The sequence below is a fragment of the Ceratotherium simum genome, chromosome 27 (assembly GCF_057802395.1).
Source record: "Ceratotherium simum simum isolate JZ-2026a chromosome 27, ASM5780239v1, whole genome shotgun sequence".
NCBI classification, from domain to species: Eukaryota; Metazoa; Chordata; class Mammalia; order Perissodactyla; family Rhinocerotidae; genus Ceratotherium; species Ceratotherium simum.
Window position 1 is genome coordinate 8251795 of NC_141926.1, and position 447437 is coordinate 8699231.

Below are 447437 nucleotides of genomic sequence, written 5' to 3' on the forward strand. Positions count from 1 at the left end.
TATTTCTTCGACACAGGAAGAACCACCAATAACAGTATTCTAGTAAGAGATTTAGGGGAGGTAGAAAAGGACTGAGTCACTCTTCTCTCCCCTTCTCTCCGGGGGATAAATGGTGTGGTCCTGGGAGACAGTTTGAACACCACTGGGAACTCCTGGGAAGGATGGCTGCCCCTTCTGTGGCTCAGTGCCCATGTCCAGGGCTGCATGGAGTATCAGAGGGGCTCAGCTCTCCAGGCTAGAATCCTGGCCCCACCACTCACCACATCACCCCCTGAACAGACAAGTTCCTGAACTCTGTACCTCAGTATCTCCATCTTTAAAAGGGGGATGAGGATAATAACATCAACTTCATAAATCTACAGTGAGACTTACCTGGGCTTCTTTTCCTCATAAAGCTCTCAACACAATGCCCGGCATATTGTGAGTGATCAAGAGATGCTAACCTTTATTATCATTACTAATAACATATTAAAGTTTTTCACTACAGAAACTTTCCACAGATCTTGTCTTTTCCCAGAATTGGCGATGGGTATTATATTTTGGCCAAATATTTGGTTTCCAATGGGTAGAGATGCATTGTATCTGTAAAACAACATTTTTCTGCATGTCTTTCTTAGATGCCCATCTAGCCTCGTCTCCTTTAAATGCAGCTACTGGGTTGGGACTTCAAGTCCACTCTGGAAATCATGAGCACTAGACCGGGAGTTTAAGGACCCTAGTGTTCTGACTATGTGACCTTCAGGCACAGAAAGTCATTCAACCTACTAACCCTCAGTTTCCTTATTAGTGCAGTAAGGTTTGAGGCACCAGATAACCTCAGAGATCCTCTCCAGACTAAAACTCCAGTTTAACAATTTTATAACCCATGTTTTGCAGAATTTGTCTGCTGTGCTTCTTCCTCTATTCCCAATCTCTGGCATTTAAGAGGCACTAAATAAGCATTTGTGGGATAAATAAATGGATAGATAAATAAGATCCACTTTTTTCCGTGTTAGAAAAAAATAGTTCTTACTTCATTGATTAAATAAATACTTCAACAAAAATTAATACTCTGCCTACATGACTGAACTGCCCATGTATTAGCTATATGAAGCAATAATAATGCCTAAAATTCAGCAATGATATGTAGTTCATGAGGGTAGTAAATTAAGTTAAAGTATTCTAGTGTCCTTGCATTTTCTGGGAAAAGATTAGAGGCACTAATTTATTTGTCTTTAGTAAGTCAAGGGTGTGTGTTTTACCGTTGATTGTAATCAGTAAAAGAATAATAGTGAATGCATAACTTCTGTAGTGGGTTGAATAGCGTCCCCCAAAATGATATGTCCAAATCTTAACTGCTGGAACCCGTGAACGTGATGGTATTTGGATAAAGCCTCTTTACAGATGTTATTAAGTTAAAGATCTTGAGATGAGATTCTCCTAGATTACCTAGGTGGACCCTAAATCCAATGACAGGTGTCCTTCTAACAGATAGAAGAGGAGAAGACACAGGCCCACAAGGGAGAAGACAGTGGGAAGACAGAAGCAGAGATTGGAGTGATGTAACCACAAGCCAAAGAATGCAAATGGCCACCAGAATCTGAAAGAGACAAGAAGGGTTCCCCCCAAGAACCTCTAGAGGGAGTCTGGCCCTGCAGACACCTTGACTTCATACTTTTGGCCTCCAGACCTATGGGAGAATAAATATCTATTGTTTCAAGCCACTAAGTTTGCAATAATTTGCTACAGCAGCTCTAGGAAACTAATACAGATTCCAAGCTCATAATAGAGAAAAAAAGAATTTTTAAAAACTAAAAAATAGCTTATCTTTATTATAGTTGCAGAGGTGACAAAGAGTGTGCAACATATAAAACCAACAATGAGTTTATATTCAGAATATATAAAGAGCTCCCATAAATCCATAAGAATAAAAACACAGCAAAATAGAAATGTAGGCAAGAGACTTATTTGAATAGAATGTACCCAAGTGGCTGACAAATACATGAAATTCGACAGAAAAATACAAGATAAAACCACAATGTGGAAGCACCATACACCACTGTGGAAAGGCTAAGATGAAAACAATGGATGATGCCAAGTGGTGATGAGGACAGGAGGCAATGGGAACACTCACACACAGCTGGTAGGAGTGTGAATTGGTGCCACCTCTTTAGAATACTGTTTGGCATTATTTACTAAAGGTAAACATGAATATCTGTGACTAAGGTATTACACTTCTAGGTATATACCAAATGCAAATATGTAGCCATCTGCACCAAGAAAATGTTTTTAGCAATGTTATTCTTAGAGTAGAGAACTAGAAACAACCCACATATCCATAAACATTACTAATGATAAGTGAATTGCAGTATATTGTAGACAGTAATAAATATGGACAAATAGTAAGCAGTATAAAAATGTTCAAACAACAGCCACATGGAACAACACAGAATCTCAGAATCCTAACGAGTGAAAGAAAGCAGATACAAAAGAATGCATATTATATATAATTTATTTATATATAAAAGTCAAAACTAAATGACTGTGTTTCAGGATGCATGCTTAAGAGGCAAAAGAATAAATCAAAGCAAGGAAGAGACAACAAAAGCCAAGATGGTGGTGGTCTCTGGGTGAGAAGGAGGAGCGGTGATTGGGAGGGATGAAGGAGGCTTCTGTGGTACCAGTAATGGTTGGTCCTGGTCAATTTACGATGCATTATTATGCTCCACATTTCTGTTTTGTATACTTTTTTGTAGTGTGCTATATTTCCTAATAAAAATGGTTTAAACATTGTAAAATATTAGAAGGGAAAATATATGTAAACTGCAAAGGGGTGCGTGATTGAGTCTCCATTTGAGTGAATGCTCTTCCTTTTTACCCTTAAGTCCATTCTCTGAAATCAAGGAAAGATTAGGTAAAAGTGATACTAAGTAGTGTGGCCCAGGACTGGGACAGAAAAGCTCTCTAATATGTGGCCAGAGGGGGCTCCTGATCCAGGTTGGAGGCCGTGGCTGAAAGTTTGCAAGAAACCTGGAGCTAACCCATCTCTCTGAACCACCTCCTGAAGCCCATGTCCAGGGTATGGGAATACAAACTCTGCCACCATTCTATGGACCACCTGGAGATGAAGACCCTCCAGGGTGTTGCTGTGTCTCATCCCTGATGTCCTGAGATCTCTCCAAGATCAAAGCCGAGCCTGATTCCAGTTGGGACGGTGAGCCTTCCAATCCAGGAGCTGCAGCCCCAGCTGAAGGAGGGCCATGAAGCCAAGGATGCTAAAATTTCAAGGACACACGACCTTAGATCTGTCCACAGTCAGCAGCCACCTCAGCATTTCTGACAATCTGTAGAGTGAAAGTTTCAATAGATCAAAAAGAATCAGCCTAACAGACCCAGGAGACTGGACAACACGTCTTGTGTGTCCCCGGCAACTCACACTTACAACTCACATCTCACACTCCTGGGAGCTGTTGGTGAGAACTGAATCATAGTGAGATCTGAAAGTTCACAAGGAGTCTACCAACAGGAAAAGAAAGACCTTCTTATCTTCAGACCCTAGAACTTGGACTGTAAGCCCAAGAGCTGTAAGTCCTTGCACCACCAGCTGTGCCCCAGGGTCACATGTTGTTTGACCCTCAACCTATGGTGGAGAGGGATTTTCCTGGGTATAGGAGAGGTTTTATTTTCTCAGAGCCATTTATGGACCCAAAAATTTCACATTCACCACAGTCTCCAACCCTGCGTTCACTTTTCTGACCTGAGCTCCCAGAAGAAGGGGAAAAATGTGCTTTCTTAGAACCTACCCCTAAAAGAGTTCAAATTTTAGACCTTCTTGACCCCCCCAAGACCCCTGGAGAAGAGAAATAAGACCCCACAAAGAACACGTGGGAGAGAAATACTGGGTGTCTATGACTGAGAGCTTTCTTCTCTTATATTCTCATTTTATTTTAAAATATTTAGAAGATATCTGTAGGAGGATAAGTAAAAAACTAATAATTTAGTTGCCTCCAAGGATGGGAGCTGGGGGACACAGGTAGCAGGGAATGTCACTGTATACCCTTTGTCCACCTTGAATTTTGTACCGTGTTTGAATAAGACCCATTTTTCAAAAAACAAATATTTCAAAGAAAAAAAATGGTAAAGCTAAGAATAAAGAAGGAAAAGAATCATATGTTAATTCAGAAAAAAGATTCAGTGCTAAGTACTGACTGTTGTTAACTATTTTTAACCTATACTTTTTCTTCCTATAACCCTATCATGCATTGTCAGGCACATCAAAAACTTACTGAGTGAAAAGAATAAGGCATCGCATAGGACCTGGCCTGATGTCTTGAAAAGAACATGCATTTGATTAATAAATAATAAATGACCTTTTTAAAAATCAAGGTCTTTCTTCTATATCCAAAACATTTATCCTAAATCAGGAATTTGTCTCCTAAATCAAGGCCATTCAATGTTTGACACTGGGCAAAACAAGCAAATAAGTCTGAGAAGCCCTAGATGCTTGATTTCTGGGCCTGAGGACCCCATCCAGGACTTCAAATCCCTCTTGGACCTCCTTTTGTGGAAGATCAAGCCTTTCAGTGCTTTCTGAGCACACTGAGAAAGAAGAACGACAATGGGCACAAATGGATATCTGAAACTAATGCTTCTTATACTCTTACTCCATTTGTACTGATCAAGGGCTCACTGCCCAATGCAAGTAGAATACAGTACTATGGCACTGGCTATTGAGAAAAGAAAGAGCTTTATTGCAAGGTCGATAAGCAAGGAAACAGGAGGCAAGGCTCAAATCTGTGTCCCAGAGCTGAAGCAGGACAGACTTTAGAAGTTGGGAGTGACTGGTTATGCAAAATGCTAGCTTCGCTGAATCTGATTGGATGACAGGAGAATAAGGGTCTCATAAGTCCAGGGTGCTACAAATCAAAGGACCTCTCACTTCTTATTAAGCTCCCCATTGCCACTTTCACATCACGTTGAATTCCATAGTTAGGGAATTTTTGGTTCCTAGGCAGCTCAAGGTCATCTGAAGACAAGGTTCCCATCTTCTGCACATGCTCCTGCTACATGACTAGCAGTTTTTGCTTGTTTCCCCTGCAAGATAGCTTTGATATTTTGTTCTTGATCCAACAGGGCCAGTATGAATTGGTCTATGATAGTTACACATTCTCTCCCTTCTAAACCTCACTTCAATTCAATAATTCTATAAATACTTATGGAACATTAATGCCAATGTGATTGACTTTTCTTACCACATGAATATGCAAAATGAGTAATTTTAATAAGTTTCAAAATGGTTGTGGTGGGTTGTGACAAGTAAGTTGGCAATCATTTTAAATTTCACCCCTCAATCCCAATTTCTCCTGAAATCAGCTTCTTCCTCTGCCCAGTGAAGAATCAAATGCCTGGCACAATTGTGTAAGAGAATATAGCAGCCAGTCCTCTTGACTGACTTTTGTCATTTAAAGCAGAGCTCCAAGACTTGTGTGTGGGGTAGGGACAGTTATTCTACAAATGGAGAAGTTGGATAAAGATAGATTCCCTTACTAGAGGTAGTAGCTTAATAAATGCTCCAGATTGTCTCTTATTCTAAACATTAAACTTGCACTTCACCTCTTCTATGTGTAAATTATTTACTCTAATTAATCCTGAAGACTAGACAAATGTACTTCCCTGAGTGCAGAGAATCAATAAGCATTCCACTACATTAAAATGCTGTTCAGTCATTTTTATTTGATATACAAACACAAGATCAATATTAATATCATAAAAATGTGAGATTCTGTACCCAGTGACATTTATTTTCGGTATTAAGAGTTTGTGTCTGCAAAAAGCTGGTGTGTTCATGCATAGACTCATCCTGACAGCTGGCTCTAACCTCTCCCCTAACCTTGAAATCTGCAGACCACCCTCCATCCCAAGTGTGTTCACTGGAAGGGACTTTAATACCACAGATGAGCAGAGTAGAGAATACTTTGTATTCTTACAAGTGGAAGAATGAAATGGTGAAGACTGTGCCAGGCACATAGTTGTGTGCCAGGTCAATACCTAGAAGAAAGGTAGCTGATCTACCATTCCTTGCTTACGATAACAATAAAGTGTAACTAGAAGATCAGTTGACATCTGTGTTTTTAGGCAACACAGAAAAGGGAGGGGGACACTTTTAAATAATAAATGCAAGCTGTGTATAAATAATATAACAAGCAAATTTTGTTTAGTTAGTTTTTAGTTTAATCTTTTCTTTTCTTTTTCTTTTTTTTTTTTGTTTATTGTGGCAACATTGGTTTATAACATTGTAAAATAAAGAGACTAAAAACCAACACCTAGACCTTCTTGATAACAGATCAACGACATTAGCTCACATTTTCAGGATCCTTTGCATGTCATTGTGGACTCACCCTGACTCTTACAACAGCTATATGGGGGCAGGACAGGTTTTATTATCCACAATTATAGATGAAGAATCTTGAGTTTCAGATATATTAAATGACTTGTCCAAGATCATAACATTAGTAAACCATTGTGCAGGAACCATTAGCCCAGGTGTTTTTTCCTAGATAGGGGTCTAGGGTAGCCCAGGAGGAGTTGTTTCCTCCCCTCTCCCTGTTTACTACAGCTTTGCTCAATTACAGTTTGCTGATACCAAGTAGTGTTAGAAAAGGCAGAACTGGCCACTAGAAAGAGGAAAGATGCCATCAGTGGAGGGTGGTAGGTAGCAGCCTACCTGGCCTGAGGACACACGAACTGGGAGAGACCAGTAGAAAGATATTTAGAGTTGTCAGAAATCAGAGGAGTTAGGTAAGAAATGCAAACAAAGACTGTAGGATGGGCCATGTGATGTAATGAGAGGCTGGAGAAGGCAGCCCATTAATAACCCAGGGTAGCAGCTGGTAGGTGACAACAAAGGTTGCATTTTGTTGGGGTGAGGTGAAGATTTTGTGGTTGTTGTTGCTATTGGTACCAGCACATCCCTAATGCAGAAAATATAGAAATGCATTTGGCTCATGAGATCATAGATGGTTCTACTGACTTCATTGCACATCTTGGGAATAGGCTGACATCACATACCCAACTCAAGGAAGTACACTCTTCCAGAAGTTTAGGTAGAAAAAAGTCCTTCTGAAGACAATCAGGAGCAAGTCACCTGGACTCTCTTTGGGAGGTTAAATCAGCATTCCAGCACAGAACCATGCCCCCTTCCCTTGAAGGGAGTTCTGCCAAGCCTTGGAAGCATCCAAACCTTCCACAGGGAAACAGGGCTAATGGGAGAAGTTGTCCAAACCTGGGGATGTGGACTCCCTTGGGGGCTGGAAGCCGGGTCATGTGTTAAGCTGCAGGCATATTTGGGGAGACCATGTATAGAGATGATCACCTCAACAAAGAACGTGATCCTGGAAAGCCAAGAGAAAGAGAAAGTGCCCGTGGGTGAGCTTGGCGCTGAGGGGGTGAGGTCACCTGCCCTCAAAGATCCATGAGGCCCACACTGTGTGTGGCACCTTCCTTGACCCTTTTTACCAAAGGGCTTTGTTCTCATTTTCATCACCTGCTACTTACTCTCAGCTCTGTTTCCCACCCATTCAACCCCTGATCACTCTCTCCTTTGACTGGGGCTGCCTGTAATGGACCCAGAACCTCCACTTAGCACTCACTTAGCACATATTCAGCAAATAGTTTCAGTTTGTTGTTTTCCATTTCCTTGAGAATGTTTTTAATTCCTCTTCTTTGCCCTTGATAGGCAGAATCATCCCAAATAAAATCTGTCAGCAGTTTTTCTAATCTATAAGTTACAGACCTGATCTTGAAACAGAACCTCATGAATACGTAAGCATCAGCATGGCCTTTGCCTTCTTCCTTCTTTGTTAATCTCCTCCCTAAAGATGGTCTTGGCTCACATTATTGACCAGCCTATTGAAACACAGGTGACAAATGTCTGTGTGGACATGGCAATAAATCTTGATTATCCAGAAAATCTCTTAAAAGACACCATTATTAACTAGATATTTTTTTCTATTCCATTTTAGGACAAAGAAGAAAATGACAAATTAAGATGATATATCACATTTTGGTTAAATATGGGTTTTATGTCATGATTATCTTAGCTGTGATCTCCAGAATATGGTGTACACATAAAAATGCTCTGGCGAACTAGGCAAAGGAAATATGTATATTTATTTTTTTATACTAGAAAAAGGAAAAAATTATACTTTACTACTATTTAATACATATGGATTGAAACTGTGTGGAAGACATTTTTTAATCTCAACAAATACCCATGGGCTCCTCTATATTTCCCAGCCTCCCTTGCAGTTATGCTGGAGTCATGTGACTAGGCTCTGGCCAATGGGACTGGCCATGTAGGGCTGATCACAGTCTTCTCTTTTCTACTGCAGTGACCCCTAGAGGTGAAGTGATGACATGCAGAAGGTCCACCTGATCCACAGTGGTCTTCCTGAGAGTGAGAAATAGACTTTTATTGTGTTAAGCCACTGAGATCTAGGGATTACTTGTTACTGCAGCATAACCTACCTCCTGTGACTAATGCACCCTGCCTTCTAGGTGAATGTCAGAGTCTCCTGTGTCACACACAATAGCGAGATGTCCTGAAGGAGTAAGCCTGTTGTGCTGAAGGCATTCTTTCATAGTTTGATTCTATGTATTACTTCATACTGCATTTATATGTACCCAACTAGGTTAATGTAGGGACTACATTATCTCGTTTAAGCTAAACTAACCCTGACAAAATGAGTGACTGTCTTAAAAATCAATCCCCCCCAAAAAAATACTAAAAATGCAATCACAAGAGAACCATGACACACCGACAGCCATGTCTATCCCAAGCGTAACCTCTTTGTCACTGTGTTACAGGATAAAAACAATGACAGCCTAATCCAAATGGAGACGAAAACAATTGGAAAAATTCAATGTTATGGAGAAGGCTATTGGAATGTATTCTTTCATTTAATAAATATTTATTGAGCACCCTCTATATATCAGACACAGTCTAGATCCTGGGGTTAAAACAGTGAACAGAACAGTTCTGCTCTCACGTAGAGACATAGAAAATGTCAGGTGTGAGAGATGCTATAGGGGAAAAAAGCAGGATGTGAGTAGGAGTGTCTGGGGAATTACATATATATGTGTGAGTGTGTGTATGTATATATAGTGCTGGGAAGGCCTCTCTGATAAGGAGACATTTGATCAGACCCTAGAAGAAGTGAGGAAATTGTCTTATGAATACTGAAGGAAAAGTGTTCCAAGCAGAAGAGGTACGATTGCAAATGCCTGAGGGTGGAAGCTTGCTTAGCTCATTCTGGGAGGCCAGCGTGGTGGGGGAGGAGTAAGTGAGAAGGAAAGCGGGGGGCGACATAGTGGGGCTGATAAGGGTGAAGGTCGTGTAGGGATCTGTAAGGACTTGGGCTTTTAGGCTCTGGACCATCTGCACAGGGATGTGACAGGATGTGTTTTTAAATGATGCTCTGGCTGGGAATTGACAAACAGGGAGTGAGAATGAGGAAGGCAGATCAGATAGGAGGCCACTGCATCTGCAATGTAGACATATATCCACTTTCCTTCAATAGTGACATTCATTCTAGGTGTATACTTGAGGCTTTAGCTAGTAGTTATTGATGCCATCATGATTAGCAAGACACTGAGAAACTAAAAAACTAAGATACTTTAAAACAACTGCTTAATTTTTCTTCATTATGTTTAAAATTACTGGATACTCAATACTTCAAAAATTCCACTAAGCTTAATGATAATTGTTTAGAAGTTCCTTTGAAGCCTCTTACTCAGTAGCAAAACCTTCATTAGGAAAACCTTCACTCATTCCCTTGAAGAAAAATGGCTAAACTGATACATAGGAACCAATATATCTCAACAAGTTAAAACGCTTTCCTTTGTCAACAAATCTGGAAGAGACTTAGGAAACATCACTACAATTTTAGAGACAAAAGTATTAAATTATGCAGTGGAGAATATTAGCTATATAGTTGGACGAAAGCACAAATGTTTCCAATATTTCAGCTTATATATTTGCTAGATTCTGTTCCAGTAAGAAGATGTTTCCAATACCTTGGCTTATGTATTTGCTAGATTCTGTTCCAGTAAAGAGATGTACCATAAACGACATTTTTTTAATGAGCCAACAACTGAAAGATTTATTCAAGAAAACATCTTCATAAGACTAATTTTTAAAATAAAGATGTTTGATGGCAAAACAATGTAGTGGAACCCTTGATGGAGAAGATGCTTTGACTGCAATTTTAAAAACAATTTCTAGATGAAGATTACAGAGATAGCCCCACATGTGAAATTCTTGCACTGCATTCTTCAAAAGCAAGCTATTGCTGCAAAGATTGGTTGCATTTATAAAGGTAAAATCCGCACATTTGCTATTGAGTGCTGCATAACAAATTACCTCAAATTTATTGACTTAAAACAGCACATAGGTATTATCTCATATTTTCTTAGGTCAAGAGTCCAGGCATGGCTTGGCTGAGTCTAATGCATCTATGTCTCTCAAGGCTGCAATCAAGATGAAGGCCAGGGCCATGGTCTCATCTGAGGCCCAACCAGCGAAGGATCTGTTGTTGGCAGGGTTCAGTTCTTCACTGGCTGTAAGAATGAGGGCCTCAGTAACTGGCTGGTTGTCAGCTGGAGGCTATCCTCAATTCCTGGCAATGTGGGCTTCTCCATATACCAGCTTAATTTATCAAAGCCAGCAAGGGAGAGAGTCAGAGAAACAGTCACTAGCTGGACAGAAGTTTCAATCCTATGTAACATGATCATGGAGGTGACAGCCCATCACCTTTGCCATATTCTGTTGGTCAGAAAGAAGTCACCGGTCCTATCCACACTCAACGGGAGGAATCGCACATTGAAGTGTGGACCAGGAGGCCAGGTTCGTAGGGACCATCTTAGAGTCTACCTGCCACAATCTGTAAAATGGAAGAGAATCTCTATAGTACTCTGTAATGAGTCAGGAATGACTAGGAAAATCATTCGTTAGGATAGAGTTTCAATGGCTATTTTATGACAAAATACTTAAGAGGATTGTCACAATTAAAAAACAATCAAGTATGTCTTCTTTATGAAATGACAAGTGTTCCAGAAAAATAACTCACAATGATTTACCACCTAGCGAATGCTTTGAAAAAGAAAAGTTAATGTTCCCTTTGAAAATAGAGATGATGCTTTAATGACTATAAAGAAACACAGGGAGGATAAACTGGAAAACAAGAAAGTCGATTATCTACAAGGTGTAGAGGACACAAGAAGAAGATAATTAGGAGACAGTAACATTTCTCTGAGTTTAATTTTATGTACACTTTTGACTTTTAGAAACATGTTAATGTTCAATAGATTTTTAAAAATAAAATTAAATCAATAAGAATGAGAAGGAGCAAATAAACTATAAAGCTGAAAACAAATGGGAAAAAAAGAGAGAAAAGAAAAAGTCCTCCATTCCCATTCCCACCAACACAACAAAATATTATCTACCACTTTCAAGGAACAAATTATGAAAAGAACTTTTGCTGTTTGGAAACTGCATTTGTTTATGTTTTGAAGAGAGATAGGAATAGAAAATTTCTTTCCAAACCTACTTTGGTGGTAGAGATAAAAAACAAACTAAATAAAGAAAAAGAAAGGAAGGGAGGAAGGAAAGAAGATGGATGTTTGCAAATGTTGCTCAAAACCGTGCAAATGTGTCACCTATAAAAACTCTAATATCTGCAGAGAAATAAAATTGAAAAGAATTTTTAAAAATATTTTAAATGAAGTTTAGTGATTTTAAATCCATTTGTTAAATTTAAATACATATGCTTATTTGATTTAGCTTTTAGGTACGATTTTTTGTGGGGAGGAGTGCTCCCTCTCTCTCTAACTCTCTCAAGAGTGGAAGAGAGACCTAGAGAGAAACAGAGAGAGGGTGGGGGGAGAAAAGAAGGAGAGAGGGGGAAAGAGTGAGATTGAGAAATGAGAAATGAGAGTGAGAGGGAAGGAAGGAGGGATGGAGAGAGAGAGAGAAACACACACACAAACACATATGCTGGTCCAAATAAAGACAGTTAAAGGCTAAATTTGACCTGTAGATCCACAGTTTGCTCTTTTAGTTGGAGCATCAGGGGCAGAGGCAGATTGGGTGAGACCATCCTGAAGCCCCAACCAGAGGTGGCCAAACACCAGACCTGTTGATGAGGCTCATCTCGGATACTGAATAAGTTGTGCTCGTTTAGCCACCGGGAAACACAAGGGTCTTGAAACAGGAAGTAAACTTGTTCTTTGAGTTTAAATGAACTTAATATCAACTCTACTTAAGTTTTGAAGTATTTACCATGCTGAATTAGTTCTAGTTCATGCTATGTTATGCTCTGTCCTCTTAATAATGAAAAAGTGAATTGGCTAAGGACCTATTTGTAACTAGATTAATTAGGAGGGCAGAACCACCAGCAGGAATCTCCAAATGCATTTTCTCATACTTGGAGAACAATCAGAACCGCTTAATTAAGCATCGAGCTAAACTCGATTATTGACTCACAGGATGAATGTGCCAGTCCTGGGCCAGCCTGCCTTCTAATCCATTCCCCAGATGCCTCCATTTCATACTAACCCATATGCAAAGTTAGCACCACTCATTAACTTGTCTACTGCTTCTTAAAAATGTGTTTATGCTTTTAGTGTGTGTCTGCCCTTGAATTAATGAGTTTTATAAGTTTTGTGTGAAATAGTGCTATAAAAGGCAACAAAAAAAGCCTAAAACCTTGTCCTTCCCAGAACCCTTGGTTCAGTTACCCATCATAGCTATTCTTAAGCCGTGTTTGATGGAGGATGCCCATGTGCACACACATGGTGCTGTATTCCACAATAACACCAAATACCTTTGGATAGCCTGCCTACTTCTCATCCCTGGAGATGCACTAAGTAAATTAACATATCAAATGCTCTTTGAAGTCTTACAGTTAGGAAACCTACTCACTTTTGTTTAACCTAGCAGTTTCTAAACATATTTGGCCATGGGACATCTTTTCTTAATAGAACACTATCTTAACTTGGGTTCCCCTGTTCTAGTGCAAGAAGTTTATTTGGGAAATGATCCAAGGAAACACCAATAGGAGAGTGGGCAGTGAGACAGGGAAGGGAACGCAGCCAATAAAGTGTGTGTCATCGAGCAAGTCACCACTGCAGTTCTTGTCGGAGAGCTGAGAACCAGTGTAGAGCATGAGTATCCTCAGTCATGTCTGGCCTGCAGCCCACATAGGCAGAGAGCTTGGGGGCAAGAAAAAGCCCTCTGGCAAAAGATGTTAACAATCGGAAGCCAGACTACTAAAATGGCCAGACCAAGGGGCTTTTGGCAGGACACCAACAATTGCTACAAACACTTTTTTACCTTGCAGAACATGCAGGTTGTGTTTTGGGTTGTGGGAAACACTGGCATCTATGTCGGGTTTTGTACCAGTAAATAATGGTGACAACTTGGATAGATGTGGCCCCGGGAGAGGAGATGGGAACACCTGAAGGGGTAAAATTCTATAGAAGGAAAGGACTGAGCATTGACTGGGCAACGGATTCAAAAGTAGAACTCAGGTCCAGTGCTCACAAGATTTTGTTTTGGGCTTTGATCAAGCTTAGGACGTAGACAAGAAGGAACTTGGGAAAAACTGGAACTTCAGCTTTTTCCATGAAACTGATGATTAAAAATGCATGGTGTTCTTCTAGTACAGAGCAATTGGAAATAAGATAACCTACACCAAAAGGCAGAAATAATATCTGGATTTTGAATATGTTTCAGAGAGCTGAATATAACATAGAAAATGTCCCTTCCAAGAGCCCAAAAGTAGAGTGACCTTTGGAGGACACTAACAAAGTCTCTTACCAGCCTGTGCTGGCAGACCTGGGAAGCTCACAAGAGCTTCTCACCGTTCAGGTTTCAGAAGAAATAGAAGAAACAGTGGTTGCTCAGCTGATGGGGGAGTTTTAATGTAAGAAGTCTGCTGGGAGGCTTCATGTGGCAAAAAGAAAAAGAAATATCTCCTAGAAAGTAGCACTCATAGTAGCAAACACTTTCTTCAGTTTGGGTCTGCCGTAAAGCTGATGCTGAGACAAGATTAGACATGCAAGATACATTGATGGTAAGAACAGAATATGGAGATGGGGAAAGCCTTCAAACCATGTTGCAGATTTGACCCCTGGGGAAGGAGAGCAGGAAGGAAGAAGGATTGGATAAGGAAGAGTCTTGGACTACAGCACAGTTCCAACAGGTTTTGGCCAGGCCAATAGGGAGTCCTCAAGTCAAAGTCATCTGTTAGAAGAATCCATATCTTGCCCAGTGGGGGTGCATTAACATCTTGCCACACTCTATTATTGGCTGGGAGCTGTCTGCAGGATGCATGGCCTCAGTGTGAATCCCACAGTCAACTACCCTTCCAGTAGCAGGAGATCTGAGCAGTGCATTTTCATGGTGGCCACTTATTTATATAACGCTTACTATGAGCTAGGCTGTTAATCCTCGCATCGGCCGTATGACATAGGCACTAGTATTAAGCTCATTTTACAAATGATTCTATAACAGAGAATACTAATGGACTCCTTCCTAGTAGTTAAAGTATAGAGTTTATTTCAATTCTGTTCTAATATCATTCCTTAATCCAAGACTCATTTTTCTATTATTATTGTTTTATTTTGTTTTATTTATCTGTTTCCAGTGCTCTTTTTAAAATGCTTATTTTTTAAGCCAACATTATCCAATAGAACTTTCTGAGCTCATGGAAAAGTTTCATATCTGTATCATTCAATACAAGAGACACTGGCCACGTGTGGCTACCGAGTAGTTGAAGTGTGACTAGTGAGACTGTAGAACTGAATTTTTCATTTTACTTAATTTTAATTAATTTGAATTTAATTCTAAATTGCCACTTAATTTAAATGGCCATTAAAATTTTTAATGTGGCTAGTGGTTACTCTACTGGACAGTGCAGCTTTTAGATGAATCTAGAAAATATGGAGAGCCAATAGCTCCCTCCCCAAAACCTCAGAGTGTGTCTTTCATCACAGTGGGGAACATACAGTGATCTGGGTTTAGGCCTCTGCTTCACAAGTTCAGAAGCTGATTTGCCGGCATCTCAAAAGCTAATCTATCTGCTAGGCATGAGCTTACATTAGTTAGGCTCAGTAGACTGAAGTATAAAACCACAGGCTTGTTTTAATTGATAGTAGAAATAACTACCATGCAGTAAGCCAAGCTTCTTGAGTTGATATGATCAGTACAGTCTCTCCCTACAGCCAAGTTGACCAGGAGTTAAATAATTAAAAAAGAACTTACACAAATTCACATTACAAAATTACATTGCACAACACAATTTTATAAAGTGGGCAAAGGGCTTGAAAAGACATTTCTCCAAAGAAGATATACAAATGGCCAATAAGCACATGAAAAGATGCGCAAAATTATTAATCATTAGGGAAATGCAAATCAAAATCACAATAAGATACCACTTCACATGAGTTAGGATGGCTATTACCAAAAAAAAAATAAAAGAAGAAAAACAACAAGTGTTGGTGAGGATGAGTAGAAATTGGTATCCTTGTGCATTACTCGTGGGAATGTAAAATGGTGCAGCCACTATGGAAGATGTTTTAGCAGTTTTTCAAAAAGTTAGACATAGAATTACCATATTATCCAGGAATTCCACTTCTAAACATACACCCAAACAAATTGAAAGCAGAGACTCAAACAGATACACCGATGTACGTCAATGCTTATAACAGCCTTATTCACTGTAGCCAAAAGGTGGAAACAAATGCCCATCAACAGATTAATGGATAAACAAAGTGCACTATATACATACAATGGAATATTATTCAGTCTTAAAAAGGAAGGAAATTCTGATACATGCCACAACATGGATGAACCTTGAAAACATTATACCAGATGAAGAAGCCAGAGATAAAGAGACAAATATTGCATTGTTTTACTTATGTGAGATATCGTAGAATAGGCAAATTCACAGAAACAGAAAGTAGGATAATAGTTACCAGTGGCTAAGAGGAGAGAGAATGGGGAGTTATTGTTTAATGGGCACCTAGTTTCTGTTTGAGATGATGAAAAAGTTCTGGAGATGGACAGTTGTTATTGTAGTGCAACATTGTGAGTATACAGAATGCCACTGAATTGTACGCTTAAAAATGGTTGAAATCATAAATATTACGTGTATTTTACCACATTAAAAAAATTTTTTTAAAAGAAAGAATTTACTTTACAAAAACACTAAAACTCAAAATGTACATGGCCAAACCATTTCTTCCTATAGTTAGAATACCTACATAAAAAGCCACCCCATAATCAGAAGGTTGCTAGGTGATGATGGCATTGGACCAGAGAGAGGCCAGTGGGAGGATGAGAGAAATGCTTAGTAGAAATGGTCTTACCAATGGGTCCATTGGCTCTTTACTAACCCTTTAAGCATCTCCTCAGAAGCTAGGGCTAGGTCAGTGGAACCAGACAATTAGAAACCCGACTGGTTCCTCCCCAGGCCCCAGAGCTTAGATGGACAGTGCTCATACTCCTCTGCTGACTTTTCTTTTCATTACTTGTGGGGATGACTGGCCCTCTTCTTCTGTTAGACACATTATCTCTTTAAACATGCTCATACTTTCAACAAAATTAATGTTACCAATCCCTATGCCTGAAAACTACTCTGTCTCTTTAAAATGACTTTACCTCTATCTGCTCTGATCTGTCTATTTCTTACTTTGTCAATTATGAGTTCTTGTTCCGGGGAGGAGAGGATGAATCTCTACATACCCTTCAACACAAGAATCTGTTGACCTCATGACCTCATTCTAAGGAATTAGAGCCATCTGCATCTTTGCCTGTGCAGGAGAAGAAGGATGAAGTCAACAAAAATCATTTGAAGAGCTTTACATGCCACATAATTGATAAAGTGCTGTACAGAAGATTACGACAGAATTATTGCCGTTAATAAATGTAGATAAAACAACAGGAGCAGGCTTAATTTACTCAGTTCCACTTGATATATCTTTCAAATCACCCACACCTTGTCCCCTAAGCAATTTATGATGCTAGTGGCTTAAGCGTTATTCCTGCCACTGGGCACAAAATATTACACACAGCCTGGGGAAAGGAGAGCTTGCATAGAGGCATGTTCTTGTTTATGAAGAAATATATGTTCTGCTCAGGAGTTTACATAGAAGAGCAAAAATTAAATCTAGAGTCATTTCCAGGGCTGGGATTTCTTTAAGCCAGCAGGAAAAATGTGGTATAATTTACAGCAGAAGGATGTATTCCATCATAGCTGAAATTTCTTACTATAAATGTATTTTCATGTGTATTGTCATTTTTATTTAAAATGACACTTCCCCATACTTGTGCAGCCAGTAGGGACAAAGCATAATCTGTGGTTTGAACTTTTAGATGGGTCTTTAGGTTTCTTTTGTGCAATATCTTGTATTTTGCAAGCTGTGCGAATGGGGTGGAAAGTTAACAAGCTTACTTCCTCAACTAACGCTTTATATTAGTTGAAAGACAGGACTGTGGTATTAGTGGAATTCTTAAAGTGTAATAAAAGGGTGTTTTATTTCGATTACGAACTTGAAGTCGGTGACGATTTCAAGTAATTGGTTGTACACAGACATCACAGGAGATAGAGGTTTGAGTGTTTTTCCATTTCACACTTTTTCAGCTTTTGTAGCCTCCATCTATTAACAGTTTCATAGATGAGAAAGCCAGTAACATGACCCTGCAAATAACTGTTGAAGCTGTTGACACAAAGCTCCTAGAGAACTTAAATTCTATCTGACTGCAAGTGAGGAAATGATGGTGTGACCTCTGCTGAGAGTTTTGATGACGTTTGACAGTATTATGATTGAGATTATGACCACGGACCCAGGAACACCTGGATGCTACACTGCCAGTCACCCCAACTCCAATGGGCTTCCCAAAAAAGCTATTCACCCAAGAACAACAGCAGATGAAAATCAGAGTATCATGTTACTAACAGCTGCTCAAGCTCTTGTTTATGACCTAGCATGAAGATTGTGTTGGAGATTTTGGGGATCATGTATCTGCACGTCCACGAATCTGGTCAGACATGGCTGGGCCCAAGATGCAAAACTATCACCAGGGCCCTGTCTGTCTCTGCCTTTTATTTGTCTTTTTTCTCAGTCAACTTCATTCTCAGGCAGGCTCTCTGCTGTGGGAGCCCAGTGTATTCAGGTTTACATCCCACCTGCCCAGCCACCGTGGAAGAGAGTTTTCTTTCTCCATAGGTCCAGTGAATGTCCTGAGATTAACTCTGATCTGGTCTGACTGGGATTACATGCCCCTTCTCAAACCTGTCACTGGACAAGAGTGTGGAATATGCTGACTGGCCAGGCCTCACTCATGTGTCCATACCAGGAAATGGGTCAAGCCATGCCAGAGTCACATGGTCCAGGAGTGGAGAAAGGACGGTCTTCGGAAGAAAAATGGTGTGATGCCAGCAAAAGAGTGGGGAAAGGGAACAGGAAGAACAGTAGATATCCACTATACCCCAAAATCCAAATCTTGGAAATAGCATACTTGGGCATGCAAGAGAGAGAGAGAGACAGAGAGACACAGAGAGAAACAAGAGGCATAGTAGGTACTCAACAAATAGTTGTCAGATGTGTGAGGCTCGTTCTCGGCTCTGGTGGTCAGCTGCACTCTGCACTCGTTAGGTCACATAGAGTTCACTGGGCCCACAGCTGTCCTCTTCATTTAACCTTGAGCATCCTATAGGCAGGGATGTGTTTTTATCGTCCCTAAACGCTTCACATGGAAACTGATCTTAGTAGGTACTCAAGAAGGGTTGTAGAATAAATTTTCAAGGAGACATAGGGTCTACATGAAATATCCTTCAAGACGTTTGCCTTAAAACTTAGAAAGTGATCCAGGGAAAAGTCACCAAACTTGGGTTCTCTATCAAAGTAGAAACTAAAAATATTCTAGCAGTGTTACACTGTGTATCATGATAGGCTTGTTTTCCTAATGCAACTATACCATCTGAATAAGTGCTTGAAAAAAATGTTATCTCGTGAAGGAGACAGCATGGCTCACTGGAAAGAATGTAGGCTTGGGCATTAGATGGCCTCAACGTGCAACTTCACCACTTACCAGACCTTGGGGAAATTACTTAGTTTCTGTCATCTTCTGTTCTCTCATCTGTAAGGATTAGTAGGCTGTATGTAAAGTGCCTGGAATATGATAGCCACTCAATAAATGCCCTACGGGGCCTTGGGAGGGATGCTACTATGACCTACCCTTTCAGGCTCCAAGTGACCCAAGATGGTGCTGGGGAAACCCTGGGCGCTCAACGATGAGACACCACTGCTGAAGGAACCAGCTGCTGGAAGTAGGAAACCTCACCATCAGGCCAGGAAGACCTGGTTTCCTGGATTCTCCTTCTCTATCTGCTCCGTATTCTTTTTTTTTTTTTTCTGTGTCTTGTGGAATCAGACTAGATAGGTAACCTAACTCTCAGTTTCCCAACTTGGAGGGTAAGTACACAGAAAGATATAATCCTGGGGCAAAGAATGATTCAAGCTAAGGAGTACCCTAATTCATCAGTTTATAAATGCTATCACTGTTTTTTGTTACCTTCCCCTCCTTGTTTATGCTACTGAAAGGCCCCCTGCCATCCTACCTGAGAAAATTCTGCCATGTTTCCAGGATACGACTCTCTCCTCTGCAACAGTCTTCCCATCTGTCTTTAGGAGCAGGGTAGTTGTATTCTTAAAGTAACCCAGGCAATTTAATGAGGAAAAAGGAATCTGAAAGCCAATGGATTCCCAAGGGGAGAAAAAAAAGCAACAAAACCAATTGGTGGTCTAAATTGTTTTGACATTTCATCTCACAAAATGAAACTTGTTCTTCCATATACTCTTGACTCATTTGTCAGTGCTAATCTCCATCTAAGTTTCTTACCCTCTATAATCACTTCCTGGGTGCATCATCCCCCCACTCTATCCCGTTAATTCAGTCTCATCACCATGGCTATTATTTTCTCCTATTACCTTTGTATGATTTCACTCCCTTACTTTCTCATGCTTAATTTTTTTCCAATTGGTTTTGTGCTCCTTCTATATGAGTCACATTTCTGAGTATGATTAATAGGAAACTGGGCTTTGTTTACGAAGGACTGGCTTGCTGGCACTTCCGGAGATGTCCAGAACTTCTGTAGATAAGTATTCATTATGCTTTCACGGATGGAAGCACTCCCCTAGGTGTTTGTGGGGGGAACACACTGAAAATAGAAACAGGAGATCAAAGGACCCAATCTCAAAGGGAGACCAGATTACAGGAATGTGGCCATGGCACAGATGTGGGTGGCTTTGCAAGTAGATGGAAAACTTTCTGAAAGGTGGTGATTCTTGGTTGCTATTCTTTCCTGCAGGTACTGATCTCGGCTGGACGAAGGACGACATTGGATTGGGCAGGGCGTATGGCTCTAATTACAGTGATTTTCTACATCAGCAAATTAAAGCAGAATTTGGGATGTCTGGTTGGGCAGAGGGAGGTTGCTTCACTCCCTAGACAGTACCCAAGATGCTACAGAGCCCAAAAGGTGAACTCAGGGCACACTGCAGATTTTCTCAGAGCTGCCAGGCTAGCGGTCTAACTTTCATAAAGCTGACCAGAAAGATCTCCATGACTTTTCTATAAGAGGTGAGGTCACTGCAGGCATTCAGCAAGTGTAACTCACTGTGGCTACGGCCCCTTTTACCTCTTAAAGAGGGCAGGCAGGCCCGTCTGCTTGCAAAGTGTGATACCAAATAGGATACATGCTGGGAATGCCAATGATCTTCAATAGAGTGGACCCTTTCAAAGCTTATAACGATGAAGCTCCAAGTCTTTTTCATCATCATCATGTCCTTTCCTGCATTTACAGAGTGTGTGTAAAATGGTAAGCTCAGTAAAAAGTTCAGGGAAGACCTAAATCTTAGGTTCTATTGGCTTATACATTAAAATGGCCACTATGTTTGCATAAAGTATGAAAAATTTCCTATATTATCTATTAAAAGGAGCTGCTGTAACTGCAGGCTACCCCTGACCTAGAGATAACTGGTGATAAATGCCAATTAAGCAACAGTAGGAGAAAGCAGGATGCAGAAGGGCTTTCTTCAACGGGGCACACGTGGGATGGACTATAGATTCCCAACCACACACATAGACTTTTCCTGCAAAAGTTGCTATAGCTTATGAAGAGTGCTTTGGGTAAAACCAAACTTGCTTTCCCAGAAGCAACAGTTTGGACCTCAGCCCAGAAACTGACCTGAAGTACAAGTGTGGTTCATGTAGATGGGAGGCCAATTGCTCCCCAGGGGATAGGCATGGCTTCTGCCAAGAGAGATGTTAGTAGGTTAAAATTGACATGTGCTGGGGGCCGGCTCGGTGGGGTAGCAGTTAAGTTCGCACGTTCCACTTCTGGTGGCCTGGAGTTCGCCGGTTCAGATCCTGGGGGCAGACCTACTCATTGCTCATCAAGCCGTGCTGAGGCGGCGTCCCACGTAGAAGAGCTACAACTTTACAACTATGATATCCAACTATGTAGTGGGGCTTTGGGGAGAAAAAAAAAAGAAAAAGAGGAAGATTGGCAACAGATGTTAGCACAGGGCCAATCTGCCTAAAAAAAAAAAAAAAATTTACATGTGCAGAGATGCAACATGTATTTCTCCATAGTTGAGCTCAACATGCTCATGAGCCCTCATTCTTCTGGTAGTGAGGAAAAAATATGTAGTCTTGACTCTTCCAGGCAGCTCATTTACTTCTGGTTTAAAACTTCTGGGCAAATGCTCAGACGATTCAAAGTTTTGGCACTTAATCAACAGCTGCATATCATCAGACCCATTTGGATACAGGAATACACTATTTTCCAAGACATCTACTACACATCAAGCAAAGTCCTTGCACACCTGCACTCCCTCCAGCAGGGAAGGAAGCACTGAGCAACTGGTGCTGCAGAGGGAGCCAGGAGGGGCTCCCCTGCAGAAGCTCACACACTGGCGGAGGGGAGCAGAAGAGGCAGAAGGAAGTGGTGGTCCAGATTTGGAGCAGAAGCATTGTTTCCTCTAATTTTCCACCGAAAAAATCATTAAATGCAGAGATCGGTGTCTTATAAACAAAAGCATATGAAAGAAAAAAGTAAACCAAATTTTCCTAAACAAGAAATGAATGTGTATACATTCTAGAAGAATAACCAGAAGGTGAATCAGCACAGTTTAGGTGGCAGTCTGGAAATTTTGGGAGCAAATGTATTGATTTTGAGACTCTTTCTGGAAATGCTGGGACTTGAGGTGATGAGGAGGCTGGTGGGCAACCTCCTGGGTGACCTGTCCTCTCAGAAGCTCTCTCTCCATGTTTCCTCCTCACAGTGTTAGAAAGATGCACCGACAGAGGGCTGCAGACCCTTGTTCTCCTCAGTTCTGATGAGGAAGCCATGGAAGCTCATACTGAGGAAGAGACTTGGAGTCTGAAATCACGTGGTACGGTCAGGAAATGGCAACATCTTCAGTAGGGCTACTATAGTTTACAGTTTAGAGGAAGGGCAGAGTGAGAAAAAAAAAGCTGAAGCTCAAAAGAAAGCAAGTTTAAAACCATAGGAAGCTAGGGCTTTACGCTAAACCTAAGGGGGAGGCACTGAGGCGTTCCATCAGGGAAGCGATGGGTCAGATTTGGGTATTGTACAGCTCACGTGAAAGAGGAATTCAATGACGGACTTGACAACGAGAACGAAAAAGGAGATTCTACTGATAAAACATTTTCAGTGGAGAATAAAAAGGGCTTAAATTTCCTCTTGGATATGAGGGTATGATGGAAGAAGGGGAGTCAGGGGTGGTCTGCTTTCCTCAGGTGTGTATAGCGTATGTGAAGATGCCACAAACCGAAACAGGGCACAGGAAGCAGAGTAAGTTAAGAAGGGTAGACAAGGAAAGGGGGAGATGATGATCGGTTCTGGGACATGGTGGGGGTTGGGACAGGACGACCATTTGTGTCCCAAGCTCCCTTTCCCAATTATGAGTGCATGGGAGGTGATGGGGGCAGGGATGGGGTCATTTTGTAATCAATAATTTCAATCCCTTGTTGCTTTCCTGCTCTTTCCTCCCAAAGGGAGTGGGAGCAGAAACGTGGAATTCCTAGGGTCATATTTTACTAGTGGGCAGGGTCACTGTGCCTTAAAGGCAGGTCTCTCCCGTCTCCTCCTCATCAATACACCAGGCTTTCTGTTTGCCTGCAGTCCCTGTTCCTGTCTCCTTGCAGCTAGTCACCTGGAATCCCTGTATCTGGGCACAAACACTGGAGTGCCCAGGATGGATGCAGGTGGCAGGTAGGGGGCTATATTCATTTTCTGTGACTACTATAATAAATTACTGCAAACTCGGTGGCTTAAAACAACTGAAATTTATTCTCTCACAGTTCTGGAGACCAGAAGTCTGAAATCAGGGTCACTAGGCCATAATCAAGGTGTCAGCAGGGCTGCGCTCCCTCCAGAGGCTCTAGGAGAGAGTCTCTTCCTTGCCTCTTCTAGCCTCTGGTGGCTGCCTGCATTCCCTGACTTGTGGCCGCATCACTCCAATCTTTAAGGCCAGCATCTGCAAATCTCTCTCCATCTTCAAGTCACCTCTCCTCTGCGTGTGGTCAAATCTCCCTCTTATAAAGAATACACATGAGTGCATTCAGGACCCACCTGGATAATCCAGGATAATCTGCCCTTCTCAAGATCCTTAACTAAATTACATCTGCAAAGACCCTTTTTTGCCATACAAAGTCACATTCACAGGGTCAGGGATAAGGACATGGATATCTTCAGGGGAACCATTTTTTCAGCCTCCCACAGAAGACCTACTCAGAGCACAGGTCAAACCTGTGTCCCCATCAAGGTTCCCAGAAGCCATGCATTTGAGTGGGCATCAGGCACTTGCCTAGCCATTAATATAATATTTTGGCCTCTATTTGGAAAGTCGTCTTTGTGTCTATACTCCATTGACCAGAATCCTAGAGGGAGGGAGGGAGGAGTCTTAGGCCTACAACTCTTTATCCAGTTTCCTTGACTGAACCTTGGAAGGTTCTATTAGAAATGGCCATTGGTTGTGAATGAAATCAGTCCTAAGAACTTTCAGATCATTGTACTTCCGTAAGATTTGTATCATAAGAACTGATAACTTAAAGACCATTTCTAGAATTGTTTTCAAACTACAAATGAGTTCAAACTTTTACTCAACTGACCTAGAAATGAATTTTTCCAGAACAGAGCCCTTCTGTATTTTGAGGGCTGCATTTATTCCAGAAATGAACTTGACCTAGTTAGGGTATAAAAGAATTCTGACTACATTTACTATAAAGAACAAGGTAACAGTTATCAAAGAGCCAAGTCAAACTTAAATTATAGTCTTTTTTAAGCTCCATGAAAGCCAGGCGAGAGACTAAGGCTGCTAGTTGTAAAGTCTTTGCTAGTGATGTTGCCGCGGCCAACTCTTTTAACTTGTTTGTGACGTCTTTGTCTCACGTCATTGACTTTGTGACTTCCATGGCACACATCTGAGTGTCTGTTCGGAATTAGGAGGACAAACACCTGTAGTATTTCCATTCCTCAGACTCTTCCGTCGAAGAACACTCGGTCGATCAAGCCAATGCTTTCAATTCTTTGCCATTTATCTTATTCTTTTTTTTTTATTTTGGTAAAAAATGCATAACATGAAACTTACCATCTTAACCATTTCTAAGTATACAGTTCATTACTGTTAAGTAAATTCACATTGTTGTGCAACCAATCTCCAGACCTTTTTCATTTCACAAAACTAAAACCCACTAAACAGCAACTCCCCATTCTCACCCCCCTTCCCCAGCTGGCAACCACCACTCTACTTTCCATCTCTATGAATTTGACTACTCTAGGTACATCATATCAGTGGAATTATACAGTATTTGTCATTTTGTGACTGGCTTATTTCACTTAGCACAATGTCCTCAAGCTTCCTCCGTGTTGTAGCATATGTCAGAATGTCCTTCATTTTTAAGGTTGAAGAATATTTTGTTGTATGGATATACAACATTGTGTTTATCCATTCACCCATCAATGGACACCTGGGTTGCTTCCATCTCTTGGCTATTGGGAATAACGCTGCTATGAACATTGGCGTACATGTACCTGTTAGAGTCTCTGCTTTCAAATCATTTGAGTTTATATTTAAAAGTGGAATTGCTGGATCATATGACAATTCTAAGTTTAAGTTTTTGAGGAACGGTTAAACTGTTTTCCACATTGGCTGCACCATTTTACATTCCCACCAGCAATGCTCAAAGGTTCCAATTTTTCCACATCATCACCAACGCTTGTTATTTTCTGTTTTTTGTGGGGTTTTTTTGTGTGTGTGTGAGGAAGATCAGCACTGAGCTAACATCTGATGCCAATCCTCCTCTTTTTTTGCTGAGGAAGACTGGCCCTGAGCTAACAACCGTGCGCATCTTCCTCTACTTTATATGGGATGCCGCCACAGCATGGCTCTACAAGCTGTGCGTCGGTGCGCGCCCGGGATCCGAACCGGCGAACCCCGGGCCGCCGCAGTGGAGCGTGCGCACTTAACCGCTTGCACCACCAGGCTGGCCCCTGTGGGGTTTTTTGATAGTAGCCATCCTAAGGGGTGTGAGGTGATATCTCATTATGGTTTTTATCTGCATTTTCCTAATGATTAGGGTTGTTGAGCATATTTTCATGTGTTTATGGGCCATTTGTGTATCATCTTTGGAGAAATGTTTATTCAAGTACTTTGCTCATTTTTAATTGGGTTATGTTGAGTCATAGGACTTCTTTATATATTCTGGATATTAACACCTTATCAGATATATGATTTGCAAATAATTTCTCCTATCCCGTAGGCTGTCTTTTCACTGTGGATTATGTCTTTTGATGCACAGAGTTTTTATTTTTGATGTGGTCTAATTTGTCTAGTTTACTTTTGTTGCCTGTGCTTCTGGTGTCTGACCAGTGCTTTTATTTTTTCAAGACTTTGTTTGTTTAGAGCTGTTTTGGTTCACAGGAAAATTGAGATGCAGATACAGAGATTTCCCATATACCTCCTGCCCCTACACATGCATAGTCTCCCCCATTATCAACATCCTCCACCAGAGTAATACAATTGATGAGCCTACATTGATACACCATCATCACACAAAGTCCACAGTTTACATTAGGGTTCCCTCTTGATGCTATATCTCCTATGGATTTGAACAAAATTTGTAATGACATGTATCCATCACTATAGTATCATACAGAGTATTTTCACTGCCCTAAAAATCCCATACGCTCTGCCTATATATCCCTCCCCACACCCCCAACCCCTGGCAACCACTGATCTTCTTACTGTCTCTGTAGATTTGCCTTTTCCAGAATGTTATATAATTAGAATCATACAGTATGTATGTAGCCTTTTCATACTGGCTTCTTTCCCTTAGTAATATGCATTTAAGATTCCTCCATGTCTTTTCATGGCTTCATAGCTCATTTCTTTTTAGTGCTGAACAATATTCCATTGTCTGGATGTGCCACAGTTTACTAATCCATTCACCTACTGAAGGACATCTTAGTTTCTTCCTAGTTTTGGCAATTGTAAATAAAGCCGCTATAAACATCCATGTGCAGGTTCTTGTATGGACACAAGTTTTCAGGTCTTTTGGATAATAACAAAGAGCTGAACTGCTGGATTGTGTGTTAAGAGTATGTTTGGTTTTGTAAGAAACCATCAAACTGTCTTCCAAAGTGGCTGCACCATCTTGCATTCCCAACAGCAATGAATGAAAGTTCCTGTTGCTCTGCATCCGTGCCAGCATTTGGTGTTGTCAGTTTTCCAGATTTTGGCCATTCTAATAGGCATGTAGTCGTATGTCATTGCTGTTTTAAATTGCATTTCCCCGATGACATATAATGTGGAACATCTTTTCGTATGCTTGTTTGCTATCTATATATCTTCTCTGGTGAGGTATCTGTTAAGGTCTTGGGCTCCTTTTTTTTAGTCAAGTCATTTGTTTTCTTATTGCTGCGTTTTAAGAGTTCTTTGTATATTTTGGATAACAGTCCTTTATCAGATGTATAGTTTGCAAATATTTTCTCCCAGCCTGTGGCTTGTCTTCTCGTTCTCTAGACATTGTGTTTCACAGAGCAGAAATTTTAAATTTTAATGAAGTCCAGCTTATCCATTACTTCTTTCATGGATCATGCCTTTGATGTTTTATCTAAGAACACATCACCATGCCTAGGCCAGTGCTTTTTAGTTTATTTTGAGTACAATTCATGCGTGGACCTTGCCAAATGCATTTTCTGATTGAGCAGGTCTGAGGTGGGCACCGAGATTCAGCATTTCTAACAGGCTCCCGGATGATGTCTATGCTGCTAGATCACACGGACCACCCTTTACTAACCAGGTTCTAGGAAGTAGGTAAGTCCTACCAATGCTATTAGCCATAAGTTGTTAAGTACTTGCCTTTCTCCAGATACTGTGCTAATTAAGGGCTCAAAAAAATGCAAAATTTAATTTACTTCTCACAACTCTATAAAGTTGGTATTTTATTTAGCAAGGACTTTTTTAGTTTTAGTTTCAAGTGATGGAAACCCAACCAAAACTAATATCAACAAAAAAGGATTTTTAAAGGAACACATAACGGAAGTTTAGGGGTGAATGAGCTGTCATTTGGAGATGACAAAGGGGAGGGTCTCCTGTAGTGTCACCAGCCTGGTACCCCGCCACTCCCTCTTGCTCTCTCTCTCTTTCCCTCCTCCCACTTATGCTTGGTTCTCTTTGCTTTATTTTCTCCTACTCCAGACAGGATTTCCCCTATGTGATAGGAAACATGGCTGCCCATATCTCCCTTTAGTTCTTGATACAAGGAGAAAAACAGAGTTTGTCTCTCTCATTATCCAAAAATAGGACCCCAGAGAAGGACTCTGATTGACCTCACTTGAGTCATAGTCCCAGCCTGGGGCTGATCTCTGTAGCTAAGAGGAGGGATAGCTTTCATTGGCCAAACCTGAGTTACATGTTCACCTCTGCGGTTAGAGACGTGGGTCTTGTGATTGGCAGCCTCCTCCAAAACCAGATGGTGTAGGACCATTCCCCAAGGAAAGAAACACCAAGCAGACAAAACAACAGAAGCCAACACCAGTGTCATTACCATACTATATCACTGAGAAAACTGATATTAGCAGAGTTTCAGCAACATGCCCGAGTTATACACCTACTAAAAGGAAGAGCCAGGTTTTCCCAAATCATGCGACCCTTGCTGTTCAGACACACACTGGAGGGCCTGGGAAGTCTTCCCTCTCACTTACTTATGTTGTTCTCACAATGGCAGCGTCACCTGGCAGCTGCTGGGTGAATTTGACTCTGGGTCTGTTGAAAGAATGTTCTTCTCACCTGCCATCAAGGGGGCTTCACATTTGCACCACATATTTTATAGAACAATCTTATCTTGGCCTCCTGCAATCGGTGATGAGAATAGACAATTTGTCTGCTAACACAGGATCCTCTATTGAGAAAGGACCTGGCATTGGAGCTACCTGTGTAGGAAAGAGAAGGATGCATAATAGGGCAGAGATGCAAGGATGCGTCAAGCAGGGAGTCAGGCCAGAGCAGCAAAGGAGACATAGAGCTGGACTCATGGATCTCAAGGCTGCTTACCCAGGAAAAGAGGAAAGAAGTAAGGGGGTAGGAGAGAAAGAAGAGGGGCTTTCTTACAACATGAAGATTATAGCAAGGTAAGGTGGAAACAGCGCCTGAGAAGTAGAAGATAAATATGAGATTATCGCCATCTTGAGTGACTATCTCTCCCCCTCTCTATCTCCCACTCATTCCTAAGATATCAAAGCTCCCTTCCTAATGGGGAACCCCCTTGACCCTCCAGATTAACCAGCCCCACCCTCATTTTAACCTCTCATCAAAGCCTGCATGCTTCTTTCATACAATTATCAAGTTTGTAACAACATATGGCATGATCTTTCCTGAATGGCTGTCTCTTCCGCTACACTGTAAGTTCTGGGAGAGAGGTTTTGCTCCCCAGTGTATCCCCAGTATCTCACACGCCTGGTACATAGTAGATGCTCAATTAATAAATCTGGAATTATTGTTTATTTTAAAAGGACTATTCTATGAGTTTTTTTTCAGTAAACTAAACAGGTAAAGATAGTACATAATATGTACTTTCAACCAATTACATAGCAATATAAACCAAATTATTTATAATGGTTATTGGTGAGCAGTGGTATTGGGGCAATTTTTTTTGATAGTTTAACATTTTCTAATTTTTCTACAGCGAAAACTTTATTACACAATGTCTAGTGTGATAAAAATGACAAGGGGAAACAACTATGTTCTAAGTTACTGTATTTAAAAATAATCAGAAGTTTCTAGATTAATCCAACACAGAGTTACCAGCACGCCCAATCTTTAATGCTATCCATTATCATCACAGAAACGCGCACTTCATTTGGTGAACACAGATGGTCAAGGATTCTTGCATGCTAATGTTTGCATTTACGTGCGTCATTTGCATTTATGTGTGTCATTTTCTAAAATGTTACTATAATTTCAACAAAATCTAAATTGGTCCTTGAATCACTTCGCCAAGTGGAAAGAGTCAGATGAAATGCCTCCCGGTTTTGCGCTTCCCAAGAGGCCGGCTTCCAACTGTGACATGTCATTAAAAAGAGATCACTCTGTCTTTAGAAATGTCTGCCCACCCTTAACGTTAATTAATCTTGCAAGACAAAACAAGAAGGTGTTGAGAATGAAGGTAGAAATCAGCCCAGCAAAAGATGGGAATAACGTGGTTGGAGGGAAGGACGTTTTTCATTAGGATTGGCAGACAAGGACCGAAGTATACAAAATGGGCCATTCACTTACAACTCAATAATTCTGCCTCATCATGCTGTGAGTCCCGGAAATATTTACCATCTTCAGAAAACCTTTCCCTGGGACAAATAGCACAGTCCATCAACTTTCTGAGGCTGTTTCTATATTGCATTTTTTGCTATATTAATATATATTTCTAGGTTTCCCACTTTTTAAAAAAAACTGAATTGATTTACTTTGGCATCATGTAAGCACAATGCTTAAATTGATTAACAACAAATGGAGAAAAGCTGAGAAGCCCTGGATAGTGAGGAACGTTGCAAGACTTGGGTAATCTACCTCTATAGTGTATGTGGAATCTATACCCTGGTTCCCTTCCTACCTCCCCCATCCTAGAAAAGATCCTCATTGCCTGAGACCTGAATGATTCTGGAAGGTAACCAACTTCTCTTCAGCCTCCAGCTTTCCTCCATCTGGATTTCAGTACGCTCTTAATTAAAGCTTTCTTTTAAAAATCAAATTAGCCATTCACCACTCTACAGTGGGATGCATATTTATAGGGTCTCTTCCATGCTAGCCCTTTGCCTGGGGCACTCCATCCTGGACGGTTAATTAACTCCAGAAATGAATTACAAATTATTGAACTTCCCAGGGAGCCTACCCTGGAGCAAGGCCTCACTCTCAGCTGGTGCCACTTTCTGCCATTAACTCTGACTTCATTTGGAGCCTCTCTCTCTCTGATGTCCTACTAGCCCAGGCCCCGGGAGCCAGCAGGTAACACTATAAATATTGGATGAGTGAATAAACACATCCCACTACATGCAACACACAGTGAGGGAGGTTCCATTTTATTTGTGGAATTCTATATATAAAAACAAAAACGATAAGGAAGATTGGTCCTGTAGATGAGATTAAATAGATGAGATATGGTTTGTGGAGGGATGGGTTTTAACCAGGGTATGCATCAGAATCACCTGTGCAGCTTTTATTTTTTAATGCAAATATCTAGATACACTAGTAATGCTCCAGGTATACTAAAATAGAATGCCACGGGGTGGATTCCAGAAAGCGAATTTTTTTTAAACTTCATTGATGATTCTGGAATATACCTAGTTAAAAATCATTGGTCTTGGAGTGACTTCAGCAACTTGGCGGAGTGAGCTGTTCCCTGTGTCTCTCCCGCTTTGAACTACAACTAAAAAGACATTCATTGATCAGCAGAGGATACCCACACAGCTCATCAGGACACCTGAGAGACCCGAGCAGCAATACATCTGAAGGTGGATGGACGACCCCCCCCCAAGGAGGTGGTGGAGATAGGAGAGCACCCTCTGGACCCCACGTGGCCCAGCGCACATGTACGACTACTTTCATGGCTGGGGCGATTATAGCACCGCTGTGGCCCCGAGGGTGGGAGCGTGCCTCAGCGCAACTGTGACAACAGGTGACAGCAGCCCTGAGTCCCGTGTGATCACTTCCCCATCTAGTGGGAGAGCCCTCAGGGCCACACAGCCCACAGAAAATGGTGCAGGCTTGGACCCAGTAGGGAAGCCCCACCGACAAAGCACAAAGGCTAGTGTGACCTAGGAGCAGAGGGCAGCTGAGCAGCCACTTAGGCAAACAAGCTCTCAGCTGCCACAAATGCCCATAGTACTCTGCAGCCCTGAAGGGGGGAAGCATGTCTCAGCATGACTGTGGGAGCAGGCAGCAGCAGCCCTGAACCCCCCATATGATCACTCGTTCATCTAGTAGGAGAAACCACAATCCCACAGTGGTCCCAGGGAGTGACTTTGACTCAGTCCCAGAGGGGAGGTCCTGCCCACCAAGCACAAAGGCTGGTGAGACCTAGGAACAGAGGGCAGCTGATCTCCGAGTCCAGGCGAACAAGCTCCTAGCTGCCGTGAACACCCATAGTACAGCTGTGGCCCCGAAGGGGGGAGCACAACTCCATGGGTCTGGGGGAGCAGGTGGCAGTAGCCCTGAGCCCCCCACATGACTACTTTCCCATTCAGTGGGAGACCCCACAGGGCTGGTGCTATCCCAAGGAGTTACCCAGGCTCAGACAGGCACAGCTGACAGGTATCGCAGCAGTGGCCTCAGATTACACAGCTCCTGTCCCCCACCAAGTGGCAGCAGGTGGAACCTCCATCCAGAAACTATCACTATGTGCCAGCACAAATCCATTCCATCAAATGGTATAAAGAAATATCTTAATACTACAGACCAGAAGGAAAAAGACAAACACCCAGAAACCAATCCTGAAGGCACGGAAATCTATGATCTAAATGACAAAGAATTCAAGACAGCTATCATGAGAAAATTCAACAAGCTACAAGAGAATTCCGAAAGACAATTAAATGAAATCAGGAGCCAAATTACTGAACAGAGAGAATTCTTCACAAAAGAGATTGAAACTATAAAGAAAAACCAAACAGAATTGTTAGAAATGAAAAACACAATGGATGAGATAAAGAAAAATCTGGAGTCCTTAAACAGCAGAGCTGACAACATGGAGGATAGAATTAGCAATCTGGAGGACAGGAACACAGAAATGCTTCAGATGGAGGAGGAGAGAGAACTTAGACTAAAAAGAAATGAAGAAATTCTCTGAGAAATGTCTGACTCAATTAGGAAATGCAACATAAGGATTATAGGTATTCCAGAGGGAAAAGAGAGGGAAAAAGGAGCAGAGAGCTTGTTCAAAGAAATAATAACTGAGAACTTCCCAAACCTGGAGAAGGAGCTGGAATTACATGTAAAAGAATCCAGCAGGACTCCTAATTACATCAATGCAAAAAGACCTTCTCCAAGGCATATATTAGTAAAGCTGGCAAAAGGCAACAATAAAGAAAAAATATTAAGGGCAGCAAGGCAGAAGAGATTAACCTACAAAGGAAGCCCTATCAGGCTTTCAACAGATTTTTCAGCAGAAACTTTACAGGCTAGGAGAGAGTGGAATAATATATTCAAAATTTTGAAAGACAAAAACTTTCAGCCAAGAATACTATATCCAGTGAAAATATCCTTCAGATATAATGAAGAAATAAAAACTTTCCCAGGTAAACAAAAGCTGAGGTAGTTCATTGCCACAAGACCCTCCCTACAAGATTTGATCAAGAAAGCCCTCATACCTGAAAAAAAAAGACAGAAAGGGTTTACAAAGCCTTGAGCAAGCAGATAAATAGGCAGACAAAATCAGAAAACTTCAACTCTCTATCAGAACAGATTGCAAGCAATTATAATTCTCAAGACAAAGGGACAGAAAACATCAAAAATAAATATTATCACTTCATTTTAACCACAAATTCACAAAATATAATGGAATAAGTTGTGACAACAACAACTTAGACGGGGAAGAGGAAAGGGATGAAACCTGCTTAGACTAAGGGAACAAGAGGCTATCAGGGAATGGATTATCTCATCTACGAGATCTTTTATATAAACTGCATGGTAACCACTAAACAAAAAATCACAACAAAGACATGAATGATAAATAAAGAGAAAACTGAGAAAACCATCATAGAGAGCCACCAAACTGAATTAGCAGTCCAAAATACACAGGACGAGAAACAAAGGAAATACATAACAACTGAAAAACAAGAGATAAAATGGCAGCATTAAGCCCTCATATGTCAATAATAACTCTAAAGAGAAATGGATTTAATTCCCCAATCAAAAGACACAGAGTGGCTGGATGGATTTAAAAAGAAGACCCAACAATTTGCTGCCTCCAGGAAACGCATCTCAGCTCTAAAGACAAACACAGGCTCAGAGTGAAAGGATGGAAGACAATACTCCAAGCTAATAGTAAACAAAAGAAAGCAGGTGTTGCCGTACTTATATCAGACAAAATAGACTTCAAGATAAAAAAGGTAATGAGAGACAAAAAGGGGCAATATATAAAGATAAAAGGGACACGCCATCAAGAAGACATAACACTTATAAACATATATGCACCCAACACAGGAGCACCAAAGTACATAAAGCAACTAACAACAAACCTAAAAGGAGATATCAACAACACAATAATAGTAGGTGATTTTACACCCCACTTACATCAATGGATAGATAATCCAGACAGAAAGTCAATAAGAAAATAGTAGACTTAAATGAAAAACTAGACCAGATGGACTTAATAGATATATATAGAACACTCCATCCAAAAAGAGCAGAGTACACATTCTTCTCAAGCTCACATAGAACATTCTCAAGGATAGACCATATGTTGTGAAACAAGGCTAACCTCTATCAATTTAAGAAGATTGAAATCCTAACAAGCATCTTTTCCAACTATAATGCTATGAAACTAGAAATCAACTACAAGAAAAAAGCAGAGAAAGTGACAAAGATCTGGAGACTAAACAACATGCTATTGAACAACAAATGGATCATTGAAGAAATTAAAGGAGAAATTGAAGAGTATCTGGGGACAAATGAAAATGAAAATACACCATACCAACTCATATGGGGTGCAGCAAAAGCAGTCCTGAGAGGGAAATTCATAGCAATACAGGCCCACCTTAACAAACAAGAAAAATCCCAAATAAGCATTCTTAAACTACACCTAACAGAATTAGAAAAAGAAGAATAAAGAGAGCCCAAAGTCAGCAGAAGGAGGTAAATAATAAAAATTAGAGCAGAAATAAACAAAATTGAAACCAAAAAACAGTAGAAAGGATCAACAAAACAAAAAGCCGGTTCTTTGAGAAGATAAACAAAATTAACAAACCCTTAGCCAGACTCACCAAGAAAAAAAGAGAGAAGACTCAAATAAATAAAATTATAAGTGAAAGAGGAGAAATCACAATGGATACCATAGAAATACAAAGGATTATAGGAGAATACTATGAAAAACTATATGCCAACAAATTGGACAACCTAGAAGAAATAGATAAATTCTTAGACTCATACAACCTCCCAAAACTGAATCAAGAAGAAATAGAGAATCTGAATAGACCAATCACAAGTAAAGAGATTGAAATAGTAATCAAAAACCTCGCCAAAAATAAAAGCCCAGGACCAGATGGCTTCTCTGGATAATTTTACCAATCATTAAAGAAGATTTAATACCTATCCTTCTCAAACTATTCCAAAAAATAGAGGAAGATGGAACACCTCCTAACACATTCTATGAGGCCAACATCACCCTGATACCAAAGCCAGACAAGGACAATACAAACAAGGAAAATTACAGGCCAATGTCACTGATGAGCATAGATGCAAAAATCCTCAACAAAATATTGGCAAACCTAATACAGCAATACATTAGAAAGATTATACACCATGATCAAGTGGGATTTATACCAGGGACACAGGGATGGTTCAATATCCACTAATCAGTCAATGTGATACACCACATTAACAAAATGAGGAATAAAAACCACATGATTATCTCAATGGATGCAGAGAAATCATTTGACAAGATCCAACATCCATTTATGATAAAAACTCTCAACAAAATGGGTATAGAAGGAAAATACCTCAACATGATAAAAGCTATATATGACAAACCCACAGCCAACATTATACTCAACAGGAAGAAATTGAAAGCCATCCCTCTGAGAACAGGAAGAAGACAAGGGTGTCCACTCTTGCCACTCTTATTCAACATAGTACTGGAAGTTCTGGCCAAAGCAATTAGGCAAGAAAAATGAATAAAAGGAATCCCAATAGGCAATGAAGAAGTGAAACTCTCACTGTTTGCAGATGACGTGATTTTATATATAGGAAACCCTAAAGAATCCATCAGAAAACTAGTACAAATAATCAACAACTACAACAAAGTTGCAGGGTACAAAATCAACTTACAAAAATCAGTTTCTTTTCTCTTCTCTAACAACTAACTAACAGAAAGAGAACTCAAGAATACAATCCCATGTACGATCACAACAAAAAGAATAAAATATATAGTAATAAATTTAACCAAGGAGGTGAAAGACCTATACAATAAAAACTATAAGCGATTATTGAAAGAAATCGATGATGACGTAAAGAAACGGAGAGATATCCCATGCACATGGATTGGAAGAATAAACATAGTTAAAATATTTATACTACTTAAAGAAATCTACAGATTCAATGCAATTCCAATCAGAACCCCAATGACATTCTTCAAGGAAATAGAACAAAGAATACTAAAATTCATATAGGGCAACAAAAGACCCTGAATAGCTAAAGCAATCCTGAGAAAAAAGAACAAAGCTGGAGACATCACAATCCCTGACTTCAAAATATACTACAAAGCTATAATATTCAAAACAGCACGGTACCAATACAGAAACAGACATACAGATCAATGGAACAGAATTGAAAGTCCAGAAATAAAACCACACATATATGGACAGCTAATCTTCAACAAAGGAGCTAAGAACATAGAATGGAGAAAGGAAAGTCTCTTCAATAAATGGTGCTGGGAAAACTGGACAGCCGCATGCAAAAGAATAAAAGTAGGCCAATATCTTTTGCCATACACAAAAATGAACTCAAAATGGATCACAGACTTGAAGGTAAGTCCTGAAACTATAAAACTCCTAAAAGAAAATATAGGTAAAACACTCCTTGACATTGGTCTTAGAGGGATCTTTTCCAATCTCATGTCTACTCGGATAAGGGAAACAAAAGAAAAAATAAACAAGTGGGACTTCATCAGACTAACGAGCTTCTACAAGGCAAACAAAACCAGGATCAAAATGAAAACAGAACCCACCAGCTGGGAGAAAATATTTGCAAATCATATATCTGACAAGGGGTTAATCTCTATAATATACAAAGAACTTACACAACTGAACAAAAAAAAAACAAATAACCTGATCAAAAAATGGGAAGAGGATATGAACAGATATTTTTCCAAGGAAGATATACAGATGGTCAATAGGCATATGAAAAGATGTTCAACATCACTAATCATCAGGGAAATGCAAATCAAAACTACACTAAGATATCACCTTACAACCATGAGAATGGCTATAATCCCCAAGACATAAAATAACAAATGTTGGAGAGGATGTGGAGAAAAGGGAACCCTCATTCACTGATGGTAGGAATGCAAACTGGTGCAGCATCTATGGAAAACAGTATGGAGATTCCTCAAAAAATTAAAAATGGAAATACCTTATGATCCAGCTATCCCACTTTTGGGTATTTATCTGAAGAACTTGAAATCAGCAATCCAAAGAGGCTTATGCACGCCATGTTCATTGCAGCATTATATACTGTAGCCAAGAAGTGGAAGCAACCCAAGGGTCCATCAACAGATGATTGGATAAAGAAGATGTGGTATATATATATACAATGGAATACTACTCAGCCACAAAAAAAGATAAAATCGTCCCATTTGCAACAACATGGACGGACCTAGAGGGTATTATGTTAAGTGAAATAAGCCAGACAGAGAAAGACAAACATTGCATGACTTCACTCACATGTGGAATATAAACTAACACATGGACAGAGAGAACAGTTTGGTGGTTACCAGGGGGAAGGGAGTTGGGGGGTGGGCACAAGGGGTGAAGGGAGTCATTTATATGATGACTGAAAAATAACAATGTACAACTGGAATCTCACAATGTTATAAACTAGTATGACATCGTTTTTAAAAAATTAAAAATTAAAAAAAGAAGATTTTTAAGAAATACCAGAAGAAATTTTTAAAAAATCATTGATCTTAATGTTTTAAGAAATATATTTTCTATAGACATAATTTCCACCCTCTTGAGTGCCTTCGTTAGTGTCTCTGAGAAACCATGAGGTACATTAGAGCCATTTCACGTGGGGATGGAGTGCTTTTTAGGGAGTTTAGGACTGAAGTAACAAGGTCTCTGACTGTATTTGAAACTAGCGGACAGAACACGATTTTATACCATCAATCTTCTCACAACCCTTTGAGAAGTAATTGAAGCACATATTGTGAGTAAGTAATAAGTAAACAAACAAATGAAGCAAGATATTTAAAGGTACCCCCCAGGTGCAATACATGTGCAGTCCCATGCTGAAACACCAGAGGCAAATCTCAATTGATTTATCCCCAAAGCTACAAGTAGATGCAATACTCATGAACCTCTCAACACCACAGGTGTAAAAAGCTGGAAGGCGAGAGTGGAGACAGGAAGGAATTTGAAGAGAATTTCTTGGACATGAGCTACACTGTGAGTTTCACCCCAGGGGTGAGGGGTGGGGGTGCCTGCCCCTAGCCTAGAACTTTGTGAGAGAGTCCAGAGGGGTCACCAGAAAAGCTTGCCATGGACCCCTGTACCTGGGGTGCAGTGGAGGGGGCAGACACATGTCTTATCCCTCCTGAGACTCCTGAAATTCTGGAGACTGGCTGGCTGGATGCTCACAGAGGATTCTAAGAACATGTGGCCGTGTTAGGTTTGGCTGCCTCCCAAGCTCAAGAGAGAAAGGATGCGTGCACGTGGGTCTCCCTTAGACTTATCTGGGCAGGAGTGCGCTGGTGTAGAGCCTGCTTGTAAAGAGCAATCTGACTCTGTGTTTGGCGTCTGACTGCTGACTGCCCTCAAGCCTCACCCCACTCTTCCACTTGTGTCCCACACCTGGACGAGCTGATAGAAAGCCTAGGGGCTCCTTTCCTTGCTCTCTTAAGCCATTTGGGACCTTGCTTGAGAAGCCTGCTCTGGTCTCCCCAGAGACCTCAATTATGTAGGTTATAAACCTTTCCATACCCTCTTGGTGTATGTGTGGCATCGTCAATCTGGACATCCAAATCAAACATTTGGTGGGGCTCCATCTGCCCCAGCAGGGGACCTTGACACTGGTTGAGATGCCTGGGCCAACTGCCATTGGCAGAGGTAAGCCACAGGGATCGAGTGTTCCTGGAGTCTGCAGAAAGAGTCAGTGATGAGCTGTGGGAAGGGACCTCACCAGTACTGAGGGAATTACTCAGCAAGGAAACAATCTCTGAACAAAGCAACTCACTGGAGAAAGATATTAGCTTTACACATTGTGCAGGCTCCGAGGATATGACGGCAGCCTTCAGCAGCACCTGGGAAGAGAGATTTTTCCTGCCATCCTTTATCACTCTTGTCTCCCCACTCTCAAGGTCCAGAGGGGCCATGCCAAAAGTTTCAGAAATAAATGAGGAAGGAGAATCATGGAGAAGAGAATCCATCCAAACCCCTTTCCCAAGCTGAAGGCTTTCTGTGCACTAACACCTAGTACGGAAACACCTGTACCTTCTAATGGAGGTGGGGGCTGAGACTCTTACATGCGACTTATCCTTCCCAGTACAAAATTGATCCTATGACTTAAAGTGACTGTGTGATTTTTTTAATACCTAAGACTGACTGGAAATATGCAATGGCCTGAATTTTCCTCCAAGGGCAAGGGGAAACAGGAAAAGCTGAAGTGGTACAGGGAGAACAAATTAAATTGTCCCATTGATCATGTTTCCTCCAATTACAATAATAAATAACCACTACCAGCTCCACTCACCAAAAGGAAAAAGAAAACAGTTCATGGAAGTTCCACTGGCCGGCTGGACTCTGACAACAACAGACTATAGGTATCTGTCTAGAAAGTGTACAGACCCCTCAGAAGGCTCTAGAACTAAGGGCCCCTTGCTTTCTGGTCTAACCACAGTCTGTGAAGTGATTCTGGAGGGACACTTCCAGATCATTGCAGACCACTCAGCACATACAGTTACCTGACTTCACCTATCCATCAATTTAGGACACCCCTTGGAGATACCCAAGCTTACATTACATGAGTTTAGTTGTCCAAATGTGTATAAAAATGTATCCTGGAATTAGGGAGAGAGAGTTCATTGATGGATTTGGCAAAGCCTCAGATAAGCTAGTTAATTTGGTGGTTTTGTCCAGCATCCACTGACCCGACATCTCTAAGGCTTGCAGTGGACCTCAAGGGTCTATGTGCCATCCCCTTCAACCACCCTCTGCCATCAACTCATCCTGCCTGTGGCTGAACATCATGCCTCTCCACACAGCCCGTTCTGACTTGGGTAAAGCCAATCTGTTCATTCTCCCTCCTATGAAGCAAAATTCACCCTCCATCTTGCACCTACTAACTCTGGTTCTAACCCTCCAGTCACAGGTAACAAACCTGATTTTCCTTCCTCAAGGAAGCTCTAGCTGTTTGAAAGCACATATCACCCCTCAATGAGTCTTTCATTCTTCGTCATATGACCTGGGTTTATCTTTCTCACTAACCAGAGACCTTCCTCTCATATGCTCCAGTTTCTCTGAGCCTGAGTAAAGTATGGAGCCAAGCCATGAGTGCCATGCTCCAGACACAGGGTGAGGGCTTCAGCCAAGAACAGGGAGAATTGATCCCAATTCCTCCTTCTTCTAAGAATCAGTATCTGTCAATGGAACAGGCATGTACACGTGTGATATTGTGTAGTGATTTGTGAATTACAAAACACTTTTCCATATGCTGTCTAGCATTTATAGCAGCGAAATCAACACAGCAGACTCACTTCAAAAAACGCTAATAATTAGAACCTCTAGTCTTTTTCGTAGAGGTTGATACTGAAAAACTTCTTCCCTTTCCCTATTTGCACAGAGAGTTTTAGGACGTGAGTGCATCTTCGTTAAGAAGTTAACCCTGTTACATTTCATTTTGCAAGGTTCTGAGCATCATTTGAGCTTGTCATGATTCTCACAGCCATCCCATCTTTCAATTCTGCATGAATTTGAATCACTGAGAGACAGCAGAGTCCTATAGTTAAGGCTCTACTGCAGTGGAATCAGAAAAACTGGGTCCAAATAGTGGCTCCCACCCATTACAATCTTAGGTATATTTCGGTTCTTTGCCTCTACTTGCTTCTGTGATAATGGGCTCATTGTAAGACCTATCTCCTGTGGATATTAACTGAGATCATCCGTGCAATGTTTAGCACAAAGTCTGACGGATAGTTAGCACTCATTCATGGTTACTTGTATTTACTATAGTTGCTGATGATGATATTTTGGATGTCGTTGATTTCCATTTCCAGAGTATTGGTTGACAATATTGAAGACAAACACCGCAGCACACCAAGAGAAAACTCCTCCATGGAGACATCAACTCATTTATCAGTCATTTAACGTAAATAACTTCCCCAATTCATTTTGAATATGACCCATATTTTCATATTTCTCTAATCTACAAGCCTAGTAATGTTTTCTTTTTCAACCTTTTGAAAAATTTTAAATTATTTTGTTTTCATCATAGACTCATAACCTACTAATGAAATCCTGAAATAAAGTTGTTCTGCAAATTAGTTTTTCATGATGACAATTGAAATGGAGCTTCAGCCAGTTATCAATTATCTGGTCCAAAATGTCTTTGTCAAAACATGAATGTGTGAATGAACGAAGGGAAAAAGAACTCATTCTTCATTCTAGCCTGTCATTAGTCTGGACAAGCAATTGAGTGTATTCTTCCTGGCTGGAATGACGACTCAAAAATCCCTGTCCACACACTGGAGATCAAAAAAGAAATTTAAAAAATTATGGTGGACTTAATGAGGTTAAACTGATATACAAAGTGTCTGATAAGGAATATAATTAGGAATTCCTTCAACTCAAAAAAGGAGAACTAGATGGGAAATGAGGACGTGAACTTGCTTACGGTGCTCTTAGGCAGGAAACAACTACTAACCACACGAACACAGAAAAAGGACAACCGCAGGCAAAACCAACACCAGCATGCAGAGCGGAGGGTGCCTCAGGTAGCAGTGTGCATTCTCAGTGTAGCTAACACAAGGAAGCCAGACAGCTCATTCTGCAGCCAGGATGCTAACCATCTAATTCTAGAAAACTAGCAAAGCTCTGACACAGCTAGCATTACGCACAGCATTTACCAGAAACAGCAGGGGAATTCTGATCCTAAAGTTGAACTAGATATGTTTTCCCTTTATTTTACCAGAAATTCTGATTTCTCTCTTTGTTCCTCGCTGCACAGCTGATGTGGACAATAGTGTCTAGACTGCATGACATAAACAATTGTAGTAAAATTACTTTTAAAGTCTGTTTCAGAATACAGACTTCACTGTTGACTTCTGTTGGTATTTATGTCACCATCATTTCTTACAATTGCTCTTCCCGGCCCCTCAAGCCCAGAGGTCATAATGGGTCCCCACTGTTGTTGCTCCAGAGTATGGCTCTGACCCCAAGGGTCTCCTTTAGCTTACCCATAGCTTTGTAAATAGATACCGTACGAAAGTGTCCTCAATTACTCCATCTGAGCCTGTCATCTGTTTCCTTCTAAGACTGACTGATACAGCTTCCCTTTCTTTTTCTTTTAATAATATGGAATAAGGAAAGAGGAGTAACAGAATAATTTTAAGGCATTTAAAGACTCAGTTTCTTTAGGAACCTTAATATGTGGGTTTACTCAATAAAGATGACTGTAATCATTATACGGAGGACATATTGGATTGTGGCTTAATTATTCTGCTCCCACTACTGCATATAAAATCACATATTTGATAATAATAGGTAGCATTCTTTCACAGCCAAAGTGTCAGAAATTTGAGGCAGATGATTTAAATCAAATAGTTATATTGTGTTCAAGAATGAGAGGTAGAAAACTTAAGATATCTAATAACTACTCTGGAAAATGGATGCAGAGGGAAGTATTGCAGGTATCTAAAAGGAAATCTATGCTTGAATGAAGTCTGTTTAGTTAATAGTAACGTATCCATGTTGGTTTCTTAGGTTTGACAGATGTACCATGGAAATGTGAGATGATGATGTTAATGATGTCAATATGAGATGATAATGTTAATTAGGGGAAACTAAAACTGAGTGAAGGATATCCAGGGGAACCCTGTACACTATCTTTACAACTTTTCTGTAAATCAACAATTAATTCAAATTTTAAAAGTTTGTTTATTAAAAAGACTAAGCCTATGGAAACGCAAAACTATTTTAACGATTTTCATTATAAATTGTTTAACATATATCTCACACATTGATGTCTGAGAAATCAGAGTGTTCTGATCCAAATTTAATTTTCAGAAAGGTCATTCTTAAAAGCATGCTTCTTATAAACATCCACCAATCTTTTTTTTTTCATACTTTATTTTTAGACTACTTTATAGGTTTTAGACAATAGAAATGTATTACTCTTGTAAGAAAATAATGATGTTGTATTTTATGATAAAATCCATTTCAGTTTTAGTTTAATAAAAAGAAATAGCTCTGGTGGATAAATGGGTGTCCATCACTGGGCATACCTTCACCCCTATCAGCTCTTTCATCCTGTTACCAAACCAAGTGGGTTCACTTCCTGGCAGAGTTAAAATCAGACTGTGGACAAGAAGTAGCTGTCACACAAAGTAGAACTTGTTTGAAGCAAATAGGAGACCACTTGGAATCATTTCCAAAGTCGTGGCTGTCCGGGAACAAAGGAAAGCAGGGACGTTCTATTTCGGATGGGGAATAAATATTCAAGAGGGAGGGGTGGGCATTCGCTCAGTTGGAAAACATGCTTCTACGTACACTACAGGTTATGGTAATATGGCCTAAGCTCCTCCTGGAGAGATCTTAGCATTAAAAGTGAGGCAAAGGTTCATAGGCATTGCTATTGTGGTGGCGCTAGGTCTGGTTCAGGGTGGTTGGTGATTGCATCTCTTAAACAGTTAAATGTTTCCAAACCCACCCTTGAGTTCCTTGGGGCAATTAGTCGGTGCCAATCCTACACTCGAAGGTCATCATGTGTTGCCAGAAAGTCCCTTCTCAGGCATGGAGTTCTCAGTTTCCACTTCAGAGGCCAAAGCTTCTGAGGAACAGACTGTTCCCAACACTAAAGGGAATCAGATCTCCCTTTTCTTCCACACACCTGAGTCCCATAAAGTCTTTTCCTTAGGCCACTGATAAAAACATGAAACCACCTTTTATGAGGATGGATAGAATGGTGTCCTCAGCCTTGCCCTGGCAGCTGGCATTTTAGTTTTTCCCACTCCCCCTGTTTGTTTTTGCCCTCTGCCCAGAAAGCCAAACACCAAGATGACAAGATTGCAGCAGAGAAAGGGTTTAATCACAAGGCAGCAAAGTGAGGAAAACGGGAGAACAAGTCTCACATCTGCCTCTCCGATAATGGGAACTCAGGGATATTTATGGGGTAGGGGGCAAGGTGGTCTGAAGTGTGGAGATAGATGATTGGAGGTGAGGAGAGGTGAGGTAATTGATGATCTGCACAAGTGTAGTCAGGCTTCATGCCTCTTCATAGGACGCATGTTCACAAAATGGCAGCATTAGCATGACCTGAGGGTGGAGTTTTTAGCCTTTTGACGTCAAAGCGTCGCTTATCGGACATCTGCGTGGGCCCAGTTGATGGGTTGGCGGTCTCAACCGAGCTGAAGTGGACAAGGCTTTCTAATTCCTGAAAAACAGCTCAAATACCCATTACCATGGTGACCCAGGCTCCAGAGAGATGTGATCTATAGGAAGCTAGTGGGAGTCAGATAGCATATTGCCTACGCAGCACAGTTAACAATGGTGGGTAAGCTATAACCAGTAATTGCAACAAGGAAAAAAATCTTTAGTTCCTAGCTACTTAATCATCAATGGCTAACTGTTTGCAGGTTTCACCCCCTCCAACACACACAGCTTTTCTCACAACTCCATGTTCTATGTTGTAACAGAAAACACACTTGGAGCAGAGCTTCCCGACAGGGTGCAGCTCCTGTACAGCCCCTGTACAGACATACCTAAAGAGTGATCCAGTCAGCCCATAGGGAAACCGGGGGAGGTCTCATGGGGTCCCCAGGTCTGTGGCCAACCTCAAAGAGCCTTATCCCTCAAAGAGCCTTATCTCATTCACCTCAGGTTATCATACAAATACTATCATTTCTATATCTACTATGATCTAAAAAATGTTGGGATCTTCCAGCTAAGATGGCCCCATGAGGGTCCGTTGTGGTTGGGGAGCTACCTGTCTGCACACTGACTGCCCCCAGGCCACCATGTTCCTCCTGCAGCCAGGTGTGGCTCTCCTCTGCAGGCAACTCTGTGCTACCTCAGCGTCCACTGAAAGCCACCACTTCCTCTCTCTGCTTCAGAGTCACAAGAACAACTCCAGTCCCAACACCACTGCTTACCAATTGTGTGGTCCTGAGCCTCAGTTTCCTCAACTGGAAGGACAGAAATACCAACATCTACTCTCAAAATGTTGTGCAGATTAAATGAACAAGGGAGGTGAATGCAGCCAGCACAGCACCAGTACGTGCAGATCTTCAATAGACATGCATTCTCTTTCCCCTTCCCTTGCTCTCTTCTTCTTCCTCTCCTCCTGCTAGTTTTCATTTCTTTTACTCAACAGTGTTTTTCAGCTTTGGTGTTAGTAGACATTTTAGCGATTTCTAGCCAACAAGAATGCTGGCGAGTGAGCTGACCAGTCACACTACGACATCTTTGTTCTCCACATTTTAGGTTTTTCCTTAGATCATTTAGCCATTTCTCGCACAGCCCACATGATACCAAGAGTTGAACGGTCAATTAATATTTCCCGCACTGCATTATATTCCATGCGGTCTTAATAGATATCCCAATCAAAAACAGGGTGGGGATTCTGTGGTTAAACAAATTTGTTAAATGCTGTGTTAATCCAAAATAAAGAGATTTCTTTCCTGTAGAAATTCCTGGAACTTCACTAGGCTAAAACACACTGTGAGTCACCAAGATGGGGCCACAGTTCCACGGAAAATAGGTTTAAAAGCACTGGGTTAAATATTGCCATTGCATTTCTCAAAAAAGTTAAAAATAGAATTACCATATGATCCAGCAATCCCACTTCTAGAAATACACCCAAAACAATTGAAAGCAGGGATTTGAGCAGATATTTGTACACCCATGTTCATAGCAGCAATATTCACAAAAGCCAAACGTGGAAGCAACCCAAGTGTCGGTTGACTGATGAATGGATAAACAAAATGTAATGTATTCATACAACGGAATACTATTTTCTTAAAAAGGAACGAAATTCTGATACATGCTGCAGCATGAATGAACCTTGAAAACTTGATGCTAAGTGAAATAAGCCAGTCATAAAAGGATAAATATTGTATGACCCCACTTATACGAGGTTTCTAGAGGAGTCAAATTCATAGAGACAGAAAGTGGAATGGTGGTTGCCAGGGGCCCTGGGGAAGGGAGTGTGGAAACATATTGCTTAAGGGGTACAGAGTTTCAGTTTGGAAAGATGAAAAGTTTTGGACATGGATGGTGGTGATGGTTGCAAAACAATGTAAATGTTCTTAGTACCACTGAATTGTACACTTTAAAATGGTAGAAGGTAAATTTTACGTTATGTATATTTTACCACAATGAAAATATATAAATAAACAAAAAACATTGCCATTACATATTAGTGTTTCAGGGAATTGTGCAGGAAATATTATGATCTCATACAACTGAGTATCAGAAGTCATATTCCACTTTCCTCTTTCCAACAAAGGAAGCAGAATGCAACTCCTTCTGTCTTAGCAGAAAACTCAAAAAAGCACAACCAGTCGAGGAAACAAGGATATAGAACGGAATGCTTAGGGTAATGAGAGAAAGCTCAAACATCATGCATGCATTCCCATTGTCCACTGGTGGTGGTCATTATTGCTTTTCACTAGGTAATCCCAGCCCTCTGATTTCTGCATACATGACTGACTGCATTTTTCTGCCTCATCTTGAAATTACACGTGGTCATGTGACTTGCAGTAAAGCCATGTGTCACTTTCAGGTGGAAGCTTTAAGAACCAGTGTGTACTGGAGTAGGGTGGACTCCTACAGGTCTCTCTTTGGACAGAGGTGGGGATGCTCCATCTGCTTCCTCCATGGCCTGGTTTGGTTCCTATGGAGATCACTCTTGTTATGTGTCAGAGATTTGCTCACTCTAGTGATGTCAGAGAGCAAGGACAGAGCCTGGACATCTAGACACAGAGATGGGATTTGGGGGGTCAGGGGTCTTTCTGGACTGTCAGTTATGCCCCATCTGAATTCCTGAGAGCTTGGTGATCCATCTCCAACATGCAGAGTCCCCAAGGGCAAGAAGGGCCCAAAGACAGTGGAAACATTGTTATGGGTTGAATTGTGTCACCTGCTAACCCCATTTCATATATTGACATTCTAATTCCGGGACCTCTGAATGGGTCCTTATTTGGAAACAGTGTTACCGCATACGTGATTAGTAAAGATGAGATCATAATGAAGTAGGGTGGACCCCTAATCCAATTAATTTGACTGGTGTCCGTATAAAAAGACACCACTCACAAGAGGACACTCACAAGAGGGAACACCATGTGAAGATGGATGCAGAATCTACAAGCAAAGAACCGGAAGCTACAAAAGAGACATGGAACAGATTCTCCTTCACAGCCCACAATAAAAGAAACCCTAGTGACACTTTGATCTCAGTCTTTTAACCCCAGAACTGTGAGACATTAAATCTTTATTATCGGCCCCGCCCCCCCAAAAAAAAGAACCAGTGTGCAATTTGCAACGTTTCCTTTTTTCTGCCTAAGCAATTGTGGAAGCAGAGAACTGGAGCCTCCACAGCCAGCATGTCTCCATGAAAGTAGTGTGCACAGAGGCCCCCACTGGACTGCAATGAGCATGCAGTATGAGCAAGAAATAAACCTGTGTTGTTTCAGTCTCTGAGATCTTGGAGTTGTTTGTTATTGCAGCATAGCCTAGCCTAACTTGACTGATCTATTACTAAAGCTGTATCTGCTATCCAGCATTTGGCAGTGTCTCAAAGGGAAGCAAAACCTTCAGTAGAAGATGATTGTCAAAGAAGAGATTAGGCTTCTAGCATTTGAGATACAAAATCTGAAAACTCTCTGCAATTATTCCTAAGGGTCACGAAGGAAGAAACAACCAATTCTAAGCTGAACATTCTCAGGCAAGAATGGCATGTGAACAGAAGAGGACCCCCAGAACAGTACCCATGGACAAGAGACATTTAGACTTGACTAGAATAAAGGCTAGTTCCTCACTCTTGCTAATTGTGGTTAACCTAGGATTTCCTGCTCCCAAAGTGAGACCAGAGACAAAATGAGACAGTTGGGTCAAGGGGATTTTTTCAGCTCTCCTCTCTCTTCCCCACATATCCAAATCATACTCCATATGCTTCCAAAGTCACCCCATACATAAGGTTGGCACCATCCCTATACTTCATATTCCACCTAGAGTTCTGTTATGACATCCCAAAATGCTTAGGAACGTTTCCTGTACGCTGTCTCATAAGGCTGAGTGTTTCTACATATGACATCATGTTCATGATGAGGATGATGATCATGACAAACCCTTAAATGATTTTAGACTGTGAATACCAGGTGATTAAGTATTGTCTCATGCCCAGATAGAGGCATCTAGTAAATGTTATTGAACGAATTACAGATGGTACCTTATTCAAGGAATTGAGGTGGGATATAGAATGGAATTGTCCTTTTATTCCCCATGGGCTCATTAATGTAGCCTGCTGACATTGGAAGCTCCAGCTACAAAATCATAAATGCTGTAACTATTTATATCCATTAATCAACAGAGGTAGGAAACCTGAAATATTAGGTTGAATCATACAAAATTGTCAATGTTCATCATTTCTGACCTACATAAATGATAATTTTTACAGTTCAGCCTAACAGTCAATCAAAATGATTCACCCAGTGGGTTTGGAAACCATTCCTGGTGGCTCCAGTTCTAACCAGTTGTTGTCATAGTCGATACTCAGGAGGCTCCCAGGGGCTACGCTGAGCCACACGCTGTGGGATGAGTGACTAAACCCCTGGCCCTTCTCCAGCATCTGTGTGCATCCTGTGGGTTTTGTCTAAGGTCTCTCCATCCCTCCTCCAGCCACAGATCAGGCTGCTGGAAAGAAAAAGCAGCCCCTCCTCCCAGAAGGACTGGTGACCGCGCAACCGGAGGCCCAAGGAAATTTGTAAGAAAGAAGAAACACACTGCTTAGGTACAATAAAAGTGAACAGAAAGCGAAGAATAAGCGGAAAAGCAGACTGTTGGGTTCACAGCTAACATCACCGAGTGCTGACAAACTGCTGTACAAACAGAAACTCAGTCAATCCTCCCACAGCCCCTTAGAAGCCTCACTCTAAAACACAAACTCCTATCTGGGCTATAAAGAGGATCATTTCCAATACCTGAGGATGGGCTATCTATCTTTCCCAAGAAGAGAAAAGAAAATCTAAATCAAAGAAATGTTGTTTAGTCACTAAAAATATCACATGGCCATTTTATTTACTTCCTCCGAAAAAAGAGCAGGTAGTTAATTCCCGGTGTAGCCTGAACATATGTAATGGTTTTAATGTGCCTCTTTGACAGTCTCATAGTGTACTGAATTCTAACATCTGTAAAAAAGCCCCTCTGGCCATTTTGTGATCTGGCTTTCTCGCCATAATTAACAGCAGTTTCCCCTCCTCCTGATTCTCCTTCTACGTGGATTTAATAACAGTGTTTGATGTTGTCATGTGCATTGTTCGTCATTATGTCTCATTTTCCAGGCAATCTGTCATGTGCATTGTTCATCGTCCCATCATCGGAGAAAGACAGTAGGTCTTTCGAGTAGTTAATCTTGCGCAAGAGGGCAATCGATTTACGATCTGGATCAAAATTGTTTGGCTCCTTCCTACAATCAGTCAAATGATGACAAAGTATTTTCCCATCTGTGTTCTAAAAGAGAATTGTTTTCTGCTTTTTCCAATCATATCTCCCTCGACATCTCCATGTGAAATTGACTTCAGCCACAGTTGTCTATTTCCTGATTCCCAAAACCCCAGTGTTTCCTGGGGCTCCCTCCCTCTTCTCCAGTCCCATTCTCCTCCACATTTCAGCCCTGCCTCAGGGGCTATTTCAGCCCTGAGTCATATCTGAATTCCTATGGTGACTACTAGTTTATGCCCCTGTACTATCTTTTCCTGTGTTATCTGGAACACTTACTAAAACCTTATACTCATTTACCTTTTTCTGTGTTCCTGTGCTGAAATTTGCACTCAGACTGTGAACTTGCTGAGGCAAGGGTTGGGGTCACTTTGCGCGTCCCGGAGTACTTAGTACACTACCTTACCTGTAGAGGTGGGTCATGAGATTGCTCATTTATGGATTTGTTCCTCATCTTTGGCTCCTTTCTGTCTCAGTGCCCCCTAGTCCTCTCAATGGAGTAATAGCACAATCTGTTCCCACAGTAATAGCACCCCATATCCAGTCCATCAGCAAAGCCTCCCCACTGTACTATGAAATAAACCTAGAATCCTACTTACCTCCTCCACCGCCACCCTGGTCCAGCCACCACCATCTCTGCGCCTGGATTAGTGTAACAATTTCCTCACTGGGATCCTTGTACCCTGTTTGCATCCCTGTGGAAGGTTCTCAAGAAAGCAGCTATAGCAGTCCTTTTTGTGTTTTTTTTTTTTCTTTTAACAGCTTTATGGAGATATAACTCACATACCATACGACTCACCCATTTAAAGCGTACAGTTCAATGGTTTTTAGTGCAATTCACAGAGCTGTGCAACCACCATCACAATCAATTTTAGAACATTTTCATTATCCCAAAAAGAAACACCACACCCCACAGCCATTAACCCCTTTCTTCCCCAAGCACTGATCTGCTTTCTGTCTCTGGATTTGCCTGTTCTGGACATTTCATATAAATGGAATCATATGATATGTGACCTTTTGTGTCTGGCTTCTTTCACTTAGTATAATGTCTTCAAGGTTCATCCATGTTGCAGCATTTATCAGTTCCTGATTACTTTTTATTGACAATTAATATTCCATTTTATGGATATACCACATTTTATTTATCCATTCATCAGTTGATGGACATTTGTGTTGTTACTCCTTCTTGACTATTGTGAATAATACTTCTGTGAACATTTGTGGTCAAGTTTCTGTGTGGGCATATGTTCTTATTTCTCCTGAGTATGTACCTGGGAGTATAATCTTTGGATCATTCTGTAATTCTATGTTTAACCTTTTAAGGAACTTCCAGACTGTTTGCTAAAGCAGCTGCCCCATTGTGCATTCTCACCAGCAATCTATGAGAGTCCCAACTTCTCCACATAGCTGTCAACACCTGTTATTATCTGTCTTTCTCATTATAGCCATCCTAGTGGATGTGAAGTAGAATCTCATTGTGGTTTTGATTTGTTAATCAAATGTTAATTTGTGGTTAATGATGTTGAGCATTAGCCATTAGGGAAATGCAACGTGTATTAGCCATTTGTACATCTTTTTTGGAGAAATATCTATTCCAATCCTTTACCCAATTTAATGGGGTTATCTTTTCATTATTGACTTACAAGAGTTCTTTATATATCCTAGCTATAAGTCACTTATCAGATATATGGTTTGTAAATATTTTTGCCCATTCTGTTTTTCATAATCCATGTAAACGTGTTTGTCACTCCACTGGCACTCCTTCTCACTAGAGAAGGCGGGGATGAGAACTTAGATTTGATGAGCACCAATCTGACCTGCCCCCTCCCCATTACCAATCTGACCTCATCTCTTACTACCCAGCTCACTGTCTCCGCTCCAACCATGTAGGCCTCCTGGAAAGCTCTCCTGCCTCTGGGCCTTTGCATCTGCTATTGCTTCTTCCCCCAGATATCCACATGTCTCCCTCCTCTCCTCCAGTGTCTCAGAGGAGCCTTCCCTGCCCGCCCTATTTAACTGGCAACCACACCTCTACCCTGGAGCTCCTCATCCCCACCTTGCTTTGTCTCTCTCTGTGGAGCTCATCACCCCGACATACTACATGTTATCCTTATTTATCGGTCCATTTCTTGTCTCCCCCAACCAGGCTATAACTCCATCAAGTTGTGGTTTTATCTCCATCAAGCTGTACCCTCATCACCTACCACAGGCTCATAGGATTTGAAGTAATAATTGTGCTCCTAAAAACCTACAAGGGAATCAAATTTCCAATATTCAAAAGATATTTTAAATTCAATCAACGGCACATTTCCTAAAGTAAATATGTCCTTCTCAAGACACGCCCTTAGAAAAAAACGTTCTTCCAGATCTGCCTGTTTTATATTTTTTCATAGCATTTTTTCTCGCTTTGTCTTCCACCAAGTGCCAATTATAACAATCCAAAAAAAGGAGGAAGAAAATGAACACATAAGACAGAAAAGGAGTCTTAATTTTCCCTCACACTGTAGAAGGGAAGGATGGTGTTAAACTCTCGGCCAATCCAGAAAACCAATTACGAAACTACACATAAATGGTTTTCTGCCACGTGGTTCAGAAGCACCTCTGTGTGTTTGCTCACTGAACTAATGAGGTGTTTTTCTTTCCGTAATTTGGAAACAAAATCAATAAACCCATGTTATCTTCTCAATTTACTTATGTTGCTTTCTGCCATCATTTATAATGAACCCAGCAACTGGATTAATTCTGTAATTTTATGGTAGATTGACAGCTGCAATCCTTTGACTAGGACACCAGCCATTTCCCTCCAAACACCCAGCAACCCGCAGGTAAGCCCACATCTTCTCTCACCATTCTTTGATCTATCTTGGTCTTATTCTCCAAGATTCTCTCTCTAACTCTACAACAAAACCTCACATGACTTCATCCACCTCCTCTTTTCCAGGGGCACTTGAGAAATCCTTCAAGTCACCACCTCCACTGCGATCTCCTGGTCCAAGATGTCATTGCTTCTTGCTGGATTATTGCAACATCCTCCTAACTGGTCTTCATGCTTCCCTCTTCATCCTGAGGACCAGTGAACAAGCAACTCTACTTCCCACAAAATAGTCAGAATGATCCTTTTAACACCCAATCATACCATGTCATGTCGCTCCACTGCCCCAAACTCTCCACGCCTCTCCATTTCATTTAAAGAAAAAGGCATCACACTTATAGCAGCTGTGCTTGCCCACCCACTCACATCCAGCCGCTCTGGTCTTGCTGCCCCTGGGATGTGCTAGGCACAGTCCAATCTCAGGGCCATTGCTTTTGCTGTCCTTTTGTCCAGAACATTCTTGTTACAGATATCTGTCTGACTCTCTCCCATACCTCCTTCAGGTCTTCATTCAAATTATACCTTTTTCAGTGAGGGCTTCCTTGATAGTCATTATTTAAAATTGCAATATCTCCCCTGAGCCCATACCCCTTCCTAAGTTATTACATATTCTACTTATGTAATTAATAGCCTGTGTCCTCCTCCCCAGTGGCTTGCAGGGTACATGAGGGCAGGACTTTTTATCTATTTTGTTTACTACTGTTTCCCAGTGCCTGATACACGGTAGACTCAATATCTGTTGAATGAATTCATTACATGAATGACCACATGTTGGCTGCCAACATGGATAACCGTTATAACGGCTCCTGAATAGCTTTTCCAGCACCGTAGAGGAGGACGCATTCTCATTTCTCTTTGGTATGCCTAGAAGTGAATTGTTAGATCATACGGTAATTCTATGTTTAACCTTTTGAAGAACTTCTAGACTATTTTCTAAGGCAGCTGCATCATTTTACATTCCCACCAGCAATCAATGAGGGTCCCAATTTATCCACATCCTTGCCAATATTTGTTACCATTTATCTTTTTGATTATAGCATGCTAGTGGGTATGAAGTCGTATTTCATTGTGGTTTTGATTTGCATTTAACTATGAACAGCATCTGTCAGGTAGTCATTGAAGGGACATAGGGGCATAATTGGAACAGCCTTTAGGATACTGGGCTCACCTCCAACAGACCCTCAGCCAGAGAGAAGCATAAGGAAAGTTGGCCATGGAGGGGCCAGAATGTAGCCCCTGGTTCTCTTCCCCAGCATCATCAGAAAACACCGGTGGGACATAAAGAAGACCGAACTAGGGTGACAGGACCACACTCCAATTCTTTCTGGCTTCACCTTTAGCAGGAGAGTGGGTTGAATGTACAGGTTTATTAAGGGTCTTGCAGGAAACAATTCCCATTTGAATGGTGGGAACGATGAAAGATTTATTGGAGACATCCTTCTTACAAATATTTTGAAAATATCTAAGTCTATAAAAGTCCACTTTCTTAACTGTATTTCGGCCTCGCCAATCCTCTCATCTTTTAGAAGTTATCTTCAATGAGTGTTGAGAGGCCTATACTGGGCTTCAAAATTAAGATGATAAGGGATTGAAATTAAAACAGCGTGGGTTAATATTCCTATCGTACATACCTCAGTGCTGGAGGGTGTTACAGCCAGCCCCTTGCCCCACAGTTGCTTAACTATTAAAACAAATCACCAGGATTACCTACAATCCCTGTTGGTTAAAGAAAATTTTGCCTTCACCTTTCTGCTTGATAGGTGGCATTTATATCCTTCTGCTCCATTGATACTAGACCTTGGGGAAGGACCCTGCAGCCACAATGGTATAATGACTGTCCCAAAAGGAGAGTTCCCTGACAGAACAGCTGCTATCATAACAGTCAGTGACAGACCCCTCCCAACTCTCCCTTAGCCTCCCGGCCACCCTCTGACAGAAGACAGGAACTGAGAAAGGGGAGTGAACTGTAAGAATGAGAGTGAGCATTATGTCTTACTTGACACTTGTCGCGAAGGCCAGTACAATCTGCTAAGGTTCTGTGAGCCAGACCAGCATGACAACGCCCCTGGACCCTCATAACTCTGCCTGCCTGTCCTTTCATTACACCTCGCTGAGTCTTTATCTCACTGTACCTGGGCCAGCATCTTCTCCCTATAGCAAGCTTGGAAGCTCTTCAGGGTTTTCTTATCATTCTGACATCTTGTCGTTCTCTGTTTTTTCCTTCAGAGTGCCCACCAGGCCCAGCGCCAGCTTCCCAGTGGATGCCCAGCAAACCCTTAATGAATTAAACCCACCATCTGCCTCCCCTTGCACATCCCCTACTCCTTCAGACTCACCCATGACATGTCATAGAAATATGTGGGGATATACGTAGAGTTGGGAGCAGCTTCTTTTCAAATGAAGCATATAAAACCAATGGGAAGCTGAAACAGTGGATCATTCCATTTGGGATGGGCTGTAGTCTGATTTCCACTAAGCTTGGGTGCTCGGCTGGTTTCCATGTGGCTGTTTTCCAGACACCTCTAAACATCCCTCCACTTCCAGACAGCAATACAAGGTAAGTCCCCATCTTCTTGCCTTTAAAGAATCTGAGATTCACAGAAGACACATTATTGGCTTAATCTCAAAAGATAGCTTGGTTTTGAGGCTGGCACAGGTTTTTAACCTCCCGTTTCAGGCCTAGCTCCCTGAGCCACACTAATTTTTAAATATTTATTATTTTTTTAAACAGTCCTATCATCCCATTTAAAAGTCTAGCTTGGTACTCAACAACAAAAAATCAAATAAACAACTCAATTCAAAAATGGGCAAAGGACTTGGAAAGACATTTCTCCAAAGAAGATATACAAATGACCAACAAGCACACAAAAAGATGCCCAATATCATTAATCATTAGGGAAATGCAAATCTAAACCACAGTGAGATACCACCTCACATCCGTTGAGATGGCTGCTATTAAAAAAAATCAGAAAATAACAAGTATTGGCGAGGATGTGGAGAAACCGGAACACTTGTACACTGTTGGTGGGAATGTAAAATGGTGCAGCACTGTAGAAAACAGGATGGTGGTTCCTCAAAAAATTAAAAATAGAATTACCATGTAATTCAAGTATATAACTAAAAGAGTTGAAAGCAAGATCTGGAAGAGTTATTTGTACATCCATGTTTATAGCAGCATTAGTCACAATAGCTAAAGTGTGGAATCAACCCAGGTGTCTATCGACTGATGACTGGATAAGCAAAATGTGGTCTCCACATACAATGGAATATTATACAGCCTTAAAAAGAAGGAAATTCTGCAATATGCTACAACATGGATGAACCTTGAGGAAGTACACTAAGTGAAATAAACCAGTCACAAAAAGACAAATACCACTTACATGAGGTACTTAGAGTAGTCGAAATCATAAAGACAGAAAGTATAATGGTGGTTGCGAGGGGCTGGGGGGAGGAGAGAATGGGGAGTTACGTTTAATAGGAATAGAGCTTCCTATAGGCAGAGTTTTACAGGATGAAAAGAGTAATGGGGATGGATGATGGTGATGGTTGCGCAACGATGTGAATTTATTTAATACCGTTGAACTGGACACTTAAAAATGGTTAAGATGGTAAATTTTATATGTGCATTTTACCAAAATAAAAAAGAAAGTGCAAAAAAAATGTCTGGCTTAATCTTCAAAGGCTGTCTCTTTCCTGGTCACACCAATATCCCTTTACCGTATGGTCTGCAGTCTGTTCATTAGACCCATGGAGTGAACTCAATAAATATGGTGAACACACCAAAGCTGCTGAAGACATTGTGGAGCAGGAGTCTGCATGAATTCACAAATTATTTGTGACAGGTAAGCACAGCGCCTCATGAGCCCATGACAATGAGCTGGGCCCTCGGCGGACCAGACGAAGCAGCTGTTCTTATGATTTGCTTTTCTCCTTCAGTGTCCTTCAAATTTATTCTCCTTCTCCAGTGGACAGTCTCCCCCTTATTTTCTAGATTTTGTTTCATGGGGAATTAAATTGCACTTTGGTCCTTGAATTGACCACCTCCCAGGTCATAAACATTTTTAATTTTCCAGCCAGGTATAATATTGCTGGGAGCCTGTTTTAAACAGATACCCACTCTGGGACTGAGCAAGAGGCTGGTGGTGGTTGCCATGGAGCCGATGGTGCTGGTAGACTCCAGAGGCCGGCTGGTAACCATTTCGTTTTACATTCAGTCAAATCCCTCGGCAGAAAGTCTGCAGGCCCTTCTACTTGGCCAATCCTGCCCCTATGCAGTCATCTTGTGTCCCCAAGTCTAGAGCAAGGCATGTGTGCAAAGGAGCAGAAGTCAGCCAGATGGAAGTCGACCTCAGCCTTATTTGAAGGAGTGACTTCCCAAGGAGAAGTTATGATGGCCACATCTTATCACCCAGAAAATTCAGAGGCCCTTGACTCAAGCAAATAATCTGCCTCCTGCTTATGAGTTTGAATCAGTTCACACACTGCACAAAATGAACATGGTTGCCTGTTTTTGTCACTTCTCTGGGGAGATCTTAGGGCAAGAGGCATTTTTAAATCACAGTTCTGTCTTTTCTGGATCAGGAGGATAAGTGTTGTTAACATAGAAGTCTCACCAGTTTTAAGCTGCATCTCGAGAACTGACTCAAAGATGCACCAGCATTTTTGTGAACCTACCAAGCACTCCCAAACTGGCTGTTTGATGGTCTGATAGGGCCACTTGCATCTAACTCAATGCGTCTTGGTGAGAATGCCTTCTCCAGCCTAAAAACTGTAATTCTCTATTTCTCCCCGTCTGCACAGCCTGCCAGTAAATTGCCTGTTGTACACTGCTTTGATAGCAACTTGTTCTTGATGTAAGGCTCTCTCTCCGACACACTGAACATCAACAAGTGCAAGAAACAGCCAGTGAGGCTCAGTGTGGCTTCTCGCTGGATGGGACATTTGAGAGCACAGTAATGATGGTTTCACCACATCTGAATTTGGGTTGTGTGCTCTAGAAGAGGCAAAATTCAAAACTTTTGATAAAGGCACAAAAGCAATTCATTGCAGGAAAGATAGTCTTTTCAACAAATGATGCTGGAAAAACTTGGGTATCCATAGTCAAAAGAAAACAAACCCCAACTAAAACTCACACCTTATACAAAAATAACTCAAAATAGACCATAGATTTAAAGGTAAAATGTTAAATTATAAAACTTTTAGAGGATAAGAATAGAAAACCTTCTTCACTGAGGGGTAAGCAGATTTCTAGACATGATGTCAAAAACACAATGCATTAAATAATAAATCGATTAGCTGGACCTCACTAAAATTCAAAGTTCTTACTCTGTGAAATGTCGCATTAAAAGGATAAAAAGACAAGCTGTAGTCTGGGAGAAAAATATTTGCAAACCACATATCTGAGAAAAGACCCATATTTAGAATATATAAAGAACTCTCAAAACTCAACAGTAAAAAAAAAAAAGAAAAAATCCAATTAAAAAATAGGCAAAAGACATGAAGAGATATTTCACCAAACAGACTACAAGGATGGCAAAAAAGCACGTGGCAAACTGTTCAATATCATTAGCCATCAGGAAAATGCAAATTAAGACCAGGATGAGATATCACTATGCACCTATCAGAACAGCCAAAAAAAAAAAATAATAATGATAATACCAAATGCTGGTGAGGATTTGGAGAAACTGGATCTCTCACACATTGCAGGTGGGAATGTAAAATGGTACAGCAATTTTGAAAAATAATCTGGCAGTTCATTTAAAAACTGAGGGGGCCAGCCCAGTGGTGTAGCGATTAAGTGCACGCACTCTGCTTTGGTGGCCCAGGGTTCGCAGGTTAGGATCCCGGGTGCGCACTGACGTACCACTTGTCAAGCCATGCTGTGGCGGCGTCCCATATAAAGTAGAGGAAGATTGGCAACGGATGTTAGCCCAGAACCAATCTTCCTCACACACACACATACAAAAAAACGAATATATTCTTCCCATTATATTCTATATACAACCCAGCAGTAGCACTCCTGAGCATTTATCCCAGAGAAATGAGGAGTTATGTCCACACAAAAGCCTGTACTTGAATTTTAATAGCAGTTTTATTTGTAATAGCCAAAAACTGGAAACAACCAAAATGTTCCTCAATTGGTGAATGGTTAAACAAACTGTGGTACACTCACAGCATGGACTGCTCCTCAGCAATTAAAAGGAGTGAAATATTGATACATGTTACAACTTGAGTGGATCTCAAGGACATGATGCTGAGTGAAAAAAGGCAATTGTAAAAGGTCATATACTGTATGATTTCATTTGTGTAACATTCTTGAAATGACAAAATTATAGAGAAGGAGAAAAGATTAGTGTTTGCGTGGGTTAGGGATGGTGGAGGGGGTGTGGGGGTGACTATAAAGGGATAGCATGAGGGAGGTCTTTGTGTGGATGGAACAATTCTGTATCTTGATTGTGGTGGTGGTTTCAGGAACCCACACATGAGATAAAATGACAGAACTTCACACACACGTTGTATCAATGTCAGCATCCTGAATTTGATATTGAACCACAGTTATGTAAAATGTAACCATTGGGGGACCCTGGGTGAAGGGTATGTGGGAACTCTCTCCACTATCTTTGCAACTTCCTGTGGATCTATAATTATTTAAAAATAAAAACTCAAAAAGAAATAATCCCAACCTTAGTATTTAGTTAATCTGGAAGCATGAGGAATCTGTGAAAAAAGGCAGGAACATATGAGGAATACGTTACTACTTATATTGCCTTATTAGCGAATTGGGATGTGAAAGTGTATGAACTCTGCTGCTTGGCATCACACGAATTCTGGAAACACAGTTCTGCCCCATTAAAAAATGACAGAGAATGTAGAGGTTTAATTTATGGTGTTCATAAATCCAGCTGTTATTTTAATAGCTGCAAGCCACAGGCTCCCAGCCATAGGGTTGTTGTGGGCTTCCTGATGCTGCCTGAGTTTCTAGCACCTGAAGAGACTTTGAGGGGATATAACCTGACCAGGCAGAGCTGCACCCTCAGCAGGACCGTGTGAAGTGGTGGGTCAGCTGGGGAGCCACATGGAACTCTGATCTACATGGGGCACCAATTATCATTGGAGGCAAACCTCTCTGGAAAGGAGGGAAATGAAGACAATTGAATTTACCAAAATTCTTCTCAAAATGAGTAGCATGCATGGCTGAAAGGACTCTTGGATAGGTGTTGAGGGAACAGGGGAGGTGGATGTGATACCCAATGTTCAGGTAAACTGCACCCCACCAAGTGGCCTGGGTCCCTTTGTCCACAGGGTTTCCTTGTACAGATTTGGGAATGTTTGGAACCAGGAAAGAATCCCTCAAGACCACTGAGGGAAGCTGAAGGCTGTCGCAGGTGACCCATCCTCCTCCTCTTCCCTTTCCCGACACTGCACTGAGGCCCCCCAAAGACAGACCCACGGGTCAAAGGCCACTGCTTAAGCCCAACACTGGCCTTAAGGAGGAGAGGGGCAGAATCCAGTGTGTCCCAGCTGGTTCTCTGCACAGTTTAAGGAGCAGGAAAGGGTTTGGGACAATGACCATTGGAAGAATTGCAAGCAGTGAAAACCCAGAGTCAGACTTCCAAGTCAGTTATTATTCTTAAAACACACACTTGTCATCTGTTATCTTCCCCTTAAATACTTGTACTTTTCTGTTGTTTCTGGAACTACAACTATGTAAATAACTTACAGTATGGATTGTGTCTTCTAGTCCTCTATACGTCCACAGTGAGCTCCTGTATTAAGTTCCTATGGCTGCTGTAACAAATTAGCACACACTTAGTGATCTAAAACAACACAAATATATTTTCCTACAGTTCTAGAGGTCAAACGGCCTCAAATTAAAGTGTTGGTGATGCTGTGTTCCTCTTGGAGGCTTTAGGAAAGAATTCATGTCCTGGCCTTTTCCAGCTTCTAGAAACCTCTGCATTCCTTGGCTTGTGTCCCCTTCCTCCATCTTCAAAGCCAGCAGTGTGGCATCTTCCAATCTGTCTGCTTCCATTGTCCCATCTCCATCTCTGACTCTGACCCCCCAGCCTCCCTCTTATAAGTGTCCTTGTGATTACATTGGGCCCACCCTGATAATCCTAGATAATCTCCTCATCTCAAGGTCTTTAATCACAATCTTTGAAGTCCATTTTGCCACGTCGGGTAGCATATTTGCAGGTGCCAGGCATTAGGATGTGGACAACTTTGGGAAGTCCTTATTCAGCCCCTAGCAGGCTCTAAAGAAAATTGGTAGTGGTAGGTAAATGAATACCTGGATGAGGGAATGAATGAAGGTTTGAAATGAGACAATTAAATAGTATTCATGAGGATAGTTCTATCCGAAAACAGAAACACATCCTATAGTGGAGAATCTTCAGGGTTATGACTTCATTCATGTTTAACAGAAGAACAGGAATTATTCTTTTTTTTTTTGTCAATAAAGAGTAAAGTAGGTAAAAGGTAAACAACCGATACAAAAGAAATTCTAAAATCAATTGCTTTCCTAAGTATCATTGATAACCAATTCAAAAACGTGATTGGGAAAAGATTTCAGACATAATAGCAAAAAAACAAAATACCAATTAATTAATAGGAAATCTATTAATGTACATTAACAAGGAATGTATAAGACTCATACAAGGAAAATTTTAAACTTTATGAAAGGACATAAAAAGACTTAAGTAACTACATAGATTCTTTATAATTCTGGATGGAAAGACTTAATGTAGTAAAGATGTCAATTCTCTCTCCAAATTAATTCATATGTTCAATGTAATAGAATTTTTAAGACGGAACTTGAAAACTGATTCTCAAGTTCATCTGGAAAAATAAGAGTAGTTTTTGAAAAATAAAAATAGTAAAGGATGATTCTTAAATTCTATCAGATATTTGAGAATATAAATTTATAACTTAATTAATAATGGTTCTGGCTGAAGAATCAGCAGACAGATCAATGGAACAAAATAGACATCCTTAAGCAGTCCTGAATATATAAATGAGAATTCAATATATTGTGTAAGATAGCATAAAAATCATTACAGACAGGAAAATAATAATTTGATGAAGTTGTTTAGAATAACTAGTGAAGTATTTAGAGAAACAAAAATTGTAGAGTTCCAACTTCATATGGTATTCCAAAAGAAATTCCTAGCGGATCAAAAAAAATGTATCAATAATGAAAAGCCTGGAAAAAATGTATCTGATCTTGGGATGAAAAAGCAAACTTCTGAGCATACAAAAATGATTGGAGAAGTCACAGATGAAAACCAATTATCCCAGAAAAATGTGAAATGCTTACATTTCACATACAATGTGATATGAGACACACTAAGCATACAATGAGACAAGTGTACAATGAGACAAGATGTATATCAGAACTATCGCAGATACAATTAATACTCTGAGTATATAAAGTGGTTACAATTCAGTGAAAAATGGACAAGAACAGAATCAGAATCGGAAACATAAATGATTAACTTAGCATAAAATGTTCCCCTTCACTCAAATTGAGATATCATTTATCACCTATCAAACTAACAAAGTTTCTTTCCATAATAATTTTGATGGTTGATGAAGTTGTGACAAAATGGAGACCCTTTAACATAGAAGCTCCTTCCTTTCTGGAAGCAAAGACAAATGCATCTAGCCAATAGAACTATTTCAAAGGGAATTTGTATAATCATGCATTCGGAAAAAGCAAGGTTTTGTAACCAATAAGGAACATTTTTCTAGTGAGTGGCATGTGGTGATGCCACCTCCAGTTGGGGATGTCAAGACAGTGTGGCCTGGGCCGGCCCTGTGGCTTAGCGGTTAAGGGTTCGGATCCCAGGCGCGCACCAATGCACTGCTTGTCCAGCCATGCTGAGGCCCCATCCCGCATACAGCAACTAGAAGGATGTGCAACTACGACATACAACTATCTACCGGGGATTTGGGGGAAAAAAAAGGATTGGCAACAGATGTTAGCTCAGAGCCAGTCTTCCTCAGCAAAAAGAGGAGGATTAGCATGGATGTTAGCTCAGAGCTGATCTTCCTCATAAAAAAAAAAAAAAAAAAGACAACGTGGCCTGAATCCTAACAACCAATGTTTCCTTGGGTGCTGATATGATTTTGTGGGTAACAGAATCACTGAGTTCACTATTTTGGATTTAGTTATCGAAAATCTGGAAATGTCATTCATCTGGAACAGATCAGATCCCAGGCATACTGGGAAAATGGTCTTCCATCCCGTGTATCAACTTTCATCCTAATGAACCTGCAAAATTAAATAGAAAAAAACTAAAACTCAGAGCAAAATCTCATCAAAATCTCACCGGTGATGAGATTTTTAGTTTATAATCTGTTTGCTGGGTTTCAGTTCTTATTTTGAGTGTTTAGAAACATCATTAATCCCAACATGTCAGGTAAATATGAAAGCAAAAACAGGGTTGAAAATGTTGGAATGCAGAGTCATACGATCACAGAGGAATAGAACCAGTTAAAACAGAGAAAGTAAAGAGAAAATGACAAATTTTACTTGGATGGGATGGTAGGCAGAATTTCTAAATTGGCCCCCGAAAGATGTCCTACCCTACTCCCCAGAACCTGTGAATATGATGAGATAGTCACTTCAATGATCATGTTACGATCAGGGCACAGCTGGCTTAAAATCGGAAGATTATCCTGGGTTATCCAAGGGGGCTCAATGAATCTCCACAAGCCTTTAAAAGAGTTTTCTCCAGCTGGTGGTATTCAAAGTATGAGAAATTCAAAGTACGAGAAGGACTCACCAGTCGTTGCTGTTTTGAAGATGGAGGGGCTGCGTGAGAAGGAATGCAGGTGGTCTATAGGAGTTAAGGACAGTCGCCATCTGACAGCCAGCAAGGAAATGGCGACCTCAGTGCCACAGACCCAAGGAACTGAATTCTGCCAACAACCTGAATGAGCTTGGAAACAAATTCTTCCCCAGAGCCTCCAGTTAAGAGTCTAGTCTTGCCAACCCCTTGATTTTGACCTCATGAGTCTCTGAACAGAGAATCCAGCCACAGCGTGCAAACTCTGACCTACAGGACTGCAAGCTAATAAATGCATGTTGATTTAAGCTGATAAATTTGTGATAATTTGTTATGCAGCAACAGAAAATTAATAATAGAAAACTAATATCACTGGGGACTTACAAACAGAAGGACTTACAGTCAGCTTCTAGAAGCTTTCCAGTTGCTAGGTAGAGGAGCTCTTAATCTTGTTCGTGGGATCATAATGTATGCATCCTTTATCAGAAGCGTTGGACAATAAGTTTTAAGAGTCTTTGAATTACCAGTTCCATGTCCAGGAAATTAGGAAGAGATTTAAATACAAGAGTCATCAGAGAGTTATTTAAAAGAGCCAAAAAGAGTATAAATTGGCATATCTATTAATAAGAGATTATTTACATTAATTATGCTATATCTATGGACTTGTTTCTCAAAGTATGGTCCATGGACCAGCCTCAGGATCACATAGGAACTGGATGCAGACCGTCAGGCCCCAGCCCAAACCCAGTGAATCAGCATGTCTATGTTAATAAGACCCTGGAGGATTTGTAGGCACACTCAAGTTTGAGAAGCACTAATCTATATAATGGAATACAATGCAACAATGAATATCTTGCTTATTTTTTTTAAATACATCATGAACAAATTGGTTTATTTGAGGAATGACAATTCAGTTTAACGATTGTGTGTCAACTAACGTTAATCTATCACATCAAGAAGTTAAAAGAATAATACAATCATCTCAGCAGATGCAGAAAAAATTTCCGGTGAAATCTACACCAAGTCATTTAAAAAAAAAAAAAAACTCATAGCAAATTAGCAAAGGAAGGCAGCATCATTTTTTTTTTTTCTGGTAAAGTGTACCTATGAAACACCTAATGATAAATTATTGAAAACTTTGCTTTGGGATCCAGAACGGTTGCATACCCACTGTTACAATTTCTATTCAACATCTTACTGGGGGTCTCATCCATTGCATCAAGGCAAGAGAAAAAAATGAAAGCTTTAAGAGTGGTATAGTAAGAAACAAAATCCTCCTTGATCACAGATAATAAGATAAGTAAAAAATCCAAATAAGTCTACAGATAATTTAATAGGATTTGTAATACTTTAAAAATTTGCTGGATATATATATATTTATTTTTTGAATATATATATTTTTGAGTACATATATATATATATATATATTCAATTGTATTTCCATATACCAATGACAAAGAGTTTCAAAATAAAATTTAAATGTTCTTAATAAAAACCAATCAAATATCCAGAAATCTGCTAAAGGATATGCTAAACCTCTACAGGATAGACCAATGGAAAAGACTAAAAAGCTCAGAAAGACACACACACCATATATGACTATTGATTCACATCAGAGGAGGGATGGAATTTTAAATAGTCACCTTGTCACGTAAAAATGAATGCAATTGGACCTGCCACAAAATTCTCTCTCTCATCAGGATTCTCCAGATCATCCAGATGTTACCTTCCAAGCCTCTGGCGACTGTTAGTTTTGATTGTTTGCTTGCTTGTTTGTTGTTATGTTTGATTGTTTGATCTTCTAGTTATAAAATCTGTCTACGTTGACAGGAAGATAGAAGATAAAGAATGCACTAACTTAATACCTACCTTCTTGGCTGGGGTGTGCTGGAAAGTAAATATATCACAGATAACAGCTGAAGTCATTGACAAATGAGATTAACGCAATGCCCCATCCATTCGGCTCTTAACAAGCCCCATCATGATGGTGTGATGTTCTACTACGCTTGAATCAAAATAATTCTAGAGGCTACAGTTCCTAGATCAAGATCTCAGCAGGATTGGTTCCTTCCAATGGCTGTGAGACAGAATCTCTTCCAGGTCTCTCTCCTAGCCTCTGTTCCTTGGCTTGTAGATGCATCACCGGATCTCTGCCTTCATCTTCATGTGGGTCCTCCCTGTGCCTGCATCAAATCATGCTTATTTTCAAAGGATTTCTCATGACCTCAAAATTTTTCAGAACATAATACTGAATTTTAAAACAGGCACACAAAACAGTCGTATGAGCCCAATTTTACAAAAATAATAATGTGTATGCATTTTTAAAAGATTAAAATAGAATACAACAAAAAGAACAGTGTGTATGCTCAATTTTTTTTACATTTACGTTTTCTAAATTTTTCACTGAGAGCAAACGTTACTTTTACAATGTGAACAATAAACAAATGTAATAAACAAAAGAAGTGTGGGTAGAAATCCTTTAAATAAGAGACTGTGGTACGTGTGAGGAATATGAAGAGATTTTCCACTTAACAACAATCATAACAATAAGCACTCACTATGGGCCAAGAGATGCTCTCAGAGCTCTGTGTGTGTAACTCATTTTACCTGCACAAAAGCCCTGTGAGGACGACATCTGTTTTATGCCCGTTTCACAGATGAGAAAGAACAGTGTGGTCTGCAGGTCCAGGTCGATGCAAGGTTGGAGGTAACACCCTCAGGCTTAGTCTACTTGCTAACCCACCTGGTTGAATTCAGTTTTTCAAACACAGGCTGACTTCGGCACAGTTGACTTGATGTTGTTTGCTTGGTGACGGGGTCCAGGAAGGAACTGGTGGATGTTCTAGTTTTTCCTTTTCCATTTGTTTGGTTTGGGTTGGTTATGTTTTAGTTTCCATGGAATCCGATAAATACTTAGTCTGCATTTTTCACTTTTTGACCTCAAAAAGCATTCTGTTTAATGCTGCCTTGCTATTGTTTTACCCTAAGAATCGAGACAGGCATGATCAAGCAGGAGTTGCAGCTACACGGCCTCCTCAGCTCTCCCTGTGAAATGAGGCAGCGGGAGGGAAGAAATAGCTCTAAGGGGTCCCTGCTCAGGCGGTCCCAGTCCCACTGTGACCCAGGGTTGAGACCTTTCTCTACATCCTCTCCATCTATAAAGTGGAGATAGATCTCCACCAGCTCCTTTCCAAAAGCCACAGTTGGTAAGCGGTAGAGCTGAGATGACACCAGCTTCTAGATCCCAACCTTAAATTAGCTTAAAATTTAAGGTTGTTCTTCTTCTGTGAAGGATAAGACTACAGCAAATCTCCTCACATTGTCTCATCACAGCCTTTGCTTGGGAAGCTGACTTCACCCACTGGTTCGGATTTCTAAATCAACCATTCTTTTGTTCACTCCCTGAATGCCTATGTACAGAGCTTACTGATGGCTTGGTGTCTGTGTGTATGCTGTGCCATTTGGAGTAATCACAGGTTCTGGAACGCTCTGCAGATGCTCATTGCAGCTGCCTCTCCTCCCAGCTTTCTTTACCTTCTTTCAGACTAAGAGTGTGGAAACTCAAACACACCCTTCCACAGGAGACACGTCCTAGACTTTCTGCCACCACCCATGATTTTCTCTTCATTATTGCAAAATATAGACCACAACCCATGGGTTAAGATTTGAAGTCATTTAGTAAAGTCTTTAGAATTTCAAACCACCCTTCACATCCCCTGCTCTCTCTAAAGCCAAGAGGGCAAGATAAAGAGAAGAGCTGATGGCGGCTTGGGGGCTTCCAACCAGACCCCAGACCCAACTGTGTGGAGGAAAGAAGTAAGGGGAGACAGGAAGAAAGAGTGAGACAGAGACTGTCACTCAGGGAAGAAGGGAGAAGGACTTCCCAGACTGTACTGGGCCCCAGAAGAACAAACATGCAGAGTATAGGATGTGTTTGGAGTTTTTACAGAAGCTATAGGATAAACTTTCTGGCTCACCAGGAGAGGCCCCCATGATAAAGCCAAGCTAAGTGTAGTGAGCAGGACTGTGTCCCCAAAACAAATAGGGAATCCTAACCCCAGGATCTGTGACTGTGACCTTATTTGGAAATAGGGTCTTTGCAGATATAATCAAGTTAAGATGAGGTCATAATGGATTAGGACGGGCCGTGCTCCATTGATCGGTCTCCTTATAGGAAGAGGGAAATTTGGACAAAGGTACAGACAGAGATGAGAATGCCATGTGAAGACAGAAGTAGATATGGGAATGATGCATCTGCTAGCCAAAGAATTCCAAGGATTGTTGCCAATCATCAGAAGGGTGAGAGAGAGGTATGGAATAGGTTCTCCTCCAGAAACTTCAAAACAGAACCAAGCCTGCTGACACCTTAATTTTGGACTTCTAGTTTCCAGAACTACGAGAGAATAAGTTTCTGTTATTTTAAGCTACCCAGTTTGTGGTAACTTGTTACAGAGGTTCTAGGAAACTAAGATATTAGGAGTTAAATATAATGAGGTAGACCTGAAATTTATATAATGTTATAAACCAATGTTACCTCCAAAAAAATAAATAAAAGCTCAAAACCAAACCAAAACAACAACAACAAAAAGGAGTTAAATCTACTCCAGTAGTCACCTTCCACCACAGAGACCATGTCTCTCCCCTTGGTGATGAACCAAGGTGTATTTATACCTTCTTGTTAAAAGTTCAACACATCTGGACAGCTCAGTCTGGTTTCTACGGCTTAGTCCAGAGCCACCCATCTGAAAGTATCCATACACCCCAACCCTACCCTGACTCTAAGAGAATCTATAGCTATACCTTCCAAGGAAGGTGGTTGTGATCCTATTTTGAGAGAACTTTTAAGATTAGAGTCCCCCAACCATCCTTAGATATCCTTTCCAGAGAAACATTGTCCTTCAGGCAAGTTCTTCCTTAAACCTATCATTCCATGCCCATCTTCAGAGGTTTCTTCTGACCCTTCAGAAGATCCAGCTTGAACAAGCTCTGGCCTCCTGAGCCCCACTGAATATCTCTTCTACCAAGGCGGCTGAAGTCTCTGGAACTCCTCGTTGTTTTCCAGATGCTCTTTTAAACCCACATATTTTGCTAATAATATGCAAAATGTGTGATCATAAGATGAGATCATTTATAAATGACTTTAAGAGAAGAAAAGTCACTTTGTTGTAGATTTTGCCATCAGACTCACTTTTTAAAGCAATTGCAAAAAAAAATCATTGTTCTTTTTTCTTAGGGGAAAAAGCTGAAAAGTAATAGAGTATAGATGTGGGAATTAGGTCATTTTTATTAGGCTAAATTTGTCTGGGGGATGAAAAGACAAAGGGATGCTGAGCACTTCTTGGCAATGTTCACTGTTCTCCAGTAAAGGCAAATTGGGGTGGCCCGTCTTATGACTCAGTGATTTTCAAAACCTATTTCCAAGAATGTGCATCAAAATATCTTCCCTTGTTCTGGTCCTAGATTACACAGGCTTGAAACCTAAAACATTTGCTACCATCTAATGGTACTTTTGTTGTATGTTTTTGAAAAGTCCCATAGTATTCATCACTGTGGTAATCAGACATTTATCTCATCTTTTAACTCAAAATAAGGTTGAATGAGTTAGAAACAATATGCACCATGGTGAGGAGCATTATTTGGTTTGGATTGAGATTTATAGAAGTCAAAGATAATGGGGGGAAGTCTTTTGTCATTTCATGAAAACTAGGAAATAGAGTGATGCTAATAATACCAATTTTCGTTCAGGACTCCATGAATTTTACCTAAACTAGAGTTGGCAAACATTTTCTGTAAAGGCCATATAGTAAATATTTTAGGATTTGTGGCCATATGATCTCTGCAGCAACAGCTCAACTCTGCCATTGTATCAGGAAGACAGCCACAGACAAGGAATAAAAGGTAGGTATAACACAGGAAGGAACTGGAACAAGAACCACCTATGCAAGGATGTGCTGGCTGCAAAGCCAAATGATTTGCTGGAGACTAATGAGCTCATACATGAAGAGTGATTAAATACTCAATAAGTGTTAGTTTTTCTTACTTTAGTGAATAAGGTTATTAATTTATTCTGATACAATAAGATAGAAATATAGTACACTGTTGGCTGCCTTACAAAGCTAAATCTTCCAAAACACTATTCCTAACCAGTTTTTAGCTGTAATGCAATGGCCCAATGAAGATCCTCAAAGACAACCAATAGAAGGCATTGTTTATTTTTCTCATATTTCATCTATCCCATCAATTCAGCAAATTCAGTTCCATCATCTTCGATAGACTGGGTATAAAAAAGAGAACTTTGTATAGACAGCCCACAAGTAAATATGAAGATGGAACTTTGGATAACAAGCTAAGTATTAAGAGTTTATTTTCTTTTCTTCCTAGTTTTCCCTCAATGCAGAGAGCAATTATTTAGGTGGAAGAATATTATGCAATGATTTGAGAAAATTGGAAATCATCACCTTTTTGCCCAAGCAATGCTTCATGCTATGTGATGTAATCACAGATGACCACAACCTAATAAAGTCTTTTATGTGATGCTAATCAATCTAGAAAATGTTACTCTAAAGCATTTTTATTGATGAATCATAATCACGAGTGAAAGAGGCTAACCCTTAAGCTCTTATAATTCATGACTCTTTGTAGACAGCCAAAAAGTTTAAGTGCAATTCTTATCATCATGGAGGAGATCCAAAAACAAATCAAAGAAATCATTTACTGCTTAACATATTTATCCAACTCTTATACCAGAAACATTTTCAATTTTGAGAAGAAAATGTCCATTGGCGTTAATTAAAAGCCAACATTAATTTAAAATATTCTACTAAGAATAAATCCCATGATACATGTAACTAGTGAAAGACTAGATAGATATATGATGATTAGCAATTAGGCTCGATATAAAGAATTTTAGTATATTTGACTACTTTAGTATATTTGACTTTTATGTGCATCTGTAGATGCACATAAAACTATTCAAATAATGAAAAATTTAATTACATAACTAGCACTCACACCTTCTGCACTTCTGGAAGACAAGGCATCCATAGTCACGTTGGTGTGGAAAGCAGAAAGGTCAGGCACGAGCTTTTACAGGATTTGGCTTAGAACTGACACCCATCACTTCCTCTTTTAGCATTTTTGTCAGGAGCTCTGTCTAAGTGAGCACACGGACAGTTGGTGAGCAATAATTATAACATGTGATGCTGTAGATATCAATTAGAAATACAAAAGAAGCCATTAGTTTAGCAGGTGAATTTGAGTCTGGAGCATAGGAGGGAGATGAAGAACTCAGCTAAAGGCAGAGAGAGAGAGATTGGCAGAATGTCCTATGCCAAAGTCCAAGACCCAACTACCTACTTGAATTTAATTTGGGAGACATGGCTTAACAACAGCAATGAGGATTAAAAAACAATATCTAAAGGTCTTAGGAGATCATAGACACGATCTGAAGCATCCAATAATAAATTTTAAATTAAGTTGTACGAACAGAATTATGTTTTTAAGAGAAAGGAGATGATAGTTCTGTTCTCTTCTAATCTGTCCCAATTATAGTTGCTATACTATATTCAGATCTGAGTAATGACGGAAAAAGGAGCTGGAGAAATTTAGCATATATTCCAACTGAATACGTCAAGCCACAGCTTTGTCCTTCTCTTTGGTGGCTTGGAATATGGTGAGAAAGAGTGTGTGAGTGTGTAAGAGCGTGTGTATGTGAGGGTATTGAGTGTGTGAGAGAGAATGTGCATGAGTGTGTGTGTGTGTTTCCTAGGTTACCAGTGTCTTTATTTTAGTTCTTCAGAAAAGACGTGAAACCTTCTCTATAGTCTTCCCTGTAAACAACACAGCCATTGCCAAGGATGACGTAAACCTGGTGACTTTCATGCACTTATAATCACAATCAGAGAACAGGGAGACTCTCAAAGATCTTTAAATCATAGCACCCGTTGGAGCTCCCTCAGACATAAATAATCAGGTGAATTATTTTATTTTGATAGGGAGACATACGTCTGTCTTACACAGTAATAGTATTTTAATTGCTAGAAGTTAATCTTGGGTTAGTGAACTGACCTCAGCTACAAGCAGAACTCAGCTGCCATGAGAGAAAAGGTATCCTTGGCTTGGTCTTGCAAGCTCAGAGCACAGAAAGACCGCAACCAGCCTGGATGTTTTTTCAAAAGAGTAATTGTGTCACTGCTATTTCCATCAATATTGTATTCTTCTGTTGGAACAACTTTTCCTCATGTAATTTTCAATATCATACAAATTAAATTGGAACAGTAATAAAATGCAGTATTGTTGAGCCATAAACAAAAAGTAATGAATTTTCTAAAACTGACTAAAAACATAGACTTTATTGAAAGACCACATCTGTCACTGTTCATATCAACAATACGTGGAAACGATGTTGATTGCCTACACAACAACTTCCCCTTTCTGGCCAACCCTGGCTCCAAAATATAGGCCACAAATGCCAGAGACACATCTTCTCAGCTAGGATTGGGTTTATAATCCAGTTTTTTTGGCCAATGAGATCTAAGGGAAATTCTGCAAGAGAGGTTTCAAAAAAGATTTTCCTCCATGAGGAGAGAGAAAGAGAGAATGAGACAGAGGAGACACTGTGTCCTATTGTTGGGTTTCTAATATTCATTTTCATTCATTTTATCCTAAATGTGTACAGAAGATGTTCTAGGTCAGACTCTGATTTCTTATTAAACACCTTGCAGTAAGGAATATGTGTCCACTCCCCGCCCCAGTGCTTACCCAAGAGTCAGCCTGATAAGAGCCAATGGGAATATATCCTACACAGGTGGCCTAATACCCTATAGGCAAAGGACAAAGAGAAATGATTTTTCTCCACTTATGAGGGAAAAGAGGCAGCTCCCCTCCTTAAAGGATCCCCCTTACTCCAGCCCTTTGGTATAGAAATAAGATCTCTTCTGAAAGCCAGAGAGCCCTGAGTCTGTCTCAGAATGTGACTGTATTTGGAGATAGGGCTTCACCACGGTAATTAAGTTAAAATGAGGTCATTAGGGTGGGTCCTAATCCAATACGACTGGTGTCTTTATAAGAAGAGGAGATTAGGACACAGACCTGCACACGCACAGAGAAAAGACCAGGTGAGGAAACAGCGAGAAGGTGGCCATCTGCAAGCCCAGGAGAGAGGCCTCAGAAGAATCCCAAATCTGCCAACACCTTGATCTCAGACTTCCAACTCTAGAACTGTGAGAAAATAAGTTTCTGTTGTTTAGCCACCTGGTCTGTGATATGTTGTTATGGCAGCCCTAGCAAACTAATACAGACGCCAAAGGGCTTCCCACAGAGAATAAATTGTCACAAAAGAGGCTTTGTCACAAAGTGGGTTTTACACCCACTCACAATTTTACTGAACATGTGTTCTTCCCTAGACCTTCCCTAGAAATGATGCTCTTGAGTGAGAGTAAGGATATATACAATTTCGAGTAGGCAAAGGAAGCTTCAAGCTATGTTTCCGTGTAGCATCTATCACAACAGTGTTGGGCAGATTGAGAAGGCCGCCCTTGCAAACTATAAAAGAATTTGAAAGAGGAAGAGCTTACTATTTTCCCAAGCAGGTAGAGAGAGTCTTATGAGAAAGAAAACCTTTAGCTATGACTTATTCCAGAATACATAGTCACTGCCTCAAGCAACCTGGAAGGCAGCCACAGGCAAATCATTCATCCCATAAACAATACAGAGTAAGTGGCTGCCCGAGCCCCTGCCTGAAGGGCTGTGCCAGATAGCAGAGAAAAGACAGCATCTAAATAAAAAGCTAATTAGAGGGGAAAATGAGTAATAAGCTATCTAAACACGCAAAATGGGTAGTAATGAGTTGTGCAAATATTAGCTAGCAAATATTCAGCTACGGGGTATGAAGCTGTTGTCCAAGTTAATTTAGGTGATGTTTTATGGTGCCATATACCTGGAAATGGTTCTTAGGGGTTGTGTTCTGATGCAGATAATTTGGAAAGTCGCAGACTGGAATGGATCCAATAGTCAGTGTGTAATTAGAGAGTCTTCCCATAACAGGGAGATAAAATTTGTGATATCTGTGAACTGAGTCAGGAGGCCAGATGCTCCCGGCTGCCTGCCTACACTACAGGCAAGGTAATTAGGACTTGGACAGCGAGGGAAAACCCGATCAGGAGAGACAGTATTCCTTAGAGAGTGAAATGCACAATGTACTGAAACAGTGGCCCAATTCATTTTTTTTTTATAATAAGGCCATTCTTTTCAATACACTAACTGCCCTTATTCTTATGTTTTTAATGCAATTTGATAGTAAGTTTCCATTATTTACCTTGAGAGAATAAATTATTACTTTAATACATATGTATTAGTTATCTATTACTACATAACAAATGGCTACAAACTTCATGGCTTTAAACAGCATACATTTATAAGCTCACAGTTTCTGTGGATCAGGATTTAAGGCATGGTTTAGCTGGGTCCTCTGCTCAGGGTCTCACCAGGCTGAAATCAGGATGTTGCTTGGGCTGCATTCTCATCTGGAGGCTTGACTGGGAAGAATTCACTTCCAAGTTCACCTGGGTTGTCAGAAAAATGTATCTCCTTGCAGTTGTATGACTAAACTCCCCAGTTTCTTGCTGAATGTCAGCCAGAGGACGATTACAGCCCCAGAGGCCTCGCACAGTTCCCTGCCATGGGGCCTTCTCCATAGACTCTCTCACAACATGGCGTCTTACTTCTTCAAAGCCAACAAAGGGAGAGGAGGAGGCTCACCAATGATAATCTCCCTCTGGATTAACTCATAATCAACTGATTTGGAATCTTAATTACATCCTCAAAATACTTTGACTTTTGCCATAATCTAGTAGTTATAGGTTCTGCTTACACTCAAGGGGAGGGGATTGTGCAAGAGCATGAACACCAGAAGGGAGGTCAATGGGGATCGCCTTAGGGTCTGTCCACCACAGCATAGCTTAGTGTTTTATTTTTTAAAGTAGTACTACATACTAGTATTTCTACTGAATTCTTATAAACATTGAGTATAACAACTTTTAATGTCTTTTAATGCCTTCAATACCCTTTGCATGTGTGAGTAGAGTATTTATGAGACTCTTTAGACTCTGAAGGTGATAGAGAGGGAAAAATGGGAGGGGGTGAAAAAGGGTATAGTACAGAGTCGGACTCCACTTTTGGTGTTTGACTTCAGACAGCTCTCAGGCCCCATCACACCCTCTTTCTCTTTTGCCCCACATCAGGGCAGCTAAGAAAGTCCACATGCTCCATCCTTTGGTGCCAGTGAAAAGGTCAAATCATGCAAGCTCTAGCCCATGAACAGGAACCCTCACTCCAGCCCCATCCTCTGCCCACCATAAAAGCCATAAAAGCTTATCCTGCTCTCTCAAGCCATTATCAGACCTGCTTAGAAGCCTGCCCCAGGCTCCCAGAAACCCTCACTATGTGAGTAATAAACTCATCATACCCTCTTGATGTGTGTGGTCTCATCAGTCTCAACATCCAAACCAAGTTTTGGGCGCAAGATCCACCCTGTTTATGCAGGGTGACCACAAAAAGGGAATTCACATTTTATCTGTTGAATACTGACTCCCTCAAAACAATCTGTTAATAAGGCAAAGCCGAGTTTATTGCTTACCACTGTCGTGACAGAGTCTGCATAGAAATTAGCAGAGGATTGGGCAAGGATATTGATGAGGTTTAGGGTTTGCTTTAAGAAGGATCTTTCCAAGCAGGGGAGTGTTAATTAGGACTGAGAAAATGATCATCATATAATAGTTTAGATTGGTAGGTACAGAAAAGGGAAGGTTTTGAACGGAGCATTTCATGAAGTCTTGAAGAATAAAGAGTTGCCTGATGTTATCTATTACAAAGTCTAACAGTTTTATGTTCATTTAAGTTTTTTTAAGGAATTCCTGAACTTCCTGCAAAAAAATTTAATTGCAATGTTTAATCTCCTGAGAAAGAGTTTCCTGGCATGGTAAAGCATGTTGATGAAGAGAATAGCATAGAAAAGTCAGGTCAAGGTCAACATAGACAGTATATGGGTGGGTATAGGTCCTTTTTGGCTTCCCATACCTGAGGGTGTTTTAAGTAATAAACATTAAAGGAATGTCAGGAAAGTGAGATTCAGTGAGAACGGAAGCTATTAGGAAAGGCTTTTTGGAAAAAAGGGCTGAACTTTTGATGAGTGGGATAGGATTTGCTGGGACAAGGAGCAAAGGCATTCCAGGGGTGGAAAAGTGTGAGCACATGTCTAAAGTTAGAAATGTACTTGATTGGTGGAGACCACGTGGAGCCCATCCTTGCTTCCAGATGAAGCAGCTCTGGAATATAGGAGTGGACAGGAATGTGGGAGTCAGTCATTACAAGTCTTCAATGGAAGGTAAGACTTAGGATTTTGTCCATCAAGTAATAAGGATTCCCTTGAAGGGACTTTGAGTTGTTCATGAAACTGATCTTTTAGAAAGTTTAACACTGTTGTGTGCTTGGTTCCTTACAGGGTGGAAAAATTGAAGGCAGGATATCAGATGAGGAAGCCAGCACACTGATTCGGTTGTGAGGTCATAGAATGGCACTGAATGGATCTGTTTCTGCATCTAAACAGTAAAATCATCTAAATTATCTAAAATCATAAGTAATACCCAAAGACAGTCCTGGGGCTATCTAATATTTTGTCTGAAATGTATGTCTAACTCCTTCTAAGAAAGAAATATAGAAGAAGGAAGGAAGGGAGAGAGGATGATAAAGAGAGGAAGACAGGAGAAAAGAGAAAAAAGCTCAAACTTTACAAATCCACAATCAGTCTAATATTAACAACAATATCTAAGACTGGAGGAATCACTTTATTTCTTTAATAGCGTTTCTTCTATAACAATAGTTTCAGCTAATACAAGGTACAAATTGAAACTGCATTACAGAAAAATAACACCAAGAGGCACACACATAAAGAAAAATAAGCTTTGATTGGCCCTGGGTGACATGAATTCGATCTTTTCTAAGGATTAGAGGTCAAGCAAGCATATAAATGTGTCCTAGGTTGATAGTTTACCCAGGGCAGGAAATCACGCTGCCTTCAGATTCATAATTCCTTTCTTCCATAATTAGATGAAAGGGACCGAATATATTTGCCCAAAGCTGTTTTGGCTAAAGAGAGATGAGGAAATGAATTTAGTATCATACAGGGCTCAAGAAAAATGGCTCCTGAGTGTAAACCAAGAAAAGTAATTAGAGACTTTTATCCAAAATACATGAGCCAGTGTTCTACCCTGGGCTGAGTTAAATACTCACAGTCCTTGTGCTCACAAGAAGGTCACAATGTGGGACATCCACACAAACATGGAGGCTGTAAAACAACACACCACGGCACATGCCAGCAGCCACAGGAGCATAATTTGCAGGAGGGGTTGTTGATTATGTGTTTTGTTTAACGTGGGGGACAGATAGACAAGCAGAGACAAAGAACTGGGGAGAAATTGTTGTTTCAAACCATTCTTATATATTGGGAATTCCTCTCTTCCATCCAGCCCCCTCCCAAGTGACCATCTGAACTGAAATGCCTTTACTGATGTCCAAGGAGCTAAAAGCGTAGGGTCTAAATTACTAAAAGGATTGCACACACGTTTTCTTAATGCATGTGATTCAGAGACAAGGGCTATGACCATAGACCAGGCTTTCCCTAAGGGGGAAAAATGACAGAGGGTGTGAGAGAGAGTGAGAGAGAGAAAGACACACGCGCGCGTGCACTCACACATACACACACACACACACACACACACACGGAGGAATGGGGTAGGGAGAGGGAGACAGAGACAGAAAGAGAGACACAGAGAGAGGTCTGCCTAGATCTAAGGCTTCAAGCTTGATCAGACAATTGAAATTTTCATTTGGTACCCCAGAGCACAGAGTTGTTTAGTGTCCAAAATTTATTCCATAAATAGAATTGCCTCCAGATCCCAGGTCTCCATAGAGAAAGGTGCCATTTCCTACTCTGATTTGAGATGCAAAATGGAAAGGAATTCCTCCCTGATTCTTAGGGGGTAGGGATGTGGGACTGAAAATCAAGACATCTTTTGTCATTTAAGGGACCTAGGTCCAGTGTCGGTATGTCTTAGCCTGCCCCATTGACTATCTCATCTAGTCTCCGTTTTAGCCCTGGAGATGCCATCCTTTGGCCCATCTTGTGACCAGGTGAATTTGAGGATAGGAATGGCTACAACTTCGGTTCTCACCTCAGTCACCTGCCTCCTCTCCAGGGTTGAAAGCCCTGCCACACACCTTGGTTTTCAGCAGGCAGGGAATTCCGCAGGTGGAGAAGCTCAGAGGACCTGCCTTCCATACCACAAGGTATAAATTACTGCACACAAGAGACATCAGGAATTTCTAAAATGAGGAATAAAATACCATCATAAAAAGCAATTGGCTTGCTTGGCTTTCTGTGAACTAAAAAGAAAGCTTTCATTGATTTTAGATTCAAATCAATGAATAACCACAGGAATCCATTTGGTTCTCCACCAACGTTGATTGCTCTGTTCATTCTTTTACTAATTTCAGCCACTTCCGTGCAGAGTTGAGGCTACATCTCTACAGGGCTATGTCCCAACTAAGTTCCTTAAAAAAAAAAAAACCTATTTTTTTCTGAATATAGAAGCAATCCATGTCTGTTGTGTAAAATACACTAGTCATATTAGCAATTATTAATTTGAGCGATTTCTCTGTGTCTTACTATGATAATTCACAGGAGTTTTCATATGTTACCTTCACAATTCACAATGGTAGGTATTATTAATTCCTAATTTATAGGTGAAGAAAAAACAAGGCTTAGAGAAGTTTGGGATTTGGCCAAAGCCACACAGCTGGCAGGTGTAAGAATCAGGATTCGAATCCAGGCACTTTGATCCAGAATTGGCACTCTCGGCACTTTGTTAGATGCTAAAAAATAGGACATGAGATGTCCCCTCAAATGCTACCGTGTAGAGATAACTATAGGTATACTTTTGGGAATATCCCGTTAATTTTCTACACATTTATTATTGACAAAGGTGTTCATGCAAATGGACTATTTTGCAACTTACCTTTTTTTTCCATTTTATGGTATGTCTTGAACATTTTTCCAGATCAATACAGTACACATACGTCATTCTTTCTCTTCTTTGTAACATACTTGTAACTTTGCTATAAGTGTGAGACTGTTTTAAACACATGTGGAATGAGATTTGCTCATTGTTTGTCATTTGATCATCCTTCTTGTATTTGACAAGTCTTAGAAATGTGTGACCACACATTTGGACAAAGCCATGACATATTCAACCAGATAACATGTTAATGTCCGTAAGAGCTGTGTGATCCTTCCAGATGGATAAAAATGAGAAGAAGCAAAATGCCATCAAAGTTCAAAGATATATGGAGCTAGATGGAGTGCACCATACTACCGAAGTCCGTCCTTACCTCATTGTTGTCTCTTCATCCTCTTTCTTTCATGGGAACCTGCTCCCCAACCAGGACCCTGCCAGCCCCATCAAGTGCTGAGTCTTCTCTTCTGCACCCCTCGTTTACACCACCCTGCCTAGATGTGGGCATGATCTATCTGCAGCATTGACACGGCTGCTCCCTCCCTCCCTCCAGACTGTCTTCCTTTCTCACCCATCAAAACACCCAGCTTTGAGTTTCGTCTCATCAGACTATGCTACTTACTAGTCTTGCTTGTCAGCATCATTAACTGACCCCCAGTTCACTGCCACTCATTCCTTGAGAGTTTAGCTCCTAGCTTACTGGCATTCTCATCAGCACTCCTGAGGATGTAATTATTTGAGGTTTCAGTATCCATGGAGATAAATTTTCCAGTACTCTTTTACCTCTTCTCCTGCAAAGATCTTACCTTCACTCATCCTCAACCTCTCCCTTCCTAGACCTCGTCATTCCCAATAATTTTATTTTTTCACTCTCTCAGCACTACCTTGCATTTCCAGCACATTTCCTCTACTAATTCAGCTCCTCCAATCCTTCAGCCCCAATGGCTCCAACAATCTATTAATCCTACCTTTTCCTGTCCCTCACCACCCTCTTGTCCTTACTGTCCCCAACAAGGAGTCCATGATCATCAGGATAGTTACTCCCTCTCTCCTTCACCATCCCTCTCATTTTGTTTTACTTACTTAGCAAAACCAAAACACTATTTAAATCCAAGTCTATGCTCATCGCTCAACTGCCCTGGAAGGGCTGTCTAAGACTGGAGGAAAACTCCACATTGAAGACTGGCCTTGTTTTAAATTCTCTGATATTAATCTTGCATCTGTGCTCATGGTAGACTCTCCCAACTGCTAGCAAAGGCCAACAATCCAACTTGTGTTCTAGATTCCCTCCCTCTTACCTGGTCAAGGATATCACTCCTGTAGCTCTGCACACTTTCTCCTGAATCATTCATTTTTCCTCTCTGTTGCTAATTTCTCTCACAAGCATGCAAACATGGTGTAACTTTTCCCATGGTATAAAGCAAAAAACAAACAAACAAAAACAACCTCTGGACCTTACTTCTCCTCTAGCTACCACCCCATTTCTCTGTTCTCTTCCAAGCAAAACTCCTTGAAAGAGCAGAATATTCTCGTTTTCTCTAATTTCTCTCTTCCTAGTCTTTCCTTTTTTTTTCAGTCGGAGTAAAAGTTTAGAAAAGTAAAATGCATGGATCATAAGTGTATAATTTGGTGAATTTTTAAACACATATACACCCATATAACCGCCACCCCCAACAAGATGGAGCATTTCCATCACTTCAGAAAGCCCTCTCAGGTCCCTGTCTAGTCTTCTCCACTCTGATGAGTAACCACTGGTCTGATTTCTATCAGCACAGGTTAGTTTTGCCTGTTCTGTATATACACCATATATACACTGCAGATACTCCCCGTGACTGGCTCCTTTACTCTCAACAAAACATTTTGCAGATTCATTCATGCTGTTGCCTGCATCAGTAGTAATCACTTATGTGAAGAGACCACAATTTGTGTATCCATGTTCTTGTCAATGAACACATGGATTATTTCCAGTTTGACTGATAGGAACAAACCTACAAATATTCTTGTACAGTCTTTTTGTGGATAAATGTTTTCATTTGGCGAGGGCCTATACCTAGGAGTAGAATTGCTGGGTCATCAGGAAGGTATATGGTTAACTTTATAAGAAGCTGTCAAACAGTTTTTCAAAGTGGTTGTACCATGTTACAGTACCATCAGTGATGTACGAGAGTTCTGGTTGCTCTACACCCTCACCAACATTTGATGTTACCAGTCTTTTTAATTTTAACAAATTCTAGTGGGTGTGAAATGGAAGCTCATGGTTTTAATTTGTATTTTCCTAATGACTAATGTTGTTGAGCATCTTTTCATGTACTTTTTGGCTATTCCTCTATCTTCTTGTGTGAAGTGTCTGTTCAAGTTTTTGCCCAATTTTTTATTTGATTGTGTTTCTTTTTCATATTGGTTTGCAGGAGTTCTTTGTATGTTCTGGATGTAAATCCTTTGTCAAATATACGTGTTGCTAATATTTTCTGTGGCTTGCCTTTGCTTTTCCTTATTGGTTTCCTTTAATAATCAGCAGTTTTTAATTTTGCCATTGCGGTTGTATGCGTTGCTTTTACTTTAAGCCGTCATTCGTTCTTTAAGTTAAATTAAGAGGTACTTCTGTCCTCATCTAGTGGTGTTCTTCTCATTAGTTAATCCTGAAAACTTGTTACTTCAAGTCCTCTGTGGCCTGTGGTGAGTTTTACTTCCACTAAGCTTGCATTTGTCACAATATTAGCTTCACACAATGAAAAATATTAGAGTAATGACAACTTAGCATAGGATGGTGCAAGGAGCGCTCTCTCATTTCACAAAGCCCTCTGTGATCTGGCCACTTATCAGTCTTCCCAGTCTAACTTCATAACCCTCTTCCCTTCTACCACTAGGTTTCAAGCATGTCAGCCTAATGGGTCCTCAGACCAACCAGGGAATTTGCATGCACTGTTCCTCTTCTTTCTTTGCCTTCACATGGCTGACTCCTTCTTGACCTTCAGATGTCACTTAAGTTTCTTGATCTATGGATCCAGAGTAGTCATCACAGTCATTCTCCTTTGTATCACTCCAGTTCTCTACAGATATCACTATTGGTAGTTTCCTTCATTGATTAACTGATTGTCTATCTACTTCCGTCCTCCCACTATAAGCTCCATGATAGCAAGGACCACATTTGTCTAGTTCTTCATCATATCCCAGTGCCTACAACAGTGTATGACTCATGGAAGGCGCTCAACAAATGTGTTCAATGAATGAACGGGGGAATGGGATGGTGGAATCCTTCCCCCACAAAAAAACATAACCTATTTTGATTTGTTTGCTTCATTTTGTTTTGTTTTCCTTAAACCAAATCCATCTCATCTTGTTTTCCAGGTATAAGAAAGCACTTGTTAAAAATATCACTGCATCAGTCTGACAGTTATTCCTAAGATATCTATCTAATTAGTTCTTTTGAAAAAATCTTATCTCTTTGATGTATTAATTATATATCCTGATTGCTCTATTAATTCCATTTCCTTAGGCATACACTATTCTATTTATTGAGTCTGTTGTCTCTCTATTATGTTGTTGGAGCTCAAGTATTTTGGAGAAGGGAGAAGTGATGGTGACTGGTGACACACAGTCCTACCCCAACAAACCACCCTTTAGGTTTTCCCTGAGACTACCTGCTCCCTATTCTTCCGATCCAGATAAGGAAGGCCCTGTAGGCAGCTCTCAACTTCTATGGAAGTATAGCATGGTCATATCTTGGCTTGTGGAATCCTTCCTCAGTCTTCACCTATCTGCTGTCAATCTTTTAGGAATTATGGAGGAAAGGGCAATATGCTCCCAGTCCCTCATTATGAAAACCAATCCAATCAAACTTGAAATCAATTTCAAGAGTTTTTTAAAGTTTAATAAGATAAGTAAAGATTTTAGTTTGGGGGAATTTATCATGCCTCTGAAATTAAGTCAAAAATATGGTTGCCTACTCTACATATAAATTATATTGCCCAGAAAAACAGCCCTTGAAAACTAAAGGAGAGTTTATTTTGAGATGTCCGTACTGTGACTGTGTATTGGATACTGGTTTTGGTGTCAAAATAGAAAAAACATTAGCTGAGAGTTCAGCCATCTGCAAGCTTGAGGCCCGGGAAAGCCAGTGGTGTAGTTCCAGTCCAATCCAGAAGTCTGAGAGCCAGAGGGGCTGAAGGTGTGAGCTCCAGTCTGAGTCCTAAGGTCCAAGAGCTAGAGGGGCCAATAATACAAGTCCTGGTCCAAGTCCAAGGGCGGGAGAAGACGGATGTTCCAGCTCATGCAGTCAGGTAGAGAGAGAGAATTCCTCCTTCCTCTGCCTTTTTGTTCTATTCAGGCCCACAGTGGATTAGATGATGAACAAAATTGGTATTTAACGAAGGAAAGCTCTCTGTTTTAAGTTAAGGAGGTGGAAGTTCAAAGGAGTAAACTATGGCAGCCACTTGAAGGTGGCTTACCCACCCCCAATTGCAGGAAGTGTAATTGATCAAGGCCTAAAGATGTTGCATTTTGAAATCCATCATTGCCATGTTTGCACAAGGCCACTCCCCAGGGGTGCTCCCAGCCAATGACCCGGGCGGGCTTGCTCCCCAACAGCCCTGTGGAACCTTCCAGAGACCACAACATGGCAGTCCAGGATGCATCCTCCCAGCCTTCCCTGATTCCCTCTCCATTTTCTCTCACACAGTAATTTCCCCTAACAAAACCTGTGTGCATTTAATCCCATCCTGACACATGCTTCTCAGAGCACCAAACAATATATGACTTGGCTTGGTGTGCCAGGAGATCCTTGCTCAAATTCCCTTTATAGTCCCAAAGCTCCCTAATCTTTGCTCCACAACTAGTCATTGTTCTCCTCTCTCTTTTGCGGAGCTGCTGTAACCAGCAAACTGTCAGAGTATACTTAAGTGACCCTGAGATATGTGAGTCCTTTCTTCAGAAAATAATTTACACACTCTGCTACACAAAAAGCATGTAATGCTTCAATGATGCTTAATAAAAAGGTGCTGAATTTTCCCTTATTACTACAGTGCATCCCACAGAAGAGAAAAGGCTCTGCAGTGGAACCAGCTCAAGGGAGGAAAGGGAGCTATAGGATTAGGTTCAACACCCTAGCCCAAAGGCAGGTCAAAAACAGGATCAGGACATGGCCCTTTGAAGCATCCACCCAGTAGTGGATAAAGTCATCGACATCCACCCCACTAAAAGTGTAGGAGGGCTACCCATATCCAACCAAAAAATAATCTCTCAAGCAGAGGGCTGCAATTAATGTCGTCATAGCTGAACGTCCAGTAATACTATCTGGAGTAGAGAACATGCTCATGGTTGTCAGGATTCTTGGTGTCCCGGAAATTCTACCAAGGTGCTTTAAAAATTTTAGGCTTAAAAACAATCAGGTATAGCCCAGAAGAAGCATGTCACCCCCTAATCTTTGGCTAGCATGTAATGTGCCAGTCTGAGGTCACTGAGTTACACATTAGCAGATGTTCTGGGAACAAAGGGCTGACTGCGGAGGATGGCAGAGGTTCCCAGGCTGGCTTACGCTGAAAGGCAGTTTCAAACTCAGGGACCATAGCAAAATTAAAACGGTTTAAATTGTTTCTCCCTGACAGCTCTACCAGTCCCGTGGTAGCCCCTCTGCCACCAGACCAAGAAAACGCCTGAGGGTCAGGCGCTGACCAGACGAGGAAATATGGTGGGTGGCCAGAGTCCTTTATCAGGCTGTCAACATGTCCTAAATAAAATGAAGAATGTTCCTCATAACCTTGGCAATGAGGTTTTGAGCAAAATTATTTTTTTCCAACCCAAGCTTATGATTTAGATCATTAATAGTAATTCTGCCTGAAGCCCGCGTCATTTGTACCAATGACCAGGACATGGTCTCATTAATATTCATTTTCTTGGCCAAGGCTGTGATCACTTACAATTTGGGATTGTTAACAGGTAGAGTCTTACTGAGGATCTGTTTTTAAAAGCTGAATTTACATCCAGAGGAAAATGGCTTTTATTCCTATTATGATAGCAATGGCAGAGGAGGGCGAGTCTAATAACTTCTGTAAGGGTTAAATTGATGTTAATAACTAAAAAAGGGGAATCTGGACCATTAGAGCCTCACAGCCATTAAGTTTTATTATGAGTATTAACACTGGTGACTTCACATTGATTTTTTTAGTGCAAACACACACATACACAACAACAGCACAATCTTTTGAGCAAGGAGGAGAGGATAACTTCTCCTAAATTCAGATTCTGTTAACCTCTTGAATTCCAAAATCCAGCCCAAACTGAATCTAGCTTTAAGTTTCTTAATCCCTTTCACAGCCACCCTCAGTTCCTTCAATCTCTCCCCGTCTAAAATAAACCAAAATGTGTTCCTTTGCCATGAAAGAGAACAAAGTAAGCATGCCCCAGAAAAAGCAGCAGCCAGGGGTTTCCGAAGCTGCATGTCTGCTGTTCCACCCTCCCCATCACACAAAATTTATGTTAGACCCGCCTCTTACTCTGGTTGGGTCTGTTCGTACCAGTTCTAACCCAGTCAATAGGTACGGACGTCCTGGACCATCCTTGGGACACCTGGCTTGCAGGAAGATGAGAAGAAGAGACTATCCCAGCAGACTGGTCCCATGAATGATGGCATGGCCCAGTCTCCTCCCGAAGCACAAGAATGAGTTTTTCAAACAAGCTGAGTTTAAGATTATAGAGCAAATCATGGACATTGGAGTGAGATGGACCCGGATTCTAATCCCGCCTCTGCCACTTATTGTGCAACTCTGGATGAGTTGTTTAACCTCTCTAAGCTTCCGTTTCCCCATCTCTTCAGTGAAGGAAATACTACTACCTACACTGCAAGGTTGTTGTGAGGAACAAATGGGAAAATGGATTTGGAGCATTTAGCAGAATGCCTAGAACAGAAGTGCTCTTCTAATAATATTATAGTTGATTCTGAATCTTCTCTGCTTGGGGTGATCACAAAGGCAGTGAAGATAAGAGAAGCCTCTGGACCTCACAGCACAACCCTGGAGAAAGGCATGGGGGTAAAAGGACATCCCTTCCACACCAGCAAATGCAACATGACAATTCCCAGACCTGCGCTGTACACACATACCCAGCTCCATGCCCTTTACATGAGAAATGAGAGCTGCTATGGAGGTGAAGGATGTTCTAAGAAAGAGTACAATCAGCAGGAATAGTATATTCAAGAAACTATGCCCACATCAATGATAAACTATCTACTGACAATTAAATGTTGAAACACTGTAGTCCAAGAAGCCACTGCAAGCCAATTTTTTTTTTTTTTTTTTTTTTGCTGAGGAAGATTCACCCTGAGCTAACATCTGTGCCATCCTTCCTCTATTTTGTACGTGGGTCACCACAGCATGGCTGATGTGACGAGTGGTGCAGGTCCGTGCCCAGGATCTGAACCTGCAAACCCTGGCCCCTGAAGTGAAGTGCGCCAAACTTAACCACTAGGCCACAGGGTCGGCCCCTGCAAGCCAATGTTTTTTAAAAGTCAATTTCTGGCTACTCAAATCTTGGCATCACATTCTCCAGACCAGGAGGTGGCAGGTGGGTTTTATCACAATCAATAGGAAGAGGCTGGCCAAACTTTTCTGTTGAGAAAGATCCTGAGGCTGAGTTGGAATGACATCACCATTTTGTCACGTCATCCAGTTGACTGTAAGAATGGGGGGTGTCATGCCACAGACTTGTCATCCCCTCCCTAGACAATTCAGAAATGAAAACCAGCCACACAAACACATAGTACTTAGAAATGTCATATCTTGATCAGCAAGGAGTTAGGTCATCATGGCAAAACACTATCGACAGCATCATTGTTCTTGGAAAGCTTCAGCTATCTCTTAACACCAAAGAAAATGTTGAGGACATTAGCTCCTGGCTTTGCAGTGATGCACTGAGATGGCAAGGCAGTGAAGAAACCAGCATCTGCTTGCTCATCAGCCCCTCTGAAGGGGGCCCCTTGGCCAGGCAGATGAGTCAGCTGGAGTCCAGGGACGGCTGGGTCCGAGTTGTGGAGGAGACCTGGGAAGCTCCATTGTTCCCAGAGCCTGAGGGTGTGTGCATAACCCTGTGAATCCTGGCCACTCCTCAGGTGAGCTAATGGCCTGCTGATTTCTCCATCTACCCTTGCAGCGGTCAATTACACCACTGGAAGCAGCCCCCTACTCCATCCTTACAAGCCACCCGCAGAGGGCCACCCAGCCCTGGAATCAGAGATCGCGCTGGGCCTCTCCTCGCTCACACTTCTTCCTGACGGCTCTCTGTTCCCTTGGCCCATGAACCCAGATACTCCAGATTTGAGATAGCCCACCATTCCCTTCTGCCTCGTTTCTGCAGACTCTTGCCCAATCCTTCTATCCCTGTGCCTTATCTGGTTCTCAATCTCTGGCTCACATGAGGTCTTCTTATGATAACAACAGGAGCTACCTCATGGGGTTTTTGTGAGTATTAAAATAAGATAAAAACATAAAGAGCTTAACACAGAGTTGTTGTAATTATTTCCAACATATATAGCCCAGCTATTCAGACTTTAAATCCAAACTTGACTCTCCTGTCCAACCTAGTCCCAGTGTCCCCAGTACACTCAGGTGCCATCCACATTAAAGACAATGGGACTTGGTGTGAAGAGACAGGACATGCAGGATGTCCTCCCAACTCTGGCCACGAGTGACTTGTCCCCGATCAGATATTTAGTGTCTGAGGAGTCACCTAGCACAGTGAGGTGACTGTCCCAGTCGTTCAGTAAAGTACTAACTGGTCAGCTACGTGTGCTCCATAAATGTGGGAGGAAAAGTCGGTTTCAGGGTGGATGCTCAGGAAACCAAAAATAATGAGCAAGACCCTGGAACACACTTAAGGAAAAGCAATGGAAGGAAACCCTGCACTTTCAAGAAAATGATAGCTGTTATGCCTCAAATACATTCCAAATGTAAGCATGTGGTGTTAATACAACTGTGTTTGAAAGTCACCAGACGTGGGTGACATTGGTACGAAGACATTTAATATATACTTACGTCTGCAGAGTAATTGGTTTCCTTGCATACTGTTTTGAATAATAGGCATTACACTTGGCTTTATGCTTCGGTGATCAGATATGTGGACACTCAAGTTATCATTTTGAACTGAGTGTCACATTCAGTCAACTCCAAAATTGGTTCTGTAGCCATGAATATAAATAGGCAGCAACTGAGTAAATAGGATGAATAAGATATTTGGAAGATTTTAATTTTCTACCATAGTAAAATCCACTAAATTTACCTCTTCGTCACCAATGTTTGATAATAAAATAATAATAATAATAATAGAAGAATATAATTCAAAATTAGTTCTCTTTTATGTACAAAATATGAGTTACTGGAATCCAAAGTATTGTAAAGTGCCTCTTCCACTTCTCCTTTCTTCCTACATTCCATCTTCATATCTATGGGTTTTTTGTTGTTGTTTTGTGTTTTTTTCAAGCTGATGAAGATTCGCCCTGAGCTAACGTCTGTTGCCAGTCTTCCTCGGTTTTGTATGTGGGTCGCCGCCCCAGCATGGCTGACAAGTGGTGTAGGTCCACGCCCAGGATCCAAACCTGAGAACCCAGGCTGCTGAAGCAGAGCACGCTGAACTTAACCACTATGCCATGGGGCCAGCCTCCCATATCTATGGGTTTTTTTCAATTGGCATGTGGAATGTTTTCTCCAAATAAATCCACCAATTTATTGAAGTACATCTTATGTGAAACTTATTCTGAAGAAAAAAAATAAAAAAGCATGTGGGTCCATCATTCCAGTGCATTGCAATACTCATCAAACACTCTGATGTAAGATTTGAAAACTTTTTCTACAAAACAACAAAATCAGCCATTTTCATTAGTATCAGCTTATAATAGGCTCCATTTCTCATCCTACGTGACCAAGTTCTCCATAAACTCACCATGAGTGAAAATCTTTCTCTATGCTCAGAATTCTGCAGGACATGACAGCAGGTTGGAGCAAACTGAGAGCTTGTTAGTGGAAGTTGGGTGTGAAGAGGACATTTTTTCACCCATGGCAGGAGTGAGAGAGAGGGAGAGTCAAGTCTTATGTGTGCTGATGGAGGCAATGGAACATGCCAGAAACTCTCTCGATGGACAGCAACAGTCCACGCCTCCCTGCTGTCCCTTCCTTCTGTTTTCAGCAGTTCATTGATGTGGTGACCTCAAGAGTCACCACCAAGGGGCTGGCCCGGTGGCGTGGTGGTTGGGTTCGTGCGCTCACCTTCAGTGGCACAGTGTTTGTGGGTTGAGATCAAGCCATGCTGTGGCCTCATCCCTTATACAAAATGGAGGAAGATGGACACGGATGTTAGCTCAGAGCTAATCTTCCTCAGCAAAAAGAGGAGGATTGGCAATGGATGTTAGCTCAGAGTCAGTCTTCCTCACTAAAAAAAAAAAAAAAAAAGAGTCACCACCAACACATTAAGTAGAAATGTATTTTTCCAAGTCCTGTATTTCATGTGAACCAAGTTTCATGGCTATTTTTGAACAAGGGCAGATGTTTCCAGCATAAACAACTTCTACGTTACAAACTAGTTTTCTTCTCACCTTGTTTTAGACTCTCAAATGAATAAACGTAGACACCAAGGAAGCAAGAGGTAAACACGAGAAAAGGGCAAAACAGAAAAAGGGAAATATAAGAGGAATATAAAGAAGAGAAGGAGAGAAGAATGGAGGGAAGAAGAGAAGCCTGGAAGAGAGGAGGTCTTAGAAAGAATCACGGCCCCAGTCCCACATAACACAGCTTGGGATTCCTGCGTGGGTGTAGGCAAGTGTGTGTGCATGTGTGTGCACAGAATGTCAGCAACTTAGACTATGACAACCTTCCATTTCTCCCTTCCTGACATTAGGAAAGTGTCCACTTTTAACTCCACGGTGAGTTAACTTAACCTTGATGAGTATGTCTTTTGGGGAGGAAAAACAGTCCATTTCCACAGCTAACCAAAAGTCACTCTTCAACGTAGAATTCCTTTTAAAGCTTGGCCAAACGCTCTCCACTGTCTAGTATGGAAAATAGGTTCATTCTCCTCTGACTACAAATAAATTTCACCATTATGTATATACATATATAATATTTTCATGCATATTATATGCATGCATGTATATGTGTATGTAGGCAGCCCTGGTGGTCTAGTGGTTAAGATTCGGTGCTCTCACCACTGCAGTCTGAGTTCATTTCCCCGATCAGGGAACCACACCACCCATCTGTCAGTTGTCATACTGTGGCGGCTGCATGTTGCTGTGATACTGAAAGCTATGCCACTGGTATTTCAAATACTATCAGGGTCACCCATGGTGGACAGGTTTCAGTGGAGCTTCCAGACTAAGACAGACTAGAAAGATGTTGATTTTCATCACCCAGGCAAGGAGTTGTCTAGTATCTCCATTGTACAACTAATAATTTTACCTTTACAATTAATAAGCAATCGATAGGGAAACATTTGGAGACCATGCAAACATTCTTCCACAAATTTAGCAACCATTGATTTTTGTCCAAATTAATCTTAATTACAATGGTCAAGATGCAAACAGTTTCAAGGTATTTTTAGCAACAACTTTTAATCGACAGTCTGAAGTAGAATACTTGATATTTTTTTAATGACTAAAGAAACACATTGAATCATCCAGGCATCTTTACTTCCCAAGGGAAGCACTCTTAAGTGGTACATTATTTATTTTTAAGAGGCATTTGTGAATGAATATTTGCTTACATACCCTTTATAGAGAGATGGCCAAACATCTCAGTTTTCCCCAGACAGTCCTGGTTTACGCCAGCTGTCCTGGTGTATTAGTGATAGCATCCTCTTTCACTTTCAAAAGTGACCTCCCTAAAAGATAAAGTATATAATCATCTCTTCTTTGTACCTATTTTTCAAATAAATATCTAAGTATTTATTCTAGCATCTGTTTCTGAATGGAAATTACGTGTTTTCCTGATTATAAGGATAGTTCACCTACTTTGTGAGAAAGAAATCAGAAAATAGAGAGGCATAAAGAAGAAAAAGAAAACTCACACTTGACCCTATTTATTAGCTTGTTTGCACTTGTGATAGTGTGTTAGCTTATACACACTTTCACACCGATTTTCAGACTTGATTTTCGTAAGCACACTGGAATATAGCTGAGCTGTGGTTACTGTATTTCCCCGTTCTACAGCTGAAGACACTGAAGCTAAAGAACCTCCAGCCCAGATATTCTGCCTGGAAATTCCATTTGCTCTCCACTGTATCCCGTTGCCCGGGAGACACACGTGAAGGGAAAAGCACAGTCACCATTGTAACAGCAATCATGGCTAATATGGTTGAGTTCTTACCAGGTGCCTGCCTTTAAAGCTCTGAGCAATCTTAGGAGGGGGATACTAGAGGAGAAAATGATGCTTAATGAGGATAGACAATTGTCTGATATGCCTTTCACAGCTCACAAGTGACAGATTTGGTATTCAAACCCAGACCTGCCTGGCTCTCAGGCAAGTGAGCTGAGAGCTGAGAGCTATGGTCACTATAATCTAACCACCTTACAGTTTTTTAAATCAGTCTTATTAAGACATAGTTTACATACAACCAAACGCACGCATTTTAAGTGTATAGTTCCATGGATTTGGGGAAATGTATATGCAATGCAACCATCACCTCAATCAACACTTTGAATGTTTCTATCACCCCCAAAATTTCCTTGTGCTTTTTTGCAGTCAATCCCCACCCCCACCAGGGGTCACCCATCTGCTTTCTATCACTGTAGTTAGTTTTGCCTTTTTAGAATGTTATATAAATGGAATGATATTCTTTCATGTAACAAGGCTGAATTTTTTTTTTTTTTTTTTTTTTTTGGCGAGGAACATTGGCCCTGAGCTAACACCTGTTGCCAATCTTCCTCTTTTTGCTTGAGGAAGATTGTCCCTGAGCTAATAGCTGTGCCTATCTTCCTCTATTTTGTATGTGGGACACCGCCACATCATGGCTTGATGAGTGGTGTAGGTCTGTGCCCGGGATCCAAACCCACAAACCCTGGGCCACCAAAGCGGAGCAGCACTGAAATTAACCATTACACCACTGGGCCAGCCCCAAACAAGGCTGAATTTTAGTGGAGCCCTGTGCTCCTGGAAAACAGCATAGGTTCAAGGAGTCCTCCACCCTTTTGTGTTCTGGGAAACAGCTTACCGTGAAGAGCACCCTTCCCCAAATGACTTAATAAGACTCCCAGAAGCCCCTTGTTTATGTATGACGGGGCCAGACACAGACTCTGAAAATACCCCTTCTTTGCCTTGTAAATGATTAGCTGGGCTGCCTGTGCCCACTAACCAATCAGAACAAAATCCTTATTAATGTGGGTCAAGAGACTCTCTTTCCCCAGGCCTGTGAACGTCGGCCCCCCCAGCCTGAGCCAGCAGACAGCCCCTCCCAGAAAACAGCCTGCCTTCACTGCCCCTCCTGAAAACAGGCTGATCTCAGGGTCAAACATTCCTGATCTACTGTCCAAGCACCCCTGTGCACCCCACTTGCTCCTACCTGCTTCTTCCCAGCCTTATTTGCTCCTCTCTGCAAAGAAAAACACTTATATCTATCTTTGAGATGCTCTCTGATCTTCTGGTCAGAAGGGTGTCCCCATGCAACGGTCCTTCCCCCTCTTGTAACAGCCTCTTGACTAAAGTCTCTCCATACAAGGTCCAGATTTGTTTCTTATTTGACATATGTCTGGCTTCACCTGCTCAGCATAACGTTTTTAAGACTTAACATTTTTCTGGGAGTCAGAAGTTTGTTTCTTTTTATCGCTGCATAATATTCCATTGTATGAAGGTACGAGTTGCTCATCCGTTCTCCAGTTGATGGCCATCCGAGTTGTTTCTTGGGTTTTGGCTGCTGTGGACATTCTTGAGCCTATCTTTTTGTGGACATGTGCTTCCATTGCTCTGGGTAAATATCTAGGAGTGGAATTGCTGGGTGACTCACATCGCATTTTAAAGTCATAACATCCTCTCATAACATCCTCTCCTTTGATTATAGTATCCACCCCTGAGACAGGTATAGAACAGCATTTTCTGATTAAAAAGCTTCCAGAAGTGAGATGCTGCATGGTGTCCTCATTTGTATTTTACTCATGTATGAGCACATACAATGATTCCTTTAAAAACATGAGCTTCACATAAAATTCTCCCAATACCATTCAGCGCAATTCCAAAGAAGAGGTTGGAACATGTGCATATGAGTTTCTAGCCATACATATGTCCCTTCTGCTGAAGGATTGCTTTAACTTGCCCACTTTTAACGTTTCATTCACAACGTTATCAATATTATGTCCTTTTTTCCATGCATCTGCCACTTCCCCTCCACTTCTCTCCCCAGTGGAGCCTGGTTTATTGAATTCATAAACAAGAAATGGCAAACATTTGTTCCTTTTAAGAAAACAGATGCATATTTCTTTTCCATCAAATTAAGTTCAACTACTCCACTAGCTAAAATTCGTAAGATCATTCCAGCGAGGAAGAAAAAAATCAGCATTAAAAACAAAATCCCCATTGGAATAGGGAGGGAAGAGAATAATGGATGGGAATGAAATGTAAGCTTTCCTTTGTGAATTTTCATTTCTGCCTTGAATGGCTTCTGCTCAGATGTCCATTTAACTCTCAGCCTGCTTGATTTCCTCCCATCTTGTGACAGAGCAGAGGACTGAGGACTAGGGCATGGACACAGCCAAGAGGTGTGAAGGGAGGAGATGGAGAAAGGATACCAGGGGAGGCAGGGAGAGCTGCCAATAGGTCTCTCTCTCTGATGGTCTTACAGTTCTGGAAAAGAACTTACCACAATTCTATTTTTACTCTGAACATTTCCACCTACGCGGATCAAATGCTTTCCAACTTCCCGACACTCAGTCGTCCAGTTTACTGCTTGTCAGAAATACTGGCTGCTGCCATCAATAATTTACAGGCTTTAAATGTTTAAACTCCACTGTTCCTGGAACACGGGCTTACCTGGAAGAGGTGGATTTTTAACAGAAGCCTATATTCTCAGGTTAATTAAGTAATACTCACGGCTCTACTCTCCACTTAATGCCATTGAATCCTCACATAAATCTCCTGCAATTTTATCGTTGTTGCAACACGGGTTACTTGTAATTACAGATTTATAAACAGAACATCTAGCCCCATATTAGGGCATTGCGGGAGGACTAAATAAATACACTTCTGGTTAAATGTATCTGTGGGCTTGTTTTGTTGCTGGTGGACTTTTTTCTTTCTTTATCTCCCAGAACAAAGCAGCCTGTTTGCTTTTGTTTTGCAGCAGGAGTAGGCCAGATTGTAGTCACTTTCAACAGGTCCCTTAACCGCCCTGTTCTTTGCGATCACTCTCTGTTGTTTCATAACATGTGGCTGAATATTGTAAAAGGGGAAAGAAGTGAGAGCCGTTCTGCTGGTCTCTAGCCATGCTGCCTCTTTGTAGGAGGCACAAACATGTCCTGAGCCCCCAACCCAAAAGCAAACACACAGGATTTAGAATCCACACAGAAGTCTGTCCTCCACTACCCAGAGGAATTCCTTCTGCTGAAACACCCACTGTTGTCCAGGTCGTGGAGGCTGCCAGATTTATCAAATAAAATTATAGGACATCCAGTTAAGTTTAGTTTTCAAGTAGCAAGAAAAAACAAATTTTAGTATAAGTATGTCCCAAATATTACATGAGATATGGTTATACTAATAAAAGAAAATTGTTTATCTGAAATTAAATTTAACTGGGCATCCTGTATTTTATATGGCAACCCTACCAGGCAGAGATGCCCAAACCTACACCAAGAATTCCACAGAAGGCCTGCAGTCTATGGTCGGTTCTTGAAGTAAGTATCTAAACAGACCTAAATAATAATAATGTGAAATATAATTTGATTGAGTCTTTGTTTTTATGGGTTAAATCCTATGCTAGGTACTTTCCCGAGTTCTTTCATTCATCCCTACAGCCCCCATAGGAGGTAGGTATATTGTTTTCAGCATTCTGCTGGGGAGGAAAAAGATGAGAGAGGTTAAATCAGTTGCCCTGGCCTCTGACCAACCCCGCCCCCACACCCACGCAAGCCCATGCACTTCACCTGTATGTGATACTGCCCTCTCCATATATTACTCGCTCCCCCAAAGTCATTGCCATTGAGTATGACCAAGACAGAGCACCATAGATACACACACACTCCAGCCTCTGCAGTTGTTTCTATCTCAATTGAGATTTAAACATACATAAGCTACCTGTTAGCACAGGCCGCACATGGACTAGTTCCATCAGTAGTTCTCAGACTTCAGTCTGCATCAGAATCTCCTGGGTGTAATAATTTGCACTTAGAACAAGCTCCCAGGTGATGCTGATGCTGCTGGTTCAGGGACCACACTTTGAGAACTACTGGTTTAGAACACAGGCTTTGCCATGAACTTCCCTGGATTTGTATCTCAATCCAGCCACCTAGTAACTGTACAACCTTGCACACATCACTTAACCTCTCTGTGCCTTAGTTGGCACACTTGCAACATGTCCATAATAATAGTATTGCATCACAGACGTGCACATCAAGTTATAGCCATAGAGTTACATGAAATACCATACATAAAATGCTTAGCACCATAGCTGGTACTCAAAAAAATGTGGCAGCTCTAATTATTATCATCATTATTTGATTATGGGAAGAGCATTTTGCTATGGTTCTGACAGGAAGGAGAGCTGGGTTCTACATTCTTCTCCAATATGTACTAGCTCCTGGGCCAGTCCCTCCTCTGTTAGGCTTCTGGTCTCTTAAATGTAAAACAGGGCTCAGCATTCCTTTCTGAAGACCACCCAGTACTGGACCAGTGCAGGATCATCCTGCCCCTGTGGGCTTTGATTTGCTGCTTTAGTTGGAGGGCTAATGCTACCTGATTTCATGAATTATTATAAAACTACAGTAACCAAAACAATGTGGTATTGGTATACAGTTAGACAAATAAAACAATAGAACAGAACAGAGCCCAGAAGTAGACCCACACGTAAATGGACAACTCATTTTTGACAAAGGAACAAGGCAATTTGGTGAAGAAAGGAGAGTCTTTTAAGCAAATGGTGCTGGAACAACTGGATCTCCATATGCAAAAACAGAAACAACAATGTGTACCTTGTACCATACACCAAAATTAACTCAAAATAGATCTCAGACCCACACCATAATCCAAATCTGTGTGACTTTGAGCAAGGCGAAGATTTCTTAGCTAACACAACACAAAAACAACAAACTGATAATTGTACTTCATCAAAATAAAAGCTTCTGGGGGCCACCCTGGTGGCATAGTGGTTAAGTTTGCTCGCTCTGCTTTGGTGGCCCAGGGTTCATGGGTTCAGATCCTGGGCGTAGACCTATGCACCGCTTATCAAGCAATGCTGTGGCAGTGTCCCACATACAAAATAGAGGAAGATGGGCAGCTCAGGGCTAATCTTCCTCAGCAAAAAGAGGAAGATTGGCAACAGATGTTAGCTGAGGGCCAATCTTCCTTGAAAGAAGGAAAGAAAGAAAGAAAGGAAGGAAGGAAGGAAGGAAGGAAGGAAGGAAGGAAGGAAGGAAGGAAGGAAGGAAGGAAGGAAGGAAGGAAGGAAGAAAGAAAGAAAGAAAGAAAGAAAGAAAGAAAGAAAGAAAGAAAGAAAGAAAGAAAGAAAGAAAGAAAGAAAGAAAGAAAGAAAGAAAGAAAGAAAGAAAGAAAGAAAGAAAGAAAGAAAGAAAGAAAGAAAAGAAAAGCTTCTGGAAACAACTGGTTCATTCTTCAGTTAGCAACAAAAAAATTTTTAGTATAAATGTGTCCCAAATATTGCATGAGATACACTTATACTAAAAAAATTATTTGTTTATCTTACCCCACCTGTTCACTACCTAAGATGAATGACAGACAGGGTGTCAGAGAGCATTTGCTAATTATAGCCTGCAGGGATCCTGTGGACTTCAAATCCGTCTTGGAACTAGGTTCAAGGCCAACAAAAACAGAGCCAGGTGTCGACTGTTTGGTGGTTGCAGTGCCCCAGCCCCCACACACAGGTGGGAGTTCCACCTGCAGAAGATGCCTGCTCCGTGGACCAGAGCTGCTGAGAAGTTGATACTGAACCTCTTAATCTCAAGTTCGTGTGCCGGATGCACAGTAAGCCAATCACTGAGACACAGGTGCTTGGAGGTAGAGAAGGCAGAGAATAGGTTCTCTCAAATCTGCCTTCACGAAAGAAGAAAGCAGGGGGTTTTATAGAGCTATGGGGCTTGGGAGGTGGAGTTTCAGAGAAACAAATGGGAAGTCCGTGATCCTTTCACTCCAGATAAGCCTTTGGGCAACCTGACTTCTGGGTGTTGGGAGCAGCTGGAGGCTGGTTATCTGGTGATCATAACTTCCTTAAAGGCATTCTTTTTCTTCTTCAAAAGAAGCTCATAAATCCTTGTGACCCTTGAGTCGCCCCTCAGGTTAAACAAGAAAACAGCAAATGAACACAATTAACTTCTTTTCATCTGTGTCTGTGTTGGGAACAAGGTTGAAGGGTAATCGTGTTCTTACTGAATATTTACAGTAACTCTCAGGTACCCAGCTTCAAAATCTTCCCAGAAGAGGTGGGCCTGTGGTCAGACCAGGAGGGCAGCGCTGTCTGAGGCTTCTGATATGAGGGCTGCTGGAACAGATGTATGACAGCGTTTACTCCCCTCCCCCATTTCAAGTTCCACTCTGCCTCTTCCAACACCCGCCACCACCAGGCGGGTGCCTCTGTTCAAATATAGAAATGCAGGCCACAGCTTTGCCAGGGGTTGCCAACTCTGTGAATATGGTTGGGTGGAAACGCAATTCCCATGGCTGAGAAGGTAGACACGGTGTGTGACCCGGGTTTGCCTTGCTCTGCTGGAGGCACAGAACCAATCTGTTGTTGTTGCCATCCCAAATCCCACAGCCCGGAGACCTAATTCACAAGCCACCCCATGTGCACAGGAGCAAAGTCTGATGAGGTTGTGGAGCGTGGTGACTCAGCCTGTCACTCCACTGAAAGGGATGATTTACAGCCCTGGGCCTGCACCTCAGCATCCTGTTTTCTCAGAGAACATGCTCTAAATAGCCAGTGCACCAGGGCCTGGCAGGGAGGTGAGGCAGAAAGTGCTTTCATGATTTTCAGCAAATTTATTTTCCTGCCAAGGCAGCATGGTATTTTGGCCCAATGGGTGGGCTTTCTTTGAGCAACAGAAAAGTTTTACTCAGAAATAAATATGTACATTCACATTTATTTGCTGAGCTCTCTTTGGGACCTTATAAACTGTTAAATTATCAGGCAAGGGGCCGGCCCCATGGCTTAGCGGTTAAGTGTGTGTGCTCCGCTGCTGGCGGCTTGGGTTCGGATCCCGGGCGCGCACCGACGCATCGCTTCTCCAGCCATGCTGAGGCTGCATCCCAGATAGAGCAACTAGAAGGATGTGCAGCTATGACATACAACTATCTACTGGGGCTTTGGGGGGAAAAAAAATTATCAGGCAAGAAAAACGAATGTGAAAATTGGGGCCCAGACTCTGGTCCTCAGTGACAAACTCATGAAAGGATAGAGATGCAGATACTAGAAATCATGTCCACTTCACAGACGGGGAAACTGAGGCCCATAGGGAGGTAACTTTCCCAAGACCTCACAGCCCGTCACTGGCAGAGTGGTTCCCTGATTCTCACATCACTCTCAGCTCTGGCCAGTGCCCCGTAGGGTTCCTGAGAGGTAGGGAATGCCAGATTCAGCAATAAAAAATACAAGGAGCCAGTTAACTTTAAATTTCGGATAAATAATGAATAATTTTTCAATATAAGAATGTCTCAAGTGTTTCAAGGGACATACTTATCCCAAAAAAATTGTTGATTGAAATTTTTTAACAGTTTTATTGGGGTATAATTGATATGCAAAAAATGCACATATTTAATGTATACAACCTGATGAGTTTGGACATATACATACACCCATGACACCATCACCACAATCGAGGTAATAAACATATCCATCATCTCCGAAAGTTTCCTTGTGTCCCTTTACTTGATTGCAATTTGTTTTATCAATGTATATTATTCAAAGTCTCACTTTATTTTCAGTGTATTCGCTTCATGTCTTTCCGAGAGGTGGTGTGGGATGGAACGCCAGGATTACAGATGGGCTCTCCTAGCCACCCTGGATGAGCAGAGTCTGGATAAGGTGAATTAGGATCACATTCCAAGACAAAGCAGAGGTCACTGGTATGTAAGAAAGCTCCCCAGTGGTCAAGACAGTAACAGGCTTCAACAAATGAAAAGTAGTGGCGGGCAGGGGGTGGAAGGGGCATGGGGGTGGGGGCTATGTCAGGACTGAGGGGCAGTCAGAGAAACGCAGTGGTTTCTCTCTGATCTGGACGCTTGTGCTAACAGAGAGGGAAATGAGCAGGAATCTGTGTCAATACAAGCCACGAGCCTTGACCTTCTCAGGTTGTGGGCTGGATTTCCTTCCATGGCCCACAGAGACATGGAGCCAAAACGTTCTCATCTCCAAATAAACCCCCACACAATGTTCTAACCTCATTCTCAAGTTACCAAAGTTTTCTGAGTCTTCCAAGTTAGACTCATGCCAAGGTTCCCTTAATGGACCAAAAGAATAGACAGTCAAGCTTCATTAGTCACAGATTCAGTATTTGGAAATTCTCCTACTGCTTAAAATTTATTTGCAGCCCCCAAATTGATACTCTAATATGTGGGCATGTGAAAAATTTGCATCTCCTAACATGCATGTTCCCAGCTGAGGTTGAACAAAGTAACACTACTTTCTTGTTTCAGCTCTCATGCTGTAAACAAGTGTCCCTTTCTCAGACTATTTAGTGCCACTTTTTTGTTTTTCATTTTTGTGCATTTTGCTGGTGGTTTTTCTGTTTAAAATGGTCTCCATGTGTAGTGCTGTTTAGCGTCCCTAAGTGCAAGGAGGCTGTGATGTGTCTTACGAAGAAAATACGTGTTAGACAAGCTTCATTGAGGCACGAGTGATGGTGCTGTGGGCCATGAGTTCAATGTTAATGAATCAACAATATATATTAAATAAAGAGTCTTTAAATAGAATCATACATAAATCAAGGTAGATCGGTTGATAAAAATGTGACCAGAGGCTCACAGGGACCTAGTCCTATACATCCTTCAGGAACAATGATTTATTATTTGCTAATTCAGTGTCTACAACAACTTTAGGGAATATAACTACCATGGAGAATGGGTTGTACCGGGACAGACTTGGGCTGGGCCATCGAGTCCATGCATGACAACATGGGAGGTAGAGAAGAAGCAAATCTCCTGCGGGTTTCAGCCAAGGCCAGTCTCGCTTTCTTCCACAGGCCAGTATCCATGGACACAATACACTGCTCATGTTTTTTTAACAGACATTACATTTTAGAGCAGTTTCAGATTTACAGCAAAACTAAGCAGAAGTTACAGAGATGTCCTATATACCCCCTGTCCTCAGACACACAGGGCCTCCTCCACTATCTGCATCTCCCCAGAGTGGTACCTTTGTTACAATTGATGAAGCTACATTGACACATCATAATCCTCAAAGTCCATAGTTTGCATTAGGGTTCACCCTTGGTGTTGAACATTCTATGGGTTTGGACAAGTGTATAATGACATGTATCCATTATTATAGTATCTTACAGAATAGTTTCAGGGCCCTAAAAATCCTCTGTGCTCTGCCTATCCATCCCTCCCCATCCCCCAACCCTGGCAACCCCAACCCCAACCCATCCCCTGGCAACCACTGGCCTTTTTACTGTATCCATAGTTTTGCCTTTTCCAGAATGTCATCTAGTGGGGGTCATACAGTACATAGCCCTTTCAGATTGGCTTCTTTCATGTAGGAATATGCATCAGTCCATGCATCTTGGAAACATCAATGCTTAAATTCAACATTTTTCAGTCACTAGCTGGGTGAATTAGTGGTGATGACTTGCCTGACCGCTGGAGGCCTTGGGTACACAACTGATAGTATGCTGTTTGGCTGAGGGGTAATAGAAAGCAGCAAATAAACCCCATCACAGGCTCTTATTCCGATGGACTAAGTGCAGTATAAGTTATTTTTCTCATGCAACCGGAGAAGGATAATTGCTAAAAAAAGAAATGAAGATTAAGACAGAGTTTTCAGGGTGTTTTTTAAAAAATAGATTTGGGGAAGAGGTGGATATTATTTACGTCATACTATTTTCTTGCTGTTTAAAGTTAAGCCTTCTCTGGAAATTTTCAACAAAGCTGTGTGGCTCTTTGGAATACGTTTTCCTCCCCATGGCAAGACTGTGGCTGCCCTTTTGCCATCAATGCCCTGTGCTCTGCTTAACAAGCAAACCCTGCTTCTCGAAATACATGAAGTTCAACATAACATGGGATTAAAACTGGAAAATTTTTAAGATCATATACACCTGAAAGGCTATATTACGGTATTTCAACCCCTTTAGATGCTCATTCTTCATGCCACCTCATTATTCTGAATAATGCTTGAGGTAATATGACATCTCTGGTATCCCTGAATACTGTCAGAGTCCTGCTCTTCCTCAAAGTCATTTGGGTCAGGGATGCTATGCATTTAGGTTTTGTCTGCCTCTTATTATGTTTCCAGGGTCTCAAGGCTAACTTACTTTATGATTATTAATTATTAGCCCCATTGCTTTTTAAGCCCCAAGGCTCAGAAACACATTCTTGGGATGTTTGTGGGGTATGGTGGTGACAAAGAGGCAGTCCTTGACCAGACTTTAGTCAGGCTCCTCTGAGCCCTTTCAACTAGGCCCAATCTTGGCCTTCCACGTCCATCCTTGCCAAGCCCAGTTTTAGCAAAGAATCCTACTGTCCTGTGCCCAGCAGGTCTTAATTTATAAAGATGACTGGGTGACAACACGGAGAGCACAATGCTAATGACAGTAAAGTTTAATGTTATTCACAGGGGCCGGCCCTGTGGCCGAGTGGTTAAAGTTCTGTGAGCTTCGCTTCCACAGCCCAGGTTCGCAGGTTCGGATCCTGGGTGTGGACATGCACCACTCATCAGCCATACTGTGGCAGCATCCCACATACAAAGTAAAGGAAAATTAGCACAGATGTTAGCTCAGGGCTAATCTTCCTCAATGAAAAAAAGAGGAAGATTGGCAACAGATGTTAGCTCAGGGCCAATCTTCCCCACCAAAAAAAAAACAAATGTTATTCACAGTTCCCCTAGAAATGAGAGGCACAGCTCACCACACAGGGCCACAGGAGGGACCCCAGGTTTGGGTCAGGAAGCAGAAGCAGGACTGAGGGGAAGACCTAGGCCACAGCCTTTACTGGGGTCTCCACGGGAAAGGCAAGGCAGGGCAGAGTAAACAGCTTAGGATTGGCTAGTTTGAATAATTCCAGCAGGCTTTGGGCTATAGGGGTGTCTCTAACTGTCTGGTACCTGGTCCTGGGTTGATTTAGGGTGGAGGAATATAGGCTGGATGTCTGAGAGTTGGATAAGAAGGTGGGTGGAGGCATGGCCTTGGATCAGCCAGTCTGCCCGTGACAGGTGTGTTCCAGGCAAGCTGTATACTACCCCCAAGAATGAGCTAGGCCTGGGAGGGGCAGTCTCTCCCCAGGTCTGAAGTAGGCATCCACATGGGCCCACAGCCTTGCTTAGCATCTTCCCCTGTCCTATCCCGCTTCGTTCTGCTGTGACCACAGCCTCTATAAACCAGGGCTCTTGAATCCCTGCCTCAGGCTCTGCCTCTGGGGAGCCCGACCTGTTACAAAGGCGTAAGAAGCTACCTGTCCTGACCTGTTCTCATCATACAGCTCACTCCCTGAATATCATCAAGAGAGTCCCTGGAAGGAAAACCCCACGCCAGGCTCCCCAGTGTGGTGTTCAGGCTTTCCATGACCTGATTCCACCTTCATCTTCCTGCCATTCTTTGCACTTGCCCTTTCAGAAATGTGGAATTACTCATATCCCCTACTTCTGCCTCTCCTTGGCCAATTCCACCACAGTCATGCATGAGCTCACACACATGCACTCACACACACGTGTGCACACACATGCACACAAACACATCTGCATGCATATCCACACATGTGCACACGTGCACACACGCATGCATACATGAACACACCCTCACACATGCACAGAGACACATGTGCAGAAACAACACATGCACACACAGACACACATGTACACACACAGATGCATACATGCATACACAAACGCACACATGCACACACACACACGAATGCACATGCATGCGTACACACACCACCCATACTACTGCTTCTTGCCTTTATGGCTTCGTTCATGCTCTTTCCTCTTCCTGGAATGTCTTATCCCCACTGTGGACTAGGCTCGTCCTGTTCATAATTCCAGGCTAATCTCAGGGGCCACCACCTCCAAGAAGCCTTCCTGGTGAGGTTAGATTTTCCTCTGTGTTCCCAGAGCAGAGCTCCCTGAACTTAACCTCTATCATAGTTCCTACACATTACAGTAGTATTATCTGCCCATGCCCAGGTCTCTGGCTAGACTGTGAGCTCCCTCAGCTGCCTGAGGTCAGCGGCTTTTTGATTGATTCCCAACACAGAGTCTAAGATTCAGGAGACATTCATTAAGTGCTTGCTGAATGAACTGGGAAAGAATTGAAAAATTAAAAGGACTCAAGGTAATCTGGAACAGTGGCCCAGGTTGATTTTTGTTGTCAGAGTAAAAGGGATTTACTTTTAAGTATATATAGAACAAGTTGTTTCTAGAATAGAAGGCCTAGGATCTCCTTTGAGAGATTTTCAGCATCACACAAGGCGGAAGGGAAATGGGAAATTGGTAGCCAGTTCATAAAAGCAGGGACAGGCGGTGTCTGTGCTGTAAAAGGAAAGAGCCAAGCGCAGCATCATGGCCCAGGTGGCTCATTTGGGGGCCTGTGCGTGGTCCTTCTCTGTGAGAGCTGCCAGATGAGAGGAAACTCTGGATGCTGAGCCAAGGCCCTTGTACTTGCCTCCCCGCCCAGGCATGGCCTTCTGGGGGCTCCCCTCCCTGCCCATCCTAACCCCTGGGGGTGGGCTCCACCCTCTCTATGTCAGCAAGGGCCAGAGGTCACAACCGAGGCAGCAGGCTATAACAACCGCTAACAACTCAAGCCAGTTTCCTGAGGTCCCCACACTGGAAGAAGGGGTCCAGCTGTCTCTCAGTGCTGGGCTTTCCGCCCCTGCCACCAGGAGCTCAGAGGAGGCAGTGTGCATGGATTTCATTTCATTTATTTACACCAGCCACCAACTGGGTAACCATTCAAGAGGCCTGCCCTACTCTGCTGACTCTCCCTCACCCCCTACCCAGACCTCCTCCAGGTGGTTAGAGAAGGCTGCTCCATCCCTATTTACTGCTCACTCCTTTGGCTTGAAGCTTTTCTCATTGTGTTATCACAAAAGGGGCAGAGAGAGCCAGTGATAACCATGGTTACCAACTATGAAACCTGCACAGTTTCACTGAGTTGAGACATTGTTCCGTAGAGAGTCCTAGCTTCTGACAGTCTGTGGGCTCAGGAATGTGGCAGTCCTGCAGGCTTCTCTTCCTTCTGGCCCCACCGCGGACCGAATAAATCAGAAATTCTAAGAGTGGGCCCAGCAGTCTGCGTCTTAACAAGCCTTTCAGGGGATTCTGAAGGCCGTCAAAATGTGAGAACCACTGATTACAAGATAACCAGCCATAACATCCCTATCGTTTACTGACCATCATAGGCTCATATCAATCAATGGGACGAGTCCTTAAAGGGAGAATCACTGCCAATGAAGATAACAAGGGAGACGGGAAAAGCTTGTTTGCTCACTTTCTCTTCAAGGCCAGCCACCCTCCTGTATATTAAGTAGACCAGACAAAAATATCATCCACCATTTCTTTCTTTGCTTTTTGGATTAATCAAGATTCATGATCCTCGAGGATTATGGATTCCAACATAATGGAGCTTATATAAAAAGGATAACAATCATGATGAAGTGGGATTTATCCCAAGCATGTAGATTGGTTTAAGATTTTAAAATGATGTAATTCACCATATTAACAAACTGAAAAAAGAGAAACCATATGATCATCTCAATAGTTGCAGAAAATGCATTTGACAAACTCCAACATCCATTCCTGATTAAAAAAAAAAATACTCGGGAAACTAGGAACAGAAGAGAATTTCCTCAACTTGACAAAAACGTGTGCGAAAAACACACAGTTAACATCATACTTAATGGTGAAAGTCAGGATGCTTTATCCCTCAGGTCAGGAATGAGTTAAGGATGTCCACTCTCGTGACTCGTATTTGACATTGTACTAGAGGTTCTGGCAAGTGCAATCAGGCAAGAAGAAACAAGAGGCATATAGATTGGAGAGGAAGACGTATAAATGTCTTTATTCACAGACAGCACGATCGTATATGTAGAAAATCCTACGGAACATACAAAAAAGCTACGAGGGCTAATAAATGAATTTAGCAAGGTTTCAGGATAGAAGAATAACATTCAAAAGCCAATTGTTTTTCTAAATACCAGCAGTGAACAATAAGAAACATTAGGGATAAATATGACAAAAGATATGAATAACCTCTGCACTGAAAACTATAAAACATTGCTGACTGAAATTAAAGACATAAATAAATGGAGAGATAAGCATCTTTTATTCAATATTGTTAAAATGTAAATTTTCCCCAAATTGATCTATAGAGTCAATGCAATCTCAATCAAAATAACAGAAAACTTTTTTGCAGTAATTGATAAACTGATCCTGAAATTTGTGTGGGAATGTGAAGAACCTAGAATAGTCAAAGCAACTTTGAAGAAGAAGGGCAAAGAATTATTATAAAACTATCGTAACCAAAACCAATGTGGTTCTAGTATAAAGATAGACAAATAACACAATAGAACAAAATAGAGAGTCCAGAGTTAGACCACATATAAACAGACAACTCCCACCATGTATTGGGTGTTCTGTGCCACACATTGGCTTATGTGCTCGAACATGCTAAAAAATTGTCTCTTTTAATCTCATATAGCAACTCTACAGGTAGGTACTATTATGAACCACATTTTATAAATGAGTGTACTGGAATTAGAGATATAAATGTGCCTGCCTGAGTCACCCAACTACAGTGTAGAGCTTGGATCTGATTGTAAGGTCTATGTTTTTAACCACCTCTGAAAGGAAGTGGACCACATTTGATAACCAACTAAGTAACCATGGCATATACATACCCTGTCTGGTGGGGTTCCTGCCTCACTCTTCAGTCTTACAATGTTGGAGTCATTTATACATGTACAGGTAGGTGTTACCTGTTCTCAAAGACTGGAGACGGTGGGCCAGGAGAGGATGGGCCACTTCTCACTTTGCCCACATGTAGCCTGGTTGCAGAATTGGATCTACTGGTTTCACCTCCTGGGTGTTTATCTATCCTGCTGGCACCCTACACATTTCAGGGATCTTGTTCTCACCGTAAAGGTAGCCAGCCTAAACCATGAGCTTCTTCGCCTTTTTTTGCTTTCACAGCAGCATCTGGCCCAAGACCAGGGCTCTGAGCCTCCCAGAGCGCCATTTAAGTTGCTGTTCTGCAGGAGGACAGGTGTGGTTTCCCACCTTTCTCAACAAACTGGCAACCCAGCCTGCAGCTCATAACACAGTATTTAGGGCTAATGACAAACAGTCTCTCACACATTACCTTGGGGGATAGAATGTCTAAACACATCTAGGCTGATGATTCCAATTGGCATTTATGGTCCCCCTTCTGTTTTCTGAACAGAAGCCCTTCTCTGGTTGGAATTTTGTAAGCAGGAGCAACGATTAATGTTTTCTATGAACCCTTTCATTTCAAAATCCACGTACTGTCTGAGGGAGTTCTCTGCAGAAGACCTAAAGACACCTATTATTGTGGAAAATACCTGCCAGAATCTTGGGTCTAAAGGCAGTTATATGTTATACAAATAAATTTAACAGCATGAATAAAATGTTTACAGTGGAGAAGATAAAAATAGGTACACGCCCTTCGTTAATATCTTGGTCATTTGGCATTATCAGCTGCTGTTACATGTGAGTTATCTCCAGATAATCAAAACTTTCTCAGCTAGTATCAGAATTAATTTAAATAAATGAGCTATTTGAATGGAAATTATCCTAAAATGCACAGCATGGTTCCCTTCTTTCTAAAAAGAGAACAATGAACATAATTTAGAATTTTCTTGATGAATCATGGTTATTTAATACAGTACATTAATTAAATACAGCATTGTGTTTTTTTATCAGCAGTATTTCTGCTGTTAGCGGGTATTCTCCCAAGACCTCACTTGTTCTCACTGCTGTGGGCTGGAAGTCTAAATAATCAAGTTTGTTAGGATTGTACATAAAGTAAAAGTCAATAAGGAATAAGTGTAAAGTGCACGACTTTAGCACCAAAGGCTTTGGGGACAATTGTTCCCATATGAAAGGCCTTTTATCTGCACATTTAGGGTCAGATTCTAGAAAATTGATATGTATGGAAAGAATATTACCACCAGATAAATGGGATATAGGGAATATAACAACAACAATAATTTCCTAGAATTTTGTAATAAAAATGATTTTCATGCAGTGCTTTCTTTAATTCTCAAAACTGGGTCTTGAGGCAAGTAAGTGTTGCCTTAGAGTCACACTTTCACCACTGAGTGTTAGAACTCTGACCCAAAGCCTATATATTTATGCAAAAGAAACCAAAGCCTTATAAATAATGAAATTTCAGATGCTTATTAAATATAACAAGTTTGCAGAGACTGTCCTGGATTTGGTGGTGATTTAGGTCAATCTCTACACCTTTGCGTTTATTGCATCTATATTCCTTGTATTTTGCAACGAGAATTTTTATGTGGGGAGGAGGCAAAGCTAGGGTACCTTATGAACCATCAGATAAATCATATTCATCATATTCAGTATAATTATGATGTTTATCTTATTATAATATAATACCTTGGTCTGTAATAGTTTACATGGTGATCAGATGATGCATTACACAACACTCCTCTATTACTCTGGATAAACAGAACTTTATGCAGGGTGGGCAAACTATAGCCCATGAGCTGGTCACCTGTTTTTATAAATAAAGTTCTTTGTTTTTTCTTTGTTTGTTTGAGGAAGATTGGCCCTGAGCTAACATCTGTTGCCAATCTTCCTCTTTGTCTTTTTTCTCTCCAAAGCCCCAGTACATAGTTGTATATCCTAGTTGTAGGTCCTTCTGGTTCTTCTATATGGGATGCTGCCTCAGCATGGCTTGATGAGCAGTGAGTCGATCCACACCCAGGATCCGAACCGGTGAACCCCGGGCTGCCAAAGCAGAATGCATGAACTTAACCACTAGGCCACCAGGCCGGCCCCATATAGTTTTATTAGAACACAGACACACTCATTGGTTTACATATTACCTATGATTATTTTTGCCCTACAATGACAGGGTTTAGTAACTAAGACATAGACTGTAGGGCCCACAAAGCTAAAAATATTTACTATCTAGCCCTTTAAGAAAAATGTTGCCAACTCCTCTTTTACGGTATAAATCATGACAATATTTTCCAAGCTGACATTTGGAACACATGGTCTGACAAATATCAATGCATTCCCAGGATCATACTTTATTTATTCAGCAAATATTTATGGAGTGTGTGCTATAGGTCAGGCACCAGATGGGTATCAGTGATGAATGAAGAAAACAATACTCTTGCCCTTCAAGACAGACGTCAGTCACGTAATCAAAATCAAAGCAAAATTACAACTCTGAGAAGTTTCATGGGACAAAATAATATTGCATTTGGAATTTATTGCAAAACAGTAGTTTACACTGTTGTGGAGGCAGGCTAGAAGTCTCGCAGAGGAGACTGGCAGAAAGAACTGGCTCAGCCACCCGTGGCTTAGTGGTTAAGTGCGCGTGCTTCGCTACTGGCAGCGGGGGTTGGGATCCCGGGCGCACACCTACGCACCGCTTCTCCAGCCATGCTGAGGCCGCGTCCCACATACAGCAACTAGAAGGATGTGCAACTGTGACATACAGCTATCTACAGGGGCTTTGGGGAGAAAAAAGGAGGAGGACTGGCAATAGATGTTAGCTCAGAGCTGGTCTTTCTCATCAAAAAGAGGGGGATTAGCACAGATGTTAGCTCAGGGCTGATCTTCCTCACAAAAAAAAAAACAAGAACAGGCTGGAACTCTCTGCACAGGCTGAAGCTGCCATCCACAGGTGGAATTTCTTCTTCTTTCAAGGAAGGCTCAGCTCAGCACTTAAAGTCTTCAGCTGATTGAGTCAGACCCACCCAGATTGTCTAGCAAAGTCTCCCTTACTTAAAGTCAACTGACTACGAACTTTAATCACATCTACAAAATACCTTCCCAACAACACCTGGATTAGTGCTGGATTAAATAAATGGAGACTTAACCAATCAGGCTGACACATCTAAAGATCATCACAGGGCCTTCCCCAAGGCGTGGGAGTTAATTTCTGTGCACTCCACTTTGGTGGCCCATGGTTCGCAGGTTTGGATCCTGGGTGCGCACATACACACCACTCATCAATGCCATGCTGTGTCAGCATCCCAAGTGCAAAATAGAGGAAGATTGGCACAGATGTTAGCTCAGGTGCAATCTTCCTCACCAAAAAAAAAAAAAAAAGACCATCACAATGCTGAACTATTTTATTTACTTTGGCTTATTTTATTTTTTTAGAGAGGTCTATATTTTTAACAGCCCTATTGAGGTATAACTTACATACAATAGAATTCACCCATTTTATTTTTTCCAATTTTATTGAGATGTAATTGAAATATAACATTGTATTAAAGTGTACAACATAATGATTTGATAAATGTATGTATTGCCAAATAGTTACAATAAGTTTAAACATTCATCACCTCACATAGTGACAAATTTTTTTTCTTGTGATGAGAACTTTTAAGATCTTTTAAAATTCACCCATTTTAAATGTACAGATTGATGAGTTTTGGCAAATGTATACAGGTATGCAAATATCACCACAGTCAAGGTTTAAAATATTTTCATTACCCCAGAAGTTTCCCCTGCATCCCTTTGCAGTCAATTCCTGTCCCAGCCCCAGGTAACCAGTGATCTGCTTTCTAACACACTGGTTTGGCTTTTCCTGACTTTCATATGAGTGGAATCACACAATATGGAGTCTTTTATGCCTGACTCTTTCACTTAGCATGATGTTCTTGAGATTCATCCATGTAGTTGCATGTTGACAGTTGGTCATTCCTTTTTATTGCTAAATAGTATGCCACATTTTCACTTCTCACTGGTTGATGGACGCTGACGTTGTTTCCATTTGGGGGGTAGTATGAACAATGCTGCAATAAACATTCATGTACAAGTCTTTGTGTGGATACGTGTTTTCATTTCTATTAGATAGGTAACTAGGAATGAAATTGCTGTATGTGTATGTTTAACTTTTTAAGAAACTGTGAAGTGTTTTCTAAAATGGTTGTACCAGTTCACATTCCCACCAGTGGTATATGAGGGTTCTAGTTGTTCCAGATCACCAACACTTGGTATGGTGATTCTTTTTAATTTTAGCTACTTATCTCTTTGTGGTTTTAAATTATGTCCTTAATGACCAAGGATGGTCACATCTTTTCATGTGCTTGTTGGTATTTGTGTACATTGTGTTGTGAAGCATCTGTTCAAATCTTTGCTCCTTTTTTTGTACTTGGATTGTGTGTCTTACTATTGAGTTATAAACTTTTTTATATATATTCTTGATACAAGTCTCTTGTCAGATATATGTTTGAAGTTTGTCTTTTCATTTTTTTAATGATGTCTTTAGATGAGCAAATTTTTAAATTTTAATGAAGTCCAATTTTTCAATATTTTCTTGCGTGGTTTGTGCTCTTTATATCCTAAGAAATCATTGCCCAACCCAAGACCATACGAATTTTCTCCTAAGTTTTCTTCTAGAAGTTTTCAGGCTTTACGTCTTAGCATATACATATATAACATATTTTGAATTAATTTTCATATGTGTGTGAGGTGAGACCCATACAGATATCCAGTTACTCCAGCATTATTTATTGAAAAGACTGGCATATCCCCCTGGCACATTTGTCAAAAAATCAATTGACTGTGTAAGTGTAGGTCTACTTCTGGAGTTCTCAGTTCTATTTCATTTATCTGTATGACCATACTTTCTTAAGTAATGTAGCTTTACAGTAAGCTCCAAATAAAATAGTGTAATTTCTCTTACTTTGTTTTTTGTAAAATCATTTTGGCTAGTCTAGGTACTTTATAGTATAAAGTATGGTATAAATTTTAGAGTCACCTTGTCAATTTCTAAAACCAGTTGCTGGAATTTTCTTATTATTGAGTTTTGAGAGTTTCTTATATATTCTGGATAAAGGATTTTTTATCATATACATACACTTTGCAAGAATTTTTCCCAGTCTGTGGCTTGCATTTTCATTTTGTTAATAGTGTCTTTCAAAGGGTAAAAGATTTTAATTTTAATGAATTCAAATTTATCATTATTTTCTTCTATGGATCATGTTTTTTGGCATCATATTTAAACATTTTTTACCTAGTCCAAAATCACAAACATCTTCTATATTTTCTTCTAGAAGCTTTATAATTTTAGATTTTATATTTAAGTCTGTCATCTATTTTGAGTTCATTTTTGTGTATGGTGCAAGGTTTAGGTCAAGGTTTACTTTTTTTTGCAGATGGGTATTTGTTGGTAACGGCAGTCTCATGAGCACAGTCTTTCCCCCACTTGGCTTCATTAGAATGGGCCTTGGACCTGGGACACTTCCTTACCAAGAGTTAAAGAGCCCACACAGCCTGTGTGGGGTTATCACCTTGTGTGGAAATATCTTCCCTTGTTTCAGGCTCAATCAGTGCTCTTTTGTCTCTTTAGAGTGTGTGCATGATATGGAACCTGTCCAATCCCACTGCTATATCTAACCTCCAAGGGAAGGGGACAGGGTTCCTTCCATTGCAGCATGAGAGGGGTGCACTCAGGACAATTGCCCTGAAGTCACCCACTGGGTGAGACCCGCTGACATGGGGAGCTGACACCCACTATTGAAGCTAATCTTGCACAGTCTCTTCTCTAGGTAAGTAAGGCGTTGTTCCATTCAGTGCTTGACTGCCTTGTGTTTTCCTTGGCGACTCAGATACAAAGATGCAATGGATTAGAAGTGTTTCAAGTCCTCCCGTGGGACTGGTAACTGACCCACAGTACCTTACTCCCTTGGGATTGATAATCAGCACATGGCAATCTACTCAACAATATTCAATTATTCCATGACCATTTAAAACAAGACTATGCTTTCTTCATCGACTTGCCTTTGCAGATTTGTCAAAAAGCAATTGGCCATAAGTGTGTGGTCTATTTCAGTGTTCTGTATCCTATGTCATTAATATATATGCCATTTCTTTGACAATATCACATTGTCCTGATTACTATAGCCTTATAGTAAGTCTTGAAATCAGGTTGTATATATACTCCATCTTTTTTCTTCTCTCTCAGTATTGTTTTGCATGTTCCAGTTTCTTTGACTTGTCAGCTACTCAATTTCTACAAAAATCTCTGCTGAAATTTTGCCTGTGCTTGCATTGAATCAATGGATCAATTTGAGAAGAATTGACATATTAAAAATATTGACTATTCCAATTCATAAGAATGATATATACCTATATATATTTAGGTCAGGAGTTACCAAACTTTGTCTGCAAAGGACTACGTAGAAATATTGTATGTGTTGAGTGCTAAGAGGCAAAACCAAAGATATTATGTTGGTACTTATATAACAGAGAAAACAAATTTCCACAAAAGTTTTACTGACGAAATTCAAAATATAATACTAACAATTACGTAAATTTTTTCCTGCAATATAAGGATACTAATGAGAAGAATGGAATTCTTTTTAGAAGAGGTAACATTTCACTTAATTGAGTGCTCAGCTTGGTGATATTGATGCGTATTGTATTCTTTTGGCACAGCTATATTCATTGTATAAAAAATAAAAACAAAAACAGTGCTTTGCCATCTAACTCAATAACAAAAAAATCCACACTCAAACTTAACTTTTCTCTCCATTTCTTATTTTGACATGATGATTATGCACTGGTAATAAGAATATATACATAGAATGCTGCCATACACCTCATATTTTCACAACTCTGTAAATTTGTCCAACTAAATCTTTTTCTGATCCACACATATATTTATCACCATCCATTCAGGGGTCTGGGGGGAGTTTTTGCAGGAAAAGATTCACCCTGAGCTAAGATCTGTTGTGAATCTTCCTCTTTCTTTTTTTTTTTTTCCCCTCCCCACGCCCCAGTGCATGGTTGTATATCCCACTAGTAAGGTTTCCTAGTTCTTCTATGTGAGCCACTGCCACAGCATGGCAACTGACAGACAGGTGGTGTGGTTCCACGCTCAGGAAATGAACCCAGGCCACTGAAGCCATGAGAGCACCAAACTTGAACCACTACATCATCAGGGCTGGCTCCATCAATTAGTTTTTTTATGCAACAATAGCTAACTGATTTAGTTACCCTGGATTTAACCAAACATCAGTCAATCTACTTTCCACTCTCAACGCCTTTCAGAGATCTTTTCTTTCATATGTCTTCATGTGTCTTGGCTGGAAAGGAGAAGAACAAGTCTCGAATCCTCCTGAGCTGTCCCCTGAAAGCTGTCCCTCAGCACCGCAACTTCACTCCTCAAGGCCACTGTGCCTGGCTACCATCACCACATTGAATTCTGGGACCAGGAGAATGGTCTGCACTTGGAAACCACTCCTTCCTCCTCCACAGATGTCAAAAGAGGAGAGAGCAAGCGACTATTTTCATGGTCCAACTGTCCTTTCATCTGTCTAAAACTGAGATGTCTATACCAGCATATCTGAATCTCTACTGAAAGGCTGGGATCATTTACAAAAGAAAATACTACACATGAGGGGACGGGGGAGCGTAGGTGCTAAATAAGATGTTTCCCAGAATTCAGAGAGAAAGCATCTAAAGTTTGCTCAAAACAGTATCCTCATGGGTGGTTCTCAACCGGTTTATTTGCCATCAGAAAAGTACTTCACTCCAAAAATTCTTGTCAAACTTTCCCCTCTTGAATGTCCTTCCACCGCTTGGAGAACATCACCCCTACCCAAAGGAAATCATCTAACACACACAGCACCACAGGTCATCAATTCTTCTTTTACCATTATTAATGCATTTCCTGAACTTGAGTCATTTAGCCTGGGGTTCAGTACTAGCCAGATGTTAGTGCTGGTCCTCAGCCCTCCAGGTTCCGTAGATAGTCTGATGGAAGGGGCTTAGGCCCCTCACGTGTTGACCTCAGGGGTGGTGTCAGCTCAAGTTGTATACATACCTGCTTCTATCATTGACATCTATCTATTGTAGCAATACTACACACGCACACACACAAACACACACACACACACACACACACACACTTTCCTCTGAGGCAAACACTCATTCTCAGGGATAACATTAATTACACAGTGAGGAAGAATACCTTCTAGCGATCTGAACAATTCCCTTATCTGAGGTCACTAAGTTGGCTTCCATCTGGATTTCTGCAGAGTAAAAATGGCTCCACATCCATGGAAACAACTGTTCCCTCAGCGCACAGAGACCCTCTGAAAAGACCTTGCTAATAATGACTTGATTTCTTATCCAAGAGCCTTGTTTCTTCATAGTCATAATTGGAGGGAAGGAAAAAGTCTGACCTATTACACCAATTAAAAATATAACACTATAACAGCACCTAAATTCCATCTGAAAATATTGCTTGATAGATTGCAGTCAATTGCTTAAGAGGAGTGGGGAATTTTCTTATACAACTGTGTTGCTTTTTTCAATTATCAAGAAAACAGAGCTGCTTCAAAACACATCCCCCAAGTATATTTTTTCATCTCAAAACACCATGAATATTTCAATAGACCAATTAATAATTCTAACTCCTTTGCAGTTCTGACAGAATTTATCATTCAAGGTAAAGGAGCAGTGTATGATTTGTTTCATTTCAAGGAAAAGGAAACTAAACTAGAATTACCGTTTCTACAAATCCAGTGATTTATAGCTAACACTGTTTCAAATCATATCATACAACTGTGGCTGTGAAGTCAGCATGTAAAGGAAAAACACATAAATCGGGACAGAATAAAAATGTAGAAAGATAATTTTATGCTTCCTCCAGGAACTGGACGGTCAGGATCTGTGTCTCTGGGACAGTGACAATCTGGACTCTGAGGTCTTCAACTGTGGTACCACTGCAGAAGCCACACATTCGACTTAGTCCTAATTCCTGGATCCTTGTAAGCCAGTGATGAGCAAAAGTCATTTAATGATGGGAGCCTGATTCCACTGGGCACTTCACCATCTAGCAATTTATTTCACATTTTATTTGGTTTATAAACAGTTACCTAAAAGAGTGGGGTTCTTTTTTCCTTCTCACTTTCCTCCAGGTGAATATGCTCCAAAGTTATTTCCATTATTATAAGGTATTCCCATTGGTCTGAATTGATTTGTTAATAAGTATGGTCTGAATACCCTTTAGAGTCCCACACTGAGTTAAGAACTGTGGTCACATAAAAGAAGCAGGACATGTATCCTATTACTCTCCGTTCTCAGGTATAAAGGCTAATAAAGCAAAATATACAAATAAACAAAAAAACAAAGACTAATGCACACTTTTAAAGACTGCCCTATTATGAGAAAAAGTCTAGCTGCTTCAGTACCTGCATGAATCCAACACCCCCAAACCTTCAGAATTTCCAATATTACTATAACAGAATTCATTACCTAGTGTCTCCTGATGTTTGCAACTCTCTCTTTGTCTTCTGAGTTAGTCATTTCATAATTAAGAATTTATTCTTCCAAGATTCCTTCTGTTCCTACTAAGATAAGCAGGTTATCTAGAGTTCCCAGAATTCACTAATAACAAAGGATCCAAAATAAAACAAATCGTAAACCTACATGGGAATAATAATGCTTTGAAAGCTATGACCAGAACTTCCGTTTCATTATAAGCCTCAGGAATGGAGTGGTGATCAATGTTTTGACCTACAGGGATCTGATTGGTGATGGGATCCTTAGGAATGAAACAGATCTTCTTCCTGATGTTATTGCTCTGCCTATAAAATCAGAAAAACTCTAATCTGGAGGGTGGATCTAATCCTAACTCCTTGATGGAGATTCATAGCCTCTTGTCCAGTTCCCGGACATAAGTCAGCTCTATGAAAGGAGGAGGTAGAGGTCAGGTTCTCTGAGGAAGAGCCCTGCATTGTGGCTACAGACATCAGAGAAATATATAGAGACTCTGGAAAGTTCTTATAGGAGAATCACAGAACAGACTCTTAGGCTCTAGGAGTAAAGCCATGCTCTCCTCTACTAACAGCAATTTTCCATTTGACAAGCAACTCATTGCTTGATTTGGGGCTCTGGTAAAGATGGAATGTCCACCATGGATCACCAAGTAACCATGCAACTTAAACCATTCCTCGTTAACTGGATGTATCTGATCCACTGAACCACCCAAAACTGGATGTTCATAGCAGCATTCCGTGGTAAAATGGAAATGGTGCTGTATCAGCTCTCCATTGCTGCACTCTTCCGCTGGTTTCACCAGGTGCACAAGAGCATGGTGTGACTCCCTAGGGACTATTGGTGTAACAATGCACCATGTGTATGTATGAGATGGGTCCAATCAGGTCTGGAAAGTATGAGAAATCTGCCCAAGCAAATCGCCAAGACTACTATGATAGTTGATACTACTCTTCACCTCTTCATCAACTGGCACCTGTGGCATCATGGGGAATTCCCTATGATCAACCTTCCATAGCTCCTTTCCCCCAACCCTCTGACCCAATGATTCATGTGTTTCCCGTGGGCAAAATACATTCACCCCTTCCCAAGACTCCTAAAGTCTTACACAATCAGGTATGTGGCCCATGATCTCTTTATCTGCATGAAATTCTGATGTAAACAAGGCTTCTTGAGATCAACAACTCTTGATCTAGACACTCCCCCTTACATGTAACATACAGTGTTGAGACAAGAATAGGATAATTGCAATCAATACTCCCATTCAAAAGTGAAGTAACGAGAGGAATATAGCACTCACTGGCCCACAGCAATTCTGAAATATATCCAAAAATGTGTTGTAAGGGCCTCCTTGAGGCAAGAAGTGCTCCACGAGTAAAGTCCAGTTCTGCCCCTGGCAATACTTCATGGTTCTGGGCTCCCCTCTCTGGGGGTCTTAGCTTTGCCTTCTCAGAGATCTTTTCTTCCCATGTGAAATGGCCAGTGTTTGCACATGAGTATCTCTCTCAAACTGTTTCCCACCCAAAGAAAGTCCAGAGCCTCTTTGCATTTTGAATTGACTCTGACTCTTTTCGTTCAAGTTGGCAAAACTCTTTAAAAACATTGTGAGCTTCCTAACGTGATTGAGATTCACCCTGTGCGCCAAGCTAAAGTCATAATTTCTTTCAAGACAGATGCTCTCTACTTTGGGCCTCATGTAGAACTTCTGGAGGATAATGCCCTTAAGATTCTTAAATGCCCTTTTGTCAGCCGAAGAAGCAACCAGGCACCGCCTCAAATCTTTCAGAGATCCTACAGTCACAGCCTTCATTTGATCCTTACCCTGTGACTAGTCCTTAGTTTGAGACTCACTTGCCAGTAGGAGAAACTAAGAATGAGAAAGTTTTATTTTCCAACCAGCGGGTTCTGTCACTTTTATATTTCCCCTAATTCTGCTTACAAATGGAATGCTCTCTCTTGTTATTAAACGGTCCTTATTATATGTAGCTAAAAGAAGCCATTTGGTACTTTCAATATGCTACCTGGAAATCCCTTTAGCCAGATCCATTAAGTTCAAGTACATTTTCTATCTTCCAAGTTACAGTTGGTGACAGCTTTGTAAATTCTTTAGCTACATCAAAACTCAGATTGCCCTCTTTTCAGCCTCCAATAGCAGCTTCACTTCCCTTCCAGCCTGTGCTCACAGCCTGGTCCCAAAGTCAATACTTCATCTTTTAGGTTTTTATTACAGCACCATCCTACTTCTAGGTACCGATTTTCCTTATGGTTGCCTATTACTGAATAACAAACCACCCCAGAATACAGAGGCTTAAAATTGAAACAAGCAAAAAACCCACAGTGATTTATTATTTCTTATGATTCTGTTGATTTCATATGATTGGCTCTCCTGCTGGTTTTTCCTTAGTTTTTCAGCCAAAGGGTCAGCAGGGGCCTGGGCTTAGCTGGAACAGCTTAGAAGCCTGGGCCTCTCTCTCCCTGTAGTCTTTCATTCTCAAGGAGGCCAGACACAATCTCAGGGCAGCATTCCAAGAGGGTCAGCTCCAATACACAAGCATTTATCATACTTGCTGATGTCCCATTGGCCAACATAAGTCACTTGTCCAAGCAGAGTCAGTGTGAGAGAGAAATATACAAGAACTTGGACACCCAGACACGACTTGGACTTGGTGTAGCCATTAGGGACCATTAGTCTAACAATCTAGCACAGGTATATAAGACTTGGGGTCCAAACAGATTGTAAGGTCCAAGTAAACTGCACAAGAAAGTTGGCCAGATTTCCATGTTACCCAATCGTATTGCTCTGCCTCTTTTCCATCAACACATTTTTATGGCTTAATAGGAAGTTTCTTATGACCAGTTAAAGAAGGAAGAAAAATTCAGGGCCTGATTTGTTTATACCAAACAGAAGTGGACAGTGCTCAGAATAGATGAAATCCCTCAGAAAAGGGAAATCCCTCCACGGGCAGGTGTATGGGTGGTGTTTTAAATTTTATATGTAATGGAGAAGGAAAGGTGGACTGAAGAACAGATATATAGTCATGCATTGTTAAACAATGGGGATACATTCTAAGAAATGCATCATTAGGCAATTTTATCATTGTGAAAACATCACGGAGTGTACTTACACAAACCTAGATGGTATAGCCTACTATTCACCTAGGCTGTATGGTACTAATCTTATGGGACCATCATCATACATGTGGTCCCTTGTTGACTGAAACATTGTTGTGCAGCGCATAATTGTACCCTGATTCACGTCACCAGAATTGGAAAATTGGTGATACTGAGGTCAGGGGAAAAAGTACATGTATGGGCCTCAGTGAATAAGCATAGAATATGAAGATATTTGTGTCTTATATCAAAGCCACTATCCCCTGCAGAGGACCTGATGTGGCACCATTCCTTGAGAGAACCAGGAGGCCGTTGGTAGTCGATTTACTACACTGAACCTCCTCCACTGAACAAGCCTTCACTGCTTGAACAACTTCTCCCTTATCCGTTACCATAGTGTCCCTCTGAACAGGGGTCAATTTTGTGGTAAATTAAGTGTGACAATAGGCTCAAGCCAATGGAATTCACTGGTCTTATCATGTGTCCCATGACCAAGAAGGAGCTACCTTGGTGGAATGGTGGAATGGTCTTCTGAAGGCTCTGTCATGGCACTAGCTGGGAGACAGCACCCTGTGAGGTTGAGATTCTGTCTTATAGGATGTAGTAAACGCCTTAAACTGGCAACCAGTACATGTGCTGCCACTGCCATAGCCAGAAGGTATGGAACGCATATCCAATAACCAATGGGGTGAAGAGAGGGACTGGCCCCATCACTATTTTACCAAACATTGTTTGCTTCTCATCCCTACTGCTTTGGCTTCATGGGTTTGGAGGTCCTAGTGTCCAAGGGAGAAAGGCATCTACCAAGAAACATAGTAACAGCTCTGATGCTTTGGAAGCTGGGATGGCACCCTGGCTTTTTGGGACTCCCTATGCTACTAAACCAACGGGTGGAAAAGGAGTCCTTGATTGTTGTAACCAATCCTGATTACCAGAGAGACATTGAGTCGGTACCCCACAGCATGGGCAAGGAGGCCTATTTTTGAATCCAGGAATTCACTGGGGCACCTCTTATTACTCCCTTGCTCAATAGTCCTAGAAAAATGTGGCAACTTAATAATGATAGTACCACCAAGTTCCCCCATTCTAACCAATAAAGGTTGGAGTTACCTGTCCAGGTAAAGTCCATTCTGTCCATGTGCTGACAGAGAGTAAGGGGAACACAAGATGATGATAGAAAAAGGCAGCTACTACTAAGATCTTAGCCCTTTGGACCAGCTAGAGATGTGGGGAGTATAGCAATGACATAATGTGGTACAAACAGGCTGGAACTCACAAGCATGAACTGAACCTCATGTCAGTTCTTTTTGCCTCTGGCCTTGGTGACATGAGTGTCCTGCAGAAGTCCTTCATCACCGAGCTAAACACACCCACCAGGCCCAGGAGTCAGAGAAGCTGGAGGAGAAGGCAGAGAATGGTGGATCAATTGCAGGCTCAGCTGCTCCTTCACGTCAAAGAGGTAAATCAGCTGATCAGCAAAACCATGTGTGTTTCTTGGTGTTTCCATCAAGACCTCACTTTTAATATATGGCTTACCCATGTACTATCTCATTTAATAAAAGCTTTATGAAGGAGGTATGTGATAGGCAGAATTCTAAGAGGGTCCCCAAGATTCCCGGCCTCTGGTGTACACACACCTTCTCCCAATTATTCAATCAAACATTAACCTAGGTGCTGCTGTGAAGGGATGTTTCAGGCATAATTAAGGTCCTAAATCAGCTGACCTTAGGATAGAGAGATTATCCAGGGGCGCCTGATCTAATCACATGAAGCTTCTTAAAAGCAGAGAGTTCTCTGGCTGGCAGCAGAAAGAGAAGTCAGAGAATTGAAATATGAGAAGAATTCGATGTGCTGGCTTGAAGACGGAGGGACCATGTGACAAGGAATGCAGGCAGGCTTTAGGAGCAAAGGACGGCCTCCTTCTAACAGCCAACAGGAAAATGGAGACTTCAGTCTTACAACTGCAAGAAAGTGAATTCTGCCAACAGCAAGAATAAGCTTGGAAGTGATTTTTCCCCAAAACCTCCAGAAAAGAACTCAGCCTGGCTGACATCTTGATTTCAGCATTGTGATATCCTAAGTAGAGAATCTGCTCACACCCCGCTGGACTTTTGATCTACAGAACTATGAGCTAACAAAGGTGTATTTTTTAAGCTACTAAATTTGCAGTAATTCCTTATGCAGCAATAGAAAACTAATACAACGTATTATTATTATTCCTATTTTAGAGGGCCTAAATATTTAAGTAATTTGCCCAAGATTGCTTAAATTTCTAAAGGCTCTATTATTCTTTTGTTACCTCATGAAACATCTGGGCAAAAATCTATCCCAGTATTATCTTATGATCTTGTATCATTTTTCCCAGTATTATCTTATGATCTTGTATCATTTTTATCTCCTGAATTATATTTGTTTGAAAAGGATCATATAACTCTACAGGCAATAAGTTTATGCCTTTCATGTTTACGGTGGTACTAATCATTTTAATGCATGAGACAGAATTGAGAAGATAGGAACTAGGACAAGGAATGAGTCAACAGGGGTCAAAATTGAGAACGTACAGTTTCGAGGACAGGGGAAATTATTCCAGTGAGGTCAAAGGTAGGAAACAAGCTAAAGATCTGAGAGTTAGCATCAAGGGCTTTGATGTGATCAAAATGAGCAGCTGACTCAAGAGATGGAAAGTGGAAATCAATCAACATGTTTAGATGGTAAAGGCAGCCTAGGACGTCTTGATTGGGGTCCTAGAAAGGTTCTTGGATATTGAAAAGGGACCAGCTAATCTCCAAGGTGCCTTCCAAATTCTATAGTTTGTGGTTCTATCATCTTTATTTTGTCTTTTTTTTACCAGTGGTTCTGTTTCCTGCCGCTGGGTGGGTCTTGAGTCAGCAGATAAATACAAGTAGTAACAGCAACTTGGGGACTTGAAGCTTCAAATGAGATCTGTTCTTCTTCGTTTGCCACAAGCAATCAATTCCACAGATCCCAGTGTTACGTTGAAGCATCACTGTACCTTCCAGACTGCAATACTTGTTTTCCTTGTGGACTCTTTGGAATTTTTACTGACTCTTTATTCCACTTCTTCTACTTAGTTCTAAATAAAGAGAAAATAGGTGGAAATAGCTACCTAAATAAATTACTGTGTGTTAAGAATTATTATAGCAAGGGAAAGCGAACCCATTGTCCATGGTTACCGAAGTCTCCTGTGAGCCCACAAAAAGGTAACTCTTATCACTATCTGTTTTCAACAGAGAGAGACAGAACCAAACTTCTTTGTATTGTAATTAGAAGGTTGTAGAACATTTACTGAACATTGACTATTCTCTAGACCCCTTCCCTTTCAGACTGGAGGAGAAGGAATTGATGTCAGAGCCTTGGGTTTCTCCTGCTTTGGAGAGTGGTACAATGGGGGTGTCCTGACTTCTGCTCTGATATCTGATCCCTTTCTGAACATTAATTGATGTGCCCTGTTCCTGAGTCATGGTACCAGACGTGGGTGTAAATAGATGCTAGATACCAACAGTCTAGCGTAGCATCCTCCTGGCCACAGTAATTGATTCAGGGATGGGGCTCATTGACTAATCACAAACAATAAGAAGCATTCTTAGCATTTTACTGGTGCTTGAGGGGGGATCTGAAACTGGGTTGAAGTCCCAGTGGACTTGAAACCAGGTAGATACAAATGTGGAGCTACTTGAAAACACAATCCTGAGTTTGCTTAATCGTAAAAATGACAGGCATCATCCATTATTAAGGAGCTGACATTTATAAAGCAGTTACTATCTGCCAGACCTTGTGCTCCACTTTTGACATAGATTAGGTCCTATAACAGTGACAGGAACCCTCTGCAGGAGGTAATGTGATCATCCCCATTTGCAGTGGACACAGAGGTGTGTCACCAAGATCCCCCTTCAAGAAAGGACTTGTTGGCCTAGTTGCTAGAAGTCAGCTGTCAGAAGATAGCTTTTAGCCCTCAAATGCAGACTACCTAGAACCCATATCCAGGGACCTATCAGGCAGGGGCTATTTTGACTCAATACAGGCCAACTCTAACAGTCCGTTTCAGCTTAGAGTTCCCCGTGGGATAAGCCAAGGCTGGTGTCAGTTCTGCTTCCCCCTCTGCCACTCATACTTCCTTACCCTCCTTCCATAGGTGTTGATTTCACGGACATAACATTCCTTAGAATTGTCCCTAATAAACACCCAGCACACTAGACTCTATCTCAGAGTCAGCTCCCTGAAGAACCCACCAGCTCTACCATTTTACAAAGAAAATAATAAAGCAGGAGTCCCTTGGCTAAACCCATCACTTAGCATGGACGCTGGACGCCAAGGCAGCCTAAGTATATAAATCCTGCTTAAAACCACCAAGGCTGATCCGGAATTCGGAACTGGACTCTAGATTGTGTTTCTAGGAAGGAAGGATGGTAGGGCCCCACTGGGAGAGCAGAGGAAGCCTGAGCATGCTGGGTGGGAGCTCCACCTCTACTGGAAGCAAGCAAGGTCCAGTCCATTACCGATTGCTGGGTGTGCAGGGTGGCTGTAGGAGATGACCCACAGACAGTTGCATACAAAAGAAGGACCTTTATCTCATTCTCTCAACTCATAGCCTCTGCTAGGAATGCCAGTAAAAATCAAAGAATCTGGGCATCTTAGCAAATGGTTAACCACAGAAAGAGCATCTTACAAATTCAATTCCTTTATTTTGGCCTTCAATGTTTCTGTTGTACAGATTTCATGTTAATTAAAATTATTTCCAGTAAGAGGTACAAGAAAACTAATTTATGCAACTGTTTGTAATCATCACCTCCCGTGGTCTTGTGAAATATTATATTTGAAGCTACTGTGATTTTTTTTTAAATTGGGTTTTAATGAATTCCTTGGGGGACACTGTGATTGAAAAGAATGATATCTACTAAACGATGGACTAATAAAGCATTCTATAAGAAAAAATTTATCAAATGAGTCTTCAGATTGCACTCACTCATCAGGTCATGGAACAAAAATTAAAATGTAAATTTCAAAATGTTTATAAGCCCTTATAATTTAAGATTACTAGGAATAGTGAATGGAATTCCAAAGCAAGGAAAACTTGTAGGAGATGAAAATGTATCCCAAAAAAGGAAAGTAATAACTGAATAATTGGAGAATAAAAGTGCTAAAGATCAGCACTGAAATCCCTAGCATGCTACGGAGCTAAAAACCATCTGAAATCCCCTACTTAGGAAAAGTACTTAATTTTGTAGACCTGGAGATATTTATTAAGAAAGTATCTCCAAATTTATAATCAAAATCTGAAATGAAAATACAATAGCTCTTTATAGATATTCCCTAAATAAGAACATGAATGAAATTTATTTAGTCCATTGGAAATGGTGCTATAGAATAATTTTAAAATTTCCCTTTCTTGACACTCTTAAAGATGTCATTTTCTTGTTAAAATAAATTATTTAAAAATCATACACGAGGGGTTGGCCCGGTGGCATAGTGGTTAAGTTCACACTCTCCGCTTCGGTGGCCCAGGGTTTGCAGGTTCGGATCCTGGGGGCAGACCTACATGCCACTTATCAAGCCATGCTGTGGCAGGCATCCCACAAATAAAGTAGAGGAAGATGGGGACGGATGTTAGCCCAGAGCCAATCTTCCTCAGCAAAAAGAGGAGGATTGGCAGCAGATGTTAGCTCAGGGCTGATCCTCCTCACCAAAAAATAAATAAATTATACACCCATCTTTGCATTTTAAAGATGTTCTTTGTGTTGGTTTTTTTGGGCAAGGTGGATGGAGATGTGAAATGGAAGAGAAACTGGGTCCCCACAACAGCCTAAGATCTTAAATGTAAAACAAGTAGACAGAAGTAAAACAAAACTGAGACCAGAAACAGCCCCCCACCTCAGTTCGAGGGTCAGCCTGCCCAAAGCTGGGCCAGAGCTGCGTGTGGGCGAGGGAGATAGATCGGGTTGTAAATTGTCCCAATCAATGATGGAGAAAAATGAGATTACCCGCAGCCAATGACACCCAGTTGAGATAATTCAGTTTGTCAGTTTTGCTAGCTAATAATCCTCTATCACAGTTTGATATGTGAGGGAGAATCCAGCTCATTTATATAAAAGGATCACTCAATCCTAGAAGCCGCGGTCCCTGTCAGCTTTGCAGCACTGACCTACCCAGAGACGGAAAGAGCTCAAGTCTTGAGAGCCGCCTCTCCCCAGGCCTTGCCTTCATCTGAAATCACAAAATAGAAGTAGAAGTGACATTCCAGACATGTTGAACACAGTGTGGCCTGAGAGACAGGACTCTTGGGAGCTCAGAGGAGCCTCAATGTACAGCTCTGAAGCACAGCTTGCCTGATTTTCCGATGTCACCGAGACTCTTTCTAGTGACACCCATGCTGATCACTGTGAGCGCTCTTGGGAATAAATGAATTCAGTTAAGCCGATTGCTCTTGACTCGGGCATTAATCAAATCCTATGCTGTGCTTACGTGACCCATCTCATTGAACACAAGCTCCTACCCCATTCAGGAATAGCTGCGGCCCACATCAGCCTGGCAGCTGTGTCAAGTTAGGGGAGCTTTCACAGTGTTCAAAGGACACAAATAGGTTATTATCCTCTCTTGACTTACTTATTTAGTCTGATGTTTTGTCAGAAAGAAATTTTGTGAAATCCTTCTACTGGTAGAAATGTATATAATCAAAATTAGCAGGCATATCCTTAGCAGCTTCATGGATTAAATAGAATGCTCTTTAGACAACTACAGTCAATGTGAGTTCTTTTAATGTTTTAGGGCTGTGTCCACCGAAATCCTGCGTATTGCATCCTTACTCCAGGATCCCTCAGGGATTGTTGAGTCCAGTCGTCCTTTGTTTATCTTTATCTCTGACACAGTTGGAGCATACACTAATATCTTCTGATGTGACTCAGAAGTAAAAGCAAGTGAGATTACAACCTCCCAGGGAAAATCAACAACAAATAGGAGCTCACAAGCTGTGTGTGTGGTTGATCTGTACATAGCTGATGATGCAAACTGAGACAAACACCTCTCCATACCAAAGACGTCTTTAGAGAGCAGACAGCATGCTTGAGGGGCTGAACTGCTGTTTAATTAGAATGCATGGATGTAGAATAAAATAGTCTTAGAAATAAGAGGTCTCGATCAGCCCTTTCTCTGGAATAGGGTCACCTTCTTGGAGATGGAGATTCTGTGCCTTGTGCAAGGAAAGTGGCACAAGAATAAGCAGTTATGGAAAGGGCTATTACAAAATTATTAGCCAATGGTACTTAACGGCTCTCGTAATTTAGTTGTCAACCCATTTAACCCTAGGGAAAAGATGGCATAAAAGAGTGGACTGTGCAGAGGTAGAAGCAAGTTGTGGAAAGCTTTTGGAAATGTGGAAATATTGTTTCTGATGACCCTAAGAAAAAGAAGGGGTGCATAGGGGAGCCTGTGAGGCGCTCCCTGGAATAACAATACAAAGCAAGTTAAAAACCGAAGGAGGGAATATGCGGTTGTCCAAGCTTGGCCAAGTCAACTTTGAAGGCAACCTGGGTTATGCATGAAAAAGGCCATCTTTTATCTCCAAGTGCTCCTGAACACAGATACCAGGGTGAGTGTGGGAGTGGGAGCGGGAGCAGCAGCGAGAACCCCGTCCCAGTTGCGGTGGACAGGACGGACTAAATGGAAGAGTAGGGTGCAAGCAAAGCCCTGGGGCGCAGTCCCTCCGCTCCCACCCAGCTGGTCGCTGCGCCCCCTCCTGGCCACGAGGACGGTGAGCGCTCCAGCTCCCGCGCCGTGGGCTGACTCTCCTTCATTTCGGCCCAGAGGGAGACCGCGACAAGACCTTCTTTCTCTTGGTCTCACAAAACCTTAAAGAAGGAGCCCCTCCAACCAGAAGACAAAACTGATCCCCCAGCTTCGGCTCTTTCCTGCTTTCCAGGGTGTTTTCCGGGAATAACTTACATTGGAGGGGAAAGGTGGGAACCGGGAGGCTTAAACCCATAAGGTTCCCCCAGCATGGAGCTTCCCACGTTGCCAGTTTCGTATTGGAGGGGTGAGGGTTGGCTTGGTTGTTTTCCGCGCCTGCTCGGGTTTGGGGAGGGTCGGTGGAGTGTTCCCCCACCTCCAACCCCGCCAACCTGGTCCATCCGGCGCGACAACGATGATGAGGGTGGGCGGCAGGTAGGCGTCTCCGGGTCTCCCGCTGGATCCCTCCGGGTCCCCGCCCCCTGCCTCTCTAGAGCCGGCTGTGTGGCCGCTTTTCTCCAGCGCGCGGCGCTGCGCTCACTTTTATCCTCGGAACCGCGTCGGTTCGTGCGGTGACAGCGGGGCTCAGCCAGTCGGCTGGAATTGAGTAGCATTCATTGAATCTGCGGCTTTCATGACGTCTCCCTGCGTGGTCCATCACTTTTCTCCCAGCTGGGGATTTTTTTTTTCCGCCACTCTTGCCTTTTCCCCCTTCCCTCCACCCAGTCTCCCTCCCCCGTCCCTGCCCAAACGCACACCCCTCCGCCCCTCCTTTGGACCCCGCGCCCAGCCCTCCTCTCCGCTCTCGGCCAGAAGGAGCCACTTTAAAGACGGCCGCACCTGGCCGGAGAGGTTGGGCAGGCGGAGGGGTGGGGATCAGCGGGAACGGGGAAGCCAGACCCGGAGCTGGATGCAACGCGAGGAGAATGGAGTCTCCTAACAGCCTCCCGGGGCTGATGTGAAATTTGACCATCTGATTCCAGTTTTCCTTTCCTTTTCTTTTTTTATTTCCTCCCCTCGCCATCCATCGTGTAGTGAATTATTAAAATCTTGCTCCGTTCCAAGAGAGGAGATCATGATTGAGTGAAACCACCCCGTCCGCAGCAAGGTAAGCGGTGCGCTGAGTTGCTCGAAGGCGAGAAGCTGGCATCAATCTGGGCAAGATGTTCCGTGCCCTCGGGTCCCCATCTCCCCCTCCCCAGTGTCCGCCGCCGCTGCATGCATCTCCACTCCGATGAGAAACATGATGCCCAAGTCAAGGGAAAGGCCAGGGAGAAGCCGGTTACATAACAGAAGGGAAATCTGTTTCATACGGTTTTCATTAGCAACTGAAAACTCGCAAGGGGGGCGGGGAGAGGAGGGGTCTGCATGCCCTGGGCTCGGAGAAATCCAGTCAGTTATTGCAGACATAATTTCTACAGCCGTTGGCAGAGATGAAATGCACTGATTAAGTGACAGGGACGGCTTGTGGTGTAGTCATTTACAGTTGGGAAAAGCCCATTGTCTTTGTGGTTCCTCTTTGCACAGAAGAGAGAGAGAGAACACGAGAAGGAGGTAAAGGAAAAGTGAAGGGTGGGGAGAAACAAGCAGAGAATGGGAAACAATATCTCCGAGCTGCTCTGTGTCAATAAAACAAGAGATGTGACATGATGACTACAAACAGTGAATAGGAAACTCTAAAAGTAAGCTGAATTATTTTGTAATTGGAAGAAAAGGAAAAAAAAGCACTCCAGATAAAATGAGATGTTTATGGTATTCAAGGGGTTGGATGAATCTGCTGACTTTGCTTCCTCTTGGGTGTATTTTCATTTGCATCGAGACGTTAAGCTTGGATTAGTTTTTAACAGATATAACATTAGCATTCCCCAAACCCAATAAAACCTTGGGTGGATCCACAGGTATATCTCTTGTACCAGCCTCAATATGGAGAGACTCTTAGGAGGAAACATATCTTAATAGAAACAGCCACAGAAATGGGGTGAGGTTAGTGGTGAAACAAAATACCAGAATTTTCCAAAGAATCCCGCCTCCACTCCCAAAAAAGGAAGAGAGGGGAAAAAAAATCTCCAGTGTTTGGGAGATGGATATTCATTATATGTTTAGAATGTCTCCTGCCTGCTTTTATCCAAAGTCTGATGGTCCCAGGGAGCCCCTACAGAACAGGGTGCATTGCCCTATTCCAGCTAGCACCCTTCCCTGCCTCCCTCTCTTCTGCTGGAAAACGGAGGAGGGGGATGCCCAGAAGCTGCTTAGAAAGAAAAAGGGGCTTGCTCCAGTCAGGGCTAAGCTAAGTGAGCTTCGCCCATTTTGCCTGGAGAAAGAGCTCGAGTCTCCATGGCGACCCAGGTGGGAGGGGAGAAGGCAGCTCCAGTTACAGAAATCGTTGGACAAAACTTTCCCAGCTCCAGGCCGAGAAATAAGCCAGCCGAGCGCCCTGTGGAGGGTCCCAGGGCATCGGCTCTGCCCATCTTCCTGCCGGCGACCCGCGAGGGGGCGCCTAGAACTGGCCTCTGCGCTGCAAACCTCCCAAACTTGCCCAGGGACCGCTGAGATGGTTGGGGCAGCGGGCTCCGGATTCAGCACCAAGGCCAGAGCACAGGCGCCGAGGTTCTCCCTCCCCGGTCGCTGCCCCAAGGAGCAATATTAGCTCCTTCTGTTGCAGGAAGTCAGTCAATCACTTTCTACAAAGGAAAGATTCCCTTGCCCTTGCAGAATCTGGATATCTGTTATCCACAAAATTGCGTGGGACAGAGAAGCTTGCAAATCGTCCATTTCACGCATGGCGGTGCATCAGAGTAGCTACTCAAAATTAAGAACACTGAAACAGCAAACGATTCTCGCTGAACTGAGAATGGAGAAAGATCCCGTCCTCAAGGGAGAAAAGGGACACACACACACACACCCCGATCAGTTCCTGACGAGAGTCGTCTAGTTTCAACGGAGTCCCTTTGGCTTCAAAAGCGTCCATTCATTCCTCACCCTCTCCCTCTCCTCTTTCACTTTTCATCCGGCATAGATGGCAGATTAAAGGTGCTGTGGGAGCACTCTGGTCCGTGAGACGCCAGCCAACCAGGTTCTGTCTAGGGGTCTTGAGACCCGGGAGGGTGGAGAAACAGTGTATTCTTAGTCCAGACCTGACAGACTCCTAAGCAGAGCTGATGAGCTCCAGGAAAGGGAAGAGGGTGTGTTAACCCAATGAAACCCAGTGACTGTACCTCCAAGCCCGAGTGTGTGCAGGGCAGCTACATTTCCAGGGTTGCTGGCATAGGAAACTGAGAGGAAGACTCACTTCTCTTAAGAGAAACAAGGAAGACACTGTGCAAGAGGGGAGGATTTATTATCATTCGAGTTCCGTTTCAACATTGATACCGGGAAAACAGGTAAGTCGCTCTCGCCAATTCTGTCTTCACCTTAGGCGAAGCTGGTCTCTGTCCTGCTCTCCTCATCTTTGGTCGTGGATCCCCACATCCCCCTCCCCCTGTAGTGATACTGATGAAGAAAAATAATAGAGGAAGGTGGCAGTGGCATTTCAAGTAGAAAGCTTTTAAGAGTGGCATCCAGGTGTTGCAAGGCAGAGTTTGAATTGCAGTTCCCAGGGTTTGGCAACTGCTTGGAAATGCTAACAATGCCTCTACAATATCCCTGGCTGCTTTTCTCTTATGAAGATGCACTTCTGCATGTGTGGTCTTAAGCTGCTGCTGGTTTGTTATTTATGAAGGTAAACAAGATGTTTCCTGGTTTTCCTTGCAGCACTTTCCAACTGTGGGCATGTCATTGCTTTCTAAAGATGATGTGTGCAGAGCTCTCAGGACGTGGTTAAAGCAGTGTGTTTGTACCTTCCAGTCTTTTTGTGTGTGTGTGATCACTGGTGAAGGCAGAACCAATCTATTTCAGACCTGAGTGAAAGGGTTTGATGTTACACTATTTCTTACATTTTAGTTCCTGGTGGATATTGACAAGTTTATCCATGGTTTAATTTACAGCAGAGTTGCTACCTATAGTAGAGAGAAGTGATGTGTGGAGTATCGTTAGGACTTATCCAAAGCAGCTGTACCCTGGCTTTGCTCCATCTGATATTATTAGCAGAAGGGAAGTAGAGGTTAGTTATGAAGATAAAGCCATGTAAGAATATAGATTATTAAACAAAGTAACGCATTTGTGAGTTCTAAAGTTCAACTTCTCTCAGGAATTTAAAAAAAAAAGATGGGAATGTAAATAATCTAGGTATAGGAAATTGCTCAATCAATAATCTTTAGTTCTGGTAGATTCCATGCTCATGTATTCAGTGCTAATTTACCCAACTAGGACTTGCTGTCTTCCTGGAAGGCTAAGTGCTGAGCAAAGTGTCGTTATATCCTCATGGCAGTCAATAGCATACTCAAAAATAATTGGTTTACCCATTTCAAGTAAGATTTGTTAAGGAAAGCAATTAAAATTTATCCATGTGCACTTGGAACCATTTTGTAATTTCTTAAAAAATCATTTTTATACCTCACCTTGGTATTTCTTAAACACGAGTAAATAATATATTCACTTGTACGACCCAGGTCTTTACTTAATACATAGGACTTACATAGGCTGTTTCCTTTGAGTGTACAAAAATGCTTTAATTCACTCTCATATTACTCTCTATCTTCTCACAAACTATCTCTACTTTACATGCTAAAAAGAAAATAAGACATGAGAATAGATGTTTATTAAGGAATAGAAAAAATTCATTGGAGATTAAAAATAAGTAAATATAGCCTTATGAAAGCTTAACCAACCCATTCACTGATTTTCACAGGTGGAAAGTGTTGCTTTCCTCAAGGGCCAAATGTTGATCATATGAATCTTCATGAAAACAAGATAAACTCTCTTTATCAAGATAGGCAGGTAGGCAAGATGAAGCTCTCCTCTTTCTCGCTAACTCTTCCTTAATCAAATGATATGTAAGTAACATGTAGATTAATAAGGGAAATGGACCAGAGAGGGTCAGAATAAGGGAAAGAAGGAAGGAAGCTAGGGGAAAAGGTACTTGTTTATTTTTATCAACTTTAAAGTGATGAGACTTTTCAAAGAAAGGTTTTTCCTTTTAATTCACTGTATTAGAACTTTGTGGTTGGTGGACTTGAGATGTTTAAATTCAAAGAATTTGGGTTTATAGTTTATTGAGATGGCATTTATTGTTTCTTTCCTTTATTTTCAATAATTGTCATTTAAGTACCAAAAGAGAATTGATTCACTCTGGATTTTTACAAAAGTATTAAATTTGGTAATATCAATAAAAGGGGAATTGGTAGTTAAGTTGAAAACTCATCAAGACACTTTTGTTGAATGAAGGTTTTCTCTTTAGTTGTAGTTAAAGTGTTGAGGGAGATAGAAAAATAAACTGCAGTCATTTGCAGTCCAAGTAAAAATACATTTTAAATAATTAGTACTAGAAACAATTAGGATTCTACAGAAAGGAGAGATCATCATAATTGCAGTTAGTGCTCTAATGCTATTCTGACTCTCCTCTGACAAAGTACTGTAATATACACATACTTGATATCATTTTATTAACACTAATTAGTAACACAAAGTTATTTCCCTCAAATAAAGAAGGACAATGTCCTTTGAAAAAGAATATTAGGTATTCCCCAAAGTGTAGCCTTGATCTAACCATTCATGCTAATTAATTGTAGATATTCATTTACTTATTTATTACTGAATTTGATAGTTATTTAAACAAAACCTCAGAGGATGATTTTGCTCAGTGCACAGTGTTCAAATGGACATTCAAATCTCTGTTTTGTCAAGCTGCATTGAGACCATCAATCAACTTTCCTACTTACAACCTATGAAAATTTAACCCTACATTTTAACCAAATGGCTATTTAATTCATGTCTTTACAGATGAACAGATTAATCTCAATAACCCCTTCAGTCTCACATTTCGCATTTCCTCGCTATGGCTGTGCTTAGGACCAGGGACCATGCAGTGCTGGTGGTTCTTCTAGTGAATAGATTGTAACTAATATTCACCACCAGTCATATTCCCAGTCACAGAGAAGTGGTTTCCCTGATGAAAACTTTACAAAATGAACAAGCAAGTGAATCTATAGGCAATAAGATCCACATCCTTGTCAACAATTGTTTTGTGGGACTAAATATGAACATATTATATGCAAATGAGAGACAAATCTATGAGTAAAGTTTGAATCTTGGTGCTGTGACAGTTTCCTCTTTAAATTTACAGGCACCCACTTTTTTCCTACCCAGGATGAGAATTGATTTTTTTTTTATGATGCTTTAAATTTCTCTCATATCATCTAACAGGAATTTGTGTGAGTGTGACAGTGCGCTTGGGAGATGTTGCTCAGTGAAAAAGAGTGCAGGCTCTGTTGTCTAACTAACTGTATTTGCATCAAGCTCTAGGTATATTAGTCAGCTTTTACTAGGTTTGGTGCAGTAACAGCAATCCCAACATCTCAGTGGCTTACAAAACAAAGGTTTATTTCTCCACCAAACTTCATGCCTTTGCTGGTCAGCAGTGGCTCTGCCCTGGTTTGTCTTCTTCATTCTGGAATTCAGGCTGAAAGACCAGTCTGATCTGGGACATTGCATTCTAGTGTCAGAGGGAAAGGAGAATGTCAAATTAAGCAATGGCTCTTGCAAGTCCTGCTCGGATTTGGCACAAGTTGTCCACTCACATTCCATGGACCAAAAACAAGTCACATGTCACACCAATGCCAAGGGCCAATGAGATGGAGATGTATATTTCTCCCACAGTGAGGCACTGCAAGTCATAACGCAACAGGTAGAGACATAGAACTTCTTACAGAGAGTAGTATTTGAATAATTGGGGACGATTGTATAACCCACCACACTAATTGTGTAACCTTGATCTACTTTAAGCTATTGGTTTGCTTATCTACAAAATGAAAATAATAATCATGTCTACCCCAGAGATGTTATGAAGATTGATGTGATAATGTCTGGCTCTTAGCAAAATGTCCAGCACAAAGTATGCACTTTATGAATAATAGATGCTGTTATTCATTTATTACGATGTGTCATTAAGTTTGGTCCTCAGTGAGGCGATGTGGACTGTATTAATTAGATAGCTGCTGCAGAAGAAAATCCCTAAATCTCAGCAGCTTAGCAAAATAGAAGATTATTTCTCATTCCAGTAAATCTACTTGGCTAATGCCATACAGGAACCAGGTATGGGATGATGGACACTTTATCATTTTTAACACCTGGCTTCCACGATCTCCTGAGTGTTGATGTCCAGCTGGCAGATAGGGAAGAGAGAGTAGATGATTATGCAGAAGATTTTTAATGATCCAGGCCTGGAAGTAATGCGTATCACTTCTGCAAATATTCTATGGCCATACCTAACTGCAAGGGTAGCAGGAAATCGTAGTTAGCTCTGTGTCTAGGAGGAAGGTAAACTGGTAGGGTGAACACATTTGAGTCTTTGGCATATATACCCAATGTTATACATGCCCATCTGGCTGCTTTAATATAAATGTCTGGCATCAAAGAAATATAGCCAGTAGGGGTCAAGAATACAGTGGAGCAGAGCAAATGGTTTACCCCAGTGGTGAAAAGATCTCTGGTGGAAATATTATTTTGTTGAGCCCTTGAATTGTTCTTTGGTAGTGTATATTTTTAAATAAATCAGTGGAGATCTTTGACTTTTGAAGTGGGTGTATTTGATGCTTACAAAAGAGATGTAAATCCATATTGTTTGACTTCTGGTAGCTGAACTGTTAAAGTAGACACAAAGAAGGAGAGCTGACTTCACAACTCATGTTCAGGAGCAAGTTTCTAATCCTGACAATTACACCCACATTGTGTCTAAGAATGCTGAAGAATTAGATGCTGTCTTCCAATATCTGGTACTTGCTGTTGACTAGCAATTTGCATTTTGCTTTGAATCATGTAAACATCTATATGTTAGACACATGCCCTAAGTTTGGGTTGAATTAATCTAACAGTAGTCCATGTTCTCCTGGAAATAGACCATGTAATTTGTAAGTAGTATTTGAGAACTCCTGCTTGCCTCAAGGAGAACAGGTACCCATGGAATCTAAAATCTATACCTTTTCACTAGAAGGGAGAGACGAGTTTTAATGCTAAACTTACAATTTAGAAAAGAGAAATGTCAGGGGGAGATATAAGAGAAAGCTATGAGGGAAAGAGCCAAAAGAAATATAGTGGTGATCCACAATGCTGCCAGCTCTCTCCTGTTTTTCCCACTCCTCTAACTTGGGTGCCAAAACCACAGTCCATTCATGCAGGATCCAAGGTTCCCAACCTGAAATAGTGAATACCACTAATATGCGTTAATCCTTCCGTGGGGCAGTTATACTGGATTAGCGAACTCTTGAACACTTTAAATATCTTGCCATTCCAAGGTGAATAATGTCTTACAGCGGAACTTCTGTTTAATGAAGAGAGTTTTTTTGAGGAGATGGTGTATTTCACTGCCACCTTCTATCATTTCCATCTAAAAGGGATATAACCCAACTGAGTCACGTGCAGAAGGGAGTAGTCAGAGTGGTAGGTAAGTCCAAACCATGTAATATAAGAAATTGATGAAAGAATTGGGGATGTTTCCCCCAGAGAATACTTGGGGGCGGGTACCTGATAGTTGTTTTCAGGTATCTTGATATTTGAAGATGAAAAAGGGATTGGAATTGTTCTGCTGCTCTCTAAGTGATACACTAGGACCTAGTGGTAGATGTTACAGGTGACGTATTTTGGTTCAACGTAAGAAGGAATTTTCTGTAGTCAGAGCTGGGTGGTGGTGATAAAATCTGTCCTCTGCATTTGCACGGCTCTGAAATCCCCATCACTGGAAAGCACAGAGAAGCTGGGAGAGCTAAGTAATGGGGTTGTTGTGCATGTGTTTTGAGTCTCTGACATCACAAAGCACTTCCAATCCCCATGAGGGCAGTGAAGACCTTCAGTTTCAGTCAACAAATCAGATGGCACCTCATCGCTCTATGAGGCCATGGTTTTGTTATTGGGTAACTATCATTTCTCTATAAAAGAAAGGAGTCACATTGCAACAAATTGACATTGTGGTCCATACACGAAATGTGTGGTCAATGAGAGCAGGCCTGGAACGCAGTGACCACATGACTAGGCTACAGGTCTATGGGATTCCCTACCCTCAGAAAACGCTTACCTTTCTGCTTTATGTTGTCAATACAACTCTACCTCAATCAATAGATAGAGAATGAAATATCTCATCGAAGCTTTTCACAGCACTCTGAACTTTCTGATTTGTAAATAGTTTCACGTTCCTTTCAGAGTCAGGATCCCATGACACATCAGCCAGAATACACTGCAGATTTGTAGACATCTCTTATGTGCAAAATATGGTGCTAATAATAAAATTCCTACTCTTAAGGTATCCAGTTTCAATAATAGGAAGGAAGGAATGGATCCCCTCCTTTTCTGCTGTGTCCTCAAGTCTCCCCAGTGAATACCCTAAATATAGATTCTCCTCCTTGAGTTTCATCAGCCCCCCTGGGGTGACCAGGCCCACCACAGTGAAGCATATAAGGAGAGAAGATACAAATAGGGAGGCAAATAAAGAACCTGTCATAGATGTGCTGCCATAAAAGGGATTCCTCCATCGGGAAGGAGGCTGAATTAGGTAGCCCCCTTTCTTATAAGCAGCTGAGGAGTATTGAGCCCCAACACTCTCGTGTCTCCTTTCTGGCCACAGGTGGGTGTATGTGGGCAGGAGGAAGAATCAGAGCTGAAGTCAGCTTAGGTCAGTGGTTCCCAGAGCGTGTCCTCAAATGAGCAGCAACAGCATCACCGTGGAAACTAGTTACAAATACAAATTCTCAAGACCCACTGAATCAGAAACTCTGGAGGTGGGGCCCACCATCTGCACATCGCCTCCAGGGATTCTGATGCACAAGAAAGTTCCAGAACCACTGGCTTAGGTTTTCGTCAAATCTGCTTTGAGGAGGAACTCTGAGACAGCTGCCCCTCTTGTAGGCTTCTTCCCATAGTGAAGACCTCCAAGTGTGTGCTCACTTGGCAGCCATACAAAGCCAGAGCTGGTGATAGAATGCCTGCCCTTATTTTCCGCTGCACAAACAGATCCAACCTGGACTCAGTGTCTAGGGGAAAAAGACAGTAACAAAATGCTTTTGTTCTGACAGATAAAATATGCACAATCACACCAAGTGGCAAAGATTATGGGCAGGAAGCAAGCTTCTCTGTTGCTCTCATTGTGTAAATAAACTGCTTAGTCTTTTAGAATTCCACTTAATCCTCCAGAAGTTTCCTAGTTCTTATTTGAAATTAACAGTCTCATCTATTATCCTTCAAATAAAAGACACTATCAGTGAAATAAGAATGGTGTACTCTCGAGAAAAGCCACATTACGAAAATTGAATAGAGGGCTTATCATGGAAAACCTTCATGCAGTCAAGTGAAGAACAATTATGGTTATATAGTGTTCACTTTTATTTAGAACATCTCTTGACCATCTGCATGTTTCCAGAAATTGACCTTTAATAGCTACACCCTGTGTCTCCATGGCTCCTTAGACCAGTCAGTCGACAAATCTTTAATGAATATTTATTATGTAAATAAGACAGAGGGAGAAAAAGAAAAAATCTGCTGATTCCAGCCTCAGAGGCATTAGACTTTAAGAAAATAAGAGGATCAATGAAACAATAATGTACAACTCAAAGAAGCATTGCATTAAATGAAAGAGTGCCAGACTTTAAGTAAGGGAGGGGAACATTAATAAAGGCTCGTGTCAGTATGAAACATCTAAGGATCTAGTGGAACGTGAAGGAGTCTTGGAAGAAGTAGGGTTCTGGTGGGGAAAGAGGAAAGGGAGTGTTTTCCAAATGAGGAATCCATGTGCATCTGGGGAGTATTGGCAGTGGGGCTTGATCAGGCAGGGGTATGGTCTACCATGTCATGGAAAAAACAAAGAGCCATGCGTTGACATGGAACTTGAGGTCGTAAATCTTTGAGAAGGAACTGCTTTGATTGGGGGTAAGGGGGTGGATACACAAGAGATTTTAATCTGGCAGTTCAAGGAGGACTTGAAAGGAAATGCTGGGGTCAACAGACAGCTGGATGCTGATAGGAAGGGAAGAAGACCGAAGCATGCTCACAGTAGTAAACTAGCAATAGAAAATGGCCCTGCTTTAGTGCCTTCGGTGGTGCTGTCATCAGAAAATCACTCATGAGCCAATAGACCAGGATCATGATGGATTCAGCCCAAAGAAAGCTCTAACATCGCACTCCATGCACAAGAGGTCTTGCACGTGACCACAGTGCAGATGTGGAATGTCCAGCTTGTTCCAGTGAATAAACAACTCAGTTGGGGAGAAGGATGAGTGAGGGTTGCAGCAGTGAGTTAGAGCTGAGGTTAGAGCCACGGCTTATTGTCACCTTCTAGTGCAAGCAATTGGTTGCCAGTGTCTTAGAGCATACCTTTGGGGATTTGTCCTTCCTGAGGCTCTGTGGGGGACAAGTGTGCACAGGGTTATGAATGGGATATTGGTTAATACTGAAGATGATGGGACCATTCTATTTTGCGATATGGAGCAGAGAGGAGACAGGACTCTTTTCTCATTCACAAAAAGAGTGTTGCTTGATATTCATCTCATCATCGTTCCAAGTCATGTATGTCAAACTACAACATTTTCTCTGCCCGTGGAGAAAAGCTCGCTTAAGTCTTTATGGAAGTCTCTGGGGATTTAGCCTGGCTCTGAAGCACATGAATGGAAGCCCCAGGAAACATGGAGTCTTAGGTGAGGCTTCTCAGTACCTGTCACTAACCCAGAGCTCCCACTGAGTTACCACCAGAGAAAATAGAAAATGGGCTAAGTGGACCTGCCTTAGTCTGAGAATGCCTCAAAGATATGGCGCACTTCTGCACAATGTGAGGTGTGGGTCAGCTCTAAAACTGCGAAATACATGAAGATCATTTTTACAAGACCTCAAAATAAAAATAACGAGCTAAAACACCTTGATCTCAATGAATTTTTATTTTTCAGGAACTAGTTTATTTGGCTTGCACCATTGAGATAAGAGTCTTGATTCTTTGTCCCTATTGAGTGCATAAGTGGAGTTTATTTTAAATTAGCAATGCTGAATCTTTTGTGAGACTTGGCTCTTGTGGGGAGAACAAAGAGGTCACATTGGGCACAAAGTTAGTAATGGCTATTACATGGGGTTCCCGGATCAGAAAGTATATCTCACCTGAAAATTCCTGGTTATAAATAATTACCAAAACTGTACCAAAGTCATCCACAATAGCCCACCCATAAAGTGTGTAAAACCTGGATTTTAGAGCAATGGATAGAGAAGATGACTCTGTGGTTATAGTGACACACAAAACTAGTCTGGGATAGGAGAATTTAATTGAAATCTACCAATCACTTTCAAATAAACCTCCAATTTTTGTCACTAGTTAATAAGATTTTCTTAAAATAAGCAATTGTTAAACTATACTAGACTTTTTTTGGTTACCCTCAACCAATCCAAAGTAGATTGTCCTTTTATTGCAAAAGAAGGATCAGGAGGCTATTAGGACTGAGGATAGACCCTTGGTGTCCTTGTGAAAAATTGTAATACTCATTTGACTGCTCGAGCTCTTGCAATGTGCAAGTATTGTTCTAGTTCATTCCTTTCTTCATGTGAGGAATCTGGACTCCAGTTTCTTCTTTCTCTGTTAAATTTCCAGATGAGCTGTTGGTTTTGCTAAAATAAAGCAACCTTGGATATGTGGAGGGCAGTCAACAGAGCTCTCACCTAAGTGACAAGCCCTGGCTTCTTGACCCATCCTGGCTTCTTCTCATGCCTGGTTTCAGACATAGTGGACCTGGTTGAGTCATCTGTGCTTCATATTCCAACCACAAAACAGATCAAATCACTCTGTGCCCTTACAGCACCCCCAAGATTTCAATAATGACCAATTACTTGAGAAAAAACAAGAGAAATCCCATCGAGCTGACAAAGAAAGGAAAAACTTGAGTAGATCCTGGAAGCCCTTAGCACAAGAGAAGAATCTCAGACAGTGAGAGGGGGAAAGGACAGTAGTTTCTAATAAAGAGAGAGAGGGAGAAAATGGGCGTGAGATGTAGACAAGAGGGCCTTGCTGAAATCAGAGCTTCTGACATCCTGGAATAAGTTTAAAAGGGAGGGAGGGTAATTTCTTTGCTGTCATCTTAGAGAAAGCAAAAGGATATACTAGGTGACTCCTTGAGTTATATGTCCAGGTCACTAAACTTGAGATGTCGATTCGAGTATGTTTGAAAATGCCGCCCAAATTCAAAGTCATGTTCTCATGCTTGAGATTTCTCCCTCTCACTGTGGGCACTCTCCGTGCTTCCTGGCGCAGCCACGTTATAGGCTGATGCATTCCTGCATGGTTTACCTCCCTGCCAGGTCCAACACCCTCACCGACAGGGCTAGACCTGGACATTGCTGCACTCCCTCTGTGACTGCAGAGAGCCATTCAATAGACGGTGTTTGAATAATGTTTCTAAAATGCCTAATATACTCTGATTCCAATAGAACTATTGGAAACTATTAAAAAATAGCTTCCTTTGGAAAATGAATACAGACTATTTTATTCCATGCAATCAAACTGCAGCCATCTCTAAAAGTTCAGCGAGGACCCGCTGAACAAGAAATAAAGCACCCAAATTCTATATATGGAGGTCAGAGGGCAGACGTAAGAGGAAAAGAGCTTTTTTCTTCTCTTAGTAATTTTTGCTAGTGAAAACATCCATCTTAGATGTCACTCAAACACAACTTTGAGTGATGGAGATAAAGGGTGTGTTTCAGATGGGACAAGGTGAGTAACATTCACTTCTCTGAGTCATATAGAAATTGGAGCTCAGTCATTTCTGGGTCATTGGTTTCTTTTTTTTTTTTTTTTTTTTTTAATTTTTTGTTTATTGCAGTAACATTGGTTTATAACATTGTAAAAATTTCAGGTGTACATCATTGTACTTCTATTTCTGCATAGATTACATCATGTTCACCACCAAAATACTAATTACAACCCATCACCACACACATGTACCGAATTATCCCTTTCACCCTCCTCCCTCCCCCCTTCCCCTCTGGTAACCACCAATCCAATCTCTGTCCCTATGTGTTTGTTTATTGTTGTTATTATCTACTACTTAATGAAGGAAATCATACGGTATTTGACCTTCTCCCTCTGACTTATTTCACTTTGCATCATGCCCTCAATGTCCATCCATGTTGTCACAAATGGCTGGATTTCATCGTTTCTTATGGGTCATTGGTTTCTAACTTGTTAGTGTTGGTATTTTCCTTCCGGGTTGCTTTAAAGATCTTCAAAACCTAAACCCTGTGCCGTTAGCCAAAACCACATTTCCTTTCAAGAAACCTGAGAGATTGGAGTTAGCTTTGAGTCATGAGGTTCTGTACGATGAGCTTTGACAGACGCTGAGCTCTGTTAGATGAGTTATTTAACTTTTTTATATATCAGGTTTTCCAGCTGTAAAATAGGGATAATTTAGGGAAATATACTCAATAAATTAGTAAGCTATTTTTTCTATCCCCTCCTTCTAAGAGGATATGGAAAATTATAATAAGCAATTTAATGAGTTTACACTTTTTTAAAATGCCAAATGTACATGTTCAGGAGGCAGATGCTACTTACAGCTTCATTTGTAGACCTTTAAAGGACCAGTAAGTATACAGGCAGAATAATGCCCAGAAACACTGTGGGCACCCACATCATCAAAGACTGAAATGTGTCCAGCATGGCACACTCACCAACATAGGAAAGTGAGCTCATGGCTTAGAAGGATTTTTGAAATCCTAACAATCTTAGGTTGGAATTCTTTTTACTCCAGGGTTGAATAGATAATCCAAACAATTCAGTTAAACCAGACCACCCCATTCCTGAAGCACCTTCAATCATCAAAGTGTTCCAGCAAAGTCAATACTGAATCTTGTGAGTACAAATGAGCTTCAAATTGCATGTAGGCTTATGTGCATGGGTGGGGCAAGCTCTCCGCATGTATATCTACATAGCCATATAGTTACATATGTAGTTTCCCTACAAGTGGCACTGTTCAGATCCACCCTGGTGAAACTTCTATCAATAGGAATGTAGTGAAAGTGTATCTTGGGTTGGCCTGACTTCTGGAAACCAATCTTCTATCTCTGAGATAACACTTACCTCTAAAGCAACTTGTCAATTTTAACCCTCTGGTTGTTTTAACATTTCTACAAAGTAAGGAATGTTTATAGCTAATTCAGAAAAGTAAATAAATTTTGACATTAATGAAGCCTGTACTCATACAGCTTGACTAAAGATAATAAAATACAGTCCATTTATTTTACTTGGACATTTCTCATTTATTCGTTGCACAAGTAAGCTATATTCAATGTAGAAACGTGTGAAAATTCAAATAAGCTAAAAAAAAATAGGAAGGGAGGAAGGAGGGAGGGAGAGAGGGAAGAAACAGCACAGACGGGAAATATATGGGTTTGCTTACATTTTGTAACTAAAATCAGACCATCATATACACTATTCTGTGGCCTGCTTTCCTTACCTGATGGTACATCATTGACTTCTCTCCAAGTCAGTAGCTATGGGTGGGCGTAGATTTCTTTGGCCTCATTTCCTTCTGCTGTGAGCCTCACTCTCCACACTTCAACCACCTTGCTGATGGCTCCCGGTTGTTCCTTGAACATGATAAGTAGTCACTACATCAAGGCCTCCCTGTTTCATATGTCCTGAATGTTCTTCCTCCAGATTTCCATTTCTTCCATCAAATCCTTACACAATTGCCACCTTCTCAGGGAGGGCTTCCATTACCACTCTCTTTACATCTGTGATTGCCTAGATCCTCCACGCTTCTCCACCACACCCTCCTTCCCTGATTTAATTTCCTCCATGGTATTTGTTCTCTTCCAACATGCTGCGTAAATTAGGTGTTGATTTTGGTTATTTTCTGTCTCCTGCAATAGTTAGATATAGATATAGATGAAGAGATTTATTATAAGGTATTGGCTCATGCAATTATGGAGACTGAGAACTCCCATGATCTGCTGTCTACAAGCTGGAGACCCAGGAAAGCTGGTGATGTAATTCAGTCCAGGCCCGTAGGTCTGAGAACCAAGTGAGCTGATGATGTAAATTCCAGTCTGAGGGTAGAAGAAGATGAGATGAGATGCCCAGCTCAAGCAGTGAGGCAGGAAAAAAACAAGCAAATTGCTCCTTCTTCCACTTTTTGTTCTATTCAGGCTTTACATGGATTGGATGAGGTCTACCACATTGGGGAGGGCAATCTACTTTACGGAGTCCACCAACTCAAATGCTAATCTCATCCCAAAACACTCTCATAGACCCACCCAGAAATGTTTATAATCTGGGCACCCCGTAGTGCAGTCAAGTTGACACATAAAATTAACTATTGCATTGGTGTATTCCTAGCATTGCAAACATCGTCCAGCACATAGTAAGTAGTCAATATTGTTGAATAAAAATAGAATATCATTGGCTGCACTGTAAGTAATTCTAAAGCACGTTTAGTGTGTATTTATTACCTCCTTCATTTGGGACATTTGGGTTGTTTTCCTTTTTGTGTTGTCAACACTGCTATTATAAACATCCTACTCACACTGTATCTTTGTACATACCATGTTACAATGTCTCCTTAGTATAAAGTATGATAAATGTAATTACTGAGTAAAGGGTAGGCACTTTTTTAAAGCTTTTGTTGTATTTCACCAAATTGCCCTCCCGAAAGGCTGCATCTATTTACATTCTACCAGAGACCAATAAAAGAGCACTCTCTAACCCACTGACCACATAAGCAACCTAATTGGATGCAAGGATGTTCAAAGAAACTGGACCAGGTCCTTCTCAGCTATGAGAACTGATGCCCACTTGAGTCACTCAGCCACAAGACTGGGCCAATTATGAAGAAGGAATTCTAATATCAGACATTGGGCAAAAACTTTCTTCTGGTGGAACTCATATCGTATGAGTTTTCAGAAATAATGTCCCAGCCATTATAAGCCAATTGATTCTCACAAGAACCCAGTAAGGAATGGCTCACGCTGTTGTCCCGTTTAGTAGATGGTGAACCAAAAGCCATGTACACGTGGTAGGTCATGCAAGATAACCAGGGTTTGTAATCAGAATCAGCAGTCCTGACATCTGGCCTTTAACTCTTCTCACCTCTGCTCTTTCAACAATCTCCCAGACTCCTTTAAGATCCACTCTTCAATCAGTATTCAAGCTGGCTGTGAGTATCCAAGATGTGTTCTTTAGAAGAGTTTTGTGTGTGTGTGTGAGGAAGATCAGCCCTGAGCTAACATCCATGCCAATCCTCCTCTTTTTGCTGAGGAAGACTGGCCCTGAGCTAACATCTATTGCCAATCCTCCTCCTTTTTTTCCCCCTTTTTCTCTCCAAAGCCCCAGCAGACAGCTGTATGTCATAGTTGCACATCCTTCTAGTTGCTGTATGTGGGACACTGCCTCAGCATGGCCGGACAAGTGGTGTGTGGATGAGCGCCCAGGATCCGAACCCCGGGCCACCAGTAGCGGAGCGTGCACACTTAACTGCTAAGCCATGGGGCCGGCCCCTAGAAGAGTTTTTTAAGCAAGTTAGCAAAGCTGTGCTAGCATAGTAGCTTCTTGAAATACAGTTATAATTTTTAGATTTTAGGGCAGAATAGAGAGGGAAGTTGGGGAAAGAGAGAGAGAAAGAGGGAAAGAGAGAGAAAGACAGAGAGAGAGAACAATCCAGCTAATGGCAGTTTCTTACCAATAGCTTCCGTAGTCTACTTGGCCATATTTCAGGACCAAAACGGTTTTTCCCTCTGAATTCACAAACTATTATTAGTTTGTGCATGGGATATCAGAGGTATTGGAAGAAATGAGTTGTTAAAATACCTATGAAATTGTATCACAAACTAATAATAGTTTGTGAATTAGCAAGAATATCATTAAAGAGATGTCAGGATTTCTACTGAGATTATACACAAAGACAAAAATCTCCTCTTTGCCGCCACCATTCTACCCCAATCCAGGAGCATCTCAGCTTAATATTTCTCCATAGACAGTCATCTCTCCTTTTATTAGCTGATTTCCTCTTTAAAGCATAAGAAAAGTATACTCATCAGAGGGTGAAGGTTTTTACTTCTTAACATAAGGAAAAAAAGTTTTGATTTTTTTTACTATTAAGATTTTTACCTGTCGTATTTTAAAACATTGAAAAATACTTTCTTGTCAAAACAGGATAGTTGAAAGTTTTGTCTGCATTCAAAACTTCACCAAAGAAATAGAAAAGCGATGACAATCGTCATTAACATCTATAAATTATATGTGAACTAATAGAAAAAGAAATCTCTTTCCTGGCTACGTCTTTCACTTTTAAAAGATACAATTTCATAGGTATTTTAACAACTCATTTCTTCCAATACCTCTGATATCCCATGCTTTGGCATTAGCCACATTTTACAGATGGGAAGACAGCTCAGAAGGAAATGTCTTTTAAGCCAACTCAGCAATGTGTGAAGTTTGTGGATTCTAATCTGTAACTCTATGCACCATCAATAGCCTTTCTCGAGCAATCAGAAAAAAAACGGTAACACATTATCAGCATTTTTAAATTTTTTTTAATGAAATCCACTAGGAACAACTCTTGAAAGTCACATTGCAGTGGCCCATCTGGAATGGAATTTTCCGTGAACAGTAAAGACTCTAGAGCCGATCTGATGACCACTCAAATGAAAAACAACAGATTCCGTGGATACCAAGCTAGAATCAGCAACCAAAGATACTTGGACAAACAATGCTCTAGGACACCCTGGGTCAGCCCAGCCATACAGCTGTAACAGGTCTGTAGTACCCCACTCGTACATCTTCAGAGCCTTCCATGTGAACTAAAAGGGCAGCCAGGATTGAGAACCCACAATAGCAAATATCACAACCCAGCATTCAAGGTTTGCTTTAATGACAATAACAGGAATCTTCCCTTATACTTTCTCATGAGCTCCAGCTCAGGAAGTGCTGTCCCATCTGTCATCTCATTTGATCTTCACTCCCTCAGCAAACAGAAGTTGGGTCCTACTGGGTCCTAGGCGCTGTGATAAGGCTCAGGAACCAGCTGAGAAGGGCTTTTCATACTGATGGGTGGAGCAGAGTACCACAGCTGCAGTGCTGGGGTTGTCCCTGAGATGGGTATGATGCAGCTGTGGAGTCTGCACAGATGTCTGACGGAGCCAAGGGTTAAAAGCAGAGCTGTACTCCAATGAACACAGGCAATCGAGATAGCAGTGGGGAAGGACATAGGCTTGGTGGGATGAGGGAGCAGTGTGACAAGGAGGTGCAGCCCAGGGAACAGGTGTGAGGAGGTGGTGAGGGACCCGGTGCTCCCATACCAGGATCTTCGATCTCATCCCAGTGGGGAGCCAAAGCAAGATTTTAGACAAGGCAGTGGAACAAACAACTTTGCTCCTAGACAAATAATCATTGTGTTTATCCAATGGTGATGTCAGTTGCAATACTTAGTTTGTCAGTAAGATAGGCAGTTGTGATATAATAATAATAATATATATTATATTAACACAGAGAGTTTATTTTTTAGAGCTATATTATATTAATAATAGAGCTTATTTTTAGAACTACCATTTCCTAGCACCTCCAGCTGGCCCCATCCCCTCAGAAACCATACCCAGGAGGCAGTTTCTTTGTGATCTACATCTAAGGGCTTCTTACTGGGCTTAAGTGTGTAAGGAAACATGCACATGGTGGTTTAACGTGAGCAGCGCCCTCGGCGTGGTGTGGCAGGTCATTCCTCCAGCCATGGGCAGCACTGGCCCGGGCTTCCCTCTCCCCATCATCAGGGCTTGAGTTTGGCTCTCATCAGGAGAGTTACCGTCCTCACACATTCCTTTGACTCACTTAACTGTTCTTCCTCCTTGCTGGGCAGCACCTTGGATAGCGCCGAACACAGAGACAGGATGGGTCCACACCCCAACCAGGGGTCTGCAAGGTGACGGTAGAGCAGGCCTCCTTTCAGAGCTGTCTGCAAAAGATTTTTGAAGCCAAAGTAGCCTCCTAGAGTGGAGAAGACCTGTTCCTCCCAAAAACTGTCAGTCCCTGCATTTAGACATTCTGTTTAAATCCCTTAGCAAGGTGAAGCCACAGAGTTGGTTCCTGCAGGCGAGTCTCCAGCTTCCACAGTAACCAGATTCCCTCCTGGCTCTGTGATTCATCCCAGCCCACTGGCCCTCCCTCTGAGAGAGCCTGGGCAGTGGTGCCTCAGCTCCGAGATGAATTCCCAGCGGTCCCAGCGGCAGACACTAGTCACTTCTTTCCCTTTTTGAAGCTCAAGTGCATTTTCCGAGGCAAACCCTGGGCTCCCGGCACTGTCTTTGCTCGCCTCTGTTTTGGGCAGGGATGTTATCTGCCAGCATGGTGTTCCCCACTGCCACTGGGGCCCAGCTTTATTCTCTACAAAGGCTGTCAGCTTGTCTGCTCCCCTGACAGACGCTAGCTCCTGCCAGAGAGAAATCCTGAGTCTTCCGTCAAGGCTTCAGATGAGTGTGTTCACCCCCAAACCCACATGTTGTCTTCCAGTCTCCTCCAGGACACAGCAGGGCAGGGTTCTGCCCTCTTAGCCATACTGCAGTCTCGAGATTCATCTTGAGGCCCAAGATAGGTCACCTGTGCATCTTCAAGGCCCACAAGAAAATGCATGTCCCACACCTGGACACCCCAGCCACCATCTAGCTAAGGCACAACCGAACCCCGCTGTCAGGCCGGTGAGAAGCCCCAAGCCCCACACAAGCCTCATTGTTTCAAATGAAAACAGGCATGTGAGGTCACTGGCCATCACCAGTGCTTCAGAAACACCAGCCGTTATCAGGGCCAACAGATATTTATCAGACTTTTGTGAGAAACGGTCCTGATTTTAGGGGTATGATTTCACCTTGGGAACACCTGAGAAACTATAAGATTCTACATTAAGGCTTCACCTAGTATTTCCATCTTTCAACTAGGGAACTGGAACAGGGGGCATCACTGTCAGGCTTTTGGTGGGGGGGGTCTCTGACGCCCTTTGTCTCTACCTCACAGCCTTCTGTCCCTGATACCTTCCTTCCAATTCCCCCGCCCCCTTACAGAAGCAATCAGAAGGACCATGTACTGGAAAGTCCACCTCTCACAGGGTGGGAGGGATGGAGACAGAAAGGGCTGTGCATTTTTAACTATAGGCGCTGTTCAAAGCATGACCTCCAGAGGGTGGAAGGGGCAGCACCAATGGAAGGTGGGGGGTGTTGCCTAGAGGGCGCAGAGATGTTGGGTCGTGGGAGGGGGTCATGGGGAGAAGAGTTACTAAAGCAGGGATGTCTTCTTCAGTCAGAAACAAAGCTGGGTGTATTCAAGAGTCTGGTACTGCATCCCCACTAGGAGCAGACTCCCCACAGGGGCCATTAATGGGGTTATATTAAGACTACCTGCTCCCCACTCTCTCCTGCCTGATTCTCGGCCCTTACCATTTTGGAGCAGCTCAACCTGGTGGCTCTTGATCCTCAGGGTCTTTGAGGACAAAGCCATGTTGCCTTATGAACACTTAGGTAAAGCCCTTCTCTTACTCATCTCTAAATACCAGGACTGTTATTTGGATTTTAGAAAGAAGCTGATCTGCTATAACAGGGAAGTTGTGTGTATTTTTCTTCCTTGCTTGGCGCATATAATTTTAGTTAGAAAACAGTAAATATGACATTGTGAGCATAATTTAAAAATAAAGTGATAATATCTAGGTTCTTTTTCTTTATTTTGGCGAGGAAGATTCACCCTGAGCTGACATCTGTTGCCAATCTTCTTCTTTTTGTTTGAGGAAGACCATCGATGAGCTAACATCTGTGTCAATTTTCCTCTATTTTTTGTTTGTGGGACGCTGCCACAGCGTGGCTTGATGAGCGGTGTGCATGTCTGCGTCCGGGATCCAAACCTGTGAACCTGGGCTGCCGAAGCGGAGTGCATACACTTAACCATTACGCCACGGGGCCAGCCCCTCTAGGTTCTTTGGAAAACGTGAAATTGGAATCATCACTCCCAAGTTAACAAAAGAAATTTGGAGAAAATGTTGATCTAGTGATGGTTTTTTTTCCCTAAAACTATTTTACTTATAGGGGATCCAAGAGTGGTGTCAAAGGTTGTAAGCCAAATTTTCCAGGCAGGTAAGTTAATATTGCCTGTGGGAGTTAAGAAGTACAAGTGTTGATTTTGTGCTGTAAAATGCAGATTCTGACTCATTAGGTCTGAAGCAGAGCCTGGGATTCTGCATTTCCAGCCAGCTCCCTGGTGATGCTGATGCTGCAAGGCTATAAGTAACTTTCACTTATTTGCTTATTTGCCTCGTTTCTTTTATGAGTGTAGACAGACATCAAGGAAGGATGAATAAGCTTCTAGAACTGAGCTTCCCAGCCCATCCCTTTTATATTGTTTTCTTTTTTTCAAATGGTTAAGCAAGAATTATAAGCCTTCCTGAAGTTAAAAAGTAATAGAGGATGACAGGGTTTTGATTACACCATAATTTAACAGATCATTTTAAGATTTCAGAGGGCATGATGTTGGAGAGAATCCAAGAGAAGAAAGGGAAGGGGAGAGGCCAGCATTGAGCTCGGCTTGTTTGTGTCTATTTTTGACATTGCTCTGGGTTATGTATGTGGCGTCTCTCTGCCAAAGTGGATTACAGGAACTCGGAAGAGGTTATTTATTGACGTAGTTTAGAATTAAATTCTACCTTTACCATCTTTTTAAAATAACCATCTGTAAATGGAAGGACCAAGGAAATTTCCGCTGCTGTCCTAGGAATAGAATTTAGAACCCAAGGTAGTGCTTGTTGGATGGAAATGTCAAAAAGCAGCAATTCGGAATAAGAGAGGGCAGTCGGCAGAGCAGAGCAAAAGAAAGACCTCACTCTGCCATCGGTCACAGAGCCCACAGGTTGCCATCTATACAGGGTGTACTGGAGAAGGCTCTGACCAAAGAAATCTACACTTTTCTGCAAAAAGAGGGATAAGATTAAAAACAAGTCTCAGGAACTTAATGAAAAGCTATGAAAGGAACCAGAGAGGTGGGGGTTGCCTTAGATGTCCTGAACCTTATGCCCATTCTGCACCCCATTTCCCTACCTGTCTCCCCATCTTTGCCCAGCCTTCAGTCTCTACCATTGCCTCCACCCAGTTCTCTCCCTTATTCTAAAGTATAAATGACCTAGTGGGGACCTAAATCAGCAACATGCCTTCTGAATACATTGGCCCAAATATACTCCAAATTTCCCAATTCAGTCATATTTACCAGACACTTTTTAAAAAGCCACATTTTCAAAACTGATACAGAAAAAAATATGGCAGAATACTAATATCCATAAAATCTGGAGGAAATCATTGGTATTTTGTGTCCTTTCTGGTATTTTTGAAATGTTTTGTAATAAATATTAAGGAATGAAGTGGGTGGCTTTGTTACCGACCAGAGTGATGACAAGCTTGTTCCTTCAGAGGAGATGGCACCGCCTGAGTCTCCCTCTACCATTACCTGTGCCTAATTGGGATGCTCTGTTTGTCCCACAGTGGTTCGACACCCTGTCTGCACATTAACATTTCCTGGGGAGATTTTAAAATATATTCATGTCTGCTGCTCACCCCAAACTAATTAAATCAGAATCACAGCAAGGAACAGTCTCTGCATTGGTGTGTTTTAAAATCTCCGTGCATAGTTTTACTGAGCCACCAGGGTTAAGAACCTTTGGTTTAAAGAATAATCATCAAGATGCTTTAAAAAGATGCCAGCAAATTCTTAAGCTCCCAACGTGAAAATCTTTTATCTTTTTCTTATTGCCAAGAACTATATGGAAGTCATGCAATATGTATCCCCATCCCCACTATTCTATATTTCCTCCTTATCCCACACCCACCACCCTCAACCCACACACCACCACTACCACCACCACCACCACCATCACCACCACAACCACCACCATCACCATCACCACCGTCACCACCACTGTCACCACCACCACCATCACCACCACCACCATCACTATCACCACCACCACCATCACTATCACCACCACCACCATCACAACCATAACCATCACCATCACCACCACCGTCATTATCGCCGCCACCACCATCACCATCACCACCACCACCACCATTGCCACCGCCACCACCATCAACACCACCACCACCACCATCACCACCACCACCACCATCGCCATCACCACCACCATCACCATCACCACTGCCACTGCCACCACCATCACCATCACCATCACCACCATCACCACCATCAACATCACCACCTCTACCACCATCACCATTACCACCACCCCTACCATACCACCACTAACAACAACAAGAAAAAAGAGTAAAATCCAGAGCTGAGGCACTTATCTTAAATTATCAACTTTTGTATTTGGGTATTCAAACCTCTAAATTAATATGAGTCTTCGGCGGGTGGGTAGCTGGGAGCAAAAATCGGCTGTAACCTGGGCTCCCAAGGGTATTTCTAGCTCTAAGTAGGTATAAGAAACCCTAGAAATAGTCCCTCTTATCCAAACAGCCTATAAGTAATCAACCTATCAACCTCCCTTTACACAAAATTAAAATATGTATTAAAGTTTTTTTATTTTGTGGCTTTTAGGGACACATTTCTAAGCAATGCTTAATAATCCTTGGTTTTCCAGTTAGTATGAACCCTTCATAAGTGTGAGGCCAAATTTTGACCAATGTAGAAAATGTATTTTTGTTACAACTAAAATGACATACTGTACAAGGGAGACAGAGAGACAGAGAGAGAAAGAACGAGAAAGAGAGAGAGAAAGTGTGTTTGTGTGTGTGTGTGTGTATGTGTGAGTAAGCTCCCCTAACTTGCTTTTGAAAAACTAGTGTTCACCTTTTAATCTTTCCAGCATACTGTCGAGAGCTCCAGTCCACAAAACTATTCTATGAAAACAAAAAGGAGGAAAACGTCCTGCCCATGTCTCCCATTCCTCTCATTCCCTGTATAATTCACCTTTCTGGGATAACCGAACTTTATTTACTTAGATTCAGGAGAGCAGGGTATAGCCTCAGAATTCCTTGTGTTTAACTTCAGGGAGAAATTTCTAGAATTTATTAATAGACTTTCAGTACAGATTATTTTAGAGGAAACATTTTTATAAAGTTGCCCCCATATGCCATCCTGTTTTATTCGATTTTGTAAAGCTTTTTGGGAAAAATGCAGTAGGTTACAGCTTCACAGGAGATCCGCTTTGCTTGCTACTTGCTTGGACTGGAGGAGGTGGGTAGAATTACAGTCAGCATTCTCCTGAATTGCACCAACATAGTAGGCTTTCCATATCTGAGGGATGTGCAGGGGAAAACCTTTTGACACACAGAGCTGCCAAGGTTTATTCCTTTGTAGCTGATTTACATTTGCGTGGTTCTTTTCAACCCAAAAAATCAGGAGTCTCAGGGTGTGTGTCACACATGGGAAGTTTGTGTCCAGTCATGAGTGGGCGTCTGTACAGACATACACATCTCACAGGTCGGGATTCTTGGAGCTGTGTCTTCTAGAAACACAGGAGGGGCCTGGAAGCAGAAGGATGGTATGTAGTCCGTTAACTACTCTCAGGAAGCAATGAGCCTTTCCTGAAGAGTTTATGAACAGATTTAAGTTCTTTGCCTTAGAAATGTGAATAGACTATAAAACGCTTTTGAGAAATATGTTAAGTTCCACAGTCTGATTTCTCTAAATCCGGCATCCAGGACCAGGAAGCAAATAAAACAAATGGATTTCTGCAAGCTAGCTCACTGTTATGAGTTGAATTGTGTCCCCGGAAAAGATATGCAGAAGTCCTAACCTCAGTACCTATGAAAATGGCCTTATTTGGAAATAGAGTTCTTGCAAATGTAATCAAGTCGAAATGAGGTCATGAGGACGGGCCCTAATCCAGTATGAAAGATGTCCTTATAAGAAGAGGGAAGAAGATGTGATGACAGGGAGGGAAGAGGCCATGTGAAGATAAAGGCAGAGCCTGGAGTGATGTGTCTACAATCCAAGGAGAGACGAGGATTGCCAGCAACACCAGAAGCTGAGAGAAAGGCACAAAACAGAGTCTTCCCCACAGCCTTCCCCACTCTGCCAACACCTTATTTGGGCTGCCGGCCTCCAGAACTGTCAGAGAATACAATTCTGTGATCTTAAGCCATCCCAGTTTGTGGAACTTTGTTACAGCAGCCCTGGGGAAACAGATACACTACCCCGAATCTTCCTTTCTGGGTGAGCCGGCCCTGAGCAAAATAGTGAGGTGCAGCCATCTGTCCCCACAGCCCTGCCCCACCCCTCTTCCCCTCCTTCTGCATTAACCCGCCTTCTCCAAGGATCCCAACATGGATATTCTAGCGAACTTGTTGCACATTGAGCCCTATTTCTCATTGAGAAACGGAAGGCTCTTCTGCCTGTTGAAATAATTTGTACAGATATAATTCTCAAAATGGCAAAACTAAAGTGTTTAGAGGGGAAACTTCACTTCCCTAGACCTGCGCCCCACACAAGCCCCCATTTCTGGGAAGTGGCAGAAAAACTCTTGCCTATTTACGGTAAACTCAGTCACTTACGGTTCACATCTGTGCTTGGGGCTACTGCCCACACAGCTCCTCCCTTGCTGATGCACATGGGTTTGCGGAAGGCTGACACAGTGATGATCTCCATCTCTGCTGCATCTGCTGCCTGGTCCCCACAGGGCCTGGCTCCTCATCCAAACCACATGGTCTCTGCTGACCCATACCCCTCCAAGCCCTCCATCTCCCAGTGAAGGTCTAGGTCTAGATGTGGGACTCTCTAACAGGTTTGCAAGCTCTCTGGGCCAACTTGAGCAAACCAGGAGCAAATCTCCTCTGCACTGTGATCTCCAGATTTATCTTCTGTCCCCTCCAGTTTCCAAGCTCAAGGACACTGCTGCGTGTGGCCCCACACTTCCTCGTCACCTTGCCAAGTCTCCTCCACCTTCCTCCCACCCCCGGAGTAGGGGTTCTTATCTCCTATTTGGTGAGAGAACTGCTGCCATGTCATCATATCTTCTTTCCAAATCTGAAATTTATAAGCTTTATGCTCCTCCGAATCCCCAGGCTTTGTGCCTGGTCTCTGAAGCCAAACTTTGGAGAACTTAAAGAAAAATCTGTCCGGCTCTGGCATTCTGAAGCCCTGGCTCCCAAGCCTGTTTCGGATGTCAAAGCCAAGACTGTTGCCATTTGTTTTTGCAGTGTTCTTTCATGTCATCTTTCCCTGGACCAGGGAGCTTCAACCTGTGGCTTCAATGGGGGAAGACAAAGGACAAGGAGGAATGGCTGAGAATGCCCTGGAAGCATCAGGAGCAGGCAGGAAGGGAGGTGTTGCGGGGAGTCATAAAGGTTTACCAGCTCCCCAAAACCATACCCTGTAGAGGTGCTGCCTGCAATACCTTCACCGTCCCTCCCCCCATCAATCCAGCTGAGCCCAGAAGGGCCAACCCTGTCTCTCACGGGCATGCCACGGAGGGGACTGAGAACTGCCTACCTTAGTTTCCATGGACTCCACCCCATCCCTTCCCCCAGATTTTCTACCCCGTCCCCAGAAACCCAGGCAGGGCAGCAACAAGATGAACACTTCGTCTGGCTGACCCAGCCAGCTATCTCAGCCCCACACAGCGCCCGAGCGCCGACTGCCCAGTGCCTAGATCACATTTTTCCCAGGAAACGTGCATCCTATTTCTTCTCAAATGTCATCTCATCAGAGAGGCAATCTCACCCTAAAATACCCACCACCCCCCCATCATTCTGTATCTTCCTGCCCTCCTTTAATTTATAGCACATGCCATTTCCTGAAATTTACATTACATCGATAACATCCAGCTCTTACTTCCTGTCTTTATCTCCCACCAAAATGTAAACTTCATGAGGGTGACGACTTTGTCTCATTCACTCATTGCTGTGCTCCCAGTACCTGGAACATGGCATAGAGTAGCCACTTAATAAAAATTTGTTGAATGAATGGTGACAGCAACCACTGAAAATTATAACCAAACTTGAAGGGGGCTTGGTTTTACAACAGTTTAGGATTAATAACTAAGGGGGAGCATATCTTAGTAAACACAGTGCCGACCGTGGGGCAAGGCATGATTATAAAACAGAATAATCCTCCTTTAGTCCTCAAAGTTGGCATAAGAGTTATTTCCCTTTGGAAGCTTCCCACACACAGAACTTCACCGAGGGTCCCGGCAGTGGAGGACAGACTCCTCAGTCACAAGGAGACCACGGCTGAGTTTTCAAGCAAGCCCAGGAACTTCAGAGCACCCGAGAGGGTGGGAAATGAAAGAAGCTGCTTTGTGGGTGAGAGGGGGAGGGGGCACACTGCCTGCTGTCAACCTGGGCAGAGGGAGAGTAGAATTTAGGGGAGAATAGAAGCTCAAGGTTGGATTAGGCAGGAAAAAAGGTGAGTGAATTTTAACTAATTAGATCAGCACAGTGCTAGGGGCTGGGGACAAGACACCTGAAAGTCATGATTCCAGTCCTCAAGAAGCTTAAGCCAGAGGTTCTAGAAATGGCTGGGAATCCAGTTAGACTTTGAAGGAGGCAGAAGTGCAACAAAGCAAAAATGGAGAAGCGGCAGGCAGCTCTCCTCTGCTCGGAGTGGCTCTGACTGCAGCTTCCTCCAGCGGCACATTCGCAGACTTAATCATAGGTTATATTTAAAAGTAGCCTATATGCATGATGCCTTATTAAAAGTGCCATTCGCTAACTATTTTTAGAGGTTATTAATCATGTTACCTTTTGATTTGAAATTGGGACAGGTTAGCTCTAATTACAGGAGATTCTTTAAGGAACTTGAAAAGACCCAGATGACCCACCCCCAAACCCACATTCTTGTTCACTCTCTGCTCTCGCCCTCAGGGAAAAGCCACCGGTCAGCAGCAGACTGGGGACACTAGAGACGCTGCCCAGTGGCTGGGTGTCACCAGGCAGGACTGGGAACCAAGGGTATGGCGGTAAGAGGGTAAGCAGCCGCATACCCTAGCCCACCATTAAAACTTGACCCAGCGGTGGCGTAGCGGTTAAGGTCGCGCACTCAGCTTTAGCGGCCGGGGGTTCATGGGTTCAGATCCTGGGCGTGGACCTATGTACTGCTTATCAAGCCATGCTGTGGCAGCAACCCACATATAAAGTAGAGGAAGATGGGCAAAAAGAGGAGGATTCGCAACAGATGTTAGCTCAGGGCTAATGTTCCTCACAAAAAAAAAAAAAAAAAATGTGACCCGGGCTCTGATGTAGTGTTAGATTATCTTGAAGCTCTGATAACAAATGATAAAGGGTCTTTTTTTTAATAACCTTTTTTTTCAATTTTTTGGAAGGCTGTGGCCAGCAGGTTAGGAATTTTGGCAGCAGGTTGCGAAAAGAGTCTATAGGAATTACCTAGGGCCCTCTTTCCTTCCACCCCACTCCATTCTGGGAGAATGTCTTACCCATAATAAACTATGCCCCTCATGTCATCTTGTCTGCCAGGAGACGGCAGCCCTGCCAGGACTCCTGTGCATGATTCCTGAGCCTGGTGGTGGCAGAGTGTTAATAAATCACAAAGGAAAACAATCTTGAGAAAGGATGGTTTGGAGAGGAGAAAGAATGCAGTAGTCCCATTGCTGTGTAACAAATTACCACAAACGGTGCAGTGTACACCACCACCCATTTGTTATCTCATGGTTTCTGTGGGTCAGAAGCTGGGCACAGTTTAGCAGAGTCCTCTGCTCAGGGCTTCACGAGGCTGCAATCAAGGTGTCAGCAGGGCTGCATTTCTTTCCAGGTCCTCTAAGAAACTCACGTGGTTGTCAGTAGAATTCGATTCCCTGAGGTTTTAGGACTGAGGTTCTCATTCTTTTGTTGGCTCCTAAAGGCTTCCCACAGTTCCTTGCCATGTAACCCCCTCCATGTGCCTTTTCACCCTTGAATCCTTCTCTTGCTTCAGCTCTCTCCTGTAAGGAAGAGCCCAGTCTCTTTTAAGTGCTCACCTGATTAGGTAAGGCCCACCAAGGGTCATCTCCCTTTCTTAAAGTCTGACTTTAATTACAACTGCAAAATCCCTTCACAGAGTCATCTAATTTAGCATTTGAGTGGATAACTGGGAGAAAGTGTGTGTACACCAGAGGGTAGGGATCTTGGGGACCACCTGGGAATTCTGCTAACCATAAGACACAAGCACCTTTGTCCATACCTTCTAGGTTCAGTGGGATACCAACCAATGGTGGCTGTTTCAGACTTTCCCTCTGCTCCTCACCAGTCCCACCCTGAATGGAAGACCAAGTGAGCCCTACTGTGTGTTGAAGGGGCCTCTTCCAGGAACTGGTTCTCAATTCAATTAGTTAGAATTAATTCTAACCCATCCCTTTGCCAAGCTGTCCAGGTGCAGTTGAGTGGGGGCTGGGATGGGCAGAATGAGATGGATATGCTGGATATGTGGAATCTAACACATGGAACCATCTACTATGCTTAGGAAGCGTGGCAGAAAAAACAAGGGCCACGGGCACAGAGGTGAATAGGAAGGAGGTTTCTCTGAGGACTAGAAACTCTAGCCTGGCATTAAAGGAAGAGAATAACAGGAGAAAAGTGTGGGCAGGAGACTGCAGCAGAAGGCTGGGAGGCAGGAGAGCACGTAGCATAGTTTGGGTTATTTATAATTAATGACCGTCACTATTGGACTCTGACTCTAGACATGACACACATTGTCATTTAGCAAATTCAAGGGCCGATGAGTAGATTGGCTTGGTTTGAGCAGGGTTCTGGCAGGCCGTGGTTCTCAGCCCCATAACGGGGCTCCAGTCCCGACCGATGGAGCCCAGGTGTCTGGGATAAGACCCAGATGTCTTTATTTGTGATGACTTTTTTCTTTTTAATTTTTTGTTTATTGCAGTAACATTGGTTTATAACATTGTATAAATTTCAGGTGTACATCATTATACTTCTATTTCTGCATAGATTATTCTGAGATAAACATGGAGAGGTAGACCGGGGACAGGGAAAGTGTGGAAGCCTGAGATTTAGTGAAGTTTGGGTTTTACTTTTGGCTTTGGGCAGTCATGAAAGTTTTCTGAGTAAAGGGCAACTTGTGACACCAGTGGGCAAATTGTCAGCTTCGAAAGGTTAATCTGGCAACAGAGTAGACAGTGGACTAGAGAAAAAAGATGAAAGGCAAGAGCAGAGAGTTGCTGCTCCCTGGAGGATGCGCGGCAGTAATGGAAACAGAGGAAGCAGGCAGTTGGAGATGCAGAGAGCTCAGAGAGGAGGTGGTGGAGACGTAGATGAGGCTTATTCACATGTAACCCTTCAATCTGTCGAGCGCACCTGTGAACTTGAGGGCAAGAACAAGTGAACGCTGACTCTCCAGAGCCACGGAAGGCGTTTCCATTACTGCACATCCAGATGCTTTCTTAAGAGAGGTGGATGCTGAGGTGTAGGACTACATTAACAGAGCCCTGAGGACGCGCCTGGTGTATTTGCTCTGACACTTCAAGCCCCTGCTCAGCCAAGACAAGCTGGGAATCAAGAGTCCTGACAAGCGGTTCCCTGAGTAGAAAGGTTTCTACACCAGCAAAGGGGTAACAGGGCTTCATTACTTTAGACATTTTAAATAGATGCCACCCTCCTGGAAAATCTTTCTACCACAGACGTCCTACGACATACAAAGATGAACAACGGATGAACCAACAAACATTTACACCTCTGTGGATTGCAGCTTGACCTCCAGCAAACAGGCAGCGTCCTCGGCTGCCAATCTTCTGAGGTCACAGGCCTGGACAGCGCACAGGGGCTCACTTAGGCTGCAAAGTTGGAGAGACTGGAAGAGCTGAATGCTTGCCTACAAAGGAACTCAAAAGGCTTAGCTATCAAGCATGACTAAGGGTAAATCATACAATTCCAAATCTGAAAGGAATCTGAACAGTTTCGAACACAATTGCCCAAACAGCCAGAGAGATGACATGACTTGCCCGAGGCCACACAACTAGGAAGCAGCAGAATGAGCATTCAGCCTCTTCTGCTAGGAACAGAGGCAAAGACAGTGCCAGCCTCCTGGCTCCCGAATCAGAGCCATGTCCCCACCACCCCTGTATTGACTGCTTGGTCAAGCAGGACTGTCAGATGACAAACTCCCCAGTAGGGTGAAAATTCCATGCTGGTGGCAGCTAATTCACTTGGCCAGGGGACCCAGCCCTGCTGGAGCTGAATGGGGTCACCTGCAGGGGCCCACTAGGGTCACATTACCACCTATTTTTATAAAGCCTGAGCTAAGAATGGCTTTGACACGTTGTAAAGTTTGGGGGAAGTAAAGGAGAATATTCAATAGATACTACATGTAGCTTGCAAAGACTAAAATACTTAATAGCTGGCCCTTTACACAAGAAGCTTGCCAATCCCTAGATTCCAGGGCAGGACTGAATTTCCAAAGATTTGCCAAAGGCCGAGGGAGGTGGAGAGACATCTAGATTTCCCAGCTATTTGGAGGCAGAGCTGGAAACTAGGACCCAAGCGTCTTATTTCTACTATCTAGTGTATGGGCCTACACAGGAGTAAAGCGTGTGAACACACACTTACATGCATATACATACACATGCACCTACAGGCACACATATGTGTACAAACACACACACATGCATGCACATACATATACACAAACTTGCATACATGGACGCACGTGTGTACACACGATCATGCACACACAACAGGCTCATGCACACGCAGGCCCCATAGACCCCATGAAGACTTTGCATCAGGACCTATGATTATGGAATAATGACACTACTTTTTCTTTGTGGCCTGGGAAACATTCCGTACAGGAAGGCAGTGTGCAAACTCCGAGATGCCCTCAGGCGGAGACTATTTTTATTACAGTCAGACTTCAACAGTGTAGTCCCAATAGAGTGTTGGCCATAGAATATGTACTAGAAGTGGTAACTGTCCCCTCTGGCTCCCTCCCCTCCTCCCCACCGACAGATTCCTTTGTCAGCAGGAGCTCGTCTGTCCTCAGAAGCTTTGCCTCTTGCTGTTTTCTACAAACCATGAGGAGCTTGGCCAAGGGAAGAAACGCAGGGCCACGCCTGTCTGCCCCCTTCCATGAATGGATGACTTTGCTAGGGAGAAGTCTGGGGACACCTGTCTCCAGGGAGAACAGGAAGAGAGTGATTGGGATTCTCTGAGTGTAGGTGGCCTGGGGAGAAACGCAGTGACAGGAATCCCAAAGAGTGTGATAAAGCCCGTGCCCGGCCATGCTTTGGGTTTCAGACACCACCCACGCATGCCTTGTAGCTTTCATCTCCCTCAGCAGATAGATTTTATTAAGCTAGACCTCAACAGAACAGCCCCATTTCCCCAGCACTTCTGTCTCCAAGAAATCCCAGATTGTCATGTGGACTCTGAGCACACGTACTTCGTACTCATCACGCTTTGTCCACCCAATACAGCAACGCCCTCCCGCCCCCTCCACTTTGGAAACAGGATGGAGAAACCTGGGCACACAGTGGAGAATAGAAAATGAAGAAAAAGCTTATTATAAAGTGAACCCAGATAAAATTTTAGAAGTGGAGGGTCTGGGAGCTTCTAATTGAATTCTCACCTGTATAGGAAACCCACTTGCAAAAATCATAAGGGAAAACCTCCAGCCTCTGTTTGGATGCCTCCAAAGATGGGGGGCTTGCTACCTCACAAGGAAGCTCTATTATTTTTAAGCAGCTTTCCTTGTGAGACCCCCCACCAGAGCACATTTCTGAAACTTCTTCCTCTTTGTCTTAGCCCTGCACTATCACTCTTCATCTGAAGGCAGATCTCAGGATCCAACTGTCTTCTCATTCACCGCCTGCTATGGCCTGAATGGTGGGTCCCTCCAAAACTCATATGTTGAAGCCCTAACCCCTAATGTGATGGTATTTGGAGATGGGGACTTTGGGAGGTGATTAGGGTTAGATGAGGTCATGAGGGTGGGGCCTTCATGATGGGATTAGTGGCCTTTGAAGAAGAGAGAGAGAGCTCACTTTCTTTCATTGAGTAAAAGCCATGTGAGAACACAGTAAGAAGCTGGCTGTCTACAAACCAGGAAGCAGGATCTCACCAGAAACCAAACCCTGCTGGCACCTTGATCTTGGACTTCTCAGCCTCCAGAACTGAGAGATAAATGTCTGTTGTTTGAGCCCCTCAGTCTATGGTATTTTGTGATGGCAACTCAAGCTGACTAAGACACAGACTAAATATATTTGTTTTCTACAACCTTTCTCCACACCAGAATCCCAAACCTTTCCACTCTGCTGCCTTGCTTTGGGTGTGCTCCAGCTTGTCAATGATGCACACATATTTCTCTACCAGAAATGATACCTGCTTCGGTAGACTCCTTATTTCCTACTCTGTCCTCCCAACCAGACCAGGAGCTCCTTGAGGGCACATGCAGACACACATAAGCATACAAATACACATGCAAATATAAAATTGTGTCCTATTTACAATGTGTGTCAAGCACTAGGCTCAGCACCTGGGACAGAGAAGGGGCTTAATAAACATTTAATGAATCTGTAAAAGAAAAGTACAGAGGGAAGATTACCTGCCTTCCCCCCAGATTTTCTAAGTTAACTCAAGTTTTCACGAACAGTATCGGCTTTAAATCTTCTTCCTCGTTGATGCCCATTCCTCGTTTGAGCATCTCTTGTCAGAACCCTCCTCCCTCTTGAGGCCTCTCTGCTCATGGGTTCTTATCCATACATTCTCTGAATTCTTTTGGAGTTTGCCTTCTGAAAACTTAGATCCAGGTTCTCACTCTATTTTCTTTGGAGCATGAGGTCCATGAGCTATCATTAAGACTTCTACGAAAAAGACTTCAGAGTCAAACCATCTTGGGAAATGCTCCACGAGTGGAGAGGCCCAGGTAAAAACACTTATTTTGTTGAACCCAGAATTTTCTAAATGTATTTGCCCAAGGAACTCCATTATTGTGAATAATCTATTAACCTTCGAAGGACTGGTGTAACATGGAACTCAGAACAATCTGGCTAACCCTTGCTTGACTGTACACCAGCCTCTTCTTCCTTCACTATTGCCAACCTCCAGTTGGCAGGAGCACATTCCATGAGTTTCCCAAACAGGTTTACATTTTGGGGGGACTTAAAGTCCAGAGGAGCATCCTCCCCACCTTCTACACTTCCCTTGAGTGGGAAGAAGATAATGACATTGGCTCATAGCCATGGAGTGTTCCAAGGCCTCCCTGTACATGAAAGTCTGGGTTTCCCTCAAACCAGGACTGACTTTCGTTGTTTCTCTCCAGAAGTGGGAGGTGATATATGAGGTGTTTGACAGAACTTGGTGTGACTCATTTTTCCTGGAAAATGCCTATATTTTATCTTCATGAAATAAGAAATTTCAGGACCCCAAGAAGCCTATACATTAGTCAAAACATCATTCTGCTGCTGCTTGGGGCTCTACAAGGACCAGGCCAGCTTCCAATCCAAGCTTGTGAGAGTTCTGCTTCTTTTTTAACTTGGTCTTATCCAACCTAGAACTACTACCCATCTCTCCTACGAACCCAACATGCACATATGTGTGTGCGTGCACACACACACACACACACCTCTTTGCAAGGCAGGCATTGACCTTTTTTCCAACAAGTGAGCATCAGCTTCAAGCTCTATGATGTCACTTTGTCTGCAATGCTACAAAACAAGTAATAGAGCCCAGGCTTCAGCAAGGAGACAGGGAGATGTTATCTTGGGCAATAGGTCTTTCTCTGTACCTGGCAGTGACCTCAGCTGACCCATGGCACAATGAGCTTAAAGCTGTTCTGTACTTAACTGACCCAGCGGTGGAGTCAGGAGCAGCCAATATTTGTCATAGCTGACCCTCTCACCATTGCCCGCTAAACTGCCTTGTTCCAGTACAGGGAAGCCTTATAATTAACAGCTTAGTATTAAACAGAGCATCACTAGGAAGCCATTGGGAATATAAGTGCCACCGCAGTCCAACAATGCAACCCAACTTTGTTCTGGAGACATTTCATGCTCCCGTCTCCTCAGAGTCAACTGTGGCTAACACCCTGACTTGTGTAAATTTTCTATAGAGCTGGTCATAAGCTACTATGGCCCTATCTGGACTGTGAGCACTTTGAGGGAAGGGACAGTGTCTTGTTCTTGCTCACTTCCCATCTCTCAGGACTCACTTGATTATCAGTAGTTGGCCCATAGCAGGATATAATCAACATATGTTGAATCGACTTGTTGAAGATCGGATTCCTTTTGGTTTCTCAATTATCCTTTCTACAAACCTTACTGAAGAGCCATATGTGAGCACGAAAGACGATTAATAGATAGTCTTTGTCCTCAGAGAGTTCACAATCTAGTACTAGATTCAAGTATAGACACAACCAGTTATAAAACTAGGTGGTGTGGGTGACAGAAGTGAGCATATTGGGAGCATCATGGAGGATTGCCATTTTCAGAGTGGGCGTGTGAGAGAGAAGATAGCCCTACAATGAGCATCAGTGCTGGTCCTCCATATTCCCTTGACCTCCGCCCAACATGCCACTTCCACCTCCCTTTCTTCCACATCCCACTACCCCCATCCCTTTGTGATTCAATGGTAAGCATAGTTTACTTGACACACTAAGTGCCCTGGTAGGATTTCAACTGAGAGGAAAACATAATCGGAAAAAACAGTTTCCCTGGTTTGAGATGCTGGATACAGCCCCCGGAAAGGGCCTGATGCTGACAGCTTCCATCATCCTGGCCAGTCTTGGCTTCTTGCCACCGGGCTGAGGTCTGCTTGGTAAGGAGGAGGCTGGTTGACCAGTAAGCCTGCTGGAAGACCCATTCAGAGATGACTACAGAGTTGTTGTGTACTAAGCTTGCCTACTCAGAATGCTGCTGAACAAATCATTGCAACCCCACCAAGCTATTTGCTTGGAATTTCAAGGCACAGTTTAAGGAAAGAAGTAGAATAAGAGCATATTTATAAGAGATACTTATTAGCTCTGTTCCTCTCTAAAGAAGGCAATTCTTTTTAAAAAATATCCCCAGAAACACAGCAAGAGTCACAATGGGGTATGACATTATAACTCCATGCCTAGGAATAATTCAGTTATTCTCGAAGGTTACTGAGTTTGAATCTGGCACTTTGCTGTGTTTTCTCCCTCGAGGCCCAGCTCTTCAAAGCTGAGTGCTTATTGTTCTCACCATGCAGATTGACAGCAGACAGGAAATTACCCAAAAAGCTCTCAGTTCTTCAATGAAACCGTTCAGCCATCCTCTCCAATGGAGGGTATTTTCAGACTTCAGTCCTTTCTTTGATTTAACGCTTTCTTTAAGAAAATCTCGTGATCTCTTTTCTTTCTCTTGAATTTTCTCTTCTCCAACTTGTGCTGTATCTTGGAAAATGTCAAACAAATTAAGTATCTGAACTTCTGGTGCGTTCCAGAGAAAGAGACAGACAATGTACGCCCACTTCCATTCTGAAACCTGGGATTCTATTAAGTTCAAATGAAAACAACAGTGTCCAAATCCACAGTCCCAGGAAATAAGCCTCTGCAGAAGGGGAGGGAGGGAGGCAAGCGGCCTCAGAGCACAACTCCGGCCAGTCTGGCTGGGGATGGGTGGAAACACATGGGGTCCAGCCACAGTTCTGTCCCACCTTCTGTAAGGAAGAGCAAACTTAGCTGTAAGTTTAAATCTCAGTGGCCTGTTAGCCTCACCAGAACTTAGTGTTACTCACTCCACGTTAGGTTTGATGAGTTAATAAAACATCCCAGCTCTTTTCCTTTCATTTGGAAAACAAATTGTTCATCTGTATTTCATACTTGAGCCTCAAGTTTTCATATTTGGGGGAAGGAACATCTCACGGATCAGCAATGTTTTCTCCATGCACATCCCTCAGAAAGCCATTTTGACGCATCAGATAAAAATCACAGGAATATTCTCATGCAGTTCGTTCTCCCATCAGCCGTCAACTGGTGTACGCATGATAGACATTGCAGATAATGCCAACGGCAGGGAAGAAGGTTGCTCCAGCTCTAGACTTTCAGAGTTGCCTGGAGATACCTGGGAAGGAAAGGTGAGTGAGAGAGGGGCTCATGGTTTAATCATCATAATTGAGTCAGTGTTTGTTTTCAAACCAGGCTTTGGTCTGTTTGCCTTTTTATTTAATCCTGCCACTGTGGAGTCACTGTTGTAAAGTATAGTATGTGCAAATAGTGTTTGCATGGCACCCAGGTGCAAAACAGTTTCTATTAAACCATGTCCCATCAACTCAAGGGCTGAGCACTTTGGAATATGACTTATAAGAATAAAAGTGTTAAGTTGACTCAGACTTGGACCGCACAAGATAAACCAACTGGTAAAGCTGTTGGTAATTACAGGTAAGACTGGTCAAGCATTGAGCACTTGCATTCGATGATTTCTGGGGTAGTTGAACCGAGGTTGCCTCAGGTCTGATGTGTTTGGGCTCTTGCTTGGTCTTTCCAAAATATGTGACTTCATGCATGAAATTATCCAATTCCCTGCTCTGAACTTGGGCTTGGCCAAGTTGCCCGTTTGCTGCTGGGTTATCCAGACTGCATCCACACGAGTCTACCCATGTACATTTCGTAGTGCATGTATGTTCGATTACCAACCCACAGACATGTGCAACTGTGATTGGGGTGTTGAGTTTTCATAAATAGATAGATAGATAGATAGATAGATAGATAGATAGATAGATAGATGTACCTTTGAGGATTGTTCTCTGGGATCACTGCCTGGATTTGAATCCTGACTCTCCCGATTGTTAGTCTGGTAACTTTTGGCAAGTAATTTAACCTCCGAAAGCCTAAGTTTGCTCATCTGTAAAATGGAAATAAGAAGAGTTTCTGTCTCGAAGTGTTCTGTGGAGAGTGAAATGAGATCGTATGTGTGAAGCATGAACCTCAGAGCCTCACACAGTCGGTGCCCAGTCAGGGACCACCATCCCATGCGTTTGCACAGGACCCCGTACTCAGAAGGGCCCCACACTTGGGTTAACGCTCTGCTGTCATTGTCGAAATTCATCACAATTTTTGAACAAGGGACCCTCTGTTTTCATTTTGCACTGGGCCCCGCAAATTATGTAGCTGGTCCTGTGCCTAGTAAATGTTAGTTGATATGATCAATCATCCCCATTTGTTCTTCATTATTTCCAAACTCAACACACAGTCAAAACTACGGATCTTTACTAATTACCTTTTAATTATATAAACCACCCAGCAACGCTATTAGGGCTCTGCATTATTTAGTAATAAAAAAATTAGTTAGGGTCTGAGAGGACCACCAGACGTGGGGCACAAGCTGCTGATGGGCACTGGCCCTGAGATGGCTGCTATGGAAGTGGCCGAGGTTATCCTTCGAAGTTTTGAGCCTGGTTCAGAGAAAATTACTCAGCTGTAATTTTCACATAAGCATGGAAGTGTGAGGCTGGTAATAAGGGAATATCGAAACAATGAACTGTTAGTTGCCACATATCTGGCAGCAACCTCAGAAGCATAAACGAGCAGTCGGTGAACCCCAGGGAAGCCCAGAGCAAAAGGCGGGGGGGCTAGAGTGGCCTGGCCCCAAGGGGGATCTACCCCTGACCCTCTACCTCCGGCTCTCCAGGTCGGGTGGAGAACAAAAACACTGGGCTGGAGGGGAGAGCTTGCCATTCGGAATTCATAGGAAGGATGGCTGTCTGATGTATGAGTCTGGAGTTCAAGAGAGTTCCAGGCTGGAGATATAAATTACGAATTTGGCCATCAGCATCAGCACATAGTTGGGTATTTAAAACCAGAGTGAGAATGGAATAGAGAACAGGTCTGAGGGCTGAGCCCTGGAGCATCCCAAATAATGAGGAACCAGCAAAGAAAGAAAAAGAACAGCAGTGAGAAGCCAATAATGAGGATCTGTCCAGGAATAGGGAGAGATCAGTGTGTCACCTGCCACTGATGGGTCAGCAGGAGGGGGACTCATTTACCAGTGGTGATCTCTACTTGGAGGGAGCCATTGAGCACCTGAACAGGAGCAGCTCCCAGGAGCAGTGGGGGGAGAGGGCAGCTCCCTGATGAGAATGAGTTTTTGAGATATGGAGGGTGAGGAAATTGGCAATATGGGTAAATCTTCTCAGAAGTTTTGCTGTAAAAGTGAGCTAAGAAATGGAGGTAGAAGCTGATGGGGTGTAAGGACAAGAGAAGATGTTCTTTTCAGGGTGGAGTAGTGACAGCAAATGGGAAAGAGCTGGAAAATGCTAAGAAATGAGGGAAACACTGAGCCATGGCATCGGTTATAAGGCTAAAGTGCAGGATCTAAGGTACAGTGTGGGGATGGGCTGCCTTGGCTGGGGAACTGGGTAGTTCACGGCCATAACAGGACCGAGGACAGAGGAGACAGGCAAAGATGCCGTCAGGTGCTGGATGGGATCTGGTAACCCTGGGCCTTTCCTCATCAGGCATCAGCTTTCCAGGTGAAAGAGGAAGCTGGGTCTTCCGCTGAGAGTGAGGATGGGGATAAGGTGCTGGAGTTTGAGGAGAGAGGAAAAGGAAAGTGGATAATTTGCTCATCTTTCTACCTCCAGTCCCTACATAGTGGGTTCTTAAAAAGGTTCTTGAATGCATAAATAAAAAACCTATAGATCAAGGTTAATTAAGTGACTGCGTATCCTAATAGTGCTCTCCTAGCTACATAGGCCTGGTACATTTCACCAGCTACTTTAGGAGGTCGAGTCAGTGTGTGGTTGGGCACATAGAATCTGCCCTGGCTGGCCTCAGTCCAAGCACCTCCACTGATGGCCAGCCACATGATTTTTGGAAAAGTCATTTACCTGACTTAATCTCAGTTTTCTCATCTAAGACTGATAATGGTATCTGTCCCATAGGGTCACTGTGGGGATCTACTGGAAGAATTCATAAAGTGAATCATTTACGAATAAAAAAAGTGCTTGGCACATGATAAGCCAAGAATAAATGGTAGGCATCATCATCACTGTTGGTATTATTATATAAATAACTTTGGTGCATGCACAATTGGGATGGTGATGTTGTCCTGGACGAGCCTGGCAGGTGATGATTGGAACCATCACCGTGTTCCAGGATCTGGCCCTCAGCCTCCAGGAACAACAACTTCATTTTGTCTGTGAAAATGGTTGAGCACAAGGAGCCAAACTCACATGAACTAAACTCACGGCAGACTGATATGTAAATCAGAAAGCCAACTGAGGAAACATCACTACCAGGAGGAGAATCTACTGAAGGAGCCAAGTTATAATCAGAAGGCCTGCCAAAGAATCTGGTCGAATGAAGTGAATGAATGAATGTTATCAGGCTGTGGTAATCAGTCATTCACCTTATGCCTCTACAGATCGTGTCTCTTGGGTAGACTGAAACCTTCCTTTGGTAGGCGGAGTGCCCTGTTCCCTAACTAACGCCAGTGACACAAAGGAAGAGTTGCCCTTTGAGCTTCATGGTCCAGATGCCAGGCAACCAGCTCCCTTAGGTTCATCCCCATATCCTCTCTAGGAACGTTACCCATTATGGCCCCTTCAACACCCAGGAGCCTTGATTAGGCTTCTAGGCAGAGGTTCTGCTGCTTTAACCTGGAAGATATACTCTTCCTTGATGACTCCTGCAGATATTAGGTATGTTCACATGTTAAGTATGAACTAACAAGCTTAGCTCTCAAAGGACAGCCTCAGATCTCTGCCTAACTCCATATTGATTGATCAAAGCAGCCCTCAGGGTATTCGTGCCTTACACGTATTTATTTTGATTTGCATGTAAACATTTGTTTGTTTAATAATTAAACTCCCCTCCCCTCCAAGAAAAGCACTAAACTATATTTTCATGGGGAATTTGCCTTTTATTTTAAAATCTACACATCTAATTTAAGAAAAATGAAATCTCTATCTTTCCAATGTATTTATTCTAAATCCATCAAAACACTTTAACAGCTGCCTGATGCCCAAGAATCATTTTGATGTTTCTTAATAGTCTTTTTAAAAGCTTTTCCTTAAAAAGTAGAAGAAGAACCAGGTGGTTATACTTTGTGTATGGGAAATACATCCAAACACCAAATTTCTGTTGCTCTGGACACATTTCAAGCTACAGACTCACCTCTCTCCATCACTGTTTATCTAGCAGTCCCCGCATCTGTCTGCCAGTTCACTCATCTGTCTGCAGAAGCATATTGTTCTCTGAAAGCCTTCTTCCAGATTTGAGGAGGGAGCCATGAGTCATGTAGGAAGAATACCCAAGATATAAATCCTGCTGTTATTCAGGAAAAAGTCTCAGAGCCCAGAAGGTGATTCTGCCCAAGCTTCTGTCCTCTTGTCAAGAGTAGATTTGGCCTCTGGCCCTCTCCCAGTCCTCTACCTGAACATTCTTCTAGACAAGTGGGCAGGAGGAGCACAGGGTCCACATCAGCCTTGCATTTCACGTCACAATTCCCATCCACCCAGAACCCTCAGCCCCAGACTTCCATTTGAGCTCTAGCATTAGTCTGAGATTATGGTGCAAGGCAGAGGAGAACACCAGGATCAGAGAAGTGGACACAACTCACATCCAATGACAACCATTGCTGTCATGTCCCCCAAGCCATGTCCTCAGACCAGGACCCACGGCTTACCTGAGTCCACCTATCCTGTCATTCTGTGTTAGTTCCATCAACTCAAGACTGTCCCCTCCACTGTTATTAAACTCATGTGTCAGTGGATAGCCAGTGGCAGTCAGTGGAGCCCTCAATGTTAGGAGGGAGAATGAACATAGGAAATGGAAGGTAGTGAACGTGAAAGAAGATTTGGCAAAGTAGAAAGAAGCCCTGAGTATGACAAAAAATACGGGGAGACAGAGATAATGGTACACCTCCCAAGACTTGGAATTGGTGTCTGAGCCTGTGAGATGGAAAAGGAATTCCTCAGATCATAATACAAGGCTCTCATGCGTGTCAGGCCAACCTGCGTGTCAGAAGCAGAACCTAGCCGAGCACCAGGTGCAGTGGATGTAGGGACAGAAAGAACCATGATGGACGATGGCATTCTCAGATCACCCTTTGATTCTAGTGAAGGACACCCTTGACCAGTCACTCCAAAATTTACAAACTTCTTCCTCAATGTAAACACCTGATAATAAAGAAACCAAAACATTCAGGCATACATTGTACTGGGTACACATTCTCTCTGAAATGATTTATAATGCATTTAAGTCCCTTCCTAAGAGCTGATTTTGAAAACAAAACAACACAAAAAATTCTTGAATTGTTTCAGTTTTTTTAATGCACTATCTGGAATATCTCAGAATTATTCTAACAGAGCTCTGAAGCCCAGAGAGACAGCTCTCGGTTCTGGCAGACTGGATTTGTTAGATCCCAAGAGGCAACTCTGCGATGGGTTTGGGTCCTTGCCAGCTAGGTACTTGGGCCTGAGCCAAAGAGATAAATACTGGGCTTCAAGTAAAACAGATGCTTAAAAGGTCTGTTCCGCTCCTGAGATCTCTGTTTAATGGTGGCTATTGCTGACACTATTGCTTTCAAATCTTTAATTTATCTCACCAGACGTATAATGCCGCATATCCATCTGTGTTTCAGCAGGCCAGAGAAGGTCCATCAATTGCATGCCCTTCTACTTATTGCAACACACACGAGCAACAGTGTGGGGATAACTCAGCATCTAGGGAAGGCTCTTGTCTCCCACGCTTCCAGGATATAAGTTACTATGTACGATTCCCACTGTGGAGAACTGTGGTTTCGTTTTTCTCTTCCCTACATCTTCCCTGGGGACCTGTGCCATTCTGTCTTGGCTCACCTCTGCCTGTGCTGAAGCTTTGTTTTTTGACTCCTATTATCCATAGCGCCTCACTCCTCAAGCCTGACTTCAGGAGAACACAGTCCCTCATTGAAACTGCCGTGTCCTGGAGCGCAGATATTACCACTTAGTGTCTACTAAAGGGGCCACAGCCATCTGGTCAACCAACATGCTAATGGAAGATGATGGGTAGGCTTCCAGGCTCACCCCTTAAAGGGTCCTAAATAGGACTTTGCTGCCTTATTTGGAAGTACAAATGACACAGTAGATTTAAAGCATGTAAAAGGATAAAAATGCCGCATTACCTGAAGGATGGGAGAGGCTATAAAGGGTTAGATAAAACCTATTTACTTCCTTCAAATTGCTACAGGTCATCAACCACCTACATCATTATGTGTAAATTGTTGCAACTCTTGGCGGGGGTTTGAAATGAGCAGAGTGAGCTAAATCCAAATTGTACAAACATGTGAAGGCCTGAGGCAAATGTTCCTATCAGAATCCAGCCTAACCAGATCCAAGAATTATTGAAACTGACAAGTCAGGAAAATGTTGTAGGTTTAAAACACGAACTCTAGGTAATTTACCTGATGAGTTTCTCCACTCAAGTCTCTAAAAACAGCTCTTGGATTATTTCTATGAGTTAATACATGGAAAGCAATGCCTGGCATGTAGTTGGTGCTCAATAAATGTTACCCATTATTAAGATTAGTATAGGGGTCACCCGTATGAGAAATGTGTCTTGGAGGACATGGAAATGTCAACAGCAGCCTTGTATCAATAGTAGCTCCTCCCGGGCAGGAACTCCTGTTCCTTCCAGGTCCCCACAGCGTGTGATTCATTATTTACTCCCGAATCCTCCAGGCGATGACTCAAGCTGGTTTGATAATCCCAAGAAACAATTCACAGCCTAGTGCTCAACCCACAGATCCACGAAACCATCCCAGGGCCACAGTGAATTTCTTGCACAACGGTGCAAAAGGGCCCTCCATCATTGTTCCCTATTTGCATTTTTCCCTCTTCTAAACTATGAGTGAGACATCAAACACACAGCTTGTCACCCACATAAACAACTTCCAAGAATTTTCTGTACTGTGAATTCTGAAGGACATTTTTGTTTTATCTGAAAATTGCCAGCTCATCTTCCCTCTCCATCCTGTCCGCTCCTATCGTGGGAGCCCATGGTTGTTCTGGATAGGATAGTACACAGGTCTTGAGCTGTGCGAATTCACACAGTGATGGTTCCCTGACTGGTCTATTTCTAGGGCTCTGAGGCTGGTCCTCTGAATTTTCTGACTGACCAACGTTTATGCCCTACTATTTATGTTTATGTCCCTCTTCCCTTTGTCTAAACACGTGGACCACCACTGCCTCAGGACTTCTCAAGTTCCATTTGTATTTTCCTCACATACGCTGAGGGATGCTCCTTCTTCCTTTGTCCGAGCTCAGCTGTAGTCCGGATCCTTCTCTTAACAGCAGTCCCTAGATAGTAAGAGAGTTAATAGTGTATCTGATTCCCAAATGCTTTTCTTGATAAAAGTGTGTGATTTACTTCCTGAAGGTACACTATTTTTTTAGAGTATACACACATTCCATTTAATTCTGTGATATTTTCCTTACAAAGGCCATTAGGAAGTTTTTTTAGAATTATCTGGACAGTACAAATCTCTGTAATCACAGATTTCATACAACTCACTTTGAAATTTGCAGTCATTATCTCTCTAGTCACAGTCACATACATTAAGAAGAGGTAGCCTGTGCCTCCCTCCACTCCATTTAATGCACTGTTCACAAAGTGTTCGTCGACCCCTGACGTTGCCATCCCCACCATCACCATGGCGCTGGAGACAACACAGCCAAGTAGAAAGGACATCATGGAAGTGGGAGACCTGGGCTTCCATTTTCCCTCTCCCAGTTGGCTATGAGGTCTTAGAGAAGGGACAGTCCCCATCCTTGCCCCAGTGTTTCCACCCACACAAGAGAACTAGCAATTTCTGCTGCCCCAGGCCTGCACTCTCCTGTCCCCTGAAAGAGAACCACCCTTGGTTCTTTGGAGACTACTGACGTATAAATCCAAAGTGCAAGGTCCGTTAGTATCTCAGAGCTAGTGACCTTGGATGATCCCCCTCCCTCGTCTTTTCCTTTCTGCTCATCAGTCTCATTAGTTGCCTGCTTGTTGTTATAATATGTTTACCATGTAGCCTTCTGTTATTTTTATCATATGGTTTTTCACCATCTGCTCTGTTGTTCTACGGATGACGTTGCTCTTTGCAAGGGAAGGTCTGACCTGCTACACAATCTATTATTCTCTCTCCTTTTACCATTTGATCCATTTCAAATGTGGTTTTTGGAAGCAGGTAAGATATAAATTACACACACATAGACAAATGTTTGTATAAATCTGAGACACAGAGAGTGCATTTAACTCTTCTTCCAAAAACTATAAAGCATCTCTTGATATCAATCTCAAAGGGCAAGATGAAGGATCTGTATTTTACCCTAATTTAAAAATCAAAATAAAAACATTTACTTTTATTCATGTTGTCCTTGCTGCAAGCATGGTTGCATGGACCTTCCCAGGGGGTCTGTGACCCCCCAGCTCTCCTGACAGGGCAGATTCTTGTCCCTTGCCTCTGAAGACGATGAAGCCTGTGTCATCCCTCCCTGTGTGTACCCAAGACACCTGAGGTGTTGTTAAAGGATAAATTTTTTTGAGAAAAAGATAAAATCGCAGCTCTCATACAAACATAAAATGAACATATGCCAAACATTTTATTTAACTCGTTAATTAAATAAGGAAATCACACAGATGTCACAGCAGTTTCAAAGTCAAAGATCTACAAATTTATATGGAGTAAAAGAATGTTGAAATGTTTTTTTCTACGGGGAAGGAGATCAATTGAACCTCCTCCTGACAGAATTTATTTGCAGGTCTATAGGTAAGCACTATTTTGCATTGGTAATTATAATTGCATTGCCATCAGTTCTCTACAACTTACAAGTAATAAAAGTAGCTTCATAGGAATGAACAGCTAGAATCAGAAAATCTAGAAGGTGTGCTCTAAATAATGCATAGTTTTCCATTGAAAACTTCCAGTATCTTCGTTGCTTATTCTCCATGCACACAGAGCTTGGCTTCCCATCCTGCGCCATCCATTCTCTTTCTGGCAGCCATTGGCTGTCTCCAGCTCATCCTGTGACCTCGCATCTTGACCATGGCATGGTGGCAAGTAAACCTGCTGATGCTCTGGTTTCCCAGGAGTCACCAATCAACCATTTCAACTCCTTTCTGTACTGAGTTTCTGATCTACACCTCTCCTGCCCACCCTCCCGCTTCCACCTAATGGCTGGTGGGCAGTGAGCCAATAGTTCAATCAGTCATTACATTAGAATGCAACCCTGGCCTCAATGTCCAGCTGGGGCCAGATCTGCTCCTTCAACTAGAGCTGCCTGAAGGTATTTGAAAAATCAGGCTCCTGGTTCCATGAAGTAAGAATCAATGGCCTGTGGCCACCCAAAGGCTTACTTTCTCTTTCCATTCATATATGGAAACATCATGATATGCTCCCAGCACGTCAGATATCCTTTTTATTTACAATTATTCCTTTGAGGTACCAGTCAAAGTTCAACTAGAGAAGCAGAGCCAGGAGGAGATATATAGTAAAAGACTATTGGAAGGAATTGGCTTCCATGATTGAGGGGCTGGCTAGGCATCTCAGAAATCTAAAGGGCAGGCCATCAAGGAGGGATGTCTGAAACTCTCAGGCATAGGCTGAAGCCGCCATCCACAGATAGAACTGCTTCCCTCAGAGAAGCCTCAGCCCTACTTTAGGGCCTTTCAAGTGACTGAGTCAGGGCCACCCAGATTATCTAGGATAAAGTCAACTATTATGGGCTTTAATCACATCTACAAAATACTTTCATAGCAACACCTAGATGAGCGTTTGAGTGAACAACTGGGAACTGTAGCTTAGCCAAGTTGACACACCACTGGGGAAATGAACAATTGAGTTAATGACACAAACCAAGTTGTGCTCTGGTGGAAAAAAAAAACCACTTGATTCATAATAGTCACAAACCCTGGTTCTAGACCTGGATCTAACACTGGAGCCACTCAGCCTCCATGTACATCCGTTCCTTCATTTGTAAAATTGGCAGACCTATTCTACTGAGGTTCCCTGGTCTGTGAGCTGGTCAGGGCATGATGGTTTATATTTGCGAAGGGTGTTATTGACATGTGTATTGGAAACTAACTGGAAATGTAGTGTGTATCTTCAAGTTTACTCTTAATAAAACATCTTCAAGCTTTAAGGAATTACCTTAATGTAATCTGTCTCATAGCGGGAGTGAACTAGCAGAGAGGACATCGCTGTTAGACCTGGCAGGAGAGGGCAAGAACTGGAAGTCCAACAGCAGAAGTATTTTATTCCTTTGTCCTCTGACATGTTCAGGATCAGAACAGTGATACACGGAGTCAGGAAGAAATTCTAAACCCAAGTTTGTGGAAGCTCACTTCAACTCTATGACATGCAAATACCAACCAAACAGAACGAGAAGCTTACTCCCCACATTCCCTATCCTGAAGCTCAAAGATTGTGAGCGTATGCCTCCTAAGAAGGGGAAATACTTATCCCTCAATTTGGAGTATTGCATGTTGCAAAATTTGGCTTCCACACAGTTGGGTTGAAGGGTTTTTTTTCCTCCTTCCATTTCTTTAATTATGAAAAATTACAGCTAACACTTCCACCATACGGTTCTACTAACCTCATCAGGCTGCATGAGAAGGGAGTGGAGTTTGATCAATTGGAGGATATTCACGCATTCATCTCTAAGGTACTGAGAGAATCCACTGTTGAAATAAGTCCTAGTGTGATAAAATTCACTTACCCTCAACATAAATATCATCACTCCCTTCAACACAGGCCCTTGATCTTTAACTCAGTCTCTAAATTATAGGACATGCCATAAAAACCAAACAGACAAGGAATGGTCAAGGTCCTCAGTCATTATATGCTAAAGTGTCAGCAAGAGCATTGCTCTTTAAAGCCCATCCAACTCTCTCTAAGATAATGTGGACAGATTCTTTCCAAGCTAGCTCCCCCTTTTATGGAATGATTCATTGGATAAGCTAGAGTTGCTAGTTCTACCTCTGGCTTTCCAACAGAGGAGCTGGGATCCTCATTCTACAGAGTGAACAAATTCTGAAAGGTCAGACACATTGCTCCTCCTCTACCTGCCCCTCTCTCTTTCCTCTTCTCTTCGTGTCCCCTATAAAATGGCCAAGAACTGGAGACAGACATGGGTGGCAGGTGGGTGTCAAAGAAGAATATCCACAGTCCTCTGAAAATGTTTGCACAATGCCTCTTTCATGTTTTTTCTGGACAATGGTCACTTCTGTTTCTCATGTCCGCTGAAGTAGAATGTCTTAGCTATTTCAGCATCACATTGAAGATGCAGCTCTTGCTCACCTGACACACACTTTCCAACACTTTCAATGTACAGTTGAATTCAAATATTCTAATTATGTATCAATCACCTGGTCAATGGTGACTCCAGCTTTTCTAACACTCCTATAGAGATTTTCTGTGCACAAGTTAGGTTAGGAGTTAGGGCTAGGGCTCTATCCAGGAGACACTTGGAGTCTAGATCATGGCAGTGAAGGCAAGGAAATCAGCATCCTCGAAGCTTCACGAGAGGAGAAAGTGTCTTTTTTTCTACTTGACTTTTCTGTTTATTTGGGGGAGACTGGAGGCTGAAGGAATCATGGAGATGCTAAAGACCCTGAAAGCACCCCTTGATGCCTTCACTTCAGTAAAAGTAAAACAAAGTGTCGTGTTCTCCATTTTGAGAGGGGAACGTAGCTGGGGGCAGGTGCCTTGGAAGAGACCTTTCCTGTGACAGTCCCAATTAAGGCAATTCAATCACATGACCTCAGCAGAAGGGTCTGACTCCCTCCCACCCCCAAATCCTGGTCATATTTTCAAATCTTTGCATTTTTAGATACTTAATCATAAGCAGAGCTTACAAGTCTGGGTAAGTTGTTGTTTACCTCAGTTTAGGTTTCACTTCTTCCCTGACTTGTTTTGCAATGTATTGAGCAACGGCAAACAAATATTTAATTTGAATGCTGATGTTTTAAACAGGAAAACTATTAAAGAACCTGACGTTCCTCTCCTGCATCTCTGTCAAACATGAGGATGGGTTGATGCCTTGATGCAGACTCTTTCCACACCAGCCTCAGCCCTCCACACGGCTGTGATGCCGGGTACTCATTGACTATGAAAAGCCCACATTTGCAGAGGATCTCCTCTTCTCCAATCATTTAGGGCAGTTTATGCTCAACCTCTAAACTGTCAATATAATATAAGCTCCGCCCACCCCTGCGAACAAAATAACAAGCTCCATATTTTTTAATTGCCTAAGAAATAATACAAGGCAATAAGACTTTTCTGAACCATAGAACAATTTGTTTCTTACACAAATCACAGCCGTGCATATAACTATCCGCTGAACATTATTTTAGAAGCGGAGCCTTTATGTATAATGGGTTTATAAACCCATTAGCTCTTAATTCCTACTAATTATGCATTTTGTCACATGTAGCAAAGTGCCTGTGAAAACCTGCTTTAATAATATTATTTCCTTATGCACAAAAATCTATTTTAGATGTCAACTACATACTGTGAATAAAGCAAAATTGAGTCCAAAACATTAAAAATATGAATATCTGGCACCAGATATTCCTGAAGAATAAACTCTCAAGGACACAATAATAAAATAGACATAGCCTTTTTCAAGTCTCTGCACCCACACTAAACCAGATCTACAATAAATTTAAGTTGGTACTTGTGGTATCTCCATCAAAATGAAGATGTTGAGGGTATAGCATATGGCCAAAAAGCCATTCAGTCTCTCCTCCACATCAGAGGCCACTGTCTTGGTTATTTTTGAAGTCACAGTCCAGCACTATAGTCTATGAATTTCAAAAACTTTGAACCTAAAAGATTATTAACTCATGTTCTTACTAATTTGAACAAAGACAAACTAACAAATCAAGAATTACTCCTCTAAAATATCAATGAATCAAATAATACAAAATAAAGCAAATTTTTTAAAGAATACAAAACATGTTTTGCTTCATCCCTCACTTTTACTGGATTCATCTTTACAGCAGTTTCTTCCCATTGTTGACGTCAAGTGTCTGAATTCCTCATGGGTATCGCTCTGCTATTAGTTGTCTTGAATTCGCCTTGTCAGAATCTTTTTTGCCTTTTTAAGAATCTCTGTTCTGCCTCCTGGAAAATCTCCTGACTGTAGTTATTCTTGTGTAAATCTGACCCCTTCATCTTTGCCTCAACTCTGCTTTTTTTATAGTGGCAACAAATGATATCACATGCCAGTAAAGATATGTGCCCTAGCTCTTTCCAATTAAACCCCCAGGCTGTCTGTGGGGATGACTAAGCAACTTACATTTTTAGGGCATTAAACTCTTTCACAAAACCACCAAAATACGTTCAACAAAATCAACCCAGCAGACAGCACAACTATAAGAGGAATAAAGCTGATTTCTTCACATTTCCCTGACAATCCACACCTGGCACCTTGTAACCACAGTCTCTACAGCTTCTGTGGCAAAGTCAAAATTTACCAGGTTAGTGCCCAGACTCAAGCAGGATTCCCAAAGCTGACAGATTCTGTCTCCAGGTTTTCCGCGATATTTTAGCTTAAACTAGGATCATAATTTTCTCCACAGTTTGAGCTACTTAACAAAGCCTTCCTTTTTTAGATCTGAGTTAGATACTGGTCCTCACAGAGGTTAAGGCAAAAATGGGTGTGTGTGTATGTATATACTTGTATAAAGGTCACATTTACAAAACAGAAGAGATAAATTAGCAAGCTTCCTTGCTTGCCAAAGAGGCACACTGGCTATTTACTTTAAATAGTGACCCCTCCCACCCTGCACATTATGCAAATAGGTGGACTTGGATTTAAAATTCACAACCAAACTTTGGGGAATTTAACTATACTATAGAGTGACGTTTACCTATTGTAAACAAGTTAAATATAGCCCTTTTCTACAGCACTCACAGGAGAAATTCCAGCCACTGGAGATTTTGACACCTTATGTATGATTGGAAGCTGGTTCCAGTCAAGTTGCTGAGGCGCAGGGCCAATGAATGCACATTGATGTGTTTGATTAGAATGAAGATCTGTCCTGCTGTGGGGCTTGAACCACCAACTTAACTGTATGCTGACCTGCAGCCCTGCTACCAAAAGCTCAGAGTACTCTGTTCCTCCCTTTCCTTTCCAGCCCCTAAGTCACCAAAGAGCCCAAGGTCGACTCCTCAATGAGGCTATTGGACCCCTATTTGCCACTGGACTGTGAAGGCGTCATTTAAGCACCAGTTTGGTGCTTCTCAAGCACTCAGCACGTTCCTTAAATGCATCCTCTACTCAGTGTTCAGCTGCCCTGTGCTTCATGGACACGGGACAGAGCAAGAGACACAGACAGGAGGCACTCTTCGTGCTTTCAAGAGATAATTATGGAGAAACTGAATACACCAGATGTAGTAAGAGAGAGGAGGTAAGAGACACTCCCGTTCGTTGAAGAGAGAGTTATTGAGAAACTGAAATGTGTTAACACGTTTCTAACTACTGAGATACAGAGTTCACCAGGTTGTAATCCTTGCCCTCCAGATGGTATGAGCTGCATTGTGTCTCCCCAAAATTCATATGCTGAAGTCCTACCTCTGATACCTCAGAATGTGACCATATTTGTAGATAGGGTATTAAAAAGGTTAATTAAGTTAAAATGAAGTCCTTGAGGGGGCCTAATCCAATACGACAGGTGTCCTTATAAGAGGAGGAAATTAGAACACAGATGGGTACAGAGGAAAGGCCATGGGAAGACACAGGAAGAAGAGAGCCATCTACAAGCCAAGAAGATGGGCCTCAGAGGAAACCAACCCTTCCAACACCTTGATCTCAGACATCTAGGCTCCAGAACTGTCAGAAAATAAATTCCTGTTGTTTAAGGCCACTCAGTCTGTGGTGCTTTGTTACTGCAGCTTTAGCAAGCTAATCCACCAGAGTTGACAGTCTAGGGTGCGGACTCAGGCAGCCATTAGTAAATAAATACCGATTTTATAACAATAACAAACAGTTACGTAGTCCCGCCACCCTTCTAAGTGCTTTTCATTTCTCACGGCAGTCTCATAAGCTAGGTATCACACTACCATTTTCCAGACGAGAAAAGTGAGGCAGGGGGAAGTTAAGGACTTGCCTGGTGTCACACAGCTTAAGTAGTGGAGCTGAGATGTTAACACAGGCATTCTGACCCCAGGTTACGTTTTCCATTCTCGTAAGTAGTGAAGATTAAAGTTGCAAAGATAAATTAAGCAGGGAAAGGGTTAAAAAATGATGAGTGGTGGAGAGGAGCTCTATTCTACGGTGTCAGGGAAGGCCTCGGAGGAGGTGATGTTTTAACCATGACCTGAATGATGTGACAGAGAAAGGCATGCAAGAACTAAAAAAGAGCAAGTGCAATGGCGCCAGGAGGAATGAGCTTGGTGTGTGGAAAGAAGAGCAACAAAACCAGAAAAGGAGGGAGGGAGTGATGGGGAGCGTGCTTGGAGATCCTGCAGGGACTTGCAGGTCATCTGAAGCTCAGATTGTGTCACAAGTGTTCTGGATGGCCCTTGAAGGGTTTTAAGCCCAGGAGTGAGACCATCTGACTTATGCTCAAAGCCAACAATGGCTCTGGCTGCCATGGAGAGACTGAACTATGGACAGCACAAGAAGGACAGCAAGGAGACCAGTCAACAATAGACCAGGCAAAAAGTGATCGTGCCTTCATGAAAAGATGTTCAGCATCACTAATTATTAGAGAAATGCAAATCAAAACTACAATGAGATATCACCTCACATCCATCAGAATGGCCATAATTAATAAGAAAAAAAAAATAAGTATTGGAGATGATGTGGAGAAAAGGGAATCCTCATACACTGCTGGCAGGAATGCAAACTGGTGCAGCCACTATGGAATACAGTATGGAGATTTCTCAAAAAATAAAAAATAGGAGGAGTATCATATGATCCAGCTATTCCACTACTGGGTATTTTTATCCAAAGAACGTGAAATCGATAACTCAAAAAGATTTACATCCCCCTATGTTCATCATAGCATTATTCACAGTAGCCAAGACATGGAAGCAAACCAAATGCCCATCAACAGATGAATGGGTAAAGAAGATGTGGCATGTATATATAATGGAATACTACTCAGCTATAAAAAAGATGAAATCATGCCATTTGTGACAACATGGATGAACCTTGAGGGTACTATGCTAAGCAAAATAAGTCAGACAGAGAAACACAAATACCATATCATTTCACTCATATGTGGAAGATAAACAAACATATAGATAAGGAGAACAGATTAGTGGTTACCAGAAGGGAAGGGATGGGGGGAGGGTGAAAGGGGTAAAGGGGCACACATATATGGTGATGGATTAAAAACTAGACTATTGGTGGTGAACACGATGCAGTCTATGTACCATGTTATAAGCCAGTATAACATCAATAAAATAAAATAAAAAGTGATAGTACCTTGAACTAAGGCACCTGCTGTGAAGATGATGGGAAATGGTCAGATGTGGGATTTGCTTAGAACATAGAGCCCCACAGCCTCCCCCTTGAAGGGTTTACACTCAAGTTGGACAAAAATTATCACAGACGAGGTCATTGGAGGACAATTAAAGGCTAACTTGTGAGATATTAACCATGAGTCTAATAGGGTTCAGGAGACAAAGGAATCAACACAGGACTGAAAAGGAGGGGTGTTTGGGATTATTCCCAACTCGAGAGACAATAGGAGCCAAGATGGAAATAAGGATCATACATGTGGCAAACAGCCCACCTGGACAGTGTGATGGGTAGACTGGGGCCATGTTACTGCAGACATTCAGAGCCAGAGAGCAGAGTGTGCTTGATGGAGGGCCTACAGGGAGCTAAGGTGGAAGGGATCAGCAGGGGGAAAAATGAGGAAGAGTGAGAATTGAAGGAAGTAAGAGACAAAGCCCAGGAGATAAGCTAAGAAGCCGTTCTATTAAATCAGGGGAGTGGAAATGGAGACCCTCTAGCATTAAGACAAACATGTAGGGTCGGCCCCATGGCTTAGCGGTTAAGTGCACGCGCTCCGCTGCTGGCAGCCCGGGTTCGGATCCCCAGCGCCCACCGCTTCTCCGGCCATGCTGGGGCCGCGTCCCACATACAGCAACTGGAAGGATGTGCAGCTATGACATACAACTATCTACTGGGGCTTTGGGGGGAAAATAAAAAAAAAAAAAAAGACAAACATGTAAATGGCATCATAGAGAATCCAAATCCCCAATACATTCTACAATCGTAATTGAGATTTTGTTTTTACCTTCTTTCAGTTGACTGTAACCTTCTATTGAAAACAGGAAATTTCAGACACAAATAAATCAATAAGACCATTTGCTGCTCGGCCAAAACCTCACATGAAATAGAGAGATAGCAATCACCATCTTTCTCCCGACCACTGAGATACAATAAAACAGTCATTAGGTTGTCAGAAGCCCTAAAATGAAAAACCATGACTGCTCAGCCCCGGAAGCAGGTCGGAATTACCTGTGGAGCTTAGAAGTGTTAAGCATATTTTGAAAAAAGTAATAAACCCCATAGTTAAAATAAAAAGCACAACGTCATGGACAGAGAAAATCCTCCCTAGATTCCAGTTCCCAGCCTTCTGTCCCAGAGGCAACCACTGCCGCCAGTTACCAGCTTCATGTGTGTCCGTCAGAGATATTCTACTCATGTGTGTGTGTGCCCACATGTGCTTAGTTACATATCCTGTAAAAACTAGAAGTATATACACGTATTCTCTTAAACACAAATGGAGCACTACCCATACACTATCTTCCATAAATAGCTTTTTCACTTAACCATATATCTTGGAGATTTTTCCATAATAATTACCTAGAGCTATATTTTGGTCTTTTATTCATTAGAGTTGTTATTTACATTAAGCTTTCAAATCTTAAAAATATCCTTATTGTTCTTTCTCTTTCATTTTATGTTCTGTGTTTGCTTTGCTTTGCTTTGTTGTGTGTGTTTTTTGCAATTATTTGCAAATTTGGCAGACCAATCATCTCATTTTGTTCTCTATAATATATACTACACTTATATCTCTGTTCTTTAGATAGAACCTATTGCCTCCCCACTGTAAACGATATTTAAATTCAGGTGATGCTATTATTCCTAGTTCATCTAGTGTTTACTTTTATTTCTTTAAGTAATATTCTTATACTTCTCTACTTGATGTTTCAGCTTTAAACATATCTGATCCTCCTGCTCTGTAAAGTAAGGAACTTAGCTATCTTTCACTACCTTCTTCTTCTCTTCCTCTCGACAACCTGGATTTTGTTAGTGGTACCATTATTTTAACACTGCCGTGGTTTCCACTTCTCTATTCTTCTCTGTAATCATAATTTCCATGACTGTATAATCCTTAGATCTATATGTAAATGAGTTCGTCACTCACACAAACTTTTCTCACTGTTTCTCCGTCCTTCTCTTAGGCGGCTGAGGTTTGACGTCCTCATGAGATCATCAAATAAGGCTCATGGAGAACTATATTTCTTGAGCGCTTGCACCTTTAAAAGATATCTCTCAGGTATCTTTTTGCTTGGACACTAATGTGGCAGTGTTTAAAATTGTTTTGTCTCATTTTCTATTCCTAAGGACTTTAGGCCATGTTCCACTGTCTTCTACCATTGAGTTTCCAGAGAGAAGTCTAAAGGCAGTCTGGTTTTTCCCCTTCTCAGTGCGTTCTTTGTGCTTTGAAGCCTGTAGAATTATTTCTTTTTCTTTGAAGTCCAGTAACCGTATTGAGATATGTATCAATGTCTGTGAATCTCCTTCTTCCTCCAGGATATTGTATACCCTATCAGTGTTAAGAATTGAGCTTTATGTGAAATTTTTCTTAAATGACATGTTCAAATATTTTTTCTATGGATTTACTCTGTTTTCTTCTCCAAGGACACAATTTATAAGTCACCTTTGTCTGTCTTCTATGTTCATCATGTTCTGTTCAATCTTTTTTTAACTATTTTTGTTTGTTTTCTTTTTATTTTGCTTTATTTTCTCAAGTCTGTACTCCATGTCCCTGATTGTATTTCCATCAGCATCTTTTCTCTTTTGGCCAAATCAAATGTGGCTTCTATTGGTATATTCACTTCACGTTCCTCTTCTAGGTCAAATAATTTAATTCTGTCGTTTTATTGTTTATTCCTCCAGCTCTTGAGTCTGTTTTTAGTTCTTGAGGTTATTTTTTCACTAGTACTTTGAGTTTATGGAGAATCATTTTGTTGTATTTTTCATCTACTCTGTTACAAAATATTTCCTTGTGTGTTTCCACGACAGCCTCCAGTTTCTCTTTTTTTCTGGTGATATTTTAGAGAGACCCTCTGCTCATTTCTCATGAATGAGAGGAGTTCTTCCTGGATCAGCTATCTGTGAAAGAACAGTCTTGAGAGGGGCCAAGAGAGCCTTGCAAATTCAGGAATCTCTCTGGCTCAAAGTGAAGCTGTGATACTGGATTTTGTTACAGATTTTAGTCCTTACGTCACTACAGCTAGGAAATATTGGCAGCCACAGACATGTTAACCATCACAGTTTCTCCTTCATTCAGTCACATAGAAAAACTGCTTCTTACAGATCCGAGTATTTTCTCATTTCCTTCTGTTTCCTCTGGCCCCTCTGTGGTGTGACACACTGTCCAGGGATGCTCCCACAGCCAGTCCTATGCCTTCACCTTATTGCTCTAAACATTGGTTATGCCTTGGGATGGATGTGTCCCCAGGATGGAGACGGCGGGGGTCTGCCAGCTCTGCCATAGATCTCCAGTGTCGATCATCCTTTCTCACTGACTGTCTTCATCCTGGCCCAATTTCTGCTGCTTATGGTGCATCATATCCCCCCACATAGATAGTTTGGGATTACAGACATTTCCTTGTTTCATAAAATTGAAGATTTCTTTTCTGTTTCCTGATCTCTTTGCTATTTTCTGAAGGAGGCAGAGAAGCCTTTGCCCTACTATCTCAAAATTAGGTATCTTTATAAAGAGTGGTTTAAAGAAATACCTATTCTTGGGGCCGGCCCGGTGGTGCAAGCAGTTAAGTGCGCACGCTCCTCTGCGGCGGCCCGGGGTTCGCCAGTTCGGATCCCGGGTGTGCACCAATGCACCGCTCGGCCAGCCGTGCTGTGGTGGCGTCCCATATAAAGTGGAGGAAGATAGGCATGGATGTTAGCCCAGGGCCAGTCTTCCTCAGCAAAAAGAGGATGATTGGCAGATGTTAGCTCAGAGCCGATCTCCTTCACAAAGAAAAAAAAACGAAATACCTATTCTTTGCTTCTGATCCCAGAGATTTCAATTCAGTGTATCTGCAATGGATTGTAGGCATCTCCAGGCTTGGAAAGAGCCCACAAGCAATGAATTTGGAGCATTTAGGATACCACTCAGTGCTACTCCTACGCAGAGTATTGACTGATGAATTATGTAAGAGGATCTCAAACTGGAAGGAAATCAAGTAACCATTGTATTTATCCGTATCAGCATCCTAGCCACATTCTTCCCCAATGCAGAGACCGCTGTCGTGACCTGAGGCTGAAGAGAGGTGGCTTATCTTCACGGAGCTGATTTTGCCATTTTGTTTTTCAGTTTTGAAAAATTACAAACCAACAGAAAAGTCACAAGAGTAATACAATGCACACACTTGTACCCTTCACCTAGATTCCTCGACTATTAACATTTGTCACATTTGCCTTATTTCTGTGACCTCTCCCTTTTGAACCATTTGAGAATTGGTCATAGATGTCAGGATACTTCACCTCTAAGTATTTGAGCATGTATCTCCTGAGAACAAGGACTTTATCCTCACTGATTTGACGTCCACCTGGTCCATGGGCTGACTTGCTTATCTAGGTAGAAATAGAGAGCCGGGAACAGAGAGGCTGTCCGTACTTAAACTACTTCCCACGTAGGGACCAGAAGCCCAAGTCACCCTGAGTTCAGGAAGTGAAAGCAAGGAGTAGTGAGAGTGCAAGAGAGATGACAGCAGGGTCTCCAGGGGAAGGGTCCAAGCCACAAGAAGGAAATGAAAGTGTTCAAGCTGGTTGCTGCTTTAAGCACAGTAGTTCTATCCTCACTCCCACACTAGGGAATGTGGCCCAGTGAACGCCACAACATTGTAGAGAATTGTGATATTTAGAAAGCAGAAATATGTGATTTTAAAATGCATGGAGCCTGAAGGGGTTCAAAAAACAATGTTTGGACACCCCCATCCCCCATGCTCCTGGCCATGGCTCCCTGACTGATGGAGAAAACAAGTACCATCTGCCCCAGCGACCAGTCCCAGAGAGGATCAAGCCTTAGGAAAGAATTTTTGCCTTGAGCTGCCTGAATCCTGCCTCCTCTCCCTCCCCCTTGCCTTCTGCTGTCCTCGGGACAGGGAGCCTGAACAGCTGCTGCCTGTCAGAGAGACCAAGGCTCCCAGCCATGCTTGGCCAATAGCCCATCTTGTAACTAATGGTGGCCGGATTTATTTTTCCATTCCTATGGAGAAATATCAAACAATTAGGGACCACTGAATTGTCAGCGAGCAGCTCGTTTATTGGGAATACTTCGTTCTGGGAAAGATTCACCACGTTTGAGCAGAGCTGGATTTCATGGCTCAGCAGCACTGAGAGGGTCATATGAACATAGCACATGGTTATGCAATGGCTGGTCCATAGGGAGAGAGGTTCCCCAGCAGATGCAGTCACTCTCAACTTCCGCCTTTTGAATTAGAAGTTTACAGTTGAATGTTTAGGTCTCATAAAGCATAAGGAAAGCTATTTTTTTCTGCTCCATTTAATCTTTTTGTCACAAAACTGCTTAAATTGCACAAACGATGCAAACCCATTTTCAGTGACACACACTCAGAATCTCACCCATCCTCCTCTCTCCTCTGGGTTTATACGGAAAGGTTCGAGGGGTAGTCAGAACAGAGCAAGGTGATGGTCGTGGTAATTCTCCAAGAGGAGAGAGAGGGTTCCAATAGAGAGGCTTACAAGAAAGAAAAGTCCATTTCCCTCTTTCCTTTAAAGCCCTGGGGCATGAAAGCCGCATCCCACTCCAAAAACTTCCCATGAACTGCGTTCTTACTGCAACACTGGAGTGAGGGCAAGCCAGAGGGGCAGGTTACAGGAAGGGGGTAGCACAAAATGGAAAAAAAGGAATAGAAAAAAATGGGTAGAGAGAAAAAAAAGAAATAGAGAAAAATAAGATTTGTTTTCTTTTTTTAGTTTGATTCCATTGTGGTCAGAGAACATAGTCTGTGTGACTTTAACTCTTTTAAGTTTGTTCAGGTTTGTTTTATGGCCCAGGGTATGGTCTATCATGGTATTTATTCTATGAGCCCCTGAAAAGAATGTGTATTCTGCTGTTGTTGGGGTGGAGTGTTCTGTGACTATTGATTAGATCCTATTGGCTGATGGTGGTGCTGAGTTCCTCTTGATTCTTGCTCATTTTCTTTCTAGTTGTTCTAGCAATTGTTGAGAGAAAGGTGTTGAAGTTTTCAACTGTATTTGTGGGTTTGTGTTTTCTCTTTTCGATTCTACCAGTTTTTGCTTCACCTATTTCGCATGTCTGTTGCTTGGTGCATATGTATTTAGGATTGCTATTTATTCTTGGTTGGTTGACTCTTTATCATTTTGTAATATTTCTCTCCATCCCTAGCATTTTGTTGCTCTAAAGTCTACTTCATATAATATAGCCAAACCTGCTTTATATATCTTTTTCCATCTTTTTAATTTCAACCTACCTATACCATTATAGGAAATACAGTCTATTGTATTTACATTTGCTCTTTCCATGTCCTTTCTCCCTTTATGATGTTCCAAGATCCTTCTTCTACCATTTCCTCTTTGTTTAGATCACTTCCCACAACCATTCTTTTGGAATAGGTCTGCTAGTGGCAATACCCTTATATTTGAAGTGAGTTTCTTTTACACAACATATAGTTGGGGGTTTTGCTTTTTATACACTCTTTTAGTTTGTGTATTTAGACCATTTACACTTAATGTAATTATTAGCATGTTAAAGCTTAAGTTTGCAATTTTGTTTTTCATTTTCTATTTGTTCTCTCTGTTTTTGGATTCTCTATTTACTTTTACCTGAATTTCTGTGGCCTACTTGAACAATTTTTTGGAATTCAGTTTTGATTTATCTCTAGCGTTTTGGAGTGTATGTCTCTGTTTAGCTTTTTCAGTGATTGTTCTAAGCATTACATTGCATATACATAACTTATCAACTAATGTCAACATTTTACCGGTTCCAGGGAAGTAAAGAAACCTTACCTCGCTTTATGACCATTTACCCTCCCCAATTTATGATATAATTGTCTTAAATATTTCCCCTAGATACATTGAGAATCACATTACTCTGTATTATAATTTTTGCTTCCACCATCAATATAATTTAGAAAACTCAAGAGGAGGAGGAAAATCTACTGTATTTACCTATATATTTGCTTTTTCCATGTCCTTTCTCCCTTCATGGTGCTCCAAAAATCCTTCTTTTATCATTTCCTCTTTGTTTAGATAAGTTCCTTTCACCAGTCTGCTATTGACAAGTTCTTTTTTTTTTCCTTCTTCTGAGAATGCCTTGATTTCCTCTTACTTCATCAAAGATATTTTTGCTGGTATAGAATTCTAGGTTGATGGTTCTTTTCTTTCAGTAATTGAAAAATAATGTGTTACCACCTGCTGCTCCCCATGGTTTCTGATGAGAAATCCACTGTCATTTGAGTTATTTTTCCCCTGTACATAGTGTGTCATTTCTCTGGACTCTTTCAAGATTTTCTCTAGTTTTCGGAAGTTTGATTATGATGTGTCTTTGTGTGAGTCTATTTGGATTTGTCCTGCATGGGATTCACCCAACTTCTTGAATCTGTAGGTTAATTTTTTTGTAAAATTTGGAGAGATTTCTGCCATTATTTCTCTGAACACCTTTCAGTCCCACCCTCTTTCTCCTCTCCTTCTGGTACTCTATGACATAAATGTTAAACTTTTTGTTATAACTCCACATCTTCCTAAGGCTCTGTTCACTTTTTTTTTCAGTCTATTTTTCTCTATTGTTCTGATTGGATAATTTCTATTTTCTATTTTCAAGTTCACTGCTTCTTTTTCTGTCCCCTTCATTCTGCTTCTGAGCCTACTCATTGACTTTTTCATTTCAGGTATTGTAATTTTTATTTCTAAAATTTTTATTTGGTTCTTCTCTATACCTTCTAAAATTTTTTGCTAAGGCTTACTATTTCTTTGTTGAGATTTTTTTTATTATTATTATTTTGTGAGGAGATCAGCCCTGTGTTAACATCTGCCAATCCTCCTCTTTTTGCTGGGGAAGACTGGCCCTGGGCTAACATCTGTGCCCATCTTCCTCCGCTTTATATGGGACACCGCCACACATGGCTTGCCAAGCAGTGCAGCGGTGTGCACCCAGGATCCAAACCGGCGAACCCCAGGGCCGCCACAGCGGAGCGTGCACACTTAACTGCTTGCTCCACCAGGCTGGTCCCTGTTGAGACTTTTTAAAATTTGTTTCAATCATGTTTGTAATTTCTTGTTGAAACATTTTTGTGATGACTGCTTTAAAATCCTCAGATAATTTTAAAATCTGTGTCATGTCAATGTCAGTGTTTGTCTTTTCTCATTCAATTTGATCTCTTTCTGATTTGTGTTGTGACAAGTGAATTTTTTATTCAAATCTGGTCATTTTGGGTGTTGTGTTATAAGACTCTGGATCTTATTGAAATCTCATATTACAGAAGGCCTCCTCTGATACCACTTAGGTAGGTGAAGGAGAGTACCACCTCATAACTGCCTAGTGGATGTCAGTCTCCATTGACACCAGGGTAGGGGAGGATCCTTGTTACTACTGCATGAGGATGAGAATTCAGCTTCCCCACTGGGCCTCCAGTGATACCATCCTGGCTGGAACAAGAGGGGCATCTTGTTAATGCTTCCCATGTGGTCGCCACTACACTTGGAGGGAGTGGCATTGTTACTGCTGAGTGGTAGTAGAAGTCCTGACTCTACATTGGGATTCTTCTAACACTACCCTAGTGGGGATGGGGAAGGCTGCTTCATTACTGCTGAATTTGGAAAGAAGTCCAGGGTCACCGTGTCGCCTCTGGGAGGGCTCATTACCCCTTAGCAAGGATCAAACTGGGGTCCCCACTTTGTTTTCTCTGACACCCCCAGGCAGGTTTGGGGTGCTTTGTTACAGCCTGGCAAGGGTGGTCGTCTAGGCTCTCCACTCATCCTTTTCTCTGGGTGGGGCTGCAGTTTTTTCTAAGGTGTTTGGCTGGAGTAGAGTGGTTATTGTCTAAAAGATTTCTGTCTTTCTAGGCTGCCTCTTTCTTGGTCCTTTGGTGAGAGAGGGCAGACTTTTCTTGGAGAGTTTTTATCTGTACCCATTGAAATTTCCAAGTCACCAGCTTCTCTAGTACCCAGTATGGGATATCAAAAAAACAGAGAATCCACCACCGTGTTGTTCCTCAGGCCCCAAGGTCGTTGGTTGGTCTGTCTTCTTCTCTCCACTTTTTGAGTTTGTTTTATGTATAATGTCCAGGGATTTTTAGTTCTACTTAGTGGGAGGAATAGAGAAAAGTACATCTACTTCATCTTCCCAGAAGCTGAAATCAGGAAATTAATTTTAAATAGAGAGAAAGAATGGACAAAAGAACAACAGAAAAGGGAGATTGGAATGAAGTTTTTCTTTCTTCTCAGAGATCTGTGCTGCCGAGAACCAGTTGTGAGGTACCTAATGAAGGGGTCACCTTCTCTCCCTTCCCTCTTCAGCCCCAACAGAAATCCAAGCTGCAAATACACTGCAAGAAGCACAAGAAAATGATATGATTTCTATCAATAAATGCTTCTCGTTCTCCAGCCCAGTAAATGTCGCATTTGGTTATGAAATTGGATTTTGCAAAATAACATTTTAAAAATATTCCTGCGACTTAGTATCTTTAATAACTATTGACACAGATGAGAGGTTAAAGAATCACATCTCTTTGTCCCTTATACCATTTCTTGCATGCATAAGTAACAGGCTGACCTTCTGGGTGATTCCAATAACTGGGGCTTTCAGCTGCCCTTTTTGTTCCTCTGCGACCCAGTCCAGCAGGGATGGTGTTCTGTTTTGAGAACAAGCATCCACACCATTTCCCTGGATGCTGACAGTGCCCAAGAGTGGCCTGGCTTGGAAAGGAGCTGTTATCGTGCTCCATTGGGTTCTCCATCTAATTGAGGGATCTCCACATGGGTGCTCCAATGTTGGGCAGCTTAGTCTTAAATTTTACCACTGAAGAAATCTCCTGTCTAAAAACTTGCTCATGGCCCTCACAAAGTCTGTTCATTATCGTAACCTCACAAGGCTGAGCCATGAATGAAGAATGAATCCCTTGCTCTTCACTACAACCCAACCAGTTCTTGAGGGGGAACATGACAAATTGTCTCACGGCAGCGCAACACAGCCCTAGGGGAGGAAGCTGATTCATTCCTGCTGGTGAAAACTATAGGCAGAAGTTAAAAGGCAGGAAAGTCTTGGGCACTGAACAATTGTTTCTCTGGGGAACCAAGAGCCTGCCACAGTATCTTTGCACAGGGCTCCCTAATACCACATTGTATCATTAGACAAACATAAGGCATTCTAGTGACCATATCAATCTCACCATTGGACTTGAGTGACTCCTTCAAATAGGATCATCTGCTTGGTCAGGTGATTATTTTCTAAACATCTCTTATATGTCAAAGTAACTAACCTGTTACTAGTTATTTTGCCAGTCTATCCTTATCATCATTCCCAGTTCACATCCATCAGTACCCCCATCACTCACCTTTGATAGAATAAAAGAAACAACTCCATATAAACAAAAATGAAAGGAATTGAGGATTTTTTTTCCTTGAACTATGACCACATCCCTGAAACAATTTTAGAAGGGTTCTTACAGGTCATTTCCTTACACTACTTCCTGGAGCAGAAATTCTTGTGGAACATTCTAGACAAATGATCAGTCAGCATGCCATGTCAGGAAACTCATGACTGCTCAAGGATGCTCTATTCATTCTATTCATTCTTTAGTTATGTTTGGGGATTTTGTTTTTTCTTCTTTGGAAACAAAGAGATTCATCCTTTTTAGTTTTCCAGTTATTCATGAAGTGGTCATGACTATTGTCTCTTGCTTTGTTATTTTGGAAATTATGGCTCCAAGAATGACAAGTCCTACAACAGAAGTCTGCACAGGTGCTGGGGTGTAGAGAGAATGGTCACTAGGCAAGGGGTAGCCAGGGACAATGTCAAGCAGGAGGTCAAATCTGAACTGAGTCCTCAAAGACAAGCAGGAGTTTGCAGGTGAAGAAGGCAGGAAGAGGGATGGAGCAATGCAAGTTGTTCAGTTATCACAAGGGGCTCGTTTGGCTGGACTATAGTTGAGAAGCAAGGAGTGACTGGAAATGGGCCTGGAGAGGTAGGTGGAAGCCAGGTCTTGAAGGGAAGGATCCTGATTTGCTATGGAACGGGGCGGAGCTGGAAGTATGGAGCAGCTATTGGAGTACTCAGTGTGCCCAGAACTTGGATAGTAGGCAAACCAGAAAAGGAAAGGGAAAAGAAAGGAAATGATATGTCATCTGCTTCCTTTCCTCTTGTGAATAGAGAGAGTTTAGCAAAGCTTGTGCCTCTGATGAAACTAGGTAAGAGAAGCGTCAGCCAGGTAAGGTTTAAGATTTCTGAAAGATAGCCCTGGAGGCTAGAAAAGATCCTCAGAGAGATGCTGGCCCAGACGAGAGGCAATAGATTGAGTGAAATGAGACTGAGAGGCGATTCCCCACTGCTTCCAAGATTCAGCACTTTGCTGTTGAGTCCTGGGAGGCCAGTGGCCAAACCCAGCACAGATGCATTCTGGGAAAAGGTCTGCTGATAGTTGCCGGTAGTAAACAGACTCTGCATGCTTCAGTTGCCCAGATATCCTCGGTGCTCTCTGCAGCCTAGGTCAGTGTTTTCTTTAAAGGAAACTTTTTGATATGACTTTGGTAATAATGCTTGTCCTATATTTTATGATATTTCCAGGAGCTCTAGGAAAGGAGGAATGAGTCACTCATCAATATTCCAAGAAACTGACCACACTGGGCATTCATGAAACATTGCCTGGATATTGATGTGGGGAGTCTGGAGTGTAGTCCGTGGGGTTTCAAGCAGGGGAGGACACAAGCAGAGGTGGGCTTTGGAGAAATTCTGCAGCCAGGCGGTCCAGCAGTTTTCTCTTAGCCCCACAACCCATTCCTCTTGGCAGGAGAATTTCATGTGCTCAACATGCTTCCAAGAAAGCACCCAGGGAGATGCTCCCAGCCCATTCCTCCCACCTAAGACTCATCCTGAAGCACAGGTGAATTGAGGAGATATCATGACATGCACAACCTTAAATCTGATTTGATTAATTTTTGTAAGACACCCTAATACCTCAGGGCATCAGGACCCTTTCTAGTCTGGTCAACATGGCCACAGTTGGGCATCATAGGGAACCAAGCAGGTGATGTGTACATAAGGGACATTAGAAAGGGTGTCTGTGTGAGGCAAACACTCTCAGCCCTTTGCCAAGGGGGCTGTATCACCAAGAGCACCCTGCGTGGCCTGCCTGGTAAGAATTTTACCCCCTCCTTCAAACACTCCCCTTCAGATTTTTTTACCCCAAATTATGAAAACTTCAGATCACCTTAGGAGACTTTCACTGAGTAAATCTAGGATAAAAACTATCTTAAGTGAAATTGTACCACATTATGATGGGCAAGTTTTTAATTCTTCAAACCTCCACGTCTCTTGGCTTCCAGGAGAGAGCACACTCTCTGGGTTTCCCCAAGGTGCTCACACAGGTTCAGGCCTTGGCCTCCTTCTTCCTCCCATAGCTTCAAACACCACCCCAACTCCAGCCCGAGTCTCCCTCCTGAGCGACTCAGCCTGGCACCAAGGCCCTTCATGGTTTATGCCCTGATTCTCTGAGCTAGCTCTCTGCTACTCTTCTCACACGTGGCCTCAGTCCACCTGCCACCTGCTGTTCCTCAGGCACCAAGGTTCCCCACTTCTACGTGTGCTGCTTCTCCACCTGGAATATTCTCCTTGCTCCTCCCGTTTCCCCATCACTCTCCTTCACTTCTTGACACATTGAAGTTCTTCCTCTGCGAGCCTGCTCTGGTTCTGTGAGTTAGAATTTCTGTGAGTTTGACACCCAACTCTGTTCGTTACCGGCTGTGTGACCCGGGGCAATTTGCTCAACCTTTCTTTACCTCCATTTCTCCATCTGCAAAGTGGGGATGACAGTCCCTGTTTCATAGAGTCATTGTGAAAATTAAATGAGATGGTCTAGTAATACACTTATAGTGCCAGGTTATAACAAATGTGAAATAAATGTTAGAAATTATGATTTTTATTGTCCCAAACCATACTTGCATACAGACCACTCATTTCTATTAGTTTTTCATTAGGCAAAAAGCTAATCAGTGGTTCTTAAATCCTCTGGCTTGTATTTTTCAGCAGCAACTCGAGGCAATATACATGGTACCATATTATAAGAACACTTACTTGATTGGCTATCTGAGGATGTGGCATTTTCCTTTTAAGTCAGTCCTCAGGTGACCTGCTATGGCATCATGTCAGGAAAGACGGAGAGGGCCACAGCTGGCCCATTTGTAGACAACCTTAGAACAACGTGGGAAACTTGAGGGCCCCTGTTTCAACCTGGAGGTGAGGTCCAACTGAGGATACAAGTACATAAAATAGCATTCTCACTTCCCACTTCATATAAATGTTCCTTTAAATGGTTGTAACTTCAAAAAAAAATCAGTTTTCTGATGACTATAAACACATATTTTAGAGGGATAAAAATATCCAAGATGCAAATATGACTGGTTTGAAATATATCAACTATGATGAGTTGCCTCCTCATCCTTAAAAGCCCATTTCTGGGGAGCAGAAAAGAAGGTAGCCTCAGTGCTGAACATGCTGACCTCACTCAGCCCTGCCAGCAGAAAAGTGTGTGAGGGAGCCCAGCGCAGCAGAAAAGTACCTCCTCCACCCTCTCTAGAAGCCTTGCATTCACAATTCTCTCTCTCTTTCTCTCTCTTTCTCTCTTTCTCTCTTTCTCACACACACACACACACACACACACACAATGTCTTAGTCATAGCTCTGAGCCACAATCAGACTCGGTTATAATTGCCCTCATTAAAAACTCCTCTGTTATTTCAGTCAGAGAGAAGCATATATCTGGCATGGTCCCAATAGAAAGCCACACTCTCCTTAGCTAAAACAGAGTGTGGGTATAAATCACACATACATACACACACACACACACACACACACACACACAGACCAAGGAAACCACTGCCACTGGGCTTTTATTTGCATTCCCAGGTATGGTAGAGAGAACACAGTCAAACAATATGAAAATTAAATACCCACTGCCCCTGAGGGTCAATACTCTACCCAAGGAGTTCAATATGATTTTAACAAGACACCTAGGATTTTGTTCAGCATCTGTGGGCATATTTTGCTCAAACATGTCGTCATGATTCCCCAAAACTTTCAATGTTTCTGTTATTCCAGTAATTATAAGTGGAGTGCCTCCTAGAGCAAAAGAACCCAGCTCTTCGAAGAGGCATGCCAAGGTTCTTGAAACTTCTATTCTGGTAGAGGATTTTGGAAATGGGGGTGTGGGGTGCATGGTCACCAGCTGTTGACACTCATGACGAGTAGTCCCCTGGGAGGCAGGCAGCCTTGGGTCTTACTAGATTCGGGGAAATTTGCTCTGTTATTTTTTGCACAAATGCCAGAAGTCAGTATTTGCCCTTGAATAGCAAGAACAGGCTGTAACCCTTGGCCCCCACACAGTAGCCAAAGGGAATAATGATTACAAACACACAGAAATATAACATTTGTGTGTATTAGTACACATTTTCTCATTTCTTTCTGACAACAGACCTGTGAATGAGGGGACGCAGATAGACACCATCTACCCCACTTTACAGATGAGCAAACTAAAGCTCCTAGAAGTGAATTAGTACATGATTAAGAAGTAGTAAAGCCAAGACAAAAACATTTCTAGACCCAGGCTTCCTCCCAGATTCTACATTTCTCTGTCTCTCTCTTTCTCTCTCTGAAAATAATAAGAAGATCTAAGCAGCATAGACACTGTAAATAAGAACAGCAAATTTTCAGGTCAAAGTAAGTTCTTTTCTCCAGACCAGTAAGATTCCCATATTCTTCGTTTTCTTTTAATTTTACAAAGAGAAAACAATTTGGTTATCTCAAATATCAAAACCCTTGGCTCCCATGGGAAAGATATTTCTTAAAGAAAATTCTTGAAGCAAACATGTCTTTTTCATCTTAAAATATCACCAATACTCGCATTCTCTCCCAAGCTAAGCACGTACAGGAGTCCTTTTCACATGATTGACTGCTGCTGACTACAGCTGGGGGCCCCTCAGCAAACAGCAAACGATGTCTGAAATGAAACTGTGGCCAAAAAAGTAAAATGACTTTCTCAGGATCGTGGGGCTTTTCAATGGCAGAGACTCCTGGTCTACCAGGCACTACCTCCCAGCCCTGATGGTTGCGCCAATGGGAGCCTCCAGATGAGGCTACTGGGAGGCGGGACTTGACTTTTCCAAAGGTCTCAGAATCTCTTATACCCATAATAAATTATGCAGTGTAATATATGGACACATTTGAACCTGAACGTGTTTAGAAATAAAACTCAGGAAAGACGGCCAGGAAGAGTAGGGAAAACTGTAGAGATTGAGTGGTACCAAGTGGAGTTCTTAGGGATGAATTTGGGAGCACAAAGGAGAAACAGAAATTGGGATGTTTAGGCAGAGGGAACAGTGATTGCCAAGATAGGAAGGTACCTGTAACTAGAGTATGAGTGAAGAAGACAGAACCTTCCAGATAACCTGCCCTCGCTAAAAGACAAGGATCACGTGCTTACTTGGCAGAAAAGGACTGGAAGATTTCAAGCAGGGGGTGCCTGGGTCAAGTTTGCATTTTAGATAGAACACCCATGGTTGTTTCAAGATAAAGCCTCAGTGTTGCAGGTGAGAGTGGAGGCAGGTGGAAGCAACATCAATAGTCCCTTTAAGAGACAGCATCTAAGGGAAGTCAGATTTAAGATACATAAAATAGGGCCAGCCCCGTGGCTTAGCAGTTAAGTGTGCGCGCTCTGCTACTGGCGGCCCTGGTTCGGATCCAGGGCGCGCACCGAGGCACCGCTTCTCCGGCCATGCTGAGGCCCTGTTGCACATACAGCAACTAGAAGGACGTGCAACTATGACGTACAACTATCTACTGGGGCTTTGGCGGGGGGGGGAAGGAGAAGGATTGGCAATAGATGTTAGCTCAGAGCCGGTCTTCCTCAGCAAAAAGAGGAGGATTAGCATGGATGTTAGCTCAGGGCTGATCTTCCTCACAGAAAAAATAAATAAATAAATAAGATACATAAAATATCAAGGGTGAGGAAGGAAAAGGAGGTGGGGTGTTCCCACATTTCTGGCTTAGGCACAGTGTGAGTGGTGATCCCATAAACCAAAAACAGAGAACGGAAGAGGATGCCCAGGTGTGAGGGGCTAGGGTGGGGGGACTGGTGGAAAGTGTGTGGGGAATAGAGAGCAGCTTTGAACACATTGGTTTGGAACAGCCGCTGAACATCTGGGTGGTGCTGTCTAGTAGATAACAAGAGTTCAATGGAGAGGTCAGAGCTGGATGTACAAATTAGGAAGTCATCAGCCCTTTGTGGAAAATAGAGACATTGTTGTGGATAAGACTGCTTAAAGAAGGAACACAGAGAAGGCAAATCTGGGAAACTCCAAAACAGGACCAGGATTGTTGTATAAGGAATCTTGTCTCCATATGTTCATGTACAGTGGACCCTGAGTTTTCTGGCAGAGTAGAGGTTGTTGATAAGGGGAAGAGACCAGCTTGGGGGAAATTCCTTTCTTGGCATGGGCTTCAGTTTCATCAACCGCATCACTATAGGGTTGGACTTGACATCTCTAAAAGAATCTCTTCCAGGTTTAATAGATTATAATTCTAAAGTTCTTCTCAGTATTGTAAATCCAATAACTAGCAAATTTACTTTGGAGAAAACTCTTGGCTTCAGAAAAAGGAGGAGAATTTGCTTGGGACCGAGAATGGAAAGTAAATGCTTTATCGGGGCACATGCCATGCAACTGCAAACTTCAACTTTCTGATAATGAGGGAAGGACACAAGGAGTTTAAAGACATCCCATAGAATGACTAAACTACTTACACAGAAACATATGTCATGATTTCCACCATAAGTTGTGATATAGATGAGTCAAACTGAGAGAGCTAAATTTAGGATTTTTAAAGGCCCCTCCCCCACCTACGTCAGAAGTTTCCATTTAACTACTGGGAAGAGAAAAATGCTCATACAGGCAGTAGGTGATTTCTCCAGGACTAGGATACCCAACACATCTGAATAAAAATAGCTGCAAGGACAACCCACCAGCAAGACCAGGGTACAAAAGATGGTAGGGTCCTTGGGTCACAAGAGGTACAGAGGTGACACGCACAAAAGAAGACAGACAAACTTGACAAGGCTTTGTAAGGATATAATGCCTGGAATCTGGGAGCCTGTGGCTTGGGGAGACTCATCACTGGGGCCATCTGAGGAGGGTGATCAGAGGTCAGTGATCTAGAATGAGGATTGATGAGCACAGAACCAGAGAATGAAGAGGAAGCAAGTCGCAGACCAGGAGACAAGGAGAGAGAGTGGAACTAGAGGGGCCAAATCAGCAGCAGAGCTAGGCTAAGAGCTGAGGTGGAGAGTCAATGACAGAGCAGGCAGAGACAAAACGAGGTTCCTACAGGTCAGGAACAGACTTCACTGAGTTCTCACCATGCAGTGGCTTCTGTGCACGAATTATCACGAACCACTCGGGGAGACCCGCTTTTGAAGTAGCTTCTGTGCACACTCCCTCGAACCAGCGTTGCTGTGATAAGTTCCTCTTTGCCGGTTTGGTTTTCTCTGCTACACGACACTCTTAGCCTCTTCAATAGCCGCGTTGTTTCTCTGCATCTTGACATAAGCCACATGGCAGACTAAATATCGTGGGTTCAATGCCCACACAGGTAGGATGGTGGATTACGTTTCCTTAGCTCCTTCTGTTCTCAAGGGTAATTATTAGTTTAAGTAAGAGGCAGTGCCCTGATTTCATTGCTGTGAATAAATACAGAGCTTGGGAAAATGAAATGTACATGTGGTATACAAAACTGTCTGTTGACACTCAAAGCAGACTCTTTCAGTTTGGGAATAGCGGCACGAGGAGGATGAATAATGATTTTGTTAACTGTACTTCAACACCCAGGCCGTGACACAGCCACTCAAGTGCTAGCCAAACAGCTGGGATGTGCTGAGCACTCTACTATGGCCATGGGGAAAAATAAATGCCACTTTTGGCTTCTAAGAACTAAAATATTGATGGCGGAGGAGCTGGAGCACCACAGCATGAAACTAAGAGTCAATGACATACTGATGGCATGTGAAGGAATGGTTCATATACAAAAGATCAGAGAAAGAAAAATGACAGCATAAAATAAGAAGAGTCCATTTTTTGCCTATCAGTTTGGTGAAGAATGAGGGCAGAAAAGCACTAATGCCATTGGCATGTTGGCAAGACTATAAGGAAATGCGCACTTTTATACACTCAGATCTAATCTCCATGGGGGACAATTGAGCAATATGGTCAAAATTCTTAATATTCATACTCTTTGACCACGTCATACCTAACCCTAAGATTTATCCTCAATTAATAGGACAATTGCACAAAGACGTGAGTTCATCACCACATTTCATAAAACAGTGGAAATATGTAAGCAAATTAAATGGAATCTGGTTAAGGAAATTATGGCATAACTCATGATGAATGTTATGCAGTCATTAAAAAAATGATGATGTATTCTACCTCTAGCAAAGAAGAAAGATGGATGACATGGCATTAAGTGAAAGAGCAGCTGACAAAATTGTATGTAGAATAGAGTAGTCCCTGTTTATCCACAAGGGATACATTCAAAGACCCCTAGTGGATGTCTGAAACCACAGAGAGAACCAAACCCTACATATACTATGCTTTTTCCTATACATAGATACCTATGATAAAGTTTAATTTATAAATTAGGCACAGCTAGAGATTAACAACAATAACTAATAACAAAATAGAACTATAACAATATACTGTAATAAAAGTTATGTGAATGTGGTCTCTCTTTCTCTCAAAATATCTTATTGTACTGTACTCATCCTTCTTCTTCTTGTGATGATGTGAGATGATAAATTCCTATGTGATGAGATCAAGTGAGGTGAACGACATCAGCATTGTGACATAGCGCTATTTTCAGACCACGGTTGACTGACCGAGGAAAGTGAAGTCGCCGATAAGGGGGATTACTGTATAGATATTTATATACATGAAGTTGGGATCATATTTTCTTTTGTGTATACTCACAGGTATAGAAATGGGAATAGAAAGGTGTTCACCAAAATATGACAGTAGTTTCCTCTGGGGTTGGCATTATGAGAGAACTATATTTTCTGATTTATAATTTTTTAATATTTTATGAGTTTTTAAATAATGAGCATGTATTAATTTCATAATCAAAAAAGGAATAAGGCTGCAAAAAAGTAGAATAATAGTGGCCAATGTTTCAGTTACTACACGTTAGGAACCCAAGGAAATTAAAGCATATGAAGAAATTGAAGAGAACTTTTTAATAGAGATGACCATTATTCTTAATATCTCCAAAGTAATTTTTTAATTAGGACAGATTCAATTTATGCACGTATCATTCTGGCTCTCAAACTCAGTGGGTTATAGCTTATATACTGATTGAAACAAAATATTTTCAGCCTAAAATAGGTAAAGTTATACTCTTATCAAAAGTGATGATTTTGGGGGCTAGCCCAGCGGTGTAGTGAAGTTCGTGCGCTCTGCTTCAGCGGCCTGGGGTTTGCGGATTCAGACCCCAGGCGCAGACCCATGCACTGCTCATCAAGTCATGCTGTGGCGGCGTCCCATATACAAAAAGGAGGAAGGTAGGCACAGATGTTGGCTCAGGGCTAATCTTCCTCAGCACAAAGAGGAAGATTGGCAACAGATGTTAGCTCAGGGCCAATCGTCCTCACCAAAAAATAAAATAAAATAAAATAAAAACGTGATGACTTTCAAAAGACTATAGGAACTCACAAAAGTAAGACAAAGAAAAATATATAAAATCTAATTAGCTTTTAGGAAAAAAAGAAATCAAATGACTGAAAATGTCAGCTCCAAAAATACTGAAAAAGCTTCAACAGGAAGAAAATAGAGAGCAGAAGATTGGCATATGGATGTCAAAAATCCAGTGTCAAAGAGGTTTTGAGAACTGGTCGTGCGTCACCAATTATATATAACCAAGATCAGGGTGACAGAGCTCATTTCCAAGAGCAGTGGCAAGTTTTTTAATGTCCTAAAAATCTCTTTTTGGGGACTGACTGATCATGTAGCTATAATGTGAGATTTTTAAATTCATGTCATCATTGGTGATCAAATTCTGATGTAGGAAAAAGAAAGGAAAGAGATAGAGCTGTTACAGTCCCATTGTGTCAGTTCATATCTAAGATGTGTTTTATACACAATTGTCTTTTCTTCTCATCTCCAGAAAAAGCACAAAGAAGAAACCACAACGATGGCCAAGCTGACAGAATCCATGAGTGAGTAACTTGAAATTTATTCTTTATTTTTGGTTTTGAATGGAAACCATGAAATCTTGCAAAAACCACATCCCCTTTTGATTATCCGATCTCTCTCTTTCACTCTTGCAATAGCCAGGGTTTATTTAACACATAGTGCATTGTGTTGATGTTACGTTATGCATGATTCAAAATTCGTCTTGTATGGGGTCGAATTCTGTGCTGAAATTGTTACCCAAAGTATAGAGCTGAAGAATCAAAAAGGATTTTATTTGTAACACTGCATTGGGGATTGGGGTCTGCAAATTTGTCTTGTGGGACTTGGTCAAAGTCAGCTGAAGTTTTATGTGCAGATATTCCATAGGCTGGATAATCTACAGACAGGAAAGAATGGTTTACCACTGTTAAATATTTCAGGAGTAGTTCGGAAATTTCAGACAGAATTATTAAAAAGTGGAGTGCTTGAGTTGTAAGTAACATGTAATGATTTGAGTATATCAGTGGTATAATGCTCTAAGCTCTTAAACTAAAAAAAAAAAAGAAAAAAAAAAACAGGATACACAAAGTATTTTTAAAAGGAAAGAAGAATTAGTTATAATAAATCCTCCTGCAAAATGAGAAATGCAATTTCCTATGTTGAAGTTTAAATATTAAAGACCATGTGGATGTGAAATAAACAGACAATGCAGAACTTTTTCCTTTGAAAATATACACTGTTCCTGGTGATAGATTTCATACCTAAAGTTGCAAGGGAAGCTTGCAAACCCTTCTCCATTATCATTAGAGCCATGAACACCTTATTAAATTTGGCCTGCAAAATTAGCCATTAATCTTGCCCACATTTACCTGTGCCCCTACTTCTACTATTCCTCAAATCATGAGACTATTAAAATACAAGTGTTCTGACTTATTTCACTTTGCATTATACCCTCAAACACCTGAAATTTTTACAATGTCATAAACCAATGTTACTGCAATAAACAAAAAAAAAAAAAAAAAAAGAAAAAAAAAAAAAAAAAAAAAAAAAGTGTTCTTCTGTAGCGTAGTCAATGAACCCTTATCCCCAAAGGTCCACCCCACCCCAAGAAAAGATAATGCAAAAAAGTTATTTACATTGCATTTCTTTAATTCCTGACCCAAAATCTCTGCCTAATTTCGTATGTCTTGAATGCATGCTAATTTCACCATGTAAAGGATGACTCAAAGGGATTAGGTGAAGAACAACCACCTGGCAATACTTACATGCCTCTCTTCTGCTCTCACTTCTGTATAATCCCCTGCCCTCTCCCTGCTCCACCCTTCTTTCTACCTCTAGTCATACAGCCTGAAAAATGTTCAAAGAATTTGCCACTTGGTTTGAAGAACCTCAAACTGGTTCTCTGTGAGAGAAAGGATCTTAAAATCACAGAATGTGCTCTTCTCAGATCTAGAATGACATAGTGAGGTCACCAGTACCACAGCAAAACTGACGTGCTTATGTTGTCATTGTAGGACATCTAGTCTCATCCAAAATGTCCAGCAGACATGTGGTCCACTCCAAAAGGTCTTTGACAATTTGTCCTCTCCAAAACGTCCATGAGCTTCTTTAGTCCATGCCAAGTGGTTTTGGACAGGATCAAATATCAAGGACCTTTTTGTGTGGACCCAAAGCCTCCATGGGTTTTTTAGACAGGACCAAATATGACCAGATATCAAGGACATTTTGACATGGACCAAATATGCACATGGACATTTTGGACAGGACCAAATGTCTGCTAATCTGGACAACACCAACTAATGCACAATCCACAGAACATTAGCAGATTTAGTTCTAATCTCTAAACCCAAAGTCACCAGTACAAATAACCCACAGATTCTCCGAATGCTAGAAAGATCAGTGGCTTGGAACCTAGCATCATTGTCAATGAATAGAGTCTAGAGTGTATGGATGGATTAAACTAGATAGTGTTGCACATGAGTTGTGATGCTAACAATTTTTATGATAAGGTTCATGTTAGAAATTGATATTCTAGTTCAGTGAATATTTTTTTAACTCACCTGAATTGCATTAATTGAATTAAGGGCACTATAAGAGATCTACTGGTCAATATTTCCAATAAAAGTATTTTAATTTTTCATCTCTATTGGATTCAAATGCATTTAAGTAAAACCCTCACTGGATTATTGATTTATTGGGTTTAGGTTTCAGGTTTGCCTCTGCAATAATACTAATGACTTTGATCTGTGAATCTGTTGGCTCAAGAAAATTCTGTCAAAATTGAATTCCAACCATTGCGTAGATCAAAGGGTACAGCCATTCTATTAATTTGCTTTGTCTTTATGAAAAAGATCACACAGATATGATCAATGCACAAGGAAATTTAAATTTTGAGAACAGACCTTGGAATCATACCCCACATTCCAATTCACTAATCCTTACAAAGATAAAGAACATTATGAAATATAAGAAGTGCTATAATTCTTCTCAGTGCTTGCTGTGAAATGGTAATCATGTGGTCAACATAAATAAATATTTCATCAAAATTAACTTCATGAATAATGTTATATACAACTGTACATTCATTCTACATAGGAAATCTACATCTATGTAATCTGCGTAAGGAGATTCTGTCAGTAGGCTAAGCAAAGAATTAACATAAAATCATTACAGAATAAATTCGATGGGAGTATCAAATCCATGGCCACCGGAGAAAAGGGACATAAACAGAACCACAAATGCCTGGGACACAGTGCACTGAATGGGTTTCCAGAGCCAGTAAACACTTTGCTTGTTAAACTGCCAAGCAAAAACCATCTGGTTACTAAAACATCTCTATGTTTAACTAGAACTGATATCGATTCTTGTATCACCATAGGGGTCCAAATGTTGTCGATGGCTATGCAAGAACCATAATGGGGATGGGGTATCTTCTTCAACTTCTAGAGCAGGGATGAGGAGCATTTCTTTCTACCAAGTTCCATTGATCAACCACTTCAAAAAAATCAATTTTAGTTATTTTTTTAAAGGGCAAGCAAGAGACACAAAAGTATTAACAGGTTTTCAAGTGTTTAATTAAAAGCAACTTTATTTAATAAATACAAAATGATACTTCAAAATATTTTTATGTCACATTGTTGAAAGGAGAAGGAGACATGATATGGAAGAAAAAAACGGAAAAAGGAAGAAAAACAGAGGTGGAGGAAGAAATAGAGAGACAGCAAAAATACACACAAGAAAAGTACCTAGAAAAAAATGAATATGAAAAAAGACCCAGAGAAGGAGCCATTAAGGAGGAAAGAGACAAAATCACAAGAAGCAAAGAGAAGACAAGTAGGCAGAAGGTGGGGAGGCAAGGAGAGGTCTTGACAGAGACAGGTTCAGGGGAGTCTAAAATTAGTAAACTGCACACTCGCATTTAGCGGCTGTGGACTTTGAATCTTCCAAAAGCTATTGATTTTATTCCACTGCCCCCTGACATTTTAATCTCTGTTTGCATCTTGGAAGTGGATGTTTTCATCCTTAAACCACCAGAAGCCCAGTTCCAAAGCGGACAGCCAAAAGGCCCACGTTAGAGGGAGTTACCCTGAGCTTGCCCATCAATAGCCAGCACTTTATTACACCATTCCCTAATCAACATCGAGCTGAAAGCCTGACCCAAGTGGAGACTCCCCACCTTGTCTATACATAGACATATGGTGACCCAAACAAGGAAACCAAATCCTGCACTGTGCTGTCATTAGAAGTGACATTGGGGCAGGCAGGCTCCATCCCAGTCACTCGAATTTGAGTCAGACAGTGACAAATTGGAGGTGTGCAAATAGTCCAGGGGGCTCTGGAATCATGGTCTGTATGGGGCGCCTTTATAGATTGTTCTTACATTAATTTCTGTAGGTAATTCATTTCATGGTCGTTGCCTACTGATGCATCATCCTCCACGTCCAGGAACATGTCCAATGCAGCATAGGAATTCTCACCACACGGGTCATTCATGCTGTGGATCAAATACCTGGTGTTGTGCCTCGTGATGGAGTTGCAAGGGTGGGACAGGCAGAGAGGCTTGGCTCTGACGCCTTCTCCAGGCTGCAAGGCCCCTTCATGAGGCCCCCTGGAGTGGTACTTGTGCCTCCTTCTCCACACCAATCGTATGTCTGCCGTGCATCACTGCAGTGGTAGATGGTGGCCACCTGAGGAGCATGTGTCCCGCTCCGGCTCACTGTGAATCGCTGTGGGAGGAGTTGACTCCCTGCATGCCTGTTCCATTCTGTCGCCATCTGTCCAGCCTCTCGTGCCACAAGCTTTCCCTTTGCCAGCCAGAGTACCCCTTCTAGTCTTCCCCACCGGTCCTTCTACCCAGGTCATCCCTATGGTTATCACCACCATAATCCATCCGCACAAGAAAGATCCGTCCTTTCCTAGCCAGGGCAGAAAGAGTGGGTCGCGGTTCCTCCCACAGCCCAGAACCGAGGACTTGCTTTGCGAGGCGCTTAGAGGTCTTGGCTGTCTGCTTTGATGTAGAGGGAATTCCTCCTACGATTAAAGAAATGGCTCAAATTTAGCCCAGATTGAAACGTCCTACTGTCAAATGAAATGAAGAGAACCAATTACAGTCCCCGCACGTTAAATTAGCTCCATTAAATCGCAGTGGTTTTTTAATCATTTATTCCCTCCTTATGGAGCCGCTGTTATCACCGACATTGTGTTAAGGCATGGAAAGACAAGAAAACCAGGTCCCTGACTGCACCAAGTGAACGTTTGGGGGCAAAGGAGGCAGGAGACTCAGCTACAGAACAGAGAAACACGCTCTTGTAGAGGCCCCTGACAAGTACTGCAGCTGGAGGCGCATGCCCAGCAAGGCTCTCCTTCCACAGACTTCCAACGTGGGCGTGCATCATAAAGGCACCCAAAGGATATGCAGGTTCCACCAGACAGCCGGTGAGATTGTGAGGGCCAGGACCCAAGACCCAAGACCCAGCATGGGAAGGACAGAGGTGTGAGGAGATAGCAGGCCGGGGGAAGAACAGAGCATTGATGTGGCAGCAGCAAGGAGCTGAGGCAGCAAGACTGCAGATAGCTGGGCATGTAGGCAAGAGTCAGATCATAAAAGGACCAGTGTGCCACTTGGGTTTTTTCCTGTGGGTGATGGGGCAGCACTTAAGGTTTTTAAAGACATCAGCATTTTAGAACAATTGCACGAAGGCCTCGTGGGGTGGATTTCAGGTTGGGGCAAAGGAGAGGGAAGCAGCCAGGAGCCGGTACAGCAAACGAGCTGAGAGCCAGACGAGGATGCACCTGAAATGCGTGAAAGAGGTGGTGACCAGTGGGATGTGGTGGAGATGGGAAGGAAGGATGTGGGGACGCTGCCCTTGCTTTGAGCTTAGTGGAGGGGGCTGGTGAAGCTTCCATGACCCCCCATGGATGGAAATGCAGGTGGGAGGTAGAGTGATTTGAGGAGCTGATACAATGGGTTCAGATTGGAATGTATTGACTTGAGGCAATGCACAATGGTAGGACACAGACTTCACTTGTGTGGAGTCATTTTTAGCACTCCATTAGCATGCCATTAGGAAAAGAATCACCTATTCTCAAGAGTGCAAATGGGGCAGGTGTGAGTATATCAGAAGGAGAGGCAGGTCACATTGCAGTAACAATAAAACATCTCTGCAGCTTAACACACATGCACACACATATGTGCACGTGTATATTTATTTCTCCCTCAGGCCACTTGTCCAAACTGGTCAGCCTTGCACTCAGTACTTTGAGGTCGCCTCGGGCCCCCAGCAGTCGGAGGCTTCATCTCACCTCACCTTTACCTTCACCTGTGTTTTCACGTTCACTGCCATGGGATGGATAGAGCATCGCTTATTGACACTGCACCTGAAAATTCCACCCAGAGGTAATACATGTCACTTATGCTGTCATTGCATTAGCCAAAACAAGTCAATAGCCACGTCCAACTTCCAAAGGTGGGATGTACAAATCTGTCCTGTGCTTGGAAGGGGAATGTAAGGTCAACTCTAACCAGAAAACAGAGGGACTGAACTGTGTGCTGGAAATGCTGAGAAGCCAGACTGAGGGACAGAGAGACAATCCACTTACTAGCAATGGCAGGGGACCACTGCCTCCCCTAGTTCAGGGGGATGGAAGGAGGTGAAAACTTGGAGCCACAGGTGTGATTGCTGCCAGACATTCCTCCTGAGGCTGAGAAGAGGGAGAGCACTGTCTTGGGTTCTCGCTTTCCTCCGACCTCCAGGAAGCCTGTCTGGGAGTCAGCTGACAGGGGAACCAGGAAACATGGCCAGCGGGGGCCCCTGTGATAAAGAGCTGAGAGGGGAAGATGAGGCAGGGATGTGAGGGCACACGGGCCAGGATGGGCCTAGGGGAAACCAGAATAGTCCACGAGAGTGCGGATGACTGCCCCTGTGGCTCCAGGACCATCCCCCTAAGAAGAGGAAGCTCAGGTTGGAACAACCGAGACAAGGATCCTAGGGAAGCATGTACCAGAATTCTCCAGGGGAGCCCATTTGTCCCTCAGTGTTAGGGTTCCTGACAGAGAGAAAGCAGAAGCATGATTCCCTTTTGTATGAAACCCATGAGGCCTGTCCTGCTTGCTGGGATATTGTAAGCTGCTTATCCCCACGGGGAAAATGCTCACCCATTCTCTTAAGCACACTATTGCCGGTGCCCCGCTCCAGGCCTCTTGGGCAGGGTGTAGGATTTTAACACAACATAGCACAATTTTGCCGCCCCCTCCCCCAATGGGAAAGAGCAATAGTCGCAGGTCCAAGCAGACGTGGTCCCCAGACATTGCTCTGTTCATGGCTGGTAACAGACCCTGGAGCTGGACTGGGAGTTAAGGGCCATGGGGATCATTCCAGGCAGGGCAGAGCTATTCTTTCTATGAGGTCGTTAGGGAGCTAAATGACACTTTATCATTGGGACTAAAGCTATACAAAGCCCACCAGACAGTGCTTTTTAAAACGTACATTCTCCCTTCCAATAAAACTCAAGACACTTTACATACAGAATTCTGTCTCTCAGGCTCAGTCTCATGCAGCTAGACACAGCATCGTCTCGAAAGTAACCCAACAAAGTCCAACTCATTGCTCTTGACTACTCGGTTCCTGCCATTACACAACCGAAATCATTGCTTCATTACTTCTGATTGCTATCTAAATGAGCTCCCGTGACAGGAGGGAAGCATTGCTATGTCTTGAACCAGGAGCAAAAGGTCCTTTTAAGAGGGAGGTTTCAGGTCTTCATTTTTTTTTTTAATGATTTTATTGGGGTCATATTGGCTTACAACATTGTGTAAATTTCAGATGTACATCACTATATTTCAGTTTCTGTATAGACTGCATCGTGCTCACCACTCACCGTCCAGTTTTTATTTGCCATTGTGCATATGTGCCCCTTTACCCCTTTCAACCAGCCCCTCTACCTCTCTGGTAACCACTAATCTGTTCTCTTTATCCATGTGTTTATCTTCCACATATGAGTGAAATCATACAGTATTTGTCTTTGTCTGGCCTATTTTGCTTAGCATAATACCCTCAAGGTCCATCCATGTTGTCACACTGGCACAATTTTGTCTTTTTTATGGCTGAGTAGTATTCTTGAGCCCTGGGACCCTGTCACTGTCACCTCCCCCTGGCAGTTTGCCTTCGACCTGTCCTTGCTGTCTTGTCCTTCTCCCTCCCGTCAAGCCTCTCTTCTCGTTTGCCTTCCTACTCGATAGAGGGCATGTGTCATTGTGGTCTCCCAGTATCTCTTCAAGGTATCTCTCCCCTCCTTTCACATCTCCCAGCCTCCTTTGAAGATGGGGTGCAAGCCTGAGACCGTGGGGTACAAGACCCTCTCTCCTGCAGGTGGACTGATACAGATGAGTGACAGGGCTGGATATGGACCAGTACAGGTACAGAAAGAAGCAGCCCTTCCCTTACCGAGCTGCTCTGCCATGTGCTTCTGGGAATAGGATCTGGAAGCCCAACCAACATGCTGGTTCTCTCCTTCTCCCGTGACTCTGGGAGTTCCATCATCTCCCTTAAGCATCCCCATTTGCTCACACTCACCAGACTGTCTCTGTCATCTCCACTCGTAACTCTGACTGTTGCAGCCTCCTTTCTGTGCATTCTTTCCTGGGCTACCTGCAGGACAAGGGGAGGGAGGCACAAGAGCAGATGCCAAGAGGGGCTGGCTTGGAGGGGCAGCAGGATGCAGATCCTTGCAGAAGATCGTGTTGCACATTGGTCCCCACATAATATATCATTTCAGTCCCACCATTAGGCAGACAAGCTTCCTTTGATCCAAAGCAGAGGAGAGCCAACAGGATCTCTGCTGCCTGTGCTCCTCTGAAAATCTGTTATTTTTTCACCATACTTGTCCTCATCGGAAAACATCTTTCAGATTCAAGGATAATTGCTCCCTGGTTGAGATTATGGCTGAATTCAGTTGGAATCAGAGATCTTGGCTCTGAGGCTGAAGGGTCTGAAATGAACTATAACTCTCATGCAGCCTAATGGTATGACCCACATCTACTTGGGGGTGGGCTTCACGCCCTGCCTGGTCACCGCTTTTCCTCCCTCCTATGTCCCTCAAGGTGGGGACTTCTTTCCTTCTGTGGTTTCCATCAGCTGCCTCCTGCACTCACTGCCAAGGCCCCTCACCCTAATGGCCAGCTTCAAATAAGAATACAATTTCCTCTCTTGCTATCTCTGAGTCTAGCTTGTAGTCTAAAGGATTTTCCTGGTAGAAACACACAGGAATGTCCAAAACAGCAAAATAAGTGGGTAAATTGCAGCTTAATGTGCTTGATATTTGTGTAAATTATTACTGGTCTTCATGCAAACAGAAATAGGGCTAGATCTGTTTTCTCAAACTCATTTCCCTTCCTTCTAAGATCTTGAAGATCACTTTGACCCCCACCTTCTGAATGATGTCAATGACTTGGTCAATAAGAAACTCGTCTCTGACACCCACATCTTATCTCTGGCACTAGGAAGATCTAGATGGGGTTTCTCAACTTGGGCACCATTGACATTCGGAGCTGGGTGATTCTTCACTGTGAAGTTCTGTGCATTGTAGGATGTTTAATAGCATCCTTGACCTCTACTCACTAGATGCTAGTAGCACCTTCCCCAGAGGTAACAACCAATACCTTCAGACGTTACTAAATTTGCCCTAGGAGGCAAAGTCACCCCCTGTTGAGAGGCTGGGAATCACTGCTCTAGATAAAAGCAGGAGGAAGAAGGAAAGATGAGCAGACGCCAGTCATTTATTTTTCTGCAGCAGTGGAGGGATTTGCTAGTCAATCGCAGACCCTCCCGAGGCTTCCGTCTCCAATATCAGTCCATGCTACAGCCCCCCTCCGCTACACTTAATGCAGGAATGGTCAACTTGAACCAGTCCTGGTGGCCCCCAAGAGAGTCCATCTGCCTCAGCCACCTGACTTTGGGGACAACCAAGCCATTAGTATTTCTGTTTTATTGATGATGCAATTGAAGCTCAGATAGACGAAGTGATTTTTTTCAATGTGATAATGTTCAAGAGGAGAGTTGGAAATACCACGACCGCCCTTGGGACTGACAGAAATGGGGGAGCTGGAACGTGAACAGGGAAAGGAGGTGGAGACCCCGATTCTGGTGGAAGCTGGTGGGAGTGTCATTCCTTCCAAAACAGTAGTTTTTAGGACCTGCTCAATGGCTTCCTCAATAATAATTTTACTTACTCATTTTGCCTTTCTGAGTCATTAAGGATGGAAAGCCCAGCTCTGGGGCAGCCACATCCTCTGGGACCTTCTTCACCGGCTCCACTTGCTCCCATCTCAGGGGGCTCCAGTGTCAGTGGCATTTCACTGGCATTTCACTCATTCAGAATCACAGGGACTTTGGTCCTCCCTGGGTCTCCACTCCTTTTACAGAAGGTAATTACATGCAAAGCAGACGTTCGAGGCATGAGTCACCGCACTACCAGCCCAGCTTGGCAACTCGGAGGCAGCCGCCCAAGCCAGGCTGCCACCACTATCCGCTGGGGCCATGAACTCCAAATCTCGCTGTCTCTCTGTCCATCAACCACCCCCCAACCCACACACACCCCAGTAAGCCTCGTTCCTCCCGCCCTCTCTGCCAAGCCAAGGAGGGTGCTCAGGTGACGCCCCGGGGCTGTGGAGGAGCCCCAATTCCCACTGGAGAGCTGAGTACAGAGCCACCCTCCAAGTGGGGGGCACAGCTTCCTTAGGGAACATGAAACACGCCTGCCCCATTGCCTTTGCTCCAGCCCAAAGTAAAAAAGTAAACAAATACATTTTTAAACTCTCTCGCCTCACGCTTCCTCCACTACCCTCCCTGCCACCCACTAACTGCCACCCCGGCTCGGCTCGCTGTCCTTCCCTCCCTCCTCCCACTGGCTGCCACCTGGCTCCCAGAGCCTGCTCCACCCTCCCACCACCTGCCACCCTCCTCGTGATCCTTTCCCTCCCTCCTGCCACCATTTCGCTCCTCCCCCTCCTCGAGTCAACAGACCCCCTTCTCCGTGCCTCTGGGAACAACAGGCTTCATGAAGGAAGACAGAGGGGGAGTAGGAGGATATGTCCATGGGGATGGTGCAGCCCGGAGCAGGCTGGGGGGTGGAATTTGGGGTCTCAAGCTTCCTCTGTGCCCTCAGGTTGCAGAGAGAAGGGTCTCCTGCCCAGACCCATGGCTGTGAGAAAGCCCAGAGGGTGGGGGACAGATGGCCACCTGGGCAAACAAGTGTGGCCAACCCAGAGCAGGAGAATGTGATGTGTGTGTATTTAGGAGGCGCTGAGCCCAAGCTAATGCACAAGAGATGCGAGCGAGCAGATGGTCAGAGCAAGCAGCGGAGAACACTGAGTTCTGAAGCTTCCAGCTCCCCAGAGCAGGGCACCCAGGCTGGAGAAGGGACCCTGCCACCCCGGAGTACACGGGTCTTTGCTCAGACCTGGGCTGATGGAAACATCTGGGCGGAGGAATTTGCTTTTGACCCGGTGCAGCTCTCTTTGCTTCATTTATATTCCCAGCGAAAGGGAATGGATCCCTTCAGGGAATTTTCCATCAATCAGCTGTCACCCACTTGTTCTCTTTCACAGGGCTGCTGTCCCCTCTCTCCGCCCCAGCCCTGCCCTTCCTCCTGGTGACAGGTGTTTGAGCAGCAACAGCCCATGGTCTCCCCACTCCTCCCTCTGCCCCCCAAATTTGTTTGGGGAGGGGCGGCAGGGAGGGGAAGCACCCTGGTTTCTGGCTCTGGAGCAGATCAAAATCCAGTGAAGGTGGATGGTGCTGGTGGGGGAAGGTCACTTCCCAGACTTCACCAAGTCTTGGCTTCGCCAGGAGGAAAGGGCTGAGAGAGGGGTGTGCGGCAGTAAGGGCATCGCTGCCTACATTTCTTGTGCTGTTCTGCTTTGATTTAATCTCCCTCACAAGATATTAAATTTCAGGCTCAAAGACGTTAAAGGAGGAGGAGGCATCTTGATGTTTAAATATTGACTCAGAGAATTGCTCTCCAGCCCAGAACTGTATTCATAAAGGTTTCTACACAATTAGCAAAACATCCCTGACATGCATGGCGAGTGCAGCCCTTCTAGGAAGAAGTCTATCACTCACTGTGATCTTCCTAGGGTCTGATGGCAGCGGCTCAGCCATCTCCTAGCTGCGAGCCCACCTGCAAATTACTTAACCCTTCTTCTCTGAGTTTCTGCAACTGAGCATAACAACTACCTGGCGGTGTGTTGATAATATACATAAAGCTGATGCATATGTATATACAAGCTAATATGTATATTCATGTACATAAATATGTGTAAATAATTGCATTTGAATATGTATGTGTGTGTATAAGCTAATAGGTACATTGAAAGTTAATATATATATAGAATATATATTCACATATTGAAAGCTAATATATAATACATGAAAGCTAATATATAATACATATAAAGCATATAACACAGCAATTGTCCCATATCAGGCACTCAAAAACCAAAACAGGGGCCAGCCTGGTGGCCTAGTGGTTATGTTCAGTGCACTCCACTTCAGTGGCCCAGGTTTGGTTCCTGGCCTCAGACCTACACCACTCATCCGCCGTGCTATGGCAGTGACCCACGTACAAAATAGAGGAAGATTGGCCACAGAAGTTAGGTCAGGGCAAATCTTCCTCAGCACAAAAAAAAAAAAAGCAAAAATAAATATTATTATTATCCCTGCACCTCACTTTACTTACTGTTCTCAAGCCCATTATAAGAATATTCATATTGTTGATTTCTGTCCCCTTGTATATATTCAACTCTCTTAAAGATCCAAAAGTTATGACATGGCTCTATGATTTTATAAGTTGGCATTAGATACTAAAGAATTCTTGTTGATGGATTTCTGCTACTTCAGGGATTTTATTATGTGTTGTTTGTTACCTGTAGTACCTTTGTTCTGACAAGTAATACTGCTCCTCACACTTGAACTTTCATCATTGCCAAAGAGTCTACTTATGGGTTTCATTGCAAATATCAGTAATCCTTTCAACTCAATATGCAGACACTTCCCTTCCAACATCATCAACTGTCCCCTGGAATGGATGCGATACTGATGGTGTTCACTCCCTGGACTCACATGGTCCAGCTCACAGAATTAAGAGAGAGAAACCTCGCATTTGATTTCCTGAAGTCAAACCCAAACAAACATCACTCCCTGCTTGGTCACCAGGGATTTTTTCTTAGTGGATATTTATTTATCCAGACTATGGCCGTAGCTGTCACCTAGGAGTAAATGTCCAGTTAAATCAAAGGAAAGCTCTGACTCTGAAATAACTCTCTTCCCCAAATTATTTTCTCCTCCACTTTCCTGAGCCCCTAACCTACAGGGACATGTCTTTGCAGTCCTTTCTCCAGCACACATTCTCAACAAGAACACTTTCATAAGATAATGGACAGGAAGAAACAAATCTGGATTATTTTTTTGTGTGTGTGAGGAAGATTAGTCCTGAGCTAACATCAGATGCCAATCCTCCTCTTTTTGCTGAAGGAGATTGGTCCTGTGCTAACATCCATTCCCACCTTCCTCTACTTTATATGGGACGCTGCCACAGCATGGCTTGACAAGTGGTGTGTCAGTCCACGCCCAGGATCCAAACCTGCAAACCCCAGGCCTCTGGAGCAGAAGGCGCACACCCAACCACTACACCACCGGGCTGCCCTCTAATCTGGATTTTTTTAAGTCCATGATGCTAATCTGGATTTTTTTTAATCTGGAATATTCTCCTCCTATGTATATTCCACATTCTCTTTCCATAGATTTAATAAAATGTCATTGTCAGATGCATCTCTAAGACTCTCCCATGGAGAAGGTTTTATTACCATTTTCTCCTGCCTGGCTTGTACATGTTACTCCACGACCATCAAGAAAGGAAGAAGTAATTTTTTGAGTAAATCAAGAGTTGTGTTCCTCAAAATTATTTTACACCATTCTTCCCAGCATCCTCTTAAAAAGAAATCTGAATTTTTTTTATAAATCAAGTGTGAGCACATCACAAATAATTAACCAATAAGGAATAAGTAATTACCAATGTAACCAATAACCAATAAGTCATCAATAAGTACTTACCAGCAGGCACAGTGGGTGTGTGTGTGGGAGGGGACGTAAGCTATAAAACAAGAGCCATGGCCTTAAGACTGGCACAAAAAGTTAAATACTACTTTGGACAACAAGACAACTCTTGTCTTGTGATAAAGAAGTAGATGATAAAATTCCAAGTGAGTGGGATATACCTGCAGACCCCACCTTTCATTTCTTTTTAACCAAGACACGATATCAGATGAAGTTCAACTCACAACTACCCACATCCTGGAGGAACCCCAAGTTTATGTTATAATTCACCTCCCTGTCTTTCCATATTAGAACGACAACAAGGTCATTACAGGGATCTGCTGAATCTGCTCATTACAAAATAATAGTGATTTGCACGTTTCTGGATTTGGTTATTATTGACCCCAGAGTATCCCAACACTGAAGCTGAGATTTGAGAAGGGACAGACTCCTTCACGGGGGATCCAGGAAGGCTTTGGGAAAGGGGGTCCTTAGAGAACAAACAGGGCTCTAACAAGGAGAGAAGAAGAGGGTAACAGTGCTGCAGGTTAGGGGGTTGGTGGGGAGCTTAGGGGATTGGGCTGGGGTGGGTGGTCATCCTCCTAGGAGAAAACACTGGGGGCAGGAGAGCACAGATGTGTTTGGAGAACAATGACCAGGACATGTTGACTAAAGCTGGACATTTGAAGTAGGGAAATAGTAAGAGAAAAGTCTAGGAGTGGTAGATGGGGTCAGTAGGCATTGAAAGCTGGATAAGAAGTTTGTGAGTTATCCTGTAGACCACCCTTTTCTGAAATATATCCCTGCGAACATTAGTCCCCTGATATCCTCAGAATAAATTTTTAAAAACCAGAGTTGACGTGAGGTATTGGTGATTCAACAATGTTAGGAAGTACTTGTCCCTCCCCTTGAGATACCCAATGCCTACTAGTATAATAAAGGCTTTAAGACGCCCCGTAGTCACGTGTGTGTGGTGTTGGACTGCAATTAGTCTTTGGGTGGTGAACATGATGCAGTCTACGCAGAAATCAAAATATAATGATGTACACCCGAAATTTATATAATGGTATAAACCAATGTTACCCACAATAAAAATAAAAATAAATAAACCCCCTGTAGTAAAGAAATCTAATTAACTTCTGCAGTAGGCTGAAAATGGACCTCCACAAGAGAGCCACATCCTAATCCCCGGAACCTGTGGATGTTACCTTCTATGGAGAAAAAGTGGGGAGAGGTCTTTGCAAATGTAATTAAGTTAAGGATCTTGATGTGAGGAGATTATCCCGCATTATCCAGGTGGGCCCTAGATGCAATCACATATATCCTCATAAAAGGGAAGCAGAGGGAGATGTGACCACACACAGCAGATGGAAGACAGAACAGACAGATTTGAAGATGCTGGCTTTAAAGCCTAGAGTGATGCAGCGACAAGCCAAGGACTGCCAACTGCCCGCAAAATCTGTAAGATGCAAAAGAATTTTCTCCTAGAGCTTCCAGAAGGAGTTGGGCCCTACTGACACCTTAGTCTCAGACTTCCCACTTCCAGAACTGTGAGAGAGTAAAAATCTATTGTTTTGAGCCACCCAAGTTTGGGTATTTTGTTATGGAAGCCCTAGGAAATAAACAAGGGGAGATATTAGTTGAATGACGGTTTTGCTTTAGAATTACATTTGTCTAACAGTTGTATCATTATAAAGATTACAAAGGTCTTAAATGTGAGATTAAGAAGAGAAAAGATCTGGCCTGGATGAGACATAATGGATTTATCAGTTGGAAAGTCTGAAATGTCCTGATACTCACTGACCCTCTAAATTGACCAGAACAAAAATACGCACTATTTTGTATAAGGGCCCCTTTTTTTATGCCAATTCCACTAAAGTAATTGTGCTGTCATATAAGACATAGTCTAAATGTTCGTTAGAAATGGCTCGACCCTGTGGCTCCTGACAGAGCAGCCATCCCTCAGTGAACCTAAGACCTGTGTGGGATTTACATGCTTATAAAAGAGAGAAGAATTCATAGAGATTTAGAGTTCTTTGAGAAATCCCCCCTCAGTGGTCTACGTGAGCAAAGCCATGGACTCCAACATCCAAAGTGAAGAAAGGCATTTTCTCGTGTCCTGCATCCTGTCAGCAAAAACATGCCTCTCAGTGCTGAGGAGGAAAACACAACTAAGGAGATTCCTTGGGCTGATAACCCCCAAGTAAAACAATAGCCAGTGGTCATTTAGAGGCTGAAGCAAAGAAGCTCTGTGGGTTTTCAGAAATGAGAGCTCCCAAGTTGTAGGAGCCCCTGGTCCAGCGATGCTGGTTGCTGAGTGGTATTGGGGGCAATGGAACTGGCCACCTGGGTACCCCGCCTTCCCCACCCACAAGGAGGTGGGTGACCGCCATATCCTTACACACTCTTCATTGTGAAATGGTGTTGAGATCCACTCCCCAACTCCCAGACATTGTATAACAAGGGACTTAGCCTCCACATGCATCCGATAGTTCTTACAACTGCCTCTCAAAAGGGCAACTTTCGGGTGACATGTTCATCCACGAATAGTAGCTGCAAGTTGCAGTTCAGTTCAAAAGGTCTCATTTGAAACTCTGTGAATAACAAGCATTTTTAACAAATAGTGTGACAGTTCCCATGTGTTGATTCTCCTCCCCTGTTTGAATCCTTGCATTGACTCAGATATGAAACCACATCTCTGGTTGCTCCTGACTTATGCTTGCCTAAAGAAATCTTTAAGATGATACAACTGTTTGACAATATAATTCTAATCCATTACGGTTGTGGCAAAATGCTGTCATTCAACATTTCCTGTGTATTTGCTGTGTGTCCACCCTTTTGCCAAATAAAATGGGGGATATAGACTATCTATGGAGTAGAATTTACTAGTTGATTAACCAGACCCAGTTGACTAGAATCTTCCTACAACCAAGAACAATACATTTAGGAAAAATGAGAAAATGACAAGGGAAAAAAAGTACTCAACACATATCCCTACCACAGTAGGCATAAATGTTTGTTAAGTGATAACTGAAAACAGAGATTTCATTGAAAAATAATTACCCTCTGAAGGGGAATAACTGCTTAATGAGTGGAAGTTTTCCTTTTGGGGTGATGAAAATGTTTTGGAATTATATAGAGGTAGTGGTTGCACAGCATTGTGAGTGTGCTAAATGCCACTGAATTGTTCACTTTGAAATGGTTAATTGTATGTTATGTGAATTTCACCTCAATTTAAAAAAAAATACTTTCCATATTATGTCCTGATATACTAGAGACAGAACAAATTTAGTCACATCTTCACAAAAACATGCAACAGTGCTTGTGGTGACTAAGAAGCAGAAAGGTCCATAGACCAATAAATCACTGCATGCGACAAGCTTTTATGTGGCCAAACTACTTGATAAAACAAAAGTACTTTCCATTTGCCCTATCAATTTATGACCTAAGTTAGAATATGCATTTTTGAGTCTAGACTGCTTGGAGCCTGTCTCATAAACATGGAGTCCCCAAAATGCAAAGACTATTATATCCTTAAATTTCCTGGGCACCATAGTTCTTTTCATAAGAGAAAAATCCCATTTTGCTGGTGAGGACACTGAAGTAAACTACTGGTTAATTTATTGGCCCGAGATGGGGGAAAAAAAACAAAGAGAATAAGCAAGCCTGAAGTAGAAGCCTCCAAATTTCTGTACTGAGGGAACAATTTTTTACATAAAAGTCAGAGTTGGGAGAGGTGGAGTAAAAGAATAAAAATGATTAAAACTGCAACTTAGAAGATGGGCAGAACTCAAGTGTCATGACATTTTGATGTATTTTGGCAGAAATCAAGACAAATAACCAGATAAAGGATTAGGCACTTGACAACAACGCCAGAGGGAAAGTGACAAATTTGTTGATGGTGTACACAAAGCAGCAAGAGCAGACATTGTGAGTGACTTGTCTTATCAATTTTCTATGTATTCTGGTGCAGAGCTTCAAAACTCCTTGGAGTTTCCTGAGTGATAAGAGTGTCTTTGTTCTGCTAATGAAATGACTCATCATGGGCCCCTAGGTAGCTTCAGGATGGGGGCTGGTCATCAGAACTGGAGATTGAGTTCCATCACGTGGCCAATGACTTAGTGAATCATGTCTATGTAGTGAAACCCCAATAAATACTCTGGACACCAAGCTCTGTGGAGCTTCCTGGTTGATGAGCACATTGACATCCCGGAGGATGACGTGCCCTGATTCTACAGGGAGAGGGCACAAAATCTCTTCTCTCCCTTGCAGACCTTATCTACATGTATCCTTTATACTAAGACTGTAATCAAAAGTATAGCACTTTCCTTAGTTCTGTGAGTCATTCTCATGAATTATCAAACCCGAAGAGGTTATGGAAACCCCAGAATTTATAGCCAGAAGTGTGGTCAGAAATATAAGTCAGAAGTTCAGGTGGCCTGGGGACCCCCAAAGAGTGTCTGGCGTCTTAAATAAGGGCAGTGTTGTGGGGAACTGAACCCATCACCAGGTGGTTGGTGTCAGAATTGAGTTGCAGTACAGCCAGTTAGGGTGGAAACAGATTATATCCATTTATATATATCATATTTCAATTTTTCCCTTACCAAACAATGAGAAACACACTCAAACAGGTAAAATTCTGACACTTTAACTTTGGGAACCAAAACAGGAAAACCTCCTTCAGAACTTAACTATGTAACTTATTTTCATCCATAATTATGAATTATGAATTCCTAATGCTATCTCTGTCCCTTTTATTTTTTTCAAGCAGAAGAAATATCACATATATTCACACGAAATTAGAAAAGTAGATGGGTTTTTCAATCTATTTTTCCTCCCATCATTTTTTCCAGATTTTTCTGGTAGAGAAATTACTTAGAATTTAACTAATGTCCTTCTTGGTGACCTGGCTTTCTTGACAGCCAAATATAAAAGATAAATGAATCAACTTTTGGCAATTCTGAAAGGCATACTTGCCTTCTTTTAGGAACCTTTACTTACATGAGAACTAGGAGCATAAAAATACAAGAAAGGGCTAAGTTTTAAGAAGACCGACAAATTTATTAAAAACATAACCACGTAATTTTATAAGTAGTACATTATTTGAGAGGGAATATGGTTTCAGACAGTTTTTTTTCCTTAAATATATAATTTCCTTTCAGATTTGTTGAATGGAATTTCAATCTCCAAACATTCTCAGACCGCAATCTCTTGCCATAATCACTATAATAATAAGGAATGATGGTGTTTAAAGGCCGGAAATTAACAAGTCTAAGAAGCAAAGAAAAGAACAGCCTCAGGTTTTGAGGCAAAGATATTCCAATTTCAATCCTAAAATCACAGACAACTTAGCACAATTTGCTTCTGAAATGATCTCATCCTACATTTTTTTCCCAGAGTCTTCTAGGCAAAATGGTCAAATTGAAAGAGATTTGGGATCTTTCACTATTTGCTCCCAGAAGGATCTAGACCGAGGAAAGAAACTATAAACAAAACTAAAACAATAACCCCCTGAGGCAAATATCTAGTTGGCCCAGTGTGGATGAGATCATATCATTTGGAAAATGGTTCAAAGATCCAGACAATTATAATGATACAAAAAATAGCTCTCATATGAAGGAAGAAGTAACATAATATACCTGTGGAAAATGTCTGTACTTAATTTTTTTTGGCTCATCACATATCTGTTTTATCCCATCTGTTAATATTTATAAGTTTCTAACAAACCTTTGAAGTCTAATATCCAACAATTTACCCCTCTTACCTGCAGGATTTATAACTATTTTGATCCCTTTCAGAAATGCAAAAGGAAGAATATATTTGGTTTAGGGCCTTAATATCCATCCTGTAATGGAGAAAAGGAAGAAAAAGTTGAGGGAAAGGTAAAAAAAAAAAAAAAACAACGGGACTACTCCTCTTGAAGTCACTCCTCATGTTTCTCAGTGGATTGAAAAAGATCATTGTGAACAAAGAACAAGAGGAAACATGCCATGACCACACAAGAGACCCAGGTTGGGGGAGGGGAGTCTTATCATGATGGAGTAATTACGAGGTTACGATAAAGTCCTTCGTTTAATGGCATGACAGGGGGTGGTGAACCCACCAAAAGTTGCATGGCGACCAAAGCTCACGCACACTTAAGCTTTCATGGGGTAAAAACATGGGATTCCGTCATCATCAGGATGCTACTAGCTATTAGGAGTCCTGGGGAAGGGACACTGCCTTCTAAACTGGTGTGTTGTGTGTTCTGTTAAGTTGCCTCATCAGTCTCCGCCCACCTCTCAGAGGATGTATTCCACACCGCGGAAACCCGGTGAATTGAGAGGCTGGTTTCCATGGAGATGTTCTGGAGCTTGGCTGGTATTCCCTGCAGAAAGGAAAGAAACTGCCCCAGCGCTCAGCGTGTACACACACATACACATACAGACATACCCATATGTACACTCATACACACACACACACACAAATGCCTGCACACACGCAAGCACACTTTCCAGTTAGACAAACTGGTTATATATAGCAAGAATTGTAAGATAATTGAAAGAGCCTACTGGGGTTTGAAGAATAAGGATAGGATTGAGGAATGTTTGTGGGGGAGATCCCTTTTTACGCCTCTGTAACCTCTGAATTGTGGGTTTAGCAGAGCATGAAAAGCGAATGCCCTTTTGTCTGCATTCTGGGCACAGGCAGCTGGGCCTTCTGAAAAGACGGCTGTCCCTGAGTGGGTAAGACTTCCTCTGAGGGCGGGGAGGCCTGGGCTGGCATGGAGCTAAAGCCACAACCCTCCCCCGTGAGCCAGGGAGAGGGAATCCTTTCCCAGAGGGATTGTCTGTGTGCATCAGCAAATCCACTTCAGACCAAAACTACAGCAGCAACAGCCTGCCTCACAGATGATTGCTGAACCAGGATGGGGTTCTGTTGTCTGCTGGTTTGGAAAGCGCTGTGTGTAGGTTAATGGGAATCTCAGGCCTGTGGTAGAAACTCCTCTAGTTCTCACAATAAGGAAAATATTTTGGAGAAATGTAGGAGCATTTCCCCTTTTACTTGGGGATCTAGTCTCCCCATGGTCTCAGCACCATCATTTATTAGCTGTGTGACTTCAGGGAAGTTACTCGATCTCTCTGTTTCTTTATCTATAAAACAAAATTAGTAAGTTAGTATTTGTACAACACTTTGTATGTGTCAGGGGCTTTTCCAAGCACTTTATTTTCTCAATGATTCATCCCAACAACCCTCTGGGATGAATACAGTGCTATCCTCGTGCTGTGGGTGAGGAGACTAAAGCACAGAGAGCTTGAGAAACTTGCTTAAGATCACACAGGTAGGAAGGAACAGTCAGGATTCAAGCCCAGGCCACCTAGCTCTAACCCCAGTTGCTTAGCTTCCATACTGTAGCACTTTGCTGTGATGCTATGAGATATTTTTATTTTTAGTCTAAGTGCTTTACATGTATTAATATATTTAATCTTAACAGTTCTGTGAAGTTGGTGCTAATAGACTGTCAGATGAGGAAACTGAGGCACAGAGTGGTAAAATAACTTGCCCAAAGCTACACAGCTAGAATGTGAGGAGATTGGAATTTGAACTCCTGCATTCAGGCTACAGAGCAATAAGGATCAAGGATCTGAAGGGATGGCAAAAGAAACCTCCAGAAAGGGGGCAGCCTGTGGAAGCATGTGTGGCCAGTGGCCGAGGTCAGAGTGGCATCTCTTGGTTGGATTCAGCACAGCTGTGTGAGTTAGATTGGCGTAGTGAGGAGCTTGCTTCTCTCAGGGCCAGAGCAGCAAACGAGTCCACTGTGCCTTCCCACCCCCAACGCTCAGCATGGGCAGCCCCCTCCACATCCTTTCCCGGATTAAGGGATTCATCGTCAGCAGATGTCACTGCTAGAGCCACGGAGGTGACCCTCTGCCAACCCTGCCGCCAAGGTCCAGGTTGATGCCTAATCTTTTCCAGTGTTGAGGTGACTTTATAACCTCAGACAGTTCACAATTCCCACAAGAGCGTGGGAAAGGTGAGAAGATACATTATGACACAACTTGAAAACCAACTTGATCCTTGAAGGTGTAATTGTTACCAGCACAGCATAGATCACGTAGAACAATAGCAACACAGATATAACTGGAAAATTATTTATTTTATCTATAGTGGGTACTTAGTGCATAGAAGCACCCCCAGGCCCTTTCTATAACTCCCCCCAACTCCCTGCTAGGCATTTTAGAGTTGAGCATTAGAAATCTCAGCCCACCCTCCTGAAACATGAGGACCCTTATCTGTCCGTGGTCCCCGCGGCATCCAGCACAGTGCCTGGCCCAGAGCAAGGGGCAATGAAGGTGTTCTGAGGGGGCAGGGGGCACTGGGACGCCAGCACGGGCTCCTCCCCAGAGACCCTCTAGGACGGCACACAGGGCAGGGAAGCCAGCACTGCTCTGGGCTTGGCCTCTGCACCTGGCTTTGCACCCTTCTGAAGCCAGTGTGGCCACCACCTTTTCAAATGAGGAGACAGGAGAGGGGGACTGGAGGTGGGCGTGCAGGGGGCCCCTCTTCACCAGGATGCCACCCCCTCCTCCCTCTGCCTTGGCTCCCATCGGGGTCTCACCGCCGCCTCTCATGCTCTGTGCAGGGGGTCCATCTGGCCTCAGTGAATCACCGGAAATATCCTGAAACATTGTGTGTGCTCATGTCTATTTACATGCTGGGGGTAAAGCTAAGGGCTCTAAGCTTTTACCAGACCCCCAAGGGGAGCAGTTCCAGAGAACTAAGATCCCTGCTCCACAAAGTCTGGGCTCTGGGTACTCTTCAGAGCCCTCGCCTGACACGGTCAGAGGGGTTCTCTCTGCTCCCCAGAGCCCCACACCCATGCCCACTCTAAGCCGCTTGCTCATTTGGAGCCCAAAGCCCTTGTTAGTGCTCCCTCACCCTCCACCCAGGCCCCAAGTTTATGGGAAGCGGAATGCACACTCACCAGCTTTGTTTCTTAACCTTCTGGGGCTGCTTTAAAGACCTGCTTTGTCTCAGGCAAAGCCGATTGGATTCGATGGGCTCCCTGGAGCGCCGACTTTCCGTGACCTCCCTCGAAGGACCAACTGGCCAGAACCCCAGTCTGGAGACTCAGCCCTGTCATCTGCCCCCTATGGCTTGTGAGGCTGAGGAGGCGAGGTCCGGCAGTCACATCACAGGGCGCCAGGACCTCCTTGACTTTCACATCCATTTCCTTAACAGCAGAGTAAGATAACCCTTTGGTTAAATTCCCAGCTCTAACGCCAGGTTAGATGGATGCTGTTCTTTTTCTTCTTCCAGCTAACCCGACTCTTGAGACTGAATAATGCCTTACTCTGCTCAACGCTCTTGGCTGAGAGGAACCCCGGGGTGTGAGTCTCCAGCAAGACTGAGGGTGGTGATGGGGCTCAGGGAGTCATTTTAGCCAGGAGGATTCCTCAAGTGCTAGAGTGACAAGCCCTGATATGATTTCATCAGAAAATTTTGTACCAGCATAGCATTTCTATTTATAATTCAGAATGTAATTTTATGTTCTTTCCAATTTCATGGCGGAGGAGTGACCCCAAATTGGTCGAGTTCCTTCAGTGTCTCAGCTCTTCCAATGCAGGAGACTATTCTCTTCTCTCCACCTGAGCAATCTAAATAGTCCTGCCATTTAATCGTCTCGCAGAGTTGGCAGCATTGCGATTCATCCCTCTGAGATGTCTTTCTATTTGCAAAATGTTTGACCAATGTTATGTCTCTTGGCTGGTTTCCCCGTGTCTCCCCTTTCATCGCACAATCACCTCTCAGCTCTCTCTAGGGGAGCACTGCTGTATTAGCCACGAAACTGCTATAAATGTGTTGCTTCCTGACAAGTCTGAGGTTGACAGGAAGCCCTCCTAAGCCCCCAAAGATCATCTAAAGTCCAGTGTTTGGTGGTTATGTCAGTTTCAAAGCACATTTCACCGGCAGAAGAAAACCTACCAATACGAAGAGAAAAAGACAAGCTCTTGCAAATGAGTATGAACAAGACAAAGTCCCCAGTAGAAAAATTGTCAAAAGATGCAAACAGATCATTCACAGAAGAGGAAATGCAAATGCTCGAGGGTCAGTACATGTGTGAAAACAAGGTCGGTAACAACAGTAGTAAAAGTAATGCAAATGAATCACCAATGTGAGCCCTCTTTGCCTGTTATACTGGCCAAGATTCTAAAGTTGGACAATACCAGGTGGATGAAAGTGCGGAAAACAGGTGCTTTTCTCTGCCTGTTAGCTGACAAGTGGATTATCATAAATTTTAGAGAGCAGTGTAGCAATGTGGCTCAAATCTCACTCTTGTGATGCTCTTTCCTACACTTGATTCTGATGCTATAATTGGACAAGTGCACAAAGAGATGTACGCATGGTTGTTCATCTCAAAGTCATTTACGTTAATGAAAAGTTGGAAACAGACTGAATTTCCTTCAATGAAAGACTAATTAGTTTGTGATACAATCATTCAATGGACTAGCATGAAGCCCTTTACAAGAATAATATATGTTAATGAACACAAAATATGGAAATATCTGCCCCAGAAATAGTTGAGTGAAACAGATATTGTGTATAGTATGATCCTACTAGGAAAAAATTGTGTTTGTGTGTGTGTCTGTGTGTGTTTAGGCATACCTGCATTACTCATAAAGAGATATCTGGAGTTATATTTACTAAAATGTTATGTTGTTGTTTCTGATGGTAAGATATTGTACTAATCAGGGTAGGATAAGCTATGCTACATTAAAAAAAACTCAGGGGGCTGGCCCCACAACATAGTGGTTAAAGTTCAGTGCACTCTGCTTTGGTGGCCCGGGTTCACAGGTTAGGATCCTGGGCACAGACCTACACCACTCATCAGCCATGCTGTGGTGGCAACCCACATACAAAATAGAGGAAGATTGGCACAGATGTTAGCTCAGGTAGAATCTTCCTCAGGCAAAAAAAGAGGGAGATTGGCAACAGATGTTAGCTCAGGGCTGATCTTCCTCTCAAAAAAAAAAAAGAAAAGAAAAACAATCTTTCTAAGTTGTTACAGAATATTTTAAAGAAATTATGCTGCAAAAGAAAAAGTCTTGCATATCCTATTAAAAGTTATTTCCATTTACTACTCCCAAAATAGTAAAAGAACATAACCTACAAATATCTTATATGCCTTTACAGAAATGTTTATCAGCCACTTCACCTGCAAAAATTGAATACAAAAACCTCTTAGTTAAGTTTAAGGTTTAGCTATGCATGTTTCATTGATTGGTTATAGTATTCATCTTAGCAATTCGTTTCTCTCAAAAAGGCAAAAATATATTGCATATATTAAAATATTATCTTTGTTCTATTGATAAGAGAAAATTTTCATATTTTTGACTTGAGATCAAAATCGTTATAGTCAGTGACCAGAAAATGGGGATATTGAATTTTTCATTCAAAACTTGAGTTTATAAGGTAACTAGATCCTGATCATTTGCCAAATCAACTTGAAAGGCCCTCCTGAGGTTTGAAAGCTGTCTGATCAATAGATCCCCTTAGCAAGATCCGGGGAAGCAAGACCTTGAAATCTAAAGACCCGGGGTGGAAGTCTGGCTTTGTCCTTTACTGTGATCTCAGACGTGCGTCCTAATCTCTGTTTTCATGTCAGTTGCCTAATTTTCAGAAATGTGGAGAAGAATTCTGGTCACACAGGGCTGTGGAGAGAATTAAATTAGACCACGAACAGAGCTCCTGACTCAAATTAGACTCTTAATTAGGCTCATTTCTCTTTTCCATCTTCTTTCATTAACTAAGAGTTGAAAGATCTAAATTGAATTCTACCTCCGCCACTCTGCTCCCTGCTTGGGGTAAACCACTTCCTCTCTCTCTGGATCCCTCACCTGTAAAAAGAGGACTAACATTTCAACTTTTTACTGGCCAATTGCTGGGGCTTCTCCCCACCTCAGCCATGACAGCTCGTGTGGAAGCAGAAGGTGCATTCGCTCAGCCATCGTGCTTGGGTCTCTGTGTGCCAGGCTCCGCACTAGAGGATTATATTAGTTTCCTGGGGCGACCGTAACAAATTCTCTCACAGTGTTGGAGGCTAGAAGTTCAAAATCAAGGTGTCGGCGGGGCGGTGCTCCTTCTGAAACCTGCCAGTGAGAGTTCTTCCTTGTCTCTTCCAGCTTCTGGTGATTGCTGGTAATTCTTGGCATCCCTTGGCTTATAAATACAGCACCTCAATCTCTGCCTCCGCATCACATGATATTCTCCCTGTGTGTCCTCACACTGTCGTCCTTCTGTGCACGTCTCTGTGTCCAAATTTCCCTCTTCTAAGGACACCAGTCATCTGATTAGGGCTCACCTTTTCCCACTATGACCTTGTCTTCTCTTGATTACTTCTGCAAATACCCTATTTCCTAATAAGGTCACATTCACACATACTGAGGATTCAGACTTGACTATATCTTTTTGGGGGACACAATTGAACCCACAACAAAGGAGAAATACAGCAGTGACCAAGGCCCTCAAGGTGCTCGCAATCAGAGAGACGGGCTCAGACAGCAAACTGATCACACTCAGAGTGCAAAGGGCAACAAGTGACCCTTAGCTTGTGTGCTCTGGGAGTGACCATTGGGTACTGAAGGCCAACAGATTGGAGGTGACACCTGAGATTGGCAAAGCATATTTTTCCTTTTACCGTCATCATTATCTTTATTAAAATAACATAATTTTCAAAATTCAGGCAGAAGAATAGGACTGCCGTGGAATCACCACTTCTCAGAGGTGATTTTTTTCTCATATAATTTTTCTATTGAAGTATAATTCACATACCATAAAATTCACACTTCAAGTGTACAGTTTAGTGGTTTTTAATATATTCAAAAAGTTGTGGAACCATCACCATTCCCTAATTCCAGGACATTCCATTACCCCAGAAGGAAACTCTGTATCTATTAGCAGTCATTCCTCCTCCCCTGGCAATCACTAGTCTCCTTTCTGTCTCTGTGGATTTCCCGTTATAGATATTTTATATAAATGGAATTGTACAATACATGGCCTTTAATGTTTAGCTCCTTTTACTTAGCATAATGTTTTCAAGGTTCATCCACGTTCATTCCTTTTTATAACTGGATAATATTCCACTGTATGCATATGCCACATAATATTTGTCCATTCATCAATCGATGGACATTTGGTTGTTTCTACTTTTTGGCCGTTAAGAATAATGCTTCTGTGAACATTCATGTAGTAATTTTTGTGTGGATATATGTTGTCAATTCTCTTGGATATATACCTAGGAGTGGAATTGTTGTGTCTTATGGTAACTCTATGTTTAACTTGTTGAGGAATTGCCAAAATGTTTTCCAAAGCAGCTGCACCATTTTACAATCCTACAAACAACGAACGAGTGTTCCAACTTCCCAACATTCTCACCAACATTTGTATTGTCCTTCTTTTTGATTATAGGCACGCTGGTGGGCGTGACGTGGTACCTCACCGAGGTTTTGATTTGCATTTTCCTAGTGACTAACGACGTTGAGCATCCTTTCATGTGCTTATGGGCGATTTTTATATCTTCTTTGGAGAAATGGCTATCCAAATCCTTTGCCCACTTTTTAATTGGGTACACAGCACTTTTGTTCACACAGATTTTGAGCCCAGAAATAAAATCCACAGAGGGAGATTTGGAAAGAAGTGAAGGGCAGACAACATTAGCAAGAGTTTTCCCCCAAAAGGAGCCCCAACTCACTGAGGTCTCACCTCCTTCCTCCATGCCCCTGGCCACCATGAAGTCAAGAATTCGATGGAGAGGACAGAGTCGAAAAATGAGCCCAGCACAAATGCTATGAGGGAAACAGATGTAGGTAGAACATTGTTATTTCTTCCAGTAGAAAGTAGATGTCATCTGTTCATTTTAATCTGAAACAAACAAGATGCCACTGTCTTGTCGCTGTGCCTCTGGTCTGTTGCCTAACGTGGGGGAGCTCAGAAATCCAGGCTCCAGGATTTCCAGCTCCCCCAGAGCTCAGGTGGTCGTGGGGGAGGGGGCGCTTCTCCACTAATGTAAGGGAGCATTCACCAGCCACAGTGGCGATGTCTGCCCAAAATCACCTCAGAAAGCAAATTCTCACGATGAAATTCTGTCAAACGTTGTCCTAAGAAGAGACTCTTAAGCCAATTAGAGTGGCAGGAATTATGACAAACGCTGTAATTGTGATTCAGGCAGACCGACCATAACCCATGAATCTTCTGCTCCCAGTCTGGCCCCCGCATCCCACAGACATTTCTATGGTGGAATGGTGTCTTGTTCTCTTAAGTACATTTTGAGATCACTCAAATGCTGTGTTATGGCAACTGTGGATTTGAGGTCGTAGACTCTCAGCCAGAACTGTTGCCTGAAGGAAAGCACTAAAACAAGAAATTCAGTTTCACAGTCTATTCAGATGCTCTGTGGCCACTGGGGGTGGAAGGACAGTCCTGGCAGAGTTGTGGATTGATTTTTTGTGCTCCCCATCACACTCCTGCTCTTCCAACTGGCCCTGGAGAGAAAAATACAATCTTCAATATAAGAGTCAAAGGCTTGGGGCCGGCCCCGTGGCTTAGCGGTTAAGTGCGCACACTCCGCTACTGGCGGTCCGGGTTCGGATCCCGGGCGCGCACCGATGCACCGCTTCTCCAGCCATGCTGAGGCCACGTCCCACATACAGCAACTAGAAGGATGTGCAGCTATGGTGTGCAACTATCTACTGGGGCTTTGGGGGAACAAAAAAAGGAGGAGGATTGGCAATAGATGTTAGCTCAGAGCCAGTCTTCCTCAGCAAAAAGAGGAGGATTAGCATGGATGTTAGCTCAGGGCTGATCTTCCTCACAAAAAAAAAAAAAAAGAGTCAAAGGCTTGAAGCTTAATGAGATCCCTCTGCTATGACAACAATGAACCAAGAAAGTTACCTATTGGAAACTCACTGCCTTCAAGAGGTTTTCGAGATTCTTAGAGTCTGGTAGAGTTGAAAGCCCTGCTGAGACTCCTGGGTGAAACAAGTCAAGATGAATGGTCTGAGTGAGCCTGCTGGGGGCAGCAGATCCCATTTGCCTTTGGGTGGGAAATTTTAGTGTCTGCACATGCACATTATTATTGCACTGTGGAATTGGTCCTTCAACTCTGCAGACACCTCTTCTCTTCTCCCTATTTATTTGTTCTGAGTAGGTCTCTCTTGCAATGGTCTATACGAACCTCTAAATGATTAAAACATTCTTTTCCAGAGGGCTAGCTACAAAACATCTACATGTATGTTGTTTTAAGCCACTAAGTTCGTGGTAATTTGTTACAGCAGCAACACAATGCTAATAAAGATTTATTCTCTTATAGTTCTTGCAGTTAGAAATCTAAAATGGGTGGGCCTGGCTAAGTTCCTTGTGGAGGCACTAGGGAGGAATTCATTTTCTTGCCTTTTTCTAGCTTCTAGAACCTCCCAGACTCCTTGGCTCATGGCCTCATTCTTCATCTTTAAAATCAGTGTGGCATCTTCCAATCTCTTTTTCTCTCTGCTTATCACATCACCTTTTCCTTCTTCTGACCATCCTGCATCCTTCTTATAAGGACCCTTATTACATTGGGCCCATCCAGATAATCCAAGATAATCTCCCCATATTGAGATTCTTAACTTAATTTCATCTGCAAAGTCCCTTTGCCATGTAAGGTAGCATATTCACATGTTCTGGGGATTAGGACATGGCATCTTTTGAGGGGGCATTATTCAGCCTACCACAGTCTCCCAGACCTGAACACCAGGGGATTCGGGGACTTTTTCCCAGCAAAAGAGTTTGCTTCTTGCTTAGGGAGGAGACTGAGAAAAGGCCACCTGATGAGTAAACAATGGAAGGATGCTTAGACACTTCATCCCTGCCAGGGTTTACCCTTCTCACCAGAGGCAGTAATAGGCCCTGAAATATAGTGATGTCCAAGCCCTAAACCTGCTCTGTGTCTATGAAAAGAACTGAAAGTTTGTCGTCAACTCCAGCTTCACCAATCACAGGCTGCGTAATTTGGGGCAAATCGCACCTTCTCTGAGCATAGCCTCTATAGCTACTATTTTATTAGCCCATTTTGGAGACAATATCTATCATACCTACCACAAAAGGTGTCTGGGAGGAATAATTCTGAGATAATTTAAATGAATGGGCTTTTAGAAATAAAATTCCAAATAAATGTAGGTTGTTCGACATTAGTTATCTCCTTTGTCCTGACCACGCCTCTATGAGTTAGGAAGACGGTATGCATCCCCCCTTCAGTGTTGGAGAGAAGCACGAGAGTTAGTTACGGAACCAGGTGGAGGTGAGCCCTCCTACAGCTCTGCCTTTGGTGGTGGGGCCAAGGGACGTTTGCACATAAACAACCACAGTTGTAGAGGCAAGTGATAATGGGCTGAGTTTACACCGAAGACAGGAGGGCGACTGACAACCAAACTTCCCAAAGTGCTGCATTGAGTATGAGAAGGATGGAGTTCTCTAGATGGTGTCCAGGAGAAAACACGTGGGCTTGTAGAATCCTAGTTGTTGTCTTAGAGTTTGTACACGGTGGATGCTCAAAAAATGTTCTTTTGGTATCAAACCACAGACAATAAATGAAGCAGAAAATTGGGACTGTTTGCAAGATTACTCAAGCAAAATGGGGGTGTACTTTGACCCCAAAAATATTCAGGACACTGAGGCCAAAGGGTTAGTTTCAAATATCCAGATAATGTAGAAAGGATTCTGGTTATCTGAGAAGTGGGAAGGTTGAGTGAGGAAGCAGAAGTTGTCATAAACAAGAAGACTCCCCCCAAAACTGGCTACTTTTAACAACTGGTTCTCTCTTAAACACAGCTCTTCCTTTTTTATCACCAACACCTCTCTTCCCCACTCCTCATCAACACCCCACCAAGATATTAAATCCTTTATAGACCAGTCTCTCTCCGAGTCACAGATGTTGCCTGCTGACCCATCACAAGTGAATTACAAAGGGAATTGTGAGATCTTGCAATAGGTGCACAGTTTCATGAAGTCCATTGAACGTGATCAGGTCGGGGGTCCCCTCCCATCTCGGGAGAAGTCACTGGTGTATGATGATCTGGCAGAGATGGGCCCTTGACAACCAAAGGGGAGGAAATGATCAAAAGACGGCAAATAGGATGTGCCTTCAAAGAGAATGATGAGCATCAACAGTTTATCAGAGGCCCTTGGGGAAATACAGCCCCTGCATATTTTTGTAGAACTGGCCCTCTTTATGACCTTCCTGATAAGCTCGGTGCGTAAAGGCTCTCTGATCATACCAACGTGCAGTGTTGTCAGCAAAATCACCCAGATGAAAAATACACACTTAATTCCTGCTCTTTTCCTCAGAACTCATGCATAGTTGTAATTACAACCAAAATCATGTTGAATAGAAGATAATATAAACTTACGTTCATAGTTGTTGCTTTAGTGTTCAAGACAAAGTTGAACAACCATATCTTTTTTTTTCCACTGTTCAGCGTGAAGTTTCGGTCCCCATTTTATTCAAGTGGATTCCCCTCACGGCCTTTCCTCAACCTAACGAGGGCTTCTCACGCTCCATCCTCCCTGCCCACCATCCAGTGTGGAATAAGTGGGCGCCTTGGTGTGCCGCCAGCTCACATTCTGCCCAGGCACCTCTGAAGAAATCTCTGCTCCAGCAGAATTGGGCACAGTTTGTTCCAGCCGCATCTTCCTTTTGCTCTTGGTAAATGCTCCACTTCTAATTTCTTCTAGGACTTTGGCTAAGGATTATGGGTAAGGAGTGAGCCTCTTTCTACCAATGCCTAGGATAAATTTGTCAGCAGCTCTTGGTACTATCGTAGGGGAGAGGAGTCCAAGATTTAACAGATGAAGGCATTTGGGTGCCTTTCTTAATAAAACCACATTTTCAAGAGCTCAGAGAAGGCTGAGTAGAGTTTTGTCCAGGAGAGAATCGTCGTCACTGCCCAGATCCCTGTCCCACTGGGCTGACTGTCTCCCTGCTTCCAGCTTCTCCTGAACACCCCCCTTTTTCTCTTATTCTCTTTCCCCCCTCAAAGCTGCAGGAGCCTGAGCCACCTATGTTTGATGACTAACTGAAAGGATTTTTTTAACACCTTTATTGAGATATAATTCACATAGCATACAATTCACCTATTTAAAGTGAACAATTGATTGGTTTTTAGTATATTCTCAGATATGTGCAACCATCACTGGAGTCAATTTTAGACCATTTTTATCACCTCAAAAAGAAGCCCTATGCCCTTTAGCTATCACCTCTGTCCCTTCTGTCCCCCCACCGCCAGCCCTAAACAACCGCAAACCTACTGTCTGTCTCAACAGATTTCCCGGTTCTGAACTTTCATATGAGTAGAATTATACAACATGTGGTCTTCTGTGACTGGATTCTTTCACTATGCATGTTTTCAAGGTCCATCCAGGTTGTAGCACATATCAGTGCTTCATTCCTTTTTATGGCTGGATAATACTCCATCGTACGGATAGACCATGTTTTATTTATCCATTCGTCAGTTGATGGACATTTGGGTTGTCTCCACCTTTTGGCTATTGTCAATAATGCTGCTACGAACATTCTTATATGAGTTTTGTTCGATTTCTCTTGGGGCAGCCCTGTGATTTAACCACATTCAAGTGCACAGATCCCCAAAAGTCTCCTTAAGGCGATACCAGGGATAAGACCCATGGGACATGAGGCCAGTGGGGAGGAGACTTCAAGACAGAAACAGAGCCTTTTCTGGGTCTCTCCAGAACCCGTGTGGATGGCTGCCTGCACCACCTGTGCCTCAAGCACAGAGTAAGAGTTTTGGAAGGACAAGCTCAAATCCTGCCTCAGTCATTTGCCAACCACATGTTCAAAGGACACTTACTTCTGTCTTTAGGCTTCCGTTTGTACATCTTTAAAACAGGGCTAATAATAGGCGCACTTTATGGGATTGTTGTATTATTAGAATGGTAAAACAGGGACCCCTGAGCACAAGGCCCAGTATAGAGTAGTTATTTCATAAGAGTTTGCTATAGGTTAGCAATTGGGAGGCTCTAAACCGCAAATGAGAGAATGTCTGACTAAAGGGACTTGCATATTGGGAGATTGCTAATAAATTTCCCCTACAAGAAGTCCCAAGGTAACTAGGCCGGTTCAGCAGCTCTAGATTCTCAGGGCTATGATGGGTCCACTTCCCTTTGTCTCTCTTGGCTTTCTCCTCTCGGAGATAAGAAGGCTGCCACAGTTCCACACATCATATCCTGCCTCAACCAGGTTTCAAGGCAGGATGGAGCAGGAAGAGTCTTCTCCTCTCTCATCTCCCACCCACTTCTCTACCCACTTCATCTGCTGACTTCCCCTCAGTATTGGAAAACACCTAGTTGTGAGGTAGGCTGGAAAGGTGGGTATCTTGCACTCGCAAACTCTGTTGTGGATGGTAGACTGGCAGGAAAAAAAAAAAAACAAGTGGAGAAATACCTGTTGGTAGCAAGTCAATAGTGTCGCCATCTTGGTTTTATGGTTGTTATAATTCCATATCATGGAAATGCAACCAGGCAAATTATTGACTCTGAAACTTAGTATTCTATTGCCATTCACTCCAGGTGGTGGGTTTTACAGATTGTCTTGGTTACACAAGAAATCTCCCTTGTTTCACCCACACCCAAAGCCTTCTGCATGGTAGCTATAAAAGACACAAAGGAGAATCCAGAGAGGCCACCTTCCTGCCAACCACAACCATGTAAACAAATAACATAGGGACTGTGGTGTACGGTAATGAAAGCCACATGTGGGAAAGTGATCTCTGAGGATGCCTGATTGAGGCCAGGGGTGGGGATAGGGAGTGGGGAGGGTCCTATTTTGACTACCTTAAATCTCAGTATTAGAACCAAGAGGGATCTCAGAGACCGTCTTATCCAAGTACATCATATTGTATAGGAAAGAGGATTAGACCCAAATACCTCAAAACGAAATGAAGCTTGGTCCTGTCTGTGGCCACTCAGGTCAGGCTACTGGCCTTGAACCTGCCACCTTAGACTTCAAACAACCAGCCACTTTACCCCTTGACACTGAAGTCAATCTTTCCTTGGGGTCACAGGCTTAATCCATTTTAATATCACTTTAATTTTGCTTAGTTTCTAACACACCAAGCTCCCAAGAAAGGGCAAAGCAAAGGCCATTGATCCAGCTAAGAAAAAATGACATCAGGTTTGCTCATTTGTCTTGGCCACATTTTAGCCTTTTCACCTCCATGCAGTGTCCATAAAAAACACATGAAGAAAGATCTAGATGCAGTCTTGGTTAACAAGGGCAAACGTCAACTCTACTTTCTGGCCCCAAAGCATGAACAGTGGCCAGTCACAGTTCTGTTCTGTCACAGCAGACTCTTGGTCTTTCTCATGTTGTTCTTAAAGGGTCATCCCTTCACCTCAGTTCCCCATAGAACCTATAATTTTTCTACATCTTCAATGCAAGGCGCGGGATGAAACTGTATCATACTACATCAAAACAGGAAGAAATCCCAGAGGTTTTATGCCTATGTACCTTAATGCCTAAGGAAGACTCCTTAACCCCTCATGCCTCAGTTTCTTCATCCATAAAATGGGCATAATAAAATAATTCCCACTCCGAAGATTATTTAAGACCCAAAGAGATTATTTAATTTTCTTTCTTTTCTTGTTTTCAGCCCTGAAAAATTGTGGTTGAATTTCATGTGGTGATCTCACCTTCTCAAGGGCCTACTCCAAGGAAATTCCCTTCTTCTTAAAAAGAGAGGCCCACCCTGAGTGTTAATGTAGCCTCTGCTTGTCCTCATTTCCTTCACCCCAGTGTCTCATTCTGCACAAACTGTAAATCACAAATGGGAAAGTTTCCATAAGGCGACCTTTCGCTGTCCCACAGGCATCACGGGGAAAATGTCTCCACACTAATCGGTCCTCCAGAGAACAGAATTTACCCCTTAATTGTGCCAACACTTTGGTTTCATTTTATTATCTTGATGGAACTTTTTCTAGAACGTGGTACACGTTTCCCCACCTTCTTTATGCAGAACGTAGACTGAGTATAATTTAACCTTCTCTCTGCAACTTCCTGCCTGTACTATGAACATGCTTTAATCTAAGACATAAAGTTACGTTCGAATTTTAGTTTTGCTGTTTCCTACTTCAGATTAGCCATATTTGCCTCTAAGTCCTAGAAAGGTGGGGTTTTACGTGATCATCACCTAGACTTCTAACTCACTCATAGACAGAATTGCGGCCCCCCCGTAGGTGCCCACTGCCTTAATTTCTTAAAAGGTTATTATATCTGCTGTTTTCAGATACAGATGCCCCTCTTAGCAAAATAAATACATTATTGAAGTCATTTGTAATAATTAGGAAATAATAACTAACATTAATTAGGTATTTACTTTCGCCAGTCTTTGGTTTAAGCTCTTCATCTGCAGCATTTTACCTCATTGCTATAACAACTCTTTGAGGTGGGTATTATTTTATTATGCCCACTTTATAGATGAGAAAACTGAGGCATGAGGGATTAAGGAGATTTCTGAAGGCCAAATAGCTAAGACATAGAAGATGCGGACTTCCAACTCAGACAGTCTGCTCCAGAGACACAGCCCCCATTAACCAGTGTCTGTGACTAGGGGTCACGGCCTACAGAGGGTGAAATGAAATGAATTTAAGGAATGTAAGTAGCACTGAAAAACATGAAATAGAGATAAAAGGAACAGAAAATCTTTCAGGGCAGAGTGCATGGTAAAGAGGAAAGCACTGTTCCGTGAAATTTTGGTGTGGGTCTATACACACAGACGTGCATGTGCACACATATGTGATTGTGCCCACTGAGTCACCATGAAAAATATATTTCTTACTGTGAGATAGTGTCAAAAAATTTTGAAAAGGAATGCACTCAACTACACAACTTCTTTCTTTTTTATTTTTTTTTTAGTGAGGAAGATTCGCCCTGAGCTAACATCCATTGCCAATTTTCCTCTTTTTTTTGCTTGAGGAAGATTAGCCCTGAGCTAACATTTGTGCCAGCCTTCCTCTATTTTGTATGTGGGATGCCTCCACAGCATGGCTGATGAGTGAAGTAGGTCAACACCTGGGAATGGAACCCGCGAACCCGGGCCACTGAAGTGGAGCACATAGAACTTTAACCACTCGGCCATGGGGCCAACCCCCACTTCTTTCTTTTTTTAATGGATAAATTACCCTTTAATTGCCTCATACATGTATCATTTCCTGCCTTCCATTTATGATAAAGGAGGGCGGTATTAATTTACTTTTAGCAAACTCTCACTTCAAATGGCAAGTTAGGCACCAGCCCTTGCCTAACATGTGACAACATGTTTAAGACCTTAGGGTCTGGAATCAGACTAACCTGACTTTAAACCCCAGCTCTTGAACTTCCCACTTGCACACCTTGGGCAAACTATTCAACCTCCCTGAGGATCATGTTCTCCAGAACAAGCACTCTCTGGCATGATTCCGGCCAGGAGTAAATGAGATCATGCACTCCACATGTTTACAGCGAGCTTGGACTTAGTAAGTCTTTGAGACTCCGTTCTTGCTCCTTTGACCACATACTTCACTCCAGAGCACATGTGCCCGGGAAGTGGTGGCTTTGAATTCTGCGGTGTCTGCCTGTGAAGCCCAACTCTTCTCAGCCCACTACTGGGGGGTGTGGGGAGAGGAAGGTGACTCACAGTGTCACAAATGTGGTCACCTTCATGGGGCGGCCCCTCTGGTTGCATTGACACCCATTCACAGCCTATGCCATTCCTTCATGTATAACTGAAATAATCTACTTTGTTTGACAAGTCATGAGAAACCAGCCTTTCAAAAAGAAGGAGCAGTTCATTAATGGATTGAGAACATTCTAGAAATAACTCTTAAACCATGAAGATTTTCTAACCCTAAATCCTAGCTTCCTCAGGATTAGGCCATCCCATCCTGATAAATGGGAAGAATGACTCTTTCCAGGTTCCAATGGCATACCAACATGGAGTTGACAGGCCTTTCCTAGTAAGTCTCCCAGTGATCCTAAAAGGAACAATCAAACTCTCCCACAGGACACTCTTACCTCGTGTGACAGTCACACCTTCGGAGAAGTGGCCCATGGCTTTGTGACCTTGCCTTTTGGCCACGCCTCATACATCACAGGACCGTGGTCAGCCTACTTTGTAGAAGTGGCTGAACCACCAGGAACCAAGAGAACTTCCATGTGGAAAGCAAGGGCAGGTAGCTTTTGTAGAGTGCTTCAGAGTTTACAAATATGCTTTTGTGTGTTTTGTCTCGTGTAAACTTGGCTGAAAAATGCCACTTGATTAAAGTGGACAGATATTGTCATGGTCAAGAAGATGAAAAGGGAGCAGGAAGAGGAACGAGAGCGGGGGCTTTGGTGTCCTTGGGTGATTTGGAGGAAATTACTAACCCTCACCAGGACTCCTGTTGCTTATCTGCAAAATGCAGTAATAACTAAACCTATCGTAAGGATTAAATGAGATAACTTTGCATGTCGTAGGTGCTCAATAAATCTTAGCTACTTACTCCCTCTCGTTCCCCCTCCTTACCCTACTGGACCCCAGAATCTGTGCTCTTCCCACGATATTGCACAAAGGTTTACTTTGTTGCCTGCAAAGTTTTAACATTATGCTCTTCAAAGAGATGGACAAAGAGAGGCAGTGTTGTGCTTTTCACAGTCGGCCACAGGGATAAATGCAGAGAGGGGAACTGAGTTCAAAGAAAACAAAAATAGTTAACTTGGTGATTGATCTGGGCAGCTGGTGGCTCAGCCAATGTAGGAGCTGAGGCCACAGAACCAGAATACCACCTACAGTGGGGCAGAGTTTGCTGGAGACCCGGGGTCCATGCCAAAGGTCCACTAACCACAGAGCAGCAAATAGGAGGGTGGCAGCTGATACACCAGCATTCGTGGCTCATGGGCTGAAGTGTTTCCTCACTTGCTTTCTTTTATTTCATCTTCTGATGAACTTGCTGGCCTAGGAGTATGCACACCTCCGTGTATTCATTGGCAATTAAACAGACCACATTACAACTCAACCACTGATGGATAAAGTCATATCTCTCTAATACCAGTTAAAAGCCTCTGCCCAATTCATACGAAGAAAATAAGGTGGGAGGAAATAGGAATGTTTTTAATGCAGGCTAAAAAAAGAAAATACTTCAGTCTTTGCCAAGAGATTAGAAAAACAACGCTGATAGGCCTGTTTGATCTGCCTGTCACCTTGGAGAACTATAAAAAACAAAGACAGCTGGGCAATAAAATCTCCCATCAAGAAAAACTTCTTCAAATATTAGACAGCTGTGGTCAAAGCCATTCTAGAATTATATTTTCTTTTATGTACCCTGGTTCTTTCTTTTATTAGAAGTAATTTATGCCAATAAAAATATTGTTGGCCCCGGCTGCTGGCCCATCTCTAAAGGTATAATCAAAACCTTTCTTTCTTCTTGTCAAAAGACAATATGTTTGTCCCCACCCAGAGCCCTGGCAAGCCCGGTCTTCAGCTCAACAGCCAGGTCACTCCAGTGTGGACCAGGAGAGCTACAATGAATGACAGTCAGATGATAAAAGCACTTGTCTTTCCTAGGAGTGAGTCTGGGTTCACAAATCCCAGATAGGAGGAATTTGGGAGTAACGCTATCCTTTCGCTTCATTTTAGAATACACAAGAAGATCTATGTTGCTTTGTTTTTAGCGTAAAGTTAATCAGAAGCTGCCTTAGAGGAGTGAGAAAGAGCTGATGGTATTTTCAAGGACAGAGTCTTCCCGTGACCTTATGGCTGGTCCAGAGGACGCGGTGTGGCTGGAGGACAAGGTCCCTTTCAGGGCCAGCGTTCCAACAGCATCACAGCGCCAACACTTTGCGATGAGGCACCCAATTGGATTTAAAAATAGACGGTAAAGATCTAGCAAGGGAGAAATCACAACATAAATTGGCTTTTGTGATCCAACTGTGATAAACAGTGGGAAATAATGGAAATGTAATTGTGAACCCTCGGATGAGGTATTAAACTTTGAACAGAAAGGATTCACATTAGCAAACACCAGTGTGATCCTTTAAGGGGGGGAGATGATTTTGATTTGATTAGCCTCACTGTTTCTGTCCTGATTACAAAGTTTTCTCCAAATGCTTGCAAAATAGGAAAAAATGAAGACGTTATCCAGCAAAACGTTACTCTTGCAATTTGAAGAGACTAGAGCCACAATCTACCACTGAGTCATATGTAGGTCACCTACAGGTATCAGAAATCCACATCAGTTCTAAGTCACTTGGTTTTATCGTATAAACCTATGCAGCGTGAAGGTGCTAGACGGTTTAATCCTGACTCTTCCATCTGTGTCTGCACAACCTGGGGCATGCTACTTAACCACTCTAAACCTCAGGCTCTTCATCTATAAAGTGGGGATAACAACTGTGCCTAGAGCATAGGGCTGCTTTGAGAACTAAAGGAGAGAATCCATGTAAAATATTCAGTGATGCTGCCTGGCAAAAAGAGGGCAACAGTCATTGTTAGTTACTGTTTTCCAGTTTTGTGCAGCATTAAATGCAGACTGGCACCACTCCCTACTTCCTGCTTCCCCATTTCCCTTCATCTCCTTTTGATAAGAACATCTTGGGAATGGGTATCCTTTCCCTGATGCAGTCAAAGCTGAAGACATGTCTGCTGGTCACAATTCCAGGAGTTGCAACCTTGTACCCCAAGAAGCCACAAAGAGTCGCTGATTTCAAAGGCAGTCATCAGAGATGGAAAGCTAGACTGGTCGCAGTTGAGACTAGGCAGTAGTCCAGCCCAGACTCACCAGAACCTCAGATAGTCCTTCTCCACCCTGGACTGACCTCCAGCCCTTCCCCTACCCCATCACTCACACCTGGGTTTGCAGTGGCCTTTGAGTTCATGAGTGCTGCATAAGTGTTTAGAGCCATTAGTCTTCCACTAGGACCACAAACCGATGGATATGTGCCCACAGGGGCCCAAGACACCCAAAGTCCTCAGCCAAAAGAAAGCTATATCTACCTGCATCACTTAGGAATGCTCTTGGCTGCAAACAACAGAGAAGCTTATGGACAGTGGACTAAACCATAGGAAGGAATATGCTTTTCTCACATAATATGAAATCAGTGGTATGAGTAATTGGTATTGATTCAACTGTCCAAAGATGCCATCCAAAGACCTAGGCTCTTCCTCTCATCTCTGCCAACCTTAGCAAGTTAACCTTTCATCCTCAAGCTTGTCATCTCAGGGGATGTCTTACTCTGCTTGGGCTGCCATAACAAAATACCTTAGACTGGGTGGCTTCAATAACAGAAATTTATTTTCTCACAGTTCTGGAGACTGGAAGTCCAAACTCAGAGTGCCAGCATGGTGGGTCTGGGCAGGGCCCTCTTCCTGGCTTGTAGACAGCTGCCTTCTCACTGTGGGCTCTGAGAAGAGCTCTCTTCCTGACTTGTAGACAGCCACCTTCCTGCTGTGTGTTCACATGGCCTTTCCTCGGTGTGTGCTTATGTAAAGAGAGAGAGATGTTTCTCTCTTCCTCTTCTTACAAGGCCACTAATTCTATCAGATTAGGACCCCACCTTTATGACCTCAGTTGACCTTATTTGCCTCCTAAAAGGCCTATCTCTAAATATAGTCACATTGTGGTGTTAGGACTTCAACATAAGAATTATGGGGGGACACAATTCAGTTCATAGCAGGGGGAGAAAGTAGCCGCTGTAATCCAAGCATTGCATCTCTGCTAGGAAGAAGGGAAAAAGGAGTGCAAAAAATATATGTCCCTTTTTCAGGAAAGAACTCCTTGACTGACTTCTACTTATGTCCCAAGGTCATCCTTGCTGCGAGGAAGACTTGGAAGTGAGAGGGAGGTGACTGGGGAGAAAGAGTCTGGAATTGGCTGTGTATGCTATGCCAAGGTTGATGCAACTGTTTACCATGATTTTCTTGACAGTAGTGAAATGGTAAAGCTTCCAAAAGAAGCTTCAATCTTTTTGATGATGACTCTACAGTGAGGGTCATTATCTTCTTTAAGGGATTCTTGACAAATTAACAAAAGAACCTCTCTTAGGCACTATATTAGTCAACTTTTGCTGCATGACAAAATCCCCAGAAGTTAGTAGTTCAGTGTGTCGACAATTTGGGTTGGGCTTCTCTAGATGATTCTTCTTTTAGTCTTGGTGGGACTCATACATTCAACCAGGTCAGGTACCAAGTTGGCTGAGGCTGGCTGAGATGGCTTGTCTCTGCTCCACATGGCCTCTCATCCTCCAGCAGGCTAGCCTGGGCTTCCTCACATGGCCCCTGGGCAGGTCTCTGAGAGAGGAAGAGAAGTGGCATGGCTTCACTTCTGCCACATTCTATCCGCCAAAGCAAATCACAAGGTCAGCCCAGATTCAAGGGGTGGGGAAGCAGACATTACCTCTTATTGGACAAAGCTGCAAAGTCACGTTGCACAGATGATGAATACAGAGACAGGGGGAGGATTGTGGCCATTTTTACAACCTATCACAGGTACATTGGTCACATTATAGGAAGTATGCTGAACAAATGTGGAGGTAAGAATAAGAAAGATGTTCCAAATCAGTATTTTGTTGAGTTATGTTAATACCCACTCCCAAAGCAAATTAAAGTGAATATTCTACAGTATACCAAAAAGAAGCTCAATATTCCATGACCAGCTACTGGAGTCGGGCCCAAACTCTGTTAAATCTTCACACATTCACCTTTCATCAAAGCCCTTTGATGAATATTATTTGTCTAAAATTAATGCAGGACTACGGAGGAAAACTGGAAATCCATGAACAGCTTCATTAAGTGATCAATAAGCACTGAATGGTATTAAAACTGCATGAGCAAATGCCTTGAGCAATAACAGATCTTTCTTCTCATCTTCTGTGGTACTTGAGAAATGTGAAAGCCAGGCCATAATCACATTAGCTTTCTATCCGTGACCTTAAAGAAGAGGTCTCTCCACCTGGGATGGTAATGACACGGGCATGAGGGCAGAGGCTCTCCAATCCCATTATTCTTAATTAAAGTCACTGCTGATGGACCCACAACCTTAAGGAAAACATTTCTGACCTTTCCATGACTGGGATCAAACTTGTATCTTTAATTAATGTTCCTCTTAGATCTTCTGCCAGCTCATTCTAACTCCATTTCAGATTTGTGAGCTGATTTTTTTGTAGGCCAATTCCCTTATACTTTCAAAAATAATCAGTATTAGATTCCCATGAGCATTAGGCACCATCTTTTCTGTTTTACCCCCAACATGACTGTGTCCATTAAAATTCACTGCAAGTCCCAAAGAAATACGGTCATATATTTGGGGATTCCAAGATAGACCAGCAGACCCTCTTCTTGGATATGCCACATAAAAATTCCATGTATGTGGCTCAGAATGGAGAAGGCTGCCAGAAACCATCTCCTTCTTTCAGAACAAAACGAAGTTTCTTGATATTCTTTAGTATTCATCAGTGTGAAAATAGTTAGTAGGCTTTACAAAATCCCTGTTAGAGGAAGGATAAGCATGTGAAAGGTGTGACGTGAGAACCACTATGTGAGGGATGCAGAGCTCTGTGCAGAATGTGAAGCTGTTGTGCTCACCCGCCCTCCACCCCGAGCTCCATCCAGGCTCAGCTCTTCCCAGGGAGGTCCCAGGCAAGTTTTTATACAGCCGTAGACAATTCGTTTCATACACAGATGATGGGAAATGTTAAATTTCTAAACCCCTGTTCATTTGGGGGTTTTATTTGCTGGGAAAGATTTGCCCTGAGCTAATATCTGTTGCCAAATTTCCTCTTTTTTTTTTCCTCCCCAAAGCCGCAGTACATAGTTGTATATTCTAGTTGTAAGTCCTACTAGTTCTATGCAAGCCGCCACCACAGCATGGCTACTGACAGACAAGTGAGGTGGCTCTGCGCCTGAGAACCAAACCTGGCCTGCCTAAGCAGTGAGACCGCCAAACTTTAACCACCAGGCCATCAGGGCTGGCTTCATTTGTTGTTTTTTAAACTATTTTCTGAGATGCTGGCCTGGACTCAAGGTTGAGGAAAAAAGAGAACAGAATCCATGTCAACTGAGATCAGAATTAAAAAGTAGTACGTCAGCCATAATTCAGGGAATTTGTTCATTAAGTCCTGCTATATGTGAAGCAATCTCTGGAAAGTGCTCTGAGGGAAGCCCTACTTGTAAGAAACTTGCCATCTACTCAAAGAAATAAAATATAGACACAGAGAAAGTAACTGTCAACACTCATAGCTAAAAGGTTTATCCATCATTTACTGGGTCCCTATCATCTGCCAAGATCTGTGTTGGGCACTTTATTCATATCGTCACATCTAGTCTGCACAACAGCCTCACTTTAAAATGAAGGGACCACAACTAAAGAAATTAGATAAAATGTCCAGGGCTACAGCGCTAGTAAGTGGCAGACCCAAGAACCAAACTCTGCTTAAGCTCATTCTAAGGCTCAGTCTCTTTCCTCCACGCCAGGATGACGGGTGGCATCAGCCAAGTGGCGAAGAGGGTGAAGAAGTAGATTCAGGTTCTGCGCATGGCCTTCGAAGCCCCCACAGTTGCGCTCATACCTGTTGACCCATTGCTCAGCTGACTTGTGAGGCAGGCAAGGAGACCAGACTCTGATGCCCCAAGTGGAACAGGAAGGAGCATGTGAGGTCCAGGTGCCAACCCCTCTGACTTGATCCACCTGAGTGCTGGCCACATTTCAAGAAGACCCCTTGTGAAGCGGGATGGATATGCTCTAGAGATCTGCTGTACAACATTGTACCTACAGTTAACCACACTGTACCATATGCTCAAAAATTTGTTAAGAGGGTAGATCCCATGTTAAGTGTTCTGATCACATTAAAATAATTTTTTTTTATTTTTTTTAATAAAGAAGACCCTCCTCCTTACCTCTTCCTCCCTGTGGCAGCTCATATTTCTGGTTTAAGCACGATGGGCCAGCATCGTATCAAGATGGGAAGTGTTACATCACCAGGAGGCAAAGAGGTTCTGTCTCCCATGTCAACACCAACTCCAGTTGACTAAACCTGACTGCTTGGAGGGCTGGGCTGAAGAGGGTTGTAAGGCCACATCAGGGCTGGTTAGGAGAGAGTGCCATGATCATTAGCAGTGTCTGCAAGGAAGAGGGAAGAGGGAAAAGGGAGTCGTCCCATACGTACTACCTAGTTCATAATCCTAGGATGATGGCCACTCAGACCTGGGTTCAAATCTCCACCACTTCCTAAGTGTGTGACCCTCAGCAAGGAAATTCAACCTTTCTGACCCCCAGTTTCTTCACCTGTAAAATGAACAAACCTTCTTCAAAGATTTGTTTTGGAGATTTAAAAATATATATATTGGACTATCTGAATGTTTTGTGTCTCCACAAAATTCATATGTTGAAGCCCTAACCCCCAGTGTGATGGTATTGGCAGGTGGGACCTTTGGGTGGTGATTAGGGTTAGATGAGGTCATGAGGGTAGACGCCCCCCCATGATGGGATTAGTGCCTTATAAGAAGAGAAGAGGACACCAGGTGAGGACACAGCGAGAAGGGGGCAGCCTACAAGTCAGGAAGAGGGCACTCACCAACAACTGAATCTGCCAGCACCTTGATCTTACACTTCCCAGCCTCCAGAACCGTGAGAAATAAACGTCTTTGTTTAAGCCACCCAGACTAGGGTATTTTGTTATAGCAGTCTCAGCTGACTAAGACAAATATATAAAGCACTGTGCACATCCCCTTCCTACTCTCTAGTGTAGGCACTCAACAATGATAGATATTGTTTTTATTTGTTAATAGTGCGTCCTGACTAATGCACAAGCTATCCTGTGTTAACAACGTATAAACAAAATGTAACAATGGCGAAAACCCAATGCGCTGAAATAATGCAATTTCCGTGCACTGTCATTCTGGGATGTGAAGACATGGATGCCTGTTAATTATGGGAGTACAACGGGGGTCTTTGAAAATTGCCGTGCAGTTTCCTTGTCAACAGAGCAGGTTTCCCTGGGCTTACACAGTGCTGGTCTAAAATCTTCTAAGGGGGTTTTGAACATTTTCTGTAATGCTCAGAACTTACTTGTAATCTAAGTTTTCCTGGTCCTCCTCACTCTTGGGTGCATGTAGAGCCATATCAACAATGATAACCTGAATCCACTGGTTCTTACCCATGGTCTTACAGGACCCCATGCTGGATCTCAGCCTCCATCAGTGCCCCTCGGGCTATCCAGGGGACAATTGACAATCTCAGGGGAATTTGCTGCCCTGGGGCTCTGCGGTCTCAGGAGGTGGCTCCTCTGCTCCTCTAGTTTTACTAAAACACCTGCTCTCAAAAGTGTGTAGATGGGGCCAGCCTGGTGGCATAGTGGTTAAGTTCACGCGCTCTGCTTCAGCGGCCTGGGGTTCGCAGGTTCAGATCCTGGGTGCAGACCCATGCACCACTTATCAAGCCATGCTGTGGCAGGCATCCCACTTATAAAGTAGAGGAAGATGGGCACAGATGTGAGCCCAGGGCCAATCTTCCTCAGCAAAAAGAGGAGGATTGGCAAGAGATGTTAGCTCAGGGCTAATATTCCTCACCAAAAAATAAAAAAAATTAAAAATGGGGGTAAATATGAGTCTGGGGATTCTTAGGAGATATACCCATATAATAGTCCCAACTGTGCTCAGAGTCACATGTCCCCTTGATGGCTGAGGCTTAGAAGAGCTAAGAAACATACAGTGAGTTTCTGGAGGAAAATATTAAATTCGCCTAGAAGAACCGTTTTATGAGAATCCTGAGAGCATTTCTAAGAGACAAGTCATAACAAGCAGATGGAGAAACTGGGGTGCTGGTTGGGAATTTTAACATCTGGCTCTGCCAGCAATTTGCATATCCCCAGAGCTGGGCAGGCACACACTCTGTGCTGAGAGGCACAGAGCCAGACTCTGGACCTCTGAGCAGCAGGACCAGTGACAGAGAGTGGCCTGGGAACATCCATTGTGACTCAGCACAGGGTAATAGTTTCCAAGCTCACTGGGTGTCAAGAAGCTAAGGGAGGCTCCATGCTAACTAGAAGGAGGCACCTGTCCTGAGGGCAGGTATGAAATCAAATACCTGGAACACTGTGGGGTGTTAGTTTCCTGGGGCCGCCATAACAAATTCCACAAACTTGGTAGCTGAAAACAACAGAAACTTATTCTATCACCGTTCAGAAAGCCAGAAGTCTAACATCAAATTGTCGACAGGGTTGCACCCCGTCTGAAATCTCTAGGGGAGAATCCTTGCCTCTTCCAGCCTTTGGCGGCTCCTGCTGTTCCTTAGCTTTTGGCAACATCACTCCACCCTATGCCTCTGTCTTCATATGGCTTCTTCCCTCCCTCTCTGTGTTCCTTCCTCTTCTTATAAGGACAATTTAGGATGCACCCTATCTCCAGGATCACCTCATCTCAAGAACCTTAGCCTAATTACATCAGCAAAGACCCTATTTCCATAAGGTCACATTCTGAGGTTCTGGGTGGACATGAATTTGGGGGACACTCTTCATTCCCCTACACATGGCCATGGTGGAGCCCAAACTTCCTCTAGCATCAGAGCCAGAGGCATGGGTCTAGCTGAGGGTGGGAAGGCCCGTGGACAAAGCAGTCTTGCAGCAAGTTCTTATAGAGGGGATGGGATTTTTAACTTGTGGAGCTGGGAGGGGTGGCTTTGGGGTAAAAGATCACCAACAGCCAGCAAGTACAGTGCCGGCCAGGCCACGGTTAGACACATCGGTGCTCTGTCTGTTGGTGGGGCAGGGTTTAGGTATGGAAGCAAAGCTGTGAGTGGGAGGGTGAGAGAAAGCTGGAAAGGAAGGGGCACATGTTGAGGGGCTAAGACACTGGGCAAACGTGGACTCCAAGGGAGACAGCTGTATCAGCTTGCTCATGCTGCTATAACAAAAATCCACAACCGGTGGCTTGAGCAACAGACATTTATTTCTCACGGTTCTAGAGGCTAGAAGTCCAAGGTCAAGGTGCCGGCCGATTCTGTTTCTGGTGAGACTTCTCTTCCTGGTTTGCTGACAGCTGCCTTCTCGCTGTGTCCTCACACGGCCTTTCCTCGGTGCTTGTAAGTGAAGAGAGAGAGACAGAGATAGAGAGAGAGCCCTCTGGTGTCTCTTCTAATAAGGACACTAATCCTATTGGATCAGGGCCCCACCTGTATAACCTCTTTTAATCTTATTTATTTCCTGAGAAGTCCCATTTCCCATCTCCAAATGCAGCCACACTGGAGATTAGGGCTTCAACATATGGATTTGGGGGGACACACACATTCAGTCCATAACCATAGCAAAGACTGTTGAGCAGGGAAACAATATCTTCAGTCAGGAGACTACAGAACTCCAAGTGTTCAGGTGTCAGGCCTGGCAGGTTACACAGATGTTTTGATGCAGAACCTCCTTCGTGGTTGGATCCTGTTGGGTCAACACCCCCATCCAGCGATCCCTGAGCTCTGTGATTCGTTGGGGAAGAGTCTTCTCATGGAAGCATCACTAGAGGATTCCTGAGCTCAAGGCATGGGCTTGGCACTGACTTCACATGACCTTGAGCAGATCCCTCTTAACTTCTTGAGAACTCAGCATCCTTCTGTGTAAAATTAAGGGGTTGGGCTTGACAGTTTTTTGTGCAATCCTGTGATTCAAGGAGGTGGTATCAGGGATGTGCTGGGTGGCAGGAGGAAGCCAGCCTGGAATTAAAAATGTTCAGGGACTAAGTCACATGCAGGCAACCAAGAGGTGGGTGGAGATGGGGCAACCATATAACTTACCATCCAAACCAGGTCAACACCAGGGGGCGGGGAGAGGAGTTACGGGCATGAAGGGAGGCTAGCCACACTGAAGAGCCAGGCCTGAGAAGACGGTGAAAGGACTGGGAGTCAGAGTCAGCAAGCACAGGCCTAAGTGTCTGTACATATGTGTGCGTGGATTATGTGTGTGTGTGTGTTATGTATGTGTATTAGTTTCCTATTGCACCTACGACAAATTACCACACAATTAGTGGCTTCAAGCAACACAGGTTTAGTATCTTACAGTTCCAGAGGTCAGAAGTCCTCAAATCAAGGTGTCAGTAGAGCTGGTTCCTTACTTTTTCCTGCTTCTAGAGGCCACCTACGTTCCACGACTTATGGCTTGCCAGCATTCTAACCTCAGCTTCTACCTTCTCTGACTCCCTCTTTCTCTCTCTCCCTCTCTCTCTCTGACTTTGACCCTCCTGCCTTGCTCTTATAAAGACCGTTGTGATTAAGTTGGGCCCATCCAAATAAACCAAGATAATCTCTCCATCTCAAGGCACTTAACTAAATGCAAGGTCCCTTTTGCCAAGCAAGATCACATATTCACAGGTTCGGGTGATTAGGATGTAGACATCTTTGGGAGGCCCTTATTCCCGATACCACAGCAGGAATGTTTGTATTATGTATATAGGTGTTTCCAGGCAAAAATCATGTGCTCTCTGCCCGTACGGGCTGGGCAGTGCTGGGCTCGCAACTGTCACCTATTGGCAAGAGCCAATCAGAGGCTACATGTTCGGGCAAAGAATCTTGAGCTGGAAGACTGGATGAATTCTGTTCTGCTTCTTACTGACTATGCAATCTTATCCAAGTGACCGAATCTTTCTAGTATCAGTTTTCTCATCTGTAGATTGGGATAACGGTAGACCCTACCTCTGTGGTTATCATGATTAAATAAGCTGATGTTTGTAAAGTACTTAGACTGTGCATGGCTCATGGGAACCATCGGTAGATGTTGCTGTCATCATGTTTATCGTCATCACAATTTTCATTAGTGCACTGGAGGCCCCTCTGTAAGTGGGAGTTATCCCTTTTTGTAGCAGTAAATTCCAGCTATGACTACAGCAGGGAGAGTGACCTCTCAGTGCTCCAGTGTCAAGGATGTAAACGCTTTCCTTCTTTCTAAATCTAACGCTTTGAGGCTCTGAGAACACTTCCCTGTCTGCTCCTCACCCCTCTGCCTCTGCCAAGGTTTGGATTATGCTTGTGCATGAAAATAATTGTCACACAATCAAGGCAGCTCAGATACTCTGCAAAAGAGAAGCATCAAACTTGACATCCCCGGGGTAACATCTGCCACATCAGGAAGGTTCTGTCACGACCCACATTATTGAAAACTCCATTTGACAAAATGCAAGATGGGTGGTGGGCTAGAAAAGGGAATCCGGCTGTTCTGGGCCTCGTCGTGCTGTGCAATAGACTCAACACGTGAGAAAGCCGTGCCTCACGCCATCCCCATGTTCTTCTCTCCCTAACACGCTTTCTGGAGCTAAGGCACTTGGTTGGAAAATGAGACAAACAGGCTTCTTTCTGTTCTTCTCTCTTTCTTTCTTCCTTTCTCTCTTTCTTTTTAATTCATAGATTTTATTTTTTAGGATAGTTTTAGATCTACAGAAAAATTCAGCAGAAAGTACAGAAAATTCCCTTATACTCTACTCCCTCTCACCCCACCACAAACAGTTTCCCTGTTAGTAACATCTTGCATTAGTGTGGTACACGTGTTACAGTTGTAACAATATTGATGAGCCAATATTGATACTTTACTCTCAACTGAAGTCCACAGTTTACATCAGGGTTCCCTCTTGTTGTTGCGCACTCTGTGGGTTTGGAAAACTGTATAATGACATGTGTCCATCATTATAGTATCATACAGAATAATTTCACTGCCCTAAAAATCCTCTGTGCTCCACCTATTCATCCCTCTCTTCCTCCAGCCCCTGGCAATCACTGATCTTTTTACTGTCTTTATAGTTTTGCCCTTTCTAGAATGTCATAGAGTTGGAATCATACAGTATGTAGCCTTTTCATGTGGGCTTCTTTCACTGAGTAATATGCATTGAAGATTCTCCCTTGTCTTTTTATGACTTGATAGCTCATTTCTTTTTAGTGCTGAATAATATTCACATTCTTTCTTTATCTTATTCTCTCAAGGTAATCACTCTGATCCATACTCTGTCTCCAATCCTCAAACAGGCAGAATGACCCCAGACCAACAGAGGAACAGCAGGCAGTCAGGGACTCCCCATTCCTCTCTAACAACCCCCCTCACACACACACACCTGTGCAGAGAGATGACACAAGAAGTCTCCCACTCATGGCCGAACTGAATCACACTGAATCCAACAGAACCACATTCAAAGGCACCCACTGTTACATTTTTATTTCAAGAGTAGAAAGTTGTAAGTATATACAATTTCATTTGTGACTCCAAAATGTTCATCTCGGTGCCACACAAAAGTATAGGCAAATCTTAAAAGGTCACAGTCATCCCACGATCAATAACATATGTTCTTTTATAGAAACATTAGCCTCTTCTTAAGGAGCTCATTCCTGCTTGAAACAGAAGTTCCTGGGACCCAGCCAATCTTTGAACTCCCTCAGGTCCCCTGAGTGGGTTTTTTTCAGTCAAACTCTTCTCTCTCAGGCAACCACGGTGACTCTCCTAGCAAATGAGGGGCAAACTTCTGAAGCAGAGAAAATTCATTCCTTAGATGTGCAGTGGGGTCTACAGGCAGACAAGCTCACGGGCAGGTCAGGGGCAATGACTGGGCTTTTTACAGGTTCGAGGTCCCCACATGGCCGAATAACCAGCTTCTCCCAATCGCGTTGCTACAACTTTAAGTAAACCAACCAGCAGGGACCTCTACATGTTGACCTGGGAAGACTGGAGAGGGTGTACTACAGAGCTGCCCTCACAAAGCTTGGAATCAAGTGAAAGAGGAGTTTCATTATGTATGAAATGGGCCTGTGATACCCCACACATACCTCACAGTCCTGTTAAAGGACTGAATGAAGAAGGGGTAGGATTGGTGTAGGGAACATGAGGCGCTGGCCTCGGGTGCAAAATTTAAGAGGGCACCAAAACACTCAGGAATCCAGAGCCAGCCCTGATGGCCTAGCAGTTAAACTCTGCTTCAGCGGCCCAGGTTCAGTTCCTAGGTGCAGAACCACACCACTCATCTGTCAGTAGCCATGCTGTGGCAGCGGCTTGCATAGAAGAACTAGAATAACTTACAACTATACACACAACTATGCACTGGGGCTTTGTAGGGGGAAGAAAAATGGAGGAAGATTGGCACAGATGTTAGCATAGGATGAATCTTCACCTGCAAAAAAGAAAAAACTCAGGAATCTAGACAAATAGTGTTTAAATGCAATATATTTAAAAATTAAAATGAATGCAAAAAAAATTCATGGTGAACAAAGTATCAACATTTTAAACAAAGGTAGACTCCAATTCAGAGGTCCTGGGCACAACCCTAAGAGTGAGTGTCTCATTCTCCTCACCCTAATCCCAGCCCTAAGGTAAAATAATAAGTGTGAATGTGCTCTGAAAACATCAAAGAGCTTCTCAAATGCAAGGTATTATTACTATAAGTATATTATTACTGCAGATAATAAGGGCAGTAACAATTCAGAGAAAAGACAGCTGTGTCTGGATGGACCCAGGTGGTTCAAGAAAGTGTCATGAATCAGAGATGAGCTTTAGTAGGCGGATCGGGGGGTTTACAGAGGTGGAAGGGAGGATGGTATGCTCCAGGTCGGGGGCCAGGGATGGGCAAGGGAGAGCAAAGAGACACTCACGCTGAGGGGAGGGGATGCAGAAGATGGGGAGGGATTGTCTTGATTCAAACAGAAGATGAGTGTTGAAACACAAAACGGAATACGGTGAGAAGGACCAGAGTCTGGGGGCTTGAAACTTTCACCAAAGAGTTTGGGATGGATGAGACAGCCAGAGTAGTTTCTCGAGCACAGAATTCTCTAACATCAATTCAAAAGCAAGAGCTGATGAACAGAAGCAATGCTGTTGGTGCCTTTCTATATATATAGACTTCTTTTTCCATCATAAAGATAATACAAGCTCGTTCTATAAAAGTGGAAAAATACAAAAAAGGAAAAGAGGAACCCTTCCAGAATTATGATACATTCTCTTTCCATATTCTCTAGGAACAGATGTTCTCTAGGAAGAGGTCGTTATGCGTGTAGGGCTAGTGCAACAATCTTAGAGGAGGCTCAAAAGCCAGGTATATGGAAATAATGGCTTTGAGAAAGCAAAGTGGCAATGGGTGGGGGGAATAGGTCCTTCCTTTGGGAATTCTCTCTCACGCAAGCCCTGGCATACAAAATCGGACTGATCAGCATCCTGTGTCAGTAGATGCCCCTAGGAACCTTCTGCTCAAATAAAACCTCTGCTATAGATTCAACACGATTCTTTTTCCAGCATGGAAAAAGCAGAATGGCTTTAATGCTTAGGGTCATGTTTTCCATTCTTCTTTTCAAATGTCTGCTACCAGCTTGATGCTTAAGAACATCAGGAAGGTTTTCCTATTCTTCTAAGGAGGCATCATTCTTGGGTCTCTGACCGGCAGAGAGTGAGGATGCGCTGGGTTCCTGGTACAATGAGCCCCAGGTGTGCTGGGCTACTATCAAGGGTGGTGTTCCTGTTTCCACATGTGGGGACCCGTTGCTTCCCTTTCTTCTGTAATGGTTGAGATTCCTTTCCAAGCACCCCTAAGCATCACTTTCTATCAATGGATACCAGGAACACTGGTGAAAGAGCCAGATTGAGAAGTCTGCACCAGATGCTTAATTTCTTTCAAATGAATAGACAAGATTTGTGTTATAGGATTCCCAAAAGTGACAGCTGACATGTGGCCATTAACTCCACTTTACATTAATCTTTAAAAATTCAATTCAATTTATAGAAGGAGATGCCAATTCTTCACGTTTAATTAACTAAGCTTAATACTTAGTACTTAACTCTTAATAAAAATGCTAACCATGCGCTTAGCCCTATTCTAAGTGCTGGGATGCACCACATAGACAATGTCTATAAGAAGACAAAATACAAGTAGCAAACACAACAATCCAAGGATAAAGGAATACAGACCAGGCACAGGTTCTAAGGTCAAAATGCAAGACCTGGGTCATTGCTGACCATGGCCAATCGGAGAGAACCTGGGGAAGGTGAAGCTGTTCACTGGGAAAGGATGGCAAGGGCAGGACCGAGCAGATGTGGAGGAGTGGCAGGCAGTGTGACTTTGTTTCCTATTGTGTTCTAAAATTCTAACCACAAACAATTATTTAGCATCTTAAAAATCCTATAAAATAAATACTTTATTGTCATTTTACAGATGGGGAAACTGAGGCCTAGAGGGAGTCAGAAACTTGCCTAAGGTCACACATTTATCAGGGCAGAACTGAGTTTCCAACCCAGCCTCCCTACTCCAGAATCCTTGTACTTAACTGCTATGCTATAAACAACGATAAGACATGGGTAATCCAAATCTTCAGTGTCCTGCCGCAGAGATAAGATTTGGTTTGATAAGCAGGGAATGATGTGGTAAGAACAGTGTTTAAGAAAATCACCACACCAGGGTGACCCAGAGGGGCCCAGAGGGTACAGGAATGTTGGGAGCCCCCATGTGAAATAAAGAGAGGGTGGCCAGAGGGGAAGGAAGCCTATTGGAGGGGATGCTGCAAACCAGAGCTACAGAAAGGCTCTTCAGGAATGCAAGACCGGATTGGGGAACTCAGGAGGGATAGAGCAGCAGTAACTCCAGGACTGTGAGGGGACGATATTCCCAGTGCTGTCAGCCCTGATGCAGGCGGTAGGCAGGGGGCAGTTTGGTACCCACATGGGGCGGCTGGAAAGAAATAGAGATGATGAATTCAGCGTGCAACATGTTAGATTCCAGTTTCCATGTCAAGAATGCAATTACAAAGAAAAGTTGACAATCTATCCTCCCCTCCAAAGAACCCACCTCCACATGGATGCACCGTCCTGCATTGTCTAGGGAGGGATGGGAGAGGTGAAGGGGTGGGATGAAGGACAGCCTTAGTGCTTTTACATCCTGGCTCCACTCTCTACTCACAGGAAGGGGAAACTAGGACTACATGTTCCTTCCTGGGAACTATCCTGGTCCTGGGGAGATAAAGAGAGATAGGACATGGCGCCTGCCCTTGAAAATGAAGGCAAGAAGGGGGAGTGACTTGCCCAGGATGGAACCCAGCATGCTACAGAAATGTCCACTGAGACCCAAAGCCTCTGACCCACCTGCCACTGCCCAACCTTTCGAGGCCCATCCCATGAAGGCAACCCTCCTAGGCAACATGAGTTGAAGGAAACAACCAACAGTGCTCATCCTCCACAAACAGTTATTTAGTGCCTATTGTGTACAGTCCACTGTGCAACAACACCCCAGGGACACAAACCCATAAGGCCCTTAGACTGCCCTGGCATGGCTAAATAGCTTGTTAGAGCAATAGATGGGCACAGAAAAACATAGGTTTTCTCACTAATTATGACTTTGTTAATGTATTGTGGATGAAAAAGGTATTTCAAAAGGAACTCACCATTTTTCCTGAGAAGATGCAATCATTTCACAGTATCCTTGTTGAGTTAATGCTGTGGTATAGCATATACATGGCATAGCATAAAGAATTGACAACAGATACCTTCATATACTGAAACATGTAAATTGTATATTTATATTGTTTTAAATGTACTTTACCAGATTTGGTGAAGAATAAAATTTTTTAGATTGTAAAGTAAAAGATGTAAAATGTAAAAAATGTAAAAGTAAAAATAAGAAAGCCAAATAAAACTCCTCAAAATTTGGCTGGAAAATAGTAAAGAGCAAGAGAAACATATGCTATACAGATAAAAAGTGGAAAATACTAAGGTGGTAGCATCATTATAGGACATTCTATCCAAGTCTCTTGAGCTTTATAATTTAGTCTTTTAAAATTAAGCTCATTTAGAATATTTAACTTCACAGCATTGCTTTAGTTTCTTTCTTTCACTGTTGCAAAAATCATAGAGAATTTAAGAGTACGATGATTCTAAAATCAATATTAAGTGCCTGAATAAAAACCAGGTAATCTCCATCTGCTGTAATCCATAAACTGGTTGAATTTCTACTATAAAGTGTGCATGTGTGTGTGTGTGTGTCTGTGTGTCTGTGTGTGTGTCTAACAAGCAATCCTAAATGTACAAAGTAGAAGATTTCTACTTCACCAACTGGGTATAAACATAATACATATAACTAATAATAAATTCTCTCAGCATGCTCTGTTTCCACTAGGCGTCCTGGTGAGATTAGGATATGAAAATTCCTCTTTCAAATATAGTTTTGGAGCACTCTTTAGTTTTTGGTTCTTTGTTTTCATTATAAAATGTCTTAAAAAGTGGAATCATGGTCTAATTATAATTTTTCCTGGGTGAAGTAAAAGGCAAGCTAATAAGATAAGAGACTTCCCATTCAAAATTTTATTTATGAACCATAGATGTGTGGATAAGTGTTTCCTAAAATAGCTCTCATGTAATTCTAGTGTTGCAATACCCAGCAGGGAGGAAAAATGTTCCATATTCAAATAAGATTAGTAGACACCTTGGATTATGTTCTCTTTTGGACCGCCCATGCCCAGTGGCATTGTAAAGGCTATGAGAAATCCTGAAATAGAGAGATCTCTTTAACATTATTTCTCAAACCTATCTGCCCAGAGAAACCTCTGCCTCTTTTTTCCCAAAAAGCATACTTTGGGAAGTTGAAAGTGATTCACATAGAACTACATCTAACTCAACCAAAAACCATTAATTATAAACTAGATGGTCATTACAATATTATTTACTATACATCAGAATTAACCACCTGGAAAGTCTCCCAGATCCAGCAATGCTTTGAGCCCCACTTCTGAGATTGACGGGCAGATACCCATCCGCACACCCACTAGAAGGTTAGATCAAGTGTGTCAGCCAAGGTTTACTGGAGAAGTGGAACCAGTAGGAGCCATATATTAAGATATTTACGGCAAGGAACTGGTTTACTTAATTGTGGAGGCAAATCTGAAATGCATAGGGGAGGCCATCGGGTACAGCAAGCTAGAACTCTCAGGCATGTGCTGAAGCTTCTGTCCACAGGCAGAATTTCTTCTTCTCTGAGGGAGGTTTCAGCTCTGATTTTGTGGATTTACAGCTGATTGAATCAGGCCGTCCAGATTATCTAGGATAATCTCCTTTACTTAAAGTCAACTGATTATGAAATTTAGTCACATCTACAAAATACCTTCACTGCAACATCTAAATTAGTGTTTGAGTGAATAACTGGATGTTGATATATCTAAAAGACCACCACAGTCCACTCCTTGTCAACTTGGAAGCCATACATATCTCCTTCAACCATACTTAATTTCCAAATAAAGGCCGTAACAAAGTCATAATTCCACCAAATATGAAACAAATATCCTGTATACAACCAAAAACACACTTACCTTCTCCCCAGAAAAAGATGTAAAACCCTTGGGTGATGTTCTGTCTTCTTTGATATTCTGTACCTTAAATGTTGAGACAGAAAGTTAATTATTATTAATACATCTTATGTTAGATGATAAGGGAATAAGAGGAGGAAGAAAAGGAAAATATTTGGTTACTATATATCCAAATATATTAGCAAAAAAATTAGGAAGAAATACTCATAACTATTACAGACCTCATTTCTGCAACTGGTCACATGACCAGATTATCTAGGATGATCTGCTTTAAAACTTAAAGTCAACTGATTCTGAACTTTAATCACATCTACAGAATACCTTCACAGCAACTTTAAAATTGGTTTCTGAGTGAATAACTGGCACTGTAGCTTAGCCATGTTGATATGATATAAAAGACCACCATCTTTGCCTCATGGGGTGACCCAACTCTTCATTGAAGAGTCTGGACCATTATCAGTTCTGCAAGTATTGGGTTTTGTAATTTTCCATTGACTTGAATCACAGGGCAAGGTAGTATTAAGAGATGCTCTAAAGGAGCTCCTGTATTCCAGACATACTCTTTGTTACTTCCTTTGTGTAGTGACAATCTAATTTCTCTTTGGTAATCAAGATCAACTGCCCCAGCCAGTTTGTTAACCCCCTTCTTTGCCTGTTGATTCAGAGGCATGAGATGCCCAAAGTGTCCAACAGCAGTCACAACTTCCAGTTCAATGTAATTGTTTTGTCTCATGGTGGAAGCATTACTTCCTTTGGGACTAAAATCTCTAGAACAGCAGAGCCTAAGGATGAGAGGATGAGAAGCAAAAATTTTGCTAGTGGATAGCTAGGAGTAATAGTGAGTAGATCTGTGAATCCTGGCTATGGGAGAAACAGCACCACATGTTGGACACTGACTTAGAGCATATACTGCATCCTGCAGGACATTGCCCAAGGCCTGCAAGGTATTTCCACCTAGCTAGTGCTATAACTGAGTCTTTAAAAGGCCATTCCACCACGTTATCAGGCCAGTTGCTTCAGGATGATGGGGAACTTGTAAAACTAGTGAATTCCAAAACTAGTGAAAAATAGCAGGGGCCCATTACCACACTTCATTTGCTGTGAGTAAATTCCTTAATCAGAAGCAATGTTGTGTCAAATATCATGACAGTGGATGGGCCATTCTCTAAATCCATGTGTTGTAGTTTTGGCAGAAGCATTGCGCTCAGGGAAGTCAAATCCAGACTACGTATCAATTTATGTCAAAACAAAGTGCTACTCCTTCCACAATGGCAGTATTCTGATACAATCAATCTGCCACCAGGTAGTAGGCTGATCACCCCCATGAAATGGTGCCATACTGGGGGATCTGCATTCATCGAATCTGCTTCTCATAGATTGGACATTCAGCAGTGGTTGTAGCCAGGTTGGCCTTGTGAGTTTCTGACTCATGCATAGCCTCCATCCTTGCCACCATGGCCACTTTGTTCATGAGCCTATTGGGCAATGACAGGAGCGGCAAGGGAAAGAGGCTGACTAGTATCCACAGAACAGGCTATCCTATCCACTTGACTATTAAAATCTGCCTCTGCTGAGGTCACCCTTTGGTGAGCATTTATATGGAACACAAATATCATCATATTCTTGCCCATTCAGAGAGATCTATCCACACACCTCTTCCCAGACCTCCTTATCACCAATTTGCTAATCATGTCCCTTCCAAGTCCCTGTCTATCCAGCCACACTATTGGCCACAGCCCATGAATCTCTATAGCCTCATACCTCTGGCCATTTCTGCTTCCAGACAAAATGAACAACCAGGTGCGCTGATTGAAGTTTACACCACTCTTGTATATACCCGTCTCATATATCACTTCTATTTGATATTGAAGTGCTGCTGTGTATGCCCAACATTATGGATTGGTGGATTAGACAATAACCAATTCATGATGGGCAACTGAGTTCACATGGTCACTTGGTGGCCCATGGTTAAGTGTTCCTTCTCTACTAAGTAGTAGGCCAACAGATTTTTTTCAAAAGGAGTATAGTTACCCAAATGGTAAGAATCTGCACTGTGATTCAACTATAGAAGCCTGACAACAGCTTCAAACAGCATCTCTATCTGCTGCTGACACTTCAAGCGTGATCAGATATGCTGGATCATACGGCCCAAGTGGCAGAACAGCTTGCATGGCAGGCTGGACCTGTTGCAGAGCCTCTTTTGTTCTGGGCCTCACTCAAAATAGCAGCTTTTCAGGTCACTCAGGAAATGGGCCAGAGTAGTGCACCAAGTGAGGAATATGCTGCCTCCAAAATCCAAATAGGCCCACTAGGCATTGTGCCTCATTTTGGTGGTTGTAGGAGGGGCCAGATGCAACAATTTATCTTTCACCTTAGAAAAGATATCTGGACATGCCCTACACCACTGGACCCCCTAGACATTCATCAAGGTGTAAGTCCCCTGAACTTTTTATGGGATTTATTTCCCAACCCCTGGCATGTATGTTACCAACAAGTCTAGAGTAGTTGCTACTTCTTGCCCATTAGGCCCAATCAGCATGATGTCATCAATTTAATGAGCCAGTATGATGTCATTAGAAGGGAAGAGTGATCAAGGCCCCTTAAGACTGTGCTGTGACATTAGACTGAAGAGTTGATATGTCCCTGGGGTAGGACAGTGAAAGTGTATTTCTGACCTTGCTAGTTGAAAGCAAACTGTCTCTGGTGGTCTTTATTAACAGGTAGAGAGAAGAAAGCATTTTCCAGATCAGTAGCTGCATACTAGGTACCAGGGGATGTGTTAGTTTGCCCAAGTAACAAAACCACGTCTGGAATAGCAGACACAATTGGAATCACCATCTGATTGAGCTTATGATAATCCACTTTTTTTTCTCCAAGATACATCTGTCTTCTGTACAAATAGGCAAGTAGAATGGGGATGTGGTGGGAATCACCACCCCTGCATCTTTCAGGTCCTTTAATGGTGGCCCTAATCTCTGCAATCCCTCCAGAAATGCAATATTACTTTTGGTTTACTATTTTTGTCGGTAGAGGCAATTCTAGTGGCTTCCACTTGACCTTGACTATTATAATATCCCACACTCCATTGGTCAGGGAACCAATGTGGAGATTCTGTCACTTGCTGGGTATATCTATTCCAACTACACATTCCAGAACTGGAGAAATAACCATAGGATGTGTTCAGGGACCCACTGAGCCCACTGTGAGATGGACCTGACATTGGTCACCTGACGTCCACAAGCCCCTACTCTGACTGGTGGACCACAGTGATGTTTTGGGACTCCTGGAATCAATGTCAGTTCAGACCCACTATCCAGTAAACTCTAAAATGTCTAATTATTTCCTGTCCCTAATGCATAATAACCCTGGTAAATGGCTGTAGGTCCCTCTGGGGAAGGCTGGGAGAAAGATTAACAGTATAAAATTTTGGCAATGTGCTGGGATCCTTACTCAAGAGGACCTGGCCTCCTCTTCGTTAAAGAGGTTCTGAGTCTATAAATTGGCCCAAATCTAGGAAATGACTGAGGACCCATGACTGTTTTGGTGAGTCAAATTAGACTTCTGTTCCCTAGACCTAGAACTCTTCCACTTATAAGATCAAGTAAGAATTTAGTAGACTGTTCGTTTCTTTTCTAGAGACACCGTGGTCAACCAGCCAATGCCACAGGTTTCTGTGAGTCAGACGATAATGATTACTGCATTGACTCTGCTATCCATTACTATAACCATGACCACCTTGTATTTTGCAATTAAGTGCCAACACTTGGTCCCTGCTACCCTGGGATCCAATTATCCTCATTGCACTTAAGGATCTCCATTCAATGGTAGCAGTTACCACTGTAATTTCTGCCCTACAGAGAAGAGTGAGCACAGAATTCATCAAGGATGCTGCAGATCCCCACACCAATTTATTTCTCACACTCATGGTGAAAGATGTGTGGACTTTCCCTGAGTGAGTGAGCTGATCTTGTATGATAATCCCTCTTTAACATTCCAGTCTCTCTAAGCCTGTGGTTGGCTACCCCAACAGTATACCGAGGCAGTTCTGACCTTTCAACTTCATTTCATTTAGGCCACTTTTGAGTCCATGTTTCAGCCAAACAAATAAACTTTGAGAGTCCCTTCTAACCCTCAAGATAAAATATTGAATCCAAAATTTCTGCCTAGTTGGCCTATATCAATGACAGGGTAAATCTTGAAGAGAATCAGCAGTGTCTTGCAAGGCAACTACCTGGGAAAAGGCCATTACAGATTCTTCAGAGAAAGCAAGGTGGACCTCCTCAGACAGTGGTAGAAAGGCTGCTTCTACTGGCAAAGAAGACTGGGCAGGATTTAGGGGTTTGACAGCCCCAGTTTCATAAGGATCTGCTCGTATGTCCCTATTCCAATTTTCAGGATCCAATACCTTCCCAATCAATTCCCTAACTTGCAGCAATTTCCAAACTCTATCTCTGAGCTCTGGAATTTCTCCAGGGGAAAGAAGAGATAAGGGATCAGGCTTTGGGTCCTAGCTCCCACCTCAGCCAGAGATGCTTGGCTTTCATCTATTGCAAACACTGGGTTTCTACGTAAAATTGCATTTGGAAAAAGAAAAAAAGTTCTGTTACTAAAAAGAAATTGAAAACAGGATCAAATCAGGTCTTAAGTCTTTCTCAGCTAAGACAGTCTACAGTTGCATGAAGCTGAAAGCAAGGCAGTACATCTGAGGAGGTGTTCATTGACAGTCAGAGGCTGGCATACATGCATTAGCACCTTTGATTGTGACCATGCATTTTCAGGAGGAGTAGAGATTTCAGTTTTCCTCTAACACTGCACAAGTTCTTAGGGGAAACAACTTTTGCATGCAGGGCTGTCCAAACTAACATAGCATCGATGCAGTTTAACCTCAGCCTAGTGCCATCTCTCCACCCCACATCGCCTTGTGCCCTTTGGGGACCACATCACCACTGTTAGTCAGCTGGTCAGCATCGGTCTGACCTTGGAACAACCCAACCATGGTACACTACATCAGGGCCCGATGATCCCAGGTTCCCACAAAGGAGGTAACTACATTAATTGTGTTAAGGAAACCAGAGTAGTCCAGAGATGAAGAGCTGAACAGTGTCTTTAAGCAAAATGTGGTTAAATCAGTTACCATCTATGCTACCTTCATAATCACTTCCTAGGATGGAGTTGCTCAGGCTGATTCATCATGGCTGATATTTCCTCCTAAATACTACACCTGCATACAGGTAAACTTCCACCTGAGCTGTGGATTCACCTTCAAATAGGTGGGCTTCCCAAAAATATTTTTGCATACCAACTCCAAAGTTGAATGCTTGTTTCCGTTCAAATATTTTTTGCCATGTGCTTGAATCATCCACCTTGTGCTAAGAGGCAGTTGAATTAAAAAACATAGAGAGGGGCCAGCCTGGTGGTTATGTTCACGCACCCTTCTTTGGCAGCCTGGGTTCGTGAGTTCTGGGTCCGGGCGTGGGGTCTGTTCATTAGGCCATGCTATGCCCGCATCCCACACACAAAATAGAGGAAGACTTACACAGATGTTAGCTCAGGGACAATCTTCCTCACCAAAAAAAAAAAAAAAAAAAAAGGATAGAGGCATAGAGAAAGGCCCTATTTGTGAATTCCAGGCCAATTTGTGAATTCCAGGCCCAATTTGTAAATTCCAGGCTTTTAGTATTCTTCATACTAGAAGCCCAGAGACAGTTCCACTCTGAGCCTGTCACCTATGCTTAGTGGAGATAATAATACCTACATCAAAGAGTGTATACGTATTAAATAAATCAAGTGTGACAAACTCATAACACAGTGCCTATGGCACATCTTAAAGATCCATTCCTGCCTTTTACAAAACAGCAGGAAAATTGAGAAGGCTCATAATTCGGTGTGTACTGTAACGCCAACACCACCTTCCGTCTTGTAATTTCAACTGTTTTATTTTGGTTGTTCAGTTTTTCATTTTTCTTCTTCCTTAATTTTTCCTTTGCTGGATGATTTGGTTAGTAGAAGGGACTGCCAGAAATTTTAGAGATACAAGTGCAGTGACTCCTGAACTAGCTTACATGTCTTCCTATTGTGCTGTTATTCGTGTGCAAATTCAGAAGCCAAAATCAAAGCACATGGTCCCTCAGAGGGTTCCCCGAATGTCCCTGACTGCCGGGTCACATGGTAGATGTCCCTGCTTGACTTGTCACACAGTAGTTGTCCCTGACTGCCATGTCACAGTGACCTGGATGGGGTGGCCTTAGAATCAACCCTATTAACCACCAGCTCAGGAGGGAGGATTAGGCTGACATATGGCTGAGAAGAAAAAGTCAGACACCCTGATGACTCATACAGACTCTTGAAAATAAAAAATCCATACACACTCACCTACAGTATTTTAATTTAAAAATTTTACCCAAGTCCTTTGGAAATAGGATTTGCATGAAAGCCCACATTTCCAGAAAGGTTTTCAGCTCTCACGTATGATTTACCAGACCTCCAGACTTCTTGTCTCCCTCTAAGTACAGATCATGTTCCAAGCTTTGTTGTATAAAATACAAACACCAATTTAAACTGAAATCTAATCAATCCACTCTTTCAATGGAAACATGAACAATAATCTTAAATTCTCATCTCAGAATTTTTAAAAAGGCAACTTCAGAATTTTTTTTTTTTAAAGGCAACTTCAGAGTTTTTGGAGGGAGAGGAAAAACAAACCTTTTGACCATTATCTTTTTCATCCAGGTTTCTGACTTTCCTGCCTCTCCTCATCCTTCTCATTGTGTCTGGGAAGTGGTGACAGGGTGGGGTTAGCAGCCATGACTCCCAAGTGTGGCCCGGCCCCTCCCCTGGAACAGGTTGCTAAACTGATCTGGTTGCTTCCTTCTCCATGAGGGGTGGGATTTGAACTACAGGGTTTGAAAGTCCCTTGCAGATCTTACATACCCCAACTCTACTCTCTTTTTGATGCTTCTACCTCATCCTGCCTTGTCATTCACAGATTTGAAAGCCAATATGTGAACACAAACAATGACACATATCTAGGATTTTTCTGGGGTGAGGATGAGGCAACTTGAATTTCTCCATGTCCCTTCTTTCTCACCTGGATGTAGATGTGTGTCCCATAATTCTAAAAGCTACCAGGCATGAGATTCAGAATGATCCTGATCCCAAACACAGAGTGCCCAGCACTAAGATGTGGTATGTTGGGCATGGGGTGACCCTCAGGATATCAAAGTGGTCTTTATGAGAGCTAGATCCCATTTGTCCCGATTCAGTCTTCACTTCCTTTGGTGCAACCGAAAAGCAGATAAAGCTGGCCTCTTCCCTTCCTTTGGGAGCCCTCCTCTGGGTCTCTCAGAGTGTCCCATATTGACGTCTCATACCCAGGGTTTCCCATCCCATTCCTGCTATCAAAGTTTACCGGGCCAGTCTGCCATTTCCTCTGCCTTCTGCTGCCCAGATGGACTGTAATGGGATCTAATGGATTAAATGCATAATCAAAATCCTGCCAAAAATCTAGGCAGTTATTGTGTTGCCCAGCCCCATGCCTTCTGTCCCTGCACTTATCCCTTTCTAGCCTAGTGACAACCCACCTGTCTCCAAAAGGCCCATGTCAAACACGGGAGACAGGCCCATGGAGTGGCTGCTTGAAGGGTGTCCGGTAGGCTTTCAGTGTGCCCAAATCACACTGCAAGAGCATCCTACTCCACCCACCCACGGAACCAGCCCAGGCACACATTTGCATTCATCCCTACTCCAGCCTCTCCCAGAAAACAGCTGCCCAGAACTGCACTGTGCTTTCTTTAGATGCAAAATTCACGAACACGTTGTGTAGGACACAGAAGGAGAGCATTACATTTAACATCAGCTAACTTTGCAGCTTCTAACCAATGGTGTGTTGGTAAATGTTTATCAACGGGATCTCCAGGAAAAATAATGTACACACATATTTATAAGAAATGTTACTGATTTAAAGGATGTATAGCACACAATTTACAAAGAATAATATATGTAATAATTTTTATTATAAATTCCACATAGCCAATTGATTCTTAGAGAATGTTTCTGTTGAATTTTGCTGAACTGTTGTTTCTGCAGCCAACCTATGGTTGCAAATGACATGAGTATAGTTCCAACATGAATGTTGGTTGAGATCTTCATTTAGGGAAACAGAGAAGATAAAGATGCATGTCAGAACTTTACTCAATTCATTAAAGACTTGAGCAACTTCTTTGCTGAATTGAAAACTAGTTTTCCAATACTGGAAGAATATTTCCTCAGTTTTTTTGTGGTATTCACAATGAAATGGGTACAGACATAACACACTTTTATGTTTAATCTACATTATTACCTTGAATCTAGACCAGGATTTCTCAACTTCACTATTGACATTTCAGACCAGGGAATGTGATCATTCTTTGTTGTGGGGGTTGTCCTGTGCATATAGGATATTTAACAGCATCCCTGGTCTCTACCCACTAGATGCCAGTAGCACCTACACCACCCCCATTTGTGGCCATCAAAAGTGTCCCAGACATTGCCAAAATTGCCCCCAATTCAAAATCACTGATCTTTCAATCAACGAAACAATAAACCAAGCCTTGATTGACTGTGTTTGACATTTTCCATGGTATCAATACTCCCACCGTGGCCAATTTCCAGCTATCAAAGTGATGTCACCAACACAAGATTGGGAAGAGATGCGCAGTAGCCTGCCGTCATGCAGTATCTCCACCACACAGATTCAATAGACAAAAATCACCTGAAGAACATAGACACAGTAAAATAATGAGGAAGGCGATGAGTTTTGAGCATCTTTGCCTTTGCCTTTAATATAATTAATTTAATTGTAATTTTACATAATTTAATTATTAACAATGACTGTGTTTGACAACAGGCTCATAAAAATTCCTGAAAATTTAACAATCAGCTCTCGCAAGCCAGTACTGCTGGCTCCAACAACCACTGTTCCCACCCTATGAGAAGCTGCAGTTTTAGAGTGAAATGTTTGTGGTGCCTCCAGGCCTGCACCTTGGAGCACAGCTTCTGGTTTGTTTGCATGATTTGCTTCTCCCCAGCTCTCCCCTCAGTGAAGGCATGTTCTGAAATCACGAGATCACAGGGTGACCAAGCACACATTCACCCTTACAGATCAACTCGCCAGCAGACTGCCTGGAAACTCACTTCAGAAAGTCCCATCAAAAAGTAATAAATTCCTTCAAAATGTTCTTCTGAACATCCCAAGCTAAAGTCTCCCTCTTCCTTTGCTCTCTCCCTCATCCATCATGCTTCCCAGATACTCTGCTAATGGCTCACAGGGTTCCATTTTCTCAACCTGTTACTTTGGAAGAAGAAAGTCCCTTCAAGCCAATTGCTTCTCTACTCATTTCCATGACATGACACCTCTCACAACACCAGGCCCTCAACCCCACTCATCAGCGTCTTCGTAAAGGGATAGTGTCTGTCAGTTTCCATAGATGGCATTTGACCTATGATCCAACTTCATTTGAAACACAACCTGTGTTATAATAATCCACTTTGTCGATCAAGGACTTGGCTGCACTTCCAGTCAATCATGGCCTCTGAGTGTATAGTGGTATATGACATGAGTTGGGGAAGAAATGTTTCCAAATGAACAAAGACTCGTCATTGATTTAAACCACATTCATTGAACACTTCCTGTGGGCCAGGCACTGTCCAGATACCAGATATCACACATACAGTCGCGAGTCATAGAGACACATCCCTCCCCTCTTGCAGTGGATACTCCACTGGGTGGGCCAGTTGTCACTCAAACAACCCCTCAAACACAGCATCACAAATAACGCAGGGGGTGATGAGAAGGAGATGGTTTTGGAGGCACATGGGAAGACCCCCAATGTCATATCTACTAAGAAACACTTTTATTCAGCAACTCACAGAAAAAGAATGGTTTAGCCAGGAAGTCCCGAGGTCAAATTTTGACCATCCCTTCTGCCCTCCCCATGGCACCTCGGAAGATCTTAGGGAAGTCTCAGGAGCCTGAATTTGGCTGTGCCAGCCTTGATTTATATCCCACTCACATCAGGGGAGGGCAGCCTTGTGCTCAGAGAAAACCTGTCAGTTGGCTGGTCTGTCCTGGCAGGAATGGGTTTCTCAGCCAACATGAGCCATGGGAGAAATAAAACACTGGACGTGACTGCTCTTCTTGTGTGGCAAAAGGTGATCTGGGGTCTGCCTGGCTATTCCATGCATGGTGACTGAAAGGGAGGCTCCTCCCTGTGTAGGGATAATGGCAACCTGCTGGTTCCCTGCAGGAGGCCAAGTCAAGCATTTGGCCACTGGAAAATAATCTCTCTGGACAGGGACTCAGAGACCCTCTCTCCTCCCAAGGCAGTAAAGTGGGCGTGGCTCATCTGAGAGGTCTGGTTGTCCCTGTTCATCCTGCAGATTCCCTGTGGACCCTGTGCAGACAGCCTGGCTGGGCAGGACAGGACGGGGCCCAAGAACCAGACTTCACACCCTTGACCACGAAGGTCTCCAGGACAGCTGAGGTGGGGAGGTCAGTCCATGACCACCAGGCCAGAGGGCCGTGTAGATTGCAGATGCCCTAAGTGACAGCCGGCCTCTCTGTCCAGGGGGTTGTCACACTCAGGGGGATGACCTGGGTTTTGGCTCTGAGAAACAGCATCCACACATGTTAGGACCATTTGCAAATGTTTCCCTCCTGGAAACAGGCTCAGTCTACCTCCATACCTGCAGGTGGTGTGCACACAGCTCTAGGGTGAAGACACCTGGGGTGCTCAGGGATGAGGGGAGCAGAGTTCCATGAGTTACCCCGGCCTCTCTCCACCCAGCACAGGGGTCACAGCTAGTGGCATCCTGCTGGATATGATGTGATATGAGGCCTCCAGGAATCCCTGTGGGTCAGGCTCAAATCTTTGAAGAAACCACAGGGACAGAGCATAGAGGGGCAGAGGCAGCCCTGGGCAGACTCGTCCACCAGCTGTTCCAGACTCCGCCCTCCAATACTTGGTGACCCTGAATCTCAGCCAGCTGCTGCCACACACAGGCCTCTGCCTGCTTCCCTTGCCAGTCATGGGGGTGTTGGCAGGGGACAGTGGTCATCTTGGGGGCTGACCAACATCCCCACCCGGAGGAACCTGGCTTCAGAGAAAGAGAAGCACGGTTGGTCTGCAGCAGAACTCTGATATGAAATGAAGAGAGTGGCTCTTCCAAAAGACAAAGAGCCAGGTGGCTTTGAGCCAGGAAACACTGACGGTGTGGGCAGCAGGTGGCAGCTCACACCAGTGCCCGGCCCCCTTGTGCCCAGAAGTCACTCTTCTCTGCAAGGTTCTCCAGCAGAGGGGGCCAGGGTGCCTGGGTCCGGGGGCCCGGGCAGCCTCACTGCACTGGGGCTTAGCCCATGCAGTTCCCCAATACCTTGGGTTCCACCATGCCTCAGTCAGGACCAGGGTGAGGGGAAGTGAGGGAGGGGCAGACTCCCTTAGTCTTTCCTGTGCCAGTGGGCAAAGGTCCCAGGAGTGGGCCTGGCAAGGACCTCATGACACCCAGAGCCACATGCCCTGCTGGCACGCCTGAGCACACAGAGCAGCCAGAAGGGCCAGGATGGGCTCCAAGGCCCTTGGGGGATCAGGAGTGGGAAGTTGGGCAGGAGGATGTAAGAGGGGCAGCAATGACGTTTTCCTGGCCATTCAGATGAGAATCATCTCCTTACAACATGAAGACAGTCAGCTCGAATCCCCCCCGAATCTCCACCCTTGCCTTCGAGTCCTGGGGATAGGAGATGGGGTCTGCAGGGCCCCTCCTGTGGGGAGCAGTACAGAGACCGGGTGGCAGGCTCTGACCCTTGGGAGTGGCACACAGGCAGGGGTGGGTGACAGCCGGCCTTGCGCTGTCCCAGAAACTTTGGGAAATTCCTCTCTCATGATTTCAGTCCATCACTGGATCCCGCAGATCAGTGGTTTTCGATGACTCGGAGCTTCTCAGAACCCCAGGGAACCATAGGGAGCTGCACGTCACTCAGAGCAGCCCTGTCCTCATCTGCCCACATTTCCTCCTCTGAGCAGACTCCGGTGGAAGAAAGAGTTCCCTTGCTGAAAGGAGATCTGAACGTCATTCTTCTCAGCTGCTGCTTCTCACCCCCGGCTGCCCATTAGAAACAGCTGGGGAGTTTTGCCAACGGGCCCTGCCCAGGCTCCACCCCTGAGACTGAGGTTTAATTGCTTTGGGGTGGGGCTTAGATGCTGGAATTTTTTAAAATCTGCCCCCAGGGTTCCTAATGTGCAAGAAGGGCCAGGGACCATAGCTGAGAAGCACTAATTATAAAACGCAGCTGGATGAGTTCCCAAGAATCCGAGGGTGAATGGCTCTTTCTCACATTGGGCCTCAAAAGGTGCCCCAGGCTATGGCTTTGCCCGCTGGCCTTCCCAGGGGCCCATTCTGCATCTTGGTGGGGAGCCCTCTCAGCTCTTGTCAACGGGTGCACATGGCTGTGGGCGTTGGTGGCATACAAGTGTCGATCTCGCTGGGGTCCTCTTGGCCTCTTATTCAGGGGACCCATGAAAGCAGCAAGCTGTGCTTCTAGCAAAGTAGCAAGCAGTCCTGCATGGCCAGCGCCGGGAGGAGGAGCCCGTTTCCACCCTGGGGCTCAGGCCCAGCCAGCCTGTCAACTCAGGACTGGTGACCCTATGGACAGCTTAGTTTTTTTAATTTCTCGGTCCTTAGTTTTTTTAATTTCTACTAACTTGGGCAGGAAGCCTCTCTACTTGTTCCTTTTATGAGTTGTTTTCCATGGGCCAAGTGTCTGCCTCCTCCCCAGGAAGCCACTGGAAGAGTGACATTGGGTGGGCAACACACGATGTGGCACTAAGTACAAATGCCAGGAAGGAAAGAAATAGGGTGTTATACGGAGAAGACCAGGAGAGCCATTTAGATGGGATGATCCAGGAAGACCTTCTAAAGGATGAGGAGAAGCCAATGATGAAAATAGCAGAGGGAACAGCAAGCTCAAGGGCCCACGGAGAGAAAGACCTTCGGGGTTCTGGAACATCTGCGAGGTCTGGGGACTGGAGCCGGATGAGCAAGGGTGAGTGTTGCTGGAACAGGGATAGAGAAGCAGCGTTTCAACTCTCTTCCTGGTGGCATTCCTCCCCCTGAGGTTATCTCCAAGTCCTCAAATGTTCTGCCACTTGGTGCCGGTTCACCCCTTGTTACAGAGTAGCACATTCCAGAGAAGTGTGAGCAGGGAGAGGGCACCAGGAGACATCAAGATCATTGAGGACAAGACAGAGGCACCAGCAACAAGCCAGTTCCAAGTTGGCAGAGAGGAGGAAGGTGAGAGGGAGCCGTGGGGCCACGGGATGTGGCTAGAACAAATCATGTCCCAGGCTGGCTGGCCCCGCCTGACCTGGTGGAGCCAGAAGCCGAACTGACAGACAACCTCCCCTGCCTTGAACACAGACCAGTTCATCACTGGGCTGAGGGTCAGATGGTGGCCAGGGGTCAGTGAAGAAGAGGGCTCAGACTGGGGCTCAGTTCTCGCCAACCCACGTGGGCGAGCCACGTGACCTCTCAGCCTCAATTTCCTCACCTATAAAATCTCTAATACTTACCTCCTATGTCTGTAAAGCCCCTTACTTACCTCATATGTGCAAGAGCCGCTCCTCTGGCTCATGAGAGCTGCCTGGTAAATATTCAGGGGTTTTGTGAACTGGTGGTTAAACTGCTGATAAGCTTGAAATCAGCCGCGGTGGGAGCATTCCTACCGTGGAAATCGGCAAACACTACAAATCAGGTCTTTTTTCTATACCTCGCTCCAGAGAGTTGGTTTCCCAGCCTGCCACTGTGCACGCTCTTGTTTTAAGAACTGAAGGAGGAGATAATATTTATAGTACCTGGCACATGATACTTTCTCCCCAAACAGCTGCTGTTATTCTACACACATGCTCACCAACGCAAACGTAATGACCTCAGAACGGCTTCTGAGTCTAAAGACAATACAGTTACAGGACCTCCGGGAAGTCACGTTCCATCACTCTTGCAGATATCTGCAAACAGCCACCTCTGCGGCAACCCCCTGCTCTGTACCCTCATGTTTTGACTGTCCAGGGGCGCTGAGAGGAAAGACAGCTGGAGCCAGCCTCCCGGTTACTCCCTCCACCACGGCCCCCCAGAACAGGGCCGAGGGTCTCCTCCCTCACCACCCCACACTCTCTTCCTGCCCCTTTAGGACCTGGATCCTGCAACTTCCCAGCCCATAATGCTAGGGAGCCATTCACAGGGGGTGAGCTAATGCAGGGACAAGGGATCAAAAGCTGACCTGACCCCAAGATCTGAGATGCTGAAGCCTTATTGTTGCTGTTGTTGCTGTTGTTTTAATTAGGAATCATTCGCTAAGGGGAGCATTTTATGATAGAATTGGATTTCAGGTCAGATGACCTGGGCTCAAGCCAGCCAGTTACCAGACGTGTGACCTCATTCAAGTCAAGGTCGTTTTTCTCTTTTCTGTAATATGGAATGATTGTTTTGACCCTAAACGAGATTATCTTCCTGTTATTGAGCACTCACTATGGACTAGACACTCCACCCAGTGCATTACCACTGCTCATAGCTGCAGAGCAGGACAGGAGTGGTAGATGCCAGCAGGCTGCCCTCTTGGGTACAGGGTGGAGAAAGACGTTGGTGCAGCTCTGAGGGTTAGAGCCCCACAGCCCAGACTGTGCCTCTATTTCCATCAGCTGTCTTCTCCCAGGGCCCCAAACCAGCCCACCTCCTAGGACACATTCTCTGAGAGTGGGGTCTGTGGCCCACATAGTCTTTCAAGGGTTGGTCTCCTGCTCCCCATGTTTATTATCAAACAATGTCCAGCCTTTCATTTCTGAAGTGGAATGAACAATTACCTCTGGTATTGTTTATTTTCTTTGACTTGGTTTTTCTACTTTTGTTCATTTTTAATGAAGGTTCTGCCCAGGTCATCAAGGAAGCCGGCAGGCACTGAGTCGAGAGCTAGGAGCTTGACAAGCATATCTCACTGAGTACTCTAGAGGCATAACCTCCAGATGTATGCCACCATCCTTGTTTCCAAATGAGGGTGCTGTGGTGCCGTCTGTCAATCCATAGAACCCAAAAGAGCTTTAATCCAAAAGCATTTTGATGAAACTAACCCCATGGAGTATTTATTTTCCCTCTCCATCTCTACTCAGTGACCATTTAGAGCCACTGAATAAACACCTCAGGCAGTCCATGTGTTGGGTGAAGCGTTCACCCAACCCAGAGGTCTCCAGAAGTGGATGGCTCCACCAAGGGCCAGCAGGTGCAGTGTAAGACGTGCTTGGGTGGACCAGCAGCCTTCATTCGGCTCAACACTCAGCTCCCAGGGCCCACACCACATCCTCCGCTCCATCCTCTCACTCCAAAGCGGACCCCTTGGTAGCACCCACCTCTCCCTGACATGGGTTCTCATGAAATGACCAGGAACTCAAGGTGGCTGGGCTCCCTCTCTGATCCGAGGCAGATAGAGGACACCTCCACAGTTCTCTCAATTGTGAATATCTAAACCATGGACAGCTCAGGGCCTTCTGTCCTTTCACTGCTGATCCTGACAAAGTGCGCACAGACTTGCTTCTCTAAAGCCAGTGTGTTTGTTTTCAAGAAAATCTGGCCTCTCCCTGCTTTACTTTTGGTTTTGCTTAAAAAAAAAAGGCTTTCAACTACAGAGATGAAGAGCTCTTATGTAGCATTTGAAGATTTGCAGGACTTAGATAACAAAGAAAAAAGTCGAGGAAAAGTACCTTCTCTCCCTGGGGCACAGCTTTTTCTTGCCCTCTTTGAGAGTCTTTGCATGTGTGTTTGTGTACTTTTTTTTCCTTATGCCACTGAACATAGATATCCCAGAACTAGGAAGCCAGGGACTATAAAAGTCAGCCAAGTTCTTTTTGATTCTATTTCTTCTTTATTGTTCTGCTCCTTCCACGGCATTAGAAAATTCTGTTTTTCTTGACTTTCAATCAACTAAGCCAGTTACATGCTTCTTGTCTTAGATTTACAAGTGGGTCTCACATGGGTCTTTAAGGAATTAAGACTTGTTTCTCAGGCCAACTTGCAGTCTAGGTGTTTTGTTGAACACATCTTAGAACTGGCTAGATTTTGTCACTTCACAACCTGAGGTTGAGAAGCCTCAGTCCTTCAGGAACCTTTGGAAGCCCTGAGATACCTCAACCACTCCCATCCCAACTGCACCCCTGCTCAGATGTGCTTACACATGCCAGCTCTGTGGTCAGAAACCCTGTAACCCTCAGCACTGAGACTGTGGCTCAAGTCCTAGGGATAGCCCCCAGCAGGAAAACCAGCTGCTCCTAACCCTAAAAGGAAGACGTCTAGGCCTTTCCTCCTATCCTATGCAGGAAATGTACCAAAATTAGGGGCAAGGCAAACCCAGCCAGCATATCTCAACCCACAGCACATACCACCTCCCACCTGTGCTGCAATTCCTGGTGTGCACAGCCCTTTCACATGCATTATCACTGGAATCTCACACAACCCGTTGAATGGGTGAGTAAACTGAGGCATATGATGGCATTAAGTCCAGTGTCCTATCTACCACAGCACAGTCTTAAAACGTATAAGTCAGAACCACAGGAGATAAGACACAGTGTGTTTCTTCTTTCATTTTAAACCTTCATTTATGTATTCAACTAAGTGACACTGATCAGGTGCCTACTAAGTACCAAGCACTAGAAAGACACATCGGTACACACCACAGGCTTCTAGCTATCATGACCTGTTCTGTGTTCTGCTAACAAACTATGGAGCTAGAAAAAGCCTGATAAAGGCCTCTGACTTATTCAGCCACCTCCTGGTTTCTTACAAAGCCTATTCATTTTGCTCAAGCAAGCAACACTGGAGAGTTAGGATGCTAGGTCTCATTGGGATCCCAGAAGCCCTCCTGTCTGGGGAAGCCTCAGAGTCCTAAGAAAACCAAGAACATATCCTCAGTAACTGCCTGGCATGGGCCTTCCTTGCCCTAGAGATTCTCTTCCTCTAGTGATGTCAGTCTCATGTGTGAAACCTAGAGGATGAGCTTGCAGATGACACCCATGTCTAATTCTCTGCTGGTTGCAGTATCTTATGTATTACCCGGCCCCAGGTGTTTTCAAACATTCGTGAAAACTGTCTCAGAGCCAAGGGAGTGGCCCCACGCTCCGAAGTTATTTAGCACATGCTCATGGGTCCAGCCCTGTTCCCAGTGGAACAAAACCAGAAAAGGAAGGCGAGAGCATCCCACCAGATGAGGGCAGTGAGGCCGAGGAGAGTGAGGATTGAGGCCAGCCTCTGCCTTGACAATTGGAGGGCCCTGTGATTCTTTTGAGCGTAGTCTCTTACTCCACAAAGACTCCCCTATAAAACGCAACACAGTGATAGTGTTCCCTTGTTCTGCAGATAGCAGGTACTTCAAATGGTGAAAAGAAACAGGAGAAAGCAGAAAAGAGAGCCCTCCAAGGAAGAGCATTCTTCCTTAACATTGTCCAAATAGGTCTTTATCTGCTTTCTCTCCAGATTTCCTTTTCAGCCCCAGAAGCGGAGCCCAGCCGAGAACTCTGTGTTCCTACATGGTTACCCAGCAGTCTACTGTCCACGTCTGCAGATTCAGCCCTCTGGTTCTATTCTGTTTATAAGGCTAGGACATATCCTCGCTGTGTGAACAGGACACTCTGCAGCACTTTGCAATTTACGCCTGGCTGAAGTTTCTCACATCATAGTCTATCTTCCATCAGAAGTCTGTGGTCCCCAGGAAGCAACACAGACGTGCCCTCAATGTTCTGATTACAGGGCACTAGGGAACATCCAAGATTACAGCTGCCACCCAAGCCAGGAAATGCCATCTGGGGCCCTAACTGTTCACTCTGGTTGTTTTAGAAGTTCAGAGCATCATGCTTCCACTTCTGGGCATCAGGAAGCCCCAGAGGAGGTGCAGAGACCCAGGCTGCCTTCCCCACCGTGGTGCAGGCATTTGCCACTCATGAGCATCTGTTTGCACGGTGCTCTCTACCTAGCCCTCCCACCCATACTCAACCCTCAGCCCCAGCTCAGGGACGGCCTTCTCAGAGGCCTCCTCCCTGCTCCCTACCCCTCCTACTTTGTCTTCTTCCACTTCTGACTCCTGGAAGTCCTTATCTTTCCTCCCACTTCCCCAATTTAATATATACCACCTTTTCTTCATCCCCAACTAGAATATAAATTCCTTCCCCAGCAGAGACAAAGTCTTAAAGTTTCCTAGAGTCTTCTCAGTTCCCCTAAAATCACAGGTTTGGCACAGCATCTCCTAGACCAGCCTGGCTCATTGCATGGACCCCGAGGCCTGGAGAAGTGATGCGGAAATGAGGCTCCTTGAGGTTTCAGGAGGCCCATCAGGCTGCCTGGGGTCATGGAGTTTGTTTAAATACGCCTGTGGCCGCCTAGGCAGGTTTCCTGGGAACTGAGCCTCATTTGTCATCAGGATTTATCCACACCATTGGGTTCTGTTGGCTCTGGTGACCCAATAGATGCGTGTCCACCGTGTCTTGGACACAACCTCTCCACCTCTACTCCTCTGCCTGCCCACGTTGGCTCCTGGCTTTGCTCTCCTCTCCTCTCCTTCCTCCTCCCTCAAAGCCTCCTCTCATTGTCTTCTCTCTGTGTCCCTCTCAGCTTTTGGTGCCACCTACGACTTCTCAACCTAGCTCATATTCAGAGTTCTGGGGAGACAAGATTTGAACGGGTCATGGCCACCATCTAGCATAGTCATCTCCTATTGGACAGAGCTCCATGTCAGGCCACCTCATAGGCTGCTGGTGAGGCTATCACAGCTACCTTTTTGGTCAGATGTCCATCTCTGGTCCAATCAGCTGTGAGCAGAGTAGCAAGGCCACTTGGGATGAATCAGAGCAGCTTACCCTGGAAAATCCCACTGAAGGGGGCTGTGTGCATGGCAGGCTTTGGTGTGCAAGGTCTCGTGAGGACACAGAGCAGCCCGCTCTGCAGCGCAATGCTTCTCTGCTTCCCACTTGGTGAGCGAGAGATCCTTGCGACTCCTGGAGGGCTCTTCTTGAAGCGACATTGCTTCCAGCAGCTGTTGAAGGCTGAATTGAATTTGCAAAGGAGCAAGATTACTCTACATTGTAGATAGTTTTCCATTGCTGCCCATTCTTTAACTGCGCTAATACACTCTTTTGAACTTGATGCATTTTGTTCACACAGTGGAAATGCCTTCCTTCTTTCCTCCCTTCCTTTCTTCCTTCATTCATTTACCAAGAATACACTGAAGACTTACTATATGTCAAGTATTGTGCTGGGGCCTGAGGGTTTAGAAATCAAGAAAAGACAGTTTCTGGGGCCAGCCCAGTGGCGTAGTGGTTGGGTTCCTGCACTCTGCTTCCACTGCCTGGGGTTCGTGGGTTTGGATCCAGGGTGGGGACCTACACACTGATCATCAAGCCATACTGTGGTGGCCTCCCATACACAAAATGGAGGAAGATTGGCAACAGATGTTAGCACAGGGCTAATCTTCTTCACCAAAAAAAAAGAAAACAAAACACAGTTCCTGTCTTCAAAGACTTCATATTGTAAGAGAGCTTAAATTATATTGGTTTGTGATGTGTTCATCATTTTTGCACATCATTCTCCCTTCTATCGAATATTTGGGAGGAAGTGTTTTAAAAGGTGCCACAGTCACACTTTTGTGTGTGTGTGTGTGTGTGTGTGTGTGAGGAATATCAGCCCTGAGCTAACATCCATGCCAATCCTCCTGTTTTTGCTGAGGAAGACTGGCCCTAGGCTAACATCTGTGCCCATCTTCCTCCACTTTATATGGGACGCCACCACAGCATGGCCCGACAAGCGGTGCATTGGTGCACCCCGGGATCCAAACCCCGGGCCGCCAGCAGCAGAACTCGTGCACTTAACTGCTACGCCACAGGACCGGCCCCCACAATCACACTTTTAAACTCAGTATACAACACCTGAATTGCTTTCAGTCAGGACTCTCCTGTGGCACCATAAGCATTACATTTAAAGGGGAGGTCATCCTCCAAGTTGGAGCATCCTGGAACAGCTGAATTCTCTACAACTCCAGCCTGCTGGGTCTGCTAAGCAAAGAAGATTCTCAAACTTCTCACTGCACTGGGCAAGTGCAAACTCACTCCAAACACAAGAATGTCCAACCTTGCACTTCACTCCCAGAGCGCTCTTATGTGTAGGTGTGAAAATAGGCACATCATCACAACAACAATAAGTGTGCCACCTCCCTCCCACTCTCCCTGGGTCCAGCATTACCAAGGGGAGAGATGGGAACAAGCCCGAGCACCTTAACAATTCAGCAGGTAACACTTTCCGCATTTTGCTAAAAAAAAAAATGCCCAGCAGTCCAGAACAGCTCACACTACAGCCACATCGTGAATTATTTTAGGCATGAAGAAATCTAATGAGAGATTGGACAGTTAGTAAATTTTCATGAGACTGAAGGTAAATGTCATTGCAGTCTCTCTGTGTGTCTGGTTCTGTCTCACTTTTTCTTGAACTTGCTTAAGCAGCCCCCTCTAAAAATGACTATTTTTTCATAGCTCTCAAAGACGGTCTCTCCTCAAGTGTTTAGTAGCTTTTTCAAAAGGACATCATGAAACCCAAGTACAAACAGGATTCTCTCCTTTCAAAGTCTGTGTGGTTAGTTTTATTCATTTTATTAACTCTAAACCCTTAACAAGGGCTTTTTGGGTGTGTAACGAGATCTCAGCTTTAGACAATCTTCCAGTTCTTACCAAGTTTTACTTTCTAATAAAACTATTGCATAAATGTAGGTTTCTATGCTCTGCTACCAATAAAGCAGCAAACTATTTTTAACATATAAATCCAAATGTTTTACCCCACAGATAAAGATTCAGATCTCTGACTTTTTAGCCCACCCCTTACCTCTCCTAAAATAATGTTCTACTGGTAATCAGTTCACACTGGTTTGGAGCTCTCTTGGCAAAAGACCAGGCAGGTAGGATCATTGCCCTTTGCCAAATGTCATGCACTCTTTGGCACTTTGGCTCTAAAGGCAGTGGTTGGTCCTGCATCCCACGCTGCTTCAATAGATTATACCCTTGCAGCAAGCTGGAGGGCTTGCCTAAGGCCATTTTTCACCCTCCAACATCTTGTAGATTCAATCCTTAATCTCATAGAGTAGAAGTCACTTAACTTCATGACCCACAAACATAACTTTTCTAGTTCCTTGCAATACGATGAGCTTAAAGGTGAAGCTTCCCTTTACACTGGAGTCTAAATCCTCTTGGAAGGTGGCCAGGATAGCCCTGACATCTCTACTTTGTCTCCACAGCACAGAGAGTTACAGCCAGCTTTTAGGCGTGGGCACTCTAAAAGTTCCATCTCACACAGCCTAGTCACAAATCAAGTCCATGTGTATTGATTAAGCAGCTCCTGCAGGGTCCCTGGCACAGTGCCACATTCTGTCCACTTGTAGAGGATGTTTATTTGGGTTATATTTGTGTTTGCCTAGCCTTACCCACACACACTCATTCTCTGCTCAACTGTTTCCCAAGCAAAGTTGCTCTTGGTGCAAAGCCAGCTTCCTTGAAGTGATGCCAATGCCCACTCCCACCCATCTCTCTCTGGGCAAAGATGCTCTGTGATCAGCTAATGGGAGTCTGTATACCTGCTGCTGTGGTACCCAACTCACCTCCCACCTATCATCTAAACCACCCATCCTGCAGCTCCAAAACTAGAAATTATAGAAATTAATCTATATCTTTCTAAAATTAGTGTCTCCCATCAGAAATTGTCTGTAGTGTGTATACGTGTGTGCGATGTATATGTATGAAATTTGAGGGTTATATACACATTGCCCATGCATGATTGATTGCTCTAGTAAAACAGCACAATGCAAAGATCACCTTGGAATAGGAAATGTTTAGGTCCCTCCCACAGTTTTATCCCCACACTTTTCCCTGGTCATTGCAGCCTCATGGGCTCCCAAGTTTTAAGTCAACAAAACCCCAGTGGGGGTACTCAGACCCACTGGACTTGTCCTGTACACTACAAAGCCAGGTGTGAACTTGAGTAAAGTGAAGAAAAAAAATAAAGTGCGAGTTCCTGGAGCAGCTGTCTCACCCAACCAGCATGTTGGGACTCAAGAGCCAATGGGAGAAGCAGAAGACCCTGTCTAATTACTGAAAGAAACTGGACCTTGGAAACTTTCTGCTGAGAGCCGACCCTTTTGATTATGAACTCATCCATTTTCTACCACCAGTATACAAATTTTGTCATATTCTCACCAACGTAAAATCAAGCTCTGAGAAAACCTAAAACACTATGGAGATTTCTAGAGATGAGCTCCTGACATCCATTTCTGAAAGTCTTCTCTCCTCCCATCCTTGAAGCCGCTGAGCTTGGTCCCATTGCCCGACCCCCCACTCCCACCCTGTCCAAAACACAACTAAAAACCCATCTCTTTTGTGAGCTTGCTCTGACAAGTACAATTCTGCAGAAATTAACATATTCTTTTAGAAAAGTCTTGATTAGCTTAGTAGTTGTGAATCTGCTCACAACACTCAGGTTGCAAGACACATCACAACTCTAGATTTTCCTAGATCGAATTAGTCTGGCTCTGAGCTACTGCTGCCCAAGGTTGGGGAGCCATCCTGTATCAGCCGTTATAGAGGACATCACCTCTCCCCGGGATTGTACAAACAACCCAAGAGGCTTATACAGTCCACAAAATGTGTGGAGGGGCTTCTGCTCTTGGTTTGAGCTGCCTCCTGACCATCTTCATGATCCATTCAAAGACACAAGACCATGCGAGCATGAAGTTCACTCCTCCACATCCAGTAATGCCACCAAGACCTTCTCTGTGTCTCCTATAGTCTCAGCACTGTGGCTTAGTCTCCAGGCATCCTCATATCACCCTGTGTTAGTTTCCTAATGCTTTTGTAAGAAACCACCACAAACTCGGTGGCTTCAACAACACAAATGCATTATCTGACAACTCTGTAGGTTATAAGTCCAGGTCTCACTGGGCTAAAATCCAGTTTTCAGCGGGACTGCATCACTTCTATGAATTCTAGGGGAGAATCCATTTCCTCGGCTTTTCCAACTTCTAGAGGCTGCCCACATGACTTGTGGCCCCATTCCTGCCTCTGCAAAACCAGCAACGTGGGGCTGGATCTTTCTTGTGCTGCCATTTCTGGTTGTCCCTCTTCTGCCTCCACTTACAGGGACCCTTGAGATTACATTGGGCCCACCTGGGCAATCCGGGATACCCTCCCTATTTTAAGGTCCTCTGATTAGCAAGCTTAATTCCATCTCCAACCTTAATTCCCCCTTGTCATATAACATAACGTATTCACAGGCTCTAAAGATTGAGACATGAACATCTTTGGGGGAAGGAGGCATTATTCTGCCTATCACCCACTCCCTCAGAGCTCCTGCACTTCCCTGTGTAATGTGTGGACCTTCAGGTCCCTGCACTTCAAACCCAGCCCCCTTCTCCAGGTCTTGGGGCTCCCTCCCTGCCCCTAGTAAGGCCTCTGCCAGCTTTTCTTGGGGACCTTCTTGAGGAAACCCCAAAGCTTCACTGCTTTAGAACAACCCAACTCTTTGCCTCCCAGAGCCAAGGCACTGGAACACAAAAGACCCTTAAAGAACTCCTCTAAGGCTAGACACAAATCCCTCTGGCCCTCTCCAGAGGGGCAAATACCTGCCCCTTTCAGAGAGGGAGAAAAGAGAGCCAATTTCTCAGTTGTCTTTCCAGCAATTGCCTTCTTGTGTCTCCTGACCTGCACTGTGCGTCTTCCTCTCATTTTGCTTGTTTGGGACCACATCCTATAACTCCAGAAACTTCCACCTAGCCTAACACAGTGCTCTGCACACATGTTCAAACATTTCATTGATTTCACACCAACCCATGCAATGGTAGAGATTTTAGGTTTATCTGGGCAAGGCTACAAAATTCATCAAAATATAGAAGAATGTAGGGCTTTGCCACAAATTCCAGTGGTGAACAAAATCCTCTAGTTGGAAAACTTAAAACTTTTGCTTGGGATCTATTTGGACTGAGTGCTAGGATGTTTATCTTTATGAAAAAAAAACAAGCCCTTAAGCAATCAGAGAGAATAAAGTATTCTTAGGGAGCATGTAAATGTTGTAGACTACCATTCCAAATGTTCAGTCTTGAAGGAAAGGAAACCACTCACTCATTTCTTCAAGAAACATTTATTGAGCTGCTACTATGTGCCAGGCTCTGTTTTAAGCACCAAGTTTAGAGTCACAGGAGACCTCATGGTCTCTCTTGTTTCTCCACGGTTTAATCAGAGGGGGAATTACTCCGAGTACAGTGAGTATCGTGGAGTATACGGGCTTTGACATGAGACAGGAGATCAGACACCCTGGGCAAGTTATTGAACTTTCTGGAAACTCCTCTTCCCTATATCATAACAATGGTAATAACAATGGCTTCTGCTCACAGCATTTTGCGGCAGATTGAACTGCACACACAGAGTACACTCAGTAAACACCCCACTTCTCCCCTACCGTCTCATCTCAGAGAACATACTCCACAATCCCAGATCACTAGACTGCTGTGCAGAAAGAGGGAAGTGGCTTTCTTGCAACCCCATGCTTTGTTTAAACCATTCCCTGGGTCTGGAATGTTTCTAAGACTTTGCTTTTCCATCTAAAAGTTCCCTGCTTTCCTTAACCTCCCCCTTCACACCACATCCCAGACAATTAGTCCACCATATCTGCATTCCCATATGCCATGGACTGAAATGCGTCTCCCCCAAAAATCGTGTGTTGAAATCCTAACCTCCAGGGTGATGGAATTAGGAGGTGGGGCCTTTGGGAGGTAATTAGGTTATGAGGACGGAGCCCACATGAATGGGTTTAGTGCTTATAAGAAGAGATACCAGAAAGCTATCCCTCTCTCTCTCTCTTTTTCTCTCTCTCTCTCTCCACCATGTGAGGACACAGCAAGAAGGCAATCATCCATAAGCTAGGAAGAGAGCTCTCGCCAGGAGCTGAATCAGCTGGTGCCTTGATCTAGGACTCCCAGCCTCCAGGACTGTGAGAAATAAATGTCTGTTGTTTAAGACTCCCAGTCTGTGGTATTTTGCTGTAGAAGCCTGAGTTGACTAAGACGTCATCGTACTGGGATCTCCATCACTGCCCTAGTGGCCGTGTGTACCTATCTCATCTTCAAGGCTGCGAGCCCACAGGGGTGGGCTGTGTCCTCATTCACCAACACAGGATCCGATGTGTAGCAAGTGTTCAGTGTTTTTAGATTGAATTGAACCGAATTTGCCCATTGCCCTGAATTTTCTTGTCACCGCCATGACAAATCACCACAAACTTGTTGGACTAATAATATAAATGTATTATCTTACAGTCCTGAAGGTCAAAAGTCCAGCATGAGTCTCACTGGGCTAAAATCAAGGAGTCATCAGGGCTGTGCTCCTTTATGGAAGCTCTAGAAGAGAATCTGTTCCCTTGCCTTCTCCAGCTTCTAGAGGCCACCTGCATTCCTTGGCTCGTGGCTCCTTCTTCCGTCTTCAAAGTTAGCAATGCTGGGCCAGGTCCTTATGCTGCCATCTCTCTGGTCCTCCCTCTTCCACTTTTAAGGACCCAGAACAATACCCCAGCTGATTAAAAACCTTAGTTCCATCTGCAACCTCAGTTTCCCTTTGGCATGGAACACACATAGTCATGGGTTCCAGCAACTGGGATGTGAACATCATTAGGGCCATTATTTTGCCCCCTACATGCCATACAAAGAGGTTTGAAAAAGCCTAGGTGCTAATTTGTGATGCCTGCAACTCAGCAAAATCCTAATACCCTCTTCCTGCTGCCATCCCTTAAAACACATATCCCCAGTAAGCTGGTCTCCAGTCTTGAATATCTCAGGAACTCGCTCTAAAAAACATTGTCTAGGAGATAAATTACGAGTCCTACAATGCTTGAATTATTTCTTGCTGGTCTTTAGTTCAGGAACCACTTAATCTCCACTTCTCTCACTTAAATCATTGCTGTACGTGAAGTATAGGCTTTCGGGAAAGGCTTTGGAATGGGGTTCTGCCGCTTTTCTTGCCCCTTCCCCCTTCCCAAGAGGTCGTGGCTTGATGAATGGGAAACCCCGGAAGAGGCCTGCACCTGATCTGCGTTCTTAGCTCTTTGGACCTCTAATTCTTTCTGTTTCCAATGAATCATAGATCATCTTCATTGCTTCCCAGTCATTTCTCCTTAAGTTCTCTCAACTGGAAAAATAGGTATCTGTGCTATCCATTATTTATAAGGTAGTGTGGCTCCCTCGTTGATGTGGGGAAAAGTGAATTTTCCTGCAAAAAGTTCAAAACATTTTCATAAATATAGCATTTTACTCCTCAAAAAGTCTGTGTGGGATTATAGGCAGGAGGAATAAGAATGGAGGCAAAGTATATAGAAGAATTACTGGCCACATTTTAAGGTAATCATTGAGAGTTTTTTGTAAATTGTTTAAGTGGCTGGCCTGTGGAAAGTAGGTGTTGCATTTTCAGTTCAGTACTGTCCATCAGCCTGACGTGGGACCTGTCCATCTACAGATGTGTGCGCAGAAACACACACGCATTCATATAATTTCATCCATCCACTAGCTTATTCATTCAGGCGATGTCTGCTGTACCTCCACCGTGTTTCTGACACCATCACAGACACTGATCAGTGGGGAAAATGAGTGAGTTATAGCCACTTACCCTTGAGAGTTCAAGATCTGTCAGGGCAGAGTGTCACGGAAGCCAGCCACTGTCATATGACGTGCTGAGTGCTGCCCTTGGGGCTGGCACTGGGTGGTGAGGATGGGAACCAACCATCTTGGGAGCTCCCTGGGGAGGGGAAGTTTGAGCTGAGTCCTGAGGATTTAGGTAAGTTGTGGGGGGTGAGGAAGAGCATGGAAGACAATGGAAGTGTCATATGAAAAGACACGGCGCCTTAGAGAAACCTGAGTTCTTTCCAGTGTGGAGAAAAAATAGAAGGTTCAGGCAGAAGGTCACATCACCAGTGGCATGGGGAGTTTTGCTAAGGAGCTCGGACTTTATCAGTGGGACATCTGAATGATTTAAAGCAGGACAGGAATGTGATCGCATCTGAACTGGTGAGAGCCCATTCTGAAGCTCTGTGACACAGGAAGCGAGTTAGGAAAGACTGGAGCGGGGATCTAGACCTGGAGATGACTGCAGCGATCCAGATGAAAACCAATGAGAGGCTACAAAGTAGTATGCATGGGCTGATCACGTGTGTGTGAATGTGTGCTGATGCACAGAGATAGCTGGAAAAATGTTCACTGAAAAGTTAACAATGATTACCTCCGCTGGCAGGGTATGGGGTGAGTTTTTGCTTTCTTCATTATACTTTTCTGAGTTGCTTAAAATTTTCTACATGAGGATATTATCTTTATAAGCAAGAACAAAAAAAGCTTTGTGGGTGGGCCGGCCCTGTGGCACAGTGGTTAAGTGTGAGCTCCGCTTCAGCGGCCCAGGATTCACAGGTTCAGATCCCAGGCATGGCCCAATGCACTGCTTGTCAAGCCATGCTGTGGCAGGTGTCCCACATATAAAGTAGAGGAAGATGGGCATGGATGTTAGCCCAGGGCCAATCTTCCTCAGCAAAAAGAGGAGGATTGGCTACAGATGCTAGATCAGAGCTAATCTTCCTCACACACACAAAAAAAAAGCTTTGTGGTCGTTTATTAAAAACTGACAATGACCTTAAGAGAATGAATATACAAATGGACAATGACAAGATTATATGTAGAAATAGAACTCTGACCCACAACCTGCAGCAACCCACCCAGGAAACCAACTCCTTATCTACAATAGACAACGCAGGAAGCCAGCCTGCTATAAGTCAGATGTGTAGAAAGCCAAGCCGCTATCTCTAGTAACAATCCAGGAAGCCAAACAATGACATCCATAACAATCAGTTCAAAATGGCCAGGACTTGATTAATAACTGACAGCTTTCCTAAATTTTGTCTCTGCTTCGACTTAGTACCAACTAGAGAAAGCCAAATCTGTACCCCTAAGCAATCATACAGACCCCCACTTCTAGTTAACCGCCTACAGTCTCCCAGACCCACAGCTTCCAATCAGGGCCCACCTGAGCCTCTCCTTTTCTCTACTTTGAAGCTTTCCCACTTCTCTGCCTGCTTCTGAGTCTCTGCCAAGATGAAGTGGTGGTGGCCAACTCCCTTGCTGCAGCCAGCTCAGAATAAATGCCTTTGCTTTTCTCATTTGAGTGGTCTTCGTTTATTTTTGATATGGATCAAGGGCTCAATCTGCTCACCACAAGATAAAAGGCCAAGCAGGTGGTGGTAGAGAAAGAACTTTAATAAGCGATAAGCTAGCAAATCGGAAGATGGTGGACTATCGTCCTAAAAAAATAAACCGATCTTAAAGGGAACTGACTTGGAAATGACTTACGTAAGGCAAAGGGGGTTGGGGAGGGGGCTCAGAAATGTCAGGTGACAGATGACCACAGAACGTTGGGCACCTCTCTGTAGTGGATCTGTTGAATGCAACATTCCTGAGGAATCTAAGAAAACCTCAGTTACTTCCTGATCTGGGACAGAAGGAACAGTTTGGGCAGAGGCCGTAAATTTTCTGCTAACAAGTTATTCTTTCTACCAGTTACATATTAGCTTGCCTAGGTGCAGTTCTAAGCCTTTTTCCAAAGCACTTTTTGAGAACAAGATGGGTAGGGGAGCATGTGGCCTTGGGGACCGAAGTTTTAAGAGGTCTCTGTGGCAGGGACGACTGTTTTTCACATTTCTTCGTGGGCCACATGTGCAAATTTGGGGGAGTTCTATGTGTTGCATGCAGTGGATCTTTAGTCTATGATGTGTGAAGTTTACAATCAGTCATTTTAGCTTCTCAATAATGCTTAGTCAGATGGAAGGCTGTCAGCAAGCTACTCTCTTATCATTGGTCCCCCTGCTGTTCTGCAAGGCAAGTTCAGAAACTTTGGTTACTATGTTTCCCATGTTAACCTTGTGGGTACAGCAGTTTCATCCTAATCCAGGGAAACTTGAACTCCTTCATCCTCAGTTTCATTTTCACAATCCAAACAGTTCTGGTACAGTGGGGATAGTCAAGAGGGGCCATGAGGAAAAGCTTTTAGGAAGGAGAAGGCATGGGATTTGGTGTCTACTGGCAGTGGGGTGAAGGAGAGAGAGGCATGGATGCTTCCTGCTTCTGACTTGGGATTCTAAGCAGATGCTGGTGCCATCCGTGGAGTCAAGTGGAGGAAGGAACGCACGGGAGAGGTGTGTGTCAGGGTGTGCAGGACACAGAAGGCACATATGGGTCGGGGGGTGGAGGAGGGTTAGAAGAGAGACTCTGTGGAAATATGAAAGGCTAGGGGAAAGCAACCAGGGATGGGAAGGCACCCCAGAGCTGGGAACAGCTGGAGCCATCGCCACCTGAGCCTAAAGGTGCAAAGGGAGGAAAAAGAGCTGTGGGATAGAGGGCCACTGGATGGGACTGTGGTGGTAGAAAAAGGAGCTCAGTCTGTTTCAACTCACTCCAGGGCCTACAGGAAGGCTCCATGCTCCACCTGCCCTCCCATCTCCTGCCAGTGCCTCTCATGGGCTAAACCCACCAGGAAGCCAGAGGACATGAGAGACCTGGTACATCCATAAAAGTCATTCTCCTGGGATGTAGAGAATCAAGAAGGGTTCAGGGAGGCTCTGCAGGGGCAGATGGAGAATACTTAGCCCAGACAGCACGGGGGTTTTGAGCTCCATCTTGAAAATGTTCATTTTAATGTTCCCATGGGAAATGCAGGTAGAGATGTCCTGCAAGCAACTCAATATAGCAGCGTAGAAATTGAGAGAAAGATCTGAGTCAGAGAGCTAGATGTGAGAGTCATCTAAATGTAAGGAGAGTTTCAGCCACAGGTGACATCTCCCCAAGAAAGAGTGAGAGACGAGAAAAGAAGCAGCCTGAGGACAAACCCTGGGGGACCCCAACACTGAAGTGGGAAGGCAGGAGGGGAAAGTCACTGAGAAGGAGTCAGAGACCTAGAAGCAAGAACCAGAATGTTCATCAGATTTTCAGTCATACTTTTCAGCAGTGCAGTCTACCAGTAGATTAGGCAAAGACCTAAACCAAAGGTATAGACTGAAACCAAACACAGATAACTCTTGAAGTCCACGGTCTTTGCGGGCTTTAGAGGAAGGGCAATGGGAGAAGAACTACTGATGATCCTAGAGTTTTCACTTTCTTGAAAACACTTTAAAGTAGTCCCAGCCAGCATCCTTGACAAGCTTCTCTGGACTAATTGACTTGGTGGGATACAGCAAGGTGACAAGCTGCATGATTGTTAACACGGGCAATGTCACCGGTGCTTGAAAGCTGGGACCTTGACTCATTCCTTCAGCACTAGATGTCAATGCCTGGTAATTATTGTTATTTTTTTAAAAAAATCTCTAAGGAATTTTTAAAGAACAAAAAATTAAAAATAAATAGATAAATCATACATTCACCTAAACCAAAAGACACACTACCTTCTCTTACCTCACTTTTTCCATTTGCAAGTGTCCATTTTTCCATGAGCTATTCCCTCCCCACCTTGTTGTGCATAGCATTGACATAAGATGACATCAATGTCTAGTTTCTCCAGCCAGGTACAAGTTAGATTATTGTCATTGTGCAGAAAGCCAGCACATGCTTGAACGAGCTGGCTAAATGGCCACAGCTTCCAAACTAAGATAGAAAATTGTTTACACATAGACTTCAGCAATCTCCCAACCCTTTTTCAATTAGTTGTACTTGGTTCCAAACTTTTATTAACTTTTTTCCCAATTACAGAGACTTCGAGTTAGCTCCTTCCATAGGCAACACTTTTTTTCTGACTTAGGCCGATAAGTTGGCTGCTCCTTGGCATCAATTCCATTTCCAACACACTAGAAGGAGTGGGCATTGCTGAGTACTGGATGTTCTATAGCAGCCCTGTCCGGTGGAAATATAATGCCAGCCACATGTGTTGTCTTAAATTTTCTAGTATGCACATTTAAAAGTAAAAAGGAGCAGGTGAAATTAACATAACGATATATTTGATTTAACCCAATACATACAGAGTATTATCATTGTAACAGGTAATAAATATGAAAACCATTGATGAGATATTTTACATTGTTACTTTTCACATTATGTCTTCAAAATCTCCCATCAAGTTTACACTTACAGCTCATCTCAATTCAGATCAGGCTCATTTCAAGTGCCCAATAGCCATACATGGCCAATGGCTGCCATATTGGTGCAGATCTGCGAGATCATAAGAGACCAGGGAGTTTCCTGTCCCTTTCCCTGGTGACCACCACAGAATTCCCTCCAGCAAAATGTACTGACTTTTTCCAGACAAAATGAGCCTATCAGCCCATCCAAGAAGGAGCTTGCAGGCTAACGAGGATCTCTGTGTTTTGTATGTATCAGGAAGTTATTAGAGAGGGCCAGTGCTGGAAGGACATAACTGGCACATAATCCATCATGCCATACTGTGTCATCAACAGCGCTATCCAAGTCAATGCAGTGTCCATTGAAAACAAACACACAAACAAGATCTCTCCTGGTCCACCTGAGAATTTATTTGAGGAATATTTCTTGGAGCTCAGGGAAAAGAACACAAATAGGAATATTGGGTTCAAGGTTGGGAGCACCAGCATCTCTGAATTTATGATGTAAGCCAAAAATTTGCAGAACTGGATAAAACATGACTTTTCAAGGACACATCATTTGCAAATTCTGTGTTCCACAGGCAAGGCAAAGTTGAGAGAAGAACACAGATTTCTATTTTTCCTTTAAAAAAGAGCAGATGTAATTACTTCAGTGTATGTACTTGTGTTGAGAATTCAATCAAGGGACTTTAAAGAAATCAAATAAACCTTTGCTGGAGAACTGAAAGGCAAGAATGATTCAGTGGGAGGCTGAGCAAAGCACACAGCAGTGCCAATGGGCCCCAGGGGAGGAGTGCAGAAGCAGGAGAAAATGTAATTTTAAAAGGAACATATCCCAAATGCATGAAACCCAAACAGCATTGCAACAAACAGAGCACAGGGGTAGGGAAGCACAAGGCCATTTGTAATCTATGGGCTATTAATAAGTAGGCTCCAGGAGATACAGAACACCAAATGGGGCATCACAGTCACCCCCAAGGGCCACCTGTCACCATGCCACTTGTCTGTGTGGGCAGAGAATCAGAAAGAGCTCAGTCTCACTGTTAAAAAGGAGCATGATCTGAACATTGAACAAACACAGCCCTAGAAAGCCCCAGAAGCCACTGTCCTGGAACCCATCTCTCCACTCAGGCTTCCCCGAGAGCTGACCAGGTGCAGAGCCCAATGACAAGCTCCCTACGCTGAAGGTGAGGGTTTTCTCCCTTTCTACCAAAGGCATCTTGCAGGAGAACCGCATCTCAGCCACAGATCCTTCCATCTCAACCCAAGATCATTCACAATTGGCTTAAAACGTAGATTTGAAAACCCAGGGCTAGAATGGGCTTGAGTCCCCAGGCGGAGCCACTGTAGGGCTATACTGGCTTGTTATGCAGTAATTTTCCCCTTTCTGTACAGAAACCGTCCAGGGCGTGAGGCTTGGTGGACACATGACCAGCCTGGAGTCTTTGCTAGTGCTCAGATCCTGTCCCCAGAGCCCACTCAGTCCTCACGCTCACTAGGCTACGAGTGGGCAGGAGAGAATCAACAGCCCCCTTTGCAGACTTTTCTCCCTTCCAGGGCAGAAAACTCAGTTCAAGATGAACTGTGCCCAGAGCTGCCTAAAGTTGTTCCAAAATGCAAGGTTATTGCTGGGAAAACTGTTTCTTCCTTTTAGCAAGATGACACCAAAAAAAAAACCAACCGAACAACAAAACTGGCAAAGAACTGCAGAGAAATCACCCTCTTGTCTTTCCTTGTGCTTCACTTTACAAATGCACTTAATTTTCCAAGAGAAACACGCAGCCTGAGCTGGGAGAAGAAGGAAAATCCAAATATTCCCAGTGTCTGGTGGAAATCCACAAAGTCCTGCAGGTTAAAGCAGAGAATCGCCTCAAGGAGCGAATGAACAATAGGTTCAAATCCAGCTTATTTCTGGCCCTTCTAACCCCAAGCGAGACTTCCTCATCTAGCAAACCTACCAAAAAGAGGCAAAATGTAACAGGTCTCCTCTTGGCATCAGGCCCTGACATAGAGGGGGGGCCTCAAGGAGTGCTTTCTAAGAAAACTCTGCAGCTCCGCCCGTGATGTATCCATGCCAAGACCGGAAGAGAGTGTTGAAGAATAAAAGGAAAAGTCCAATTCACAAAAGGAAAAATGTGGTGCACCTGAAGTAATTTGTTAGGAAATTGATCTCAGAAGAAAAACTCTGTGTCACCCACTCAGTTGCAACTGTCCAGTGTGGCAACTCGTGTCTAATTTGCATAAGAGTATTATTAAGGATGGTACCTCCAGTCTAGTGACTGTGAAATGCTCAAGTCGGTGGAAGCTCGTAGGCATTCATCACACAGTCACCTGTTATTAATGACTTGCCAGATGTTCCAGCCTGGCTTTGGGTGCGATTGTTGGCCCTGCGGACTGTAGAGGTAAGTGGTATGTAAACAGGGAGCATGATGGAGAAATCCACCTGCCTGGTGCCCTTGCCTCTCTCCATCTCCCCACAAGGTCAGCGGCCCTGGGCAGATGTCCTAACCTGTTCTATCTCCCACCTGCCTGTGTGGTTCTCAGGCTTAGGCAGATGGGGGGACCTGACCTTCGGAAGAGGTTGACTTCTGGATGTTTACCATCCAAAGCAACTTTTTTTTTAGGTGAAATTTGCATAACATAAAAACTCATCATTTTAAAGTACATTTCAATAGCATTTAGTACACTGACAAGGTTGTGCAATCACCACTTCTATCAAGTTCCCAAGCATTCTCATCACTCCAAAAAGAAACTCTATGCCCATTAAGTTGTCACTGCCTATTCCAAAACAACTTTTAAAAGAATATCTAATTCCAAAAAATATCTCCCCCCATTCCCACCCTGACTTCAGACCAGTTTCCAGCCACAAAAGAACATGGAGTTCCCCTGGCAGGGAGTGATATTGTATTCATCTTTGGACCCCCAGGGCCTAGCACAGTGCTTGGCATATGGTGGGCACCCAGTTGAAGTTACAGGAACAAAATGGTAGCGACAGGGCGCTAAGCCTGCACTTCAGGCGTCAGGGAGGCATATTTCAGCTCATCTGTTTTGAGGCGAGCCCCGAAGCTGCACTTCACTCTAGATTCCACATGAAGTTCACCCAAGGCTTAAGCTACCTGGGAAGCCAGTGAGAACCAGGAGAAGAGGAGGATCCTTCCTTTATGGAGTCCTGACCCCCAAGTGCACCACAAATGGCGTATCCCATAGAGGAGCTCCGCGACACCATTCCCTCTCCCCTTGGAAACCCAGCCGTGGGTGGCCCATGGGACATTGTAATGGATGATAACTTCACAGCAGGGACAGAAAGCATTTCTCAGGGAAGGGCGTTTGATTGTGCCGTGTTTTCCTCTAAGAATTCCATCCAACTCCAACAGTAGCTTTAGCTGCTGCTCTAGAGATGGGGCTTCGCCCTCAGCCTCCGCCAGTGAGGCTGCTTTGGGCCTCATTCAGAGCAGATGTCCCTGTGTCTTCTGCCTCCAGCTGTGGGCTTCCACCAAACAAGTCACGTCAAGGATTTTAAGTCACTTCAGGCTTCAAGCACCCCTTCCTCCCACAGCCCCCACACTTTTCTTTCTGGGGAGGCTCAGGGACTTGCATTGAGCCTCTGGGCTGGGGCCTAGTCTAGACACTGCGTTGGCCCAGGCACCAGCCTCCCTAGTTGCCAAATCATAGTTCCACGGAGCCGAGAGCTTCGGGGAAAAGCCTGGAGGGGGATAAACACACAAAAACACCCAAAGCCTGGGTGCCGAGGTCTGGGGGCTCCCTGCGTCCTGAGGGGCAGCACCACACTCGAACACAGAATGATTCCTTTTTCAAGCCCATGGGGAAAAACGGCCCAGGTGAAGGTAAAAAAAGCACCACAAGGAGTCTGTAGGTAATTCCCAGCCTTGGGCTGCCCCCATTTCTGGTTACGTGATTCTATTTTAGAAGCTTTCCTTTCATCCTCCCCTCGGAGTTTGCAACAGAGTCTAAGCTAACCTCCCATTTGTGTCAGAGAATCTTCCTCTATTTGGATAATATGTCACTCTCGTCTTCCCTCATGCTGGTTGACTGAGTCACGTCTCTCCTTACTAAGCCAGGCGAGGGGAGGAGTGGGGTGCGTGGGTGCGAGAACAATAGGGGACACTGAGAATCTGTGTACAGGCTGCATCTTTGGGCTGTGTCAGAGGGAAGCCGAGAGCAAGGTGGGCCTGTCCTGAGCAGTTGGTGAAGAATGTAAAGTGTGGTCCTGACAGTCTCCGATTCCCATCTTCATTCCAGGGACCATCGAACCAAATGTATTTCAAATACATGTTCTGCAGAGCCTATATGTGCAGAGGTTGTCTTGAGCTTAAATGAACTTGAGGAATTCTGGGGGAAACAAATTTAAGCAATTATATATTATATATATATACATATAAAATTGTAATATATATATGTGGATATCTCAGAAATCTTAATATACTAACTTGTTCTAGAACTCTCCAAGAGGGAGACAGAGTAGGCAACATTTTCTAAACCTATTATCCCTTTATTTCCCTTCCCCTCCCTCCTCACTCCCCACCACCTCTCAACAAAACAGGATCCCTTCAGCCCCACTTCTAGGATGTAGGACTTGATCCAGTAGGGGGCTCAAGTAAGCTGCTACCAGCTCACAAGAGCTGAGTGTTAAATATTCGGGAATTTTGAGAGCTGGTCAATAGCTGATAGTTTGAAATCAGCCCTGGTGGAAGTTTTTACACCACAGAAATTGGCAAATCCTCAGATGAGGGATTTTTTTAAAAAATTTTTCTGTAGAGCCACTTCAGCAGCACACCACTGGACTTAGCCCAGTGTATAGAGTCTCCTGGACTTGGAGGGGACCTCAGGGGGTCTGAGGATTCCTCACATCTTGTTCTTTCCCCTGTAGAATCCTTGGACCAGCTCCCCTTTGTAAAGCCTTTTGAGGCCTCAAAGGAAGGGGGGAGCTGCATGCATGGAGCCACATTCCACTCAACTCCTCCCCGACGGGAACACATTGAAACCATTCCCCCACTCTCAGCCCTAATGGGGGGAAACTCACCACATGCTGTTTATAAAGCATCCCCAGCCAGTGAAACAATTTTGAGCAGAAAAATGATATTCCTGGAACCTGGCAACATAAAGAACCAGAAACCCACATCCGTCCTAAAGATTCAGACCTCTTCTCCTCAGCACCTCAGAGCCTGGGACGGGCAATACACAATGATTCAAACAAATGCAAAAGCTCTAAGATGCAAGAGACTGCTGAAAATGAAGCCAGTGAGATTGAATGCCCTCCCACTAGGCAGAGGCCAGCTTCAATCAAGGGCCATTGTGAAGAGAACCCAGAATTCGGTACACTTTTATAGAAAATCCCGCTACCCAGAAAATTAAGGTGGAGGTGACAGACGGATCACACCCACATGTCTGATGCAGGAGGAGACAGTCATCTTCTTCTCTGAAACGAGCGGGGAATACGAACCTCATGGAACGCAGTCACATGTGCGAGTAGATGGTGAGACATTGATCTCACATCCACTGAAAGCTGCTGAAGCCTTTTGAGAACTTAGGGCCAAAATTATGTTTCATCTACTTTCCAGAGAAAAGAAGATGCAATTTACATCATTGGACAGAGACCATTCAAAAATACATCAAGCTTCCTTTTAAAAGAAATTTCTTATTTCATCCTAAAACAAATTGTACATAGTGAATATTTATCAAGCGGAAGCTGGTAGGGTAAGTTGTCTGCCAACTGTCCCTAGAGGAAAGATATTGAGGTATGGAGAAATTAGCTTATAGCCCAAGATAAGGGACCACGTGGTAATCTAGGGACTGCTCTCTTTGGACTCCCAATCCAGTGCATATCCCCAGCACAAAACCCTGGCCACGGAAATGCCCATTTCTGAGTGCTAAGACAATGACTAAAGGGAGCAGACTTCTCTTCAAAGGACTCTGAAATACTAACTGCAGTTTTCTCCAGAAAAAATACAGATTTAATGAAGTGCAAAATGTAGGCCTTTTGCATTCCAATCAAGTTTCGCTAGGAATTTAAACTTCATCTCAGTAAAAGTAATTCTATTTTATTGATGCAGGAATTAGTGCAATCCTTGAAATGCATTCCAAGGATACAGCCTTTGTAGGAAAAGAGAAAATTGGCATTAATCTGTTCAAAATGCTAACACTTCAACTTCAAGTGCAAAGTTAAACGACATGATGCCTGTAGATGGTGCTTAAAGGTGAAGTCAAGGCAGAAAGCGATGCAGGGAAATAGCAGTTTTCTCATAAAATTGAACAAACCTTGTTAGAGCAGAGAAAACACTCTGAGTGCCTGTTCTGCGGGCCCCATCTTTTTTTGCTGGTAGCAAACAGAGCAGCCTAACAGGTGTTTCCTTGTGGGGATCAGTTATCCTGAACCCTCAATTACATGGTCACTGCTCAGGGTGAATTAGCCAGGACATTTCTCCTTCCAAAACCCAGTTATTGTCGGCTCCAGGAGAGGGACACCAGAGGAAATGAAATTCAATTTTCCACTCACTAGAATTCTTAACAGAAAGGGGCTTGTGGGAAGTGGGCCAAAATACTTGTCTAAAATTGGAACTCTGGCTGATGGGAGCATTGGATGGACTGTTCTTTTCTCTGTTGTGAAAACCCACGACGTGGTGTGGTCTGAGCAAGCCAAATTGGTCCGCTCCAGGGAATGTATAGGTAATGGCCCAGAAAATGTATTGCCCATCAGTCAGGGAGGGCTTGGTTATTCTGAAAAAGCTTCCCCTCTCCTCACTCTAGAGGTAACCAAACCCTTTGTAGAAGATCTGGCATCCCACAGTTCTAGAACCTAAGGGAGGGGGTCTTGTGTCTCATCTCTTCTAGGGAACCAAGAAACCACTTTCTCACCTCTCCCAGCCCCTCCTCGGCTCTCCTCAAGACTTGAAAATCAGATCTATTCTGGGGGCTCTCCAGGGGGCATGACCACAGTCCATTGACAGGAAGAAGAAAAGACTGGAACAGCTGTCACAGTTCTGAGCTGGGCACAGCCTTGTCATCTCTTCTGTGCCTTGCACGGTGCCATCAGCAGACAGGAAGGGGCTGGTCTGCTCTCTGAGGGCAAGGCTTGGGCCTTGCATTTCCGTTCCTTCCCAACACCTAGAGATCTTGTTCACTCCCATACCTGGGCTTCCCTCCAGAATCTCCCGTTGCTCCATTTCCACTGGCTCCTTCTCTCCCTTATTTGGAAAGACCAGGTGTTGTGCTATTATTCCCAGCCATTCTGCCACCTGCTTCCTTTGCCTACAGACAAACCGTCTCTTGAAGCTTCAGCCCATCGTCACTCTCTTCCCCTGCAGCCTGACCTTCATCCTGACCACTCTCTTCAGAGTGACCAGTGGTCTCCCAGCTGCCAAACCCAAGGGCCTCTCCTCTGCTGAATGCACCACCTTGGCCTCCATGACCTGGCCCCTCCCTGTCAGCAGGGCCCCCTCACCTCCACTAACTCCTCCCTCTCTTTTCCTGCACCCTCTGCTCCTTCCCAGCACTCTCTGTGGATGCCCCCCTCAGTATCTGGGGTCTTGATTCTTCAGTGGTCCCTCTACACTCTCATTCTCTGAAACAGCCCATCCATCCCTCTCAACACCACTGAGGTGTTTTGTGTTTCTATGCTGTTTGGTTCATGGAAAGACCCCCAGACTTGGAGTCAAACACCCTGGACCAAACACAGTTCTAGCTGTGCCACCTCGGGCAGGGTGTCCAGCCTTTCTCTAATTAACCATGCAGTCTATCACACGTTTATGAAGGAAGGGAATAAACCAAAATATCATGTGAATCTGCAGAGCTCAATGCTGGCACATAGTGAGAGTCAATTGGTGTTCATTCCGCCCTCCAACTGCCAGTCTCCTTCCCAAATCAAGATTTTACAAAGACACCAGAATTTTCCCACCTAACTAGACTATAATCTGATGCATTAAGTCCTAGAAAGTTTTTGTTTTCACCCAGCCTCTTCTCCTCCATCTCCACCACCTCCACCCTAGTGCTGACCCTCACCCCAGACACAGCCCCTCAAATCCATCACTCCTTTATTTCTACTTCTTCCACTCTATTAGGGTGATACATGCCACTGGAACACGAGTGAGGCAAGATCCTTCTCGTCGCCACTTTTTACTTCACATTGTACATACGCACATGACACACATGTGCTCACACACACATGCACATATGCACACACTGCCTCTCCTCTATCTGCAATGGCCGAGGGAGAGAATATGAGCTTCAGAATTGGGCCAACTTGACAGAGTCTTATCTCCACCATATATTAGATGTATAAGCTTTGGCAAGTGACTCAACCCCACTGACCTCCATCACCTCATTTGTAAGATGGGTCGACACTTCCCATGGGCTGTTGTGCTGGCCCAGTACTTGGCACACAGTAGACAGCCAATAAGGGTTGGCTTTCTTCCTTTCACACTTGAGGGCCATGACCATTTCCCACCTCCTTCATGATGCCCTTGCCAATCAGTCCAGCCACTGCCAACCTCTGTCTCTGACATGCTAGAACATTCTTGGTCCTTGTCCACAATGTGGAATGCAACTGCACATTGAGATAGGATGGTATGCAGGTCTTGTGTTACCAAGCAGGGTCTTAGCTTCCAGATGGGTCTACCCTTCTGTGTCTTAGATTGCTTCTGAATTTCCCACAGTTTCCAGGACAATGTTGAGCCTATAAAAGTAGTGATTACTATAGTTACAAATTGTGTGCCTTCTTCGACCCAGACGCTATCATAATTGCTGCCTTTTGTTCAATGCCTGCTATGCACAGGTGCTATACTTGCATGATTTCTTTCTTTCTCACAGTAACCCTTCAAGGAAGGTCTTATTATTCTCATTTTACAATAGAGGAAACTGAGACTCAGAGACTGAAGTGGCCTGAAAAAATGCACACAGATTGGAGGTGGGAGAGCAGGATTCCAGTCCAGGCCTGCCTGCCGCCAAAGCCCAACACCTTGTCCCCAGGCTACACTGCCCAACACACGTGAGGTCATTGAATTTGTCCATCAACCTAGCAGGGGAGGCATTTCACTCTGCTTTGCAAATGAAGAACCTGTGGCTCCAGGCCCCCCAGCTAATAGGCAGCAGAGCAAGGATTCCCCAGATCTGGCTGATTCTGAGCCCCACACTGGAATAATCAAGAGCAGTGGAGGAATTCTTGCTCCAGAAGGAAACCACTGAATCCAAGGTCTCTGAGGGAGAGAAAAGCCCAAAGCAGCCACCACATCAGAGAACAGTGAAGGTGGGAGAGCCCAGACTGGAATTCAACGTCTTGGAGCTCGCTCTGGCTCTGCCTCCTGGCAAGTGAATTGGCTTTCTTGGGCCTCACTTTCTTCATGTGTAATACAAAATGAGAAGGATGAAATCAAAGATGCCCACGGTTCCTGGACTGCTGCTAGCCCATAGCATGACTTGAGCGAGTGACAAAAGCCATAGCATGACTTGAGCGAGTGACAAAAGGTGTCCTTTCCTCTGAACAGACTCAGGCCTGTGAAAGGCCGTGGGGTTTGGCAGGCAGAGCATAGACTGGATTTCAGCCCTCTTGATCCCCTCCTCTGGGCACCCTTGTGCAGTAGACAACCTACACAACCGTATTCGGTGGTCCTGAGAGGTTCCTAATGATTCTGTCATAAGTTCTGGTTCTTGAAATCCTTTGAGAGGAGAAATCAGAGTATTGAATGTCAGTCTCCTTCATCCAGTCCAAAGTGACCTGTCATTTCTCTCCTTTGAGCATTGAAATTGCACTTTTTACAAAGTCATATCCATGCGCAGAGCTGGCGACATTGGTCCTCTGACCTTGCAGTGGGTACTAGAGATTCTAAATTTAGGTTCATGTTGTGGGGCCCCCAAGTTAAAATTTTAATAGGAGTCTTTGCCCTTCAGTAGCTCTCACGTGTTCTCAGGGGAATGTAGGAGCTGTTCTTCCACACGCACCTATGACTTTGAACTTCCCAGTCTGGATTTCTGGTTATGACAGTCTCCCACAGTCACAATAGCTCACAGTGCAGGACAAATAAAAACCAGCTCCCTTTCCCATGACACATCAGATGTAAATGACAAGCATTGCACCTGTCCCCAGTGAGGAAAGATCTTCAGATAAGGACTTCTGCAAGAAGATAAGCATCAGAGCAAGGTGCTGAAAGGAAATTATTGATTTTGAACTTGAGGCACCACTTGTAACTACAGCTCTGAGTTGTCTCTCAAATGTGTTTCGGTGGTAAAATGCAAGGATAGATGGGAAAATGCAGTAGAGAATATAACAAAGTCCTACCCTGTCCTCAGTCTGCAGCATCAGAGCCTGCAATCCATTGCTATTCACAAACGTTTTCCAGAAGTAAGACAGGAATGCATTTTAGAAGCTAATCTTCCCCTCTCATTTAGAAAATATATATGCTCTTCTTTTTTTTAACATAGTTTACTTTTTTATTGTGGTCAAATATACATAACATAAAATTTACCTTTCAACCACGTTTAAGTGTATAGTTCAGTGGCATTAAGTACATTCATATTGTTGTGCAACCATCACCACCATCCATCATAGAACTCTTTTTCATCTTCCCAAACTGAAGCTGTACCCATTAAACACTAACTTGCCATTCCTCATCCTCCCAGCCCTCGTAACCTCCATTCTACTTTCTGTCTCTATGTATTTGACTGCTCTAGGTGCCTCATATAAGTGGAATCATACAGTATTTGTCCTTTTGTGTCTGGCTTATTTCACTCAGCATAATGTCCTTAAAGTTCATCCCTGTCGTAGCCTGTGTCAGAATGTCCTTCCTTTTTAAGGCTGGATACCATTCCATTGTATGTATGTACCACATTTTGCTTGTCCATTCATCTGTCCATGGACGTTTGGGTTGTTTCCACCTTTTGGCTATTGTGAATGATGCTGCTGTGAACATGGGTGTAGGAATATCTATTTACATGTGCTTTTCTTGACCAGTCAGGACGGGGAAAGCTTTGCCTGATCCGCGATTATGCTGGGTTTGGTTACTTGCATTGCTAGATGCAGATTCAATTCAATGAGTCTGCTGAAATACGGTTTTCTTGAAATTCACCCTGGAAAATGAGCCAGTTTGAAGCTCCTTCATGACACAAGCCTGAGAAAGATGTCTCCAACATTCCCTTCCCCTCTTCCTCCCCTCCTTCCGATATCATCCCCACCTCTCGGGAGGAAGTTTTCTCCCTGTTTCTGTATTTGCCTATCCCTCCAGCTTTGTTCTTGACAGTACTTTGTGCTGACTTCCACTTCATTAAACACCTCACTCACCCCTGCCCCTTCTTTACAGGGTCGACCTCTCCCCTTTGGCTTCTTCTCAGCATGTAAATATGCTCGAAATCCCCGCAGTTCACTTAAACACATCTCACATACACACACACACACACACACACACACAGACGAGGCCCACTCTGTCAGCTCCCTCCAGCTCCCTCTGTCTTTAAGCACATTGTCTGCACTTCTTCTCCATCACCCGCCTCCAGATCAATCACTCCTCAGCCCACTGCCGTCTAGCCTTAGACCCCACCACTCGACTGACACCACCCTCTCCAAAGTCACCATTTGTATTAGTTTTCTGTGGCTGCCACGACAAGTGAGCACAAACTAGATGGCTTAGAACAACAGAAATGTATTTTCTCACAGTTCTGGAGTCAGAGTCTGAGATCCAGGTGTCAGCAGGACCACACTCCCTCTGAAAGTTCTAGAAGAGAATCCCTCCTTGTCTGTCTCAGTTCTGGTGGCTCCACTCATTCTTGGCTTGGGGCAGCATCACTCCAAACCCTGCCTCTGTCATCACACAGCCTTCTCTGTGTCTCTGTGTCCTTTTCTGTCTCTTATGAGGATGCTCTAATTGGATTTAGGGTCCATCCTAATCCAGTACGACCTCATCTTGACCTTTCCCTTAGTTACATCTGCAGAGACCCTCTTTCCAAGTAAGGTCACATTCTGAGGTATGGAGTGGACATGAATCATGGGGAGACACTGCTCAATCCACTACACTAGTGAATCCCAGCTGCCAAGCCCAACAGCCTTCGCTCAGTAGCTCTATGCAGCATTTGTTTTGGTTATTCAAAACAGAAATAGCTTTACGTTTCCTACTGATTTTTTAGATGATAGAAGCATATTAAGAGAAAATTTAAATATAGAAAAATAGAAAGAGAAAGCAAAAACACCCGCAAACTGCAACTCAGAGATGGATCAAAATTAGCATTTTGGACGACATTCTTCAACACACACAAACACACACATACAGTCACAAACACACACATTATTGCAAGGAGGCAATACGTGCAAAGTAGACTACATGTTTCTTATTCTGCTTTCTCACTTCACACTATGGCATGGACAGCCTGTCAGGCCAATAAACACATACCAATCCATTCAATGAATAGGTGCTGGGGGCCTGCTATGTGCCGTGCATTTTTCCAGGGCCTGAGATCCATCAGTGAATAAAACACACATGGATCTCTGCCTTCAGGGAACTTATCTTCAGACAGGGGCCAACAACCATAAAAAATTAACATAACAAATAACCTTTTTCATGCTGGAAGGTAAAAAGTGCTACAGAAAAATTAAATAGCACAAGAATGATGTGATAATCCAAATTTATTTAAATTGATAAATATTATATGATTCTGCTTATATGAGGTACCCAGAGTAGTCAAATTTGTAGATAAAGAAACTAGAATGGTTGGGGCCAGCAGCTGGGAAAGGATGGAAAGGGAGTTAGTGGGAGTTAGTGTCTAATGAGTACAGTTTTAGTTTGGGAAAATGGAAAAGTTCTGGAGATGGATGGTGGTGATTGTTGTGCAATAATCTGAATATACTTAACTCCAAGTGTACAGAATTGTAACTTAAAAATGGTTAAAAGCAAAAAAATCACTGGGCAGCAGTGATTGCAGTTTTCAAAAGGGGGGTACATAGCAGCTTCATTAAGAAGGTGATCTTTGCACAAAGAGGTGAAGACCCTAAAATATTGGAAAATCATTTTTAATGACTGCATAGTATTCCATTGATTATGTATGCAACAATAGGTTTAACCAGTCTTCTGTTGATAGACATTTAGGCTGTTTCTAATTTTTCACTACTATAAAAGAGGCTGCCATATGTCCCCTGCATACAACTGTTGAGCTTTTGTGAAATTATTTCCTTAGAATAAATGCCTAGACCCTGAATTGCTAAGCCAAGGCATCTACTCATTTCTAAATTGTGATACCTACTGTCACCCTGCCCTCCAGAAAGACTTTGCCAGTTTACATGTCTGATAATAAACACGAGTTCTCAATTCCACTGTCTCTTCCAACACACACACTCCACATACTGTTTTTGTCGTTTATTTTTAATTTTGCCAACTTTGGGGTAAAAAATGTTCTTATATTTGCACTGCTTTTACTTTGCCATGGTTGAACGGTCTTTCCATATGCTTTTTAGCTCTGTGTATTTCTTCTCTTATAAACTCATTCATTTCCTTTGATGATTTTTTCTATGGGGGTATTGATTGCTTTTGTAAATCAGGGTTATATATGTTATGTGTTGCAAATATTTTTCCTGGTTTGTTTTCTTACTTTTTTTACAAATGTTTAAAATTTTCCTGTTGACAAAAATACCAGTCTTTTAAAATAGTTTCTGGATTTCTATCATGCTTAGAAAGGCTTTCTCAACTTTTAGAATTATAAAAATACTCACATCTACTCCTTCTGGAGTTTTTATATTTTCTTGCATTTAAATCCTTAATCCACTTGGAATTTATTCTGATGTAAAGAATAAGGAAGAGACTTATCACTTTTCTTCCCAGTGGGCATACGGCTGTCCCCACAGCATGGGCAAAATAATGCCCCTTTTGTCTGCCCCCTGAGATGCCAGCCCCACATGGCTTCCTGCCCTGGCCTTCTGCTCCTTCTCCTCACATCTCTCAGCCCCTCGTCTTCTGACTTCTTCATGTAACTGTTTTCCAGGATCCCGTCTTCTATCTTCTCTTCTTACTCTGCTCAGTCTCCCCAGGAACTTTCATCCATCCCCATAGTTACAACTTCCACTCGTCTGCACTGACAACCTCCAAATCTGGAACCTCGTCCAGGTCACTGTTCAGCCCCACACACCTGATTTCCCACAGGACAGCTCACCTGGGTGTCTGCAGACACTTGAAACTGAACCAGCCCAAACTGCCCTCATCCTCGGCCCCCATGTCTCAACCATCCTGCCATCCCTCTCTGCAGTCACTAATCTCCAGATTACTTTAGTTCTGCTTCTTATTCGACCCCAAATCCATTGGGGATCCATCTTCTTCATCTTCACAGCTACTCCCTAATTCAGCGCCTAGCCATTTCTCCTTCTTACTGGCATCCCTCTAACCCAGAATTCAGCAAACTACTCCCCAGTGAGTCAAATCCAGCCTTCAGCCTCTTCTTGTACTGCCCACGAGCTGAGAATAATTTTACATTTTCAAAGGGTTGTTTCAAAGGGTTTCAAACAGAGACCTACGTTGCCTGCAAAGCCTAAAATATTTACTATCAGCCCTTGCAGAAAAAATTTGCCGAGCCTTGCTTCTAATCTATACAGCACCTGTCCCTCCAGTGGTCTCAGACCCACAGGCATTCTGCGTGCCCACTCTTCCTCCCCCCACCAGGACCCATAGGGTTTAGTTATGATTTTCTTAGATTCAGGTAAAGCAAATGTCTGTTTCTAAGTTGCCAGATATATGGGATGGGACATCTTCAGATCAAGTACTTTATAATTATCTAGTTCCTTGTGTGCTAAATTCCATAAACCACACACCAGAAGAGTTTCAATATTCTGTTTGAAAATACATCTTTTTCTTTCTGATTATAAAAGTAATATAAATGCATTCTAGAAAATTTGGAAAAATCAGAACGTTTAAAAGGAAAATAAGCCCCATAAGCACCCCCACCCAGAATGACCCTAACATCTGCATGCATTTCCTTCCAATCTTTGATCTTGCGCATGCTTTTGAGATTTATCCTGTTTTTCTGTTAGGTTATCCCCATGACATTAAAAATTCTCGAAGTACACTTTGAACATTTTCTTAGATACTGGAAATTTCACCCATAAAATTCACATACAATTTGAAATGCACGAATTTCTCATCAGGAGAACATGTATACTGTCCAGGGCCACCATGGCAGCCTTCCCCCCACAAGCTCTGCACCCAAAATTTGACAACATGATTCCAGTGACTCAGGGACCAAGCCCCTTCCAGCCTGTGGCTTTGTCACCTGTTATTATCTCTTTCAGGTTAAACTTCAACACCAGGCTATTTTGTACTTTCGCTAGTTTTATGTAAATTGATCATCTCTCTAAAAGAGAGAGAAAAAAGAAACCATATAGGAAGAAAAAATACAGACCCACATTTACTTTTTCACACAGACCCACATTTACTCCAAGCCAATATCCAAAAAAGCAACTAGAGTCAAGTAAATCATCAAGATCCTCGGCGCCGCTCCTCCCACCCTCTTGCACGCTGCACAGGGCTTCACAGTTACCAGCGAGTTCCTCTACATGATCTCTGGTCCAGCCACGTGTACGATGCTGGAGGACCAGAGCGACGCTGGAGGGATCTGACCCCTTGGCCGACGCGCATGCGCATGGTGGGGAGTTCCAGGGCAAAGTCCCCAGCCGGCTTGCGGGCCGCGGGGGTCGAGGGTGGTGAGAGCCGTTTGTGCTACCGGCTTGCAGGAACGTGGGGAGGAATATCTGCTTTCCCACCCGCAGCTGCAGCTCGCCCTGCTGAGCAGCTCAAAATGCTCTTGCAAATGCAATTCAGATCACCCCCTCAAATTCACACCTGGGAAAGAAAGAAGCGTTAAGAGGCATCATTAACACTCCCTCTGTATTTCCCCAGCACGTATTTGCATTCGTGCGGACGTGGTGCAGAGGCGTGCTCACAGCCCAGACCTGGATGGCCCCCTCTCCCTCCTCAGATCCTCCCTGCCATTGCTCTGGATACAGCTTCGAGGGTCCGCCCCTCTTCTGCCCACGCCACACCCACCCCCTCCTCCTCACAGGCCTCGCCCCTCCTGCCCCCTGGGCCTCCTATCTTAGTCTCTTCTACTCTCCTGGTACTCTCACATGTCATTGGCTGTTTTGGTTTCTCTGAACTCTGTGCCTGTTCCCAACCTATCTCTCTTAAGATGGACCAGCCTTACCTCCCCATTTTAGAGGAGAAGAAATTCTCCTCCACCTTCTTTGGTATCTGGCTGGGCCTAAGAATTAAACTGACATGGGATGGATTAACAGGAGAAAAACATACAAATTTTATTGAATTTATTCATGTACACGGGAGCCTTCACAAGAGAATGAAGACCTGAAGAAGTGACCAGAGCAGGAAGCTTTTATACCATTTAGACAGAGAAATAATAAATTTGTGAAGAATTGGCAAGACAAAGGGGTTTGGGCTATGGGTAGTAGAGGTGAAGTGACTAGGAAGATATGGATTAGTTTAATGAGATTTTTTATACAGCCTTTTCTGCCCTAAATTCCCTGTCTCTGCTGATAAGGATGCCTTCTACCCTCCCGGTACAGGGAGGGTACCTTTCACCTGGGAGATTTATCTCCTGCTTTCAGGACAAAGGAGGGTCAGAGTGTCCTTCTTGCACCAGCTGTTTCTTAAGTACCTTTAATTCAAAATAATCCATATGCCAAAGTGGTATATTTGGGGTGACATATTCTGAGCCCCTTCCCCATCTTCCCATGGATGTACATTGCCTGCACCATTGCCTCACCTGCAGGAGCATCTCTGAAGCCACCTTCCCACCACACTCCCAAGAAGGTTTGGCTTTCTTTGTTCGCTTTCATTTTTGTTTGTATTTAAAAGGCACTGAAGTAGCATATGTATTTACATTTTCCCCCAACACCAAACACAGGCATTCCATTACCCACATGCTCTTTCATTATAGACACCAAACTCAACACTCCATCTTCACTCTCCTCCTCTCTCCCTGCTCTTTCCCACACCAGTCCCCCTGATAATGCTTCTATCTGCTTATCCGTGTCAGTATGGCTGTCCATAACATTAGAGATAAGGCTCAATTAGATAACAGACACAAAGTACATGATGGCTCAAACGCAATTACTTTTTTTATTTCTAGTTGGATAGCCACTCTTTGCCACCAGCTGAGGACTCAGACCCCTCCACCTCGTGACTCCATCATCCCCCGTAGAAGGGACAAGGGCATAGGAGGGGGCACATCAACTATCGAAGGCCTTAGCCCAGAAGGGCGCACCCACTCTAGATGGGCCAGGACTCAGCACGTGGCCGCCCCCAATGCAAAGGAGGCCAGGAAATGTGGTTCAGTCCTGAGCTAGAAAAAGGGAAAAAAACGATTTGGAGGATCAACTGGCAGGCTCCCAAGGGCTGCCCAGAGCACTTAACTCTACCTGCTCATCAACCATTCAAACAGGTTCTTCCAGCTCAGGACAAACACCTAGAGCTGGAAGGTTACAGCTGAGCCAGAAAAGGCGGAAGGCAGCTTCAAACTGGGGGATGGGAGTGGGTGTAGATTTCCTCCACGACATTTTAAAGTATGAAATATCCCTGAAGACTGTGAAAAAGCAGCTAATCTGACAAACTTTCTTCCACTGAAGGACTCAAAGAGACAAGGGCTCAGGGTGGCTTTGCACAGTCGAAGCGTTTACCACCTTGGTCAAGGCAAGACCATAGACCAGGTCTGCGGACAAGGCCTCCCCAGCCTGGCAGGGTTTGAGCCCAGAGTTTGTCCCCCATGAAGTCATATTTAGAGACACCCACTCAGAGCAAAATTAGCTGTGTGAGCTCAGATGCGACCACTCCAGGCCAAAAATATCCCACCTTGTAGAGGGTGCTGGAAATGGGCAGGGACATCGCCTTTGACTTCCATCCAGATACTCCACCCACTTCCATCTTGTCCCAACTTCAGCTGCTTCTCTTTGACTCCTGTCCTGGCATCTGTCCTAAAAAGAAGAAGGGGAAAACAGCAAAGTTTCTCATTTACAAATGAAGGGCTATAGAGGGCTGTGATCTAAAAGTCAAAGTTATCAAACCAAACAGCAGACTCTGCAGAGCAGACGCCGTCTCTTCCTCGTGCTGAAATATAAGAACGGATCTATGGGATTGACTTTTAAGGGAACTAACCAACCATGAGCAAGGTTAATGCACAAGTTAAGTTGGTACCACTCAAGTCCCATCCCCAGCTATTTCTTATTCAGATAAATGTTTTCTCAACAGACTGAATTTCTCCATTAACCAAGGGAAAAGCATAGTTACCACAGAAGAAATGCATGGCAGAGTCAAAGGACACAGAATGAAAGCCTGGGGAAGAAATCTTATAAAGCTTGTAGAAAGCTTTAAAATTATTGGCTGAACAAGTAATTTCATACAGTGGTGTATATGTGTTTAAAAGCAGTATCAGTTCCAAATTTCCCTTTGCACTCAGATTGTAGGAGAGTTTTCCTAAAGCATCGTGAACTAATGATTGCACCAATGCGTTAATCATGAAGGCCATCAGAGAGAAATCAACCACAAGCCAAAACTACAGATGTTACATGGTGAAGCACAAACCAAATCAAACGTGTAAACACACAGAAAGAGAGAGAACATTTCCCCACAAGGTTATTTTTTTAACCTTGGCATTGAATCAGCCAATAGGGTATAATGTATGCATACTTACCAACAAAAACCAGAATTTTTTTTTTAAACTTTGGAATTTGATTGACAATTTACAGACCTCGCTCAAAATTTTTGCCCCAGATATAAGAAGAGTAGCAAAAGAACAATTTATTACAAAGGGATATTTATTTATTTATCATGTATGTGCCTTCACTTAACCTTATGACAATCCTACGTATTGGGTATCGTGAACACTATTTTGTAAATGTGGAAACTGAGGCCCAATGAATTCGAATAGTGTATTTGTCTACTCGGGCTGCCATAACAGAATACCACAGACAGGGGGGCTTAAATAATAGAAATCTATTTTCTCACAGTTCTGGGAGCTGGAAGTTTAAGGTCAAGGTGCCAGCAGGTTTGGTTTCTGGTGACCTTGGTTGATCTGGAAGACCTTTCTTCCTGGCTTGCAGATGGCTGCCTTCTCACTGTGTCCTCACATGGCCTTTTCTGTGTGCACACCCCTGGTGTCTCTTCCTATGCTTATAAGGACACTAGTTCTGTTGCATTAGGGCCCCACTCTTATGACCTCATTTAACCTTAATTACCTCCTTAAAGGCCCTATCTCCAAATATAGTCACATTGGGGTTGGGGCTTCAACATATGGATTTTGGGGAGGATACAATTCAGTCTATAACATGTAGCTTGTCCAAGAGCCCACAATAAATAAGTGGTAGAATCAAGACTGTCTGAATCCACTTTTCTTTATCCAGACTGCACTGCCTCTCCAGTGCCATGGCATGTCAGATAAAGAGGGGACACATCTTGCTGTGAGAGCTGCCTCTTAGAACTTGCCAGCAGGGAAACAATCTCACAGCAGTAAGCTCTGTCCTGGTGGGAAGGGTGGTGAAGTACTTACACGAACTAGATGGAAGAGCACAGGAGTCCAAGTCAACTAGAGGCCTGTCCAGATGACAACAAATAAAAATGGCTTCATCTACTCTGTTAATAGCTACATATTTGGTATTTGGTTTCACTACCATATACCAACCACACATAGTGCGGTTTCCATGATCCCCAAAGAGCCAGCATTTCATTTGGTTTTTCTTTTCTTTTCTCCAAACCACCAGCTAACGTCCTGGAGGGCGACTCCATGGATCAGGATGTTGAGAGCCCTGTGGCCATTCACCAGCCAAAGTTGCCTAAGCAGGCCAGGGACGACCTGCCAAGACACATCAGCCGAGACCGGACCAAAAGGAAAATCCAGAGGTACGTGCGGAAAGATGGGAAGTGCAACGTCCATCATGGCAACGTGAGGGAGACCTACCGATACCTGACTGATATCTTCACCACCTTAGTAGACCTCAAGTGGAGATTCAACTTGTTGATATTCGTCATGGTTTACACAGTGACGTGGCTCTTTTTTGGGATGATCTGGTGGCTAATCGCATACATCCGAGGAGACATGGACCACATAGAGGACCCCTCATGGACTCCCTGCGTCACCAACCTCAATGGGTTCGTCTCTGCTTTTTTATTCTCAATAGAGACAGAAACCACCATTGGTTATGGCTACCGGGTCATCACGGACAAGTGCCCAGAGGGAATTATTCTCCTCTTAATCCAGTCTGTGTTGGGGTCCATTGTCAACGCATTCATGGTAGGATGCATGTTTGTAAAAATATCGCAACCCAAGAAGAGGGCAGAGACCCTGGTTTTTTCTACCCACGCAGTGATCTCCATGCGAGATGGGAAACTGTGCCTGATGTTCCGAGTAGGGGATCTTAGGAATTCCCACATTGTGGAAGCTTCCATAAGAGCCAAGTTGATCAAATCCAAACAGACTTCGGAGGGGGAGTTCATCCCCTTGAACCAGACAGATATCAATGTAGGCTATTACACCGGGGATGACCGTCTGTTTCTGGTGTCACCACTCATCATCAGCCACGAAATTAACCAACAGAGTCCTTTCTGGGAGATCTCCAAAGCCCAGCTGCCCAAAGAGGAACTGGAAATTGTGGTCATCCTAGAAGGAATGGTGGAAGCTACAGGTAAGGCATGCTCCATCCTGGGATATCTGTGGGATCAATGCTCATTTTAAACTGGGACTGATGTTCTTATTTCTGTCAAAATATGGAAAACTGAGCCTCACTCACTATTAACAACATCCCCTTGCTTCATGAAATAGTATGTCTATGTGTCCTATAACCTTAAGTATATCTATCCAGAAGTCTAACCATTTAGCTTTTTAAAAGCTCTTTGAAAATTAAAATAAACAGTTATTCAAAACAACACATTTTAAATTTCCACATATTTACTTAAATTAAAATTTCATCTGTCTCTAAAGCACCTCTTAAATAGCTCTAAAACATCACTTAGTTTAATACTTGAGGTTATTTATTGCCAAGCCAGGAGGAAGAAGTTAAGCCTTTCAAAGGAAGCCTGACAAATTGCTTTAATAAAAATGCGATTTCATGCCTCCTTTGGGAGGCATTTGCAAGACCCATAGCATTGGTGTTTCTGTTATATCAAGTGAGTGCTTGGTGTCTCTCTCCATACTCTACCTGCTGAACCACAAGTAGGCATAATACTGTAGACCCAGTAAATAGCAGGAAAGAAAAAAAATTGAAGATCCATTCATCAAAATCCTGTTGACCCTTCTGCTGTTAATGGCTAATCATTGGTGTGTTTTAGGGAAGATGATCTGTTCTCAGAATAGAGAAGTGGTCTGTTTTTATTGAAGTCTTCACTCATATCTGAACTTGACATGTGTTATACATCCCAAAAGCAAAGCAGGTTCTGCCCATGTTAATCTGTAACATTCCACAAAGCAGAGCCATAAACTCTGACTTAAGCTAACAATAGCGCCCCACAGGAGAAGTATAAACTAGAACACTAATTCATTAATTTCTTTACTGTTCTTCTGAGTTGTTAATATTAGCCTTGGATCCTCTTTAGTTATACAATCTACCCTTCTGTGCTTTGAAGTCTTCAACTTGAGGCTCAGGGTTGCTTTATGTCATCTGAAAATGCATGGTCAACAGCCTGGCCCCAAATTCTTCATCAACCCATAACCTGATCCCAGTCATCCTTTCAAATGAAAGTCATTGGTCCCATGTCTCTATGTCCAACAGGAAGGTTATAACCTCTAATAGATTTCTCTTATGGTGGTGGAAACTTCTGCAAAAGCTTTTTTAAATGCAGCAAACAATGAAAATGTGAGCAAAAGGCTCTGCATGGTGCTCAATGATATGAGTATGCTCCCTTCCAGAGAACAAAAGGAATATGGACCTAATTCAAAAATGGCTTTAAAGAATAAAAAAATAATTATTGTGAAATTCTAAACAGGTACTGCACATGTGAACAGCGTTGCCTGTACCTTGAGCCTGACTTTTGAGTGTACTCGTGAGGCAATAGTTGTGTGAGTGGGAGGGAGAAGAGAGAGGATGAGGGAGGGTTAGAGGAGGAGGAACAATTCAAACAGGGAGCCCTGTCATTTTCCCACAGACTGGAAACTTCTCCCACCTCGGCTGAGCACAGGGACTCTGGATCCCTCTAGTGGTGGCCACTGAGGTACAGCCTCTGGCAGCATAAACTGACCACTCGTGACATGGTTTTAATATTAGATTTCTCACTGTAAACTCTCCCAGTAGGACATGAGGGAGGGCAATGGACCAGCCTTGTTATCATTGGGTCTTTGAGCTGAAGAAGCAAAAGCCACTGGAGAGGTACCCTCTGGTTACTGGTGTTAATCTGAGCTTCAAATTGCACCAGCTTCATGTTCCCTCAAAGGAAAGCCTAAACTCAAAAAATAAATGAACGCAGAGTTAAGAGAATTATCTTTGTGATGTCCCTGAGTCAGAATTCTCCCTGGGGCAGAACCTGTCTTTCTGATGACAGCTTGTAATGAGTGAGCCTTTCCGAAAAGAGGAGCATTGTTTTCTTAGTAATTAACAGTGATACTTGCCTCTGAGCATTCCGCGGCCTTTCTACCACTTTCTTGGAGAAAACTGGGTAGTTGCCAGCAAAAAGAATCAAAACACTTACCCTTGTTCCTGGGAAAATGCAACCACTATTAATTTCTTAAAAAAAAAAAAAGTTTTCTGATTTCTGGAAAGTGGAGGGAGGAGTGTTCCAGAAAGTTCTGGGTTTGTCTAGAAGCTGGACATGTCTTGATCCTTTCCTGATGAGATTCATGCAATTTAGTACTTCCAGCATATCTGATCTCTTAAGCAGTATGCTTTTTTGTTCTCAATGAAAAGCACAATTGGGATTTATAGGCATTAAACAGGCCCTTGGGCGGGGGGTGGGGTGGGGAGGAAATGCTTCACTGAGCCAAAGCCACAGGAAAAAAATAAAAGTGGACTGAATGCACATTAAGGAAAACAAATTCACAAGGATCTAGTTATTCATTGTAGAGCTACATGGGAAATCAGGAGCCATGGAAACAGCAAGCTGACACAAAATGGCTTCCACTTTACTCATCCCTTCTTTCAAAAATGTCTTAGTTGACCTCAAACTATTATCAGTGATCTCACTTAGTGGACCTCTTTCAAGGATGAGCCCCACGCAGCCATCTCGACACAGTGCCCTCTTCCTGTCATGCATGTTGTGGGCACACAGTGATCCTACATGGTGTTTTCTCGAGATCTGAGCTATCCTGCAGTAGGCTGGCCGCTGGGGTCCTTCAGTCTACTGGGTGCTCATGAACAGCACAGGCCAGTTGGTGCTCTGTTGATACACTATATTCCAATGCCAGCTGTACCACTGCAAGCCTGCTTTGTCACATCAGTCAGAGTCAGGCTCATTTCTAGAAAAAGAAAGTAAGCTCCTTGAAGGCAGGATGTGAGTCTTGCCCACCTTTGATGCCTGGCCCCAGTCCTTCACTCAGTGAGTTCTCTAGTCTCATAAAAAACAGATTCACACCCACAAAAGACAGACCCACATCCTTGGTGGATGGCTTCTCTCTGGTCCTGCCCAGCGTCAGAGGGATGTGCACGGTGACCTCTCAAGAACCCTCCAGTCATGTGATTCTATTTTTGAAAATGAATCAAACCTGGAAAATTCTGACACCAGCCACTCAGACATCTGGGAACTGGCCATGTCTCATCCTGCAAATATATTTTTAAAGGGGGCCCTTTATGTTCCTGACACATGGGCAATTTTGAGATAGTGATGTTTACAGAAGGGTTCATAGCTACATAAACAAACATGCTCAGCAGCTGTGGCAAATGTGCATTAAAATAGTAAAGCATTCATAGAGACTGTTATTTATAGAGGGCAAATTGGCCTAGAGGCTAGATGACAGCTACACAGAGCTGGGACCATTGCCAGCCAACTCCTCACCATAGCCTTTCTGCTTGATGAACTTCCATATTTACCCCCAGTGATTATGCAACTATGACAAGCAGCCCTTTCTAACACCTCAGCAAATGTGCCTCATTAGGATGAATCCCCACTAAGCCTTTTTTTTTTTTTACATTTTTTATTATGGAAACTATAGAACTTATACAAGAGTAAACTAAATAGTATAATTAACTCCCACGTACCCATCATTCAATTTCTATAATTGTCAATTCACAGCCCAACTTGTTCCATCTATGTCACCACTCACTAACTTGCCCCTAGCATCATATCATTTTATCTACAAATATTTCATTATACGTCCTTAAAAGATAAGGACTCTTTTAAAAACATAACTACAACATTGTTATGACACCTAAAATAATTAATGATCATTTCTTAAGATCCAATATCTACTAACTGTTCCAACTTCCAGTTGTCTCATAAACGTCTCTTCTAATTTTTTTTAAATCTGCTTGTTTGAATCAGGACCCAAACGAGGTTAATATGCTGTGATTGGTTGAGATCTCTTTTAAGTCTCTTAATGTATGAGTTCTCCTTCTGTCTCTGTGTTTTGGTTTTTTTCTTTCAAGTTTTCCCTAAAGAAGAGAACTTCTGAAAGATTTAAATATTGCATAGAAAACTGGGGAAAATGGAGGATGGGAGGAAGCCAACTTAGTGAAGATATGTTAGACAACACTTTATAGACGAGGAAGCAGGGCTGACTCTCCAAGACTCGTGTCTGTGGGTTACCAAGAAGGAGGAGGAGTGTACACCAGACCGGAAGTAGAAAGATCAAACCGTCTTTCACCAGAGGAAAGCTGAGTTCCATTTCTAGAATGACGTTATTCACCTGAGGAGAGTTTAGTCGCATAAGTCACATCACAGATCACAGGATTTTTGAGTTGAAAGGAGTCTTTGTCCAACCTTTACTTTACAGATGAGGAAATGGAGGCCCAGCAATACTAGTGTCTTGGCTCAAGTGAAATAACCACTGGCAGAGCAGGAACTTGAAACCCAAGACCACTGATGGTGTCATCCAGCCTCCAAGTTCAATGCTCTTTGCGTCATGAATTCTGTTGGTTCCTGAGGATTCTGTGGAGACATGCACCCAAAAAAAGACGACTGGTGTTTAATGTGCAGACAGGATCTCTTCCCTTTTCTCCCACCATTAGTTCCTCTTTTTCTTTAAGGTTTCTCTGTTGGTCTCCAATGTTGTCAATTCATTTTAAAATTCTTTATGCATTCACGTGAATTTTTAACAACCATATATTAAAATGAGATGAGCCACAAAACAGTTCTGAAATCAAAATTAAGTGAGCGTCATCTACAAGAATACCCTTGGAAGAATATAATGTTCTGTCAGATCTGATTTCCAAGTACCATTTTTTTGCTGTAATCAAAATGCCACTTCACTATAATAAGGCAGAATATGAGATCACAGCGTTTGAAAAGGTGACATTTCTTATAAGATGGTTGAGGGTTAGCATTACAGTACTCTTAAGCTGTTTCTAGTAATGATCTTTCGTAGCCATTACATTTTTGAAATCTTATTTTCTCCTTTTGAAAGTTACTGCTAATCCCTTCATTAGCAAGCTGTTATCTCTGGATTTACCATTTTTCTCTTAAGAGTTATAACTCCAACTACCTGGCCTGAGAAAAGAGTCAATTGATGAGATCTGAAGTGCTAAGAACTTGAGTGAAGATCTCCTGGTAAATCTCTATGAGGAGTAATAGAAAAAAATTCAAAAACAAGTGAATTTGTTTTTCCTAGATAGAAATCTACCATTCATCAACATCAAAAAATCCAAAGTTTCTTTCTGCTTTGAGCTTTAGGTTCAAGAGATTTATTCAGGGCTTCCTTCCAAAAAATCCACCTCAATATAATATACCCCAGCAGTGTCACTGACTGGATAAAAACTGACACCTGCTCCCAAAATATGGCAAACTTTTTGTGATCCTCAGCAATTTGGGGACACTGTGTTCTGGTTCAGCAAATGTCCTAACAATCTGAAGCTGGGTGCTGTAAAGCACACACATAGTTTTAAACTTTTCCACCACCCCCTAAAAGGAAGAGTACTGTAACTCTGTTAAACGTTTCCCATAATTTAGGAGACACTCAGAATCCCATAATTTAGAAGGCAGTGCTTCGAGGTCACCATATATATTGTGGTTGAAAAGACCAAAATACTGAATAATTATAAAATTTTCATTATTACGACACAAGTACCAGAAAATTCATTGTTCTTCCTTCTCCAAATAGGCCATAAGGAGCTACTAAAATAGATGTTCAGTAGAAGGCAGTGATGGTTACACAATATATACAAATTAGAATTCAAACCCGAGAGAAAAATTGGACTAGCATCTAAAAGTTAGCTCTGACTCAAACTCTAAAGTCAATACTCATATTGGGAAGAAATTGCACCATTCAAATTAAGAGATGCGTGTCAAAGAGTGGGAAACCTCTAATTAGTGTATCCTTAAATAAATATAATTTTATTATTTTGTAGGGCATTCAGTAATATGAGTGCTGACAGCTTGTTGCCAGTGAAACAGTTCTACCCAACAATTTCTAATGACCGGAAGAGGATCTTTAGGGAAAACCATGTAAATTATTCACACACAACCTCTGCTAAATAACTAAACAGCCAGAAGTGCTTCTTCCCCAGTTAAGCACGCCCTTGCTCCTCTGTCCTACACCAACCCACTTACAAACCTGGTTTGTTACATAAATTATTTAGTACACCTCTTTTTTAAAAGCAATCTCTCTTAGCTATAGCTTGGCTTATCTGTGCTTCCGTGTGTCATTTATAATGTCAGACCATCCTGGGTTCAAACCACAGCTGCTATACTCTCTGGCCTGCTTAATTAACTTCTCTGTGCCTCAGTTTTGTCATTCTAAAATGGGAACAATAATGGTACCTACCTCACTGGTGACCTTTCAATATTCCCAATTCTATCAGATCAGATTATTTCTTCCCCCATAGACTGCACAGGTGAAAGGCAGTAGAGAGCAAAGCTTCGTGAGGATGGGAAGCCAGGCAGTTGGGAGGGCCAATCCCAGCGAGTGGCTCCATTGTTTCCAGGCACCTTGCTGCTGGCGCTCTGCAGAGTAACAAATGACTACCCTCTGACGGCACACTCAATAGTCAAAATGGCAAATGTTAACCTGTAACAGCCAGTGCAAGAAATGCATGCTCACAACACAAGAGTAAATGCCTGCCTGGCCTCTGCCCCAGTTACCTATGGTGAATTACAAATCGATGGGATCTGAATTAATGAGGATAACCAGACTCAGAAAAGACTTTGCATTGCTATAGATAGTAACATTTCATCATTATAATTTCTGCCCAAAATAGACATGAATATAGCTCATTCTCAGGTCTTCCAAGGCAACTGCTCAGTGAGGACAGGACCAATAGTCTGCATTTGAAAACAATATTTCTATGTTCCCAATTCCTCTCCTAGGTTTTTCATAAGAACTCTGAGGTATCAGTCAATGCCCCAATTTGCAGGATGTATTTTTGTGCTGTTAACTCAACTCAACCAAATAATATTTACTTACATAATAAGTCCTTACAGATACTTATGTTTTAAAGTATAGATATACTTCAACAAAGTGGACAATAAATGTGAATTTCTACACTGCCAATCCCATTGTTCTCTTTTTACCAAGAATGATGAAGATACTGTAGCAGTCTACTTTGGCTAAGTCGTGCTGCAGTAACAAACAACTCTAAGGGTTTAAAACATGAAGGTTTATTTCTCATTCACATTACATGTCAGCTGCGGCTCTTTTCACATCCTGTTTACTCCAGGATGCAGATTGAAGGAGCAGCCCTATAAAGGACATGCCATTCTCATGGCAGGGAGGAAAAAGAGAAATGGCAGAACGCATCGCTTCCACTCACCATTTATTAGTCATAGCAAGTCATATGGTAGTGCCTGATGTCCGTGGAATGGGGAAATATAATTCTCTCACAGGACTTGGAATAAATAATTGAGAACAAAATAATAGAGTCTACCACAGATACCCAAGTGGTTTTGAAAACCAGTGGCCTGAGTTGAAAATTTATTGTAAGTTAGGGTTTAAAATGTGTGGTGGTCATTGGTGTTGTTCACCACGTACGTGCAGCTTGCATCCTTCCAGATACGTGTTAGGATCACATTTCCCTGTTCCTGTTGAGCATGGCCCTGTGACTCACATTCATCTCAGCAGTATAGGCGTTAACCATGAATATCACTCCGGTGGAAACTTTACAAGCTAACGTGTGATGTTCACTTCCCATTTCTATGGTTCTCGTTGAAGCACGTGTCACAGTGAAGCCTCTGTCATCCTGGACCTTGACTGGCTTTGAAGAGTAGACCCTTGCCAAGTCACTTGGGACTTGTAGCCTGACTGAGAAATAACTTTATGTTGGGTTAAGCCACTGAAATTTGGGTTGTTCATTTCCAAGGTAAAATCTAGTCTACCTTGCCTGATACAAAATGTCACGCTAACATTTTAACAAGTTGGTTGTTGTATACTGCTAATAGGTCCAGACTTGCCATGAAATGAATTTGTGGCTAGCTACTTTGCAGAACTTCTCCTCCCTTCTTTAAATTCTGTCTTCACTGGTTAAGTCTTTGAGGTCATGCAGACTGAATTCAAATTTTGTCTCCCCTCCCGACTATGCATGTGACTGGGCACAGCATGTTCCTTAACTTCACCAAAGCTCTTTTTGTATTCTGAAAAATGGGAATGAGCCTTATATTTACAAGAAGATCCCATGAGATAATACACGCAAGTCATTCATCATGGGACCTGGTACATAGTAAATGTTCAATAAATTTAGAGAGTGAATCTATAATTATATGAATCGTACTATTCTCAACCATCATTCATTAGGAGCCTATTGGATGCCAATTACTTTATGAAATGCTTTACATAGATTATTTTCAATCCTCAAAACAATTCTGAAAGGTAGCTACCATCCTCGTTTAACAAACGAGGAGATTGACTCTCAAGTGGGGAGCTGGAGAGAGAGTAACTTGCCGAAGTTTACCCAGGTAGTGAAGTGGTAAAGCCAGGATTCCGTCTCAGGGCTGCCCACCTTCCCACTCTGTCTGCTCCTGTGCCTCTCCAGAGGCACACTCCAGAGTACACAAGAGCACACTTAAAGTAGTAGTGATTGATTAAATTTCATTAGTGCACTGACAATTATGGCTCCATAATATATTCTTTTTACTAGCCTTGGCTTCCCCACCAGGCTCACCTCACCCGACCGCAGGAGACAAGCAGGGGCCATCTGCTCTTGCATAACAGTTGGCAGTGAGTCTTTTGAAAGGACACCTACTGGCTCATCCTCTCAGATTCTACCCAATTCAACATTACCAGGTAACCATGTCCATTGATGCTCTGGGCCAACCCCATCCAAAACAGTCTGTGAAATGCCAAGTATAACCCAATGTGCAACCAAGCAGCCAGCTCCCCACCCCCAGGGGAGGAAAAAATAAAATTTACCATTGAAAGGGAAGAATCAATTTTGACTCTGAACTCCCTTTTGAAAAGCACTATAATAAAAAGATTTAGGCTTTGACCAGCCTAATTAAACCCTGTTGGGGTTTCCATTTCACTGCAAAACATCCAACAAGACCCTCTTCTGGGTTTGATGATGATGATGATATTTTTTTTCTGGTCACTTAAGCCATCTTTAGAAGATTTTAATTAAACATTTTCAAAATAAGTACATTTCCTTTTTACATTTTCTCAAGTATATTTTATATAGGATAAATATTGACAGAAATCTGTGAAAGCTGATGGATAAAGAAGGGGCTGGTGGGTAATGACATTAGCAAAAAATACACAGCAAGGAGCACCGAGAAGACAAGACTAAAGATTGAGTCTCAAATGGACTAATGCTACATTCACACTGGCCCAAAATTAAGTATGTTTAATACACTCAGTGAGCTAAAGTGGTAATCAAGTCCTTTATTTGCTTTAGATACTTGGTTATATATATTGTCTGTTTCCCCAAGCAAAGTTGGAAAAGGTTGAAACCTAAGGGAAACAAAAATGATGCTGGCCCATGATTCTTTCAGAAGCTTTTGAGAATCCACAAGGACCAACATGGGACAAGAAAGATTTCCAAACACCTCCCTGGGTCTTTCCAGCATGATTCCTTTGTGGTCACCCAGAGGGACCTCAGCGGGTTCAACCCGGCCTACAAACCCCATGTCAGCCCCCAAGGCCAGGGGAAAAAAGAGGTCACGTTCGTTAGGCCAGCAACAGATGGGTCGTGACTACATGTGAGGAGGCAGGCAGCTTGACTGGCCATCGACAAACCAGGCCAAGAGCAAGGAAGGGCAGGGATGTTTCCAATACAACTTCACAGCCTCTGCTGCTGTGGGGATCTGGCACAGAGTCACACCCTGTGTTTGGTGGGTGAGTTAGCAAATGTCTCACTTGTGGCTGGAAATGCCTGTTCCTGACAGTGAAGAGGCTAGCTGTGGGCACTTTGGGTTGCCCTGTCAGCAAAGTGTCTTCTATTGCCGCACTGAAGGGTAGAATGACACAGTGGCATTTCTTTCCTTGAGTTCAGTCTGATACATGCTCAACCAAGTGGAAGGGAGCATGTCATGAGCAGTGATCATCCATAACCTGGGAAGGCGGTGGCCCAGTGGACAGGAGACAGAGATGTTAGACAAAAACGTAGTTTCCTTCAGTACCTCTCACATGTCTCACCCTAGAGTCTCATTTGATGATGAAACAAAATCCATAGATGCATCCAAGGAGTATGCATTTAAATTTAAATGCTTAGTGTGTTTATTTTCCCATCCACCAAAATCATGATTTCCACTTTCTCCTCTCTCTTCAATCCTCCAACAATACTCCCTTTTAAATAACAACCTGGCTTCCCACTTAGTTGAGAAGACAGAAGCAATCAGACTGGAACGTTGGCATCCTCACAGGGCCATATTACCACCCCACCTGGGCCTTAACCACTGTCTGTCTTCCTTCCTGTTACTGTAGAGCCCTGTTCAATCCAGGGCCAAGTCTGGATCCCATCCCTCCAACCTACGTAACCACTTGTAGGCTGCACCATCTTCTTTCTTTCCTCCATCATCAATTTTTTTCTTTATAGTTTATTTCCATCAACATAAAAACATTCTCTAATATCTCCCATCTTCAAGAACAAACAAAAACAGAACTATACCTCTCTTGGTACTATGTCCCTTTCCGGTCCTGTCCATTTCTCGACACTCCTTCCCACATTACTTCTAGAAAGAATTGTCTGTCATCTCCATTGACACTTTTTTATTTCACATCTGAATGGGCTTCCATTCCTAGCACACCACTGAAACTTACCAACAGTGTCCATCCTGCCAACTCCAAAGGCCACCGCTCTATTCCTGTCCTACTTGGCATCTCTGCACCAACACAGTTGACCAATGCCTCCTCCCCCAATCTTGCTTCCCTGGCATTCATCACTTCTTCTGCTTTTCCTCCTTCTTCAATGAAATCCTCCTCTGCAAGCTATTTCTCCTTTTCCCAAAACCTCAGAGCACATTCCATCCAAAGTCCCATTCTCCATTTTTCCTCTCAGTGATTTCAGTCAGGATCTTGGCTTTAATTACTATCTTTTTTGCGTGTGACATCTAATTTCTCTCTCTAGTCCTAACCTCTCCCCTGAGCTCTGTGCTCAAAGATCCAGCTGCATACATGGCATCCCTATTTAGTTGCCTAACGAGCTTGTACAACTAACATGGGCAAAGCAGAAACTAGAGATTCTAGAATCCCCTAGAATCTGTTCCCCTCTCCATCTTCCCTATGTTCATGAATGTCATCATCAACCATGCAGCGACTTACATCAAAAACTGCAGCAGCATCCTTGATTCATCTCCTTCCCTTACCATCCAGAAGTTCTGTAGATATGACTTCAAAATATGTCTATCTCCATGGCTACCACCCCAGATTAAGTTGTCATACTGTAGAGGCAATGGCATTCAACCAGGTCTCCCAGCTTTACTTTGACCACTGTACAAAAGTCCATTTTGCACACAGCAGCCAGGGTGTTCTTAATAAAATGTGGACAAGAGCAAGTCATTCCCATGCTTAAAACCCTCCAGTGGGTTCCCTCTACACTTGGAAAATCCAGCTTCCTTGCCATGGCCTACAAGGCCCTTCTGACTGGCTCCAGCCTGCTTGTCTGGTTTCCCCTCCAACCACTTTCCCACGTGACTCACCATGTGGCAGCCACATGGGTTTTCCATTCTGAACACAGAGCTCTTGCACAGGGAGGTGTTCTCTGACCACCTGATAGAAACCAGCTCGGATCACTGTGCATCTGTCAACTGTGTAGAACTTGTCACCAGCTGACGTTATCTTGTCGACCTGTTTATTAACAGTTAGAATGTAAGCTCCGTGACAGCTTTGGCTTGTCTTGCTCTTTGCTATATTCCCAGTACCTAGAACAGTCCCTAGACCATAGTAGGCACTGGATAAATACGTAGGTGCAGAATAAATGAATGGAGGAATGAATGAATGAAATATCCTATATGATCACAAACCAGATTGGTCCCTTAAGCACCAGAGAAAGAAAGTCTGGAGTCATTTAAAATTACATTAAAAAAAATCAACCTGGCCTTGGTCAGCCTGAAGGCTCCCCCTCTTGCCAATGGGAATCACTCCGGGAACCAGTTCCAACCACCCCTTCTCAGTTTCCTTCAAGGCTCCCTTCCTCTACCCACCATTGAAAATATGTGGCTCCCAGGGCTCTATCCTGGGCCCTCATCACTTCCTTCTGCACATCCTCCCAGAGCAACCCATCCTTGCCTCTTGGCACCAGACCCAGACAGCTAACGGTCTCCTGGACGTCTCCATTTGATTGGCTCTCAGGTTCCCTAATTATAACTTCTCCTAAACTCAGATCTGCTCCCTCTCCTGCTCCGTTCACCTTGATGAATGGAACCCCACTAGTCTCCCAGTTGCTTAGGTCAGAAACCTGGCTGTCATCTTACGCTTTTCCGTCCCTTGGGTTCCGCAGTCTTCTTACTCCCAACGTTCCCCCAGCCCTGGACTGCTGCTAGCACATAGGGCTGCTTTGTGCAAATGAGGACAAGGCATCCCTCCTTAAGACACTCTACTGCCATCTGCTGGGAAATTTGTGTAATAAATATACAAATCTGAACCCTCTAAATGTAGTGAGTTGTGCAGTGCACAACCTGCAGAACCGTATGTGGTGGCCCTGGTTAAGCCTGTTCATTCCATCTCATACTTGTCTCAAGTATCCAAACGTCCTCTCCTGTCCGGCATCTTGGCCTCTGCTCTGGTTCACGCCACCACTCCCTCCCCCTAAACTCTTACACTGCTTCCATTCCAGCTTCCCTAACTGTAGACTCTCATTTCTGCAATTCCCCTCCTCGCAATTGTCGGAATAAACTTTGTAACCTGCAAATCCCATCCCCTCACTCCCCAGTTCAAACATTCTCAGTAGCTTCCGAGTAGCTGAAGAATAAAGATCTGTCTCCCTTTCATGTCACAGTCATGCCACCCGTCCGGGTGCCCTGTCACTTGTTCCACTACGTGCACGTGCTGCTGCAATTCTTGAATACACTGTGGGTCATTTTGCCTCTGGCCTGCACATGTGCTGTGACATTATCTCTGCCTAGATGATCCTCCCCCGTTTACCTTCCCCATAACTCCTACGCACCCACCAAATCTCCCTGCAAACGCTGTCCCCCTTGAAACCTCTCTGACTGCTTGGCAAGTTCAGGAGGCCTTGCTCTCTGCTACCCTACCTTTCTACAAATCTCCATGACGTCCCACTGCATTGTGCATGATCGATCGCACAGCTGGGTGTTGCCAACAGACTCTACATTTTTGTGGATAAAGATTATCTCTTTCTTCCTATTCCCAATGACTAGCATAATCTGGCACGTGGTAGGTGCTCCATAAAAGGGATGAATGCATAAATGATTTTGTAAAAAGCAAGGTCTGACCTTCCTAGAGTGTCTCAGATCTTCTGACGCATTTTCTTTTCACCTGGCGCCATGTTACCACATTCCACCAGCTGCCGAGGGCAACACCTGCCTTCCCTATGTAGGCTGTTACGCTGTTTAATTTAAAAATTAAAGACATATTTGATTAAAAGAGCCTGTTTATTCTACAGGATTCTTCCCCCATGCAATATTCACCATGCATCTTATAAATTCCATCTGATATAAGTACAAATAGATTAAAGAGGAGATCCTAAAGGCAAACGTCCCAGAATTTGGTCTCGAAACACACAGGAGGCTCTGCCAAGTAGAAATAGCCCTGTGCCCCTTTTTAAAGCAGGTCTAGTCCACTGGAGACTCGCCAGGGCCAGGAGTCGACTCCCAGAGCAAGTGTCCCTCACAGCTTTCATGCCCTCTCATTCCTTGCATGGAAATTTCCCTCTCATGTCTGGTTCTGCTCGCAAATCTCCTCTGCCCTGCCAAGGGTACAAGCAAGTCTCTCAGAAGAGCAGAGTGGCGAAGGGTGACCCCTCTACCTAAGTTTCTAATCCATAAATAAAGAAGGGGTCTCTCACTATATAACCCTCACCCGCTGCAGTAATGAAGGATGAAGGCAGATGCTGAATCTGGACACCACCACACCTCCGAAGTCTTCTCAGAGGCCTCTCTGAAGGTAAAAACTCCACAGGCAAGGCATCTTAGGCTGAGGTGTACTCAGTCTGCAGACAAGGATTTTCCAGAACCTTCCATGTGCCTGGCATCTCTGCAAAGTTAGAAAAACACAGTCCTGCCCTTAGGGAACTCGCATTTTAGAGCAAAGGATTGGCAAAATGTTTCCTGTGAAGGGCCAGGTAGTAAACATTTTAGACTTTGTGACAGCCTCTGTCACAACCACTCAACTCTGCCGACTCTGTGCGAAAGCAGCCACAGGCAGTAAGTTTAAAAATGACCGTGGCTGTGTCTCAATAAAATTTTATTTATGGACACCTATAATTTTCATGTGTCATAAAATATTATTCTTCTTTGGGGTTTTTTCAACCATTTAAAAATGTCAAAAGCACTGTTAGCTCTCCCCTGTTCTAGATGATGGACTGACATAAAAACAAATTACAATACAAAATGGAATTATGTCTACAAGAGGAACATTTTAAATGGGGAGGTGGGCCAGTGGGTACAGGATCTTTCCTCTCATACTCCCAGCCAGAATTGCACTTTGGATGTGCTCCACGTAATCATTGGCAGCGACAGCAGCAAGCATGACACCACCCGGGAGAAGGAGAAGCAGCCACAATCCACGAAAAAAATGAAGTTATTTGCATCTGCACTTGGCATTTGCATTCCCCCCAGAATGAGAATACAATAGGGAGCAGAGGTTTCCTGACTTTTGAGAGAGAGCAAAAATGGAACTTCTGTTCAAAAGCAGAGACTCATCAGTAAACAGTACTATTATTAACATCGTGTTTTAAAGAAAAAAAAAGTGAGTGTTTTTGTTTCACGAGTGTGTGCACTGACTCTCCCACTGCTTTTTTTGCTTGCTCAGTTTTTCTTTGGGTGAAAAGTATTCCCACTAACTAAATTTCCCAACTCTTTTCACTGCAACATTTATTCTTAAATCAATTCATTTGGAGGTTGAAAGTCCTAAACTCCAATCCACCTAACCTCCATTCCAACCCGAAAAGGCCTTTCTTCGTCCAATCTCCCCTCTGCCTCCACCCCCATTTTCTTAGAAGCCGAATGGAACGTCAATGTGGCCACCAATGAAGACACTCAACTTTTGCTATAAATTACATATCCACACGACACAGCCCTGCCTCTATCAGCCAATTACGGGACTCCGTCTACACAGAAAGATGTCCTTAACAAACTCACCGGAAACGCCTCCAATCATACAGAACAGCTTGCCGTCAACACGGCACTCAAGTGATATTGTTCAACCTTTCTAGTCACTGACCGAACCAACTGTGGGAGGTGGGAAGGCCTCCCAAAGACCCACAGATGTGCTTTGACTGTATTTCTATCTAATCTCAGGATCTCAGATCAGAATAATTACAACAAACTCCTGAATAACAGTAACACATAGGAACTTTTCTTAATAAAAATTGTTTTCCCTAGAATGCACTTTGCTAGAAAACACACAAAGGAAAAACTCAAGTTCTCTCCTTGCTGACTTTTGTTCTGTCTTTGCCACACTACTTTCTGTGGCTCCTTTTCCCCAACCAATCGGAATTCTCCACACCGTGTAAGGTCAGACAAGTGCCACCTCCTCCATGAGGGCCTCAGATGATGCAGCTGGCCCTGTGTTCCCTCCTCTAATCAGGTCCTGCACTGTCTCCTACTTTCCCAAGTGTCATTGTCATCTCCCAAGTAGACAGTAAGTACATAGTGGTAAGACCCTAATCTGGTCTTCTCTCTCCCTTGTCCCCTTGGCACCATGCTGGGCACATGCATGTTGGTGACAGCTCAGAGACCTGTCAACGTACCTCCTGATCTGCCCCTGTGGATCTAAACCATGCCAGGAATTCTTGATGACAATTTGACAAGAGTCGGGACCAGAATTGGTTATGAGTTCAGCTATAGATGCTCAACATAGCTAACCCATTTCGGATCCTCAAATCGATCCTGTCAGCCTTACTGCTATATCACCAGTCAGGAACAGCAGGAACAATCTTCCACATTCTACGACATTCGCTTCATCATTCTCTCTAGATCTAGATGCAGATACCAACAGAGATATATGTGGGTATACATGTATGTGCATTTTAGATTTTTTTTAATCATTTGGAAGTAAACTGTAGACATGATGCCACTTTACCCCTAAATTCTTCAGTATATATTTTGTAAATGTGAAGACAATCTTACCAAACCACAGTATAATCATTAAAATCAGAAAATCGATATTGATATAATGCTATTATCTTATCTACAGACTTGAATCAGATTTTGCCAGTTTTCCAAATAATTTCTCTTATTGTCAAAGAAAATCCCAGATCATACTTTGTTGTCATGTCTCTTAATTTCCTATAATCTAGTGGAAATCCTCTGTCTGTCTTTAACTTTCATGACATTGACTTTTTTCAAGAGTATAGGCCACTTACTTTATAGAATGTCCCTCAATTAGGATTTTTCTCATATTTCTTCATGATTAGATTCAAGTTATGTGTTTTTGACAAGAATACAATAGAAGGGATGCTGTGTCCTTCTCAGTGCATCATATCAGGAGGCACATGATGTCTGCTTTTCCCAACTTGGGTGATGTTAACTTCAACCACTGGTTAAGGGGATACCTACCAGGTTTCTCCACTGTAAAATTATTATTTTTCACTTTGTAAAAAGTACCTTGTGGGTAGATACTTTGAGGTGATGTAAACACCCTGTTCCTCCTCAAACTTTCATTTTAGCACCTATTGGTGATTCTTGCCTGAATCAACTATTACTAGGATGGTTACCAATAGGTGATTTTCTAACTCCACATTTCTTTCTACATTTACATATTGGTTTTCAACTCTAAGGAAGAGGTTTTCTCCCTCTATTACTTATCTATCTATTGATTTATATCAGTATGTACTCATTGAGTCTCATTTTATTCAATGAATTACAATATGCTACTATCATTATTTATTTGTGATGCTCCAATTATCCCATATTTGACAAATGGGATCCCCTTCAGGCAGGCTTCTTGTCATTTGAACATTTCCCCATCATTTTTTGTGCTCTTCCTTCCATTCTGGCACAAAAAGATGTTCCAGGCCACCTGGTAATTTTTCAGTCCCAGCTGTGGAATCAGACATTTCTCCAAAGACTCCTCATTCCTTTTAGTAGGTAATGGTCTTTAAAAGCCAAGGCCTAAACCCTAGGTGTGCAGAGCAGATATTCATTTTAGACTCCTCCAATTACAAAAGAGAAGGTCAGGTCTTCCCCGGCTCCACAGGCTGCTAATTCTATGTATCTGAGCTAAACCAGTAGCTCAAAAACACTGCACTCCAGGAACATGTCGGGGGGAAATCCCAGGCTCATCACCTCCAATATTTATCAGAACGTTGGTCTAGAGTGAGACTTTTTTGGGAAGCCTGCGTGCAATCACACAGTCCTTACATTCTTTCAGAGGGTCCAAAATCCAGCTTTTGCACCCACCAGAGGAGCAGAGAATGACCCTGTACTTAGAAGCCCACTGCAGAAGGTTTTTATTGAGCTGCATGGTGTAAAACCAGCCCTGTGAAACTGACTCGTGTCTGCTAGAAGGTGGTGTTGACTACAGGTCACAGCTCTCCCGCCACACACACCCCACCACCTTATTGCAAATTCTCAGGAGAAACTTCACCATGTGATAGCACTAAGAATAGTTGAACTTTTGCTTAGCAATTGATTTCCTTTTATGTGATGGATGCTATAAATTCTGCAACTAGCCAGGTCTCCCTTGAGGTGGCAGTAATGCCTAGAACCAAATTTGTGGCATGTGTAGCAAGGCTGCATGGCGTTATGGTGTACATTTTCATAATGCCTCATTCCTGGTGATTTTTATGACCCCATCCAAGCTGGTTTCCCTTTGTAGCATCACCCCCATCATGATGGTTGCTATTTATATGCTATTTGTATTAGTCACCCAAGGCTGCCATAAAAAATATCACAAGCTGGGGGGCTTAAACAGCAGACATTTATTTTCTCACAGTTCTGGAGGCTGGAAGTCCCAGATTGAGGTGGTGGCAGATTGGGTTTCTGGTGAGGGCTCTCTTCCTGGTTTGCAGACAGCCACCTTCTCCCCGTTTCCTCATGTGGCCTTTCCTCTGTGTGTGCTTGGAGAGGGAGCTCTCTTCCTCTTCTTAGAAGGACACCAATCCTACTTCATTAAGGTCTTGCCCTTACGACCTCATTTAACCGTATTACCTCTGTATAGGCCCTATCTCCAAGTACAGTCCCATTGGAGGTTAGGGCTTCAACATATGGATTGGGGGAGACACAATTCAGTCCATAACACTATGTAAATTGCTTATTTTCTTTGTGGACCAAATCAGAGTCATAATAAATGGACATAGCATTTCCATCCTCACTAGGAGTCTGCAGCCTTCACAGACATTCCCCACACTCCACTGACACCCAGAATGCAGAGCCCACCATTCTGCTGGCTGAAATGGAATAAGGGCCATGCCTATGACTTGATTAATTGTCCTTTTGTCTAAAATTATGTAAAGCAAAATGTACTAAAACTTGGCTCATTATTCCATAATCAGGCAGTATGGAAAAATCCTAAAGTGCCCCATCGTCCCTTCCCCAAAGCTGTCCACACTCCTTCTCTCTTTATTGGAACATCTGAACTTATCGTTGAGAAAAGAGCCATCCAGGGTAAGATGCTCAAGGGTTTGTGTAGAGGTGCTGCATCACTGTCCTGGTGAGAACCAGTGACATGAACACACAGCAGGCCATCCATGGATCCAGTTATTGTCACAGAAAATGCCTTCAGGAGAAACCTGAGGGCACACGGCTACCTGAGGCTGGAATCCAGGGCACATCGCATCTGTCCCCCAGCTTGCACCTTTCTCCTTCTGGAACCTTCTCTACACTTACCTTCCATGGCCCTCTGACAGGAAGGGTGCTGTTTGCCCAGGGGCTGGCATTGTTCATCTAGGTAGCATCGTTCATCTGCGGGTTTGTGAGCTCTCTTCCAGCTCAGCCAATAATGTTTCTGCTTTTATTCCAAAATCACATATCGATTCATTTTGCATTATCAACTATGCTATGTCACCCACCCTCCCACAATCTTTCCTGCGTACTATTGTCTGAGGGGCTCCAAGTTCTCAGGGCAAGTGCCTGCTCCCTAGATTTGGCCCCACGCAAAGCTCCCACCCACCCACAGAGTTGCCCTACCCATCTCCTGTCCAGCCCCAGAGCCACACAGCCCAACTCGCCTGGCCTCTTCTCAGACCTTCTTCTTGCCCATGGGATTTGGCTATCTGTACTGTGGCTATAATTTCCAAGCCCTCACCTGAGGTTCTGTCTTGTGGGCCCATCCATCATGGCCTGGACCTACATGCTCCCTCATTCTTCAGCTCAGGCAGACCCTAGGAACACCTCCTTGTCAAAGAGGAAGTTGAGATATCATCCCACAATTGGTGACATCAATCAAGAGACAACAGTATTTATTCCTCTACTTATCGGTTGTTAAACTAGTCATTTCCTGAGCACTGCCTAAAACATCAATTCTATCTTCAAGAAGTGAGAAAATACCTACAACACAGCCCTCAGTACTATCTATTTCAGAAGGAAAAATTATGACATTTAAAGAGCTGATCTGATAGATTTCCTAATTGAATTAATGTTATTAATTTCCTGCTGTCAAAATAGAAAGTGTCACAAGAATGTTTCTCCCTATCCATTAACTCTTTTAATAAAAGCTGGAAAACAAGAGGGAACATAAACAGAGTGTAGCTAGTCATTAATGAGACCGTGTTTACAAGGTTGCTTACAGAATTAGTTTCATTGTGGTTATTTACAACACAAATAAAGACTTGTATAAAAAGCTATCCTTTCTTGGTGTCTGTATTAAGAGTAAAATTTAACATATCTAATCTAGCTCTTTTATTCTAACCTCAACTAAATAACCATTTATTTCAGGGAAGCGACTTCAGAAATTTGGGCTAAATAGATGGTTTCTTGGCATGTCACTGGGTAATTGTGGATCTCAATGGGAAATGTGTCTCTTAGAGAATGTCAAATTGTCGATATGCTATATCTCTTTGAAAGTGAATTGTAAGTGCTCTCCCATCTCCCTGATTTCTTTGAAAGCCAGGATCTAAACTGCGTTTTGGGGAGAGGGAAGAGCTTGACCACTGGGCCTCAAAGTCCTGTCAAAACCAGGAGAAGGTAGTATGTCCAATCAAGACATGACTTATGTTGGCCCCCATAGTCCTATAATTTTCCAGATTTTTCTACTAAAATGGGACTCATGGACAGGGGCATTATCCATACAACCAATAAGTGTGGGAACTGGGGTTGCTACAGCTGACGAGGTTATACTTGCTCTTATTCTGCTTTAAACCAATGAGCTTTAAACACAATTCAAACCCCGTATACAGCTCCTTGGAAATTATTCTGAAAGGAGAAAAAAAATAGTGCATTGCACTTATTTCTCAAAAGTAGAGGGAGAGGAAGTTGAAACACAAAAGTTAAATGGAAATGTGAGTGCCGCTCAATGCTTTTTAATCTCTGGAAGTGGACACATCGAATTCCATTGCCACAAACACCAAGTGACTATCAACGTGTGTTAAAATTCAACTACATCAAAAATTGCATGAAATAAGTAGGCAATCAGCTGGGGTTAGAGAAGTTGTCTTTTAATTATACAGTAAAACATCTCAAAATAGGTATTTGATCCACCGTGGTGGATCATAGCAAAAGTGCATCGGATAAATGAATACATTTATGTTGCTGCCGCTATTTAACCTAACGGATCCTGTGGGGTCCGTGGAGTTCTAATGGCTGTGCTTTCTGGGTAAGCAAAGGTTTGCTAGTAACTATACAGAATCCTCCCCTGCTAAGTGGCCTCCAGCCATGTCTCACCACACCCCACTAACATTATCGGATTTCAACTGGTGCCAAAAACTGAGCAAAGTGCAGTGGGCTGAAGCTGTTCCTGGAGGCTATTTCAGCCAGAGGCAAAATTGCGAATCAGATGTGGAACAGGACATCCATGCAGAATTCTTTAGAAATCAAGTGTGGCTGGTGCTCCCACCCAATGGGTGTCAATTCCTTCCAGCTTCCAACAAGAGCTGCCGGGACCCATGCAGTCTGCACAAAGCAAGCGGTCAGAACCCAGTTTGGTGGCCCAACTCTTCACCCACATCAAAAGCAAAGAGTCAGAAATTTAAGGTTAGAGATCATGATTTGAAATCACCCCAACCCCCATACCTGACCAGCTGCCCACACTCCCGCAGTGGTTAACGGGCTAAGGGCAAATAAAACTGCACTCTCCGCCACAACACAATTCTCCATCTTCATCCTTCCTCCTCGAAGATGTGGCTTAAGAGTGCTTGGCTTGAAATTGAAAAGTAAGCCAAAGCTTCTCCCTGAAGTTACTTTGATTTATGCGTGCTTCTGACCATTTTCTGTTTGGAAAACAAAGGGCTCTGTGGATTTTTTAAAATTCATGTTTGTATTCTGACTACGGCTGTAGGCTGTTAACTGGGCCAGGTGCTGTTGTTGGTAACTGTGGTCCTGTCCCCAAATTCACAAAAATATTCATAGGCCTTTGGCAAATTCAAAAATCTTGAGGTTTCCTAAGATTCCCACAGCGATGGCCTTCTATCCTACCAATGCCTATTATAAACGCGAAGACGTGTAGCTCTACTGTAGACAATTGCTGAAGCCAAAAACTTACCCCACGGAGTGCCCAGTTATTTCAGTGCAGACAGACACTTAATTAAAAGTCTTACGGTCTACACTTCTTAAACTTTTACAGACTTAAACAAGATTCAAGGGAGAAACGGTTACTGCCAGGTGTATGCTGTAGTGTGGACAGCCTTGGATGTAAAAAATAACAATGATAAATGAAAAATGGTAAACCTCTGGATATAGAATAATTTATAATGATGACATAAAAAATTACAGTCACTGGTAATTTTTTCATACACGTGGATATTTTAAAGTAATTATATGTTGATTAAACCCAATTTAAATTGCATAATACTATATTGAGAAGGAAAGGGTTTTATAAGAACAGTCTCTAGTTGATGGCAGTGGATGTCTTTCATCTTTCCAAATTGTTAATCCGAAATTAAGTTCCCAAGGATACAGCAGCATGGGCCATTAATGATGAACAAGCTGGTGACTTGATCATCCAAGATCCCACCTTTGACTCTTGGCCTGAGATCCAAGCCAGCCTGTTGATGGGGAGGAGCTACTGCTTCCCTGATGTGAATTACACGGCGCGAGGAAAGCCCATCCACTTCCTCCCGCCCAACCCCTGATGCCTGGCACTAGATAAGGAAGAGACTATGCCTTATCTTTCACAATCAGATGTGAGGTTCAACATACAAATAGCCCAGTACAACATGTCATTTGTTCTGACACGCATTGGTAGCTTTTTTCTTCTTCTTACCAATAGATTGTTAATTCTTGAGAACAGGGAAGGGAGGAAGGAAGGGAGGGATGAAGGATGGGGATGCGTTGAGTGCCTACTGTGTACTATGAACTAGGGACTGTGGTTGGCTATCTGAATAGATAACACCCTGAAAAATTCAACCTAAGCTATAAATTCCCTCTTCTTGAGAGGCTTTGATAACAAAGAAACCGGATGAAAACACTGAGCCCCTTAAAAGGAGAGAGAAAAACACAGTGGAACACCTTTGAAGGGGGAAATGAGAAGAACAGGAAAACATACTTTGCCTACCAATTTTTATTGTCACCTTTCTCCTTTATAACCCATCAGACCTTTTAATATTTGTGATTTTGAAGTGATTCCAGAGCAGAAAATCCGTCGTTTCATCTCACTAAGGATGGTGGAGGGTAGGAGAGCATCATTTTCTTTATTTCTATGGCTCTGTCCACTAGAAAAGGATCACTTTTTAAAAGCTATAGACCCTGAGAGTTCATCTGCAAATGAGACTTCTCAATCCCTCCTGCCCTTTAATTATACTTTCAAGAAAAGGAGAAATATATACTGCACATACACACATACATATGTGTACACAAATATACAAATACACATACAAATATACATATATACACATTTATGTATATCTATAATACATATATTTAATGATATATAAATATATATATATTTAACTGAATTATATTAGTTCAATATATATTCAAAGATTTATCCATTTGACCTCTATCATGCTTTCTTTGGGTCTGATATTTCAGCCAACTCTTCCACCCATAATGTCACTGTGTCTATTAAATACCCTTCCTAAAATAGTAGGACTAGGAGAAAATACTTACTAAGCAACCAAGTCTGGTTTCCAGCCAAGTATCTGCACAGACAGGTCTCACTAATCAATAATCTCCGGTGTCTTATCTGACACCCTCATCCCCACCTCTTTGGCCATTAAAATTCAATATCCCAGAACAACCCTTGCCAGTGTTAAAGAAAAACCAGAGCCTGACAGTAGCTAAAGCAGTAAAAGCAGATTTTAATCAGGAACTATTGCAATAGAGAAAAAGAGATCTCAGCGTAGAACCCGGCTCAACTCCAAATACAGCATGGACCAGCAGGGATTTATAGCTATTGTGGGGGGGTATTGGTGGATGGAAAAATACTAAGAGGAAACATCAGGGGTCGGGGGGCATTCTGGCTAAACTGACCTAACAGGATTCTTGCCGAAGACAGAAGAGGGTGATCAGACATCACCCGGAAGACAGTGGAGGGTGAGGAACCCAATCAGATACTGAGGATGATCAGATGTCAAGAGTGGGGGATTCTGGATAAACCCACTTAGCAGAACTTCTGCTAAAATTGGGCCATGCACAGACAAACAGGGAAGTCCAAATGTCAAGGCGTCGTTGGGAAGAGGGTTCAGAGGAGCCTGACTAAAGTTGGGTCAAGGATAGTCTTTACCACCAGCAATGGGTCATGTTATACACTCCATTAGGCTGACAAAGGAGGGTGAGGCTCCCCAGGGAAAGCCTTGGACTTGTGATCAGAAGACATTCTCATGTCTTGACCCTGCTGCTCATTAGCTGTGTCCTTGACCAAGACATCTGGTTTACCTGGACCCCAGTTCCTTTATCTGATAAGAGGGGTAATCTGCCTGGCTTGGTTTAGATGATTATTAAGTGAGATGATATAAAAGAGCCTAACATAGAATCTGAAATGTAGTAGACAATCAAGAAAAAAAAAAAAAAAAGAAAACATCGCTTTTAAAATAGTTGTGTATCTCTGTTGTTCAGAGGTTCTACTCTCCTGTAAAATGACAGATGGTTCAAACTTCTAAAAATGTCAAGTTAGAAAAAGCGCTCATCGTACTTATTAGCTGCCAATTCTTTCGTAGGTCGAATCTCAACGAGATGAGCTGGGAATCCAGTCACTTATAATTCAGATACGTTAGAACACTTTAGCTGTAAAATTATCTTTAGAAGTGGGGAAAAAAAATACCTGTCTGCCAAGCCCTTACAAAAATATCAGCTAAAGACTAGAGAGGTCTCTATTTCTCATTCATATGTTTTATACCTGAAATAGGTCAAACAAGAGGGGTGCCTTCCATCTTGGATGGTAGGACTCAGTGAATAAAAACAACAAAAAAATTAAATTATCCAGAATCATTGAATATGCTATAAATAGAACAAAGAAACTTTTCTACCATCTGGTGCTTGTTTACCTAGCAACTTGATCCATCTAGATTCCAGAATACAACTAGAGGAGATAGGCAACCACGAAGGATACCACAATGTCCATTGATTAAACATCATGCATTTTAGCACAGTAGCTAAGACTGATGTGAAGATAAGCAAAGCCTGTGTCTTTATTTTTTCTAATAAGAAATCCTAACAAGTTCAGTTGACTGGATTCCCAGACCAGAGTAGACTGGAAGCAGCAAATAAAGGGAGGAGATGGATTTGCTAAAAGCTGGCACATTGAAAGCAGCAAGAGTTGGGTCTGGCAGTGAGCAAAAAAAGCCCAGAGCTATAAGTCAAAGAAAAAAAGCCCAAACGTGTAGCTGTCTGGAACTATTTATGAGAGAAGCTAACATTCCTACCTACCTTCCAATCTCTTGATGTCAGGTCTGCACTGAAGAGCAGAACAATATTTGAGGTTTGGCATGGAGGTATGGCAAGATGGCGTAGAGACATGAAGAACACACTTAAATTATACTCAGCGTAGTCTGCTTGTGAAGAAAGCGGAGTGTTTGTAACCATGTAGAAAGATTTCTGGCCTCAATTGAGAAGTGTTTGTCTATTTATATTGCAATTTAAAGACAAAAACTTCAGTCATCTGGAAAATCCACCATGTGGCATATAATCCCACATTGCTGTGATGTTGGCTGGGGCCCAACTGTTAGCCTTCAGTGCTTCCAGCAGCCAATATCCCCAGCCCAGGCTGTCCCAAGTGATGACACTCCTGGCCTGCTGTTTTAACCAAAGCCAACAACTGAAGCACCTCTAAGGGCCTGGAGCCATTGTTTTAAGTGGTGTGAGTGAATGATGCCCTCAGCCCTAAGGGGCCTCCCTGTGTCCTAGAAGGATGCTGATACCCTGCCCTTCTGGGAGCTGTGGACGCAGGCTCCGCGGAGTGAGCATGCAGTGACAACTCTACTGGCTGCCATGTTTCTCAGCTCCTAAAGGTGTATGCAGTGAGAGGACTGCACGGACTGGAGGAGAGAGCTCCTGCTGGCAGCCCTGGCACTAGCCAGCGTGGACCACACATGAGTCACTCTGGGCCTCACTTTCCACAGAAAGGAACTTTACGTGGCAGAGCATTTCTTAGGAGCTTGAATTTGCTTGCCTTTAGGAAGGGCATGCACTGTGGGCTTTGTCGCAGGCCACACCACCCCTGCCCCAGCGCTCACATTCCTCCCCTTTCCTCCGTATCATGTCTGTGTCCTGGCACCTGGGTGCACAGGAGTTTGAGGCCTATGATCAGATGCATAGGTCCGGGTCTACACTCACGTCCTGATTAGCATCTAACACAAGAGAGAGTCTGTTTGGAGGTCGCAAGTTAGAAACACCAGAGTCAAGGCATATTTTTTAAATCATAGTAACTCTTTCCTTCCAGACGACAGCCGCCTTCGTCTTGCACGCACACAGCCAGTCTGACTTGGGTGATGAATCTCTGTTTATTTGCTTCAGTCTAAAGCAATGAAATTTTGCCTGTCACTGTCCTCAGCTACCTGTTAAGGGAAAGCAAAGCCCGGAGCAAAATCTCTTAATTGCCAGAGAAGAATCAATTTCTTGTTCCTCATTTTTGTATTGTAATGTGGATGTTTTTACATTAAAAGTAACATTTGCACGTGGCAAGAAATTCAAACAGCATAAAAGAATGTATAGTGAAAAATACATCCCCCTCCCACCCTCTGTTCTTCATCCCTCTGCCAGGAGAACCACTGCTCACATTCACTTGTATGCCTTCCAGAAACCTTCTATACTTATTCAAGCATACGTACACAAGCATTATTACATATTTATATTCTGTTACATAAGTGGGAGCATGCATTTTGGCCCATGGTTTATTGCTTTTTTAAAATGTAATGTGTACTGTAAATCTTTTTTACCATATTAACACACTTTTTTAAACCGCAAAATAATATTCCATTTTATGGGTGTATGATCATTTATATAACTAGTGTTCTATTGATGAATATTTAGATAGCTTCCTACATTTTTTCCATTACAAATAACTACAAGGAACCTCTTTGCTTTCCACAGGGCAGATTCTTAGAAGTGAGATTGACGAGATTAAAGAGGATATGCATATTTTATTTTTAAAGATATTGCCAAATTGCCCTATATAGGGTTGTGTCAATCTACGATTCTACCTCCAGAGGGGAGTGAGCCTGCATACTCAACTTTCCCCCACACTGGATATGAACAACTCATTGATCTTTGCCAGTGGGATAAGTGAAAAGTAGGCATCATTTATATTTCTTAGAGTGTAGTTGAGCATCTTTTAATATATTTATTGGTGTTTCTTTTTCTGCTCGTTGCCCATTTTTCTAATGGATTTTCATCTTTTTCTTATTGATTTGGAAAGGCTTGTATTATGTAAAGGAAATTAGCCTTCTGTCAGTTACGTTTTACAAATATTTTTCACTGTCTGTTCTTTGTCTCATGGCTTTCTTTGTTAATCGTAGTTTTATTTTTTATCTTTTCCTGCAGAATATTTTATTTTATGTCGTAAAACTTATCAATATTTTCCTCTATGAGATATGAGTTTTATGCCATAGGACTGATTATGTTTTAGGAATATAGGAATAGTTTATGTTATAAGAATAGGCCTTCCCTATTCCTATATTATTAACACAAAATCATCCTGCTTTGTTTCTTGTAGTCCTTTTAACAGTTTAATGTTTAGACTGAGATCTTTGATCCAGCTGGACTCTGCCAGGAGCCAGCTTGCATTTTGCTCTGAATAACCAGCTGATGGTTCTAACACTGTCCACTGAATAATCCATTTTTTCTCTGCTGATTGAGTGCTCATCAGCTTTGAACTTCATGATTTTGCACAACGCTCTTCAGCAAAAAAACCCAAGAGTCAATAAGTAACACGGGCCTTTGGGCTATAGTGACTGTTTCAAATATCAGTCTAGGCTGCCCTAGGCTGCCTATGCCCACACAATTTTTCACAATCGTTATTATTGAATTGTGATCCCCAAAATTCTTATGATGAAGTCCCAACCCCTAGTACCTAAGAATGTGGGCTTATTTGGAAATGGGGTCATTGCAGATGTAATTAGCTAAGATCAGGTCACACTGGAGCAGGGAGGGCCCTAATCCAGTATGACCACCGTCCTTATAAAAAGGGGAAGTTTGGAGGCAGACACGTGCTCCGGGAGAACGCCATATGAAGATGGAGGCAGAGATCGGGGTGATGCGGCAGAAGCCAAGGAAAGCCAAAGATCACCAGCACACCACCCAAAGCTGCGGGGAGAGGCCTGGAACAGATCCCTCCCTCACAGCCCTCAGGAGGAACCAACCCTGCTGACACCTTGATCTCGGACTTGCAGCCTCCAGACTGTGAGACAACAACTTTCTGTTGTTTAAGCCCCCAGTCTGTGGTACTTTGTTATGGCTGCCCTGACAAACTAATACAACAATTATAGGGAATGTTTTATGATTTCTTATTATGACTGGAGACCAGGTCATTTGCTGTCAGGGCAGGTAGGATTCAGAATATCTTTCCCGTGTGTGGGTCAGCCTCACAGACGAGGTCACTGCATCACAGGCCATTAGTGAACTGCACTCCTGGCCTCGCTTACAGCCACTCCATGCAGTGTGGCACCACAAGCAACCAGCTCACATTACTCCGCCTCCCCAAGTAATGGTTCCTTCCCCTTTCCCCAGGAAAGGGCCCTGGCCCCAGGTCCAGACCACCCACGCTCAGCTCCCCACAACAGAACTCCGCCCATCTCCCTTCCTGGGGCTGGCTTTGGTCCACAGACTTTGATCTTCCCTTTCCTCTTCCTGCAAACAAGCAAACATGCTGAGCTGGGAAAACAGACCCTTCTGACCCTTAAAGCGACAGTGCATCTGCACCTCCTCAGCTGGGAAGGATTATTACCTGCAATGTGCTAATAAAACTGTAAGAAGCCAACGGGCTAAAAGAAGGAGGCAGAGGGAGAGGAAAAGATGATGGTTTCGGGGAACGCTGAAGAAGGATGGATTAAAGCTGCTCTCTTTAAATGCTGTTTTTAAAAAGCAAGAAACTCAAAAAATCCCTCCGGGAATGGGGGCTCCTCAGCTGCCACATGGCACTGGCGTCCACGGCCACTTCTGTCACCGGGGAATCCACATTTGTAATGCTGGCTCCTTCTTTTTCTGCAAATAGGATTTTTCTTTCAGGCTTGCTTTGTGCTTATGTGTGAATTTTTAGTGGCATCTTGTAGCCGAGTTCCTCCCTCTGGGAACACACAGCTGAAGAAATTATAATGTAAATCAGGACGGTAATATGATTCAGAGGACATGCTTTTCCAGGACCGCTTCCCTAGCTTGACGCCAGAGACAGAGAGCAGTGAGTGGGTGGGAGCAAGCTGGATCCGCTTGGGAAAACAAAGGCGGGCCTGAACAGTGGTGCCCTGATCTGGCTGGAGCCCTGCTCCCGAGGGCCTGCTGCTTCCAGAGGCAGCCCGGCCTTTGTTCCCCATCACTCCAGAACTAGTGGAAACTGCTGGGTTGCAGCACCTTCCAAGCAGGCTGCAGGGACAGATGGAGCATTCTTCAGTAGTTCTTGGGTCGACAGAGGGCCACTCTGGCCACTGCTCAGGCACCAACCCATCTGTAGTGGGCTGATGGGTGGCCCCCAAAAAGATGTGTTCACGTCCTAAGCCCCAGTACCTCTGACTGTGGCCTTATTGAAAACAGGGTCTTCTAGATGTAATTAAGGATCTCGAGATAAGATCATCCTGGGTTACTCAAGTGGCCCCTAAATCCTGTGACGAGTGTCCTTCTAAGAAATAGAAGAGGAAACACAGACACAGAGGGGAAGGCCACGTGAAGACAGACGCAGAGACTGGAGTGATGCTGCCACAAGCCAAGGGACACCTCGGGCCACCAGAAGCTGGAAGAGGCAGCAAGGATCCTCCCTAGAGCCTTCAGGGGGGCACGGCCCTGCTGACACCTTGATCTTGGACTTCTGGCCTCCAGAACTGTGAGAGAATAAATTTCTATTGTTTTAAGCCACTCAGTTTCCGGTAATTTGTTATAGCAGCCACAGGAAACTAATACACCATCCCTCCATGTAACTAACCCCTCACCTTCTGCTGTCTCCTCAGACCATCTAAACAAATAGTATTTGTGGAATGAAGGAACCAGCAGGACAAGAATGCAGCATGGCAAGGCCAGTCCCTCAGCATGTGGGCACACCAGCCCTCTTTCCCCTTAATAAAGAAATAGAGCAATGGGTGCTCATCACCTTCAACAGTCAGCCAAGGCCAGCATCGCACACCTGGACCTCGAATTGCACGGGAGCACCATGGCGGGTGTTCTCAGTGGGCCTAGGTGGCTGCCCAGAATCTCGGCCTTCCAGAAAACTTGGTTTGGGTCACCCCCTCTTTCCCTTCTCTTCTTTTTGTTTTTGTTGCCAGCTGATTTCGCTAGCATAATTCACCAGCCACATAGACATTCACAGAGAGAGAGTTTAATGAATAGCAAGATGAGAAGACATTACTCATGCTTTTCCTTTTGGAATGAAAAAACGTTATGAAGAATCCAACTTCGTGCAGACATTCCTAAGGAAGCCAGCCCTCCTGGGACAGATCAGAGCGAAGCCACCAGGCGTGTGCACACACCTGTCAGAAGCTTCTGATCAAATTACAGGTTTATATTTAGCCCAGGACGATGCGAGATCCTATGCTGAATTCACCGATAGGCGCCCGTCACTCTCCTCCCAGACCGAAACCAACACAAGAACTATGTTGAGAGGCTTGGCGAGTTATCAAATTACCATCAGGCTATTTCTAGATCATCCTTCATTAGATCACATTATCCCTGCCTACACCTTGGGATTTCCTCCTCTAATTTGAGAGTTTCAAGTTGCTGGCATCAAATGAAAAATGCCAGGAAAAGCAAAGCATAAGAGCTCTTGACGCCTGGGGAGTTAGAGAGACAAGAGCGAATGTGGACCATGGCATCATTACCTCTGACTGGGGCCGTGGTGACCTGAGCTCTTTACTCCTCGAGAGCTGACAAACAGATTCCTTGAAACGAGTTAGAAATCTTGCAGTCAGCTCTCGGGGCCATAGCTGCCTCCACAATCGATACGATCCTCAGCCCAGTGCCCTTGATGGGAACCTCTGCAGAAACACAAGATTGGCTGGCAGTGGTGAGTGCTGCCCCTCTGGAGAATGGACCCTCCAGTGAGCAGTGAGGTCCTGGAAGTGTGAGTCAAAGAAACTCCATGAAGGGTCATGGAGATGGTGGCTGCAGTGTTGCATGCAGTATGTGTAATAGTCTAGGCCCTCCAGAGAAACATAATATATATACATATGATTTATTATAAGGAATTGGCTCATGTGGTTATCGAGGCTGAGAAGTCCCAATCTGCAGTTGGCAAGCTAGAGACCCAGAAGAGCCAATGGATGGTGTAAGTTCCAATCCAAGTCCAGTTCAAAGATAGGAGAAAACCAGTGTCCCAGCTCGAAAACAGGCAGGGAAGCAAATTCTCTCTTCCCCTGCCTTTTTGTTCTGTTCAGGCCTGCAGTAGATCAGATGAGGCCCACCCACATTCAGGAGGGCAATCTGCTTGACTCAGTCTACCAATTCAAATAATCTTTTCCAGAAACACCCTCACAGACACACCCAGAATACTGTTTGGCCAAACATCTGGGCACCCTGTGGCCCCGTCAAGTTGACACGTACAATTACCCATGACAGTATGGATACCCCGGGTTTCAATGGCAGCCACATGCAACTCAGAGTTGGCTGGTCGGCAGTTCTGTGGCTCAGGCAGCAAGCACCCCTGGATGTTGGCACAGCCTCAGAACTTTTGGGTTGGGGTGGGGGGTGGGTGAAACATGCTGGAGGGTCACGGGTAGCACAAGTCTGAGAAACAGTCCTGTCACAAGGACTGAAATGGGTATGTCCTTGACAGCAGCTGGATATTCTGGAAGCCAGCACACAGTGTTGCTATGCGTGCTGGTCTGCCTTTTCTGCAGCTGCCCTTAGAAATTCACCAGTCAGTTGCTCACCTGGGCCCTGGCTAATCCAACCAAGGTCATGCGTGGTCTGTGGTGTGGAGAGATCTGTCACCTTTACACACATCATTCTCGGCCACACAGTTCTCTCTGATCTATCTTGAAAGGGCTTGCTTCCTTAGCAATTTCTGTGCTAAGTTGGGATCTTCATAACCTTTTTTCACCCCAAAAGAGAAAAAAATGAGACAACAACAACTGAAAACAAGCTGTTGTTTACATATACTTCTGGCCAACAGAGGAAAACAGTTGAGAGAGAGTGAACGGGATCTACACATCTAGCTTTTGTATCAGAGAAAAATCTGTATGCCATTTATTCACATACAAATACCTAGCTATAATCAAATAATAATTTTAATAAAAATAGTCACAATGGTCACTGGCACTTCTGCTGACTCAGGGCTTCCCTGGACACCGATGCTCCTGGATCCTCTCAGTTGCTTCAAAAATGAGTTATGAGAATGTTTGGTAAAGCTTGGTTAGTATATAGAGTTCTTTCAACCAAGTTAGCAAGGTGGGTGTGATGTCTTGAATCAATGCAAAAGTGAGAATTCACTTAGATAACCGAGTGCCAAGTTTAGTGCAATCCCCATGCACAGAAGGTCCTCCCACAGTGAGGGTCAGTTCCCTGGAACCCCACTGGCCAGTGAACATCCTAATCCTTATGCTGAGTTTAGGCTGGCGGAGCTTGCCAAATGGTTAAGATGAGTGTTGATTTTTCCATCTTCCATTCATTCAGCAAGATCTCTATTTCTTCCTCATTCTTCTAATTTTGCCTGAATTCATGCAATTACCACCAATAATAGTTAAAACTACCTACCATGTATTGAGCACTTACTGCATGCCCAGATGCTGTTCTGAGTACTTCATATGAATTAATTCGCAAAATGCTTACTGATCCTCTATGACGTAGACACCATTAATATCACCCTAATTATTTGGGTGAGGAAACAGAGGCACAGGAGATTTCATTAACTTGTCCAAGGGCACATAGCTTCTGTGTTAGTTATCTATTGCTGCAAAACAACTTACCCCAAAACTTAGTAGCTGAAAACAACAAACCTGTGTTGTCTCACAGTTTCCGTAGGTCAAGAATCAGGAGCTACTAAGCTAGGTGGTTCTGGCTCCTAGTTTCTCACAAGGTTGCAGATGCAGCCAAGGCTGCAGTCATCTGAAGGCTTGACCGGTGCTGGAGGTTCCACTTCCAAGATGGCTCCCTCACATGGCTGTTGGCTGGAGGCCTCAGTTCCTTGCCACCTGGACCTGTCTATAGGCTGCTTCAGTGTCCTCACAACATGGCAGATAATTCTCCCCAAAGCAAGTGATCCAAGAAAGACAGAGAGAAAGCCACAGTGCCTTCAATGACCTCGTCTCTGAAGTCACACACCATCGCTTCTGCTTTACCTTACTCATTAGAAATGAGTTACTAAGTCTAACCCACACTTATGGGGAGGCAAATTAGGCTCCACTCTTGAAGGGGCAGTATCAGAGTATGTAAATGGTGGAGCTAGGATTTGGACCACTCAGTCTGTCTCCAAAGGCCATGTGCTTCACCATTATGGTCGTGATCTCTGAGTTTACTGTATAACATGGGTCTCTCAACCCTACGTGCAAAACTCTGTGGCTAGTACAGTTAGTATCCCTTCCAGGACCAGGCACCACCGCCTATCATGGAGGCTTTCTGGGTGTTGCTGGGAATTGTGCAACAAGCCACAAGCTCAGAACAGAGGTTTCTAAAGCTCCCAGAGAATTTTAAGACACTTAGGAGAGCATCCCCACCTCTCTGTGATTTTGCTGTGGAGAAGCCATAGTTCCCAGCCTGGTATGCTTGCTCCCAGAAGTATCTACGGAAAACACATGCTGACCACATGACTCACCTGCTCCGATCTTCAATAGCTCCCCAATGTCTACAGGATTCAATGCAAATTCCTTGATATGTCATTGAAGGACTTTCACAGTGTAGACCTAACTTACCTGTCCGGTATCTTCTTCTGCCCCCACCTTCACTTCAACAACCCATGCCTCAGTCCCAATGAACCACTCACTAGCTGTTCCCTCTAGATTAATGCTGATCCCACGGCCCTACACTTATCCTCCAAGGCTCTCCTGATAAGCCCTCTCCTCTTTGAGATCTTCCTGACTACCCCCCAAGTTAGCCAGCAGCTTCTCCCTGGTCCTATAGGACTTTGTACATACCACTCAAATTGCATTTAACACTTTGTATTGTGAATTTCTAGCCTCCACTGGAAGGATATCTCTGCGAATGTAAGACATGTGGGCTAGGAAGACTGCAGGCACTGCAAATGTTTGCTGATGAGTAGATGGATGGACAGATGAATGGACGGATGGTTGGCTGGAGGGATGAATGGTGGATGGATGAGTGGATGAATGGGTTGATGAATAGGTGGGTGGGTGAGTAGATAGATGAGTGGATGGGTGGATGGACAGATGGATGAATGGATGGATGATAGGTGGATGAATGGTTGGGTGGGTTGGTATATGGGTAGGTGCGTCGGTGGATGGATGGCTTCTGATCTCATGGAGCTTACAATAGTCAAATAAAAATAAAATTAACTGCATATTCTGGAGAAATTTACTAAAGAAAAATGTTATGGGAAATAGCCTAATCAGGATAAAACCATATGAAAGACAAAGCATCAATTTTTAATACAAACAACAACAAAACAGGAGGAGGAAGAAAGGAAAGGACAGGAGAAGAAAGGAAAGGGCAAATAAAAGCACCAGTATTTTGCAAACCCAAGGATTTGGTTCTCCCGAGCAAAGTAAGGCTATTTGAGATTGTTTTTATTCTTTTTCCCCCAAAGGGTTAAAAATAAACTCTCTTGGCCAACTTGCTCTCTGGGTAGGACACAGGGGCTGCACATGCCCAGTGTGCAGCAGGATCAGGGCAGGCGGGGGCTGCACACCCAGCCCTGAGCTGTTGCCATGGAAAAGCCACCATCTCCTAGCTGTGTTTACAGGAGTCCTCTCCCTCCCCCGCCCCCAGCCTGTCACACTGCAGCAGGTCAGAGCTTGCCTTAAGCCACAGGAGGGACAGGTCCTGCTGTCAGAGGAAACAGTTCAAGGCCAGCAGGGCGGTGGGCACTGCCGGCATCCTGGCATCTGGAAGGGACTTGAACCCATTCTGGATTTCCGCCGCTGGAGGGTTAGAGCTCCCGAGCACAGCATCAGCCTGGCCAGGAACCCTGTCCCTACAGTCAGCTAGGATCAGAACTGCAGTCACTTCTATAAGGCCTCAGATCCCAGTGCTGGGGATGGTAGAGGTCGTGATGGGGAGGCAGAGCCACTGTGAGACTAGAAATCAACAGCGTGGACAGAGCCCCTCTGTGTTCTCTCACCATTCCTCAACCTTGGCTCTGCTGACGTTGGGGCTTCTTTGTTGTGGGGCCGAACTGTGCATTGTAGGGTGTTTTTCAGCATCCCTGGACTCTACCCTCTAGATGCCAATAGCACCCCTCCCCCAACTGTGACAATCAAAAGTGTCTCCAGACATGCCCAATGTCCCCAGGTGGGCAAAGTTGCCCCGCTGAGAACCACTGCTCCAGCAGGAATGTAGACCCCTCTGCTTTCCTGTGTTTTGTTCATTCACTTGTCACCTCCCAGGCAGGTTGGCCCTGGCCCAGACCCTTTGCCAATGTGCCAGCGCCCTCAGCTGCCCAGCACCAGGTGCACATGCCCTAGGGCCCCAGCACTCCCACCTGGGACCCTCCCACAGGACACTGGGGTTGTCCACATGCATGCTTCATTCCACAACGATTTATCAGGCGCCCAGGACTGGCTGGTAGTGGGGTACAATGGTGAGCAAAGTGCAGGGCCTGCCCTCAGGAGCTTAGAGCCCATCGTGCCTACCCGACCATGCGTGTCTTGAGGTCACAAGACACACGCCTGACCCATGGCAGGACCAAGTCCTGGATGAAAGCCCCTCAGCGCTCCCTCTCAGCCACTGACAGGCGATCAGTGCCCCAGGCTGATGAGGTCCACAGCCTTTGCTCACTGCCCTCAGACCACAGGCCCTCCCACCCACCTTCCACCAGCACATCTCAAGTTCTCAGGTGCCCACGAATCGCCTGGAGATGGTGTGAAAATGCAGGCTCTGATTCCATAGGTCTGGGCTCTGCATTTGCAACAAGCCCCCAGGGGATGCTGATGCTGCTGGTCCAAGGACCACACGTGAGGGATGGAGGGCCACGCTAAGGTTAGGAAATCTGACAAATGCACCACCAGGGTTACTGCACCGCCTCCCATGGACGTGGGGACTGCAGGGGCATTCACCCTAAAGATGTCCCTAGCAATAGGAATTTGGGGATCAGGTAACCCAGTGATGGACTATTCCGGGGTGGACCTCCAAATTCCAGTCGTGTAAGAGCCACTTGTTGGTTTGAAATTGCTTCCAGGAGAAGTGAAAGCCCGTAGTGACAGCCTCCAGGGTCAAAATCTAGAGGTCTGCCAGGTCACGATCTCCACTTATTCAGGGACTAAGGTGCGCCCCTGGGGCTAAAGTCATCACCACAGCCCTCCCTCTCTCAAGTCCAGTGTCCCAGGAAAGAACGAGGAGCAGCCCCTCCCGGGCTCCTCCGAGGAGCAGAGGGGCAGCGAGGCGTCCCGGGGGTGGCACTCTCCCACACGGCGCTTGCGATGCCGGCCGGTGCTGTTTCTCCAGCACTATCAGCAGTGACCAGAAAGCCACCTGGGCGGTCTGCACGTCCCTGAAAGACACGCAAGCGCCAGCGCCACCTGGTGGTGCAGCGGCCGCACAGCTGGGCCGAGCTGGCCACGAACTCCCGGTGCTGGGGCAGACAGGCAGTTTCTAAAACCAGCAGAGCCACTGGCTGAAAAACACCCCCCAGCTTTATTCCTTTCCTTCTGAGGTTTGATCTGTGCAGCATTTATATCTCTGAGGTATAGCTATCATCTCTGAAACTCTGAAACAAAGGGAAGGACTTTGGGGTTTGCACTCACTGTTGGTTGAAACGTTGACCACCTACTATTGCCGGACACAGTTAGACGATGATGAACACAACACTGTTCATGGCTCCAGGGCTCAGTCCAAACGAGACACTTAGAGTGGTGCGATGGGCGTCCGTTGAGTTAAATCCAGGACATAACACAGGAGCCGGGAGCAGGCCTACCTGAGCCCATCCACAAGGCTGGGGGGCAGGGAAGGGCTGTTTGGAAAGAGCAGCCCTAGCAGCTCCTTAGCCACGCTACTTGAGCAAGTTGTCCAGATTTCATTCATTCATTCACTTGTCATGAATTGAGCACATGCTGTGCAGTGTTCCAGGTGGTGGACACACGGCAGTGAGTAACCAGGCCCCTGCTTTCGTGCGTCTACGTGCAAGTGAACAGGAGAGAGGGACTAAGCCAGAAAGCAAATATGTCAGGGGTGGGACATGCACGAAGGAAAAGGCATCAGGGCTCGGGGCGGGGGGCGATGGCTTGTATGGGGACCAGGGACCCAGGGAAGGTCTCTCTGAGGAGGTCATGTTAAAGCAGGCCTGGACGGGAGAGGGTGTGAGCCACGGAGAGAGCAGAGGGAGAGTGTTCCCAGCAGGGAGGACATGAGTGCAAAGGCCTTGGGGTGAAAGGCAACTTAGAGAAGGCCCGTGTGGCTGGTGAGGAGGGCAGTGAGCAGAGCAGAGGAGAGCGAGACCCGGGCACCAGACCCCAGAGCCCTCGCGGGCCAGTGTAGGGACTGCGGCTTTCGCTCTGAGAGGGGAGACGTGGGGGGTGCGAGCAAGGAGTGGCGAGGTGTGACATGCATTTTAGAAGGATCGTCTGGCTGGTGTGTGAGCTGGGATGCCCAGCGTCCAGGTTTGCCTGGGACTGAGGGTTTTCCCAGGACGTGGTAGGACATTCAGTGCTAAATCTGGGAGAGTCACGGGGAAGCCTGGACAAGTTGGTGACCCTCTGTGTGGACAGCGGCTGGTAGTGGGGGAAGTCTGCTACAATAACTCGGGTGAGAGGCCATGTGGGGGCAGGTTGGGTTGAAGGTGGGAGAGAGGCCAGTGAGCTCCGTAGCCTGCACCTGGGCATATTCAGGGACTCGTGGGTTCTTCCCCGGCGCCACACTGCAGAATAGCCTGTTTTCGCTGTCTCCGTGGCCCCTGGCTAGAGAGGAGGTGACTTCACATGAGTGGACTATGCTGTAATCACAAAGGGAAACCACAGAGCTGAAAGTCACAGCATGAAAGCAGACAAGTAACCCTGCTCTTCAGCCACCTTCCCTTCCAAGGCTCCTCCACGTGTCTCCAAAGTGCAGCCAGGAAAAGTCTCAGTGAGAGCTTCCTCTCTTCTTGCCTCCACTGATCCACCTAGTAAACTCCTATTCATCCTTCAAAGCCCAGCCTATCTCTTTTGAAGATTTCCCTGCATCACTTCCACCCAGCGAATCCCTCCCTTCTGTCCGCCCCTTCTAGCCCTGACACACCTCTAAAATTAAACACGCCCATGTATTAGTTACTATGCACATGCCTGACCCATCCCTGTGTCATGGTACCCAGCACGCATCTAGTCCGTAACGGGTGTGAGATGAGTGAGTTGGATCCAAGCACAGAAACAGGTGGGCCAAGCCATTGGACCAGGAAAAGTGCTGCTCTGAGACACATCCTCATTTCTGAGGCTTGGAGATGACTCCTGTGCCTGAGAAAATGATGACTGTAGCTCCAGGAGGGAGGATGGATGAGCTCAAGGGGCTGCTCCCTAGAAAGAAGCAGGATTGGAGGAGGAGAAGGAGGAAGCCATCTCAACACCCCCTCCTGACATCAGGAGTGTCCTAACAACAGCAGGTGCTCATCGCGTTTCCAGCACACACAGAACTGGCAGCGCGCCTGTAGCTGAGGTCAGGCTGCCAGGAGCATGGGCTCCCGTCCACTGGGAGCCTGTCACCAGTGGTTCTCAGCTATGGCCGCGTCAGAACCATCTGGTGAGCTTTGAGTAAATAACACCCACAGGCAATGACATCAGAATCTCAGGGTGGAGCCCAGGCACTCATTCTTTTGAGAAGCTCCCGGGATCTCTGATGTGCATCTGGGGTGAGAAACACCCCTCCCCCAGGCATGCTTATTTCTCTGTGCCCAAGCCCAGTTTGGCTCTGGCCCGGCTACACAAGATGGACCTGGAACAGTGGTTCTCAGCTGGGCGAGTTTTTCCCCAAGATACATTTGGTGATGTTTGGAGACATCTTAGTTGTCACAACAAGGGATGAGGGGTGCTGGGTAGAGGCTGGGGTGCTGCTTGACAGCCTACCATGTTGATCCAAGAGCCCCTTCTGCTTCCTGTTCTGCCAAGTCCTCTGCCGCCCTCCCCCTGGGGTTCTTTGGGCTGACCCAATGCTGAGCGGGACCTCCTGGTCCAGATTGGATGGGCATGGCTTGGGGCTCTATGTGCTGAGAGGAATGAGTTGCCAAGTGCCCCCACAACCGAGATTTATCCATCTCAAAATGCCCATGGCGTGCGGTTGAGGACCCCTGACCTAGAGATAGGAGGGGTGACCCAGAAGGAACTAGCACTTATTGGCACTTGTTAAACACCCAGCTCTGGTCTGGGTGCTCTGCTTATGTTGTCCCATTTGATTTTTAAGGGGAAAACAATGAAAGAAGTACTAGTATTGGATCCCCACTTTACAGATGAGGAAAGTGTGTCTCTGAGGTGACACAGGCTGTGGTGGTCAAGTTGGATGACTCAGCACCTTCTTAGCAGCTCATTCCCCTCATCTCACCCCCAAGCCATGTCATCCTGTCCAGATTGTGGGCCCAGCTCAGCCTGGGGTCAGCCCAAAGAATCCTGAGGTGGGTGCTTGGGACTACTCAACAGGAAGCCAAGACTAGGGGCTCTTGGGTCACAGCAGCCAACGTTGCTCATTGGAGGATCTAACCTTCGTACCCCATCATCTCCCTCTCCTCTGAGCCTCTGCCTTGCGTTAGAATCCCTCCACTCCTGGTTGTGTGGCTTGTGGAGAATCAACCTGTGCAAGCCGCAGTCTTCTTCCCTACAAAATGGGGAGTAATAATATCTTGCTGTTGGGGTCTCCAGGTGGCAGTGGGGTATGAAATAAGATCACACATGAAAAGCAACTAGCTAAGTCCCTGGGCATCATTGCACACTCTCATGTGATCATTTCTGTCTCCTCCTTCCACCCACATCAATGCATTCTCTGGACTCAACTCACACGTCCTCCGGGAAGCCTTCCCTAACCACATCTGACACTTCCATTCTCGGAATAACTAAACCACCAAACGTTTAGCACCAGCTCACACATCACCCTCACTGCTGGCCAACTCTGTCGGGATATCTTGTTTCTGAAACAGACTTTAAATTACTAAATGGCAGTAACTTTGAAGTACAAAGTTGTCCATGATGCTTGTTAGATGGATGAATGATTTCATCCACAGACACTTGGGTCCATCTAAACCCTGTTTTAGTCTTGTTCCTCCCCATCATGAACCGCTGAGAGAGGCAGGCAGGGTTCATACGTCTGAATCCCAGCTACAACTCTTACTAGCAGTGAGGCTCACCCACCGGGGTGGCCATCTCCTCCTTTGAAATGAGGTGGAATAATTTAAAATTACCTTCCCACCCAATCTTGCTATTTCACTTGACAGTTCAGAACTACTTCTGATTCCCACGAGGTCTGTCTGCATCCTGCCAATTGCTAAAGGTTTATTGTAAACTGGAGTGAGTAATGACTACCTCATCCTCGAGGAAATGACTCTTGTGATGACTGCAGGCTTCCCCCACCGTGGGCTGCCTTGTCAGCTAGACTCTCTTGGGAACAATCTCCCTGTATTAGCCCCCTGTTTTACTGTTGCATGATCCATAATAATAATCATAGTTACCATTTATTTAATGCATACTCCCCCGAGTGATTTCCTTCATCATCTCCTTTAATCCTCACAAGGTTCCTGTGAGGTTTGTACTGTTGTTATCCCGTTCAAAAGATGACTAAACCAAAGCTTAAAAAGAGTATTCCCTCTTTTCCCAATCTCTGCATGATTGGAGTCATCTATCCCTTAAATGTTTGAAAGAACCCACAGCAAAGCCATTTGGTTTTTTCCAGTTAGTATTTCCTTTCTATGAAATCTTTTAACTACTGTCTTAGTTTCTTTAACAGTTTTTACGATTTTAGTTTCAGGTTTTTTATTTCTAGTTGAGTCGGTTTGGGGAAGTTATATAATTTTTAGGAACTTGTCTATTTCATCTAAATTTTCAAATTTAGTGGTATAATTTCATATTTCTTATTATATTTTTATATCTCTACTGAATCTTTAGTTATATACACTTTTTAATTCTTAATACATTTTATTTAAATTATCTTTCTTTCCTCGTCAGGGTTGGTCAGTTTCATTAAACCTCCGAAGAATCAGCTTTAATCTTTTCCTTTATAATTGTTTACTATTTCATTGCTTTCTGCTCTCATCTTTGTTGTCTCTTTACCTCTTTTTCTTTGGATTAATTCTGTTACTTTTTCCCCTTAATTTCTTAAATTGGATAATTCACTCAATTTTCTGTCTTCTTTTTCTTTTCTAATATAACTTAGGGTTAATTTTCTAAGAGTCCCTTTAATTTCATCCCACAAGTTTTGATATGTAGAATTTTTTTACATTGTTGTTCAATTCCAAGAGCTATCTAATTTCTATGATCTTGGATTATTAATTATCCATAAATTGATAAATTATTTAGACATTATTTCCGAAAGTATGGCATTTTATTAGTCTTCTTTGTTATTGACTTCTAATTTAATTTCATTATGGTTGGAGAATGTGAACTGAATGATAGTTTCTTTGGAATTTATCAATTCTTGTTTGCTGACTTTGTACGTGGTCAATTTCATAAATATTCTGTATGTGCTTAAAAAAAGTACAATCCCAGCCATTGGGTGCAGTGTTTGCCGTGTGTTCATGATGTTAAGCTTGTTAATTGTGTTCTTTTTATACATACATGTTTTCTTACTGATTTTTTGTCTGTTTAATCTATTAGTTACTCATAGAGCCTTTATTATGATGGTGAATGTGTCCATTTCTTCTTGTTCTTTTTTTGAAACTATGTTATTAGATGTACATAAATTTAGCATTTCATCTCTTCTGATGAGTAGAACATTTTATCATTATGAAGTGATCTTTCATCTCTTGCAATACTTTTTGTCTTAATCCATTTTGTCCCATATTAATAGAGCTACACAAGTGTTCTTTTGTTTACTATCTGCGTGATATATCTCTTCCTATTATTTTTCTTCAACGTTTCTGTGCCTTCTGTTCTAGGAATACCTCTTATAAACAGGATGCAGTTGGATTTTTTAAAAATTCAGTAGGACCATCTTTGTCTTTTTACTGAAGAATTAGTTGAGGGCTCTAGGTCAGTGGTCTAAGGGGACTTTACCCAACTTTTTTGCTCACATACTTAGAAATTCTGGCAAACTATTAGGCCTCTTATATAGTTTTAATTTGACATCTAAGATTTTTATCATAAGTTTAAGTAATTGCAGAAGATTTTTTGGCATATTGTAAATATTGACATTAACTATAAAATGATTACATAATTCATTTAAATATATCCCATGGACTATAAATATCCAGCAATTCAATGCTCATCATCCTCCACTTTAGAGATACAAGACAAGGTTTTCTTTAAATACCTCAAATTTTACAATGTCATATTTTTCCTTGAACTTATATTTTCATTTCACCTCCCCCACAGAATTATATTAATATGTTACATTTTTATTCTTCAAAATCTTTTTTTCATCACAATCTCAGACTTCTTTGCCACAAGAATATGTATATCAACAAATTTTTAAAAAATTCCTCTAATCATAAGATTGCAAGGATTAAATGGTTTTCTTTTAGATAGTTATGATTACAACATAAGTAGAACAAAAGATTAAAACATAACTATATTAATTTTTGGTAAATAATTATTAAGTAAAAATAGCCATTTTTATTATTAAAAATGCATCTCTTAAGGACATAGGTGGAGTTTTTATTTTTTACATGTAGCTATAGATTAATGTTATTTATTGGTCATCTGACAGGTTTCAGCATTACTTCCATTCCAATTTTTACTAGTTTAGCTATAATTACTGGTAAACATTTTTCCTATAAATACCTATAAGGGATAGAATAAGTATCGATATGGCATGTTACTCAGTTCTTTGAACTTCTTTGGAGTCATTTGTTTTAAAAATCTCACATTGATTTATCATCAAAAACTATTTTAAATGATCCATAAGCTGATAAATGAGTTAGGTCCTGTTTCAGCTTTTTTGAAAGCAAATCATTGGAAACCAGCCGACTTACAAAAGGATTTGTCACTTATCATTCTAGTCAATCATGTTCTCAGATCCAAGGAATTATACACAAAGGGGAGGGCTTTATCAAGACGTATCAAATAGCTGTTAATTATATCAGTTATTCTCAGAGGCATTTCTTTTAGCCTACTTTCAAAAAATTTTAGAAAAACAGAAATATTATCCATTTCAATAGACCTTTACCAAGGAAAAGTTGAATAGGGTAGTCAATAAAATTCTGGCAAAAGATAATGAAAATGTTTCCCCTGTAAGTCTCAATAAAAGTTGAAGAAACTCTAAAACACTCTCTTACCTCTGATATATGTTACTTTCTCTCGAAGACATTGTAATGATCTGCTCAGTGTGGACATGTTCACCTTCTCGTCCTTAAAATCATACAAATGATCCACAGATTGAGACACCAGTGAAAGACAGGAGTCACCAAGATTAGCGGGTTAGTAAAGACAAAGTGGGCGATTCCTGGTGTCCGTACCCAGTGTACGGTCAGCCTCGTTGCTAACAAGCTCTTTCTTTTTCCGAGGATGGTGAACATGCAGGGAGGGCATGCTCTGAAGCCACTGGGGTCTCCCAGCATGCCTTCTCCCAATCCCAAATATTTCTAACTCAGGGAAGCGGATGAGGCATTGAGCCTTGCGTATGTCTGCTGCTTGGGTGACATGAGGCACCACTGTCCAGGAGTCTTTGTTTTGTCCTCCTGGGTACAATATATTCTGTGACCATAGTAGGGGATGGAAGGAGCAAGGTGGCTAAGGGAAAACAGGCGTTTTCTGGTAGCGCACACATATGACTTCAGAACATGGCAACCTGGGCCAGACCACCAAGCAGCTGGTGCTTCCCGCTCAGGGCAGCACCTGGAAGCCCGCCTGTGGCACCAGCGCCCCAATTACCAGGGTGTCCACTGGCACTGATATTTCCTATCACCCCTTTGTCTGGGGCCTCGGGAGGTTCTTGAATTCTGGGGCATTGGTGCAGGTGGAATGTGGCCCTTCTTGGTCAAGTGCAAGGGGACCAACTGTGAAAGAAGCGGGGAAAAGGGATGGCAGGTGTGTGCCCCGGCAGATGTGTTTGGGAAAGGGTACCTGGACAGAGCCCCCCGGGGGAGTCACATGCCCCGGTGGACACAGAGCAGCCTCGGGAGGCATGGGGTCAGCACCTGCCCGGTGTGGCCTCACACAGCAACCTGGACTTCCTCCCCATTTCTCCTCTTGGCCTCTCGGGACTTCCCTTTCTCTCCAGCTTCCCCTGTACTGGTTCCCACATTTTATCATGCAGCCCATGTGTTCAGTATCTTGGAGGGGGATAGTTTTTTGGATTCTCTACACAGCCATCTTGCCAGAAATGAAAGTGCTTCAGTAGTTTTACCAAAGGTTTTTAATCCCTGCCCGTCGGGGAGGGCTGGGAGAAGCCAAAACGCACAAGCTCGAGTCCCGAAGTCGCAAACTTGAGGGAGCAGCACCACGCCTGTGAGAGCCCCCGTGGGTTCTGTATGAGTGTGGTCCAGGCACGGGGTGTGGCTGGAGACGCTGGCTCCTCTGAGTCTCACACGGTGAGAAAGCTGCGGGTGACACTCGGTGCCCTCCCCTGGGGTAGGTGCTGAGGCGCTAAGTGGTTAGAGCAAGTTCTCCCCCTGCAGGTGGGCTGGTTTCCAGTCCTTCCTCTGCTCTTCCCTCTCTTATTCCCGCCTCTTCCTCTTCCTCATGCTCCCCTTTTTCCATTCTCATCTTCTCATACCTGTACACGCCAAGGAGTGCTGATAGCATCCCTAGCACTTGGGGTCACAAAAGCTCTGCCCATGTGCGAGGGGGTGGCCACTGTCCGCACCCCACCTAGAACAAGGGCTTCGTTGTCCGTGAGGGCATCCTGAGAGCCCGGGGTTAACTCTTCAAGGGTCCTCTGCCCGCCCTGATCACATCTTTTTGGTTCACACCGATGACTTATCTGGTGCCGAGTTCACGGTCAGGAGTGCAGCCTCCCAGGTACACATTTTTCTTGTGGAACAGAGTGATCCAGTGGTGCTGCGCTTTCCGGGAGCACCGGGGAGCAAACCAACACCGGGGCCTGCCTACAACTCTTCCTCTGAGCTCCACCAGGGGTCTGGGAACTCCGGTGAAGTGGGTTCTAACCAACCTGAGCCCTTACAGAGCAGCGAAGCATTGGAGGCCAGGGAACTTGATTAAAATACAGCTCATTTGAAAACTGAGTTAGGAGCATTCTCAACTCAGTTTCCAGCTAATGTAAACACTGAAAACAAATTACTCGCTTGGGAGGCGAGAACAAGGAGTTTTATGTTTTGACATGTGGGAGTCAATATTTCTAGACAGATACTTGAAGTTTTAGAGGAGCAGAATGGAGAGAAGCCTGGCCTGGGAGTTGGAGGGTCTAGATAAGCCCTAGGTTCTACCACTAGCTAGCTGGATGGCCCATGGGCCAGCAGCTGCTGCCTCTGTTTCCCCATCTGTAGAAAGAGGAGTGGGGATGAACTGTGAAGTCCCTTCCACCCCTGATGAGCAAGGATTCTGTGCACAGAGAATTCTTTTGGCCTCAGCATCCCTTCCCCTCCCACCAGTCCCGCCTCTGGTGTTTACCTTGCCTGGTGTGCCCTTGGGAATGAGCACAGTATTTGGGTACAGTTTCTCTTTCCATCCATTCTGCAGACAAGCCAAAAAAAAATCTCTATCACCACCACCCACTTCTGCAGAGCTTTTAAACCATCAGAAAGTTGCACACAAACAGCACTTCTGCCGGCTTGCTGCAACATTTTAGCAAATGAAAAGCCCTTCTCAAATGTTCTGCACTGCAGATATTTTAGGACCAATTTAAAATGGCTGCACAGCAGCGGGAACTTGACAGAGACACTCAGGCGAAGGTATTTCCAAGAGATCTCAGTTTTCTCATCCAAACTAAATTGCAACGTCATGCTTGTCTTCGGGGACCAAATGCTTCCGTCTCTGTTTGATTTGCTGTGCATTCCTGCCATATGCTTGCGATGCTCTGATCTCGCTTTCATTTTTCACTTAATCTCGAAAATGAGTGCTCAGTCATGCTGTGGCTGCTATGAAATCAGTTAATTGCGCCCTAACTGCAGACGGCTGTGTCCCCTGCTCTCACCACGTTCAAAGCAATTCCGTTCCATGTGGAATAAAGTAGTCTGTAAATATTTATAAGAACAGAACGCCGTTTTAAGAGAAAGCATCCAAGTTACAAAAATGACCCTAAAAACTTAGGTCCAGCCAGGCGTGGTGCGATGAACTTGGATGGCCAGCAGATCTGAGTTCAAATCCCCACTCACCACTTCACCAGCTTGTGAAACAATCACGGGAAAGACACTGTCATAAAACACAGACTTAAAGCTGCCATTTCCCCCCAAATTGCACTTCATGGTGAAGGGACTTTTCCAAACCAGGTGGTGGCCTAGATGGGTCAGTTATGAGAAATGGTCACTTCATTTAACTGTCTTTCCATGATGACCTCATTTAACTATCTTTTCATCAGGAACTATATGGCAAGACTAGAGGAGTGTGATTTTTGCCAAATCTAGAAAGTTAGGGGAGCCCCCTCGTTCATTAAGGTCACCCCAACAGACCCCTGGCCCAGGGGACAGGGTCCCTTTAAAGGAAGGAGAAGAGGAGGAGGGCAGGAGGGCCCTATTGTTCCCATGAGCTTGGGCAGGCTCTGTTGCTGCTAACGGAGGTGTGGGGCTATTTCCTGGGGACAGTGCGGGAGATCCTCGTCCACTTCAGAACCACCTATCCTCACGTCAGAGGAGATTTCCCAGGCCCCCAGTGGCTGGGCCTCATCCCAGGCCCACCCCTAAGATTTGTGGGGCCAGACCAGGAGCACAAATGGAGCCACCAGGGCCCACCTATTCTCTTCTGTCCCCATATCCTAACTCATCCAGTGGGGGTCCTCGGGGGCGCCTATGGGTTCACCCCAGCAGGTATATCCAAGTCCACCCACAGCCCCTCAGGCCCAGGGGAGCCCACACAGTCAACTCTGCGGCTCTAGCCCACACAGACCTTGGAAGCCAGATCAGGGCCATTTGGGAAGGGCATTCTCAGGTCCCAGATACCTGGGGATTGGTTGCGGGTGAGGGATGGGGGTGGATGGAGCCCTAGGACTCCTCACCCAACGAAGGAAGGCCAGTGCAGGTACCAGGACAGGGGTACCCAGTCCACCTCCTCAACCCCGGAAGGAGCCTCCTACCATGCCCCTGGACCTTCAAGCAGAGCAGAGCACAGCTATCCTCGATGCTCCCTGGAACTTCTCTCTGGGGCCAGAAGGAGGCACAAGCACCTTCGACAACTCCCAGAGCTGAAAGAGAAGAAAACACCCCCATTCTTTCCAGTCTTTTCCAACAATGATCAGAAAACTCGAAAGCCACCTGTACCTCCCCTGAGAGGAGAGGCCTGGGGGCCAAGAGTTCCGTGAGCATCTCTTCTGTCCTCACCCCACACCCAACCAAGACAGCATCCCAGCCAGAAGCCAGGCCAAGGGTCTGTTCTCCAGGCCAGCATCCACTCAGGTGGGCTGGGCAAGGGCAAAGATGAAACTGCTCTTGGGTCCAGTGCCGACTTTGCCCAGAGCTCCTCCTCGACCACTCCCTGCCCCTCTGGGGCCAGATGTCAGCCCAGCTGGAGGGCTGCCAAAGCAAGAGCTCATCATCTACCCTACAAACCAACCACTTGGAGTCAGCCCAGGTCTGCAGCTGCACCTTCAGTAGAGCCCAGCAAAGAGAGGTGAGCCAGTGGGGACATCGAGGCAGGCCCCTTAGCTGTCATGAGGGGTGTGAAGCTGGCGGGCTCAAACTAGGCAGCGCCTTCCTGGGAGGAGATATTCAAGATCCCCTACACCCTGGACACACCATGGAAGGGCCCCTGAACAATCGGATGAAGGCACTGGCCTCCAGGAGCAAGCACCATTCCTGTAATGCAGGGGCAAGGAGAAGGGGGAAGTGGGCAGCAGATGCCAGTGTGGGGAGCAGGGGTGCGTCCTTTGGGGAGGGCACAGCCACATCACGCTGCACCCAGGTGCCATGTCCTGCTGCCATTGATGCAATGGGCTTGTGGTGTGCCTGTCCCAATCCCCGCCAGCACTGCCATGATGACGGCCATCACAGCAAAATCCCTAAGTCCAGGGGGGTCCAGCAAGGGCTCCCCATATGCCATGGAAATGCTGAAAAAGGTGGTGGTGTGACACGATGTCCTGTGTAGCCCTCCCGAGGCTGCGCGCACGTGCGTGTGTGTGTGTTAGAGAAGGAGAGACCTACACCTGGATCTGTGTAGTGGTGTCAGCCAACCACAGAAACAGGACTGGAAGAAGACGGTGACAGTAGCATAGGCCAGGTGGAGGAAGGTCGTTCCTCTAGAACTCTGCTCCCAACACTGTCCCGCCATATGAGCTCGGCCTCCTTCTAGGTTCTGTCTTGTTTCTCCTCCACCTCAAGGCTGGGCTCTAGGTCACAATCTTTAAGGAAGAAATGCTGTGCCCACTGTGAGTCATTGCTGACAGGAACTCTTCAGTCATCACTAAGAACCAAGGGAAGGCCCCTGCGCTAAACGGAGACTTCAGAGGCCAAGAATCAATTGAACAGGAATCGAAGATCACTTTATGTTTGAGTAAGACTTTTAATTCTGCAAAGAATTTTCACATCATCCGTCTTGTCCATCCTATCCCACCGATGTCCCACCTTCTCTCTCACACGGCACACACACACACTCTCACACTCACACGTTCACATTCAGACTCACACAGCCTACATAGACATCCACACAAAATCTAGAATTAGCTCTCCCTTGGAATAAAGAGACTGTTGAAATTCTCATAAAGAACAGCCAGTGAGTTCATTCAGCTTTAAAAATAATAGCAGCTTTGATTTGCGTGTCACATTCAGAGATTGACAGTGTAATTACTTCAGAAAGTGGTCTGGCTACCACTGTGGAGGGTATCGGTCTAGAAGCTGAGAGGTTCACATCCTGGCGCTGAGCATCACTTACCCTCTTCCTTGTCAGTGACAGCCACAAATACACACACTCACATGACCTGGAACACAAAGGAGACATGTTAAATGACCAGGAGGGCTAAGATGTGACTTGACCCAAGAGCTCAGATGATGCCACCAGGACCTTCCCTTCTTCCGGCTCTCAGCTCCACTTCCTCTGTGTTTTCTCTGTCTCCGCCAGCCTCTCTAACACCTTCTCAGGTTCAAGTTCAATGGGAAAGGGCTGTGGTCCTTCCTTGTAGATCCCGTAAGTTCTGAGAACCACTGTGATTGACCTTGGGAATGCCCACAGGGATTAGTATAGGCCTGGTTGCAAACTCCTCCCCCAGGGCCCCAGGGAGACAGCTGCATCCCCAAAGGCAAACACTGTATGGAGAGGATGAGGAAGTAGATGCTGGGGAGGCGAACCACAAATGCCCACTACATCCGGGCTCTTCCCTGAATTCCCCCTGTCCCTCAGGCAAGTCACTTGATCTCATAAGTTTGCTCATGAGTACAACAGGAGTGGCAAGAGCTACTTAGCCTGCTGCTTCCCAGAGTGGCTGAGAAGATCAAAGGACACAAATGAAAATGGCAGGGAGGGGTGGACAGGCCCTGACCAAAAGCCAGAGAGGCCACGTGGATCTGCCCACGGACACACTTGGTCAAGGCTCTGACGCCCAGTCGGTGCCCTTTCTCCCACACCTGCTGCATTCAGGGACGGTGGGACGGGGATCTGTGATTGTCACTGAAGGAGAGAAAGCCAGGAGGAGTTATTAGGAGATGCCAAACTTTTTTTCCCATTTTTCAATCCAGCAGAGAAATGTTAAATCAGGAAGGTAGAAGAACCAGAGGGTAACAGAGAAGAGCTCACGGCAGCTGTGGTCTGTTGAGTGCCCTGAGCGGGGATGGGGGACTCGGCTCCCATTTCATGCTCCCAGCACCTTCACAGTGCCCAGAACACAGCAGCAGTGAGAGATGTCTTCTCGCTAACCCCATGAGTGAGTGAATGAGTGAATGAATGAATGAATGAATGAATGAATGAATCGAAAAACGAAAAGATGGACAATGAGCCAACAAACCAGGCACTGTGCTTGATGCTTTACGTCCATGATCTCTAATGCTCATAAAAACCCCACAACGTGGAATATCAGGTTCTGAGAGGTGGTGAAAGTTGCCCAAGGACGTCCTTGCCAGAAGTCCTACCTGGGCATCTCTTGTGCCTGGCTCCAGGCCATTTTTGGGTCTCCATGCCTGAGCCACCTCATAGTCATGGGGTCTGTGCTGGAGTGGGGTTACTTTAGTACTTGAGTACTGTCTTTTATAGTATGGAGTCATCTCACATAATTTTTCCAGAAGTTGTTATATCTAAGAATATGTGTCTCTGACTTTCTATGGAAAGTATTTTGGTATCTAATACAGGTCATATAGTCTTACCTAGTGTAGTCTGTTAAGAATTAAAAATACTGCACACGAGAATAAGAAAGGCAAGATAGTTAAAGGAAAACTTGGCTCAGAATGCCAAATAGGGGAATAGGGGAGAGACTGTGAAAGAGGAGAACATCTCCAATGCGGACTGAAGTTCTCCAATCCCATGTGTATTAGTTTCCTGCCATAACCACGTACCCCAGGCTGGGGGCTTACACAACAGAAATGGATTATCTCAGTCTGGAGGCTGGAAGTCCGAGATCAAGGTGCTGGCAGGGTTGGTTCCTTCTGAGGGCTGTGAGGGAGCATCTGTTCCATCTTCTCTCTCACTTCTGGTGGCTTGCTGGCCATCGTTAGCATTCCTTGGCTGGGAAGATGTATCTCCCCATCTCTGGCTTCATTTTCACATGGCATTCTCCCTGTGTGCATGTGTGTGTGTCTGTGTTGGTGTCGGTGTCTGTGTCCAAATTTCCCCTTTTTATAATGATACCAGTCATATTGGATTAGGGCCCACTCTAATAATGCTGCAGTGTACATGGGGGTGCAGATATCCTTTCAAGGTAATGATTGCATTTCCTTCAGATAAATACCCAGAAGTGGAATTGCTGGAAGATTTTATTCATTCTTCTTCCCAAAACCAACACAGTGCCTGACTCATAGAGTAGGTGCTAATATTTGCTGAATTACTGAATGCTTTTGAGCATTCTCTGATTTATATATATATCACCTGGTTTATGACACACTTCAAAATAACAAAGGACTCGTGTAGTGCCAATAGAATCAATTAAGTATCGCATTTTTGAGATATTATTTAGATGTTATCACCAAGTACTTGTTGAGCCTATGGTTTGCAAAAGACACAAAATCCTATTCACGTTATCTGGTTAAGGGACGAAATGGGATACATATTGTGTATGTCAATATACATATTGACTACACTCCAGGGACTTACAGCCTAGTTGAGGAAATAAGACTTACACTCTAATTTTTTTATAATAGTAATAAATAAAACCAAGAAAAATGATCACGTGAAAAGCAATAGACAGAACAGGAGAAGTACCTAGTGAATGGTGCAGACAATAAATGCATCAGGATTCCCGAGAATAAAGCTGCAGTGCTCAGAGCAGCTCATGCGGGCGTTGGATAGAATTTTGACAGACACAGGAGGAGAAAGGATATTCTAGAAGAGAGGAAGAGCAAGTGCAGAGGCTGCTGCCATCCAGTTTATATCTTTATTGAGAGCCTACGATAGGTCAGGTAAAAATTCACTACATGTCTTGTATGGTACACCTCCCGACAACCTGGGAGGTATTCTTCTTCTTCTACAGATGAAGAAACTGAGGCCCAGAGAGATGAAGTTACTTGCCCCAAGTCACACAGAGAGTGAGAGGCAGGCAGGGGTAGCTTACTGCCAGAGCCCAAGCTCCCAACAAGGACTACCGACCGCCTCCTCCCTGACCAGACCCCGTTGTGGGAACAGACTGCGCAGAGAGAGGGCAGGAGGGAACTGGCACCAGGCATTCCAGGTGGGCCCAGAGTGGAGTCAGGTTTATCTACGGGCCAGGCAGAATCAAAGCCACATCTTTGCACACTACTTTTCTAGAGTGCAGACACACTGGACAGATTGGAATGAGAGTTCCTTGATTACTTTCACAAGTGAAGACACCCATTCGTTTGCCAAGTCCAGAGAGAGATCAAGTAGGAAGATGTCTCCCTTTCATACCATGCCATGAATCCTGGCAATATTTTTGTGCTTCACCTGGTGGTTTGAAGATATTCAATCTACAAGCATCCAGGGGCTAATCTAGTCCCCAGGGACAGAGACAGAGAGAGAGAGAGAGAGAGAGAGAGAGAGAGAGAGAGAGAGGGTTGATGGAAACCAAGCAAGACACTGGCTTTTCTCCCTGACCCAGCAATCATTCCTTCCATTTCTTCCTGTTAGAGAGAGTGACACTGTCACTTTTGTGAAACACAAACTTCTTATAAGATCATTAAATCAGTGAGGTACAGAGAGCTCCCAGGCCAGATTGATCATAAACATCTTAAAATTACATTTGAAGGACTGCCAGCTAAAATGTGGATTCCACCTCCATGATGGAGGAATGCATGGACAGTTCAGAGCCAACTAAATATTTAACTGGAAAAAAAAAGTGAAGACTTTGCTCTAAACATGTAGCCGAGGAAAGACACTATAAAAAGGGTCAAGTGAAAAATAATGCAACCAAAAGTCTGCTCTACCTCTTCATTAAAAAGGAGAGCTGGAAACGAGCAGAAAGGGAGAACCGTGTCCAATGTAAACACTTCAAACCATGGAGACTGTCCACAGATAAAAACTGTCCCATAAAGAGTTGAGTAAGCCTTTGCGAAAGCGAATGCACCTGATGAGATGGTCCAGAGGATTTGGTGTGCCCTGCAGGCGGGAGGATGGAGCCTGGAGAGGATGGAGCCCGGAGAGGATGGAGCCCATCAGTGCACCACTTCTGGGACCTGGGCTTAGGATGAGTACCTGCAGGACCCCCAGTGGCATCTCCTATTGACCCCTCTTCTGCCAACCCTTGTGCACACCAGGGCAAACTCACCTCCACTCCAGACCACAGTGGCCCATTCCTCGATTGTCTGTCTCATCTTGTTCTTTCATGCTTCCATCCGTCCATTAATTTATTAAGCACCTACTATTTTCAAGGCACTTGAAATATTGCACGAGGTATAAAGGGAAAGGAAAATAAGGGAAAGGGAATCGGGAAGGGAAAATAAGATACGCCAACCACTGTGCAGGAACAAACAGGAAATGAGAAAGGGTCATGATGCGTCTGAATTTTAAAACTCAAAGTAAGTTTTTCCTTAACTTTCCTGCTTGGCAAATATTTCCCATTTGTTTCCTACAGGCAAACCTGAGCAAAGATGGAGGTTCAGGGCTTCCTGCATGTAATGTCTCTCTCCCCTCCCCCATCATTTTACCTGGAGGGAAGGACTTAGCCAGCTGGCTCTTTTAGTGCCCATGAATATCTGAGTCATCCTGGGATGACAAAATAAGTCTGAACCTCATCCTGGCTTCCTGGGCAGGGAAGCAAAGAGGCAGATGCTTCATACAGAATCCCCATGTGGAAGAGATCCAGCAAATGGCCAATGGCCAATGGCTCAGTCACTCAATGGATGTAAGTGTGAATGTGAAGTGATAGCCAGGCCATCAGGATCTCTTCCCCAGACGGGGGTCCCACAGCCCAGCCTTCTGCGCTCAGGGCCTTTGCCTTGACTGATACTAACGCCTACGGATGCTCTTCCTCTCGGCATTGTCTCCGCTCCTTTCCCGGGCTGAACACGCCAGCTGACATCCTTCTATGCAAACGTTTTAGCGTTTTTCAAAGTTGGCCTTCCACTATACATTTTCCAATTCATGCAGATCATGTCATAATTCATTACTTTCACACATATTTGTTTGCACCCATTATCAGTATTTTCACAGTGGAGTCCTTATGAAGTGTCGTGAGTTGTAAAGTGGAATACAGGACCTCCAATGAACTAAGAAATAGTCCCCAAACCCTTCTCCACCACAAGGGCCACCAGCGAGACACAAACAAGGCCACAAAGCCCATCGGAAGCTCATGAAGCTCTTGGTAGGGGCACATCCTTAACACATATAGAAAACACTCACTGAATCATGTTCATGCCACATTGTCACCCTCCTATTTAGTGACATAGAATAAACATATAGGAAATAAGTGAAGTTCAGCTTCTCCCAGTTGTGTGCTTCAGTATCAAAGGAACATTTATGGTAAATGGGGCTAAATCAGAACCCGGACTGGTCCATTTGGAAACAGCCCCTTCAGAAACATCAGCAAGTGCAGTCTCCCAAAGGCGATCGGGGTTTATGGCCGCATCTCCGTGGATGCATCAGACAGCCTCTGGCAATGGGCTACTGTCATCCCCATGGCCTCCCACTACAGAAATCCCAATTTCTAATTGATTCCATCATAGGATTCTTGTGGAGGGCTTTTGTGACTTACCAAAAAATTCCTCTTTACGTCTCCATCAATTTCTCATTCTATATTCCTTCATAACTTCTACTGAGAAGTTAACAATTGTAATGAATGCCGACTCTGTGGGACGGTATTGAGCAATTAGTGAAAATTGGAGGTGGGTGCCAGAGGAAAAGAGGCCACAAACCCTCCTCCTGGGAATCTACATGCTAACATTCCTTGGGTCAAAACTTCTCCGGTCTCTTCCCCAATAGATCATGGTTAGCCTGCAAAATTGAAATATAAGTCAAGGGGAGGGAAAGGAGAAACACAGTGATTTATAAACTTCCTTTCATAGATGACCTGACAAATATTTCCAGTTTAAAAACAAAAACCTTAAGAACCCAGAAAAATGAATCCAGTCTGATATGACTATAGAAATGGCCCACCCTGGGAAGTAACAAGAAATAGGAAAGGAGGGTGATTTTCATCATTTTGTTGGGCTGAGAAAGGTCCCTTGACATCCATGATCCAGGAAGCAGGACAATGAAATAGAGACCATCTATTCCAAGAGAAGTTACTTCAAATGTGCAGCTATTGACAATCTGGTTAGGAGAAAATGCTAGAAGAGTGAAGTTAAATTATCCACAAAGGAAAATAAACTATTCGAGTTTTCATCTCCCAGTGTAAATGTTAGCAAGACGGCATCCCCCTAAGACCATGGACCAGTTCTCCAGGGTTAGCAACTCAAATGTTGATGCGCATGATGTGTGCTACTAGCCAGAGGAAAGGTTGACCCTCAAAGGCTGGTGGCTTCCCGCATCGCTCCTCTGAGGTGCATTTTAAGAGCTGAGCAAGCAGGGGGCAGCTCATGGAGGTCTGAGTGAGGAAATCTTGCTACTTTCAAGACTACAGCCCACAGCTCTGCAGAGAGTGTGGCCTGATCTCAGCAATCCAGCCTCCACCCTCACAGGCAAGCCCCTTCCCCTGGGGGCCCCTTCCTGGCCTTGAACCTCAAGTCCTAGCTCCTTTGGGAAGCCTTTTAATTCTTGTGAAAGGATTTGAGAAAGGCAGAGGACGTACTCAAAGATGCCACCCCTATGAGCCCCTGACTCCTCCCAGGACTGTCTGAAGAGGGTCTGTGGGAGCAGCTGCCCAGCTCAACCCTTGCTATTCCAGACCGGAAAGGACTCCTGGCAGCCTCAAAAGAGTTACAGATGACACACATGACATCTGACACATCATGCTTGTTCAGACTACATGTCCCAATTTGAGGTTTAGGAAACATAATCACTGTTAGCTGTGCTGTTAGTTCCTCACACTATATCAATGTAAACCAAGCCACAGACCCCACCCTCTATTTCCACCAGACGTTGACTCTTTTAAAATATAGTGTATCAATAGAAAATTTGAGGTCCAGTAAGGCAGACGGATCAGGAGATGACTGCCATTGCAAAAACAGTTTGTTCCTCACAGATCCCAAAAGGAGAGGGCACACCACACCACGCAGGACCACACGGGGAAACACCAGGGTCAGTCAGGGGGCAGAGGGAGAGGGGAAAACTGTGGCAAGAGTCTTTATTGTGGTTTCTGTGGGAAGGAAGGGGCAATGCAGGGTAAGCAGGCTTAGGGTGGTCCAGTTTGAATCATTTCAGTGGGTTCTGGGCATAGGAGCTGCCCTTGGTTGTCTGATATCTGTGCCTCAGGTGATTAGGGCAGGTGGATAGTGGCCCTGGAGTATAAGAGCCCCATAAAGGAGGTGGTTGGGAGTGTGGGCTCTGAGCCGGTTGGTTAGTATTTGAAAATCGCTCTCACAGGCAAGTTGTTTACTGTCTATGGGGATTGGCTACCTGGGAGGGGCAGGCCCTTCAGGGTCAGCAAGGCCCCAGATGTCAAAGCATCAGACTACAGATAATAAGATATGGTTAATACATTAATGGAACCAAGCTATTTCTGAAGCAGCCACAAACACTGCTCCTCCATCCCATCCTGAACCTACTCATACACACACCCCTTGGCCAGGTCTTTATATTTAATAGGCCACTTTTAAAAAGACCAAAAATCTCACGGGATCCACAGAAATGAACCAAAATGTAAGAATCAAATCAGCACCTTCAGGATACAATAAGGATAACTATAATAGTCTGTGCTGAATAAACGGTATCATTGAATAGGAACATGTTCTCTGCACTGTGCTAGACACTCATGCATTATTCCATCTAATACATGACTTGTCTTCCTCCAACTGGGACAGATGAGTGGTTCTATCCCTCCCCTTCGATCTGACCCATGCACACAATCTATTCCACTACTGTGCCAGTGCTGCTGTTACAACTAGTCTGAACTCATTGCAAAAATGCTGTGACCCAGAATCCTGGTACCTGCTGTTCCTGCTCTCTCAGGAACTCTGCTGAACATCTCTCGGCACACCGGCTGGAACACACTGCCCTCCCTCCCGAAGGAACAGTGAGATGAGATGGCAGAGATTAGCTCAAAGAGGAACACGGTGTTGTTATTCAGTTCCTCCTTGCCTTAAAAGGCAGAGCCAAATAAATGATGATCTGCAAGAAGATCATATCACTCCGGGATAAAAACAAGCTAGAGGTGTCAATACGAAGTGAGGGGATAATCCTGTCTCTACCCAAATCCAGCAGTCAGGCTAGAACTGGGACACCTGGTGGAGATTCGTGAGCCAAAGGATGAGTGTGGTGAGGGTTTATTTTGCCACACCAAGTCTTCATTTGTTCCTTGAAGATGTTTAATTCTCATTAAACATCAAAAACCCGTATTCAAAACATCAATCCCTCCTGGGTTACATTTTTCACCATAAATGGTTTGGAATGAGTCATGTAGAGATGACTTGATATATTTACTTTGAATCAATACTTCAAACCCAGATTTAAACTAAAGCAGGTTCTTATTTCTCACAGCATTACACATATGTTTACGAGGATGTGCTCACTCCGAAGGCTCGCCTTACACTCTACAAACCAAACCACATTTTTGACAAGTCAGGAAAGATTCCAAATTTGAAGAAAGGATGCAGTTTCCTTAATAGAGTCATAAGAAGAATTTATCCCAATTTCATGAACTGTTCACTGTTTGTTGAAGAACAAGAAATTCAAAGAGATCACAAGAAAAGCTGTATGTTGTTGCTAGACTCTGGACATCTTGAGACATTTCTGATAGTAAAATAGGATTAGATTTATGGGGAAGTTCTAGAAAAGGTTCCCAAGGGCCTCTCCACATGACGTTTTCGAGCCTAGCAGCTGCCCCCAGAAGACCAATGCCTTGAGAGACGACTGGGTGTCCACCTGCTCTCCGGGTTCTACAGTCCCAAGGCAGCCTAGGCCCAATAACTTGGAAACCTTCAGACAAAAGCTTACTTATCCAATGTGGTTCAACCAATTCACTCTTATCAAGGTCCAAACCTTTACAAACATGCAGGATCCAACTACGCTTTTCTAAAATTTGCCCAATATTTCAACCTAGGATCACAGTTATTAGACAGCCTATAAGAAAATGCCTTTGTTTTTATAAATACGTGTCTCTGTTAATTACCTTCTTGGCACTGGATTTGTGAGTCAGTCTTATTTGTAAAGGTCTTCTTTGTTTTTAAAAGTCTGTTGCTTTCAGTTAAAAATCCTTTAAAGTCCATTTTTCAAAAGAAAAACACCTGTTTTCTTGCAGTCGGTTTTTATACCTGCTGCTTCCTCCCTTGCTCATCAGGTCTCCTCCCCCTGTGGAAAGGGTACTGTGGGAGATCAAAATTGGCCACCCTGAAATATATCTCTTTACCTTGGTTATTTTCTCTGACAGACATTTGACCTCCCCCAAACTGCCTAAAGGAATTTAACTCTGGGTGTAGACAGACTGGCAGGGTCCTTGCTAAGCCCATTCTTAACCAAGTTCTGTTTACCAAATATTTACATTTGTAAAGGTATCTCCCCCTGTGTAGTGGGAAGAGGCGGGGAGGACCTTATCTGTGAAAACTCTTATCAGGATGGAAGAAGAAGACTTAAATGTACATACTCTTGATTACTATAATTCCTATCTCTCCAGCCACATTCTCTATAGGTGGCCCTGCAAAGCATTGTCTGACAAACATTTACATTTCTCTCTCCATGTAAATTGTCTTCTTCCCCTCTGAAATCCCAAAACACCACCCACTCCCAACATCCTCCTTTGTCTTTAGCTGAAGATGGTATTTAAGACGAGAATCTCTGCCATTGTGTTGAGAAACTCAGTTTCCCTGGTTTCTCCCATGTATACATGTTATTAAACTTGGTATTATTTTCTCCTGCTAACCTGTCTTTTTAATTATTTGTCCAGCAATAAGAACCTTAAGGGAAAGGGCAGAGGGAGATTCTCCCTCTTCCCCAACAATACCTTTGAAGCTTTCCGGAAACAATTTTGAGGAGAGGAGGGAGGGCAGGGAGTTTGGCTGTTGTTTTGCGAGTATGCCTTTGACTTTAAGAAGAATTTAAAACATGCTCAAAGCATTCCTTTTTTTGTCAGTTTTATTGAGATATAATTGACACACAGGACTCTCTAAGTTTAAAGTGTACAGCATGATGATTTGACTTCCATGTATTGTGAAATGATTACCACAAGTTTAGTTAACATTCATCATCTCATATGAGTACAAAAAAAAAAAAAGAAAAAATGTTTCTTCCTTGTGATAAAAACTCTTAGGATCTACTTTCCTCACAGTTTTCAAATATACCATACAGCAGTGTTAGTTATAGTTATAGTTATCATGTTGTCATTACATCCCTAGGACTTATTTATCTCATAACTGGAAGTTTGTACCTTTTGATGATTTTCATCCAACCCCCACCCCTGCCTCTGGTAACCACAAGTCTGATCTTTTTCTATGAGTTTGGTGGGTTTTTTTTTTTTTATTCCACATATAAGTGAGATCATACAGTATTTGTCTTTCTCAAGGCATTTCCTTTTGACAAGCTATTAACAAGGCTGAGTACAAACTGGTCCTCCGAGAACATGGAAATTGTATCACTCTGAGAATTGATCAAAGGTAGCTCCCAAGGTACAAAATTAATGAAAACATAAACAATTATGAAAAGGCAATAAAAGTGAACTATGTCTAGGCCAGACCTAAGCTAGACTTAAGTTTCTGTTTAAGTTCTCCAGTGTCTGCACACTTCTGAGAGAGCAGATGGATTCATAGACCTAAAGGAAAGTCAGAAGGGAGCTTCACAAGTTCTGTTCCTTTAACATACGCAAATCACCCAGTTGCTAAGAACAATCACATTGTACACATGCATCTTACAGGCAGAGACAAATCTCCGTCTGGGAAACTAAAAGTTGTTTTGATAGGTGTTAATGGCTTTGTATTCTTTGTCAGATCAAATGCAAATAGGTTGACATTCTTTCTGTCTGGTAATGCGCTGCCTTCATCCAGCCCCTATTCACTTGCAGACAATTGTCTAGGTGCAAATCTGCGGCAAAGGGTGATCTAGAGACCTAGGTCACCAGGATACCAACGGTTCCACAAGATGCCAAATTTAGCTTTTCTTGAAGTGTCTAGTTCTAAATGGCATCACTGAGTCCAGAGCTTATTTGCAAGTGACAGATGGAGACTTCAAGACACATCATGGGTTCTGCTACCCTGAAGTGCCCTCCTGCCCCTTCTTGAGGGCCTACCTACAGACATCCTTATCCAGAAGCCCTCCCAGCCAGCCCCAGCCCAGAGCGAGCCCCACAGCCTTTAAACTTGGAAACTTTCCCTGGGCTGCCCCTTCTAGCCTTGATCATACACAGCCTCTAACTATTCCGTTATATTTTTCATCAGCAAAGGCATTCTCTCTCCAACTGGATTTGTGTGTTGTAAGGGTTACCAGCGTAAGAAATCCTGGTTACACTTTGTAATTTCCTCTCATGTCTTTAGTTTCCCAAATCTTTATTGGGCACTTACCATATCCCACTCTGGGCACAGTTCCAGAAACATAAGATGAACGCAGTCCCTGCTGTCACGGCATCTATGTTCTATCAGGGAATATAGGTGTTTTATAAAGAATTACAGATGCAGTGGGGGTCTCAAGGGGGACAGGTGGGGTGTGATGGGCACATGTGTCAGGGAGACCTAACTCAGTGCAGGATCAGGAAAGGCCCCCTGGAGGATGCGACATGGCTACTGAGGAAGGTCTACAAAGTCGGCCAGATGGAAAGAGGATGGCTGTCGGGCAGGGGGAGCAGAAACTCGGAGAGACTGCTATAAGAATTTTGGATTTTCTTCCAGGAGTAATAAGAAGTCACTGAAAGGCTCTAAGCCAGACACAAATATAATCAGATCTGCTTTGTTCCACAGCCACTCTGGTGGCCAGAAGAGAAAAAAGAGGAGGGTGGAAAAGCTGAAGGCAGGACTTGCTGCTGGATGAGGGTGGCACAGGCCAGGGTGGTGGCAGTGGCGAGAGAGAAGCCAAGATTCAAGCGATATTTCAGAGGTAGATGCAACTTAGGGGTAAGGGAGTGGATGTTGGGGAGGGAGAGAACTCTGTCCAGGTAGTGCTATTGTTGACTGGAATCTGGAACCTGGGGAGAGGAGCAGGTTTAGAGGGAAAAGTGATACGTGTTCACATGCTCAATTAGGGGTATTTAATGAGACATCTAAGGGAAGACACCCAGTGGGCAGGTGAACGTATGGATCTGGAGATCAGCTGTGTGGTTCGGCTGGTGGTTGAAAGTCGGCAGCACATGAAATCACATGAGTGAATGAGATCATCCGGGGAGAGAGTGTAGACAGAGGACCTTGGAGCCCCAGAGAGAGGGCCCTGACAGCCACGAGGACCTAGAAGGGGGAGACAGCTGGTAGGCCCAGCTGTAGAGCCAATTCAACAACCTTGCTTGTAGCAGGAGCTCCAAGGCCACTGAAGCAATTCTTATAAGACATAATTGTCAATCTGTTGCCTACCCATGTTAGTGGCTTCTCCTGAATTTTTGATTTATGAAGCGCTACATGAGTAGTATGAAGTCATCATCTGTTTGCTTCTACTATTTTTAACTCTTGATTGCCACAGAGACAATACAGTCAGTGGTTCACATAAGTTTTATTCTTCTCAAAAGTGCAATACTTGCTTCTCACACCAATGAATTAATGTGCTGGAACAGCAGCCCACAGGTCCATCCAAATAGCCCATCTGGACATCCTTTACCATCAGAAAGATCCTAAGTCTCTTGCTAAAACTGAGCCCCCCTCCCATATGTCTATATTGTTCTAATTATCAAACTCAAAACTTGGATATCTGTTTTTTTACTAGAATCTTAAAGCTAGTTGAATTAAAATGTTTTTGTTCAGCTATGTAAAGAGTAGTAGAATCACATCGGCTTTCCCAAGCGTGGAAAACTCACCGGAGGGCATTCTCAGAATCACAGGCTCTGTCCACTTTTTTCCTCCAAGATGAAGGCATTTTAGTTATAAATGTCATTTTTTGTTTAATGTGAGAAGCAGAAGTTCTAAGAATTTTAAGTCAACTTTTAAAAATATGTTCAAGGAGATTTTATAGCTTATAGACAGGACACTCAGATAAGTAGAGATAGATCCGACTTTATTTCTCTGCACGGAAATTAACTCTGCTCTTAAGCCCTCTTTCTGTTTCCTAGTAGAAAAAAACTTAAATTTGCCAATTAAAGATAACTTAGTCACTTCCAGCTTTAAATGCAGTTAATTCGGATCTAAACTGTCATTCAAGACATTCCCCTCCCCCACCCTAGGAGTGATCTGAATTGGAGTGGGTTACACATCATTTGGGCCTGGGGGAGGGGAGGTGTGCCCAAGTACATTCTGTCTCCTTGCTGCTCCCCTCAAGGTCTTTGAGGTGTCACATGGTGTCACTGCTCATGGCCAGGTGCCCACCAGGCTCCTGGGTTAGAGGTTGCTGGGTGCCTCTCCCCAGTCGTCCTGCCAGCACCCCCACCCTGTCAGTGGAGGGATGTGGGAATTCCTGCCCACACACACTCCTGTATACACACTCGTGAACACACGCACTTGCACACACAAGGGGAGCACACATAGGTGCAAAAACGCCTGCGCATACACACTAACACACGCGCAAGTGCACACATGCTCAGTCACACACACTCACTGTGGAGCCTGCCCCAGGCCACCACCCAGACACTCCCCTCACGACACTCGTCCAGCGCTGGTGGCCAGGCTGCTCTGGAGCCCAGCCAACCAGGGCTGCTCAGTGATGCCTGAAATCCGCCAGCGCTTCAGAAAAGGGCCTCACGTCCCTGATGTCTCTGGTTCCCCCACAAACTGGGGTTCTTTCCTCTTCTTGGCCCCCTTCCCACACCTAGGTCAGGCCCAGGGCAGGGGCTGCTGAGCCTCTTCTTGGAAACCTGGGCAGCATCCAAACCCTGGTCATATCCCCCAACACCCCCTGTCTCTTTCCCCGGCTGGTCTCACTTTTACTGCTTTCCCTGTGGTGCAGAGATACTTCAATTCTCATAGCCATGGCTTCTGGAACTCCCACTCCTTTTTATTTTCTCTCAACAAAGTTTTGCTCTTGTAAATGAAAGCCCTGCTTTCCAGACCACTGTTGCAACTTTGGACTTAACGTGTGTAATTTAAAGGGTGTCAAAGCTGAGAGCTGACCTCTTTGTTCCAGCCTCTCTCCACCCACACGATGAAGCCATGAAGAGCACTGATTCAGTGGGTGGGAAGACACGGGCAGTCAGGAACAACCTAGACCATCAGGAATAAAAATACATCCATTAACATTCCAAACTCTTTTCCTTCTGCATGTCCATGTGCCCCTCCAGGAAAATCCCGACTGCAGGAATCATCTCTAAGGTGATGTTTCCTTAACCAATGGGCAATGAATCCTGAAGGTTTTCTCCCTGCTGTGGACACTCACATCAGGACAGGTTTATTCTTAGGGGGTTTGATGTCACCTCTAGGTAGGGCTAGACCCAGAGAAAATTCTCATTATCTCCTTCGCAACGCACTCAAAATCAGTATTTTTATAAAACAAAAAGTAGACCGAAATGAACATCAAGAACACCTGTGATGGGGAATTGAAATTTGGGGGTTTTTTTAAGGCAATATGCCATTCAGGAGAATATGGACCAATCATCCTGAATTGTCTTAGTGATAATAGGAAGCTTAATCACTCATTCATTCATTCATTCCAATTTAAGGAGAATTTACTGTCAATGGTGGTGGGTGGTTGGACCGATTGTAGCCCTCCACTGAATGGTGGACTCTCTGAGGTCAAGGACTCACCACTGAATCCCCATCAGTAAGCACAGACTCTGGCACCTTAAAGGCATTCAATAAATTCTTGTTGAATAAATGAATATATTAATTTCCATTTGGTTTTGGTCTAGTTGGCAGGTCAATGGAGCCATGCCCTAACCCCAGCAGTCTGACTGAAGAAGGTAAATTGGCGCTGGGGTCAGACAGATTGTTTCAGAATGCTGGCGAGAACCAGGTTCGAACAATCATGGAGTCTGTTGCCGCTCATAAGTGCAAAGTCCATGGACAGATAATGTGTCTGCTCCTGGTCATCTTTCCCTGGCTGTCTGCTCTCACAGTCCCAATATGGTGGCCAGCAGCCATCAGGACTGTATGTGCCTGGTTCACAATCATGAGGAGAGCTCAACTTCTGCCAATCAGTTTATGCAATGGTCTTTAAATTCACCCTGAACCACTAAGGCCTCTTGTACCTTCCAGAACCAAAGACTGTGTCCAAGGAAATGGACTATATCAATAAGCTTAAGCCAAGTCGGACCTCAAAGTTCATGGGCTACAGTGGAGGGGGGCACCTAATAAAACTCTGAGTACTATTAGGAAGGGGGAAAGGAAATGGATGTGGGGGTATATAATCAACAAATATTCACTGCAAATTCATGATCACCCATGTGTCTAAATCCTTCTCTGTTTCTTTGATAACCCACTCTCCCACTCTCCACAGAAAATTTCAAATCTTCCCCCTTCCCCTTCATCTCCTACTTCACAAAGAAAATAGGGACTTGCAGACAGAAATTCCCTCAGCTCTTTGCCACCATATCACAAATATGACCAGCACCCATGGTCTGTGAGGACAGAGGGGCCCCTCCACCTTGCTTTCACAGCCTCATCCATCTCTTCAGAACCAAAAGCAATTGATTATCTCTTCTCCTACCTGTAGATCAAGCCCTGCCCACTCAACCAAAGCCTTTTTCAGCAGTAGTTAAACATGATCAGATGTCTCATCTCTTTAAAAACTTACTCTATCCCATATCCCTTGCTGACAATTGCCTTCTCTCCTCATCTTCGTGGCCAGATTCTTGAAAAACTTTCTAAATTCACTCACGCCATTTCCTCACCTCAAACTCACTTCTGAAACCACTTCACTGGCTCCTTTACCCCTCAGCTCTCACTAAATTGACTATGACCACCATGTCTGAAACTCAACATACACTTTTCAGTTTTGGGCGATTTTATCTCATCAGTTTTGGGCACTGTTAACCACTTGCACTTCTTGACACATTCTCCTCACTTGGCTTCTTCCACCTTCCACTCTTCTGGCTTTCCTCCTATCTTTCTAGCCAGTCTCTCTCTCAGTATCCTGGGCAGGCTCATCCTCCTCCACCTGCCCATTGAATGTTAAATTTTTGCAAGGCTTAGTCTCATCCTCAGCCTTTCCTTCTCATTGCATACCCCTCCCTTGGCAATCTCATCTTCCTCCAGGCTTCAATTCCATCCATATGTCTCCGGCATACCAATATATATATCTAACCCTGACCTCTTCTGTGGGTTTGAGACCTGGTTAACCCACTGGCCTACTCAATATTCTTGCATGTCTCAAACTCACAATAAAGTTAACATGCCCCAAACCAAACACATAATCCTTCTGCACTCAAGATTCCCAATGGCACCATAATGCATCCCATTGCCCAATCCAGAATCTGGGCATCATTCTTGGCTCTTCCTTCTAACTCACTCTCGTGAATAATTCATTACAGAGGTCTATCCATTTGGCCTCCTAAATATATCTTGAGTCTATTTCAGTCTCCCCATATCCCCTGATTCTCTGCTAGTTCTGACACCATAATTTCTTCTTTGTACTATTGAAACAGCTTCCTAACTATTCTCCCCACGTATACTTTTCCCTCCTCCCCTCTGCAGCCAGAGCAATACTTTCATTTGGTACCAAACTCCCTTCACCTGTGCCCCAAACACATTGGTCCCCTCTCAGTTTCTTGGACACCCTCAGGGACCCTACAACAGCCTCCATCTGCCAGTGCTGTTTCCTCTGCTGTAGTGTACTTCTAGGCCACCCATCCCTTGCTCATCCTTCAAATCTTAGCCCAAATGTCGCATCTTCAGAAACACATTCACTAATTGCAACACCAGACTAAGTGTGGCCTCTTTTTTATGGTCTTACAGAAGAATCTGCCTTTTCCTTATTGCATTTATCACAGCTGTAATTTTACATCTATTTAGATGTTTATTTCATTCTCAGTAGACTGAAAATCAGATGAACCCAGGGACCATGTCATCATAATACCCCCCAGAACCCATCAAAAGTGTCTGACACATAATAGGTCCTCAACAAATATATGATGAATTAATTAATTAATTATTATCACCTGGGTCCTTTCATTCATTTAGCCATTAACATACATTTGTTGGGCACATTGCCAAACACTGTTGCCAAACACTCTACTAGGGGATGGAGATAAAGTGGTGCCCAAGACAGAGCTCCTGCCCACAAGAACCCCCAGGCCCAGACTTGAGAACGTGTGAACAAATATTGACAATTGCAATTCAGTGAGGACTGGCCACTGTGAAAGCACATTAGCAGCCTATAACCCAGTTAGTTTAAGTAAATCTTCTCTTCCTATCCTTCTCCACTTTTCCTTAAACCTCTTCCTCATCAGATGCATGCACACACCTCCCCCTAAAGAAGAATTGTTTCCTTGTTTTGTTTTTGCTTCTTTTCGTTTTGTTTGAACCTGGGATCCCATGGGCTCTAGTGAATCCATGAGCACCCAACCATTTGCAAACTTTTGTATGTATGTGTATTTTAAGAGAAGAAGATTCATGAGTTTCATCAGATTCTCAAAAGGGTCCTTGACTAAAAAAAGTTAAGAACCACTGCCTGAAAAATACAGAATAATGGAGACATTAAAGAGAAGAGTGACTCTTCAAATATCAAGCACCAAAGAGTGTTCTGAAATGTTCAAAAAACAATAAAGCAAAAAGTAAACCCTGACATCAATAGGAAGCTGAAACATGACATCTCAAGATCATTCCCTGTAGGGTTTTTATTCCATTTGAAAGAATCAACAAACAACAAAACCCTTGATATAAGGGACAAATGCTACTGATCAATGCTGCTGATTCTATAGAAAAGTCAGCCTTTATCCTTATTGCTTTTATACTTGACCAAGGAAAGGAAGGAAACTCAGAGGATTGCCAGTGGCATTCTCCAGCAGAACCCTGTGTTAAGTGCTTTCACATGTGAAATTTCTTGTAGACGTCATCGTGATTCTACTCTGGTCATTATTTTCCCAGTTATGACAGATGAGGGAGTCAAGAGAAGTTAAGTAGCCCATCCCAGGTCACACTGCAACTCTGAGCAGCCCAGAGTCAACCTGGGCCTGTCTACCCCCAGTGCCCACTGTGGGTTCTGCTCTATCATTGAGGAGCCCATGCACCATAAAAGGGAATGAGCACATCCAGTGATTTCAAATTACTTGAGCAGAAGGAAACCATCACTCAGTTTCCTGTCCTGAAACATATTCCCTCCACAAGGTCATAATGGGAAATGAGAACATGCCTATTTCTATGTTTGCTTATTTTTACAAAAAGAAACACAGGAAGGATAAAGCAGAAACCAATGAAAATGGCCACATATAGGAGGTGGCTGGGAATGGGATAGAATGGGTAGAGATGGCAAAGAGACTTTTCTGAATATATCTTTTCGTGTTGACTTAATTTTTGAACCTTTTAAATAGTTTACAGATTTTTTTTTTAACTTTTTTTTTTTTTTTTTGGTGAGGAGATCAGCCCTGTGCTAACATCTGCAATCCTCCTCTTTTTTGCTGAGGAAGACTGGCCCTGGGCTAACATCCGTGCCCATCTTCCTCCACTTTATATGGGACGCCGCCACAGCACGGCCTGACAAGCGGTGCGTTGGTGCGCGCCCGGGATCTGAACTGGCGAACCCCGGGCCGCCTCAGTGGAGCGCACACACTTAACAGCTTGCGCCACTGGGCCAGCCCCTACAAATGTTTTTTAAAGATGACAAAAATAAATCCTAAAAGGAAATACAAATAGAAACAAATGAACCTAACTAGATATAATATAGATAACATAGCCACATAGAAAAAAACAATGAATTCAAGGAACTTTTGAACACAGTACTTTGATTGTCCTAGCTCAGTGGGCATATTCTAGAATTAAAAAGGACTGGAAGGAAATTTTTAATTTTACCGCATAGGTAAAATAGAGATCGTTAACAGCAGCCACCTAAGAGGCCTGTTGTCAGGATCTGATGGTTGATGCACATAAAGTGTTTGGTGGCTGGTACACAAGAAACATTTAATAAATAACGTTTGTTACTTGATTCACTACTTAGTGAATTTAGTAACTACTTTGGTGAGAGTAGAATTAGGAGTAAACATGTAGAATGTATTTTTCTAGACATTAAAAAAATACACATTTCAATTTGTTTTTACATAACTGGAGGAAAACGTCACTGGACCTCCAACAAATATTTGGGTACAGAAGAAGCACAACTGTTTATCGAAGGGATTTTTAAACTAAGCATGAGACCGGGCTCATTGTTACTAAAATGATCAGAAGTTGGCTGAACCTACTAAATTAAACTCACTATTACACTATGGCAGGATTACACTATCGTGCTTCTTTTTGACACAGGGCCTGGTAAATCACCAACATTGTTCTCCCACATGAAGACTTATAAACATAAGTGAAGAACACTTTATTACTGTGCAAATTCAGTGCAGTACTCGTTAAGAATGAGAACAAGGAGTAAAGGAAAACATCACATCACGTAGCCTGGTATTTGAAATAAAAATGCAAAGTGTCTACAGTCAGTTCTTTGTTTCTGATTATTGGCAATATAGATTAATTTTACAGTATTTGAAAAATGGTGAAGGTGGTTTATATCCATTTTATTTTATTGGAATCATATTCTTCAGGCAATTTTGATGTATTATCTGTCTACTGAGTGAATATCTCTGGCTTTTTCCACGGGGCTCTCTCTTGAGGATGGCTTTCATAGTATTGATATTCTGCACAAAACGTCTCCCGTCATAATTTGCTGCTGTGAATCTAAAAATAGGGCTTTGACAGTTACATCCCCATCTTGCAGGGCCTGAACCTGTGTTTGCCCAGTTCCTATTACAGATTCCTGAACTGTGCCTCAGCTTGGTTTCCTGGCTTCTAGATGCAGTGGGCCTTGCACTCCCAACCAAAAATATGCTCTCCCTTCTCCTCACCTCCTTACTTCTTACATAGTCTTAACTCAAGGAATGAAATGCCACCAAAAAATATGAGCTGTTTCTATCTCCTTCTCTGCAAGTTAAACTGTTGGAAGACTAACCAGAGATCCAAACAGAGAAGATCTCAGTGGAGAATTACAAAATGAAATGATTTTTAAAAGACAGACACACACACACCTTTGGGCTTTGGGGAAATAACTTAGACCAGACAACGGTGCTATGGAAATCAAGCAGTGTCCCCAAGCATAAAGTCAAATGCATGCCTGGACCTGACAACACCCCAACAGGCCCCTTCCTCCCCCACCCCCGCCTAGACTCAATGCTATCTTGCAGCGACATCTGCACCACCCAATGTCTATTCATTTCTTTTGAGATTGTGAGGCCAGATTCCCCAGGAATGTGACTTGGGGAGTCTCTGCACCTCAGTTTCTTCATCCATAAAACAGGGATATAATAATAGCATCTACTTGTGGGTTGTTACAAGGATTTAATGAAACAAAGAAATTAAAAGGCTTAGAAAATCCCCTGACTCTTAGTAACTACTTAGGAATATTACATGAGGATGGTCTTGACAATGATAATGAAGAAGAAGAAGAAAAATTCAAAGCATAGGTCTTACCTGCCACGTCTCCCCAGTTTAGTCTTGCCCGCCTCTAAATTGACTCACAATTGTGGAATTTTCCATGGTTATTTGCATAGAAAGCACTCAAGACTTCCATGGAGACAGTCTCCTACTCTACTTAGACCCAATTTCTAACTCACTGTCAAGGAAATAAAAATGCATGAACAACTGGTTGAAAAGTGGGAAACACAATCATGAATTTCTGTTTAACTCCATTAGACAGAGCACTTTTGCACTTTTTCATAGGTTATTAATCCATTTGTCAAATTCCATTTTTAAAAAAACTTTAAGGATTATATTATTGAAATTGCAATGAATCTATAAAGCATTTTGGGAAAAACTGACATCTTTAGGATGTTTAATCATCCTATCCATGAACATGGTATATCTCTCCATTTATTTAAATCTTCTTTACTGTCTCTCAATAAATTTTATAACTTTCTTCATAAAGGTTTTGTACTTCTATTATTAGATTTTTTCCTATATATTTTTTGTTGATAGAGGAAATGGTGAGATTTTGTTGCTGTTGTTGTTGTTGCTATATTTTCTGTTTGTTGCTGGTATGTAGAAATGTAAATGAGTTTTCTGTACAAATTTTGTAATCCAGTCACCTTGCTGAACACTCTTAGTAATTCTAAAAGTTTGACCATTCTTGTAGATTTTCCATGTATACAATTATACCATCTGCAATTAATGAAAGTTTTGTTCTTTCTTTCTGATTTAAAACGTTTTATGTCCTTGTTTTATCTTATTTGCACTGGCAAGCCTTTGGTATAATGTTGAACAGAAAGGAGATAGCAAGCATTTATATATTGGTTCTAATTTTAAATGAAATAATCCTAACTTTTGATCACTATCATTAAGGATATATTTGCTTAGGTTTTCGGTATATACCTTTAGTTTTATACTCCAAGTTTATTAAGTTTTATCATGAATGGGCATTGAATTTTTCAAACAAATTTTATGCATATATATATTTTTTAATAATTTTATTTATTTATTTTTTCCCCCAAAGCCCCAGTAGATAGTTGTATGTCATAGCTGCACAGCCTTCTAGTTGCTGTACGTGGGACACGGCCTCAGCATGGCCGGAGAAGCAGTGCGTCGGTGCACGCCCGGGATCCGAACCCTGGCCGCCAGCAGCGGAGCGCACGCACTTAACCGCTAAGCCACGGGGCCGGCCCCTATGCATATATTAAAATAAGCTTTCAATCTGTTAGTATGATAAATTCCATGATATGCTTCCTAATATTAAACCACCCTTGCATTCCTAAAATAAACTCAATTTGGTTGTGATGTATCATTTTTTTAGAAACTTTTGGATTTGGTTTGCTAATATTTTCTCTAGGATCTTTGTACCTATACATGTGAATGGTATTGACCTGTCATTTTCCTTTTTTGTTTTTTATTTTATTTTCTTTGTACTATATGTATGACTTTATTATCAAGATTATTTGCTGTATAAAATGAGTTGGGAAATGATCCTTCTCCTATTTCCTGGGAGAATTTATGTAAAATCCTCATGATCTCTTCCTAGAATACTTCATTGAACTCATCTTTAAAATTGTCTGGGCTTTGTAATTTCTCTATGGGAAATTTTTAATCAGTGGCTTAATTTCATAATTGGTAATAGGACATCTCAGCTTTTTATTTCTTCTCAAATAAGTATCAGAAAGTTATATGATTTCAGAAGATCACCCATTTATCTAAGTTTTTAAAGTTATTCATAATATCCTTTTGTGTTTTTAGTCTCTGCTCTTTCTATAGTCATGTCTCCCTTTGCATTTCCAATACCATTTATTTTTGCCTTCTGTCTTTTTTACTTGACCAATCTCACCAAAGGCTTGTCTATTGTATTAGACTTTTCAAAAAACCAACTTTTTAAAAAAATTTTTTGTTTATTCCAATAACATTGGTTTATAACATTGTATTAATTTCAGGTGTACATCATTATACTTCTATTTCTGCATGGATTACATCATGTTCTCATGTTCACTACCCAAATACTAATTACAATCCATCACCACACACATGTGCCTAATTATCCCTTTCACCCTCCTCCCTCCCCCCTTCCCCTCGGGTAACCACCAATCCAATCTCTGTCTCTATGTGTTAGTTTGTTGTTGTTGTTGTTGTTATCTACTACTTAATGAGTGAGATCATACGGTATTTGACCTTCTCCCTCTGACTTATTTCACTTTGCTTAATACCCTCAATGTCCTTCCATGTTGTCACAAATGGCTGGATTTCATCGTTTCTTATGACTGAGTAGTATTCCATTGTGTATATATACCACATCTTCTTGATCCATTCATCCCTTGATGGACACTTAAGTTGCTTCCAAGTCTTGGCTATTGTGAATAATGCTGCAATGAACACAGGGGTGCATGTATCTTTATGCATTGGTGTTTTCAAGTTCTTTGAATAAATACCCAGCAGTGGAATAGCTGGATCTTATAGTAGTTCTATCCTTAATTTTTTGAGGAATCTCCATACTGTTTTCCATAGTGGCTGCACCCAGTTTGCACTCCCACCAGCAGTGTATGAGAGTTCCCTTCTCTCCACATCCTCTCCAACACATGTTGTTTCCTGTCTTGTTAATTATAGCCATTCTGACAGGCGTGAGGTGATATCTCATTGTAGTTTTGATTTGCATTTCCCTGATAGCTAGTGATGTTGAACATCTTTTCATGTGCCTGTTGGCCATCTGTATATCTTCTTTGGAGAAATGTCTGTTCAGTTCTTTTGCCCATTTTTTAATTGGGTTGTTAGTTTTTTTGTTGTTGAGATGCATGAGTTCTTTATATATTTTGGAGATTAACCCCTTATCAGATGTATGGTTTGCAAATATCTTCTCCCAATGGTTAGGTCGTCTTTTCATTTTGTTGATGGTTTCCTTTGCTGTGCAGAAGCTTTTTAGTTTGATGTAGTCCCATTTGTTTATTTTTTCTATTGTTTCTCTTGCCCGGTCAGATGTGGTGTTTGAAAAGATGTTGCTAAGACCGATGTGGAAGAGCGAACTGCCTGTGTTTTCTTCTAGAAGTTTCATAGTTTCAAGTCTTACATTCAAGTCTTTAATCCATTTTGAGTTAATTTTTGTGTATGGTGTAAGGTAATGGTCTACTTTCATTTTTTTGCATGTGGCTGTCCAGTTTTCCCAACACCATTTGTTGAAGAGACTTTCTTTTCTCCATTGTATGTTCTTGGCTCCTTTGTCAAAGATTAGCTGTCCATAGATGTGTGGGTTTATTTCTGGGCTTTTGATTCTATTCTATTGATCTCTGTGTCTGTTTTTGCGCCAGAACCATGCTGTTTTGGTTACTATAGCTTTGTAGTATATTTTGAAATCAGGGAGTGTGATACCTCCAGCTTTGTCCTTTTTTCTCAGGATCCCTTTAGCTATTTAGGGTCTTTTGTTGTTCCATATAGATTTTAGGATTCTTTGTTCTATTTCTATGAAAAATGTTGTTGGAACTTTGATAGGGATTGCATTGAATCTACAGACTGCTTTAGGAAGTATGGACATCTTAACTATGTTAATTCTTCCAATCAAGAGCACGGAATATCTTTCCATTTCTTTGTGTCTTCTTCAATTTCTTTCAGAAATGTTTTATAGCTTTTCGGTGTACAGATCTTTCACCTCTTTGGTTAAGTTTATTCCTAGGTATTTTATTCTTTTTGTTGCAATTGTAAATGGGATGGTATTCTTAATTTCTCTTTCTGCTACTTCATTGTTAGTGTATAGAAATGCAACTGATTTTTGTATGTTGATTTTGTATCCTGCATCTTTACCGTATTCGTTTATTACTTCTAAAAGTTTTTTGGTGGATTCTTTAGGGTTTTCTATATATAAAATCATGTCATCTGCAAATAGTGACAGTTTCACTTCTTCCTTTCCAGTTTGGATCCCTTTTATTTCTTTTTCTTGCCTGATTGCTCTGGCTAGGACTTCCAGTACTATGTTAAATAGGAGTGGTGACAGTGGGCATCCTTGTCTGGTTCCTGTTCTTAGAGGGATAGCTTTCAGTTTTTCACCATTGAGGATGATATTAGCTGTGGGTTTGTCATATATGGTCTTTATTATGTTGAGGTACTTTCCTTCTATACCCATTTTATTCAGGGGTTTTTATCCTAAATGGATGTTGTATCTTGTCAAATGCTTTCTCTGCATCTATTGAGATGATCATGTGATTTTTATTCTTCATTTTATTAATGTGGTGTATTACATTGATTTGTGAATGTTGAACCATCCCTGCATACCTGGAATAAATCCCACCTGATCATGGTGTATAATCTTTTTAATGTATTGTTGTATGAGATTTGCCAGTATTTTGTTGAGGATTTTTGCATCAATGTTCATCAGTGATATTGGCCTGTAATTTTCTTTTTTTGTGTTGTCCTTGTCTGGTTTTGGTATCAGGGTAATGTCAGCTTCATAGAATGAGTTAGGGAGCTTCCCCCCGCCTCAATTTTTTGGAAGAGTTTGAGAAGGATAGGTATTAAGTCTTCTTTGAATGTTTGGTAGAATTCACCAGGGAAGCCATCTGGTCCTGGATTTTTATTTTGGGGGAGGTTTTTGATTACTGTTTTGATCTCCTTACTGGTGATTGATCTATTCAAATTCTCTATTTCTTCTTGATCCAGTTTTGGAAGGTTTTATGATTCTAAGAATTTCTCCATTTCTTCCAGATTGTCCAATTTGTTGGCATATAGCTTTTCGTAGTATTCTCTTATAATCTTTTGTATTTCTGAGGTGTCCATTGTAATTTCTCCTCTTTCATCTCTGATTTTACTTATTTGAGCCTTCTCTCTTTTTTTCTTGGTGAGTCTAGCTAAAGGTTTGTCAATTTTGTTTACCTTTCTTCACAGCTCTTAGTTTTATTAATTTTTTCTCTTGTTTTTTTAGTCTCTATTTCATTTATTTCTGCTCTGATTTTTATTATTTCCCTTCTTCTACTGATTTGGGGCTTTATTTGTCCTTCTTTTTCCAGTTTTTTTAGGTGCATTGTTTATTTGAGATTTTTCTTGTTTGTTGAGATAGGCCTGTATTGCTATAAACTTCCCTCTTAGAACTGTATCCCATACATTCTTTGCTGTATCCCATAAATTCTGGCAGGTCGTTTTTTCATTTTCATTTGTCTCCAGGTATTTTTTGATTTCTCCTTTGATTTCTTCATTGACCCAATTGTTGTTCAGTAGCATTTTGTTTAATCTCCACATATTTGTGGCTTTTCTGATTTTCTTCCTATAGTTATTTCTAGTTTCATACCATTGTGGTCAGAAAAGATGCTTGTCAAAAAACCAACTTTTGCCTTTATTGATCCTCTCTGTTGTTCATTTGTTTTCTATTTCATTAGTTTATACACTGATCGTTATTGCCTATTTCCCCTGGATTCAACCTGTTGTTCTTTTTCTAATTTCTTAAGTAAGTTGGATTTTCTGCACGTTAATTTTCAGACTTTCTTCTTTTCTAATATAAGCATTTAGGCCTACACATTTCTCTCACTTTCCATGTATCCAACAATTTTGACATTTAGAGTTTCAATATCATTCAATTCCAAGTATTATTAAATTTCCATTATGGTTTCTTTTTTGACTGAAGTTGTTTAGAAGTGTGATTATATATTATGAAACACATGGTAATTTTTTTTTCTTTGAGGAAGATTGGCCCTGAGCTAATATCTGTTGCCAATCTTCCTCCTTTTTTCCTCTTGTCTCCCCAAAGCCCCAGTAGATAGGTGTATGTCATAGCTGTACATCCTTCTAGTTGCTCTAGAAACACATGGTAATTTTTTAAGTTCTTTTCTTTTTGTTCGCTGTCCTGTGCTTGTAAAGCTCAGGACTTGCATCAATTCATCCACAGAATTAGGGGATCCTCTTCTCCAGTTCTGCCCTCTGTGAGATTCCCCACCCTTTTCAGCTCCCGGATCCCCTCTGCTCAGTGTTCTGTCTGTAAGGACAGGATTTCTCTCCACATGTTAGCCACTCATGCTGCTGCATGGTTTCACACACTTGGGGTCACTCTCAGACCCCGACCTTTGAGAAAAGAGAGGAAAACACAGCCACAAACCATTTGGTCCACAGAGTCTCCTTTTCCTCATCCACTGGCCAGAAAGATTTTCCCCCAGAATTTAAGTAGCTGTGCCACCACTGCACTGCAGAGCAGTTCTCGACAGGGCAGCACTGAGGGCTGGGCACAGAGAGAAAAAAATTAACAGGGACTCACCACTCCCATCCTCCAGCTCAGAGGGGCACCTTGAACCAGTCCTTTGGTCAGAAACACAGGGTTTCTCTCTCAGATTCTGTTGTCAGCGCCTGCTGCCCAGTTCCACACTGGGGCATTCTCAAGTTAAAGTCAGATGATAAAAGAGGAAAAAACAGAAAGAAAAACAAGAATTTATCCCCAAATAAGTCATTCTTCAGGTCTTGGTACTCCTTCCCAATCTTCCTGCTAGTGTTAACTTTCCAGAGTCTTCAGGTGTTTGTATTTTGTCTGGAGGTCTTAGTTGCAATCCGCAGGAGAGATAGGCTGTACTTACTTCATCTTCCCTAGCACCAGAAGTCCCATCCCTTAGTTTTTGTTGAATTTATTTTTTACTAAAATTATGGATGTTGTCATTTTCCAGTATCCAGTTTGTATTTTAGCTGAGGGTCCTTCATGGCTAGTCTGACATAATTCTAGAAGCAGAACTCTCCCATTTCCTTTCTAAGGACTCACAAGCCATCTTCTTATTTCATAGTGCATTTCAGACATTCCAATCAACAATATTAAGTTGCTTTTCTATAGTTTCCTAAAAGTCCACTTTTTTCACTTAACAACAGGTATGTATTGGGAACCTCCAATGTTGAAGCACTGTGCTAAATGCCAGGAATATGGAAATAAACAAATGAACTTCAATGAATTCACGGTCCAACAAGAAAAATAGACACTTAGAACTAACTGCAAACAATGTAATAAAGACTGTCATAGAGTGTAACTGAAGTGTTATGGTAACCCTGGGCTCAATAGTTCCAACTAGAGACTGGTGAGTTACAGAGTGCTTTAGAAAGGAGATAATAAATTAGTAAGCTCTTGAACGACGAGCAGGATTCCACTGGGGGAAGGGCATTCAAGATAAAGCAAATGGTATGAACACAGGCATAAAAATATAAATGCAAATGGCAAGACAGCCAGCATGCCCCGAGAATAGGGTGTGACTAGAACTTGGCGAACGTATTTTCCACGCTCTGCTCCTCACCAAAATAAGCATCTCTTTTTCCAGAGAGTACTTTACTCACTAAACAAGCCTGCCTCAGGGGGACTCTATGATGATCTTTCTGACATGGAAAACAAATATAGCATGCATACACACTGATATAATCTTGGCAGCTCCACCTTTCTTATGATGTTAACCCAGTTGGTTTTATTTGATTACTTTTCAAATTCAGTAAAAATCACATTTTTTAAAAAATGGACTGAGACTGATGTCAATATGTAAGACAAGAATCTTTCTGAAGCAAATGAAAATTATCAATTTACCTTAGGAATAGTTTTTAATATTGTACTGATAGACAAATACATTAATATTCTTTTTTATCCCTTTTTAAATGACCTAGGACAGCAAAAAATGAACAAAAATTTGAAACGCATCCATGAGCATTATTTAAATCCTGTTTATTCATCTTTTATTACATAAATTAAATGATCCCATTAAATTGATACTATGGAAAGGTATTTTACTATCCCTATGGAATTCAATAAGCGTATTAGTCTGCTAGGGCTGCCATAACAAAGTACCACAGATTGGGTGCTCAATCAACAGAAATTTATTTCTCACAGTTCTGGAGGCTGGAAGTCCAAGATCAAGGTGTCAGCAGGGTTGGTTGCTCCAGAGGATTTTCTCCTTGGCTTGTAGATGGCCATTCTCTCCCTTTCTCTTCACATGGTCTTTCCTCTGTGCATGTCTGTGTCCTAATCTCCTCTTCTTATAAGAACACCAGTCATATTGGATTAGGACCTACCCTAATGACCTTATTTTAACTTAATTACCTCTTTAAAGACCCTATCTCCAAAAACAGTCAAATTCTGAAATACTGGGTGTTAGGACATGAACATATGAATTTTGAGGGGAACAGTTCAGTCCATAACAGTACACAAAGACAACTTCCACTAAACCAAGTCAATATTTTTAACATTTTCCTCAACAAATAGCCCCACCACATACCTTTGAATCACTTTGCTTTATTGAATAAATAAACTATTGTATATCCATATAATGGAGTAGTATAATTGCCATAAAAATGGAGTAACCATAAAATTATACTGGAGAAAAACATTTATAATCACCTATGTAATTACTTTTACCAGTATGCTTTATTTCTAGATCTGAGTTACTATCTGATCTTTCATTTCAGCCTGAAGGACTCTCTTTAGTATTTCTTGTAGAACAGATCTGACAGAAATGAATTCTCTCAGTTTTTGTTTATCTTGGAATGTCTTAATTTCTTCTTCATTTGTGAAGGACAAATTTGCTGGATATAGAATTTTTGGTATACAGTCTTTTTCTTTCAGTGCCTTGAATATATCCTTTCACTGTCTTCTGTCTTCCATGGTTTCTGATGAGAAATCAGCTGTTGCTATTATTAAGGATCGCTTGCAAGTGAAGAGTTGCTTATCTCTTGCTACTTTCAAGATTTTCTCTTTGTCATTGTGTTTCAACAGTTTGATTGTGATGTGTCTAAGTATGAATCTCTTTGAGTTAATCTTGAAGTTTTTTAAACTTCTTGGATGTGTAGATAAATGGTTTTCATTAAATTTAGGAAGCTTTGGGCCATTATGTCTTCAAATATTCCTTCTGCCCCTTACCCTCTCTACCCTGCTTCCGGGACTTCCATCATGCATCTGATAGTATGCTTGATTGTTTCCCACAGGTCTCTGAGGCTTGGCTCATTTTTCTTCATTCTTTCCTCTTTCTGTTCCTTAGACTGGAGATAATCTCAACTGATCTATCTTCAAGTTCACTGATTCTTTCTTCTGCCAGCTCACATCCGATGTTGAGTCCCTCTAGTGAATTTTTCTTTCATCTATTATACATTTCAACTTCAGAATTTATATTTGGTTTTTTACATTAATTTATATTTCTTTATTAATATACTCCATTTGGTGAGACATCAGTCTCATAATTTCCTTTAGTTCTTTTAATGTATTTACAATAGCTGATTTAAAGCCTTTTTCTAGTGAGTCCAATGTCTGGGCTTCTTCCTGGACGGTTTCTATTGACTGCTTTTCTTCTTGTGTATGGGCCATATTTTCTTGTTTCCTCACTGTCTCATAAATTTTTGTTGGAAACTGGAATTTTAAATAATATAATGTGGCAACCTTGAAAATCAGATTCTCCTCCTCTCCAGAGTTTTTTGTTCTTGTGGTTATTTGCTTATTTAGTGACTTTCCTGAGATTCTGTAAGGTCTGTATACTTTTTGTGTATAGCTCCTGAAGTTTCTGCTCCGTTAGCTCAGTAATCAGCTAATGACTGAACAAAGATTTCCCGAAATGCTTGGAACCAATAAGTCTCCCAGTCTTTGCTAAGAGGCTCTGTGTGCATGGTGGGGCATGCCTTCAACATTCAGGCAGGCACTTTACAACTCCACCTTAACCTTCACTTCCTGCTTGCTCAGAGCCTCAAGGTCAGCCAAAAGTGAGAGCTCAGTTTCTTCTCAGATCTTTCCTGGGCAGGTGCACAACCCTAAACATGCATGTAGTCTAGATTCTCAAGAATATGTCAGAGTTTTTCAAAGTCCCCTATGGACATCTTTCTCCAGCTTTTCCTTTTGTTTTTTGGTTAGCTTGTTGCTTTCCCCAACTGTTATCACTGCCCCAAGTAGCTGCAATATTAAAGAATTGCCACTGGTTGTTTCTGACAAATGACCCAGGGGAGAAAGCTATTTGCACTGGGTGAGATCTGTGCCAGGCCAAACAAAGACAAGCCTTGCAAGTGGGGTTTTCCAGGGAACTTCCAGATACATCAAATAATGACAGTTCTGAGACTGGGGCTTTGAAAGAGCTCCACCCCTGTTCTGACCCCTCTAGTGGGCTAGGCTGCTGGTTTTCACCATGATTGCAGACTGTTGGTTTTCAAGGCAACCTCGAAGCTGAGCAAGGGGCAGTTAAAACTCCACAAAGCTCAGGGTTCTTCCTGCAATTCATCAATTTTTCTCAAGTAAGCACACCTGGAGTTAATTTACAGACTTCTGAGTTTGTTTTGTCAGTTTTTGCCAGTGTTCTCTTTGCTTTTATGGAGGAGAGGGTTTGGGGAGGTCCTTTTTCCACTATTCCCAATGATGTCCTCTTGGCTGCATCCTGTGTTGTTTCTTCATACCTAGATTCCAAGTTTCCAATTCTCTCTTCAGTCAATTCCAATCTGATGTTAAACTTCATTTAGATTTTAATTTTAGTGATTGTATTTTTTATTTGTAGTTCTATTTGGTTATTTATACAACAAGAAATGAACATCTTTGTGGATTTTATTCTATTTTTCTATGTTTATTTCCTAGGCACTTTACAATAAACATGTACTTCCTTTATGAAAAAAAGTTATAAAGTTATTTTATCACCTTTTCCCCTTGACTTCCTGTTTCTGCCTCATTCTAATTCCTTATATACCTGTCATCACCTGTCTTCCTGCATCACTCCCAAACACAGGTAAAGAGTTGGTAACTCAGAAAGAAACATTGTTTGAGAAATAAAAGCAAGGCAGTGTTGCTCTTTTCTTTTCAATACCTAGAAGCCCTGTAACATTTGTCTTAGAGGCATAGGGGGAGCGGGGAGAGGCTTTTCTGGATCAGCCAGGGAACCACTGAAGACAAGTAGCATTCAGTTTGGAGATTAAGAGCACAGGGCTGGAGGGATGGTGGTGCTGGTTCAGGCTCTGATGGCTGCAGTTGGGTCCATCACCTAAATTCCTGCCATCCCAGTTTCTTCTAGCCACAAGGAGCAAGTGCAATGCTGTGGGAACATTTTGTAGCTCTAAACTCTTCTGTGTAAACACACACATGTGTCCTCTTCTCCCTATCCCACCTGCATTTGGCACAAAGCAGTTGCCTAATGTATCTTATTAGCTGTCCCAACAGATAACACACTAATTGATTGGCTGACTGCTTCCCTGGATGAATGACCAGAGGGCCACAGTATGACTTTTGTGAGTCCCAGGTAGTTTTACCTTTGTGAGCCCTTTATTCCATCTATAAAAATTAAAAATTATATTTTACAACTCTATTAGTATAAAGATGAATATATTAACATTTTCTTCTACCTATAAGTTCATTTTTTTCTTCTGATTTTAAAAGAAATTAAAAATTTTCGTGGGCCCCTAAAAGAATTGTGGGCCTAGGCACTGGGCCGACCTAGGTAATGGAGAAGTCAGCCCTCAAGGAATGACCTGAACAAATGCTTCTGTATCCTGAGAAGTTTCATAAGAGAACCTCTTGACCTCAGAAAAAATGCACCAATGACATTCCCCATATTTTATACCAAGCCTGTTGCCTAGTTTTCTTTTCTAAGGAGATGGGTGGAGTTTCTCTCATTCTGTCATTTCACATTTAAAAGAAAGCCACTCCTGACTCCTGGGCTGCCAGTACCTCATATGGCATTTTTGTGCAAATTAGGAAAAAAGATTCTTATATTTAAGAAGAGGGGAGAAAGCCTTTAAAGGATTATATTATTATGCATTCTGTGCATTGGGGAACAACTATCCCCACTGGGCCTGGGGGAAGTGCAAACTCAGGCAGGCATCCTTTCCAACCTCATTTGGCGGCCACAGTGGTGGCCTACATGGCATGGTGGTGGGAGGGTAACACTAATCCTTGGCCTCCAGTTTAAAGGCACCATAGGTGTAGTTCCATAAGCCAAACTTCATTCCAAGTCTATGGCAATAGAGCTCGAGTCCCTTGAGGACTCAGGTAAAGCCTCTAAAAGCAGTGAGAAGCAAGAGTCATGACCTGAGGGTTCTCCCAGAGCAAAGAGTAGACAAAGTACAACCACGTGAGTGTGCACGTGTGCATGTGTGCACATGCTTTCCCATGTGTGTGCATGGTCTTGAGGGCAAGTGTGGCTTGATGCTAGCCAGAACTCTCACGTTGCTCCCAGGACTCCACTGGGAGGCCTGGAATCTCCACCACATGCTCTTGTGCGTGTTAGCATACGTCTACAACATGAACAACACTTCCTTAGTTGTGGAGCCCTATGCAGGTCACAGTCTGAACAGCTGCATGCAGCAGCCCTGCCCAGCTCACTGAGTCCCCTTGGCAATGGAAAGCCCACATTCACATGTACTAAAGCCTACATTCTCCCCTCTGCAGGGATGACATGCCAAGCTCGAAGCTCCTACATCACCAGTGAGATCCTGTGGGGTTACCGGTTCACACCTGTCCTGACGCTGGAGGACGGGTTCTACGAAGTCGACTACAACAGTTTCCATGAGACCTATGAGACCAGCACTCCATCTCTCAGTGCCAAAGAGCTGGCTGAGCTAGCCAGCAGGGCAGAGCTGCCCCTGAGTTGGTCTGTATCCAGCAAACTCAACCAACATGCAGAACTGGAGACGGAAGAGGAGGAGAAAAACCTCGAGGAACAAACAGAAAGGAATGGTGATGTGGCAAACCTAGAGAACGAATCCAAAGTGTAGGCCCCTAGCCGGGCAACTCCTTCTCCTTTCCCCCAACACAGCGTTTCCTTGTGTCTCATTCTCTTTCTTTTCTGTCTCTCTTCCTTTGTTCTTTCTTTATTTCTATTTAATTTTGGCATTACTAGAAAACAAATCTTCAAGGTGTAAAATATCTACCTGCCCTCTCTCAGTTATTCAGATTGACAAGGTAGACATGGATTTGGTTAAGGTGCAATGTGGCCTCATCTGTGGCCCAAGCCTGCTCTCCTCCCTAAATACCACACACCCAACTCCTAGAAGATATAAGCGACTTAGCGTGCATGTGTCGTACAATACCAGATCACTCAAAAGAGTGCATCAAAGATTTTACCTGGGATACGATAAGGAAGGTCTCCGGTGCCTACTTATCCATGCAGTGAGACATAGAGTATAGCCCTCAATTTTATAGATCCCAATAAATTTCATCGACAGGGCGAGGTGCTTGTCCCATGCGGGCGTGGCTGTTATAAGACCCAGGTGAGGGGAGGACAAAGCACTGTACATATATATGCCTTATGTAATTATTTTCTTTTGCAGTTAGTAATAAAACCCAGCATGTACAAAAGTACTGTAGAACAGAACTTCTAAATACTGTACATAGATGTATAATTAATGTAAGTTTAGATACATAACTTTAGAAATAAGATGCAAAAAAAAAAAAAGATTCCCAACATACAGTAGGCATTTCTGTTCTGATGTCTTTTCTGAATTTCATTGGTCCCATTGACCTCTGGCCCTTTAGTGCATGGCCTTTGTTCCATGTCCCAGATGGGAATCCATTTGGGCACCTCACTGTTCCCTCACTGATCCTTTCATTGAATCTAATAAGCCATAGGTCTGGGAGAAGTTGGGAGGTCCAGTAGATGGCAAAATCCACCACCAATACACTGATATACTGTGAAATGTTTACAAAAATGAGGTCTATTTTTTAAGATAACAAGGGCCTCACTGACTAGCCTGGGGGGAATTCCAGGAGGAGGACATTCTCTGGCATGTCACCAATGATGTGTTCACGTGAGCTCTCACCCTTTGTAGTACAATAGTTTGAGAAACTTTCCTTCTGCAAAACCATTGATTCTCCAGCTATTCCATTCTGTAATCACGAGAAACTACAGACTGTTAAAAATAAATGAGACATAGTAAGTTAGCAGAAGATAGTTCGGGTCTAAAGCCATGAAATTCATGAAGGCATGTAGTGGGCGATACATACTGTAATCATTCACCTCACACACTTTGACTCCATCTGGCACTCTTCCTGTCCCTGGGGGCTTATCCATCAGCATTTCTTGCATAGGTATTTATTATTATTATTATTCTTTTATTATTATGAAATGGCCAGAGTTCTATATTCAAAGATTAGATCAACAATCTTGGTGACTAAGAAATTTCTCCAGAGTGTGCCACAGGTTAGAAATCAAATCCAAAGTGTCTCCCAATCAAAAGAAAACAAAAAACTGCAGCCTTAATTCATTTCAATCTGCAAAGATAAATGTAGAAAGACAGAAAGAAGAAAAAGAAAGAAAGAAAGAAAAGAAAGAAAGAAAGGAAGGAAGGAAGGAAGGAAGGAAGGAAGGAAGGAAGGAAGGAAGGAAGGAAGGAAGGAAGGGAGAAAGGAAGGAAGAAAAGAGAGAAGGAAGGAAGGAAGAAAAGAGAGAAGGAAGGAAGGGAGGGAGGGAGGAAGGAAGGAAGAAAGGAAGGGTATTTTGTACTGAAAAGCTAAATTTCAAAATGAAAAAAATTCAAATGAAAAAATAAGAAAAGGAAGAGAATCTTAGAGAAAACCTCAAGGGGCAGGTGGAGATTTTGCACTGTAACAGATCTTTAACATTAATTTCACATTTATAAATTGTTTGTTTCCTAACACGGTTGTCCATCATAAATATTCACTGACCAGATCCAAGTTCATTTTCAGCTCCTACAGCTGTGCTTAGTTTGAGGCTTTGCACCATGGAGGTTGAAAGACTCAAACTAGCTATCCCTCCCTGTTGCCCTTCCCTTCCCTGACCAGATGGCACAAGCCTTGCTATAGTTTGGCGACCTTGTCTACTAAAAAGGATGTCCCCATCATAAGGAAAGTGGCTCCTCAGTTTAACATGGAGGTCTCCGTTCTTCCATTTCTGACACCTTGTATCAGGACAACTGCTTTGTGGCACTAATTTTACAGAAAACAAAACTGCCGGCCATATCCCCTGCCTGTTTGCCAACATTCCACGTTTTGCATTGACTATCTGTTGAATCATTTGTTCATTCCACACAACCTAAGGAGGAGGTTGTAGTCGAGGGGGAGGAGGGAGCCCCCACACACTTCCTGCCAGGCTGTGGGGAGGTACTGTCACCTTACCTCGCTGTAGCCTTATGAAGGGCACTCTTGGCTTGGGGGCGCTGACCCTGCAGCATCACCAGAGTTGCAGGGCAAGGAAGGCATGGTAGCACAAAGCAAGACCAAGCAGGGGCTGCAAAAAGTCTGCTAATTTAGCTCTTGAAGACTCAATGGGCTTTTTCTAATCTGTTACTAAGGCTTAAAGGACAACACACACCCTGTTGTCTGGTTGGAAAAGCAGCTCAGGGCCCTTTAGCACAACTGAACGAAGAGCCTTGACAACCCCTTGGTCACACACACACATGTTAGTTCTGTACCTGTGACAGGGCACCCAGGTGTGAATTCGCTCCTTGTTTCTCACTGTCTTTAGTGTCAATGTAGTTGAAGACAGAACATGAACCAAATCTCGTTTTTGTAACGTGAGCCTCTGAGTCTTTAAACCAGGATGCTCCTGAAGAACCTTTTACTAAAATGTCCCTATCAAACATGTCTATTTTTCTACAATTATTGATAACACAGTTTAACAGTGTATTTTGTGTCAACTGTTAAAATCTGGAACTGAAGGAAGCTTATTAAGAGTGAATTTTCTGAGCAGCAAGTATTGAATGGTATTTTTCATTAGGACAGTTCAACAAAGATGACCCCGCGATTTCACCCATTCTATTCCACGACATCCAGTCCTCATTCACTCAGTCACTTTGTTAGCAAATTAAGTGCTACAAAAATGAAAAAGCCTATTTTAATGCAACAATGTCCATAATGAATGAGGATCCTTCTCAACTTGACATTCTGGTCTGTTTGGTGGGCATATTTGAGTCCCTTTTCCATAAAATCATGGTGGGATCCATTAGCCAAACAAGAACTTTGAACTAAAGGGTTATAGTTTCCCACAGGTGACCCCAATCTGGAGAAAAGAGCAGATTCAGCTGGAAGCATGACCTCCCCAGGGGCTGCAGAGACCCTCAGATTCTCACTTCCACCCTCTCCAACATGCTTTCCAACTGGAAGAACACCTATTTGTTTATAAGTCAACTTTATGTAACTAATAAAATTGCTTATATTTTTGGCTGTCCCCTGGGTGAACCATACTCTTTTGGATTAACACATTTGCAATCACTGTAATGTCAGGTCACTGGTTTTCCATTCCTTTAAAACATGTCATTCCAGCCTGGTTGGTCCAACATATAGCCACTCTGTATCCATGAGAAGGAACTCTCTCTTCCCCCACTGTCTTCTTCCCTCTGTCCCTCTCTTTTGCTGTTTCCTTAGGTTTCCAGTTCCAGATCCATTGATTCAGTCAGTATCTTACATTCCCTAACAGAAATCCAGCTACTGTCTCTAAAAACGTCAACCTATTTCTGAAGCACAATTTTCTCTTGCAGGTTTAACCAAACTAGGGCTCTGAAATGTCTATTTTTCATTGCACTCTAATTAAAAATTATTTATGACTTCATTTAAAAGTCTAAATTTTGAAGTCTCCAGAGCAACGTTCTTATGCTTTCCCTCTCTACATTTTCTTACTTTTTCCCCTTTGCTTTTTTATTTAGATTTAAGCCAGTATCTTTGGGATGTTCAGAAACTGTTTATCCAGGTGGGAGCTGGTGGACAGAGAAACAGACATAAAAATGCCATTAGAAAACTACTTGAACTCACCAGAAGAATGTGAAATCATTTGATTAGCTGAATGATTGAAGATTTAAAAAACTAAAATAGTCATAGTCATTTCCAAGACAGCTTGCCAATAGTCTGACCAGTTTTCAGTCTTTCTTTCTTTGACTTGGATGATACTCGATGCGATTCAGAAGAATTGAAAATGTAGTTTAAAATTAATTGTCCTATGGATATGTGATAAACATTATCTTCTATGATTTCCTTTCAATGGATGGCTATAAAGTTGAAAAACATAGGCAACGTATACATAGTAGATGATTCATTGATATTGTATTACATTATAGTAAAATAATATTATCTTGTTTCTAGACTTTATGGCCAACCTGTATTTAAGAAAACGTTATCCTTTAATTTAAAATGAAGTAAAACATATCTCTTTCTAATATTTCTTCCCTTAATGTCTTGGAGAGCTTCTGATGCAGAGTGTCATCTAGAAGTCAAAACTCTGTCAGCCTACTCTGAGTCTCGACAAAGCACAGTATTAAAATAATAACAAAACAACATTATACCCTACATTGTGTGGTGTTTTGAAGCATTCAGAGCACTTGCACAAATTTTCTCATTTAATTATAATCCATCATGAGAAACTGAGTATTATAATTTACATTTTATGGATGGAAAACTAGAATTTGGGCAAACTGAATAACTTCCCCAAGGTTACAAGGCTGATAAATCATAGATCCTGCTCTCAAATCCAGATGCTGAGGCTTAAGCCACAGGATCTTTTTACTATAAAAAGGATCGGCAAACCAAATCTGCTCAAAGACTCTGGCCCACTGTGGTTTTTGCACCACTTGCAAGCTAAGAATGATTTTTACATTTTAATGGCTGAGGGGGAAAAAAACAAAAGAAGAAGATTTTGTGACATGTGAAAATTATATGCAATTCAAATTGCAGTGTCCATAAATAAAGTTTTGTTGGAACACAGCCACACCCATTCATTTATTGCTTATGACTGCTTTCACACTACACTAGCAGAGTTGAGTAACTAAAACAGAGACCATATGGCCAGAAGACTAAAATATTTACTATCTGGCCCTTTATAGGATATGTTTGCTGACCCCTGTACTGTACTATTAAGTACTATTAGTACCTTTAAGTACTGATTATTGAGTATTGTACTGTACTGTTAAGAGATTCCTTGGCAAATTAGAATAATGATGTTCTTTTCCAGTATAAATCTATTGCAGTCACTCATAGGTCTGTTCAGGGAAAAAATAACACATTTTTTGGTAAGAGGGACAACTGCTTCACAAGACTTTGAGAGTCCAGTCATATAGTCGGTCTTAAAAAAAGACTCCTTCCTTTTCATAACCATCCCCCTGGAGTGGTAAATAAAGCAAACAACCAGCCAGGATTCAGTAGTCAACTCAGAAAGTCATACAGTAAAACTACTCATTCGTAAACAATAAAGAAATGGGAATTCCCAGACCAGCAACTGAGCCATTGCTCTCCTGGTACCCATAGGTGTTTAAACATGTGGATAGTTGGGACAGGAGTCTCTGTTCAGTGGGGTGAACTAAATTGCAGCGGTGCCACTCATCTAACCAGGTCCGCCTCCCCCACATGGCTTCTCTCTTATACTCTGTTGCAGGAGAACTAAATAGACTGCTAAGCTGTCTCTCTCTGTTTTCCTGCTAGTTTTCTCTAGCCTACAGTTGATCAACGTGATAGGACGAACTTTGAACTACTGCTCTTGTTTAACTACACTGGTTCTGACTCCCTGTAGCCACTCAACTAAAAGTTTAACATGCTTCAACTTTAAAGAACTATATTTATTTAAAGAACTAAATGCTTCTCTTGGAAAACCAACAGGTTCTTTGAAAAGAGCTCAGGGAGAAACAGAAGAGGAGTAAAGGGTTGTTGAGTTGTTTGCTGCTTTCTGAGTCCAAAGCACAATGTGAAGATTGGTAATTACAGAAATATTGCATGGAAGAAGTCCAGACCATGGGGTTTGGAGACGAGTCAGTATCAAATGACATTCTTTAGTATTACTAAGCTCAACTCACTTGTGTTCTAAGGAAGCATTTCCAAAACCAGACATAGGTCGGCCAAGCGAGGTTTTTTATCTCTTTAGTTCTATTGAAAAATATATCAAGTTTTCTTATGAGTGCTTTCCTGGAAATTAAGTGGGAAAGAAAAAATTTTGTAACAAATCATTGTGATGTTGTATTGCCAACAGAGAAATGATGGAAACTGAGATGGGTTTGGTCCTGTGTCTGAAACTAAGTAGTAATGGTATCTGCAGTATAGATCATGCAAAAAGCTTGCAACACTTCAACTGCATGGAACAGCATAATAACTAAGGGGGAGAAAAAAAATTTTCAAAGTTCAACGCCATAAAACTTAAATAAATGTAAAAGGAGTCAAACTTTTACTTGGCCTCTTTGCCTTGGTAAAAGAAAGCTTCATGCATCCACCTAATTCAAATAGGAGAGTCATGGGGAAAGGAAGGCAAAATACTTTAAGGCATGCAAGATTAACTCATTGAGGTGGTCAACATGATTAAGTGATGGAAATTTATCTCTAATGAAAATGGTATTTATAGTTATTTTTAGACACTACCCCCTAGATGTGAATCCTAATGTGCTCTGTGGTCGGCCAGAGAATTGTGACTACATAGGGAACAGATCTTGATATCAGAGAATGAAATGTTCCTACTGTCAAAGTGGAATTGACCATTTCAAGATTAAGACTCTGCACCCATTGTATTAACACTGATCATAAATACTGTGATATCAACCAGCCAATCTTTATAAGAATATGAAGGGCTGTTTTTCTCAGGCAATGTAAATATCTGCTACCAACAGGCACTAGTGAAATAAACACATAAATTCATCATCATTTCTAAAATTCTGATAGAAATCGTAAAATATCCATCCAAAAGAGCAAGATATCCCAGGAGCCTAAGATCAGACCTCTTTAGCTACTAAAACTCCAGTCTAAGCTGAATGCCTTATGGAGTAGATCAGTGTTGGATCTATCACCACTAAACACAACTAGCAGAACTGGATCAGCTGGAGTGCGGAGAGCTGGGTTTCCAATAGCTGTGCATGATGGGAACCTCTGGGTCCTCAGCCAGCATTCTTAGAGATGGAGAAGGAGCACTGTTCTCAGATCCAGCCACAGCAGGTGCCAGTCTGGCATCATCTCTCAGCATTGCTGCCTGTGGGAGTGAGTATGAGCAACACCCTCGCTTGGCTCAGCCTTCAGTAGTCCAGAAGGCTCGGCCATGCCCACCACTCTGGGTGAGCCTCTCCCTCTAGGTCTAGCTCCTGCCCATCTAGACAATGACCCCCCAGAAATGTCTGCTGGAACCCTGTGTCTTTCAAGCTTATCTTAATCAGCACTCTTGACCCCACAGAGCACCCACCTGGGTCAGGGACGATGAGTCTCCCTAAAAGAACTGAAGTAAGACCTCTTGAATCCCCTATGCACAGGGATGACCCGCCCATACATAAGTCAAAATCAAACCATGCTAACACATAAATGGAGTAAGTGTAAGGAAGTCCAAAAAAATCTCTCATTTCCCCATGGTGATTACCTCATTCTTTTTTTTCTTTTACATATCTAATTCTTCAACCTCTAGAAATTCTCACTTTTTGGTACCGTGATGCATGAGCACAAACTCGGTTGGCTCATCGGACAATCCCAGCCATCTCTCTAGATAACCTCTGTTCTCTCTTTTTAAGTAGGGATCTGTTCAACCACACACACATACATATACAACCAACGTGAATGCCGTCCTGGTCAGGAAATTTCACATACCCTCCCTTTCCTCTTACAGAGCCACCAAATGAGGACAACAATATCAAGAGTCTCCTCTGGACCCCAACACTGGGAGACACAGCTCATGCTGTCCCCAGGTGCCCACACAGCTTTAATGTTACTGCAGGTTATCATCCAAGTATTCTACCCAGCTCTTCTTTCTGAATTTCACCCCTCAGCTCACCACCAAAAGTTATCTTCCATGGCACCTTCCTCTGGGTGTTCATTCCACTCTTGAGTGGCAGCCAAGAACCTATTATTGACTAGTTCTATCTCTTACCACTTAATTGTCCACCCCAGTTTTAACTGAGCATGTTATATGTTCACAGTTTGATCACCTGAGACCAAAAATGTAGAATATTTGTTCCTGCCCCTTAGACACCTTGAGAGTCCATGAGTGATGGCTGGGCATTATGACATCAGCCCATGACAAAGCAGAGCATAAAGTGAGGTCTTGTGCCTAAGGGACAGCTGGACTTTTCCAGGGGAATCTTCTTGTACTTTGCAAGTATAAGATTAGGCTAGCCAGCTTGCCAAAGATGGTCCTGCATATCTTTACTCAGCCCAGTGGTTCCACATCTAAAACAAGAGCTATACAGGGACAACGGTGACCTCGCACATGTGTACAGGATTCTGAAATGATGACACAAATATCTGCCTGTATTGGCAAAGTAGTCTTTCCTCCCCCACTGTCTGTACAAACTGTGCTCTGGGAAAAAAATACTAGCATCCACGTGGTGCCTGGTTACCCAGGACATGCATGGCTGCTGCCATGGCAACCTGCAGCCTATCAGCATGGACCTCTCCATGGAGTCTCTGAGGAGAACTGGCAGAGGCCCCAGGAGGCTGAGGCTCCTGAGGGCTGCTCCACCTGCAGACAGGCTTAGGGGAGACCAAAGAGATATGGGGCAGTGCCTAGGCAAATAGGTACTCTTTCAGCACACCAGGTATAGGATATTCCTATCCCTTCCTCCTAGGATGGCATGAACTTAGGTGGCCAAGTTGCTCCTAAAAAAGCTGCTCTTTAAGCCATCATCCCAGACCACTCACACGCCCACACCAAAATCACATTTGCCTTAAAAAAAAAAAAGATTCCAAAACTAAATTCACATTATCTGGTGTAATGAATGTCCAAGAGCTGCCATTTTATTAATCATTAAATAAACTCTGCCTAAAAAATTAAGATTGGTCCAAACAACTAGTTAAATCACGTTTCAATAATAAGCCCAAGTACAGACAAAAGTGATTTTAAAAATTTACTTACGGATTGTCTTAGAAAATTTTATTTCAAATCAGAGCTGTTCATTTTTGCCCCCAAGATGCAAAGTCCCCAGAATACTATTTCTCCTTGAACTTGCCATCTTCCTTCTGGCTTTGAACCTCAGCATAGATGCCTTTACGTTGGCATAAAAGGTGAAGTAGAAATTAGCACTGAAGCTTTCAGAGTTAAATTCAGTCTGACTCCATGAATCTTGCAGGAATAAACTTTGGTAACCAGGAACAACTCTGCAGCAATCCCACTGGACACTAGTCTTAGGGAAATTTTGGACATGGTGGGGCTCAAGATGAGGACATTAGTGTTCATATCTCTGAGTCATGCCCACACTATGCGAGTCAGGCCAGATCAGATCCCAGAGTCTGCAGCTTACCTGGTCAGCTGGCTATGTCCAGATAGGGCACTAGAGAATACATGAGAACTTTCCACAACATGAACAACCACACTGGAAGACTTTACTTCAGTCTTATTTTCTAATTCTGTTACAACAGGCATCAACAAGACATGTGGCCTGATACCGCATGGTTCCTCTCTATTTGTGTCTTTATATAGTTTTTTTCCTTTTCTAAAAGAAAGAAGACTCTTCTGAACATTATGCAATGCAGTGATAGCGTTTCCACTCCTTCATAACTAACAAATGTAGCAACCCCCTCCCCACATACACACATGCACATATACACATGCATACACATACACGCACACACACTTATCCTTCCTAATCAGGTACGAGCTGGTCCACATAAGCGAATTTCCAGAAAACCAAAGCCTGAAGAATAACCATCACTTTCCCCCCACCATCATTGTGGTGTTCTTTCTAAAATGTACCATATGCTTCCTGAACCCACAGGCAACAGGTCGTAAAGTAGCCCTTCTTTTCATCGTTTTGTAGGAAACCTGGATTCAGTCTGAGGAGACCGGAATTCTGGCATTGGTTCCATCTCCAGACGAGCTGTGTGGTCTTCGCTAAATCATTGAACTGCTCTGGAACAGTTTTCTTGTCTCTCTGTTTTTTTTAATTGCTAAACTTTATTTTTTAGAGCAGTTTTAGGTTCACAGCAAAATTGAATGGAAAGTACAGAGAGTTCCTATATACCCCCTATCCCCACAAATGCACAACCTCCTCCATTATCAGCATCCTCCACCAGAGTGGTACATTTGTTACAATCTACGAATCTACATTGACTCATTATTATCACCCAAAGTTTGTTGTTTACATTAGAGCTCACCCTTGGTGTTGTACATTCTATGGGTTTTCACAAATGTATAAAGACATGTATCCACCATTACAATATCATACAGAGTAGTTTCACTGCCCTAAAAATCCTCTGTGCTCTGCCTATTCATCTCTCCCTCCCCCCTAATCCTTGGCAATCACTGATCTTTTTACTGTCTCCATAGTTTTGCCTTTTCCAGAATGCCATATAGCTGGAATCATACAGTATGTAGCCTTTTCAGATTGGCTTCTTTCACTTAGTAATATACATTTAAGGTTTCTCCATGTCTTTTCATGGTTTGATAGCTCATTTCTTTTTAGTGCTGAATAGTACTCCATTGTCTGGATGTACCACAGTTTATTTATCCATTCACCTACTGAAGAGCATCTCGGTTGCTTCCAACTTTTGGCAATTATGAATAAAGCTGCTGTAAATATTTGTGTGCAGGTTTTGTGTGGACATAAAGTTTTCCACTCATTTGGGTAAACACCAAGGAGCATGATTCCTGGATGATATGATAAAACTACGTTTGGTTTTGTAAGAAACTACTAAACTGTCTTCCAAAGTGGCTGCACCATTTTGCATTCCCACCAACAATGAATGAGAGTTCCTGTTGCTCCACATCCTCACCAGCATTTGGTGCTGTCAGTATTTTGGATTTTGGCTATTCTAATAGGTGCACACTGATATCTCATTGTTGTTTTCATTTGCATTTCCCTGATGACATATGATGTGGAGCATCTTTTCATATGCTTATTTGCCTTCTGTATATCTTCTTTGGGAGATGTCTTTTCAGGTCTTTGCCCATTTTTTCTTATTGTTGAGTTTTAAGAGTTCTTTGTCTATTTTAGATAACAGTCCTTTATCAGATCTGTCTTTTGCAAATATTTTCTTCCCATCTGTGGTTTGTCTTCTCATTCTGTTGACAGTGTCTTTTGAAGAGCAGAAATTTTTAATTTCAATGAAGACCAGCTTATCAATTCTTTCCTTCATGGATCATGCCTTTGGTGTTGTATTTTAAAAGTCATTGCCATACCCAAGGTCATCTCGGTTTTCTTGAAGGTTATCTTCTAGGAGTTTCGTAGTTTTGCATTTTACATCTAAATCTATGATTCATTTTGAGTTAACTTTTGTGAAGGGTGCAAGATCCATGTCTAGATTCATTTTTTTGTATGTGAATATACTGTTTTTCCAGCACCACTTGTTGAAAAGACTGTCTTTGCTCCATTGTATTGCCTTTTCTCCTCTGTCAAAGATCAGTTGACTATATTTATAGATGTCTGTTTCTGGACTTTCTGATCTGTTCCATTGACCTATTTGTCTATTCTTTCACCAATACCACACTTTCTTGCTAACTGTAGCTTTATAGTAAGCCTTGAGGTTGGGTAGTGTCAGTCCTCCAACTTTGTTCTTCTCCATCAATAATGAGTTGGCTATTCTGGGTCTTTTGCTTCTCCATACAAACTTTAGAATCCACCTGTCAATATATACAAAATAACTTGTTGGGATTTTGATTGGAATTGCATTTAATCTATAGATCACTTTGGGAAGAACTGACATCTTGACAATATTGAGTCTTCCTATCCGTGAACATGGACTATCTCTCCATTTCTTTAGTTCTTCTTTGATATCTTTCATCAGAGTTTTGTAATTTTCCTCAGATAAATCTTGTACGTATTTTGTTAGATTTATACCTAAGTATTTAATTTTGGGGGGTGCTAATGTAAACGATATTGTAAATGGTATTGCGTTTTTAATTTCATATCCCACTTGTTCATTGCTAGCTTTTTGGATATTAATCTTGTATCCTGCAACCTTGCTATAATGGCTTATTAGTTCCAGGAGGGTTTTTGGTTGATTCTTTGTATTTTATACATAGATAATCATCATCTGCAAACAAAGACAATTTTATTTCTTCTTTCCCAATCCCTGTAAGCACTGTTTTCACTGCATCTCACAAATTTTGATAATTGTATTTTCATTTTCATTTAGTTCAGAATATTTTTCTTAATTCTCAAGATTTCTTCTTTGATCTATGTGTTATTCAGAAGTGTGCTGTCAAATCTCCAAGTATTTTAAGATTTTCCATCTATCTTCCTCTTATTGATTTCTGGTTTAATTCCATTGTGGTCTACAGCAGACATTGTATGATTTCTAGTCTTTCAAGTTTGTTAAGGTGTGTTTTATGGCCCAGAATGTGGTTTATCTTGGTGAATGTTCCGTGTGAACGTAAGAAAAATGTGTCTGCTATTAGTTTCCTCATCTTTTTCAGCAAGTATTTGAATCCCACAGTCTCTGCTTCTATGTTCTAATATCAGTTCCAGTCTATACCACCATCAGTTCTAGTCTACACCACTCCTACACTAAATGGCCCAAGATCGTTTAGCTTTAAGTCTCAGATGTATTAAATAGTTTCACTGATTCCTTTGCTGGCAGCAGTGAAATTTCACTACCAGCCATAGACTTGTCTTCAGCACCCCCTCACCAACCACATCCTTCTCTTCTCTCCTCTACCACCACTAAACCCCATAGCAAATAGACGAGTTGTGAGTAAAGTGCCTTCTAGACAAACAAAGTGTTACTGAACAAGCACTATAGTCTCCTCTACAGTAGAAAAAGCCCCCAGGAAGGTTAGTATCTTTGATAGAAAATAAATTTGTGGTTACATCTTGCCAACTCATCCATGAACAGCTCAATCAGCTCTAGCAGGTTATTGCAACTTGCTTTTAACCTGAATCATGCTCTACTTTCCCTGAAGTATGCATCTAGGACCACAGCCAAAAGGAAAAAAAAAAATTAATACTAAACCAAGCAGAACATAATTAGGGATGCAAAAAATTTAAACCATAATAACATTCTAATTCAACTGCTTTATTTCAGCCATATCACTCTTTTCCACTATTAATTGAAAGAAAATTCATTGTATTTGCCTCTTCTAAGTAAACAGCACAATACTAAGGCCCAAAATATCTACTATGACCCAATAAAATACAAGGTTGTTCTGTGAGCCATTTCCTAAATTAGAGAGAAAATTATTCTGGAAAGTTCACTAGTTCAAAAGTCTATAGCAGTGCCTAAACTTCAATAGTCTTTTAAACCCTGACTCTATTAAATTGATAAATCTTAATCTGGTTTGAGAGTTGCATGTGTGTAGACATTCATGTTTCTATTGACCTGGAAGTTCTCATTCTTACCATCACACAGAACTGTCAGGAACTATTTAGGCTAAACAAAGCCCAACCACTTTCAGGACCAAGTCATCAGGCTGGGGCGTCGTTGGGGTGCATGTTGGTGTTCCAGTTCCAGCATCCATTTCTAGAAAACACGAGTCTTCCAAAAAGAGACACGGCACAGACAGACTTGATCTTTAACATTGTTCCCAGAAATTCTCTTAAGAACTTGAGTTCTTGATAAATTGCTCACATCCAACAGAGAAATAAAATTTTTCGTTTCCAAAGCTCATGAAGTTCACCAATACGGGGAGCGGGCATGCACTTGCATTTCCGTTCTCAGGGATCTAAGCTGCCAGCCAAAACTAGACCAGGACAGAACTCCACTCAAAATATTCTGAAAGCTGGCTGATGCCATATGTTTTATTGTTCTAAATCTACATTGGCTTGATTAAGCATTGGCCCATGAACACTTGTAGTAGAGTGGGCCATGTCCTAAGCAAGTTACTCTGAAGACTCTAATAAATAGTGACATCTTCTTCTGCCCTCAACAAGCCTACAACGTCATGGCTACCAGCTCTTACCATGTAACAACACTGTGCTGTGTGCATCGAACCACACAAAAGCCCTCTGAGCAAATACTGACTCCCACTTTACAAGTGAAGAAACCGGGGCATAAAGAGGGAAATTAACTTACTCTAGTTTTAGGAATAAGATGGCCTAACAGAGAGCATACAACTGTTTTGAAATTTAAAGACAGCAGATCAACTTCCGTGTGAGCAATCAGGAGTGGTTTCCCGGGGAAGGAAGGGACGTGTGTGCCGACACTCCTTGAGACTGGGTGGGATCTGGAAGATAGAGATTCAGGAGGGAGGGCCTTCTTTTCAGTGTGAGGAGCCAGCACGCGAGAGGATCCCAAGACAGACATGCACAAAGCAGGATTCGGGGGTGGTGCCTGAGCCAGCCGAGATGGGGTGGGACGGCTTACAGTGGGATTTGATAAAATATGCATTTTCAAAACTGGTGCTAAATTGTAGAAGACTTGAGATTCTAGGCTAAGGAATATGGACTAAGGAAGGAATAGCATGGCAGCATTTATTGATAAATCCACCATAGCACGTAAAAGGCTCTTAAGTCTTTAGGATTGAATTTAAAAAAAAAAAAAAAAAAAAGAATAACTTTCACTGGAAAAAAGCAAAATGTCCTCTACAAAACTGTCAAGCACTTTGAAATGGTTCAGTGAATCTGCGAAAAACAGAATAAAGCATTGGTGGAATTTCAATAGAATTTAGTGAAATTTCAATAGCATTTAATAGTAAACTACATGTCCAGCAAAATCAGAAAACACAGGTTACTGCACGAGAGATTTATAGATATTCAACAATACAATACACAAAATAAAGTTTTATCTGAGCAAAACCAATGATGTTTTAGAGACGAACAGAAAGAAAATTAGGAAATGCACCTTTCAAAAACTCCTACCAAGGCTTCTGACTTTTCCTCATGATAAGGAACTAAGATTTGCCTCTGAAGTTGGTGTAGCCAACCTTCCCACCGTGCTTTTTGAGAAGGAAAGCCAGGCAGGCCTCAAGTACTGGTTTGGCTCCCGAACCACCTTTTGGTCCTTTTGTAACTCCCTTTCCTCAACTCCAAGTATGTCTGTGCACGGACACTGAGAAGGAAGCATGCTAAATGAGAAAGCACAAATTATGTATTGAGAAATCACTACAATGCCAAATTTTTTTAGAATAAAAAAATATATCCTTAAGAACTTGCTGTGTTAGGGAAAATGTTTACATATTGAAGTGTTCCTCTTTTTTTTGATTGGAACAATAAAAAGAAAAATTTGATACGGCCTTGGTTTCTTCTTTATGTGTGTGTGTGAACAGAAGTCAGCCTTTTCTACAGGTGGGAACATGAATTGTTTTTGAAGTGCTGTATCCTGTCACAGGACCACTCAGGATGGCGGACCTCCCACCACACAATCCAAGGATAGTATGATGGGTTTGGAATGATCTCCTTCCCCTCTCCCTCCCTTTCTCTCTCCCTCTCTTCCCCTCTCCCCATGCTTTGCCTATGGCCAGATCCCAGCAATGGGTCAGCTCAGCTCCTTCCCACACCTGCCCACCCAGATGAGCCCCATCTGATACCCATTTGCAGTTTGCACCTCATGGAACTTTAAAAAAAGAAAGGGACTCAGGGATTTGCAGAGTAATTCATCACACCACTTGCCACAATGCTAAGTGCCTTAACCAGAGGAGTTTAACAATACATGATAAAGTTTAATGTTGAACTAAAGAAACATTCCTAAGAGCGTTTTTCATGTTCTCAGTTTTCCGTTTCGCGTGGGGTCAGCTTTGCCTGACTGCGGGACCTCAGCTCTGACTCCTCACCCCTGGAGAAACCCAATGGCTTGGCCAGCCAGCCCTCTCTAGGGAAGGATGAAGGAAGCCTCTGAGTTCAACCCAGTTTTCAGATGACATGCTGGTCACCTCACACTAACACGACTAAAAGAAATCGTGTAAAAATATACCTAGGTGGCCTTCTTTCCCAGAGGCTGCCGGATAGTGAGACAAAACCCTCAGGACACCATCACTATTTCATCCCACTTTTCCCAATGCAAGCCCCCCTGCTGTGCCTTATAGCGTTACTAACCTGTCATCTACATGCTCCTACCCCTTGTGCTTCTGTCCCACTTAGCACTCACCACGCCCAACCGGAACCCACCACCCATGCCTTCAGGTGTCCAAGGGAAAAGCCTCCATCTCCACTTCTTGCTGACTCCCCTGGAACCACTCTCCACATTACCCCAGAGGGATCATCTAAAGCCACATCCTGGTCAAAGCCATACCTGGAGCCCCCTCATCTACTTTTCAAACTAAGCTTCAGAAACTTGACTCTGAAGGAACTCTCAAGCAGAAGCTCAATATTTAAATCAGACAAAAGTGGAGTTGCCCTGTGGCAGTAGGGGTGGAGGCTCAGAGCCCTGGCCCTCGAACCCAAGTGCCCTGTGGTCCCGTCCTTGGAGCACAGATTAATAATCACTGCAGCACAGCATTAAGTCCAAACTCCTCAGCTAGGCCTATAGCGATTGGCAGGTTTTGGGCCCCGAGTCCCTCGCCAACTAACATTCCAGCCCACTAGCCCTCCTTATCAAATGCCTACATTCCCCTGACTGGGCACGCCCTCCTAGGCTGCCTAGACTTTGAAAACATTATTCTTTCTTTCTGGAATGTGAATCTAGAGCCACCTGGGGAGCTCAGACATCCTTCCCTCACTCCCCGTGACCCCAGCAGGCTTCCGAACCTAGGTCTTCAGAGCTCATCAACTAGCACTGCACTATGTACTAATTTTTCTTGTCTGTCTTCCCCAGTAGACAACAAACTCCTTACAGCCAAAGACTATCTCACTCATCTTTGTCCTCAGCACCCTCCATAACGCTTGGCACTTAGCTGGTGCTCAATGCTTATTTGTTGGGTGGATGGATGGATGGATGGGTGAGTGGATGGATGGGTAGATAGGTGGGCAGGTAGAGGGGTGGTCAGGTGGGTGGATGGATGGATGGAATAGAAAAAGTAGGACATTCATAGTTTGCCATTCAGGTGACTACAGCAGCCACAGAAACTGCTATTATTGCTTTCATAGTGACATTATATCTTGAAAATCTCATTCTCTGCCAGCTGGGAATGATCTAGTGCTTCCTTCCACCTATGATAGAACCGTTTATTCTACCAAATCACATCATCTGACGTTTAGACAAAACATGCTGCACTGCTCACATCCTGGAACACCCTTATGGGTGATATCTGTGAAATTCCTAGTTTACATTTTTTAAAGAAGTCTTCTTGTCTGATCATTGCTCATTCCTGTGACTCAGATATTTACAACTAGTAGGGTACAATTCAGCCACCTGAGGTCAGTAACCCAAGCAATTGTTATCCCACAGAAAGGCAAATGCATCCACATTCGTGACTTGGATAGGTCCCATCAGGAGGAATGGACATTGTATCCAATGGGACTTGGAAGAGCACAGTAGAGGGGGGACCCTGAATAGCCAGCCTCTCCCACTGCTATTGCTTTCCTGAATGTCACTTTAGGCTTTCTTTAGCCAGCACAGTGCACGCTTCCTCTTGCAAGTTTTGCTCATATAATATGATCTTGCTTCTCTTATAAAGAAATATATTATTTTGAGTCTTCTCAACAATTGCTTGGGTTACAGTATTCCTAAAACACAACTTGATGCTTCTTTTTCTCAAAATCCTGAAGTCACCTCCAGAAGGAAGACTTAGGGGCTAACTAAGGATGCTCTGCCTTCCTGCACGCCAGCATCAAGGAATACCAAAGAAAATGAGAAGACCAGCTCCTCAAACCCTTGCTTGTCGTTACCAGAGCTGGGTAAACTGACAACAGAGCAGCCTTGCTGCAGGCCACAGTCGATACGCTGCAGGCCACAGTCGGTACACTGTAGGTCTCATTCCAGCTCCCTTCCCACCAGGCCAGTCTCAAAAAACATTGTTTTTCCACTTTTATAGACTCTAGGCAAGCAGATGACTCCTTTCCTTTGTGGACTCTGGCTGTATCATGGCACAACAACGACAACAACCAGTCATTAGCACATTTACATAGAGGTGCGGGGTCTTCCATGTATATTATGTTATTTAATCCTTACAGCCCTGCAAAATCAGTAATATTAGTCCTGTTTTCTAAACGAGAAAGTGGAGGCTCAGAGATTATAATACTTAGTCCAAAATTACATTGAAAACTACATTTATACTCACGCAATTATAATATTGAGTTCAAAGTTATACTGCCAGTTATATATTAAACATTCTGAGATGATCCGGCATATACGTCCATTTGTGTTGAGAGGAAGAAATTGAAACCAGAACCAACCATCATAACCTATGTGGTGACAAGGTCATTAGGCTCGAGCCAGAAGGGGGCAGTAGAACATGAGCCAAGAAGTCAAGGCCAGCAGGGGCTCAACGCTGGCGAATGATGGAGGAAACTAGCTGATGGGGTGTCAGTGGCCTCCTCAGCAGGGTCACTCCACTAATACTAGGCACGGCTGGGTCTCTCTTCAAGCTGGCCACCAAGTGGGGCATCCCAGCAGCACTGCATCAGCTGGCAGAGATGGTGCAGGCAGACCAGGACGTGAGCAGGTCTGAAGACACTAGTAAGGTGCATAAGCCAGGGACCCAAACTCCCAGCATGCCTCCTCATACTCCACTGCCCCCCCTCGTCTGGGCCATGACTCCACTCTGGGATTTCTTGGGACCAGCCACTGCACTACGAGTCCCTAAGAGCTCGGGTTGCGTCTGTTCCGCTCCTCCTATCTTAGCGCTCCTAATAGGTATGTGCTCAGTAGGCATTTGCTAAGTGGTGAAATGAACGTTGAGACCGTGGGCATGTGGATCGTGTGTGTTTACTGTCCCAGCTGCTCTGCTCCCACCCAGAAGCGGTGAGATGGGAGCCTCATCCAGGCTTGCACAGGGATCGTACACCCTTGCTGGGTCCCACTAGACGCCTCTCTTCACCTTCACCTGGAAGAGTAGCTGAAATGTTTATCTACCTGTTTACTAGGCAACTTTTCTTACAACCTCCTCCTCAACCCAGCTGCAGGACCAGCCTTGTCTTGACAAACTCTCCCAGTCATGTGTTGCTTTACTTGAAGCCACCCCAAACAAAAAGGCTTCTGTTTGAAGCTATGGTTACTTACCATCTATTTCTCTCATGATTTTGTGGGTTGGGAATTTGGGGAGGGCGTGCTGGGATGGTGTGTGTCAGATCAGTGAGCCATCAGCTGGGAGTCTTGGATCCCTTGGTTCTCTCTGTCTCCATGTGGCAGCTTATGGCCCTGGGTATCCACAAGACTTCGGCTTTTCACAGCACAGACGTCTCCAGGTATCCCACTTCTTACAGGACAGTGCTTCCAAGAGACAAGAAGCCTCAGCTGCTCAGTGAAGGGTAGCACCAGGAACTGAGCAATTTGTCACCACATTCTGTTTGCCCAAGCAGTCACAGTCGCCATATCTATGCCAGATTCAAGGGGGCAGAGACTCCACTCCACCATGGGGCAGGGCAAGTTCACTACACCATGGCAGTCACCTTAGAAAAATCCAACCTGCCACATGGAAGTACATTGTGATTTTCTTCCACTCAGACTGATGCTGGGCTTAGAAAGGCGTGGTGAAAGGTTTAACTCTCTGCCCAGACTGGACATTGTCACCAGCCCCTTCTACACCTCTCTGGGCAACACCCACCGAGGACCTCCTCCACTCCCTCCCCCAAAGTTCATACATCCCTCCTCCGACAAAAAATAGCAACAAGAAAAACAGAACCTCATCATATTAATAACATTCCAATTAGAGCATTATGGCGGCTCCCTGTTGACAACACAACAGTCAAGACCTCTATTCATGCCATTCCGGAGTTTTTACCTGTGCTGAACCACAAAGAGCTGCCCTATGAAACGATCCTTACTCATACAAGACGAGCAACTGACTAATGGGCCTTAACAAGCCCTGAATGGGAGAAGCCTGAGATGAGAAATGCACTTAGACAGCTGCTCAGATGGCCTTGGGAGGCAGCTTGACCAAGGTAATTGATGTCAAATGGAATCCAAACAAACAGTCTCCAGGGCCTTGCCCACTTTTGAAATGCTAAAGGGAGGCTGCCAGGGCCAAAGACCCAGGAGAAACAAATTAGGTGGAACCTCCTCCCACCCCCAACGATACTGCCACCAATACCCTGAGCTACGCCTCCATCCCCAGGGGCCAGGCCAAAAGGGACACTCATTCACCTGCAACGAACATTTCTGCACACAAAGAGATAAGTCTGTGGGTGACAAATTCTGCCTTTAAGCATTGATGTTCTGCACAAGCCCACAAGGGCATATGAACTAAACACCACGAGTTCCTGAAAAGAAGGGAGGCTTGGCCATAATTGCTTGCCAGATCCTGGTCCCTAAGGGCTGCCAAGACCTGGAAGTCTGTTACACGTGCCCAAAGCAGGCAGAATGAAATCCTTACAAAGCCCAAGAGGGTGCAGAAACTGATAACAGAGCTGAGAGGGGACAGAACAGAAAGATGGTGGTTTGAGCATTTTTGCAACCCCCACCAATTACATGGTTTATATATTGTGGTTATCTCTATGATCTTTTCAAATTAAAAATATTTTGTTTTGGGCCAGCCTGGTGGCACAGCAGTTAAGTGCACGCACTCTGCTTCAGTGGCCCGGGGTTCACAGGTTCGGATCCCGGGCACGCACCGACGCACCGCTTGTCTAGCCATGCTGTGGCGGCGTCCCATATAAAGTAGAGGAAGATGGGCACAGATGTTAGTCCAGGGCCAGTCTTCCTCAGCAAAAAAGAGGAGGATTGGCATCAGATGTTAGCTCAGGGCTGATCGTCCTCATAAAAAATATGTATTTTTTTTTTGTTTTTAAAATTTTTAACATTAAAAAAAAAATGTTCTTACCTTTTCAGGAACCACAGCATTGAGACCATGGCTTTGGTTTAATTGTAGGCTATTTGAGATGAGAGAAAAAAGGAAGATTTCAAAAGATAAGTCTGCAAAAAGAATCAAGGAAATGCCAGAGGAGAGCAAGAAAGAACCACAGAGCTCCCTTGGGTGCTGGAGGAAGGAAAAAGAGGAACACTCTCCAGGCCCGTCAGTGTCAGAGGGCCAGTCTCAGGGCCTGGAGGAAGGAGCTTCCAGGCTGCTGTGGCATGAACGTCTTGCTACCCAATGCTGACCCCAACATTAACACCCGTAGTAGGTTGAATAGTATGCCCCAGAAATTCACGTCCACACAGAAGCTCAGAATGTGACCTTTTGGAAACAAGAGTCTTTGAAGATTAGCTAAGGATTGAAATGAGATCATAGAGTGGGCCCTAAATCCAACGACTAATGTCCTGATAAAAAGAGGAAAAGACACACGGAGAGGAGAAGGCCAAGTGAAGACAGAGGCAGAGACTGGAGTGATGCAGCCACAGAACAACAAATGCCTGGGGCCACCAGAAGCTGGAAGAGGCAGAAGGATCCTCCCCTGGAGCCCTCAGAGGGCACATGGGTCTGTCAACACCCTGATCTTGGACTTCTGTCCTGCAGAACCATGAGATAATATATGTCTGTGGTTTTAAGCCACCCAGGCTGTGGTAATTTGTTACAGCAGCCCTAGGAACAGAATACAAAGCCCAAACCCTCACATGTCAAATCGGTAAAGAAAGGAGATCTGGAAATAGAACCACACACACAAAGAATGACAGCGAAGATGGGGTTAGCCACACCATCGGGTCCGGAACCTACCATGTTTTCCCTGATCTCGGGAGGTGCAAGGTTCATATTTCTCCAATCGGAATAGGAGCAATTGGATCTGTGCCTGGGCTCCACCCAGAAGACACCACTGTAGCGCCCTGAGTTGGCAGGAAGACAGCAGGACAATAAGAGTTCACCTTTGTAGTTTTCCATACAACAGGCACCGTTCCTGGTGTTTCACAGGGAATGAATGAGGGAGCATTTCTCTTTTCTGTCCCACATCCACAGAGGAGGCAGGAGCTATTATGAGCCCACTGTACAGCAAGGCAACGGAAGCTCCAAGGGATGAAGTGACATGCCCACTTAGAGGTCAGTTAGAGGCCATGCCAGGGTCAAGCCCAAGCTGCTGGCCTCCAGGGGGGTCTTCTCATACTGTCCAGGCTACTGTCCCCAGATCACAGGGCATTTCAAAGGAAGAGGGACTGAAACCCACATTTGAATTCCCAGTGGCCACTGAGAGAAAAGGGCACCCAGGTGGAGTTTCCTCTGTGACTCCAGGAGAGGGAAGGAGGGAGATAGAGAGGGATGGAAGGGACAGGGGACAAGGGATTCAGGAATTGGCATTATCCACCCAAGGGGACATCTTGCATAACTTGGAATGCAATCTAAATGGAAACCACATCTACGGCACTTGGAAAGGTGCTAAACTTTGCACGCTGCCATCCTTCAGAGGGAGATGATGAGATGACTAGACAAGTCAGAGAGGTAGGAGCATTATGAGAGAGAGAAACGAGCCCGCGGAGTGCTATCTGTTCTTCCCGCCTGCCTTTGGGTTTACTTACACTCGTCACAGTGCATTTTAAAAAGAAAAAGCACACAGCATTGAGACTTGTTTTCCTTCCCTTCTGGCTACAATCAGCCCTCTGGGGGTCCCGGGCTGTCTGCATGAAGCCAGAGCACAGGCCTACGAGGGGTCTCTGTGGGAGGCAATTGCCCCCTTCTCACCCACAGATAGCATGGGCTCCCATGACGGAGAAGGCGTCTGGGGTCCTTCTGGAGTTCTTCATTCCTGGGAGGAAGCAGGGCAAGTGGAATAGCTTCATCGAGAGGGAGGTAAAGGCATCCAGACTTTGTGAGCCTGGGCACTGGATTGCTAGGCCAACTCACCCTGCTTAGGTGGCACTGGGACATGACAGGCCTCCAGATGTTCCCCAGGGGCAGTGCAAGGGGCAGGAGCAGGGCTCAACCAGGAATACCAGGGTTCACCTGGGATAGGACCAGGGTGCATCCAGGGTGCAGAACCAGGGCTCATGGAGGAGGGGTGGGCAGGGTACAAAGCCCGGATCAGTCTGGAAAGCATACCATGCAACCTACCACTTGGCAGAGGACCCTGATGCATCCCTGACTCCACCTAGTCATGTATGGCCTCCTTTTCTCCTTAAACCCTACAGCACACAGAGATCTAGAATTCTAAGGATTTATACCAGAAGGATACAGTTCCATCCCTCATTTCATAGCTGGAGGCCAAAGGAGATGCAGCTGGCTGAACGTCACATTTCCAGCAGTGACAGTAAGAAGCAAGACTCAGACCTCCTGGCATTGGTCCTCCAACCATGCTTGCGTGCACCTCTCACTCACACTCAGGATGACGGTGTTCTGTGGCACCCACGCATGTGGACCCCATCAGCTCCTTAAACAAAAGGTCCAGGCGGCTCATGGCCCAGGAAGGAGGGCCAGCTGTCGATGTCTGCTTTGAGTTTGCAGAGGCCTCCTGGGGGAACTGACCGAGGGAGAAAGCCCTGGAGGACAGACACAGCACAGCGGTTACATACACCTGCTCTGGGCTCACAAAGGAGGTAGGTTCACGTCTGCTGCGCTCTGTGCACCTCTGGTCAAGTTACTCAACCTCCCTGGGCCTCAGCACCCTCAGCAGGACCTATCTAGAGTGGTATCACCAGGATGGATGAGATACTGTGGGCAAAAGCTTAGCTAAGGGCCTGGGCTATACTAACATTCAACAATTACGTCAAGAAATATCATCATCGATTACCCTTTGAGTTACTGCACTGGAAAAATCCAAGCTACCATCTGGAATTTCCACCAGAGAACCTAAGCAGAGAACCCTGGAGAAGGGACAGGAGAGGGACCCATGGCTACTGTCTCAGCCCAGGGTCCGCCTTCCACAACCCATCTTTCTACCCTCATCACCCAACTGAGACCAAGTCAAACCATGCTTGGAGCAACCAGCCCCCGTCCTCCCTGACGCTGCCCCAGCAGGAGGGGCTGACCACCCCTCTGCACAGCACAGAGGATGGAGTCTGCCCAACTGCAAATTCAAAGGCAGCTCCATTTTTTTTCCAACCCTGAAAAAGAACGCATCCCCAGTGGTTAAATATTTCCCCCCTGAAACATGCAAAAGGAGAAAGCCAGCCCACACTCTGACCTTCTAGCTTTCCAGACTCTAATATCATCAGTCTGCTGGAGACCCTGCTTGGAGCAAGCAACTTCCTCTGACTCTGGAGTCTCAAGCCCCTTTCTCATCTATCCTTCAAAGAGAGTCATTTGGACAAAGCAAAGAAGGCTGGCCACATGACCGTGGTTAACACAGGAAGTTTCATGGTGAGTGCCTGGTGCGTTGAGTAAAAACAGCAGCTACTATGCCTCCAAATGCCGGGCACTAAGTGCATCATGTACATTAATTCATGAGGTTCCCCATGACAGCTGATGGACTAGGTTTAATTATCCTCCATTTAGAGATGAGGAACCTGAGGGTCAGAAAGCTGCAGTAACCTGTCCCAGGCCTCACCGCTAATAAGCAGGGAGCCAAGATTCTAGTCTACATTCTGATCTAACATCCATGCAAAGCAACCTGGGTGCCCCCCACGTGTGTGTTCAGACCCCTCCGATGTGTGAAACTAAGATTTCCATGCACCCCGGGTCCATTAGCTAACAGAAATTTCTGGAAGCTTTGAATGCCTGAATGGCAATAATTTGTCTGTAAAATGATCGTTTCTGGTGGGTCTGGCTGTCAAAATGCCTGTCAATCTCATCTGTCGCCCCAAATTAAGAATGTCAGCGTTATTAAGACTGAGGAAACTTCAAGCAACCACTTCCAATTAGTTCATTAGCAGTCCTTTGCTGCTCATCACCACCCGAGACAAATATTTTAGGCATGATTGAAAGTTATCATTTCTTCCCAAAAGTTGCTCTCATGTTAGCTAATTCAGCTCCTAAAATGAGAAGTTTACACATATTAGGTTAAAAGGGACTGAGAATCTTATGGAAAGAAGAAGCAACCTTCTGCTTTCTGAGTTCTCTTCCCAGAGATGGACACTCCATCTCTGCATGGATGGAGCATGAGATGGCATGCGTCTGAGAAATCACAGGGCTCACCATTTCATCATCAAGTTCAATCCAGATTGCCCAAAACTCCCAAATCCTGGCAACGTTACAACACCGTAGATAGGGCATGATGGTACACCCGCTAAGAACCTAAAATCGAAAGAAGTAAGATTGTCCCCTGAGTGTTGAACTGTAGTGTCAGAATGAGTGGGTAGCAGAGCAAAGCTGCCCAAGGCACCCTGGCGCCCTTACCCGATGTTATAGGGTTGAGCCAGCCTGCGGGATCTCAGCTTGGTGACATCTTTAGCCAACTTGGCTAATTTACACTTGGGGAAGCTGAGGCTTGGAGAGGATAAATATGGGGCAGGATTAGGATGCAGGGCTGTCTGACTCCAAACTCCACTCACCCTTTGAGACCAGGCTAAGGGGTTGAGGCCATTGACAATCTTTATAGGAGGGCTGACGGGCTCATGCTGTGTTTTAAGAAGATTCCTCTGAGAGCAGAGGAGGCTGAGAGGCCAATAAAGGCTGGTGCCACCATCCAGAAATGGGTACAAAGGGCCATTTGGGGTCGTGGCTGGGGCGAGGATAAGGAGCGATGTACACAGGAGGTGCTGAAGGTAGACTCGCCAGGATGTGGCACTGCTGGGATGTGGGAGGGAAAGAAGAGGCAGGAGTTGGGGTGACGTAGAATGGGGGAATAATGTGACAGGTGTAGTCGGTCTAACAGTGATTTGAGGTCAATTCAGTGCAGGACAACAGCTCATCGAGCATCTGACATTTGAGGCTTAACCTACTGATTCCATTAGCAATCCCTCCCTCTTGGCTTCTAAATGCAAACCCTCTGTTCAAATAAATCATTAGGAAGCATGTTGTTGCAACTCTCCACAAAGGAAGCCCTCCTTGGGTTAAGATATAATGCGATGCTTTCAGCTTTCACAGAGAACCAACGCTGCACCCCCAGCTGGTCCCCAGGGGGCTGACTTCCCTGCAAGGCCAAGGGAGGGTCAATACAGGAAACAGACACTGGGGAGGTTCCACAACTTCACTAAACTATAGCTAAAGACCTTGGTCGTCATCTAACCTGCGGCTTTTATGTTTTATTTAAAAATTAGGCTGACCTGGTGGCATAGTGGCGAAGTTCACATGCTCTGCTTCGGCGGCCGGGGTTTGGGGGATCGGATGCTGGGTGCAGACTTACACACCACTCATCAAGCCATGCTGTGGCGGCAACCCACATACAAACTAGAGGAAGATTGTCGCTGAGCTAACATCTGTGCCAATCTTCCTCTATTTTGTATGTGGGATGCCGCCACAGCATGGCTTGATGAGTGGTGTGTAGGTCCGTACCCGGGATCTGAACCCGTGAACCCAGACTGACAAAGCAGAGTGCACGAACTTAACCACTACACCATTGGGCCAGCCCCTTTGCATTTACTTTTGTAAATGCATCCGAGCTTTTCTGAAAGTAGGCAAGGGATGCGTCACTAAAAAGATTAAATGCTCTATCTTGTGCAGTTGCTTCTGGGAGTGAAAGAGCACTGAGCAGAGTCTTAGACAGACAGGAATGCCAACTGCCTAGTGGCCCCTCTTCACACAGAATAAGGGCAAGGTTCTTGTGGGGGTTATAGCCTGCCCCCAGAAAAGGTAGGCCGAGGTCTTAACCCCTGCTATCTGTGAATGTGATCTTCTGTAGAAATAGGGTCTTTGAAGATGGAATTAAGATGTACATTAGGATGAAGTCATACCTGAGTAGGGCAGGCTCTTAATCCAACATGACTGGTGTCCGTATGAGAAAAGAAGAGACACCGAGACAGACATGCACACAGTGAATGATGCCAAGTGACGACACCGATGCACACAGGAAAGACAGCCATGAGATGACAAGGTAGAGATCAGAGTGATGCAGCTGCAGCCCAGGAATGCCAAGGAGTGCTGGCAACCACAGGGAGCGGGGAGCAAGTGTGGCCCTGCCAAGACCGTGATTTCAGACATCTTGTCTCCAAAACTGTGAAAGAATAAACTTCTGTTGTTTTATGCTGCCTACCCTGAGGCCCTTTGCTACAGCAGCCCCAGGAAACTGATACGGTCCTTCATACCAGAGCAGACACCTCCACCACCCCACTGGCCTGCTTGCTGCTCATCAAACCCCCAGCAAGGGTCTCAGGGCCTCCCACCTGCCTTGGCAGTTCTCCCTCCTGACATCTGCAGGGCCTGCTCCTTACTTTCAGGGCTCTGCTCAGATATTACCTTGTAAGGGAAGAACTCCCTGACCACCCTCTCTATATACAAAAACCCACCCCCCCCATATTCTCCAATACCTACCTGTGATGGGCTGAATTGTCTCCCCCGCAAAACATATGTTAGAGTCTTAACCCCCATTTACCTCAGAGTGTGACCTTATTTGGAGGTAGGGTCTTTACAGAGGTAATCAAGTTAAAGTGAGGTCATTAAGGTGGGCCCTAATCCAATCTGACAGGCTTCCTTATAAAAAAGGGAAACTTAGACACACAGATTCCAATAGAGGGAAGATGATGTGAAGACACTGGGAGAAGACAGCTGTCTACAAGCCAAGGAGAGAGGCCTGGAACAGATTTTCCCTCACAGCCTCAGAAGGAACCAACCCTGTTGGCACCTTGATCTCCGTCTTCTGGCCTCCAGAACTGCAAGGCAATAAATTTCTGTTGTTTAAGCCCCTATCTGTGATATTTGGTTAAGGGAGCTCTAGGAAACTAATATACTACCTGACCTGGTACACACTTATTTATTTTTTCTGTGCCTTTTATTAGAATCTAAGCCCCAAGTGGGCAGGGAGTTTTATATTTTATTCACCACCCAAGTGCCTGAAACAGTATCTGGAATGAAGCAGTTTGCTCAATCAACATTTGTGGAATAAATGAACGAATTTGTTAATTGCTGACTCCGTGATTGGCACCACACGTATATTGTGTACAATGCTGAGGGGTTTTTTCCTCCTGACACCAAATGTGTGGTGTCTCTTCCAACACCACTACTCCAACTCTCCACCACCAATGGGGTGTCCACCAATTCAATTCAATTCTGACACCATCTACCTGGAGTTAGTGTCAGATCCCACACATTAAAGGGTTCAGGCCCCCAAGATTGCCCCCACTTCAGACATCAGTCACAAGTCCCAGACCACCCAATCTTCTGACCAAGCTATAAATCAGAGGTACCCAAGACCCCCTCCTCAGGTGTGATAATCCTCTAGGACTCACAGAACTCAAGAAGGCACTTTACTGACTATTATCAGTTTATTACAGAGGATACAAGTCAGAAACAACCACATGGAAGAAATGCTTTCGGGAAAAGGACACGCAGCTTCCAGCCTTCTCTGGGTATGCCACCCTCCCAGCACCTCAATGTGTTCAGCAACATGGAAGCTCCCTGAATCCCATTGTGTAGGAGTCTTCATGGAGGTTCTATTTTGTAGGCACAATTGATTAAATCACTGGTCAATGGTGATTACTTCAACCTCCAGCCCCTTTTCCCATCCCAGAGGTCATGGAGTGGGGCAGAAAGTTCCAGGTTTCTAATCAAGGCATGGTCTTTCTGGTGACCAGCCTCCATCCTGAAGCTATCTAGGGAAGGCCCCAACAAGAGTCACCTCTTTAGAACAAAAGATGGTCCTATTATTTTTATCACTCAGAAAATTCCGAGGGTTCCAAGGAGCCCTGTGCCAGAAACTAGGGACAAAGACCAAATATCTTTCTTATTATGCCACAAATCCTTAGCCCAACCCTGCAAGTAAGGCATGATCACCCTTCATGGGAGGCTCCAAGACTCTCCACGGCATACCCCAGCACACAGGTAGGGATTCAAAGCGAGGTCTGATTCCTTTCCCTACACTGCCCACACCCACCGCCAAACAACCAGAAGCTGGTTCTTGAGTAGATGGAGAAGAGCAACAGGGATGAGGTGCAAGGAAAGAGACCTCTGTTACCTAGTGGTCTAGTGGACAGGTGCCATTTGGGAACAGTCATTCTCCAAGGTCAGGTGTTCAGAACTCTTAGGTAGGATAAGAGTTGACTGCATAGGCTTGACTATTGCTCTACTTTTCAAAGTTTTCAAGCCTGAAATGCTGAGTTTACCAACAGCTGCCCTAGGTTACATTATACTAATGGGGACTTCAAACATAGCAATAGAAGCAACACCAATTTTAATGTATCTTTATATAAATTAAGAGAGATCTTGTAAAATAAGGAAGGTATAATACAGCCTTCTGGCTCTGCCAGAGAATCGAGTTCATTTCTTTCGTTATTAGGAAACAGAAGCTACTGCTTCTCCTCCCTCCTCTGCCCTTTATCTTCCCACTTCCGGACCCGGGGCCACATCCCTCCTGCCCTGTGGATGGCTGATGCATCAGTAGGAGGACCCAGTGCTCATCCCACGCCTGGCATCATCCTGCAGCTGTTTCTTCCCCAGTTCTGATTGGGCTCTGCCAGTTGGACGGTAATGAGCATTTTCCTCCAAGAGCATCTTACCTGATTGGAATCACATAGGAATGAGCCTGCAAAGCGTACTGTATATCTGAGATATCTGTTTCTACCAACTTGCTCTCATAAGCTCTAAATCATAGAGCCATGGCCCTGTGGAATCCTGGAGAGGTGGGGATTTGCTGGGGTCCTTGGTGTCTACACAGGTTGAGAGGAAAACTGTGTTAGGGTCCTCAAGAGAAACACAACCAACAGGAGATATAGACATACAACCAATAGGACATATATATATATATACACACATACACATATATATATATATACACACAACCAACAGGAGACATATACATATACACACACATATACATATACATATACATATATACATACATATATACATGTTATTATAGGAATTGGCTCACGTGATTAAGGAGGCTGAGAAGTCCCACGATCTGCCGTCTGCAAGCTGGAGAATCAAGAAAGCCAGTGGTGTAATTCAATCCAAGTCTGAAGGCCTGCGAACTAGGGGAGCTGATGGTGCAAACAAGTCCAAGTCCAAAGGCCTGAGAACCAGGAGCCCTGAGGTCAGAGGGCAGCAGAAGATGGATGTCCCAACTCAAGTAGAGAGCAAATCCAACCTTCCTCTGCCTTTTTGTTCTATTTGGGACCTCTATAAATTGGATGGTGCCCACCTGTGTTGGTGATGGTGATCTTCTTTACTCAGTCTACTAATTCAAATGTGAATCTCTTCCCGAGACTCACCCAGAAATAATGTTTTGCCAGCTATCTGGGCATCCCTTAGCCCAGTCATAGCCACACAAAATTAACCATCACAAAAACACAGCCCTAAACTTACTGTCTTGAGGGGCCTGCAGTCCTGGCTCAGGCTCCTCCACTGTCAGGGATCTGAAGTGCTGACGAGTTCCTCCTCAGAGACCTCGAGATGGAAGCGCATCTCCTCCTGCCTCAGCATCACCTCCCGTGTGAGGGGGCAGGAGATCCCACTGAGAAGTGTCATGTACCCCTTTGTTCTTTTGGTTACAGGTAACTTAGACACCCAAGAGTGACTTTGAAAAGGAGAGATGGTACATAATAGTAAGTTGCTGATAATTATTATTGTTGTCTTGTTTGTTTTTGGCAAAATGGGTCTTAAAAGGTTGTATGGGTAACTGCAAACTTGGTTTTCCCATTAAAAGTCCACAAGGCCGCTGCATCCTTAGAATCAGGAAAGAAGTAGAGCCTGCTGCCAGATCCTCTCCCTCTCTCTCTTTCCCTCTGCCTATTTCCCTCTCTCTCCATCTCTCTCTCTTTCTCTCTCTCTTCTTGTGTCTCTGTCTCTCCCTCTCCCTCTGCCTCTCTCTTTTCCCTCCCTCTTTCTCTCTTTCCCTCTGCCTATTTCCCTCTCTCTCCATCTCTCTCTCTTTCTCTCTCTTCTTGTGTGTCTGTCTCTCCCTCTCCCTCTGCCTCTCTCTTTTCCCTCCCTTTCTCTCTCTTTCCCTCTGCCTAGTTCTGTGTGTGTATGTGTCTCTGATCTCCCTCTCTCTTTCCCTCTCCCTCTCCCTCCATCTCTATCTCTCCCTCTCCCTCTCAGTCACAGAGGCTCTAACTTCTGCTTGAACTACGTCTTCTGACAGCCAAGAGAGTTTGATTAAAATGAGCATCTTTTGCTGACTCAGGAACTGGCCAAGTCCAAATGACTTCAGTTTGGGGAAGGTCTCGGAATAGCAACTCAAGCAAACACAAACTGGGAGAAACAGATCCAGCGGGCTTCAGGACTGGAACCTGTCACCTGCGCTCTCATACACAACTCCTTCCTCTTGGCTGGCAGCTGGAGTGGGGGCAGGCACAGGTGCTGGAGCCCCCAGGAATGAGGGTGCTGCCTTCTGAGGGGACCTGGCAGGCAAGGGGTGCTTCAAGGGTGGGACAGTTATGAGTTTAAGAATGCCAAGGCCCACTGAAGGGTGCAAGGAAAGGTTCAAGACTTCCACAGTATGGTTATAAGGCCTGGGAACTAAAGTCAGGGAGCCTCTGGGACAGGAAGGCCTGGGAAAACCCACAGACAACAGGAAACATGTGGCTTAGTTTTCCTTCCTCCAACTGGTAAAATAAAAGTTGAAATGCATAATGCAGGCCATATGCTTATCTCGATGAAGAAGAATTTTGTCAATAATACTAAAAAACTTGCTGCCTTTATTTGTCAAGATGCCTCACATTACTATATTCCAGGAGGCAATTTCTAAGACCCTCTGGGAACTGGAAAAAATGTGTTTACCTCCAGGAAGTCAAGGACTTCCTGCCCCTCAAATAGGAGAGGAATGTCACCTGTGTTGGGCTGACAGATTTGTTGGTTTGTAATGTACATAAAATTCAGCCTTGTAATCCCCAGCTGCACTTGTTACCTCTGTGGGGTAAGTGCAAATTAACTGCCTCTAAGAAATAAGATATGGGAATAATGTGATGTTCTAAGGTGAAGAAGCTGGGACCCCAGAAACTTATTCCACTGAGATGGGGAGCTCATCAGGTTTGCTTATAAGGACAGTAGGGTTTAAAACTAGCCTCCTTCAGTTAGATAACCTGGGTAAAATTAATTGTGGTTTTATTTTTTATGTTATCCACATCATTATCTCAAAATTTCAATTTGCTTTTCTACAGACCACATCATCTTTTATAATTGCATTGTTGTTGTTCCTGAAGTCATTATTTATGAGTCACTATGCTTTCTTCATTCAAACACTGTTTTGATTGACAGCTCTGAGCCAGGTGTGCACTGGTGATGAGGTTACAAACCTAAAGAGACCAATCCAGGAGATGGAAATTTAGGAAGTGATCAGCACTTTCCAGCATAAAGGAAAGGAGAGGTCTAATTCAAATTTGGTCTGTAAGAAGGTGCATCGGCTATAAATGGTCCCTAACCACACAGTTGCTCACTTTCAAAAGCCAGTGAGGAAGTCAATTTTGTAAACACCACTCCTCTGAGGATCAACTAAGGTGGCCATTGACATTTTCATGCAGAAATGGGAGACTGAGACCTTTGTCTAGCAATTCAATTCAATTCAGTAAATATTTATTGAGTACCTACTTTGTGGCAGGCATTGTCTCTGGGTGCTAAAAGTTCAGTGTGAACAAAATAGCCAGAAATCTTTGCCTGTCTAGATTTACACTCTACTCAAGGAGACAAATAATGAACAAGCTAAATAGGTAAGATATATGGTATTTTTAAATAGCGCCAATTCTAAGAAGAAAAATAAAACAGGGAAGGAGGATAGCAATGTAGGGGTAAGTAATGAAAATTTCAGATAGCTTGACTATGGAGGCCAGTAAGGGAGAGAAAATGACATATTAAAAAAAAAATACAACAAAAACACAAACTCAAACAGAAAGAGGGCAGGAGGGAAGAAAAAAGAACAGATGGAACAAATAGAAAATAAATAGCAAGATGGTAGATTTAAACCCATTCATATCAATAATTATATTAAATATAAATGGTCTAAACACTCCAATTAAAGGCACAGATTATCAGATTGGATAAAATAAACAACACTCAGCTATATGCTATCCACAAGAAATGCATTTTAAATATAGAGACACAAATAGGTGAAATGTAAAAAGATGGAAAAAAGTATTCCAAGCAAATACTAATTATAAAACAGCTGAAATGATTATTTTAATATTAGACATAGTAGATGTCAGGACCAGGGATATTACCTGAGATACAGAGAGAAATTTTATAATGATAAAAGGAGCAATTACTTAAGAAGACATAGTAATATCAAACGTGACCATGCCCAATTACAAAGCTTAAAAATACATGAAGTAGGGGCCGGCCTGGTGGTGTAGTGGTTAAGTTCATGCGCTTGGCTTCGGCAGCCTGGGGCTCGCAGGTTCGGATCCCGGGTGCAGACCTATGCACCGCTTATCAAGCCATGCTGTGGCAGGTGTCCCACATATAAAGTAGAGGAAGATGGGCATGGATGTTAGCCCAGGGCCAATCTTCCTCAGCAAAAAGAGGAGGATTGGCAACAGATGTTAGCTCAGGGCTAACCTTCCTCACCAAAAAAAAAAAAAAAAATACATGAAGTAAAAATAAGAAAACTGAAGGAAGAAATAGACATAGCTGCAATTATAGTTGTATATTTCAAAAATACTGGCACAAGAAGAAATAGAAAACATATATATATATACACATTACTAAGTCCAGATGGCTTCATTAGTAAATTATATCAAATAGAAATAAAATACCAATCTCTTTCAGAAATATAGTGGGAAGAAGCACTTCTCTACTCATTTTATGACAAAGATAAGATAAGAAAAGAAAACTATAATCCAATATCTCTCATAAAGTTAGATTCAAAAATCTTTAACAAAAGAACACCAAATAGAATCCAGGAAAATATAAAAATAATAATACATGAACAGTGGAGTTTATTCCAGGAATACAAGGTTGCTTTCCCCGTTATATTGGTAACAAGGGGAAGGTGTTCACCCTCACTGTTTCTATTGAACAGTGTAATGGAGACCTCAGGAGATCCCTTGGGGAGCTCTGAAGCTGCGATGGCCCTTCAGAAATGTCCAGAATTAATACGACAGCTGGGCTTTTCTATCCCCATATCTACCAGTCATTGCATCTGGGCTGCCACTGAGCTAGGGGTAAATTGTTTGGCCAGTAAGCTCCCTTCTGCTGAATGCAATGCCTGCAGAGGGTCTCAGCTGAGAGCCATCAGCAGCCAGACAGATAGGGAATGAGTGCTCAGTCTTGAAGAGAATGTCTGGGTGGCACCCACAGTATCATTACAGGAAGTATTTACTAAAGATGAACATGTGCATGCCCTAGGGCCTAGCATTTTCTCTCCTTGTGCACCAAAAGACATGTTCCAGAATGTTCACAGCAGCATTATTCATAACTGTCCAAAATTATCTAGATATTTTTAATAGTCAAATGGATTCATGAATGTAGTACATGCATACAATGAAATACTAAATAGCAATGGAAAATAAACAATTACTGCTGCATGCATATTATAAATGAACCTCACAAATTTAATGTTGAGTGAAAGAAACAAAAGAGTGTATACCATAAGATTTAATTTGTATAAAGTTCAAAACAAGACGAAATTACTTAGAAGACTGCGCAGTACTTACCTTCAGAGTGTGGCAAAGCTTGGAAGGGTCATGAAGTGAGGGCTAGTTATATTCTAATTCTTGATCTGGGCGATCATTTCATGGATGTTTTCACTTTGTAAAAATTCATTTTACACGATCTGTTCTACATTTATGATCTGTTCATTTTTTTAGTATGTATTATATAACTCAATTTTAAATATGTCCCTAAAAAAGTAAGATAAGTCATAGACTGGGAGAAGATATTTGCAAACATACAACTGAAAAAAGGATTCATATCTGTAATATATAAAGAACTCTTGAGACTCAATAAGAACAAAATTCAATAGGAAAATAAAAAGCAAAAGATATGAACAGACATTCACAAAAGAGGAAAAAAACAAGGCCAAGAAACACATAAAAAGACGCCCAATATACAAGGAGTGAAGGGGCGCATTTACATGGTGACTGACAAACAATAACGTACAAATGAAATTTCACAATGTTATAAACTATTATGACATCAATAATAAAATTAATAAATCTAAAAAAAAAGATGCCCAATGTAAATACTAATTAGGAAAATACAAATTAAAACACTACGAAATCTTTCATAACCATCAAATTGGAAAATATTTAGAAGTCTAACAATTTCAGTATCAATGCAGTTACAGAGCAGTGGGACCAATTACACATGGGTATTTGAAGGGAAATCTGGTACAATCCCTCTGGAAGGAAAATACTTGCTCTTTGATCCAGCAGATCTACTTCTAGGAAAAAAATAGGAAAACTCTTGCAGACAGTCCATAGGGAAAATGGCATGAGAGAGTTACTGCATTATTTGTTTATAATAGAAAAAGATACGTGCAATATGATATCAATAAAATAAATTTTGAAAACATGGACTTGCACATGGGATGTTAATAGAATTTTTAAATGCCATTTAAAGGCATTAAAGACATCAAATTCGAGATGGTAGTTACCTCTGGGTAGGGGACAGGTAAGGCAAAGGATCATGGAAGGGTATATTGGGAGCTTTGCCAGCATTTGTGCTGTTTTGTTTCTGAAATAGGATACAAGTGTGACAACACGTTAGAACTCAATAGAGCTGGGTGGTAAATGTGTTGTGTTTTTATGAACTTTTCTGCATATTTGAAATGTTTCACATTTTAAGAAAACATTCAAAGGTATGCCTCTTAATCTAATGACTCTTTCTTTCTCTCTCAAGTGGAACCCGTCCCACCATTGCCAATGCACGTGTGCACACCCTATACCCTCTGCCATGTCTCACACCTTGGGCTTTACCTGCCCGAGCCTCTGTCAATGGAGAGAAAAAGATGCACTGATAACAGTTCCTCAGGCTTCCGCCCCGCAGAAGATAATACGAAATGTCTTCTCATCTCTTTCTGAAATGGGCTACCTCCCGCTGACCACTAGGTGGGACACCAGCTTGCCAGTTGCTGAATAAATACAGTGCATATAGAAATCATGAAGCTGCCTGTACCTGCAGAGAGGACCACTCTCAGAAAGCTGTTAGTGGAACAGTTTAGCAGCGTGCTTCCCGAGTCTGGAAGCAGCATCTCTTTGAACTCCTGCTGATGACACTTATTTTGGAGCGCAGTGAGTAATGTTTCTAATTTACACAAATTTAAACATACATTCAATTCACTGGAATTTCCTTTGGTCCATAATTGGCTTTTTCTGGCTAACTATGGTTGGGAGAAGGAAGAAAAAAAATGGAAAGTAGCATTTATTTGGTGTCTATTATGTGCCAGGCAGCAAATTACAGCTTTATCTCATGTAACCCTCATGCTGGTCCTTCAAGAAGGGACATCATTTCACAGTTACAAAGGAGGAACCAAGGGCTCAGAGATGTTAGGTGCCTCACCCAACATCCCACAGGTGAGCAGCAGCCATAACGTTTGAACATACCTCTCTCTGCCAACAAAGCTTCCTTTCTTCCTACCATGCTCCCTCTCCAGAAAGCCTTGAGAGTGAAACTCTGAGAGAGAGAGAGAGAATGCAGAGAATATATTTAGCATAATTTAAAGACTTTTAGGTGCAGCTATAATAAGAAAAGATATTAAGAAAACAGATAAAAGGTCATTCACCTCCTCCTTCTGCCTGAGCCAAGATCACAAAATAAACTGAAAATCATTGGAGCTTGTTCGTTCCACAAAATGAGTTTTTAAAGAAGTGAAAAGTCTAGGGAGCTATTCTTAGATATCAAGAGTGGAAAGAGAGCCCTGGTATAGTCTTCCAACTCCAGGTTTTGTCAACTGGGAACAGATTCTCATGAGCAGTGAGAAATTCTCACAAGCAGGTCTCACAAGCAGTGTGTGTGTTTGTGTGTGTGTGTGAGAGAGAGAGAGAGAGAGAGACAGAATTAGTTTGCTGGGACTGCCATAGCTAAGTACCATAGACTGGGTGCCTTCAACAACGGAAACGTATTTTCTCACATTTCTGGAGGCCAAAAGTCTGAGATCAAGGTGTCGGCAGGGCTGGTTTCATTCTGAGGCCTCGCTCCTTGGCTTATAGATGGCCGTCTTCTCCCTCTGTCTTCACATGGTCTTCCTTCTGTACCTCTCTGTGTCTGAATCTTTTCTTCCTGTAAGGATGCCAGCCATATAGGATTAGGGCTCATCCATATAACCTCATTTAACCTTAATGACCTCTTTAAAGATTCAATCTCCAAACACAGTCACATGCTGAGGTCCTGGGGGTTAGGACTTCAACACAGGAATTTTGAAGGAACACAATTCAGCCCATAACAGAGAAAATACAAGGTGTGAAGGAACCAGATCAGGGTGTTTGGGTTTGGTTTTTTTTTGGGGGGGGGTGGTTATCAAGCCATGCTGTGGTGGCATCCCACATACAAAACAGAGGGAGATTGGCTCCGATGCTAGCTCAGGGCCAATCTTCCTCACCAAAAAAAAAAAAAAAAAACTAGCACACTGAAGCTACCTTTCAAGACAAACTCCACAATAAGAAGAACAGGAACAAATGGTGCAGAAAAAAGAGATAGCACAGAAAAAAGTAGAGGAGAGGATCAGAATACCAGACCTCAGAAAATATTTTTTTTTATTATTATTTTGCAAAAGCAGCAGAAGGGGGAGTGCTAGAGTCAGGAAGCTGGAAAACCTATCTTGACCTAACCGTCACTCCTCTAAATACAGAAAAACTCATTTCACTTAAGAAACAAGAAGAGCAATAGAAAAGGATCAATTCATGTAGGAATGTCCAATTCATGTAAGGATCATGCCTGATATAAAGTTGTTATAAGAGAAAAGAGAATAAGAGCATAATACTCTCCCTACAGACAATGAAAGCATAACAGAAAGATATGCTACACAACGCAGATGGAAATGTAACCTAATATTTGAAATGAGGTGAAAGGAATTAAGAAAATGATAGATGTTATTAAAGTTTAACTTAAATCATAATTAGATTATGATTCAGAAATATAAGATTCGAAAGGACAGATGATAGAACTCAGAACAGAAGAGAAAGTACAAGGGAAAAATTTTCAGAACTGAAAACTAAATTAGAAGGGACATCAGAACCAGTAAACAAAACAATGGCTTTCAAGAAACATAAAACGTAAAAGAGGGAATTTTACAAAATCAAAAGGAAATGAAGAGGTTCCACTTCTCATTAGGATGTAAAAGATCACAAAGACCACCAGCACAGCACAGCAATGAGAAAGCACTGGATAAGCTTTTAAATTGTATTTTTCCTTAAAGCCATTGAAGAGCTGTAGATTCAAAGAAGTCCAAATAAACTAAAATGCAGAGAGAGAGGAGCCCTTAGATGAGCACAAACCAGTGGCCCCTTCCATTCCTGGAGCAAGTTGTCAAGTATGGGAGCACAGATGGGCAGAGGGGCAGGTCTGCTACAGGCAGAGAAAACTGTTGGAGATGAGGAGAAACTGGGTGTTTAACACCTGACGTGTACACTCGAATCTGGAGGAGTCCCAAACACAGAGTTGGACAACACTGTCTGCCAATTCTCTCACACAGAAACTTACTGAGTAAATGTGGCTGGGAAGTCAGGAGATGACATAAGAAAGCAAAGAGAAATTTTGTGGTGTCATGTGCTTAGATCTCACAGCCCTGCTGGAAGGAGAGTGATCCTATACTCAAGACATTTAAAACCAGAGGTGAACTAAGTTAACTAAAGTGGCAACCTGAGTCCTAATTCAGTTCAACCAATGATTAGATTGAAGATCAGATCCTAGTCCAAGATCCCTGACCCACAAAACGGCAAGTACTTCCTGGGAAAATTATGATTTCTTTCAGTCTCCACTGCTCTGTTATACACAAACTGCAGCATTTAATTTAAAAAAAAAAAAAAAAAAAAACTACAGGACATGTAAACAAGCCAGAAAATATGAACCATAATTAAGAGAAAAAATAGTCAATAGAAACAGGCCCACAGATGACCCAGAATTGGCATAAGTAAACAAAGGCTTTAAATTTATTAATACATAGTTGTTAACATTTTTAGAGGGAAATATCAGCAAAATGGTGAAAACATAAAGAATTTCAGCAGAGAAATGAAAACCCAAAAAAGAACCAAATGGAAATCGTAGAAATAAAAAATACAGTACCAAAGCAAAGAATTCACGTGAGTGGGCTTTCGAGTAGACTGGATGGACAAAAGAAAGGATCAGGGAGCTTGAAAATATACCAGTAGAAATTCTCTAGCTTGAAGCAGCGGGAGAAAAGTAAGGGGTAAAAAAAGCAGAGGGTGAGAGAAATATGAAATAATATCAAACAGTCTAACATACTTGTAATTGGAGTCCCAGAGAAGAAGACAGAGAGAATGGGTTAGAATAACTATTTGGAGAGATATGAGCTGAAATTTTTTTCCAAAACTAATGAATTGACATCAACACATGGATCCAAGAAGTAGACCACTGTCTCTGTCCACTTCCACTTTCCCCGTGTCACACTTCTCCTCGTGACTGGTAAAATTGGAGTGGCTGCAGCAATTTTGAAGATCTGGCTAAGGGGGGTGGGGCGGATCCTCAGGCCCCACCAGAGACTACCAGGTCAGAAACTGGGGGTCTGGGGATGGGACCCAGCACTCTGCATTTAACAAGACCTCTGGGTAATTCCAATGCTTGCTAAAGTTTGAGAACCACTGTCTAAATGATGTCTAAGCTTCTTTCCAGAGCTGAGCTAAGAAGGAAGGAAAGGGGAAAAGGTCAGAGAAGTAGGAGATAAAGCAGGTGAACAAAGGGAGAGATGCAGACCATGGGAACACACTTCCTTATAGACAGGCAGGCATCTACCATGATGGAGCCATTGTGCCTCAAGGAAGGCAGCCCAAGGGGGTCCCCTAGACAAGAGGCAGAAGTGACCAGGACAGGAGAGCCAAGTATGTGAGGATTAACTCACCAGTGAGACCTGGCTACTCTCACCCTCCCCAGAGCCCTACTCTCTCAGTGCTGCTTTCATGGCCCTTGACTCTTCCACCCCAGGATGAAGAGTGTCCATCATGTTAATGAAAGTGACAGCATCGCTGAGTGGGAAGCATCCTGGGGACCATTTCACCCACCAAGACCACTTCTGAAGCAGAAGACGACAATTGTTCCACCACCAATCAGAGGACCCCGTGGAAAGACAGAACAAAAAGCACATGCTCCCTAAGAGAAATAAGTGAGGCTGATCAGAGAAGGGGTGACGGCACCCCAGGAGAGGTTCCAACCCCTGGGGCTCCTCGGTTGGGTGGCTTCCTGGAAGTGTGGGAAGTTGATGCTCTGTGAAGGGACCTTTGACAATGGGAGCCAGAACAGGACAATCCAGTGGATAAAGTCTCCCTGCCTCCCTCTTGAAGGATGGTTCTGAGAACCCACATGTCCATCGAGCCTCCGAGACAGTCCACAGGGCCAACCAACCAGTTGCCTTTCTGGTGAAGCTAGGACAAGTGAATAACACACCGCCCGGTGTGCTTTCCTTCCTTCCTTGCTCACTCCCTTTATCTGTCCCTCTGACTTCTCTGGGATTTTTGCACACACATACACAGACACCCAATAAAGTGTTTGCTCTTTATATCTGTTCTTCAATTTTAAAAAGTTGTATCAAGAAAACTGACCCAGAAGTCTAGATTTAAGTTTCAGTCAATCTCCAGTTGGTTAACCATGGAAAACATGATGATTATATGATCAGAAAACAGTCCCTTTCTGTCTTCATGTCTCAGCTGAAAATGGAAAATAAAATGCCTGGATGTGATAAAGGCTTGGGAAAAGGCCACTGTTCTATTGAGGCAAGAGTTACCACAGAGAGGCAATGACCTGAAGGGTCTGACAGCACGCGGGTGAGTTGATTAAAGATGGAATCTAGCGAACAATGAGCCAAGAGTTTTGCAAATCTGGATGTAAGCACTATAAAAGTAAGTTTCAAGCAAATGTTGAAATCGGACCTGGCTACAAATGACAGAAAAAATTGTCAAAATCAACTTTTTCAGAACTCTGGAAATTAACCAGAGGCTTGCAACAATTCAAGGAGATTTATTCAAGAAAAATGACTGAATCTCAGTAAGAACTGTGAGTTCTGCAGCATTTTAACCTGTCCTAGGCCTATGTTCCTCTTCCCAGCTGGGGCAGTCGGGGCGTGGAGCTCCCCAAAAAGCCCCATTCCCAGACATTGTCACTGTTTGTCCCGTCTGGGAGTTCCCTAGGAACTCCCTGTGGCCATATATCATGAAGAACACAGCGCTTACACACTTAATTCAGGAAAGTCAGTAAACAAACAAACAGCAGCTCCTGCCACCAGAGCCTGGGAGGTGTGATTCCCAGAGTTACCGCAGCGCAGTATTTAATACATTCGGTTTTCAACAAAAAAGTTATTAGACATGTAAAGACACAGGCAGTGTGGCCCACAGGATAAAAAGCAGTCAGGAACTCCCCCTGAGGAAGCCCAGGTGTTGACTTTACTAAATAAAGATGCTATATCAGCTATTATAAACATATTCAAAGAACTAAAGGAGGCCATGTCTGAAGAAGGAAGGGAAAGTGTGAGAACTATGTCACACCAAATGGATAATATCAATAAAGAGATAGGAATTATTTAAAATATACGTATATATAAATTCTGGAGCTGAAAAGTACCATAACTGCAAAGAAAAATTGACTAGCAGGACTCAATAGCGGATTTGATGACAGGTCAGTTGATATTGTCCAGGCTGAGGAAGACAGCCTGGTGTACAGACAGCCGCTTTCTTGCTGTGTCCTCACATGGCAGAGAGAGCTCTGGTCCCTTCATCCCCTTATAAGGGCACCAATCCCATGATGGAGCTCCATCCCCATGAGCTCAATTAAACCTAATTACCTCCCAAAGGTCTCACCTCTAAATACCATCACATTAGGGATTCAGGCTTTAATATATGAATTGGGGAAGTTAGGGGGGACAGAAACATTCAGTCCACTGCAGAAAGAAAAGAGAATTTTTTAAAAAAATGAACAGAGCCTCAGAGACCTGTGAAACACCATCAAGTGTCCCAACATGTACACACATAATGGAAGTCCCTGAAAGTGTTTTCTGCCTCAGGACATTTGCACCTACTCCTCCTCTGCCTGAGTCATTCTTCCCTTATCTATCAGTACGGCTCACTCGTTTTTCTCTTCTAGGTCTCTGCTCAAATATCACCCCAACACTGAGGCCTCTCCTGACCCCTCAACTCCCTATCCCTCCTCACCCCCACAGGCACTTCCAATCCTCCTACCCTGCTTTGTTTTCCCCATTGCTGTCATCTATCAGATATTCTATATATCTACTTGTTTGGTTGGTTGTGTCTTTTCTGTCTACTGGACGTCAGTTCCAGGAAGACTGAGAGTTCGCTGTTTCATTCACTGTCACACCGCCAGCTCTGGCACAGTCCCGGCACCCCACAGATGCTCAACAAATATTTTTTGAATGAATGGACTCTATCAGCCATAAAAACGTCTATATGCTTTGATCCAGCAAACTCAGTCCCAGGAATTTAAGCGAATAATTCAAGGGAAGAGACAAGGTAGATGAATGTAAATGTTCATTGCCATAGAGCCGTGTTTGTCAAACTTCATTTTACCAAGGGCATAAGGGAGGCTGATAATGAAAAACGAGCATATGGACTCGAGTTTTTAGGAAAGGTGTCTTGGAAGAGAGAGTTTTGAACAGAATCTTGAAGGAAGTGGCAGATTTGGTTTGGCAGAAGAAAGACTCTGGCCAAAGACCAAGGGGGAGGAATGGGTCCCGGAGAATGAACCTAAGGGACACCAGCCAGTCATCTGCATCAGGGGACCAGAGGGAGTGGAGTTTCAGGACCAGAGAGAAGTTGGTGGGGGGACTGGGAGGTCATGGAGCACCCCTGAAATTCACTAGAAACATGACTGAGCTCTTGTTTCAATAAATATTGGAAAACCCCAAAGTATTGTAAGTGTAAAGTTTGCATCTTACAAAACTGTTTTAAAATACCTGCAAACGTGTAAAATATCTGAGAGTCGCTCTTCCAGATCAGGCAAGTCATTCTGCAGTTCCTGGCAGATCCTGTCAAACATACACCCACGTGCGTTTCTAATACAGAACCCACTGATCAGCAAGGGCGGACTTCTCTATCCGGTGAACACCCCCAGGCCTATTAAGGATCCCGTATCAGATCATTTGGGAGTTGTCAGTGTGTTTGCAACTCTCTCAGAAAAGATTTCAGAGTAATTTCAACAGAAAGAATGAAAAGTCATTACTCTAGGTAAGAAAAGTCCTTAGACAGGAAAACTCTTCAGGCAAAAATATTTGAGAACACGATAACAACAACAAAATTCTCAGGGCATGGGCTAAATTGATCAAAGGACATTTAGTGGGCTCTGTCTTAACCGATGAGCAAATTATCTAGGCACACGTAAATCTGAGCAGTCATGTGAATTTACAAGCACCCATTCATTCACGTGGTAAATCCCTAGGGGGACCTGTGCTGAATTGGGCACAGTGTTGGTCTCAGACATGTGGTCTCGTGGGGCCCAAAGGAGCACAGTTTCTGTGCTCAGCATGCCCTGGGACATAAAGGTTGTACAGGTCCAAAATCCCTTCCCTGAAACTCTTGGGGTGCCCTGTAATTCAGAATGTTCTGGATTTCAAAAGACAATAAGGTGTGCAGACCTTATATTTCACAGCAGCCCCGGTGAGTCCACAGCAGTACCCTGTAATCAAACACATCAGCATTTCCACAGCAAAACATAAATATTCACAATAAGTGAGATAAATAAAGACTACACGTAGCCTCAGTTCAGGTCAAGGATTTGCTACCAAAAGAGTTTGCTGCAAAGTTATGGAACACTTTCTTTAAAATCCAGAGCTTTCTGGATTTTAAGATTGTACATAAGGGGTGGTAGATTGTAGAAAGGTTTAGTGACGTGGGAGAGGATGGGTGCCAGGGTTTACACTCTGTCATCCATGCCATTAACAAATGTACTAAACCATAAGAAGAAGGGAGTCATTGAATAGAATTACATTCTGTGAAGACAGGAGACAGAGAAAACTCTCAGCTATAAGTCCTCTATAGATGCCTGCTTCTTGGTCACTGGAAAACATAAGCATGGACCCTATATGATGATGCTAAAGGAATGCCCTTCTGTGGATTTCTTTAGGGTGTTGGCCAGGCTTCAGAGTCAACATCCAGGTATATTTAATCTATGGAAAGTGATTGTAACCCTCTCTCCCCAGCATGGTCCCTGGGAGATGCTGTGCACTAGACAGGTTTGCTGTTAGTGTTGTATGCACTGACTGGCCGTACACATGAGCTACTCCTGTTCTATCAGCATCATTCCGCAACATAACTCAACAAAGCCGAGATCCCTCCACCATTTCTAAAGATCAGGGGTCTTCTAGGGTAGACCCAGGCTGCCCATCCACCCCATCAGCATGGTGGAAGCCTCTCGTCTTCACAGCAGGTACAGGCTTGCTCTCCTGCATTATTCTAACCCCTGACCTTAGGGAAGGGCATCAGGACACCTCCACGCTGTCCCAACCATCTTCCCCAACAGTGTCACCTCACAAATGATGGCCTAGTGGACCCTGTGGTTCTGATGTCCTTGCTCTAGAAATGCTTTTCAGAACTCTGGCTAGTACTTCTCAATGATTTAAGTCTTAGATTTTCATCACTACAAACATCAAACGTGTAGGATCCACTGGAAAGTCACTTCTCCAGGTCATGGTATTGCCACAGGAAAAGTCTCTCATTGTAAATGAAATTGTCTTCTTTGTCAATGAAATTGACAATAATCAATTTGATCCCATACAGATTTCTCCCACTGCAGGCTACCATCTCTGTTTCCTTTGCACTAGATCCTCAGGGCACTATGCCAGTGTGGATGAGCAGGGAAACCAGTTTGCTGGCTACTGCAATGGTCCAAGTACTACAAGGTAATGGAAATGGAAACTGTCAGAGTTTGGCAGACCAATAGCTGTGAGAAGGAGCTTCAGAGACAACCTAGTGTTTGAAGCCTGTTCCTGCAAGAATGTTGGGGTGGGGGGAGGTCATTAACCAGAGAGACCAGATCAGAAGGATAGACCAGATGTGGCAGGGAAGGGAAAGTAGTCAGCCTGGGAAATTCTAAGCTCGAGCTGCCCAAAAGGACAACCAGCTGATGCCAAGCAGTGGCTGGGAATGTGACAGTAAAGCACGAGAAGGAAGTTGAAACAACACATGTGGGTTTCAAAGTCCACTGGAGTAAGCCTTGTTCTTTTGTACTAAGCACTTTTGTACACACTGTTCCCTTTGCCTGAAACATTTTCCCACTCCTCCACATCTATCAAGTCTGCTTGCCTAAAAGACCAGTTCAAATGGAACCATAAAAGTGGTCCTGGACTCTTGTAGGCCAAGTAAAGAGCTTTACCCCCTAGCTCTTTCTGTGCTAATTAGGAGTCAGTGGAAAGGCTGGACTGGGAAAGACCCTGAACTCTGGGGTCAGAGTATTCTGGACTCGAATCCCAACTCTGCCACAAACCAGCTGTGTTATCCTGAGTAATTTACAACCTCTTGAGTCTCAGAGTCCTCTTGAGTGAAATGCAGATAACATCAAACTCATAGGGTCATTGTATTTGACAAATGAATGCCTAACTGGGGCCACTTGGCAGTGGAGACTGCGGCATATTGCACTATAATTGTTGAAGGGCCTGTGTTCTCTCCCCTTCTAGATTGTGAGCCCCATTGGGCAGGGTTCCCTGTTTTCTGCAGGTCTTCGTGAGTCAGCGCTCACATTGTGCTTGGCGCTGCAGAGATGAAGGAGGATGCGGAGGACGGGGACCCGCCGGTCATTCAGCAGGGCTCGTGGGAATCCTGAGCAGGCTGCTCTGTGAATTCACTCAGGAGTCACATCTGTGACTTGGCCAGACACAGGCACGAGGCCAGCAGCAGCCTGCCACCTTCTGCCAGGAAGGAGAGAAATGTCTGCACCTGTGAGTCACCGCAGAGGTCTCACTGCAGATCCACCTTGGGGAATCCGGGGCGGGGGAGGGGTTGTCCTGAGGTCCGATCTGTGTTCCCCAGGGGAAACAGAGTGAAAAGCTAGTTGGGACTTGGCTCGGATACTGCGGGGAGGGGAAGAGGGCCTCTGCAAGGATTTTCCTGGGAGGGTGCCCTCTGGGCGGCCTCAGGCACCACGACAGAGGGGACAGCGAGGATGTGACCCGCGTGGCTGGCTTGCTTTGCTAGAGCACCCCTGGAGCCCTCTGGAGAGCCCCATTCCGGAGAGCTGCCCTGCACGTTGCTGGGGGCTAAGGGACAGAGTCCTGCAGGACGCGAAGCTCAGCACGGCTAAGGTGTCCCGCCACCCGAGACCCAGGAGCACAGACCCCGACTGTGACCTGGACACCAAGATGCCCAACGGGGCCACACCCAAGGGCGCCTGAGGACTCTTCTTCCACTGCGGCAGCGCCGGCGCGGGCAGCAAAGGGCCCGCCCTCGGGGTGTGGCCCGGGATCGTCCAGCCAATCGGCCCCGCGGGGGCGCGATCACGTGGCCGTCGGCCGGGGACAGGCTCTTCCGCCTTCCGCCTCGCAGCTCCGCCCAACGCGGCGACAGGCCGGTGGCGCCACCCCACGCGAGGGTTTTCTCGCGAGAGCAGCCCGGACTGCCTTGCCTCTTCTCGGTCCGACGCCGCCTGGAGTCGTGCCGCCGAGCAGAGGCAGCGAAGCGTGGTGGCTCCTGTACGGAGTGTGGGGGGCGCCCGCCAGGGCAAGGGCCAGGGCATCGGAGGGGGCTGCGGCCTGCTCGCCCCTCCCCGCCAGGCCCGCCAGGCTGCGGGGCCGCACGCCGCCCTGGCTCCATCTTGTCGCATCCAGGCGCTTCCAGGCCTCTGGACGTGCACCTCCCGGGGCCGGGAGCAGTGACTGGGTTCACGGGCGGCAGTGGGGGCTTCGGATCCCGTGATTTTCCGGCTTTTCAGCGTTTTTGTCACCACTCACCACTCCACCCACTGAAAACCTGGAGGCGCGAGGGGACGTCCAGCAGGAAAGCCTCTCCCCGGACGGCCTCACCCGTCCTATAACTGCCCTGCGGGGCGGCTGCGGCGTCCCCATTTTAGAGGAAACTGAGGCTCAGACGGGTTTGAGGAAGTCGCCCAAGGTTGCACAAAGCCAGGCTCTGCCTCTCAGCAGGGTGGCATCTCCAGCCTGGACGCCCACGGGCTGCTTCTAGTGACGGCCGCGGGCCTGCGCTTGGGCCCGGAGGTCAGAGGGGAACGGCTGGGCTGAAGGGCCCTGTGGGCCTGTCGGGGAATGTGCTCCCACTTGATCCCCTGTCCCAGAGGTGCCAGCTGCAGAACCCAACCTCCTTCAGGTCTCCAGAACACAGCCGGTCACCAGTTCCCACGGAGCCCCTTGCGAGGCTCTGGCCTTGGTGCTGCCCCTGGACCCAGCCTTCATCCCTGTGCCTTGCTGGGCCTGGGCCTGGAGGAAGGAGGCCCACCGTGGACTCCAGCTCTAATGAGAATGCTCTGGCTATGAAGCGGCCACTTCTTAACCACAGAGCCGGCCACAGTGAAAAATGGGGTCCCTCAGATACGCTTCTCTGAGGGAACTCCTAAGGGGATATTAAAATTGCCCCGACTTATCTTCATTCATGTCAAATGAACATTTGTTTCAGGCTCAAACCAATGTACTTCAGCCACCTACAGGCGGGTCAGAGGCCCCCCTTCCATTTAAAACACTCAGTAGAAATGCCTGAAATTCCACCATTAGCAATTCTGAGATTAAGAATCATCCTGTCTAGGTTCATTAATAGATGAACTACACTCCTGCATTTCTGATAGGAGAGGAGGTAAATTGAAGCATTGGGTCCCCAGGGAGAGGGAAGAGAGGACACAAACGAGGGGGAGGGACTCTGTAGAGACTCTAACAGGGATCTCTCCACGGGGTGCAAACCACTCAGGAAGTTAGAAGACCTGGTTTTCCAACTCGCTTAATACTCCCTGAGCCTTAGAAGGGCCTCTTCTGCCCTTGGTGGGATTCTGAGACCACATGAACCTACTGAATGCTCACAGCCACGAGTGGCCATATTCCAGGGATATGAACAGGAATCCCAACGCTCTCTACTGGCCAAACTTCCCTCTGAGCAGCAATGTCGGCAGACAGTAAGATTTCACAACCAGGCCTCTCCTAGGATTCATCAGAACCATTTCTGTTTCCCAGTCCAGGAAACAAAGCCATATTCAGAAATAATGAGAAAAAGCCATTAAGTCAAAGGAAAAAGGAAAACAAGTCAATAAATCAACGGTGTATGGCTCTAAAGAAGAGACTAAGAACCCCGAGGTGACATGAGCATTAAACATTATTAATAAGGGAAAACTTATTCTGTTTGGACATGCCATTGACTCATATCTCTTCATCTGCTCAGACTCCTGCTGATTTCAGATAAAAGCCCCAGATTGGGAGTGTGGATGCTGCAGAAGGGGCGTTGGTCATTTACCATCTGAGGAAGAGATCTGATCTTCTGTCCTCACCCTTCTAGAAATAAAGGGTAGATTCAGAAAGCAAGAGCACCTCCATAAATTTTGAGAAATATCATCAAACTGAAACATATGGTGCAAAGGAAATTAAATCCATGCTCAGTGCCCCCACGACCACCAGAAGATGCTTGCTCAGGGAGTAACACTGCGTGGATATCTGATCAGAATCAACCTGATGTGATTCAGTGAAGAGAAAGCAAGTGGCCCTCTCCCTATAGCCAGTAACCTTGTTGGTCCCCCAATAAAGATGCCATCACTTCCAACTACATGGAGGGCCAGTGCCTCCAGAACTCCTGGGGCCTTTTACATCATGGTATGGGCCATCCCTCCCCTGCCCTCCTCCTCCACACCCTGCACCCCAGAGGCATGGTGCAGAGCAGGTGCCACTAAATGTCCACTGGGTAAGCATCAGCATCCACAGCCAGGGTAGCAGGGAAGGGAGCCCTTGAATGCAGGAAAAGCATGCCACCATCTCATGCCCCAACCCCATGACCTCTTATGGTTCTTCCCACCTTCTAGGGGACTGACTACCTGCTATTTCTGCCAGATCTAAATGGTCACATGGGATCCAGGCACAAGTCATTAGGATGAAGGAAGTAACAACACTATATTTGCACAGCACTTTACAGACTACAAAGCACTTTCACATAATTTCCCTCAAGAAGGTTATCATTATAACCCCCAGATGAGAGATCAGGACTCTGAGGCATAGTGTTATGGGCTGAATTGTGTCCCCCCAAAAATTCATATGTTGTCCTAACCCCCAGTAGCTCAGAAAATGACCTTATTTGGAGACAGGATTTTTAAAGAGGTAATTAAAGTTAAATGAGATCATTAGGATGGGCCCTAATCCAATATGACTGGTGTCCTTTTAAGAAGAGGAGATTAGGACACAGACGTGCACAGAGGGAGAACTATGTGAACATTTGGAGAAGACGGCCGTCTACACACCAAGGAGAGAGGCTTCAGAGGAAATTAATCTTGCTGACACCTAGATCTCAGACTTCTAGCCTCCAGGACAGTGGGAAAATAAATTTCTGTTGTTTAAGACTCTGTGGTACTTTGCTATGGCAGTCCGAGCTGACTGATACCCACAGGGTAGTCACGCAGCCAGTGAGCAGAAGAGGCAGAATTGTACCCCAGTTAATTGGTTCCAGCCACAATGTTCTTTCCCCTCCCAGGCAGCATGCACCTCTGCATCAATTAGGAAAAGGCACCCCTTCTTCTAGATACCTTACTGCTGTCTGCCAGAAAAGACCTTGGATGACCCTAATGAGAATGGTGTCCCTGAAGTTGCTCAGTGCATGACACGCAGTACTGTACAGGGTGGCCTAGAGTGGAAAGCACACTCGGATACCCTCCATGGCAGAGGGTCACACAGGATACTGATCAGGCTTAGGCTCCCCATGCACCAAACACACAGTCTATTCTGTGATCAGGACCTAAGCTAAGATGAGCCAGTGGGGTCTCACAGACGTCCGAGCAGCCCCTGATCAGTAGGTCTCACAGAAGTAGGGCTTCCTTTACTGACCTCAAGGGCACTCACAGTACAGAATCACAGAGGGGCCGTGTGCACCCTGGCTTGTAAGCAGCCCCTGCTTGCTATCGCATGATGCTTTTAATATTGTAAGTACTGAGTCTACCCGTCATTTATTTGGTTTGCTTTCTGCCTAAATAATCTGAGGTTTTGATTTAATGTTGCTTTGGGTCAGCTGGGCCAAATGTTATATACCATACTGTAATTAGGTTGCCTAAAATAACTTATTTTCAAAAGACTGGTTTTTAAGACAAGAACAACCAGCCAAAGCGGGTGACAGGAAGTGGTCGCAGTTTCTGTGGCCATTGTCCTAACACCAGCCTTCTCATGAAACAAGAGTCTCTCTGTCAAAAACCCTTTATATTTTCTCAGATGGTTAAAACAAATTGCTAAAGGACTTTTAGGAAGTGCAGCTGTTTCTGGATGTATCTCCGAAGAAAATAGATATAAAAGCAACTTTTCTAACAGTAAGCAAAGAAAAAAGGTAAGATCATATAAAATGAAAATCACAGGGAAGGGAATAACATGAGAGGAAAGGTCTCCTACAGGCTCATGACGACATGGCTTGTGTGCTCTAGAAAACCACATGTATGTGTTTGGTCACTCAGTGAAAAGCAATGGAGTGGAGTAAAAGATTGTTTTTTATTCAGCTAGCAGCAGTCTCTCTCTTAGAGACTGAATTTCTTGTTTGGGAAAAAATCGTGTGATGCTGGATGGTAGATGAGTATTTTCCAAAATCGGCCAGTGTAATATTTCTGGTCTCACCTATTCTTCCAGGATGTTGCCATACTCCCTCAAGAGATGGTGTCTACTGCCCTCTCCCCTTGAAACTAGGAGGGCCTTCATGAAGAGAATTTGATGGCTGGAATGCAGCAGGAGCAACAGTGCCGGCTTCCAAGACCAGGTCAGAAAGGCAGAGGGGTTCCACTTTCTCCCTCTCTCTCTCTCTCTCTTTTTCTGAGAATGCACACCCTTGAAACCCAACCACCATTCTGTGAGGGTCCCAGAGGACAGCCTGGCCCTAAAGGAGCCGAGGCCGGAGGGCTCTCGGAGGGTAGGTTCCAGGAGAAACACAGGAATATGATCAAACTAAATTGCAGGACAGAGATAAAGGCAACCAGAAGTCCAGGGGAGAAAATGCTCTCCAAGAAAGGAAATGAAGTCACAGGACGTGAGTTGGCTCTGCAGGGAACAATGGTGACATTGTCTTACTAACATCTTGAGGGTAGAAGGGGAGGAAGTGGGGTAAAGCCAAGAGTGAAATCCTCACTTCTTGTCAGAGAAAATCAACAGATAATGCAGAAAAGGTGAGTGTCTCAGGAAATAACAGTATAAGCTCATATGGAGGTGTGGTTGGCAGGGAAATGGTCCCCAAAGATGTCCTCATCCTAATCCCTGGAACCTATGAGCGTGTTACCTTACATGACAAAAAGGACTTGGTAGATGTAATGACGTTAACGACCTTGAGGTGGGGAGATGAACCTGGATCATCCTGGTGGGCCCAATGTAATGACAAGTGTCCTTAAAAGATGGAAGAGGCAGGCAGGAGGGTCAGAGGAGACAAGACCATGGAAGCCAAGGTCAGAGTGATGTGACTGCTGGCAGTGAAGATGGAGGAAGGGACACGAGCCAAGGGATGCAGGTGGCCTCTCGAAGTTGGGAAAGGCAAGGAAACAGATTCTCCCCAGGAGCCTCCAGAAGGAACGCAGCCCCCACTGACACCTTGATTTTAGCCCAGTACGACCCATTTTGGATTTCTGGCCTCCAGAACTGTGAGATAATAAATTTATGTTGTTTTAAGCCACCAAGTTTGTCATAATTTTTAAAGCAGCTGTAGGAAACTAACACAGGAGGTAATGACCAGAAGGAACAGCTAAAAAGAGTTGAAAGGGTTTTCTGCAAAGCACAACTAGGGGAGGAGAGGAATGGAGTGAGGGACAATTCCTCACATTCTGTGCCTTTCAGTTCTATGTAATTCTTCGACTATATGCATCTGTTACTTTGATTAAAAAGTTTTTAAATTCACCAAGGGCTCCCCCACATCCTGGTAACCTAAGAGGAGGACTATGGGAGAAAACTGATTGTAGTACCTTTAGGGATGGAGCCTGAACAATTAAACAGTCAACAGGGGTTCCGTGTGCACCTACTGTGTGCCCCCCACACACAAAGTGTTATGAGGGATTTTTAAGTTGCCCGGGCCCCTGCACTCAGGGGTCGATCAATCCCACTTGCCTCCCACCTCTCAAGACCCAGAGCCGGGCAGAGCTGGGCACTGCGGTGGAGTCAGCAAGATCAGGATGGGTTGGTGTCATCAGAGGGAAGTGTGTTTCCCGGATGGCTGGGCTCGAGCTGGCCTCGAAGAATTGGAGGACTTTTGATGAGTGGGAGGGATGAGCGGACAAAAGCCTTGAGAGGGCAGCGAGAACCGTGTGTGTTGGAGGACACTGGAGACCAGCTGGAGGGTCCACGTGGATGAGATTCACCCCCCTGATGAGGCATAGAAGTCTACAATCCACAACTGCAGATTTACACACCTGTTGTATCCGTCTAGGTTTGCCAGGCACCCTGACATCGCTCAGACTCATTTGTAGTGTTAACTTGGAGATTTCTTGCTCTGGTGAGCAAGTCCCACTTAGAGGGAGAGAAGCCCAGGGCTTTTCCTCTGAGATATCTTGTCTATCATCCATTCATTCAACAAACACTCTTCAAGCACCTCTCAAGTGCCAGGACCACGCTAGACACCGGGAATCCTGTGATGATCAGGACAGCCTGGGAGCCTTCCCTGCGGGCTCGAGTCCAGTAGGGGGATGACGATGAACACAGGCATTCATGCCGGAGGCTGGTGAGTGTTTTGAGGAGAAGTAAAGCAGAGTGAAGGAAGAAAGAGTGTGCTGTTCCAGATGGAGGAATCAAGAAATGACTAAGATGATAACATCTGAGCAAGAGGGAGTGACAGCTGGGTGAGACTTACCGTGACTTACCTATCATGGCACCGCTGGTAAATCTCTGCCAGAACCCAGTGAGGTTCTGTGTTATCCTTTGCATCTGTCGATAATGCTAACGACAGTCCCACTGCCACAGGAAGCCATTCCAGATGTATGCTCCCATCTGCAAAAGTTACGGCTCAGCTGCCCAGCTCTGCTTGCTACAAGCATTTATCAGCTGTTCACCACACTGGGCTGGGCAATCTCCAGAGACAGACGTGGACACATGGTGACCTCACATATCAGAGCTCTGAGAACATGGCACATTTCAGCAGCACGATGAACACACTGTTGTCCTGCAGATCGTTCCTGGGGCCTCTGCTCTCTATATAAGGCTGTGCAGCCATGCACACACAGAGACATAGAGTCATCAGCATGGACTTGGTGTGGCTATCTTTGGAACCAGTGCACGTCTTCTGAGTCTCATGGAGGGCACGTCCACCTGTGGTTATCTCTTGGCAGGGCATTAGCCTTATAAAGGCATGCACATGCCCGTGCCACTCAAGCAGAAGGAATTCAGGCATGTGGCCTGGGAGCTCTGAAACGATCCTCCCCATTTAGGGGCCGCAGAGGTAAGACTGGGTTCAGAGTTCAGCTCTACCTTCTGAGATCTTGCAGCAGTGGTTCCTAAACTTGGGTGTGCTTAAAAATCAATTAGGTGTGTGTTGAAAATGCAGATCCCTAGGTCCCGAGACCCAGAGATTCAGATTCAGATGGTGCATCTGAAGAGGAAGCTGGAATTATGCAATTTACAGTCCCCCAGGAGCTTCGGATGCTGGTGGTCCACAAAGCACGCTTTGAGAAACTGTTTTACTGTTTTACAACCACAAAGTAGTGTTGGAGCCATGTTTTTTAAGATGCCACCTTCTAGGGCAGCATGCAGTCAGCTGTAAGGGGCACAGAACAGCTTCCTCTTAAAACCAAAGCGCAAACCCCTCCAAACTTTAAGCAGAGAAGAGGTCTAGAGGAGATGCTGGGAGAAAGGGGAGTATTTTTCAGCTCACCGCCAGGATTCTCCGGCTTTTCCCTCCAACATTCACCTTCCCTTTGGAGGTGGATTTTTTTAATTCTGATTTCCATTATGCCCATCAAAATTCCAATCCTAGATCAAAGTCTCTTTCCTCTTATCCCCTGAGTATAATCAAAAGTAGCTGATATTTGCAAAAAAAATGTTAATAAAACTAATGCTGCAGAAAACTAAGGGGAATCCTTATTGAAAATACAAATAGCAACAAACATGCAAGTTTCCAAAATGTAGGTTTCTGGTGCTAAGATGACCGTCCATCAGGGATGAGGGGTGCCCCTCACCCCCACCCCCAGTGTCCTTGCCTCCTAGACTCCTGGTGGCCTCCATACCCCCTCCATCTATAGGCCAACACAACCATCACTCCTCTGAGAACTGAGGCAGGAAAACGAAAGATGGTTTCTTATCCACATGCACACCTCCCCTGCCCATAGAGTGACCCCAGGCATGCTGGTGCCACCCCGAGGTGCTCTGGTCTCTTTGGCCCCAAGCTCTGGGCTCTGGGCCCTGCAAGGATGTCTCTGTGCACATCCCATTCATCACACATCCACTGCTTCATGGGTAAACACGACATACATGCCAGAATGATCTGGTACTCCACGAGACAAGACATACCAAATATAGCAAAAACCTGAGAACTGGCCCCTTGGATTTACGTCCAATAAAAAATGTCAAGCTCTCCAACCAAGAAGCTTACATCTATCTCTCCCCTTCACACTCTTCCAGCTGCCCCACTTCTGACACATGCCTTCCTGAATTCTTATCTTCATAACTAGTTCTTAACCTATAGGAAAAGACCACATAATAATACAAAAAACGAGTCATGTCATGATAAAGCATTTGTTTGGATTTGTGGATTAATTTATGTGTAACGTCGGATAACTCCATGACATTAAATTGCATTTAGACGTTTAACAGATCACCTTCACTGAAAAGAATCGGATTCCACGGGATGGAGACTGTCCTGGAAAATCTAGGATGTGTGGTTGCCGTAGTAATGGATGCCTTCTAGAAGACATCCATGCCTGGCTAATTGCACCCTGCTATTTTTAAACTCATCTACATTCTTCTCCCCCCGCCCCAACATTTCTCACACTGCTTCAGCAATAAAATACTATTACTGTTATCTGTACAGCCTGTGCTGATCTCAAAATAACTTGTTTCCAGTCAGCCTCCGCCTGCCGTGTGAAGCGAGAGGCTTTTCTTCCCCAAGCACAAAGTTTAAGGCCAGATAGATACCTTGAATGAGCCCCAAACGCTTCATACAATAGGAATGAAACAGCAGCACAGATTTCCAGGGCTTCAGCCACCTTGTAAGCACCCGGGGCCTGGGGGTCGAGGTGAGGCCTGCTCGGTGGTCTGCCTACCATCTCCCTGAGCCAGGCCCAGGCCCCGCACTGCCTCATGGGAAGCTCTTTGGTAACAAGCCACAGAGACGATGGCAGAGTAGCCATGAGGCCCACCCGATGGTCAGTCCAGAGCCTATCAGACTGTGTCAGGACGTCCCACGGGCTGTATCAAGGCCCAATACCTGCAGCCTGAGAAAAAGCTTCCATCAGCTTCGCTCTCCATGCTCCTGACCGAAAGCCTAGGTCCTGCTGACTCCATCTGAAGGCCTGTCCTTTCCACAGCAGGCCTGTGGGTGCTGTGGAAATAGACGAAGACCACCCAGTGAGAGCAAGCAAAGGCTATTATTTATTCAGAGTTTGCTACAGCCAGGGAGTCGGCCACCGTCACATGCTGTATTCATTTGCCAGGGCTGTCGTAACAAAGTACCATAAACTGAGTGCCTTAAACAACAGAAATTGATCTCTCACAGTTCCGGAGCCAGAAGTCTGAAATGATGGTATCTGTCGGGAGAGCCATGCTCCCTCTGAAGGTGCTGTGGAGAATCTGTTCCTGGCATCTCTCCTAGCTTTCGGTGGCTTGCTGGCAACCTTTGGTGTCCTTGACTTGTAAATGCATTTTGTTTGTGTGGGGGATAGCTATCAATATTTATCACATTAGAATGGAGAAATTTTTAAAATATTAAATTCAGGAGCCAGTGGCATAGTGCTTAAGTTCACACACTCTGCTTTAGCAGCCCAGGGTGTGCAGGTTAGAACCCCAGGCTTGGACTTCCTCACCACTCATCAAGCCATGCTGTGGTGGTGTCCCACATACAAAATAGAGGAGGATAGGCAGAGATGTTAGCTCAGGGCAAAACATCCTCAAGCAAAAAAGAGGAAGATTGGCAACAGACGTCAGCTCAGGACTGATGTTCCTCACCAAAAAAAAAAAAAATTTAACTCATTACATGTTAATGTAAATAACATATTTTTATGAAAAATATTTTTTCCAAAAGAAAAAAATTGCATGAGTGGCATTATTTTAAATTTTTGCAAAACTTCTGAATGTCTGGCTCAAGAGAAGCCAGCTGGAGGCTCCTGTCTGCTTCTGCATTCGATCTTCTGCCATATCACACATCACAGAGCCTCTGGAAAATCCCAGGTTATATTCACAAGAGTGAACAAAAGCCATAACATGGTAGAATTATCATGAAAAATAGTTTTGACCTTGCACAGCCCCTGAAGTGTCTTGGGGACTCCCAGAAGTCCCCAGACCACAGCCATAGACTCATGCTTACGTACTTAGACAGGGGTCAGATCACAGGGTGCCCGGGGGGTAGCAGGGAGGAGGGCTCGCTGTGACGGAGGATTATACAACACCCTAGTCAAATTGATTCAAGTCTCACAAGTTAGAAAAACGCCCCGGGCCGGCCCTGTGGCTTAGCGGTTAAGTGCGCGTACTCCCCTACTGGAGGCCCGGGTTCGGATCCTGGGAGCGCACTGATGCACCACTTGTCCGGCCATGCTGAGGCGGCGGCCCACATACAGCAACTAGAAGGA

General features: G+C 43.3%; 1 protein-coding gene across 1 annotated transcript; it reads left to right on the forward strand.

Moving 5' to 3' along the window:
- The first annotated feature begins 126634 nt into the window (after positions 1–126634).
- On the forward strand, positions 126635–391178 carry KCNJ6 (potassium inwardly rectifying channel subfamily J member 6). Its single transcript, XM_014786922.2, has 4 exons — positions 126635–127016; positions 200577–200628; positions 307460–308380; positions 390104–391178. Exons 2-4 carry the CDS (start codon positions 200604–200606, stop codon positions 390427–390429), a joined length of 1272 nt encoding a protein of 423 aa, XP_014642408.2. The 5' UTR covers positions 126635–127016; positions 200577–200603; the 3' UTR covers positions 390430–391178.
- The last annotated feature ends 56259 nt before the right edge of the window (positions 391179–447437 follow it).

Excerpts from the sequence above, each read along its gene's own strand:
- KCNJ6 (XM_014786922.2), top strand. The coding sequence starts at position 200,604 with ATGGCCAAGCTGACAGAATCCATGA. Across the intron at positions 200,629-307,459 it reads CAAGCTGACAGAATCCATGA|CTAACGTCCTGGAGGGCGAC; the intron begins GTGAGTAACTTG and ends CCAAACCACCAG. Across the intron at positions 308,381-390,103 it reads AGGAATGGTGGAAGCTACAG|GGATGACATGCCAAGCTCGA; the intron begins GTAAGGCATGCT and ends TCCCCTCTGCAG.